We start from the raw sequence: 565,015 nt of genomic DNA, 5'->3' as shown, positions 1-565,015 counted from the left end.
TTTGGGGGAGGGGGGACAAGATCTGTATTAAGGTTGGGGTGAAGTGGCAATAGGTGCACTATGCCTCGTGTGTGTGTGTGTGTGTGAGAGAGAGAGAGAGAGAGAGAGAGAGAGAGAGAAGGTTACGAGAACTGCTGAGGGATATCCCGCAACGTGGGGGGTGGGGTGGGGAGTTGATGGACCCCATGTAAACAGCTTGCTTCTTTGTGTTTCCCTTACACGTCTGTGCTCATTTTCAACCTTTTTTGTGTTTTTCAGTTGTGTGTGCGTGCCTGGGCAGAAATTAAGTTTGATAAAATAGACAGGTTTACAGGAATGGGTTATGTGGGTATTTGAAGAAAGAGGCGCTGGGGGGGGAGTAAGGGGGTCTGCTTGCAGCCGCATTTTGCTTTATTTTAATTAAAAACAACAACAACAACAGCTGTGCTGTTTTATCATTACCGTAACTGGAAATGTGTTATGCTGTAAACAGTTCACAGCATCAAACAATACAGGAATCCAGTCAAGCTAACATTATCAGGTTAAAAAGTTCGGAGCAGCCAGAGCCAAGGACATCTGGGGCTGGTACTAATGGTCAGGGAAAGCCCAGGATAAATAAATGAGGATTTACAGTACTCATTCAAAAGGGAGAACATTTCGCACACAAACAAACACACAGAGAAGGTCACATTAACTGTCTTAAGTTAAGTGGTGGTTGTTCTGAATAGCCTGAAAGTGAATCCTGCTGTTTGAATGCTGAGGTGTTCACCAGTACCCTTGCTCCAAGGTGTATGTTTCTTGAACAAATGAGGTAATCAGGGCAATTAGTGTGTGGAAGGCTGCCAATTAGTTTCAGAGAGCCTGTAGTGTTTCACTGAACTTCACATCCCCAAACACATTCTCTGTAATAAAATAACAGCTCTTTTTCTGTAGGTTTGGAAATAGCTTAGGCTGCATTCTATAGGGCTTGCGGTGTTTGTGAGTTTCACATCAAGTGAATTGAAACAGTGTTGCATCTGTTGTAACTCTGTATTATTAATGAAAATAAGCATTCACATAGCACATATATGTATTTCCAACAGTAGTAATCACTTACATATCATTTTTAAGTATTCAGACCACTTCAAATTAATTCTCAGTAATCTTTATGTTGTCCAATTATGGTAAATTAATATTATTCACTTATTATGCAGTGGGAGCTCAAACAGAGTGGTTACTTGAGGCCACCTAGTTTGGTTAGACCTTTTCTGTAACAGTGATGTGGTTAATGATTTCATGGCAGAAAAGCCTTCACTTGCATTTGTTTTCTTTGAACAAGTGATTAATGCTGTTTGCCTGAACCAAAACAAAAGAGAGCCTCTCTGATAAACCTGCAGGCTATATATAAATGTTGTTGGGATGCATCTCCTTTAGGTTTAGAAATGAGATGATCTTAAGAAGAAAAATAGCTGTCCCCAAGAAACATAAAGTTTCTTGGTGCCTCTTGCTGAAATATATAGACTGGAGATAAGTGTTGTCTGTGATAACTAAGCTAAAGAAAACATTTAATATAACACAAAACCTATGGAATGTCACATCCTTTGGGATTTATTTTCTTAAGGTTTCATGAAGGCCACAACCTCTCCATGGCTGAAAAGAATTGATAAATTGATGCAGGATCAATAGGTTAGTTACTGCTACTCATTGTGTTGAAAGATGGTACGTTCCAGATATTAGGCCCAAGAAGAAGTAACATTTAGTGTATAAAAACATCATACCCATGTGGGTGTTGCCCATGATGTTTAATGTTTACATTATGTGTAACATAATGTTTAAACTTGATCACTTGTCCCTGTCCATAGAATATTAGCATGCCTTTCATCTGCATCACAGATTCTTAAGGTACTAATGCTACATGCAGAAATAACCAACCCACTTTAAAAGTGATGCAGGCAGTAGGTTGTCAGTTTGTGAGGACTAATGAGACATAGGTATTGCCATTCTGCTGTTCATATAAATCACCCTGTAGCCTTTGGCTACCCATTTTAAAATAATGCTGATCTTGATGGACTGTTGATAGAATCTCACACTGAAATACTGTTTCTAATGAAGTAGCAAGAAATTTTGAATGCCCAGGTTACTGTGCTGCTGGAATGTTTCCAGGTTATGTTTCTGTGTACAGTGGTGATTGTTTATTCGGGCATTTATATCCTCCTATTCTGTGATAAAATCAAATGTGACATGGCTTCCAAATAAAAATATATATCACAACAAAATTAAAAATACTGTAGCATAAAAAAAAATCACATATTGACATAGAAATTTGGGAGAGGCATTCCAACTCAATAGGTGAAGCACATTCATTGTCTGCAAAAGGTTCCCATCATGTCCAAGTAGGAGTTTGAAGATTCCTTTCTGAATCACTGGAGACTTCCTGCAGGTCCGTTTTGGCAATACTGAGAGAGATGAGTGGTTGGTTGGTCTTACTTGTTACCAGGCAGCTTCCCATGTTGCTATTAATTCTCAAGCTTTGATTATGGAAGAAATAACTATTTCCAATATCCCTTGAAACATAATCCTCCCACATTTGCATTAAAGTGGTAAAATAATAATTTTCAAAACCCTTTTGTCACTGGTTAGTTGAATTCTAATTTTCTTTACCTTATGCTATTTGTCAGCAAGGTGAAAAAGGGGAAGGTGGAAAGTATTTAAAAGAATAGAACAGGCAGAATTTATTTCAAAAAGTAGTGCTGCAGAGGATATCTTGGGCAGTGCATGTATGACATGAACAATCTCATTCCTGACTGGATGGCTGAGATAAGATTGTATTACTGAGTATGTGATTAAAAAGCTCAGATAGTTTCAGCATTACTAGGTTAGAATGGCAAGTTTTGGCACATCCCCTAGGTTGCAAAAATGACAGTGGGATTGCTAGATTTGACAATTTTGTTCAGTTTCATTATTTTATTTATTTTATAAAATTTATACATGGCTTGATTGGAAAAATACCTCAAAGTAGGCTTTGAATTTTTCTTATATTCTGAACTATGTGGAATCTTTGGAAGCATTCTTGCTCATTTTTTAATTAGCAACATGTACTTTATGTTATTGTATAATCTTCAGAGGATGAATTTTAGTACTCAGCATATATGCTATATAATGTGACCATGGTTAATTTCATTTTGGATTAATTGTTGGTATTGTTTGAATAGCCACCAAACTCCCATAATGATGAATTTAAAAATGCAGTTATTAGCCAGTGATGGAGGTGCTTTCCTCCTATTTAGCTGTTAATCAGGAAAACGACTGAGTGTTTTCCAAGTGCCTGTAGACTTCAAGTTCAAATCAAATTGTCATATTTTCTTACTAATATTTATATTTTATGAACATTATTATTTTACAAAATATTAAAATAAGCAGAAACTTTTGGAGTATACTGTGAATATACAAGAATAAAGCTTTATTAATTTTGAGGAAAGCAAGACCACATCTCTGCTGTTATAAAAATCATTGGATTCCAGCAACATGTGAAGAAATTTTGTATTTGGTCAGGGCTTTTTAACAACACTGTGCAAGCTCGGAATTAAGAGAGACGTGTAACAGAATGAGATAATATTGTTAATGGAATAATGAAATGTGCAGATAAATATCTGGGTTTATGCAAAGTAAATGGAGATTAGATATGGCTTTAAAGCACACACTTCAGCCAGGTGTGTTTATGATAAGGAAAGTGAACAATGATGTGAACTAAGGAAATTGCTGGTTTTGCTCATGAAAATTAGCAGAGGTTTGGAAGCTATGAAAGAACTCAGCGATTAGGTTATTTCAACAGCAAGTGAAAATCCACTGCAGGAAATTACTGGTTGAAAAGAATCATGTAATTTGGTTGGACATTTTAGCTGTTAGGCCAGAGGACTGTTTCATATATGCCTGTTGTCATTAACCCATCTAACAGGCCTATCCACCCAATCATCTGCTTCCCATGCTGTGCCACAGAACTCCTGATTTAAAAAGCAGACTGCATTGTGGATAGTGTGTGAGAAGAACTCTGTTGTCAGGTCATCACAGTCAAATTCTTTGGGCCACCATTTGCTAGTGGCTGGGTATAGGTAGATGCATAATGCCAAATTTAGACGAGGCTCATTTTTTCTGTAGCCGCTGTTTGAGAACTTCAGTGCTCGAGTCAGGTGATCTGCATGTACCAACCTTTCCACATGGCATCCTGTTTCAATCTGTTTCCTTCCTGCCTCAGTGTCTCAGCAGTTTTTTACCAGAACATATTAGAACTGGGTTTCCTGTTGCTTGTTTTCTTCCCTTCCTGTATCTGCTGGCTTTCCTCAGTTAACTGACTGACCCACTGGGTCCATTCCTGGCTTAATATTCTTTGTTATGATCCTGTCCCAACCTTCTATTTTAATACTGCCCTTCCACTCCTGTTCCTAATGCAAACTGGTTTGGCAAATCTTATATAAAGACTGAAGAATTGTCCTCTGGGACACTGACACCAGGAAAAGTGAAGAGATCTTCTGGATAAACAGAACTGTCTGCTTCCCTGAATCATGGCTGCTGATTTTGGTGGTCAGAATTGTCATAATATTGCAGATTTGTTTACTTGTCTTTCTGATGACTATCTGAAATTTATAAAGGATTCCAGGGAATTTTCATGAATGTGCTCTGAATTCATATGGAGTGCTGCTCAGGCCTCCACCCCTAGTTAAAGTACTGGTCTAGACCAATGCCATTCAACATGGTGCCCTCCAGAAGTTTTGGGTTGCAACTCTCATCATCCTCAGCCAATATGGCCAATGGTCAGGAATAATGGGAGTTTTAAGGTAAAGGGACCCCTGACGATTAGGTCCACTCGTGACCGACTCTGGGGTTGCGGCGCTCATCTCACTTTATTGGCCAAGGGAGCCACCGTACAGCTTCCGGGTCATGTGGCCAACATGACTAAGCCACTTCTGGCGAACCAGAGCAGTGCATGGAAACGCCGTTTACCTTCCCGCCGGAGCAGTACCTATTTATCTACTTGCACTTTGACGTGCTTTCGAACTGCTAGGTTGGCAGGAGCTGGGACCGAGCAACAGGAGCTCACCCCGTCGCGGGGATTCGAACCGCCGACCTTCTGATTGGCAAGACCTAGGCTCTGTGGTTTAACCCACAGTGCCACCCGCGTCCCTTCAATGGGAGTTTTAGTTCAAAACGTTTTTGGGGACTGACATCTCCATCACATGGCTAGTACGCAGCAGTATTTTCTGTTGTGTGCCCAAGCACCAAAAGAAGCAGCTGCGCACCAGCCAGCCAGCCAGTTTGTGGAAATGTCTTGTTGCTGTTTTATTCTGGATTGTTTCATTTGATTCTTTAGAGGGGTATAGAAATGAATAATAATAATAAACCCCACCACATAAGAAAGTGACTAGACAGAGGTGGCACCCATAACCTGGGTTTAAGGTGCCATGTGGTGATTAGCTTATATAACACTGGTTATCTAACACTGGTTGTGAGCAAGCCATCATTTAGGAAAGATTGACTACCATTACTATTTTTGTGTATGTGGGAAATGCAACGAATTTTTGAAGAATTCTTAGTTGCCTTGGAACACAGCTTGAAAATCCCTGCTCTGCTAAACAAGGCTTAATTTTATTCTGCAATCTTAACTAATTGCTTATGCTGCAATAAATGTTGTAGTCTTTAAGGTGCAACAAAACTCTTTATTGTTGTTCCTTCTGCAACAGATTAACATGCCTAGCCCTCTGAAAATCTTAACTGTTAACTTCTCTGTGTGTGTGTTTGTTAAAAAGAAGAAAGAGCAGAAAGGGGTGGGGAGCTTGCTTTTGCATTTATACTTGCTCTGCCAGTCTCCCTCCCTCAAACCTAAGTCATTTTAAATGGACAAAAAAGGAAGCACACTGCTTTAGTAATTCTTTCCACATTCTGATATTTCCTGAAAGAGATATTGTCTCTTGGCTTTCAGAAACATGAATGCCCGAGGGATTTTTTTCTTTCATTACACAACTCGTCTTGATTGCTTAAGATCAGACAAGTAAGCATATTAGGAATACCAACTATTGCTAAAGTAGGTGACTTATTGGGGGGACCTTGTAACATTGTTGCCTGATCTTTTATGCTTGCTATTCTTGTTTCATCTTTGACAATTAAATGATAATTTGTTTTACATTTTATCTTCCAGAAATAAATAATCAGAAATAATCTGATACATTCAATAAAAAGTAGATGTTGTGTGTTTTATTTAAAGGTATAAAACATGCTCTGTAAAGGATAATTCGGATACTAGAATAATAGTATTAAAAAATTGTATAGTTGTCTCTTTGCCATTGTAGAATAGTTTATATCTCTCCCACCTTTTATTGGATAATTTGTTAGGATGTGAATAACTTAAGGCAAGTCATTTTTCTGCTGTGGACCTGATTTATCACTGTTGCAAAATTTTATGCTTGGGGCATTTAAGGGAGCATTGTTTGCAACTTAGCAAACTAGTTCTTATATACTCAAGTGTAATGTTACCTTTGCCATAATGCCGTTTTGAGTTTGAGTCATCAGTTGCTGCCCCATTATATTAGCAAATAGCTTTAAAAATATCATTTGTGCAACACTGGTTCAAATGAATATAGTTGAAATGTGTAGTCAAACCTTGATCTGACTTCCTCATGCAAAACAGTTGCAACACATGAAGGGGACATTAAAAAACACAATCAAGTTCATCAACAGTGGTTTACAGAAACCAGACCTATGTTAGGTGACCTGATAGTTTCATATGTTGCCATGGAAAGGCTACAATTGCAGCTTTTGGCCTATGAATGTGAGAGTACTCCCAACAGAACTTGAGTACAGGCGTCATCCCACTTAATGCACAGTTGACTTGTGTGCGACTGCATGGCACTGGGAAATACATACGTACGTACCAGGAAATGGGGGAAAGTCCTCAGGGCTTGCAAGGAGACTCTCCCTGGAGCCAGAAGAGGATGTCATTGGGGGCACAGAAAGCCCCCAAAAGACCAGAGGCACAGCAAGGCTTTGTTTAGGTTGCTCAGCCTCCACACCTAACAGCTGAAGTGCACACCTTCCAGCCAGCCCCAGAGCTTCACTGTAGATATTTCGGTCTGGATTGAAGAGAGCTAGAGAGCAGGAAAAAATGGGTGTTTAGAGGGTGTTCCCCCTTTTGTGATTTTCACTTATGCGCACAGGGATGTTTGTATAGATTCCTGCAGATTCCTGTCTACAATGTAATATTATAGTTAACATTTACCTATTGTCTTGAATCATCTGATTATGTTCTTTTGACACTGTATTTTGATCAGTATGGCCTAGCTAGTGGGGTGCAGAGAGATCCCATGTATCCAGTTCACGCTATGCTTACCTGCAAGTGAATGTGCATACTTTGGATTACAACTACATCTGTACTTGTGTATTTATCCTCACAGGTCTATAATCAATTGAGGTGGGGCTGGGTGCATCCACATTGCGTATGTCTCTGTGCTCTGCTATGGCCCTTCTCTGGTTCTCACTCATCTGTCTCGAGAGACTATGGAGTACATCTCCAGGGGTGAAGTCAAACTGCTGCATTAGCAGCACCAAATTGACCTTCCTGGGGAAGAAGCCTGGGCAGTGAGTATGGAGGTCTTGGACTTCCCAGATGGCAAGACCCCCTGGCCCTTGCTGATGGAAAGTCGAGCAATACGTTCGGCACCAGCTTGGCTGCAGAAGTTGTGGGAAGGAGGCATACAAGATGCCACCCAACTGCTTTAGGAACTGCACTCCAGATTTGGCAAGGATTTGCTCCTTAGCATTTTCTTCTACCAAGGATATCTCCCAAGGCAGCACGAGTTTGGGAGCAGAGTTTTGCTTCTCCTAGATGGGCTACCTTCCTTGGCTGATGAGCTCTACCAACCTCTCACTTCCCAGAAGCTGCCTTCTTGACCATCAGACCCACTATTGGTCTTGTCCACTCAATTTACTAGAGCCTGTCTTTGCATGCAGGTACTATTTCCTGCGTAGTACTATCCATACATTGGGGGCATGTCTGCAGTGGGGCAACTTGCCAAATGTGTGTTGCCTGTCTCCATGAGCTGCAACCCTGAATGCTCAGGGTCATAGTTTATGGGGCTAGCCAGTGTGTATTTGGAAAGCTGTCCTGCTGCTGCCATGCCCCTAATGTGTGGATAGCATGGGGGGGGGGCATAGCAGGGCACCACTCATCCCTCCTGGGAGGCTGAACACCTGAATAAGGCTTTACTCTAAAACAATTCTACTGATATTAAATCTCATGGAAACAAATGGAATATGCTTTCAAGAAGTAGCCTTATGATGGTGCAGTAAGCGTACCTGTCAGCTCATACTGAACGTAAACTGCAACATCTGAACTGTGGATTTTTTCATTTCTCACTAATGTTCTCATTGTGGCCCTTAACATGCATGATAGCAGGAAGATTAAAGTATAGGTGGTAGTTTTGCATGCTTCAGCAGTAATTGACTTAAAATGTGAAAGTCTTTTTGACTAATTTTTGTATTGTTTCACTAATCAATATTTAATATGGTTTTCATAGGATATTTAACATGACACTGATATACTGGACAGGTAATTTCCATTATTTTGAAAACCTAATTTAATAGGGTGAATCCAGGTAACTGCCAGCAATGATCCCCTCTTGTGGCTGCAATCCTATACTCATTTATCTGGGAGTACATCCCATTGAACTCAATGAGATTTACTTCTGTGTAAACATGTATAGGATTGTGCTGTGTATCTCCATGTGCCATACTGTTTTGCTAAGGACTTGTTCAGTTAATTCCATTTCTTACATTAAATTTGTAAGATTTTTGTGGTGAAAGGGCAATTGATCTTGACAGAAATCACCTTTCCAACTTAAGTGATTTGCTACCAAAGCTTAAAGGATAATATTCCCCCCTCCCTTTTAAGGTTCAGTAATCTCTCTTTCAAAGCTAAAGGCTGTTCGGTCTTTTGGATAGTTTTACAGTACAATGCTATATATATCTTCTTGGAAGTAAGCCCCATTGAGTTCATTGGGGATTACCTTTATGTATGTTAGCATTGGATTGCAGCCTTAAAGTACACTTGGAGCTGCTGCACATGAATTTTTTCCTACGCTGGCTTCATGATGTGTGTGTTAATAATGATAAATATACTCTGTTGTCACATACAGTGGTGTACATGTTTATTGCACACAACAGTGGTTGGTGTAGGAGAAATATCACGTGTCAGTGGGCCCTTGAACCCTGCTTGTTAATTTCTCCTTTTCCCCGTCTTCCGTGTGTGTGTGTGTTTGCTTGCTGCCTCCTCAGCTTTAGGTGTAACTTCTTGCAAGATCTGGAGGAGGGCTTGCATTTAAGCATGTCTTTTTCCTGAATAATGCATGAATTTTGCAGTCATTCTGGTGCATGAAGATGTGCAAAGGATCATTAGTATAATGAAATGCAGATTGATGATGTCCAACTGACTAAGCTGTTAACATTTTATGAGCAAATAACTTCTCTAGTTCTAAAATTGTATTTTTCCCCCTCAAAGGTTTTGACGGTGCTTTATTATGTTTGTCCTTCTCTTCCAGTTTTTGAAGGTTTTTAGTTTTGTCTAAATTGCACTGGAAACTGCATTGGGCAGGGGCCTGACTTTTTCCTGTGTTTTGTTTAGCACCTTGTAGATGTAGGTGCATGATTTAGAATAAATATGAATAAATATTAAAATGAAGAATAAATATGAATAAATATTAAAATGATTTCTTCCATCTCCCCAATTTGGTTTGTATCACTTTAATTGTGGCTCTTCCTTTCTTGTTGGAAATGATAAAAAGGGCCTGTATCTAAACAGCCGGTTGTTTTCCTGATGCTGTGAAAAATGGCTTAAATAAAGTGTTCATTTTGCATAACGTTTGACCATGATTAAAAGGGAAGGTTAAATTGCACCATCAGATTAAAATACATTATTTAAGTTCAGCTGTTCTATGAGTGTAGTACATCTTTTAGCCAGAGCTAACACAAAGATGAGGAAAATCTAAGTCCCCTTGGGTCTGCTTTGAGCTTAAGAATTTTAATAATGACTAGTGGAGGGAAATTCTCACTAACAGGTTGACCTTTTTGGAGACATCTTCCAAACTGCTGATACAATTTCTGTTGGTTGCTAGTCACAAGAAAAGTACATGTGAAAAGGGTCTTTAGCTTGTAGGAAAGGTTGTTTCAGAGGAATGCTCCTTGCTCATATCCATGTACCAAAACATGCAGTATCCTCAGCCTTAATTAGTAAGTCTAATTAAACAGAGTCAACAGAGTATTTTTCTGTGTTAATTTCAAGTATTATTTACACTACATTGCCTTGCAATTTGCAAAACATGCATTTGTTTTTGGCTGTAGATTTCATAACCTAGATTTTTCAAACCCCAACAGTCTTCTAGTTAGATGTATATAACAGTTCTCATTCCTAATTTGAGAGTTGGTGTATTGTCAAATCTCCCTACATCAGGGATTTCCACACAGTTGTTTTAAATGCTGCTCAAACTTCTTTGCTTAACTTTATTGCTTTCTTCTTTGTTCTGCAAGTTCCTGGGTCTCTTTCCTGGACTGTCATTGTTTTGGAATTCTTTTTCGGGTGGGGAAAATGAATGTTGCCTTCTGAGTTGATAGTCTTTTAACCTTGGTTTCAAAGTAACAATTAGCCATTGTTCTGTTATTGAAGCTAAAAACTCACATGTTAAAATCAGAGCTGGCACCAATTAAAGAAAATTTAATTGATTAACTATGAGCTATAATTGTTTAAAATGGTATACAAATAGAATTATAATTCTGAACAGTATTATTTGTTTTTAGATTATTGACACATGAATAAGACACCATTTTAGAAGAGGCATTCTTTCCCATGGGGGAGAGGAGGAATACCTCTGTTAAAGTGTTGTCTGCCTCCCATGTTTATGTAAGTTCTTGTACTAGAACAAATTCTGCTGTTAGATGAACAGTGGCCATCTTCTTAACTGAAAGGTTTTTAATTGACGAAATGCTTCAGCTCTTGTTAAAATGGAATTTGAGGAGGGGAGGAAATGGAAAATGTTTCTTGCTTAATAGATTCATATTAATTGTGAAAAGATTTGGATACAGTGTAGTTTCTTGGACACTGTTCCCTAAATGAAGCACAACTTGATTTTCTTATGGGAGCAGTATGGTTCATGCATGGGCAAGTATGGTTGAAGGTACTGTCAGGTAATTTAAACACAGTTCAGATGACTTTTGAAATGCAGAGTGATGATTTTCGAATAGAGCAAATGTTAAAAAAAGATACATTTGCAAATCCGTTTTAATATTCTTAGTAGCATTAGATGTTAAATGAATTAACTTTTTAAAGACTTTAATTTGATTATAGCACAATCTTTGTGTAAGGTGTTTTATGAAAGAACAAGTTAGTAAACTGCTGCAACATTTTACTAAATATTCTACTAAATATTACCTGACTCCACCCTTCAAACATCATCTTCCTTTACTTACAGCTGGGTTTATGACTTTGCATGCATTTCATTGAACTGCAGTAGGTGTTTGATTGTTTGCTGGAAGCATTTTGGAATTCTCACTAGGTTTGCATTTCGAAGGCACTTAGTAGGCCCCTAGCCTAGAGGATGATTTTTTTTATTTATACGGTGGCTTTTTAGCTAACAATTAATGGCAGATAATGTGGTCTCAATTCTCCTGTTTTCATATATCCGCAGCATTATTTTTTAAATAGAATCAGAATTAAGTAATCTTAACTAAAAGCAGCTCTTTTTCCTCAGACAAAATATCCCTTCCCTAAAAATGATTTAAGAATTTTGCAGGCTTAAATTTTTCCATTACAATTATTTCTTCTAAGACTAACTCATTATATAAGGCAAATTCTAATATTTAACACTTGGTTTTAGTTTATCTTAGGAACTTCTGGGAAGTTATTTTTTTGAAGTAATGCCCACAGAAAGTGGAAGTTGTGCCACTGCTCGCCAAGCCAAGCAGAAACGCAAATCTCACAGTCTTTCTATACGAAGAACAAACAGTTCTGAACAGGAGCGATCAGGATTGCAGAGAGAGATGTTGGAAGGCCAGGTAAATTTGGCTGGAATTTGTGTGTCTTATGTTTGTTTAAATTCTCTACTTAATCCTATTAAGGCAAGTTACAATAGCTTGATAACAATCTATTGAGCAGCAAGACTAATTCCATATAATTCCAAAAAACAAAATATCTTTTTATCAAAAACAAAACAAAACAAAACTTGCCAAGGGTGCATGGAGGGTTTCCATACTGTGAGGAGTGGTGAAATGTAAAAGGCTATAACTCCTAGTTTAAAACTTGGGAATGCCTAAGCATTCAGTCCTTCACCTCATTTATCCTCAACACATCCTTTTGTGAATGTTCAGGTGAAACGAGGGGGGGCGGGGAGGTGCTCAAAGCCACGTCATTGGTCTTCACTGCTGAACAGAGAATCAAGCCTGTGCCTCGGCTCAGACAGTTAAGGCATCCTCATTATTGAGGCACCCACCATTCCATGCTACTTGGTTTATGATTGAATCATGGTCAAAATAGCACTCACTTCATCTAGCAGTGTTCTGTGACTTACTAATAGTCCCCCCCCCCCAAATCAACACAACAGTGGAGATTGAAGTATGATTTAAATTTGAACTCTTCTTTGGTATAATGGGAAAATTATTTCAGGATAGATTTTGGAGTAAAATTACAGAATTGGCATTAAGGGTCAAAAATGCACTAAAGCAATATAAAGCACTCCAAATTTTTTTAATATTTTTTATTCTTTCAAGGATTCTAAACTACCATCATCTGTAAGAAATACACTCCTGGAACTTTTTGGCCAAATAGAAAGAGAGTTTGAAAACCTCTACATTGAAAATCTCGAATGTGAGTTGATCTTTATATAATGTATTGGAAAAATGTTTGAAAAGTTGAAAGGGCATGGAAAGGCATGGAAAATATACTAGATGCATTATATTTCAGCTAATTATTCTGGTCCCCTGCCCCCATACATGATTGTGAATTAACAGCTTAGTAACAACTCTGAATGGACACTTACATTTCCCAAGTTACATATCCACGTATCACATGTGTTTGAGGTCCTAGCACTTGCATTTTCTAATTCCTTTTAACTTGATCCGTACAGTCTGTCATGTTCAGTATGCAGGTATATAGATAGATAGATAGATAGATAGATAGATAGATAGATAGAAACAGCATTTGGATGTCTGATATGACTTCCTGTTTAATTCTTTATTTAACTAAGTATCAGCTACGCTTCAATATTTTAAAGCCACAGCAGTTTAATCATAAGGCAGCATAAAAATGTAACTATGCATAGCAAGGCATAATATGTTTGCTATATAAGCCCTCTACAGAATATGTAGAGCTGCCTGCTTTACCCCCACCTCCATCCTTGAGTTCATCTCCACCCCTGCTGACTTCATCTCCAGACCTTTGCACATTGAACACAAATCCTGAAAGGGGGAATCTACATGTTCTTGGCTGAATGTACATAGGCTCTCCCTTTCAACTCCCCCATTCTTCTTGTGATGGTTTTCTTGATGTCTGGAGGGGATGTTGAGGACAGAGCCAGCGTGGGGGGCTAACTTCCATGGCTTCTTGGAATTTGTGAAGAATTATGTCTACTTTTTAGGGCTGTATAATATATAAAATTCTCCATTATTATCATTACTTGTGTTTATTGATTCAAAATTGCTGTGCCAGATATCTAGACTGGATGCTCTCTCTTTTTAAACTTGGCAAAAATATGTTAAGCTCTAATGCTGGGTTCATTGTCTTCCAATCTGGAGTGGAATTACATGCAGGAACAAGCTCTTTGGCAAGCGGTGACTTGCTGATTGTGGAAGAGAGATAGCGGTCTTTCCTTCCTGAATTTTTATTTGCATTTACTAATGGCTCTTTTGCATCAGAGTTATTCCCGTTGGAATCGTAGTTTTGAAGCAACTTACTCATGGCAAAGCCTGCTGTGAAATTATGTCTGAATCTGATGGCTGCTGGTTTAAGATTACGCTTACTACTTGTGGTATACAGATAAACCGCAGATGCAAAAAGCCCTTTTGGTAGATGGAAACTGGAGATTACTAGGCTGCACAGTTGAGACCTTGGATATAGGGAATGTGTGATAATTTAAAAGTTGTGATTGAATGCCTATTATCTTCATTAACATTGATTTTTATGCTACTGCTAGTACGTAGAGAGATTGATACACTTAATGAACGCTTAGCAGCTGAAGGCCAAACCATTGATGGAGCTGAACTGAGCAAGGGACAGCTGAAAACAAAAGGTAAGAAGAAGGTGGACAAGTATACCTCTCTTAGTTGGCTTTTTATAACTTAAGTTGGTGATTTGTTGGAAGGGTGTTATCACAAATGTTCAAATAAAATAATGAAACAGCCTTTAAAAACTCACTCCCTTTAAATTTATTTGTCTTAACAGCCAGTCATAGTACCAGTCAGCTGTCTCAGAAATTAAAGACTACTTACAAGGCATCTACCAGCAAGGTATGAAACACACTGAACCTTTTATTTCCCTGCAATATTTACTTGCTGGCCTAAATTTGGCAGTTTTCTGTTAAGTACTTTCTATTTGTAGATATGCTTAGTGAAGGCTAGCAAAATCGTTGGCGTCTGTTTTCCGCTCCTCTGAATTGTTGCTTCAAAATAATGTAATGAACGCATTGGAAAGGAAAGGAGGTTTGTAGCAAGGGAGAGCTGTGACAGGGTTTTAAAAAACCTGTTAATAGAAGATAGAAACTAATAGCATTTTGATTGTGAGGAATTCTATAGGAATGTAGTTAAGTTAAATAGATGTTACATCCATTTCCCCCATGAATTTTACTAATTCATGGACATCACTTTTGTTGTGTCCTCGTTCAAAATGTAGATTCATAGAACAGATGCATCTTCTGATTGCAGTTACCAGTGACCTGATCGATACTTCGATCAATAGTGTGTTCTTGCCTCGTGGAAGTATTACTCAGAAAGTCACATACAAACCGTTCATGCTGTTATCTTCCACAGGGCTTTCAAAATATATTGCTTTTTAGGTTCAAATGTAAACTTTTGGTGTCTGCTGTGAACAGAGCTAAATAAATATTATAAATTCCTATGGTGGCAGTGTCAAATATAGGATCAGACACATCACCCTTACCCAGTGTTGATCATTAAATTACATTGGGTTTGCTAGCTGCCCCTATTTACATATTTTGCTTTCTGGCTGGTTTCCGGAACAGCTAAGGTCAAGACCACTTTCCCACCTCATGTGTTTTTTTCTGCATAAACAAAGTTTGGAGTTGGTCAGCCTTTCTTCTTTCTAGGAAACTCAGAAAGCTGTTGCAATCCAGCAGGGCTTGTAGCTTATACTCCCATCTCCACTGCTGAGTCTATGCTGAATGTTGCCCAAACCATTGCTACTTAGAGAGGTGGCCATACTGGGAATTAGAAAAGGACTTTGATTTCAAATTTGAAGGCCCCGCCCCCCCATTTGGATTGGGCCAGGAATGAGCTGAAGAAAGTGTGTGGAGCACTCTTCAGTACAGAATACTTCAGGGTAGTTTTTTTTTAAGCTTACTTTTGATCGTACTTTTTAATGCACGCTTATTAGGCAAATACAGTCAATAGATGAAAAAGTTGGTAATCGATCAGATGTAATTTGAATGTGCAAACCTATGAGAAAATGCCGAGATGCTTAAATTTGATAATGAATTGTGTTTAGTGTTCATTTTCAGTTTAATTTTCATTTTTATTTGTCTTTCTACATAGTTTGCAATGTCAATATGAATGTTGTGGGATGTAAATATCTCCTCCATTTTGCATTAATGTATTATTAATCTATTAATTATGAACAGCAGTTCACTTTCTTAAATAGTCATTAAAATAAAGACATTTATTATTAAGTGTGTGTGTGTTATAAATTGTTTTTCTTTTAAAGAAAGTGCTGAATACCTATCTCTTCTTACTTGCTATGTAGCGTTCAAATTCTTTCCCAGGCAAATCAGGTGGACCTCGCAACTTCAACGTGGGAAGCTGGGAAATATGGGGTGGAGACTCCTGGGTAACTGCTTTGCTTCCCAGTGTGCTAGTATGCATGCCCAGCTAAACAGTAGTGAGCGGTGGAACATGCAGAATGCCATCTTAACCAGTTTTCTTCTATGGATATCATATCTGTCAACTGTGCCCTCTTGGAGGACCTTGTGCCACCCATCCTTAACAATTTCTTGCTTTTGCTTTTGGATACTAATTGATGAGGTCAGACTCTGAAAACCAAAAGCAGCTTTCCCCTCATCACATTCCTTTGCTACATTTGATGAAGGTGTTAGCACCAGTCTGGATTAATACAGACTGATGAGTTCATCCCAGTTAAAACAAACTAGGACATTACTTTCTTTATTAAACTGAATAAATTCAGTATAATTCTCCACACTGCTTTTCTTGGTTTTTAGGGGTTTTGAAGCCAGTGGGTAGGTGGGGAGCTTATCAAGTGTACCTAGGATTCAGCATATGCCGTATTGCAGAGAACAAGTAGCAAAAAGACTGGTGTTCATTTTCTTATGAAGATGCTGCAGAAAATCTTGGACTACTTAGTAAAGGACTAATTCAGGACTGCTGCAGCTGGAACTAAAATCAAGCAAAGTTCGAAACCTCACAATAGCTCATATGCAATGTATTAAGCAGCGAGAATAACATTAACGAATGGAAAATTATAAAAGATATAGTCTTTTCCTTGGACATTCCTTTAAGAAGATTTTGTCTTTTAATGACTGGGAAGTTTATTTAAGCAAATGCGTACCCTACTCTTTTTTGTGTGATAGCAACACAGAAAATGCATTGACTACAATTGTGTAACCGAGTCCTCACTTCATAAGCCAGGACATGCAGCCGCTTAGTTCATTTGCAAGCACCCCTTCTGCTCCTGCATCAGTTGAGTGGGGGGGGGGGTAGAAAAGCCCAAGAAAGCGCAGTTAACTAGTTCAGTGCTGACTTTTGCATCCTGGCTTGTTTGGAAGCCACAAGCCATAGTTCCCAGCTTGCACGTAATGGGAACTTGCAGTGTTCTGGTTTCCTTCCCTGCTGGTGTGAAGGAAGAAGCTAAGGGGCTGCATGTGCGTATATAAGGTCTAAGCATTTTCTGGCTTAATAAGCCATGCCTTAATTACATAAGCTGGACATTGAGTGAAACTTGTTTCTAGGTAACACTCACATCATAATAGATTCTTCTTGCCCTAACATGCTAGGTGGGAGAATCTGTGTTAGATTGTTTCTGTTCTAGGCATTATCTCAACAGTTCATGGGGTTTCTGTCCTGTCAGTGATGCAGAACTTTTCTCTAGAAGCAATCTCACCAGCGCTGGCAAAAGGGACCTTAATCTCAAATACAATCTGCAAAACATGGGGGGGGGAGGCGGGGGATTTTATTTTATTTTTTTCTGCTCAAGGGCTGCATAGCCCTGCAAGCAAACACTCTGGGAGCTGCTTGCCTAAAGCAGATGGGGCTGAAGTAAAAAGTAGATGCTTCAACCGATACCTGTGCAGGCAGTTACAGACCCCATAATGCAGTGGAAAGGGAGATATATTAATCCACAGTACAGTGATGGGCAGGAAGATTTAAATCACATTATCGGCTCGTTGCCACGATGGGGATAACAGGGGAAAGGTATGCCAGCCAAAGACGCTTATGGCAGCAGTGGGACTAGGATGAGTTGGTTCCCCCTTCGCAAGCACTGCTGATTGCTACTGAAGATCCCATAAGAGCCGCAACTAGAACTGCTCTTCACCTAATATTCCACATGATTCATTATTTTATTTTGCTCTCACCACAATAGATGCCACATCTGCCATAATCGGGATGGCTCAACCATTCCCTCTCTTGTCCCATCTGTCTGCATGAGAACCAAGCCCATTACTAACTGGCAGGCAGCGATAGTACATCCCATGCTACTAAACTGGAAGCCTGCCTAGCAACTGACTAACTAGCACTCCATAGAAGGTGATCCCATGTGCTGTGGCCTTGGGCCAGTTCTGCAGTGCTTGGGAGCGATATGTCCTGCTCCACTGACACCTGGGTGGGGCATACAGCAGCATAAGTAGTAAGAAATGATTGCTAATCAATACGCTGGGTGGTCTGGGAGAAGGAAACGGACATCTATGCTTGGAACGTGATTGCCATGCATAACAGACATGGAAACAAATGGGAATACATGCTCTTACTGAGGCTAGCAGCCGTTAGAACAACTGCTGGTGGCACGTGCTACTGAGTAGCAGGGTAGGTTTGCAGGAAAGCAAAGGGCAGGATCCTCAGACAAGGAGTATCAATTGGAGATAGACCCTACTCCTTATATGAGGACCTGCAGTCATCCCAATACTGTACCAGGTTTTTGTTTCTTTCTTTTGGTTGTACTTCACTTTAATGGATCGGATTTGAAAATAAATTGCCTTTCTAGCTTAGCATACTTTCCATATCCGTAACAGATTAGTAGAATTCTGTAGAGTAGGGCAGGAGGACTCTCCCAACTGAAATAAAGCAGCCAAAAAGGCAGGAAGAAATAATGTAAATGTCTCCCCCCCAAAAAATATATATATAACAAGCTGTGAGGTTATATGTATGCTTGAGTACTTTTGCTTCTTAGAATTCAAAAGCGTTAGAATATTTAGTTTCCTCAGAAGTTTAAAGAACTTATGAAATCTTCCCATAATTCATTTCCTTCTGTGAGGTGAGGTGGGTGCAGGAGCCTAGTTGGACTCTTCCCCACTTCTTATTTAACAGTTGAGAGGTATCGGAGTCCTGTTGCTGTAATTCTACTGTTCCACTTCTCATGCGTAACTCCATTTTGTTTGAAGACATTTATTAAGTCTGACAACTGCATTTTAATACTGCCTTGAAAATTTTATGATTAATTCCACACTATGGTTCAAGTACTAATCTTTACCTAGTTCTGCAAGAATTAACCTGTTTCCTTTTCAATGCATCCATAGTAATTATTGCTTCTACTTGCTTTGAAACAATTCTGCTCATTAACCACTTAATTATGATTCCATCTAGGTCTCATTTCATCATTATAAAGATTAATAAAGAGGGGAAAAAATGGAATACTTTCACTACCCATAGCATTGCAGTCTTCTTCTAGTCCTTCCTGTTTTCTTTCCCCCCTGAATTTAATTTAGTATATGGTTAGAACATCTTTTTCTTTTGTTTTTTAATCACTGAACAAGCTTAGGGCCTTATTTGTAATAACAGAATTGGAAATAATCGACCTCTTGCTTACAAGATGGTACATGTTGCATCCAGGATTTTGGCTTAACTAGACTCTGATTACCAAATACTTTATATAACTACTTGTAATTTTAAGACTGCTTCTGGAGTTCTTATTTTTTTTAATTAAAAAGTTTAATATAGTAGCCTCCCATCATGCATTTTAATTCTCTTAATGATTTTAATAATCTGAAATAGTTCAGAAGGCGTATATACATAATAAATAGTATATACACTTCCCTGATGGTAGGTTCCATTGAACTCTGGCTTAGACATGGATAGAACTGGCTTCACTGTAAATTTCCTGTTGAGGAAAATACATGAGTGTAGCAATAAACAAACCTATGCTCAGAAGGGAGCTCACCTCTTTGAATATATTATATCCTCAGTAAGGAGTCCAACTTTCCAAGTATACTGGAATAACTCACATGTTTTGAAACGCTTGCTTGCCATGTTTTCTTTCTGTTTGAAAACAGCTCTTAGAAATGCACCTAAAAACATTGACCTAAGTTTGCACGTAATGCTAAGCTAAACCATGGTTTAGCGCAACAGTGGAGGCTTCTTTTAAATATAGAAGATCCCAGAATGGTTCAGATAACACCCCCCAAAATAATACGCAATAAAACAGAACTAGATCAAACAACCCCCCACAAAAACCAGTCTAATAATATGAACACATCCAAGCAGGTTAAATAATTCATGGGGGAATAGTAGAAGCTATGTATATGATGCTCTTTGCTGCACTGTTGCTAGAAGCCACTGTGCAGGTGTTGTGTCCACAATGTGTGAATGAGAAAAGGAGGTAGGCTGCACCAGGTGAGGTGCTTCCCTTCTTAGCTTCCCTCTCCACTTCTCTCAGTTGTCTGGCAGTGCAGTCAGCCTGCCTACTTACCCTCCATTGGAAGCAAGTGCCCACTCTTGCCCGCCGATTGTGCTCCTGCTCCCAGCTAAATTCTGCACTGCTCAGGCTGTGTCCAGTTCTGGGAGCAACATTTTAAGGAGGGCACTGCCCAGAGAAGGAAGAGCAGGATGGTGAGAGATCAGGAAACCCAAGTCCTATGAAATACTTTCCAGTTTAAAGCACTGGGTATGTTTCCTCCCGAAAGCTGACATCTTGAGTAGATATTGCTATTTATTTTGGAAATCCAAGCCTGCTTCCTATCCCTGCTTTGCAGCAGGTGTAGTTTGTTGGTGGGGAATATTAGAAGTATTAGTGTAACATAAACCAACCTTTTTAGACATCAGAGACTTCAATCGGCATCATGGGATCTTCATTTAGGCTTTTATCTTCCGCCAGGGGTACTGAACACCCTTAAAACTTTTCGCAAAATCATTAGTTTTAATGTGCATGGGTGCAAAAGTAGGGTCTGTAAGTACATCTTGCCATCAAACCCCAGCGTGCTATCCTTCACATCTCCTCTGCCGCAGCCCCTTCATCAGCACCCCGTTCATCCCTAACTCTGCTCCATATAAGTTCCCTTCCCCGTATGTCACTGAGGACCTCCCAAAGTCCTCTTGCTTGTCAAAGCAGCTGCCACTCCCTCCCGTTCTGTCAGTCACATCCTTGTCCAGGTCTTCTCCCTAATCCATTCCTCTCCCCCTTAGCTGCAAACAAGCAGACCTGCACATTTGACACACACACCACACTTCTTGAAGCCTGCTCTGTGGGTTTAAATTAACTCCAGGAGAGTCTCATGCTGTGCTGCTATGCAGGGGCAGCCATTGGTGGACCAGCCTTTGTATCTTGGGGGCATTGCTTCCTGACCCTGAATTATGGTTCAGCAACTCCTGTGAAAAGTGGTTGGGGAGCTGCAGGCCATGCTAGGAACCTTTTAAAAGGGTATGACAAAGTCCCTAGGCCTCTGGTCCAATACATATTTCTGTACTTTCCTTTCTGTCTCCTGTGGCTTCTTCTACCTTTGACCCGAACTCCCAGCATTTACTAAAATCAAGACACATAATTATGCGTTTAAGCACATAGCTCTTTCTTTGATACAAATAGTACCAAAAATTCTCTGCCCACAGGTTGGGGGTGGGTGGGGTGGTGAACTATTATTTCCTTTTTTCCTCTTCACTGTTTTTTAATGTAGCAATTGAAATTCAAAAAAGTTTTTCACCATTCCCCCCCAAAGGCATTTAATCAGAACAGGCAAGCAGAGGGATTCATCTCTAAACATTAGTTGCTTCCCTCCCCCCCACCTAGTTTTCCCTTGTGTTGTCAATTTTTCCTTTTTGTTTTGTTTCTTGGGAAGGATGTTTCATTAACATGCAAAAGGAACTGGGCTGTGCTTCCAGGTTAATTGTTATTTCCAGTGTACTGTTAAAACCAGCTGATTTATCTCTTTATTTTGCCATTTCAAATGGCTCTTAGCTTTAGATCTTTACACAGCTCTTTCCTTCTCCCGCACCTTACCCATTTTTGGCCAGCTGAATTTAAGAAACAGACTTGTATGGCATATATAAAACATAGACGGAAGAAAAGCTAAGTGCTCCTCAGATTATACCGACCTGTTTATCAGGAGAGATGAAAGGAAAATCTGAGAGTTTGCTGCATTATGACCTCCTAAAATGCTTACACTGGGCCAAATTCTGCTCTGGCGCGCACAGTACAGTGTCCTGATTTGACACAGGACAAATTTGGTCCCATTATTTTTTAGGAGAGAACATCCTAGAGCTTATGCATCCATAAAATGTGCTACAGTTAAATGTATTAATGGCTTTTATGTTGTGCATTTGTGAGCCGGATAATAAACAATTGTACTTCTCTTCTTGTCTCATATCTGCTCTTGCTCTCCTTAGATTGTATCTAGTTTCAAAACTACGACGTCTAGAGCCATTTGCCAGCTGGTGAAAGAGTATATTGGTCATCGGGATGGGATTTGGGATGTCAGTGTCACGAAAACTCAGCCATTGGTGCTGGGGACAGCATCTGCCGGTAATACTCTTTATTTTTTGTCTCCATTGCTATTTATGAGGGTGTACTATCTTAAAGGGCGCACTAAACCAAACATGGCCAACTAATGACTCATGGGTGGCCTCAGGTCCTGCCCCATATTTAGACCCTTAGCCCTGCCTATATCAGATGCAAACCAGCATGTTTGTGATTCAGAGGGTTACCTATTGGATTCTTCAGTCAGTGGGGCCAGATCTTCTCCAACCAAACTGTACACATGTGGAGAAACTCTCACCACCACCCTAGCTTTGGTGTCCCCCCCCCCCCAAGACTGAAAGAGACCGCTCTCATTACTCTAAACCAGTGTTTCCCAAACTTGGGCCTCCAGCTGTTTTTGGACTACAATTCCCAGCATCCCTGACCACTGGTCCTGCTATCTAGGAATGATGGGAGTTGTAGTCCAAAAACAGCTGGAGACCCAAGTTTGGGAAACACTGTTCCAAATCAGGGCATGCTTTCAGACTAGCATTTGACTTTTGTGTTAATCAAATCCTATATATGGCCCCATTATGGTTTTGATCTGTTTTTTTTGTTGCATTTATACTTTTTTGTTTTGCTATTCATCTCTCTTAAGTGTGGTTTTACTGAGAACATTTACACAAAAAGTAAAGGTAGCTGCTTTGCCCCATTTTAAAAATCTGTATTTATTTTACATTCTGACATCCCACCTTTCTTCCATCATGCAACCCAGGGTAGCAAGCAGCGTCATTCCCAGGAGGTCTCCCATCCAGGCACTAACCAGACTCAGACCTGCTTAGCTTCAGCAAGGTGGTGGCCTCAAGTGACTTCAAGTCATACCCTGGGACAGTATCTTTATTAGGCTAAGCAAAATATCACAAAAATAGTGTAACTCAGGTTTTAAGTGGGAACAGTAGGAAGTGGTAGTGGACATCTAAATGCAGATGCTATGCAGGTGTCAGGTTCCTCTTGTTACATTCTCTTCTTTATTTCTTCCAGCTCCTTTTCTTTGCCTACCCACTATTGACCCCAAACCAAACTTTAGAAATATGACCTAATTTCTGTTATCCGTTTTAAGACTTATCTGTGCTTCCATTGCTGAAAGTTTATCCTGCTAAGGACACTTCTTGTATTGGGACTAGTGATAATCCCATAGAATTTGAAATATGCTGGCAGCTATTTGAGCCAGGGGCCGTAAACGTGCATATAAGGGCAATATAACTTTTTATCTTTGAAAGAGAGGATAAATGAGGAATTTGAGATACGCTAGCACCACCTGCTGGACATCAAAGAGAGCAGGAGGGTATGATTCAGAGAAATTGGAGACCTGCACTTGGTCAAGAAAGTACAGCTAACTTCCTCGCCAACACCTCCGAATTCACTAAGGCTGCTTCAGACATGCATGCTCATCACTTGATGACTGCAGAATTGGGTGGTGGTTCAGGCCTTTGTTTTTTCTCTCCCCCCCCCCCCAGCCCCCATGAGCAGGGAGGGAAACGTCCCCTTCCTCTTCCACATGCCCCCTTTACCATACTTGCAGTCTTCTAGTGTCCCAGACATTGGGGAATGAATGTGTGCAGCAGAGATCCTGCTGTACTTAAGGCTTTCTGTGTAATTGGAAACCCCGAGTACGGCTTTTCATGTGTGAATAAGCCATCATAGGTAGAACAGCACAGGGAAGTTAGGACACTTCAAAATCAGTGTTTTTCTGTGCAGCCAGTAGGCATTCTGCTGTGAGTATTGAGGCAAGGAGAAATCAAATAATGGGCATGCGTGTGTGAACGAGCCTGAACTACAAACTGCCTCCATTCAATGTAGAGGTTTTCTTCCTACTGAGAGCCACAGGAACAGGACTCCCCTGAAATGCATTTTCTTTGACTTATAACTGTATGTACAACTTCCAACTCCCTTTGTTGTCAAGCTCAACATACAGGGGCATACTTTGCTAGCACGTGTCTCACCGGTAGCCGTATGCTTTGTTACCTGTCACTATAATTCTGCAGAGCCTCCGTTGCCTAAATTAAAGCATTTTTCTTTCATTTTCCTTCCTTTTTAATTCTGACAGATCACACTGCTTTGCTTTGGAGCATAGAAACAGGGAAGTGCCTTGTGAAATATGGTGGGCATGCTGGATCAGGTGAGATGAAATCCCTGCTGTTAAACAGGAATGTCAGAAAAATAACTTTATGTATAATTTCTTCCTGCAATGGCATGTATAGATGTATGGTTTTAGTATGCAAAAGCCACTGGGTTGAATCCAATTGTTCCCTTCTGCGAACTGAAGGAGTTCTTCAATTTGCAGAAAAGTGTTTTGTATGGCAGAGGCTTCCACTAATTTCTGCCAATTTCCCCTTTCCCCATTGCATTCCTTTGTGCCACCTTTCACCATATTCTGTAGGCTTTCTCAAACCCACCCCCCAGGAGATATTTTTGGGGAGAAGGGGAGAAGGATGAGGAACATTTCCTCCTCTTTCATTGGTGAAGGTGTCCCTTTGATGAATGTAAGTGCACCGTGGGATTCAACCTAGTTTCTTAAGATGGTTTGAATCAAAGAGAAGCATATTAGTAGTCAAAGGAAAAACGTGAAACACAGTGGTTATAATTTGAACATTTCCATAAAATGCAATGGAGCAAGCAAGAAATAACAATATAAATGTTTGGTTGCTAAATGTGCTTTCAGATTTCAAACTTGATAGTTCTTGTGTAACTCTATTGAAATTCTCACAATCATATTTATTTTACCCATTACACAGACTGAGATGATAGAATTCTGAACAGAACCACTTCAGAATGCAAGTGGGAGACATCAGGTTTCTGAATGCTCCATGTAAAAAAGTCACTGCTTATAGTGAGCTAGTGCACTCAGTCTGTTTCCATTAATGTGCTAGCTAAATTGGATATGGGGAGTTCTTTTTCTGTTGTTGCATTTTTTTGCATGAGGGATCATTTCCCCTCTCCTTCCCTTGCAGTGTTGAAGCAGAAAAATCTGGAATTGTGCTAACTCAGTTTGCATAGTTTGTAGAATACCTCTTACTGGATCTGACATGCACCATTCTTCTTGCTGGAAATCTTTTCTCTGGAATTTTCTACAAGAACATTCCCCACCATTAGTCCTCTTGCTTCTGGGATATCACTAGAATCACCAGAGTTCTATCTTTAAGTTATTCCTCACCCCACAATGACACTAGACACTGATCAAACTGCAAGCATGTATTTTAACTCCTAGGTTCTGAAATGACTACAGTACATCCCAGCCCTCCCACAAACCACTGAACAGATCTTAAATCACAGTGGAGGTCCAGATGTGCCCCCTGCCCCTAAGTTTAGCTACATGTACAGTGTGGCCGTCCTGTGGATTGGTTGGTCATAATAATTGTGGTGTTGTTTTTCTTAAAAACAGTAAATTCCATAAAGTTTCATCCGACGGAACAAGTGGCTCTTACAGGTATGTAATTATCTTGGGCTCACAGAATAATATTCACAATACCCTTAGGAATGAATAGTCGTTTACCACTTGCTTCATGTGTGTGTTTGCTGATTACCTCTGTCAGGTTAGTACTGTATAGGAAGCTGCCTAATACCAAGTCGGACTATTCACATCCTAAGAGCAGCCCTGTTGGATAACACTAAAGGCCTATTTAACCCAGTAGCTTGTTCCCAGAGTGCCGGGAAGCCCACAAGTGGGGCATGAGGACAATAGCCCTTTCCAGTGCTTGTGATTTTGTAGGTAGCATATAGCTATCATGACTATTAGCTATTGATGGCCTGGTCCTCCATGAATTTGTCTAATTCCCTTTAAAGCCATCTAACTTGGTGGCTGTCACCATGTCTCATTGCAGCGAATCCCACAGTTTAGCTTTGTGCCATGTGAAGATGTATTGTCTTTACCGAATCCCCCCTCCATTCCGCTTCATCAGTTCACCTAACTCATTGTTGTCTACTCTGCATGGAATATCGTTGGCTCTCTGGGTTACAAACAGAAATTTTTCCCCATCCTGCTTGGAGATGTCTGAGATTGTACCTGGGAATAAAAATGTGTGCTCTACTTCTGAGCATCTTCTCCAGAGCTTCTGTTGTCCTGACTCACTCACCTTAAAAAGGTTTTATTTCTCTTTTCTTTGGCCATGCTCTATTTAAATAAGCCTGTGTATGAGAGATGGGGTGCTTGCAGTTTTATCTGTTGACTTAAAGGTAATTAACTTTGGGGTCAAAAAGGAAAATTCTGTAATCTGTGTGTATTATAGGCATTTACAGGTCATCCCGTACCCTACCTCCTAGGGAGTGATGCAATTATTTCTTGACCACATAGACGACATAAAATTGTTTACAATGCCATTAAGGAGGGAGGGAAGGGATGTTGGAAGCTTTCCTGAACTTGCACACACATTAAAACTTGCATTGGGATGCAGCAGCAAGAAAGACTGATACTGAGGAGGGGGTGAATGTTTATTTGTTTGTTTATATAAAACTTGTATAGCCTCTTAACTGTAAATAAAACTTCCAAGTGGTTTACCAAAAAATCCTCTCAATAAGTGCAAATTATTTATATGTATGACTAGATGTTAAAATGTGTGTGTGTGTGTGTGTGTGTGTGTGTAAATTGAACATGCTGGCTTCATTCTCTTTGCTTAATTGAACATTGTATAGTCCCCAAATAATGAAACATTTAATTTAGGCTGAATGTTAACTAAGTGGTCAGCAGCAGTATTTGTTCAAAAGTAAGTATTATTTATGCATAAGTAACTTAGGCATTTGAGCCAAAATGGTAAAAATGCAATGACCTTAACACTGATCCTCTTTGGTTTGAAGCAGTGAGAACAAGTTCAAACTTTCCTTCTCCCACCTCTTACCTGGGTTCCTCAAACACCATTTGACCTTGATGTGCAAACCAGCAAATTATAGTTTGAGCAAGCCAGTTTTGTAAACTAGGATCAAACCATTGTTTAAAACTTCAGTTTGGAGAGATTGCTTAAAACTGTTTGCCTGTTCATACATTAGGGTAAACCATGGTTTGAGGAAACCAAGAGGTTTTGCATCAAGGACTGCAGAAAAGGAAAGGAGACTGGTGGGACAGGAAGCACTCTAACTCACAACTTGTTCCAAATCCTCTGTACCATAGTTTAGAGCAGCGGTTCTCAACCTTTGGGTCCCCAGATGTTGTTGGACTACAACTCCCATCATCCCTGAGCTCTGGCCTTGCTAGCTAGGGGTGATGGGAGTTGTAGTTCAATAACATCTGGGGACCCACAGGTTGAGAAAGGCTAGTTTAGAGTATCGGGAGTGTGACATCTGAATTATCTACTATATTTCCATATTCTTTCAACTTTCTCTGCAGCTTCAGGAGATCAGACAGCTCATATCTGGAGGTACATGGTGCAGTTGCCCACACCTCAGCCTACCGCAGACTGTAATGTAAGTGATTTAACTCCAATTTGATGCTGGATATTGAAGAAAAGTTTTATGCTGCATTTTAAAACTTTGCAATAGTATATTAATCTATTTGAGAATATGCACCTTTTAAAACAATTTGTGATTATTTTTTCCCCACTTAGCATTTTGCTGATTACATTTTCCACTGCTGTTACATGTTTTTGGTGCACCATCGTCTAGGTGGACTGTGTCATAAAGTCCTTTGGCCTCACCCTGCAGCTCTGCTCAGGTGGCTGTTAATGATAGCTTCAGTGGAAGCTAGTTGGCATGTTATCTCTGCCACTAGAAACTCGGCGTTAACCCTACTAACAGGCACTGTTGATAATGCTCCCTTAGCATTCACAGCCACTCTGTAGTTCATCCACCATCTATGTTGCTTGCAGTCAGTTTCTCATGCAGCAGAGGTGGACATGCCCATCACTATACTACTGCAGGGCATGACTGTATGAAAACAATGTTTAATCAAGATTTGCATAAGATCTTCAAGGAAAATATGTTGACAACACCAAGAGGGCCACAGCTTCCTCATACCTACTTCAGAAGACATTTTAAAAAACCCTACTGCTGTTGTGCAAATTTATCTCAAAAGGCCCCAAACAAATTGACAATCTGAAAAGAGAGAATATTTTCATTTATTTACGTGGGAGTAAATATCACTCGAGGGACGTGGGTGGCGCTGTGGGTTAAACCACAGAGCCTAGGACTTGCAGATCAGAAGGTGGGCAGTTCGAATCCCCGCGACGGGGTGAACTCCTGTTGCTTGGTCCCTGTCAACCTAGCAGTTCGAAAGCACATCAAAGTGCAAGTAGATAAATAGGTACCGCTCCGGCGGGAAGGTAAACGGTGTTTCCATGTGCTGCTCTGGTTCGCCAGAAGCAGCTTAGTCATGCTGGCCACATGACCTGGAAGCTGTATGCTGGCTCCCTCGGCCAATAAACCGAGATGAGCGCCGCAACCCCAGAATCGGTCACGACTGGACCTAATGCTCAGGGGTCCCTTTACCTTTAAATATCACTCATCATTGAACTTTACTTCCTATATCCCATGTCTTCTTTAAGTATCTCCTCCTCTTTTGTTGTTGAGACTATGCTAATAGGGACACTCTCAACAGCTCAGCTATCCTTTGCCTCATGGAATCTGACTCACTAGCTCTCTCCCAGATTACCTGCTTTGGGCATTATATTGCACAGTGGGAATCCCGATAGCAGAAACCCTTGTGTTTGTGATAGATTAATCCCGCATTACGGATCATGGAAGCCACTTTCAACTTGAGCAGTTTTAATACATGTTAAATATTTTCAAAATTAACAGCAAATGTCTGGAGAAGATGAAGTTGAGTTCTCTGATAAAGATGAACCTGAAGGAGATGGAGATGGTTCTAGTGATTGTCCCACCATCCGGGCTCCTTTAACTTTCCTAAAAAGCCACCAAGGTGTAGTCATAGCAGCTGATTGGCTAGTTGGAGGGAAGCAAGCTGTGACAGCTTCATGGGATAGAACAGCAAACCTGTATGATGTGGAGACATCTGAACTGGTGCACTCTCTGACAGGTACCTCTTTGTGTAGAAGTTTCATTTTTGTCCTTTTGTTTCAGAGGCTGATTGTGGGTTCTAGGCTGCCACTGTTAATGTGGCACTTAGAAATTCAAACTTCCGGGCAAGGAAGAGTAACCCCCATTGTTTATTATGAATGTGAGATTCCTCTGTATTCTGTGTCGCCCCGTTTCTTCTTTGAACTTCCATGTTCCTCTTCTCCCAAAGGGTCAGTGTGCAATCTGAAAACAGACTCCCAAGGGGGTGTAGAATATATTTCTAGCAGTTTAACTGTTTACAAAGGGGTTGCTTTTCTGTTGTGATCAGACAGCTTAGTTGCCTTTAATAACAGATATGTGAAGCAGAAGTGGCCAGATTGTTGCTTTATTCATACAAAATGTATATCAGTTAAAAATTTTAAATGAGATCTTTGTCACAAAACATGGACCAAGATGGCCATTCTGCTTATGTAGCTTTCTCCTATAGCTATTTTCCACCTGCTATACTAGCCACAGAAGCTTAATATATCATGGATTATCATCAGATGTGCAACCAAAGCCTTCAATTAACTAGACATAAGAAATGAAACGTGTAATGTGGTTATGATTATTGGGCCAGTTTCTGCCCAATGAAGAGTTTTGTGGAATTTGGTTCAGTTTTAATTAAGAGGTTCTTTCCTACATATGGTCATATTACCAAGTTACCTAGTCGGGGGTTTTTCACCACTTTCACCCTATAGAGCAATGACATCTAGATTGCTTTTCCTAAACTATTTTGTGTCTGTAGGCACTTGGCATGGTATAACTTGTGTGCAGCTGCTCTGTCGCCAGTGGCAAGCTATAATGTGGCAGTAGTGTGTTAATTAGTAGGAGATTAAACTGCAGTGTGTACCTAAAGTAGAGGGATGAACTAGATGATTTGCGGCTCCTTGCAGCCCTGTGATTTTGCAGCTCTAAGCATAGGCCTTAAATTTTATATTCAGTCAATGTAAACAGCTGCTGCAAATCAGCTTTGACGACAATTTGTCTAAGCCACAAATAAGTCAACAAGCAAAGAGCAGACTAACTTGTCTGACATTTCTGGTCACAGCTTTTCAACAAGTCAGGCACTACTTTAGATGCAGAATTTTCTAGTGTATATGCCTCAAACATGAACCCTGAACTTTTGAAAAAGGCACACCAAGATAGTTTAGCGGCTTGTTGGCCAGGTGGTATTTCCCCATTCAGAGTACCTTCCTGGCCCTTCTTATCTCTGCATGGTTAATCAAGGAGTCAGGCTGTCTGTTTTTGTTTTGGTGCTTAGCAGATCTTTGTAGAGTAAACTGTATTCAGTATTGCCGAGGAATGGTAAAATCTTGGATCTATACGCTCTTAAATGCATTCCTTTAGATGAAACGAAGAGTCTACCGTATTTTTTGCACCATAACACTCACTTTTTTCCTCCTAAAAAGTAAGGGGAAATGTCTGTGCGTGTTATGGAGGGAATGCCTACGGGTGGCATGCCTACGGATTTTCCTCCTCTAAAAACTACGTGCGTGTTATGGTTGAGTGCGTGTTATAGAGTGAAAAATACGGTAATCTATGTTAGCGATGATGGCCCAGGAATCTGGAGTAGGTAGTAAAATTCTAACCCACCTTTTTGCCACCAAAGCATAAGAATTGTGTCTGATGTTTTTCCTCCTCAGTGTTTGTGGAATTGAAAGGTCATGCATTCTCAATGCCTTAATATTTTCATCTGTGGTTGTAGGACATGACCAAGAACTTACACATTGTTGCACGCATCCCACCCAACGTCTTGTGGTGACCTCCTCACGAGACACGACTTTCCGTCTGTGGGATTTCAGAGACCCTTCTATCCATTCTGTGAATGTCTTTCAGGGCCATACAGAGTAAGTGACAGCAGTTTCTTAAAGTTTTTAAGCGGGAGGCTGGTTGCGCTGGGCTACTTGTACAAGATACTTTTTCTTTTTTATAATTATATTTATTATTTTTCCAAATTATTTCAAATCGAACCGAATTACTTTAATGCAGTTTCTTAAAATCAGGTTTCCCTCTCCTGTTGCAAACATATGTCCATCATTTCTTCCCATAGCTGCATCATTTCTTATTCAGTATCCAGTTGTCATCCTTCACTTGCCATTAAGCCATTCTTCCAGCTTTTTCTTCCAGCTTTTTCCTCCTTACAAACAGCACCTGTGTTACGTCTTATAAATATAAAATCCAGTTCATGTGTGTAGTCCTTCATATATATATTTGTTCCAGACCTGGTGTGCTGAGAGAGCTACTATCTTCCATTGTTCAGTTCTTTGCAGTGTTTATCTGGATGAACTTGTACCAAATACTTTCAGACCTCTTCAGGTTTTAACAGTAATCATTTTGAGATGTTCTCTTATCAAAACTCTTTTCTCCCACCCCAATTAAAACTTCGTTAGTGCCAAGGAGAATTAAGATAAGATACCCATCTTCTTATTGCAGAGAATGAGACTTCAAGAGGCTGCATTAAAAAATTGTAGCTATGCTGCATTATGGAAAAGGATAGCACCATTAGACAATGGGCTGGTTTTCCAACAGCAGCCCCCATTGCACCTTGAAGGCTGCTGGAAAAGTCCTGCCACCCCAGGACAGGTGTGAGGAACCTGCGGCCATCCCCATTGGGGGATGTTGGAGCAGCCCTGTTCTTCTAGCGCAGAACTTGGGAATCTATGGCTCTTCAGATGTTGTTGGACTGTGAATCTTAATAGTTTCAGCCAGCATGGCCTGTGGTCATGGACGATGGCAGTTGCAGATGAACAACATCTGGAGGTCCATAGGTTTTCCATTCCTGTCCTAGGGCCTATCCAGTGTTTTAGCAGGAGGATTTAACAGAAGGTTTAGTAGAGACTAGGGATGCTCATATGTAGTTGATCTTGTTTCAAGTATTTATATTCTGCTTTTCATTTCAAAAGATTGCACAGCAGTTTACAAAACAAAATACAGTATATAAAACATCAAAATAGGATTCTGCTCAATATACCCCCCCTCACTCAATCCTAGATTTGTGCGGAAGTAGGGATTTCTGGACTCCTTTAAAGGTCAAATGGTGTTTTCCTAGGTCAGCTGCCATAATCTGCTGATGAGTGCTTATCTTGGATTTTGGCAGTCCCTCAGATAGAGGCAACGGGGACAGATCTACATGAGTCTTACTCAATTTCCAAGGGATAGTGTGGCAATCTTAATGTTGCAGTGTGTGCTGCGACTTAGGTTCAGGTTACCATGTAGCAAGCAGTCATAAGCATATTAAAAACATTTTTTTGAAGATCATAATGATCCTCCCCAGATATAAAAAAGAGGAAAGTGTTGGAACTGCTCAAATTTCAGCTGGAAGATACTATCAAAACAAAGAGCACATGACATGCAAAAGCCCTGCAATAATTATTCACAGTAGTAGCAACAAAGGATTGAGGTTAAATGTCAAGTGAGTTGCCAGGGCTCACTTACAATGGGGCGGTTGGCAGGAAGACTAGAAGTAAAGGCAGTAGAATCACATGTCCTGCAGTGTTCTTCAAAGTCCATAAAGGAGGTAACATTCAGAAGCATAAACCTTAGAAGTGTGGGATCCACCCATTGACTCTCAGCATGCCACAGGTCAGCACAAGTAATTGACTAATCTTATGTCCTGCTTTTCCTTTAGAGAGTTCAGATGAGCTTGCCTGGGTCTCCCACTGGTCTTCTATACAGGCACTGTACAAGTTGTAGCAAGAATATTACTTTGTGCAGGCAGCATTAAAGAACTGGTGCTGAAAGATCTACAGTAATTACCTTTTTGATTTTAGGCTCAGTTCAAAGGGCTGTTTTTGACCCTACACAGCTTAGTTTCCATTTGGAGAGTATGCGGAAGACAGCCCTGGGCCGTTTCACCCTTTAACTAGTTCTCTTTTTCTCTCCCATAAAAACCACACTCTCTTTTAAAGTGTGCTTGCAGTTGCAGATTAAATATACAGTGCAGGTGGATGTTTCTTAAGTTGCTCTGACTGTTAAGACTGTTCTCCTAAGTGCCATAACTGTACCAACTGCCATAACTGCCACAGATTGTCCAGATAAATTCTCTCTGCAATCTGAACTGTGGTGCCTGGCCATGCAGGACCCTTCTTGGTGGTGGTGCCCAACATATATTTCTAGGAAGTTTCACCAACTCCCCTGTCTTAATGACCTTCAAGTGACAGGTGGACACTTTGTTTCAACAAGCTTTTAGCTGAATTGGGTTATGCGCTAGAGTCCCATATTCCTGTTAATTGTTTTTATTTTGTACGTAATATATAATTGTATGTTCCTGTAAACTGTCAGCCTTGCTGTAGTATGGCATTTAAGCTTACTGAATAATAATAAATAGTTTAAGGAATGAGAGGTGTCAACATTTCTAGGCATCTGCTTTAGATGAAAAGCTAGGTTTTCCCCCCCAAACTGTAGTTTTTAGTGCTGCTTAAATTAAAAAGCTGCTTTGTTAGCACTGTAATTAGCTCTGTAATTACCTTTCGGACAAATTGAATTCCATAATGGCAACTTTTGACACCAAGAAATAGAGGTGAACGCATTAAAAACAACCCCTTTCTCTCATAATTTTCTGTCTATTACCAGTCTATTAGCATCCCACAAATGTGCTAGAGTTTCCTAGCAGGTCTACCCATAAGTAAGGAACACTGCAGATCTCCATATACATAATTTCTTTTTCTTTTTAGTTAGCCACATCATCTAGCCAATGTGGATTTTTGCTTGTAGTGAGGGAGGCATCCACTGATCAGTGCTGAATATCCAACCCACAAGTTATTTGTACAGTGGTTATCTGTAAAGTGGAGTTTGGGATAGTCAAAACATAGCATTGGCCCTTATTTGGAAGGTCTGTCTGGGGTCAGTTTACTGTTTGACACTTTGGCAAGGGTCACCATGAGTACTGGGAAGGAGGATAATATCCTTGGTGTCAGTGAAATGTCCCTTGTGTTCTGAGGTAGCTGGGGATCGTGGGCATCAAACCATTATTTAGGACACTATAGACAATGTTGTTGATTGAGACCAGCATATGGTCCCGGAAGACTCCTTAACAGAACCTTAAGAACCTACAGAGAGTTGTCCTCTTTGCCTTGATTCTTCAGACCCAGTCTACCTTTGGTGAAGTTCTGGGGAGCATGGACTTGATCTTTAATCAGAAGACCATTGAAGACCTAGCCTCTTCACCTGAAAGAACCAACAGTGGTTAGGGCATTTTCCTGAACTTGTGACAAGGATTCTAATGCTCCGTTTAATTGTAAACATGGTTTTCCAGTTTTTGTGGCTTCTAAGGGGAATTCCTGTAAACATAATCGAGAATACTCAATAAAAAAGGTCTTAGTATGTTAACAGGTTGGTAGGATTCCTGCATTGCAGGGGGTTGGACTTGATGACCCTCAGTGTCCCTTCCAACTCTACAATTCTATAATTTTGTGAATACTTCCATTAGTAGAAATGAAGTTTTATGCTAACAAGTGTCTTTGTGCCTAACTTTCAAATTTATCAAAGCTCTCCACCTCTCTTACAACAGCCTACTTGCGTTGCCTACTTTGGCTTTGTGTGCTGTGAAGACTATTAATGTCAGTGCTTTAAACTTTCTGTCTAGGATATTTTATCTACATGGCTTGGGAGAGGGACTGTGAGAGTAATGAGTTGTGCGCTGTGTGTACTGTCTTCAGAAACCACCCAGGTTAACTCTTTAAGGTTCTCTAGAAGTGGCAAGCTAAAAATGAGATTTAGCATGTGAAGGTGGAAAATAACATTTGTACCAAAGACTCAAAAGTTGGTTTCCTTAGAAGCTACAAGTGATTACAGGCAAGTGATTATGTCGGTGCCCCAAAAGTGTTCTCTCCCCCCTGCCCCGATCAGATGAAATTTCTACTTGAAAAGCACAGCTTGTCGCATTTTTTGAGCTAGTAACGTCAAAATTCCCTCCAGTGATTCCAGTAAAGTGGAAGCTACCGATGAAACAATTTGTATTGTATGCATGATCAAGATACTAGATGTATACAGGACAAACACTTTTTATGGATTGGCAGCCTAGCGATATTTGGTATCGCCCGAAGGAATAGTTTGACAGTAACTTTAGTGATCATTTATCTCCAGACAACATTCTTCCATTTTGTTCATGGCTGTCTGCTTCTTTATCTGTAGCCCACTATATCAACGAATTAGAAATTTGCCTTTAAACAGGGAGTAGTCATGTTAGTCTACAAGCGAAAAGTCCTACACATCATCCTCATGATTCAGATGTACATCCTCATGTATATCTATCTCTTCATCTGTTATCACTTGATTTTGTACAGCTCAGTGTGTACGTAGGCACTCTGAAAAACTTTTGTAACAAGATTTAGCTCTTGGGGTCAGGAAGACCTTCGGTGGAAATAAACACTAGATTGCCTAGTTGAGTTATTTCCTCCCATGATGGCTGGAACATGTACACTTGAGGCTTGCTCTCATCCCAGGCAGAATCCAGGGTCAAGTAACAACTGAGCTGGCTTATGTTTACGTGCTACGTGGTAGTTGATTCACACCCAAAGATGCTATATAGAAGACAGGTTCATAAGTTGTCTTTGAGCCTCTCCAGGGTGCAATAATACAGCACATTCAATAGGTCTCTATTTTCAAACTGAATTTATGAAATTAGTTGTAACTCTTTTAAAAGTTTTTATAATGAAAGAACATCCTTTTAATTAAAGATGCATCTCTTGATTCTAAAGGGATAGTTCCGTTAGATAGTAAAGATCTATCGGTTTTTACATATATTGGATATAGCTATATCTCTAATTGATTAGATCCCTCATGTAGAAAAGTAAAACTAAAGACAAAGAATCTAGCACAAGTGGAAGCTGAACTTGCCTGTGTCAATGTTGCACTGTGAAGCCTAGTGTTGAGTATTTGCAGAGGAGCTTTTGCTTCCTCACAGTTCTTTGGATCCAGTCTGATGATTCTGTGCCTATTTACTCCATTTTAATGTGTGTGCATATATATTTTCTGTTGTAAAAAAGCAGAAAACACAAAAAACGTTTGGTACATTAAACAAATAATAACCTAAGTGATCTATGGCACCCTTAGGTGCTTTCATCCAGTTTCTTCTGTGAAATTGTGCAGTTTTCTTTGTTCTGAAAGATAGGGTTGGCAAGTTTGCTGCCCCAGACAAGTGGGCAACTGCAAAATTTTAAACTTTTGATTAACAGATGCAAGCTATGCTTCTACAGCTGTGGTTAAAAATTAGTTAACCAATTTGTGTTGAATAATCTGGATGTGTTCCAGCAGATGGCGCCTTAATTCTGTTTTTAAACCTGAAAAACACTATATTTAACATTTCAGGCATACGCAGTTTCTATAAAGAATGGGAAGCTTAGCTATGTAGACTATAAAACAAAGCAGTTTGCGGTTTAGTTTTTAAAAATTTAAGTTACATAGTTTTTTTCAGTAGGATTTTTCGGGTGCCTTAGCTTAAATTTGTGTGTTTTAGAAACACATATTTTTTTCCCTCTAGAGAAGAAAGATCAGCATGAAGGATTAAGTGCAGGTAGAAAATGTTTGCTTCTGTGGCTTGGTGACACTTGATGTAAGAAAATGATGGTTGGAAACTTCCACATGATACTGGTGTATGTAGTACTTCAGGATTAAAATATAAAACAAGGCTTGACATGGCAAGTTTTTCAACACTGGATAAGAAGAGGGTGTTTGCAAGGGAGAGTGTGACTAAGGCTAAGAAAATTCAGCTGTGTTTATTCTTGCTAGAAAATAAGGGTACCAGAATGAGATTTGTTTTTTTCAAAAATACATCTTACTAATGCATGTTTACTAAGAAAGAACCAAAACTGGAATCAGAACTTGCATTGCAATCCTAAACATTTCTAATCAGAAGTAAGTCCTATTGAATTCAGTGGGGCTTATTTCCAGTTAAGTGTGGTTATGATTGCAGGCTTAGTTGCTTTGAAAAGGAAAATTCATACATAAGCTTCTGCAAACATTTTAACATTCGTTTGTAGGCCAGGAAGCTTGTACACTGTAGAGAAATGCAAGATTGATGCCCTGATCTTGGGTATAATCACTTGGTCTCACTGAATACTCTAATACATAAGTGCATGTGTACTCAAGACTGAATTATTGTTTGAAAGCAGTGACCTCCCCACAAAATGTGAGTTACTCATCTTTATCTGTGGGGTGAAAAATCTATATTTAAGACTTTTCTGTGATAGGAGTAGTTAGGGAAGAATGGTGTTTTTCCTTAATGGCACATACATGTTTCAGTTTATCTTGAACAGTTGCCTGGTCTGTATGGTATAGTAGCTTGTAAGTAAAATCCCAATGAGACTTTGGGAACCTTGGCATTTCTTAGATTCTTGGAAAGAAAACCCTTTGGCTTAAATTTATGCGGAGGTAGATATTCAACATTTAAATCCCATTTCTTCCTCTGTATCCATGCATATAACAACAGCAAGGCTTTGGATGTGCTTTGACACGTGTACACATGTATTCACCTAACAGTCCTAACTGGCCACAGAAGGATCTGGAGCAGTGGGAGGCCAGGGCAGTGGTCCACATCTCTTCCCACCCAGTCTGATTTCACTTCCATGGAATAGGTGACAGTAGGCCTCGTGTTACTGGTTCTCTACATATGCTGTGTCAGATATAGGGCATATGTGTCCACATCTACCAATCTGCCTAGAATGCTTCATCAGCGATGGCATAGCCCTGTGCATTCCTCACCATTACTGCGTCCTTTGATAACAGAATATAGCCAACTTACATAGGAGCTTCTTGTTTTCAAAAGCCCCCATTCATTTTAACGATGATTTGGGGGTGGGGTGGGGGTATATATTCTGATGGTTGGCAACTTGGTCAGGCTGACTTTCCCCCAGGCCCCAGTACAACATACCTTATTGTTCCTTTCCCCCTACTTTAAGCAAGCCCTACCATTCTTAGCTTTGATGTTCCTTGATGCCTAAGCACTGGGCTTCTTAGACATCCACTCAGAGCTCGTCCTCATGTTTCTCCCGCCCGCCCGCCAAATGTTTCTGCACATATTCTTCACCATTAGCATTACGTTTCTGAATGGCTAACTTTGCTAACATTTGCCATTTGATAAATAAGGATTACTTCATGCTAGGGAAATGGTAATTATTCACAAACTACCATTTAAACCAGTTGCAATCTCTGCCTCGACACGTTAGCATTTTGCAGCGGGCATACCTCTTCCCAGAATGTAATGGATTTATCCGGTTCTCTCTCCACCCCCCACCCCCACCCCCCCACAATGCACCGGCAACCCTCTCTGAAATATCATGCTGTGTGAGTGAAATGGGCACTGCAGTGTTAATTTTTTTGAAGCGGTTCCAAACAGCACACCGCATCAGCATTTCATGGTCCACCATTTTCTGCATCATATTTTTTTCCCCCCATGAGTGTGAAATTTCAGCAGATTGTTATGCAAAACAGTTTTGTGTCTCTGTGTGACTGGGGAGACAGCTGTTAGTCCTAATGAGGAATGCTAGCATTACAGTATTTCCCTTGATTGAGACCCACGGAGGGAGCAGAATGTTCCAGATCAGGCAGTGGTGTGTGGTGAAAAAGTGCCACTCTGTCAGCTGGAAGTGTATGCTCGGCTGCTCTCTACGACAAGATAAATGAGTTTTGCCGGGGCTTGGCAGAGTCTGAAGTTTTTCCAGAGAATGGTAGTAGCACACCAAGTTCCCTGTGGGGGACCCACAGTTTAAGGGTGTCGTAAGATTACTGTCTCTTTGCCAACTTTTTTTTTTTATGCCCAAAGATGCCTGTCACCCACTCGTGAGTTATGAAAAGCCTAATGCCTTTTAGCGTTCCATTAACACAGAGTCTTAATGATCCTTTGTTGACATTTTTCGTTAATTTAGCCGAGGGGATGTTAACCACCGTTTTAAGTTGGCCACGGTTGCTAGAGAACCCAGCATTGAGTGAGAAGAAAGTGGGGGAAATCTTAATTTACCCTCTGTTCCCCCAATTCTGTATTTAAATGTTCCAGATTCGGCAAAGATCGAGCTTTGGGCAGTATGTGTTTTGTCAATAAGCCCCCACACATTAAATCAAGTGCTTTACTTAACCCCCTGCTTTCCATTGACTTTAGAGTTCAAGCCTCCAATTCTGTCCACATGTATAAAAGTTGGCCTTGCTCCTGTATTGTTTGTTGCAGGAACGGCGATCTTGTAGTCCAGTGTCAAAGAAAGCTACCTGTTAAACTAGCTGAAAGGTGTAATAGGTTTGGGACAAGAAATAATGGTTCCTATTGTGTTGTTGTGCCATGAGGTGCCATTTGTGGAGGACCTCAATTGACAGACTGCTTATAAAGGAGCATGGTAATTAAAGGGTTGCTTAGATGTCTTTATGCAGTTAGTGAACAATCTGTGAGGATGTTTCCTGCTCACTGAAATAATTCATGGCAGGTTTTTGCGTGCATGAGTATATACAATTTTAATTTTTTTAAAGCCAAGTGTCCGCTGGAACCTTAACGGCTAACAAATCTATTGGTTCATAAGCTTTTGTAGGCAGGAGCCCACTTCATTAGACGCATGAAGTCAACAGGGAAGTGGTAGTGGCGACTCTTATTAGGTGAGTGAGGTTTAAAATGGACATATTCTTATGCTACCCACGCAGCCATCCAATCAATTGAAATAAACATAACAAGAGCCTGTTGGATCAAGCCAATGGCCAACTAGTCCGCTATCCTGTTCTTATGGCCTCTCAAGTAGGACCCAAGCCCAAGAACACTTTCCCCCCTTTGGTCTCCATCAGCTGGTATTCAGAAGCATTAGAGCCTAACCATTATGGTTAAGTATCTTCTTCTTCTTCTTCTTCTTCTTCTTCTTCTTCTTCTTCTTCTTCTTCTTCTTCTCCTCCTCCTCCTCCTCCTCCTCCTCCTCCTCCTCCTCCTCCTCCTCTTCTTTGGCGATCACTCATAGCCAAGTAAGATTGTCTTCCATAAACACGGTTTTAACAATTGATTCCGTAAGTGACTGTGGAGGCCAATTCTGGACCCACACGTCCTTCCATAGTGGGGACATTGGTTTCCTGGTGGGAGTTGATCACGGTGTGGATTTGCCTTCCTCTTAGCACATTTCTCCCTTGCGTCCAGAGTTCGAGTGTCTTCAAAGCCCATGACACCTAGGAGTCAAGTCACTAGGAGTCAGCATGTCCAGAGCTATAAGACAAAAAACAGTCAGCTCTTGCTGGTTACAGATCAGCTTCCATGATACCACATGTGGCGTTATTATCTTTCTAATGACTTAACCAATCCAGCTCTCTAGTTAAAAGAAATTGCATTAGTGCATTGAGTTAGTCTTTAAGATCCATAAGAAACTTTGATTTTCCTGTTACAGCTTTTTACTCTTATTATTCTTAAAGACTATATTTATTCCAAAGTGCTTGCAAGGAAAACAGATTTTCTTGGTGTTCAGTTTTTGGATAAAGGAAAGCTCATACATGAAGATTTGGGAATGCTTTGGGAAGTATTTCTTTTACATAGAAATACAAAGTGTACATCCTTCAAGGTTATTCAGCTTTTAGTAATAATTATTAACAGACCATTACACTTATTGAGAGCCCCCTTTTCAAAATGAGACCCTTTAATGTACAGTAGACACACACATTTACAGCCAAATCAACATACACACATCACACCTAGCTTAAGACATGGTATTTATGGTGAATAAATATTCTTGAGACTTTACTCTGGTATCTGAAATCAATGTAACTGCATTCTCTTAACTTTGAAATGAAAGTCAGCCATGTGCCTATTTGTTAATAGGTTTTAGTATGTTACTGTAAAGAGGTTTGCATCACATGAAGTTTCCAGACTATCTTTTAAAGGCAGTTGCACATCAATAGTATTGCAGTAATCTAGCTTCGATAACTGAGGCCAGGCCTGTCTCCTCTAGAAATGGTTACGGCTTGTAAACCAGTTGGCAAAAGGCAGTCTTCTTCACCTGAATATGTGAGGAAATTATTGCACCAAGGAGCACCCAAACCAACCACCCAGACCTTTAAGGCGAATGCAGCCTTACTTAAAATAGGCCACATAACCCTTACAGATTCTAAGCACTCTTGAATAGCGGCATCTCCCTCTTGTTCACACCAATCCACTTTGAACTAATGCCAGACATTGGGTTGTCATCTCTACTGCCTCCCTGGGATCAGATGTTGAGAATAAGTGGTAGAGCAGAGTGTAATTTGCATTTGAATGACACTCCAGCACTTCACTCCGTGATATGACCAAAGGGGATATCCAAAGCTGCTGAGAGGTTCAAATGATTGTTGTACATTTGCCCAATGGAAAATTTCAGGAAAATAGCGGGTGGAGAGTGGCAAGCACAAATTGGAAATAGAGGGGGTTTAAATAGAACAGAAATCTGATTAGATCCAATTCAGCTGTTCCGTTCCATTCCGTTTGGAAGGGGTTTGATGTGCATTATAATTGTAATGGTTTTAGTTATTTTTATAATTGCATATTCTATTGTTGTAACCCACTCAAGATCCTTAGGGTGAAGGGTGGGTTAGAAATCTTACTGAATAAACATACATACATACATACATACATACAAGACATTTGAGAAAATCACTGAATTATGGCAGTCATCCATTCTAGCATGCACAAGGTTCAGTCCTTGGCATCTCTGGATAAACAGGGCCTCAGAGAGCAAAAATGGGGAAAGCTTCTTTCGTAGACCTTGGAGAGACCCCCTGTCAGATGGAGCATGCAGTGCTGGATTAAATGGACTTGTGATATAATGCAATCTTACATGTTTTAAAAATCTACTTCTTCTGCGCGAAATCTTTATACTAGCTGTGTTTGATCTTCTCGGTTATCTAGCATTCATAAGATAAGGGTGCTGCTAGTAAAGAGTTAATCTCTGGTATTTTCTGTCTTTTTCAAACAACAACAACACCACATGCAACCTATACTGTAACCTTTTGGGATGCAGTTTGAGATGCAAATTTAAACAAGCGGGGGGGGGGGGGGGGAAGTGTTCAGGTCCTTGGGCAGAAGAAGTTGAAAAGCAGAGAGCTTGGAATGGTTTCTCGAAAATACAAGCTTTTAAATCTTAACTAGATGAATAATTTTAATGCATGATGAAAGAATCAAATCTATTGTCATACGTTGTGGAACAGTGAAATGCTCCGCTTGCGCGACTATTTCCGTGTGTAATGCATATAGTTTGGGAGACGAAGACGTTCTCCTGGCTGTGAATGTGTATGGTAAGTGGCGATCTTCCATAGATTCTGTGGCTGTTCTTAATTGCTTGTGCCTCCACAGTAGGTCAGGCGCATAGGCATCTGTAATTGGGTATTGGGCTCGGAAAGCTCAAGTGAAGACCTTTAGTTCTTGCCACATAATTACCCTGTGGCACTCTGATACAGCATTAAAAAACTTCGTACCACTGACATAATGGTGTTTGGATCTAATTAGACTTTAATTTGATGTCAATTTAAATTAAGAGGGCCTGCACATACTAGTCCATTGTGACTTGGGTAATACTAATCTCAATCAGTAGGCTGACTAGGACATGAAATCAAATTCTCACAGTACAATAGAAGTGACAGGAGCAACTTGACACCTTAAATTAAAATTACTAAAATCTGAGCAATTGATGTGCATGACCCTCAAGCTATACAGGATAGGTCATTAAATGCGATCCATAGAAATTGAGCTAAGAAGCACACTGTAATGAACCAGGGGAGGGAAAGAAAGGCTTTGTTAGCGTGCTGTGTAGGTGGAAACAAGCTCAAGGCTTTGTAGACTAGAATTAAAGCAATACCTTAAAACCTCGGTCTTTGTCCTTTCAGATGTAATAGATAACATGCTCCTGGTTTCTCGGGTTACATATTTTTATCTTCTGATCCTTGATTTGCTAATAGTAATTCAAACATGGCATTTTTATTTTTTTAAAAAATCTTGATTTAGGGTAGGCATAACATAGAAACATGACATCCACTTTTTCCTTATGACTGAAGGGTGATTTTTATATGTCTTATGAAGTCTCATTTCTTGTCAAAGAGATCAGTTGCCTTATTTTAACATGTACTTGTATGTTAAAAATATTAAACTTCTTGTTTGATAAGGGATGCTGTTGATTGATCTCAGTGCTCTGCAACTTTTAGCTACAAACTTTGTGTTTCCAGTAGTAATCCACTTGTTAGGGTTTTAAAATCATTGGATTTAAAGTTTGCTTCTGTCCTCCCCCCCCCTGCCGAATAGTGTTGTATTGTAAAAGTGAAAAATGGCATGTCTATTTTAGGTAATAATGCTAAATATGGCTCTAATGTTCCCCCCTCCCTTTAAGCACTGTGACTTCAGCTGTCTTCACTGTGGGAGACAATGTTGTTTCGGGTAGTGATGACCGTACTGTGAAAGTCTGGGACTTGAAAAATATGAGGTCGCCTATTGCCACGATTCGCACAGATTCTGCAGTAAACAGGTAAGCCCAAACAGTCCAGTTGGTTAAATATAGGAGGTATTGGTTTGGTTTTCATGAATTATTATTATTTTTCTTTTGCTAATGCTAGACTAGGCACAATGGGTGCTGTGTCTTTGGGATTAATGATGTACATGTACAGCAGAGTAACAACTCTGATTAGACATCTCAGTGGTACTGTTTTAGTCATGGGGCCTAGTTTTTGTAGAAACTATTATAGCATGTTCAGAATGGTGCCCATGAGAGTTGGGCTCTTCAAAGAGAGAGAATTCTAGAGAGGTGGAATATTGCGTGCAAATCAGTTACAAATTCTTCGTGGGGATCCCACATGCATTCTGGGTTGGACAGACTAGTTCCTGATTTTGTATCCCAAAGAGAGTATGCTGCTCTGAAGCATTACCTATTTGAGTGGAGAGCTTGGTTCTAGATCTAAAGCTATCATATGTCTTTGGACCATTCTGTGGGCATCAAAGCAAAACCAATTTCAGGCCTCTTAGTCTGGTGCACCTTAGAATTTTTGTTTTTGTTTTTTAACTGTTTTGCATGACTGAAAATATTTGAATTTGCAGGAACAATTAACTGAATTTATGTAACAGGCCTAAGTCCAAAGGCTTGATCCAAAGATTCTCATTCATTCAGCTAAAGCATTTTATTTGGATGTATGACCTTCTGAAATGTTCCTTAGTTCTTGGTGGTGATGGGAACCCAAGAAAATTCATGTGTGCATGAGGAAAGCCTTGCAGTGACGTTCTTGCTACATTGCTGTGTGTGGTGGCAGCGGCAGTGTGAATTTTGATCATCGTCATCTTTAGAAACAAGTGCTTTTCCAGTACTTGATTTTGTTGTAAAAATAAAGTAATATGTATTTGCGGGAAATGTGTACAAGATAAACCTCCAATTAAATCATTTTCAGTGAACTTGAACAACTGTCGGTTCTCATTTGTCAAGCTCCCTAGCTTATTTTTATCTCTCCTGTGCAGGATTAATGTTTGTGTCGGTCAAAGAATCATTGCCCTTCCACATGACAACCGGCAGGTTAGATTATTTGACATGTCTGGAGTGCGATTAGCACGGCTCCCTCGCAGCAACAGACAGGTACCAGAATTTTGAGTTCTATATGTAAGAAAGATCCCTGCTCCCAACCTCTTTTCTCTCTCTGTGTGTATGCATAATTAGAAATATTGATAGCAGAATACCTGATCCGAAGATAATGTCTTTAACAGTCGTCAAGTTGCATATATTGAACAGAGGTTGTCAGTGTAAAACAACTGCCTTGGATTAAGCCTGTTTCTGAGCCCAATTCAAAGTCTTGTCCTTTAAAGCAGGACTATTATTCATTTCATTATGAACTGCTTCCTAGGAACATCTCAGTATGATTTCACAATGCGACTTCACAGTACCAATAAGAACCTTCTTTTCGATTGGGGCCATTGGCCCGCAGAAATGAACCATGGCCTTCAGGTTCTTATTTCAGAAGCAAATGAATGTTTTCCATTCCAGTACTTCCCTCAGATAAACTGGAATCTGGGCTTCTACACAGGGAGGGGTTGTAACTCACCGTAAGTCCCTGTTTTCCCTTCCCACCTCCAACCTTGAGGGTGGAAAGGAGAAGTGCAGGGAAACTTTGGAAGCCTTTCCCTCCCCCACCTCTTTTGCACCCCCAGAGTTGGAGATGTCAAGGAGTGAAAAAGGATCATGAAGAACTTTCAGAACCTCCCTGCACTTCTCCTTTTCATTCTGAAATGTTGGAGGTGGAAAGGGGAAGTGGCTGATTTGAGACAGGGACAGGTAGGGGAGCCAATATTCTAACGCAGCCATTTCTGTTGTCACAGGGGCATAGAAGAATGGTTTGCTGTTCAGCATGGAGTGAAGACCACCCGATCTGTAATCTGTTCACTTGTGGATTTGATCGGCAGGCCATTGGGTGGAACATCAATATTCCTGCCTTGCTTCAGGAAAAATGAGATGCTGAAAGAATTCTTCCCCGGACCCCTCAGTTTTGTTGCCATAGACTTTTTTTGTGCAGACTTTCCTGTAAGCTGGTCTGCTGTTAACATAAAAGGTGCACCTTGAAAGGGAGTGTGTTGCAAATGTTGTTACCACATTGTGCACAGTTTGCATGAAATGTACAGAAAAAATATGTGACCTTTTCAAAGAAGCTAGATTCTTGCATATGGACTTTTATAACTTGGCATCCACTGGTGAGTAGAAGGATATATGGCTTTCCTATGGAGCATATAAGTGTTCATAAGTTATTCAGCCTAGATGAACAGTAGGGCATTATGTTTGACTTAAATGTGAATTCTGTGTACTTATTGTGAATAATATATAGTCTGCCTTTCCCTCATCATTTTACATATCTGCCTTGTGATTAAGGAGCGTATAGGGCTAAACTTAAGATGAAGGGTGAATTTCAGAAGTATGGTGGAGATTTCCCCTCCCATCTATATTTGAGCACTCCTGCTGATTTGAGCACTCCAGTGTAGTATTTGAGTCTGATTTGAGCACTCCAATGTATTTATTTATTGGAGTATTTATTTCAATTCCCAATTTAAGGGAAAAAATACAGTTTTTTTTAAAGCATTGGGCATGGAATGTTGGTTTGCCATGTTGAATATATTCCTATACATTTCAAGAACTAACTGTTTCACCCTTACCCTGTTGGCTGGAGCCACCATTCTGTGTTTTGGTATTTTACATAACTGCAAACTACAAAATAGTATAATCACGGCAATCTGAGCAAGTTTTTAAGCACTTTAGTTTATAGCAGCTGTTATAAACCACAAGCGGCAGATGAAATTTCCTAGAGAATGTGAGGCCTATATCTAAGAAGGATTTACATTGCTACATTTTGTGAAGTTTTTTTATTATAAAAAAGAGAATAAATCTTGAGGATTTTTGGGTTGTTGTTTTTTAAAAGAATGCACCTGTGTTTAACATATTTCAAAATGGGACCTCTCCCATCAATGTTCTGTTTTTGGGCCAACAACACTATGCCAGAGATCCAAAAGATCAGACTAGTTGTACATGCCAATAAACGTGGCAAGCCACTTTTGAAATTAAGTGGCCTGTCAGAAGCAGATTGTAATATGGCATTGTGCTTGGGAGCGGGTCTGCTGTTCAAAGACAAAAGTAAGGCAGCTCGTTGGACATGCCCCAACCCTTGGTCATGCTAACATTGTTCTTTGGATCCTGGCCATTGCAACTATGTGTGCTACCTCAAAAATGAATGTGGGGCTACTATGAATCTTGCTGTTTAACCTTGATAACACACTTTGGGTCTCATTCCAATGTGCTGTCATAAAGAGTAGAAGACAATCATACCAAATTTCAAGCTTGTACTTTGTCAAGACATAACTTGTTAACTTGGAAGGAAGGTCCTTGTGTTGTTTCACACCATTCGACAGGCGGTCCTTAGATGGGTTTTGCTCTTCCTGAGTTGTGTTGTTAGCTTGATGTGTGCGATTAATATTCCCAAGCATTTCTGGTAGCCAACTGTCTTGAAGAAGGTTAATGAGACCGTACATTAGGACTCCTTCATAGATGTTGTATTTGCAGCTGAGGGCAGGCAGTGCTTCTCTAAACTGTCTGTCCACATCTCAGGGTTGGAGCCAAATTAATCAAAGTGGTAATGTAGGTTGCTTGTAAAAGGTTTAAAATTAATTCCCCTACATTACTTTGAGTTACACTTCCTTGATCAGTTCTCCTCTTCCTCCTCCAGTTATTGTGTTCCATAGCACTGTCCAATAGGAATTTAAGAAGCTGACTCTAGGGGAGAGAATGGAGGCACCATTTATGAGAGTGCTGAAATCATAGCAAGTTGAGGCATAACGTTATAGCATGTCATATACAAGTTAAAGTAGTTTATGGAGAAGATAATTAATGCAAGAAGCATATAATAAGTGAATAGCTTGATCTGTGGGCAAAAGGATCTGTGATCCCAAAGCTTAAGTGGCTATGTAGCACTAAAGCCTGGAACGAGTAAATGACTGAGGCTTGTGATTATATTATCAAATGTATAATGATAAGTAAATGATGACGACTTGGAATTTGATTTAAAATCCATAAGTGATACCGCTTTTCGCTTCCCTAATCCATGTCATCCTCTACCCATACTCGATGGCAAAACTCAAATGAGTTGTGGATGGCTTTATTGCATGTTTTATTATATCATTTTGCAGCATGTGCTTCTATTTGGGTCTTGTCACAGAGTGACTGGATGGGGAAGCAGTGTAGAGAGAAGCAATCTTGCCACATCACTCCTTTATTTATCATTGTTAAAAGACAATGTTTTGCCTACATGCTCCCTAGCTAATGGGTGTTGCGGGCATTTCGGTTGAATGCAGCAAACTCCTTTAGAATGTCTAGACCTGCCTTAGGGTAGAGCTTGGGTTCTCAGTGGTTTCATTGACTTGGGAATCACCCATTGAGTGGCTTGGGCTCATAGCTCTCCACCTTCAGTGAGAGATGATGGGTGCCAGTTGCATGGACAGTTCATATAAATGGAGTCTTTACATTTTAAAAATACATATTAAATAACAACAGTGGAGCCCGCTGAAATTGATGCCCGCTGTCACTGAGCTTTATATATCACCAAAGGACCACCCTCCTGTAGCAGAGGTATCTACATGCTTGTTCCCACTCAGCCACATGTCTTGGCTTCATTGAAAGGAGCAAGTTAGTTAAGTGTTGTGTTGAGGCAACAGGTGCCTGTCCCAACAGTAGATGAATGGTAGCAGTGAAAACAATTATACATTTCACATTTTCTGGTCTTCACATGATAATGAACAGGTGTTCTAATAACTGCTGTGAGTATTGATTTAATTATGTCTTGCATTTCACATAGAAGGAAAGTGACTGTTACATATTTTCAGTATTGAAACTTAGTTTTGCATAAGATCGCTGTATCACTGGGCAAATCACAAAGACCTGTGTCTGTCTGTCTTTCTCTGTGTATATGTGGTCTTCAAACAGTGCACATCATTTTTTTGAAAATGAAAACATCTGTACCTATTTCAGAAATCGGAAGAATCTTATTTTGATGCCTAAGTCTTTGAAAACCAACTTCCGCAGAGGAAGAAAATCCTGTACTTGTATGTCAGTGTAGAACCACTTGTTTTTTTGTTTACTGATATTCTGGTGATTTGATTGTGTTTTTTTAGATGTTCAATGTGTGTCTTTGTTGCAATTTGAAAATGCCATTAAATCATTCAGCATTGTTTCTGAATGTGTGTTTTTAATAAGCTCTAAATGACCTGATTTGTGCAAGTCTCACCTTGCTCTCTATGTCCTAAGTGAAAGCAGCCAAGTGGAATTTCCCCCAATATATTTCAGGTGAATCTCTCCCCCCCCCATTTCTTCTGCTCCTTGAATTGGAACTAGATGTTCAGACACAAGGGGCTGCTGCTGAAGGAACAAGCCTATGGGTCCTTTTCCTCCTTATCTATAACATTTAGAAACAACACAGTGATATTCATTACCACGGTTCCACTAACTAGCTGTTGCTTATGGGTCAGGAAAATTCACAGCTTGAGGTTAATCACATTTTGCATATTTCTAGACGTTACAGATAAGAATGCAAGAATGAGATGCGGAGCTGTCATTTTCAATGGTCCTCAGCTGATGGGGTCATGGCCTGATCTAAGGTGGGTCACAACAGGAACCCTACCATCATAAAAATATATGGTTAAAAATTTAAGATATGGCATGTTTGCGTTCAAGGTGGTTCCTGGGTCTGAAAAAGTTGTAGCCATGGCTGGCAGGAAGAAAGCCAAGTTAGCTGTAGGAAATGGGACTTCTCTGTGTTACAAAATGCACCCTACATTTTGAAGTGTGTAACTTAAAAGTGGCTTTGACAGGTATTTGTACGTTTCCATTTCGTACCCTATTCTGTGCAAGCAAATCTTTAATTGCATCTTGCTACACAGGTTATGAACATCCTCCATGTGGCTTGTTTCCCCAGTGTTACGTTAAATTGATTTTTCTTTGCTTAAAGAAACGAGTCAAAACATAGATTCAGTACAATTTATTTTGATACAACAGTCCTCCGAGTATCACGAAACACTCTACAGGCTGAGCAGAAATAAGGGATACAGCTTACAATAAGCTGAAGTCAAGATTGACAAGTGATCCAAAGATTGTCGCGTTCATATAAAAATGAAGTGTTAGGATTGCTATGGAAACATCTTGCATAGTTAACATCCTTCCTGAAATATTCTTGCAAAATTGTCATCAATAGCATCTTGAAGGCCTTATGCTATGGGTTTGTCAGGCAGCACAGGCGAGGCCTGGCATATTAAGTTATTGGAGTTAAACATTTCTCACAGAAGAATCCTTGCGAGCATGAAAATGGAATTGAAAACGGAACACCATGTTGCTCCTCTTTCTTTCTGTTTAAGAGGACGTAATGTAGGCTTGAGAGGAAGAACCCGAAACAGCCCGGGGAATCTACAGGCAGGTGTCTAGCCACTCCGGAACCATAAGGGCTATTGGGAAATGTGCAGATACTGACATGGTCAGGTTTCTTAACACCACTGTACCAACTCCAAATTATATGGAAGTCCCTTGTGTGTAATTCTTAAAAGTTGAAGAGGCTGTATTGCAGGCAGAGTAGGGGTTCGATGTGGTATAGTGGCAATGGGAAGATCGTGGTCCCCTGTGACTGTACCTAAACAAAGGTGGAAGTGATTATGTTTTAAAACAGTAATCATGCTCCATAAACAATATTAAACATAAAGCCAGACTTTCTTGATATATAAGCACCATCTGCTGATTAAAAGTTTTGTGCAAAATGGACCCTGCACGTAGCAGTACAGTGGTTGCACTGCTATAAAATAGCCCCACTTAATGGGGTGGTGGACAGCCAAGCTGTCTCATAAGGATTTATCCACCAGCAAACGAAAATTAAAGGGTTGATTCTTGAATATACTTACTAGTGCTGTGAAAGGTTGGCCAGGGTGACTGCAGCAGGCCGTGCTATGGACATCTAAATAAGTGTTGTAACCAGGGTGCTTTGTTTGTGTGGATGGGCAGGCACGAGGGAAGCAAAGCAAATATGCAATATACGATATTGGGAGGGGAGATTCAGCATCTTAAGAATCTCCAATTTCATTTTGAAAAAAAGCAAGTTCCTGGTCCAGCCTTTCTCACTGATGAGCCCCCCCCTAATTTTTTGAACTTAAACTCCCATCAGCCCCAGCCAGCAAAGCCAATGGTCAGGCCTGATGGGAGTTCTAGGTCGAAACATCCATTGAGCATCAGGTTGGGAAAGATTGTCCTAGTCCTTATAGCTGAAAAGATGTACATATCTGTGATGCTGGCTGAAATAAGAGAAGCCAGTGGTGTGGCCTCTTCTCCCCACCTCCGTGAGCAGAATACCCACAACAAAGGATTCAGGTATGTTTTATTTGCAAAATTTATGCAGGTTGCAAAATTCAGCATGTTGGGGTACAGAATTATAAATATTGGCACAGTACTCAATTTATAGCTGGGGTTTGTCAGTTTGCCTTTCTGAATGGTATTCTACTGTAAGACTACTAATATATTAAGTTCCCACTTTCTGACATTCTGTGTGCTTCTTCAAACAAAAGAAAGGCCAGCAAGCGGGGATGGTAAATAAGTTAATATAACTACATTGTTTAATGTTTGGCTTTCTCACAGGCTAAGACAACATCCCCAGAGAAGGTGCACTTTGCTATTTAAAAGTGAAATGATGGAATAAGGTTTAATCTGATTTTAATTTCTTATCTAGCTTTGTCAAAATGTTATCTGCACCTTTGCAGCATAACTTATCAGAAGCCAAGGAAAACAAAGGTTTTTTTTTAATGGAACCAATCTCAGAGGAAGACGTATAGCACAATACAAGGCTGCTGCTAATCCACAAAGAAAAGGGAATTTGGAATTTTGGTGTACTTGCTGTGTAAACCAGAGAGATGATGGAATTAATCAGATGTGGTGTGGCTTTCTTTCTGTGATCTGTTACTGTACAGCTGAGCTCTTACACAGTCCTTATTTTTGTATGTCTTGGTTCTAATTTTTGCAAATGGAGAAAGAGCACCATGTTATGTACCAGCTTGAAGGTGGCAGCTGTTGATATAGTTGGGTTCCTTGGAAGATGCAAGTCCAGGTAAGATCACAGTGCCAAGGTAGTGGAGGCTGGGCCATGTGAGCAAACGAGGCATTGCCCCACTAACCTTAGTCTCTGCTCAACCAGCCCCCACCTGCCTACATCATTACTTACAACCAGTCCTGGGGGTGAGACTAGCTGTAAGCTTCTTCCTCCTTAGCATATGTGTTGCCCTTGTAGAACTGGTTGAGGAGGAGGAGGGGAACAAAACTAGAAAGTGTTGGTTCTGCCTGCTTTTGGTTCCGGCTCCATCCACTTGCGGTGTCCCTTCTGCAATGAATAACAGCCACCACTGTCCCAAGGGCAAAAGGCCAATCCGGTCTGGTGAGAATGAGACAAAGGCCAAGTCTCTTGTTATTTTGCTTGCTTAGAAATTCCTTTGCTTAAGAAAGCTTGATGATTTTTAGGCTGCACGATAGTCTGCAGTTTGCTGACAAAATGTGGCAATAGAGCCATGGGGGAGGAGGCATGTTTTAGGAAGTGAGAAAAGTTCCAACTCCAATGTATATTTGAAGGCCTGGAAAAGGAAGTTTCCTGGACTCCAACCTGTAAGCAGTAATCTTTGAAAGAGGATTCTTATGGAGATAATTATGTCAGTAACATAACAGGATTAACAAAGGAATGACTGGGTCACACATTTGACCACGAATGGCTCATAAGCAAGGAAGAGTTTTTTCATGATTGGTCTCTGTAGCTGTATTAAGATGAGAGCACTGAAGGGCAGTGAAGGAATAATTCAGGGCCAGAGGTGAACAGAGTTATATGTAATTACATTCTAATATTTTCAGCCCACACATAACATTGCAAAAGCTTTTCTCATATGCTGGACTTTAGCAAGCCTAGACAGATGGCTGGGTTATATTTACATACATACATTCATATATTGTTTTATGTGTATGCTACCTTTCCACAGTTCAAATTATGCACAAGGCATGAAAAAAAATACATACCTACAATATAACAAAAGTAGTCATAAACAGTAAGTAAAACAGAACAATTTCCACAAGATCCAAAATATACAAAGCAAAAACCAACCCAGCAACAACTCCCATCCCAACAAAAAACTCCAAACAATACCCCAGCCACAGTCTGTTCAGCAGCCGCAGCTTTTGCAGCTGGAGTCAGTCCTGCCCTCCAAGACCAGGTAGAAAATGACCTGCAAGGCAGGGAGCAGGACCTCCAGGACTCGCAGCCAAGATGCATCATAAACCCACAAGAAGAGTGCTTCTGGATCAAAGCGATCTCCCCATTTGTGATTCCAAGCAACTGGTAATCAGGGCCATGCTGCCTCCAGCAATGGAGATAGAAAATAGCCATTGTGGCCAACAGGCGTTGGTAGACATATCCTCTGGGAATTTGTGCGAGCTTTAAGATCGGCATGCAAAGTGGTGTGCTGTTTTAAAGTAGTACAATAAATGGCATGATCTGGAATGGGTCCTGGTGGGGAGGGAATGAAGCAGGTCCAGATTGCAGGTTTTGATGTTGCCTCACTTCTCTTCTTCCTTCTCACAAGGCAGATGGTGTCCATTGGCTCAGGGGCTGAAGAGGGGACTAAAGCAGATTTGTAGCAGTGCTTGAGTGGCTTAAAGCCATCACTCCCTTTCTATCTTATTTTATTAATTTATATACCACCCTTCATCCATAGATCTCAGGGTAGTTCACAGCATAAAAATACAAGATAGGAACAAACAAACAAAAAACCAACCATAATAAAAACAACAAAAACAAAACAAATCAATAACACCCACACACAAAATTATCACAAAAGGAACACAGATAGGTTCAAGCCGCTGAACCAGTTCTGCCTCCTATAACTGGTGGTGATTCTCCAACATCTTGGACAGAGACGTCTTTAAGTTTTTAATATTTAATGCTGTATTGTTTTTAACAGTTGATTGGGAGCTGCCCAGAGTGGCTGGGGAAACTCAGCCAGATGGGCGGGGTATAAATAAATTATTATTATTATTATTATTATTATTATTATTATTATTATTATTATTCCAGCCTTTCTGGGATCCTTTAGCTGGAGATGCCATTGGGTTGAATCTGTGCCATTCTCCTTTTACTGTGAGGTTAAGTGGGGGTGGATAAGAATCTCCATCCCTTTGAGAGGTTTACAGTCCAGAACAGGGGTGCTCATCGTGCTGACCTCCATATATTGATGAACGTCAACTTCCTCCACCACCGCTGGCCGTGCTACCTGAGGCTGATACGAGCTGCAGTCCAAAAACAGCTGGAGGGCACCATATTCATCCTTGATACAGAATAGCATCCATATCTCGATTAGAATATGGGAACACACGAAGAGGAAAATGAGTTAACCGAGAAGAGTCTATGGGGGAACCGGAAAGGATCTTTGCTTAAGGCTAGAGCCTTAAGTCATCCCACTCCTGAGCCCGATTTCCATCACACTGAATTGAATTAGGAAGCCTGTCTGGTTTTGATGCTTCATAACCTGCTTCATATCACTAAACCGCAGGAAATTTGGCATGGCTGCTTGTGCCCGCTTCTAGAATAGCAAATCCATTGGCAGGCCTGCGCTGCGAAGTTGACACAACATCTGTCGTTAGCGCTGTGCTTGCCTATAGACCCAGTCAGCCGTCAGTCCCTGGTGTCTTGTGTTTCTGCTCAACAAATCCAGGCTGCCTGGTTTTGTGGCTGGGTGTTTTAAGGGTAATGCACCACTAGGAAGGGAAAGTGCACACGGATCCTAAATCTGAACACCTGCAAAACTTTAGGCAGCTCCAGAGAAGAGTCCCATCTTCACAACAGCTTTGATCCAGACAGAGCTCTGTGTCACTGACTGCCGCTGGTGGAGAAATGCAGGACATCCCAGCCGAGACGCAGAAACTTCCAGATAGGAACCTTTTCCGGCCAATGTCCATAAACAACATTGGGAGGACGAAATTGATGTTTGCTATGTACACTAGGCTAGATTTGGGCCACACGAAAGTCAGGGGTTTATACATGTGCACATACCTACCTCTCCATCCAGGCAAACAAGGGGCGTTATCCCAATTCAGGGACATCTTCTAGGCAAACTTGATGAAGATGCAGAGCAGTGCTGGTAAGGGGTATGGTCTGAGAAAGTCCCAAGGGCCTGGAGTGTCATATTTCTGTTTCCCTTCACGCAGTTCTCCACCAACTCATTTGCAACCTCATGGGAGTTTAAGGCGAGTTCTGTTAGAATGGGTTGTTGAGGAAATTCTCCCAAGTGCCTTCTGGATCACAGAATCCTAGAATTGTAGAGTTGGAAGGGACCCAGAGGATCACCTAGTCCAATGCCCTGCAAATATGCAGGAATATGCAGCTGTCTCTTACGGGAATCGAACCTGCGACCTTGGTATTATCAGCACTACGCTCTAACCAACTGCCCTCCAGTGTGTGTGTCTCTCTGAGTTGTGTATACAAGTATATGTGCCTGCTTTCGCTCTGCTTTCATCAGATGCACCTCGATTCCACTTAACTATATGTCAGCATATTGCTTTTCTGCCTCCGAGATACCTCTTATCCGTGGAAGATTTCTGAAAATACTTGACATGTATGAGGGTTTTCTTAAATGTGCTGACGGTCAGCCTTCTTGATCTCAGCTGTTTCGCAGCTGTGCTTCCTTCCTTCCTTGGAAAGCCAAGTTCACTCTGCTGTTCATTCACTGTTTCTTCTTCCCTGTTTTGATCTCAAGCAACCTTTTCTTGTGTCAAACCATGGTGTGTGAGAATAGTTTCACACAATAAGGTGCTCTTAGTGTTAAATTCCACTAGAGGGCAGGGCAAGACATACAAGGAAAAAAGCGTGAGTGTTTAAGTATAAGACTACATTTACAGATTATTTGTCTATGAGGCTAAAATGTGAATAGGGTTAGGATTTATGTGCCTTTAAGGCATCATCAGAACAATGCACTTGCTTTCATTCATTCGTAATTTTTGCTCTGTCAAGACAGATGCTTTGCATGAGAACATGCCTCAATCAACGCTTACCTTGAAAACAACCAAGAAAACATGCTGTAACTTTTACTTTTAAAATAATGCTGTACCCTTTCCTAAACCTCAAGGCAGCTTACTAAAACTTCAAAGTTTACGGAATGTTAAAAGGCATAGAATACAGTAATATAATGTAACCCCTCCCCAAACCTAATATAAGCCATGGATTATAGGAGAAAAATTGCCCAGAAAACCAAACAACATACTGAACAATGAGATACTTTAACGTCTTTCATGAAGGGGTTTACATAAAATAATACAAGCTATTGTGTGGTTGTTTTAAAAAAGGGATAAAAACAGACATTAAAATTGTAGACACAATCAGCTTATTAAAACATAGATAAAATCAGACATGTTTAAAATGTACATAATAAAATTACATGGTTTACCTAAGCAAAAAGTGTTTTGTTTTTTTAAGCAGGCATCAATAACTGTACAGTGAAGGTTTCTGACTAATGTTGTTGTTGCCATCTGTCTGTCTTGAGATACAATGGAGTGGGCCTATGGGGATGAAGTCAAATTGTGGAAGAATCACAAGGCATCACCCAACCGTCTTAGGGACACTGTTCCAGATGTGTGTAGAGCGTGCGTCTTAACCTTTTCTTCTCCTGAAGGTGTCCTACAAGGCAGTGGGTACGAATTTTTCCTCAGGGCTTACTCCCAAAGCCTTTAGAAAGGACGAGTGCAGCTGCAAGGCGGTGGAAGTTTAGTGTCAGAGTTTTCTGATGGGCAACATTCCCAGATTGATGGGCCCCATCTGGCCCTCACTTCCTTCCCTCTGCAGCACATACAGAAACTGCCTTCTTGATCATTGGACCCACTGCTACATCCGCCAGAGCCTGGCTTCACATGCAGGGGAAGTCCATAACTCACTGAGGGTTTGAGACCCATCGGCTGCCCAATCAGATCCGTTTCCTGGGATGTGGCCACTGTCAAAAGCTAGATAGCTTCTGGGAACCACAGGTGAGAGCTGAGTGCAGGGTGGGGACCAAAGGTGGACAAACTGCCCCAGGAGGAGCACCAAGATATCTCCCATCAGAGATATTACCCATTCCCTAACACCCCATACACTCCTGACAAATATTAATAGGCAGAGAATTCCAGAGAAAATAGCTGCCGCCGCACTGAAGATTGGTGTCTCACAACAGCAGAAAGAACACTGGGTAGAATTCAGCGTAGGACACATTCATGCCATACATTTAAAGCACTATGATGCCACTTTAAACAGTCGTGGCTTTCCCCAAAGATTTCTGTGAATTGCATGTTTCCAGAGAGTGGTTTGACAACCCACTTTTCACAGAGAACTCTTGGAGTTATAGCTCTGAGAGGAGAACAGGTCTCCTAAGAACTCTTGGCACCCATAGCAAACTGCAACTCCCATAATGCTTTGCAGGAAGTATACCCTCCAACGCGCTGAGTCCCCAAACCGGGATGTCCCGTCTTCTTGGCTCTGCTTCTGGCACAAGTCACGTGACCTGCACAAGAACCCAAAAGATGTGCTTTTATTGGGGCCGAAATCACAGTGCCCAAAATGGCCACCATGATCTGGCACGATGTCCCACTGGGACAGCTGCAGGGTATGAGGAAGTGTTTAAAGTGTTGTCGGAATGCTTTAAACATGGTGTAGCCTTATGAGGCTTTGCCCTCAGGTGGGAAAAACATTGCGCCTGGGAAAGGGAAGTGGGAGTCAACAGACACTCAAGGAATAGTTTTGGAGAAAAGGCTTTTTATTTCTACCATCCATGAACTGGTAGAAGGAGCAAGTGTGATAAGTCACAAAAAGCATGCACGAAGTTCACAGTCATTTGCACAAGCATATATACCCCTTTCCAGTTCCCTCCCCCTTTCTCCTCCCTCAGGAGTCCTGCCCCATGTTGAGGTTCCTGAGCATGTACAGAAAGCTGTCTTGGGACTATTGTGGACTCTTGGCAGGAAAGGGGGTGAGGGGGTTTTCAGAGTGTTCCCGTTGTTTCATTCTTGTGCTTTGGCATGGTTCCCGGAGAGAAAGCAAGTTGCAATGTGGTTCTGAGAAAGGCCTGAGAAGACAATGGGCTCTGTTCTCTACCTTGTTGCAATCTTTTTAGTTACAGCAAGCGGAATGTTTCTGATGCTTAGCTGCTGAGGAAATGATTTTGAAAAGCTTTGAGAAGCTTTGAGCCTGCTTTGGTGGGGGGGTGACTTCGGGCCTAGGTGAGGTCACCTGTCCTCACCTTCCTTCAATGGAGTGACTGGGCCTAAGATCGACTCAGAGTTGACACATTGACATTAATGGACCTTAGGCATGTTCATGCATTTCAATGGTCCTACTCTGAGTAAAACTTAGCTAAAAGGCACCCATTTTGTGGCACCAGTTTCACATCGAGCCTATATGTGCTAAGGACATCCTTCAAGTAAACTGGCCGGTCCCTTTCAAAGGATACTCTTCGTCCATGGTCCCTAACTTCCTCAGCAAAACAACCGTCCACAAAACCACGACAGACACCAAGAGCAGTGGGCCACAAATAGGCTGGGAATATTTGCAGGTTTCTTCTTTGCTAATTGTTCGCAATGACACCCCTGCGCTGAAGTGAACAGAGGGAGAATTTCAACACAAACGCAACACTTTCTTTAACCTGGCTAAAGAATGCACAAGAGGCAGCTGATGAGGCTGTACGTGAAGTGTTTTATTTATTTTGTGAAGCCTGTGCTTTAGGCCTCGGGCCTTGATATCCTCACTTGACTCTCAAAGTTCATTAAACACTGCCCTGTAAACCTAAGGCCCAGTATCGTCCCTGGCTGCCTGCTCTGCCAAGTTCTTGCTCTGTTACTCCCTAACCAGGGTAATTTCCTAAAAAATCTAGCCAGCAGCAGTATTGGAAGCAGCAGCTGTGCCTAACCCGTCAGAACTTGTGCTCCTTTGTGCGCTGCTATGCCTGTAGCATGCTCAGGCCCCGGCTTTTATTTTTATTTTGAAAAAAAGCACCCTGCTCCATTATGTCATTATTATGATCGTGATTGTGCTTAAGACTTTTCTAGGTGCTTAAGAAAACAACACAGTCCTTGCCTGTAGGCTTTAATAGATGTGATACAAAAGCGGAAGACGGAATGGTGAGGGAACAGGCCAACAAGGGAGGTTTGGGGCCCTGATGCCTCATAAAGGCACAGCAAGGTTTAATGATGAGTAGGCTGAATGGCCGCTGAAGAAAAAGGGTTCTGGGAAATAGCTGGTATCAGCCAATGATGTGGGCTGCTCTCGCTTGTATGTCCCAGGCTCCTTTTGCCACGGAACACCTGTTGCAGCCATTGTAACTTCCGAAAGTTAAGGACTGGCTAATGGGGTCTTTTTGTATGTGGTTCGTTCACTGCCTCATCAGAAATTGTCCTTGATACTTCAGGCTCCCCTACTGCCTGTAAACTGTTTTTCTCTTTAGCAGGTACCTGCAAAGGAATCACTTGGTTAAGCAGCGACACTCAAGTTACATGTAAAACAGGCCTTTGCAGTTTATCAAATGGATAAGTGGGAGCCAACTGCCTTGCTTATTGGTGAAGCAATTCTTCTTGCCCTAAGGAAGAGTAGCATCGGAAATGTGTTGGAATTTAAAGATTCCCTCTTTTGGTTACGCAGCTGGGTTTTCCCCCCTATCTGGGCGGGGGCATTTTGGCAGGGCATCAGTTCTGCATCAGAAGAACTCTGATGTGCATCTAGGCCTACAGACTTAGATTGATTTTATACCATTTCCCACCCCCCAAAAGAGAGTCTCCTCCAGGAGACCTCTAGCCCCTTCACAGAATCACAGTTCCAAAGATGCCCTCAGAAGAGAGAGTGACTGTCACATCTGTAGTGTGGATATGCTTAGACTGTGGCCCACTCACTCTTAGACTCCTCACACACCATACTTTTAAAGCACCCCTACTGAGAATTCTGGGAACAGTAGTTCACCCACCACAGAGCAACAATTCTCAGCACCCTTCGGAAACTACACTTCCTGTGATTTTTTTCTTTGGGGCAGGGAGAGATTTCCTTAAATGTATGGTGTGTGCACAGTGTTAGTCTGGCTGCTTAGAAAGGGGTTGTGTTGTGTGGCAAAATATGTTCCAGCCTCTCGGCCGACGACTCTGGAGTTTGCTCCTAAGAAAACCTTGACCGGCGCTATATTTAATGCAAAAAACCCGACACAGGCATTGACATCTCCAGACCTGAAGACGGCGGAGTCTGGATGAGCTGCAGCTCTTGACACTTGCTTGCTGGGCTGTAAAATATTTGCTTGTTCCGAGGGCTGCTTGTAGGTGACGTCCAAGAAGATGTCTGGAGAGTGCAAGGGAAAGCGCTGGAGAAAATAGGAGGTGAGGACCGTGAAGGTGAAAGAGGTGATGATGAGCTTCCAGTAACAGCTGGCAATTAATTTCCACTATCGAGACTTTCGCAACGTTGGCAGCCACACAAAGCTCACTTCGCCCTTAAAGTCTCACAGTAGCTGTTCACAGTGACTCGGATTTCCTGCTCAGTGTGGAATTCCAACCCTAAGCAAACCGGCATTTCTCACTCTGAAATGGGACAATGCAGTACACTATCAAAAATATAGGGTTTTGGGGTTTTTTGGGTGGGGAGCATAGCTGTCAAGCGTCCCTTATTTGGCGGGACAGTCCCTTACCCCAGTGCCATGTCCCGCTGCTGTCCCTTATTGATGAGGCTTCGTTTGGCTGCTGGCTGGGCTTTCTGCCTTTGGCTTGGAGGGGCTCAGAAGTTGAACATACCTGTGCCCGGAAAATCCCTTATTTTGGCTGCTGATCCCTTATTTTCGAGGCTGCTGTTCCCTTATTTCCAAATCTGTAAGTTGACAGCTATGGTGGGGAGGGCGGCTTGATGTTGACCTGTGCAGCTCCCACTGCTACCCATGTACCCAGGCATCTGATACATGATGAATATTAGGCTCCTTTAGCTTCACACTACCGGTGAATTGTGTAAGTTGCAGGCTCTTGCTGCCAACATAGGCAGACACCTACTGGGCTGTTTATTAGCCAAATATCTGTATTGGTAAAATAACCAACAGCTGTTTGCAATTGTGAAGGAGAAGCATCTCTGCCTCCATTTTGCACACGGAGCTCTAGCAGCACTCAGCATAGTCTTGCACTTGACACTGAAGGCCAAGCACAGTTTTGGGGGGCAATTAAAGACACAGGCTCTTTCCTGCAAGAGTTCTGCCACTGAGCTATATCCCTTCCTCAGCATTTTAAGGCACAATCGGCTAAAGAGAGCATGCATGTTTACCCCTGAACTTGATTCTTCTCATCTGTGGGATCCTTTGAAGGCTGCTGTCCTGTCTCCCAAGTTAGGCGCCTAGCCTGGGTGTGCTTCAGACATGAAAGTTGCATCTCAGCAGAAGTATGGAAACAGTACCAGTCAATACGCTGAGTATTCTCCAAAGCCAATCCCATTTCATTGGATGGGGGACCTATGCCCTAAGTTGTATAGCTTCACATTGGCTCAAGGATCAGATGCCTTTGCTTTATCTTAGCCCATCTAAATGAGCTGCGTGAGGCTGGGATTCCTCCGGCTCTGCATCCTTTTGTAGGGCAGACTGCTGCAAGGTAACATTCTGTTCTTGGAACAATGCGCTGAGCTCGACAACACGCCCTCGCATCCCCCCGCAGGCCTGAGAGGCCCAGCAAGCATGTAAGAACACAAGAAGCCGGATTCGAGATCTGCCCTGGAGATCTCCAAACAGCATTTTGCCCTGAAACGCGAGGCTTCATCTGGACCTCAGCCATTCCCAGAGCCTTTTTGAAGTAGCGGCAGCTCTGACAGGAAACTGCGACGGAAAACAATCCATCTGTATTCTGTGCACAGATGGAGAGTCTGAATCGGCAGAACTTTCTATTTGTGCGTCTGTGTGCTTATTGATATATACATTAGAAGCCTGGAGCTAAAATGTTGGTTCTGTTAATAATTCAGATCAGAGTAAGAAACTTGGCCGGTTCCAGCACGGATTCTCGGTGTTCATTGCCTCCTTGCCAAGGCCAGGGACTAAATGTCTTATGTCACCTCCATAGGAAGCTGCCTTATCCTGAATCAGGCCACTGATACATCTAGGCAGTGGTTCTCCAGGGTTTCAGATAGAAGCATTTCCTACCATATCAGGAGAAGCCAGGGACTGGACCATAGCTGTTAACTTTCAGATTTGAAAATAAGGGACCAGCAGCCTCGAAAATAAGGGACCAGCAGCCTCACCTGTCCCGGGGACAGTCTATGGGATATCTAACAATCTGGGATAGCAGCGGGAAGCAGCGGGAAACGGCGCTGGAATAAGGGGATTTCCCGCAAAAAAAGGGAAGGTTGACAGCCATGGATTGGACTTGCGCCTTCCCCCATGAAGATCAGCTGAGGGTGGCCAGAGGAACGTTGCGTTGAAGAGCTTGCTGAAGCCTGACCCTATAACGTGCCCCCTCTCTGGCGCTGAAAATCATAATGGTGTAAGGAAGCAGGATGAGCACAGGCCGCCCCTGCTATGTGATTGAACCTTCCTCTTTGGCAGTTTTCTTGCTGTTGTTGGCACCTGTCTGTTTCGAGACACAATGGAGTGCGTCTCCAGGCGCAAAGTCAAACTGCTGCGTTAGCAGCACAAAAGTGACTTCCCCAGGGCACAAGCCTGGGCAATGTGTATAATAATAATAATAATAATAATAATAATAATAATAATAATATATTATTTATACCCCACACATCTGGCTGGGCTTCCCCAGCCACTCTGGGCGGCTTCCAAAAGAATATTAAAATACTATAATACATCAAACATTAAAAGCTTCCCGAAACAGGGCTGCCTTCAGATGTCTTCTAAAAGCCTGGTAGTTGTTGTTCTCTTTGACATCTGGTGGGAGGGCGTTCCACAGGGCGGGCGCCACTACCGAGAAGGCCCTCTGCCTGGTTCCCTGTAACTTGGCTTCTCACAGTGAGGGAACCGCCAGAAGGCCCTCGGTGCTGGACCTCAGTGTCCGGGTAGAACGATGGGGGTGGAGACGCTCCTTCATGGAGGTCCTGGGCTGCTCAGACAACAAGACCCCCCTCTCGGTCTTGCTGATGTGGTCTAATGGAAAGCAGAGCAATATACTTGGCACCAACTTGGCTGCAGAAGTTGCCAGAAGGAGGCATACAAAATGCCATCCAACAGTCTTGGGGACTCCAGTCTGGATTTGTGCAGGTTTTACTCCTTAGCCTATTCTTCTCCCGAATGTACCCCACAAGGCAGCAGAGGTTTAGGATCAGAGTTTCCCTTCTCCTAGATGGGCTACCTTTCCAGGTGGATGAGTCCCCTCTGCCCCTCAGTTCCCTCTACAGCACGTGCAGAAAGCACCTTCTTGACTGTTAGACTATGGGTCTCATCTGTTCAATCCACTGGAGCCTGTCTTCACATGCAGGGGAAGTCACTGAGGTCCAGCTCCGAGGGCCTTCTGGTGGTTCCTTCACTGCGAGAAGTGAAGCTACAGGGAACCAGGCAGAGGGCCTTCTCGGTAGTGGCGCCCGCCCTGTGGAATGCCCTCCCACCAGATGTCAAAGAGAACAACAACTACCAGACTTTTAGATGACATCTGAAGGCAGTCCTGTTTAGGAAAGTTTTTAATGCTTGATGTTTTATTGCTTTTTTATTATTATTAATATTCTGTGGGAAGAAACCCAGCCAGATGGGTGGGGTATAAATAAATTATTATTATTATTATTATTATTATTATTATTATTATTATTAAAAGAAGACAAGAAGAGTTTGGATTTGATATCCCGCTTTATCACTACCCGAAGGAGTCTCAAAGTGGCTAACATTCTCCTTTCCCTTCCTCCCCCACAACAAACACTCTGTGAGGTGAGTGGGGCTGAGAGACTTCAAAGAAGTGTGACTGGCCCAAGGACTAGCCCAGCAGCTGCATGTGGAGGAGCGGAGACACAAACCCGGTTCACCAGATTACGAGTCTACTGCTCTTAACCACTACACCACACTGGCTCAGATGGTTTGAGACCCATCACCTGGTTTAGCCCGCCACTTGAGCTGTTCCTGGTGTGTTGCTGCTGTCACATGCTGACAGCTTCTAGGAGCCACAGGTGAGAGCTGAGTGCAGGGTGGCGACCAAAGGTGGATAAAGTACCCAGAAGGAGCATGGTGTGTCCTCCACCAGAGATACTACCCCTCCCTTAACACCCAGTGTGAATGTTCATAAACATGCTATGGTGTCATAGTAGCCCAGCCAATGCCTGGAGTGCAAGAGAGTTTTGCACACTAGTGACAAATGATATGTTCATTACTCCCCTATAAAACCAGCATATATGAACCTTGTCAATCACCATTTTATCTCAACATCATGTTTAGCAGGGTTTTGTCTGTCGACATTATTAGAGGCCTGAAAGTTTACTGGCACAAGCAAATGGCTGATAGCTTTCTCATGGCAGGACAGGGAAACAAGATCTTAAATGGCCTAATGGAAACAGCCAGGGTCATGAAGAGTGTTGATAAAAGAGCACATAAACTGCACCAGCGCTGGATTTAATTACCTGGGAAGCTAGCATGAGCAGGGTATTCATGCAGAACTATTTCAGGAAAGGGAAGTTGGTGATTATTAATCCCCATTCTCCAAGGCCGCATTACTTATCTTTCAGAGCCTCAGGCCAACTAGATGTTTCACCCGTTGCTGAATTGCAAGCATATATGAGGGGCTTGTGAGACAGCAGCAAATGTAGCAAAACATTCCTTATTTTTAAAGGAGATGGTGGCTATTCACTTCCGTGATGAAAACCATAAAGGCACAAAGACCTGTGTCTATTTGGGCACGTGGAAAAATTCAGGAGTGTGCCACTTTAGTCCATGACGTACGTATTATGAGCAACATGGGGAGGGAACCTACGGGACCGCCTCTCCTGGTATGTCCCGCAAAGGACCTTACGGTCTTCAAACAAAAACATCTTGGAGGTCCCAAGCCACAGAGAGGTTAGGCTGGCCTCAACCAGAGCCAGGGCTTTTTGGGCTGTGGCTCTGATCTGGTGGAACGGTCTGTCAGAAGAGACTAGGGCCCTGTGGGACTTGACATCTTTCTGCAGGGCCTGCAAGACTGAGCTGTTCTTCCAAAGCACAGCCTGACCCCCTCCTTTGGTAATTCTTCACAGAACTCTAGCCCAATGGTTGCCATTAATTTGATTTGACCTGATTTTATAATGCTCCACCTGTCCTTTAGTTTGATGGAATGGCTGGGAGATGGGAAGAGGTTGCTGGAGGGATGTCATTTTAAGTGGCATATATTCAAAGCACTACGATACCTCTTTAAGCAGGCATGGCTCCCCTCAAAGAATTCTGGGAGCTGTAGTTTGTTATGGGTGCTGAGAGTGGTTAGGATGTCCTCCCAGAGCTACAATTTCAGAGTGGTTTAACAATCAACCCCACTTTGGAGAGAATTGCAGCTTGGAGGGTTGGGGAATGATAGGAGCTTCCTAACAACTCTCAGCACGCTTAGTGAATCACAGCTCCAGGAATTCTCCAAGAGAAGCCATGGCTTTTTAAAGTGGCATCACAGTGCATTCATTCATAAGTCAGTTCCTTTGCATTTCCACATTTTAAAAAACACCCTGTATGAAAATTCATATTTAAGTATGTGCTTATTTTATCGCAAAATGATTACCTAAAAGCACATTTTTTTTCAATGTATTTTTTAAACATACCCTAAACAGTGCATACCCTTAATGCATTTTGGTACATTATTTGAGCCAACAACTTCATGGCCAAAATTCAGAGAAGTGCAAAATTCAAAGGTTAATTGCTTTCAAGTCCAGGAGGGGAAAATTAGGCCAGTTTGCTTAAGAATACAGACACAACAAAGTCTTCCTTCATTCCTGGAAGCAGATCCACATATGGTAGCCCATTGCTTACACCAGCCAGTCTTCTGTGTTGGAAGTAGTGTGGCAGCTCCCCCATGTGAGAGCTTTTCCCTGTGTGGGTGGGTGCTTGCCTGCCAAGTGTGATTCAAATACAAATCTGGTGTTTATCTTTCAAGAAAATGAGATTTAGAAATACAGAAGTCATCCATATGCTTCATCCGAACAACTGATTTGTATTTTTTGCTCTTCTTTTTTCTTTTTAAAAAAGAAACATAACATAAAAAATCACCCATGAGACTACAGCTGCTGTGCAACTCTTTTGGCAAGTCGGGATAGGTGATAAATCCAAGAGCATAGATGAATCCTAAGGACCACTGAAAAGTTCCTTGCTGAGAATAAAGAAAAGTGATTTGGGCAACTGCAGGGCTGAGAAACCTTAGGTACAGCAGCCAAAAAGCAGCCCACCAGGCCTTTCTCTTCGGTCCATAAAACTCTCCCCGGGCCATACTGCACTGCCACATCCCCCAAGTGTTTTTGCCTGGCTGGAATTTGTCCTTGTACTCTGATAATGCCTCTTTCCTTGCATGGCTGAAGAGCTGAGAGGGGTATGTGTCGTTGGAGTAGAGACTAGCCTGCTGTACAAAGCTGAACTTCACCTTCATTGCCCCGCCCTCTTTTGCCTCTGGCTCCTCCCACCACTATATAGGGTCAATGGAAGGTTGCCCTCAGGCTGGAAGATATTTCCCATCATGCTCTAGACTAGAGCCTCAGAAAGCCTGATGCCCAGAAGACAATGCTGTGCATGTCTGAAGGAGGAGTGGAAGTCTTGACCTTCAGGGCAGCAGCTGGTTGAAGGAACTGAGGGAGAGCTGTGGCTGCCATCTTGTGTGATTTGGTAGCTTTACTTAATAGGCTGCTTTTCCACAGTCAGCTGTGCCCAAAGTGGCTTACAGCTAACATTCAAAACACTGCAGTACAGAGCATTGGAGAGACAAATAAAAACAGATTAAAAAATGACAAAAATGAACAATTTTAACACACAGAGAACAATTTGCTGCACTCCAAGGAGTCTGGCCCAAATACAAGGTAGATGACAGACAACTGGCATACAGGCTAGATGAGGTGCAGTTGGCTCCCATATAACTTACTCCAGAGGAGGCTGACAGCAGCGAAAGGCAAATGTTGGGGAGGGCAAGTCTTTTCCCCAGACTCCTGGAAGCACATACAGACATGATTTTACTTGTATGTCGCCTTTCTCTAAGTAAAGCTCTGCTCAAGGTGCCTCACAACATGACTTTTTTATTATTACAAACGTAACAAAAATGGACCTAAACAATGAATGAAACATCAAAAAGCACAACACCAAACCAAACAATTTCCACATCAATCATAAATAAGCTGAAATAAAGATTCAGGAAAATTTGTATCACTAACAACAACAACAATCCCCAAGAGTCTGTTTAGCAGCTTCAGCTTTTGCAGCTGGAGTCAGTCTGGGCCCCGCCCTCCCAGGCCAGGTGGAGAAAGGCCTGCAAGGCAGGGAGCAGGACCTCCAGGACTAACAGCCGGCTGCTGGTGCAGTTGGGTGGATTGTGTGTCCTACTTCACAGAACACAGCTCTCTATTTTGAAGGCTGCCCAGCCCAAATCTACTTTGAAGATAAGGAGCAATAAAAAGGGATAACAGGAGTCTTGAAGCTGCAGCAGAAGGTCAGCAGACTTAGCAGACGCACCTGCTTCCTCCTCCACTATGGTGAGCATTATTTAATTTCTAATTTATTGATAATTATTATTTCTAAATTTGCACCTGTACATATAATTACCATATGCAAATTTTATTCCGATTGGTGTCTGTTTTTCGTGAGGCAAAGCCTCTTACTGGCAATGCATTGCTAACCATTCTTGTGAGATAGAGCTCTGTTTTGGCCTTGTTTTCTTAGTGTTAGGCTTTATTATCTCTCATGTATACTTGGAAGCTGTTAAATTCAATTGGTTTGTCTTGTTTTATATAATGTTGCATGGGCTGATTTTTTAAAAAATGATGTATTAACTTATTAACATGAAAAAGGGTTGTAGCTCAATGGCACTGCCTGCGATTTGCTTTCAGAAGGTCCTGGGGTTCTCCAATGGGGAAAGGCTTCTGTCTGAGACCCTGGAAACCCTTTGCTTATCTGATAATAACGAGTTATTCAGCTTCCTATGGTTATTTTAAATCATACTTATTGCATTTTTTGAAATGCTGTTGTCCATTTCATAAGTTGTGAGCTGTTTTGAGCACAGTTTTGTGGGAAAGTGATCCACATGGAAACATTTGTTGTTGTTTAGTCGTGTCTGGCTCTTCGTGACCCCATGGATCAGAGCACGCCAGGCACTCCTGTCTTCCACTGCCTCCCGCAGTTTGGTCAGACTCATGTTTGTAGTTTCGAGAACACTGTCCAACCATCTCGTCCTCTGTCGTCCCCTTCTCCTTGTGCCCTCCATCTTTCCCAGCATCAGGGTCTTTTCCAGGGAGTCTGCTCTTCTCATGAGGTGGCCAAAGTATTGGAGCCTCAGCTTCAGGATCTGTCCTTCCAGTGAGCACTCAGGGCTGATTTCCTTAAGAATGGATACATAGTTGTGGTGATGTACAAACTGAATGGCTTTCTAGGACGTGTTGTGATCTTTGGCTTAGCAAGTTGTCCAAGCTGGGGCCAGTGGGTAACCTCTCTCTGCACTAACTATGAGTTAGTTAGTTGGAGGTCCTGGGCCTCAAGGAGGTTAAACTGGCCTCAGCCAGGGCCAGGGCCTTTTCGGCTTTGGCCCCAGCCTCGTAGAACACACTATCGCAGGAGACCAGGGCCCTGCGGGACTTGACATCCTTCTGCAGGGCCTGCAAGACAGAGTTGTTCCTCCTGGCCTTCGGTCCGGGCCCAGTTTGACCCCCCTCTATGGGACCCTGTAAGTTACCTCTTTGGCCCTTTTATCAGCTCAATGTGGGACCAACATGGATAGCTGGCCCTGATGAATACTTGAGGTTCCCGACCCCTATGGTTGTAATTCATGGGCAATCGTTTAATTTTAACCTGATTCTAATTTTTAAGCTGTATTTTAATCAATTGTTTGATTGTGTTTTAATGTATTTGATATTTGATGTTAGCTGCCCTGAGCCTGGTCTTGGCTGGGGAGGGCGGGGTGTAAATAAAAATTTACTTACTTACTTACTAACTGGAAGTTGTAACCAAGGTTTGTTTTTGGCTAAGCTGTGGGCAGCAGCAAAAATGACCAGGGAGGAGCACAGCAGTTGTGAGCACCTCTCCAGATGCACCCATGTTTGCACGGTTTAACTAAGCCATGGTTTCGCTTGGTGTGTCTTGTGAACCAGGCATGTATGTAGTGTGTGAATGTCGAAATGAATGCGAGCCAAGCTCTAGTTTATGATTCTTTCTGATGCTGCTTTTTTCATTGGTAGAGTCATACCTTGGGTTACAGATGCTTCAGGTTGCACGTTTTCTGGTTATGGATGCGCTAAAACCCAGAAGTACTGGAATGGGTTACTTCCAGGTTTCGGCGCTCACGCATGCGCAGAAGCACTAAATCGCGCTTTGCACTGCGCAGAAGCACTGAATTGCAACCCGTGCACATGCAGACGCAGCGCTGCGGGTTGCGAACGTGCCTCCCGCATGGATCACGTTCGCAACCCGAGCTTTCACTGTAATAATAATAATAATAATAATTTATTATTTATACCCCGCCCATCTGGCTGGGCCTCCCCAGCCACTCTGGGCGGCTTCCATAAAAACCAAAAATACAATAAAATATCACACGTTAAAAACTTCCCTGAACAGGGCTGCCTTAAGATGTCTCCTGAATGTCAGGTAGTTGTTTATCGCCTTGACATCTGCTGGAAGGGTGTTCCACAGGGCGGGCGCCACTACCGAGAAGGCCCTCTGCCTGGTTCCCTGTAGCTTTGCTTCTCGCAATGAGGGAACCGCCAGAAGGCCCTCGGCGCTGGACCTCAGCGTCCGGGCAGAATGATGGGGGTGGAGATGCTCCTTCAGGTATACTGGACCGAGGCCGTTTAGGGCTTTAAAGGTCAGCACCAACACTTTGAATTGTGCTCGGAAACGTACTGGGAGCCAATGCAGGTCTTTCAAGACCGGTGTTATATGGTCTCGGCGGCCGCTCCCAGTCACCAGTCTAGCTGCCGCATTCTGGATTAGTTGTAGTTTCCGAGTCACCTTCAAAGGTAGCCCCACGTAGAGTGCATTGCAGTAGTCCAAGCGGGAGATAACCAGAGCATGCACCACTCTGGCGAGACAGTCCGCGGGCAGGTAGGGTCTCAGCCTGCGTACCAGGTGGAGTTGGTAAACAGCTGCCCTGGACACAGATTTGACCTGTGCCTCCATGGACAGCTGTGAGTCCAAAATGACTCCCAGGCTGCGCACCTGGTCCTTCAGGGGCACAGTTACCCCATTCAGGACCAGGGAATCCTCCACACCTGCCCGCCTCCTGTCCCCCCAAAACAGTACTTCTGTCTTGTCAGGATTCAACCTCAATCTGTTAGCTGCCATCCATCCTCCAACCGCCTCCAGACACTCACACAGGACCTTCACCGCCTTCACTGGTTCTGATTTAAAAGAGAGGTAGAGCTGGGTATCATCCGCATACTGATGAACACCCAGCCCAAACCTCCTGATGATCTCTCCCAGCGGCCGCATGTAGATGCTGAAAAGCATGGGGGAGAGGACAGAACCCTGAGGCACCCCACAAGTGAGAGCCCAGGGGTCTGAACACTCATCCCCCACCACCACTTTCTGAACACGGCCCAGGAGGAAGGAGCGGAACCACTGTATAACAGTGCCCCCAGCTCCCAGCCCCTCAAGACGGTCCAGAAGGATGCTATGGTCGATGGTATCAAACGCCGCTGAGAGATCCAGCAGAACTAGGAAACAGCTCTCACCTTTGTCCCTAGCCCGCCGGAGATCATCAACCAGTGCGACCAAGGCAGTTTCAGTCCCATGATGAGGCCTGAATCCCGACTGGAAGGGATTCAAATGGTCCGCTTCTTCCAGGCGTGCCTGGAGTTGTTCGGCAACCGCTCACTCAATCACCTTGCCCAGGAATGGAAGATTTGAGACTGGGCGATAGTTGGCCATCGTGGCCGCATCTAAAGATGGTTTTTTAAGAAGCGGTTTAATAACCGCCTCTTTCAGCGGGTCTGGGAAGGCTCCCTCACGGAGGGAAGCATTCACCACCCCACAGAGCCCATCACCCAGCCCTTCCCGGCTTGCTTTTATTAGCCAGGATGGGCAAGGATCCAGGAGACAGGTGGTTGGTTTCACTCGTCCAAGCAGCCTGTCCACATCCTCGGAGGTAACAGATTGGAGGTAACCACACTGTAGTGTGGTTCTTATGAATACAAATAGTAGTACTGAGGTACCTCAGGTTACAGACGCTTCAGGTTACAGACGCTTCAGGTTACAGACTCCGCTAACCCAGAAATAGTGCTTCAGGTTAAGAGCTTTGCTTCAGGATGAGAACAGAAATCGTGCTCCAGCGGCAGCAGGAGGCCCCATTAGCTAAAGTGGTGCTTCAGGTTAAGAACAGTTTCAGGTTAAGAACGGACCTCCGGAACGAATTAAGTACTTAACCCAAGGTACCACTGTATTTTCATTCTGGCAATATGATCCGATACATCCTGTTGATTTGCCAGGATGCAAACTGGTTTGTGACGTGGCAGCAGCAGAATAGGGCAAATAGGGGGAAGCCATCCATCTGGGCTCCATTTTCCAGCATAACTTTGAATTGTTCAAAAGCATAGGCACAGACAAGACTGCAGCCATTGATCTTTCTGATGGCTGTTTGTTTGCAAAAGTTTAGGTTATTAAAACTTGAATTTCACTGAAGTCTTGTCAGTGAAACTTTAGAGTTTTGATGCTTGAAACTCTCAGCCAAGTCTAGGAAGTGTAAGTGTGAAATTCGGTTTCTCTGGATCTCTGAAAGCGCTGCACATTAGTGTGCGTAATTTTGAAATTCTTCCTCTCCCCTTTCCTCTTCTGTTAGCCCTTCTTGAAAGCAAAGCAAGTGGTCTGGTTCAAGGCATTCCAAAGCAGCCATGAATCAAAGGGCTTAAAAAGTGGTTTTTCCTAGTGACATGTCGTTTATCCAGTACAGAGGCATGTCCATCAAGCCTTAACTGCAACAGAAGGACTTGTTTATTTTAACTGAGAAACAGACATGCAGTGAAACCCTCAGTTAAGACAATATATTGCAGAGTTTATTCCAACAAACACAAAGGATACACACAGCAAAGTAATCCATATCTGCAAAGTGTGAGTTAAATACGGATCTCGTATGATCTTTCAAAGAAACTGGATTTAAAAATAGTCACATATATACTATCCACAAATAAATGAATGTACTGTACAGCCTTTTTTTTGGCGGCAGGGGGTGGGGAAGGTAGCAATATGGCTAAAGCCCAAAACAAGCAGAAAGCAATTCAAAGGGTTGCTTCCAGATGGCCCATTTATTGAACATTCATTGGGATTTCTTTGTTCAAAGTTTGCAAGGAGTTTATATGCTATTGTCTATTTCTTGAGCAAACTCCTCTGAAATTGTTTCTTGAGCAGGTTACATAACATTGCATCAAGCAATTGTTAGGCCACACCTTCCAGTACATTTTCCTGGCACTTTCCTTATTGTAAAAAGTCCAGTATTTATTTATTAGTGTGTTTGTTGCACCAGTGTGCGGAAAACTGCTTCAACTGCACATCCAGAATTGGCTGGCATGCGATTGAATGCTACCTGCAAATCAGCAATAGCTCTAGCCCAGTATTTTCTTCAGGGGAGTACTGTATCTCAATGGAACAGCATTTGCTATTCATATTTAAATTTAATCATGAGAAAGGCACTGCCGGTCCCTAGACCATACTTCACCAACCAGGTATCCTCCTGATGTTTGCACTGCATCTCCCATCAGCCCCAGCAAACATCCGAAGGGAACCAGGTTGGTGAAGCCTGCATTAGAGAATACAGAGGTAGCTGAACCAACAGTCTCTCTCCATAAAAGCTTGATTTATGCTTAGCGCTGTGCTGAGACGGTACTCCAATTGCTGCATAGTTTTCTCCCCCTTCAGAAGAGGCTTCTGTTTTTCTGAGTCTTTCACAGGGCACTTTGGCATTTGGGGTGGGGGGATGTGGGTAGCAAAGTAGTCCAAACCACTGAGCCTCTTGGGCTTGCCGATCAGAAGGTCGGCGGTTCGAATCTCCACGACATGGTGAGCTACTGTTGCTCTGTCCCAGCTCCTTCTAACTTAGCAGTTCAAAAGCACGCCAGTGCATAGCTGTCAACCTTCCCTTTTTTTGCGGGAAATTCCCTTATTCCAGTGCCGTTTCCCGCTGCTATCCCGGATTGTTAGATAGCCTGTAGACTGTCGCCGGGACTGGCGAGGCTGCTGATCCCTTATTTTCGAGGCTGCTGATCCCTTATTTTCAAATCTGAAAGTTGACAGCTATGTGCCAGTGCAAGTAAATAAATAGGTACTGTTCCGACGTGAAGGTAAACAGTGTTTCCGTGTGCTCTGGCTTCCGTCACGTTGTCCCATTGCACCAGAAGCGGTTTAGTTATGCTGGCCACATTACCTGGAAAGCTGTCTGTGGACAAACGCCGGCTCCCTTGGCCTGAAAGCAAGATGAGTGCTGCAACCCCATAGTCACCTTTGACTGGACTTAACCAGGGGTCCTTTATATTTTTTTAAAAAAACCTTACTTTAGCGTTTCTTCTTAATTTTAGAGGTGCAGGCTTGAGCTTATTTATCTCATCACTCTTAACAGCTACAGTTCCCATGAATCTTTGGGGGAGAGCATGACTGGTGAAAGTGGTCTAATGCTGCTTTAACTGTGTGGTGCAATTAAGAGCCCCTCATTTTGAAGGACCACACATATCTGCTATTTGGGTCCCTGAAGCACAGATTCACACAAAGTGGCAAAACGCTCTTGCAGGTTATTAACAGGATTTTTATTTGAAGTGCATATACAGAACAGGGCAATCAGTACACAACCTGTACACAGTAGTCAGGGTGCGCCCCTTTATATAGATTTGCAAAATAGAATACCACCTGATCTCTTGTAAGTCACCTGATTTCTTGTAAGTCACCTGATTTCTGGGAAATCGAAACTTATAATAAGTTCCTATTACCATATAAGGTCTTGGTCTTCTCTCCCTCCTTCCTGCAACCTCCCTCATCCTGGTATTACAAGAAATCCTTGTTCCTTATCTCTATCTGCCCAAGCTAGACATTCCGAGAGGCCCATTTGCAATGTAACATTTAAGCATGTCCTTCAATAATAGAACAATTATATTGTACAGTGGTGCCTCGCAAGACGAAATTAATCCGTTCCGCGAGTCTCTTCGTCTTGCGGTTTTTTCGTCTTGCGAAGCACGGCTATTAGCGGCTTAGCGGCTATTAGCGGCTTAGCGGCTTTAAGAAAAAGGAAACAAACTCGCAAGAACTCGCAAGACGTTTCGTCTTGCGAAGCAAGCCCATAGGGAAATTCGTCTTGCGGAACGACTCAAAAAACGGAAAACTCTTTCGTCTTGCGCGTTTTTCGTCTTGCGAGGCATTCGTCTTGCGAGGTACCACTGTAATATGCTCCTTCAATTTAAATAGATGAAAAGCCAATTGTTCCCTGGGTGCCTAGGGTAAAATAATAATAATAATAATAATAATAATAATAATAATAAAAAATAAATAAATAAAAATAAAAAATAAAAATAAAAATAATAATAATAATAATAATAATAAAAATAAATAAATAAATAAATAATTTATTATTTCTACCCCACCCATCTGGCTGGGTTTCCCTCAGCCGCCTCTAGGTGGAAGAACAGTTTGTAAGAAAAAGCTTCCCATCCTGTGTGAATATCTGAAGGCCTACATTAAGAATTCCTTAACTAGGAAACATTGTTGTCTTTGAATAAAAGGATCTATGATGGGAAAGAACCATCCATCAACACATCTCCATGATTAAAAATAGACCAGGCTCTTTCTTGCCACTGAAACACGTAGATGACCTCCCCTTCTGCTGCCCTGAGTGTCCTCCTCTGTTTGATTTCAGCCTGCAGCAAGCTTGTACCAAACTGTTGAAGGGAAAGCTGAAGGTCTCCTCAGACTGCTCTCATTGTTTGTGTATAATCTTTATTCTGCTCCTGGGTACTTAGTCAAGGGCTGTGTAGGGTGGAATACTAATAAAAGCAACCAGAGTTTTAAATCGTAGGAGCAATGCTGGAAACTTCGGCTGTGGTTGAAACTTAGTGACAGGCGTGGTGAATGGGAAGGAGCAAAAAAGAACAAATCCAACAGAAACCTGTCCAGGCCTTTTATATCTCCACCCCCCCCTCTGCCCCAACCTGATGAGGGAGATGGAGATGGGCAAACTAGTCTTGACCCGCCTTCACTGCCCTGGTGCCCTCCATCAGTTGGAGAGATTACTTCTGCAGCAGGAAGCCTTTTTGACCCATGTAGCAGCTCCTGTAGGAGGGCACAAGGAGAAGGGGACGACAGAGGACAAGATGGCTGGATAGTGTTCTTGAAGCTACCAGCATGAGTTTGACCAAACTGCGGGAGGCAGTGGAAGACAGGAGTGCCTGGCGTGCTCGGGTCAATGGGGTCACGAAGAGTCAGACATGACTAAACGACTAAACAACAGCAGCTCCTGGCAAATGTTAGAACCCAGTTTTCCAGAGTTCTAAAACGGGTGGGGATTCTGTGTGAATTGAGCAGGCTCCTTCTTACAGGAACTCATGGAGGGTGATGGGGCCAGGGGGCTGGAGCACTCATCTTCGCTCTCCCTCATCGCATATGGGATTTAAAGCATTTTTTCCACACGGTTCTTCACGTTTGCACATCATTTTGCAGATTCTCATGAAAATGTACCAGCATTTTCGTGTTTGTATGCACTTTTGGGCAATGTACACATTTTGCAAAGCAATTTCCAATCATATAATTCATTTTAAATGTTCTTTTTCACACATGTATTCACGTTTATGCATACTTTGCCCCAGTACAAGTGTTTCTGTGCACATTTCCTGGCTGAAGAAGTGTATTTCAAACTTTGGAGAAGTGTGACTTTCAAAGGAGGGCTGTGTTTTGGTTTTCGTATTGTTTCAGGAAGTGTGAATTAAGAACATAGTGGCATAAGTTTTCTTGTAAGAACTTATGTATTTTTGGATGTATGTATGTTTTTCCTCTTGCTTTTACTTTATTATTTTTGTTAACTTTTTGTGTGTGTTTGTGAAGTAAGAAAACTAATAAAAAGCGTGTGCGCGCACACACATGTGTGTACACACACACACACACACACACACACACACACAGTACTGTTCCGTGTACAAGACTAGGTTTTTATACTCTAAAATAATGTTTAAAATCTGTGGTCATCTTTTACACGGATATAAACCTCCCCATTTTCTTAAATCAGAGTCCCCCAAAATAGGGGGGCCGCGTCTTATACATGGTGGCATCTTATACACAGAAAAATACAGTGTGTGTGTGTGTGTGTGTGTGTGTCTGTCTGTCTGTCTGTCTGTCTATCTATCTATATCTCTATCATCTATCTATATGGTGTGAATTAGTCTGGGTTGCCTTTAAATGCGTACTGAATCAAATCCTCTCCATCCCTAGTGCTCCCTTTTTATTGGACTACAGTGCCCATCATCCCTGACCATGCTAGCTGGAACTGATGGATTTGGAGTCCAATAAACCTGGAAGGCCAAAAGAGATGATTGACAGAGGTGTGCCTGTATCTCTCGTGATCCAACCGACTTCAAGTGACTGTGATGTGCAGTCAAACGATGGACCTGAATTGATAGCATTGCCCTATATTCATTGGCAAGCACAACACAGTATCCTCCCCACTATTAAATTTATAAAATATACCAAAAGAAGTTTTTGAATTTTGCCACAAACCTTGGTTCCCACCCTGGTTGTCATCAGTTTGAACTTGGAAATGACATCATTGTGAAATGCCACAGGAGTCCCTCAGTGATACAAATATTATTAAAAAGATAAGGTGACCTGCACAAGAAATCGAAGCGAATTCTGCAGGGCATGGTGCCCACTTGCAGCTGTTCAGCTGGTGCCACTTGGAACGAATGATCAAGTAGCAGCAGAATGTTGCGTCTTGTCTGGGGTTTTGTTCCACGCTGCTTGGCCTGTGTGTGTGTGTCTTTTTTTGGTGGGGTTGTGGTGGCACCAAGCTGAGTTTGTATATCACCTGGATCACCTGTCTTTCAAACACGGCAGGGATGTTGCTAGTGTGGTAAAATCCTCTTAGTTTTTGGGCAGAATGAAGAAAGATCAACGAGAGAGAGAGAGAGAGAGAGAGAGAGCATTTCTTTTCCTCGGCGTTTTATTCACTTATAACAGAAACATTCACTTATCAGGTATCACTGAAGTGCAATTTACAGAACTTAGCAGCAAATTCACATCTGTAAATTCAGATTTAATTCTGTTTGTACAAATCTTACAAATGTACATCCATTCGTACAGTATTGCCATTCACTCATGCTCGCATATGTACACTGTCTTCCCTTTAGAATATCCTCACGAGTCATTCTCCCTTGCTTCAGGAAATGCAGAGGGGGTGCTGAGTGATGGGTTTTGTCAGAATGCGTCAACAGAGCATCGCACGGGGGAATCGAACTTGGGGGGCCGTGGAGTCAAACAAAAAGAATCCTCCGGGGCTTTCAATGGAGTTATCAAACGTAGCCCACAGAATTTTGCCACATTTATTGTTTGTTTCTTTTGCCTTGCCTTCAACGACAAGAGATGGTTTGGCAATTTGCTTATTTCTGCAGTATTGGGCTGTTCTGCCCAGAGTGGGTGGGTGGGAGATTAACACAAAGGGTGAGTAAACTCGGAAAACACCACAAATATTTTTCAGGGCATATTATACGGGGCATTTTTGTAGGTGGCCAATTGGGGCAAGGGGCTGTGCTGCAGAAATCCAGAGGCTGTTTCAAACCTCTACTTTTCACAGATGTTTGCTGGAGCCAGATAAACATTTGAGAGCTCTGATTTTCTTCAGGCCTCATATGATATAGTTCCCTTTGCACTCACCAAAATTCACATTATAACAGAAAGTCCTATTGTATGGGTGAGGTGCTGGATGAAAGCCAGCTTCTACGAAGGTAAGGGCAAGGAAAGGAAGTGGGTTTAGAATTATGCTTTGTTTGCTGTGCTGTGCCAGTCATGGGACTGTCATGTATGCGCTCAAGCATGTGCAGAGTTCCAGCTTCTTTATATTTAATTATTTTGCACTACCTACTAAGTACATCTATAATGCCCTTCAATATGCTGGCCTGTGTGGGGAATAGCTTTGGGTTCTTTATAAAGAGGGGGAGGTAAATCACTTCAGATCTTTCTTCTTGCTGGAAAATCCTTTTAGGGGAAAAAACAGCCCTTTATATTTTATTTTCTCTCCCTGCTTCCCTTTGTTACAATGATCTGTTAAGGCATAAGAGAGTGCAATGAAATCTCCCTTTGTATGTCTTAATGACACTGTTCTATTTTTCCTTTACTCTCTGCTTTGCTTAGTGTTCAAATCTGAAGGATTTTCCCTTCTTTTTTGTATATTTGTTCTTTCTCCTCACCATAATTGTTGCTTGGAAGGTCTAATGTTTATCTCTTTAATTTGGGAAGTTGTCTATTTGTAATGCCTTACAGTGACATGTCGCGACTAAAATGATTTTATCTATATTTTTAATGTACAGTGGTGCCTCGCAAGACGAAAAGAATCCGTTCTGTGATTCTCTTCATCTAGCGGTTTTTTCATCTTGCGAAGCAAGCCCATTGACGGATTAGCGGATTAGCGCTATTAGCGGCTTTTAGCGGCTTATCTGCTGATCGGATCAGCTGATAAGCGGCTTAGCGGCTTAGAAAAAGGGGGGGGGGGAGGAAAAAAACCAGCAGGAAATCGCAAGACATTGTCATCTTGCGAAGCAAGCCCATAGGAGATTCGTTTTCCGAAGCACCTCCAAAACGGAAAACTCTTTCGTCTAGCGAGTTTTCCGTCTTGCGAGGCATTCGTCTTGCGGGGCACCACTGTATATGTTATGCAAAGAGATTTGGGTGATTAAGCAGTATATCAATCCTGTTTGGCATACAGGCTGTTCTTTAAAAGGCCTCTGTTTGAACCTTACACCCCAGGCTCCATGTTTATCATACTAAGAGAGCTGGTGTTATCAGGAGTCAAATCCCCTCTCAGTCACGAAACTCACTGGGTGACCTTGGGCCTAGCTCTCTGCCTAACTACCACACAGGGTTGTTGCGAGAACAAAAGGAGGAGAGGAAAAACCATGTATGCTGAACCTTGATCTCTTTGGAGGAAAGGAATGGGCATACATGTAACAGTAATAACAGCATCAAATCTTTTCCTTCGATGAATGTTTATTCTGCACTACACATCAGTGGTGACTTAACTTTTTTGAAAATTTTATGAGGGTTTTTGATGGACTGAGGCAGGTCAGTGCGTTCCCACTGTGTTTGTGTTTATGTGAAACGTTTCGTTCCATCAGCATGTGAGCCCTGTGATGAAAGTTTCTTCACTGTGCCATTTTTCTACACTTAAGTATCCTTGCTTAATAGGCGAGCTGGAGCCAAATTATTGTATTGTGAATGTCTTTTTTGGGGGAGAAATTGAATTTCATGCTTAAAAAAAAAATAGCAGAGAGAATCCTTTAATCTTTTTTCCTGTTCTTGGTTTGACCTGCTGCTTTGATAGAACAGTGCCACAGAGTTATTACGGCCTTGTAAGGTCAAGACTTGAGTGCCTGCTCATATCTCAGCACAGATGGGCACGTTCTGAGCAGAAAACCTTGATGGAGAAATGTAATATGCTAGGACTTCAAATAAACTCCCTCCCCACCCCTCAGATGTTCTCTTTAAATGTCAGGAAAAGATGGGCTCTACACCTTACACACACTTTGTGTGTGTGAAAACTAAAGTGGATGAAAGAACAAAACAGGCAAGATTGACATTTATTTCTCAGTGGCTTGTGCACTGTGTTGAACATGTGGCATCCCAGGCTATGAGAGACTATTCACAAGATCCACATAGCATTAGAATGGCAAAGCATCATAAATCCTTTGAAGTTCAGAGATAGAAAATAGGTTAATTTCTGCCTGGGAATTTCAAAAATCCAGTATTTTGTATTGTTTTTCTTTCACAATAGGGGATTATTGTCAAGAGTCGAGAGGTGTGCAGTTTGATGAGGAAAGAGAAGGGGGAATAATGCTGTTTCCAGGAGCTCCCGGAAACCTGGTCCCAGCTCTGCTTTTCCCCATTTGCTTTTTAATCTCCCTGCATAGAAAATTAGTATGGTTTGGATGTGCAAGATGAGTGGGAGCATTCAAACATGTGGTAGCCACATGCTTTCCTAACCATGTGATTTCCCCAAATATGTACAGGCCCTCAATGACGCTAAAGTCCTATTACAATTCAGTGGGGTTCAGGCTGCAATCCTCCACACACTCACTTTGGAGTAGAGTACCACTGGTCAATGGGGTTTACTTCCTAGCAAACATGCATAAATTCAGGCTGCATAGGACACAGGTCATTGGAGAAATTCCATTCATTCCATAGTCTCCGTCTATAATCTTTGAGAATTCTAGGAAAACAGACAAGGCCCCCCGCAAACTGGAGATGGGCAAATGTTGTCCCCATCTTCAAAAAAAGGGGGGAAAGACCCAGGTAACCAGTTTCTCTGGATTCTGACCCAAATCTCTCTTTCCCTACTGCACCCCACAAATCTGGTATTAAGGGCAAAATGCTTTCCAGACCAAATTAACAACTTTTTGAAAGGCTTAAGGCCTGTTACATCTTATTTTAGAAATGGAGCACTTTCTATCCTAAAATATCATTAGTATCCATTCCTAACTCATTAAAGCAATTCAGATCTTCTACTATTTCTACTCTAAGGAATTTTTTTTGGTAGTTAATATGGAATGTATTATTTTTTGAAAACATTTCTGTAAGGGGAAGAGTTCTTTTTATTTTTAATCTTTAAAAATTCTAGTTTATCACAATCATATCATTTGTACAAGACACTATAGATACATCTTGTAATTTATAATCTAAAAAATAAAAATTTCATCAAAATAGTGTAGCTATTACTATTGCCTGGGCATCGATGCATTAATGTATTTACTGAATATGGCTAGTTTTACCGGCGAAAAGGAAGAAAGTATAGCATAAAGGAAATTCAGTGGGGGAGGGCAGTGAGAATGAGCTATGTGCTTGTGTTTGAAAAGTATTGGATAGCTCTAAGAAAGGACACTAAGACAGGTCACAGATAAGTAGCAGCTTGTTAAATATATACACATTTCATGAAAACCACAAGGTTAAAAACAAAACAGTGGTGGTATACCCGCAAATCCTGTCATTTGCAAAGACAAAAAAACAAAAAAACAAAAAACAAACAGAACAAAACCCAAAAACAAAACTACAATTGGGGTAGAGGTTAATTCTGGAGTTGCTTAGATTTTCTATAATGTTTCTCTTTGGGCATCCTAAATAACATTTCTCATGTATCAGAGGACTGCTGTACCGGCAAATTAGGGACCAGTTTGCACATTTACAGAAAAGAGTGTGTCCTGACTTATGCAACTATTTCACATGGCACAAAATAACTTCATGTGACGCACTTGGTCTGTATTCACATGGAGAAAGAACCACTGGTGTCCCTTTTTTCAGCCAGCGCAATTATGGGAACTGGGGAGCTATGGATGTTTCTGAGAGTTTGGTTCACAGGATGTTGTCCTGTCCTCCATGAAATTGTGTCTGTGCAGATGCTACAGTTTCATCCAGCAGAAAGGGACTGCTAGGCTTGTTTGCTTGTTTTTGGCATACTTTATTCTGCGTCTTGGAAAGGTGATCAGAGCTGCTGTTCAGGCCAGCAGAAGCCCCTTTCCCTGATAACAGATGACTCTGCTCATCTCTGCTGGGTTTTAAGATGTTAGTGGACACTGATCACACTTTCGAGCCTATGTTCATAGATGCAGGGGCATAATATTTGTTGTATTTTTATCTGTTTGAATTATCCCAACCCTTTAGACACAAATACACACACACACACTCACACACACACACAAACACAGAGAGAGGGCTTTCCTCTTGTGTTTCAGTGCAAACGGTGACCTTCTGTGGCGTCCTGATTCTAAAAGTTACCTGCATGTGTTTGCTACCTAGAAAAACCTCTCATTCTCCAATGTTAATTATTGCACTAACGATGAAGGGGAACACGGCAGGGTTTTTCTTTTTTTGTTTTAGCTAGAAGCGGGACCTGCTGTTGCCCGAAATGCAGGTGCCAGTTGGATAATTACAGTGATCTGTAATGTGCTACGAAACAAGGAACAAACAGTGAAGGTCATTTTTGTAACCTGGGCTTTGTACATCCTTGAGGAGGGAAGAAGGGTATGCAAAAGCAGTTTCCTAAAGTCAAGTTCAGTGCATTAATCAGAACATAATCTTATACTTAATGCATTGTTAGGATTTCCAAATTGAGATGCTTCTACCGGAGGTACGTCTGGGACAGCATCCGTCACGCAGCCAGCTCCGGCGGTCCTCTCCTGCCCCTTCTCTCCATCTTCAGTCAGCTTGATGGGGTCACGGCACAGAAGTGCCAAATGATTCACACAGTTAGCGGGAACTGATCTTGCTCCGGGGGCTTTTTCACCCAGGTGCCCAGACCGGCTTTCTGAAATGCTTTAAACAGCTGCTGCTTGACAGACTGGTATGTTTGCGCCAGCAGTTTGGCCTCGCTGTACACAGAGGGCAGATCTCCATGGCTTAATATCTGTGTGCTCAGCTGTAAGAGAGATGGGGTAGGATGAGGGTGGGGGTGGAAAGTGGGGGGGGGAATCCAAAACAACCCAAAATGCAAATGAATGAACAGCAGCTGTACAAAATGGTTCTGTAAGATACAAACAAATTCTGCTTAAGATTTTACGTGTTGGTTTCAAGTAACAATGGAAAGGGTTGAGAACCAAAAACTGGACATGATATTGACTCCGTCATGCAGGCTTAGTGCCAACAACCTACAAAAAACACTGTCCTGAGTGAGAAGCAGGATTTTGGAGATCAAAAACATAGTTTATACACCGCTTGGAAGTGTGAACTGTAGTGCAGAGACTATAAATTATACCAGGGTTTTGGGGGTTTTTTTGCTTTCCTTTTTTGTGGCGGAAGGTCTTACTAAATAAAGTAATAATAATAATAATAATAATAATAATAATAATAATAATAATAATTTATTGTTTATACCCCACCCATCTGGCTGGGCTTCCCCAGCCACTCTGGGCGGCTTCCAAAAGAATATTAAAATACTGTGATACATCAAGCATTAAAAGCTTCCCTAAAAAGTAAAAAGAATGCAACCCCCCCTGTGCATTGTTGTGTTCCTTCTGAATGGGTCTCCCTTAGCTTCTGGAAAGGGACCAAGGGATTTTGGTGGCCAAACTCTTCCTGTTAGTGTGCATATATCCCAAAAATTTTGTTTGGGATTTTGAAAGGAGAGCAAAATTGAGAATCTTGTGGATTTATTTGGTGCTATTCATCCTCCCCGACCCCAACAAATATGATTCAAGTCAAAATGTTTCACCCAGATTTGAAGAAAGGTGTATTACCACTTATTAATATTATGTATAACTCCCAAAGTTGGGACGTGGGTGGCACTGTGGGTTAAACCACAGAGCCTAGGACTTGCCGATCAGAAGGTCAGCGGTTCGAATCCCCGCGACGGGGTGAGCTCCCGTTGCTCATTCTCTGCTCCTGCCAACCTAGCAGTTCGAAAGCACGTCAAAGTGCAAGTAGATAAATAGGTACTGCTCGGGCGGGAAGGTAAATGGCGTTTCTGTGAGCTGCTCTGGTTCGCCAGAAGCGGCTTAGTCATGCTGGCCACATGACCCAGAAGCTGTACACCAGCTCCCTCGGCCAATAAAGCAAGATGAGCACCGCAACCCCAGAGTCGGCCACGACTGGACCTAATGGTCAGGGGTCCCTTTACCTTTACCTTTATAACTCCCAGATCATATCCTAGGTTAATATTCACTGGAGCAGAAGTCCCCACAATATGAACTTTGACTATGCATTTAAGAGCCAACCATTTCCCAAAGCCCTGGGGCTCATGCATAGGCCTCAGCCCCTACTGTCTTTGGGGGGGAAATACAGATTCAAACCCTGCAGCCCAGATTCATAAACCTGACATTCCTATAATGTCTTGTCAGCTCCCTTTGGCTATATCTTGACATGAGATATACAGTGATATACTTGACATGAGATATACTTGACATGAGCCAGCAGTGTGACGCGGCAGCTAAAAAAGCCAATGCAATTCTGGGCTGCATCAATAGGAGTATAGCATCTAGATCAAGGGAAGTAATAGTGCCACTGTATTCTGCTCTGGTCAGACCTCACCTGGAGTACTGTGTCCAGTTCTGGGCACCACAATTCAAGAAGGACACTGACAAACTGGAACGTGTCCAGAGGAGGGCAACCAAAATGGTCAAAGGCCTGGAAACGATGCCTTATGAGGAACGGCTAAGGGAGCTGGGCATGTTTAGCCTGGAGAAGAGGAGGTTAAGGGGTGATATGATAGCCATGTTCAAATATATAAAAGGATGTCACATAGAGGAGGGAGAAAGGTTGTTTTCTGCTGCTCCAGAGAAGCGGACACGGAGCAATGGATTCAAACTACAAGAAAGAAGATTCCACCTAAACATTAGGAAGAACTTCCTGACAGTAAGAGCTGTTCGACAGTGGAATTTGCTGCCAAGGAGTGTGGTGGAGTCTCCTTCTTTGTCTTTAAGCAGAGGCTTGACAACCATATGTCAGGAGTGCTCTGATGGTGTTTCCTGCTTGGCAATGGATGGCCCTTGTGGTCTATTCCAACTCTATGAGTCTATGATTCTATATCTGAAATCCCAACATTTAGCGGGACATCCGTGGAGACTGAAACATTTCTTTGAATACCAAAATTGAGTCTTAAAGGCCGAAGTTCTGATTCTGATCCAATTAATTATGTGTCTGCGCAGGAGTTGGCTGCCGTGGGCATAGCTCCTGCTGCTCAAAAGCCCTTCCAGCAGTCAACGCTGTCTGTGTGCAGGCCCCACTCACACCATGAGCAATAAGAACAGAAGAGGAGAACTGTTGGGTCAGGCCAAAGGCTCATCTAATCCAGCCTTCTGCTCTAAGCACAGCCAGCCAGATGCTTAAGGGAAGCCCACAGGAATGACCCGAGTGCAGCTCGCCCTGCCTGTGATTCTCAGCCACTGGTTTTCAGAGGCATAATGCCTCTGACAGTGGAAGGAGAATATAGCTGTCATGGCCAATAGCCACTGATAGCCCTACCCTCCAATATTTGTCTAATTCTCCTTTAAAGTCACTCAGGTTGGTGGACTTTGTAGTTGAGTGTATACCATGATCACCATTTCTTTCTTCATTCACCTGAGGTATGGGCTGGGAGGAGGAGGATTCCCTAGTCAAGGGGAGGGTTTTCAAATGCAAATCAAACTAACCACACTCACCCTTGAGGGCAGCAGGGTCTAGACTCAATCAATCTAGATTGAAAGCAGCATGTTGAGGATGAACATGAACTTCTGGATTGAGAAAAACTACCTTTTTGTAACAGATTAGCATGTGCACAGCCTAAAATAGTTATTAATGTATTCTACTCTCTCTCTCTCTTTAAAATGTTTATATGGTTTTATAGTTGGAGGTGATAATTTTTTTAAAAAAACAAATAAATAGCCTTCCACACAAGCTCTGAAAAGTAAGGAAAAAAGGAAAGACTCTATGAGTCATTCAAGGCTTCAGGCAGGCCAGTTTGAGAGAAAACGCAAGGAAAAACCGGCTCCCTTCCTTCCAATCTGTTATAATAAGAGATACTGTGAAACATGCCTAAGAAAGGGCAGTAATCGAGCATCTGGGATTTGCCCACAGCTGAGAGGCTGTCTTGTTGAGCGGGAGAATGGCATCTGAATGTTCTGAAATGCTCACCACCCCTGAGTTGCCTGCCAGAAACCATCTTAAGAGACAAAGACACACATCCTCAGTCCAATAATCACCCCGGGCGCACCTGGGCGCCCAGAGAGAAAGAACTTTTTGTTTTGCAGGAGGATTAAATCAATCGCCTCCTTCCTGACCTGCCAAAAGACGTAGCACAACCAAGCCAAGAGTGAGAGAATTTGATGTTTTGGGAAAGGAATCAGAAGTCTTGGGAGAGCCGTAGACCTGGGGAAAGTTCAATCCGGCGAGTGAATTAGTATTTTCTGTGGGATTCTGCTCCCACTACTCTGGAATATGAGCCTGTGTACAAAGGGGCATTTTCCACCATTGCAACAGCACTACAGAATGCCCTTTCCCTCTGCCATAAACGAAGCAAACTTGATCCAAACTTCTTGTAAAGGCGTATCTTTTTTCTTAGATTTCCCTCCTGACCCATAAGAATAGATGTGGTTATTACTGAATTCCTGTTTTGATCTGGTTTTTTTAAAAAATAATAGTGTTTTACTAGTTTTTATCTTGTACCTCTCTTTTTATGCCACAGCATAAAATACTGTGTTTTATGTATTTTTGTATATTGCTTAGAGATGGTTTAATTATGAAGCAGGATAGAAATACTTTTAATGTCAAAGGTGAATGGGGTGAATTATTTGCTTTTCTCTGATGTCACCAATAAATGTATCCTATTCAAATCGGGCACAATATTTGCAAATTGTATTTTGCCTTTGAGCATGTCTATTTGGAACACACACTCTCTTATTGCCAGTGCAGATCTTCAAGGGCTTACATCATTTCAGGAAATTGATTGGCAGAAGGCAAAAAGTACACACTACTTTCCTCAACCACCATGTACACACAGGACCTGCTATGTGAACCAGTGGCGTAGCGTGGGTTGTCAGCACCCGGGGCAAGGCAAGTAATTTGCGCCCCCTAACCCGTGGATTTGCGCCCCCTAACCCGTGGATTTGCGCCCCTAACCCCCAGATGTTGCGCCCGGTGTGGCCGGCCCCCCCTGCACCCCCCACGCTACGCCACTGATGTGAACACAATGCGTTCTCAGGAAATGGTCCGTTAGGCGAGTGTTTGTACAACAACACCCACCCCCCTCCAGCAGATGTCAAGGAGATGAGTAACTATACAATTTTTTGAAGACACCTGAAGGCAGCCTTCTATAGGGAAGTTTTTAATGTTTGATGTTTTATCATGCTTTTATATGTGTTGGAAGCCTTCCAGAGAGGCTGGGACAACCCAGTCAGATGGGCAGGGTACAATTATTATTATTGTTGTTGTTGACATTTTCCATCAATTCCTATGGGAAAATTTCTAACGTGTTCCCAAGCACAGGCTTTTGACCCCCAAACGGTGAAAAAAGCCAGGGGAAACCCTCTGGAACCTTGCAAAAGGCAAACAAGGAAGGGAAAGAATGCTCTTATTTGTCTGATCTACGCCCCTGTCTTCACCACCCGCCATGTTTTCTGACAAAACCGCTGCCATGGACCAAAAAGTCAGGCGTGTTTAAGACTGCTTATTTGTTTACAGTACTACATGCAGGTCCAGCTGTTTGGATATCTGAATCGGTGGTGTGTTGGATAAGTGAATTATCATGTTTTATAATGAGCGTTTGAATAGCAGGACCAGTGTGTAATTAATTTATGGCATTGGTTTTCATGGCTTTAAAGAAAGAGTTAGGCAAATGCATTCCAGGAGGATTGGTCTACCAAGGAGATATTAGTCCAAAGGCAACAATCCCACCAAGTACCATTTGCTGGAGAGCAACAATGGGAGAAGGCTGTTGCCCTCATGCCCTGCTTATTGGCTTCCCTGAAGCATCTGCCTGGCTGTGACTGGAAATAAGATGAACCTTTGACTTGATCCAGCAGAGCCCCTCTTATGTTTTTTAATGCCTCAGAAACCCTGGAAGTGTGTTAGGGCTCCTCCAGATCACCAGATTATTGCATATTCTGGATTTTTATTACTTCTCCAAAATACTTTATTTTTTTGGCACTCAGATAAGCTAAGTTCATAGGTGCTACTGCCTTTCAAGTGTGAATGTTGCATTCTACTTAAAAATACACGTGTTGGTGGTTATTAGTCTGGATCATATTCTCCACTTGTATGTACAGTCATACCTCATGTTACGTTTGCTTCAGGTTGAGCGTTTTCAGGTTGCATCCTGCAATGACCTGGAAGTACCGGAAAGGGTTTCGCCGCTTGCGCATGCACAGATGCTCAAAATGATGTCACGCACATGTGCAGACGTGGGTTGTGTTCTGCTCATGTTGCGAATGGGCCTCCGGAAAGGATCCCTTTCGCAACCAGAGGTACCACTGTATATATAAACTCTTTCTTTCTTTCTTTCTTTCTTTCTTTCTTTCTTTCTTTCTTTCTTTTTCTTTTCTTACACACAGAGAGAAAGAGAGAGAGAGAGATGCTCTGCCCCGCACACTTGCTGGGCATCACATGTGTTTTGGACTATGATCGATATCTGAGTACAGAGTCTGCTGTAGGAAATGGTGCTTTGCTGATGATACGAGGCCAGGGAGATGGCTGGGAATGCTATATTGTGATGGACACCTAGGTTTGCTTTCACCAAGGCAGGAGTCCTTACCTTTCCATAAAGCTTTGCCCATCGAGTGTAAAACAGGTGCTTGCAGAGTCGTGAAGGACTCCCGCAGTTCCTTTTTCCTGTTGTTGCATTAATAAGCTCGAGGTCTGTAGTGCCCGCTATCCAATTCACACTGAAACCAGGTGATTTCCCTGACTGCCGCATCTTGGCGTTGCTCACTCCTGTCGAAGGGGAAGCAGAAAACATCAAAGCATTAAGATCAATAGCCCCTACCTTGCTCCTCCTGGAAGATAGGAAATGGAACTTTCTTTTTTTACTAGGAAATGAATTCCATTGCCACATAAACTATTCTCATATTTTGACAGGATTGGCTCCAATCTGCCAAATCTTATAGGTCATAATTGTTGTGGTTGTTGTGTGTGTGTTTCAAGGTGTTTTGAGCACAACAGTTTTTGGTAAAGCAGCTTATGAATTAAAACATAATAGAAGATTCTGTGTTTTTTTAGCACCCGGTCCTTAGATTTAGAAAGGAAAAAAAAAAAGATTGTCCAGGAGTAGATAAAACACTGCTTTCTTGTTCCTCCCAGACCATCCCCTCAAAGCAGAAATAAACCTGACTCTAACAAAAGTGATGGGAAGGGGGCTGTGGGAGAAGGGTAGTGAGAGAGTGGAGGAAAGAGGACTCTCTTGCCCACTAGGGATGGGAGAAAAGTTTTATTCAGTTGCATTTAAAGGTGAACCTACTTAATTCTCACACCTTAAAACAATATGCAAACTGAAACACAGCCAGCTTTTGAAATTTGAACTCCAAATTCTGCAGTGCAGTTCTCTAGCCATGCAGTGTGTACAAATAATGCACATAATAGGACAAAGCGTGCATTAAAATGCATATATTCATGAGAATAGCTTGCATAAATGCATTATATTGGAGAAAATTGCTTTGCAAAAATGTGCATATTAGGCAAACTATACATGTAGATTTAGAAAAAAAGCCACACAAAATGCTGGTGAATTTTCAGGAGTTTTTTTTTTTTAAAATTGCATACCAGTGTGGAAATGTAAAACTGAAATGGACAGATTTGCCCATCCCTATTTGCCCACATACCCATTTGCTGCTTCAAACTGCACTAGCTCTCATTCTGCTTTATATGGGATTGAGGCAGAGGTGCATTTAAAGAAATAGGTCTGCCATCATTGTGTGTACTTTTGTACTTTTGCCTGCCCTAATGCTAACTAGAGTTAAAACACTAACCAGGATTTGAAACCAGGGTTAAGAAGGACTCCAGTCAATGTTAACCATGGTTATCTTTGGGAGACCTGGAAATAGATTAGCATTAAAACTTCTGTTCCGAATGGCTTCACAGAAGAATGTCACTAATATGCAGAAGGTAAGTTTCAAAATAATCTAAATGTGCTATAAGTCAGATTCATATACCTCTGCCCCCAAATGAGGGTGTGTGTACTTTGCTGGGCAATTTTGAGAAGCCGTTAGATTTAGAATGGGGGCGGGGGAACTACTGAAAATCAAAACTTTTCCAAGGGTAAAAACAGAATTAAAAAAAAGTTAAACTCTGAGATATTCCTGAACATCACGAACAGTGGAAGAGAATAGCTCCCTAATTATTGTAGATCTTCCTAAACAAAAACAATTGCACATCTTCCTTCATCCCCTGCCATCTAATTTTGTTAACTTCATTAGTACTACAGGTACATGAGAGAGAATCGCATCCCATGATGCAGGAGGACTATGTCTACTGCACGGCAGGGGGAGGCTCAAAGAGCATGCTCTTGTCAGTGCTGGAAGATGGCAGCTACAAAACAGGCTAATTAGGACTAGGTAATATTGCGGAGCACAAATAAGGTTACTCAGAGCAGATGAGATAGCGGCTTGGCAGCTCAGCTGACAATCTGTAACGATAGCTACAAACTCATTAGCTGGCCTTAGAGTAGGCATGGCCAAACTTGGCCTTCCAGCTTTTTGGGACTACAACTCCCATCATCCCTAGCTAACAGGACCAGTGGTCAGGTATGATGGGAACTGTAGTCCCAAAACAGCTGGAGGGCCAAGTTTGGCCATGCCTGCATTAGAGGAAAGATCTGGGTTTTTTTTAGCATTAGCACCACCTCTGTCAAATGTAGAACTGGATCGGTGCTATGGCACTGGGGAGGTTCTACTCCCCCCCCCAATTCCCTTTCCTTAGCATCACTTGTATGCTTCCCTTTAAAGTTGTTAGCCCCTAAGTTGTGGGGAAGGAGGCATCTATATTGCACTTGGTTTTGTTAGGATATTTCCGTTCCACCTTAAAAGGGAGCAGGATGTTTGTGTCACAGCCTGCATATTTCCTGTTTTCACAGGATGTTTCTGTTGTGTCTTTGCTTTCGTTTTTCTCTCTGTGCTGGAGACACTGACGCAGGCAGTCATGTCTTTCTTTGTTCTAAGTCCATTGAATAAAACTTGTAAATAATGCTCTCCTGAGTGCGACTTTTGCTGTGACTATCTGCTGATAGAGTGTGCATGAGCTCTAGAATGTGGCAAGTTTTTTTCTAGAAACTCATGTCGCTAATTGCTGATACTGCGTGCCTACGGGAGATCGATGGATCGTCCGGCAGATGGCTTGGGGCCATGATGGACTTTATCTCCCTGGCAATATCCCAACAGGTTTATCTGCTCTTAGCCATTTTTGGAGGGGGGAAGGTTGACTTACGCCCCAAAAAGAGCGGACACAGATCTGCGTAAAACTGGCGTATGCTGATGTAAATGTACATATGCATGTTTACACATGATTACTATAATTTAAATAGGGATGCGGTACGTCTCAGCACAGTGGGGGAAGACCGTGACCAGGTCGCTTGTGAATGAATCCCTGCTGCCCAGATGTTATCGATGGGGAACTTCAGGCTGTTCTCCCTTCTTTGGGCTCCTCCTTTTTAAACAGCCCTTCAGACAGAGGCCATCTTCAAACAGAGGGCTGTTCCCTGTACAGCAAACAGAGCACTGCCTTCTTACTTGATTTCCATCAAGGAACTAGTGTATATACAATACGATATACAATATCTTTATTGTCATTGTCCTATACAGAACAATGAAATTGAAAAACTACATAAAACATTCAAAACCCCTTAGAAACTCTGGTATGAGGGATGTGTTGATGCGAAAGGTAAACCTACCATTTCCCAGAAACATGGCCCCGATCCAATTTCACCCAACCCACCTGCAGACACTTTTAGGCAATTTTTTAAAAATTAAAAAACATAATCAGGAGATTTGATGACATAACTTTCCCACATAATATTTAGTTTGGTCCTGAGACTCCTGCAATCCTGAATGAAGTGGGGTGCATGTCGCAGAAAAGCAAGCGTCTGATTGTGCTGCAGGAATCCAGAGACTTTCCTTCTTATTATTATTATGAGAAGGAAAGTGCTGGTGTTTCCTGTGCATGAAAATAGCGTTCCTCCGTGAAATGGGAAGTAAATGTCCATGCTGCTGAGTTGGTAAAGTCATTAATGTTCATCATTTGACAGCTGAACACAGTGCAGAGCTCAGCGACTTGGAGGGCGTATAATAGGGAGTATAAGATCGCACATATGGGCTCTGTAGATAATCCTGGTGAGATGCAATATGGCATCTCTTGCACTGGTCCCTGGCTCATTTATAACACACAGCATCTGAAATCACATCTCCCACCACCTCCCCGTGTGCATGTGTGCGCGTGTGTTTGTTTTACACAGAAAAGCTCAGTGTGTTTGACAGATGATGACCATGATTCGGTTTTTTCAGAAACCAAAGCGTAGGTTTTAATGCATATGTTTCTATTAAATTCATTTTGAACCAGGTAATTATTATTTTTTAATGCGAAACTGGATTTTTTTTAAGGATCAAAAGGGGGGGGGGAATCACTTGTTTCTTTAATAATTTATTTTTATGCGCCAACATGCCAGTTCAGAAAACAGTACCAGATACCTCACTGTCACAAGCAGTATACAATATGGATCAGCCTTCTCTAACCCAGTGCCCTCTGCATATTTTGGATTATACCTGGGAGCTGATGAGAGTTGCAATCCTAAATATTTAGAGTGTACCAGGATAGGGAAGGCTGATGCAGGTTATATAAGTGTCAATGATTATGTTAGGCCAGTTCATCTCAGTAAATTACCCTGCAGTAATTCCCCTACATGGGCTAAGTATCCCCCCTCAGAGTCAATTGGAAATGCCCAAGTAAAATTCATTGACAGCTGTTTAAGATCCTTCGCATTTCTTGGCTTGCTGTCATAAGTAATATCCATTTGCCTGGCTAAGAGGCAGTACCCTAAACCAGTATATACAGATGAGTTTGGATGGAAACATAATAGAGTTATCATCTCACACAGGGCTTTTAATCACATTTATGTCACTCTAATAGCAATTTCGATTCTTTCACCAGGATAACCGATCAGTTTGTATCTCCTCCCCCCTTTTTCTTTTAAAGACAAAAACTACCAGAGATACAGTAATATAACTGTGTGTGCTGACACTGTCGTGCTATTTAAATATTTCCGTGTTGAGTCTATTGCAAGCAGATCTGAATGTATGACTTGACACTAATGCGCCAGTCTCTGTCAAGCTATCACCCAAAAGCTTAGCAGATGGAATGCCAGAATATGACAGCACTTGCTACGATAAGGCCTGCCTGGAATTAAGCCACAGGTAGAAGAACAAACATAGACGTGGCAGCCCTAATGACCAGAGGAAAGCAAAGCATTCAGTCAAATTAACAGCTTTGCATACATGCATTGACAATGAACGCAGAATACAAAAGCAAATTGCACACTGTCCCCAGATAACTACTGTCAATATAGAGAATCACTTCTGATGGAAAACAAAGAGTAACAGAAACTTGTGGAAGCTAAAATCCAAGGATCAATATTTGCTGATTTAGGAATGGAGACTGCGAGAATCTAATCCCCTGTCTTTTCTCTAAGAAAACTTGTGGAAGGAGCTGCAAGGAATTTGGAAACATTAGCATACCCGCCAAGTGTCCCAGGGAAAAATGGGAAATCCTGTTTTTTCCTGTGAGATTGTGGTGGCCATTTTTGGTCCTGCGATCTCTTGTGCCATGATCCTACCCCCCAAAAAGCACTTTTTGGCGGGACAAGATCGCAATGCGGCTCACATGACTTGCCCGAGAGCGTGCCCTGGAAGATGCACGTCCCATTTTTTTATCTGAAATAGTTGGACGGTATGCATTAGTGCTGTAGTAAAGCACCAACCCTGTGCTATAGTAACTTCCTCTAATTCTACTCCCAACAGGGAAGCATTGGCTTTGAATCTGGGACCTGTACAATGGTCTCATTATATCAAATCTGACATAAGGATACATTTTGGCCTTGGGCAATCACTGTCTCTAGGCCTCAGTTCCTCATTTCTTAAATGGGAGCCATAAATAGACTGCCTCAGAGGTCTGTTATGAAAGCTAAATACAGCGAATCACCTCACAATTAAAATAACAGTGGAAATTATAGTAGCAGTAGTAGTAGTAGTAATAGTAGCTGGAGGTCTTCTGATCAGCAGGAAGTCTTACAGAGGTCCCAAAATACCTTCTAGTCTGTAGACAAGGCTAGAAACAGAGGGAGAAGTTGGCTAAAGAGGAGAAGACCTCTGGAACACAGTTCTATTAAACTATTCATTGTTTAACTCCTCTGATCTGTTTAGGTCTGCTGCCAGGACATCATGATGTTGTGTGTTTCCCAGTCCTTGGCAGAGGCAACCAATGGTGTGTAGAGAAGGAAGAAGGGAACGCCCAACATGATGATGTTATGCCATGTGAAAACAGGAAACTCAACACAGGGTTGCAGTTTTCAGTGGCAGCCCAGTTTGGGGTATAATCTAGCCTCCCAAGTGAAACCACCCATAAATCTACCTCTTACCTGTTGGTCATCTGCATGAAGATTCTTCGTTTGCTTCACACCCTGGCTTTTTGCAAATGGATTCCCAGTTTGTTCAGTAATTCCCTTCCCTGGTACTTAGCTTAGTTCATTCAGCTGATGTGCTTTAGCACACCACTGAATGGGGAATAGGTTTAAATCTGTTCTTAAGTAAATTTTATGACTCAAGGCTCTAGTTTGGTTTTAACACTTATGCTGTGGCTTTAAAGTATCTGGATGAGTGGTGATATACATACCAAAGGGCCAAGTATAAAGGAAAGATTGCTGTACTGGATAATGATTGCTTCCAACTATTTGGCCTTTCAGGTCAGCCAGAGATGGGTTTAATCATGCTCAATGGTGCAAGCCATTTTTAAGAAGTCTAGTAGGAGTCGGTCACAGAATAAGCCATCACCATCTGACTTCGAACTTGTGGAAGTTTTCTTTATATAATGTGCTTTGTTACGTTGTGGTACAACCAAATATGATCCTCTGCTCTTTGACAACTGGATCCAGCAGAAATCCTGCTAGTATTACCAAGGGGTATGGAGTGATGCCCTTGATCATTTTAAGAAAAGTGGTGCCATAGCTTCTGCCCTGGCTTATAAATATATCACAGTAAAGATTCTTGGGACAGGAATTATTTGTGGTGGAGGACAGCCACTTCCAACAGGAATGGAGGCAGAGAGGTAAGAAGAATCTACAGTGGTGCCTCGCAAGACGAAAAGAATCCGTTCTGTGATTCTCTTAGTCTAGCGGTTTTTTCATCTTGCGAAGCAAGCCCATTGACAGATTAGCGGATTAGCGCTATTAGCGGCTTTTAGCGGCTTTTAGCAGCTTATCAGTTTATTGGATCAGCTGATAAGCGGCTTAGCAGCTTAGAAAAAAGGGGGGAACCCGCAGGAACTCGCAAGACATTTTCGTCTTGCGAAGCAAGCCCATAGGAAATTCGTTTTGCGAAGCACCTCCAAAACGGAAAACTCTTTCGTCTAGCGAGTTTTCCGTCTTGCGAGGCATTCGTCTTGCGGGGCACCACTGTATTTCAGTTAGTGTTGCAATCCTATATAGACTTACTCCTGGGAGTAAGACCCATTCAACAAGGTAGAACGGGGTTCCCCAACCTTTTTTGGATATGGGGGCACATTTGGAAAGCTAAGAAACCAGGGTTAACACCACAAAATACCCATTTCACAGAAAACAAACAAACATCCAGGTGATGCTCAGCACCCTCCAAACAGACAACTCCCCCCAACGGAGGCCAAATAAACAGGGCTCCCCTCAAAATGTGACCCCTCCCAACCAAACATCAAAAAATTGGGAGGGACAGGGGGACCTTGGCAGGCACTGAGGGTGCTGTGGGGGTCCACAGACTCTAAGTTGGGGACCTCAGCAGTAGGACCTACTTTTGGGCTGTGCTCTTAGTGTGGTAGAATGTCTAATCATCAGTAGCATCAAAGGAAAGTGAGAAGGAAGCAAGTTTCCCAAGCTGTGAAGGGACACTTGGTTATGTTCCGTGTAGGAGCCCAACAGCACCAGCAATGGGGAAGCAGGCGGTTCATGCTTCCAAGCAAGGGTGTCCTTACCACTCAGGAGCAGCTGATTTCGCCGGTATGAGGCTGGCAGTTGACCAACATCTTCTAGTCTATGGCTCATTACCCGTGAAAGGTGTCCGGTGTGAGAGAGGCTTCCCACAATAATGCTATGCAGGTACACAGGCTCGATGAAGTAGCTGAGGAGAGCACCTTGTAAGCCAAGGACATTCCACCTGCAAGAGGAATTTGGCAGTGAAAAAGGGGTTTGGCAGGTGATAAAATAAGATACGAGAGTGAGAGCGAGCGAGCACCCTTTTTCATTTGCCTTTTTATCCTGGAGAGAAATAGCGGGCATCTTCAGCTGATTCCAACTGAAATTTTTGTGACAGATGATGGACCTTGATGTAGGCCAGAAATTCAGAATTCCCTAGCTCAGGAATGAGAACCTTACCTGTCCATAAGAACATAAGGAGAGTGACCCATCACATTGGCCAACCAGATGCCCATGGGAAGCCCATGAGTAAGAGCTAAAGGCAACAGCACACTCCTCCTGCAGTTTCCAGCAGTTGTTTTGCAGAAGCAGACTGCCTCTGGCAGCGGAGGTATATGGAACAAACAGGCCTATCTCTAGTTGACCTTTGGGGACTCTCCAAAAGCCATACACCACTGTCCCCAGGCCACAAACCACACCAGTGCTGCTCCACACCCTCCCAGTATTCTTTAACCTGGCTGAAACCACATTTGAACTGTGATTATCTCACTTGCTTTCCTGGAGGGAGGACAAAAAGATACGTTTGTGGGTGCATGTAGAAACATCTGGTTTTTCCATGGCTGGAATTTAGCCTACCACTGGCATGTGGCCCCAAGAAAGGTTGCCCATGTGAGATGTGGCTCTCGGGCTGAAAATTGTACCCCCCTGGACTCCTATTCAGTGAAGATGCCATCCGTGCACACGAAATGGAAGACTGAAATATATGCATCTCAGCTTAATCATAGCTGATGTTTCATATTGGATGGAAGCTGGATTGAGGGGAAACATATGAAGCAGAAACATTTCTCAAGAAACGGTGGGATATGCATGGATTGTGGCTAATATCCTGTGTGTTAGAATTCCTGCTCCATGATTGCAGTCATGGGTTTTTTGTCTATCACATGACAGTGTATGTTTTGATTCCACAAAGTGGGAAGTGACGGAGACAGGATGTTTGTGTTACTGTGTTCCGTGAAGTGGAACTATTGTCCTTTGTTTTTTCTTTTTGCTGTCTGATGCTAGAGAGAGAGGGAGCCATGTTGCAGTGCTCCGTGTGTGTTTATATGTAAATAAAGTACCGTAGATTAGCCAAAATGCTGAGTTACTGAGGTCTATCACGCAAGGTGCGCAAACTCTGCAGATCCCTAAGTATGCTGATGTCTGTTGGCATTGGTTGCTGTGATGTTTGGGCTGAAGAAGCTTTTTGAAGCTCCCGAATGAATGACCAGGGGGGAGAGAACATGCCAGTCGGGCATGTGTCTCTGTTAGGGTCCTACTCTGTGTACTCGTTGTCAAACACCTGGCGGAAGTGGATTGGAGCCAGAATAAATGTGATGTGTACACACAGTCTTACACGGGGGAGAATAGGGGTCCTCGTTTGCCTACATGGATTGAGAAGCACCAGGGTGGCGATGGTGGTAATCGAAAGCAATGTAAGCTGCAGGCAGTGCAAGAATTCTGATTCTTCACCCTTTTGCTTTTGAAAGCGACACTCACCCCTCCCCCTTCACATTTGGTTGGGGCAGATCCATCTTAAAACACACCAATCTGCTGTCGCCACTCTTAATCTGGCCCTTGGTTTCTAGGCATTAATGTTGACTGTTAAGGCCCTAAGCATCTTGGGTCGATGGTGCCTTAGAGAACTCTATTTTGAGCATTCCTGTGCACGAACATTTCTAGGCAAGGCTCTGTTTCAGAAGCCTTCTACACCTGAGATTGGAGTTACATGTACTCAGTTTTGAAGCCCTCTGGCTGACCTTGAGCCAGTCACTGTCTCTCAGCCTAGTCTACCTCCATAGGCGACGACTCCATGGGGCCTGAGGGGGCTCAAGCCCCCTCAAAAATTTTTTTTGGGGGGCTCAGCCCCCCAATAATCTCGGGCGCCCTTCCAGCAGAGCGCCGCCGCCGTCCCCCGCCTCCTCCCCACCTGCTCCCTCGCCAGCCAGCCAGCCGCGCGCCCTAGTCGGAGAGCCCCGGCCGTCCCCCGCGAGATTAGGGAATCCCCGGGGGCGGGGGCTCCTGCCTCGCTGCTTCGCAGCACCACCGCCACTGCCAAGGCACTGCCGGGGGGAATTTCCTTCCTCCTGGCGGTTTCAGCGGTTTAGGGCCGTAGCGGAGGGGGCTCGCCCTCTCTTCTCCGGCTAGCCCCACGTTTCCCGCATATCAGCTGTTCCGGAGCTGATTAATAGGCGCAGCACGCTCTCCCCTATTCGCTCACGAGGAGGCGGCGCCACTTTATTTGCATATTCATGAGCTTATTTATTATTCATGAGCTTTCCCGGCCCCCCCCCAATATTTTTTATGTCTGCGTCCCTGTCTACCTCACAGGTTGGTTGTGAGGAGAAGCATTGCAGTACCTTGAGCTCCTTGGAGGAAAGGTGGGATGAATGTGATAAATAAATACAATTAACCCACTAAGAGCAGGAGCTTTTTCAGTAGTGGCTCTGTTTGCGCAATGGTGTCCTCTATTAAGCCCATGGGGCTCTCTGCTGGTCTTTAGGAAGACTTTAGGTGAAGACTTTTTATTTTGACAAGCTCTTGTGGGGTATAAATAACCAAAATAAGAGCAACAATAACATATGTTAATTGCTTTTCTCTGAACGAAATCAGTCTATGCATTTACAAAAAGCCTTGCTCCATTCTTGAGCAGCACTCCTGAAATGCTTTATCACAGAAATTGCGGGGTTGGTTTTTTTCCAAACTTAGTTGCTCATGAGCTGAAATATGCTTGACATTTTAGAGCACTACAGAAAGGGTTAGAGAGATTTTGCTATTTAAGGCAACATCCAGTGGTTGCTGTGCTTAAAAAAACCCCACACATTTAAAGTGCAAATCTGTACCAGCAGGAAGCATTATGTAGCTAATTTCTTACATCATTGTTCTTTTCATTAATTAACATTTCTCCCCACCTGCTCCCTCGCCAGCCAGCCAGCCGCGCGCCCTAGTCGGAGAGCCCCGGCCGTCCCCCGCGAGATTAGGGAATCCCCGGGGGCGGGGGCTCCTGCCTCGCTGCTTCGCAGCACCACCGCCACTGCCAAGGCACTGCCGGGGGGAATTTCCTTCCTCCTGGCGGTTTCAGCGGTTTAGGGCCGTAGCGGAGGGGGCTCGCCCTCTCTTCTCCGGCTAGCCCCACGTTTCCCGCATATCAGCTGTTCCGGAGCTGATTAATAGGCGCAGCACGCTCTCCCCTATTCGCTCACGAGGAGGCGGCGCCACTTTATTTGCATATTCATGAGCTTATTTATTATTCATGAGCTTTCCCGGCCCCCCCCCAATATTTTTTATGTCTGCGTCCCTGTCTACCTCACAGGTTGGTTGTGAGGAGAAGCATTGCAGTACCTTGAGCTCCTTGGAGGAAAGGTGGGATGAATGTGATAAATAAATACAATTAACCCACTAAGAGCAGGAGCTTTTTCAGTAGTGGCTCTGTTTGCGCAATGGTGTCCTCTATTAAGCCCATGGGGCTCTCTGCTGGTCTTTAGGAAGACTTTAGGTGAAGACTTTTTATTTTGACAAGCTCTTGTGGGGTATAAATAACCAAAATAAGAGCAACAATAACATATGTTAATTGCTTTTCTCTGAACGAAATCAGTCTATGCATTTACAAAAAGCCTTGCTCCATTCTTGAGCAGCACTCCTGAAATGCTTTATCACAGAAATTGCGGGGTTGGTTTTTTTCCAAACTTAGTTGCTCATGAGCTGAAATATGCTTGACATTTTAGAGCACTACAGAAAGGGTTAGAGAGATTTTGCTATTTAAGGCAACATCCAGTGGTTGCTGTGCTTAAAAAAACCCCACACATTTAAAGTGCAAATCTGTACCAGCAGGAAGCATTATGTAGCTAATTTCTTACATCATTGTTCTTTTCATTAATTAACATTTCTCAACCGTTAGTGCAATAATTGCGGTGCCTCTGTGCTGTATGTCTCTTTCCATGATTAATAAGGAGCCATTATACTTCCCTTTCCTGAAGCAGTCAATTAACACGAAATACTTTCCATTAATTACTGAATGTTTAAAACCAGCATGCTGTACCTGGAGAGCAATCTGCTCACAGAACCTGTGACAAAAATTGCTTTCAGAAGTTCTTTTGAAATTTTATTCCACACGCGAAAAAGAGCAAACCGCAGGCAGTTTAGTTGGCTATATTAATTTGCTTCAGAAGCAGGGTCTGCCAATGAGAAACATCTTTTAATCTCATGGAAGACAAGGCAGCCATCTGGCTGCTGAGGATTTTGGAGTGAGACTGCCCCTCTCTCTTCCTCTCTAAACGCAGGTCATTAAAGTAATGTGTTCATCCTACATAAAACTCAAATGGAAGATAAAAGGTAATATTTATATACAAACAATTTAGTCCCACCATTTAAACAGTCATTGGTTTTATGAAACATTTGCTTTGCTCTTATCAGATTTGCATACCTTTGTGGTGTCACTGCTGCTGAAGAAAATATATGCATGGATGTGTGTGGTCATTTCTACAGATGTCTACCTGTCTGTCTCATTTAGGCTACATGCTGTATAGTGTACACATTTACTTGGGAAATCATGGGAGTTACTTCTGAGTGGACACACAAAGGATTGTGCTGTTAAAGGCAGAGCTTAGCTGGAAAAAACCCTTCCAAGAATGGAAGCATGGAAAACAGTGTCAAATTCTCTGAAGTTATACAGTTTGGGATTTGATAAGTAATAGACTAAAATCATCAGAAAGCAATGATTTATTCGGGGTAGAAATATGTGCATGAACTCAGTAACATTTTTGATGTTCAGATTAAAAAACACCTGCCTCATTTAATTTGCTGGAAATGAAGAAGCATAGTATCTGCACAGGGGGAAAAATATCCAATGTTCAAATATGGCTACTTATTGGCTGTAGGGAAAGCTCCGTTGAATTGGATCTATCTAGTCCCAGAATGATTTCTTCTTCAACAGCTAGTATTCAGACACATTTGCTGTTTCTAAACATGAAGATCCACTGAGCAGTTTAAGAGCTCTAACCACTTCTGCCCTGCTCCCCGAGAAAAAAGCTACTTCATTTTGCAATTCCTGTTTCTCCAAGACAATGTGTGGCTGCACTTGCTCAGACATTTACCCCACAGAAGCTTATCATGTCACGGCATCACTAGGCACAGAGGAGGAATAATTACAATTGGTTGTTAGAAAAGGAGGTACAAGTAAGAAGTTACTAAGCTGTGAATGCACATATCTTCTCGCTTTATCATGCAATAAAAATACATTTACAGCACAATTCCAACCAAGTCGACTCAGAAGTCAGTCTTATTGAATTCAGTGGTGGTTAGGATTAGGGTCATGGGCACGTGAGGTTAGGGTCACAGCCTTAGCTATTTACTCTATTTATATATCACCTTTCAGCAGGGCTTTTTGCAGCTGGAACTCAGTTCCGGCAGCTCTCAGCTAGGCACCATTGCCATGATAAGAGAAAAAGGGAAGAGTTCATGGTGAGTTCTGGCAACTCTTTCTGCCTTTCTGTATTTAATTGAGCGGCTCTTTGGCTAAATTTGAATTGATTGATTAACATTCACTCATACCCTTTAAATTACCCCCTCCAATTGATTAATCAATGAAAGCAGTTGTTCCCAAACTTTCCCCCACATGGACCACTTGAAAATTGCTGAGGGTGTTGATGAACTGCTTAATTATTTTCCTGCCTCTTGTAGCAATTGTAATGGTCTGTGCGAGAAGCTGCATGATTTTTAATTGTATATTATGGCTTCTTTTGTTTCTTATATATGGTGTTTTGTTGGATTGCAACTTGAATTCCATAGAATAGAAGAAACAAAAGAAGCAATGGAAATAAATTAAAAATCAATATGAATATTCAATGTGATGGATGTGCTATTTCCTGTCTTATACCACAAATCCACAGACACACCATGGACCACGTAACTGAAGTTTGCAGAGCACAGTTTGGGAGCTCCTGAACTAAAGCTTTACTTGCAGAATCTTCTGATTATACCGATTCAATATTGCAGCCCCGGGTAGTGAACTCATTTCAAAGCCCAGAGAAGAGCTTCTGGAAATCTCAGACCAAAAACCAGGAGTAAAACCACTTTTATCATGTGATCTTCTCTTCAAGTGAACTAGGCCTAACTGGGTAAAGGAAAGTAAATTAGCTTTAGTCATAGAACAATTTATGCCTCTTCAGGAACAAAAGTATCTATGGCGAAACTCAGTTCTGGAGGAGGTTTGCTTCTGTTAGGTGCAAGAATGCTGCTGTGATTTTACTGCTTTCTCCATGGGCAACGTTTTCAAAATTAACATTATTATGCAGAGTAAATGTGCTGTTACATTCCAGCTTCTCAATATATCAAACTGACTTGTCTAGGTAAGACATATGATGGATTGTTTGACTTTCCCCCCCTAATTGTGCAAGACTTTTAAAATGCCCCTTTCAAGGACATGTTCCCTACTTAGATAACATATTTTAAATAACTTTTGTCATACTGGAAAAGAAACCCGCTGGTCTACCTGCATAATGCATGGATTTAAACCAAATTATCTCCACAGAACCCAGGTGATATGAACTGGCTTAAAGTACACTGTGGACTGGGCTGTTATAGCTCCTTGTTTTTGATATGGGGAGTATAACACTGGTACTAGGGGCTTTGTCCACTACCATTACGTCTATATTTATTACAGAAGTTGAGGGTGGTCATTCTGCTTTCGGTACATCTAATTCCTACAAACATATGTGGTCCCCATCTGTCTATAATTGAAATGCCAGTAATGACATGGAAGATATCAGAGAGAAGCTAGTCTTCCATTCAGTAGATGACACTTCCCCCACCTTTTAAAATACCGTATTTTTCTGTGTATAACCCCCCCCCGTGTATAAGACGCCCCCTATTTTGGGGGACTCAAAATTAAGAAAATGGGGGAGATTGCCCTCTTGTATAAGACTATCCCCCCTTTTTAACATTATTTTTTGGTAAAAAAAAAACCCTAGTCTTATACACAGAAAAGTACAGTAATCCTCTGCAGCTGCCTAACGTTGCATTTAAGAATGGGAGTTGCTGTCCAGGGTCCTGAACGCCAGCTCATGAAAGCCCCATCATGTTTGTTGTTGTTGTTTAGTCGTTTAGTCGTGTCCGACTCTTCGTGACCCCATGGACCAGAGCACGCCAGGCACTTCTGTCTTCCACTGCCTCCCGCAGTTTGGTCAGACTCATGCTGGTAGCTTCGAGAACACTCTCCAACCATCTCGTCCTCTGTCGTCCCCTTCTCCTTGTGCCCTCCATCTTTCCCAACATCAGGGTTGATGAACCTGTTCATCTTGGGTGCCCTGCTCGGCATAGTTCATAGCTTCTCTGAGTTCTTCAAGCCCCTTCGCCACGGCAAGGCAGTGATCCATGAAGGGGTCCATCATGTTTACCTATGGCAATAGACCTGGGTGGATCCAACTGCTGAAATGGACCATCAGTTGCTGTCCCCAGGTCCTGGAACACCAAGCATGATTACCTCCAGCAATAGTAGGGGCATCCAGAAAGAGTTTTCCTGGTCAACCTTTACCCCTTTGCTTCACCCCTACAGTATGCAATGTCACTTATACTGTGCTGGCTTCTCTTCCTGAGTCTGATGTGCACCGTCACAAGGCTTTCCTGTTTACTATGCTGGAGGATCATGCAGCCAATTATCAAAGCTTCCTCCTGTATTTTCATGCAATAAGGATTGTTATTCATGGTAGTCTCCAGTCTGCAGAACACCTGTGGTTTTTCTAGTTACATGACAATTCAGCTATTATTGGTTTGGAAACTGGAACTACTACATTAGGGTTTGATCTGTATTTTAGCAGTGGGTGGTTCGTCTTTTTGTATCTGACAGTGAAAGACCAAGGCCAAATTCTGATTGATGCAGAAAGGGGTTAAGTAAGAAGAGAGAAGATTGCAAATAGACTTGTATCATCTGTGCAGATTGTCTCTGGTTGGGGGAGCTAGTTGTGTTAATTGATTTCCATTTTCATTAATAAGCTGCAGATTCCAGGGTCAAACCTTCCAAGCCAGCATATGTGATCCTGATAGTCTTTCACTAAAAGACATGCAAAAACTTCGATGTTTTTTATAGTTATCTTGGAACATTTCTCTTGCATGCAACTCATTTTGCTGAGATCATTGTGTAAAGCAATTGTGCTTTAGCGCTTAAGGCTTTTCATAGGTGGCATTAAGCTTTTCAGGGTCCCAGTGGAAAAGGAAGGAAGACTCCCAGCAGATTGGCCTGGAAAGTCTGAAAGATGGTGCCCATGTAATAATCCAGGGGGTGCCAATATAGCACTTGTGAGCACATGATAACAACTTTATTATTTATACTGCATCCATCAAGGGTATATGCCCATGGAAGCTTTCTCTGATGCCTGCAGGGTCCCCCTCTCCACCCACCCATCTCCTGAAATTAGGCTTGAAACAAGAATTCTCTTCTAGCCAACAGTGTGTGTTTGGCTGCAGTGGGGTGTGATACCCACAACACTGTTTCTGGTTTGTAAATGTGTCCCTAGCCCCCAGAAAGTCATTGACCTAGGTACCAATCAGTGGACAGAGGAGACATCTTATAAAAAACACATACACTACACCCAGGAAGTTTTAGAAATTTTAGATCCTCCTCTGGGCAACTCCCTGTAGCTTTTTGTTACATCTGCTTCTCAAATTGTCCCCAAACAGAAGTGCATTCCACTTTAGCTTCCTGTTACCCATATATAATGTATTTTGTCAGCACATTGGCAGGGTCCACTGACACTGCTGAACCCCACACTGGGAAGTTGAGTCTGTGGAGTTGCCATTTTAAATCATATCAGGATAATTGTGGGGAATTGTAAATCATGGCTCCCAGTTGCCCAATGGCACTGCCAGCTAAGTCTGTGGCTGATATCTTCCAGCAATATGATATTAGGCATTTCTGATGTTCTTAAAATGGACTTGTAATGCAGAGGGTAGCACTGAATTTTAATTTACTTGGGATTAACATGCACAAAAACTGCTGAATGCTGTGAATGATAACTGAATGGAGGGAAATGCTTTTTTGATGTTGCTTACAAATACCTTGTGAGCAAGAAAGTATGATAACAGCTGTTGGGATAAATTATTAATTGTGCATTATTTGCTCAGCTCCAGTAATTCTTTCCAATATATCAGAAAACTGCTACTCTGGTTCTCCTTCTCTTTGTAAGTCATGCAAAGTAGGCTGTTTTCAAGGTACTGGGGCCAATGTTCTCGATGTGGAATTTTTCTCCAAATCGCTAAAACCCCCGAAGGACAATTCAATCAAAGGACTGCTTACTCAACAATCTCATTTAGGCATATATGAATTCGTTTGAGCATTTGGACCCAATGAAAATCAAATCAGCCAATATATGAACACATGAGATCAGTGGTGTGCAGTGAAATTTTTCACAGGGGAACATTTAGGGCCAGAGGCACTAGCTTGTGAGGGTGACATATGTGTGAGCATCACACCTCCCTCCCTAAGCAAGACAGAAGCTTCCCAGGCTTTGGGAAGGAGGCACCAGGCTTTAATACACCAATTTACCAGGAACATTTAGGGGATTAGCCTAAATGGGGAGATATAAGGATGCCTACCTTCCCAAATATATGTTTCTGTTATGGTGATGTTATGGACTGGCAGCATGCAGAGAAATGGTGGGAGGCATCAGCTGGGGAACCCCCAAGGGAAGAAAGCTCAAAGCCAGGGTACTGGTGGTGGAGCGGTGATGAGTGGTCAGAGAGAGAAGAGGGAGCAGACTGGGAGGAGAAGGTGTCAGAAGTTGAAGAGGCAACAGGGTATTGTGAGCAGGAAGCATCTGTGGAAGAAAGCAGTCCAGGAACAGAGGAAGAACAGGAAGTTGGAGAGGGGGAGGGCCAAGAGGCAGTGATGAAGCATACTGACTAATAAGCCAGTGGCTCTCCCCCTCCTGCTATGACCAGCTCCCCTCACCCTTGGTGCTTTCCTGAGCTATTTTGTTTCTTTGAATAAAGAGAGTTAATGTCAAGGCTGGAGTCAGATACAGGTTAGCATGAAGAAACAGTCAGTTGTCAGTGAAGTTGACTCTTTATTCAAGGAAATGATATACAACTCAGCAACACTTCCCAGTAGGTCTTATCCCTGTAGAGCAGTTGCCAGAACTAAAGGTCCCACCTTCCACCCTTTCTAAGGCTCCTCCCCTCCTAGGCCTAATGAGCACACCAACTTTTCCCGGTAGGAGATAGTTGGGAGGACTGAAGCCTTCCCACAGCTCCCTAAGTCGTCTCCTCTTCCTGCACTCTCTCTGTCTGGCCCTCAGGACTCCCAGGACTCTCCCACCTCTCCAGGACACAACTCTTGCAAGCCTTGCTCCATGCCTTCCTTGAATGCCTTTGCCTGGCTGGAATGTGTTCTTGAACTGTGATGGTGCCTCTTGCTTGCCTGGCTGGAAAGATACGTACGGGTGTGTGTGGAAATATCTGACTTTGTATGTGTGTATGAATGCATGTAGTCTACTGTACAAAGGTAAAATTGGATACACAGTCCCTGTCTGTTTTGCTACCTGTTCTTGCTATCCACTCCAGCAAGCCTGGTCTGCTTCCTTCAAAGCTCCTCTGTGAGTTCAGCCTCACCAAGACTGGACAGCAACATGAGCAGTTTCTTTCCTTTGAAAGGTGGCCTATACATTCCACTCAGTGCAGGGATGCCACCCAAAATAGCACTCCCACAGTGAGTTCTTCCTCACCCTACTGCAACATCTAGCATATAGGGTGTGGTGTTATTGAGTTGTGAGTTTCTCCTGCTCCCATCAGGCACGTCCAATGGCACAGAGCAGGAGCAAGGAATCTCGCAAGGTGATGTCACTAGACATCAAGGCTGGGAGCGGATGGCAGGAATTATGACATTTCTGACAGCATCCTTGTGGCATGTGTAATGCGTGGAATTTAGAGAGAAGACAGGTGGAAGATGAAGTAGGAAGTCTTGACAGCCAAGAAACCTGGAAGAGTCTGAGCCTCACCTCCAGACTGAACTCAGAAGCAGAAAGAAGTCCCCCAGGGAAGGATCTCAGATAGAACCAGGGATGCTTAAGGGATTTGGTTTCTGTGAGTTCCAGCGCAAGTTGACCTGATCTGCACCTTCTTGAGTAAAGCACAGATTGAAACAACTATCCTTTGGAATATGCACTTTTCTTCATTTTACAACACAGTTCTCCTTTCAAAAAGTACTGAAATGCTTTAAAAGCATATATTTTAAGGATAAAATATGTTTAGAATTTAAACATTAAGATTTTGAGGGTACTTGAACAAGAGTTTACATATGTATTTAAATATCAAGTTTTGTGTGGGTTAAAAATAATTTTTTGATTCATTTGGAAATGGGATGGAATAGATTAATGAATGAACACATGTGAAATGGACATGGGCCACAAATAGAGTGATCTAGCCATTCCTAGAAAGAGCCCTGGTGGTGGGTGAGTGATCACTAAGGGGAACTTTACCTCTATTGCCTATTTACCTCTATTCTTCTCACATTAACATGTTAAGAGCTGTCTAAAACCCGAGTTCATATTCATACCATTAATAAGTCATAACATGCACAACTGGAATACTTTTGAACATCAAAACAAAGGTTTTGCCTTTGATCCTGGAAACACAGAACATGACACCAGATTGCCCTATTTTACAGCTGTGGATGAATGTAAGAAATCTTTAAATACTGTAGACTGATTTTGTAGTGGATGAAGGCAGGTTTCTTTGGAGAAAATGAAGTTCTGGACACTCTGTATTGCAATTGAATTTTCCGTCAATATTAAATATAATATTGGTTTCTGAGTTTATATTTAATTTACTGTCTATTGACATTCAGAAAAACAGAGGCAGTGACAATATGGTTTGGAACCCTTAATTTACTTAGTCATTCTCTTCTGCCTGAAATTTGATTTTGAAACTCTGGTCATTCTTGGAAGAAACAGGGAAATTGTGTTGGAGAGTTTTCCCTTCCCTCTTTGAGAAAATTATTACAACAGGGGAAGATTTAACCCAACAATATTATTTTGCAATATTTTCATAGTCTGTGTGTCAGATTATTTCAATATATCACCATTGGACTTTTTCTCACTCCTATGATTGGATCAATCATGTAAAAAACAATTGTAACTGTACAATATTCAAACAGATCAGCTAAGAAAAGTGAGAGCAAAATGTAGCATTTTTGTGCTGTAGCATCAAACCATCAGAAACAAACAAACAAATAAACAAACAAAACCTCCTCCAAAGAGCATTACCATCCTCATATGTACAAATCTTAAGGCCTGTGCATGGTTTCACATTTTATCCTTTGGTTTGCAGTTCTTCTGTTTTAATTCAGGAAGGATTCAAGTCTATCATTAAACATTGGCCTGAGGCATTTTGCACAGTGTGTTCCACATCGCAATTGCCCATCCAGTGCTCTTCGTGAACCAACACTACATACCCCAGAATCCTCTACAATGCACAATAGGGTCCTCGTCAAGCAAGTCAAAGTCCTTGAAGCTAGACAGTCTGAAAACCACTGTTCTGAAACATCTGAGGAACAGATGGCAACCACCCCAGGGGAAGCCTGAGTTACCAAAGATCAAATCTATCAAAATCCTAATAGCTCTGATCCAGGGGCTCCTGTATATATGTGAGAGAGCTGATGCACGTGGAACATGTTCTGATGTCGAAGTGCATGGCTGTGGCAATGTTCATGATAGGTGGTTATGGTGGCTACCATTTCCTTAGGAGTTAATTAAATTTCCCACCAGAAAACAATCACCGTTTATAATTTTAAGGACATTTCCATGCTTGCTTGCTGCCCAGCCACTTAGCAATTTCACTATAAAGTTACCTGGCAATTTTGTCCGTGCAAGACATGGTGACCAGCTGCTCCCCCAATAACACGCCATCCCACATTTGCACCGCACTGGGATATCGGGCTGGAATGGTTCCTTCCCCAGATTCAATCTTCGTTCGAAGGTGCCCACGGTACTTTCTTACTATGTGCTTAATGCTGTTCACTGGAATGGATAAAGGAAAGAATAGAAAGGAAGTGTCATCAATGATACAACAGATCAAGAGCTTTTATATTTATCTTCTAAGGTGAACAGTGATGGGCCAAGTGGGAGCAGAAGGCAGCTGTAGCAGTGTCCTACTTCCTTCCCTCTCCATAAATACGAACTGGAATTTGCACATTACAGCTGTACCCTATACACATTTAGCAGTGACAAACCTAGACAGCATCTTAAAAAGCAGAGACATCACCTTGCCGACAAAGGTCCCTATTGTTAAAGCTATGGTTTTCCCAGTAGTGATGTATGGAAGTGAGAGCTGGACCATGAAGAAGGCTGATCGCCGAATAATTGATGCTTTTGAATTATGGTGCTGGAGGAGACTCTTGAGAGTCCCATGGACTGCAAGAAGATCAAACCTATCCATTCTGAAGGAAATCAGCCCTGAGTGCTCACTGGAAGGACAGATCCTGAAGCTGAGGCTCCAATACTTTGGCCGCCTCATGAGAAGAGAAGACTCCCTGGAAAAGACCCTGATGTTGGGAAAGATTGAGGGCACAAGGAGAAGGGGACAACGGAGGATGAGATGGTTGGATAGTGTTCTCGAAGCTACCAGCATGAGTTTGACCAAACTGCGGGAGGCAGTGGAAGACAGGAGTGCCTGGCGTGCTCTGGTCCATGGGGTCATGAAGTGTCAGACACGACTAAACAACAACAATACACATTTACAGGGGAATAAGCCCCATTGCATTCCACCAGGGATGGGCAACCTTACTCAGCCTGAGCAACCTTTTGGAGGCCACATTCTTGTGGTAGGTGGCGGCAAAGGCAAAGATGGGTGGAACAATGAAGAATACTTTTGTACAGTGGGTTTGTTTCTACTAGGGCTGGGCGATATCTGGTTTTCAGCATCGTGATATATCAGCAGCTAAACATTGCGATATACTGATATATGATGATGTCTGAAATTGGAGACTGGGCGTGCAGTTGAGGGAAGGAGCAGCCATGGATAATTTGCATGTGGCTGATATACACAGAAGCTCTATTTGCCTGGGCAAAAGTAGAATTAGTTGGCTCCAGCTACTGTTGGTCTCTCTGCCTTTTGCCCTATGGGTCCCAATGGACACTGCCTAATTCTCTTTTCCTGGATGCTTTAGGCTGTGATTTTGCACACTGAACTCATGGGACTGTTGCTGAGTAGACATGGATAGGATTGCATTGCCAGGCTGTATCCTGCAATTGGCTTCCTAGCTTCTGGCTCATTTGTGTCAGATGCTGCCCGCTGTGCAGGATACGTCCTGAGAAAAGGCAAAGCACCTTTTCTGCCTTTGCCACAATTGCAGGTGTCAGCCGTGCAGACTGAGCACAGCATCCCCAGTTGGCCTGCCATGCTACCATCCTGCTCACATCTGGATGCATGCTGAGGATTGGAACGGCTGGACCAGTGCTGTTTATTTCAGGAATAAGTGCCCTCTGGTGGAAAGCTTTCAGATGTTCCATTACCTTGCCTAATTTTCTCCTTGTTTCATCCTTACCAACAAAGAACCTCATAGAGGCTTTACGTAAACCATGCCTCTCCTTTTTCTAACCTTGACTGGCCTACTCTTTGATTTTTCAGATCTGAAGTCCTCAAATTGCAACCAAAGCACTGCACTTCCTTCTGTATTTCAAAGCTTGAAAATTAGAAATGGCAGAAGGGAGACATACACACACAGACATACCCACAGATGGAAGGCGCTACCTGAAAATACCAGCAATTCCAGGACAGGGTTGAATACACTGCAATTTGCATGACTTTGATTATACTAAGTAAATGTTAGCTGACAAGGATCAAAGCCTGAGCAAGGTGCATTGACAGGCATAATTACCAAATGCAAACGGATTCAGACACAAATAAGAGCCTGCTCTTGACAGGCATTCTGCAAACTTCACTCCTATTCCAGGCAGATTTCGGGAACATCTGAGACCTACTTTTACATGTTCATTTGTTTGGGATGGAAAGAAAACCCATAGGGTCACCAAGCCCAACCGCCTGCCCTAAGGCAAGATTCTTCAAGGCACATTAGTCAGCCTGCCAAAGATTAGCCCACATCATGCAGACCGCACCATGCCACCCACATGCAGATTGAAAGAGCGAAGACAGGGCACACCATTGAGATGTGCACAGAGAACAGAACCTTCATGCAGTTCAAGCAAATGAGCCAGGTGGACTGCAGCTTGAAACTAAACAATTAAGACTTCTGTGATGGGAGTAACGGATCACTCGTTCCTAACAGTAAAAACTGCACTTCTTACTGCATTTGTGCAGTTGCATGTAGAAAGCAATGTCCACAGTCCCAGAGACTTGCCCAGAATGCACCACTGCCTTGGACACCACCTGACAGTACAATCAATGGAGCCTATGTGATTGAGAGGTTCAGGTTTGGGCTTGGACATAGTCAGCCCTCTCAGTAGCCTGAGAAGCCATGTACAAAATATGTCAAAAAGAGCAAACTGATGTTGAATTCCAGCATTTTAGGACCAAAAGCTTTGGACCAGCTCTGGCCAGCAGACCACTTTCTACCAGCTAATGGGCACCTCATTTCCCGTTACAGTCATACCTCTTGTTACGTTCGGTTCAGGTTACATCTTTTCAGGTTGCGACCCGGAAGTACTGGAAAGGGTTACTTCCAAGTTTCGCCGCTTGCGCAGGCGCTCAAAATGATGTCACGTGCATGTGCAGAAGCGGCGAATCGTGACCCACGCACGCGCAGGTTGCCTTCTGCTCATGATGCGAACGGGGCTCCGGAATGGATCCCGTTCACAACCAGAGGTACCACTGTACTTGTTATTTAACTGTTATTTTGGGTTCAGCTTCTTTAAAAAGGCACACCTCTCAACATTTATTTACTCATCCACTGGTAAGCCACAAGCTCCTGCCGGCTGCTGCTCTCTTCTTCAATTTGATCCGAGCCTCTGTGGCTGTTAAGTCTTCCTAATTTTTGCATCGCTTATTCTCCCCCTTGATTATCTTTGCTAATTGCCGCGGGGAGGGGAAGGGAGGAGGTAGGAAGGAGCAGGAGGGAGGGAGGGAGAAGTCAGCTGAAGATGCTACTTCATCCGGAACAAGATGTCAACCCGACCCCAGCATTAGAGAGGGCCAATTTAAAAATCATTTGGAGTGGGTTTATGATGTGTGCCTGACTAGACATTAGATGTGTAAATCACTGCTCAGAGCGTCAGAGAAAAGGGAAGAAGGAAGTGCGGAATTATTAGTATCAATTTTGATCCTTTGAATGTATAGAGATAAATCCTCCCCTGCCCCCCCCCGTTCCTTTCCTTTCTCTTTTTATATATAAAAAAATCTAAAATGCAATATACCGTAAGTTCAATTATTTTTGCAATGATTTGCAACTAGTCAGCCTTTGTGTTATGACAGACGATGGATTTTTTTAGTAAAAAGCAAATTAAAAATTCTCCACTCCCCCACCTTAAAAAAAAAAAAATTGCTGGAAATGAATGGTGATTAAACAGAATCACAAGAGTAAAAACCTGTCTGAAATTTACGTGTGGCTGCCTCAGAAGTTCATTTTCTATTTCTCTGCTTCACTGCATGCTACTCCCCCACCATGAAGGGGGGGGTGAGGCCTCTTGCACCCTCCCTTTTATACTCGCTTCTCAGTTCATTACGATAGTTTGTTTATAAAGGGTTGATAGAGCGCTTGGAAACAAAAGCGAGTTCAAACGGCAATGAATTCCACTAATCCTTCGGATATGCATTTGTAATAGGGCTGGAACCTGCAAGCAGATGTCAACAAGGCATTACGTTGACTAATTGGTGAAGGACAATTTTAATAGGTAGGGATTCAAGCTGAGGGCACAATTTTGGTGCTCTTAGCATTGTTATAATACAGTGGAGTGTGAATTCCAGAGAGCTAACCTTGATAAAGATAAATAAAATAAAAAAATGAAGAAAAATGTAAAGAAAAAGAAAGCCCAACAAGTACTTCTCTGGTATCTTATACCTAGGGCTTGCCATACGTCTGGAAAATTCCAGACATGTACGGAAATTGGATGCCTAAATTGGCTTCCAGGGGGATTTTTTTTTTAATGTTAAGAGATCTCCAGAATTTCCTGAATGTATGGCAACCCGTTGTTTTTTTTGGGTGTGTGTGTTTCTGTCCCACCGCTTTTGTTTCATTTTTTAAAATTCAAACAATTTCTAGGGGAGGCTACACCTCGGCGGCACTGGAGTGATGAGAGGGCTGTGTTGGAGAAAGGGGTGCAATAGGGTCTGTCCGTTTTCAGGTTTTTCTGGGGGGCGTGGTTCTGTGTTTTTTTTTTTAAATAAAAAAAAATTGCATGGTGAAAATTCCTTTCTTTCCCTGCTCGAAGAAGAATCAGCTCTTGGAGATGCTGGCGACGGCAGGGGGTGGGTGGGTTTGTTTGCTTGTTTTTAGAGGTTTCCTTAAAATAGCTCAACTTTTTGAAATATGACAAGCCTACCTTATACCTTAAACAGTGCGTTCAGACATATGCTTTTGTGGAGTAGAACCGGTTTCAATTTTGCCATTTTCATGCGTTTGATGAAGTGTTTTTCACCCAAAGTGAAAAACAGCAAGGCTGTGTCCTTAACCTCACAGTTGTACTTGAAGACTGAAAATAACAATACAATGTGATATTTTCTGAAGTTTAGCCTTTCCCCTTTCTTCCAAATTGTTTGGTCTCTTTAGTAATCTGTTTTAAATGTCTGCTCTGCTTTTGGGAGTGCAGTCCCATTATGTGTTTTACAAGCTAGTCTCTGACCGTAACAATAAATTATTATTATTATTAGTAGTAATTTGTCATTTCTGGGTCTGGATTATAACAGAATGTCTGAAGTAGAAAACACACAAATTAATCAGAGGAATTCAGATTCTGCACAGGTGGTTTGCTTGGAGATACCAATCAAAGCAAGAGCAGCTTGAAGATTTCAAGAGCATTATTTTTAATTGCTAATTGCGTTGCTCATCTAAAATTAGCACTTGAGCACCTCCATTTTGAAGGCGTTGCAGGGCCCATAGGGCAAAGCATGGACACCTGATGGGAAGAGAGAGAGAAGCACCTCAATTAAACAAGCTTAAAAATCCTGGCTGCCATTTTGTATTTACGCTTCCAAAATGAATGCCGAGAAGCACAGAGGCATAACGGAATGCAACAATATAGTTTTACCTATAATTCATTGAGGATTAGGCTCTCTATGGCTGCTAGGCATGAGGGCTACATTACGACATCCAGGATCTGAAACGGCATGCCTCTGAAAACCAGAGGTATTCGATTATTTAGGAGTAAGTTTCTGGCAGTAAGAGCTGTTCGATAGTGGAACAGTCTCCCTCAAAAGTTGGTGGAATCTCCTTCATTGGAGGCTCTTAAACAGAGGCTGGGTGGCTGCCCATCTGCCAGGGATTTTTTTAGATACGGCTCTTGCATTGGACTTCCAACTCTACAGCTCTGATTCTACTCCAGTTGCTGTTGTGTTTATGTCCTGGTTGTGGGTTTCCCATTGGCATCTGGTTGGCCACTGTTGAAAACACTATGCTGGACTAAATATATTGGATTTTGGTCTGCTCTTCTTATAGTCACACAACAGAGAGGCGCAAACACAGCTGGAGAGAGAGAGAGAGAGAGAGAGAGAGAGAGAGAGAGAGAAAACAAGAACAAAAGCCAGGACTCGAAGGAGACTCTCCACTATTCACATAAGGTCTGGCCAAATTTGTGTACTAGATACAGCGTTTCAGATACTGTGGCTCTCCTGTGCCATTTGTGCTGCAGCGCTCAAAGGGAGTATGACTATACATTCCATAATATGCCATGCGTTCACTGTAGCAAGATGCCCACAGTGGGAAACTCATGGGCTGGTCACACATAGGGTACTTTGGGTTTTCTGTGCTTTGGCTGGTATCTCTTCACCCTGCTCCCCCCCCATCCACCTACCCACACTGATGCACATAAGATGAGTAACCTCTGTGTGACCAGCTTGGAAACTTAGGTTTCTGCTTCCCTATATTAAACTACAAACTTTTTCATCATTCTGACACATTTAAATAAAGGGTTTGGGGCAGTGATTTAAAGCATTTTAGCATACATAAGGTAAAAGGTAAAAAAAGGTAAAGGGCCCCTGGATGGTTACATCCAGTCAAAGGTGACTATGGGGTTGTGGTGTTCATCTCGCTTTCAGGCTGAGGGAGCTGGCATTTGTCCATAGACAGCTTCCTGGGCCAGCATGACTAAACCGCTACTGGCGCAATGGGACACTGACGGAAACCAGAGTGCACAGAAATGCCGTTTACCTTCCTGCCACAGCAGTACCTATTTATCTACTTGCACTGGTGTGCTTTTGGACTGCTAGGTTGGCAGGAGCTGGGACAGAGCAATGGAGCTCACCCCATTGCAGTGATTTGAACCACCGACCTTCTGATTGGTAAGCCCAAGAGGCTCAGTGGTTTAGACCACAGCGCTGCCCGTGTCCCATTTACCTTTAGCATACATACCTGGAAAGACTTTCCTCCTTATCTATTTTTATTCTGAAATGGTACTGTAACATGGAATGAACAATGAGCCTTATCAAATTACAAGTAACCTTGTATGTTTTTTCAATAGTCCAAAAAAGGAACCTTTGCTGAGGGGCTTTGTTGCTAGCAAACTTATTTTGAATCAAAATTAACGGAGGTTAATGTCAAATGACCAACTAAAACTTTAATTGATAAATGTATTGATTCAACAGGCGGGCAGCCCTACTGTTTATGCCAGAGAGCCTGTGGCAGACATGTCTATTTGTGTGCTTCCTTGAGAGACATGTTTCTGTGCAGTGTGGCCCCCTGCTAGCTCTCTTCTGGGGGAGGAAGAATCCTGACTCTGTGCCTCACCCTCAGATTACCTACAAACCCAACGACCCAGATGTCGTGGCTGCATGCCGATCCTGTTGCGATGGAAGCACTACAGAAATGTGTCTGCCTCACAACTCCAGCACAGCTGTAGGTTAATAGGCAAGCAGGAAGAAGACCACATGCAGAGAAGATGCAATGGTGTGTTTCAGACCTAACGGGACTGTGGGATAAAACGGGAGCTGGGCTATCAGGAAGTCAATGGCACAAGGCAAGACAACATGTTAGCAAAAGATAGAAAAAGCAGCCTGGGGGGAAGACAGCAGAGGCAGCCTCAGGGCAGACTTGATTTGCCTGCTTCTGCTGGTCTGTCTAGAACAGCAAAAAATGCAGGCTATGGAAGAAAAATGAACCGAGAGCAAAAGGGGTGGAAAAAGGGGAAGACCTTGGCTGAGTTTTCTCATGTAAAAAGTTGAGGAATCAAGTTTCCCCCTTGGAAAAACTTCTTCATCTTTTCCAAAGTCTGTGATTGGAAGAGTTTCAAAAACACACCTAAAAAGTGTACTATTGCTGTTGTCATGTACATACACTATCAGGTCACATACCGCCTCATAGAGAAGCACTAGGAGAAAGAGGTCCCTCTTCTAAGCTAACTCTCAAAAAGGAAAGCAACAGCGAGACAGGAGGGAGTGGAGGAAGCAAGAAAAACAAAACAAGGGATAATGTGAGCAAATGCACTTGGGCTTTGATTCATCTGAGAATGAGGACTAAGCCAGCAGCTTCCTGGGAAAAAAAGCTGGGTTTCGAGGAGGGAGTTGAAAGAAGGTGCCGTAGGTGGTTTTAGAGGGCATTTCAGGCATAATGGACAAAGAGGAGGAGAATGGGGCAGATCAAAGCTCAAATAACTTTGGAACAAACTTTGCATAACATAATACAAAGCAGTTCTGTACTTCAGTGCAGAGACACCTATATGTCCCCTCTGGGCATGCTGGGATCACGTTACTGGCTTTGGCAGGCAGAATTCCACTAGCTGCGCATATGGGAATAGGCATATATAACGCTCATAAATTTAGAGAGGGCAGAGGAGTGGCCTAGAGCTTTGACAGCTGGTAAGGGCAGAGGTAATGCTGATTCTATCTTGACTGTGTTCCTGAGATTTGGAGCCAATTATTGGAGTATACATGCTTGCTTTCTCCACCAACTTCTTCCAGGTCTAGCTCACCCTTCTTCTGCATTCTGGCATTCACTGTGAATAACATTAACCAGGGTTCTTGTTTAACTAGAACCAGAAACCAGAACTTAATGTTGGTTTAGGACCCTGATACAAGAAGAAACCTATTTAGGATTAACCACCATTAAGGTTGATGGGGTGAGAGAAGGGAGCACGGATTGCTTGTCTCCAGATTCCTTTGCATCAGCTGTAAATCTGGTCAGATCTGCCCATGTGCTTTCAGATCCTTGCTGGCTTTCCCAGAGGCTAACTGTGCTTAACAGAAATCACAACGGAGGTTCTTACTCCCCACATTCCCAAGGAGAGGTCCACAGCATCTGTACCACTGAAGCTTCTGAGTCCCACATAAAATGCTTGGCAGAGGTTACCAAGGCATGGATGACAGAGGCGAGACATATATTTTCTGTGTTGAGTGCAAAGGCCAAACAACGCATTCTATGGAAGATCCTTCATCAGATTTACCAACTTCTTCAAAGACGTAGAAAAGCAGCCACATGGAGACCTGAACTGGATCAGGGTTGCAGTGCCATTTCTTCACTCAAAATTGCCCCCAGCCCCAGGAACTATGGGGATAATATGGGCAACTGTAACCCGCTCCCTACATGTGGATGATTATCCTCTTTGGCCAAGATCCAGTGATGGCTCCTTTATTGCTGCTTTCAATTAAAACATGAAGAAATACACAGATATCCCACACAACAAGTGGGATTGGTATGGAAAGTGTTATACAAATGTTAATAGATAACTAAAGCAGGGGGGGGGGTTCAATTTGTCCAAGCTGGCTACAGCTGATGTGAATTAGAGTCCAGAAACATCTGGAGGCACCATATTGGCATTCTCATGGTAATATAGGACTACGAGCTGCTGCTTTACTTGCTATGCTTTAGTACTGTGATTTTAGCTGAGTTTAGTGTTTTTGTAGTAGCATGACAATGATTAATAACAAACGAACATATGATACCCATGGTTAAGAAATCAAGAGCTGGCTTGGTTAGGCTTGTCAACAGCTGAATTAACTGCATTTAACATTAGTAAGGGTTAATAAGGGTTCCCCAGAATTAACTGTACTTAGCATTAAAGAAAGGTTTCCCTTGACTTAGGATCTGCAAGCTCCTTTGAACTGTTGTTTCAGATCTTAGTTAGGGGTGAAGTCTAGTTAACTGGGGTTAATGCTGGCGCTGATTAACTGCTTAACGGTGGTTAAGATGGCAGGGCGCGAATTTATTCCAGGGAAGGCAAAGAACTTGCAAAGAGCGAGTTTGTCCCTGAAGCTGGCTCCCAGTTCCTTAACCACTATTAAGAGGGAGCCCGTATTATTTCTATACAGGCCCATTGAGAGAGGTGTAACCATTGTATCATTTTCATAGTCAGCCATCATCTACTTAACAGGGAAACAGAGAAGGAAAACATTAAGGGAATCAAAAAAAGGTGGGGAAAGAAAAGCTGAAATGAAACCAGGGAAGTACAGTTCTTACAGTCTGTTGTGATTTCATAGGGGGAGTTGAGGCGTGCGTCTCCACAGGGCGAAGTGCTCACGTACAGATGGAACAGAATGTTCTCTTTTAGCCTGTAGCCTCCCTCTTTTAACCGCACGAAGATTGATCGCTCGCCGTCTTCTTGTCGTTTGCTAGGATCATAGAGAAAGGTTGCAGGTCATTTGTTACATTCCGAATCAGAACTAATTCTGCTCTCCCTATGGGATAGCTCGCAGGCTCTTTGTTGTATTTTCTTCCCTTATAATACCTTGTATCGCAGCATCTCTCTAGGTAATGCTTGTATGATCTCCACCGTGTCTGAGTTTAAAGGTCCAACAATTTAAAACAGCCGTACAGTAAAATAAAATCAGAATCAAAATATGTTATCAGAATATTGTCATTATTTATCAGTGCAAAAAATAATAATGAAATAATTGGTTCTGTATCCAGAAAAGGATCAAAGAAGGAAGAGTCAAAAGCTTGGGTGTGTTTCAACTCTCTCTTTGGCAGCAACAAAAAGAGAGTGACTGGTGCCAGTACTATTATATAGTGAAGTTTCTAAATATTCAGTGCTTTACTGTGTTTTTAATATTTTGTTGGGAGCTGCCAAGCGTGACTGGGGAAACCTAATCAGATGGGTGGCATATAAATAATAAAATGATCATTTTACTTAACAGTTGCTGGAAAAAAGAGTCTTTTTTCAACAAAATGATGGGGAATAGCAAATGAATTCTCCCTTTTTGTTTATATTTGGTGAGTAATACTATCATTAAGAGAACCGCTAACTATTATTTTATAACTGGAAAGCTGCAATCCTATACGCAGGTGGTACAACTACTTTGTATTGCTATGAGCTTGTTCCAAATTGTATTGCTTAATGGATTTTTTGTTTTGTTTTGTTTTTATTTACCGTATATGCTACTGTGTTTTTGATAGTATAGTGATTGTAATGTTTGTTAACTTTTAATGCTGTCGTTATTGTGAGGCACTTTGATCTCAATGCTTGTTGCTGGAAAAGCGGAATTCAAATATTAAAATCAAATCAATTCATACAGCAGTTTATTCCATGTCCCTGTTCATTTCCTCATTATATTTGCATTATGTAAAAGCCACTTCCAGAAAATGAATGGAATCTGGTACATGTTTAACACTCATTTCTGTGTTATTTGATTCCAGAAAAATAAATAAACCATGGGAGTTAAGGTAAGGTTACCAGATTCTTTTCAATGAATCCGGGGACACTTTTCAACTTCAATGGATTTTGTATGGGGACTGATTTGCAAATCCAGGGACTGTCCCCGGGAAATGGGGACATCTGGTAACCTTAAGTTAAGGGGTGAAATTTGAGGCAATATATTTGCATACAGTTCTTTCCTGCTGTTTTCAAGGGGAAATCATGGGGGAATAGAATCACTCTTATGCGGAAAGGGCCAAGGCATATCATTGTTGTTCAATGATATTGTCAAAGTTCATTGGTATGATTGAACTTTAGTGTGACATGCTGGAATACTGGTCAAATAGCCACAGTTCCGTACTGTAGTGTGAAAGGAACATTAGAAAATGGAAAAGGAGCACTAGCATTATAATTAGAAAAACAAACACACTATTCTCTACCTCAGAATGCAACCTTAAAGGTAAAGGTAAAGCGACCCCTGACCATTAGGTCCAGTTGTGACCGACTCTGGGGTTGCGGCGCTCATCTCGCTTTATTGGCCGAGGGAGCTGGCGTACAGCTTCCGGGTCATGTGGCCAGCATGACTAAGCCACTTCTGGTGAACCAGGAAACGCTGTTCACCTTCCCACCGGAGCGGTACCTATTTATCTACTTGCACTTTGACGTGCTTTTGAACTGCTAGGTTGACAGGAGCAGGGACCGGGAGCTCACCGCTGACCTTCTGACCAGCAAGTCCTAGGCTCTGTGTTTTAACCCACAGTGCAGTGAACATACACAGGATTGTGCTGTTTATGTTTTCTTAAGTTATGGTCAAAGACTGAGGCTGGAGAAACAATATTAACTCCACTCTGAAAGCTAGTATGAATGGAAATGCAACATGTCGAAAGTTTAAAGCTGTCAGTTAAGACAACGTTGGCACATGTCGAGATTTTAGTCTTCATTAATTCACTTTTTGTGTGCATGGCAAGATTGCTACTTCTTTTTGACAATATGGTTTTATTCCAACCGTCTTTTGCTAAGGAGATGATTATTATTTTTTTTGAGCTAGAGAATTTCTGAATTTTCTGACCATCAAATCAACCATCGCGTTATTATCACTGTTCACAGATTTAAGCGGGATTAGAGAAAAATAAATGGTTTGAAGTTTGGTGCCCAACATTCTGGAATGACAGATAAATCTGAAACATTTTCAAGAAGCACACCTTTGCCTACAGCTTATAAAAGGCTGAAGGTTTTGGCTTACTTCTCAATCACCACTCCAATTTCAGAATAACTTTTTGGGCAGATTGGAAAACTGAGAAACAAAACACTAGCATGTATTTCCATGTTGGCCATGGAGGGGAGAGGGGGGTCTCCTTGTCTACAGCCACCATGGAAGCCCAGGCTACTAACATCCCAACAAACTAGTTCTTTCCCAGACTTCTAATTTTGGGAGACTTGTTTACAAGTTAGGGTAGATTTGTGTACCTACGGGACCGCCTCTCCTAGTATGCCCCGCAGAGGACCTTAAGGCCCACAAATGACAACATTTTGGAGGTCCCAGGTCGCAAGGTAGTTAGATTGGTCTCAACTAGGGCCAGGGCCTTTTCCGTACTGGCCCATAGCTGTCAACTTTTCTCTTTTCTTGTGAGGAATCCTATTCAGAATAAGGGAATTTCCCTTAAAAAAAGGGAAAAGTTGACAGCTATGTACTAGCCCCGACTTGGTGGAACGCTCTGTCACAAGAGACTAGGGCCCTGCGGGACTTGACATCTTTCCGCAGGGCCTGCAAGACAGAGCTGTTCCGCCTGGCCTTTGGTTTGGACTCAGTCTGACCCTTATGTTTCCCTCCCCTTATGGTTTTGATCTATGGGCTACTTTTTAAATAAGGCTGCATTTTAAATTGCATTTTAACCTGTATTTTAAATTGGTTCCCCCCCCTATTATGTTTTTACTGTAATTTTACTGGCGTTAGCCACCCTGAGCCCGGCTCTAGCTGGGGAGGGCGGGGTATAAATAAAAGTTATTATTATTATTATTATTATTATTATTATTATTATTATTGTTATTATTATTAGGATAGATCCACACAACCATATTTTGCATACAATGAGCTAATTTTGGAAATCGTTTTGTGTCGGGAGCCTTGGCCAGCTCAAGTCACATACAATCCAAGTGTCCCGATTTTCTAGGGACAGTCCCAGAATTACGAAATACATCCCAGGTTCTGATTTGATCCAGGAATGTCCCTGTTTCCCCTGCCAGTGATGCTGCTGAGCTCAGGGAGGAGGATGAGCCGGAGCTTTTCCAGAGCAACAGTGGTGGCAGCAAGGGAGCATACCATTGCATCTCGATGGCCGCCGCCACTGGCCTCCTTCCTTGGGCAGCTCATAGCGGCTGCTGGAGAGTGGGCAAGGAGGAGGAGAAGCTGCAGCCGCCGTTGGCAAACCACTGGGCCTTAGTAACTGCTGAAGGATGCTATGCACTGACTCTGGACTTCTCTGGAAATACCCTTGGTGCAGTATTCCCAGCTCCTCAAGTTGAAAAACACAAACACGCATGAACCAAGAATGCGTGTGTAAATATAGTTATGATTATATACAGTGGTACCTCTGGTTAAGAACTTAATTCGTTCTGGAGGTCTATTCTTAACCTGAAACTGTTCTTAACCTGAGGCACCACTTTAGCTAAGGGGGCCTCCCGCTGCTGCCACGTGATTTCTGTTCTCATCCTGAAGTAAAGTTCTTAACCTGAGGTACTACTTCCGGGTTAGCGGAGTGTATAACCTGAAATGTTTGTAACATGAGGTACCACTGTATGGTAATTCCACCCCGCCCCCGGAAACCTTTCTTACTTTCTGCACTCTCTCTTTTTATTTATTTTTTTAAGACCAAATGATTATGCAGGAATAGCTGGTAAATCTATTTCTCCTTGTACATGGGTTGAGACCCTAACACACCTATTCAAAGCAAAATAAAGACTCAGCCCACCTTTCACAAGTTTATAGCACACCCAACATACATTCAAAGCACAATCCTTCCCCCCAAAGATTGCTGGGAGCTGTAGTTTCTCTCCTCTTAGAGCTATGATTTCCAGTACCCTTAACCAACCACAGCTCCCAGGATTCTTTGTGAAAAGACGCACGCTTCAAAAGTTCATAGGACAAGCTTTAAATATCTGGTGCAGATCTACCTTGTGGTGCACATTTATTTTCCAGCAGGTGTAGGGATACTCTCTAGCATGAGAAGTGGACTTCAGGTTCATAGGTCTGATTAACAGGAATTTTTCCTGTCTGTCTAGGACAGGCATCCCCAAACTTGGCCCTCCAGATGTTTTGGGACTACAACTCCCATCATCCCTGACCACTGATCCTGTTAGCTAGGGATGATGGGAGTTGTAGTTCCAAAAGATCTGGAGGGCTGAGTTTGCCTATGCCTGGTCTGGGAGGTTTTTTCTCACACTGATAGATTTCACCCACATTCTCTTTTTCCCCAGGCTGCTGGTTGCTCTTTTCCTTCTAACTCTGAATGCATCTCTCTCTCTCTCTCTCTCTCTCTCTCTCTCTCTCTCTCTCTCTCTCTTCCACAAGCACAATCAAAAACCCTCACCAGCGCCTTGTGTTTGCTTTCGACTAGCCTGCCTTCCAGCCCGAGCCTCTACCTCCTCCACAGCCTGCCTGCTGTTAAAACCGTTTGGCTGTCACTCTTCCATGCTTTGCTTGTTTTGTCGGTTTTTGATGCTACGATGCGTTTTCTGTCGAGTGAAATTTACAGGCACATTACCCTGCTTGACAGGAACGCTGAGCCACTAGGATCTCCTGAGGAGAGGGTGGACGCCTGCAGCTCTCTCATTTGCCTGCCACCTTCTGTGAAATCTCCCAACCACTTTAATTGCATTATCACCCTGCCACAAAACCCCCAGAACAATCGAGTACCTGAAAAATCCTGCCACTCAGGAGCTTTAAAGCAAAAATCCTCCCCCCTTCCTCATTTGGATGGAATGGCAAAGCAGAATCAACTGGGAACTGAGGGGGACCATGAAAGTGTCACACATTGCCTTGTATTATTAGGCTAAGCTGTGCTATTGAGATAACCTGGTGGTATTTAACAGCAGGGATGGAGAGGTAAGTTTTTAAGGACTCAGTTCTGTAGAAGTATAGTTACTTATCTTCCTGGATAAAATGGAGCGATGGCACAGCTTCCTCCTTGTAGTATTTCCTCCCACCCACTGTTTACTCCTGAAAGGTGAAAATAAAGAAAACCTTGCTTTGTCAACTGATGCTAAAGTCTTGGGCAAAACCACTCAGAACCCCTGAACATGTTACCACATGTCAATGGGCAGAGATGGCCTAGTGTTCATTGCTGTGTTTCATTTTGTCAACATCCTTCAGCCCTGTATACTTGAAGGAGTGTCTCCACTCCTGTCGTTCAGCCCAGACACCAAAATTCAGCTCTGAGGGCCTTCTGGCAGTTCCCTCACTGCGAGAAATAAGGTTACAGGGAACCAAGCAGAGGGCCTTCTCGGTAGTGGTGCCTGCCCTGTGGAACACCCACCCATCAGATGTCAAAGAAATAAACAACTATCTGACTTTTAGAAGACATCTGAAGGCAGCCCTGTTTAGGGAAGTTTTTAATGTTTGATGTTTTACTCTGCTTAATGTTTTAATTTGTTGGAAGCTGCCCAGAGTGGCTGGGGAGACTCAGTCAGATGGGTGGCATATAAATAATAAATTGTTGTTAAAATAAGGCCGCCCTGCTTCATGAGATAAGACAGATGCCTCCCCCATTTTTGTGCCTAGTCTTTAGAATGGTCACTTATACATTGCTCAAAAAGAGGAAACGTGTCACCAAAAGTGAGCACATATTTGCATAATATTTGCATAAATTAATATAGGTATGTTTCCTTAGATATGTATGAAAGCAGTGGTATACTCAATTTGCCTCTGAATCTGAAGGTGGTCTCCATATATTTATCTGAAAACCACGAATGCTTGGGGCCACAAATGACTCTGTCTTGCGGCAGTGAGTTCCATAAATTAATTGTGCTTATTTTGAAAATACTGCCTGAAGAGAAATGAGAAGGATGTGGGCAAGAGGAAGGGGAGGGACAGCCTTGAGACACTTTTGCCATCCTTTCACTATGAGTAGAAATTCTGCTCAACTTTACTCTGAAACATGCCCCACTATTTTTGAGCTAAACCCCAAAGACCTGATCAACATCATGTGTGAACAAGGCATAAAAAGGATTACCGTGTTGTGGAAGGGAAGGGAACTTAGCTTTGCAGTCATTTCAACTCAGAAGGTACTGGGGGTAGGCAGAATTTGTGTGTATTTGTGTGTGTGTGTGTAGTTCAATAGAGCAGAGGCATCGGCTCCTGGTTAAATCAAGTGTGTGTGTGAGAGAGCCATCTGTAGAAGTTGTTGTAAACAGGGTTTTGTGTTGCTCTGAGAATTCGCTACACAAAAGGAATGTATCATCGATCCAAATAACATAATAACGTAACCGAATGTGCTGTGGAGATAGATCAATACGGAGCTTAAGATACAGTGATTGCACTTCTGTCTTCAGGGACTAGGATGCCATTCTTAACACAAAGCAAGCACAGGGACTGCTAAGCAGAAAAACATAATAATTTAATGTACACCCAAAAATGAAAAAATGAAATAAAATGCAGAGACTATAAGAGACAGTGTCAGTTACGGCCGATCTCTTTCTGGTTCTCGCTTTTTACTCTCTTTCTTTCAAGTTATGACCACTTGCTCTGTTACTGACATGCCACATTTCATCAATGCCCAGATGGAACAGTGATGCAAAAAAGAAAAACACCACAATTACTGAATTTTTCACATACAGTGATACCTCGGGTTACATACGCTTCAGGTTACATACACTTCAGGTTACAGACTCCGCTAACCCAGAAATAGTGCCTCGGGTTAAGAACTTTGCTTCAGGATGAGAACAGAAATCGTGCGGCGGCAGCAGGAGGCCCCATTAGCTAAAGTGGTGCTTCAGGTTAAGAACAGTTTCAGGTTAAGAACTGACCTCCGGAACGAATTAAGTACGTAACCAGAGGTACCACTGTATTTACAGGTACAGCCCAACATGGACTCCTCCCTGTTTGCAGAGTGAAGAGCTTCTTTCACAAAACCCAGGGATTAATTTGAACTTTTGGCTCACCAGGAAGCTTCCTCACAAGGGAGTGTGGCCCTCAGGCTGAAAGAAGTTATCTACCTCTTGCCCAGAGGTTTTCCCGTGACTATGATATAAATAACCAATGTACATAACTAGCTGCATTCAAGCATTTAATATCACATAGTTTGGCCCTTAGATTCAGGGTGAGCCAAACCGGCTGAAGGGCCAAACTACAGAGGGAAAGGCATTCGTGACCGAGCGACGTCTAGGAAAAGCTAATTCTCCCTTTGTTTCCAGCCCTGTGACATTTATTGTCAGACAGAGGGAGCACTACGGTATCCTGTTTGGATTCCAGGGTGACTGTCTGCTTCACGCACCAACGGGCAGCTCTTTTAAGACCCAACAAACGTATTAATGATCAACAGTATACAAGAGAGCGTGTTCATCGTAAATAACCTTCCCCAGGATGACTCAGCAGCTGCGAAGGAGGAAAATGCCCGTAATGAGAAGACGGCTAGTCTTTCATTCGCTGGTCATTTACTGCTATTATCAGGCCTGTGTTTAAAGCATTCATCAAAAACAACCAAGAGTGCTTCGTGAAACACGGCTTTGTGATTAAAATCTAATAGCTGCTGGAAGAAAATAGGCTGGCATAAAGTGTCTCTCGACTAAATCCGACTCCCTGTGTAGAGTTATTTGGCTGCATGTCAACAACCTGAAAACATATACATGCGACGCTGGCCCAATACCTTTTGGCACCTGAGGCGAGCCACAAAATGCCCACCACCACCACCACCACCACCACCACCAGGGAGGAAGATGGGAGTGAAGATCTACAGATGGAACAGAAGGGGAATAAAGATCATATTGGAAATGGTTGAAGTGGGAATCAAAGGCCGCCACTGGGTGGGGGAAAGGGCCCCATTCTGAATCACACCTGGCAGGTGCAGAAGCCAGGAGACCCCAGAGGGAAGCCCCACCATTTCTTCCCTATAGGTGGGAGGAGACCAATAGCACCTCACAGAATCAGGAGGCGCTGTCGAGGAGGTACAAAGAAGTGCACTGCAGCCATCACTACTACTACATGTCCTAAACCCCTGGCCTACCTGGCGGCAAGTCAGTAGGTCAAGCCCCCAGTCCAGGGTCAGTCCACGTGTCCAAAGTCCAAACTGGAGCACAGCCCCGCAGAGATACTGGAGCATCAAAGCTGAGGTCCATCAACATGGGCAGTTGAGCAAACTCAGCTCTGCTGACCTTTTGTACTTTGCGTGCTGATTGCAACATCTGGACTTGATGAAGCAGGTGACTCTCATCTGCTCCAAGCCTCTTCCCAGAGCTAGCCAGCCCCACCTGGCCAGCTAGGGAGCTGGGCTGTGGGCCCTTGCTTGCCTCAGCCTACTGGAGCGCCACTCTCACTGCTCCCTATGCCTCAGAGTCCACCGTGTTTGTGGAGACACCCTCTGGCTCTGGAGATGGGTCTTGCTGCTCTGCTTCCTGTGCACTGACCCCCATCCCCTCAACATCCTCTGCCACCCTCTGAGTACTTCCTACGTCAACCTCTCCTTCCCCATCTCCACCTTGCCCTGGTGTGTCCCAGTCTCAGCTACACCCCTCACTGGGATCCTTTTCTTCCTCTTCCTCCTTCCCATAGTCCTGCCAGTTCATGACATCATGCCACATTGGCAGTGCCTGATACATATATGTATAGAATACATTTCCTTTCCTGGTTTTAGCTCCTCCAGCCTTTATTCACTTGGCGGGCAAACATATACTAATTTTTCCATTCTATTTTGTTCTCTGCATAAATATCAGATGGTTGTCATTTCTTGGACACTACCGTATTTTTCGCTCTATAAGACGCACCAGACCATAAGACGCACCTAGTTTTTGGAGGAGGAAAACAAGAAAAAAATATTCTGAATCCCAGAAGCCAGAACAGCAAGAGGGATCACTGCACAGCTGCGCAGCCTGCATTCGCTCCATAAGGTGCACACACATTTCCCCTTACTTTTTAGGAGGGAAAAAGTGAGCCTTATAGAGCAAAAAATACGGTATTTGAATTGCTGTGAGATTGCATTGAACTCTGTTTATTATTTGCTGCGTTTGTTGGGTTTTGCCTATTTTATGCTTTTTTGGGGGGATGATATTATTATTGTTATTATTATTATTTTGAGAGAGAAATGTTCACCAATCTCCAGTGTTACTGATTTATTGCGAGCTTCTTTAAGCTCGACGCTCTTGCTGGAGAAGCAGAATACAAATACCAAACCGAAACCGAACCACCCAAGCGCAGTTTTACCTCAGGTGAAGCTCCAGCTGCGAGTAAAGGAAGTGAAGGAAGGCCCTCCGTGCCACAATCTCTGCGTGGCAGTCATTGACCACGAGCCCTTGGTCGTTAAGGTATTCTCCATTTATGCACTTGGTACCCGATGTCAGCACAATAACCTGAGCCTGCCGGACATCCAAACCTGCAGGGAGGCAAAATAATTAAATAACAAAAAACCGCCACACACACACAAAACCCCGCACTGCGTCACACCACACCGGCGGTCTTTTTTAGAATCGCCTGGCAGCGTTAACACTCGTAATTGCTCGAGTACTTAAAGACCACGCTTTCATGTGGCAGTGGAGACAGCTCTAATAGGGTGATTACACGGCTCCTGGAATATGCAGCCATCTCGCATCACGACACTGCTGGAATAATGTGGGATCCCATTTCAGTCCGGACTGCTAATTCCTAGATAAAAGCCAGCCAGGAAGTTTACTTGTTGAAATCAATAACTACATCGCAAGAGGTGTACATCCCTGTAAGGAGGTAATAAAAGAATCTCTTGCAGTACTGATAAATAGTAGCCTGCTGGGTTTAGGGTGGCTTTTGTTTTTTATAATGGCAACATACATCCCTTGTAATGTGAGCTTTCATTTCTGTGCCACTGGAAGCACTAAATAAAAAGTAAGGGAGTTTTAGAGCTGCTCTTCTTTAGAAGTTGTACAGAAAACACAGGCCTTCCTTTTCGGCCAGGTCTCTGTTTTGTCTTCCACCGGCTGCTATTGAAGTGTTAGTTGTTTGCCCAGATAGAGGTGCATACAGAATAAAATCTGCAGCTGGATCTCCCCCTGTTCTCAAGCTCTACCCTTCTACACTCAGTTTACTTGCCCTTTAATAAGCTCCATTGTTTGTTTGGTTATTTTAAATAACTTCAATTCCTGGCCTTTGTCCTAAGACCTTAGGCAGGTTACATCTGAACCTCCAAGTGTCCCTGTTTTCCAAGGACAGTTCTGGATTTACAGAAGCCGTCCCATTTTCTGATTTGATCCCAGAATGCCCTGCTTTTCCATAGGCAATCCCTATTTTCATCGGAGAAAAGTTGGAGGGTATGGTAGGACATCCCTATTTTCATCTGAGAATTATTGGGGGGTATGGAGTTATGAGTAAGGGATGTGGGTGGCACTGTGGGTTAAACCACAGAGCCTAGGACTTGCTGATCAGAAGGTCGGCGGTTCAAATCCCCGCGACGGGGTGACCTCCCGTTGCTCGGTCCCAGCTCCTGCTAACAAAAGCACCTCAAAGTGCAAGTAGATAAATAGGTACTGCTCCGGCGGGAAGGTAAATGGCGTTTCCATGTGCTGCTCTGGTTCGCCAGAAGCGGCTTAGTCATGCTGGCCACATGACTCGGAAGTTGTACGCTGGCTCCCTCGGCCAATAAAGCGAGATGAGCGCCGCAACCCCAGAGTCAGTCACGACTGGACCTAATAGTCAGGGGTCCCCTTTACCTTTACCCTTATGGAGTTATGAGGCCTACAAACCAAGGAGATAAGCAACTATTCAACCTTTAGAAGACATCTGAAGGCAGACCTGTACAGTAATACCTTCGTGAACGTCTGCCTTGTTCTGGCCACAAAATGAGGTACGACTGTATAAGGAAGGTTTTTTAAATGTTTAATGTTTTATTATGTTTTTTATGTGTGATGGAATCCACCTTGAGTGTTTGAAGCAACGCAGTCAGATTGGCGGGGTGTAAATAATAAAAGTATTATAAATATTATTATGGAACAGGACATCCCTATTTTCATCGGATAAATGTTGGAGGGTATGTTACAACAGTAAATATATGAGTGATCTGGAGAAAGGGAAAGGACCAGTGGAGCAAATTTATTCTGTCCTCTACTGAGTCTTGGCAACCCAGATGGTTATTGGCTCATTATATATAACGTGGGGCCTGACGCCACCTTTCATATCTGCACTGAAACCACGGGCCATTAGACCACGAACCACAGCATTAATGAGTGACGGCAGTGATTAACAACAGCTCACCGTCAGCATACTTTTGAAGGAATCGTGCATAACGGAAAATGCTCGTAGCAATAGGACATAAATTCAGAAGCACATCTGCAAGGAAACTAGTGTTTCCATCTGTAGAGAGATAAAAGCATTCTTCCTCCTAGCGTAAAACATTATCCTTTCTTTTATTTATTTGGAAACTTAGCTACTTCTGATTCCTTAAGGCTCCAGGTAGGTTTCAACACTGCAGGGGTGGGGGGAGCGAGTTCAGCCGTCAGTTATAAATCAAGCTATGAGAAACATTAACCAAACAGCTAAATCATTCCAAGTAACAGACTGTAGTGGTGACTTCCAAAAACTAGCTCAGGCCAAGATGATCTTAAAAGAGGATCAGGCTGTAGCATTCTCCGAATAAAAGGAATTCCACGGTTGCAGGGCAGGCACTAAGAACGTCACACTTTATGTGTCTGTCCCAATATGAAGCATATTGCCATATTTATTCATTAGATTTATGTCTTGCTTTTTCAGATGGTTTGCAGCATTTTACAGTTTTTCTTTTACCCTCCCGTGTTCCTCATCATGGGGCTCATGCCTCCAAGCCCTCACCAACTCTTATAACTCGATCCCTCCGCTACCATTTTTATTGATCCGTAGAATTGTAGTGTTGGAAGGGACTTTGAGAGTCATCCAGTCCGACCCGCTGCAATGCAGGGATCTCAAATAAGCATCCATGGCAGATGACCATCCAACCTTTGCTTAATAACCTCCAAGGAAGGAGAGTCCACCACTTTCCAAGAGAGTCTGTTCCACTGAACAGTTCTTACTGCCAATTTAGTCAGAATCTCCATTCTTGTAACTTGAATCCACTGGTTCTAGTCCAACCCTCCAGAGCAGGAGGAAACAAGCTTGCTCTCTCTTCCATGTGACTGCCCTTGAGATATTTGAAGAAGGAGAAGAGGAGTTTGGACTTGATATCCCGCCTCTCACTCTCCTTAAGGAGTCTCAAAGAAGCTAACAATCTCCTTTTCCCTTCCTCCCCCCACAATGAACACTCTGTGAGGTGAGTGAGGCTGAGAGGCTTCAGAGAAGTGTGACTGGCCCAAGGTCAACCAGCAGCTGCATGTGGAAGAGCGGGGAAGCGAACCCGGTTCACCAGATTACGAGTATCTCCTCTCCATCTCCTCTTGCCCAACTCCCTCAACCACTCCTCATAAGGCTTGGTTTCCAGACCCTTGATCATTTTGGTCACCCTCCTCTGCATACTTTTTGTAATCCATTAGATAAAATCCATTATCCTCATAATCAGAATCTGAAACCAGGGTTTCAGGTAGATTTGTAGGCTCTGGGTGTGAAGGAATCTGGGCAATGTTAACCACGTAAGAGGAGTTTATTTTTGGTAGTGCATCACTCATATATGATTGCTTCTGTATCTACGTGTGGTAGAGGTCTGTGGCTACTCTCAATCCCAGGTCCCTGATAGAATCATCTGCTTGCTACATGTGCACATGGCAGTTATTGGTATACACTTAAAATGTTTCACATGGAAAGACACATGATCCAAGACGCATGATCCAACATGATCCAAACTGTTGATTTGTAAATAGCAGAAACATTCAGAGTTGATTTTTAGTGTAATAACAATTGTTTTTTTTGCTTTTTCCCCTGGCCGACCAAATGAAGAATGCTACAGTCACTCTAAGTAATTAAATAACCATTAAAAAGAATTAATCATAACACACATGCACACACACTTGCAGTTTACTGTTTTTATCCTGCTTTAACCCAATTTTTGCAAAGCCTTATTATAAGACTCACTGACCCTAGAATCACACAATTTAAAATAAATCGGGAGAACTGAACTTCATCCTTTGTTATAACCTTGACACCTGATACATCTGTCTGACAAAGTCTTCTGAATATATTTCTTTCCCCTTCAAATCACTGCATGAAATAAAGCCTTACACCTTCTGGGGATGATGGGGGGAGTGGGGAAAGACTGGATGAAATTAGATATAAAGGGTGAACAATTTATAAATGGAGGGTTTTAATATTGGGCTAAACCCTTATAATAGTTTTCAATTTGAAAAGGAAATGAAGCAAGGTAATAGGGGAGAATAAGGAGGAAGAGTTGCTTTGTCAGCCATGTGCTGGTGAAGGTGTAATTTAAAGTGGGGAGAAGGGACATAAAAACCCAGTTTGCATGTAATGCTAAGCCAAACCATGACATATCACTGACGGTGGAGTGCCAGGTGCAAATTAATGTCTGGGAGTGAGCAAAATACAGTTGAGGAACAGAGTTCCTCTAGCTCAGGGGTCAGCAACCTTTTTCAGCAGGGGGCCGGTCCACTGCCCCTCAGACCTTGTGGGGAGGCTGGACTATATTTTGGAAAAAAAAAAATATGAACGAATTCCTATGCCCCACAAATAACCCAGAGATGCATTTTAAATAAAAGGACACATTCTACTCATGTAAAAACACGCTGATTCCTGGGCCGTCTGTGGGCCGGATTGAGAAGGCGATTGGGCCGGATCCGGCCCCCGGGCCTCAGTTTGCCTACCCACGCTCTAGCTCATGCTCAGTCCATAAATTTGTTTTCAGTACCAGAAGTGAGTTTCCGGTCTCATGAAAATCCCCTCCTGGTTTCCCCCTCAAGATTTCTTCATCTCAGCCACTTAATTTAGAAGGTGAAGATTTAGAAGGAGGCTGTTTTGTTGTGGTCATGGTGGTTAAATGACTGGGAGCCAGAAATCTTGGTGATCTACTCAGTACTTTCGCGGGGGGGGGGGCTTACGCAGGGGTAGGCATACCTCTAAACATTTTGTGAATCTAAGTTTGGCCTCATTGAGGGGCAGTATTTCAAGATGAGTAGGAAAATGATAGTACCTCTAAACATTTGTTTTTAGAAAAAAAGCACTGGATCTACGGCAAATCACCCAGAGATCTATCAGTAGATCCCAATCTACCTTCTTCCCACTCTGGGGTCAAGTTAAATTGCGGGGGGGGGGGGGCGGCGGCGGAGAAGTAAGAGGGGACCTTCCAGAAGATAAATAAACTAAAAGAGGCAAGGTCTTACCGAGATCATTTAGATTCCTGATAACTTAGATATACAACTGGAAGCAAAACCCCACCATCTAAGACACCAGCGTCTTTGCCAGCACTGCTATCTGGGATTTTAAAACTCAGGAGTAGCTCACCTGTGGCTCTCTATATGTTGTTGGACTACAACTCCCACCATCCCATTGGTCATGCTGGCTGGCTAGGGCTGATGGGAGCTAAACATATGGGGGACCACAGATAACTGGAATACTGATAGTAGGATGCATAAAAAGTATGTTCTTGATAACGGTCAGTTATGGACTTTCCCCTTATTGTTTTGGGGGGCAGTTATGGTCTCAAATATGTGGAGTGGCTAATCAGGCTGGACTCTAAGCCCCAGCTTTCAAGGAACCATTTCCCATACGATGACAACTGGTTGTTAAAGCAATCCTAAGATCTGCTGAAGCTGAAAATCACTTTGAGGGTTAAGTTCCTTTTTCTTTAGGCATTTGGCCTCAACTGAACCCTTCCTTAAAACCCTAATCGGTCTCTAATACGCTAGCGAATAGTTTTGTAAATTGCAAATGTTTTCCGTTACTTGTAACACAGCTTTGCAAATAGACTCTTATCAGCAATGCAAATGATTCCAGCCTTGTAAATAACCCATTATCAGCAATGCAAATGTTATCAGTCCCATGTAACCTAATTTGCTCTCTCTCTCTGAAAGATGAAATTTTGCTACCTGCTTGTTCTGCCTGATTGAGAGATCCATGAAACAAGGAAGCTCATGTGCCCCGGGAAAAATATATAAATAAATGTATGTATGCAACGAACTACAGTACACCTTCATTAAACCAAATATTTTTGTTGGACCTTTCTGCTAGGGTGGGTAAGAGAACTCCTAGTTTCTTCTCTGGAAGGGATGAGGCATTGGGACAAATTGACAGAAATCTGAAATGGCAGAATTAAGTTAGCCACCCAATCCTATTTGTGTCTCCATGTGACAGCCCTTTAGATATTTGAAGATGGCTACCATATGAAGATGGCTAGCATGGGGACTGACGTGAGCTGTAGTTACCAAAACATCTGCAGGGCATCAGGTTTCGGAAGACAGATCTGTTTCCCTTCATTTCCCCCTTCCTCTAATGGTGATGACTGACGTGAACAAGTTGTTCGGTAAAAAGAGAGAGCTGGAAATAATGATAGATTAAAGTCATCCTTGTGAATTATTCATGAGGTACAATTTCATGTAATTTTCAGTGCTGGTTCATATCTAGCTGGTAGGCAATAATTTGCTATTCTTTTTTGTTTGTTTTCCATTTAACAAATCAATCAAACGTGTGTGTGTGTGTTTTCTAATCATGCTGAACTTCCAGCCCCACTCTTGATTATTTTATTCATTTTATTGTTTCTGGAATAGAGCTCAACTGAACTTTTCTCAAAGCCAATGTAGTCTCATTCCAGGCTATATCTGTGCCGTTCTTTCCCATAGTGACTTTATGGTGTTCATTAGACCACCCTCTGCCAAGGATATTGAAAAAAGAGAAAGGGATGTTCTATTGGGGTATGCAGGAGAAAACGGACCTCTCCCAGTTCATGCTATTGAATCCAGTTGGCAAACATCACTTTCTACATCAGCATGCTTAGAATGGCAGCCTAAGGCCCCACCGCCCCAACCACTATGAAACCCGTCCATAATGCCATTACCCTTTGGTAAAGATAAAGGGACCCCTGACCATTAGGTCCAGTCGTGGCCAACTCTGGGGTTGCGGTGCTCATCTCGCTTTAGTGGCCGAGGGAGCAGGCGTACAGCTTCCGGATCATGTGGCCAGCATGACTAAGCCGCTTCTGGCAAACCAGAGCAGCACATGGAAACGCTGTTTACCTTCCCGCCGGAGCAGTACCTATTTATCTACTTGCACTTTGATGTGCTTTCGAACTGCTAGGTTGGCAGGGGCAGGGACCGAGCAACGGGAGCTCACCCTGTCACAGGGATTCGAACCGCCAACCTTCTGATCGGCAAGTCCTAGGCTCTGTGGTTTAACCCACAGTGCCACCCATGTCCATTATGCTTATTTCCGTGGCACTCTCTTTGAAGTGAACCCAAACCATCACATCCCACTTCTGTCGGCATTTTACATTGCCACCAACTCATCTGCCCAGAACTCCAGGAACCTGTCTTTTAAAATTGCAGTTGCCACCCTGTTGTTGTTGTTGTTGTTTAGTCGTTTAGTCGTGTCCGACTCTTCGTGACCCCATGGACCAGAGCACGCCAGGCACTTCTGTCCTCCACTGCCTCCCGCAGTTTGATCAAACTCATGCTAGTAGCTTCAAGAGCACCATCCAACCATCTCATTCTCTGTCGTCCCCTTCTCCTTGTGCCCTCCATCTTTCCCAACATCAGGGTCTTTTCCAGGGAGTCCTCTCTTCTCATGAGGTGGCCAAAGTATTGGAGCCTCAGCTTCAATCTAGGTTGCCACCCTAGATTCCACTAAATCAACATCCATCTTAAGAAAGTCACTATTTTGCATTAGGTGACATTCCACCAGGCATTCCAAGCTTTCTTTCGTGATGGGCTTTTCCATAGCAACCGCATATCCTCTGCTGAGGATATGAAAAAAGAGAGAAAGGCCTTCTGCTTTGGGTGGTGTGTGCAGAAAAAAACTTGCAGATGGAAGATCTCTGTGAAGTTTGATAGCCAGCCCTCCCTCTTCTCCCTCCAGCTGCATCCTGGGGAGGAGTTGAGCAGGTGACAGGAAGAGGTAGGCACCGGCAGCTCAGCTGCTTCTTGTAGTATGCCAGTGCTGGTTATGGCTTGTGCCATCCATGCAGGGTAGCGGCAAGGGCAGGAAGTGTGAGTGGAGAGTGGAATTGCCAGGGTGGCATGGAGGCAGCAGTGTGGGGGAATTGAAAAGGATGTTCAAAATATCTTTTGTAAAAAAAAACCCCCAGAAGCTTTTCCTTTGGGAATTATAGGGACAGAACTACCTAAAAATTTATTCATGTATGCTACTACAGCAGCAAGAATCCTACTTGCCCCAAAGTGGAAAGAAGTAGAAGTCCCAGCAAAGGAAGAATGGATACAAAAACTTCTGGAATATGCAGAAATGGCAAAACTTACTGGAAGAATAAGAAACCTAGATAACAAACTTTTATAAAAGAATGGAAATGGTTTGTTGAATATTTACAGATAAATTGCAAACAGATAAAAGCTTTGGCAAGATTATTGGAATAACCTGCAGTTTCATAAGAGTATATATTTCAAGTAGATAATTAAATGGATTTGAATACGCAGAAGATATTAAAAAATAAGGGACTGCAGAAAGGGGGAAGGAAGTCAAACTTTGAAATATTAAATTGATTATAGAACAAATGAAATGTATAAACTTGAAAAGTACAAATAAAAACAACAACAAAAAAGCAATGTGGGGATTCCCTGAGGGGCTTCTTGCCCTGGAAGCAGAGCCTAAGACAAGGCCTGATCCTGAGGCCTAGAGATCCTACTGAACCTCACAGAGAGTGGGCTCATAGGGAGAAAATGACTCTCTCTCTCAGGCAAATTTGCTCTTATGTTGGATCAGCTCTCTTCACGTCAGTGGGGAGTTCAAAAATAGCAGTGCACCACATTTTACATCCCTGTTCACGCAAGAATAGCCACCTTATGTCATCCCTAATTAGAATTCTCTTGCTCAGGATCGCCACGAATCCGATGTTGACAGAACAGGGAATAAATCAGAGTGGCAACAGAACTGATTAAATGTTTGCAAGCAGAGAATGGCTCCACGGGAGAGATTAAAATAATCAAATATGTATAACTGCACTAATTGATGCACTAAGGTAAGAGGAAAATGGCCTGGAAGCTCGCAAAAGGTGTAAACCCAGAGAAGGTTTTGCGTGAAGCGGGGAAAGAAAGCAACTGTTGTATTATAACGAAGATGGCTTCAGCACAATCAAAGGCAAGAAAATCAAGGAGGAGAGGGGATTATTATCAACAACAAAGGCTACTTAGAGTGGAGGAGGGCTCCCCAAGGAGGAGCCAAAAGACCCGCTGCTAAGTGGTACATTTAAATCTCAAATTGGGAAAGAAAGGCACTCAAGGGTGTAGTACGGGGAGCAATCCAGCACTTGCGGAGGCATGGATGTGATGACTTAGCAGTCTTTCCCGCTTCTGGTTTCTATGGCCCATTTCATTTACTCCCCTGTCCCCTCTGTGAACAGAGAAGAAGGAAAACTGCTGGCCTGGCGGAGAGTACGCTGATTTAGCAGAATCATATGCACCTCTGCCCATGCTTCTGAGGTGTTGCATCTGCCTCCATCAGTGTGCTGCAGTGGGGCACAGGAAGCTGTGATTATAGTCTCCACCTGTGCCATACATTTAAAGCAGTATCATATACCACCCTCAACAGTTGTGTCTTCCTCCAGAGAATCTGGGAGCTGTAGTCTGTGAAGGCTGCTGAGAGTTGCTCAGAGAACTTTATCCCCCTTCCCTCAAAGAGGGACTGACTGTTGAAGCACTCTGGGAAATCATCCCTCTGTGAAGGGTCTCCTGATCATCTCTTCATTCATGGACATAGGTTAGGGTCAACATCAGGCCCCTAATGCTAACCAAGCCCCTGCCCCTGTTCCAACATGGCAGACCAAGCTGCACTAAGTGGATGGATTTCCCACCAAGCCTCTGAATAAGCTTAATTCTGGGGCACTGTGGGAAATTCAAAGGTTGGCTGACTGCTTGCAGCACTACTACCACAGCCAGAGGAGCCTCCCAGGGCCAGCTGGCAGAGGATGGGATCTACTAGAGGATCCTTTGCCCAGAGCCACCTGGAGCAAGCCCTGACCCCAGTTATCTGCATGCAGAGTGTTCCACACAGATCACTTGAAATTGGGCAGGCAGCAGCTCTGCTGAGCTTTTGGTGACTCCTGAAGTTGGCTTTATTCACCCACCCAGCCTTTTGTGGGTGACTGATGCCAAACCCTGGGAGGTTATTGTCACAAAGCTACTGTGGCTATTGGTGCATTATACTTATGTATTGCTGTTAAGTATTGAAGTTCTCATGCTGGCCACCAGGCGTATTGTGTAGATAGTTTTCATTCAGGTCCATATCAGTTAATTTAGGCGGGAAACCCTGGGTTGTTGTTGTTACAATGTTGACAGCCGGCTGCCTATAAAAGCAGGCCAGCTGAGCTGTTCAGTTCAGTTCAGTTCAGTTCCAGCTTACTTCCAGAACTACTTGGAGAAATCTCTGTGTCATCTGCTTTGTCAACCCACTGCTTAATAATTGCCACGTGCTTTCACTCATTTTGTTTTAATGCACTGCTTTATGAAGTTGTGTTTTAGTGATGTACACCACCTTGGGATTTGTATGAAGGATGGCGTAACAAAATGTTAAGCAAGCAAACAAACAAAAACACAGCACCTTTGACCCTCCAATTCAATAGTGGCATTGCACTGGATAGGTAGTCTACACATACGTTATGTTAGGGCAGGCAAATCACAGTATGGTAAACAAGGATGCAGAGAGGCACAATCTCAAGGCTTCATTGTGAGAGCTTCTACCTTCCTTCTATGGATCTTGAGGGTCTTCAGAGCCCCAGGGGCTTCTCTTGCCTTCAGGAAGCACCTGGTCAGCTCTTCAGTTGGCTTCAGTTGTCCCATCCTCAGAGCCCTTCTGAGATCTCTGTTTCTTTAAGCAGTTTTGCTCCCCATTAAGCCCTCTGTCATTGGACCTCATTTCCTCCTCCTCAGTTCCATTTGCAATGGCTTGGTCTCTCCTGCCCACATTTCAATGGACCCCAGAGTGGGCCCCCCTCCCTCGTGAGGAGAGGTGCAAAGACCTTCCCCCTGTAAGCAAGCGCAGTGGTGGCTGATGCTGTTGCCTTTTTTCTCATCGACAGAGAGGAAGTCCCACACCATTTTGTGGTCATACGCCCTCCTCTGCTCTTTAAAACATGGCAGCTAATTTGTGTTACTCCACATCTTCTACAGCAGCCATTTTTGTGTGTGTGACAGATGCCCATAGCACTTCCCCAAAATTTCAAATGCGCTCGTTGGCCCCCAAAAGTTGGCTCCCCCTGCTGCAAAGTGTGTCTGATGTAACGCAGCCCCCCAGAACTTGTTTGTGGAGGAGTTTTGTAAAGCACGCATGCTTGGCTTTGCTGTTTTGACAATGCTTCCGACGGCATATTGGCTCCTTAAATCGCTGGCCTATTGTATCAGTCTGCTAATACATTTTACCAGGCAGTAAACTAAGGGCCAGGAATCAATTGCCCATCAATATTCTTGATTACCTTTAGGTGCCCTGCCTTCCGAATCTTAAAATGACTGGAAGGATCCATGGAGACAGATTGCCAACTTTTTACTTTTCTCCTGCTACCTCACTTAGCAATCATTAAGATCCATTTCATGAGATATGGGCGATAATTTGCCATCTTTTATCACAGCGTGAAATTGCTGTTTAGAGCCCCTTTTGTCCACTTCATCTTTATTTCATATGTAAGATAACTGAAAAGGCCTCCCTGCTTGCTTTTAAGATCAAAGTGATTGTCAGCTTCAGGAAAAAAAAGAGAGAGAAGAGAAAGAGAAAATTGAACTCAAAAAATCAATGTATATTGCTCTTCTGTGAGTTTCCTCGCCTCCTTCTCTGAAGAGGACCAAACTTCTTAGATTATGTATTTTGAAGAGAAAAGCAGACAAAGATGTCTCTATCTATATTTAAACTGTCAAGATGTATCAAGTTCAAATGGGAAAAATAGTGTTTAAATACCAGCCTTCCTCTTATTCACTGTAAGTGCGCAGAGGGCTTCCCCCCACTCTCTTTGAAGAAGGACTTTGAAAATAATAGATTAGCCTTAGAATGTGTGGCAGGGGCTCTTTATTATGTCCAGTAATTGCAGGTGGAAAGGAAATGTGCCATTACAGATCCAAAACATTTAAAAAGCCCTAGGTTAGGTCTCTAGCAAGACACTCCCAAATCAAACGAATGCAAAACTTTATCTATCTATCTATCTTTCCTTTAGGTGCAGAACATTTCACAGTGGCCTCTTCTCTCTTGCACTTGGGACAAGGTGAAAGATTCCTCCCATCTCGGAGTTCCCTAGGATGTATAGATGTTGCAGCTGCTTTTTGTCCCACTTGCAAGAGCCATGCCTGCCGAGTCCTTTGGCATGCATGGAAAACTTGGGAGAAGGCTGGGTTCTTCTTTCCCGTTGGAGATAAGTCTTGGAAAAAAGTCAGAAGGTCTCAGGAGGCCTCCCACCTTCCATAATGCTAGGAGAGTTGTGCAGCTTCTGACTTTCTTCAAAGAGAAAGTTTTCGGTTGGCTGCATCCGGTTTGGGCTGCTGAAATGACACATTTAGGCCAGGATTCAAAGTGCGATGCACGTGAGTACCTTTTTCAGATCCCCCTTCTCACCACAGATGCTGCACATCCTCAAAAGCAGCTCCTGAGGCTCATGGGATCAACTGGAGAGGAGTGCAGTGCAGCACAGGGGGACGCAGACAGGGTGGACCAGCCCATCTATGTGCAGGAACATGAATTCTGCTCACACAGGGTGCTGGTTTTCATGGGTGACCATCTTTGTGGAGGCCCAGATGTTGCCCAGAAAGTAACATGGTCCTTGCAAGAACAGATATTGGGTATTACGTGTCTGGGATCTTTATGAGCCCATGGGTCAGCTATCTGCCCTGAATATTTATGGCTTCTTTAATGAAGGGATGGACGGAATTGACTCCAATGACCTTCATTCTGCCCTAGACTGAACAGTGGTTCACTTCTGCCTCGTGATCTAGTCAGAGCCCATAGCAGTTAACATATTGCACAGCCTGAGTCTACAGTGCAGTGCCAGTTTGTTCCAGATAATTTAGCAAGCCCCCTCTGAATATGCATTGGATACCTCCTGCCTTCTCTGAAAAATCGTCTGTCAAGCTCGAAACATATGCATATGAGATAATGGTTTATATTTGATACACAATTTGCTGCCTTTGTACTTTTGCAAGCTGAAGTAAAAACTACGTAGGAGACAAAACACCTGGGATTGGATTAGAATCCAAAGTTTTGCCTGCAGAATTTAGAAGCGTCATGAATTTTCAAGCATCATGACAATACCACAACTATTAAAAAGATTTGGGGAAAAACCACCCATAAATATAAAATTTGTGAGATTAGACCTACAATGCATTTCTGCACTATAGCATGATTTCAGCTTCAGACATTTTTAGTTATCCAGAATGGAGTTACCCAAATAAATATACTTTTTAATCATTGGCAACTAGCATTTTTGTTTATCCACATCTTCCCCCCCCCAACTCAGCCTGCAATAGGACATGGGTTGGTTCCGTTGTGTATTGGCATGTTGCTTTGGGAACAATTTTTTGACTGGAAAGTGGGGTACAAAATAATTAATTGAGGTAAGGTAGGATGGAATTATGCTTCCTATATAATTATAGTCTCTTCAATCATTTAATGAACCCCCTCACTCTGTTTTATGATTTATACATGTTTGAGTGCCAGGATTATCAGGAGCAGGGGCTTTTCTGTGATGGCCCCTAGCCCTCCCAGTACCCACATCTATGTTAACTTTTTATAAGCAAGCAAATGCTCCTTTATCTTGGGTGTTTATTTTGAACTTGAAGGAGGCAAAGACGGTTTCTGTTGTTTATCTTTGCACTGCGCTTAAGGTGTTTGCAGTAATTTTGTTGACATAGTACATTGTGTATTTAAATGTACTTTGTATTGGGGCTCTTCGAGCTGAAAAGTGGGTTATAAGTTACGCTAATAAATAGTAACAACTAACAATAGTACATAGCAGTAGATTCAGTGCTACCATTCTAAAATCATGTTGTATAGCAGAGAGGTCCAACTTTGCATACCCAAGTGGGCTGCAAGAGTACTTTCATGCGGAACCTGTGAACCACACATTGTCTTGTTACCCGCATGCGCTGGGGCTGAGGACGAGGCCAAAATCTGCTGCCCCCCCAAGCCCTTGTACTTCCTGCCCAAAGCTAGCTAAGCGAGATGGGAAAGTGCTAACATTAAGTTACATTACATTAAGTTACATTACATTACATTAAGTTAATGTGAAGCAAAGTTAAGCTCAAGGTCACATTTCAACCAGGCAAAAACACCCGAGAAGGATGCAAAGCAGGACTGGCTTGGGGAGAGCTCCAAGGGCCAGATTCAGAAGCTTGGAGGGCCACATTTGTCCTCTGGACCTGAGGTCCCCCATCTCCACTGTAAGTGCTGCACAGCACAAAGTCTCAGAGCAACCATTACAATACAAGAAGTTTGAATCGCTGAATTCAAATACTATAAAGACCTCAAACACAAATCAGAAACTACCTCCCGCCCCTAGTGGCCAGTGTAAACTATGTTTCATCTTCCACTAGAAGAACCGTGGAATCATAGAGTTGTAGAGTTGGAAGGGACCATGAGGACCACCTAGTCCAAATCCCTGCAATTCAGGAATCTTTTGCCCAACATGGTGATCAAACCCATAATCCTGAGATTGAGAGTCTCATGCTCTACCAACTGAGCAATCCCACAGGACCTAGAAAAATAATAATTCCCAAACAAATTATAAGGCTGCAAACCAGCATGGAATAAAGTTTACGCTTACCTCTGGTCATGACAATTCCTGCAAGGGATTTGTGACGTGCATAGATGGCAGCAAAATTATCTGTCACCTCTTGAAACTTCTGCGTAATCATTTGATAGAGGGAATCAGCGAATTCCTGAAAAGACACAAGCAGAAGCCAGTCTTTCACTCTGCTGGACTGGAGCAGTGGTCTGCAATTGTCAATAAAATAACTTCTTTGCCACCTTTCTCCTTTAATCAAAATGGCTTTGTCATTGCCTATATCCAGGTCACAACAAGCACAATGGCACCACTTTAAACCTCAATGTGAAATTAATCTTATTGCTTCCACAGACACACACACAACTTTTTCTACCAGTAGTTACAGCAACCGCCATTGGAGACTCGCATAGATGTTGCCTGGCTCGTTATTGGTAAGACTTCAGGCTTGTTAAGAATTACACTGCATATTACTAGAAGCTCAAGATCTGCCAGCCAAACTAGAATGAAAGGTGCTTCTGAGCACCTTCTAAAGCAAGGAATATGTTTTCAGTACCACATCTCACAGCCCTTTCATGCAACAGTCCTCTCTGGCTTAGCTTCCTTAGTTTCCAACAGCCTAATTTAGGTGGGATGAGTGCAGAGAAAAGGAACGCCATGGTGCACCTGTTGCAGCAAAACTGGATGCCTTCATCTCTCCCCCCCCCTGCAATAAAACATGGCTCTCCTGTATCAGTCTCTACAGCCACAGCAGGCGCTGTAACTCTCCAATGGTTTGACCCCTGAAGGTGCACTCCTCCATTGTCTCCTTAGACAGACAGATTACAACAACAAATTTAGGTGGAGAAAGCTATTTTGTTGTTGATACTGCTAACTAACTGGGTATGAAGTAGGATTCCATTGAGGAGGAGGAGGAGGAGAAGAAGAAGAAGAAGAAGAGGAGGAGGAGGAGGAGGAGGAGGAGGAGGAGGAGGAGGAGAAGTTTGGATTTGATATCCCGCTTTATCACTACCCGAAGGAGTCTCAAAGCAGCTAACATTCTCCTTTCCCTTCCTCCCCCACAACAAACACTCTGTGAGGTGAGTGGGGCTGAGAGACTTCAGAGAAGTGTGACTAGCCCAAGGTCACCCAGCAGCTGCATGTGGAGGAGCGGAGACGCGAGCCCGGTTCCCCAGATTATGAGTCTACCGCTCTTAACCACTACACCACACAGGCTCATCTTGTGGCTCTGATCCACCATGGAGCAGATGATCTGGACTCAATGCCATCTCCAGCCTTCTTGGATTGTGAGTAGGAACTATAAAGCGATCTGGAAGGAGGGAGGGAGAGGATCAGTTCTGGATGAGACCTGCAGTGAAAGGAAGCCAAAGGGCATTTTTCTACCTTCGGTTTTCCTTCTAGTTTTGCAGTAGCAGAACTAAAAGTTTGTTCCTTTCAATCCAGTCTTTGTGGATCATTTGTGAACTTGCAAATCCTACACTTCCCGCTCTGTACCCGAAACCTTTCTTTTGCTCAGCTAAAGTTCCACTGAGAGAAGACCTGCCTGGCCCAGGACCTGGCTGAAATTTGTTGGCGGAATGGGCTAAGCAAGAAAAGGAGCCCCCCCCTTCTAAATGAAACCCTGTAAGTAAACATTTCATGCTGCGAGAACACCTCTGCCTTCTGCTCAGACATAAAGGAGCAAAATCAGAACACGCTTCCACCCGAGTGCTTTGTCTCGAAAGATTTGTTCACATCCTGCCTGCCATATGGTTCTGGAGCAGCTATAATAATAAGTGCTCATTAATTATTAAGCTTTGCTGTAAATAAATACAGAAAAAGCTGTCTCGGTATAACAGTACATGGATCAAGCTGTCCCAGCACAGATGTAAGTCATGCGTGTGCTCTGCTGTTGACATCTTTCCTCGCTTCCCGCTCCGAGTCTTCCTTTTAAAGTGAATGTTATCATCGTGTCTCTGAGCACCCAGAGACACCCTCTTTCCCAGCACACACACACACACACACACACACACACACACACAGCCTTTCAAAACATGTGGCCGCAAACCTGAGACTGTAACTGAGTTTGATCAGCCCATCCTAGCCATCTAACGCGCCTCATTCATACATTGCATCATCATCATCATCATCGATGGTGGTGTAAAGGTGGGATACGCATTAAACGGATATGCAATTGATAACGGTGGGACTGAGGTTTAGAGATAGCGGTCTGATTTAGGCATAATGCTAAACCAGGCATAGGCAAACTCAGCCCTCCAGATGTTTTTGGGACTACAACTCCCATGATCCCTAGCTAACAGGACCAGTGGTCAGGGATGATGGGAGTTGTAGTCCCAAAACATCTGGAGGGCTGAGTTTGCCTATGCCTGTGCTAAACCGTCGTTATGTAAAGGAACCTGCCCAAGCCTTGCTTCATGCAACCCTCTCCTCAGCTAAGCCAAAAGGAGAGAATTAGAAACACACACTTCTTATTTCTAACCACAGTTCCTCATGTCTGGATGTAAACTATGGATAGTTAAAAATAGGAAGTGTCCACTTTCCTCCTTGCAGCAGTGCAGGAAGTTTAGAGGAGTGGGAAGACTCCAAAACTTGAGCAGGCTTTTTCATGCAATGCTACCCTATGATGTGGTGTTACATTCAAACCAGGTCAGCGGCTTACCTAAGGTAATGCAGGCACAGTTCAGGCAAGATTTCAAGCAGGGCCTCACCCTCTTAGCCACTAGGAAACATCTGATCAAGACCGTACAACCACCAGGCCAGGTGCAGATCATCTTAAGCCATATAAACCACCATGCACCATGAACAAAAAACAAATGTGTTAGAGAAATGACATTCCAGAGCAAATATCTCTGGATGGCTTAAGCATGTGAGCCAGTGTGGCAACCAGAGAACGTTCCTGACCTGATAGGAAATTTCCCAGCACCATAATGAGATGGTCATCCCAGAAACCCATTACCTGACTGAAATTGTAGTTGCCATTTCTAATGGTCTGGAGATGGGAATGATTCAGTTCAACAAAAATCAGTATGGATTGCTGATTTTTATCATCTTCAGTTAGAGCACAGTATTGAAAAGAAGAATGTTTCAATAACTTTTTTTTTAATAAAAAGGATCAAACCATAATGTTAATCTCTCCCAGCTCTACAATCTGGTCCATCTTTGTTTCTGTAGTGCCCTTCATGTAAACATCCCTGGGTGTTTCACACTCATTAGGAGTTAATTAGCTTGGAGGCACATAGGCCTCCTAGAAGAACTGCTCCTAAAATGTTAAGAGGGAACAAATGAAATTTTTAACATTGGCTTTAGAACTCTCACTAGCCACAGTTTCCTTTGCCTCATTTGGCAGCAAATCCTAAAGCAAGCAAGCACAAGAGACCCAAGTCGAGGCAAAACAGCAAATTGGCTCGAGGTAGAGAGAAACAATAAAAGGACTTGGCTTTTGCTGAACTCAAAAGACTGACCAGGGACTTTGAAGAACACTAAATCCATTACATGAGAAGTTAGCAGAAATAAGTCGAGTGGTTATTAAAGAGAAAGGAAAAACATCATGAAACAGAAAATGTAGCAGTCTTGTGAGGCTTTGCACATGCTTCCATTGACCCAGTGCGCCCCCACCACTGGTTTGGAAAATGGTAGACACACAGCGTTCATCACAATCCGTATCTACTCTGTATCTATCCTGCTGTTTCTTAGGAAATAATTTTGATTCATTTCCCCCCAAACCAGCTTTGACTGAAATTGGGGAAAAGAAGGCCCTTGGGCTCATCCTTTTATCCGGTGCCTAGAAAGTACAGGTCCGATAGATTTCCCCTTTGCCCCATTCCTTTCCCAGGAAAAACCCAATATTTAGCTTTAAATCGGAACAAAACAGCAATTTGCTGAAAACCTGGCTTACATTTGCTCTGATTTAAAACTAAATATCAGTTTTCCCAGGGAGGGGATAATCCCCTTGTTGTGTTTGGAGTTCGAATTGTGAGCCCCAGAGAACTCCAACCGCTATAACAACATAACTTAGGCCACAGAAGGTTGTGTAGTAAGAGATGTTGTTGCTCAAGTTGTGCATGCTCGTTTCAGAAAGGCTTTGCAGGTGTCTGAAGTGGTACGATGGGTGTGTGTGGCGTCCTGGGCCTTTGATTCCATTTTTATGGAAGTATGTTAGCTTGTGAAAGAAGGAACATAGAAACATGGAGAAGCACACAGGTGGTTGCAGCTTCATGGATAATGGAACCACTCCTACGTATTCTGAGGTACTTCAGTTCTTCACTAGAACTTCTGTCATGCTTGCTCATAGCTAGCTTATGAGGAAAACCAAGTGATAGAAGAGTTTCCCCACTTCCTAGACCAAGTTGTCTGAGGGTTCCTGACAGCTAGACCTGGGCTGGAGACTTCACAGATCTTTCAAGCTTTGTAGCATCACAATGCTGTGTTTGATCAGGGAATTAATGCGTGGGAAGCAAGACAATTCAGTCAAAAGAATGCCTGAACATCTACTAACAATAAAATGGGGGGCGGGGGGCGGGAAAGGCACCATGTTGGCTTCCCCTGATCTAGTTCACAGTTGTCTTAATAACTCAGTAACTCGACAAAGGTAATTAAAAGCTTTGCCTAGAGATGCCAGAGTTTGAACCCAGAACCTCGGCATGCTGTGCCACGGGGCTTGGCCCCTTTCTTTTGAGTTTGTTGGACCTTCAGTCTGATCCAGTGGGGCTCTTCTGATATTCTTGTCCTTGATGGACATATTTTAAAAAAGGTAAAGGGACCTCTGACCATTAGGTCCAGTCGTGGCTGACTCTGGGGTTGCGGTGCTTATCTTGCTTTATTGGCTGAGGGAGCCGGCGTACAGCTTCCGGGTCATGTGGCCAGCATGACTTAGCCGTTTCTGGCAAACCAGAGCAGCGCACGGAAACGCTGTTTACCTTCCCGCCGGAGCAGTACCTATTTATCTACTTGCACTTTGACGTGCTTTCGAACTGCTAGGTTGGCAGGAGCAGGGACCGAGCAAAGGGAGCTCACCCTGTCGTGGGGATCCGAACCGCCGACCTTCTGATCAGCAAGTCCTAGGCTCTGTGGTTTAACCCACAGTGCCACCCGTATCCCGGACATATTAAAACACCCCCAGTTATTCATGCAGGAAACAAATGATCAAGTTGTGACTCTCAATGCTAGGACACCAGCAAGAAAGAACTTTTTATTCATTTCTCAGCACTTTCCCCCTCAAATGGTATAAATAAATGAAATGGATTCAGGCTTGCAATGGCAGTCTGCAGGGGGATATTGACATTCAACAGGAATGGTAAGGATATTAAAATCAATAGATTGTAAAGGAAGAAAGTCTTTAGTAAACATTTTTCTACTGAAACCCCGTCTTTGGGCTTATTGGGCTCAAATATTAGAAAGGTTAGATTTGCATATGGGTGGGATGAAATCTTTCACTAAACAGGCACCATCAAGAGCACCGTTGGTTATCGCCACCCCCAGCACTTCATTTTTCAGTAAACTGTTGACATTTGGAGGCAAATGTTGAGCAGAGTAAAATTATATGAATATCTTTCATTGGTAATGAAGGATTTACGCCTACATGCCCAAAATAAAATAAAAGCTTCCCTCTTTGCATGAACCAAGAAAGAAAAATCTGTGGGTATATTTTTTTTAAATACTTCAGAAGTTCAATGCAGACCATGAGTTAATCATGCTTCAAGATTTCCTGGATCTCTGGGCCATTAAATATAACTCTCACTGCTTAGTGTGATCCTCATGCAGACTCTTGTCAATGGGAAAACAAGGACCCTGTGCTGAATTATTTCTCTCTCCCTTTTGATGCATAGCCTTCTTCACCCACAGAGTATTCTGGGCCTCCTATTAGGTCCACTGCCACAACTCATAATAGGGCAGGATTGAGGATGGTCTTTCTCTTCCTTCTCCTTCCTACTAATACAATAACCATACCCTGGAGCTCTCGTTCAGCTTTGCTCTGTCCTCTTCCACCTCTCTTTCTCCGCGGCTTACAAAGCAGAAACTCAGTCTCAGTCAGTTTTATTGCACATAGCCAAAGGCTGCCGCAATGTACACAGAATTATTTGACAATTAAAAGAAAATATACTGAATTGGTAAAAAAAGACTTAAAACATTTATATTATTAAAACATTACATACTCTAAACAAAGCCATAAAAGTACCCCAATGTACAAATAAAAACATTAAACGATAAAATTCATAAGCTAAAATCATCACATGGTCACTAATGTTAAAAACAACATCAATTAATACAGTGTGCAATTTATACTCAGAGTTTGGTACCTACAAAGCAGAAACAACCCCTTCCTCTGCCTTTGTTCTTCCAACCCCAGTTGCAGACACACCACACATTTTGGTTCTGGCCCTGCTCCCCTCTGGCATGCGGCCCCTTCCAGTTTGCCCATGAGGGAATGTAGGCCTCAGGCTAAAATAATATCCGCACAACTGTGGCAAACAGTCATCTGTATTATTTACTCTCAAAGATTAAAAACCCCCCAAAACCCTCATATTGTTTACTGGAGAATTAAGCACACAAACAACATGCAAAACAGGTCAGGCATTTGCCTCCCACTGAAGTAAAGTGGGACATTAAGTCCACCTAATGTTCACCTCAGGAAAAGAATTTTTTTTGGCTGTTCTTGGTTCTCCCAGTGAGCACATAGTTGAGTGTTATGTAAGCCCCCAAACTGGAAGCGCAAGTGAGTCAGACTTCCTCGGTCGACATTTCCATGGTTACCTATAAAGAGGAGAGGGTCATAGACGTCCCTCATGGAGGGACACACAAGTTGGCTGCATATCAGGTGTCAACACATCTTCTTATAGTGGAGACGTATGTCTTTCCTCTTCAGACTTCACCCCAGAAGATGATGCACACAACTCATCCGCTCTTGTTATTTTGATGCTTTTTGTACCCAGGCTGTGAATCCACCCTCAGAGCAGGGGCCATTAAGGTCTCTTAATCTGCCTTCCAAACTGTTGCTATTTTTGCCTCCGAGATCTTTAGAAGGAGGAAAAGCTATTTAAAGCAGTCCGTGCATCATTCAGAACGTGTTCATGTTACTTGAATAGCAATCTGTAGTACCAGCATGCGTTAAAATGCACTGCGCTGAATGTTTTTAAGTGCTACCAGGTAATGCTGTTGTTAATTTTGAAAAATCCAAACGAGATCTAAACACAATTGTTCAATGCCTCCCTTTAAACGGAATACACTGGATGTTACTAGTTGCTAAAATCCTCACGAGGATTACAGATGTTGGAGAATTCCAATGAAAACAGAAATTGGAGCTGAAATTGCCAAGGTTCGCCTGTTTGCAGGTGTGCAAACAGAATGGAAATCAGTCCAATAAATACAGTTCTCCCCATTTGCATTGTGTTTACTTTGCATTGAAATGAATGCGGGTAGAACACCATAACGACAACGCAAGATACGTAATTTAGCCACAGTGGGCAGTGAGATGAATAACGTAGCTTTGGAGTTCAGAAAAAGAGTTGCTAGAAGGAATTACTAGATGGTAGACATGTGCTGTGTTTAAACCACAGAGCCTAGGACTTTCTGATCAGAAGGTCGGCATTTCGAATCCCCATGATGGGGTGAGCTCCCGTTGTTCAGTCCCTGCTTCTGCCAACCTAGCAGTTCGAAAGCACGTCAAAGTGAAAGTAGATAAATAGGTACCACTCTGGGGGGAAGGTAAACGGTGTTTCTTTCCCTGCGCTGCTCTGGTTCACCAGAAGTGGCTTAGTCATGCTGGCTTAGTCATGTACGCCAGCTCCTTTGGCCAATAAAGTGAGATGAGCGCTGCAACCCCAGAGTTGGGCCACAACTGGACCTAATGGTCGGGGGGGTCCCTTTACCTTTATTCTTTAGTAGATTTACAAGAAGAAAAACATGCACCAATAAATACATCTTGGAAAGGGGTGAGATTAGATGTAGATGCGCAAAGTATTTTTTTCCTTAAACCAAGACTCCTCTCCACTTTCCCTTTCAAGGGCAGCTCTGTCTGTCCCTCAGTGGCCGCAGTCTCTCTGCCTCTTCACCTGCTCTCCAGCAGCTGCTACGAGGAGCCCAAGAGAGGAGGCCGGCAGTGGCAGCCATGGAGAGGCAAGGGGCAGCCATCTTGCTCCCAAGCAAGCCACCACTGCCACTTGGGACAAGCGCTTTTAATTGAATAGAGAAAGGAAATAAGTCAGCACAAAGGGGATGATGATGAGGAGGAGGAAGAAAACACACCCCAAACGCCCCAGCTTTTCTAAAGACTCGCACTTTGTTTCATTGGCTTTATGTTGTGCCTGGGTTTAATTAGAAACTTTAACTTCACATTAATGTGTTAATGTGAGGGTGTTAACAGACGAGCCCTTCCATTTGAGGTTGATTCATTGCTGATTGTACTGTCTTCTCCCTTTAAAAAAGATGCAAACAAACAAGCCCCATTTCAATGAATCGAGAGCAAACAAGCATTTCGACTGAAATAGCAGTTGTTCCCTCAAGGAATCGTGGATCATGGGGATAGGTTGCTGATTTCTTTTCTCTTTTCTTTTTGCCAATTCTGACTCCAGTTTTGCACGTGGTGGCTTAGGTAATGAAGAATGTAAATGCCCATTTTGCAGAATCACGCCCCGAAGATGATCCTGGACCCGCCAGCGAGTCCCTGCCTCTCCCCTCCTTCATTTTACTGATCCTTAACCCAAAAGCTTGTCCCTACAGGGGGGAAAAAACACAAGGCTGGCTGCGAGTCCTGAATAATTCAAAACAAAACAATGGAGGCCTTTTCTTCTTCTTCAATTTGCGGCGTTACGGCTGCGTTAGGACAGGCCTCAGGTGCCAAGCTGTTGTACTACTACAGAGATTAAATTAGCACGACTGGGTTTTCTTTAACTAGATAAAAGCTCTATAAAGCCACCGGCACCTGGGAATGGCTAACTCTTGGAAAAGCCTTTTATGCGCTATAAAAATATATATAAAATTAGATTTTCAATTCATATTACAAGCCCGATCTCGGTAATAAAAATCAATGCTTCGTCTGGTCTGAGAAACATCTCAGTTTCTTTATTTCTCCATCTCACCACTTGCATCCAAATAAATGGCTTCCTCACAATGAATCAGTACAGCAGTAGCACCTTCCCGTCACAATACCAGTGACAGGCTGAGGTCCAAAGTCACTTGAATACCTTTCCTAAGCAAATCTGGACCCAGAATTTCCCCGCAAACACCAGTATGAACACAAAACACTTGTGGACTTAGGGTTATCACTACTAAGGTGTTTCTGCTATTTCACAGCATTTTGTCTTCTGTGTCATGCATTGGGGGGAAGTGCAATGGAAGGTGTTAAAAATACTTCAAAACTATTGTTCCCATTCTACAGGTAGGAGGGTAGAGGCTTCAAGAGTGTGGCTCACCCACAACCAACCAGTTATTCAATAGAGTGGCTGACCAGTGTGTTCTGAACATATGCTTTGCTGACTTTGGCTATAGACATGGTTATAATCTCCCTGCACAATTCTATACGTATGAAAACGTAGCAAATTTATATATATTTACTCAGTGCTTTTATTTTTTAAAGGAAAAAAACACCTCCCTTGTTCTCTTACAATGGCACTCACATGAGAGGTTCCAGAACTGAGTTCTGGCTTTAAAAAAGCCCTGTTTTAGCCTGATTTTAATCATTTATTATGTTTCCAGAAAAAAGGTGTACATGACACTGAAACATGATTCTTTGGTTTCTCGAAATCCTTGTTAGCCCCCACAACTTATTTTATTTCTACCAGGTATTACTAACAAAAATCGAATCTTCTTTCCTCAGCTATAAGGACAGTAGAGTTTTCTTTCATAATAATGAAAACCAATATTCTCAAGAAGCTGTAAATTCCTCATTTGGGCAGTATAGTTGGGCAGTATTCTGTTTTTCTATGCACGGCCCTTGCTATAATGCTTAGTGAGAATTCAGAATGTTCAAATGTGTCAATAGATGTAGTGTTTTTTATTTTCTATACTGTTTTTCCTTTCCTTTTATTAATAATAATAAAAACCCTCTGTCTCTTCATATAAAAAGCAAGCAGTGTTTTAACATCTGGCTCTTTTCATATATCACTTGTGTCTTCAAAATGTGTTTTTAAGGCAATTTTGGGAGCATAGCTCACTTGCCAAGATGAATGTAACCCAAAGGGCACTCAAATGAATTACATCCACTAACTTGCTGTATCCCATTTGGCCAAAAGGGCTCCACGGTGAGGAATTACTTCTGTCACACTGACTTGCTCTTCATTTTCTTCATACTACAAAACCACAACCCCACTCCCACTTCCTTTGTTGCTTAAAAAGCACACATTTGTTTAAGCTCCATAACATTCAGAGGGTCCCTCTGCACTAAACACTGAAAGCTGTATTATGCCACTTTACAGTTCCCAGAGTTTCCCCTCTCCAATATAAAGGTAAAGGTAAAGGGACCCCTGACCATTAGGTCCAGTCGTGGCCAACTCTGGGGTTGCGGCGCTCATCTCGCTTTATTGGCCGAGGGAGCCGGCGTGCAGCTTCCGGGTCATGTGGCCAGCATGACTAAGCCGCTTCTGGCGAACCAGAGCAGCACACAGGAACGCTGTTTACCTTCCCGCCAGAGCGGTACCTATTTGTCTACTTGCACTTTGACGTGCTTTCAAACTGCTAGGTTGGCAGGAGCAGGGACCGAACAGGAGCTCACCCCGTCGCGGGGATTCGAACCGCCGACCTTCTGATCGGCAAGTCCTAGGCTCTGTGGTTTAACCCACAGAGCCACCCAATATAAATGGCACTAAATCAGCTCAGCTCCAAATAACCTTCTGTTTATTAACACTTTCTGATTATTGATTATCTTTTGCGAAGCAACTTTTTTGCTTTCCAGGTGAGCTTTCTCACCCATGTCCTAAGAGGGTTCTAGGACTGAAGACAAGCCCTCAACACAAATCGAAGCCTGGGAAGCTTCTGATAAAAGCCCAGACTTCTTTATTTTTGTTTATACTCCACTACCTTTGACAAACCGTCCTCTGGAGATTTATATCTCCTTTCTTACTGCCTTTCAACTGTTTGTCAATATATTTAGCTTTGCAACTGAACAAAAAAACAAAACAACCCCCCCCCGACATCAACCTTGGAAGATGTACTGCTTGGAGATTTCTCTCTTCACTTCCCCCTCCCCACCCATCGCTCCCAATGTGATAAAATCTTGCCTAAAACCATGTCCAACCTTTTCGACAGCATAGTCCAGATGGCTTTGCAGCCTGCACAACAGACTTCTACTCGCTGATGCCTCTCTAAAAGTGTCAGCAGGGTGTTGTCTTCCAAGGGCTTGTAAATGCACAACAAGAGGCAGCTGGGGGTGGATGTGGGGGGGGGGAGAGAGAGAGAGAGAAAAGAGAGAAAGGCAAGAGACAGAGCAAGGAAACAAGAACCCAAAGCAAACTTTGTTCTTTGCAGACAGTCAACTGGAGGAACGTACAGGCCACGGATCTGAAGGAGAGTTCAGAGGTGATAATGGGTGACAGCTCAATGCAAGGCAGCCAACAAACATGTCATCTGAACAGGGTTTTTCCCCTAGGGATGGGGGAAACCATCACTGAAAGATATGGTAGGGATGGGTTACTCCCCTGCTAACCTTTTTACTGATTTCCCCCAGAATAGCCCTTTAAAGGTACTCTTCCCTCTTGGGCTTATGTGTACTCTATGCTGTAAGAAATCATCCACATCCTACACAAAGGTAACCCAATGAGAGATGCTGACCTTTGAAAGCCATTGATGGCCTGGGGACTGTGGGGACCTTGAAGAGGCCTCTCTCTTTATTAGGGTGGCCGGGTCCGAAAGAGGACAGGGATCCAGCATCTTTAAGCATCTTTATGAGTTGTGTAGAAGAGGTGATGTGCTAGGGTGGGGGAGCAATTTGATTGAGTTTGTCTGTAAAGGTGATTTCACCTAATTTGTACTCTCCAGAACAAGACATGCACCAAAACATCCATCCTTCGAAACTTGCACTTCTTTGAATTTTGCAATGTACCGTATTTTTCGCTCTATAACACGCACCCGACCATAACACGCACATAGTTTTTAGAGGAGGAAAATCCGTAGGTATGCCACCTGTAGGCATTCCCTCCATAACACGCACAGACATTTCCCCTTACTTTCTAGGAGGAAAAAAGTGAGTGTTATGGTGCAAAAAATACGGTAGTTCTTCGGCCAAGTAATGCGTACAAAGATGTACAAACTGGGGGTAAGGTGTGCACATAGAGAAATATATTGGTGAACATAACTTGCAAAAATGCATTACGGTGCGAGAAATTGCATAGCAAAAATATGTACATTGGGGGGGGGGGAATCATACAAAAATGCTGTTCAATTTTCACGAGGACACCATTTCCTATGGGGTAATACAGTCCGTTCGACTTCCAAAATGTTCGCAAACCAAGGCACAGCTTCTGATTGGCTTATTGGCCTCGGAAACAATGCCAACAGCTGAAATGGGCATTCAGCTTCCAAAAAATGTCTGCAAACCAGAACACTTATTTCCGGGTTTGTGGCGTTTGTGAGTACCAAGGGGTTTGACAACCAAGGTATGACTGTGTCAACCAAGTAAAATGTATATAGCAAGCTGCTTTCTCCTCCTTTCTCCTCAAGAATAAATGGCCGTGAAAAATGTGACTCGACAGCCAGAAAAGAGGAGGGATTTGGTATTGTGATTTCAGCTGTTCCAGCTGCATTTGATATACCTTTTTGTCCCCACCATATTCCAGGGTGAAAAAGCCATAGTCAGGTGTTGTGAACTTAGACTGGCAGAGAGTTGTGTGTGTGTGTGTAGGTGGTGTTTGCCTGTGGGCTTGCCATCTGAGGCCCTTCTCTATGTCCCCCCCTCCCTGAGGCGTTCAGAGGGTGACAACATGAGAATTGGTCCTTTTGGTGGTGGCTCCCCATCTGTGGAATGCTCTCCCCAGAGAGGCTTGCCTGGTGCCATCATTACATGTCTTTAGGTGCTGGGCAAAAACACTGATAGAACACACAGCTTGTCCGCAGAAGGTTCAAATCCCCAACATTTCACTTGAAATAACAGGGAGCAGATAATGTTTGCTTGGGACCCTAGAGAGCTGCTGCCAATCAAAGTAGACAATTCTGAGTTACAAATAGTCTGACCCGCTATTGAGGCTTCTTCATATCTTGCTGTATACATGGCTGTTGTGAGATAGATCTGGCAAAACGCCGCGTGCATTCCATTAGGCGTAATGAAATGTATAAATAAAAACACATATAACAACTATCTAGCACTTTCAGCATAATTAAGTGAATAAATAAAATTCATATTAAGGGCCTGGCGCACTCGATTGCTGTTAGGCTGCAGTGTTGGCAACAAGTCTAGAGAAATTTCCTGTGGAAGTACGGTGGCGGGGGAGGCCGGAAAGGCTGATGAAGCCCCTGAGAAAAGCCCCCTTTGAACTCTTCATGTCTTGCTGCTATTGACCAGCTCACTACTGTCTGGTAAGATTGTGACAGGCCACGTCTTAGACTCTGTCAGGCAATTAATCAGGCGGCTACGTTTTGCAGGTGAGGCCTGCAGCGCTGGGCTGTTTTGTGTTCCTTTTAAAAGCACCAGGTATGTGTGTCTGTGTGTCAGGGTCCACCATCAAGATTACCTCAGGAAACAGTGGGGACCATCTTTCTCTCCTCCTTTCCAGGTGGCCACCAGGGAGCTTCGCAAGGGACACCTTGCCCCAAGGAGAGAAGAGGTCTGACTTTTTAAAACGTCCCTTCTCCCTATGGCTTGTTTTTGCAGTTTCATTTCTATAATTTTCTTATTGTCACCCACCCCCCAAAGTCTCTCCTTTGACTTTTATGGTTTTTTTTGAGTGCGCTGCATTTCATCTCTGCTAATAGTTTAGGTTTCCTAGTTTTTAATTGCGTTTGATGCATTTGCAAGCTGCTTCCCTGTTTTTAGCGGTTTGACATTTTTGTTGTCGCTGTCAGCTGCTCTGAGGGTTGTTTCTGGGAGAAAGGTGGCATATGCATTTAAATGTAAACAAACAAACAAAATGTGTTTTTGCCAAATTGTTTGGCCGGTTATCTGAGCAGGGAAAGCTGTTATTGTAGTAGCAAAGCAGATCTAATCTGAATTTTTCTTCTTCTTGGGGGAACTGCTAGTTAGAAGAAGAAGAAGAAGAAGAGTTTGGATTTGATATCCCGCCTTTCACTCCCCTTCAGGAGTCTCAAAGCGGCTAACATTCTCCTTTCCCTTCCTCCCCCACAACAAACACTCTGTGAGGTGAGTGGGGCTGAGAGACTTCACAGAAGTGTGACTGGCCCAAGGTCACCCAGCAGCTGCATGTGGAGGAGTGGGGACACGAACCCGGTTTCCCAGATTACGTGACTACCGCTCTTAACCACTACACCACACTGGCTCTTATCATCATAGTTATCAGAAAGCATTTCCCATGTGCTTCTGTGTTGACTAATTACCTTCTAACGGGCTTCTCAATTATCCTCTTAGTGCTTTTCAGTGCTAGTCAACAACTTTAAATTCTCATTGCATTTTTGGAGGTCCACAGTGATTTTAATACAGTTTGGTGTTTTAATAAACTCCACCACACTCCTTTATCTTACTCTTCAATAACGTGCACATTAAGGAAATATCAACATACTTTTTCACCGCATTTCCTTTCCTTCCCTCCCCCTCCCTGTGCGTATCATGGAAACTGCATCTCAAAGCAGTGCTTTCCATTCATGTTTCACCTCCTTGTCATGTTCTTTCTCTCCCATGGCAGTCTCTGGATGAGCTTACACTTTGAACAGATGAGGCATTTCCCTCAGCTTCTAGCTCTAGAGAGGATGCTGAGGGAGCAGACACCACTAGTCATGTATTGTGAAGGCTCCCTTATACTGAGTTGAACATCGGTCCATATAGCTCAGTATGGTTTGCACTGACTGGCAGAGACTATCCAGGGTTTCAGACTGGGGACAGTCCAAGCTGCACCTGGAGATTGAACCTGTGACCTTCGTCACACAAAGCAGATGTGCTGCCACTGAGCTATGGCCTGTCCCCCTGAACAAGAGGTTGTCAAGACCTTGGTGGGTTGCTGATGAGATGTATTTGGCTCGGTGAGCCACAAGTCCTATAGATCTGACCCACCGTATTTTTCGCTCTACAAGATGCACCAGACCACAAGACACACCCAGTTTTTGGAGGAGGAAAACAAGAAAAAAAAATTCTGAATCTCAGAAGCCAGAACAACAAGAGGGATGGCTGCGCAGCAAAAGCAGCAATCCCTCTTGCTGTTCTGGCTTCTGTGATAGCTGCGCAACCTGCATTCGCTCCATAAGACGCACACACATTTCCCCTTACTTTTTAGAAGGGAAAAAGTGAGTCTTATAGAGCAAAAAATACGGTACATTGCTGCTGCCTCTTTCCCGCATCCCACCAGGGCCAGTTTCAGGTTCGACTACGCCCCACCACATAACAGGAGCAAACATGGTTCCTGCTGTCCTAAACATGGTTCCTGCAGTCCCTGGACCTGATGAAGGGGGTTTGCACTAGAAGCTGCAAGGGAAAGAAACTGCTACAGTCCCTAGGGCCGAAATACGTCCAGGATTTCATAGGCAGAATTGATACCTGGTGGGAATTTTGAAAGGCATTGCCTTGTCCTGGATGTTAGGCAAGTCATTAAATGATGTGGGTTTTCCTTAAAAAAAGCTCAACTTTTGGGGTGTCCTGATTTTTACTTTTTGAAATATGGCAACCCTAAACAGTCGCCAGCTAATCTGCTTTGATGATTAATCCCCAAAGCCAAATATAGAGGACTAAATCACACATGCCTTTGCATCACCGAGTTTCATGTCATTTGATGACGTGTGCAGGCAAAGGGTGGATTCTGGAAGCTGGAAGCCAGCTGCCTATATGTGGGCATAGGAAGCTGCCTGACACCACTGGTCCATTTCGGTCTCCAGGATTTCACTCATCCCTCCCTGGAGATGCTGGCAATTGAATTGGAGACCTTTTGCATGGAAATCAGGCACTCTGACTGCTGCACTATGACCCTTATGGCTATTGGCAAGCATCCCTCGCTTTATCTCTCACCCACTTTCTCTCAGTTTTAGTGCCTTGCTTCCTAGCAACAATACCAGCTTATGGACCAGTGCCTGCAAGAGCATATCTGGAAGAGGTGGCAAGAAAGATAAGAGGGAATAGATAAGAAGCAAATGAGATGACCCCTAGCTGCAGAGCTCGTGGGAAAAGCCAAGCCCCAGGGTAGTTGTTGTAAGGATTATTAAGGTATCTCAAGGGCTTTGCTTACTGAAGAAAAATATATGCAGAGAGCATATATGAGGTAAGGTCATATGAAAGCGCCATCTGTGGTGTTGGATCTGCAATGGTTGCTCCTGTCTTGTAACTTACCTCTTGACAACTACTGCATTCCCTATGGGAGATATTACTGGAGATATTTCTGCTCCCTTGTGAATTTTGTAATCAGAGGCCTGCATGTTCCACTTCAAATCCTATATGTGGAATGCTGATCATTTCAGGATTTCATTCTCTTACTTGGAACAGATTTTCTGTGGTCTAGAGTGCAGGATTTCTGCATGCTGCCATATGGCTATTAGTATATAGATCTATGTATATTTTTCCTGAATGTAGGGCTCTGTGGTGCACCGTATTTTTCAACTGCATGCAGATCATCTCCAGCCTCGCCTGTCATTGCCACTCAGGATCGGCAGAGAAGGTGTGACTGGGGGGATCAGAAGGAATTAAAATAATTAATTAGTTGTAAGGCTGAGTAAAATGAGTTGCAGTTCCTCAGTTGCTGATCTCAAGAGGCTTCTCAAGAGGCCGTAAGTGAGGCATTTGGAAAAAAGAAAGGGCACTGCAAAAATGGACTTTTATTTATTTTAACAACTGTTCCCTTCTGCTTTGATGGCATCTTCATCATCTATTCATTAAGGTTTATTGCTGCTGCCAATCACCAGAGTATTGCAATGGTTTCTCATAAAATAAATGGATTAAATGGATGCTTTTGGGAAAAAGGCATATAATCTCTTCTGTCATAGACACACGGAAAGAAACACACACATTCACACATTCATACATATACAGTGGTATCCCTGGTTGCGAACAGGATCCGTTCTGGAGGCCCGTTTGCAACATGAAAAGCCCGCAACCTGAAGTGCCGTATCTGCGTAGGTGCGTGGTGCAATCTGGCACTTGTGCGCATGCGCAAAGCGCGACTTAGCGCTTCTGGACATGCGCGAGTGGCAAAACCCGGAAGTAACCCTTTCTGGTACTTCTGGGTTGCTGCAGGACGCAACCTGAAAAAACGTATCATGAAGCAAATGTAACATGAGGTAGCTGGTTTTCAGTTTTTTATCTCTTTGTCACTCTCTTAAAAGGCCATGTTTTTGCTATACATGCATCTCTTCATCAAAGAAGCCAATGGAGCAACATGCAGATTAAGGGGAGGGGGTTTGTGGATAGCTCAGTTCTCAACGACTCCCATTGGATGCCCATGAGGCAAGTAAGTGCTGCTGCTGCTGCTATCTAGGGCCCAGTTGAGAATGGTGGTGGTGGTGGGGCAGATGGGACTGAAAGCTGGCTGTACACACAGTTAGACTCCTGTGACTGCAGACTGGGCTGTACCAGTCAAGCAACTAGTGGGAGATGTCATTTATATGCAGGGTCTCCTAGCCAAAAAGGGTCTCTCTGCAAGTAGGAAATAAGTAACACATTAAAAAAATAAAAATAAACCAGCCCTTCACCACGCAGTTCTAGGGCAGGTTACAGGAATCTAAAAATGTAGTATTGAAATCAGTTTAAAACAAATTATAGTCAGGACAATAGGATCGGTCCTATATATATTAGTGGGACGTTTTTTAAAAACAAGCAATTTTGCCACCTTCAATCTGAAGTTCAGAATTCTACCACTTCAGAACCCTAAGGCCTCATCAAAATGGTCAAAGGCCTGGAAACGATGCCTTATGAGGAACGGCTAAGGGAGCTGGGCATGTTTAGCCTGGAGAAGAGGAGGTTAAGGGGTGATATGATAGCCATGTTCAAATATATAAAAGGATGTCACATAGAGGAGGGAGAAAGGTTGTTTTCTGCTGCTGCAGAGAAGCAGACACGTAGCAATGGATCCAAACTACAAGAAAGAAGATTCCACCTAAACATTAGGAAGAACTTCCTGACAGTAAGAGCTGTTTGACAGTGGAATTTGCTGCCAAGGAGTGTGGTGGAGTCTCCTACTTTGGAGGTCTTTAAGCAGAGGCTTGACAACCATATGTCAGGAGTGCTCTGATGGTGTTTCCTGCTTGGCAGGGGGTTGGACTCGATGGCCCTTGTGGTCTCTTCCATTCTATGATTCTATGATCCTTCTCATGTCCTAGGGCAGGGGTAAATGACAGGCTTAGCTCCACTCTGGTGAGATCTCCGGGTGTGCCCTTTCACCTTCCTGCCCTATGGGTAAAATGTGTCATTACGGTGAGGACAACACTGCCTGTCAACAGTGGTTGGGTAGGCATTCACACAGGTGACATTCATACCATATATTTAAAGCACTATGATACCACTTTCAGCTCATGGCTTCCCCCCAGAAATTCTAGGAGCTGTTCTTTGTTCAGGGTGCTGAAAGTTGTTTGGAGGCCCCCTATTCACAGAGATGCAGTTCCCAGAGTTTCCTGTGAAGAGGTACTGACTGCTAAACCACTGTGGAAGTTGTAGCTCTGCAAGGGGAGTAGGGGGTCTCTCAGCACCCCAAACAAACTACACTTCCCAGAATTCTTGGGACTGATTATAGTATGAATACAGTGGAACCTCGGGTTGCAGACGTAATCCGTGACGGAGGCACACCCGCAACCCGCAGTGTTCGTAACCTGCAGTGCCGCGTCTGCGCATGCATATGACGCGATTTAGTGCTTCTGCACATGCGCGAGAGGTGAAACCCGGAAGTAGCCCTTTCCGGTACTTCTGGGTTTCCTGCGGTCCGCAACCTGAAAACACGTAACCCGAAGCGTTTGTAACCCGAGGTACCACTGTATGGCCTTAGAGAACTTCTGAAGGGGGGAGGGCGCATCCATTTGCACATAGCCCACCCATTGGTGCACATGACATGTTCAAGAAGAACATCAAAGTTGCAGCTGAGAAAGTCACCCCACACTCTGAATACCTGCCTCTCTCTTGCTCCTAGCCTTGGAAAACGCAGTTCATAACAACAACAACAACAACAACATCAACAACAACTCTCACCTGCTGAGAGTCTGAGGGTCCTGCTCCTGCCTCTCTCCACCAGGCCTAGGGTGGGGCCTGACAAACTACAAAAGGATGCCTGCTGCCCAGCAGATAACAACAACAACAACAACAACAACAACAACAACAACAACAACAACAACATAATATTAGTTATACCCCACACATCTGGCTGGGTTTCCTCAGCTACTCTGGGAGGCTTCCAGCAGAATATTAAAATACAATAGTCTATTAAACATTAAAAGCTTCCCTAAACAGGGCTGCCTTCAGATGTCTGGTAGCTGTTTTTCTCTTTGACATCTGACGGGAGGGCGTTCCACAGGGCGGGCGCCACTACCGAGAAGGCCCTCTGCCTAGTTCCCTGCAACTTGGCTTCTCGCAGCGAGGGAACCGCCAGAAGGCCCTCGGAGCTGGACCTCAGTGTCCAGGCAGAATGATGGGGGTGGAGACGCTCCTTCAGGTATACTGGACCGAGGCAGAGAGTACTGTTTACATTCTTTTAAACTGCTTTTTAATTGTGTTTTTTGATTTTTTTTTTAAAAAACTAAAATGCATTTTGTGTGTGTTGGGGATTGTTTGACTGTTTCTGTTTATATTTTGATTATGTCTTTTGTGTTTATGTTGTAATTTTATCTTGTGAACTACCCTGAGACCTGCAGGTATAGGGCAGTATATAGTTTTAATAAATATCCTCCTCTTCCTCCTCCTCCTATGTCCCAGTGATTTCAGTGGAGCCTCTTCTTTTCCATGCTGGGCTGCTACGAACACACACACACACACACACACACACACACACACACACACACACACTGCATGCATAATGATGACTCCTGCATTCATTTACTGCAGCTCTGGGCACAGAGCATGGCTGAGTGAGTGCAAAGCATAGCGGGTGTCATTTCTGGCATGGCCAATGTTTCAAAAGCCTCCCAGCAAGCCATATATCATGTTATATTGATATGGTTCCACAAGGCTGCCACATCTGACATTTGATGTATTGCTTTAGGTGCTCCTTGTTATTATTATTTCCCATATATATATATATATATATATATATATATATATATAATCTCACACCACACCTCTAAACAGTCAATGAGGAATCAAAGGAAACATCAGCCTGCAAAGCACAGATCTGACACTTGCCAAGCTAACAAAGGCAGTTCGAGAGCACAACATTGTGCTCCAAGAGATCAGAATGTCAGCCTGTGACAATTTTGACAGTCTTGTTTTTGAAACTTCAAAACTGATGAATGCAGCAGCACCGGGTGGTGGAAGTGGAGATGCTTAACCCTTCTCCCACCTGCCAATTCCACTTTGCAAATCAACTCCCCAGCAGTTTTATATCCCCCGCTACCAAATTGCTGAATTCCAGAACTGCAAGTTAGTCCATCAGAGAGGAAAGCAGAGCATTTGGAGGTGAGAATGGGCAGACATGGGAAGGGTTAAGCAAGACTCCCCTTTCCCCTGTTGGCTGGGCCTTGCCAATTCCCCCAGCCTCCATATTCTCAAAAACTAACTTGTACTTCAACACTGATGACAGGACAGCATTCTTCCCTGGACCAGAGGCAGTAGGCTAGTTTAGGGGGACCAAAAGAAGGCATGACGCATACACTGTGGGGGAGTTGAGCTGAGGAAGATCAACAGCATCTGCCACCTGAGTTTATCCTCACTTTATCAAATGGTAGGGCCTGTCTTTTATATACTGTGGGTGGGAGGAATGATCAGGAGATGCTTGGGCTGCCTAATCTTCCAGTCAGCAACAAATGGAAAGGTACAGGCATGAGCGGGAAGGGGGTAGGGAATGCAGGCACCCCCCAAACAAGCAGCTTGCCCTCCCACTTGCCCTCTATTGCTGGATTCCTGCCATTAACACAGATTGCTATTTTTCTTTCAGAGTTCTTAATGTGGGACACAGCTTGCTCACTTAGAAATACACTTTGTTCCTTCTGTGTCTGCCCTTGATTTTTTTTTTTTTGGGGGGGTGCCACCACTTGCTACAGGGGAAATCTGTGGATTGCACTCTGGTAACCCTTCTTCACTCCCCTCCCTCTAACATTTTGAGTACAGTGGTACCTTGGGTTAAGTACTTAATTCGTTCCAGAGGTCAGTTCTTAACCTGAAACTGTTCTTAACCTGAAGCACCACTTTAGCTAATGGGGCCTCCCGCTGCTGCTGTGCCGCCAGAGCACAATTTCTGTTCTTATCCTGAAGCAAAGTTCTGAACCTGAAGCACTACTTCTGTGTTAGCGGAGTCTGTAACCTGAAGCGTATGTAACCCGGGGTGCCACTGTATTTATTTCTTGTTCTTATGGAAGCTTACTTAAAGGTAAACCTAGGTCTGTTCCTCAAGGCTTAGAAAGGTATGCATCATGCTGTTGTAGATTGCTTTTTGATTTTTTTTAAAAAATATATTCTATTTTCATTGCTTTTTTAAAAAATAGTATTGCTTATTGACTTGAACATTGTTATAATCTATTTTCATAGGAAGGCAGAATAGGAATGGTGGGAACTGAAAATGCAAAAATTAAAAGTAACACTCAAATCAGCTCAACGTCTTGGTTGCCAACTTTTTTCTGTCCCTGCTCCTATGCCTTTAACAGCAGCTGCACTACCAGAAATTAAGAAGGTGAAATGTTTCTCAATCACTTATCTGTGTGCACTGAAGGACTTCACTTACTGTGTGTTGTTACAGGAGCAGAGCCAGTTAAAGAGCTGACAACTCTCTGTATAAACTATGGAAATACTTCATTCTTTGAAGGGTTTTTACATCACAATTACTTTTTATTGTTGCCATTGATAAAAATAAATGGAGGAATAATTTTGGATGACTTACATAAGCATCCAAGGAATCAATAACTGGATCGTAAAAAGATTTAGAATTTCTCAACTATATTCATTTTCAGCCCCCCCCCCCACATCTTTAAATAGCATCTCCGTAGCATTCGATTCCCCTCCTCCCCCAAAAGTCAAATATGGAGCATTAAGGGTATAATTACCATTTTAATTATAACTCAATCATCCTATCTACTTTGCATAGAAATTAAAACTTTTATGTCAGGATTTCTGAGTACACAGAAATGTTCAGGAGCAATTAATGCCAAGGATTTTACAGTATAAATGAACTTTACTTTAGAGCTTTTAATTTTCAGCCTCAGCCAGGATTCATTAAAAAAAGGAGAAATGATTTGCATCTTACATCTTAAAAGTGAAAATATTTTTACAGCTGGGTGGTGCCGAGCATATCACAGAGCCACATATTCTTTATAGCACACTGCCATTTTTTGTTCCTGTATGAAATGCATTGTAGCGGATACTTAGGATAGATAATAGGGATAATTGATGTAGTGGAGAAAGGTGAAGTTACATCACTCTCTGGAGGGTGCCAGGTCAATGGTGGTGATGGTACCTGGTTGTGTCAGGGTGTTAGATGTGTGAACTGGTCTGGTGCCTTCATATGGCACATGGCCTGGGGAAGAGGGGTGGGTGGGATGGATATGCAAATTAGAAACATAGCTCTCCTCAAAATCCATACTTCTCTGAATTTTGCAGTGCGCTTCTCCGACCAACCAATGTTGACGCAAAACCGCATATAGCGGGAAAGTGTGAATAAAAGTGAAGATGTTGGTGAAAGTAACGTGCAAAATGCAGTGTACAGTGGTACCTCGGGTTAAGTACTTAATTCATTCTGGAGGTCCGTACTTAACCTGAAATTGTTCTTAACCTGAAGCACCACTTTAGCTAATGGGGCCTCCTGCTGCCGCCGCGCTGCTGGAGCATGATTTCTGTTCTCATCCTGAAGCAAAGTTCTTAACCTGAAGCAATATTTCTGGGTTAGCGGAGTTTGTAACCTGAAGTGTATGTAACCCGAGGTACCACTGTATTTGGGGAAATTGTTTGCAAAATTGCAAATTGCAAAAATGTGTTCGCTGGAAGAAATTTGCTGGCGATTTTCACGAGGATTTAAAACAAATTTGCAAATGGCTGCAAAATGTGGAGAAGGGAGTTTAAGGCTGAAAAAATAAGAAACGGAGAGAACTGACAGATCCTTCCATCCCTAGCATGGACACACCTCTGCCGTGACGTGTGTGACTGCAGCAGCCTGAGAAAGGGGCACTATGATTGTAGAAACTGCATGAGTCTCCCCTGACCCCATGGCGATGTGGGTATAGGTGACAGCTAATATGCATGGAGTGGTTTCCATTTACAGAATCTGGTCTGTGCGAAACAGTTCCAAGGCGATGCAAATGTGACTTCTGGCAGCAAAAATAAAAATAAAAAAATAAAAAAATAAAAATCTAAAAGATAGTGAAAAACCTGGTGCAATGTCAGGAAAAGGGAGCTCAGTCCCTACGAAGGATAATAGTACAGACTTACTGTATATGTGCTGCCGAAGCGAGCACAATAGTACAGACTTACTGTACACAATTGTTGTAAGGATTGCAACTAGATCTTGCGAGTGAAGTGCTTTGAACAAAAACACTCTACAAATGTTAAGCAGTATCATGCGCACTTACAAGGAACTCAGACTTTCCAAGTCTGTGGATCCTTACGTGGCCAAAAAGGGCACTATCCACATGTAAGTGGGAGGTAGCATCAGCTTGAGATGAATGCTAAGGTTTTCAAAAGTACTCCTCAAATCCTAGGGGAGGAAACTGCCAGCAGTAATGACTGAGCATATTCTGTGGACACAATGCAGATGGTCTGTTTTGGGTCTGTTTTGGGCTGGAGGTAGAGAGCTGGAACACCACTAGGGAGTAGGAATGGAATGGAGTATCCAGGAACTCAGGGTGGCTGGCTGGCTCCCTCTACTCCACATTAGAACATTTTCTTGCAGATACCACTTACAGTGGTACCTCGGGTTAAGAACTTAATTCATTCTGGAGGTCCGTTCTTAACCTGAAACTGTTCTTAACCTGAGGTACCACTTTAGCTAATGGGGCCTCCCGCCGCCGCCACGCAATTTCTGTTCTCATCCTGAAGCAAAGTAGGTACTATTTCTGGGTTAGTGGAGTCGGTAACCTGAAGCGTCTGTAACCTGAAGCGTCTGTAACCCGAGGTACCACTGTACCACTTATTACTATTACAGGTTTTTTTTATTAAAAAAAGGCAGCTTTGGTAAAAACTGAAAACGGACTGCTGAGAACACTGCTAATGGAAGGAAGCATTTTGAACTCTTCCTGCACTCCTGATGTGCAATATATTTTAAACATCTCTCTCTCTTAAGGCTACAGCATAATATTCTTCCTATTTGAACCCTTCCTGGGCAGAAGAGCAGATAAGGAAATATTTTTTCATGAGTATGGCTGCAGGGCAATAAAAGTGTTGTGTCCATCGATAACTGGACAGTGTTTCTTATTTTACTTGCTTGCTGCTTCTTGCAGAGCTTTTATGTTCCTTTCTGCTCCTCTTGCTTGCTGCAGAATGAATTTTGCCAGTGCTGTTCTTTATTTACTGCCTTTAATAGCACAGTGAATCTTTGCAGCCTTATGGACCTAAACTTCTACCTTATGCTTATATCTTGTTATAAAAGACAGTGGCAACTTGATATCTCCTAATGAAAAGAAAACCAAATTGAATGGAAGAATAAACGAGAGCTGGGCACATCCCCCCCACAAAGTCTCCATCCTATTAGTGTTCAGAGAAACTGAGGGGAGCAGTTCACTGAATTTCTTCAGGGGGAGCAAAAGTTCTCCAACAGTTTCTCAGAGGGGAGGCTCACCATTAGCATGGCAGTAACATATCAGCTTCATTTCTTCCTGAGGGTTGTTGGGTATTTTTTTTTTTTTGGCTGCCTCTCCTGTGTGGCAGCAAAAGCAATCAGGTCAGCAATGCTACAAGACCTGGTGTTTCTCTTTCTCTTTCTGTATGGGGAAAGTGGGGGGCACTGTGTGATGTGACATGGTAAAAAATAAAACAAAAAAATAAACATGGTGAAGAACATTTGGTAAAAATTCTGTAAAAGCCCCCTTTTTCTCTGGAGGCTTTTTGGTTCCGAGGAAAAAAATTCCAGGACCCCTCCCCCCGACATCTTCTTAGAAAAATGTCTTCTGAGAAATTTCGGCTCAACTTTAAAATAAGCTAGTTGTCTTCAACTTTTTCAGATCCAGAGCTTCCTGCCACAAGTTAATCTGGTTACCTCAGTTCTTTCTCCTTATATTTATCTTCCTGTTCACTCATCTGTTCTGTTTTTTTTTTTTAAAAAAAAAACCCCACCCCTTCCAAATGTGTGGTGGTTCCACTGATGAGTTGCACCATAGATCTGGATTCTATCTGCTGATGACTAATAGGATAAGCAACCATTGCTCTGTCCAGTGGCGTTGGGGTAAAATTTGAAGTGTGGGCACTCATTGTGGCAGTCTCTAAAAGCATGCACCCAGTGCTGGATTTACGTATAAGCTATAGCTAAGGGCCCTACTCTCTTGGGGGCCCCCAGAAAATTAAAGTGAAAAAAACTGGATGCACATTTCCAAAATATAAGATAAAAAACAAATAAAATAAAACCTACATACAGCAACAGTGTTTTGTGTTGTGTAGGTTACTGTGATATAAGTAATGGGCCCTGCCTGCTAGCCTACTCCCTAAAATATCAATGGTTTGCTCATTTCTATATCAGTTACTTTGATAAAATACATATTTTGTTATGTGCAAATGGCTTTAGATACCTATTGGGTCCACAAATTACCATATAGCATATATTCAAACACAAAAAACAGCGACAATTTGTTGTTGACAAAGGACAGCTGGGCATATAAAGGGTCCCATTACCTTCAGTAGCTTAGGGCCTCATCAAACTTAAATCTGGCCCTGAATCCACCCACACTCAGTGTAAACCCATTCAAATTAATGGACAAGTTCCTTAAGCATACAGAACATTGGAAAAATATCTGTAGTAAGCTGAAATGTGAGTTATTGCTTCAGAGTCTAAAGGCAAGCAATAGTTAAACTGCTCAAGAAATGGAAAATAAGTACCCAGCTTCTGCTTTATTATTTTCTTAGGTAAATGCATGTCAGACATGCTACTTCCACCGTCCCAAAAATCATTGTTACATAGAGAAAAATATTATTTAACTCCAAGGCTGGGAAACCTGGCCTTGAACTCACATCATCCATGCTAGCTATGTCTTGTTGGGAGCTGGAGTCTAGAAACACCTCAAGGGTTGCAGATTTCAGAGCCCCTATGTAAACCACTGTATACGATAAATTATATTCTCACAGCCAATAATACTAGAGCTTGAAATATAATGGGTGTGCTCTTTGAAGCAGAGCTGGCAACTGGAGCCAGATTAAAGCCCACTTGTACTGGCAAGATGAGTGGAAATTATCCGGACCTTATGGGGGTGGGTGATGGGGCTGTGGTGATTCATGCAAAGTCTGCTTTGTCATGTTGGCGTTTGACCAAAGAGGGAGGCTGGTAGCTCTGAAGGGCCGCCACCTCTGTTCTTGCTCATTGAGCCAATTTTCCCCCTTTATGCATGTATGACAAATGAGGATGGAGTGGGCCCAGTAGCTCTCACTGTCTTGTCCAGGAAATATCCCCAGTGGATCTTGTCCTCTTGTCAAGGCCTGGCCTTCTTCCCACTCCATAGCTGCTTCTTAGCAGAGGCAGAAGTAAGGCCGATATCCATAGCCAAAGAAAAATGACCGCTGAGGCAAATATGAGCCTTACATTCCCCTTCCCGTAATGCCTCCAATTTAATAACTGTCTGCAGAAAAGAGTGCTTCTCACCATGAGTTATTTAGTCACTATTCCATCTAGGGTATCGCTGACATTCTGAAGGGAGCATCTAAAGGGATGATTTGCTGTCAGTCTCTTGTATGCTTTAAGTCCATTCATTTTCTACCTCTAACAGGGGAAGATAATGCTGTGATACAAAGTAAAAGATAGATGATAAAAACAATTCTTTAAAGGGGGAAAGGAATCAGGCACCAGAGACTTGGCTGGGGGGAAAATATATGACAGAATGCTCCATTCTCCCGCTCAAAGTAGCGCAATAAACTATATTGGAAGCAAAATACAGTTCATAGGAGGAGTATCAGAATATGTATTTCAGCAGTCTCTACATGGTACTGAAACGCTTTGAAAGCCGATGATTTGTGTCACCATGTTCATATTTCCCTGTCAAGAATACAATGCTCCTTGCTGCTATTTCAGAACTAATATGAACATTATTAAAACAGGTGAGAATTACAAGGGATTGGTGGTTAGAAACTTCCAATTTAAATATAGGTAAGCCCAAATTATTATTTTCCCTTCTTTTTTTCCACCTGTGCATGTGAGATCACTTTTTATTACGTTAATACCTGCCCTTCCTCCATGGAGTTCAGAGGGATGTATGTGGGATCATTTCTTCCTTATTTTAGTCATTATTTCCATTTCTCTATCCCACTTCCTCCCTCTACTCTACCACTACATGTCAACGGCGGCTAACAGCAGTGAAAGATAAAATTGCAATGTTCCTAGTTCTTCTTGGGGAAGCCATGACTGTTTAAAGGGACATGATAGTGCTTAGAGTGTAGGTATATTGAACGGAAAATCACCAACTAGGAGCAAGAAACTTTAAGCAGCCCAACACACCAAAGGCCTGTCTACACAAGATGAAGCATGTTCTAGAGTCTGGGCAAAGCCTCTCTGAAAGCCCTTATCCCATTTATACTCACCAGGGGCATTGCATGAGCTAAATGCGCATGGGGCAGGCATGCACGAGCGCCGGGAGGGCGAGGTGAGCTGGGGCCCAGTGCGCCAAGGGAGAAATAAGCCCTCTTGGCCATGGCACCTTGTGGGGTCAGGGGTGGAGTCTCAGGAAAGTGAACATTCCAAGCCCTACCTGGAGATGCCAGGGATTCAAACCTGGGACCTTCTGCAGGGCAAAGCAGGTGCTCCACCACTGAGCTATGGCCCTTCCCCTCTCCTCCATCAGTAGGCTCTGGGAGGTTTATGTAGTGGCAGCTGCGGAAGGCAGCAGTAAGGTAAAGGTAAAGGACCCCAGGACGGTTAAGTCCAGTCAAAGGCGACTATGGGGTTGTGGCGCTTATCTCGCTTCAGGCCGAGGGAGCCGGCGTATGTCCACAGACAGCTTTCCGGGTTATGTGGCCAGCATGACTAAACCGCTACTGGAACAACAGAACACCGTGACGGAAACCAGAGTGCATGGAAACGCTGTTTACCTTCCCACCACAGTGGTACCTATTTATCTACTTGCTTTCAAACTGCTAGGTTGGCAGGAGCTGGGACAGAGCAACGGGAGCTCAACCCGTCATGGGGATTCGAACTGCCAACCTTCTAATCGGCAAGCCCAAGAGGCTCAGTGGTTTAGACCACAGCACCACCCGCAGCAGTAGCAGCACTCTTGAGTCAGGTCCAGCCACATTTTAAATTTCTCTTTTAATGCAGTGCTGCTCCAGGGAAAATGACTCAGCTGCCCATTTGTGCTTGGAGTATTAGGCCAATTTTTGTAAAGAAGTGGGGAGATATGTGGGCATCATCAGCGGGCCCTACCAGCTGACTACGGATACCAGGGGTTGACCAAGGCCCTGCCCTTTATAAAGAGCTCTGCACACACTCTGATGTACACAGAATCGTAGAGTCTGAAGGGACCACAAGGCTCACCTAGCCTAATTCCCTGTGATGCAGGACTCTTACGACCCTGAGAATAAGAGTCTCATGCTCCACCAGCTGAGCTCTCCATAACTTGAAGTTAAGTGATGAGCACCTTCATGAACAAGGTCTTCCACTCTTCACTGCAATCAGGTGGGACCGGCTGAATTTGGGACTTGCACCCAAGCAAGCATGGTTAGGTTCAAACTGTATATATGCAGATGGTGAGCGAGATACCCTGTAGCTATTACTTCCAGTGATGACCTTTGTGACTTCATATAAGTCCTCCCCCACAAATTAATCATGAGCTATTAGGAAGCTATTCCCCATATCTCACGCCAACTCTCTCTGCAAAGCGCGAAACTCTCTTCCAGAGGGGAGAAAAATATACTTCCTTAGTCTATTGAGGATTACCCATGTCAGGGGAAGTTATATGATTGTCTTTAGCGCTGATAGGAATTACTTTCAGGGTGTTCCAGCTCATTACATCCAGCCTTCATCAGCTATTTTCCAAACTGCAGTAACCTTTGCGATACAGGTGCTGTAGATCTCTGTCCTATTGATTCCACTTTTGCAGCTACACGGTGCTCATGTAAACAGAGTGCAAAGCCAGATAGGAAACTGTAAAACAGCAAGCAATTTGGCACCTTGAAGAACACAGATAAAAACTTAAGGTAATCAGCACAAATGTTGTGGAACTCATTTCGATGTATAGTGGGGGCGGTAATCCACATCTATCTAAGGTAGAAGCTCTGAGATACAGATCCGAGTGATACAAACAGACTGATCTAAGCCTAGTTGGTAGTATTACAGCTGCAGCAGATTTCTGTAATACTACCAACGAGGCTTGTGGGACTCGGGTGGCGCAGTGGGTTAAACCACAGAGCCTAGGACTTGCCGATCAGAAGGTCGGTGGTTCGAATCCCTGCAACGAGGTGAGCTCCCGTTGCTCGGTCCCAGCTCCTGCCAACCTAGCAGTCTGAAAGCACGTCAAAGTGCAAGTAGATAAATAGGTACCGCTCCAGCGGGAAGGCAAATGGCGTTTCCGTGCGCTGCTCTGGTTCGCCAGAAGCGGCTTAGTCATGCTGGCCACATGACCTGGAAGCTGTACGCCGGCTCCCTTGGCCAATAAAGCGAGATGAGCGCCGCAACCCCAGAGTCGGTCACGACTGGACCTAATGGTCAGGGCTCCCTTTACCCTTTACCTTACCAACAAGGCTTAGAGTTGAGCTAGATGGTAGATCATGTTCCACAGAAGGTTGGTCCCTCTCCAGACAGATGTTTTATTGCAGGCGCATTCTGCAACATTCTGCACCCAATAGGAGCGCTTTGCTGGTGGATTTAGAATAACAGAATCATTGAGCTGGAAGGCATCATCTAGTCCAACCCCCTGCAAGGCAGGAATATGCAGCTGTCCCATATGAGGATCGAACCCGCAACCTTGGCGTTATCCGCACCATGCTCTAACCAACTGAGCTATTCTACTTCTGTGATACTTCCCCAATGCAACCACATTATTGCTGCCCAGAGGGGCTATAGCGCAACAGAAGCAGGGCAAAAATTAACCAGAACATATGTGGTATAAAAAGTTACAGGGTTCCAGCAGGAAGTTACAGGATATGCACTGGTTGCAAATGAAGCAGTGTGGCCACCCCAAGTCATTTGCAGGTTCAAACAGTATTGAAATATTGTTCTATGGGTTATAAATGTCTCATTGGTTTGCTAATCAAACACAGTGGTGCCTTGGGTTACATATCCTCAGGCTACATACACTTCAGGTTACAGATTCCGCTAACCCAGAAAGAGTACCTTGGGTTAAGAACTTTGCTTCAGGATGAGAACAGAAATCGTGCTCCGGCGGCGCAGCAGCAGCGGGAGGCCCCCTTAGCTAAAGTGGTGCTTCAGGTTAAGAACAGTTTCAGGTTAAGAACGGACCTCCGGAACGAATTAAGTTCTTAACCCGAGGTACCACTGTAAAATGACTTATGCTTTAATGGTGATGTTCAGTTTATTTTTTAGTTGCTGGATGGTTTGTTAATTATATCTTACGATACATACTGTGCTTATGATGGTCCGTTGTGTTACTGTTATCGTTTGTGAGATGCTTTTGGGTTTCATTTAAATGGAAAGTGGCATAGAAATACAAAAAACCAAACCAAACCAAATAAAAAGCCGGATAGTGTGTGACCACTCCAGTAGCATCAAGAGCACAAACCATTATGAATGTGCAATAGAAAAGGATTGGGGGGTGGTGGTTTAGCTCTGGCTGAATGGCACTGAAGTCAGTGGCATCTTAGTTGCAACATTGAGATCGTTGGGGAAAGACTGTAGCTCATAACATGTGCTCTGCCTGTGGTAGAACACAGGTTTTGGCCCAGGTTTAATCCCTAGCATCTCCACGCAGGGCTGGGAAAGGCTCCTGCCTGAAATCCTGCCAGCATAGACAATAAATGGCAGCTTCCTATGTTTTAAACTAAAGCTCATTGATTTCTATTGTATCTAAGCAAGACTCTTGAAGCTCCTGGCATTAGTAGCCACCTCAAAGTAGCTCCTTTCAGGCCACAGACCTCTGTATACCTGATGGGCTCCTGGTGGTTTTAGTGGAGAGTGCAGATGATCAGTCCTTAGAGCCAACATCAGCTCCTGAGGGTGGGAGGTACAAGGTACCAGGGAGAGTCAGAGGACCAGGAATGATGAGAACACTGGGAGTTCCTGTACCAATTCAGGGGAGCCTGGGGAACAATTGTACTTTGCGCAGAGAACTTCAGACCCCACAGCACGAATCTCCAGCCTTGGAATTACTGAAAGTTATCCTGAGCTGCTGGTGTCCCCTGCAAGTCTTCTTCACATTATTGGAAGAGGAAACAAAACACCCAGTTTTCACCAAATTGCCCATCCTTCCTGCACTGTTTCTATCCCACCCAGTGGCTAGATCTCAAATCCCTCAGAAAAACTACCAACTTTGCCTTAAGGTCTGCAAGCTTCACCATTGCACGCCTTTTCCGAAACCGATTAAAACAGCAACAGAGGAGCATAGCTTCCGATATTGGTGACGCCTTATATTCCCACCCCCTCCCCAGTAACTTCAAGCACTGCAGAACAAGTGTTTAATTTACTCGGATCAATTTCTGTCAAAGGCACAAGGGGAGCCTCTTTTCGGCTTGCCTCTGCGACGTTTCGTTTCTTCCCTGCTGATCAGTCTGGTGCCACTGGTGTTTATCTTGCGAACCGGTCGCTATTGCATGCTTACTTAATTGATCCTTTGTATTCACCCCGGATAGGTGAGCATAGCATCCTGATGTTCATTTTCTGCTCCGTTTTGACTTGATTTCAACAACAATCCTCCCTAAGGTGCTGCTCTGCTCTTTGCAGAACTCAAGGTTTAACTCCTCCCTTGTTTTCTAGCTTTTCTGAAATATGAAAGGGATCGGATGGACTTAATATTTTGCTCTGGCCTGTACATGGACCATCAACCCGTAGCTGCATCAACAAGAATGTTCTTGTGTCTTTTATTCTTTTTTTAAAAAAAGAGCACAAAAACTTACATCCTTTCCCCTCCTCTTCCATGTCTGCGGAAGAGAATATTTCAGAACAGCAACATCAAAGGCACCTAGTAAATCTGACAGATATTTTACTGAGCTCTCCCTCTTTCTTTTTTATGAATGCAAAATTTAAAGAGGTGAATTTATGCACTTGGGTCTGTCAGGCTTCCCCCCCCTTTTCTTTTTGGAAGGGGGCTGGAGGAATGGTACTCATTTATCTCCCATCATTGCTCTACAGTACATGATGACAGCAGTATCTATATCTTTCTGTGTTAATTTCCATCAAAGCACAGCTACATGTAAAGTATGTAGCCGGAGGTTTTACCCTGTAAATACAGGGGGCATCTCCTTCCCACGACTGTTATTATCATTAATGCACACATTCCCAAAATCAGCCCGTCTTCTTTTTTTTCCTGATTGGAGTTTCTATGACAACACAGGAACACTGTGATTTTGATTTATGGAACTTCTGCAAATCTACCATTCTGCTACTTAAGGAGAAATGATCTCTACCTAGGACACCAATGCTACAGGAAAAAACCCAACACTGACAGAAAGGAAACTACATGCCCAGAGAAACCACATTTTGCCCCTAGAAGCTAAGCAGGTATGATCCTCATCAAGACCTGGGTGCGAGACTGTGTGCGTGTTTGCTGCCCTCTGAGTTCTGTGACATCACAGCAGTTCAACGAATAGGAAAGAGAGGATTGCAGGCAACAGGTAACTTGCAGATAATCCGTGTTTAGCTACGTAATTTCTGCTATTGTGTATTTATTTGTTATGGTTTTGTGCTCCGTCGGAACGGTTAGGGATGAAGTGTCGAATAAATAGCAACTGTGTTTGAGCTATGCCATAAATACTCTGTCAGCTTCCTGCATCTCAGTAAGTGCAACCCACACTTTTTATGTATATAAAAAACCCTTTCTCTCTTACAGTGAGGGCGGCAGACATCTTTGCATACAGAAAATAGATAATGTTTGAAAAGCCCCAGGCATACTCTCATGATGGCTGATTATGTTGTGTCAGATGTGTGGCACAAGTGGGGTTTTTTTTACACCAAGCCTTGCTGCTGTGAAGTTCGAATGATGTTTGTCATTAGCAGCCCCTTGCCTTTCAATGCACATCTGGCCTAATAATGTTTAAAGTCAGGAGATGGGGGTACAAATTAAAGTCACAAAGGAACACAAGGTTGAACCCTCCATCTTGGCAGCCCTGTTCCCCAAGTACGGTACTTTATCTCCAGGATCTTGGTCTATAGCCCCTGAAGGATTAAGCCACACATCAGGGTTCCTTGAGAGCCACAAGCATAGGAACCAATTCCTAGGGGTCAAGGGCTCTTTGCATAAAATGTTTCTGGCTAGTGCCTCAAAACTGGCAACACATGAAACCTGTACTCAGAATAGTTTTGTTGCCATGAGTAGTATACCTTTCGCTTTCTTCATCCTTTCAAACAGCAGTACCGTATTGCTATTTCTTTCTGCACACCCCGCAATATATTTACCAAACTCCAACTTTGTTCCTCATTCAACATCCCATTTTGCAGAAAATAAACAACTTCAGAACCTGGTATTTCTTACCAAAGCTCCGATTTTGCAGGAAACAAGTGGCTTTTGTGGTTGGGGTTGTTCTTGCGGTGGTTGTGCTAAAGCCTTTTAGACCTGATCTGGATAGAGTGGTTGTCATGCAGATGCTTGTTCAGAAAGAAAAGTTTCTGGGGATTTCAAGCATGGGATTCAAACATACTTTTAAAGCAATAGATAGTTTGACGCTTTCAGTCTCATGCAAACTCAGCCCATCTCATGCATGTGAAACATGAGAAAGTGTTGCAGAATTACTGGATGTAGTCCTGCAGTTAAAATGTCCCTTATTGACTGCTCCACAGGACCAAAGAGACACTAGAATATTTCCCTGTCCGGCTGCATGAACACTCTGGAGTGTTCCATTGTTGTGATATATATATTTTTTGGTCTTACGCTTTCAGTCTTTCCCAGGGAGGCGAACATGAAAACATCATGTTCATGTTTGTCAGGAACACCACAAGAGGGAGTCAGAACTCAGTGGTAGCTCAGCTCGGCCTGCTGCTCTGCATTCTGGAAATGAAAAGCTGTTAGAATAAATTTGAAGCTTCCTTGATGTGCACTGAATGCTAGCCATAAATAGATAAAGAATGCAATTTTGGAACGGATGCCAGCAGCAGCCCAGCTCCGGCAGAGGAGTTTTGCATGGGACCCAACGAGAGAGAGAGAGAGAGAGAGAGAGAGAGAGAGAGAGAGAGAGAGAGAGACATTCATACAGGCTGCACACTCATATCCCATGGCCCTGCCTGGGGGGACAGGACACACTCTCTAATCTGGTGTAAAGTAGATCATAATGAAGCCTTTATAAACAATATGGGGGAGGGGGTGCAAGTCGAAGAGCCGCTTTAATGAGGGCTGGCAGGATTCTGAAGCGCAGCCCCTTCTCACCTTCTCGCAGAGCTGGACAAAAAAGACCCGAGGAGTCTCTGATGGTTGTAAAAGTGGCTGCTTTGAAAGACATCTTTATGAGATGATGACTCTGGACCGAGACTCCAAGCTTTCATCTAATAAATAGCCTTGCTCCTTGGCTCGAGATGTAATAATGTTTCCGAACAAGCCCCTCTCACAATAATGCCTCAGAGCAGTAATAATTCACTACCCAATTGGTGGACAGATCCTTGCCATCAACTCCCTGCAGAGGAGAGGTTGCTCTAAATGAGGAAATAAGTCAAAGTTAGCAGGAGCCATAATGGGCCCCACTATCTTCAAGTGAGGCAAGACTTGTTTGAGCTGAGCCGTGCTTTGGAACAATGGATGCAAGCTTTAGAGTCACACAAAACTCTTCTTCGGAGGACGTGGCCTGCCCCAGGCAGGCAAACAAATAAAAAACAAATAAAAACTTTTAAAAAGGGAGGGAATCAATTCTGCTTTTTTTAAAAAAAATGCTGATCTGTCTAGCTATGTTCCCTGCCTTTTCAAAAAAACAGAAGTTGGTGGTGACTTCTATGCATATCATCCAGCCAGGGTAAGAAATGCATGAGTCCCATTAATTTTCAAAGAGGGATTCTAAACATCTCACATTAAAATAAATGGTGCTTAATTGTGGTTGGATTAAGGACCTAATAATAACTCGGCTGGATCAAACTAAGGCCCATCTAGTCCATCATCTCAAAGGCCAACCAGATGTCTATGGGGAAACCCACAAGCAGAGCCTGTGGGGAACAGCCCCCTCCTCTCTTTTAACACCCAACAACTGATATTCAGAGGCATAGATGGCCTATGATGTCAGGCCCAGAGGCCCCTGCTGGGACACTAAGTTCCTAGCATTTGCCAAATCATTTCTATTAAGGTAAACTGATGGAAGGTAAGGCTATCAGAGGCTGACTATACCTTTGAATATCAGTGAATCAGTGCTAGATCAAGTGATTTTTAATCCTGTTGTACACACAGATCAGCTGTCTCTCTTGAAATGAATGGTCCATGTCTTTAGATGAGGAGCTTCACGAATGCATTGGAGCTCTCTTATCCACAAGAAATTGCAGGATGGGCTGTAAAAGTTTGTGCCTTTAAGAAAAATCTGGCTGATTTTACAGTGTCAGCCTTTTAAGCCTTACTCTTAGGAAATGCATAAGGTTTAATTACTGACGACAGAAGCACATTTAGAATGATTCCAATGGTTTTGTTTATAAAGCTCTGGGATTGTTTTACTTAATTTTATACCCTGGGTAATGAAAACTAGCTTGTATATTTCTTTTAATTAAAAATTGCTACACACCAATCTATAACTTAGGGCAATCCTATAGAAGAAATTAAATGAAGAAATCAGTCTCCTTAAGGCTTAAAAGGACTGGGTAACCAGAACTCACTCCAGCACTGATGCCTGGGCTTTTAAAGCTGGTGAGATAGCTAAAATGCATGCAAAATTGGGTAAGGCTGTGAGAGAATGAAAGGCTTTCATTAAAGCCACTAATTTTTATTGACATTTGTCTCTTTTACCTGAGAGGAGGGACAGCAATTTTTGACTTTAGCACTTATCAGCGATTGGTTCTGCACGATTTTTGCTGCCAGGATAAAATGAACGGGGAACTGATGAACTGTGTTTCATGATATTCGCATATTGTGAGTGTGTATGTGAGGCCTCACCCAGAACACATGTAAAGTCTCCTTCCTCTTCCCGTCTCCTAAAATATGCAGTGCTACACTCTTCTGTCTCAAGTTGTTTAGTCTCAGGAATATTTACCAGGAACGTGTGAAACCCCCAGAAGGAGTTGCTTTGAATGCTATTTTGCCATTCCTGATGATTACAACTGCAGTAGTTGAGCTGAGGTTCCTGGATTAGGCAAATTCATTGAGGAGAAGACCATTGATAGCCACTAGCCATCATGACTATGCTCTGCATGCGCTGTTAGAGACTGTGGCTAGAAACCACTGGAGGGGAGAGGGCCTTTGTACTCCTACAACCAGCAGCGGAGCAAGCCGATTGGGCACCTACCCTGCGCCCAGGGGTGGGGCCACCCATCCGCAGGGGGGGGCAGCCGGGGCAGGACGCTCCACAGGGCCTCCAAGGAGTCTGCTTGCCTCCTCCCACTCAGCCGCCCTACAGCTGAGGGGGAGGCGGTGGGCGGATCATTTGGGGCAGCGTGGTGAAGGAAGAGACATGTGGCTCGGGCGCGCTGCAGGCCCCGCGGGGAGTGCTGCCCAGCATTTTGCCACCTCCCCTCAGTGGTGACACCCGGGGCAGACCGCCCTCACCGCACCCCACTTCCTCCGCCCCTGCCTACAACCAAGGTAATTCTGAGGAAAGTTGTATGTATGGCACAGAGACATGGGGGTATACCAGTGTATCTACAGTGGTACCCCAGGTTACAGACACTTCAGGTTACAGACGCTTCAGGTTACAGACTCCGCTAACCCAGAAATAGTACCTCGGGTTAAGAACTTTGCTTCAGGATGAGAACAGAAATCGTGGGGCGATGGTATGGCAGCAGCGGGAGGCCCCATTTGCTAAAGTGGAGCCTCAGGTTAAGAACAGTTTCAGGTTAAGAACGGACCTCCAGAACGAATTAAGTTCTTAACCCGAGGTACCACTGTATTTTGGAAGTGGTGCAGAATTCCTTTATGAGAATTTCAAAACTTCAAGTGCCCCATTTTTCCAGGAACAGTCCCAGAACTACAAAAACCATCCTGGCTTCTTATTTGATCCTGGGATGTCCCTGTTTCCCCCGTCAGTGCTGCCAGCGCTGAGTTTAGGGAAGATGATGAGCCAGCATTTGTCCCAAGCGGCTCCTGCTATGAGGAAGCATCCCATGGCCTCTCCTCCCTTGGGCAGCTCTTGCTATGCCTCTTTTATGGGTGAAAACTGGACCAATCTCTATGGAAACTTGCGCTCATGTTGCACTTGCCTCATATTGTCAGAAGCTTGTTTTCAAGAATGACTCCTGCCTGCCCAAAAAATGCTTTCAGGTACAACTGCAAAGTTTAGCCCAATTGTTTTGAGCAAATATTGTTAGAAGTATCCTACACGTTTATGGGATTAGCACTGGAGCTTTACCTTCTTCTTCTACTAGAGCTAAGCAGATGTTTAGGGAGAGAATTCACCTCCATTCTAAGTGATTTGTATTCAGTTGCACAAATGTCTTATTCTTATCGGTATCCATTATACAGAATGACATTTGGCCTGGAGAATTATTTTATAATCCTTACTGTTGCTTCTTGAAGAAAACCATCTACAGCCTTGCGTCTCCAGTATATGCCCTCTGCTTTCTTGGATGGGAAGTTTAATGACATTCCAGCTTGCCAAAGACTCTGTTATTTGTGAGTCCGGCGAGATTGAGGATGTCTCCCATTGCCTGTTAAGCTGCCCCTTGTATGAGCACCCTAGGCACAATTATCTTACTTGTATCCTCCAGTCTCTGTCAGACAGACCCATCCTAGACCAGATATATGCCGTGCTTGCAGGCAAAGGCATATTCATTACCATCCAAGTAGGAAAATTTGTTCTGGCAGCCAGGAAAACATGACCCAGGTTCCAAAAACCTTAGGTAAGTGGGTGAGATGTGATTCTGGTTTTTAACTGTAGTGTGTGATTTACATGGGGGGAGGGAGTACCCTCCCCATTTTCTTTTGTATACATATCCATCGGTTGAATATGTCAGAACACCTGTTTGCTGTATTTGTATTGTGGTAGCCTATTACGTGTCTGTTTATTTGTTTGTTATCGAAGACATTTATGTACTGCTTAATCATTAGCATTTTTGAATGCATTGTATATAGCAACACACTACACAGAAAATGAAGCAATAAAACAAGTGCACACTTTGGAATTCCCTGTCTATTGCTATCAAGCAGCTGCTAAAAACTAGCCTATTTAGGGCGTGCTCTGGTCCACGGGGTCACGAAGAGTCGGACACGACTAAACGACTAAACAACAACAACCCAGATGCTTAGAAAGCTAGGGTAATTTTAATGTGTTTCGGTAATTTAACTTTTGCAAGTTTTTAAGTATGGGCTGTGGGACGCGGGTGGCGCTGTGGGTAAAAGCCTCAGCGCCTAGGGCTTGCCGATCGAAAGGTCGGCGGTTCGAATCCCCGCGGTGGGGTGCGCTCCCGCTGCTCGGTCCCAGCGCCTGCCAACCTAGCAGTTCGAAAGCACCCCCGGGTGCAAGTAGATAAATAGGTACCGCTTACCAGCGGGAAGGTAAACGGCGTTCCGTGTGCTGCGCTGGCTCGCCAGATGCAGCTTTGTCACGCTGGCCACGTGACCCGGAAGTGTCTCCGGACAGCGCTGGCCCCCGGCCTCTTGAGTGAGATGGGCGCACAAACCCCAGAGTCTGTCAAGACTGGCCCGTTCGGGCAGGGGTACCTTTACCTTTACCTTTAAGTATGGGCTGTAATTCCCCCCCTAAATTTTATTGTTTACCCTTTTGTAACCCGATTAGATTCTTTACAATCAAGCAGTGTATAAATTTTATGAAATAAATTAATAAATGAAAATGTTACTATTTATACACCGCCCATTTGGCTGGCTTGCCCCAGTCACTCTGGGCGGCTTCCAATACATATAAAAACATAGCAAAGCACCAGACATTAAAAACTTCCCTAAGCAGGGCTGCCTTCAGTTGTCTTCTAAAAGTCAGGCAGTTGTTTTATTTCCTTGACACCTGATGGGAGGGTGTTCCACAGAGCGGGTGCCACTACCAAGAAGCCCCTCTGCCTGGTTCCCTGTAACTTCACTTCTCGTAGTGAGGGAACTGCCAGAAGGCCCTCGGAGGTGGACCTCTGCATCTGAGCCATGGGGAAATACTAACAGGGGCTCCCCCCCCAAGATCTCAGTGATTGGGCCAGGATATAAGGGGCCAGGTGGTCTTTAGGTTATCCTGGACCCAAGGCCCTATAAGGACCTTGTAAATTAATACCGGAGTCTTGAACATGGCCCAGTGATATATGGGCAGCTGGTGCAAGCTTTTAAGCACCAGGGTTATGTGCTCGTGGTCATCTGCCCCCATCAAAAGTCAAGCATTTTGCACCTGCTGAAGCAAGAGTAGCTCCACAAGAAAGTTTCATTCATAAACAATATTCCCAGTCTAGGCCTGTGTCCCGATTGTGTGCACTCTAACTTATTTACCTTTACCTTAAGCACTGTAAAAGCACAGCCACTGAGTTCTGCCCTTGCTGTATCTCACAATGCTTGCATGTGTCTTAGGTCCGCCGATGGCACTTTGCTCATATTGCCTTAAGCCAAAGCCCTTCATGTGAATGCTTCTGCCTTTGCCCTAGCTGTTGTTCACTCTCCCCCAGCCCCAGTTCAAAAACTGAGGTGTGGGGACTGTTTTATTTGACTGCTCAGCTCCACATGGTTATTTGATGAGCCTTGATCTCTGTGCTGGGAAACAGGACAGAAAATACCCAGCATCCTTGTTCAAAACCAGGCATGCCTACAGCCCACACATGTGTGAGTCCGCAGTTTGTTCAATATATTTAAAAGCAGAACAAATGTACAAAGGGGACTGGACTCTCAAGACGGCCCATTTGCTTTACCATCATGAGAGTGAGGCAAAAAGAAAAGAAAATGCACATTAACAGCACACCAGGCAAAGAAGAGGTGACCTGGAGTTAGAGATGTCAGAGAATTCTGCCACAAACACAAATGGGAACAGAAATTTGCAAGTTCACCTGAGGTCAGGAACAGAAACCACACAAGTGAATATGAGCAGTATTTGCTATTGTTTGGGGTTTTCTAAGTCCACAAATTTTATGTAAAGAATTACATAATTTTGTGCATTGCTTTTGACGTTTCCCTTCCACCAATGATTTCCACCATCATGGGCAGCAAGACAAATAACAAGTTTTAGTGGAAGCTGAATTGTAGCAGAACGAAAACAGTGTTGACTGTGATGAACAGATGAAGGGGTGGAAATTGCTGCCTCTTTACATTCCTATCTGCAAGGCAAAACTGCTCACCACACAACCCCTCTCCACAACACACTGATCTCATCATGCACAGCAGCAAGTGACTGTATAGTTCTCTCTTAAGAAAATGATTTTTGGGGGTTAAGGTATGGATTCCAAACCCCAGTTTTAACTCTTGAAGTGCCAACTTACAATCCTGTTCTGAAAATATGCAAGAACAACCAACAGCAATAAACGAGAAAGACTTCAGAGACAGCCCATACGGAGGTGGTGAAGGAAAACAAAGGAAATCCCAGTTGTATGGAAAATCTGGCCAAAGTACAATAAGACATGGCAGAAATGAGAGCTTATTCCAGACAAAACTGTGGGTCACATTGAACAGAGAAGGGAGGCAACGACATCCAGGCCTACTAAATCTTTCTACAGCCTTCTAACCAATCAAGACATATATATTTCACATTACTATCTGGAAAACACGCGACTCCTTGAAACTAGCAGCATTTCCCAAATGTGAGAACAGAAGCCTGTTCAGCTTGTTATCTGTGATTCAGCAGTCATAAACGTCTGCTGTATATTTTTGCTTTTTTTATATGTGTCGGTCCACATAAAACATATAATCAGCAAGACACTGTAGAGATATTTTCCTTTCTCTCAGTCAGACATTTGACAACCACACACAAAGATCTTTAAGCTTTGCCAGAAGCAGAATTGTCTGGGGATGAGATCATGGCAGGGAGAGGCATGTTGTGCACCACGGGTTATTTTTAAGAATGATGTCCCCTTTATCTCTAAACACAACTTGATAGAATAAGAAACAAGGGCGCCATATCATAATGCTACTTTTGGTTATTCCCTTAAGAAACACTACACCCTGACAACAACGAAAACAGAAGAAGAAAAAGAAGCAGATCTCTGCCTTCATTACATGCAGTTGTGTTACAATCTGTGCTGGAAATATTGACGGTCCTTCAAATTTCTGTACTCTCTGCTACCTCTTTAGAAAATAAGCCATATTATGGCTCTTAATGATGTAATAATGGAAGCATATGCAAAGGTCTTTGTGTGCGGCTTCTGCGAGAAGATGGGTTTTACTTACTTCACGGTGAGGAGAGCATTCTGATAAAGTCACCATATAGGGCTAGAACAACAAATCACATTAATCTCAAAGAACTCCTTCAGCTGGGCGGTGGCTACCTGAGAGTTCTCACCTGTGGCAAATGATTACATTTACTCCTGCCGGGAATGTGACTGGGCAGCCGAATGTTAAAGAGGGCCTGTAGCGCAGCCTGTGCTGCTTGACCTTTAGCCAGCTTCTTGCTACGTCCCGAGCCTTCAAATGTTCTCCCATCCACTCTTACAGCCATCACAAAACTCTTGATGTGCTGCTTCTCCACAGTCTCCGAAAGGCAGACGTACCTCAGTCCTGACCGCAACTCATTGAGCAACACCACTGGGTTCTTTTCGCTCTCAGCGGCGGACGCCATCTTGCGCTTGTTTTGTTTGGTGTGGCCCATTAAGTCCAAGGTGTGGTATAGCAACCTCCCGTGCCGATAGGCTGTAGAAAGCAGTTCGTTATTAACTGGGTTGTAGACCGAGAAGTCCTTACTGTGTGTCGATGGTTCAAACTCCTTGAACAGAGTGTCTGGAAAGTCCGCCTGGTCCGACGTAAAGTCTGTGGAAGGGTTGAAACAATTCCCCATGGCAAAGTGAGCTTGACATGCGTTGGGGAACTGAACAAAAGACTTGAGGGCAAGTTCTGCAGCCCTCATTTTGGCCTTCTTTTTCGTTGGTCCGGTGCCTTCAAATGTCAGCCCATTTACTTCCACGGCAACTGCAAATACCGGTGCGTGGACAGGGCCTGTCTGGGAGACCATTTTATACTGTAAACCTGGCTTAAGTTCATGTAGTTGAACCAGGGCGTTCTTTGGCGTTACTGACCATGAGACTTTCTTCCAGATGAGCTGGAGTTTGCAGAAATGTCCATTGTTGCCCTCTTCGAGAGGCCTTTTCCTTTTGATACTGGAAGCGCCCACCCTTGACCTTTCGTTAGAGGTGATTGGATGATCTTCTAGGTTGCCAATGTTACGATTCTCCTTTACTTCTGCACTGCTCGTACCTGTTTGAAAAAGGAAAGAGAAAGTCCGCCAACATTATTGGTGTCTTTGTGAAATTAAAGAATAAGAGTGTGAAAAAGACATTTCACCAATATATTTATGAATCGATATAGGAAGACCTCATTTGGGGAGTTGGTGAGGATTTCCATCTTTATTATAGCTACTTGATTACGACTCCTCTTCCCCATTTTAAAAAAAATGATCAACATGACAAAATCCCAGTTGAATAGCTTATGATCTGGCTATGTGGAGTGGAGAAAAGTGACGAGAGATATTTTCCCTCCCTCTCTTGGGAGGGAAATCTTGGAGCCATCTAGTGCTAAATCTTGGAGCCATCTAGAGAAGCTGGTGGGATATTCAGGTCAGACAAAAGGAAGGACTCCTTCACATAGCACATAGTTGTCATAGAACAGGCATCCCCAAATTCGGCCCTCCAGATGTTTTGGGACTACAATTCCCATCATCCTTGACCACTAGTCCTGTTAGTTAGGGATGATGGGAGTTGTAGTCCCAAAACATCTGAAGGGCCAAGTTTGGGAATGCCTGTCATAGAATCATATAGAGTTGGAAGGGACCCTGAAAATCATTTAGTACAGCCCACTGCAATGCAAGAATCTTTTGCCCAACATGGGGCTTGAACCCATGACCCTGAGATTAAGAGTCTCATGCTCTACCAACTGAACTATGCTCCCATAGTTAAACTATGGAAGTCACTACCACATGATACCACATGGTAAGATAAGACTATTAAGTGGCTATGAAAATAAGGCTATTAGACTCCTCTGAGTACCAGTTGCTTGGAAACAACAGTGGGTGAGGGCTGATGCTTTCACATCTTGCTTGTGGGCTTCCTATAGGAATCTGATAGACTACTGCAGGAAGGAGGATTCTGGACTGGGCAGGCCTTTGCTTTGATCCAACAGGCTCTTGTGTTCTTACAGACTTCACACTGCAGCCTTTTAAATCACTCCACATGGTCACCTAATGACCTCCATGCTTCAGTGCAGTTGTCTCCAATGTGGCGTCGTCTAGATGTTTAGGTCTGGGATGACCACGATTGATGGTAGATGGAGTCCAAAACATCTAGAGGGCATCGGGTTGGCGAAGGCTGCTTTAGTGTGATTTGAACCTGGATTTTCCTAGTTCTTCCTACTATACCGCGCTAACTCTGAATTTATTAACTTTGAATCTCCTGGCCTTTGGGGCTGATTTGGAAAATGCACTGCTTAAAAAACGAAGAACAACCAACCCAATATACCTTCACAGGGATGATGTATTTCTTTCTACACTAACTTTAAACACACAGTCCTCCACCAACCACACACACACACATGGATGCAACCTATTTTGTTCCCAGACATATTTGTCTACAGGAAAGCAGGGCAGGTCCTGAAATTCATACCTCTCCCCTCTCTTCATCTAATAGGTTTTTACAGACTCAATTATCGTACATAATGATATTGAAGCTGGAAAGCATGGAGAGAAAGATAGCTCTTGTTTCACACTCTGTTCAGGTTTGAAAATAATTTGTATTGATTCTGCACCACTGAATAAGAAAACACAGGGGGTTATTTGTATTTATAATTCATATTGCCTTTTCCAGACTCTGTTCCCCCCAACTTACTTTCATGACGCTGGTTGCATGGCTTTGTGAACATAAAAAAGTATTCTTAGGCCTCCACATGCATTCATGAACACACAGAGTAACCAGTTCTGATAATGTAAAGTAAATAATTCCCTTTGAGATTGGAAAGTTTTCTCACTGCTCTTGCTTCAAATCTCTGCAGAGTAATATCCCCTTGTAGAAAGATCTGCCCAAACTTGCTGTTTACTATTTATAAGGCATTTTGTAGGGTTTAAATCAGCCCACAGAATCAGGCCTTGCAAAATGACTTGTGAATGGTGCAATGACGTGTAGCCATGTGCTGTTTACTATCATGTGTAAACAAAAGCCATGGGTTGCAGGCAGCAAACACATCACAATTCCTCCTGCAATAACTGCATGCAGTCCCAATGTGCAAACACCTCTTACATCCCCTCCAACATGTTGAAGTGAAAAACTGGGGCACGAGTCTTCCAGGACCATGCTCCCCTGCAAGTCACGTGACCTGTGTGAGATTGAAGCCCCAAAGAAAGCTCATTTTCCTGGGCGAGATTGCATGATCTCATGTGAAAAAATGGGGTATGCTCTTATAAGAACATGAAAAGGACCTGTTGGGACGAGGCCAATGGTCCATCTTGTCCAGCAGTGGCCAACCAGGTGTCCATGCATGAGGCTAACCCACTTTTATCCCCAGGGAGCAGACCTGAATAAAGTACTCATGGGGACCCAGACAGATTCACCTCAACCCCCTAGGCCCGCCTGCAATTGGTCAATCTGGCAGACGGGCTTGATTCAAACTTTTTCCAGCAGAGGGAGAGGGCTGTTACGTCTCCCTCCAGCTGGAAGACCAAATGTTGAGGCTTCCATGGCGGCAGGCTGGCCCCGTTCTGCAACCTCATGTTACAGGAAGGTAAGGGGTATTCCCAGCAACTGGCCTTCCGAGGCTAACTGCCTCTGCCAGTGGATGTTGAAAATAGCCATCACGAGATGCTTGCGTCTCCCTGATTACTGACTTTCAGGAGGTATTTGTTTTAATTTGTTATCGACTTCCGAACACAAAATGTTGCTATTGACGGCTAAAATGGTTTTATTGCCTTTTCAAAACTATTATTGTGGTTGTTAGCTGCCTTGGGTAGTCTCTTTAGAAAGGAGGAATATACATGGGGTTGATCGATTTGATTTGATTGATCTGCACCTGAGATTGGACTGTGCTGCTGCTATCTGGAGACTGAGCAGAAGAATATGACTATAAGCCTCCACAACAAGGAACTGGATGCCTAAATCTCAACATCAGAAGAAAACTAAGGCTGAATCCATGCATTCAGCAAGATGAGGTAGTAGAACGAACTATACCATTTCAGGTAATGGTTAGGGAGCATCGTTTTCTGACTTGCTCCACATTGTAACAAGACAAAGCAAACCCCTCTGTGTAAACAGAAAAAAAGCCCAGTTCAGGCAATAGTCTCTTTATCCCTATTTTACCAGTTTCTTCTGGCAGGGAACATTTTAATGTGGGAGAGCATTTTTTTAAAAGGACCCCTCCCCTCTGAAGTGGTACAGTTTGTTTTACCACTCAGGACTTGATCTCATTTTACCAGATATATAGACCAGGTCTATCATTTCGTGTTCGACTGCAGAAGTGTTTTGTCCCTTCATCTTGGTTTTATTTCATTTAGCAGCAGGAGACTGAGCCAACAGTGAAATGTATTTAGCTGTGCATTTGTGAAATTTCATCTTAGGTGCCTCTGTTATTGCTCTCTCGTATTATTCTTCTGTCACTGAGGAAGATTCCTCCTAGGTGTCTCTATTCTTTTTCTATTATTTTCTCTCTCCCCCCCTCTCTCACTCATGCACCTCCCCATTCAATTCCCGTTTTTGGTCATTATGCATGGTGGTGTTAACCCATGGATCATGAAGTGCTATTGAGGACTATTTATAATGTGCCACTAACAATGACGTTGCCTTTGTCTCTGGGTCACAAGGGTTCAGAAGAACCAGCCATCCGACACTCCATGCTACATCTGAAGCGATATTATTGTGCCTCTCAAAGGTTATTCTGCTGCCAGGCAGCGTGAACTTTGGGTGAGGAAAAGAAAACAAAGGAGTGGTGATCTCTTCGTTATAAATATCTGCAAGCAACACATTCCAGGTAGCCTCCCTTGCAAAGGATAAGGAGTCCTTCAGAAACATGCACCCATTTTACAAAACAACAACAGAGGAAGGTAGGGGTGTGTGTGTTGCTACAAAATATTCTCCATTTTGCAAATGTGCATCACAAACTCACCCACCCACCGTACCTAGTCTAATGGTTATAATAGAATGCTTCTCTCAAGCCCGTTTCTGGTGGGGGGAATTTCTGGAGGAGGGGATTTTCTTGGCAGCAGAGAAGGCATGTGTGGGCAGAAGTGCACCCACATGGGCACCATATTGGTGGCCCCCGCAACAGAGCTTTGTGATGCCTTAAGTAAAGGTAAAGAGACCCCCGACCATTAGGTCCAGTCATGGACGACTCTGGAGTTGTGGCGCTCATCTCGCTTTATTGGCTGAGGGAGCCGGCGTACAGCTTCCGGGTCATGTGGCCAGCATGACTAAGCCGCTTCTGGCGAACCAGAGCAGTGCACGGAAACGCCGTTTACCTTCCCGCCAGAGCAGTACCTATTTATCTACTTGCACTACTTGCTTTCGAACTGCTAGGTTGGCAGGAGCAGGGACTGAGCAACGGGAGCCCACCCCATCGTGGGGATTTGAACTGCTGACCTTCTGATCGGCAAGTCCTAAAGATGAACAAATATATGGTAGCACAAGCTTCTATGCGCAGGGCACTTCACCAGATGCATAAAATGCTATCCCCAGTTGGCAGGCATTATAGAAATGGAGCTGTTTCCAGTCTGAGCAGGGCCCCAGCCATAGGAACATTCCCATTCAAATGGTGTGTGCGCACTGCGTCATGTGATCGATTATGTGGGCCAGGGCTTACCTGGGACCCCACAATATTTTATTCAAGTTGGCACCCCTGGCCCTAAGCAAGTGCCCTCTGGTGGCTACCTCTTATGTAATGGGCTACCCTCAGACTTTCCTAACAATGGCAGCTTCCCTCCAAGCTATTTCCCACAGTGCTCAAAGAACCTGATGCAGTATCACTCCAGGGCACTGGGAAAATTGAAGTGCAAACTTGCAGACCTAGCTGCTTGATGTGAAGGTCCCAGGGCTGGTGCCAGCATTCGTATGCCCTGCTAGGACTCTGAGGCTCCAGCAGCTGCCCTAGTGTGTCAGGTGTTGATACCAGAAATGGTAGAGGGGGAAAAATGGTACTTATTCAGGTCAGAGGGAAATGAAATACAACAGGATGTGACAATTTATGGAAGCTTAAATGTACGGAATCACTTTGGGGCAGACAATAAAACAAACATCTTGGCATTTGTCAACTAATCCACACCTTTACAGTGGTACCTCGGGTTACAGATGCTTCAGGTTACAGGTGCCTCAGGTTACAGACTCTGCTAACCCAGAAATAGTACCTCGTTTTAAGAACTTTGCTTCAGGATGAGAACAGAAATCGTGCAGCAGCGGCGCGGCGGCAGCAGCGGGAGGCCCCATTAGCTAAAGTGGTGCTTCAGGTTAAGAATGGACCTCCAGAATGAATTAAATTCTTAACCTGAGGTACCACTGTACTGGGATTAAAAACCCGTTCTGTGGACTCAGGCTACAGGTGACAGAACTGAATGTCCTGAGGAAAAAAAGCAATTTAGCCATCTCATGCCAGTGTCTCCTTCTGAAATTTCTTTGTTCAAAAACGACCGCTTTAAGTTCAGTAACAGAACACCCTGGGAGATTGGTTCTTCCCTGCCCCCTACTCACTTCTGAATATTGCCCCTTTCTGATGTCATTGTGCATCGTCACACGACAGGCTGCACCAAAGGCTCAGCACATGGGGGCGTACACAAGTGGGGCAGCTTAAACATGCTGCACCAGCCCCCAGGCACAGCTTGCCCCCCGAATGTCCTGTGATTTACAAGCCTTCCTAGGTTTAGATTTAACATCAGGAAAAGCTTCCTAACTATAAGAGGAATTAAGCAATGAAATAAGCGGCTTAGAATCAGAGAGTCGAGAAGGATGAGAATGCTACTTAGTCCAATCCCCTCCTGCAAAGGAGAACCATTCTTATGCTAGCAGACCAAACTGTGCCCAGTCTCATCTGAGATGAGGTGCACTGCTCCACATATCTCAAGCAAGTGTGGACAAAGCTTGGAATTGTTATACAGGAGAGTCTCATTGGACTGAAAATTGGTGAGGAAACTGGATGCCTGAGTAGATATCTGCTCTGTGACCTCCCTTCCCACGGGAAGCTCATTCATTAAGGCTCCACCAGCCTACATTGGCCATCTAGTACCCTGACTGGTCAACCTTCTCCAGGGGGTTGCACTGTCTGTCAACTTCCTCCTCCTTAGCCTCATTGTTGCCCTTCTAGAACTCAGCAGAGAGGATGATGGAGACAAAACGGGTCTTAGTTGGCTGTGCCTGCCATTGGTCCTGGCTCCATATTTCATGGGCTCTGGCTCTATCTTCCGTTGGTCTTTCTGCCTTTTACCCTACCAGTTCCAACGCTCACCAGCCACCACTGACTCTTCCTTGCCACACAACTACTTCTCCCACACAAGCATTTGGAAAATGGAGAGCTGTACCTGAATGTTCTTGCTAAACATAGGTTACTCTGCATAAAAAGGTAAAGGGACCCCTGACCATTAGGTCCAGTCGTGGCCGACTCTGAGGTTGCAGCGCTCATCTTGCTTTATTGGCCAAGGGAGCCAGCCTACAGCTTCTGGGTCATGTGGCCAGCATGACTAAGCCACTTCTGGAGAACCAGAGCAGTGCATGGAAACGCCGTTTACCTTCCCGCCGGAGCAGTACCTATTTATCTACTTGCACTTTGACGTGCTTTCGAACTACTAGGTTGGCAGGAGCAGGGACCGAGCAACGGGAGCTCACCCCGTTGCGGGGATTCGAACCGCCAACCTCCTGATCGGCAAGTCCTATGCTCTGTGGTTTAACCCACAGCGCCACCCGCATCCCTGTTACTCTGCATTCTAGCAGTCTAATCACAAATTGGTACCCTTTCCTCACTTGCTTTTTTTTTTTTTTACAGAGAAACAAAACAGATGCAAAACCAAAGAGTCATTAGCAAACAACTTTGGGAGTGCATTCCTTCCCAAATCCAAGGATGGCACCGGGATATCTCCCCTTGTACCCTTACAAGGAAAAGTCTCAGAAGCAAGTGCAAAGATTCTTTAGCTTTAAAATGCAGTTTCTTAGAGGCTCCATAAAGTCACTTCCACCTCCAGGAGCTGCTTTCGGATGTCAGGAAGCTGGAATGGAGTCGGTAGGTGGACAGGAAGCACACGTGCCTTCCACTTCCTGTTTACATTCCAGGAAGTAAAAAATGCATGACATGAAGATGTGAAAATTGAATTCTGTTTTTCTGCCTCTCCATAGCTTTTGCAAAACCATTCCTGCTGGAAAAGCAAATATTAATCTTGAAGAAACTGCACAATAGGTAAAGGTAAAGGGACCCCTGACCATTAGGTCCAGTCATGACCGACTCTGGGGTTGCGCGCTCATCTCGCTTTATTGGCCAAGGGAGCCGGCATTTGTCCGCAGACAGCTTCCAGGTCATGTGGCCAGCATGACTAAGCTGCTTCTGGTGAACCAGAGCAGCGCACGGAAACGCCGTTTACCTTCCCGCCAGAGCGGTACCTATTTATTTACTTGCATTTTGTGCTTTCGAACTGCTAGGTTGGCAGGAGTGCACAATAGGTGAGTCTAGTCAATTAGGGGACTGGGGTACTGCCCCACCAACTTCCTTTTGCTCTCAGCCAACCCCAACCTGCCTGCCAACTTACTCAGAACCAGTCCAGAGGGTGACACTGCCTGTCAGACCCCTTCTCCTTAGTCTCAGTATTGCCACCAGAGTTGCTTCTGCTGGTTGTTGGCTCTTACTCCACCTACTTTCTGACCACCAGTCAGCACTGGCACAATATCTGTATGCGTGTCTTAGTTGATGAAAGGAGACAAAACCCCAGCATCATGCTAGATGCTCTGAAAAGGACATTTTCACGTTAAAGGGTGGCATGTGAATTTCCTGCATTTGGAAATCTAGTGGAAGGAGCTGCATGGATCGGAAGGAAGATCTCAAAGGTATATCTGCAAGTTGCATGAATCGAAATGACAGCCTGAAGGCCTGGCATAAAAAGAGAGACATCCTTAGTATTTCCCTTGTGAAAATGTCCTTGCAAAATTTCCCTGTGTCCCAAAGAAGTCCATTGGGGGAGCTGGGGGGCGGGGTTTTTTTTGCCAGTACCTTGCCCTACAGCTTTTGTTCTCGGAAGTATTATAGTGAAGCACTGAGCTGCGTGTTGGCTGTTCGGCTTAAACAGCTGCTATTCGCGCATCATTATCAGGCTGAAACCTGGGCCACAGACACTTCTTTTAGGGCACCCATGAAAGTATCTGTAATCATTTAGGTTCACTGCACTCATAATGCAGACTGGCTTTGTCAGATTGCTGCCTGTGGATTCAAAAAGGTGAATATAGAGACCCTTCATTTCGTGCTGCCAGCTTGCCAATAGCTCTCTCTTTCTCTTTGCCCTTCTCGCACAGAGCAGGCTATTTGCTGCCCATCTGCATCACGTTGAGGACAGAGGGGAAAAGGTTTCACCTCCATCACTTTTTGACATACTGTTGGAAAGAACGAATTTCACTGGAAAGGCAATCTTTGGAAGCTCATGATCACGACAGGACTGGACTGCAACCCAGCAGCTATATCATATTACCAGAGATGCGGCTGGGTCTGATGAGACTTCTTTGTTTTATTTTTTTTAAAAAAAGCTTTTGCTGGGATCAGTTGAATAAATGCAGATCTCGGGTCCTGCTTCCAGGACGCTAAATATGTACTCATACACTGAAGATGAATAATGTGCAGTTGTGAACACAGGTGCCCACATGCAAGCATCTTCCAAGGCAAGATGCAACCTATATATCTGTCCACCTGGCAGGCCTACATGAGTTTGTGATAACAAAGATGAACATATTTATGGCAATGGGAATATCCACCTGTCATTGTTCCTCCTGCCCACCATTGCCCAGTCAAGACAACGGTATCAAGTTTAACAAGCCCCTGGCAAACCACCATCTATGACAAGTGGCAAAGACATGTTCTCAGATTCAGTTCCAGCTGTTCATCAGCAATTGATAAATAGGGCTGCAAACATGGGTTGGGAACTCTTTGGAGAAAAGCTGTTGGGTGTCAGGACGCTTTTGTTGGGCACTTTGTTCCCAAAGTCAATTAACTTTGATCAGAAGGTGAAAGTACCTGAGACCCCACCACCACCAACATCACCACCAACCCTGAGAAATTTACTGGTCCTGAAGATCCTTCAGCTTGCCAACTGCAGCACCAGAATCCTGCAGGCCAGTTGCCTGGGCTCTTGACTGGATCCCAAAACCTGTCCATCACTCCCACAAAAGCAGAAGTGGGAAGGAGCTAGAAACTGCAGAGCTGCTCATGAAATGATGAGCTAGCCTCATGAGGCTACTTGTCCCAGGAGGAAGCAGAGGAAGCCTGCTTGAGAACCAGGAAAGACCAGAGCCTCCAGCTCCCCTGGACACTGGGGCAAACTCCAGCATCCCAGCTACCAGCTTCTGTTTGTGATAAGCCAGCTGACAGGTTCTTTCATACCTGCCACTTTTTCAGATCCAGGAGACTGGATAGCAGAGCAGGTGAGCTTCCGAGGGAAATGAGAGGGGCAAATAAGAAAGTCACAAAGCTCTCTCCTGCACACATCAGAGCACCCTGTTGCTGCTCTGCATAATGAAGGAAGTGTTGGCCAGGAAAGGTGTAGTTAGTTGCAGCCTTAGGCATACAGAGTCTTGGATTTGTGTGTGAGGCTTCAGAATAGAAAAAGGGATTACTAACATCACAGGGACAAATTTATTCACCCATAATTTCTAAGGGGACAGCCCTTCATAGTTTCCAGCTGGTAAAAAGAGCCATCTGGCAGCTGATGCTGAAATAAACAGAAGTGCATCGTTTGATCGGAGCACGTCCTCCCTCTTTCCCCAAATCCGCCAACATGTTACAACAAAAAGGTAAGATGACACTTACAAATTAATGTCTGGGCTGGTGAATATGATAATATGCCACACACTCCCCACCTGGTTCCACTTTCTCTTCATTATTCAATTTTTCTTTCTATCTAATGTGACTTATCTTAGCCTCATATTCCAGCAATCACTGGCAGAGTGCACAACAATGTTCTGGATGCATTAAAACAGGTGTCGGAGAACAGGCAGGGAATTGTTTTGTGCATCCTCTTCTCCACTGGGGGCATCATTAGTGGGGCTCAGAGGGTCCTGGTTCTTTTGCATTGGGTCTTGGATTTCCTGCCTCTCACCCTCTTAAAAAAAAGAAAGAAACTTAATAGGAGGAATTCACTACAGCGCTAAGTTAGCCCCTTAGCAGTGCACTTGTTTTGCTAATGGAATGGCTTGAGCAAGAGAATGTGCACAGACTTCCAAACAGAATGGGCTTGTGTGTCAATACCGCTGCTGCCAGTGAATGTGGCAGGACAAGTACAGTGTATAAATCAATTACCAATTCTCTTTTTCTTTCTCTGTTGGTTGTCTCTCTTGTTACAGAGGCCCAACTGGCCTCCACTAGGAGTTGGCTATTTGGTGTCATCTCCTGGAGACTTTTCTTTTATGCCAACAGGCCTGTGCAGTTGCCCAAAATATCATTTGAATAACTGAAGGTATCCTATCTTCTCTCTCTCTCTCTCTCTCTCTCTCTCCATACACACACATCCATGTGTTCCATTAGACCGCATTAGTGGGAGATAGGAAACAGGGCTCATTCAATCAGCTTTCCTGGAAGACCAGCTCCATCAGGGACCTCCTACCTCTGAACTCTGCCGGCTGGCATTATAAGAACAACTCTTTAAGAATGGGTGCTTGACTTGGATTTCTTCCTCTTCCCTCCCTTTCCCTTGTGTGCCATGTTTTCTTAGATAATAAGCTGGGGCTGTAATTGACTACATGTAAGCCACTCCATGAGTCTTTATGGCAGGGGAAAAAAACCATGGGTACAAATGCTCCAAATAATAATCATTACACACAGAGAGAGATAAGCACACCCAAAATATAATATAAATATAATACAATTTATAAAACAAACATAATACTGTATATAATATATACACTTCCCATGAGTATAAATTTATGCATACCCATCATCCTCAATAATTTCTAACTTTATCATGAATAGCCTCTTATCATAAAATGTTTCATTATAACCATAAGAAGAATCTTTTAGGTTTTATCTATTGCCAGATATAGAGCTATCAATTCTTATTTGTCTGTTTACGGAAAGGTGTCAGATTCCCAGTTGCAAAGCTTTCTGTAAACAAGCACTATGTTGATGACTCCAAAAGACAACATGCCAGGATGCCATAGGTGAGAACCCAATAGGGAAAGAGGATGAAGAACCACAACCCCTTGTTCTTGGGTGCCCCATGCAACCAGGGATACATGAGGACCACACAATACAATAATAATAATAATAATAATAATAATAATAATAATAATAATAAATTTTATTTATATCCCGCCCTCCCCAGCCGAAGCCGGGCTCAGGGCGGCTAACAACAATCAAATAATCAGTCAAATGATCACAAAATCTAAAAATATTTCATTATAAAAATTAATTAAATCAAATTGATGGCAACCAATTAAGCAAAATTCTGTGCAGGTTGCCAGAGGAGGGAGTCAGGCTGCGCCCTGACCAAAGGCCTGGCGGAACAACTCTGTCTTGCAGGCCCTGCGGAAAGATGTCAGGTCCCGCAGGGCCCTGGTCTCTTGTGACAGAGCATTCCACCAGTTTGGAGCCGCAGCCGAGAAGGCCCTGGCTCTAGTTGAGGCCAGCCTAACCTCTCTGAGGCCTGGGACCTTAAGGATGTTATTGTTTGCAGACCGTAGGTTTCTCTGTGGGGCATACCAGGAGAGGCGATCACTTTGATATTCTCTGTCCTGATTTTCTCCTTGGCTGAAATGGTAGTTTGGATGGGCTCTTAGATGACACGCATTACCCAAAATGCGTTTTGTTTTTTAACAATCTGTACTCAGCCACATACACATATGATACAGAACTTCCTATTGGCTCTACTATTCACCTCAATATGAAGAAGAGAAACTGCTTACTTAAATTGTCTTCGTCTTCCATATTTGCTGCACCAGGACTTAAATACTTGAAGGGTGCGATGAAAGTTGACAAAATGCTCACTTTTTCTGTAACGAGAGGAGGGGGGGGAAGAGTACATACGTATGAAATGTGTGTCAACCTAGTTCCAACATGCCGTGCTCTGATCCCTTGCTGCTCTTGTCCACCCCCCTTTCCCCTTTCTACCTTGACCTCCCAAACCATAGGTCACTTGCACTGTTGTCTTCACCAAGTGCTACGTTTGGATGGTAAGCTCTTAAGAGGCCAGGAACCCTTCATTTTCTGCTTAAGCATAACTGGGGGCTGGGCTCCCACTAACATTGCTTGCCACTCTCCACTGCCATAGAACTTTCTAACCTCCCCAGCTTAGACCTTCCCTTTCGCTACCTCATGCTGTCATTGCAGCCAAATAGGAAGAAGAATCTGCCCAGCAGAAGGAGCAATGTGAGAAGGGGGCCAAAAGCAGTGGCTGGCTTGGGGATCTTCTGCCACCTTACTCAGGTTGACTTTTCATCTTAATTGGTTGCAGCAGCAGCAGCAGCAGCAGCAGCAGCAGCAGCGGATTATCAGGCTAGCTAGCTGCTGCTTTTGACTGTCTTCCTTCTCCCCATGCTCCTCCTCCTCCTTCTGGGCCAACTTATCATTCTAATCAATGGTGGTGGCAGAAGATCTTCAAGCTGGCCAGGGAGGAGGAAGGTGAATGGTAATGTTGCTGACCGGCCTGAGGATCTGGATTCCAGGGTCAAAGGCTCAGGGGCTGGCAGGGAGGGGAACCAGTAGAACAGGTGGTCTGCTGCAGCCTGTTCTAGCTATTCCTCTGCAAGCAACAGACCCACCCATCACACTGTAGTTCACAGTGCCAACTGTGAACAAGCAAACTGCGGCATGACAACAATCTTACATTTTTATTATATGTATAATTTGAAGTGCCATTGGTACTGTAAAGAATAACTGCCCGTGGCTAGACACCGTGGGACTTCTGCATTTCTCCAAGTGTAAACTTCTCTTTTGATTTTTCTCTGTTTTAGACAGGACCTTTATATACGCAGAGCTCCCCAGATGAAACCTGTTAGGATTTGCTGTTGGATCAATCAGCTCACCTCTGTGTCCCTTTATAGATTGCTTCCACCACCTTATGCCCCAGTTCCTTCCTTCCACTGGGTGGATGCTAATAATCCCATTAACACAAGACCCTAGTGCAGCATACTCTGCATGCTAAGAATTACCCATATTTGTACTTCAATAGGAAGTGCTTGCTTGAGACTGTAGGAGTCTTCATTCATATATTAGTTTAAGCAATGCAGTAATCCTTTTCCATGGAGAGAACAAAGCTCAAGGAAAGTGTCCCTGGCATGCAGCAAGGCGTTATGCCCATGCACCTTACAAAGTCAGCAGCTCAGTTCTGTCGTAATGCCAAGCCATACTTGGCACTAAGAGAACAAGCCTGGAAAGAGCCTCAGGCTTTTGTCTGACTCCCTTCTTCCCCCATGTGCACCAAAATCCCTTCCTTTCTTAGCTCTGTTGAAAAAGCCATGCAATGTGGAGAGAGCGTGGCTGGGATCATGGAGTCCTGATCCCCCTGTTGCATTGCCATTGGAGGTTGAAAGTCTGCAACAGGCTCCCTTTATGGTTTTAAACCATGGTTATCCAGGGTTCCAAGTTGCATGGGGTTGAGCTAGTATTTCCCTGCTCTCCCCACATGCAGTTATCACCATGTGACGGCTGTAACACTTGAATAGAGCCCATGTTTGCAGCCAAGTATCATTTGTAAAGAAAGAAAAACTTCCTCTGTGCCTCTGTTTAGATGTAATGGTAGGCCATGGTTTGGTGCTATACAGCCTGGAAGGAGCCTAAAGCTCTCACATTATTCCGTCCTCTGCTCATGCTCTACAACAGGCTTCTTCAACTTTGGCCCTCCAGATGTTTTGAGACTACAATTCCCATCATCCCTGACCACTGGCCCTGCTAGCTAGGGATCATGGGAGTTGTGGGCCAAAAAACATCTGGAGAGCCAAGGTTGAGGAAGCCTGTTCTACAATTACTTTCCCTGCCCTGACACTTGCTGGAGGAAAACCATAGTTTTGTCATCACACTGAAGTGGTAAAACCATGTTTGTGCTTTCTATGAAAACCAGAACTGTGAATCAGGGTAGTTCAAGAAACAAAATAAGTGGGGACACTCTATAGCCTTACGGCACCCCCACCCCCTGACCACATTCACTGAAGTGGGAGCTAGACCATGTCTGCTAGCCCAGCTCTCACCTTTGCATGTGCAACAGACCCCCTATGTGATTGGGGTTCCTGGCCTTATGTATGTATAGAAGTCCCTTTCAGAACTTCTACTAAACTGGCATAGGTTGGGGTTGGGAGCTAGTTAGTGGGGTCCCACTCCTAATGCCTGGGCAAGGAAATATCTGCCTAGGCCTGCTTTTTGTGGGTCATTCTCTGCCCCACATTGCCCTTGACCAGGGATGGGGAAGAAATTCAACTCAGTTCGCGTTCATAGGCAAACCTATTCAATTCACACATTCCCAAAACCATATATGAAGTGACGCATAGTGAAAACACAGTAAAAAATCGAAATTTGCACGGCTCTAAATTTCACTGTGTAGTTCTCCAGCCAAGAAATGCACTTCCAGTGGTAAATTGTGCACAGAGAGGCATATATTAGCAAAAACTTGCACATAATATGTATATTATGAGGAAATTTGCACTAAATCCTGCTGAATTTTCATGAGGAACTTTTTTAAAAAAATCCACAAATTGATGTGGAAATGTGGAAAACTGAACTTAAAAGTGAAACAAGAACCAGAGAGAACGTGAGAGAATCACTTATCCCTAACCTTCCCCATCCCCTCCCCTTGTGATCTTGCTCCACTTGGAATTACACCTTGTTCCTTTGACTGTCCTCTAAATTGACTGATTGGGAAGGTCAGGCCTAACAGCCAAGCAGCTAACCCCGTGCCCAGTGCCCAGTCTTTAAAAATGGAGAAAGCAGTCAGAATGCTAACTGCGATGGAATCAGACATTCAGTAAAACTGAACAATGTTGAAGAACTTTGCACCTGTGCAACCCTCCCCCTTGCCCCCATCAGATTACGTTCTGAGGCATCACAACCTCCCTTAAATCCTCGCAGCCTGCTGCTTGCAATGCCTCCGTCGCTACTTTTGAAACAGCCGTGAGATTGAAACCAGAAGATTAATTTTTGTCTCATGTAAAAAATGTACTCCCAGTTTAGGCAAGGCTGCGGCTAGGTCAATAAAAGACGACAAAAGTGATTGTTTAGTATTTGATCCCAACGGTTTACAAATGGAAGATTCACTGCATCTGGGAGAAGTGGGCGAATGAAAATATTTGCGAAAGATTTGTGGAGGGAGGGTTCCTTTGAGCGAGGGATCTGAGGGAAGAAAAATTGCCCTGTGGACTCAGTGCAGACAAATTATGGGCTCTGTGGAGAACAACGAGAGAGAGGGGGGAAAGATCAAGGCTGGAAAAATATGAGAAATGGAGAGAGCCAAAATGGACAGATCTGTCAATTCCTCATAAGGACCAGAATAAAAATGTATCTTGGTTCAGTGAGTGTATATATTTGCTGTGTCTGTGTTCATCAAAAGTCAGGCCCCTTAATCCATTTCATACAGTAACATGTTCATGAGCCACAAAGGAGAAGCACCCATTTCCATTCACACACCATGCAGTTTAACCTGACGATGGCCGTTTCCAGGCATTCTTGCTTGCAATAAAATCCAGTCTCTTAAGCACATCGCAACGAAGCTTAAACAGCCCTTTCTGCAATATTTATGCTCTTTTTTGTGCTTCATTACTGTCGCAAACAGCTTCCCATGCTCAGAAACAGCAGAAGAGCCAAGCTCTTGACCTTTCTGTTCCTGACAGTGACGTTTATCTTGCTTGCTGGATAATTTCCTTCGTTTATCCCCTATTTCCTCTATTCTGCCCAAGCTCCTCCTTCCATCTACTCCTCCAGCTATGTTTGGTATTTCCTATAATTCTGCCCCCCTAGACTTCTTCCTCTGTGGCTCATGTGCTCATGTAACTAATTTAATTTTCCCATGTGGCGGAGAGGGAGTACAGATGATGTCTCCACGTGTTGGAAATAACAGAGATTTTGATGGGACTTCAAGGGCCATGTAGTCCAACCGGCTGCAATGCAGGAATCATAGCTAAATCACATGTGGTTGGTTGTTAGGCCTCACAGGCTAGCTTTGCCCCTGCTGCTGGTAGATCTTGACAGCCTCCAAGGCTCACATATTAGGGCTGCCTGGACATAGCAATGCTCCTGAACAGAGCTCCTGCATTTGAGAGGAGGATCGTAGGGATGATGGGAGTTGTAGTCCAAAACATCTGGAAGGCAGCAGCTTAGCAATATTGTTAATTGACCCCTGATTCGAGGAAATCAATGGAAATTTCATCATTTTCTTGCCCAAATCCTCATAAATCCTCATGTGGCATGCTCTTTGTTGCATGGACGTTAATGAGGACTATTAATAATTGTGTTTTAAAACGTTTTCTGACTATGTAGCAAGGATTAGACAGATGGTCACTGGTCGCTTGCCACATCAGCATTAATGATGTTTTACTGAATTGCTTCCATTATCATTCTATTCTAATTGATTCCTCTAAGCTACTTTGCACATTGGTGATTTTTTTTTATTAAAGTGGGATTGTTTTAAACAAGGGTATCGGCGGGGGGAGGGGAGACATCCTACCATTTTGCAAATCTTGCAGGATTCCAGGTTACTGAATGAGGAGCCTTATCTCTCAGCCATCCAGCTTTTCTACATATCCAACGTGGCTAACAACCTGCTTTAAAAACCTGTCGTTCAATACACAATAGACTTACAGAATAGCAAACTCACCAATGGCAGCAGTGGAACCATTAAAAGATTGACAAGAACAGTCAAGTGCTGCTGCAACAGATGGGTGATGAGCACTCATCTGTAGGCAAGAATAGGAGGATCCTACCAGAATCTCCCCAGGAAGGATATTGCAGTTTTGGTAGCACAATAGAAAAAGCTTTGCCAGAAACAGCTGGGGGGGGGGGCTGTGGTTTCAACCTCCCAACTGTAGCATCACTCCTGTTTACTTGGGGTTATGCAGGGCAGCAGCGAGGTCCAGGGATGATGATAACAACAACAACAACAACAACAACAACAACAACAACAACACAGTGGATGCTTGGGTTGAGAACGTGATCCGTGCGGGAAGCACATGCACAACCCACAGAGTTCACAACCCACAGTGCCGCATCTGTGCACGTGCGGGTTGTGATTCAGCACTTCTGCCCATGCGCAAAGCACGATTTAGTGCTTCTGCACATGCGCCGAAACCTGGAAGTAACCCATTCTGGTACTTCCAAGTTTGGCATGGTGTGCAACCCGAAATCGTGCAACCCGAAGCATCTGTAAACCGAGGTATGACTGTAATAATAATAATAATAATAATAATAATAATAATAATAATAATAATTTATTTATACCCCACCCATCTGGCTGGGTTTCCCCAGCCACTCTGGGCGGCTTCCAACTAAGTATTCAAATACAGCGGTCTGCTAAACATTAAGCGCTTCCCTAAACAGGAACCAGCAAAACCTATTCAGCATTCTTGCCAGCACATCCACACAACCCAGTTCCACCTTTATCCCTTTGGCCGCCCCTGGCTTTGTCTCTTATTCCCACTTGCAAGGCCTCTTTCAGCAGTGGGACGTAGTATAGGGGACCCAAAGCCAATCTTAAGGACCGATTCTTAAAGAAGCCGACAATCATTCATTAAAAAGGCTGGCTGATGGTGGGACCTCCGCCCTCTCCCCTTTTAACATTTCTATTGCATAAATTCCTGCACCAATTAAGTCTATAAGCCATGGCTCATCCCCCAAAGTATATTTTTTGAAAGTGGCAAAGTAAAAGGAGGATCCGTGCGTTAAAAGACTTGGGAGAAAACATGTTATTTGTTGACTGCCAATACAGCCCAAGCCAAACCACATCATATGGCGTAATCCTCACTCTCAGAGATGGAGGTGCCCATAAAGTGATAATAACTCAAGGTATTTTATCTCTTCGTGTCCTCCGGCTCAGCGGCAGAAGGGAGGAAAACACTCTTGAAACCAAATTAAATAGTTTTAGATCCAATTTTAGTTGCCCAAACCAGGTTTCAGATTGATTTCTGTGGAATCTAATGGAGAGCAGCACACACATACTGCCTCACTTACTGAAAATCCATCTCACATGCTTGGGTTTTAGATATATAATACACATACCCCTTATTTTGCTATTTACTGGAAGTAATAAAAACTGAATATTTCACAATGAAACATTCCTCATTTTGTAAATGGTTGTACGTCTTTAAGATGGGTTAGAGTGGATTGTTATGATATGCTGAAGGACTGCTAGCAAGAGATGTCTAGTCAAACACCCATTTGCATTCATTTGTGGAAACTGCTGCTAAAACAGATTTTATGTATAAATTCAGCGGGCCACTGAGAGCTCAGCATTGCACATGATATAAAGCAGTATCATATTTTCAAATCGGGGTAGGGAACTTATAGTCCTCCAGGGGTGGCTGAACTCTGGCTCAGAGGGCCTTTATAATAACTTGAACCTTACCAGAGAAGCCTACTTGTGTTATAATGAATAGAATCTGTATTATATTGGCTTTGTCCTGAAAGCAGCATACACGGCTAGCTAAACACCAGATTAACAATGTAATATTGATCTTTTTTTTTTTGTTCGTGCACTGAAAAGCTGACTTCCATCACAGTTTAAACAGCAGTGCAAGTAAAATATGTCACACACCTTAATGAACTTAAACACAAACTTTTCAAAATACCGAAAGTTTGGCTTGACTGTTTTTTTTTTGCTGGGGTTGGCACTAAGGGAGTAAAAGGCAGAGCCTTTTGAGGAAACAGGAGACCTTCAAATGGCTGAGAGTAAGAAGCAGGAGGTGTGAAGGTCATGGGTGGGGATGTCTTGGGACAGAAGACTGGAAAGAAAACAGGGGAAGAGGGCTCTGAAGGTCAGAGGAAGCAGGAACTTGTGTTGAATCCAGAAGCAGACAGAAGGGTGGATGTTATCGCTGGGCTGTAAACTGGGCTGTAAACTGTTCGACAGTGGAATTTGCTGCCAAGGAGTGTGGTGGAGTCTCCTACTTTGGAGGTCTTTAAGCAGAGGCTTGACAACCATATGTCAGGAGTGCTCTGATGGTGTTTCCTGCTTGGCAGGGGGTTGGACTCGATGGCCCTTGTGGTCTCTTCCAACTCTATGATTCTATGATTCTATGATCCATACAGATGCTGATGCCATGACAAACATCAAGTGAAATCTCAGCCTAAGATAGGGTGCAGAACCTGTGGCCCTCCAGATGTTGGACTCCCAAGTCCCATCAGGTCCAGCCAACATGGCCAATAGTTGGGGTTCCCTAGAACTGGCTGCCCAAAACCAAGATGAGTCTCAAGTGAATAGCTTGAGACATCCAGTCCATTGGTCTAGGCAACAGATGGCCTACAGGCCATTGAGTTAGTCACTCCTTGCTTATGGGCTATCAAATCCTCTGTGATATACAGCAGAGTTCTTATTGTATGCACGAGGCAGGGACTGTGGTTGTATTGTATGCATGTATTGCATGCATGAGGCAGGGACTGCGGTTGTTGCCACAACATTTTGGACCTTCTCACAATCTCCTCACCTGCCTCTGCCCCAGAAATCAAGGGGCTTTGATGGTCTTGGCTAGTCAAAAGTGATATCCTAAGCTCCATCTCTCTGGCGGCTGTTGTTGAGCTTCCCACTGATTTGTAGGCTGTGCAGCAAGAGCTGACTCATTGCTGTTTGTCTTTTATGTACTGCCTCTGAAAGGTACAGTAAGTGATTAGTGATTAAAGGCTCTCTGTTTAATCCTGTATCTACTACAGACTGGGGGAGGTATGACCTTCTTCTCTTGTACTTTTGCAATAATGCATATTTAACCCTAATCCTCTCCTGGCCTCTGCTTTATGCCATGAGTTGATCTTTTGCTGCTCATTCTACTTCTGGATTCTCTTAAAAGGGCAAAATGTTAAATGGCTTTGCTGGTGCATTCTTAAAAGGAGGTGATTGCGGTGGCATGCTAATCTATTTAAGAGGGGCGAGGGCAGGCCAACAGTGGCTTGACTTTAGCTGTTAATACTAGAAATGAGCATGTGGGGAAACTGGCCCTTGAGGAGCAGGAGTGATATGGAACGGGGGGCCCTTGTACTGAATTCAATCTTGCTTCTGTATGGATAGCCAGTTCACAGGACTGAGTCTCCCCGCCCCCCGTGGGATCTGAGGGGTGCCAGGTGGGGATTTAGCTCATGTCAAACTACATGAGAACTGGCCATGTCAATCAAGCACATCTCCTTGCACTGATAAGCCAGAGCAGGTCAGGTGATATTCCTTGACATCCACAAAAAGTTTTGCTTGCTGATCTCAGTGCAGGGTTACCATCCCATGAGCTGGAGCGAACCTCTCAGCAGCTTATCAGGAGAGGTGGCAGATCACAGTCACCTGCTGCTTTCTACCTACAAGCCCACTGCCCTATCAACCAGGGCTGGCCCAAGACATTTCTATGATTCTATGATTTTGGGCTCTGAGATGAACCACAAAATGGCTCCTCATCCTGGCCAGGGAAGAAGGGGTGAGTGAAGACCTACATCAGGAATAAGAGGGGAAATAAAACTCTAAACTGAGAAGGGGGGGAGTGCAGTGTCAGCAACAGTGGGCAGATCTGTTGACCCTGTGAATCCTGCCACCTGAGGTGCTTTCCTCACCTTGCCTCATGGGTGGGCCATTGTTTAAGGCAGGCATAGGCAAACTCCGGCCCTCCAGATGTTTGGGACTACAATTCACATCATCCCTGACCACTGGTCCTGTTAGCTAGGGATGATGGGAGTTGTAGTCCCAAACATCTGGAGGGCCGGAATTTGCCTATGCCTGGTTTAAGCCACCCCATCCTACTTATGCAAAAGGGTGTGCCTGGAAGCTGAGGCTGTGGAGCAACAAAGTGAGTGAGAAAAGTTCAGTTTACCGCAGCAAAGCACCCTTGGCACTCCATCACCTGAGGTTCTCCAAGTCCATCTGTGCCCCCAGCACCTCACTCTGAGGAAGGATCGACCGTCATGATGTAGGATCCCTCCTCCGTGTGAGGCACCATGCAGAGAGACAACCCTGGAGAGTGCCTCTGTTGACACTTCTTTGACAGCCTTGTTGGGAAAAGCTGAGATGGTTGCACTGCTGGGGCTGTTGGGGAAAGGGGAGGAACAGACAGTGGCCATCACCATGGCATGGGGCTGTTAGAAGGGAGACGTGGCTGTGGAGGGAGCCAGGCATCTCTCAGCTGCATGGAAGCCAAAGGTGAACATTTCCCCATGGCCCACAACTGCATAGAAAGACTTTTGTATGAGCTAGTTACTTGCACTGGGACCACTGTTTAGACTTCTCTTTTTTCTTTATAGGATCAGGGACCCAACACCCTGCTTAGAGTGCTGTAGTAACCCCATCTGGCCATCCACTTTGGTGGCTCTGCAGCAAGCCATCCTCCTTCACCAAGCCATCAAAGTGGCAGGGCAGCCCTTTAAGGGACCTGGGTCCAGCTGCTACAGTCCATGGCTCAAGACTGCTATGCCCAACCAAAGGTTAGTTAGGGTGGCAGTGAAGACAGCGATGGGGGAAGAGAGGCATACCCTCAACTTCTGAACCCATGGCGAGGAAGCCCTAGCCTTAGTCCTCTGTTGCAGGTATTTTCTTTCTCTCGTTCGTTCAGTTGGCTGAAGATTTGTGGCACTCAGCACACCCTGGGAAGAAGGCTGGCACTGGGGGGGAGGAACAACACATGACATGCGACTCCCATCAGTGATAATAATGGGGGTTGTGCATCTCGGTCCTTTTCCATTGTGCTGTCAACATCCCCCTTGAATGTTAACACAGTCCAATCACTTTCTGGAGATGGGTTTTAGCTTATTTTCTGAGCTGCTGGCACTTATGCTGCTTTCTAAACTTTTTTTTTTAACAGCTCTTCTCTGAAACACTGTCTGTCAGAGTTAGCCATTGCAAGGCTGGCAATGCTTTGCGGGTGATTTGGGATGGGTGTAAATAAGCAACGAGAACCGGATGGCTTGCTTGTGGGCAGTTTTATAAAGAAACCTCACACCATGCAGTAAAACATAATAATAAAAAAGCAACACTTTTGAAAGATGGGGAAATCAGGCTAATCTGATGCTGCTAGCAGCCTCTGGTGATAGATTGAAGTAGACTTATTGCAACCAGAGAGAGCTTGGGATTCCTTTTTTAATCCCCCCCCATCTTTCCATTGGAAAGGACAAACACACACACACACACACACACACACACACACACACACAAAAGGAGGATGCAAAAGTTAGGCACGCAAAAGGAGAAATGATGTTGTTACGTAAAGGAGCTATCCTGTTGCTGAAACTCAAGTGCTGCAGGAATCTCTGTGGTCCAAAGATCATAGAGATGATCTGCATGAGAAGGACAAGTCAGCTTTGCTGTGCTTCCTGCTGTCCATGGATAAGGACCAAAGAAGAGCCCTGCTGGATCAAAACAAAGCTCCATCCCATCCTCTTCCCCTCATTGGCCAACCAAGTGTCCATCAGACTTTAAGGCAATAGCCCTCTCCTGCTGTGGCTCCAGGAAGCTAGAACTCAAAAGCATAGAGCTGGATTGCAGAGTAGACTCACTGACATTAATGGACATAACTAAAAGTGCATCAAGACATGGGGAATACTGTGTGTTAGTTTTCCTGGTTAAAATGTTAGCGCTTTTGTCCTTTTTCTAATGTCCCGTTCTCACTGCAGTACCTGTTGGCCTTGGAACTAAGGCTTTTGGACCGATATGCCAGCATGTCACACAAAATTTTGTTAACACCAGTGGGCATGGTGTGACACAACAATGAACATCACTGAACAACGCCGCTAGTCCCTCACCCTTTCCACACACGCCTGTTTATGTTCCCCCATGATGTCTCCACAGAAACAGCGGGGAAGCTACCTCGAATTTTGCCACTTTGCTCCCATGATTTTCCCTGTTAAGAAGGTTGCAAATTGATTTTTCCCTCGAATCAAATAACATGGAAATGAGTGCTAAACACACACTTAATTCTGTTAACTTTATGGAAGTGGCTTTTTACTGCGTGTGAAAGTCCGATTATAATGCGGAAATTAACAATAAGGGAGACATCAGGGAAACTGAATAAATTGCTGTGTGACTGCGACCTAAGTTGATCTACTCTGGGTAGAATTGAGCTGGAAGCAAGCAGGACTCTCTCTGAGTGGTCATGCCGAGAAAACCTTGACTTCTTTTCTATCAGTTGGTGGTGCTTCCAGACAAGGGTTTATTCTGGCACCGTTGGCCTTAAACTGCCAGCCCAAATCCCCACACCCTCAATTTAATCTGGATTTTTGCTTCCCACAGAAAACCAGGCGAGGGTTTGTTTGTTTTCAAAGCTGTTGACAATGTTTATGATATCTGAAGGGCCCATTTGTAATATTAAGCCCCCATCTGGAAAGAGACTAATCCTCCTTAAAGCAGTCAGCGGCCACCCCCACATTTTGGGTGTGAATTGCAGACATTAATTACATGAAGAAATGCTCCTTTTTTCTTTTCCTTTTGGTCTGTTTGGAATCTCCTGCCAATCAGCATCACTGTATGACCCTGACTTCTATTATTATTTAAATTTCTATTCCACACCCCTCCTTCTCCTAAAGGAGCCAAGGATGGCAAACACACAAGAGATAAAAACAATTACAACATCTAAAACCAATTCCGATATAAGGGGAGGGAGCTCTGACCCCACTGAACTGCTCAGATCCTAGCAGGTGCATGCTGGGCAGACAGGCCAAGGGAGAGGGGAAATGGAAGAAACAGCATCTAGTTCTGCGTACACACCAACTATTTAAAGCACATTTAAAACATATGGCTCTCCCCATAAAGAATCCCAGGAGCTGCAGTTTGTTAAGGGTTCTGGGAACTGCAGTTTGGTGAGGGGGTACACTACAGCCCCCAAAACCATAGCTGCCAATGTTTCCCTTTTTTAAAGGGAAATTCCCTTATTCCGAATAGGATTCCTCACAAGAAAAGGGAAAAGTTGACAGCTATGCCCAAAACTCTTGCAAGGCGCATTCAAAATGTAAAAGGTAAAGGACCCCATGATGGTTAAGTCCAGTCAAAGGCGACTATGGGCTTGCAGCGCTCATCTTGCTTTCAGGCCGAGGGAGCCGGCGTTTGTCCACAGACAGCTTTCCGGGTCATGGGGCCAGCATGACTAAACCGCTTCTGGTGCAATGGAACACTGTGATGGAAGCCAGAGCGCACGGAAATGCCTTCCTATTTATCTACTTGCACTGGTGTGCTTTCAAACTGCTAGGTTGGCAGGAGCTGGGACAGAGCAATGGGAGCTCACCCCGTTGCACGGATTCGAACCGCCAACCTTCTGATTGGCAAGCCTAAGAGGCTCAGTGGTTTAGACCATAGCGCCGCCTGTGCTTTAAGTGTATGGTGTGAACACAGCCAAGGAGAACAGGAGACTGCAAAGGTCATGGGGGGATTGTGGAGCTTAAGAAATGAAGGTTGTGACCTGAGAGGTTGAGAGGAAAGAGGTAAAGTGGAACAGACCAGTTGGAGTCCTGTCTGAGAGGAGAAGGAAATGTGGGGAATTGGACAGGCAGGGAGAAGAATGGCATGCTAGGAGCAGTAAGCTCAGTGGTGGAGCATCTGCCTTACACAAAGAAGGTCTCTGGGTCAATCCCAGGGATCCCCTGCCTGAAACCCTGGAGATCCTTTGCCCATCATGTGGACAGTGGTGAGCTAAATGGACCACCAAGACAGCTTCCTATGTTCCTATGAAGCCACAGGCTGCAGAGGGGAGGAACTTCCCCTCCCCAAAGCCTCCATCACAGAAGGAAAAGCCGCCAAAAATTGTGCTTGTAAGTTACAGACAAATGCCTGAAAAGGACGATCTGCAATCCAGGAAGGATTAAACAGTTGTTGGAGGGGAGGGAGGAGGCAACTTGCTCTTGGCTTCCCTGATGAAATGCCCATAAAGCCCAATTAGCTTTATAACTTTGCATTAAATTAAATATGTTATTTTACACATGCACTTACAAAAGAGTCCTAAGTATCCAATAACAGTTTCCTTTATTCCCTTGTTAGCAGCTGACACTTTGGCGGTGCTCAGGCGCGCACCAAGTTGATTTAGGGCATTGATTTTCAGCTGGCACACATCCCTTCATCCTCAGACAGAACTGATTAGCTTAGCAGGAAAACAGCACTTACTTTGTATTGTCTTTTGGATTTTGCTCGTCTCCCTTTGGAGGGTGCCTGCAACGGCAGCTGGCGAGAAGAGACCTCCTGATTAAGCGGCCTATTTTCTTTCTAACAGGGGGTGCATACAACCAGAAACCAGCCCTCAGTGAATGGAGAATCAATCAAACACAGTCTCTTCAAGTGCTTCATCTCACAGTGTATCCAAGGACCTCATTGTTGTAATTGCAAGCTCCAGTACTCCAGGCACCACCCTTGATTGGTCAGGTTCCAGCCTAAAGATGGTTCTTGTACCCTTTTCATTATTTTGGGAGGTGGACATACCCACCCTGGATTCACCCTCTTTAGCAAAGTCCCATCCAGGGTCTTCCTATCATTCCCAGTGTGGTGTAGTGGTTAAGAGCAGTGGACTCGTAATCTGGTGAACCGGGTTCGCTTCCCCGCTCCTCCACATGCAGCTGCTGGGTGACCTTGGGCCAGTCACACTTCTCTGAAGTCTCTCAGCCCCACTCACCTCAGAGTGTTTGTTGTGGGGGAGGAAGGGAAAGGAGATTGTTAGCCGCTTTGAGACTCCTTTGGGCAGTGATAAAGCGGGTTATCAAATCCAAACTCTTCTTCTTCTTCTATAGCCTTTCCTCTCTGCTGATGGCCCCTATGTTTGGTGAACTGGGCTTGACTTCCCATGCCTCTGCCAGACTACCCATATTTGCTCAGTTCTCAGATATTCACTACTATAGCCGATCAACATTTGCAGGAAACCCACTGGTATTGGCTACTCTACAGAGTTCCCTACTTCCTTACAGGAAGCCCATTGGGATATTCACTTGCAGCAAAGTGGGGCTACCCATAAGCACCAACTGAATTGATGCTGGTGGTGCAGGTGTGGCTCAAGCTGTGCCCCACCCATATGACCTGCAGGGGATGAGGTAGCTGAGCATCAAGTATGCTGGCCAGATTCAGTTCACCACCCCTGATGTAATGGCAGATATGCAGTGCAGGAGCGCATCATGGAGAGTCAAAAAATGCAGGCAGTTGTGTTGCTTTATAAATACATACCCCCTGCTAAAGCAGCAGTGTACAGCATAATGCCCAGTTCATTGGGATCAAAGCAAGAGCAGCTGGCAGTCATAGAATAGATTTTTATACTGTAGAATAAAATCAACTTGCAAAGCACACTGAGCTTTCACAAGAGATCTTAGTCAACTGAAATGCAAACTCTAACTCCCATTAATTTAGGAATGTTAATTTAGCAATTTGTGAATTATTGTCCAAGTGTATACAAAGGACATTAACCGTATTTTTCCCCATTCTGTTATACAGTGGTACCTCGGGTTAAGAACTTAATTCGTTCTGGAGGTCCGTTCTTAACCTGAAACTGTTCTTAACCTGACGTACCACTTTAGCTAATGGGGCCTCCCGCTGCCACTGCGCCATCACCACACAATTTCTGTTCTCATCCTGAAGCAAAGTTCTTAACCCGAGGTACTATTTCTGGGTTTGCGGAGTCTGTAAGCTGAAGTGTCTGTAACCTGAAGCATCTGTAACCCGAGGTACCACTGTATCTTATTTCAGTAATTAAATAGAAATATTTCAACCAAAGAAGAAAGGAAGAAAAGCAAATCTGGTAAAGAAGTCTTACCATGTAAAGTGCTAGCATGATGTAGTAACCTCATCAAAGAAAAGGGGGGAAAGTATGCAGTCTATGCTTGATTATTAGCTGTATTCTCTGACTTTCCTTGGGCTCATCTCAAACTATTGGAAAACACAACAGTCTCCTTTCCACCTCTGTCACTTGCCCAAGTGCAAGGAGGGTCTGTCAAACACCTTAGCAATAAAGCAGATGATGTCATACCTGCTGCTTAAAAAACAGCAACCACCACCTGGAGCAATATTCCCCTATATTCCCTTTCTTGCTATACCATAGCTGCTGCTACCTGCAAGTCAGGGTCAGGACAAAGGAATGTATTTAGAAACGTCAGATTTTGGTTCAGTCCATCTCTCGGTGCCATATTTACTTTGCATCATACATAAACATTCATGATTATAGTCCACAAAATGCTTAATGGATAATTCCGGGCATATAAATGATGAGAGCTTCTGCTCAACGCCGTAGCTGTAACTGTGTTAATTAACGATACCAACAACATTGCAATGCATTCCTTATCCATGAGCTTCTGGGAATGCAAAAGAAGCAATAAACCTATTGTGTCGTCCATTTAACCTACTTCTTTTTCTTTATGGGTTGCTTCCCCACCTCTTTGCCAAGGGGCAACAGGCAAAAAGATCCCTCTGGCACAACCAACACCCCAACTGCTTCCAAATGATGTTTTCCGTCTTCCATGCTGCTACCAATAACAGACTGGTGCTAATCCACTTAAGTACTGATCATTATTGTAATTATACAGTTAGTGATCCTATTCACTAAGGCATGGCTAAGCTTCCAAGTACATTGATTAAAATATGTGAGATTCTTATACATGGCAAAAGCTAGAGGCTGCATTAATGCCAAGAAGCTTGTCTTCTGCCAGAATGAAAGAAAACAGGTGCTCTAGCCAAAACCAGGAAAACTACCTGCATTCTCTCTCACAGACACTCACACACAGTGTAAGCAATGCACTGGATTATTTTGCATTCATTTAAAATAGTTGCATGTCACCTTTCTATTACAAGGATATCCAAAGTGATATTGGGAGGGGGCAGGTAAAGGCACCCACAAAGCCTTATGCAAACGCAAAATGTGTGTGTGGGTAGATAACTTTACAAGCACTAATAACTAGCTGATCATTGACGTTTGCAGCCTCTGCCTGCACAGTTTGATGTCCGCATGGGCAGGAGGCAATGATTGCCACCAACTCAGTGTTAGAAAATCAGATATATAATCTGATCACCAAATGGCACTTTAAACCTGGGTTACAGTTGCCACAATGAAATGTCTAGGTGCTTCCCCAGTGGAACTTATTATTATTATCATTTCTATACCAGTTTATATTTTAAAGAACAAATCTCAAAGACGTTTATAACCCACTGAAACATCAAAGTAAACAATCCAGAATAAAACAAATTCAGGCACCAAGGAATATATTTCAGATCCTTCTCTAAGTGACATTTGGCTTTCCCTAGTCACCAGACTGGCATCCAGTCGCAAGGCATGCCTGGCTAATTTCTAATGCTGCACTAACTTTAAAAGAGGATTAGACAAATGCAGGAAAGACAAGGCTATCAATGGCCACTAGCCACGATGGCAAAGTCTGAGGTGTTATGTCTCCGAATACCAGCTGCTGAGCATTGCCAGTAGGCAGAGTGATGTGTTGCACTCATGTCCAGCTTGCAGGCTTCCCACTGGCACCTTGTTGGCCTCTTTGAGAACAGGATACTGGACAAGACACTGGCCTGATCCTGCAGGTTCCTCTTATGTACTTATGTTCTTGATATGCTAGTTCATGGCATGCTGGAAACTTAGGGAGCATTTAATAAGCTGCTCGAAAACCAGCATTCTGAAGGCGTGCCATCCAAAATCCAGTCCCTTCATTCTATGCAATGTGTGGAACTGCTCTTATGACTTTTAAAAACTGTCCCCCATTCATTTCAGTGGGGCTTGTACAGTGAGTTGTGCCCCACGCTCCTGTCCAAAAAGCTAATTCAAATAAGGTGCTCAGTTAATTGCACCAAACAGGGTGGACTGATTATAATGCAAAGGATAAATTCGAGCACTTTTTTTTGAGAGGGAAGGAAGGTCATTTCACAAACTCCCCTTTAAGGGACTTTGTTGACGGAAGCTTTCCTCCAATAGTTTAATCTGAATGATACAATCTATAACCCTTTGTGTAGATTTGTCCTTCCAACGCATGCCATTGTCGGCCGTGAGATCTGGCAGGCTGGCTCTGCTGATAAAAGGGCGACACAAGGGATGGCTGCTAAGAGATTGCTTTGGTTAGAAAGCACCCAATACAGATCAGGGTTACCAAAAGTCTGGGTTGCAGCTCAGTCCTGCAGAAGTAGGTCCTCTTAGTCTGCTTGCACTTCTGTTATGAATGCTGCAAGGCAAAAGTGGATGCAGTGTTGACAATACAAAGGAAACAGGCTGTTGTACAAAGTTTCAGGTCTATCCCTGTCAGAGGTCGCCTATCCTTTCAAGTTTCTCCACTCCTAGTGAGACCTAGCAGGAATACATACATAGCTCAGTTGAGCAGGTTGGATCTGGAACTGGATCTGTCCAAGGTGCTGCAACTCTGGGCTGCTCACTTGCTCTGCTGACTATATTGTCCTTATATATTTATAAGAGACATGGGTGGCACTGTGGTCTAAACCACTAAGCCTCGGGCTTGCCAACCGGAAGGTTGGCAGTTTGAATCCCCGCGACTGGGTGAGCTCCCGTTGCTTTGTCCAAGCTTCTGCCAACCTAGCAGTCCGAAAGCATGCCAGTGCAAGTAGATAAATAGGTACTCCTGCAGTGGGAAGGTACACGGTGTTTCTGTGTGCTCTGGCACTTGTCACAGTGTCCTGTTGTGGCAGAAGCGGTTTGGTCATGCTAGCCACATGACCTGGAAAGCTGTCTGTAGACAAACGCTGGCTCCCTCGTCCTGAAGCGAGATGAGCTCTGCACCCCATAGTTGCCTTTGACCAGACTTAACCATCCAGGGGTCCTTTACCTTTTACCTTTACCTTTATATATTTATTTATAGAAAATACTTGCATGCCGGAGTATCATTCAAAAAATCAAAATGGCTTACTATATCTATCTATCATCTATATCTATCTATCTATCTATCTATCTATCTATCTATCTATCTATCTATCTATCTATATCTATCTACACACACACACACACACACACACACACACACACACACTAAAAACTACTAAAAAATTAACTATCAGCTAACTATTGCAGATATTTTCTTAACTGCCTGCATAAACCCAGGGGCAGGGGAAAGTTTTCAGCAGATTTCTGAAGGTTAAAATAGAACATGCCTTCTGAAATCTCTATTGGAAGAACATTCCACAGGACTAAAGGCTTGGTTTGTGGAAAATGAGTCTCATCAGTTCAGGGGGTGACCAACAATGCTCTTACAGTCAGATGGTTTGGGCAGCCCTTAAGTTACCTTGGACCTGTTCAGGGCTTGACAAAGGCCTAGAAGATGGGCAGCCATTGCCCTGCAGGCTTCTGCTCATGGTCAGGGTTGGAAATTTACAGGGTGTTACCTGCTTTTATTATTTTAAATCATTCATGTGACCAATCCAAAGAGCTCACTTTAAATAAACTTTGTTTGCCTGAAGTGGCATAAGGACAAATCTGATTGGCTATATTGTGTTGTGTCAGCATTGTGATTGGCTCTGTGGGGGATGGAAAGTTCTAACCAAGGGCGGGAAATGAGTCGGACGAACACTCTCCATTATTAAGAATGGAGGTGCTAGAAAATGTTTTGTTCCCCACATTTTTGGCACAGAAATAAAAATACATGAATATTTGATGCAGCCATTTTATTTAGGCTGAGCCCTGGATGTATGCAGCACTTAAGAGAGTAGTGTAAGCAACAAAGGCTGGTCCCTCCACTGTGGTGCTTGTGGTGTGGTCCACCGACACATGAGTAGCCTGTATATAAGGTGTGAAATGACTGGATGACAACCTGAGAGACACATGGCCTCTCCTTCTGAATAATGGCTGGTGTGGTGCGTGTGTAGCCAGAAGTGGGAGCTCAACAGCTCAGCTGAGCTCTGCAGGGGTCTCTTGACATTCACACTACTGCCTGCATGGAAGAAGATGAATCACACCAAAAATTCTTCTTCTTCTGCCTCTGATCATGTATTACTTTTCGCTAACTGATTTTATTAACAGCAACAATAATTTACTACTTGTTACATTCTGTTGATGGATCTCACTTCCCACTGAATTGGGACGAAGATGGGATAACTAACAGTGGATTGGGCAGAAAGAAATGCAGGCAAATGTGTTTGAGCAATAGAATCACATGCCAGCAGAATCCTTTGCATCGCCATTCAGGAGTAAGCCTGAATGAGTTCAATGACTTTTGGACTATGGGGGTCCCACAAGGGAGCTGTCCAAAGTGCTGAAACTCTGTCTCCTATGCTATTTAACATCTATGTGAAACTGTTTGGAGCTGTCATGACTATTTTACTTTCTTAGAGCATAAGCAAATGCAAAGTGTATATATTTCTGATAGTTACTCCATGATAATAATGCTTAGGAACCTAGAGAAATATGAAATATTTCATAGGAATCTGGATTTCCCCCTCTTCCCCCTCTGCCCATATTTTCATGCAGACAGATTTTCACGCATGAATTTCCAGCATGCTTCCGATAAATGGTGTTTACTGACTAGACCTGTGAAGTTTCATTTTCGCAAGTGTGGCAGACGTTTACGGTCATTTTCCCACCGTGCAAACAATTATTTAATCTGCAATTATTAATTTTGGGTCTCACCAGTTAACAGCTCTCCATTCGGAACACTGCGAACGAGGCTTAATGAATGCAAGTTAAGGACCCTCTCAATACTTTCCAAAATAAAAGACCTATTTAGTGGTACTGCATTCACACACATTCACTGAAGGGCAGTATAATGCACCAAGACTGATATATATGTTTGTATGATCTATATGTTTGAAATATTCTAAGGAAGGGGAACCTGTGACCCTTCAGACGTTGAATGAATGTTGAAAGAAGGAAACCCAGTCTATGGTCCACACTCTTGTCACCTCCTGACACAATCCATCACTCAGCCTAAGGGAACTCTCTTATTCTACATTTTGGACATCTTGTTTGTTTTAGTATTTTAAAACCAAAGAACACCTTGTCAGGTGTCGTTGTCAAGTGTTCTTTTAGGTATCAGAGTCCTAAGCTCTTTAGGTCTTTAAAGGTAAGCACCAGCACTTTGGATTGTGCTTTGAAATGGAATAGAAGCTAGTGAAATCCCATCAATACTTGAGAGATATATCCTCACAATTTGTCCTAGTCAGCAGCCTTGTCAGTGTATTTTGAACCAACTGAAGCTTCTAACACAGTCTTCAAAGGCAACCCCATGGGCAATGCATGGCAGCAGTCAATCTTGGATATTACCAGATGATGGACACTGAAGATAGTGTGGCCACAAAATTTCTGTTTATTTAACTGTGTGTCCGTTTAAAATACTTTTTTGTGCTTCTAGGGGATTTTAATTAAAAGTTTGAGTCCATACTCAAGATGCATGGGGACCTATTAATTCGGGAGTTTAATATTGGTTTGTAGGCACAGTAACCTTTATTAGCTCTAATTATGTTCCAAAATAGATCTTGTTATCTGACAGAATGAATTATTTTGTTCAACGTTACTGCTTGGGTAACCTATTGAAATCCATATTGTTCCCCCTTTTTCATCACACGCTTCTAAATGTTAAACACTAACAAGCAGTTAGTTAAGCATTACACTGGAGACTGTCATTATGTCTTACGACTCTGAACACATGCACATTAAAAAAAACAAATCTTAGATTAAAGATGAATCAAAGCATTTCATCTCCAACTTCAGGACTGGAGGTGCTTCTCTCCACAGACGGAGAGAAACTGCCTGTGTAAAAACCCAACACAAATGGCTTTTAAAAAAATTAATAATTCACCCAATCTATGAGTTCAGCACAGCCTGGCTGGAGCAGATAAGTAAAATAAATACAGTAAAGTCAATTTTTTATAATCTCCGGCATGAAATTTAAGCACAAGAGAAAACATTTAACAATCAAGTTGGAGGCTTTTTTGTAAACGATCAAATGAGAATTTAAAAGCCCCTTACCTACCAGTGGAAAAGGCTCCCATTTATCCTTTAGCACACATTGCATCTTTTCCCTGTGTTTTCTCTGCCAAAGTGGTTTTCAAAACTCCTAATATGCATCCGACCCCAATAGCAGCTCTTCCCATCTATTCGCTGAGGCCAAACGGTGTCAGAACAGCAAAGACATTCGGGAAAGGGGCTTTTTTGCAACCCTCCCTGCAGCAGCTAATTAGTTCCTAGGTTATTTGGGTAGCAAGTGCTCTGGTGTATTTATCTAATTATTATTTACAACAGAGGGTATTTCGACATAAGAGGTTTATAAAACTCTGGTTAGGCAGATCTTTTCTTGCAGACAGCCATGCAGAAACTGGCCTGCAAGCTACAGCTTTACAGACTGAAGAATAAAACCCAGAATGATTTGTGACAAGTCGCTGTGCAACCCCCGCCCTTAAAACAAAAATCAACATGAAAAGAAGGAAAAATTAAAATGGCACAGGGACCCCTCCTTCCTGACTTTACCTATTTAATGCACCAGAATTGCGAAACTCTACAGCCTGGTTGCACTGGCGTTATCTGTACGATGTAAACAAAAGGAGCTTGTGGGCTATGTCTTTTTCTTCTATTATGTGCCAATATACTTTGGGTTTACAATACCTTCACACAAATAACAAGGGATGCTTTTGTCCATTACAGTTTCCCCACAGGTGCCAGCATTGCTGGAGCCAAAGCACTGGGCTTGATGGTGCTTTGATCTGCTCCAGGGTTCCAACAATGTGTTTTTAGGTCTTTACTTCCATAAATGAGAGATGGATGAATAGTTCACTATTTTTCTACAGAAGGGCAGGGCAGAAGGTAGATCAGGATGGATGGATGGATCTGCCTCTCTCGCTCTAAGTTGTGGAATTCCCTCCCCACAGAGATGTGTTTGGTATCTTCACTATACACCTTTTGGAGAATGCTAAAGACGTACCGTATTTTTCGCTCTATAACACGCACCCGATCATAACACGCATGTAGTTTTTAGAAGAGGAAAATCCGTGGTCATGCCACCCGTGGGCATTCCCTCCATAACACGCACAGACATTTCCCCTTACTTTCTAGGAGGAAAAAAGTGAGTGTTATGGTGCAAAAAATACGGTACCTCTTTACATCTCTGACACCTGAGTTGTGTGTATTTAGGACCCACCCTATTCCTGTGACCATGCTTCGCTCTAACTCAGGGGTCGGCAACCTAAGGCCCATGGGCTACAAGCAGCCCATGGGGGTCATTTAACCAGCCCATGAGCTGCCCCGAACTGAGCTGCCCACTTGTCAAGCCCAGCACGCTGCGCTAAACTGGTGCAAAGCGGACGGGGACCCACTTCCATGGTGCCGGAAACCATGTCTGCACAGACACTGACACCAGAAATTGTGGCCACGCGCAATCCAGGCCACAGAGGGATCTCCTCTGGAGTGAACTGGCCCAGGTGAGGTAAACCTTGCCAACCCCTGCTCTAACTGTTCATAATTCTGAATTTCAAATTGTTTCATGCTAGGACCTGCATGAAACATTTATATTTCATGTTTATATTTGCAGTGTGATCAGAAGAGCTCATATGGTAGAAAGATAATTTAAATGTTAAAAGAAATGCATAATATTTTATTATAATGCCCTAAGCTCCTATACAGGAACGCGGGTGGCACTGTGGGTTAAACAACACAGCCTAGGACTTGCCATTCAGAAGGTCAGCGGTTTGAATCCCTGCGATGGGGTGAGCTCCCATTGCTTGGTCCCTGCTCCTGCCCACCTAGCAGTTCAAAAGCACGTCAAAGTGTAAGTAGATAAATAGGTACCGCTCCGGCGGAAGGTAAACAGTGTTTCCGTACAATGCTCTCGTTCTCCAGAAGAGCGGCTTAGTCATGCTGGCCATATGACCCGGAAGCTGTACGCCGGCTCCCTCGGCCAATAAAGTGAGATGAGCGCCACAACCCCAGAGTCGGCAACGACTGGACCTAACGGTCAAGGGTCTCTTCACCTTTAAGCTCCTCTACAGCTGTCTGTCTGTTCATCGGACCACTTTCTGTTCCTGTTTGTCATGTGGGGACAGCACTGCTGTGTTTAAGGAACAAATCACCAACATCGTCTCAAACCCATTTCCATGCCTAGCAACCAACACACTTCGCATTAAGGAAATAAGAAGCAAACACTCAGGTCCCGTCAAGGGGCAGAACAGCACTGAACGCAGTCCTGATCTCTACAGCCCTTCCCTGAAAACCCAGAGCATTTAAAACTTGTTGCAACTTTCAGATAATTCTTTAATTTGGCACTAGATTTTCCAGACACACTTTCTCTCTCTCATTAAAATGAATTTTAAGTAGGAAAAGCTTTCAGCGCATGATAAGGCCAAGACCCAAGACTGTTTAAAAACACAGACCAAATGTTTACAGTGCTTCCTATTCCATAAACCGTGGCTGCTTGAAAAGCACAGATGGGGCACAGACAGCTTTTCAGCGCTTGCTCCATATGATAGAACCCAGCACATCTGGTACGCTCTGCAAAGCATCTTGCCACTAATTTGTTTGTCAGTATCCATCGGGAGGGCTATCTGTCATCCTGTCGCATTTTGGTTGCCCCGAGATGTTTGAAGACGAGGCTAGTCACAAATTGAGGCTGCCGGCCACTGGGGAGTTAACCGGTGGAAATCACCAGCTGTTCCAAATGCCATCAAATGGGGAAGGTGGTGGGGCAGGCATATGCATGCAAGTGTACAAGGCAGGCATCTCAGAGAGGCCAACCACATTTGCTAGCAGGAAGCAAAACCATTTGAATAAGAGACAGACTCTGTTTATCCTCTTTCTCCCTGCTCCTGCTCCCCACCTGTGTGTGTGTGTGTGTGTGTGTGTGTGTGTGCCCAGCTGTCACTGCATTCAGGTGCTCGCTCTCTGAAACGATAGACTGTAGATTTAGAAATCAAAGGACAAGGGAAAACATGTGTGTATGTGTGCATGTTTACCCGAAGCATTTGTGTGTGTTTGATCACATTTGACGCGAACAGTAATATATCAAGAAGAGCTTGTTAGATGGAAGTAATTGCGGGGATGTTTAGGGAGGCAGGAGAGGGTATATTATTTTATGATATCCTTTCCTAGCCAGTGTGGTGTAGTGGTTAAGAGCAGTGGACTCGTAATTTGGTGAACCGGGTTCGATTCCCTGCTCCTCCACATGCAGCTGCTGGGTGACCTTGGGCCAGTCACACTTTTCTGAAGTCTCTCAGCCTCACTCACCTCACAGAGTGTTTGTTGTGGGGGAGGAAGGGAAAGGAGATTGTTAGCCGCTTTGAGACTCCTTAGGGTAGTGATAAAGCGGGATATCAAATCCAAACTCTTCTTCTTCTAACTTGCACCAGCAAGTTCTATGACTTAGCAGAGTCGCTAAACAATCCCCCTTTTAAATTACACAGCGGTTAGCTAGTTGCAGACTCGTCTGAGCCTCACTATTTTGGATTCTTGGTAAGATCCCTTTTTACATCCCACCTAAAAGAATAGACACGGCCATCTGATTAAAGTTAACATAAAACTAGTTTGTTTACAATCATCCAGTTCACAATAAGATCCCTGAAGGCAGACTTAATTTACAGAACAACATACACTCATACCTCAGGTTAAATGTGCTTCAGGCTTAGTGTTTTCAAGTTACGCTCCGCGGCGACCCAGAAGTAACGGAGTGCGTTACTTCAGGGTTTCCCTGCTCGTGCATGTGCTGACGCACAAAATGACATCACGCGCATGTGTGGAAGCAGCAAAATGCAACCTGCGCATGTGCAGACGCACAGTCGCGTCTTACGTTCTACTCAGGATGTGAATGGGGCTCTGGAATGGATCCCATTTGCATCCAGAGGTACCACTGTATAACTATGTGAACTATCCCATAAGGGAAATAGTCTTAAGTGACTGCGACTCAGTAGTCACTTCGCCTAACTCTTAGGAACACAAAAATGGAGAACAAAAAGAAGAGCAGAACATGGAGGCCGTGCGCTCCCCTGTCCAAGAATAGGCCACACCCACATTAAGCCACATGCAAAGGAAGTCTGTCCCAGCTCTGGAGGAACTAGCAAGTTTTCTCCTGAGTGAGACGAAGCATTCCTCAGCATGTGCATTGTAGGAATGTTGTATCTGACTGCAATACGTTTTTACATCCCACAGTAATGAGCCCAAAGGAAACAAAATCTTTAAGAATACAAGATCAATGCATTTTGAAAATAAAATAATAATAATAATCCCAGTCTGGTGAATGTGGTTTCCTCTCTTTCTTTTAACTTGCGTAAGCTTTCTGTTCAAAAGAGAGGACTGAAACTTCAACTGTGATTACACCCTCCTGCCTCCTTTAGCAAAGTATGTGTCTGTGTAATAGGTTCAAAGAGATCTAACAGCCAGCCTTGGCAACTGTAATGTTTTGGAGGTTCTCTCTCTCTCTCTCTCTCTCTCTCTCTCTCTCTCTCTCTCTCTCTCTGTGTGTGTGACAATATTGGCTGCAGGTTTTGGAGAGCATCTGGGCAGGACTCTCCCTTCTACGGGCTCCCCACTGTCAGGGAGTCTGTTCCTCCAGGGGGCTCTTGTCAGTGGGTCCCAATGCGGGGTGCCAGCCCTTGACAGATGCCCCAATCTTGATCCCAGCCATCGTTAAGAATCTCTAATGCCAGAGTTTCAGTGTGGTGCATCTGAAGGGGCCTTTCCTGGTGTCCACACAATACTCTCTCTCCCACCGAAAACAGGCATGGAAGATTCATTCTGTAACAGGCAAAATAATCTTCAACATTCATTCACCAAATGTTGTATGGTGAATCTCTGTAGGGAGGAGATTCCACAACTTAGGGGCTGCCACAGAGAAGGCCCTCTCCTGCCATCCCCTTAATTTCTAAGGGACGTGGCCCCGCCTCTGCTGATCTTAACACCCAAGAGGGTCTGTAGGGAAGGAGGTCTGCCTTCATATATTTTTACAGTACAGAAAAGAATAGCTCTGCTACTATGCACAGTTAGGCACCCTTAAATCTGTGCTATCTAATTACACAGGAAAAGAGGCAAACCTGTTATTTATTTATTTAAACATTACACAACATATGCATATTTCCACCCTCTTCTGTTAAGACAGCTAAATAAAACCTTATTTGGAAAACGCTTGTCCACTGTGTTTTCGCTCAGTGCAAACCGGATGTGACAGGTTTTTGCAAGTCTGTTCTACCTTAAGGGTCTTATATCTGGTGGGACTCAACGTGTTATATATATATATAACTCTGCCTGGAACCAAAAATAGGACAATGTACTCTCTATGGAAACAAGCATTGAGTTTGCTTCTGCCATTGCTTCTACATTCCCCTTAAAAACATGCTGAGAAATGAAGGCTGAACTTGAAGATGGGGTGGGGGTGGGGGAAACTAACACCTTAAGTTTTCCAGACTTCCCGGCTTTTCTGCCACCTTAATTCATCACAACCTGGCAAAGATGAGAGGGATAAATGGAAGGTAAACAATGAGCTTGAATCGATTCCAGACTTGCAGTCTGACCTATGGGAGGATTAAGCCCAGAATGTCATTCTTGAGCAAAGGCTGAAGCGGCGAAAAAGGGGGAGGAAATGTTCAAAGGCACAAAAGAGGATGCAAGAGTCATACTGTTGCTGATAGAATAAGCAACTTTTAGACGGGATGCAGAAAGGCTCTGAAGGAAACCAGGAAGCACACAGAGCAGGCTATCCCTAGGTATCTCTCTCTCTTCCCCACCATAGCAGAAGAAGACTGTTGCAAGACAAGAGGACTCTGCAGCCCAGCAAAATGTCTGCTCCACCCCTTTTCAGTTTTTAAGTGGTGGGAGCAAGATGGGAGAAAGATGAGAACATCCATGCCCTGCAGGAGCTTCTCTGCAGTTGACTGCAGCTAGCTGTCAGAACTGCTAGTTCTGGGGTCCTCAGTGCGGCACCTGTGGGCCCATTGGAGTTTTGAAGACACCTGTCTTGGCACCCAACCAATGTTTACAATTTATTTATTTTTGCTTTTTTGCTTGTTTGTTGAGGACGATGGTCCTGTTTTGGGGTTTTGTTGCCTGTTTTTCGGTCTGCCTTTTATTTGTTTGGATGTGGTTTTTACCTGGTTTTGTGTGGTGGTGGTAAAGTTCTGTGCATTGCACGGTTTCTTGCCCTACGGAACGGGTATTTTGCAGTGCCTCCAAAAGTTTCTTAGAATTCCAGATGTGGCTCTTGGACCATAAGGGCTGGGGGAACCCTGTACTAGCTGCTGCAGTCACCATGGGGCTTCCTTCCATAGACTCCTGTGGGAATTTGTCTATTGGAAGGACGGAATTTCAGGTGCTTTCCTCCTGCTTTTACGTAGCACGATAATGCTGTGTGATTCCCCACATTTTCCCTAACTCCCTTCTTCCTCCTGGCTTCTCAGAATCCAAGAGCAAACCAGGCCCATTGAAGGGAAGGTGGGTGGCAGTTGTGCTGTTGTGCTGAACATGAGATGAAAGGTGGTTCTCAGCAGGTGGGAGTAGCAACTGTCATAACTACTAGCTGCCGCTGTCACCTGGAAGCTTTTCACAACAGGCTTCTCTGGGAATTGTCCCAATCTGTCTAGGTCTATGGAGGAGATCCTCAGGCAAAAATGTTACACACAAACAAGAAACGGTTTGCCTGTCATTCTCTATTTTTATTGCTTGGTTTACCATTTTGGTTTGGGTTCTGAAGATAGCTTATGAACCAAACAAATGAGGATGGAGGGGATTAGAATGATTTATTCAGTAGAAGGAAGGCAGGATGGCCATTTTAGATGTAACCTCCCCACTATAATGGCAATAAATCTTTTACAGCTATCCAAATTTATTTATGGCCAGGTTGAACGTCTCTATTGAAATCTGATCAGCTTCTCAGAAGCTACTTTCATTCATGAATTATTGCTCACTAATTGACTGACTGCTTGCAACAACAGGGAAGAATGCCAAACAGAGGTTGCACGACTGTTCTTGTTGCAGCTATCTATGGGTGTTGGGTACTGATTCTGCTCCTGAGGAGCAGAGGGAATTAGTGGGTGAGGCCTCCACATGAGGATCCCTTCAAAGGATCCCTGCTTCAGGAATCACAATATATTGGACTGAGATTTGGAAAGGTTTCGCTCACTCTTCTCAGCTCTTTCCTTAGCATGACACATCTCTGGGCCCTCACATCTGCAAAAAAGATTAATACTGATATATTGGAAAAACAAAAAACGGCTACCTTTGACCAATGGACAGACCACACGACAGCTCTCACAGCCTATGAGTGGATCACTTTCAGACAAAGATTTTCTATGGACAAATTTACTGATATTTGGAAAGTATTTATCAAAACCATAATGACTCACAAAGGATACATGAAGAATACAACAGGACTTTCTATGTATGTATACATTATATATTTCTGTAATTCTGATTACATTTTAATGATATTTCATTGTTGTTGTTATACTATGTATTCTCTTGCTTTTCTTCTTTCTTCCCTCTCCTTTCTTCTTTATCATTTATTCTAATCTACTGTAATTCTCTCTCTCTCTCTCTCTCTCTCTCTCTCTCTCTCTCTCTCTCTCACACACACACACACACACACAGACATATTATGCTCACACACTAGAGACAAACTGATATTGCATGAAGTTTGAGCCCAAATTTAATTAAACAACCAAATCCACCCGATTCGATAGAACAAGTAATGAAATAACAGCAGCTTGCATATGTTAGCAATGAATCAAGAGAAGGGTGGGGAAACTGTGGCCCTCGAGATGTTGCTAGACTACAACTCCCATCATCACTCCTACTGGCCGTGATGACTGAGGCTGCTGGGACTTGGAGTCCAATAGCATCCGGCAGTCAGGGAGGCTCAGGCTCCCCACCTCCGAATTAGCAGAATTTGGCTCTTCTTGCTGAATATTGTGTTCTGACCAGGAACATGCCAGCAGGATCCCTGTATAATGTAAGTAACCGAGCGTAATGCTTAATTCCAGCCTTCAAAGAACCCTTAAATTGAACAGCTTTAAGTCGGGGGGAAAAGCTCAGTATTAAAACTGATAATGTACCTCGGTACATCTAAATTTCCCCTGAGGATAGCATGCCTTAACTGTCATTTAAGGTTTTACATTCTGCCTTTAAATCAGCGATTCCATTTAAATAAAAAGCTCTGATTTTCCCCGGATGAAAATGCAGCTGCTTCTTGTATCCCTCCAGCATTTTGATTTATTATTGACTACGTTCTCCGTCAAGGAGAAGATTCTCTTAGAAGACGTTCCTTGTTGAGTTCTGTAATTCTGTGACACTTTGTATTAATCTCAACCTATCCGTATAGATGCAATTTGGGTGGAAGAAAAATAGGAAAATGTGGTGATTATGGGGTTTTTTTTTTGGGGGGGGGAGGGATGCACATTTTCAAGACTGAATGCTTCCTGAATAAGCAACACTATTGTGTGCTATTAGGGATGTTAAGGGAAATGTTATCTTGATCTCCTAGTAAATTGAAAATAGCAAGGATTTTTAAATGTCTCCTGTGCCTTGCCTAAGCTATTGGAACAACTTGACCCTCCTTTGTTTTTGACTATCCTAGCTATACTTGAGAGTTGTATATATGGCTTACTTTCGTTAATACACTGGGTGCGGGGGGGAGAACAAAAATGCACCACTGGTTGCCAAATTCAGCTTCCTTTCTTAAAAAAAATAAAAATAAAACAAAAGCATGTTCCTAGTCTTATTTATTTTATTTTATTTATTTATCAAATTTGCATACCACCATTCATCTGAAGATTCCATTGTATTTCTGCTTAAAATGTGCATAAACACACACACACACACACACACACACCAAAGGTAAAGGGACCCCTGACCATTAGATCCAGTCGTGCCCGACTCTGGGGTTGCGGCGCTTGTGGGATTTAAACACAGGAGCAGTCAATGACAACATTCCTAGAGTGTATATGGGGAGGGATGTCTGTCCAGCAAGCAGGTAAACTTCCTGGGGACGGACTTCCTCCACATGTGACCAGAGGTGGGTGTGGCCTCACCTGTGCAGGTAATGACAAAAAGCACAGGGCAGGCAGCCATCTCTCTCTCTCTGCCATCACCTTTCGAAGAAGCAGGATGCCCTCTTGGCTCTCAGCCAAGAGAGGAGAGGGCTATCTTCCTATAAGATAGATTCTAAAGTGTATGTAACCTTTTTAAGCCTGTCTGCCATCTGGGATCATATTGTGAACAGATCGTGAGTAAACTCTTTTATACTTTTATAAAGACTGTGTTGTGTCTTGTATTTTAAGAGGGAACAAAGGGGAAATTACCAGAGTAATTATTATAGAGGTTCTAGCGAACCTGTGCACACGTTACCGTTGCGAACTTAAAGGGGAATGTCTATAAACTCTGCTGATATTTTGGGAACTTGTTAGCACAAGTTGGCTAAGGATATAATTAGTCAATATATCCTCTCCTGCACCCCAGAACATTCCCACAGCACTCATCTCGCTTTATTGGCCGAGGGAGCCGGCATACAGCTTCCGGAGGTCATGTGGCCAGCATGACTAAGCCGCTTCTGGCGAACCAGAGCAGCGCACAGAAATGCTGTTTACCTTCCCGCCAGAGTGGTACCTATTTATCTACTTGCACTTTGATGTGCTTTCGAACTGCTAGGTTGGCATCCCAGTAGTGATGTATGGAAGTGAGAGCTGGACCATAAAGAAGGCTGATCGCCGAAGAATTGATGCTTTTGAATTATGGTGCTGGAGGAGACTCTTGAGAGTCCCATGGACTGCAAGAAGATCAAACCTATCCATTCTTAAGGAAATCAGCCCCGAGTGCTCACTGGAAGGACAGATCCTGAAGCTTAGGCTCCAATACTTTGGCCACCTCATGAGAAGAGAAGACTCCTTGGAAAAGACCCTGATGTTGGGAACGATTGAGGGCACAAGGAGAAGGGGACGACAGAGGACGAGATGGTCGGACAGTGTTCTCGAAGCTATTAAGGTGAGTTTGACCAAACTGCGGGAGGCAGTGGAAGACAGGAGTGCCTGGCGTGCTCTGGTTCATGGGGTCACGAAGAGTCGGCATGACTAAATGACTAAACAACAACAACAAGGTTGGCAGGAGCAGGGACCGAGCAATGGGAGCTCACCCCGTCGCGAGGATTCAAACCACCAACCTTCCGATTGGCAAGTCCTAGGCTCTGTGGTTTAACCCACAGCGCCACCCGTGTCCCATATATATACATTAGCTGATACAAATTTTATGCATACCTGTCTCTTCTCTTTTTGGGGGACGCTTTCCCTCTTTTTTGGAGATTGGGTGGGCAATGTGCAAGTGGCCACTCTAATAGGGAGAATGAGAGAATCTGTGTGCCCTAAGTCTTTTATTTTATGCAGGTTGCCTTGCTAACCAATCAGCAAAGAGTTACTGGACACACTCCCAAACCTTTGCAATCGTTAACTTGTTTTAGGTTTGGCTCCTCTCACCCAGGGATCTTTTCATCTCCAGTTGAAGCTGGAAGAAAGAAAGATGCAACTCTTTCCACATGTTCTGCCTCTTTCCTCGCCTGCTATTGAGGAAGGTGGAGGCAGAACATGAAGGCCACAGAGGTAAGGGGTTAGACAAGAACGGGGAATCTGAGGCCCTCCAGAACTTGCTGGAGTACAGTTCCCATCATCCCCTGACCATTGCTGGTGCTGGCTGGGCCTGATGGGAGTTTGAGTCCAAGAACATCGGGCAGTGGGGATGAAGGACAGGCTGTTTAAATTTGGATACTGAAAGTGCTATTGTCTTAGTGTCTGGCCTAAAAGATACACAGACTAGATCATCATCTGAATGCCATCTACTAATCCCTCGCCTCCACTTACCTGAGTCAATCAAGAGAGAAGGGAATCCCAGCATTTGTCCAAACCAACAAGCATGCTGCTTATGTTATCTCCTTTGCAAACAATTAATTCTTTTGTGGCTTTCAGGCTGCAATGATTTACATGCATTCCTCTCCCCCCTCACCCTTTCCTCTTACTGCTTGAAGAAAGGATCCCCTGCAAACTAAGTGAGAGCTTTTTGTGCAAATATGATGTAGCAATTTTAGAGGGAGAGGCTGTTGCCCGTAATTCATTATTATTATACAAATTCCTATTTCAGGAAAAAGTGCTGGAGATAATAAATCCTCATGTAAATTCATGCACCGAACGTCTCTGGATTTCAAGAAGCCTCTTCATCTCGGCTGCAGTTAAACTAATGTCTGCTCAAGTCCTCAAGGCCTGGTGACTCCAAATCCTTTGGCGGGAGAGAAGAGGTTTACAGTGCAACCTTAGGCAAAGAAGACCCATGCTGGATCAGACCCAAAGGCCCAGCTAGTAGCAGCATCCTGCTTCCCACCGAGATGCTTTGAGGTAAGTCCAGCTACATCTGGAGGACATAAAGTTGCTTACCCTGCCTTGTGAAAGTCAAATCTCCCTTTAGAACCCACTTAAGCTAGTGGCAATCACCACATCTTATGGAAGATTGAGGTTGAATCCTGACAAGACAGAAGTACTGTTTTGGGGGGACAGGGGGCGGGCGGGTGTGGGGGATTCCATGGTCCTGAATGGGGTAATTGTGCCCCTGAAGGACCAGGTGCGCAGCCTGGGAGTCATTTTGGACTCATAGCTGTCCATGAAGGTGCAGGTCAATTCTGTGTCCAGGGCAGCTGTCTAGCAGCTCCATCTGGTACGCAGGCTAAGACCCTACCTGCCCAAGGACTGTCTTGCCAGAGTGGTTCATGCTCTAGTTATCTCCCGCTTGGACTACTGCAACACGCTCTATGTGGGGCTACTTTTGAAGGTGACCCGGAAACTGCAATTAATCCAGAATGTGGCAGCTAGACTGGTGACTGGGAGTGGCCGCCGGGACCACATAACACGGGTTCTGAGAGATCTGCATTGGCTCCGAGTATGTTTCCGAGCACAGTTCAAAGTGTTGGTGCTGACCTTTAAAGCCCTAAACGGTCTCGGTCCTGTATACCTGAAGGAGCATCTCCACCCCCATCATTCAGCCCGGACGCTGAGATCCAGCGCCGAGGGCCTTCTGGTGGTTCCCTCACTGCGAGAAGTAAGGTTACAGGGAACCAGGCAGAGGGCCTTCTCGGTAGTGGCGCCTGCCCTATGGAACGCCCTCCCACCAGATGTCAAAGCAATAAATAACTATTTTACTTTTAAAAGACAACTGAAGGCAGCCCTCTTTAGGGAAGTTTTTAATGTCTAATGCTGTACTGTTTTTAATATTCAGTTGGAAGCCGCCCAGAGTGGCTGGGGAAACCCAGCCAGATGGGCGGGGTATAAATAATAAATTATTATTATTATTAAATCCCACAAATTAATGGTTCCAGTCTGCTTAGAAGTCCCACTGAGTTAAATAGGACTTATTGTCAAGAAAGCATGCAGAGGATCACAGCCATATATTCTTCCCATTGCTAACATACTAAAAACAGCAACACCAGGGATTGGAAGGGCTGGTACCATTGAAGTCTCCATTAATTAAACTTCTGCAAGTCAAAGTACACTTTGTGAAAAATTTAAAAATTGGAGGAATGCTTACAAGTGATAAGGCTTTGACTATGCAGCGTGTAAAAGCAACCCTTTTACACGCTGCATAGTCGTGTAAAGAAGGAGGAGACCCCAAACCCAGTGGTGTTGCATCCTTTGCTGGTGCCCGAGGTACTTGCACATGTGTATGTACCTGCAGCAGCTGGGACCAGGGGCTGGGCTCAAGGGTAAACAAAACCTAGCATGCCAACCTAACCCTCTGTTAGAATTCCTGATCTATGATTGCAGTCATAGGATTGTTGTCTTTCACATGGCGGTATATGTTTTGACTCTACAGAGTGGGAAGTGACGAAGACAGGATGTTTGTGTTACTGTGTTCCGTGAAGTGGGACTGTTGTCCTTTGTTCTTACTCTTTGCTGTCTGATGCTAGAGAGAGAGGGAGCCATGTTGCAGTGCTCCGTGTGTGTTTATATGTAAATAAAGTAGATTAGCCAAAATGCTGAGGTCTGTCATGCAAGGTGTGCAAGCTCTGCGGATCCCTAAGTGTGCCGGTGTCTGTTGGCATTGGTCGCTGTGATGTTCAAGCAGAAGAAAGCTTTTGAAGCTCCTGAACGAAAGACCAGGAGGGGGAGAACATGCCAGTCAGGCATGTGTCTCTACCAGGGTCCTACTCGAGTGTAGGCTCCTGCTTGCCTGCCCACACAGGGGGGGGGGAACTCCTGACACCCTTGCTGCCGCCGCCACCGCTACCACCACCACAATCAGGCAAGTACAGGGCACAGAGGTTTCATCCAGCAGTGTTGCACTGTGGCTCCTGCCTGCCTCCCCACACAGGGGGGAGCCCAACCGACTGACACAGCCCTTGGCGGGCGCATCCTCCTGACACTAGCCATTCAGCGAAGGGTCCAGGGGCAAGCTTAGACCAGGCTCTGGGCCCAGAGACTCCCAGTGGCAGGCAGGGTGCCCGAGGCTATGGCCCCCTGGGCCCTCCCCACGCTACGCCCCTGCCAAAACTAATCCAACGAGAACGGAACATGCTATGTAGATACAGAATGCTGATGTGTGTATATGTGTGGCAGAAAACAAGGAGCAGGGGGAATGGGATGGATAATCTGATAAGGGGTTATGGCTAACTGGTTGGAATCCTGAACAGGAGCACTCCACATGGCAACAGCTACCTTCTAATTTAAAAGGGGCATTGGTAAATCATTTCCTGAAAAAAGGGTAATCCTGCTACTTCCCCAAATGGACTCCTTCAGTTATGGCCTCAGTCCTGTATACCTGAAGGAGCGTCCCCACCCCCATTGTTCTGCCCAGACGCTGAGGTCCAGTGCCGAGAGCCTTCTGGTAGTTCCCTCACTGCAAGAAGCCAAATTACAGGGAACCAGGTAGAGGGCCTTCTCGGTAGTGGCACCCGCCCTGTGGAACGCCCTCCCACCAGATGTCAAAGAGAACAACAACTACCAGACTTTTAGAAGACCTCTGAAAGCAACCCTGTTTAGGGAAGCTTTTAATGCTTGATGCATTACTGTATTTTAATATTTTGTTGAAAGCTGCCCAGAGTGGTTGGGGAAGCCCAGCCAGATGGGTGGGGTATAAATATATTATTATTATTATTATTATTATTATTATTATTATTATGCCCCATGTAGACACAGAGCCAAATTCCTCAGCTCCAGGAGATGGGTGGAAGAAAGGGAAGCATGGCATGGAGAGATACAGCAAGCAGACTCCACTGTGGTTGGATTTTTGGGTCTTCCAGAAACCTGCTAAGTATTGAAAGCATTTCTCTCTCTCTCTTGTAACTCAGCAGCAGTCCTTTTGAGGCACACCGCTTAGGAATTGCTGTGTTAAGCCAATGTTCAGGGCCAATTTTCACAATTACTTTGCCAGCAGGGGAAAGAGAAGAGCATAGTTCCCCCCCCTTAGCACAAATTGCATGTTCGAGAAGTGGGGAGGACGCAAGATCATGCTTGAACGCACCGTTCTTGTTTGACTTCTGCAGCAGTGTAAAAACATCAAGAGTTGCGTTGGTTGCAGTCCAGCACGATGCCTATGGCAGCAACCAGTCTGAATCCTCCAGAAAAGGAAGAATGACAAGATGACACCTATTTGCCAATTATTCCTCACCATCTGGCAGAGATATACTCCTTCCAAACATGGAGATGGAATTATTAATTAATAATAATAATAATAATATTGCCAAGTTCAATAGCAAATACCATGCCTGCGCCCCATGACGGTGCATGATTCATTTTAAAACCATCTCAACTAGTGGGCATCAATACATATTTTTCTGGCAAAAGAAATTAAAAGTATGCAGTCCATCATTCACCATAAAATATTTCTTGAATGTTTCACATACCTATTGTGTCCTGACTGTTGTATAAATACAGTCGTATCTCGGAAGTCAAACAGAATCAGTTCCAGAAGTCCGTTCGACTTCCGAAACATTCAATTTCCAAAGCTCGGCTTCTGATTGGCTGCAGGAGCTCCTGCAGCCAATCGGAAGCCACGGAAGCCCTATCAGACTTTCAGATTCCAAAAGAACGTTCGAAAACCAGAACACTCACTTCCAGTTTTCGATCGTTCGGGAGCCGAAATGTTCAACTCCCAAGGTGTTCGGGAGCCAAGGTACGACGGTATTGTATTTTCATTAGTGACTATGTTTTAAGGAAAGAAGGAAAGCTAGATGCCAACATTCTGCTACGTTCAAGACTAATGGGAAAACACAACAACCATGAAGACAACAAGACTATGAAGATGAAGAGGTGGAGCTATGTAGAGGCAGGAGCTGGCTTGATACCTAATAACTTGAAGAAGAAGCAGAAGAGGAGTTTGGATTTGATATCCTGCTTTATCACTACCTGAAGGCGTCTCAAAGCAGCTCACATTCTCCTTTCCCTTCCTCCCTCACAACAAGCACTCTGTGAGGTGAGTGAGGCTGAGAGACTTCAGAGAAGTGTGACTAGCCCAAGGTCACCCAGCAGCTGCATGTGGAGGAGCGGGGAAGCAAACCCAGTTCACCAGATTACGAGTCCACCGCTCTTAACCACTACACCAATGCTTGTGGCAGTGGGTGGGTGGGGGGAGAGGTGGGTCACCAGGGATAGCAAGCAAGCCATGACCCCAGTCAGATCCTACAGACTGCCCCTTCAATTTCTCCCAAGTCCAAGGTTGCCATTTGTGTCGTGAAATGGAAAGTGTTGGAGAACCGGGGGTTCTTTCTGTGCCTTCTCCGCAAGAGGTCCAGAGGTTGGCAGCATGAGAATGGGCCTTTTCTGCAGCGGAATGCTCTCCCATTTGTGAAATGCTCTCCCCAAGGAGATTCAGCTGGCGCTTTCATTATACACCTTTTGGCGCCAAGCAAAAATGTTCCTCTTTAACCAGGCCTTTTTGTAGCTGATTGACATCCTTTTTAAATGTGTTGTGAAAAGGGGGAGAATTATTGGTTTGTTTTTATTATTACTATGTATTTTGGGTTTTTTTACATTGTAATTTAATGTTGTGAACCCGTCCTGAGATCTACAAGTACAGTGGTACCTCGGGTTACAGACGCTTCAGGTTACAGACTCCACTAACTCATAAATAGTACCTCAGGTTAAGAACTTTGCTTCAGGATGAGAACAGAAATCATGCGGGGGCAGCAGCACGATTAGCTAAAGTGGTACCTCAGGTTAAGAACAGTTTTAGGTTGAGAACGGACCTCCAGAACGAATTAAGTTCTTAACCAGAGGTACCACTGTATAGGGCAGTATACAAATTTAATAAATGATAATAATTAACTGGTAATGATCCTGCAGGGGTGTGAATGTGAAATACGTGTGTGCAGATCAACCCCCGCTGTCAACTCTCACCCCACCCCCACTCCCTTCCCCTATGCAAGTACAGACATTTTCTGGTTAATAAAAGACATAACTACACTTTACAAGGTAAAAACAGGGTGGCCAGCTCATCCCCTGCTCCAGTAAGGCAAAGGAAAGACTGGGAGCAGCAGCGTTAGGGTGCTTAACGCTTTCCTGCCTGCCAATTATCCCCTGCATTTGTGCCTCCTTATTCCACCTGTTTTTAACCCCCCCTACCTTTGGTGCCTTGTCGTTCTGCAAAAAAAGAAAAAAGAAAAGACGACTTTTTGGGAAGTTATAACACTTCTGTCTTCCTTGCCTTAATAGCACTAAAATGGTTAATGTCAAAGCTTTCATATTTTTCCCAAAGTTTGTTTAACTATTGCTCTAGTTTGTCTTTCAACTACTTACCATCAGAGATATTTTTTTGTGTGTTCTACTTTCTTTGGTGGTTGTCAGGGATCTAACGAGAGCCCTTTATTTCTTAATGTGGATTTTGCCTTTTGGATAACCCATTAATGTGACAAGAGGATGAAAAGGAACTGTGTGGACTTGTGATCTCTTGTATAGCTGTCAACAGCTACAGAAAGAACTCATGTCATTACGAGACCACTACATGAACAGATAATTGATATATGAATCTCTGAGTTTGTAATGTGTGCCAGAAAATATGGGGCACAACAGCTCCATTTGTCCTGGTGTTTAAAAAGACGTTGGTATAAAATTTTGAAAATCATGTACAGCACAGTACAGTGGTACCTTGGGTTAAGTACTTAATTCGTTCCGGAGGTCCGTACTTAACCTGAAACTGTTCTTAACCTGAAGACCACTTTAGCCAATGGGGCCTCCTGCTGCTGCCGCGCTGCCGGAGCACGATTTCTGTTCTCATTCTGAAGCAAAGTTCTTAAACTGAAGCACTATTTCTGGGTTAGCGGAGTCTGTAACCTGAAACGTATGTAACCTGAAGCGTGTGTAACCCGAGGTACCACTGTATATGTATAGAGTTAAACAGCGATGGTTGAAAAAGGCTGTTTCTGGGCTGTGTGAGTTTTGCATTTGTTCATTCATAAGTCTGCCCCATCCTGTTTCCCCATCATTCAGCATTTTTTTTTTTTAAATTGCATTTTTGAACAAATCTCACCCCGCAAAATATACATTTTAGTTAGGCATTCTATCCTCAGAGATGTATTTTTGTAGGCATTCTGACCTAAAATAGTCTAACCGACCCAGTTAGGTGTTGTATCTATTTTTTCCTATACTTTTTAGTGGATTTAATATGCCAAAAGCAGTGTTGCATAATTTGGAGAAGTGCAAAAACTGATGGCTAACTGCATTTCAATCTGAGTATTTGTCCAGGAAGTGTGAAACAGGATGGCTAGCTTAGAAATGCAGATGGAACGAAATACTCAAGCTCCCTGCCAGCAACATTTGGGAAACAGCCCCCCCCAACACCCCCAGATAGCATTTTATATATATATTTAACACTCATGATTTTTGTTGTTGTCATATAACCTCTCACTGCTCAAAGAGAAGAATATGCAACATTTCCAAATTCAGCTTGCATTGGCAAAGGGGTAAGATCCCGTTTCCAAAAACGACAGGTTGTAGTTTTTCTCTCTCTCCACCCAAATGAGTAAAATTAGGATGTAAGAGTCAGCATTCAGATAGAAATCCAGTACATGGTAACTTTGCACACAGGGGACTCAGTCCTGCAGAACATGTTCATTTCAGTGGGCCTTGCATAGGGAAGACGACCCTCGTAGATGGGCTCCCTTGAGAGAAAACAAACACCGGGCCTATATCAAAAATAGGAAATGTGAATCCTATGCCATTCATATCAATGAATAATCTCCTGCCTTTTGCCTCTGCAGTGGACTACAGGTAATGGACAATGTGAAGATCAGAGGTGAAAGCAGAAGTTTCAAGCACCATCGATAACACAGCAAGCAGGCATCATAGATACCTGCCAAGTGCCCCCTGCCCTGGGACATCCTGTGGTTTTTTTGGGTGAGATCATGGCAGCCATTTTGGGTGCTGTGCTGTCTTGTGATCTCACACTGCACTCTCATATGGTGTTTTCTTTTCGGTGCCATGTGAAATTTTGCCCCCCCCCCAGTGCTTTTTCAGGGTGAGAGTGAGGGACAGGTCATATGACTTGCCTGGGAACACAGCCCAGAAGATGTGCATCTGGTTTTGGATCTGAAAAAGTTGGACGGTATGCATCTTAGCCTGTAGTTAAACACATTGCAGGAAACCGCACCAAAATAATAAAGTTGTCACTCGGCCACTTGATTTTGTAAGGCAAAACATTCCATAGGGTTGGTGCCACTACAAAGAAGGCCCTGTGCTTTGTGCCTGACAGCTTCATTTTAGATAGAGGTGGGATGTGCAGAAGGGTCTGCTCTGAAGATCAAAGTACATGGGAAGGTTCATTTATACTTCCTTACTGTGGTCTGCCTTGCCCACTTAAAACTGTGAGGCATATTAATAATCATGGTCAAGTTTGGACAGGCAAAAGAACACAAGACAACCCTGCTGTATCAGGCCCAAAGCTCATCTAGCCAATTATCCTGGTCTCGTAATGGCCAACCAGATGCCTATGGGAAGTCCACCAACAGGACCTGCCTGCAGCAGAGCAACTTTTGCTGGTAATTCCCAGCAAGCAACTGGTATTGAAAAAGGCTGAGCAGCTTTTGCCGAACCATGACAAACACAAGCCTGCCAGGAACATGATGGCCCTTGAAAGATTCACTAAACTCTCTTGCTTTACAACTTGCTTGGATCTTCTAAGAACAAGGGGCTTGTCAAGGCCATGACAGGTATAATAATAATATTAATAATAATAATAATAATAATAATAATAATAATAATAATAAGGCTTATTGGTAGGCTGTACACATACGCAGTGGGGAGATTCAGGTAGGTAGCCCTTTTGGTCTCACACAGTCGAAATATATAAAAAAATTGTCCAGTAGAACCTTAGAGATCAACTACCATAAGTTTGTTCTTGGTATAAGCTTTCGTGTGCATGCAGACTTCTTCAGATACGTGGGGAGAGAAATCTTAAAGGGGCCTATGGATTCATTTGGAGGAGCAGAAATTACATGCAGTGATTCCCTTATTATCTGCTTGAATACTGGAGGCATAAAAAAGGAGACCTCGTGGACTATAAATCATGAATTGGACAATCCTGCGTAAAGGGAACTCCCTTGAGGAAAACTGCTGAACATAAGGATCTGAGAAATATTCTAACGCTCAGCTCCCCTTGTATTCCAAAGCTTCGTAGGCAGAGAATTATAAGGACAGGAATATTAATCAAGTTAATCAAAGAACAGAGTGGGTTTTATGTTGCCAAGGTAATAATCCACCCTGTGGTATGTGTGTGCACATTATATATCTATAACTGTATCTACACACACACACCTCAAAATAGGGATATATTATTTGAAGCAACATTATGCCATGATGATTTCATCAATAATAATGAATAATGTGGGAAGGAAATGCACAGTTTAGGCAAGGTTGTCACAGATAAAACAAAAAATTTGAAAAGAAGCAGTGATGGCTGAGATCCAAAAATTAACTGATGTGACAGTAATTCCTACAGTAATCAAGGAGTTTGCTACTAGGTAAAAAGTATGGCTAGGATGGAAGTGAGGAGTATTTTGCTTTGGTCTGAGATCAAGGCAGTCTTTGTGGATACAGACACATTTTCTGGTTGAATTGTAAGTGCCTCTACATTCTATGGCAGGGCCTTCTGGGGTGTGGCACCCTCCTTGTGAAGGCGAAAAAAGAGAGGGAGGAAACTCCAGGTGTTTGAAATGACATTTATTCCATCCTCAATGCATTTTTGGATTAAATCTGTTCCCAGGGACACCTTTGTAGAAGCAATTCTCGTGAAAGGCAAGGTTCATTGAGCACCTGGTGAGATGCAGAGGGCACAAATGCTGCTAAAAAGCATTCCCCAGGAAGGGCTTGGTCCAAATTGGGCCTGGAATAAATTTAAAATCTTACACCTGGAGTTTCCTCACCCATTTCCCCCCACCTGCAATTTGTGCTTTCCCAAGTTTCCTGGTTGGTTTTCTGCCCTCACTGTGAAACTTGTTCCTAGTGTAGTCTGTCAAACTACGTCCTTTGGTCATTTTCCCTGCCCAGGAAAGTAGAAAACTCTTTTCTTTTTCTGGATCACTTTTGCGGGGGGCAATGAATGCTGTCTTTTTAATCATATCAAAGAAAACTAGAAGGATGGACATCAGAACAAATATCCCAATGCCTAAAAATGTACCTGTATAAAGTGCTCCTATGTAGTTGACATATGGCTGCTGAAATTAATGTGCACTCTGCACAGTTCATGGCTACAGGTAATAGCATGCAAGTATCGTTGCAATAACCGCTGCCCCCTCACATACACAATAGGATGTAAAAATAGATACAAAGTCCCACAAACAGCTGAAGAGGTATGCTAATATAGCATCATCATAAGAAAAGGGCTGCAATTAATCCACATAGAATTCAAGGCATGTATCATTTCATGCAAGATGTCAAATATTGGCTATGATCAACCCATACTTTCTAATGGCAGTGCCAACATTTTTGAATCCCTTTGTTTTTCTCAAATATCTTGACTCACATCGCAGCCCATGAGAAGCTTGATAAATCTCGTAGAGCTCAACTGTGGTGGGCAACAGAGCAGCCCTGGACCACCCTCTTGTATCTCTGAACCCAGATCTTAAGAGTGAGGTAACCCCTCACTGTGGTCTTGAGATCACACGTGAACATAGATAGATAGATAGATAGATAGATAGATAGATAGATAGATAGATTCTTTATTGTCATTACACTAGTGCAACATTGCACAGTGCAACGAAATTGGATGCCATCCCTTAAAAACAACAAAAGCAAAACAACAGCAACAACCAAACAAACCACCTTCCAACCACACCCACACCCACACCCATCAAACTCCGAGGTCTCACTATCGAGTTACAGCATTCAAAAAGGCCACAGCTCTTGGATAGAACATGCTATAAATGTGACATATGGGACATAATGAACACTGTCTTGCATGCTCTTTCCACTTAAGATGTCTCTCAGTTGCAGAAGCATAGGAAACAAACGCAAAACCTGCTTATGGAGATTGGGATATTAGAAGTTCTGCACAAGCATATAGGAAGCTTGAAAAGCTATAGATGCTTAGTGGGGCAATTGACACTATATAGTATGTCACTGGTATTTGGGAGGTGTTTTGAATTTGGCAAATGAGCTATTGTCTATTAGTGAATGTGGTTTAAAAGAAGAAATCTGAAACCATAGTTCTGAGGGTTCAGAATGTAGATGGTAAGAGAAGCTGGCATTCTGAGAAGATCAGTACAGCTTTTGCTTGATAAGGCTTAAATGGAAGAAGATGGCCTTTTAGATACCATGATCTCATGTTGTTTGGGAATTAAAAGGTTGTCCATTAAAAATGAAGAGGGACACACCCATCTTGCAGCCATATCTTCCTTAATTAACCATCATTCCTCCACCTGGCCACTTTTGTGTGTGTGTGGAAAGATTACCTTGGGTTTAGCTATTCTGCTTTCAGTTTGGTTCTACAAGTAAAGCCACCCTTCCATCTCCTTTTCACCTAAATGGTATTATATGCAAAGCTTAATTGGTTCTTAAGGAGCCCATCAGTTAAAGTTCACAAGTTGGATTTAGAATGGGAAAAGAGAAAGACCCTGAAACGGCAGCATGACGTTGAAGAAGAGGTTGCAAGGTCAACTTGCCCTGGAGAGCACATGGCAGAAAAAGAGAAAACCAACCCAAAACATATTACAGCTGCATTTAAATAATGTGTTTAGTTAAACTAACCTTGAAGGGTTAGTGTGTGCTACTTCTCTGCTGGCATCTCATTTATCTTGAAAAAGAAACTTAGGTGGATAATGAGGATCTGGAGTTTCGGATGTGGGGTGGGTTTTTTGTGTGAGTTAGTCTCTGTTAGTGTAAAGACATTTATCATTGTGCCCTTTGCTGGCTTGCAGTCAGATCTGCATGCACAAACAGACTCTCCGTTATGCAATGGAAGGAAAACCTGTGCCAGATTTTTGACCTCTCAATATTCCTTTGGCATTGTTGTTAGAATGTTGCTGAGCTGATGATTCCACTGCATGGAAGAGTCCCAATAAAATGGCCAGATGAGATTTGATCCCGTATAGTCCAGTGGTCCCTAATTAACAGTGATGGCTTCTTGTGGGGACGTTATTGGAAAACAAAACCAAAAATCCAGTGTACACCCACCGACTATGGTCCAGATTCCTTGAGGATGGGGGAGGGAGAAGCACCCCTTTTGAGGCTACACAGCAGATGAAAATTCTCTTATGGAAATGATTGTGAGATGCTTTTAATAAATGTTAAATCAATGCTTGTAGATTGTTAGAGAGACCAGCCGGTCAATAGGCTGCTTACTGTCATGGTTCAGAACCATCTCTAACATCTTCTATTGACATCCTCATAATAGTGCCACCCAGTAATCATCTTTCACCTTCTATGACCCTAAAATATACTGAGTAACTGATTTTAGCCTACTAAAATGTTCCTGCCGCCTTGTTGATGCACATACAGATTCGGATTACGACTTTAAGGCAGAAACTGGGGTGCTTCCATATGAATTCTGCTCCTGTGAATCATTTGGGCTTGGTTCAGTAGCTGTCAGTGGGGCAGGGCAGGGCTGCACAGCTTACCTGACTTTCCAACACTGTGGTTGCTTCCAGTAACTTAAAGAAAAAGGCATGGTGCAGACGTAGCCCTGGAAGCATCAGGTGGGTCCTACTTCTGCACCTGCACCAACCTCCCTGCCATCTCCTCCATCTGCAACAGGCAATGACCTGGTGTTAGGAAGCCACCTTGCCCTGCCAACTTCTACTGGCTGGATTTCATTGTCATGAATGGGGCCATCTTAAAGTCATTGGAGCAAACATCATATATTTTTGTTGACCTTCTGTGTGCTAGTTCACACATGCAAGCATATACTTGTAACGTGATCACGTGACACAATGATTCCTGGTAGAATGTGTGAACTGTCAACTGAAAAGTATTTTCTCTGAGTTGCCATCAAAATGGAAAAGTTCCATCTGCCCTGATAATCTGTAATGTCTCATTCGCACAGGCAAGTCATCACTAGTCAACAAATGATGGAACTTGAAGACATGAAGCATGATTCACATTACTTTTTAAAGCTTGTGTGGGCTCAGTGTTGCATCTGTCTTAAGGCGGCTGCCATTCTTTCTTTGCGTATCCAGTTCACTGTGCCAGTCATCTAATTTTTTTTTGGAAACTTTGTCATATATACTGAGCACCCATCTAATTGGGGTGCTGAAACAGTCTTCTCAATGGATTCAATAGTCATAGTGAGCCCATACTATGAGAGACTCAAAGTGTCACATGAACTGGTCCCCAGATATGTTTATTTAAATCTAATGCTTTCCTGGTGTCAAGCAGTAGCCGCTCAGACTGAGAAACCAATTTATAGGACCAAGTGGAGGTCCCCTTTGTCACCTGATTCTGGCTGAGTTGGGGAACTGCAATACCACCTGTTGACCACTTGCAGTAGTGGCGCTGCAGTACAGCAGAGAGGAACTGGTGGTTCCTTCCTCCAGCAGCCTATCATGAAGCTGTACCCTTAGCGCAAAACCTCTGGGAGTTTACACAATCATGGCTGGGATTCAAGGCAATGGAGATTCTACAAGTATATTGTAATTTTATGTTGTGAACTGCCCTGAGATCTATGGTTTATATTGGTATATACAATTTATATAAACAACAACAACAACAACAACAACACTTCTGAGCTTTCATTCCTGACACATCACTCCTCAAACCATGGGAACCATCTCTGGCAGTGTAAGAAGCTTAGAAGTCCAAGTCCATCACTCTAACCGCTACGCCATACTTCTTCTCCATCTTAACTGTATAGCTAAAGAAGGTGCAAGGGAGAACAATCCATATCAGGGCCATGGAGCAAGGGGTGGGCATTTAACCCTTACTGCAGAATAAAAAAAAAATCAGTTGCCTAGAAATTTCACGTAATGCTGCTAAAATAGTACTGATAGTGGCAAAAAAACAGTTAAAATGAAAGGGTTTTTTTGTGAGGGGGAGACATGGCTGGGGTGGACCTTGGTCATATGGTATCCTGTGTAAGGCCAAAATGTGATGCCCTCCAGTCCTTGTGCCGCCTTCCCAAAGTCAAGTAAGTGCATCTCCTTTGGGAAGGAGGTGCAAGGGCTCTGGCAGGCTCCTAGAGCCCTCCCAGCTCCTTCCCAAAGCTGGCCATGCACTTGCAGGACTTTGGGGAGGAGCTGGGAAGGCTCTAGGACCCTGCCAGAGCCTGCATTCCTCTTTCCCAAAGCAGGTAATTACTAGGCTTTGGGAAGGAGGCAGAAAGGAGGTCTCTTGGCTCGGCATCCTATGCAGGGAAATAGGTCGCACTGCCTAAAAACCGCCTCTGTAAAACACCTTCCCCAGTGCTGCAATCCTGATTCAGATCTGAACACTCCCATTGCTGCCGTTCTAAGTGGAACTGCACACCCACCAAACCTTTAAAGCACATTTTCCTTCTCAAGGAATTTCTGGCACTGTATTTTACCCCTCACAGAGTTACAATTGCCCGCAAACCTTAACAAACAACAGTTCCCAGAATTCTCTGAGGGAAGGAAATGTACTTTGAAGGTATAGTGCATTATGTAGGCACAATCAGTTCTAAGCACATTAGTTAAAAACATTTTAAGCATGCCATGTTGTTGGGCCCCTGGTCTGCCCTCTAAATCTTAAATTTTGGGGCAAGCACACCAAAGGCCCTGTTTCTTCTCAATAATGATTGATTGCCCCTTTCCTCTCTCTGTATGTCAAGAATCACTGCGCTAGCTCCCTGCAATGTGACTTTCACAGGTCCAGCTTCTGTACCTGTGCGATCCAAGTCCTGCTTTATATGCACAGTCAGCCGACAGATGCTTGTTAGTGGGATGTCCTAGGGAAAAGAAGGCGACTTGTTAGGAAGCAGATGCTTCCTGGTTCTTCTTGCCAGATGCATAGCAAGCAGCCCCTGGGAAGAATTTAATCATCTGATGTCACTTTAAAATATAGCAGGGCCTCATGCTTTCTGAATTTGGAATTTTAATTTATTGGGGTTATGCATGGTAATTGCTTAGTAAACAGCAGCAATGATCTACTTTGCATGTTAGTTCTGATATCTGACTCGTTTCATATACGAGCAAATTAAATAACTGACGTTGCTTTGATGTGATATATAAAAAACAAAATGCACACTTCTTTTATTGCATTGGTATGGGTAAGCAAAGTCTGAAGAATTAAAAGGAAAAAAGCGGAGGCTTATATGAATTCACTTTTTAAAAAAGCCATAGTAGGGGGAACACCTTTCATTAGGATCAGCTACAGTGTCACAAAGTAGCGGGCAAGTTTCTGAGATCTCCAGAACACTTCTTCAGGTGGAAGGGAAGGGGGCAAAGAGAAAACATCAGGCCTCTACAGTCAAGAGGCAGTAATGCTTCTGAATACCAGGTCTGGAAACGAGGAACGAAAGAGTTTCCATTTAATTTATTGATCTGGAAATTTATGAGCTGAAATATCAGCCCTGTAAGAACGAGGGACAAGGAAGCGGTTATTGCTCTTGTAGTCATTGTCTAGCTGATACCCCATAGGTATCTCTTGGGCTCCAGTTCCCATCATTTCTGACTATGGGTCACACTGGCTGGGGCTGTTGCATGTTTGGAGTCTAACAACAAATGGAACGCCCCACTTCCTGCTGCAGTATAAGCTCATTAGGTTCATTGCACAACACACACAGACAGCTCAACTAGTATTAGAAGAGATTGTGAAGGGGGGGAAAGCAAAACAACAATACATCTGAAATACTCCTATGCCTATATAAATGGCATGCGATGAACTTAAGATGCCTTAAGAGATTAAGGCAGTGGGAGTGTTATAATTTCGAACTAACCACCAAGAATTTGGGGTGGTGAAGGCATCACTGTTCTTACCTAAGGCATAGAGAACATGATGAAGCATTTGCCTAGAGTGGAACACAGAGGACACAGTGACATGTATGTAAGCAGAATCTATTTAGGGAAGGGGTCGGGAACCTCAGGTCAGGTAGGGGGGACAAACGTGGCCCAAAAGGCCTCTGCCATATGGGGTTAACTGTCAGTTAGGGGAAGACAGATGAGTTTGGACAGCTGAGGAGTTGGAAGAGAAGGGAGGTGGTATGAGGAAAAGGCCAGAGAGAAAAGCTGAGGATAACAGCTAAGGCCTGAATATTGATACCCAATGTTTTGTTAACACTTGTATGGCTGAGATCAGAAAAGAGCCTGTGACTGAGTTGGTCCAAGAGGCTGTACAAATAACTTGCCAGAGGGAGGCAACACAAGTGGGGTAAAGTGTCCAAGCAACCAGAAGTACAATCAGAGGAGATTTGGGGCACAGAGAAAAAATATGCCCTGTTTCTGACCCTTGGGACTCTACCTTAACCCCACACACACCTAGGTTGCAACCGTCCTTGGCCTTCCTGCCCTCTCCTTCAAGTGTTCTCCCACCATGGACCACAGACCCACAAACTGCATTCAGAAGGCAACAGAATCAGTTCCAGATTTACAGAAGCCGCCCCGGTTTCTGATTTGATCCCAGATTGTCCTGCCTTCCCTTAGGATGTCTCTATTTTCATTGGAGAAATGTTGGAGGGTATGGAGTTATGTGACCCCCAAGCCAAGGAGATAAGTAACTGTGCAGCCTTTAGAAGACAACTGACCCTTTACAGTGGTACCTCAGGTTACATACGCTTCAGGTTATATACGCTTCAGGTTACGGACTCTGCTAACCCAGAAATAGTACCTCGGGTTAAGAACTTTGCTTCAGGATGAGAACAGAAATTGTGCAGTGGCGGTGTGGCAGCAGCAGGAGGCCCCATTAGCTAAAGTGGTGCTTCAGGTTAAGAACAGCTTCAGGTTAAGAACGGACCTCCGGAACGAATTAAGTACTTAACCCGAGGTACCACTGTATAGGGAAGTTTTTAAAATGTTTAATGTTTTATTATGTTTTCATATAGGTAACTGATAAAGGACCCCTGGACAATTAAGTCCAGTCAAAGGTGACTATGGGGTGTGGCGCTCACCTTGCTTCAGGCCGAAGGAGCCAGAGTGCATGGAAATGCTGTTTACCTTCCCTCCACAACGGTATCTATTTGTCTATTTATCTCCCAACTTAGCAGTTTGAAAGCACGCAATGTTTTCATATTTGTTGGAAGCCGCCCAGAGTGGCTGGGGCAGTCTAGTCAGATGGGTGGGGGAATAATAATAGCAATAGCAATAATAGGACATCCCTATTTTCATCGGAGAAATGTTGGAGAGTATGCAAGAATTCTAGCATTCTCATTTTCTTTTGAAATTATGCCTGGTGGTTCAAGGCAATTTACATGGCAAGGAAAGCCTATCTGTGTTTTTTTTAGGGACAAAGTTCATTAATTTAAAAAGGACTGGGTTCCTAGACAGCATAAATTCAAACCAAAACGATTATCTTAATGTAAACTTGTTGGATAATTAATAGAGGAGGGAACCTCAAAATACAAAGAGACCAAAGAGTTTCAATTTAATTTATTGACCTGGCAATTTATGAGCTGAACTACCAGCCCTGTAGTAATGAGGGACAAGGGGTGTGTGTGTTTTTTCTGGCTTCGTTATGGGACCTGCTCTCTCATTATCCAGCTGACACCCCATCGGCGTCTGTGTGCTCGTTCAGTAACTTACTATGCCATCTGTGCCCTCGGGAGCAGCTTAAGAGTGACGTTGCTCTGGAGAGTGTTTTCCCCTCTTGGTTTTAGCAAGTGGTGGATGTGGAGTTCTGGGTAACCCCAGGCTCTTAACTCACAACAGGTTTAAAGGTCCTCTACTCCAGTTGGGCCTTCTCAGCTGGCAGCCACTTCGACACTTTGAGTTTTATTGCCGTGGAAACGTGGCATTTGGAATTGTCCCTAAATATGTGCAAGGGGGGGGGGGGCGCAGAGAGAATGACGTATTTATTACAGGAGGGAAGGAAAAGGTCAGTTTTTAAGGTTTGCTTGTTTGCTCTTTAAAAAAAAAAATCCACTCTGATCTCTTTCATGTGGAAAAGGAGAAAAACTCCCTTTGACAGTCTGCCTGGTGAGAGGTTTGTCGGCTGGCATGACACATAAACCCAGGCTGAAATCTGACTGCCGGCCATGTATTGGGGCATAACAGGTGCCTGGTAAACACCCTAATTTTTTTTTTTTTGCAAGCTATCTCAGTTTATCAGATGTCTGGCAGGAAGGTTGGAAAATTACATTTTCAAAAACCTTTGGCACCACAGACTCAGTGCATAGTGCATAGTGTGTTTCCTCTCCAGGAAAGCAAATGTATGATTTATTTTATTAAACCTTAATGAAGGACAGAGTATTTCTGAGAACGTACTGAGTACTTTCTGCTCTGGAAGTATAAAGGAGGAGGAAGAACCATTCCTCCTTGGTTACATACAGATTAAAAATTGAGCTGCTCTTGCTGTAGGAGTGAGGTTGTAATTCTGTTTCTGTTTGGGAAACCATGATACTGAATCAGTGCCAGATTTATGTATAAGCTTAACAAGCTGTAGCTTAGTCCCCAAAAAAATTTAAAGGGAAAAAAACCTGGATGTACATTTCCAAAATATAAGATAAAAAACAAAATAAAACCTATATACAGCAACAGTGTTTTGTAGGCTCCTATGATGTACATATTTTGTTATGTGCAAATGGCTTTAGATACCTATTAGGTTCATAAAGTACCACATAGCATATATTCAACGCAAAAAAACAGTGACGATTTGTTGTTGACAAAGGACAGCTGGACATATAAAGGGCCCCATTACCTTCAGTAGCTTAGGGCCTCATCAAAGCTAAATCCGGCCCTGGTACTGATACACTGGTTTACTGCAGGTGCAAGAGCTTTACTTTCCCCCTTCTCATACAAAGCCCCCCTCTCCAGGGGCTGCTCCATTAACTTTAATGGAAAAGGCACTGATACACTGATTTGCAGCAGGTGCAGGAAGTCCAATTTGGGATGCTCTGGTCTGATGCAGGTGCTCCCGTTTTCAGGCCCATTTGCTAACTTTGAAGTGGGGACAGCTCTGTATTAAGTACAGTGGTACCTTGGGTTAAAAACCTAATTCGTTCCGGAGGTCCGTTCTTAACCTGAAACTGTTCTTAGCCAGAGGTACCACTTTAGCTAATGGGGTCTCCCGCTGCTGCCACGTGATTTCTGTTCTCATCCCGAAGTAAATTTCTTAACCCAAGGTTCTATTTCTGGGTTAGCGGAGTCTGTAACCTGAAGCGTCTCTAACCCGAGGTACCACTGTACATAGAATCACTCCTATTTAATTGAATGGGGTAGCCCCCTTTTCTGGACACAAACCATTTCAACTTCTTAGTTTTCCTCACCATGATGCATAGATTCTTTCCTCAAGGAGTTCCCTTACATCCCCTTTATATCATTAACCAAATTACAAATTGAATACAGCAAATATTCAAAATACAGAAGATTGTTCATGTTGGTGTTCATGTGTTAATGCTGATAATCCCAGGCAATTTTTTTTTTTACGAATATGCAAAAATACTGTGATGCACAGTAGATATTGACTGTCAGCATTTGTTGGTGTTTGTCCAAAAAGTAGATATTTAAAATATGATTTGACATTCACAAAATTCAGATGGGATTGTTGGCATTCACTTTTGAATACCAACATTCATCACATTTTTGGACACACATTGTAACATATATTTGAATAAATATTTTCTCTTGACTAGTCTTTGCAGCGTTCAGAAAAGGCAACTGGGATGATCCAGTAATGAAAAATGAGGTTATTAAAAAAGCTCATAATACTAGTCTTGGGGTGAGCCATCAGGAAGAGATGCAGCCCCTTTGCACTCCTTTTTTAGCATTTCAAAATCTGTTTTTGAGCTTTCTCTGTCAAAGACCTTCAACTGGCTGCACGTCTGAAAGACACACTTCATTAACTGACATGCACATCACTGTCTGGTGAGATTTCCTGTTGTGCCCTAACAAATGTATGTGCTGCGTATCTACAGCAGAAAAAAACCCAAGTATTGCTTGCAAGAAAGCTGCATGTCTTAAGCGAGCAATAACTTCCAGCTTGGAATAAATGTAGTAGCAGCAAGCTATCAAGTAAATATGCAAACAGACCATATGTGGAAAGGCTGAAAGAGCAAGAGATATCCAACCTTCAACAAAAGACGAATAAGGCTGAAATCCACAGAAGACAGGACAAGAGAGGCAGATACAGACTAATGGGGAGAGAGAGGAGTGACTTAGCTTTACGGAAGGATCATGAACAGGGTTATGTGTTTGAGAATTTGGTTTTGCGTTGTGCAAAGAATTCAGCATCCTCAGAAAGGCAGCTTCCTTCCTCCTCCTTACAGCTGCAGAAATTCGCACCCGCCACTTAGTGATTAAAAAATAATAATATTCGAGCAGTTTATATATTTTTATAAATAAAAATAAATTTCTTTGTAAGATCACAAGGAAGGAGGATAACTCATACGCTTTGCATGGCTAAGCTTCCAGGTGCCTAAGAACATAAGAAGGGCATACTGGATGAGTCCAGTGGCCCTTGCAGTCTAGCCTCCAGTTCACACAGTGGCTGACCAAACTCCCTAATGGGAAGCCTGCAAACCATTAATGGCATTATCCTCTCCCCCCAAATGGAAAACGAGCGAGTTCCCAACTAAAGAAGAATGGCAACTTAAACTGATGGAATATGCACAGCTTGCAGACCTAACATACAGAATGAGAGAACAAGAAGAACCTTCGTTTAAAGAAGATTGGATAATGTTTATTGAATATATGGGGGGGGGAAATTGTGTACATTTTAAAAGGTTGGCAGCATTAAGATAAATTCAACAGTGTAAATAAGTTTTGATGGATGTGATAATGGAACACTGAATGGTTTAGTTTATGTAAAATATGCAGGGATTTATGTTATGCACAATGAACCATGGAAAGAGAAGAAGGGAAGTCATTGATATTTTAAGGTTGTTTAAATGAATATTCTAAAATGTAAAACAAAAATTATAGAAAAAAATAGCATTATCCTCTCTATGATCCTTCATGAATTCAACTAATGCTCTTTTAAAAGCTATTGAATTTTGTGGCCCTCACTACCTCCTGAGGGAGGAACTTCCATAGTTTAATTGTGTTACGAAGTACTTTCCTTTATTTGCTCCAGGAGAGCCAACAGACCTTGGGCCAGTCACACTTCTCTGTAGTCTCTCAGCCCCACTCACCTCACAGAGTGTTTGTTGTGGGGGAGGAAGGGAAAAGGAGATTGTTAGCCGCTTTGAGACTCCTTAGGGTAGTGATAAAGCGGGATATCAAATCCAAAATCTTCTTCTTCTTCATCTGAACCCAGGAGATCAAACTACTTCTTCCTATACCAGGGATGTGCCACCTTAGGCTCAGGGGCCAAAAGTAGTCCTCCTGGCCTCTGTATGGCCCTCAGCCCTGTCCCCTGGTCACATGTCTGAGCGCTACCCCTCACCTGCCCTGCTTCACACCCACATTCCAGGTTTTGCTTGGCTGCAGTGTGTTCCTTGAACTCTGGTTCTCCTTGTTTGCTTGAACAGATGGATGAAGAAGTGTGAGTGGATGTGAAAAACTAGCCTACTGAAAAAAAGAAGAGGAGTTGTTGTTGCTCCACTCACTTCTGGTTCCACCCACCATGGAAGATTGTGACCCTTGGGTTGTAAAGATTCCCCAGCATTGTCCTACAACAACGTGGTTCAATTTAGCAGGGAGAAGCTCTGGTCCAGGAGGCTGCATGTCTAGACCCCACAACCACCCCTCATTGAGGAATAAAACACACCAGGACACAGATATTAGGTTAATGTTAGTGGGCAAATTTTGGCCACAACTTTATTGATTACAGCATGTGAGTGGTAATTGGCTTAGGCATTGAATGGACCCGACTATATCTGACTCCTGCCCACTGCGCAGGGAGTCCGGTAAGAGTAAACCACCAGAAGGGGGGGCCCCGTCGATGCAGACCAACTCGAGCTCCCCCAGGTGTTCCCGACGGGGTCGTGTCTTGGCCCTAGCCCCGCCCTGGGCTTCGGACAAGATCCACACCCCCAGATTCCTTTAACAGAATACCTGTAGGCTTGGAGGGGCAGGTGATGGCCACACCTCCCCTCCCCATCAAAAGGTCAAAGAATGCCTAATCACAAAACCTTACAAAGTTGTGACGATTGCTGTGAGGTAGGCAAAAACCAAATGGTCTGTGCCAGTTTTGCCAAGTGGAAAAATTCCTACCAGGCCCCTCAACGGCGACCAACCAAGATCCATAGCAAGGCCAATGAAAACCTGCAAAAAAGGGAGGGAGGGCGGGAGATTGAAGGAGCGAGCCAAGAGGAAGGCCTCTGACTCACACCTCCGCTTAAATGGTCCCGGCCACACCCCCGCCAGCCAGCGGATTGGCTGGCTGAGTGTTGACATGGGCAGGATCCCCAGGGCAATGCGGGACTTTGTCCCCTGCCCCTGGGGAGAGTGGGTAGCCACGTGGTCCACCATAACTCCTCCCCACAAGGACGTGGAGTGGACTTCTCGGTCTAGGAAGAGGCACCAATGAATTCAAAACAACTAGACAGGGAGAATTTGTTCTATAGGATTTGTAAACAGGACTTGTAAAATCAATAGAAATCAGGTAAATGTCTTCTAAAGAAGATTTTCAAACCTGAGTTAGAAATAAAAATAATAGGTCTTTGATCCTGGTGAATATAATTCTACCACTTACTTTACTTCCTGTAGTACTTTTAAATAGAACACATTAAGCTCACCAGGGGAATCCAGTTCTGACATGAGTCTGAGTTTCCTCTCATGAACTGAAAGCAATCTGTCCAATGAGGAGATTTGAGGACCAGTAATTTACTACCTCAACTGTAATTTTAAATGCTCACTCACTGCAGGGATTGAAGCTTTCATTCTATAATTACAGAGGAATCAAAAGTCTAGTGCACTAATGTATTGAGTTACGATGCTGGCTATTTATAACACTCATTTCTTGAGCAATGGATTTTTAATATGTTGGTGTGGCCTGGCTGTTGGTAATAATCCTATTTACACAGTTGCTTCATGGCTATGGGCAGCAATCCAAGCTCCTTAAAGGAAAAAAATGTTTATAGCATTGTCGGTGCAAAATAAAGGATTTTGTGAGGTGTGTGTTTGTTTACCAAAGTTGCAATTTTGCACTGCTAGGGTGCTTAAATCCTATTGACTGCAATGGGGCTAAACAACCAAATTGTGTGGTGCAAGATTACAATCCAAATCCAAAATTGTGGTTCTTTTCCCAGGGTACAGAAAGAAAGAAAATGCTTCTTGATGTGCTCTTGCTGTTTGAATTTGGCAGAGTGACACTATATTTGCAGGGACATTTGGGTTATTCTGGGGAAAAAATTGCAGTGAGTCAGCTGGATTTGTAAGGCTGTTTAGGGCTGGTAAAAATGTCTACTCCAGAAGTTAAAAGGGTGATCGTATGCCAGTGTGATGCATGGTGCGTATTATGGCATCAAATTAAGTTTCTTCCTACCTTTGGTGATTGTTACCATTTATATTTCAGCAGGAGGATTAAAGGAACAATTCATTGATCTGGAGACTGTTATAAATATAGAGGAGAGCCAGCGTGCTGTAATGGTTAGGGGACTGAGCTACAGACTCAGGAGTCCTGAGTTCAATTTATCAGTCATCCATGAAGCTTCCTGACCATGGGCTAGTTGTCTTCGCTTCGCCTGGAGGAAAGGGGGACTGGAAACGCAGCACATGAATAAATATTTAGGATGTGGTTTGAAGGCACATGAGGCCACCACCTTGCTGTGAAGCTAAGCAGATCTGGGTCTGGTCAGTGCCTAGATGAGTCATCTCCTGTAAATATTATTATCAACCGTATGAAGTATTATTTATTTATTCATTAAATTTATATACCGTCCATCATTAAATTTATATACCGTCCATCATTAAATTTATATACCGTCCATCTTAAGATCTCAGGTAGGTTCACAGGTAGGTTAGGCTGAGAGACAGCAACTAGTCCAAAGTCACCCACTGAGCTTCATGTCTTGAAGGAATGACTGCCGAGTGTGGAGCAAACTTCCACCTGCAGACAAGCCACAGCTGTCTGAACATCATGCCCTCTATCTAACCTTTGGCTTTCTCAGTGGTCTGCCATGCCCTGCCTGTGACCTTTGTCTCCTTCGTCATACATTGTTCAAGGGGAAAGTGACGTGGTGGAAGCAGGTGCCAAAATAACTTTGTACCACCCCACGATCGCATGATTGGAAGATGTAAAGGGCACAGCCCAAAATGTATCTGACTGGTTTTGCATATTGTGCTAATAAAAAGAGCCTCAGCAGAGCTAGCTGGCAGCTTGCTTATGCACAGCTCACCTGCATTACTAACTCCTGCCTCATGTCCTTCACTTCAATGTCTGAGTGGGGATTTGAACCTTGGTCTCTCAACTCCTAGTCTAGAATTCTAACCACTACCCCACAAGTAAGTAACAGCTGGGCAGGCAGACTTTCCCTTAATTACATATGAACCCTGCCTTTCCTCCAAAGAGCTTAGGGGAGTATAGATGGGGGCGGGGAATACTCACTTTATCCTCACAGGCAACCCATTCAGACAGATTAAGCTGAGTGATCTTGTGAGGCTCAAGGCCACTCAGTGACCTTTCTGGCTCAGTAGGGACCGCAACCAAGGGCTGAAATCCTCTCTTTAACCCCATTCCTCCCCCCCTCTATATTGCGTCCCTGCTGTGAGCCCTGCGCGCCTTCAGAGATATAAATGGTCACAATTACCAACAATGGGAAGCAGCCTAATTTGATGCAGGATTACCCATCATGCACTGAGCTGGGCATACCCTGGCTCTGAGCGGGCCTTGCTGCCAAGCAATTAGTGTGTTGGATCAAAGCAATTCCACCTGAAACCGTTTTCTGCAGAAATTCCCCACAATTTCCCCTCCGTTACTGCGAGCCTGGCTCTGGCTGAGTGCAGAGATGAAGTTTTAGTCCTTCTGTTCTGCTCTCCTGCCCTTACCCCCAGCCTCTATCGCCAAGTTTTCTTGTTTTGAAAATTGACTCCACTACAAAGCAGTTACAGAAAGAATCCTTGACACGTCAGTCGAGAAGGCTCTCCAGGGCAGACTGACAACGCCGCCACGCAGTCCATCATTTTTAAAGAGAAACACACACGGTTTACTACTGCCCACAGTCAGCCAGCAGACATTTAGAGGCTCTAGGGTACAATTGTTGTCTGCGGCTCTTTCAATTAACTCCTACCTTTGTAATGCACTGAACCTGGACAGGACATGAGGGGATATTTCCTCTGAGTTCACAAAACAGAGTAATTGGAAATGTATCCTTGGTAGACGGCACCTCTGAACAATAGGTAACCTTCCCCCCCCCGGCCCCTTCTCCTAAAAGATAAATTATTCTTTCTTTAGGGCTATAATTCACCATGGCCAAGGTTTCTAGAAGTAGCCAGAAAATCCTAAGGAATCTTAAAAGTTTAAAGAAGCAGTGATGGCTAAGCACTGGACAGCAGGCTGCAGGCTACTCCCTCGGCTATTTGGGATTTCAGACCCTCCAAGTGTCCCTATTTTCCACGGACAGTCCCAGATTTACAAAAGCTGTCCTGGTTTCCGATTTGATCCCAGAATGTCCCACTTTTCCTTAAGACGTCCTGATTTTCATCAGAGAGATATTGGAGGGTATGGAATAGGATGTCCCTGTTTTCATTGGAGAAATGTTGGAGGTTATGGGGTCTGAAGAATGGAAGATGAGTCTTGCTTGGAAAGAGCAAAAGGTTGACTTTGCCTGGCATGCTGCTCTTGACTTTGGCCATCCGGGTTCATCCAGGTGAATCTTTTTCACCTGGGGGCCATGAGCCCTTCTGCACAACCTTCTATAGAACACACGGGCAGGTCAGAGGCAAAAGTAACACAGCAAGAAATGTAAAATTTACCATTGCCCAATAGGTGAGTTTCTACACACCCCGCCCCCTCTGAACTTCACATAGGCAATATAGGATATTATTTTACTGATCTACCTAACCAGGTGGTTGCACGGATGTGGTTTAAGGTAAAGCATCCTTAAAATGAAACCTTGGCCAATATTCTTTATCTGGAAGCCCGTATGATGAAGGGGGGGGGAAGGTGGGTCTAATCCACTTTGTCCTCTCAGTAGCACATTCCAGCACCAAGTGTGTGAATGTTCACCTGACGCTATGAAAACTGACAAATGAGCCCCACTTTCTCCATCAATGCCACAGCTGTACAAGTGACACAGACAGGTGAGTGGCTCTGGACACATCATATACTTCCACCCATTATTGATGAACCATCACAGGTAAGTCTTGGCTTCGCTTCATGGCGGTCATCCATTTATTGAACGATGATATCCTAGAGTCTGGGCTTTCGATTGTCTCTCTGGGCTCACTCCCTGGCTTTGCATTTCTAACAGCCAAAATATCTATCTATCTATCTATCTATCTATCTATCTATCTATCTATCTATCTATCTATCTATCATCTATCTATCTATCTATCATCTATCTATCTATCATCTATCTATCTATCTATCTATCTATCATCTATCTCCATATATATATATAAAACAAAAATCACTGAAAATATTATGGTGCCCCCCATAATGTAATTCAAAGTAAAACAATATTAAACCGCAAAATAAAATTTAACAACAACAACAACAGATTCACTGCACCACATAACAGAATCTGATTTCCTCCCATTATTTTGATCTATACCAGTAGGGCACTAGTGAGGGAAGGGTGTGGAGTGTAAGGAAGTCTAATGATTCTTCCATGACGACTACTTCAATGGTTTGTTTTTTTTTAAAGCAAATGTCAAATTCTTTTGTTAAAAAAATAATCTCTATTTTGTCAGTGTCCCTGCTGTACTGGCGTCCTGAGCATTTGTTCAGTTTGCCTGTTGGGTAATCCAGCCTGTGTATGCTCTCTCTCTCTCTCTCTCTCTCTCTCTCTCTCTCTCTCTCTTTTACACACACACACACACACACACACACACACACACACACACACACACACACTTTAAACCTTCACCACATGCTTTAATTATCCCTGCAAGCTAAACCACAGCCTTTGTATCCACACAACCAATCCATCAAAAGAATGGTTTGCAAACAAGACTAGAAAAATTAATGCGGGCAGCGTTTTATAGGAGTAACCGAAAGACAACAACCCATTCCTTCATTAGGCAGCACTGTGTGGCTGTTCTATACAGCAGGACGGTCCAAATGGAGCCAGCGTCCAACTCATTTGAGAACCAGAGTGACCAGGCCCACTTTGCCTTCACGGATACATGTGTGTGTCTCAACACCCACACAGATCGTGCTTAACACACTGCTCCTCAGGCGACGTGTTTTTTGCACGAAGTGGGACCCGAAGCAACATTTCCCACGAGTTTCCGTCAAAATGCATTAATCCACTAGATATTTCCCAGGACAATATTATCTCACACATGCAGGCTATCTTCCTCACATTCGGCTGGGGAGCAGAGTAGGGCGGGAGACGAAGGAAGGGGTGAATCCTTGAAGACGTGTTTGAATAGTGACGTGCCAAAAAAAGAAGAAAGCCACAGGTAAACTGTATGAGATGACTTATTTTTTCATTCTGCATTTATCACTGTAATGAGCAAATCCGGGCTGGGGGAAGGAGGGAGGGGAACACCAATAATATATATTCAAGGCAGTTATCTTTCCTCTCATTTTTTGGGGGTGTGTGTGTGTGTGTGTGTGTGTGTGTAGGCTCCTGATTGCTTTGAAATGTCACTGTTGTCTTTCAGCAAATGTCTCCTATCAAAAGAATGGGGGCAGACAGAAAACGATGCCCTCCCCCTTGGCAATTTGCGTGTCATAGAGTATTAAACTCCTGCCATAGTTTTTCCTCACGTGGACATTCAAGGCTGTATCTACTGCCACCCTGGATAAAAGGGCCATATTAAATGCTTCTGAAACTCTTGCAAGCTGCCATTGATAACTGCCTGCTTTTGACCTACAAGGTTAAAACTCTAACTTGTTCTTTCCTGTGCTGTCAGCTAGTGGTGATAAATGCTTCGGCCTAAAAATAAAAAAAAACCTTTACAATCAGGTTTTAGATTTAAAAAAGAACTAGTTAAAGTTGTAAAGACGAGGCAGGATTTTTCTCTCCCCCCCCTCCACTTTTGGGCAAACACTGGGCAGCTCAAAGGAGTGTGTCTCTAAAATTTATGGTGCAAGCAGCTGGACACACATGATTTTAGAGATTAAGGTAACAGGCAGTGCTGTGGCCTTGGAATGCTGCAATTTGACTTCATTCCCATCAGAAACACATACCTGTTCCTTCTCCTTTAGTGACTTTAGCAGTGATTTTGCAGAGGGGTGGGGCGGGCTGGCAAAGTGATTTACATTTTTCAGAAGAAAGGCAGAAATGATCCCATTGTTTTAAAAAAGAGTTGCACCTCCCTCATTCTCATACATTACAAAGGACCCCTATTTCGAAGGGACACCCTTATTTGTTGCAATTTTGCTTAATAAATTGCTGTCCCTATTTTACCTTTGAATGCCTTTTCCATTTTTTAGTGGGAGTTCCTAACGTTGTCATTTTCCAGGATTTTTTTATTTTTTATTTTTGCTGAGAAGGGGTGTTTTCGGGCAAGATGCCCTTAGGTGGCTTCAACCCCTTTTCTTTGTCTGCGATAGGAAGCTCAGAGGACACATCAGTCAAGAAACTAGACAAGGACTGCATCTACCCAGCTTTAAAAAAACGCTCTGGAAATACTCTAGGGGGGTGGGAAATGTTTTAAAGCTCACAATGGAAAATTTCATAGAGTTCTGATTTCAGCTCTACAGCACCATCTGGTGTCAGTGTTATAACACATCTATAATGTTTCATTTTTTACTAATGTAGCTGAGTGCAAGAACTTTATTAGACCCTCTTAACCAAGAACAGTGCAGCACTTGGAGCCTCCTGTCTCCATGCAAACATTAAGCCCAGTGCCACCTAGTGGTTAAAATATATAATGGCATTATCCACACAATGTCCTACCTGTACAGCCACTAAGAGGGAGAGCTAAACTGGAATATAGGACGCTGCTCCTTTTCTTCACACTTATTATGGTATTTTAATATTTTGCTGGAAGCCGCCCAGAGTGGCTGGGGAAGCCCAGCCAGATGGGTGGGGTATAAATAATTTATTATTATTATTATTATTATTATTATTATTATTATTAGAATTACTTGTATGCCCAAAGAAGGCAACTTTGGCAAACTAAAGGTAAACCACTGTGGGCTGGGGAGGGGAAATGTGGATGCATCAATACTGTAGAATGCACATAAGAGACCACAGAACTCTTACAAACCTTTAGAAAAATAATGGGGGGGGGGAGCACAGTGAAGACTGAGCATGCTCAGTAGCCGTTGAATGCTGACTAGTGTTGGGGGGAATGGAGCTGGGTGGCGCTGTGGGTTAAACCACAGAGCCTAGGACTTGCTGATCAGAAGGTCAGCGGTTCGAACCCTGTGACGGGGTGAGCTCCCGTTGCTCAGTCCCTGCTCCTGTCAACCTAGCAGTTCAAAAGCACATCAAAGTGCAAGTAGATAAATAGGTACCGCTCCGGCGGGAAGGTAAACGGCATTTCCCTGCGCTGCTCTGGTTCGCCAGAAGTGGCTTAGTCATGCTGGCCACATGATCCGGAAGCTGTACGCTGGCTCCCTCGGCCAATAAAGCGAGATGAGCGCCGCAACCCCAGAGTCGGTCATGACTGGACCTAATGGTCAGGGGTCCCTTTACCTTTTTATTATGGAGGGGAGTGTAGATAGTCAACAGTGTAGATAGAGGGCTCCATACTAAAAAATTTTGTTACAGATCCCACCTGTGCTGTGCCAATACCGATCCAAACCAGAAATCCTCTTGGGCTTTTCAGCCATCTGTCATATTTTTCATCTTCCAAAGGTGTGTCAGTTTCGTTTACTGACCTAAAAGCATTTCGTTGGTCTAGTTCCTTAATCACTCTCAATACTGCACCTTATTGTTGTCACATGGCTCTAGTAAACTTGCCGTATTTACAAGGAAGCAGAGCTTAAGGCTACGTGGGGCTTGGTGATCTGCCAAGCTGAAAATAGCATTTAACAGGCTTTTAATCTATTTCATAGGTTATTGTCCCCGGGAGTGCTGTTAAGAGTCTGTGGGAGGGGCGGGGGGGAGGGGGATGAGAACAAAGGGTTATTTTCACTTACAATTCAGCCACTGATGGTATTATTACTCTGCCATTGGTAATCAAATGAAGGTGCACTAATAACAGTACCCTTTAAATGTGCAATGAGGGGGACCCACAGCAGTATAGGTTTTTGTGCCTGTGTGTTCGGTTTGTCTTAAAAACAAACAGGCTGTAAGGAACTTGAAAGTTGTTTCCATCAAAGGTTAGCATGCAGATGAAATGTTGTCAGAGACAAGGCTCAGCTTTAGCAGGGGCAGTCAATGTTGTGCCTTTCAAAATATTGTTGTTGTTTAGTCATTTAGTCGTGTCCGACTCTTCGTGACCCCATGGACCAGAGCACGCCAGGCACTCCTGTCTTCCACTGCCTCCTGCAGTTTGGTCAAACTCATGTTCGTAGCTTCGAGAACACCGTCCAACCATCTCGTCCTCTGTCGTCCCCCCCTCCTTGTGCCCTCCATCTTTCCCAACATCAGGGTCTTTTCCAGGGAGTCTTCTCTTCTCATGAGGTGGCCAAAGTCTTGGAGCCTCAGCTTCGGGACCTGTCCTTCCAGTGAGCACTCAGGGCTGATTTCCTTAAGAATGGAGAGGTTTGATCTTCTTGCAGTCCATGGGACTCTCAAGAGTCTCCTCCAGCACCATAATTCAAAAGCATCAATTCTTTGGCAATCAGCCTTCTTTATGGTCCAGCTCTCACTATGCTGGACTACAATTCCCATCTGCCCCAGCCAGCACAGCCAGTAGTCTGGGATGATGGGAGCTGTAGTCCAAAACATGTTGAGCTAGAGAAACAGCTTCACTTTTCATAGTGGAAGAATGATGGAAAGGGAGGAGTTGGGATAAAAATAAAAAGCCAGACAGAATCAGCCTGCTCTCCTTCATCTTTCAGAGCTTAATGTGGCAAATAATAAGTACTTTTAAAAATAGCAATTACTATATATAACATGTTACTTTCAAGCTTGTATCTGAGAGGGATTCTACACATCGAGCCAAATGAGATAGAAGGCAGGGAATATTGGCCTGGATCAGTTTCTATTGCAGGTGTAAATGTGCGCCATCTTTTTAAACCACCTCAGAATAAAACTTACACACCAGGGGAAGGGTTATGCTAAAGAAAGGGAGAGTGTTACTGGTCGCACTGGGCATGGAGCCTTGGGAGAACTGCAGGAGGCTCCACAATTATCATGTAGAATGGAATTTGAGTGGCAGAGGGCCCCTGAATTTTGATGCCTTCCTCACTGTTCTGCTAGGGGTCAATAGCCTGTCCCCATGATCTCTATCGTTCTTAGGCTTCAATGAAGCAAGACTTCCAGATATATAATGAAGGTGCCAGGCGAACCTCCCTGGTTCGCCACTTCAGAAAAGGCCTGTTCTTGTGTTGCCACTCCCCAGACCTCTTGTGGAGAAGGCACACAGAGATGGTGAAATATACTCGGAGTCGAGTGTGGATTTCATGCTCTATATTCAGCTCATAGTAGTGAGGAATGAAAGTTCCCCCCAAATATCTGCTTTATATACATTATTTACACAATGGGCCGCACGTGATTGGCTAATTCTGGGATTCTACTGTAGGCCAATCAGGTTGTGGATTCACTTCCACCTGGAGCTGGATTGGGTGGCTCCTGCGGACCAATCATTCTGCTGCATTGTTCTAGGACCAATCAGACTGCTGCATTCTGGACCCTATTGTTCTAGGACCAATCAGGCTGCTGCATTCTGAATCCTATTGTTCTAGAACCAATCAGACTGCTGCCTTTTGGATCCTATTCAACTCAGTATATAACAGATGGGCCTCAGATAATGAACACAGAGTCCCAGTTGGTTTATATGGGGAAAGGCAGTTCTTCAGGTATTGTGGACCCGAGCCATTTAAAGTTTTAGAGGTCACGTTTCGACACATGCTTTCTAGGCACGGGACAAATGGCAGTGTGGACGAGCAGTGAGGAAAAGGCACTTTGCACATAGTGTGCTGTTCTTTTTTCACATCTTCCAGGTGTGAGCCCTGGCACTGACAAGCTCCATGGCAAACCCTGCCTTAAAGGGAGGCCTGGGGCTTTGGTGGGCAAAGAGATTGGCAGATCCTGGAAGCACAGTTGCTCCTGTGTAGCTTGATCCTTTGAAAGCTTCCAAACAGAAGCTTGGCGCAAGATGTTCGGGCACCTTGAGCATTTCGTCTCTGGCACTGCCGAAATAAGCACTGCAAGTCAACAGTGTGGGTCCTGCTCATCCTGAGACTTCCGCTGCCTTCAAAACACACACACACACACACACACACACACACACACACACCACATAACCAAACTCCTATCTCATTCTTCTCAGCTGAGCGCTCTTTGGTGACAAGCCAAGGGGTGACATACACTTCAGGATAAGGAAATCCGATTTCAGACACCACTGAGTTTGATAAGCCACTTCAATTTTGAAGATGAGAAGGGGAAAATACTTTGAAAATAACTTTGTGGAAGCTTCAAACAGGGCCTCTGCCTATGTCCCCCCCCCCATTCCAACTACCTATAGCTGCCCCAATTCTGCAGCATAGCTTTCCCCCTATGGACAGAGAAGACTCAAGGTAGTATCTCTGTAAAATGTTAAGTTGAAAAACCAAAAACCAAACAATAAAAAATAAAATAAAATAAAATAAAAAAAAGACTAAAGGTAGCTTATGCAGCTCAGAGAAGCTCCCCCCTCCCCCAGGATTGTTTCAACTGCGTTTTCGTAAGCCCCGGGTTTTCAAGTCCAACATCCACAATACAAAATATTTAAAACAACAATGCCCCATATGCTAGCCTCACGCAATGGTAGTCAATCAGGTATTGCATATTATGAAAATAAGATACAAAAAAAATGAATGGTATTAGGGAAAATTGGTTGGGAAGCATGTGGATGATAGCAAACTTGCATACGAAAGTGTGTTAGGAGAAAGCAGAAGAAAATCATGGTTAATTTTCACAAACTTTTTCTTTGAAACTGCAAACTGATGCGGAAATGTGGAAAACTGACCTTATAGCAGGAAAAACCAGAAATGGAGAGAAACCTAAACTGACCGTTTCCTCCATCCCTTAGCTCTGGCACCACACCTTTCAGGGCAGCTCTGTGCTTGATTTATTTGTTCATGTTGATGAAAATGTTTTTTTAAAGAGCCTTTCTGTGAAGGAAGCCAAAATAGCTACCAATAACGAAACGCACAAAGGGGCAGGTGGCACCTTAAAGATGATGGGTGGTAGTCAATTAAGTCTTCCTCAGGGTAGACCCATTGAAATGACTTAACTTTGTCCTGTCAGCAAAACCGTTTGATAATGACAGCAAATAACAATGGGGGCCCATTGTATTTAGCGGAGCTCCTCTAACAGCATTAGGCCTTTTGTCTATTTTTACACCAGTTCAGTGATGCTGTTGCTGAAGGTCACTCTTCAGGAAAGGCCCTAATTAAGATTTCTGCCTGCAGCAAATTGTAAGAACTATAATACATCACACTGGAGCAACCCAGCCACAGATCATTGACTATCCTGAGCCAGTCATGTGGTGGGAGCAAATAATACGGTTTTCATAGCACCGAGAATCGTTTGACAACGTGATTAAAAATGCAATACCTTGGGTTTTCCGGCACAATGTCACTTTAAAAAAAAAAAAAGTGTTGTTGCCAGCCGAATAGAATTGTTTAAATTATGAAGTGAAGGGCAATTGCAAAGAAACTCATTTGTACTGGCGTGATTGCAATGTTGTTTGTACCACTTTGGGTGTTATATATGTTTGGGCTTCAGAGAAGGAATATGTGGCTGTTCTCAATGTCCTGTCCACCCTCCCTTCCCTTGGCTCAAACTTACCCCCAGACCCACAAACAGGAGGAGAGACTCCATGGACAATTAAGGTATGTTGACCCACCCATCTTTGTCTCTGGCCCCACCCATGTGACCCCAGGGGAAGAATGTGAATCTCAGATTGGGGGATTGCAGGCGCCTGAGTCTGACACTAGTTTTCATGTCTGTGCCTGTTCCCCAACCTCTGTGACCCTTGCAATCAGATCACTTTCTTATTCAATCCCTTTGATGGTAAAAAAAGTGAGCTGGGAATGAGAGAGACAGCTCATGAGCTGATTAACAGTCATCTGGTGTGATAGGAGTCCAAAGCAATTATCTGAATCCTTGTTGGCCTCATAACTGTTTAGCTTTAGCCAGAGGTTCTCTCACCCAAATCTCACTTGAGATGACACTGAGAGCAGTAACCGCCCTGCTGCTTTGCTTTTGGATTTATTATGTGTAGATCCAAGACATAGCCTAGCTTTGAGAGGTGGAGGAACACCCAGGGCTGGACTTTCTAAAGTTGACTCTCCTTCCCTCTTTTAGAAAACTACTAACAGGCACAACCCATTCTGAAATGAGCCAGCTGCAGGGATGGGGAACCCGTGACCCTCCAGATGTTGCTGGACTACAGCTCCCATCCTCCCTGACCATTGGCCATGCTGCCTGGGGCTGATGGGAACTGTAGTCCATTTGGAGGGCCACAGATTCCCCTTCCCTAGTTTACTGCATAATAATTGTTTAGGGGCATGAAGAGCTGTGCTGGATCAGACAACATATTGATTCCAACAGTTGCTAGCCTCTGGGAACTTATCTGCTGGGCACAAAGGCTGTAGCTCTGTCCTAGTGTTTGTCCTCAGAATGTGGTGATCTGAAAATGGAAAATCCATTTAGCAGGTCACTTTCTGCACCCCCACCCCACCCCGTGTAGATCCACCCTTACTCCTGGCCAGGATGGAAGAGGCAGAATTGTTGTCAGCCTTCCAACACAGAAGCTGTGCTAATGTCAATGCTAAAGATGAACCCAACCAAGAATAAAAGTTGGAGTAGTTCTTCTCCTGAAGAAATGACCTCTCCAAAGTCTTTGCCCATGAATAGGGTGGAGGATTTCAAGAGGTCTTTTCTGTACAGTTCTGCTTCAAGGTTGATTGTTTTCTGAGGTAATCTACTCTAGGTGTGCAGAACTTCAGGCCCAGAGGCCAAAAGCAGCCCTTCACACCTCTCCATCTGGCTCTTGAAACTTTCTCCAGGCCACAGCCTTTCTCCTCAGACCTCATCCCTTCACTGGCCCTGCTCTGTGCTCTCCTTGAATGCTTCAACTTGACTGAAAACTGTCCTTGAAATGTGACAATGCCTGCCTGGATGGAGAGAGAGAGGTGTGTGTGGATCCCTCTGACTTTTGCGTGGATGGAATGCCATCTATGGTACAAAGGTAACAACCCCATCTCTTGCTCTACCACGTGGTCCTTGAAAGATTGTCCACAAAGCAATGTTCCCCACCTCAATCCAATCATCTGCCAGTTCTTTGTGAAGTGACCCCTTCACCCTCTTTCCTACTCTTCATTCTGAGATCTGCAAACATTTTTCAAGTGTGCTCAAGGTGACTTTTAGTGTTTGGGCTGGCACCGTTTTTTGCTGTGTGCCTGTTTGCAATCTCAACAAAGGAAGAAGTGATGTTGGATGAACATAACCTTTGAAAAGTAGCCTTAATACTCAGCTTCTTGCCAATTCCGAGAAAAGATTTGGACCACAAGTCGCAAAGTGTGGACGCCACTGGAGCAGCATTGATAATGTAGCTGCATTTGTTGACCAGCTTTGGGGATCCTAACAACATCTATAACAGCAAGAAAATGAATGCCTTCAAACCAGCTCAGAGCATCTCTCCATTCAGGATATACAGAAGTGTTTGTGCCCAATACGAAGCATAAAACAGGCTTGATGTTTCAAAATGCAAGCATTGACTGATGGATTGATTGATATCATTGATCCATTTCTCTCCCCACTCCAGTGTTTGTATTTAGATGCTTTCAGCCAGATTTATTTTTTCCTCCCTTGCTCTCTTACTCTGAAGTCTCACCTGGAATTTAGTGCAGCATAGAGGATAAGCTGCTGGATTTGAGCCAAGGAGGCTTCCATACAAATCCTCATTCAGCCGTGAAGCCTTCTCCCTTTCTATCCAAACTACCTCACAAGAGGAGGGGAACCTTAGGAGAAGGACAGAATACAAATACTGTACAGTGGTACCTCAGGTTACATACGTTTCAGGTTACATATGCTTCAGGTTACAGACTCCGTTAACCCAGAAATAGCGCTTCAGGTTAAGAACTTTGCTTCAGGATGAGAACAGAAATCGGGCTCCAGCGGTGCGGCAGCAGCAGCAGGAGGCCCCATTAGCTAAAGTGGTGCTTCAGGTTAAGAACAGTTTCAGTTTAAGTACGGACCTCCGGAACGAATTAAGTACTTAACCTGAGGTACCACTGTATGCTAATGAATGAAGATTCACAAGAAAGGGGAGCAACGTTTAAGCAATTAATCTAACCAAATGATTAATTAATTTTTTTAAAGAACCAACTAAAATATTACTTGATTACCTGGGCAGCACATTTTGCTGAATGCACAAAGGTTACTCTTTGATGAGACTTTATGGGAAATTACACTTGTAAAGTGGAGGAGAATAACTACACTTGGTAAATAAAAGCTTTTAATTCTCAAGCATGACAGATGGGGTTTTAAAAGCAGAGGCTGGGTGGCCATCCGTCATGTATGATCTAGTTGAGATTCTTGCATTGCAAGGGACTGGGCTCAATGACCCATGGGATGATCCATGGGATCTCTTCCAACTCCACAATTCTATGATTCTACCTGAACAGTGCAATCCTTAGACAGAAACAATCCCTATGGGATCACTGCACCTTGATCCCAGGAATGTGTGCAGTCTTGAAGAAGCATCCCCAATTCTCATATGATGAGGCCTACTCTTCTAAGATGGCGGCCGCCACAACATCTATAATGGGGCGGGGGCATTTTTTCACCCCAAGGGCTGCATTCTTCCCAGCCAAGCTAAGAAAACCAATGTGGGTGTGGCCTCTAAAGGGGTGTGGCCTGGAGAGGGTTCTGAGGGTCAAATAGAGAGGCTCAAAGCAGAGCTGTATACAGATTAACAAGGAATAATTACTTGCATTCTCATGGCACAGAAGTCACTCAGAATACAACATCAGACCAACACGTCCACATTGCCTAATAGAGTTTATGAGACCTATTTTTAAAAATAGGCCACCTCATGAGAAGAGAAGACTCCCTGGAAAAGACCCTGATGTTGGGAAAGATTGAGGGCACAAGGAGAAGGGGACGACAGAGGACGAGATGGTTGGACAGTGTTCTCGAAGCTACAAACATGAGTCTGACCAAACTGCGGGAGGCAGTGGAAGACAGAAGTGCCTGGTGTGCTCTGGTCCATGGGGTCACGAAGAGTCGGACACGACTAAACAACAACAACAATTTTTTTAAAAATTGTTCCCTTTAAGAAAGTGAAGCACACACAAATCATAACAGGTATAAAACTTTTTTTTGTATCAAACTGTTCCCTTTAAAAGACTATTTTTCTAGTGCAGAAGATCTATCTCCAACCATTTAATAGCAAATAGCTCAGAGACTCGGAGAGCTTTAAGACATGAATGAATTATTTCAAACCATTATTTTAACGATGTTTCTACTGACAGCTCATAAGTAAAAAACGTTGGTGAACTATTAATGACAGAAAGTGTAGGATACAGTACTCACTTTTCCTTTTGCAAAGGTTCCTAATGAGATCAAGTTCTTTCCTCATTCCGCTACAAACTTACTCCTTACTGGCTGCCTTGTGGTAGGAAGGTGCAGGGGAGGTTGTATTTCCTGAGAATGCTCAGGGGACTGAATCTATCCCAGCACCTACTCCTGTCCTATTATCATAGTACCGTCGAGAGTGTCTTAACCTATAGTATATTATCGTGGTATGGGAGCAGCTCTGAAACGGATAAAAAAGCTTTACAGCGAACAATTAAAATTGCCCAGAACGTTATTGGGCTCCGACTACCAACCCTGGATGAGATCTTCACGTCTCGCATCTTGAAGAAGTCACATAACATTCTGAGAGATCCCACCCACCCTGCTCACAACTTCTTTGAACTATTGCCTTCGGGCAGAAGATATAGGACAATGAAAACACGAACCACACGCCTTCTGAATAGTTTCTATCCAAGAGCTCTGATTGCACTAAATAATGATCTCAGGGCCAGTTGCAAGGTTTAGTAAGTAGGGAGAGGAAGGAATGAGATAGGTTTTAGGCTATGTTATGCCTTAAATAGGTCATGCTATATTCTGGACTATGTATGTTTTATAGATTATGTCCAAATAGGATGAGAGCTCGGAGATACGTGCAAATGTATATGTGTACCCGGTCTTTGGGGTGGGTGTTTGATTTTCGTTGCTGTGCATACTGTGTATATACGGACAATGACAATAAATGTATCTAATCTAATCTAATCTAATAAAAAAAAAATTCCTTTTACCAGGCGCCGTTCAAAAAAAAGATTGTTAAAACAATGGCACAAAACATTCAGGTTTTAAAGCTCTCAGAATCAGGCAATTTAATAATAAATGAATGAATGAATGAATGAATGAATGAATGAATGAATGAATGCAGTTTCCCACAACATCATTGGATATTTTCTTAGGGCTGTTGCCTGATTTTAAAAACCTTGGTTGATTAATCTTGCCAATAAGTATGTCTGAACCAGGAACCACACTTTCTTGGTTTTAGATCAGAAGTGGAAAATCTGAGGCCTGCACACCAAAAACAATGCTTTGGGCAGGGACAAAACTAGGCTTTATTTCACCTGGGTCAAGGACCCAGTTTGGTACGACCACCCCAGGCAGATTTGCATACACACAACACACACACACACACACACACACACACACGTGGGAGCTCACCCCGTCGCGGGGATTCGAACCACCGACCTTCTGATTGGCAAGCCCAAGACCACAGCGCCACCCACGTCCCTTCATATTAAAAGTACCAAATCAGACCTGATCATAGCTGTCAACTTACAGATTTGAAAATAAGGGACCAGCAGCCTTGAAAATAAGCCTTGAAAAACTGATCTCTCTTCCCTGGCCAGCAGGGAGGGAGGGAGGGAGAGGAGCTGCTTCCTTTGAAATTTAAGGGACATCATTTAAGGGACATTTAAGGGACATCCATCAATAAGGGACAGCAGTGGGACATGGCGCTGGAATAAGGGACTGTCCCTTCAAATAAGGGACACTTGACAGCTATGGACCTGATATGGTTGGGAGATCCATGATCAGATAGCTCATTAATTTTTATTATTTTTCAATGCTACTGGCAGCTGCAGATCTGAATCAGGTTTGTAATACAGGAGACATAGGGTGTGTGACCCTTTTCGCCCAGGAGAGTTTTCCTGATCCAAATTGCCTCACTGGAGCTCTTGTTTGCCCCATGAGAGAATCTTACCAGCACCACACAGGCCCTGTAAGTTTTCTCCGTGAGGCAAACAGCTGCTGTGTGGATGGGGTGAGGGAATTAGGATTGGGAAAGCAACCCTCCTGCAGTTCCATGGCTCCAGTCTGAATCATGACCCCCCTTCTCCTTTGTGACCACTATTATTATTATTTTTTTTAAAAGGCATGGGGGAATCTGAGCAAGGAGCTTCTAACGCCATGTTTACTTTGGACCATAATATGCAGGGCAGGTAGTGTTTCTTATGTCCACCGTCCTCATCGCTCCATCCCATGTCCACCTCCAGCAAATACAGGGCCAATTCAATTCAATTATTTTCTGTCGAATCAAGGAGCTGCAGTGCATACAGCTTAGCTTCGCAAGGAGCCCGCATTATCTTCCTTCTCAAGCAAAAAGTAACAAGAGTATCTTTCTTCACAGGCATCTCAGCACTTCCGACTGCTCAGATCTCTTTTCGGCTTGGCAGCACCCACCAGACTGCCTGAATCTAACTCATTACCAGCTTCAGGGCTTCGGATTCAAGCTCGTAATGTAAGCACTTTCAAAGTCTGAACAGCAGTTGTGCAAAGGAATAGACATGCCATAGCATCGAACAGAAGGTCCTATGCTATCCCAAAAAACCAAGGCAAATCCCCTGAGCCACCAGGGTCTCTATCCTTCAGCTTTATGAAATCACATTCTGTAAGTATGTAGGCAGCTTCCAGTACTCTCACGTGGGGACCAAATTGGTTTCGGCAATGGTTCTGGTTCTAAGGATTTTCTGGGAGCCTTCGGAAGAGGTGTTTGGAAGGTACGAAATGGGATTTTCCAAATTATTTGGGTCCCTTCTTTAGCCAGTGTTAAGACTTGGGATGACTGGGAACTGGTGGCACTATCTCTTTGGAACTCCATGCCTCAAGATTCATTGTGCTCCCTCCTTGGTAGTTTATAGAAAGGCAGAACTTTTCAAAATCTAAAATACTAGTAGCAACTTGTAGCTTATTTGTTGCCTCATATACCACAGTCTTTAGGCAACTCACAGAAGACGTAGTAAATGCAAAACTTTTTTTTTAAAAAATAACGCAACTGTCAATAATAAATACCCACAACAATACCCACCAAAATAATGTAGAACATCAACAAATATAAGCCTCACAGTATATGGGCCAAGATAATGAACTCAATCAAATATCTGGGAGAAGAGGTAGGTCTGAACCTGGTGCTGAAAAGATTTTATTGTGAATGTCAGATGGGCCCTGCTGGAGTGAGCATGCCACGGACAAGGAGCCACAACCAAAAAGGCCCTCTCCCACATCACCACCTTCCAAACCTCTCTCAGAGGGGACACTAATAATAATAATAATAATAATAATAATAATAATAATAATAATAATTATTTATACCCTGCCCATCTGGCTCGGTTTCCCCAGCCACTCTGGGCAGCTCCCAACAGAATATTAAAAACACAATAAAACATAAAACATAAAAAACTTCCCTAAACAGGACTGCCTTCAGATTTTTCTAAAAGTCAGATAATTGTTTATTTCCTTGACATCTGATGGGAGGGTGCTGCACAGGGTGCTCCACCACCGAGAAGCCCTCTGTCTGGTTCTCTGTAACCTCACTTCTTGCAGTGAGGGAACTGCCAGAAGGCCCTCAGAGCTGGACTTCAGTGTTTGGGCTGAACGGTGGGGATGGAGATACTCCTTCAGATATACTGGGAAGAGGGCCTTAGCTGATGACCATGGGGTCTCAGCATGTTCATACCAAAAGAGGCATTCCATTAGGGCTTATCCATCAACCCTTTCCTAGGTCTGAGGAACTGATAAAGCTCACTTAGGCTCTGCAATATTTCCAGAAGCCTCCACAGTACTAATCCAGTCAGTCTTCCTGTATATCAGAAGCCACTGAGTTTCCTATGACTACTTTCCCATGTAAGAACTGTATCACTTGGCTTCTACTACAAATACCTTTCACTTCATGCAATCTGAAATTAGAAGCAGTGGGAAATCTCTGCAACCAAGCTAAAGTGGAACGATATCTTAATATTCCAAGTATTCTTCACCAAGACGAACCATTTTCCTTCTGAACTCATTCACCCTTGCCTCCTGAATTCTGCTATTTCATTATCTCAGGATGTCCATTCACACAAGCCAGCCAGCTCTATTCATTCCCCTTTGACCTGTTCTGAAGCTCAAGGAAATTAAGTGGTTTGCCCTGCTAAAGATTCATACCACAAGCATGTCCAGCTATACTTGGGGTTCACCTTGAATTCAGCCCCTCTTCTCTCTAGGATTCCACCTTTACAACCAGCAGCTCTGAGACAGTCTCTGCATCGAAAGGCAAAGGTGGTGCTTCACTGATCTCTCTAATTTCTGCACACCTTCTCTGGAGGTTAGAGGAAGGATTTTATGCTTGGTTTGTTGAGTTGGGCTCTTAAACAAAGCTCTTGATTTCCCCTTATCTGTCCCTTGCTGGCGTTTTATTCCCCCGCCCTCCCTGACAAGTTCCCACTATATCACACGTTTATTTTCTAGTTCCAGTAACTGCCTCTCCCCTCTTGTTTAAACTGGAAAGGAGAAAAAGGGAAAAGATTGTAAGAGGTGGTGCCCAGTGCCCATTTGGATCCGTTCCGATGTATTATAACTCATGTCGATGCATCTCTGCAGGCAGTAAGATGCACGTAAACAGAGAGGCAAGCTTCAAAGAGACGCTTGGCATTAGAAGCTGGAAATGACATTCAGGTAGTTACCTGCATTATATCCAGCAACTGATTAAAATGGGGCCGATCACCAGCCAGACACTTAATGAAGCTTTTGAGCAGGCTGTGGGAAATTGTCTTTGGTAAGCCCCAGCACCCCTGAGTCTGTCACACATTTTAGTATTTGTGCATTGGCTATGTTATCATAGCCATACAGCTTCACCCTTCTCCCTCTTTCCTTCATATCATGGGGACTGTATACACTGGAGGCTGCTCCATTAAGGCTAACAGGGCACTGTCCCACCAAACTCAGTCTGCCTCCACCTTCCTGCCTTTTCCAGACAACCAGCCCAGGGGGTGGCACTGCCTACCAGCTATCTATTTCCAGCTTTCTGCTCTGGAACTCGGCAGGGAGGAGGATGGGGACAAAATGAGACTTTGTTGGCTCCGCCTACTACTGGCTCTGGCTCCACCTACTGTTGGGTGGGCTTTCTGCTCCACCAATCCTAATGGGCAACACTGTAGGGGTCAGGAAACTTTTTCAGCATAGGGCCGGTCCACTGTCCCTCGGACCTTGTGGGGGGCCGGACTATATTTTTTGGGGGAAAATGAATGAATTCCTATGCCCCACAAATAACCCAGAGATGCATTTTAAATAAAAGGACACATTCTACTCATGTAAAAGCACACTGTCTGCGGACCAGATTTAGAAGGCTATTGGGCCAGATCCAGCCCCCGGGCCTTAGTTTGCCTACCCATGGGCAACAGCCTTCACTGACTGTATATACTGTACAGTGGTGCCCCGCAAGACGAATGCCTCGCAAGACGGAAAACCCGCTAGACGAAAGGGTTTTCTGTTTTTGAGCTGCTTCACAAGACGAATTTCCCTATGGGCTTGCTTCGCAAGATGAAAACGTCTTGCGAGTGTTCTGATTTCCCCCCGCTTTCCCCCCTTTTTCTAAGCCGCTAAGCCGCTAATAGCCATTTAGCCGCTAAGCCTCTAAGCCTTTAATAGCCGCTAATCCGCTAAACTGCTAATAGCGCAAATCCGCTAATCCGTTAATAGGGTTGCTTCGCAAGATGAAAAAACCGCTAGACGAAGTGTCTCGCGGAACGGATTATTTTCGTCTTGCGAGGCACCACTGTATTTCAGCCTTCCCAACCCTGATACCTTCCAGGTGTTTTGGGCTACATCTTCCCTTAGCCAACACAGCTACAGTTTCAGTTTCAGGACATACTGTCTGCTTTCTACATTTGGCCCCAGCTACCCAAGGACATAGGGGATGCGAGTGGCGCTGTGGGTTAAACCACAGAGCCTAGGGCTTGCCGATCAGAAGGTCGGTGGTTCAAATCCCCGCAATGGGGTGAGCTCCCGTTGCTCGGTCCCTGCTCCTGCCAACCTAGCAGTTCAAAAGCACGTCAAAGTGCAAGTAGATAAATAGGTACCGCTCTGGCGGGAAGGTAAACGGTGTTTCCGTGTGCTGCTCTGGTTCACCAGAAGCAGCTTAGTCATGCTGGCCACACGACGCAGAAGCTGTACGCCGGCTCCTTCGGCCAATAAAGCAAGATGAGCGCTGCAACCCCAGAGTCGGTCACGACTGGACCTAATGGTCAGGGGTCCCTTTACCTTTACCTTACCCAAGGACATACTACTAGGAACCAGGCAGAGGGCCTTCTCAGCTGTGGTGCCCGCCCTGTGGGACGCCCTCCCATCAGATGCCAAGGAGATAAGTAACTGCACAACCTTTAGAAGACACCTGAAGGCTGCCATGTATAGATAAGTTTTTTAATGCTTAATGTTTTATTATGTTTTTATATAAATTGGAAGCCGCCCAGAGTAGCTGGGGCAACGTAGTCAGATAGGCTGGGTACATTTATTTATTTGGGGGATTTGCTTTAATTTTCATTTTGATGTGAAACAACACATGAAAGGTAGTCCAGCTATCTTCAGAAGTTTGTGCTTTTCTGAATTTTGCAAGGCTCTTCTCCAACAAACCAATACAGTGGTGCCTCGCAAGACGAAATTAATTCTTCTGAAGGCTGGGGGGGGGGGAGACAAGGGCTTTTCTTCCCACCCCCAGCATTTTAAAAAACCCCGGGACAGCGGAGGACTTCTCCGCTGTCCGGGCGATCTTAAAATGCTGGCGAGCGGCATTTTAAAATCGCCCCGGGACAGCGGAGGACTTCGCCGCTGTCCGGGGCGATTTAAAAGCCCCTGGGAAGGCAGGCAGGGGGGACAAAGACTTTCGCCCCCCGCCCGCCTTCAGAAGGTGTTGCTGCCCCGCCGCCCGGCTTCGGAGCATCATTCCGAAGCCCGGCGGCGTCGGGAGGAGGCATTCCCGCCCCACCGCCCGGCTTCGGAGGAGGTCCAAGGACAGTGGGGAAGACGCGCTGCGCTTCCCCGCTGTCCCGGATATTTCCCTATGGGCTGTCGTCTTGCGAAGCAAGCCCATAGGGAAATTCGTCTTGCGAAGCGCCTCCAAAACGGAAAACCCTTTCGTCTAGCGGGTTTTCCGTCTTGCGAGGCGTTCGTCTTGCGAGGTACCACTGTATCTATGAAATAATGCATATATTAGGAGGAAGTGTGCATGAAAATGACTATGAAAGCAACATGCAAGAGAACATTAGGAGGCACTGCAACAATGTATACATTAGTAAAATTGCAAGCAAAAATGCAGTTATTAGGAGAAACGCACCCTAAAATGCAGGTTTAAAAAAAGTCCCATGAGAATTTAAGTAAACTTGCAAACCAATGGAGAAATGTGGAGTGTGGAACTTAAAAATGGAAAAATGAGAAGGAGAGGGCTACAGAAACTGGAAATTTTGACCATCCCTAAATGGTACCCTCTGGTGCCAACCATCTGAATTTAATGTACAACATGTACCAGAGGGGATACTGGTGTCCCCCGCCAAAGTGGTTTGTGCTTAATTACCAGATCCCATTTCAGACCTTTGCCTTTCCCCATACATTAGGTGGCCCACATGCTTTTGTGACTCATGGCAGCCACTATGTAGGCCTGAAATGTCACTTTGCGGATAGAATGATCCATCTCCTTGACTTTGCTTGTAAGCACGTTTCATCAGGGGGGGTCACTAATATGCTTTTATTACCTCACTGTCAGAGATTATGCCATTCTCGAGCCTGATAAAGTATTCTGACGGAGGGATCCTCTTAATGTCCCTCCCCCAGCACACTTTATGCAATCGTGAGAGACGATAACCAGTAAATTTAGTCCAATGTTTTCTTGCCGTTAACTATTTCTGAGTAAATGTGCAAAGGCGCAAACACTTCAAAGAATTCCTCGCTTCACACCCAGGATATTGAAAATGATATTCACTTTGGGATGGAGGTTTAAGTACAGAGCACCTTCTGTTTTCTTTACCATTAGAGCTATGTAGCTGCTAAATGTCATTTACTCAAAACACTGTAGTCCACAGGATTTGTAGCTTGAGATGACTATTTGCTTTTAATAAACCTACCACATCATGAAGGTTACCTTATTTTATGTGTGTGGCAATGGGGAGGGGAAGGAAGAATCACATCTATTCATTAGGTTTATCAGGCAGCCAGTGTAGCGTAGTGGTTCCAGGCATAGGCAAACTCGGGCCTCCAGATATGTTGGGACTACAACTCATATCATCCCTGACCGCTGGTCCTGTTAGCTAGGGATGATGGGAATTGTAGTCCCGAAACATCTGGAGGGCTGAGTTTGCCTATGCCTGGGTTAGACTGCTGGACTAGGGCCTGGGACACCTGAGTTGAAATCCACACTTGGCCTAGAAGCTCACTGAGAGATCATGGACCAGTCATTCCCACCCCCCTCAGGCTAACCTGCCCCACAGGGCAGTTGTGAGGATAAAGTAGTGGGGAGGGAACCAATGACCTTATTGAAGGAAAGATGGGATGTAAATGGAACAACCACAGCAGCCATTCAACAAGACATTTTGAGGGTGGAATGGACATGATACAACCTATGAAAATGGTGGCACTGTGTTCAGTTCATATAAGCTAGTGGTCTCCAGTCTTTTCAGACCCATCTTTAATCCCAACATGCAACAAGATCAGAATACAAGTTTGTGCAATGAATATTTTGCTTCCCATCTTCGGGAATTTCGGTGCAAGCCTAACCAAGTTTACTCAGAAGAAACTCCTGTTGAATTCAATGAGGTTGGGATTGCAGCCTTAGAAAACTGTCTTAGATCATTGGTTCATCTATCTTAGAATTTACCTGCACTGACTGCAATTTTAATGCCATATCCAAAAACAGCCAGGACTTTAATCTTTGCAAGGAGACCAGCCTCACTCCTACTGATACAACACTGCTGAGAAAAAAGTGGGTTTCTTTTTGAAGCCCTACAATAGCAAGCATTTGGTTATAAACTTCTCAGAGAACAAAACCAGTCCTTAAATCTCTATAGGCAGTGAAGTGCTTCAAATTAAAGACAGGGGTGGGGTGGGGTGGGGGGAAAGAACAACTAGATCTACTGTATTGGAGGAAAATGGCACTTAAATACAAAAAAGGTTTGGTTTTGGGTTGTTTTTTTTGGCTGTAGCCTTCCTTTTCTTCCTCAGGGAATCATACATATCATTTCAAATACTCTTTCTTTAAAAAAAACCTAGCCCCAAACCTTGAAAGGAAACTAAGGAAGACACTTGATACCACCTTGTTTATTAACTTGTTTTGTCAAGAGTCAGACTTGGGGGATTTCAGATTTCTAAAGTTGTAGGTTTCCTTCCCCTTCACTGCAAAATGGAACAAAGCACCTGAATTGTATAAAATGATGAAATAGGAACTGAGTCATGAATCCCATTTAAGCCTGCTTTTCATGGCTGGCTTTCTTTTAAGACTTCTAAGCTGCGTCTCTGGCTAAAATATGCAGATATATAAAAATAGCTTTAGAAGATGGAGCAACATGTTAAATGAAAGACTGGTGGCTGCTGCCTGGTTCCCCCCCCTTCAATGGCACAAAAGATATGCCTTCTATAAATATTCAGGAACCAGATCTTTATATATCAACAGTAGCAAGGTTAACATTCGCAAAACACCGGAAGGGATGACAATGACCAATGAAACCAAATGACCGAACAGAATTGGGGGGGGGGGGTATTCAATCTGCTACAATGAACCACATGCCTAAAATTCAGTGTTAAGTGCAAACCTGTTTATGGAAGTTGCAAGTCCTTTAAATAACAAATACTGTTCTGATATTTCTTTTGGGTTTTGAATACTTGGGAGTGTTGGTGAAAACAAAGGACTCCTAAATAGATTCCACACACCCCCGCGCAGTATTTTAATGCATGCATTTGTATTTCCCTCTTAAAGTTTTATATATGGATGAAAATGATGATTGAAACTGAGATTTGTTTAGAAGGTTGAGCTTCATTAGTGATTTGTAAGTTACCACAACAGCACAGGTCTTCAGCGGGAACCTGCACTTTTCAGGAAGTTCCCCAACAACAAGGCAAGATGCAGAACATTAGCTAAGAACCAAGGATGTGGAACATCATCTTGTTGGTTGGAGGGCTAGCCAATGGAGTCCTGCTCAGAGTAGACCCATTGAAATTAATGGCTATGACTAACTTTGGTCCGTTAGCGCTGGATAGAACCCATAAGAATTATAATATCGGATAAAACTTTCAAGAGACAGCCTTCGGCTCACTGCTGAAAACAGTAGCCCCTATGTTCTGTTCTTCCTCCCCCCGCCTTAAGGTGAAGTAAAAGAGAATTTGTGATGTTATATCATTTCCTCACTCCAGTGCCACTTCAGCGAACAAAGCTAAGAGTTCAGTGTCACAATTTGCTCACATCTGCACCATCCATTTAAAGCAGACAGATTCCACCAAATAATCCTGGGAACTGTAATTTAAGGATGCTGGCAATTGTAGTTCTGTGTGAGGTGAACTTCAGTTCCCAGGATGCTTATTTACTATTTGTGTATCACTTTAAAATGGAAACAACCAGAACAATGTATGATTGAAAAAATGAAGTTCAATTAAAAAAAACAAAACCCTATTCAGGTAACAGGGTATGCTTTAGCTTCTTGTAGTATATCAGGCAAGGCATGCTTGGCGAATCCACACCGTGATCAGCTCCCACCCGGAAACCAATGTCCCCACTGTGGAAGGATGTGTGGATCCAGAAATGGCCTCCACAGGCACTTACGGACTCATTGTTAAAACCGCTACGAGTGATCGCCAAAGAAAGAAGAGTATATCAGACCTGGTAAGGGATTAGCATGATGATTAGCTCTGAGAACCATATTCTTCATCCTTAAGCACACATTTAAATTGGGTAAGGGATGCAATTTTTATTTCTTTACTTGTTTGTGTACAAATTAGGGCTATAGGCTTTAATTGGTTTACTCAATGAGACTTTATGCTAGTAAGGAGCAATTTTAATCAGTGGGACTTAGAGTATAAGGACATGCTGGTTCATTTTAAAGGCTATTTATGTATTTGTTTAAAATGTGCATATATTCCAGCTTCTTAAAATAAAAATTTAAAAACCCTCTCAATAAGAACAGTCAATCAAGAGCACCAATGAGTGAAGGAAGCTTCAGTTGGACAAAATCAGACATTGATTAATAACCACAGCAGCTACTGGTCACCCATTAAAAGCCTTGCAGAATAAGAAGGTCTTAACCTGAATTCCTAAATTATACTTTCTGAATCTGTCTCAGGGTACCACCACTGAAAAGGTCCATTTCTTGGTTTCTCCTTGCCTAAACATTCCTAGCAGAGGCTCCCAGAGGAGGACCTGGGAAGCAGATCCTACATATTGCACATCTTCATGTGGGTCAAGTTGGTCTTTCGAATATTATAATTCAGGTGTGTTAATGTTAATGTAAAGTTTGCAATTCTTTCTGACAGTGAGAGTTGCTTTTGTTTATTAAACTATAGTTATCTCAAAAAGGTAACCACAATTATGATCACAGTAAATCCATCACCATTTTAGGTTGCTTTAAAACGTTTGTTTTTAGTATAACACGGCAAATAATTTCAGTGCACATTTCTGTTAAGAGGCACATTTTCAAAAGCAATTTCCCCAAATATAATGCTTTTTTAGATGTTATTTTAAAAAAAGCATTTTAATGCACACCTTTACCTAATATATGTCACTTTTGTACACATTTTTTGACTGGAGAATGCAACATTTGGAGAATGTTTTTCAGTTTGCATACTGTTTCAAGAACTACAAATTATGCAAGTTCAGTGCAAACATGACCAAATTTCTACTCCATCCCTAGATGTGACAGACAGTGCTGTTAACCAGTTAAAAGGCAGACGGGCTGAATAACTAAAAATACAGTGGTACCTCTGGTTAAGAACTTAATTTGTTCTGGAGGTCCGTTCTTAACCTGAAACTGTTCTTAACCTGAGGTACCACTTTAGCTAATGGGGCCTCCCGTTGCCGCCGCGCTGCCGCTGCCCCGCCGCCGCATGAGTTCTGTTCTTATCCTGAAGCAAAGTTCTTAACCCAAGGTAATATTTCTGGGTTAGTGGAGTCTGTAACCTGAAGCGTATGTAACCTGAAGCGTCTGTAACCCGAGGTACCACTGTACTTCTGCGTATTGACAACCATAGAGCTATTGCATAAATGTTCTGTGGAGGAAGGGGAGGCTATGCTGCTAACGGAAAGAAGGTGGATGACTGGTCAAGCAACTCTAGAAATAACAGTTCTTCTCACTGAACTGTTGCTGGAACAGTCTGGGGGGAAAATTCTCATGCTCTTTTTGTGAAAGTCGCAAGGATATTTTCAGCATCACCATCAATTCATCACTGGCTTGAGAAAACTTTCACACCGTTTTCACGCCTGCCTCCAAACTCAACACAAAATGAGTTGAAATTTGCCTGGACAAATAACCTTCGCCGAGGTGAAACCTCATTGGGTATTCTACAGGAATTTGGCTTTGATTGGATTGGATTGATTTCCATCCGGCTTATCAGCATGTGCGGTATATACAGGGTTCCCCCCATTAAGCTCATGAAATTGATGGCTAAGGAAGACTGAACTATATGGATTTGCAATTCAAACATTCAGAAGTGGTTTGGGAATATATATTAATGGCTTCAGGCCCTATCAAGTGTCAGCATCAGAAACATCTGGCATGCAGCAGCAAAAAAAGTACCCTTCCGTAGACACTACTCCGATGGGGATGCAAAAAATATAGACTCCACTGTGCGATTTTCAATAAAGTGCACGATGGGGAGGGAGGGGGAAGACTTATATTAAATTCACAAGCGTTTATATTAAAATTCCATTACAGGGAACCTAAATGTAGTGTCGGAAAATGCCTTTATAAGACATTTGTTCAGGCTTGGAGTTTGCAGTGGCAGAGTATTTGGACAGTCAATATTAATTTGAAATAGCGAGCCACCTCATCTCTTAAAACCCACAGACACACTCTTCCCTCCTCCCGTTTTCATCTCGCTGCCCACTTGGCTCCGAGTGAGGTGTACAGGCATGGGCCCAGTCAGTCAAGCCACCATTTGAGAAAGATCTCCTATCTGCCATTTTAAATTCAGAGTTAGGAGTCCTCAATGCCAAGCGCATGAGGGACCATGTCACTCATGGCTGGAGCCAGAAAGTATGGGAGATAAGGGGGGGAGTGGAGAAGGATAGAGAGAAGAGACTAACTGCAAATGCAACACATAGCAATTGCTCTAGAAATGAAATGATCTCACCTACGAAGAGTGCAAAAGAACAATGCGTCATTTTAAACTCCCTTGGTTCAATGTCAAGCAAGCCATTAGAACAGTGATGAACCTGAGGCCTTCCATACATTGTTGGGCTCCAGTGTCCTCAACCCCTGGTCTACCTGGCAGCAAGTTGGTATGTCAAGTCCAAAGGTCAGGGTTTTCGCCTACCTCATAGCAATCATCACAACTTTGTTAGGGTTATGGTTAGGCATTGTTTGACCTTGTGGGGGGGAGGGGAGGTGTGGCCATCGCCTGCCCCTCCATGCTTAAGGGTATTCTGTTAAAGGAATCCGGGGGTGTTGATCTAGTCTGAAGCCCGGCTGGGGGGCTAAGGCCTTGACACGACCCCGACGGGAACACCAGGGGGAGCTTGAGTTGGTTCGCATCAACAGGGCTCCCCCTACCGGTGACTTACCCTTACTGGGACTTCCTGCACAATGGGCAGGAGTCAGATATAGTCAGGTCCAATCAATGCCTAAGCCAATACCGTTCACATTCTGTAATTTCAATAAAGTTGTGGCCAAAATTTGCCCAATAACATAAACCTAATATCCGTGTCCTTGTGTGAGTTATTTCCAACGAGGGGGTGGCTGCAGGGTCTCGACACGCAAACAGAGCCATAAGGAAAGGACAGGTGGGGGGGACAAAGAATTGAGTAAAGCATGAGAAAGGGAGTTTTTTGGTCTAGGGAAAAGAAAGGATGTGTGATCACGGTAAGGAGGACACCCTGGAAAAAGGAGCTTTGGACATTAAAGGACCATGGGTCAAGGGACCAAGTGAGGATGTGGAATTTGTCTGAACTAATTAGAAAAATCCTTGGTTGCAATTTTGTAGCCCTAACGTATAGCTTTGGTACTTTCCATAACAGAGTAGAAAGATTATCTCTCTGTAGTCAGCTTCTCAAGGCAAACGTGCTAATGGTTTTTCTCCCTGCAAGTTGCTAATCCCTGTGGATGAATCCTAAAATACGGTAAGTTAAGGAACTTCATAAATGGACTATTTCTCACCCCCTCCTCCGCCTGTGTAGCCACCACATGTGATCCCTCCAAAATGCTTTTCCTGTGGATCGGGGAGCCTTTCTGGTCCATGTGGGATAGGGCAGGAGGGACTACTGCAGGAGAGGAGAGGAGGGAGGGAGGAAGGGGAGATAACTTCCCTAAGTTATCTTAGGATTCAAACCATCCCCTGACAGACCCCTGTTCCTCCATCCCAGGTTGTCCAGGGGGGCTGTCTGAATGCCCAAAGAGGCTTTCTGCAGGACACAGGCAGCTGCAGGGGACAAAAAGAAATTAAGGGTTAAGAAAAGGGGACAAAAAGCATTCTTTCCGTGAACTTCCTCAAGTTCTGTATCCTTTATTATGTACTCTATTATTTAGCACAGGACTTCTGCGCAGCACAAAGTGTGATTTAGTGGTTGTGCGCATGCGCAAGCGCTGAAACCTGGACGTAACCCGTTCTGGTACGTCCGGGTTTGGCATGGTGCGCAACCCGAAAATGCACAACCTGAAGCGTCTGTAACCCGAGGTATGACTGTACATACAGCAACAGTGTTTTGTGTTGTGTATGGATCTATTAGGTCCATAAATTACTATACAGTGGTACCTCGGGTTACAAACGCTTCAGGTTACATACACTTCAGGTTACAGACTCCGCTTACCCAGGAATAGTACCTCGGGTTAAGAACTTTGCTTCAGGATGAGAACAGAAATCGCAGCAGCAGGAGGAGGCCCCATTAGCTAAAGTGGTGCTTCAGGTTAAGAACAGTTTCAGGTTAAGAACGGACCTCCGGAACAAATTAAGTACATAACCAGAGGTACCATTGTGTAGCATATATTCAACACAAAAAAATAGTGACGATTTGTTGTTGACAAAGGACAGCTGGACATATAAAGGGCCCCATTACGTTCAGTAGCTTAGGGCCTCATCAAACCTAAATCCGGCCCTGATCCCAAACCTCTGTTTGCCAGCATCTTCATGGTCCATGCTACCTATTTCTATTGTCAGTACTCGTATTGTTTCAGAAAGTGCAAATTAGCAAAAATGGCCCAATTTGTGATTATATGGCAACCCTTCTTATGGTATGTGGCAGGTCAAAAAAGAGACTCATTGCTTTCCAGACCCCTCAAATCATCTTGATTAGACCTCTTGCCTAGACATCTGTTGTTCTAAAGTCTGAGGACTAAGCTATGAGAGAAGGTTTCCCCAGGATCTGCAGCTTTGGCTTTTCACCATTTCTGTGGTGGTTTTCCATTCTTGAACATGTGGGATAGTTGTGCTGTATTGTTATATGTGGTTCATGTGTATATCATTGACTTGTGCTCTTTGAAATAAATCTGAAAAAAAATCATTATTTTAAATAAGGAGGTATAAAAATAGGTTTGCTTTCAAATGTAAACTGGATTTAATCCTTCCCCATCCCTAACTCTGTGTGATCTAGCCCTTAACGTTCATGAAATATGCCTGCGAAGGTAACTCTTTGCAAGCAATCCATCAGGCCTGGCTGGTGCCCAACCCACAGTCATTTTCACTGGGGCAGCTTTGCAAAGGAACTTGTGCAATCTCCATGGAAATAATTGTTTACCTGGCTGCATTCCTTGATGGATGGGATCCTTGGCATCCTGTCTAAAAGGCAAAGGTTAGGGGGCGCCTGTCAAAGAGAGAGAGTAAGAAAAAGTATGTCGCCTCCTTCTCCCACTCAGTGTACTAAGGGGATATACATTGGCTCTGTGGAATCACCAGAGCAGGCTGTAAATGATGTATGAAATGGAAAATCTTTTGTCCACTGCACACAGAGAATATGACAGTACAATGCATTCTCAGTGGCCCTGTCCTATCTGTTGTGCTAATCAAATAAGACAGGACCAGGGGAAGAAAATCCAGTAAACAAAAAGGAAGGGACAGGAAGTCGCCAACATCCCAAGCGTTGCGCAGAAGGGAAACTAAGCACTTGCTCATGCATTCATGTTCATCACTTGTTGGTTAATGACTTATTACTCTTCTTCAGCTCACAGCTGAATGTGCAAACAGTCTCCACTGAAAGGCACTGAGCTGGAGCAATGATATCAAAGTCCATTTCTGTGGGGCTTGATGTGTTGTATCACATGTGCAAGTTCTCACTTTAGGTTGCAGTCACAGAGAGATCAAGATGCATAAATCAGGCTTTTTGTGTATGGACATGCAGAGGAGGAATGTCAGAGACGTGGCCGAATCGAACGCCTGGGAAGAGTTTGACTCTAGAGATGAAAGAATGCCATTACAGAAGGAGCAAGACTCAGACTCTGGAGATGAGGGAATGCAGGGGTGGGTTAGTTTGGGCCCCTTCATTAAGAGTTCCCAGACTCAGATGGAGCAGCAGACTCAGAAAGCTCACAGGCGGAGGGGGGGGAGAGATAGACGGCATTGAGGGGGTTGCTATGCAACCAGGAGGGAGGCAGCATTTAGAGGGCTTTTTGTGAGACCGGGGGGGGGGGGAGGTCCACCCACCTTCTCTCCAAACCAGAAGAGCTGAAAGGGTTAAAATGCAATGGAAGCACAAGAGAGGAAGGACTGGACTTTGGCGCCCTTCGTGCTGTGAAAGGGGAAGAGACTCAGAGTGACCAACTCGTAGCTAAGAGAGGCAGGCTCAGAACTGCTCTCTGGGTGTTAAATGTAAACAAACGTACCATAAAACTGCTAGAGATTCATTCATTCTTATCGGCACTTGCTTGCCTGCCTGAGATCATTACAAGGAAGAAGCAAGAGTACGGTAATTCATGCTTTCCACTTTCTTACCTGATCTTTTTGCGAAAGTGAGGCAACGCAGGCAGCAGTGGAGAAGATGCATTCCCCCTGCCCTTGAGTGAGAGCAATGCAAGGTCTTCATTAGTTTACATTGATGTAATCACACAGACAAATATGACTGGCTTTGTGGTGCTATGGCATCATCATGTAGCATGATGACATCGTGATGATGATGATGCCTGATTGGCTGGGATCATACAACAAAGAGTTCTCAGAGAAGAGCAGCTTCTTGGGGATGCAAACCAATGTGAACAAAAATATGTAAGACCGCTAGGCTAAGTTCCCTCCCCCCCCCAAAAAAGTATTTTTTGTCTCATCAAAAGTCCACTTTTTCTTCTAAAATGGTTGGATGTAAAAAAATTTAGAGCAGCACTAATAATTATCCAGTTGAAGCTAGCAGTAGATTCTCATTTAATCTGTCTCTACTTTGATCTGTGAGAAGATGTTTGACAGATGCAAACCTTTCCTTCCATTTCTCCTTGGGAAAGTCCTCAAATACATATTTATCTTTATAAAATGGTTTCCCCACTCAAATATAATAGGAATCAGCATAGAAGCAAGTGGATGTATTGCCAGCTTCTTATTTTGCTCAAAATCATGGGGTATCATATTTTTTTTAAAGGCAGCACAATAAAAGGGGTGGATTCCTGCAATGAATCGTTTTGTAGCTATACAGAAAGCACTGAAACCATAGATGTGGAATAACTGTTAAGGGTCAGAAAACAAATCTCAAGAAATGTAGAAGGATTGCTTGCTTTGAATGCTCATGAATTTCAGGCAGTGTCTCTGTTCTCAAGTGGGGAATACTGTTAACAGTATCATGTTATCATGCCCGTATGACACATTCCTGCATAAAATCCAATGCCCATGTTTCAAAGCCTGTGGCTGGCTTATAATGGTGCAACTGGAACAATGCTGCAATAGATGCAATTGGAACAATTACCCATGCCAACAGTGGGCTCAGGCCATGACATTTCATTTACAAAAAAAGTAAGTCTTTAAACCCTCTTTAAACGGACACCATGAAGCAAAATGTGCAAACAAGGACAGCCTGGCTACTCTTGCATTTCAATGACTTTAGCCAATGAGTGAGGTCTGAGCTGGGATTGAGAACTGGGTTTCCTGAACTATAGGAATCCCCAGGGCCTCAAACGTGCTGGTAACAACTGATCTATTTTGCTTATCAGCCTCAGATGTCCCTCGACACATGCAGAAATAGGGAACTTTGGCTCCTGCCATCCCTGATATCTGCACCCCAAGCAATGCTGTGTGCTACAAACCCTGCTTCGCCTTTCTCCAGCTGTTTGCTATATTACCCTCAAGCACCAAACTTGCTGCAGACTCTGTTTGTGCCATAGCCACTCTGCAGGGATGCCAGTGCAGAACAGGCCCAACTCTGACACCATGCAATGTTCTTAACCGGGTGCCTTGTGCACCTAGTCATGTGTCAAACATGACCACAGCAAGCTTCAAAAGAAGAAGAGACAGCTGCTTTATTAAACAGAGAATATGCAGGAGTGATTCAGAGGCAAAGGATATAGCCACTGACCCTCTTTCCCCTCATCAATAGGTGAAAGAAGAAGAGTTTGGATTTGATATCCCGCTTTATCACTACCCTAGGGAGTCTCAAAGCGGCTAACATTCTCCTTTCCCTTCCTCCCCCACAACAAACACTCTGTGAGGTGAGTGGGGCTGAGAGACTTCAGAGAAGTGTGACTGGCCCAAGGTCACCCAGCAGCTGCATGTGGAGGAGCGGAGACGCGAACTCGGTTCACCAGATTACGAGTCTACTGCTCTTAACCACTACACCACACTGGGCAAAGCAGCAGTTGCGATTCAGATTTTTGTGCAGTAGGTTGCCAGCAGTCAGAGTTTTGAATGAATACATCTCTTCATCTAGGCCAGAAAGAGGCATCATCACAGTTTAAGACCATGCAGCAGCAGTCAGGGAGAATGTGGTGCTACTGACAAGTGTGACCTAGAGTGGAAGCCAGGCCAGAGTCCCAACAGCCTGTTAGAAAGGCCTGGAGGGTGGCATTTGAGCCCAGGCTGATTCTAAATGCTAACCTCTTCAAATCAGCACTAGGTGGTTTTCACAAATGTCACAGTTTGGAGAGAGAAGAGTCCTGAGCACTACAGACATTGGTGACATTTGCACCGCACAGTTAAAGCACATGGCTGCCCTCACAAAGTTGCAATTCCCAGAACCATAAGCAAACCAAAAGCAGAGACATCACCTTGTCAACAAAGGTCCGTATAGTTAAAGCTATGGTTTTCCCAGTAGTGATGTATGGAAGTGAGAGCTGGACCATAAAGAAGGCCGAAGAATTGATGCTTTTGAATTATGGTGCTGGAGGAGACTCTTGAGAGTCCCATGGACTGCAAGAAGATCAAACCTATCCATTCTGAAGGAAATCAGCCCTGAGTGCTCACTGGAAGGACAGATCCTGAAGCTGAGGCTCCAGTGCTTTGGCCACCTCATGAGAAGAGAAGACTCCCTGGAAAAGACCAAACTGCGGGAGGCAGTGGTAGACAGGAGTGCCAGTGCGGGGGGGGGGGGGGCTACGCATTTAAGGGTATGAATCAGAGGTGGTGTGTCCTGTTTCTCACTTGACACAAAATGGGAACTGCTATGCCCCCCCCGCTCTGCCCCGCTCTGCCACAGGGCCCACCTCTAGTTTAGTGGAGTCCACAGCAGCTTCTAATTCTCACAGTTTGACAGGTAGCTTTAATGGAGATGTGGAACATTGAAATGCCTCTCCTTTGTTTACACCGCCAACATTCCCAAAATACATTTCCTGCAAGGAGCCGCATACCGCCAAGCATATGATATTGTTAAGCTGTCAGGTGGTGGTGTGGGAAATTAGAAATCTCTGAACATTGCATCCCTTCCTCATCAACACCGAAGCACAAGGCAGATAAAGTGTTCATATTGTGGCCCTGGTCGACGTCAGCTACAAGTTTTGATTGTCGGGAGGGTTAAAAGGCTGCTTGATAGATATCGCCTTTGCGATACACCCATGCAGCTATCTGTACTCATGTTCAGCCTGCTCCCTCCTCTGCCTACAATTAATGAAAATGACATTTTGGAGGCCTAGAGGGATAATTGCAAAATTATATCTGCCATTTCTATAAGGAAAAGATATAGATAAAGGTATCTAATTTGCCTACTAATTAGTATCGCTCAGCTGTGTTACATGACCACCCCTAGGGTAAATGCACAGGAATCTTCTGAGCTTAGCATTTGAAAAGCAGTTTGTAGACATGAAGGGTTTAGCTAAATATTAATATTTTACAGAAGACACAGCAACATAGAGTTGAATAGAGACCTCGAAAGCTACCTAGCTACCCCCTACCCAATTACCACCATCCACACAAAATGCAACACCAAAAATGCCTAATTCAAACTAGCAACTTCATGGTCTGGACTGATTGTGTGAGGCATCACCCCCCCGCAAGAAATTCTGTGTAGTTCAGGAGATACAAAGATAGGTTTGTTGTTAGAAGACCCCGGTAAAAATCCCATTTCTGACACAAAGTCTGTGGTTTTCCCCCTCTCCTTTACACAAGCAGCACCCTGGATAGCAGTTTCCAATACATTCACGTCCACATGAAAAGCCATTTGTGTGAAAGAGCTGCAAGACTGACTGCGATTATTTCAGCCATATCCTTTGATGGTTTGCATTGCCATGGCTGTAATCTCTCCAGCCACATGAGAACTGGGATGATTCAGAAGCCGGTGCCTTTGATATTATTTAAAAAACAACAACAACACACAATTGCAAATACAACAAACAAAACAGCAAACTAAAAGACACCATAAAAACAGTCACAAAGGCAAGGAGAGTAAAAATACAAGTTTTTTTTAAAAGAATAGTGTAAAATATATTCAACAGTGATTGCTGAGAGTTCTTAGGAGACCCCCATTGGTCTCACAGAACTACAATTCCCAGGGTGGTTTAACAATTAATCGATGGGTAGGTAAACTAAGGCCCGGAGGCCGGATCCAGCCCGATCGGCTACTAAATCCAGGCCGTGGATTTTCCCGGGACATCCTGGAATTACAGAAGCCATCCTGGCTTCTGATTGGATCCCAGAAGGTCCTATTTTGGTGCCATGCTCTCATGCAAATCAGCTAGCTTGGCACCAAAGGACGTGTGTCCTGATTTTAATCAGTGGAATGTTGGAGGGCATTTAACATACTACAGTTCCCAGAATTCTCTGGGGAAGGCCATTACTGTTCACAGTGTTATCATGGTGCTTTACATGAATGGCCTGAATGTGGCCTTAGATTAGGACCTGGGAGGCCAGGTTTCAAGTTCCCACTCAGCCATGAAGCTCTCAGTGTAATCTACTTAAGTTTTGAGAATACAAATGGGGAGCCGTAAATGCCGTATTGAGCTCGTTGGAAGAAAGCTGGAATATGAATGTACAGTGGTACCTCAGGTTACAGACGCTTCAGGTTACAGACGCTTCAGGTTACAGACTCCGCTAACCCAGAAATAGTACCTCGGGTTAAGAACTTTGCTTCAGGATGAGAACAGAAATTGCGTGGCGGTGACAAGGTGGCAGCAGGAGGCCCCATTAGCTAAAGTGGCACCTCAGGTTAAGAACAGTTTCAGGTTAAGAACGGACCTCCAGAATGAATTAAGTTTTTAACCCGAGGTACCACTGTAATCAGTAAATAAATAATAAGCACCCTCCCACACACAGCCATTCCAAACAGACTCCTCCAGGGAGTTATTCTGCATGGATCCCATTGAAAAGAAAGGTAGCCATGTAAGACCCCTGTTCCTTTCAGTAGTGCTTCCCCAAGTGAGCTTCCTGGATGAGAAGCTTCAGAAAGCAGCATCCGAGCGGCTGCAACAGAAGGCTAGTCTGGCCTTGAAGAGACAGGCTCATTTGCCAGTTGAGCTTTTATTGGTTTGCTAATACAACTCATTTTCTCACTATGTGGAGAGAGCACTGCAGTCCAGCTGCTCCTGGTGTAGCTGCTCAGCAGATATAAAGGGGCATTCAATTTGATTCCTTTCAAGAACACTTCTTTTATTTTTTTTAAAAAACACCCCTGGTGGTATATTACTCCACCTGTCCCCCAGGCCCACCTCACAAATGCATGCCATTGTTATTTACGGCAAAGCTCGGCCCTCTAGTTTTGATATACACCTCTGCCATCCCTCACAAATACATCAACTCCCAATCTTTATCACCCGCATTATATATCAATGCCTTTACAGCATTCACTTCTCAAGGATAGCACTATATTGAATGTAATATGGACTCCTCCCCGCCCCCCACTCCCGGCACTAGCCACCATTTCATACACTGCAAATTACACCTCTAAAGTGCTATAATGCAAACAACTCTGTTGCTTAAGATACTAAGCAACTGAGATTTATTGTTTATTAAGGCACATCAGAGGTTTGAGGAGTAAGGGAATTATTTTCAGAATGCATATCTCGTTGCCGAGAAAAGGGGGTCTTGGCACACACATTGAAAGTGAAGAAGTAATGATCCATGATAAAGTGTGCTGAACATCATGAATGTTTGCTAATGGGGAGATCTAGCAGAGTGTTGATCAATCTCCCAAGGGAAACTTCATCCTCTTGGGATCTAGGACAAAAAGCCATTGTGTTATAGTCGGGGAGGCTGGTCCTTTAGAGCAAGGGGGGCACTGCCCCACTGACCTCAGTCTGCCCTCAGCCAGACCGTACCTGCCTGCCTTCCTATTTTACCGTACTTACAGTCCAGTGATGGAACAGCCGGCCATCTTCCTCCTCCTTTGTCTCAGTATTGTCATTGTAGGTTAGCTCAGCTGGTTAGCTCATGAGACTCTTATTCCCAGGGCTGTGGGTTTGAGCCCCACATTGGGTGAAAGATTCTTGCATTGCACAGGGATGATCCTTGTGGTCCCTTCCAAATCAATGCTTCAAGATTCAAGAACTCAGCGCGGTGGAGAATGAGGCCAAAACTAGAATCAGTTGGCTCTGCCTGTTACTGGTTTTGGCTCCAATTATCATTGGGCTCAACCCCACCAGTTCCAGTGGGTATGAGCTGCCGCTGGGTGTAGGGGAAATGAGGTATGCATCAACTGGGAAGGGGCGCATGCCTGCTCCCTCTTATACTGCTGTCAGGAGTCAGCTGGCAGCAAATCACACTATGCAAGTTGGAGATAACTCTTTACTAGCAAGAAAAAGATCAGCAAAGCCTTGGCGGAGTGTCAAGCACAATAGGCACAGCAGCGCATCCGTGGTAAGTCCTGCCCCATGGATCAGTTGCTGAGACTGAAATCCCTTGCCTCCCCACAGCCATCTATACCCCACCATTCCTCTGTGCCCAACAAGCCCATGACAACTGACCTCCTCACCAAGCTACAATTCTCTGTGTGTATGTATGCATGATTGTCTGCTGTATGCTGTGTTGAGAAACTGTGTACGTGCAGCTACTCACACAGAGTCAATTAAGGTTTGGCAGACAGCCAGAAGACAATCTGAAGAAGTAAGTCTGCCTGGTGATAACAGAGACATGGAAACCGCTCCCTGATTGGTCAAGCTCTCTCAAAGGAGTGATAATTAATGGCCTACTAACTGGTAGTTCAAGAGTTTAGTGGTTCAGTGTGTCAGTGCAGGAGCTGTGAGTCGTGTCAGAGAGAGCTAGCATAAGATCCGTGTTCTGTTCCTGTAAATAGTCCACTGTATATAATAAACACCTAACTACAAGTTCCTGGTTCTTGTTTCATCTATCCTGTCTGCAGCCAAGTTGCCAATTGCTTCCGTGGATTCTGCGTGTACTCTGCAAGGTCTGGCTAAGGTCCTGCAACTAGTCAGAAAGTTGCGAAACACCAAATAGGTTTTACCAATATGCTGTGCGCTGCATGCTGGTTATAAAACCAGCATATGCTTGTAGTGGTAGATGGGTCCTCTGAGCTCCCAAAGTGATGCAAATTAGAGAACGAAGCTAATCCAACCCTCCCACTTCTTCATCTGCAAGGGATGGAAGGTTTTACCATCTAGATTCACTCCACTGTGCCCCATGAATTCAGACACCTGCTCTCGTTTAAAAGTAGAACTATTTTTCTTAAAAAAACCAAACAACCACGAAAGGAAATGGCTACCCCCAACCCACAAATGTACAATAATAAATGTAGCTAAGAAAAGGAGACATGCTGACACAGTTTCACAATGTGCTTGAACATTGGAAGAGGTCTGGAACATTTTCGCTGGAGAGACTTGACTGGTGTTGACTTTGCACACTGTTCAGTGTCTGGTTATGCAGCCTGGGTAGCTCAGTTGGTTAGAGCGTGGTGCTGATAAACCCAAGGTTGTAGGTTTAATCCCCATATGGGACAACTGCATATTCTTGGTGAGCCTCAGGGTCCCTTTCAACTCTACAATTCTATGTTTAACCAGATATGTTAAAGGGGTTACATTTGTCTATAATCTGACTTTTTGGTTTCAGCTGTTCTTGTTTTAGTTTCTATTGTCTTTTGATGGATTACATTTTGCTTTTATCATGTTTTATTGTTCCTGCACACAGTCCTGGATGTAGGGCAATGTAGAGATAATCTAACTAACTAACTAACTAACTGACAACAAAAACCCATGTGCAACGCATGGCAAGAATTTGAAACCCCCAAAAGATTATCGTGTTGGGCAGCTAAAATAATTCTCCAGTGAGCTGGATCCCTGCCTTTTCCCTCTTTCCTCCCTCCCTCCCTTTCAAATAAACATCAACCTGCAACCTGCAACCAACAGAAAGATTTCTCAATCTGACTGACTGAAAAAAGCTTGCAGCGTTTCCTGTACTTTTCTCAGGTTCCTCTCGCAGCTCCCTCTCCTTCTTGTTGACATTGCCCCCAAACCATTTCCACAGTGGTAGAAGCTTTATACTGTTTAGTAACAGCTTCCAAAAGGTGATAGAAAGGGAAGTGTGCGAGCTCTCTCTCCTCCCCCCTCCATATTGTATATCTATATATATATAGATAGATATATAGTTTAGAAGTCCTGAAGACGCCTTCCAAAATGAAAACACCGAACTAAAGGTTGTTTGAGTCCTGAGGGGTAGAGAAGTGGGAATGGCAGTGTTAATGGTTTGCACAGCGGTGGGCCAGCCAGCTGACACTTAGAAAGAGTTGCATTTTGTGCCACATAAAGCCACCGCTGTCCTCAATGCCTTCCATTAAGAACTGTGCCTCACCTCAGGGAAGTTCCTGCTTGGCGATTACTGCTGCCTCCCGTGGAGCTGAAAAAATGGCCTTTCTCACAGTCCCTGTGAGGAAAAAGGTGTGTCGAACCTGGAGGGATGAAAGCCAAAGCAAGGAAGGCAAGGGGTCAGCATTGGGTGGCTGGGTGGTGGAGGGACAATTAGCAGGTGAGCGTATGTGGAGAAACTAAGTTAGGCAAGATGACTTGGAAAGAAGGTTGGGGTTGCACACATACAGCTGTTAGTCCTGGACACCATACATTTCAATGCTATGTTACCAGCCGTAGCTTCTCTCAATGAAAGTATAGTGTCCAGATCAAGAGAAGTAATAGTACCACCATATTCTGCCTTGGTCAGACCACACCTGGACACCACACCAATTCTGGGCACCACAGTTTAGGAAGGATGTTGACAAGCTGGAAGGTGTGCAGAGGAGGGCAACTAAGATGATCAAGGGTCTAGAAGCCAAGCCTTATGAGGGCCGGTTGAAGGAGCTGGATATGTTTAGCCTGGAAAGGAGGAGACTAAGTGGAGATATAATAGCCACCGTGAAATATCTCAAGGGCTATCACGTGGAAGATGGAGCAAGCTTGTTTCCCCCTACTCTGGAGAGTAGGACTCGAGCCAATGGTTTCAGGTTAGCAGAAAAGGGATTCCAAGTAAACATCAAGAAAAACTTTCTGACAGTAAGAGCTGCTAGACAGTGCTAGAGGTTGTGGACTCCTTCCTTGGAGGTTTTTAAGCAGAGGTTGGATGGCCATCTGTCATGGATGCTTTAGCTGAGATTCCTGCATTGCAGGGCTTTGGCCCTAATGACCCTTGGGGTCCCTTCCAACTCTACAATTCTATGATAGATGTTAGGAGATCAAAGTGGTTTAACCATCAATCCCTTTTCAAAAGGAAGTCCTAAGTACTGAAGCTCGGTGAGGGTAACAGTGGACCTCCTAACAACTCTTAGCACCTGCAACAACTACAGTTGCTGGCCAACTCTGATGGAGGAAAAGCCATAGCTCAGTGGTAGAGCACCTGCATTTCATGCAAAAGGTCCCAGGTTCAATCCCTGGAATCCCCCCAGATAGTTTTGAAAAAGACTAGCTGTCTGGAAAGTTGCTCCCAGTCATTGTAGACAATACTGAGCTGGATGGGCTCTTGGACTGATCTAGCATTAGGCAACCTACAAGCCTTTCCAAACTTTAGGTTCCCAGATGTTGTTGGACTACAACACCCATAGCCAGCAAGGGAGCAGTAGTCCAACAATATCTGGGAACTCAAGTTTTAGAAAGGCTGTCCTGTGCTGCTGTTTAAATGTCCCTGTGATTTATAATAATGCGTTGTTTTAATATTGGGCGAGGTGATGCTAGCACATTTCAGACATATTCAGGTGTTCAAGTCTGCCATTGTTAGAATCACAGGAGCAGGAGGGTGGAGCCATACTTGCTGGACAAACCACCACTGCTGGATCTCCAATGATGAGCTTCACACATTGGAGGAGGAGGTCTGAAATGGGAAGTCTGCTCTACAGACACAGGCTCCTTGTTTAGAACCTTATGTGGCCAGATTTCAGCTAAATCTTAGCAGAATGGTAAAAGCAGCTCCACAATGGGACTAATGACCTCGGTGGGGTTGGAAAGCTCTCCATCACTGAAGGTCTTCAAGCAGGGGATGGGTAACCACCTGCTATGGGTAGCTGTGAATTGCCCACCTCAAGCAGGGGGCTGGGCCAAATGGATGACAAGGCCTCATCCAAGTCAACGACCCCCATTCCTTTTTAGGATCTCAACCAGGTTTGAGATCTCTCTTAAGAGAGAAAAGCACACATTCCCTCTATGGGCCGTGAAGAGCCCTCGTCATTTGCTGTCATTCGTCTTAGCAAGAATTGGGTAAACAGAGGGCTTCTTGTGAAAAGAAACAGAAAGGAAAGAAGACAACTGCGGAGCTAACTTCTGGCAGCTGCTTTGACGTTGATGCTCTGCTCTGTGAATAGCAACTTTCCGAAGAATGAAAGAAGGTGCCCCCTACCGAGAGGAGCATGGAGAGACGAGGGGAATCCTGCACTGCTCTTGTTAGCATCTGCTGAAGGTACTGTTGCAGTGTCACGTTTAAAATGTGCCTCCTGGTTTCTTCCCAAGCAGCAGAATAAACACATCACAATCTCCAAGCTAAGAGACTGGGAGGCTGTTTCATCACTTCTGTCTGACTTTCGCATGTTGAAGGATTAAAAAGAAAAAGAAAAAAAAGTAACAGCACCTCTGGGGTTTGATTTATTCAGTATAGTATAAAACTCCACTGCACGTCTCATCCCTGTCTTATCAATACTCAAATCTACTTCCTGACATGCTGAAGTGAGGATTTAGAGGGGTAGGAAAACTAAAATGAGGATTTAGAGGAGAAGCAGAAAAACATAAGACTTGGATATGAGATTGGCATAGGGGCCAAATTAGATCTTTACATCCATATCTTCATCTCCGTCTTTAATTTTATTGGGTAATGGGCAAGATGCTCTCTCTGAGGGATGGGGGTGGGGATGCAATACTGATTAACAATAATGTAACAGATTGGTTAACAAAGCTCTCACTTCATCTGAACGGCTGATTTCGTTTCATGAAATTTCAGGAATGGGGAGAGAGTCCTTGAATAGTTCTGTGGAGTTCTGTGTTCTGTTGGGATAAATACCAAGTGCACACAACTGAGGGGATTTCTTTCTCTGCAGAAGGGCAGCAGCGTCTCTCCCCCAACCCCCTCAAGCCCCCTTGAGTTGACCTTTTAACAGGAAAATGCTCAAATGGTTCCCACCCCAACAACTCCCTCTTCCTGACACCTGAGCTCCCAGATGTAAGAAGGGTGAAAGAAGTGGACTTGGCTGCTTAAGAGCAACGGAGTTGTGTAGTACCAGACCCTCCAGCATTCGTCAGATGAATATAGGGACATTTCTTACTTCCCCAACTGACCCTCCTCAACTCCCCATTTTGCTCCCCCCCTTGCAGAGCATTTCCTATGAGAAGGAGGGCCACTATAACTACACCAATGGGACATAGCACACACACCAGGACCGGATTTAGGTTTGATGAGGCCCTAAGATACGGAAGGTAATGGGGCCCTTTATATGTCCAGCTGTCCTTTGTCAACAACAAATTGTCATTGTTTTTTGTGTTGAATATATGCTACAGTGGAATCTCGGGTTGCGAACGTGATCCGTGCAGGAGGCATGTTCACAACCCGCAGCGTTCGCAACCCGCAAAGCTGCATCATTCAACATTAGTGCCAAGAAAAATCTGCATTGGGCCTGCATAACTTGCGGCCTGTATGGCAAGTTATCCCCTTTACATTTGGTAGTCCACCTGGACGTTTGTTAAACCTCTGAGTTTTGTTTTATGCTTGTTAAAAAAAGGTGTTTGTTAGCAAATCTCAATCTCAATCAGTCAATCAATGGCTCATGAGACTTGTTGGGCTTGGCAAGCCATAAACACAATTAAGCAATAACTTCCTCCAAAGGATAAGAAGTTTTCACTGAACCCTGAACTTTATCAGGGTACTTAAAGCAGCCAAGACCTATAATTTTCAATTTCAAGCTGGGTTTCTGTTTCTCGCAAAGTTATTTTTGCTAAGTTTTGAAGCTGGAATCACAAGATGACAAGAATTTTACTTGCTGGCTAATTGCAAATTATATTGCATTGTTATGGGCTTCCTTGGGGGGCCATTGTGAGGGCTGAAAGGCAGCACGGAACTTCAGAAATAAAACAAATAGAGAATTAAAAACATGCCGTTCCGTAAGAGAATATCTACCCACCTTCCGGGCCCCACTCCACGACCGAAATCAATCTCAACATGTACAGAACTGTATGTCTTTGAGCTTCGCGATCTGCTCCCCTCCTCTGTTGACATCATAAATGTTTGGGTTGAGCTTTCTCCCTTCCTAACGGTAATGATTGTGAGAATCCTCTAGAAGTTGTTATAGTGCTCCCACGAGAGGCGGCTTCATTTGGAAGAATAAAAACAGAAGAAGCGACTCGCAATAACGCGACGATCAGTGCAGCTAAGTTCTTTGTAAACAGAAGATACCAAGGGGATGTTGTGCTCCGTTTCCTCAGATTAAATATATCTTGTCCTTAGATTTATACTGACACTTTATGGCTTCTGCAAATGACTGTCTCAGCATCGCAAAGTAATTCTACCCTGTCATATTTGTCTTTGGAAATTGTAACAAATTATGGTGATTTATAACATCAAACTCAAGTCTCCTTTCTCTCTCTCCCCCCCCCCTTCTGCCCCCAGATGGGAATGTTGTCGATGGAAAGATTCTAGGCCATCCATTTATTCTGTGTGGAGGATGACAGTGAAACATGTTTCATCTCTCCTGCGTGACACACTCCTTTCCTGTGAGGGGAACCTGTCAACATAACTCAAGCTGTCAGGGCACCTTTTGCAATGGGGCCTGAAACAAATCTAAAACCTCCACTACCTGCATGCTTACTAATGAGGTGTGGCTGGCTTCTCTCGGATGGCTGGACTCGCCAGATCTCCTTGCCTCTGACCCGGGTGGTCTCTTCACAGTCAATAGAAGTCAAGGCATCATTTGTCTTCCCGCTAAGGGCATGTGATGATGAGACGAGAGCACAGAGAGAATTTGTGGGAAGGGAGCGCCAGGAAGAGGCCTTCCTCCAGCTGTTTCTGTTTTTAATCTTTTAAACTGTTTTTATTCATTCAGTCAGTCAGTTTGGAACCTACTTTTTTTTTTTTTTTGACCCAGAGCAACAGACAACATGCTTGTAAACAGCAAAATATCATTTAAAATTAAAGCAACAATGAAACCAACAGACCAGGCAGATTTGAGGCCCAGAAGTAGCATGGGTCCTTAATGTAACAGTGTGATTCCAATAATAATAATAATAATAATAATAATAATAATAATAATACTCCACTCATCTGACTTGGTTGCCCCAGCCACTCTGGGTGGCTTCCGATAAAAGATAAAAACACAGTGAGACTGCAAACATTAAAAACTTCCCTGTTGTTTTCAGGTGTCTTCTAAAAGTCATATAGGTTTTTTTTTTATCTCCTTGACATCTAATGGGAGGGCATTCCACAGGGCAGGTGCCACTACCGAGAAGGCCCTCTGGTTCCCTGTAACATGACTTCTCACAATAAAGGCTATTGGAGCTGGACCTGATGATGTGGGTGGAGATGCTCCTTCAGGTATACAGAGTTGAGGTCATTTAGGACAATCTACAGTTGCCAGGTGCTTGTTAGTCTTCTGGAACAAATCTGGCAAGTTTCTCTCTGGAGGGAATTTCATATTCGAGGGGCTACTCTGACAGATCCCAGGTGGCCCAGCTAAAGGTCCACCTTATATTTAGCTCTTTAACAGAAAACCAAAGTCTACAAGGAGAGCAAGCAGAAAACTAGTTTGGTGCCCATTTATGAACAAGGATTCAAATTTCCTTTTGAAAAATCTGCTAAACAGGAAGGATTTTGGAGTCCATTTTATGCTGCCAGATATAGTTAAGGAGTTGCATTCAGTAATTTTTTTTTATCAAGTGATGTTCAAATTGTTATAGTGTGGATTGACCCTTGTTTAATTTTATTGTAAACTGTTTTAAGGACAGATATTCGAGAAATAAACTCAATAAAATTATAGGATTTTTTTTTTAAAAAAGTGATGCTAGGATGAGAATGATTTAGATTAATGTTTTTGCAGATTGCATATTTTAATAATTGGCAGTTTATTCATGGATAGGTTTTGTCATATAAGCTATTTTCATATTTAATTATGCTTTTGGAAATTTGTGTGAATTCATATTCTCTCCTCCCACGAGAAGAAAAGGACCTTTGCTGATCTCCAGCTAACAAAACAATGCAGAAATAAAAGCAGCCACAACAAGCCTCACAGTATAACAATGGAGAAAAGAACAATGAGAAGCAGCTTGGGACAAAGTTCAACTTTCTCCCCTTTTTGTAATTAGAAGACAAATCAGAGAATCAAGTGGCTAAGAGGTGACGGAGGCAGTGCTCAAAGATAGTGGCAGACAAGTGCCTAAGCTGAAAATGATTCTCGCTCAGCATTGGAAAGTAATTTTCTGAGGTAATTTCCTGCCAGGATCATATAATCCATACTACCACCTACTTGTTCTGCCTACTCGTTCCTCTTTACGGATACACCAGGTCTAAACTGAAGTGGAATTGCAAGAGCTGGCATTTCTAAGCAATGTGGTAAGGCTTACAATGGGAGCCTACACTCATTCATTTATTCCAGCAGGAATTTTAGCTGAAGTCTGATTTTGGAGTTTTAACTAGGGGTGGACAAATCAGTCAGTTTGGGTTTCTCTGATCGTCCACATCAGGGTAGTGTTTTTTTTAATAAACCCTTGTGGAAATTCTTCAGCATTTTAGTGTGGTTTTTTCCTAATAGACACCTTTGTATATGCGGTGTTGCCTCATTTTTGCCAAGCGGTTTAATATTATGCTTTGCTAGCTATTTCCACATACATTTTTAATGCATGCTTTACCCCATTATATGCATTTTTGTACATAATACTAGGCTAGGAAGCTGCACTGCAAAATTCAGATTTCGAAAGGCGGCTGTGATTCACTTCTTGTCTTGTTTCAGAGATTGAGGGTTGGGTAGGTTCACCTTTAAATACAAACTAAATCAAATTTCTGTCCCATCCCTAGTTTTAGCTGATTTTTTAATTTAAATTCTCCCTGTATTGAGTCACTAGTACAGCCTTGGAGAAGGCTGAAATTAAGTGGTATATAAATAATTGAAGTAAGTAAATGAAATTGGGGGCTATGGCAGAAACTGTTGGTTTGCTGGTGCCTCTGGCACATTAGAAGAACCTTGGTGGATCAATTCAAAGGCCCCTTAAATTCAGCACTCTGTTCTTACAGTGGCCAACCAGATGCCTATATGAAGTTTGCAAGCAGGAACTGAACACAACAGCACGTTGTTGTTGTTTAGTCGTTTAGTCGTGTCCGACTCTTCGTGACCCCATGGACCAGAGCACGCCAGGCACTTCTGTCCTCCACTGCCTCCCGCAGTTTGATCAAACTCATGCTGGTAGCTTCAAGAACACCATCCAACCATCTCATTCTCTGTCGTCCCCTTCTCCTTGTGCCCTCCATCTTTCCCAACATCAGGGTCTTTTCCAGGGAATAAGGGTTCTGAGCTAGCTTAAGAGGCAATAGTAAGGCAGGTAGCTACTAGAAGCATGGCTTTTTGGGTAGTGGAACCAGCCCCATGAAATGCCCTTCAAGTGAGTTTTGACATTGTATTCCTTCAGGAATTCGCCTATAAGTTGACCATTGTTATGTTGGGGTTTGTTTATATTCCATTTTTTTTGTTTGGTATATAGCAGTGGTGGCTAAACTTGGCCCTCCAGCTGTTTTGGGACCACAACTCCCATCATCCCTAGCTAACAGGACCATTGGTCAGGGATGATGGGAATTGTAGTCCCAAAACAGCTGGAGTGACATGTTTGGCCAACTCTGGTATAGAGGCTCCCTAGGCAGTGAAAATCGGGACACGGGTGGTGCTGTGGGTTAAACCACATAGCCTAGGGCTTGCCGATCAGAAGGTTAGCGGTTCGAATCCCCACAACGGGATGAGCTCCTGTTGCTCAGTCCCTGCTCCTGCCAACCTAGCAGTTCAAAAGCACGTCAAAGTGCAAGTAGATAAATAGGTACCACTCCTGCGGGAAGGTAAACAGCGTTTCCGTGTGCTGCTCTGGTTCACCAGAAGCAGCTTAGTCATGCTGGCCACATGACCCAGAAGCTGTACGCCGGCCAATAAAGCGAGATGAGCGCCACAACCTCAGAGTTAGCCACGACTGGACCTAATGGTCAGGGGTCCCTTTACCTTAGGCAGTGAAAAATTAATGGAAATGAGAAACCAACTTAACTATTATGGAAAGGTACATTCTTCATTGCCTGCATATAAGCCTGACAGAATAGAAAAGTTTTCAGAAGGGGTTTAAAACTTGAAACAGAAGGTGCTTGCTGAATCACTGTTGGCAGAGTATTCCAACAGAGCCTAGAAGCCAGGTCCTAGGGACTGAGGTCCCTTCACCCTCCCAATAAAATATTTGAGGCCCTCCACCAAAATTGATGGGCACTGCCATTCAAATTGTGTGTGCCATGTCATGTGGTCAGTTACATGGGGCAGGACTTACCTGGGCCCCCCAAACATTTTATTCAAGTTGGCACCCCTGCAAGAGAGTATTGGAGTACTCCAATATATTACTAATTTACATACTTGGGCTGCAATTCTGTATACACTTATCTGGCAGTCAACCCCATTTGACTCAATGGGCCTTACTTATGAGTAGCTGCATGTGTAGGATTGCTCTGTAGGAGAATCTATCTTTCTGGCTTCCTTTCTATGATTGCTAGCACGCATACTTGATTACCGCTCTGCTCTTGGGGTGCTTAACTTTTCCAAAGACAAATTCACTTTTTTTATCTCTCTCTGTTTTTCTCTCTCTTCTAGGGTGTGAAAATATAATGATGTTAGGGTGAAATGGGCGTGCATAACTCCTTCCACCAATCCTCCCTGGCCAAACCTAGCAGAGAAAAAAAAAAAGTATTATCCTCCCTCCTCAAAATTGGCACAGATTTGATACGTTCTGTAGCCTGTTAGTTTAGCTCATATACCAACTGGCCAACAAAAGGATTGCTTATTGCCTACAGCTGTGGGAAGTGGAAAAGGCTGAAGGATTTTAACAGCTATCAGAGGAAATTTCTCTCTTTCTCCCTTACATTCTCTTTGGCAGCCTAGGTTTCGTTAAAACAGAAAGCGAAGGAACCATAACCTCAAACATCTAGCAACTGTGGTTGATGTAAATGTGTCAAGTATTAAACGTATCCCTGTATTTTAGTCTGGGAAGGAGACAGCCTCCGTCATTCTGCTATATAGCAGTTATAACCATAATGACACCAGCAGCATTCAAGACGGCTGCCTCTGATATCTTGTGGCAGCTGCTTATTTATTATCAGCGTTGCAGCAAGGGGAGCAAAAAATGAAAGCCACCGAAGAGCACACTCTGAGCCCCCAATTCTTCTGAATGCAATCTTCCACGGGAGTAAAGCTAATAGATTTAGGACAGAGGCACCCAAAAGCCCACACCCAAAAGCTGAAGGCACCCCGTTTGGTGTGGCATTTGAAAAGTCCAAGTATGCTGCCAAAGATTCAGCTGCCATGTTGGATGCTGACATCATCTTCATGTACCATCCTGTGCAGCACTGACCCACCCTCAGGAGTGGCCAGCGTGGTGAGATGTTATGGACTGACTGGACACAGAGGAATGGTGGGAGGCAGCAGCTGGGCAACACCCCAAGGGAAGAAGGCTCAGAGCCCAGGGATTGGTGGTGGGATGACAATGAGTGGTCAGAGGGAGAAGACTGGGGGTAGGAGATATTGGAAGCAGTTATAGGGTTTACTGAGCAGGGGAGAGTCTGTGGCAGAGAGGAGTCCAGAAGCAGAAATAGGAGAGGAGGGAGACCAAGAAGCAGAGATGAATCAGGCTGGTGAAGAAGCCAGGGTGTCTCCTCTTCCTGCTGCGACAAGCTCCCCTCCCCTCTGGTCTTCCAGGACCAGAAGAGGGGTGAAAAGGGAGAACCTCAGATGAGGAAACACATATGTCAGTGAAGCTTCCCTGTGCTTGTAGTGGCTTTAGAATCTGACAGCTAGCACAAGTAGCCATAGTTAGAGAGCCATTTCCCAGTCCATACTCCAAGATCCCAGAAGAGAGTCCTGACACTTATGCTATTCGCTTGTCCTTTCTTCCATGGGGAATATGTGTGTGTGTGCTATTGTGAATGTAAGTATGCCATGCCAAGCAGGGCCTTTTAGTTAGGAGTAGTAGAAAAAGTAATTTTGGAACTAAATCATTGTGTCTGTTTCTGAGGAACATTACGGTCACTGGTACAATGTATGTATCAGCTTGATTTGAATGATACCACCACCCAATTTAATGTTGCCTCTCCCAGGTTTCTACTTTGCCCTGTCCTAGATTTAGGTTCAGAGGCAGGGAAAAAAATATGTGGGTCTCGTTTGCCAATCACAAAAATGATTAATTTCCCCATGGCCATCACTTCTGAAAAACCGAGAAACAAGGCAGAAGAGGTCAAATTTTAAGCAATCCAATTATTTTTCTTGAAATAAAATTAGAGGCAAACCAGAGTTTCAGTGCAACTCCGTATTAGTACCCAATGCATAAATCATGATTAATGGCACTGTAATGAGCACAAAATGAATTAATGATGACTGGCCACTTATTTTAAAATTATTCACATTCTTTATGCTTCATCTTATCCTGCTGACAGGCTCTAGGCATAGGCTATATCCTTCAAGGGGCGGGGGAAGTTACATTCAACTTTCCTTTTTTAAACACCCACCCACCCACCCCACAACAATGGAAGCTGAACTTTAGCAGTGGTCATTATGCTAAAACAGTCGTTTTTGAAACTTTGGGAACTCTTTTCTCTTCAATTCCTCTGCTTAGGAACCTCTCGACATTGCAACATAGAACCTGGTACACATTCTAGGGTCACACGGGATGCTATTTAGTTAGTTATGTATCTGTTAAAATCATTACAAACATCCAAGAATCCCAAGTTTGAGGAATATAATGCAACACTCAAATGTTAAGTAAGGTAACTGGGGATAGCCTGAATAAACCAATTTTTTTTAGCATTCTCGGGAAGCCTCCTACTGCAGGTGCCTCCCATATAGCGTGGGAAGAGCAATGCAAAGACTGGGTGCCACTAGAGGATGTTCACATGCCATGACTCCTGGGGGCATCAGAAGTGGGACAGGCATGTTCTTGGTCTGCATCATGCGCAAGGGAGCAATCAAACCAGAGTATTATCCACTCCCGCCCAATGTTGTTCTTATTATGAGGAGCCAGTCTGCTGCAGCAGATAAGAGTGCAGGAGCTGGGAGACCAGGCTTCAAAGCCTTCGCGAGGCTACAGATTCACTGGGTGCCCTTCAAGTCGCTCAGCTCTCCCTCTGAAAAATGGCACTGGATGCGCCGTGTGCCGCAGAGTTGCTACGAGGGAAAACAAGGTCAAGGCGGTAAAGCACACTTAAAATAATATACAATAAAAATGCCACTTTGTTTTGATCATGTTGCCTTTTCATGTCCTGGGTACGTTTCCAAACCTGCGACTGATATTTAGGGGCCTTATTAACACCAGGAAGAAAGCAAAGCTCCGGGGATGGCAGTGGTGTAAAATACCTAATAAAGTTGCACCGATGTTCCATCTGTGTTCATTTCGTCGCCAGGAAATGGGAACAAGAGCTTAGCAACATCCCGCCTGGAGTCATAACCTCTGTGAAATCCTAATGCTCCCTTTCTTACAAAATTCTTCGGGGTCGGGAGAAATCCATAATACGGAATCCATTATGGAGTAACTAAAAGGGATCCATAAATGTATTATGTATGTAATTTTGCTCCCTGTAAGGATCTGAGTGTAACCGTCACTTTAGAAAACCATAGCCTTCGGGCTAGAGAAATGAGAGCCACAAATCAAGCAGCAAGGCAGTAAAAAAAGATTAATACGTCATACTATACTGGTGGGCAGATGATGTTCAGACGCTGGTCTTAAATGGACCCAGCAGGCTCTTAGAAGACGACTAAGTTCCCACATTTCCCCCCCTTTTGGTGACAAAATGATACTGATTTGTCACAAAGTTGCCTCCATTATTGAATGCTAACTGCTAGCACTGCTTTTTCAGGTAATGATATTCATTCCTGACAAAGTCCACAAAAAGCAAGGCGTTTCCTCGCCGTTCTTAATTCGCTCCATCAGCCCTCCGGATTGCAGGGATGAAAATGCCCATGCTGTGAAAATGTTCCAGAGTTCAACATCACCCAACACAATGGCATTGAGTTAAGTATGGGGTTTTTACTTTGCCCTGAATTTTCTGCTTATGGCCAAAATGCCGAGGTTACGATTTTGCAACCAGTTAATACATTGTGCGTGGTAAAATCTTACTGAGTTGAAAAAATGTTTGGAACAACAATTGGTAAAAAGCCGGAAGCATTCCTTTTAGGAATCGTAACAAATGACACCCCCAAAGACATGAAGAGAATTTTTTTATATGCAACAGCCGCTGCAAGGTTATTGGTTGCTAAAAATTGGAAATCAGAAGAAGTACCATCAGTGACAGATTGGCAACATAATTTTTTTGAAATGATTGAATTAGCAAAAATGACGGCAACAATTAGAATGCAATCTAACCAAAATCTCAAACATGAATGGAAGTGTGTAGAAGAATACATGACCAAAAGATGCTCCAACAAAAATGTATTGATATGCATAGACTGATTTCACAAAGTTAAGTTAAACAGATATACAAGAATGTATGTTTAATTATTAAGATATAAAAATACAATCACAATAATAAAGTTATAAAATAAAAACAAGAAAGTCACGCATGGGTGGAGGGAAGACGTAGGGCAAGAAATAAGAAGAAAATAAGAAAGGACTAAATGTTGGTACATAAAGAAATGTGAAAATGTGAATTTACAAATATAATGTATATGTAGTACTATGTAAATATTTCATATATGTATCACAACATAAAAAAGAAAGAAAGAAAGAAAGAAAGAAAGAAAGAAAGAAAGAAAGAAAGAAAGAATCTTACTGAGTTGTGATGGCGCTGACAAACATACAACAGGAATCAGGACTGCGGACATAAAAAAGTTAGTCTTAATAGAATTGCTGGTGTTAGTAATTTGAGGCATCTGAAATGTACCGTGTGTGTGTGTGTGTGTGTGAACCATTTCCCCCAAGCAGAAAAAGGAAGGTCCAGAGGCAGCTGCAAATGGAGGACATGATTTTAAGGGAAATGCACGAGAGACTCATGGCATAATCATGGTATCTGTAGATCTGAAGCTGGTGGCCATGACTACCTTAGCTTCACTGATTTCAGTATGTCTGCTCTGAGCAGCACTTAGCAAGGTACAACCCTGGGTGTGGGGTGAATCAGGCAAGCTTCTGGAGAGACAATGCTATGATGATTATGATTATATAGAATAACTGAAACTACAAAATTTAAATCATGGCACAGTAGAGGAAGTACAATACCAGGGACTACTAGATCCCACGCCACATTTATGTCCCCAAAGTCTATGCCAGGGGTTGGCAAAGTTTTCGTGGCTTTGGCCAGTTCACGGTCCCACAGACGCCGCTGTGGGCCGGAGTGCTCAGACGCTATTTTCGGTGCTCCTTCCGGTGTGGAGGAGGCGTGCACAGCTTCCCATTGGCTGCAGGAGCTTCCTGCAGCCAATGGGAAGCCGGCCAGCGTTGCAGAAGGCAGTCCCCGCTCTGCTCCGTGCCGGTTTAGTGCGGGACACAAGAGCCGACCGAGCGGGCGGCGGGGGCCCATGGGCCTTAGGTTGCCGACCCCTGGTCTAGGCAAACAAATATGTATTTTAAAAAGGTAAAGGGACCCCAGACCACTAGGTCCAGTCATGACCGACTCTGGGGTTGGGGCGCTCATCTTGCTTTATTGGCTGAGGGAGCCGGCATACAGCTTCCGGGTCATGTGGCCAGCATGACTAAGCCGCTTCTGGCGAACCAGAGCAGCGCACGGAAACACTGTTTCCCTTCTTGCCGGAGCAGTTTGACGTGCTTTCAAACTGCTAGGTTGGCAGGAGCAGGGACCGAGCAATGGGAGCTCACCCTGTTGCGGGGATTCGAACTGCCGACTTCTCATCGGCAAGTCCTAGGCTCTGTGGTTTAACCCACAGCGCCACCCATTGACAGCTAAAAATTCACAACACAGATCTTTCATGATCCTGGGATCAGTTGCCCTTTTTTTAGGGGAATTGTACCCAAAAGGGGAGTTGCACCCAAAAGCACATTTGCAAAAGGCACCTGTGGTCGCAATGCACCTGCAACATGATGCTACCATATTGCCACCCAGTGAGTCAGAGGATATTGTTGGACTTCAACCGCCATCAGCCTTAGCCAGCAGGGTCAATGGTCGGGGTGATGGGAGTTGTAGTCCAACAACATTGGAGGGCCGCTGTAGTTAAGGGTTCCCAGGTAAGCCAACAGTTCGCCTATGCTGTGACTTAAGCCCACCCTTGTAGCTAAAAGCCCTTCCCCTTTATTTTAGCCAATTTGGGGAGTTGGGTTGGTTGCAGTTACTCATGGGTGAGCAAAGAAGTGGCCCAAAATATTGTTGTGCCTGAATGGGAAAATGCAAATGGCACCCTGCGTAGCAGGAATAGATGCATGAGTGAACAAAACAAAAGATAAATGTGCTATCACTTCATGAAAGGGCCGGACCTCTTTGTCTTTCCAGTGCTCAGAGGCATTCACACTCAGAGTGCTCAGAGAGTAACTTTTACATTGCGTCCAAGGGATGGATTCTAGGTTCTGGTTTTGGCCCGGGTGAGTTTTGGTCCCAAATTAAACCCCGACTTCTGGTGATTATTATTGACAACCATCTCATTAATGTCGGTAAGCCTCATGCCCAGTGTTCCGAAGCCTGAGTCCCTATATCGTAATTACTAATAAAAAGGAATACAAGAAGGAGCACAGGGCAGCCGTAATAGACCTGCCAATCACATGCCTGCACTTTAGGCCCTGAACATTTATTCTGTGTTGCTCAGAAACACCCCAAGCAGAGCAGCTAATGTTTACCTTCATACCAATTATTCCCAAGAGAAACACAAGGACATTTCTACCTACAGGCCTAGAAATGCACCATAAATTCACAAAAAAAGGACAGCTGTGCCAGGTAAGGAATGGGGGAAAGAAAATAAATGAAACATTATATAAAAAAAGGCTCTTGCGATGGAGAAACCCATTGGTTGTTTTTGTCTCCTTCAGTCCCTGATCCCACAGAAACTATTAAATAGGATATTTAAAGTCACTTAGAAGAACAATAATTTAGAAAAAAATGTCAGTTCATTAGGGCCAGTGCTGTGGATCATAACTGGCAGAAGAAAGTCAAATCGTGTTTACCTGTAATTAGGGATGGAGGAGGAATTTGATTCAGTTTGCATTTAAACTGGGTGTAGTCCTTATTTCTTCTCTCACTCCCATAACCCCCCCCCCCAAATCTACACAGAGCATAGTTGAGAAAAATAGAAGAATTAACTATAGTGATGAAAGGCAGTCATAAACAATCTTTTAAACTTCACATGCACTGAAATCTACCGGAATACAGTGATAAAAATAGCTGCTTGCTGCTATGTGTGGACCTGTTCAGCAAATGACAGAAGAAGACATCGCTAAGATAATTTGGGTATTTGAACAGGAAGATGAGTTAGAGGTTTGGATTATTTGGATTTATAAACCAGTTACAATCTGAAAGATCTCAAAGCAGTTTACAGTAGGTTATGTATACATACAAGAAGTACAATAAAAGCATATCAACTGCTTCACATAACAAAATACATAAACGATAGCCATATACTTAAATTTTATATGTATACATATAATCAATGGAGAAGGAATTCATTTGGTCTCCTTTTCACAGTGGACTGACTCAATTTGATGGTCATAACCCTACTAACTCAACACCCCCCCCCCATCGAATTGTGCATCTCTCTGGATTATGCAATGGAGTTTCAATGTGCAAAAAATATGCATATTTACAGGGGAAAAAGAAAAACATATTTAGGGGAAATGCATACAAAAATGTATGCAACAATGCATACTATTTAAATGTGAACTTTCATGAATTCTTTCCTCTTCCCTCAAATCAAGACGGGCAACTATGAGAGTCAAGAAAAATGGACTGGGATGGACTTAGGGTGATATGCCCTGCTCAAATTACAGGTAGAGATGAATGTATCTGTTAATGTTGGTTTCTTATTTTTCCAGTCTTAAATTCAGTTCTCCACCTTTTCATGTCAATTTGAAATTTTTTGTGACTTGTTTTTAAATCTTCATAAAAGTCTACCAGCATTTTAGTGCAAATTTACCCTAATATGTTTTATGCAATTTTGTCTAATATGTACAATATGCAAGCAACTTGGTCTCACAGAATGCATTTTATATGTTATTTTCACTAATATGTGCATTTTTATGCACACTTTGCCATATGCATTTTTGTAGGCATTTAGTCAATTTGGTAGGTTCGCCTAAACTCCACGTGTTGATCATTGTGTGTGTTTGCATTTGGCCCTAATGTGTAAGCTCAAACTGTACAATCTCAGCACCTTAAAGCACAAAGTATAATCAGATCATTTGGGACCAGACACACAGGTCCCACTGCAAATGTGGCCATATATAAGAAACAAATGTCTGTATAATACAAACACACACATGTGGATAGCAGTATTATATGATCTAGTCAGTAGGTGGCATTAGACTTATTTGCATCTGGGAGCAGACATGGTTTTCCTGTTCTGTTCTGTCCTTGCCTAGCTGCCTGCTGTGTCCTCAAAGTCCTTCATTAAATTTATCAACATCTACCTCAATTTGCTAACAGGTTTGTTTCTGTAAAGCTGCGGGGAGAGATTGTTTGAGGTTTCTGTTGGATCAGAAGCCATCTCAATTAAGTACCAACCAACCAACCCACCCCGGAATATACACAAACATACACGCACGTATTAATGGTAAGTAAGGCCCTCCGTTAAACTACAGATGATATTCAACCCATGTCAGGAACTTGTAAAGCAAATAACACTGTTGCTAGATACATTTCTGGGAAAGGGTTTGGCATCCATCCCAATGTCATTTATTACTCCACAGAAAGCAGCTGGAAGGGATAGCAATGCCAGTCATTGATTAAAAAATAAATGTCAGCTTACACTGTGATCTGCTGTAATAAACAGACAACAGTGTCCGTAGGTATTTCATTCAAAAGGCAAGAAAACATTGCTCATCCTTTTAATTAACAACTTGGAACCCAAACACTGCAAAGCCGGAAGTAAGTGTTCCAGTCTGTGAACATTTTTCGGAAGCCGAATGTGCTCCGTTTTGAGTGTTATGCTTCCGATTTGAGTGCCACGCTTCCGTTTTGGGTGTTACGCTGAGGTGTGTCTGTTTTTGCTATTTATTTTGTGCGGTTTTTTGTGTGTGACTGTGTAGAACCCAGTTCAGCTACGGATTGATTGTGTGACTGCAGTACATTGTTTATTGCTTTCATTTTATGAATCAATGGTCTCTTTAGACAGTAAAATTCATGTTATATTGCTGTTTTAGGGGTTGTTTTTAAAAGTTTGGCACAGAGTAACCCATTTTGCATTACTTTCTATGGGAAAGCGCGCTTTGGTTTTGAAACGCTTGGGTTTTGGAATGGATTTCCAGAACGGATTAAGTTTGAGAACCAAGATACCACTGTTCTCCCAAGGGACTGCCAATTTATTCCTGGGTGCATTCTCCAGATGAGAAAACTGAGCAGGTATTCAGGTAGCAAAGGAAGACTGAAGTTCTCTGCTGGTGCCCCTTAACACCAAATCCAGTGGATATCAGAGCTAGCTTACAGGGTGGGTTACATCTGGGCCAGCATTCGCACCCAGCACCCTTGAGGAGCTGTCGGTATTGGCAGAGGAGCTCATTCCTTCTGTGGCTACTGGTCTTTCTTGCTAGAGGCTGGACCTTTCACACCCACATCTACCACTGAAGCACAAACTTCCCGCACTTCCAGTGGATTCGTCACTGCTCACAAATGTAGGTTTATCACAGTGCTCACACAGCACTGTCCTCAACAAAACGCCTAAAAGATCACCACACCTCACCTCCTACAGACTCAACCCCTCCTCATTTCCCCACATACCCAAATGACCACTGTGTCCTGCAGGAGAGGGCATTCTGCAGATACCATCCTATCATTAAACACAACATTAAAAACTCATGCACCTGTCAGTGCAAGAGCCATTGTGCTAGCAGACAGAGAATGATGAAGGTAGCCCATACATATATACAGGCAACGACCAATCAAAATGTGTAACTGTGACCATTGCGCTGAACCCGGAAGTGACTTTAAAAATGGCAAAAATGGCCTTAACAGAGCCCAGAAAGGACAGAAAAGGTGCTAAAACAGCCCCTAGTAATCCCAGGAGCCCTTGTGTCAACCGCTGAGGCCTGTGGAGAGTTTGAGAGTTTGAGCAAGAAGGTTTGGAGGGAGTGATTGTGGTGGAGTTTGGTGCAGTTTGGCTGTCTGGTAAGTGCTGCTGGTTTTTAAAATAGTTTTTCAAGGGTTTGCAGAGGTTTAGAACGTGTTTTCAGACTTTTCCAACTGTGTTTCGAATATATGCAATTTCACTTAAACGCACCCCCGCATAAATGGGGGGCTGCCTGGATACATAAAGAAAGCATGTTGTGAACACCAGCACTGTAGCTATAAAATGCATGTTAATGGGCACATGTGGAAGAAGCACACTTTTAACAAATCAGAACACGGTCATAAATTACCCTTCTGTCCTGTTTTTCCTTTGCGTATTATTTGAAGCAGGACTTACATATCACAGAACAACTATATGGCAAGCCACAGTCTTCCTTCTCCCTTCCACTCATTTCAGATTTACCAGACTATTTTGCAGATCAGTCGGACTGGCCGAATACCATATGGGGGCTCCCTTAGCTGCTAAGGGGGGACTCTGTCACAAATCAGTAATAGTGGTGTTCGTTCAATTCCAAGAGGAAAGGCAGCATGAAAAGCTGGGTTGGCAGATTTATTGATTACATTTCACCAGTGACCAGCAAGAGGCAAGCACTCTGAAAAATCCCCAAAGGTGATCATTAGCACTGAGTAACTGTCACTAAACATTAACACCAGCAGCAGACTGGAGCAAAGGGAAAAAAAGCACAATACTTTAAAGTCAAGACCCGAGTGGCACAGCCAGCAGTGCAGCCAGAAAGGGAGGGGAAGGGAAATTCCACTTGCATTAACGCTGCTGTGGGAGACGATGGAAGCACGATGACAGATGTGTAAGAGAGATCTTGCAAAACCCTCCCATTTAGCATTGCTGTATAGATCAGGCCTGCACAACTCGTGACCACCGGAGAGGGAGGGAGAGAGGGATCGGCAGATCTGTCCATTTCAGTTTCTCTCTGTTTCTCATTTTCCCAGTCTTAAATTTAGGCCCTCATATTTCTACATCAATTCACAATTTTTTAAAAAAGGCCTCATGAAAATTCACCAGCATTTTAGTGCAAAATTCGTGTGTGTGCATTCTTTTGTAAACAATTTTGCTTATCGTACGCATTTTTGCAAAGCAAGTTCCCCTAATGCAATACATTTTGCATGGTTATATAATTATTAAGCCTACCCAGCCTTGTAATTTTACAATGCACTTTTAATTTTAAAGTTGTTGATTTTATCTATATATTTTTTAAAAAATTATCATGTCTACTTTTTTTTAAAGTCAGTTGGTTTTATCATTATTTTCTTATGAACAGAAATTTCATTATGAATATTTTATACTATTTTCTGAAAATGGCTTGAAATTTTTATTAAGTGGTATATCAATCTTTCTGATTAGTTATTATTACTATTAGATGATGATGATGATTTCTAATAGTGAGGCCAGGGTTGAAGACCTGAAGGACAGATGGAAAGAAGGTAATATTTTCAAATTTGCAATGATGGCAACTGGGCTAATATTCAATATCACCACCTTCATGTGACCCTGGACGTGCCATTGGTGGCGATACTATTTTGTTTTTCTGCAGCTAGCCCTCTGCCGTGAAGCAGGAGGATTCCCTCACTCTTCCTTTTCGCTGTAGCAGCAGAAACATACCCAGTGCACATGGGAAGTGAGCTAATTTTCTGGCTGTCCCTCCTCTAAACTTAATAGTAGATCTGCCGTTGGTGTGCATGGGCCATTACTTCTGGCAGGCGGGAGGAGGGAAAATCAAGGGACTTTAATTTCCCCTTCACCCTCAATAGCCATTGCTCAGTCCGCCATATGAAAGTACTTTGTGGGGAGGCCGCTTTGCTCCTCGGAGGGTTGCAGCAGAAGGTTGCGCTACATCAGCTTGGCTGGACTTCAAAGTCAACACAGCTATCCTTGAAAAGCGTCCAGCTGCCCAGCAAGAGGCCTTAAGAGGTGAACGTGAGGGTTCATGACTACCGGAAGGAGCGGCGACACAATATCCCTCTTGGCCCGAGACCAAACTGTGGAGTTGTCAAGCTGCGGCACAATTAGGAAAAGCAATCCGGACGATGATTGTGCCAGCAGAAAGGTCACGTAGACGCTTTGGCGATAATAATAATAAAACAGAAAAGGAGGAGGGTAAGACAAAGGTGCTTGTCGACCAAAATGGCTCAAGCTGAGCCATTTGCTACAGGGAAGGGCAACAGCTGTTGCAGCTAAAGCAGGACAGAGGAACTTTTTCCAGGCTGAGGGACACGTTCTCTTGGTGGCAACCTTCTGAGGGCTGCTAGTGGGTGGAGCCAGAGAAAGAAGTTAATGCAGCAACACTTGTAAAAGTTTGTAAGGTACACTGGCAGACCCTTCAAGTGTCCTTATTTCCCCAGGATAATTCCTGGAATTACAGAAGCCATCCCTGCTTCTGATTTGATCCCAGAATGTCCTTTTCACACACACACCCTCCAGTGCTGCCGCTGAGCTCAGGGAGAAAGATGAGCCGGCGCTTGCAACCAGCACTTGCGCTTGTAGTGGAACCCTCATAAAGCGAACCCTTGTGTGTGGGGGAAGTAGTTCTCTGCCGGAGCAGAGGCAGTCGATGTATGTGGCAATCTGGCTGGCCTCTCTCTGCCATCACTGACGCCGCCACCATCATGGCGGCTAGAGGGGCAGCACGGATGAAGAAATCAAGGGAAGGGAGTGAGCAGCTGCCAGGTTGGGGCTGTGGCCGGGGAGGCAGCCAGCTGACCATACAATGGTACCTCGGGTTAAGAACTTAATTCGTTCTGGAGGTCTGTTCTTAACCTGAAACTGTTCTTAACCTGAGGTACCACTTTAGCTAATGGGGCCTCCCGCTGCCGCCACACGATTTCTGTTCTCATCCTGAAGCAAAGTTCCTAACCCGAGGTAATATTTCTGGGTTAGCGGAGTCTGTAACCTGAAGTGTCTGTAACCCGAGGTACCACTGTATGCTTTTTATTGCCGATTTTAGTTAGCTCTGGACAGTGGTTGGTTTTACTCTGTTGGATTTTTAGAGATTCTTGTTTGTTTTTTTGTTTTTCAATTTTTAGCGCAAACTGCCTAGGGGATATTGCTAGCTGGGTGTCCAACTTTTTCCTTTGCAGAAGAGACAGCCTTAAGGAAAAATGACTGAAAACTTTACAAGGAACTTAAGCTTTCAAGAAGAACAGACTTGAAGAACCTAGCGTCTAAATTGAAGTGTTTTGTTAATTTTCTTCTATTGCTAGATGTGATTCCTCACACCTTATGCAGCCTTAAGATGCTCTAGGAACCCCCTCTTTGCAAAATAAGAATAACAACTAGAGCAATGTCATTCATAATGAGGGCAATACCTTAGTAGTGAAAACTTTTTTTAAAAAAAGATGTCTTTTGAAGGAGGAAGGTGGGGGAAGCTACCACCAAACACCACAATTTACAACACTTTGCAGATACTGACTTCCCCCTATATTTCCATACAGTTCTGAGATATTGGCAATTATTATTTAAGTCAAAAGGGAAAAAGAAGAATAATTTACACCATCCATCATTGTTTCCTTGCATGAATAAATTACAAGACACCGCAGCAAATCAATTGTGGGGAAAGAAACAGCCCATGCCAAACAGTGTGCTTGTGTGTATAATGTCCTTAATGTTTTCCATCCTCATACATCAAAACTACAGACTGAATTTGGCAAACCTGATGCAGGAGAAAGCTCATTATCCCAAGGTCTTGCAGGGCACCTAAAACCTAACTAGGGAGCCAGAGCATGTAATAGAGAAAAACAGGCGCTTCTAATCCCCAAGCACAGACCTCGCAACCTAAGGCGCCTTCTTATCCCTCCCAGGGCCGGCCCTACTTTTAGGCAGAGTTAGGCAGCTGCCTCAGGTGGCAGATGCTGGGGGACAGGAGGGTAGTCTCTCAGGATTCTCCCGAAGCTAGACTGCCCTGCATCCCTTAAACTAGCTGCTGTCTCCCAGGTCTAGAGAAGGATGATGTCCCATCCCCAATGCCAAAATATGAGCCGAACACTGGCTGATTCTACACGTGGAAAGAGAGGGAATCTTCTTGTACTTTTTTTTTTTTGCCTCTGGTAGCAAATTGTCTTTAACCGGTCCTGGTCTCTTACCAGCTCCACCTTTCACCAAAGAGTCTCACAGGATATCTAAACGTGTGTGCACCATGCATCAGAATACCTGAAGTCTCAACCTGAGGCTCAGCTACCAACTTCCAACTTTATTCTGGGCTAGCACTACTACAGCTCAAGTGCCATCCAGGATTAGTATGCTGCCTTATTCCTGATAGGTTTGTCCACTTAACCTAGTGTTGTCTACTCTGGCCGGTAGCAGATCTGCACAGTTTCAGAGAATGAAAGGGCTTTCCCACCATTACCAGCCAGATTCTTAAAAGAAAGAAAGAAAAAAGATATCCACCCACAACAGGAGATGCAAAGAACTGATTTGGAATTTTGTGCCCGGACCCCAGATTCTATTTTTTCTCTCGTCATAAATAAAGTTTTCCACATTCCAACATAAATTTTGAGATTCTCCCCCCCCCAAAAAAAAAGTTCTCATGACAGCTCACCAGTAATTTTGTGTGGATTTTTTCCTTATTAACATTAGGAGATATAAAACTCACATGCAATTTTGCCTAATATATATGTTTCCTCAGAGCATTATTTTGTATGATAGAAGGCATTTTGCGTGTTATTTTGAGAGGGGTGGTCAGTCTGGGTGATACCCTGAATTCCTTCCAATTCTTGGGGTTGTGTATCTCCAAGGGTGGAAGCTTGCCAAACCAGCTGAAGACAGTTGGGGTGTAAATATTTGAACAAATCAAGGACATGCTTCTAGTTCATAGCTGTCAACTTTTCCCTTTTCTTGCAAGGAATCCTATTCAGAATAAGGGAATTTCCCTTTAAAAAAAGGGAAACGTTGACAGCTATGTTCCAGTTAAGAATGTATCATAGCAACAAAACAGCATTCCACACCTACACCCAAAATGCCCCTTCCCCTCTTCATTTTTAAAGAAGACCGGTTTCTTTCTTTCTTTTTCATTTCAAGTGAAAGTTAAACACTGATAAAGCACTCAGAGAATCAATCAGCTCAAAACATTTTGCCATGTGATGCCCACTTGAAAAACTTACCGTGTGGCGGCTCCAGCCACGTGGTGAGGCGGTTGTCTGTCGCCTCCAGCCACGAGCTGAGCTGAGTGTTACAACGTTCCTGCAAGCGCTGAGACATCCGAGGAATCAGGGTGTGAACCCACCCTGCATTCTCTGCTGTTGGGGAAAAGAAACATTGCTCTTATCAGACTGTTATACAAATCAGCTCAGGAGATGTGTTGAGTTCCAGTTTACCTTATGACTCTGTGTCGTACCCCCAATTCATACCCTCATTTCAGTCTTGGGTTGTTTTTTTAATCACAGTTGTGTAAGGTATCTATTCTGCATTGCACTTGCAGCAATGAAGCCTCAGACACTCATTGGCTGAGTGCAGTGCAGGCTGGCACACAAGGCCCAGATGTCTGGGGAAACAAAAGGATTTGCACAGTCCAGCTTCTGTGAGGGAAAGGGAAGGTGTTCCAGTTAGTCCAGTATCAAAGCAAAGCAAGGACAGGGAAGAGGTCCTGAGAGCTAGAGAAGCTAAGGACAGGAAGTCTGAAGGCATGGGAGATGAAGGAAGGAAGGTATAAATGGGCCTGAGAAAGGTGAAGAAAGAACAGTAGGTCGGAGATGAGAATATATGAGGAGAAAAGCAGAGGAGTCGGGTCACTGAGGTAACCAGGGGCTCATCAGAGAGATGACTGAAGAAATTTCACTTAAGATGATGTTAAACTGTAAGCATAGGAGAGATGTTAAACTGTACATAGGAGAGAAGAGTAGAGTACCGGGGAGGTTGTTCAAGAGAAAGGAAGTGGGGCAAAATAGACAATGACATGAAAAGCAGGAACAGGAAGTTGGAAAAAAGAGGGGTCAAGAAGTATATAGAACTGGGGCAGAACTACACAGAGGGTCAAAGGACAAGTAGGGCTATGAACTACTGGCAGGCAGGAAGGCAAGGGAGGCTGCCCAGAGGGCATTGGACAACCACCTAGAGTCTAGATCCTAATAGAAGTGTGTCATTAGTGTCAACACTGTAACCAGGCAACGAGTCCAAGAAACAGTGAGTTGAGGGACTAAATTTGACTGTAGACTTCTAATTGGCTGCCCTTTCTTGTCAAGAGAGACAGCGAGAAAAAAATATCACCCACTCAGCAAAGCTCTAAAGTAACCTGCCTGAGGTTGGAAGAGGACATTGGGGTGATTCTTTTAGGAACTAAATTAAATGCAGCTGTGACTCTAAGCAGTTGGCAGGTTTGATTTGGGATGTAGGGTGCTGCTAGATCATGATAAGCAAATGGTTGGAACCAAAGGGAATTAAAAGACTGCTTTGGTTTAATGGAGTAAATTTCTTTCAACACTTGATCCATTGTCAGCACAAGGCTGACAATGTAGTTAACTTTTTAAACTGCAGGTTCCACAAATGCTAAGGGTCGGCTTTGCTGCTACACCACTTTGACATTTGAAAGAAAAAGATGGTGGAGTTATGATTCATCCAGATACTAATAAGGACTCTGACTTAGTTTTGAATGCTGGAGCATAGCGCTGAAGCATATGGATAAAGTAGAAAGGAAAGGAAAGAACATGGAATTAGCTGAAGGCTTAGAATCACACTTTTCATACTTCTCTTTCTGGAAATTACTGCCAAATCGAAAGAATACTTTAGCCCCAATCAGGTTTCATTAATTGTAGTTCAATGCACACCACCCCCTCCACTGTGATCCTCCAACCTGGAGCAGGAAGGTCTGAAGGTGCCACTTGTAAACTTGTTCAGTTGAATGTGGTTACACTGTCCCTTGTGATCAGTTGCAGGGAATGCAACCCCCCTTCAAACCTTCCCACTCAATGTCAGTCAAAACTGGGCTTGTGCTGTCTATGACTTACTAGGTTGGAGTCAGGGTGGTCAACAGGGGAGCACAGAGGGTATACATATTCTGGGCCCCAGTCCAACAAGGGCCCCAGACTCTTAGGTTTCAATAATAACAATAACAATAGTAATAGTAATAGTAATAGTAATAAGCTGATTGGACACCTAGGAAGAAAGTTAGAAAGCAAACTGTGAAGGCAATGTTCAGATGCTTATTCGGAAGATAAGATGCTGCTGCTAAGGGTGCTTATTCATTTAATCACTGTTGCTAAATCATCTGGATAAGGAATGCTGGTGGAGTGGGAGGGTGTTACCCAGAACAGCAGAAAAAAAAACAAAAATAGAAAAAACTCATTTTTTTCTGTTAGTGTGATGCTGGACAGGGGATGAGAGCCTGTCTGTGTAGTGAGGTATGTCTGCTTAAGGACTTTCCTCTGTGTCCACATTCTTTCGTTCACTCCCCAAGTATGTGGCCTTTACAGTATAAAATACAATTGCTGGCTTTGGTATGCTTTACTTAGAAGTAACTCCCTTGAATAAATGAGGCTTCCTTCCTACTGAGAAAAAATCACAATATTGCAATGCTCCACTCTCCTTGAATTTCCATTTTCCCCATTCAGCCACTGCTTGTCTGCCGGTCATCACTGGTTTGCTTTTTGCTAAAAGTATTACAGTATTTGTTTCTACCCGTTGTATATTTTTATCTTGGTTTTCCTCCCAGGAGCTCTCCCCTTCCCCTTTATCTTTACAACAGCCCTGTGAGATAGGCTACACTAATAGTTCAGATACAAAAATTGTGAAACTGCACATACAAAGTGTGCAATAGGGCAATGGTTCAGTCCATCTTAGTTCTCATCGTTATTTTTTGTGGTGCTTTCAGACAATGCTGTAGTGCTTTCAATAATTACTTCGCTAGGTTCCCATTTGGATTTTTCCAATGTCTCACATTTGGATTTTTCCAATGTCTCACATTTGGATTTTTCCAATGTCTCACATTTGGATTTTTCATTTCAGTAATTCAGTGCTTAGCTTCTGCCTTCCACTTATGATCTGATCAGTGATGTGACAGTTGTTGTAGTTTGCCAGCATTCTGAACTTTCAGACTATCCAAATGCGTCCTCGGCTTCCATTCGGGTTCAAAGATGCCCTTCCATGCAGTTTGCATGGAAATGTCAGCACTTTTTCTCTAGAAAGGTGTGACCCTGAATGTGCAAACTGTGCTAGCTGTGCAGACCACCCCAAATGTAACAATGCTGGCCTGTGCAACCAGAGCCTTAAAACATTCTAGGTGGGTCACCAATCTCTCCTGATACACTCCCGGAAGTGATGTGTGCCCATCAGCTATATGGAATAGCTCTTAAAGCTGCCTTTGAGCAGGCCTGATGTGGGTCGTGTGACAACACAGGTCTAGGAATATCAGAAGAAAGAGATGGTATTTTCTGAAAGCAGCTTGTACTTTTTTGTCCAAACCTTTGCAGAGGCAGTTTCAGTTCAGAAGTACCCCCGCTTTGGGGGGGGGGATATCTGAGATTTATGACTTCCTGAAAATAAAAAAAAACATATAGGAATACTGACTTAAGCAACTTTACTGCACTGTACTAGTGACCTTAATATATTGGGACTGGCGATACCAAGGTATCGCTTTATCGCTGATTATGGTTCATCAGATTTTCTGACATCTGAGCTATAAATTAAATGGAAAGTACATTTGTAATGTGAAGTCCATGTCTACTTACTTAATCTAATCAAGACTCAAATACTTGCTTTAGCAGGCTAATAGCCTCTTGAAGAAACATGGGGCTGTTCCACATTTCATTTACGTGATGGATGGGATGGGGAGATGGATTAAATAGCGGATGAGCACCTTGGGATGAGAAGGAAAGCGACTGCACTAGGCTGTATTGTGGGTATTTCAGCTACAATTAGGCCTTTTTCAAAGACCACAAAATTTAGCTCCTCAGTGGTAAGCTGTTATCATTTATTATTGTTTACCAACCAACTGCACACGGTTATGATATAAAAAGAGCCCTGAAGGATCAGGTTGCGAGTACATGCAGCCTTATATCCTGTTTCCAACGGGGGGATGAAATCTCTCTCTCTGCAACTCACAATTAGGCAACTGCTCTGCTCTTTTGCCTGCCCCAGCATCTTGCATTCACAGATATACTCCTTCTGAGGTTTCATTTAGGCATCATTACCTCTGTGTAAAGGGGTGGCGCTGTGGGTAAAACCTCAGCGCCTAGGACTTGCCGATCGTATGGTCGGTGGTTCGAATCTCCACGGCGGGGTGAGCTCCCGTCGTTCAGTCCCAGCTCCTGCCCACCTAGCAGTTCGAAAGCACCCTTAAGTGCAAGTAGATAAATAGGTACCGCTTTATAGCGGGAAGGTAAACGGCGTTTCCATGTGCTGCGCTGGTGCAGGCTCGCCAGAGCAGCTTCGTCACGCTGGCCACATGACCCGGAAGTGTCCTCGGACAGCGCTGGCCCCCGGCCTCTTAAGCAAGATGGGTGCGCAACCCCAGAGTCGATCACGACTGGCCCGTACGGGTAGGGGTACCTTTACCTTTACCTCTGTGTCACATATTCAGGCTGTGAGTGTTGTTCCTCATGTAAATATATATATATAGTAGCATCTATATACAAAGAGGGACGTGGGTGGTGCTGTGGGTTAAACCACTAAGTCTCTTGGGCTTGCCGATCAGAAGGTCGGCAGTTTGAATCCCCGCGTCAGGGTGAGCTCCCATTGCTCGGTCCCTGCTCCTGCCAACCTAGCAGTTCGAAAGCACGAAGTGCATGTAGATAAATAGGTACCGCTTTGATGGGAAGGTAAACGCCATTTCCGTGTGCTGCTCTAGTTTGCCAGAAGTGGCTTAGTCAAGCTGGCTACATGACCCGGAAGCTGTATGCCGGCTCCCTCGGCCAATAAAGCAAGATGAGTGCTGCAACCCCAGAGTCGTCTGCGACTGGACCTAATGGTCAGGGCTCCCTTTACCTTTATATACAAAGAGAGATATCAGTAATCAAGGTTTGTGAAATCTGCTGGGGGGACCCTAAAAGTGTGAGTGCATGGGGGGGGGAGTGTCTGTAAATCCCCAAAGCTGCCAAATGGCAACTGAGCATGCTCAGTAGCCATGGAATGTTTGCTGACTGGGTGAAGAATGGAAGCTGGAAATGGGGAGGGAAAACGGACTGGAGCAAATAGAATCCAGAGCAGGGAGCACTCCACACTGCCACTTTCTGTTTCAGGTCCTATCTGCTGCTGCTAATAGCCACTGACACACCCAAGGCAGGATTCAATCACATAGTGGCAAATTCAGGTTGCGCAATAATGCTTGATTGGAAAGAAGGGATTGCGCAACAAACACGCTTCTCCTAAAGATTGGCGTTTTTGCGAGAAGGACAGCGATAGGGAAATAAACTGGAAAAGTGTGGCAGAACACTTGCTTTGATGCAACACCATCTAACTGCACCACAAACAAATCAGAATAAATGCTCATTGGCTAGTCAACACCATATATCTCCTTGCAGACAAATCAGGGTGAATGCTCAATAAACAGAACATGTGGACGTACCCGTTCTCCAAAGAAATAAAAATGCAATAAACTCCTAAGCAACTTCTAAAGCCAATTTAGCCCATAGCAGTGAATTCCTTAAGTTGGTTGTGGAGTAAGTGCTTCCTTTCATCTGTTCATTAATTTTCCTTGGGTGGCTAAAGTTATAGTATTGTAAGAGGGAGAGACAGAATCTCTGACCCTAACTGTACTATATATTTAAAGCAGAATCATAGCACTTTAACCAGGAGAAGTGTAATTTATTGAGAGTGATGAGAGCTGTTAGGAGACCCTTATTTCCCGAAAAGAATTATAATTCCCAGAATGGCTTATCCATCGATCCCTCTTCCCAGGAAACTCTGGGACACAGCTCAGTGGTAGAGTGTCTGCTTTGCATTCAGGATATCGCAGGTTCAATCCCTGGCCTCTCCAGGTTGGGCTGGGAATATCCCATTGGAAAACCTGGACAGCCAATAGCAGTCAGTGTAGACAATATTGAGTCAGATGGGCCAATGGTTTGATTCAATATAAGGCAGCTATGTTCTTACGCCGGGTTTGCAGTGCATTATCTTTCCAGAGGCACCAACTGGCCTTATTTTATCTCTTTCCCTAGCATTTGATGCAAGCCCCAAATGTTCGCTTGGGAGGTGGGTGGGTCTTTTTTTTTTTAATACTCCCATGAATTGAATGATTTCTCCATTGCTATCATTTACATTTTAATGAGTTCTAAAACTGAAATGGAACAAGTCAAATGAAATCAGTATATAAACCACTATTTTTCATTAGAATTGGAATTATGCAAAATACTATGGTCGCTCTTGACAAAAGACATTATCTAGCTTCAAAACAATGTGTAGGAACAATAAATTTTCTTAAGTATCCACACTTTGTAAAAAAGGACACCGGTTTTGGCAGCATTGCAAAAAATGAATGAGACTGAAAACACCTTTTGCTAGCCAGCTAGGAGAGCTATTAAAGATGAAAAATGGGAAATCTGTTTTCAGGTTGTGTGACCATGAACTCAAATGCAATTGATAATCCGGCCTTTGAAAGGCACATGTTGCCTTAACTCTGTCCCTCCCTTTCGTAGAACTGGTTACAGATAGGTAGCCGTGTTGGTCTGCCATAGTCAAAATAAAAAAATTCCTTCCAGTAGCACCTTAAAGACCAACTAAGTTAGTTCTTGGTATGAGCTTTCGTGTGCATGCACACTTCTTCAGATACAGTTCTTCAGTTCTTCAGATTTCGTAGAACTGTTATCAAGGCACTCTGTGCTAAAGAGAGATCCCCCCAAATTCTCCATGGGTGAAGTTTAATTCTGAGACCTGAATCAATTTTGCAAATCAAGCAGAATGACATGCTCTCTCTCTCTCTCTCCCTCTCTCTTTTGCATTTCTTTTACATTATTATTTTTAGATTTTTTTTTACCAATGGCAAGGGGCAAAACCCTACAGAAATCATTGGGACTCCCATACTATCATCCAGCAAACCCTGGGTGAGACCAAGGCATCCAAAGTGTTGGTGCTGACTTTTAAAGCCCTAAACGGCCTCGGTTCAGTATACCTGAAGGAGCGTCTCCACCCCCATCGTTCTGCCCGGACACTGAGGTCCAGCGCCGAGGGCCTTCTGGCAGTTCCCTCACTGCGAGAAGCCAAGTTACAGGGAACCAGGCAGAGGGCCTTCTCGGTAGTGACGCCCTCCCTGTGGAACACCCTCCCACCAGATGTCAAAGAGAAGAACAACTACCAAACTTTTAGAAGACATCTGAAGGAAGCCCTCTTTAGGGAAGCTTTTAATGTTTAACAGACTACTGTATTTTAATATTTTGTTGGAAGCTGCCCAGAGTGGCTGGGGAAACCCAGCCAGATGGGCGGGGTATAAATAATATATTTATATATTTATATTTATATTTATATTTATATTTATATCAAGCTCGTCACTCTCCAATCTGGACCCTGCTGGACCAATTCCCATGAGATGCAGCCGGCATGTCGGCATGTCCAATGATGGGAGTTGTCACCCAACAACACTGGAAAGTACCAGGCTGGGGAAGAAGGCTCACCCAGCCCAATATCCTGTTTCTTACAGTGGCCAGTCAGATGCCTCCAGGAAGCTCACAAGAAGGGCATGAAGCTACATAATAGTCGTCTTCTGCTTGTGCCCCTTCTCCTCCCCCAGCAAGTGATATTTAGTGAAGATGGGTGTTCTACTTACTCATCAGGTGGTGTCTCAGGTTAAGAACGGACCTCCAGAGCGAATTAAGTTCTTAACCCGAGGTACCACTGTACCAAGTGCAGTGGGAGATGCCTGTTGCCCTCATATTCTGCTTGCAGACTTCCCACAGGCAGCCCGGTTGTCCTTCCAGGGAATGCAGGATTAGGCAGCCTTTGGTCTGATCCAGCAGGGCCATTATCTCTTATGCGCTAAGGAGATTCACCAGGCATTGCACAATGCTTCCAAGCGCTTCTTTGCTACTATAAGGGGGAAACGGGAAAGCCAAATTCTGTGGCCAGTTGCACATTCCGCACCTTTCCAATGTTTTTGCAGGACTGTAGCATACGCAATGGCTGTGAGTTCTAATGAATGCCAGGCTTATGCACTAGCTTTGCACACCCTTGGCGTTAAGGGAGGTTTCTCACGCAATGTGTGGCACTCAAATACAGACAGCCAACTTAAAAAAACACGCGTCGGGTTGGCAGAGTGCACAAGATTACTGCTTATCTTTTTTAATGCATAAAAAGGAGTTGGGGAACAAGGCAGAGAGACTCCACCCTGGTGTCTCCACACGAACCTTCCTGCTGATGTCCGTGCATGAAAAGACAAAGTAAATTCTGACATGATGAGGTGAGAGAATAGGATTAAAGCTCAGGTGAGCAAACATAACTGGCAATCCCAGAACAAATTTAAAGAAACACGTATTTGAATGTGAAATCAAAATTACGGCTCATCCCCACCCCACCCCCCGCTCCAAGCTGCATGGTTTGTGATTCTTATTATTATCCATTTCCAAAAGTCAGGGGACAACGCAACACTGTGGAACTGGTGACACAGCGTCTATCTGGGAGATGCGGCTAATAAGTGTTCTTTCCACAAGAGGTCAGAGGACTCCTCCCTGCTCTAAGTTTTGAAAATAAACCAAGCTAATTCGGATGTTTTCCTTTTTTTAAAGTTCAAGCCCAGTGTCATCTTTTTCTTTTAAAGCTGTCACTTTGGAAATATAGCAGTGTTTCAATTTAGCAGAGATATATTGAAAGGAGGAGGAACCATGCGCACAATTTTAATGTGTTTTTCAAGGTCTGCTGGTATTTGCTGTATTTGTTTTTAGCTAGAAAAGAAAATGAGATGGGAAACGGAAAGGAGAGCTGGGTGAACAGTTTATAAAATTAGTTTGAACTTCCCCAAACTCAGAGATTTTTATGCATCTCAAACCTCTTAAGAATTATTATTTTTTTTAAAAAAAAATTCTGGATCTTTCCTCTTGCTTCTCTATTGTACCTCCAGAGCTCATTCTTTATGAAAGGAAAAACAAAAGACATTTCTGCACTGCTCTAAGCCTTCAGGTGTGTGCACTGCCTGGCATATGACATGCAATAAGGATGGAATCAGGGGTGTGACTTTTAGAGCTGTTTCTTATCCCCAGGGAAACTTCAAGGAATTCATACAAAGTTTCAATGGTTAATTTTCAATGGTTAATAAGATTCTTTTTCCATATTGAAAGTTACATTTGCTACTCAACAGTTATATTCCAATTCAACAAAACTAGTGTCTTCCCACTCACCCAACACCGATGTTTGTAACCCAAATGACATACAATTGTATTTTAAAGTTCTGTCTTACCTAATTTCATCCTCTTTAACCTGTTTCTTAACATGGTCTGCTATTTTCTTACACTTCAAACCCCACTGTGGTCTTTGCATATAGGAAACAGCTTACTAGAAATCTAGTGGAAGTTGAAGGCTTATTTCCACGTTATTTGCATCCAGAAAGAAAAAAAGTGTTTGCAACCCCCCCTAACCCATTAAGAAAATCTTGGGAATAAAGTCACAAAATCTGGGTGGGTTTCCCAGCATAAAGTTCTTTCCTGCTGTTTTCATGGGAGTTTTCATAAGTTTTCAAAGTTATTTCCTGCTGTTTTCATGGCTGTTTTCATAAGAGGACAAACACATGCATGTGCAGAAAGGGTGGAGGAGCAGCAATGTCATCCAGTGCCTTTTAGTTGCTGGGCCACCCTATGCCCACTGGCACGAGTCAAATTTAGTGTGATGTGCTGGTATATCAGTCAAAAAGTTGCAGTTCCATAACACAACAAGCGCTGCAGTGTGAAAGGAACACCATTAGAAAATGGGGGGAAAGAAGAGTTTGGATTTGATATCCTGCTTTATCACTACGTGAAGGGGTCTCAAAGCGGCTAACATTCTCCTTTCCCTTCCTCCCCCACAACAAACACTCTCTGAGGTGAGTGAGGCTGAGAGACTTCAGAGAAGTGTGACTAGCCCAAGGTCACCCAGCAGCTGCATGTGGAGGAGCGGGGAAGCGAACCTGGTTCACCCGATTACGAGTCCACCACTCTTAACCACTACACCACACTGGCTCACACTGGCAAGTGCTAGGCTAATAATCAAGAAAACTAACACATTATTTTCTGATTCAGGTAGGTAGCTGTGTTGGTCTGACACAGTGCTAACTTCAGTTTTCCAAAGCAGGTGTCTTTGTAGAAAAAAATGAAAAGCACAAAACTCGAAACTGCTAGATTTGTTTTAAATTGCAGGACTACAAATACAACAGTCTTTGACTATGTTTCTCAAATACAAAAGAAAATGTTTTAGCGCACAAATAATTTTGAATTGTGGAATCTTGGGAATTGTGATGTTAAAATTTAAGTTTCTTAAAAGTTCCAGTTCCAGGCACTTCAACATCTCATTTTGTGTGCCTTTTCCTTTGCAGTTCCTCCAGGTCACTTACTGATGCTTGGGCACATTAAATTGATATAGTTGCCAAGCCAACTAGTCTCTTTTGCAACATTGTTGAGGTTTTTTTTATATACATTTTTGCTTTGAGAAACTGTATTCACCACCTTCCGCTGATACTGGAAGTTTGAGAAAGATCCTTAGAACAACAGAAATGTTAGGCACATTATCCAGGAATTTTGTTGTAGTAAGAAGAGAAGTACTCCTTGTGGAAGCAGAGACTTTGGAAGTATTCAAGCTATTGCTGTAAGTTCACAGCACAGATCTTCAGCCTCAATATCTTTGTTTCCATTGTGCATCAATAGTTTCTCCAAATTCTTGCAGGTCTGAAGTACCTCTCCAGTATATTTTTTGTTGTTGCTGTTGATACTGTATATATCACAGAAGAAGCCAAATAGGGAATCATATTGTTGTAGCTGTTAGAACCTCTCTTCAGCAGATTGTATGGCCATGTCTCAGACAGCATAGTAAAAACCTACTTTGAATTTCTGCTTTGGTCTTGCCATGCCCCTTCTCATATTCAAACTGCTGTTTCTTTCTCCTATGCTTTTTCTAGTATGTTCTGTTCAAAGTTTGGTAGTATTTCTAGCTCCTTTGCAATGTCAGTAGCATCTATTAAAACTTGTTGAAAACGCTCATCACTTGCAGCCCATGGGGTAATTCTTGGTCACTTGCAATTGGCTTGTAGCTGAATTTAAATCAGCTTCCATATTTTGTAATAGCTTGCTTGTAAGACTGACTTCAGCAAGGATGTTGTACCATGTAACAAGGGATACCGCGAACTTACAAATTTCATCAGCAAGGGGTTAGCTTCAATTTGAGAAGTATTTCCAGATAAACCTTGTAGGCTTTTGTCATCAAAGATCTCCATTAAAGCATCATATAGACAACCAATATGGTCTCCTGGTGGTTTCAAAGCATTGATCCGACTCTCCCGTCTTGTTTTGCTCAATGGCTTAACAGTTATGCCTAAATCTGATATACATGGCTAGTTAGAACTTGCCAATGCTGAGTCAATGCAGAGAAATAAGTATAGACTGAACCAAACTGAAGAAACTTGATTAGGAAGTTACTGTAAGATTTAAAATTTAATGCATTAGCATAACCTTCATTCAACTCTACAGTCTATCTGTTTTATATATACATTAAAAAACCCCAATTCTAATGTATGAATTACTTAAAAAATGATAAAATTCTTTAAAATATAAAAATAAAATCTAATCAGAAATTCCTAAGACAGAAGAGAAACTGTGACCCTCAAAGTTTAGCCCTGCTCCCTTCTGAGATCTGCACCCTAGGCAGCTGCCTAGTTGCTTAATGATAGCCCTGCTTGTGAAGAAGGCAGGGAAGGAAAGAACTTGCAACAGCACTGGAAGCAACTCTATCTCTGATAAGACTAGAAATTGTGGACATCCAGTGAAGCTGAATTTTGGAAGATTCAGGACACATAAAAGAAAGCAACTATGTGCTGCATGAAGACGTGAACTATGGAACTGACTCCCGCAGGGATGGCCACCAACTTGGAAGGTTTTGAAAGAGGACTGCACAAATTCATGGAAGACAGGGCCAGCAATAGCCACCAACCATGGGGCAGGAGGGAGTTAGAGATGGCTTTCATGCTGTTTCAAGATGTATGGAACTGCTGCAGTCAAGAGCAGAGCTAGGGCTGTCTTAAGCATATCTGGCGCTGTGGTGCAAAGATCCCTCCAGCGGCCGTCCCAGCAACTCCAAAACAAGGGAGGGGGTGGTAGAAAATGTCCTCTGCCTCCCCCACTGTCCCAATCCCTGGCATGGTGGTGGTGATCAAGCAGGAAAACGTGCTGGCGGACATGCCCTCCGGAGTCAAGGCACCCGAGAAGGCAGCCCGGGAAGGCTGCATGCTGCCTTTTGACAGGAAGCAGGAGGAGGACAACGACCAGGAGCAGGGTCGTCTTTAGCAGATGCAGAGGCTTAGGAGGCGCAGCTTCCTCTGTGGGCATCGCTCTCCTCCTGCGGAGGCTTGGGAAGGAAGCTACACACCTGCCAGCCAGCCATATAGTTGGTGGGGCACAGCTGGAGGGCGTGCAAGGAAAGAGGAGGCTGCTGGCAAAGCTCCCCCCTTCACTAGGGCGCTCCTGAGAGACCGACACCCTGGCGCAACGAACCAGTAACACCAATGGGAAAGACGGCTCTGAGCAGAGCAAACCACAGTGGCTTGGTTGGGTTGCGGAGGAACACTGTGGCTTGCTTGGTTCCCAGTTGCAGCATCTCTGCACGGATTGAAGGAGTTAGGAAATGGAATTTCTAAAGGAAAGGTGTGTGTGTGTGTGTGATAAAAATATTGCTTCTTCCACCTTTGCCCATAAGTCCCCCAAAACTCATTAACCTTTTCCTGTCTCCTACCCCTGCAAGAAAATAACTGAAAACACCGTTCTGCATTTGCAGCCTGCTGATAGGACTGCAAAAGCAGGGCGACATTCTTCTCAGATCTAAATCCACCTTTTAGTGCCCTTCAATAATCACCGAAGAGGGTTCATTTGCTGCTGCAAGCTTTTTTAAAAAATAAATAAATCAGCAAAACCACTGCCACCCCCCACATTTTGGCTCAGTTCTACTTATTTGTAAGACTTTATGATGTCAATGTGAAAAATCTTTGCTGTGTGCTCCACAGCTGTGCAAAAATTCCGTTTCCACCTTTCTGGATTAACATCAAAGTCACATGCATCAAAAGGGTTTCTCCCTCCATTTATAAAACAGAATGGTACTGAGAGAAGCATCAATAGCATTTTTATTTCAACATAGCAAGTGATTTATTTATTTATTTGAAAAACCCAAAAAATCCAGGTGAAACTCAAGAGTGCATAACAACTACATATGGTGATGGGGATAAAAAATAATGGCAAACATGAAAGGTCAAAACAACATGATATTTAAGCTCAGAAGTTGGTACTGAGCTGTGAAACGAACTGGGGGGGGGGGAATGGAGAGCTCCTCTAGCTTCCAATGAGGATCTCTTCCCCTTTTTGCAGAGTTCATAATGAAGCTTCCCGTCTGCCATTCATTAGAGCAGAGATGGGGAATGTCTGTCCCATAGGCCAAATGCAACCTGTTATGGCTCTCCAGGGTTTGGGGCAGATGTTTACCCCAGCCCTACCTAGAGATGCCAGGGCTTGGACCTTCTGTTTCTAGAGCATGTGATCTACCACAAAACTACAGCTCTTTCTTCCCTTGCCTTCAACAATTTGGTTAGATGCATAGCTCCAAGACACAAAGAGACAATACAGGAGAACTTCTACCTTCGTAAGGTGATGTACTGTATACTTGCTCTGCAACTGATCCAATTATGCCATCAACAAATCTGAGGCCCTTCTCCAGTGTGGTGTAGTGGTTAAGAGCGGTAGACTTGTAATCTGGTGAACTGGGTTTGCTTCCCCGCTCCTCCACATGCAGCTGCTGGGTGACCTTGGGCCAGTCACACTTCTCTGAAGTCTCTCAGCCCCACTCACCTCACAGAGTGTTTGTTGTGGGGGAGGAAGGGAAAGGAGAATGTTAGCCGCTTTGAGACTCCTTCGGGTAGTGATAAAGGTATAGGTAAAGGTAAAGGTACCCGATCATAAAGCGGGATATCACATCCAAACTCCTCCTCCTCTTTTCTGTGCTTCCGTGCCAACAGATTTGTGCCAGGTGGGAATGAGGGATGGGATCTTATCACTGGTGGTCCTCCTTTGGTGGCCATTTTGTGGCCTGCTTTGAAAATAATAGTATTTCAGCAGGACACTGCATTTTGCAAAAAACAAAACAAAACAGTTTTGCCTCTTCGAATGACTTCTGAAATCTTTCCTCTGCTTTTTGTGCCATGATCGTCTTTTTTTTACTATATTGTACTATGTGTTAAAGACTTGTGAATCACCCTTACTAGATCTTGAGTAGAGTGGTTTACACACCCACCCACCATAGAAGTGCAATTAAGTAAACAAAAATGGTATTATTCAAAGAAGAAAGCCTTTTTAATGCCGTCAAAACAGATCCACTGGTGCGTCTCCCCCCCCAGCTTTAACAACGTAAAACAGCAAGGCAGAGCCAAAAAATGCTCAGATGATATACTTTTATCTGAGACACGAGAGAGAACACAAAACCCCACAGGGAGGGAAGCTTCTGAACCCCAGTGAAGAAAAAAAAATTCCCCAAACTCAGCACATCGAACTAGGCAATGAGAGCTGATGAAACCCCAAGTGACTGTTAGCGAAGGCAGGCAAATGTTTCAGTATCTGTAGGCTAGAGGGGGGTGGGAAATGGAGACACAGAGAAGGGAGGCAGATGCCAGCTCTGTCAGCGAGTAGTTCATGGAGGAGAAACTGGGCTAAGGCTCCATTGGGACCTGCCAGCCAGCTCTTGCAGCTGGATCGACGATGCTATAAGAGGGAGCGAGGCAAAAAATAAAAAAGAACAGAAAAAGGAAACCGAGTGTCGTGGCAAAGGGATCTTTTAAAAATATCACAGTACCAGCCCTTGAACTATTTTGGCTATGGCATCTCTGCCGCCTTTGTTACTTGTCGGGGGAGAGAGAGGGAGGCTAGCCCGTCGCCATGGCGACACGGCTCACGAAAGAACCATAGGAAAAGTAAGAATCCCTTACAGTTCCTGAGCCTGTTAAGCCCTGGCTGTTCCCAGGCCCCTTAAAGCCCATTGAAAATGCTAACTTGTTAGTCAGAGGGAAGGAGGGAAGGGTAGCGAATCCAAGTGCATAATTAACACAGCCAGAAAAGCGGCAACCCAGCAGCGCTAAAGAATGCAATGTTAACATTCCTGAAAATAGAAGGCAAATGGAGCCTTGAGTGGGAGCCAGTTTTCTAGGCAGAAAGAGATCAGCTTAGAGGTGCCCCCCCTCTTTGTACACTCAGCATACGTATCACATGAGAGGGAGACAATTAATGAATGTGGCCTGAAATTAAGGATCATGTAAACTGCGCTCAATATTTGGTGTGGATGCAATATCAATATATTTGTTTTCGTAGATTTTCACGGGTACAGGAATGCAGGTTTTGGTGTCTTCGGGTGTCTTCCCGTGTAAGAGTCGGGGTGTCTGTGCGACGTTTCGACGAGGTCTCACTCGTCATCTTCAGGCTGGTGCTTTCGGCTTCTTGTTACTGGAACAGTGAGACCTCGTCGAAACGTCGCACAGACACCCCGACTCTTACACGGGAAGACACCCGAAGACACCAAAACCTGCAATATCAATATATATATATATTTACAAAAGTTGGGTGCCACCCCCACTCTCTGCAAGATTCCAGAGGGTTTCAGGCACTTGGCTTTGGAGGATTGAGAGACCTTGTAGAATATGGTTTATTCACCTATTTATACCTCAGTCTGCATGGAGGGAGTCCAAATCTTACAGCAATGCAGCTCCAGAGTCCAAGGCATCTTTCTCAGCCAGCCTTCAGCCAGCCTGCCCAAGATGGTTCCCAGTCTTTCTTTCCCCCCTCTTCTTCCCAGAACACCTTGCTTAAAAAATCTCTTTTCCAGTCACTTCAAACATACACCCCATCAGCTTGGCTCCATCAGTCTCCCCAGGCCAAAGCATTCTCCTCAGATGCACCTTCAACACCTTTTGTCATGTTAACAGATTTGTTCTTCACTGGGCTAGCCAGGCTGGTTTGTAATAAGCCATCCCAGGGATTCCCTGCCTGGCACAACTCTGCAGCTTGTACTTCCATGCATATCTCAATTAATCAAAACCCTACCATTTATTAATCTCTAGGGTTTAGGGGGTCCCTCCCCCAAATATATAACTATAGAGATATAAGTGAGAACAGTCTTCCTCAACCAGGTGGCCTCCAGACATTGCAGGACTACAACTCAGCCTCATCATGGCCAAGTGCAGACACACCTGAGTTGGAAATTGGCTGGAAGGTGACAGGGCAGGGATGGGAGCCTTGCCCCCCCCCTTTATCAGTAGATAAAGACCTAAGCCACATTCATGCCATGTGTTTGAAGTGCCATGCTACCACTTTAAAGAGTCATGGGTTCCCCCAGAGAATTCTGGGAGGTGTAGTTTGTTAAGGATGCTGAGTGTTTACACACACACACACACACACACACACACACACACACACACACGGCCCCCATCTCCCTACAATTGTTGGAGTTCCCTGCCAAGGGGGATTGGTTGTTAAGCCACTCTGGGAATTGTAGCTCCATGAGAGAAATGGTGGTCGCCTAAGAATTCTCTGCACCCTTAGCAAACTACAGCTCCCAATATTCTTTGGGGGAAGCCATGGCTGTGGCTTTAAGTGTATGGTGTGAATGTGGCCTTAGATAAACCCTAAGAAGGGAGAAGCGGTCATATAGCCGAGAAGCTCTGTAGCCTACAATGCCAGCAACTGGAAGCATTTACTACCCTGAAGGAGAAACACAAAGCAAAAGAGGAAAATATTATGGACTCTGAGGGGAGAGAAGGTAAGGTAAGAATTTTAAGTGGAAGAACTCCACAGCTCAGTAGAGGGAGAGTGGAATGAACTTAGGGGGGTGCATAAGGATTAATTAAATGAAGTGACCAAACTACATTATTTGAAAGCTAAGGCCTGACAAGAGAAGAAGCTGACATTAGCTGCAGGGATAACAGCCTCACCAGATCTCCTCTAAAACCCCAAGGCAGACTCTGAAAGAAACTCAACTGCTTAAAGTTGCCAGACATCTATCAAAGTGAATGTTAATTGTAACAGAGTTGAAATAAATTTTAAAAAATTAAAAAATTGTCCAGTAGTACCTTAGAGACCAACTACGTTTGTTCTGGGTATAAGCTTTCATGTGCACTTCTTCAGATACACTGAAACAAAAGTCAAACCCCACCCCACCCTCCGACTATATATAAGGGTCTGGTGACTTCCGTTTCAGTGTATCTGAAGAAGTGCACATGAAAGCTTATACCCAGAACAAACTTAGTTGGTCTCTAAGGTGCTACTGGACAATTTTTTTAATTTATATTTATTTATTTCGACTGCGTCAGACCAACATGGCTATCTACCTTAATCTGTAACAGAGTTATTTCACTTATAGTTTATTCATTTCTTACTTTTATGTAGCACCTTTTCTTCCAATTAGTTCAGGGTGGTCACATGGTTCTGCCTTCCCCATTTCCATCCATACAACAACCCTGTGAGATAGATTAGGCCGAGAGACTGTGACTGGCCGAAGGTCACACAGTGAGGTACATGGATGAGTGAGGACTCAAACATGGTCTCCGAGGTCCTAGTCCAACACCCCAACATTTACACCACATTGGGTCACTATTTCCCCTTGGTGAAATAGTTATTTTAACTCATTGCTTAACCTTGCGATGCAGGAGGCTAGAAATAGATATACTGTATAAAAATAATTACATACACAGAGAGAGAGAACATATGGAGCCACACTGCGGTGCTGAAACCTTAAGACCTGTCTGCTCCCTAAATACAGCAAACCAATAATACTTCCTTCTACAGCTGACAATCTTCACAGGAAAAAATATGATCTCTCTCCTCTTGCAAATCAACATAATCATGCCTTGCCTTCTTCAGAGCTTGCTTTCATTAGGAATCAGCAGCTCAAGAGGCAGAGCTGCAGTATTTACTGTGCTTTCTGTTGTGGTGGCTTTATGAAATTCATCTCTCGGAATAAGGAGACGGTGACACTGGGAGGGCTGGGGAAATGCAAATCATTATCAGCTGCTGCTGTCGCCTTGTTAGCATCATAGCAATTTATTCAAGGCAGAACTTTTCTCTCTTTTTCTTTTGATGGAAGTAGCCATCTGAATACTTAGGGCAATTTGCAGGCTGGTGAAATAACATTGCCTTTTACTCACTGCTCTTCCGCTGGCAGGGAATAAAACGTTGACAGGGAAGGCGGTGGAAGAAAGGGAATAACTTGCCTAAAGGATCGCATTGTATTATGTTGGGGAGAGTACCTTGGGGGGGAGGGCGCAATTCATAATTAACTTGCTGTAATTAATACACACTCAACATAAAAACTGCACACACAAAACACAGCCATTTCTATGATCCAAGGAATGATGGAAGGAACTGGACTTTCTCACCTCTCCATAAGCCAGAACTGCCTCCAGCCAAACAGAAGAACACCTCCTTTTGCCCAAACTCAAGAATCTCCCTTTGATGTATTGATGACTGGTCATCATCACCTTTGTACTCCTTAATGGCTCCCCCTCAGGTAATGCCCTGGTCTGGAAAATAAGCTTAGTCTGCCTTTTTACACTGCCAAATCCAGCCACCTGTTAGCTCACCTTGTTTCTCTAAACCAGTGTTTCCCAACCGGTGTTCCGCGGCACACTAGTGTGCCGCGAGACGTTGCCTGGTGTGCCGTGGGAGGGAGGCGGGCGAGTCGGGCGGCGAGAGGCGGGGTGGCGGCGGTGAGGAGAGGCCGCCCAGCGTGGGGCTCTCGCCGTCTGCCTGCCTGGCTGCCTGCGTGGCGCTGACGTCATGGGGCTGTAACGTGCCCCACATAGGCACACGCGGGGCGGCGAGCGAGCGAGCTCCCACATCCCATCGCCGCTCACTTCGGCCGGCCTACTGGGCTGTCGCAGGCGGAAGGCCTGCGCATGCGCGAGGTTTTCGCGCCTTCGGGATTCCCTTCACGCCTTCCTCCTCCCAGGTCCTTGAGAGCGCGGGAAGCGGCAGTGCGAGACCGGCGTTGAGCCTGGTAGGTATTGCGCTTGCCAAGGCAGTCATTTGGGAAATGAAAACTCGCAAAGCAAGCAACCAGTTCAATCTGAAGTACGTGTATGCTTAATATCCTGTATCTGAAACCTGTTCTGCCCCCTCCCCCACACTTGGTGCCATTTTCATCTACACATGCAGCAGAGTAAGTTGACCCAGAATAGTACCAATTCAGATGGCAGATGGGAGAATGACAGTGCTGAATGCTTTCCAATGTAGAACAGTCCCTGCAAATAAAAACCTAGCATATTTGGAAGAGGGATGCTAGCCTAACCATTACCTTCTATGCTGTTACTATTTTTTTTATTTTTTTTTACATAAGTAAAAAGTGACCTTTTCCCATCTGGCATGGTGGTGTGCCTCGAGATTTTTTTTCATGAAACAAGTGTGCCTTTGCCCAAAAAAGGTTGGGAAACACTGCTCTAAACACTGATTAAACCCCAACACCCAGGAATCTAGGGGGAGGCAGGGCACCCGGAAACCCAGGAGAATCAGGGCACCCACACACCTTTCACAATTTCCAAGGAACAGTAAGTTTGTTGAGACATTTTTTGTCTCGCCCTCTGTTTTGATCTTCCTGCGGTAGCTCTGGAGCAGCCATTGCACCACATCCAAGTCCTTTCCCCTGTCAGCTGCTATCTGCTGAACAACTTACAGCTGGGAGGGGACCCAGCAGCCTGTAAGAAATCTGGCTGTGGGCCACATTTGGACCAGCCCACCTCCAGTAAAAAATAATAATAATACATAGACTTCTTGAATTTCTTTGCTGCCTTTTGAACAAAGAAACTATCAAATCAATTGAGTAAGCCTTGACTCGTTCCATTGGCTTTCTACAGTTGATTAAAATGCCTAAGACTTATACAATAATAGAATTATTATTATTATTATTTGGATGGCCATTATGGAGTCCTGCAGATGTTGTGGACTTCATCAGCCCCAGCCAGCATGGCCAATGAGCAGGGATGATGGACATGGGAATTCAACTATCCGTGGTTCATTGTGTCACAAAACAAAGCAATAAAAGGCTTTCAACAAGAAAAGAAGTGACATACTTCCTGGTCAGCCCCTTTCTTTCCCATCTAATAAAAAATAGACACTATTCTGTGACCTTTCAAAAGATTTACACAACAATCCTAAAATAATTAGGCTGGCAGAGTAATAATGATATGATGCACGAGCCACTAGCCATTTGTTGTTATGCCTTTGATTAACATCATATTGACATTTTCAAGCTGATACAAGACAATGCTTAATTACCATTCTCTTATTGTAAGGAGTTCTGCCATTTTGGGGGATGTGGAAACAATAAATCACAAGTGAGAATGTTATAGCATCATCACGTTTTCCCATATGAGGCATTCTACCTATTGCTATCGCTTTAATGTATATTGCCACAGGACAGAGATAGTTTTATGTTTTTTCTTGTCCATGTAGACAGAAATGGGATTTGATTCTTGAAGGGCCCATAAACCCCTCAGGCAATAGGAATGGGGGGAAAGTAGTCAAAAGAGCCCATACTCCATCAAGCAATGGCTATGTCCCATAGAAGCACTTGGAGTGATAGCTGCAGGAAGAGAAATGTCCTCATCTGAACTCCCAGGAGCTGAAAGCCTTAACCCACATTTCAGAAGTAACATATCTATCAGCATAGATCATTATGTCAGTTTCAGTTTCCCACCTTTTTCAATCTCTAGTTACATTTCATCACATTTCTGCATCAGTTTACTGGTTGGTTGTTGTTGTTTTTTAAAAGAAATTCATCAGCATTTTAGTGTGTATTTTTTTGAAATAAACACATTTTTCCCCCTATGGAATTTTGCCCACTACACACATTTTTCCAGTTTTCCATAATACAATGGAATTTTTGTGTGCTGTTTCACCAATATGTGCATTTTATTTCCCCCCAATCTACACATTTCAGGTTGAGAAAATGCACTGCAAAATTTGGAGAAGTGCAGATTCCAAAGGACGGCATGGTGTTTTGACTTGCATATTGCTTCTGAAAGCGCAAATACGGTACTTTCGCAATAAATTCTGAATCAGACTGAATGTGTCCCCCATTCCTATCATATACACTACTTCTTTGACTAATGCCGGGCTAACTCCTTTTAGGGCTACTTTGAGGCGTTGCACATGAGGTTGCCTGAAAGGCAAAAAATATTTTGCCTGGTGGTTGTTGCTATTGGGTGGTGGACGAATACTTAGAAGGAATAAGAAGTAATAATGGAGTGGATGTGTCAGAGAGCCAGCCTCCCCAGGAACATTTCCTGATGTTGTGATGGATCTCTTAGTCTGAGCTGATTCGTGAGATGTCACCACCAGCTAATCTTAATGGCAAGGGCGAGGCTCCAACCCTACCTGCAAGTACTTGAAAAATAAATGCATAGCAAGGGTAGCCAACACAATACCCTCCAGATGTTCTTGCACAGAGACTCCCATCACTTCCTTCAGTCATTGGCTATGTTGGCTGGGGATGACCCACAACATCTGGCTAGCATGACATTGACTACCTCTGATCTGTAGGCACTCATCTTGGTTGGAAGCCTCTGAAGCAACCGTTCCAACCAGTATGAAGACCCAGCGGAAAGAGTTCCTCAAGGAATGGTATAGGAAAGAGCTCCAAAGCAATTCAAAATAGTTTCCTTTTCTATGTGCTACATTTCTGCAAGCTGTCTTCTCTCGCTTCTCTAAAATGTAGGCCTGATGTTCCAATAATGGTTTTTCCCCCTGCTACGAATTGACTTGGAAAGATCTGTGTGACCTATTCTTCAAGAAGAATATTTTATACAGTGGGGGTGGGGAATCCCTAGTTTGCTACAGTCAAACTACATTAATTTCCCTTTAAAGCTATCTTGCCTTGCTTTAGGCCTCTTAAGTACCCTGTATAAATGAATTAAGAATGACAGTTCCTCTAGCAAGGAGATAGGTGACCATGTTCTTTTCTTGTACAGTACATACTGTGTGAGGAAAAGAGAATAAAAGGCAGCATGTTAACAATGTGCATGTTATTTAAAGGCCTCCCCCCCCAACCCCTCTGCTTTGTGAAAGTATAACAATTCCAGTGATGTATGCAGAAAGCCTTTGAAACAGAAAAATAGGACTACAGATAACACTAAATTAAGTTCACAGCAATAAATATGCTTAGACCTGTTACTAGCCTGCAGTTGTGAAGTGAATGAGAAAGGGGTGGGGGGAAGGGGGTGGGAGGCCATACTTAAAATTTTACATACACATTTATAATGCACCAGACTCAAAAGCCTAGCCGAGCAAAGGTATTCAAGCAATCCTCTGCAGTGATTGTACACAGGTAACAATGTTCTATAATAAGCTGGCGGTGCTATTGTAATGTGGATGCAATGTGGAGACTCTCTGAGAGCAGGCAGGCAAATTCAAAGTTTCTTTCTGAGGTAACCCCCTCGCTGCATCTGGCATATTCTTATGCTTCCTGCAGATTAAAAAATAAATAAATCAAGAAAGAAAGCTGGTATAGTATAGCAGACCAACCTACAATATCATACCCTCCAACATTTCTCCCATGAAAATAGGGACATCCTATTATTCCATAATAATAATTTTATTATTTATACCCCAACCACCTGACTGGGTTGTCTTGGTCACTCTGAGCAGCTTCCAACATAGCTAAAAAACATAATAAAACACTGAGCATTTCCCTATACAGTCATACCTCGTGTTGTGTTCTGCTTGTTATGGACTTTCAGCTTACGAATGCGGCAAACCCGGAAGTGTTTACTTCCAGGTTCGCCACCTGTGCATGCGCAGAAGTGCTCAATCGCACCATGCACATGCGCAGAAGAGGTGCTCTAGTTGCGGACTTTTTGGGGTGTGAACGGCACCCCAAAACGAATTAAGTCCACAACTAGAGGTACCACTGCACAGGGTTGCCTTCAGGTGTCTTCTTATCTTCTTACTTATCTCCATGGCTCGAGGGTCCATACAGGCCAACATTTATCCAATGAAAATAGGGACATCCTACCACACCCTCCAATATTTGTCTGATGGAAATAGGGATGTCCTGTGGGAAAGGATCAAATTGGAAACTGGGATGGCTTCTGTAAGTCTGGGGCTGCCCTTGGAAAATAGGGACATTTGGAGGGTCTGCAATATGGAAAGGGCAATGCTAGGCTGCTCCGTTCAGAGCTGTTTGTAAAGGAGGATTATAACATGGCAGTTGTGTTCATAGGGTCCCAAAGACTCTGAAAGATAAGAAGAGCCGGCTGGATCATAGAATCATAGAATCATAGAGTTGGAAGAGACGACAAGGGCCATCGAGTCCAACCCCCTGCCAAGCAGGAAACACCATCAGAGCACTCCTGACATATGGTTGTCAAGCCTCTGCTTAAAGACCTCCAAAGAAGGAGACTCCACCACACGCCTTGGCAGCAAATTCCACCTTCGAACAGCTCTTACTGTCAGGAAGTTCTTCCTAATGTTTAGGTGGAATCTTCTTTCTTGTAGTTTGGACCCATTGGATCAGACCAATGGGTTAGCTAGTCCAGCATCCTGTTCTCACAGTGGCCAACCAGACACCTGGAAACCTGCCAACAGGCCCTGAGAACTCCTGTGGTTTCCAGTCACTGGTATTCAGAGGCATTTCAGTCTCCCCCTGTGGAAACAATGGTGTAATGGAGAGGCGATGCACGAGGCTGCAGCGTGGGACTTCATAAAGAGCGGGCACAATGGTATCGTTGGCCAGAGCAGCAGAGAAATGGATGGTACTCCTCCCTGCCCAAAGTCCCCATGTCTGCCACTAGCATGCTAAGCCACATGCCCCTTCTGCCATCTTGAAACTTTCCAGCTCTATGGTGGCTGGTGCCCTTTGGGACTGGTGGGGCAGAAGGCAGGGAGCCCAACAGCAGGTGGCGCCAGAGGCAACAACAGGAGCCCAGGCCAGCTCATTCCAGTTAATTCTCATCTTCCTCCCTGCTGAGTTCTGCAAGGGCAACACTGAGATAAGGGGGAGGAAGCTAGCCATTCCCTGGAGTGGTTGTTAAGCAGGAAAACAGGCTGAGAGACTTGGGAGGTTGGCTGAGAGCAGACTGAGGTTGGTGGGGGCAGTGCCCCTTTTGCCCTAACGGACCAGCCCCCACTTCTCCACCTTCACTTCCATGCTCAGAACTTGCAGCTGTCTATTTCCACACAGCGAAGCCAGAGCAGTAGCATTTATTTACCACAGCAGGCAAGCTTCATTCACACCACAGTGTTTCCCGCACACTTACAAAGCATGCAGTTTCATTTCAGCTGCAAATCAAGTTTGCCAGGCATGACCTTGATATTAACATCGTACCCACACCCAACCAGGCAGTTTCACATTAATATATACCCAGAGCCTCAAAGTGCCCCTATTTTCCAGGGACAGTCCCGGATTTAAAGAAGCCGTCCTGGTTTCTGATTTGATCCTGGAATGTCTCGCTTTTCCTATCTTCATCGGAGAAATGTTGGAGGATATGGAGTTATGCGACCCCTGAGACAAGAAAATAAGTAGCTATACAACCGTTAGAAGACACCTGAAAGCAGCCCTGTATAGGGAAGTTTTTTAAAATGTTTAATGTTTTATTATGTTTTCATATATGTTGGAAGCAGCACAGAGTGGCTGTGGAAACCCAGTCAGATGCATGGGATATACTTATCCTTATCCTTATCCTTATCATCATCATCATCATCATCATCATCAGTGCTTTTTTCTGGGGGTACGTAGGGGTACACATAACCCTAAACATTTTGTGAATCTTTGTACTTTTGTCAATTTACTGTATTTATTTTTCCCAATTTGAACTATAAAATGATGATTTTCTTGAGTCAAAATGAGAGTACCCCTAAACATTTTTAGCACCGCTTCTTCTTCTTCTTCTTCTTCTTCTTCTTCTTCTTCTTCTTCTTCTTCTTCTTCTTCTTCTTCATTAAAGGTAAAGGTACCCCTGAATGTTAGGTCCACTTGCAGACGACTCTGGGGTTGCGACGCTCATCTCGCTCTATAGGCTGAGGGAACTAGTGTTTGTCCACAGACAGCTTCCAGGTCATGTGGCCAGCCTGACTAAGCCGCTTTTGGCGAACCAGAGCAGCACATAGAAATGCCGTTTACCTTCCCACTGGAGCGGTACCTATTTATCTACTTGCACTTTTAACGTGCTTTTGAACTGCTAGGTGGGCAGGAGCTGGGACCGAACAATGGGAGCTCAGCCTGTTGCGGGGATTCGAACCACCGACCTTCTGATCGTCAAGCCCTAGGCTCAGTGGTTTAGACCACAGCGTCCCTATTTTCATCAGAGAAATGTTGGAGGGTATGATAAACTGCTCCACATTCTATATATGTTTGGACACCTATGATAAGGTGTTGGAGGTGACATAAGCATTCAAGGGGCGTTGTGTGTGGAAATGCCCCTCCTGAAATGCTCTCAAGCAGTATTGGGGTGAATGTAGTTCTGCTCAGTTGGGGAGGGGGTGTTCCACAGTCCTTGGCACAGAATCCTTTCCCTCCAAGGCTGTGTATGTGTGTGTCTCCTGCACAATTTTTGTGCGTGTGGAAGACAGGAGTGAGCAAATTCTCTAGTCTCAGGTTACTGTTCAGACTCACTGGGGAGAAAAAAAATGGCCTGCTGTGGAGGTATTTTTACCATGATGCGGAATTTATATTCTACTGGAAAGCTACGGCTGAAATAATAAGGTTATGTTTCGGAGCAGGTTGAGACTGTGTTGGTAATTTACGCTTAACTACATGTGCATAAAATATCTGGGATTAAATCTGAAATGTAATTTAATTCCATTATTGGACCTAACAGTTGACCAAAGCACCTGGTGCAGGAGAGGGAGAGAGAGAGAGAGGGAGAAAAAGAAAGAAGGAGAGGGAGAAAGAAAGAGACCTTTCTGCGGGAATTCTAGAGACAGTGAAACAGTGGCATCTCATCTTTCTCCACACGCCGTCTGAATTTCTCATGGCGAAGAGCATTACACGCCTCACATTAAGTGCCGGTTACAGTAAAAACAAAATCCACTTCACAGTTCATGCAGCACTGTGGTGTGCTGGGATCAATGTAGTAGACATGTAATATGTGCAAGGGAGTCCTATGCTACCAAATCCTTGCGGACATGTTCTAAGGAGTTGTGATTAGCTGTGGGATTCTGGTGTGCGTCCTATTCAGATCAGAAGACACGCCATCTTCCGCTTTATATACCCACAGCTGTAAACACCCGTTTATACCACATAAAAGTATGACAATGGCCTCTTCATGAACACTTCGGAAAGGCAACTCTCTGGTGCAAGCGCATCGCAAGCCAGCACGGCGAGTGCAAAAGAAGAAAGGAAAAAGGATGCATGTTTATGGGCGACGGCAACAAAGCGGTGTGTGTGTGTGTGGGGGGGAGCAGTGACGAACAGTTTGCAAATGAAAATTAATTGCACCAGAAACCTGAAGGAAAGAAACTGGTTGGCTCCCGTTAGAGGGGAAAATATCGTACTGCAGTCAAGCCTGACCCTGTCCCTTGAAAACCATTTCTCCGATTTGTTCAGGTCACAAGCGGGATGGAAATGAGCCTCCGTGCTGCTTCTTCACACATCCGGATTTAATAGACTTTTTTTCCACTGATAAAAGAGCACTAATGAGTTCATTTTCAAGCTATTAAATTGGCTATAATAGCTAGTTCTACTGATGATTGCACAGAGACCTGCCCGTCACAGTGGGTTTTGTCTTTGGCTCTTAACCATTTGCTGTCCTTGGGTTAGGAGATAAATACATAATTTGGAAAAAAGAGAGAGAGAAAAAATGAAATAGGTGGGGGGGATGATGAGGAGGAGGGGGAGGGAGGGAGGGAGGGAGAGAAAGACATGTCAAATGACAGAGGCCACAGACATTATTTTCCTGCCAAGCAGTTCATTGGTCTCTCACCTGCCTGTTTTGTCGTTCTGGATTTTTGCAGGAAGCATTAAAGAGCATTTTTCAGTTTTACACACACACACACACACACACACACACACACACACACACAAACACACACACACACACCCCTTCTGCCTGGAATCCCTGCATGATCCAAAAAAGGATTCAAAGCCTGTGCAGCGCAATTGCAGTTTTGATGGCTGGGAATACAGTGGAGATTTTCAATCGCTTCTTCTGAAAATGTTTTTGTTGCAAAGTGCAGGCCTTACTTTGCGTATTGTATGTGGAGCTCGAGGATTTCTCATTCTTCCTCCTTCCTCTCGCTTTCTACCTTCCCCATCCTCCTCCTCCTTCTCTTCCTTCATCCCACCACATGCCCTTGTTAAATGTGCAAACCAAACACTGGGTTCAAGACTTCTGCCTTCAATTTACTGCAGAAAGCAACTTTTCTTCTCCCCCCCCCACTTTTTGGTGGCATAGTCATACAAATGAATGCAATTAAGGAATCACTAGGTGATTTCACGTCTGGTTTAAGTACACATCACTTGCATTATTCCTTCAATCTATCAGTCTCCTTAAAGGCAGGCAATTAAAGGCAATTCGGCTTGCTGGCATAAACTCTGCCCTTCTCATTACTCTGGAGGGGGCTTTGTTTGGGAGACCCTTTTAGCAATGCCGTCTGGCTGCTTTCTTTAGGGGCTGCTCAGTCTGGCAGCCTGAGGTGGCACATGCTAGGAGAAAGAGCCGATGGCTGCATTTGGTAATACACCAGAGATGCCTGAAGTGGTCCCTTCAAACATAATTGCTACTATGAGCAAAATATAATGAAAGGGGAGGGGGAGGATAACTCAAATAAACTATAGTTTACCCCTCCAAGAGTTACAATTCCTAGCGACCCTTAAACTACAGAGCCCAGAATTCTTTGAGCGGGCAGGAAATGTGCTTCAAATGTGCTTTAAAAGTATACTGCGTACATGGCGTTTGCAATACAGTGTTACCTCAGGTTACATACGCTTCAGGTTACATACGCTTCAGGTTACAGACTCCGCTAACCCAGAAATAGTGCTTCAGGTTAAGAACTTTGCTTCAGGATGAGAACAGAAATTGTGCTCCGGCGGCGTGGCAGCAGCAGGAGGCCCCATAAGCTAAAGTGCTGCTTCAGGTTAAGAACAGTTTCAGGTTAAGAACGGACGTCCAGAACCAATTAAGTTCTTAACCTGAGGTACCACTGTACTTTAATCCCACTGAAATCAGTCTGGCAAATTATCCATGCCTAACTTATATCCCATTCCTTCCAGTAGCACCTTAAAGACCAACTAAGTTAGTTCTTGGTATGAGCTTTCGTGTGCATGCACACTTAAGCTCATACCAAGAACTAACTTAGTTGGTCTTTAAGGTGCTACTGGAAGGAATTTTTTTATTTTGACTATGGCAGACCAACACGGCTACCTATCTGTAATTATATCCCATTGATTTCAGTGGGACTAAAGCACAACTAACTTGGTCTGGATCCAATCACTTATCTGAACATTTCTCCCAATTTTTTTCTTCATTTGATCTTCCAACATGGCGTCCTAATGTTTCTCAAATGAATGGTTTCATAAGCCCACCAAAACAAGAAACAAACAGTATCTTTTAAGAAATAACAGTATGGGGGGGGAGATAAAGTTGTCATTCTTGACTGTTGTTAAAGATCCACCTTGAAAATACAGGGCAATCACAACGCGCACACATTTCACTTGTGCAAATTAAATTATACACCATTGGCTTTGGTGGCAGCGGCCTTCCGGTGAAGTGGCTTTGAAATAAGTGGGGAGGCAATGGAGGCTGTTGGAGGGAAAAAAAGACATGGGCTTCTTGCTGAAGAAGTGAGGAAAGAGGCAGACAGAGAGAGCTGCAGGCAAAAGAAAAAAGCTAGCATGGATCTGGGATGTAGCTGTAGCTTCTGCCTGCCTTTTCCCTCCCTTTCACAGCTGAGGGAACCAAGTTTATTCTTTCTGCGTCCATCGCAGAAAATTAAAATTATGTGTTGTGAGTGAAGTATTAAGGTGTGCAGGACTAAAGTATTGAGCAATTAAGTTCCAACTCCGGCTTCAACTTCCATTCCTAACTTAAAAAAAAAATGTGCGAAAGTACACGGGGGATTAAAACAATATATCAACTCGAGTTTCTTTTTCTGACAAATTCAAGTTGTGGACTTGTGTGTAGCTGTGAATTTCACGCTCATTGAGTATCTTCTTCCAAGCTTAACTAATACTTTTTCACAGACAATCAACCTGCCTTTCCAATGACACATCCCTTGTTCAGCTTCAAAAACATTCTGGAGAAAGCCAATGGTTACGCTGATGCAATTCACAAACCTTATGGTCCCAGTTCAGTTTTTAACTAATTTGATTGGGCTTATTAGAACTTTCCCTTTCTGCTAAGGAATCCTCTTCTGGTCTGTTTACAGCAGGAAGTTGAGGGCTTAATTTTTAAAAACAAAACAAAACTGCAGTTAATACCAAACCTGCAACAACAGAGCATATCATCGAATTCACAAAACCTGCCCACCTTTCTCTTTACCATCACAACCACATAAATATGTGAATCATGTTCAAAACGAGTGAGTACTTCATACGAGGGAGCCGCAAGATGCTCTGTTTCCTAAGGAAGAGTGAGGCTGTTTTCTCAGGCACACCATTCATCTATTTAAAATAGTTACTACCTGCTCTTCAATGCAACAGCAATCCTAGAAAGGGTTCCATCAAAAAGTCAACATACAAACATATACAGTGGTACCTCGGGTTACAGATGCTTCAGGTTACAGACTCTTCAGGTTACAGACTCCGCTAATCCAGAAATAGTATCTCGGGTTGAGAACTTTGCTTCAGGATGAGAACAGAAATCAGGTGGTGGCAGTGGGAGGCCCCATTAGCTAAAGTGCTACCTCAGGTTAAGAACAGTTTCAGGTTAAGAACGGACCTCCAGAATGAATTAAGTTCTTAACCCGAGGTACCACTGTACAATAAAACTGCAGAATTAAATGTGATGTGTCCATCCCAGCTACCAGAAAGAAAACAAAAAACAGCAACACACAGGCAGTAAAATCCAGAAAACGCCTTCAGAAAGACAGGAGTCTTCAGCTGCCAACTAAAACTCAGAAGCATTTTAGAGGAGCAGCAGCTCCTTGACTGGGATGCCATCACCAAGAAATTAAACTATTCATCGGAATGTCAGGATCCTCTACCATAGGCAGTGCAGGCTCTTGCACCAGTTCTAGCTAGAAAGAAAGGATTCAGTCTCTTCACACTTCTCCAGATATGTTTACTCAGAAGCAAATTCCACTGACAGCTAGGAGATTTACTATCAATTTTAGTCATCTTTTGAATGTTCCTAAATACCTGCTTTTGTTGCTAATTTTAATGTTTCATATTATTATTTTTTTGGAAACTGTTTAGAGTTTTTCTTACAATAAGTGGTATATAAAAAGAAAAGGTCAGATGGTGACAGCAGCCACGAAATTAAAAGACGCCTGCTTCTTGGGAGAAAAGCAATGACAAACCTAGACAGCATCTTAAAAAGTAGAGACATCACCTTGCCAACAAAGGCCCGTATAGTAAAAGCTATGGCTTTCCCAGTAGTGATGTATGGAAGTGAAAGCTGGACCATAAAGAAGGCTGATCGCTGAAGAATTGATGCTTTTGAATTATGGTGCTGGAGGAGACTCTTGAGAGTCCCATGGACTGCAGGAAGATCAAACCTATCCATTCTGAAGGAAATCAGCCCTGAGTGCTCACTGGAAGGACAGATCCTGAAGCTGAGGCTCCAATACTTTGGCCACCTCATGAGAAGAGAAGACTCCCTGGAAAAGACCCTGATGTTGGGAAAGATGGAGGGCACAAGGAGAAGGGGACAACAGAGAACGAGATGGTGTTCTCGAAGCTACCAGCATGAGTTTGACCAAACTGTGGGAGGCAGTGGAAGACAGGAGTGCCTGGCATGCTCTGGTCCATGGGGTCATGAAGAGTTGGACATGACTAAATGACTTAACAACAACAACAACAAACAAAGGGACCCCTGACCATTAGGTCCAGTCGTGGACGACTCTGGGGTTGTGATGCTCATATCGCTTTATTGGCCAAGGGAGCCGGTGTACAGCGTCTGGGTCATGCGGCCAGCATGACTAAGCTGCTTCTGGCGAACCAGAGCAGCGCACAGAAATGCCATTTACCTTCCCACTGGAGCGGTACCTATTTATCTACTTGCACTTTTTGGGGTGCTTTCGAACTGCTAGGTTGGCAGGAGCAGGGACCGAGCAACGGGAGGAGAAATCCTTAGCCAATCAGAGTTTTAGGGGGGAATGGTTTTATATGGGGTGGTGGTGCAGATAAGGCCCCCAGACTAGGGGTCAGCTAATGGCCACCTTTACCTTACTCCCTTTAAAGCCTGAAATGTGTGCCTGCATGTTGCCCAAGCTACCTACTGCACCTCATGACAGCCATCTACAAACAAGGGGTCAGTGAAATCTAGCAGGAAGGTTTGATACAGTCGAAAATTCAAGCAAAGTAAACTTGAGGGTGGGGGAAGTGGCACACGTTCCCTTCTAAGTCCTTGATTGTCTGGGTCAAATGAGACCAAGGACCTTAAAAGGTACTGCTGCTTGCAGGATAACTTGTCATTGTTGTTGAAGACTGACATGGGCCCGTATCAGGGAAAAACATCAATACAATTGACATTAATTAGTCCCCTTGGCAGGCACTCAACTCTCAGCCATTGTGCTACTCCTTAATAACTCTTCCAGCCAATCAGATTGCGCACCAAATCTAAGCCAATTTACAACAACTGCTATCGCAAAATTGCAAAAATAGAAGCTAATCTAAAATTAAAAAGGCCTACAGCTGGAACGCTGAAAGAAAGTTTCTTTTTCCCTTTGTTTGAAAGGTTGGGAGAAAGGTTAGCGTTTTGCTTTTCAAGTTTTTGCTGCTCTGTGCTTCGACGTTCACATATTTTACCTGAACTCTTAAAAATTCCTCTATACGCACAAAATTTAGGGGAGGGGTTTGCACCAAACTTCCAGTACATACTGCTGATTTTCTTTTTCTTTTTTAAGAAGAGAAAATGATCTGAAACTGGAGTAGCAGCATCCTTTCTCTCCAGTGTTAGATGCATGCTGAATGTCTGTCAGAGGCCTTTTGATTGGAGAAATCTGCTACTTCCTTCAATGAAAGATGTTAATAATAATAAAGAAACCTTATTGAACTGGATGCTGTTAGTTTTTGATTAGCATGTTATGCCTTCGTGTACAAAGCCAATAAAGATAAGAGTGGAAAACACGGTTTTCCGTTGTACTCTGAATTCAGCACGGCAGTGGTTAAACATGCACACTGATATATTTGAGTAGTTTATTTCTCCAGGCTTACAAATTTGATTACTATGGAGTATAAAGCTATTAAAAATATGACCTTTCTATACTGTACATCTTGGCAAGGAGCCAAATAATAACTTTGTTTGACTTGCTCAGTACAATAGAATGCCTATTCAGCTGGAAATAAAATGACTTTTCTTGACTGAATATTATACCTGGAAGATTAAATGTTCATCATGAGTGTAAGACACATATCGAGACATTAATTCAGAGTCGCAAGAGCCCAGGTACTTGAGAAACGACACCCCCCCCCCATTTCTGACAGAAAGCAATGCAGACTTTGGCATATTCCCTCCCCCCCCACCCCTGCTATCTGAGGAAAAATCAGAGGCAAAATGGTGCAGAAACACTTGTGCAATTAACAAAAACCCATGTTTTCTTACTTGGGATGGATGGATTTGTTCATGTTGGCCTCTCAACTTCCATATCTTAAGTACAGATCGCTACTTTCCTGGACTCCTTTGGGTTTTCAGAAATATATTTAAAAACCCCCAAAGAACCCACACCCAAGGGGCCAACCTGCTCTAAACAGCTCAGTGAGTAGCAGCTATGGAATATTGAGTGTCAGCCGAACTAGAAATCTGGAGGGAAGAGTGAAAGGTCTTGTGCCATTTGTGCATCTAACATTTAAAATGTGTGAATAGATGAAATGCATCTGTAAGCAGAGGGCCAGGATTGGCTCCAATCTCCATTTAACATTGGTGTAATGGAAAGGGAATGCGGAGGCGAGCAGTTCTGGGACATATCCACCCCCGCAAGCAAGGACTGATTAGATTATCTGATAGAATGGCAGATGGGCCCTTGCTGTGGCAAATAAATGAAGTGATAAGAGGTTTTCAGATTTTCCTGCTCTTTGTGACATATTAGCATAATGAAAGTCAGAGAATGAGGGAAATACAGTTGTACCTTGGTTTTCGAACAGCTTAGTATTCAAAAGTTTTGGCTCCCGAGCACCACAAACCTGGAAGTGACTGTTCCAGTTTGCGAACTATTTTGGGAAGCCAGACGTCTGATGGGGCTTCCGTGGCTCCCGATTGGCTGCAGGAGCTTCCTGTAGCCAATCAGAAGCCGCGCTTTGGTTTCTGAACGTTTTGGAAGTCGAATGGACTTCCGGAACGGATTCCATTCGACTTCCAAGGTACAACTGTAATCAAGTGGTGGCTGGATGCTTCTTTTATTTGAGTGGGTTCCTACTTCATGCTAGCAATTTAAATGATAACACTTCTTTGCAAGTTATAATCAAAAGGGTAAAGGTTGCTAATGGTCTGTTGTTAAAGCTCAGTGTATTTTGCAAGTTGAACCAGAAATAATCACTACCAAGGTCAATGGAGCTTACTCTCAGACAGATATCCATGGCATTGCAGTCATGCTGAACATACTTAAACTATGTATGATGATCCTACTAAATTGAGTGTTATGCACTGCGCCTCTTTGAGGGGAGCGCAAAATATGGTCTGAAGCTCAACATAAAAAAAACCCTAAGATCATGGCCACTGGTCCCATCACCTCCTGGCAAATAGAAGGGGAAGAAATGGAGGCAGTGAGAGATTTTACTTTCTTGGGCTCCATGATCACCGCAGATGGTGACAGCAGTCACAAAATTAAAAGACGCCTGCTTCTTGCGAGAAAAGCAATGACAAACCTTGACAGCATCTTAAAAAGCAGATACATCACCTTGCCAACAAAGGTCTGTATAGTTAACGCTGTGGTTTTTCCTGTAGTGATGTATGGAAGTGAGAGCTGGACCATAAAGAAGGCTGATGCTTTTGAATTCTGGTGCTGAAGGAGATTCTTGAGAGTCCCATGAACTGCAAGAAGATCAAACCTATCCATTCTGAAGGAAATCAGCCCTGAGTGCTCACTGGAAGGACAGATCCTGAAGCTGAGGCTCCAATACTATGGCCACCTCATGAGAAGAGAAGACTCCCTGGAAAAGACCCTGATGTTGGGAAAGATGGAGGGCACAAGGAGAAGGGGACGACAGAGGACGAGATGGTTGAATAGTGTTCTCGAAGCTACAAACATGAGTCTGACCAAACTGTGGGAGGCAGTGGAAGACAGGAGTGCCTGGCATGCTCTGGTCCATGGGGTCATGAAGAGTTGGACACGACTAAATGACTAAACAACAACAGCTGTCATTATGAGCTCCTGCACTTCAAAATTTACCACTTCAGCACTGCTGTTTATGGTGTGCTCAGTGGAGAACCTGGGTTTGCAGCTGTCTCATGTGTGAATGGGCCCCCTTGCGGCCAGTTTAAATGGGCATGAAAGCAGGCCTAAGCTCCAGCAACACCAGAGCACTAAATCATCTCCATATTGGAGTTTTGGTAAAGTTAACCCAAGGAAATGTGTATCTAAAATACCCGACAGGCTCATTTCCACCTCTATCAAGTGTTTCCTATGCACATGAATGCTTGCTGTCTAAATTTGGGCTCATTGCAGTGCACTAGCGAGTCGTTAAGTATTTTGGAAGTGCGAAAACACTGATTCACAGTTTCCATTTTTTGGGGAAAGGGGTAGAGATAGAAAGGAAGTGGAGCATATTTCACAGACTCATAGCTGCAGGTGAAAGGGGCTACTTCCTTCCTGCATCTTATTTGTAAATTGACATTGATGGGCTTGTGCTTCTCACATGTAGGAGGATCAGCAATTTGGGTAAAGCAATTTCAAAAAACCCGACATAGTAAGAAACCATTTTTTTTAGACAGAATCTCAGATTCCCTTAAGGTGGAATAGGAAGCAGACAATTTTTTTGAATGGAACGTCCTAGGGCTGAGCTGAAGCATTGCTTTTCCATCTGAATTCTTGATTTTGCAAAGCAAAAATGGGACATGTTGGAGCAGGGCGTGGCTTCCATTATGTACACCCTCGCCCAAAATCCTCAGATGTAGCATCAATCTTGGGCACTGTGGGGTGGGAGTATGGCGACTTACAAAAAAAATAATGATGTCATGCTACTTATTTCCCAAATGCTACAGGGAGAGAAAGGAACATTGGATATAAGGCTGATGTTTTAGGTAGCAATCCTGGGAAGCCAGTGTGGTGTAGTGGTTAGAGTGTCAAAGTGGATCCTAGGAGACCAGGGTTCAAATCTTCTGGATGATCTAGGGCCAGTCACTGCCTCTCAGCCTAACATACCTCACAGACTTGTTGTGGGGATTAACTGAGGAGGGGGAGAGCCACGCACACTTTCTTGAGCTACTTGGAGAAAAAGGTGGGATATAAACCACCAACCAACCATGATGCTTGGTTCAATTCTCAATGTTCCCCTTGTTAAAAGAGCTTGAAAGAACCAATAGGCATGACTGATCTTTGGAGCTGTTTGGAAGGAATATGTGACTTTCAACATTAGTCACAGCAGCACAGAACATGGTCCAAATTGGATCCAGAAAACAAGTGTAAACTCTTCAAGAAATATCATCATGGCGACATGCTAAATTGGGAGCCAGATCCATGGTGAAATATGGCACCACCTCAACATTCAGACCAGACTGGCACACTGGTAGACACGCACACACAAAATTCAGCATAGATGGGGAAGAAAGGCTTAGAAAACTTAATTGGAATTGGCTCTAAACTGCCACAGCTGAGGTTGGCAATATTGGTTTGCTGCAATTGGCTTTTACTGATTTGCTCATAGAGGGCTTTGCTGTTTTTTGTCATGCTGAGGACTCCTTTCCAACAGTGTTTTTGAACAGCATCACTGCACAAAAACAAATCTTCAAAAGGAGGTTTTTGTGTGGCATGAGAGCTCAGTTGTTTTTAATAAGCCGCATATTACAGGATATTTCCAGGCTACTGATTTATTATTTACTAAATTTATTTCTGGAACTATTTGGAGTTTTCTGCTGGGGAAGGGACATAGCTCAGTGGCAAACCATCTATTAATTTGCCAAAGGTTACAGGTTCAGTCTCTAGCATCTCCAGGTGTAGCTGGAAGAGACTTATCCTGAAACCCTGGAGAGCCACTGCCAGATAGTGCAGGCTGTACTGAGAAAATAGGCTAATGATCTGACTTGGTATCAGGCAGGTTCCTATGTTTCTTGGGTGTGTGTATTTGTTTGTGAGGAATGGACCAAAAGATCACTGCAAGTGTCCCTAACTGACTTACTCAAAAGAGCACCTCCAATGAGCATTAAGGTAGGGTGCCTCCTGCCACACCTGAGTACAAACTGGAGTTGCAATGTGTGCATGTGTATGTTCTGTCTCTCATCTGGGCATTCTGGGATTCAGTGGATTGGCCTCCCAACTTGCTACAAACTTGCTTCAGACTCAGCAGGTTAAGATTCAAGTCAGTTGCCAAATAGCTATTAGAGTGGATCAATCAAGTGGAACATGATAGCAGGTGCAACAAAAGGAAGAAAAAGAATATGCACATTTTCTTTTCTTAAAAAATGAATCATGAAGACACCTGTACAGAGTGTAATAACTTATCAACCACTTTCAAACTAGGCAACGAAAGGTGGGAGCAGGAGGAGGGCAAGAAGAGTAAAAATGCCCATTTATTATTGTGACCATTTCTACTTCGGCTTGCTTCAAGACACAGTGGATCCAAACCAGTTTTACCCACATGTAATATCTGCAAATGTGCTCCATTTTCCCATTCAAAGTCATAAAGAGAATATGAATTAAATCTGATTTGAATTATTGGCTTAACTGAACAATAGCATGTGCCATTCGGCCACCACTATTTTGCATCTCCAAAAGTGACATGGCCACATTTGGGTTTTGCTTCAAGAGCAGAACATCTTGGGTGTTCATTCACAGAGCCCTTCCTTTTTACAGCCATTTCAGCAGATCAGACCATCCTTGGACAAGCACACCCACAGAGAAATGCAATATGTTAACAGATTAACCCAAGAGATGTGGCAGCAGGAAATTCCCATGGCTGTCCATGATGGGGAAATTGCATTTGATGAACATTTGCATTGCTGTGATGCTGTTTAGAACCCCTTTGTTAGCATCTCCTGGTTCCTTTCCTTTGATGGCAGACTGATTATGAACTTGCTTCATAGGCATGTTTGCCCGGTGCCTTCCTTATTAGCTTTTGGATGTCAGGCTTAGGATACCCTTTCCACCTGAGCTTCTGGTGTCCCTTGATCTGTTTTCAGTTATCTATTGGCTGCTGACTGCTGCTTTTAGACCTGCTCTTTCATATATATATCGCAAACACACACACATCATTGAAAGCCCTATTGGTGGAAATTCATTTAAACTACATAAAGGACTTGCACCTTTCCCCTTTCTTCTTCCACTTCACGTTCCTCAGCCTTATTTTCTCGCAACAATGTTTGATCCAACGGGCTGTGGCAATCCTTGTAAACAAGCATCCACTATATTAAGGCTAAGCGCTTGAACAAAAATCACAAGGGTTGCCAGAGTGAATAACATTTAAAAGGTGGCGTGGGAAAAGAAGGTTGAGGACAAAAAGGAAAAGCCAGAAAATGGCACCAGGAAGGTCAGCACCAACACACACAAATTTGCATTAGCAATAAGCCCCAACATCTGCTGAAAACAGGAGGCATTTTTTCCAGCACTCCTGAAAATGCATCCCCAGATGAGCTAAGTACTTTTTGCCCAATACAGTGGTGCCTCGCAAGACGAAATTAATCCGTTCCGCGAGTCTCTTCGTCTTGCAGTTTTTTCATCTTGCGAAGCACGGCTATTAGCGGCTTAGCGTCTATTAACGGGTTAGCGGCTATTAACGGCTTAGCGGCTTTAAGAAAAAGGAAACAAACTCGCAAGAACTCGCAAGACGTTTCGTCTTGCGAAGCAAGCCCATAGGGAAATTCGTCTTGCGGAACGACTCAAAAACCGGAAAACTCTTTCGTCTTGCGAGGCATTCGTCTTGCGAGGTACCACTGTATTCAGAGACCTGATCTGGAGATCATAGGAAGGGGCCTTATACTGAGTCAGACCAATGGTCCATCTAGGTCAGCATGGTCTACCCTGAGTGGTAGCAGTTCTCCAGGATTTCAGAGAAGGATCTCTCCCAGCCCTACCTCAAGATGCCTGGGATTGAACCCGGGACCTTCTGCATGTAAGGCGGAATCTCTACCACTGAGCTACGGCCCTCCCCACTATATACACTGGGAACTGTCATGTCTTCTGCATAGATTAGAAAGACTGAGCTGCTGCTTGTCCTTGATACCGCCATCCTCCGAGAATATCAGTGAATAACTGCATAATGGAAGCAATAATAAACATATTAGGTGATACGCTCCTCCAAGTGTTCCCTTCTGCTTTCTTTTGAATATGGAGAGGAGATATTTTAACACACACACACACACACACACACACACACACACACACACACTGCATCCAGGATTGCAAAGGGGGCCTCATCAGTGCTTTTTAAATAACCGCATATAAATCCTAAACTCTATGGGTAGTATCCATGATTAATGGCATTCCTTCGACATTAGGCTGAGTCATTATCAGCCCGTTGCCTCTCAACACTTGCGATGCTGTTAATTATTGTTGTCTAGCTCGAAGGGATGTTTTCAAAACAGTCTCACTTTCCGCAACTGTAATGGCATTGTGAAGCCGGCATGCCAAAGCAGCAAGCTGCAACTGATAGTTAACAAAAAAAGGCAACCAAGAAGTTTAGAATAATTTAGCGGCACCTCAGATTATCAAGCTTTAAAAGCTGTTTTGAGATGGTATTAACTGCCAGCATTCTACTTTGGTCTCAATCTGACAGGGCCGGAGGTGTCTGTCCCTATTACAGAGCTATATCTTATGTTGCAAATGGTATATGTACACCAATTTACAAGGGGGTAGATTATGACTAAGTTTCTGATTACAGAAGGCTTTCTTGGTAGTGGCGCTCACCCTGTGAAATGCCCTCCCATCAGATGTTAAGGAGATGAGTTAAACCACAGAGCCTAGGGCTTGCCGATCAGAAGGTCGGCGGTTCGAATTCCCGTGATGGGTGAGCTCCCGTTGTTCGGTCCCAGCTTTTGCCAACCTAGTAGTTCAAAAGCACACAGTGCAAGTAGATAAATAGGTACCGCTCCGGCGGGAAGGTAAACGGCGTTTCTGTGCGCTGCTCTGGTTCGCCAGAAGCAGCTTAGTCATGCGGGCCACATGACCTGGAAGTTGTACGTCAGCTCCCTCGGCCAGAGATGAGCGCAACAACCCCAGAGTCTTTTGTGACCGGACTTAACTGTCGGGGTCCTTTACCTTTACCTTTTTTAGAGCATCCAACAGAACCTATTTTGTGGGCTAACTGTACAGACAGATGACTGCCATCTGCTCTGTGTAAGTTGCCCCCCAAATATGCTTTAGAAATGGAAGCTAGTGAAGAATTGGGGTGGCTCACCTCTTGACAAATACAGATCAGGAGAAGCATATTATGATGGAGCTTCATTAGTACCCTGGCTGCATGTTGCTTTCCAAGCTAAACTGAAGGTGATCAAAGCTTGGATCAAGGAGCCAAAGTAAAGTCATTCTTTTCCAGCAGGCAAAACACTTTGCAGCAATGTAATCTTGTTGCACAAGAGGATACAACTTTGTTCAACAATTGATTACACAATGCGTTTCCACTAGTGCAACTGTTGCCTCGGATTCTTCTGCTTGGAAACATTGAAACTTGCCCTTGAACTAGCCGAGAATGTGGGATGAAAGCTCTGCAAGAGTGTGAGGTGGCCATGCCCATTGGGTGGCCCCAGAGGGTTGGCGAAAGGGGAAAGTTAGCCCCTTGGTTTAAAAAAGTTAGTTCCCACTGCTTTAAAGAAAAGGAGCAAGATATTCTGCCATCTTCCTGCATGTGCACCCGAGGTAGGTAGGATGGATGCAGCACACCGTTGGGGAAACTCAACTCAGCATTTTCTGTGATATCAAAGAAGATGCTTTGATATCACGGTAGTGAATGCTGGAAGCTCGGTGCCACCCGAAAGATGCGCTTCAGCATGCTTTGGGACTTGCCTGTTCCACAAGTCAACATGAAAAGGATTCTTTCAAGACACTCAGTCTGCAAAAGCAAACAAATGCCTCATCTATGCCATCACAATTCAGTGATGCAGTTGCGATCCACGTTACACCGTTGCACCGCTACCCTATACATATGCATATACTGATCATTCAGTTTGTAGTTATTTATTCTGTGCTAATTTTAGTTCCTTTGTTCATTTTTGCATCATGTGTTTCCTTGGTTTACATTTATCCCCCCCCCACACACTTTGGCTGAATCCATTTCATATACAGTGGAACCAACATTGGCATATGGAAACAATGCAGTCTAAATAAACCAACAGATACTCATGTTGTCAATAAATAAATAATCCCCCACTATTCCCAACAAAGCTTTCCACCCAAACCACTAGGCACACACCTCAAAACAAATGCATTTTAATTTCTCTGAACTGCTTGCTGCCTTCCCCCTTCTTTTGCCACACTTGGATGCATTGAAGTAAACCAGATGGTATTTATAGAAGCCAATTTTTATTGAAGCCCTTGAAAGATAGTCTCAGTGTTTCTCTGAGATCCAATGCATATTAACTGAAACTAATACATTTCTGAAATGGAATAGGTTGCTGCTACTGAACCAATTCGGGGTCTTTCATGGCTCATTTGCATAGTTTCAAACTACATTTGAAGCACATCAATATATATAATTATATGCACCCCTGATACAGCAGCCCTCAAACGCAATGTTAGGATTCTCATGCGTGCATGGGTCCTTTGGAAGAACAGAGGCCACCCCATTCTTCTCAGGACTTGGGAATACTCAACCTACTCAGAAGGTGGAACATTACCAAACACTGAAGAGCATGAGATGGCCTTTGCTCCATGTCCAAAAGAGAGTTTCACAGGGCTATGGAGCCAGAATGCCTGCCAAGTATTGTCAATTGGCTGGTTCATTATTTGGCCATGTCCTGGCCTGGTTAAATATCCTAGGGATGATATGGCTCTCAACAGCTGCTAGCCATGATGTCTCTGCTCTGTCTCCACTGCTGGAGGCATTCATCCTTCTGTATATCGGTTGCTGGAAACCACAGGAGGGGCGAGTGCTGTTGTGCTTGGATCCTGTTTGCGGGTTTCCTACTCTTTGGCTGGCCACTGTGAGAATGGAATGCTGGATTAAATGGGCCTTATCCAGCGGGCTCTTCTTATGTTCATATGGAGTCAAGAAGACCCATATGTAAGAGGCAATCTACAGTGCCCCATGGGACCATTCAACAGCAGCGGCAGCAATGAGGGCCTCTTGCTCCTCAGCCTTGCAGTGGTCAAGGTCACACACACATTTGTGCCTCACTTAGGAACCCCTCACCCCACCCTGTGGTTGTCTCCAGGGGGCTTCTGTGCATTTCTCCTTGCAACAAAACCAGTTAAACCAAACGGACCAGCTTTTCCTACTGGTTACTACAGTGGCACAAATCAGGACAAGGAACCAGTATTTCCACTAGCTTCACTGCATTAGCCATGAGAGAAATAAGGGCCTCCGATCTGGCTTGGCAAGCTTCCCAAACAGGACAGGACACTGTGATTTATGCAACTAATGTAACCATATAAGCACAAGTGTCTCTGCTCGTTGTTACTGGTCTAATAAATTAGTTCTTTAAAATGTTTGACTAGTATTTGACCAATATTTGAACTTGGATGCCTGGAGCTTCTCTTCTCACCTCAGTCCTGTGCAATTGACATGTGCACAGAATATAAAGTTGGAAAACAGAGCTTTGGGTGTAGCTCTACTAACCTGAATTTCATGGATCCTTTTAAAGGAAAAGTCTCTAATTTGAATTTTGCCCAGTCATCTAAGAAGATGATACATTTTGCCAGCTGGGAAATTTAAAAAGTAGTATTAAAACCTGGGGGTGGGAGTGGAGAATTTGATTTTCCCCCCAAATCCAGATTTTCAAGAAAACTTGCTTAAATCAATTGGATCCATCTAGCCTCCTGCTATCTATGTCACCTGGCAGAGTAACCCTCCATTCTGAGGTCTTGGACAGAAGATGTTTCTCAGCTGAGCTAACAGAGATACCAGGATGGATGTATGCATCCATCACTATGCCAAGGAGGAGGTAACTCATATACTATTTCCTGAAAGGAAAACTTATAGCATTGCCCAGTGCAAGGCACCACACACAGTGTTTTATTTGAATGTTTCAGGTTTCAAGTGACATACATTTTCTTTAAAAAACAAACAAACACCCACTGGTCTTTCAGTTTTTATTCCACTCACAGAATTCAGAAAACAAAAGAAATCTCTTACTTTTAGGAATGGGCTTCAGAGACCAGAAATTTCTTAAGGTAACAAGGTATGAAATTTCCCTTTTCATACAGCTCTAGTTTTTAAGTATCTCTTCTGAGAAGCTGCTGAAGTGACTCCAAGAGGCACTCAGTACTTCCTTTGGCCCACATTCTAGAGAAATCTTGTGCAGTCTCTTCTGTTTCACACAAAAAAAATAATAGTAATTGATAGCTCTTAGCAATGTAGTGTCCTAGTAGAACCTCTCACAAGTGCAGCTAGACAGATTGCTTTGATGGTTTTAATGGTATTCTCTTGGAGTATTGCATTTTAACTTTTTGCAACCCAGCTTGAGATCACTCATTGTGATGAAGGGCAAAGATATACAGTAAATCTTATGGGTGGTACACCATTTCTACTAAGAGCAGACCTGCTTAATGGATCCAACTCAGTCATGCTCATTAATTTCAGTGGGTCTACTATGAGTAAAACAAAGTTGACAATTACCCTTTAAACAAATTAAGTGTCCTGGCTAAGGTGAAAAATATCCACCACATTTTCTTCATTGCTGTAACACCAGTCTTGACCATGCCCCTGCAAGCCCAGGAGGTTTGGCCAGGTTCCAAAGCAGAGGTCTTTTGTGTGTGAGAAACAACAACTCATATTGCCAAAACTTTGTTCTTTTTGGCCATAGATTCTCAAATCGATTCAGATATTGGAATCGAAACTGACTGAACTTAAACTTGCAAAAATGAGAAACCGGGGGAAACCAACATTGACAGATTCATCCACCCCTATTGCCACCTTGGCCACAAAACTGTTGCATGTCTCCGGGACCAGTTGTGCCAGCAATGGCTGCAGATGTCCTTACTGCTGCCACAGTAGTACTCCTATGGCCAGAGCCAGCATCTTAACTGCTGTAGCCTCTGGCTATGCCCTCTCTCCATCCTCTCAGGCTTTGGCACATTAAGGAGAGTCTCTCAGACAGCATCCATCTGGAATGCATCTCCAAAGTCCTTAGCTCAGTGGTAGAACATCTGCCTCACATGCAGGGGGTTCCAGGGTCAATCTCCAGCATCTCTGGTGTCAGGCTTCAGGAAAGCGGCTCCCTCCCTCCCTTTGGGCATGGATGAGCAGGACAAAGCAAAATGAGTCTCTTACCATTTAAAGAGATTTTAGTGATCACAGCTCAAGAGACCATCTTGGAGAAAAGGTGATCCCAATTAAGGTTTCCCCCCACTTCCCTCTTAGTCACTTCCTCTGTTTGCAACCTGATCTTGCAACCACTGTGCTTTTTGTGCAGCCACCTTATCTGCTCCACATGATTTTGGACTGATAGGCTGGACACTTTCTAACGAGAAAGAGTCTGTTAGCTCTCTCTCTTCCAGTTTTTCTTCACCTTGCTGTTCACCCCCCCAGTCCTTCCCAACTTTGGTCTTCAGAACTATGCCCCTTGGCAAACCACTGTTCCAAATCTATACTGCTCCACTGCTCCTGGGCAGCTCCAGGATCCTGGTCAGGAGCAGGGGGAGGGGGAGCCTCCCACCATTCCTCATCGGAGCTGTACTCCTCAGCCTGGTCTCTGACATCTGGGTAGGTCAGTGAGAAACCCTTGCCTGAAAAGCTGGTGAGCCAGTGCCTGTCAGTGTGGGCAATGCTGGGCTAGATGGTCCAATGGTTTCACTCAGCATTAAGCAGCTTCCTGTGCCTAGCAAACACCACTGATGGGCAGAGTCCAAATCTGCTGCCAAACAAAGGGCAAGTCCCCTTTCTGTTGATAAGGTTCGCGATCAAGACACAGGATCGACAGCAAGCGCACCGAAATGAATAGCAGAGAAAGAGGCCTGCACAATTATCTGAGAATGAAATGAAAAACGTCAGCTTCCTTAAACAGCCTGTGTAATAATGTGCGCCTGTGTGTGTAAGCCTTTTCTCCCTACTGATACAGATTGCACCACATCCCCGTGTTTTACTAGCTTAGGAGCACTTCACAAAAATGTGCAGTTAATGATTTATTAATAATTAGTTTAAATAATTTACTTTACAACTGAATTAACATGCCGGCAAAGTTGCACACCACTCAGAGCGGGAAGCAAATGCTTTTTAAGGGTCTAAGTAATTTAATTAGCATGTCCTTTCTCCCTCCCCTCCTTCCCTGGCTTTCTCTGCCGCTGATGTATCTGTTTGAGTCACAAAATATGTTTTTTCTCTGTTGTTTAGTGGAAAGGGGAAAACATGGGGGGGGGCCTAATTTAGGGATGCGGGGAGAAATATGTTGGGGAGAGGGGGTTTACGTCATTTTGGGATAAAAGCTCAGCTGAGGTTTTTGACTGAACTTAGGTGGCTGGAGTTGATTTTTTGAAGCTGATAGCTTCAAAAGAAGACTTGGGATTGCATGATAATAATGGGCATTAAATTACCTTCTCTCCAGCAGAGTGTATCATTTGGAGTCAGGTCATAAACAGGGAAAGGAATCTTTGGTTCTCTTTTCCTTGATGTAAGGGCGCCTTGCAGAAGCAGCAGCAGCAGCAGCGAAAACTCTCTACCCAGCTCTAGTTAGATGGCATTATGATTCTCAAAGCACAGCGTTAAATCAGATGCTAAGTGGAGAAAGGAACAGACTTCTAATCATTGATAAAGATGGGATTCATTTGAATGAGAAAGAAGGCTTGATGGGTCGGGGGAAAGGGTGACATGTGGTTTTTGTGTGTGGTTTTTGTGTGTGGTTTTTGTGTGTGTTTTTTGCTTTTACCTTTCAAAGCCATAAGTTTCAAATGTTAATTTAGATGCAAAACAACGACATACAGTTTGTTAATGTGATGCCAGAGTCTCCCCTCCCCACACATGGGTTGGAGATGTACAAACAATGAATAATAGCAATTGTTGCAGCATTAGTCAAATAAATAAGCCATGGAGTCAGCCTGCTGTTCCAGGCTGATATCAAATGGAACACCATGCTGCTTCTCCATTGCTTTATGTTCACAGCACAGGGGTACATAGGGAATCTAGGGGCATCACAAAATGAGCCGCCAGAAGCTCTGTATTTACCTTTCCAAAGGATAACAAGATCCCACAACCACAACTCTCTAAATTAGCGTATTAAATAGAGGAAGAAAAACTTTCTATGTCCAGGGGACCATCAGGCCTCGTCATGTATCTGTATTGGGGAGCCACTGTGGCACTCTCCGAATGTTGTTGGGCTGCAACTCCCATCATCTCTCATGCTGGCGGGAGTTAGAGTTCCACAATATCTGGAGGTCACCAAGTTGGCTCTATAAGAACTGAGCGTGAACCACAAGATGTGCCTCATCTTCCTACTGGTAGTTTTTTGTTTTTTTTAAGGAAAACTCTGGTACTTGGAGACACAGGGAAGCTGAACCAATTTAATTTTTCAACAAAACTGGTAAAACAAAAGATGCGTCAGGAGACAGAATTCCTTCAAGAAACAGTAGACTTATATACAGGTTGATTCATAATGAAGTATACAGTTTCCATTTAACTGTACACTTCATTATGAATCACCCTGTATATTAATTTCCGTGGATGTTACAGGCTTCGAAACACACAGCTTATTTTCACTTCAGTTTCTTAAACTAATTGCAAAGGTGTTACAGGTTAGGTCTTAATGCTTTGGTTCTGAAACAAGGTGGTATAACAACACCAACAATTTGTTATTTATACCCTGCCCATCTGGCTGGGTTTCCCCAGCACCTCTGAGCAGCTCGCAATAGAATATTAAAAAACACTTTCTGTTGGTTTCCAAACCTTCCATAAATCCTGAAGCTCCTCTTTTAGACCAGGGGTTCACCACAACCTTCTAACTGGTTTGGAATTGTTCTTCTCTCTCCAGAAGATCTTTCCCCTTCTTATGGAACTGAGAGCCAAGTAGACTTTTTCCTCACAACTCCACTTCCCCTTTCTCAAATCCAGCCTCCCAGTTCTCACTTGTCTGTACACACTTAAAAGACACTAATCACTGTATTTTACTCCAACACCCAGCTCAGAGACTTCCTTCTCTGGCTGCAGATCTTTTTCTCAGGGTGAATTACAGTGGTACCTCGGGTTACAGATGCTTCAGATTACAGACGCTTCAGGTTACAGACTCTGCTAACCCAGAAATAGTACCTCGGGTTAAGAACCTTGCTTCAGGATGAGAACAGAAATCGGACAGTGGCGGCGCAGCGGCAGCAGGAGGCCCCATTAGCTAAAGTGGTGCCTCAGGTTAAAAATACTTTCAGGTTAAGAACGGACCTCTGGAACGAATTAAGTTCTTAACTCGAGGTACCACTGTACACACAAAGTGCTGTCTCCACCCCACTCTGACTAGCTGTACCTTCAGCCAATCAGAGTGAGGCTCTAGCCCAACACTCTGTGAGACACTCCCCTCTGGAGGAATTCTGCTACACCACCTGACCAAACTCTGATCTACCTGAGCTTCCCATCACAACCCCATGTGATATTTTCGTGCAACAGCATAGCACAGGGGAAGATAGTCAGAGGAGGGAAAGCTGACTTACAGGGCAAAATGCCTGCCGTTGCATAGGAAGCTTCCTTCTAAGAAGTCAGATCATTTGTCCACGGTGGAGGCTGGGGCTCACTGGGACTGGTAGGGTGGAAGGCTGGGAGACCAACAGTAGGTGGAGCAAGAGTCAATGACAGTCAGGCCCAACAAATTCTAGTTCTGTCCCCATTCTTCTCCATGCTGAGATCTTCAAGGACTAAGGAAGAAGCAGATGACAGGCAGTGCCAGTCACAAGCTGGCTGAAGGCAGATGGATTTTGATGTTTGGTCCATTTTCTCTAATGGGCCAATCTCTACAGTTAGTCCATCTACTTCAGTAGCCTATCAAAGATGACTAGTAGCCTTACCTGGAGACACCTAAGGGCTGCATTCCCTTCTGGGCAACTTCAGAGGACCACATATCAATGCTGAGCATTGATGCAAATTTTAGCTTTGTACAATAGGCTAGTTTCTGCGCATGCTCACACATGCTGTATCAGAATTATCAGACATGTTTCAATGAATCAAAAAACTTGGGATGCAAAGCAGGGTTAGTGAAGAGTGTGGCCTGGTCTAGAGGGGGCTGGCGGCTCCCATTGGATTCACACTCCTGGTCTACAAGGACCACCTAAGCTTCAGATTACGAAGACTTATATATTTGAGTCATGTGATATAATTCCTCTACCCCTTCCATTGCAGATACCTTATTCTTGCGTGTGACATCTCTTTTCAGAGTATAAGCCCACAAAAGTAGGGGCTGTTAATCCAAAAATTGTGTTTTTATTCAAGATGGGAAGACTCAGTTTTAATTCCCAAGAAGACTACGGCTTCCAACCTCATTTCCACATCTGTAAGAATACAGTTAACTTGGAAGGGGGCATCTGAATTCTATAAGGATTGAGCTCATGTTAAACGACTTTGTGAACTGTCAGACATAACAAAGTAGAATGAATAAAATTAGCTAAGGTAAATGGGTGGGGGGTGGGGGAAGAGAATCTTATTAAAAGCCCAGAGTGAGAAATCAGGTTCATTATTCCAAAAAGAGACAGATTCACTTTTATTTTAAAACAAAATGGGAAATCCAACAATACAGTCACCTTTAAGTAATGAAACCTAAATTCAACTCTGGTGTCTTCAAATAGGCTGGAAATGCGGAGAAATGCCCCCAAAAGATGTTAACTTTGGCAAAGGTGATGACAAGGTTTGAATGGAGCGCAATTGAATGCAGATGGCATAATTGCGATCTCATTTAAACTAATGATGTGAACAATCTAATACCAGTGCTTGCAAATGCTCTGGGTCTTTGTTCATAACAGAGCCTTTAAAAAGGGGGAGGGAGGGAGAAGAGGTATATTTGTCCTATTTACATAATGAATGAGTGTGTGGGCATCAGCTGCTAACCATTTACTACAGAAAAAGATTAAGAAACACACACACACACACACCAATCTCTGCTATCCTTTCTTGAACCAGGAAAAGAAATATGTGGGTGTACTTCAATGCCACACATATGTAATCATGTAATTAACAATTATGTGGGCACTAGGTTTTATCACACTAACAACACTTTTTAGCACTTCACTGACTGCAGTCCTTATGCCATGTTGGCATATAAGAACTTTTTTCAAGAGCCAACCTTCTGCCAATATTCCAGGCTCCCAAGACATGACCAGGCAGTTTCCATTTGCCCAAGGTCAAGATTATTCCTCAGTCACCCTCACTGGAAGGGTACAATGCCAATTTCTGCTCCTGGGCATCTTCAAGCTACACAGTGAAATTACACAGTGACCTGGTTTGCAGATAGCACTAAGCCATGGTTTGTTTAACAAAGCCATGTTTTTGTCTCACAGAAAATTAAGCAAGCTGTACCTTGTTCCTCCCAAGTTTGGGGTTTCCCCCCAGCTATACTTGCTTCATGTACACAGCTTGGTGATCGTCTTAGATGGAGCAATGCCAAGGTCCATAAGCCAACAACAAACTATAGCTTCAGATGGTGATTTGTTGATAAGAAAAAAATAATAATTACGTCACTAGGCAGTGAAGGAGAAAAGGGGAATTTCTCTTGATACAAAATCAGAGTCAATCGGTAAATTTAGTTGTGTGCTTAAATACAAATACACAAGCAAAACTAAACAAAAAAATCATATTAATCCAACATGCACTCCTATTTGTTTTGCTCATTAGTTGAAATACAATTGCTCTATCATTACACGTTTTAAAAGAAATAGGCTTGGTAGCTCACAATTCCTATTGAATTAGTGTCTTACAATTGCTGTGCGCAACCAAAAATATTACAAAATCTGTTTTAGGTTTATGATATGTAGGCATAATTAGAGATCAAGAATTCAGAGACTCAGAAAACAAAAAAATTCTAATAAAAATAATGTGTTTGCCACAATGTACTTTGCAGGTGACAGCAAGGATATATCACCAAATTCCCCATATATAACAGGTATGTCCAAGGCATAATTTTTAAATGCAGGAAGTATTTCTCCAGGGCTTTGCTCAATCTGCAGCATGCTTGCAAGTTTGCCAAGCTGTTCTGCCCCTGATTTACTGTACTGCGAGCAGCACTCTGTCACTGTAACTAAGCTGGCTGCTTCGATCAGGGTTTTGCTCTCCCTTAGCATCTTGCTTACAGCAAAAAAATTATGCACTTGCTTGTATGTTACACATAAACACACACTGTTTTTAGCCACCTGCATCTATCATGGAAAGTTCCTAACAAGACTTTGGGGCTGAGGGAAGGGAAGAAAGACAGGCGTCTTCTTTTGGACAGTATGTACACACACACACACACACACACACACACACACACACACACACGTGTGTTGTAGATTGTCAAGAAGAACACAGAAATGCACCAGGCCTTCCAAAAACTGTCACCAAAAGATTCAGTTTCTCTGGTCCAAATATCAGCATGAACACTCAGGGTACACCTTGATGCTGAGGGTGGCAGACTTTCCTTGTCCATAATGTGTAGCTAGGAGTGATGAGACACCATTCAACACAGTCCTTTCTCCACAATGTTGGCTTGAGACAACTATGTCACACATCATGGAGACAGGGTGCTGAATGTGGCACAGCACTGCGAACACACCTCATTCAAGACGCAGCATCTCTCGCCCTTGGAGATTCTGTTCATTGGCATTCTCTAGCCAGCACAAACATGGAATTGTTTGGTTATCAGGGCTGGGGCCAAATGAGCAGATGAGGGCAAAGAGGTCAGAGGTGAGAGGGAAGTCTTTGATGTCACTCCATAGTCAACAGTGGCAAGAGTATTCTTATCCCAGAAATGGAAGCAAGAAGAAATTCCGACAAAAGAAGAATGGGAGACAAAATTAATGGACTATGCAGAATTGGACAAAATAACAGGAAGAATTCAAAACCTGCGAGACCAGAGATTTACAAAAGATTGGAAGAAACATATGAACTATTTGAAGAGCAACTGTAATCATTATGCTAGTAGGACTACAATAAGTTTTGTAAGGAGAAATATATGAAACGTTATAAATTAGAAAAAGAATAGATATATTAGTTATAAGACTTAAATGTAATAGGGAAAAAAAGTATACTAAGTGATTAGATGGGAAAATTTTCAGACGAGATTGATGGAAGTCAAAAACTTGTACAAGATGTAAAAGTTTGTTTAATTATTGTTGAAAATGATATGTTAAAATCAATAAATTATATATATATATATATATATATATATATATATATATATATATATATATGTGTGTGTGTGTGTGTGTGTGTGTGTGTATGTGTGTATGATGTTACTCCATCATCACAATGAGGAGTATAGTTTGGAGCAAGAGTTATATAGGACCAGCCAGGTCTCTAATGGTTCCATAAGTCACATGTTCCTGGGCAAGCTGAAAAGCTGCAATTCCAGCTCAGAGATTGGCTGGTAATTCTTGAGAGCTGTTCTGGCACTGCATAGAATAAAGTCCCTGTGCTCTGCCGCCTGACTCCCTGGTTCAAGTTTCCTGGTGCTTTATTTTCCTCTTCCAAAATTAAACTGCAGCACCATAAATTCCTTTCAATGGGAGTCCAAATTCACTCAAGTGGGTAGCTGTGTAGTGTCCACCTTAAATCCAGGCATGTGGATGAGGCTTGTGTGGGGAGGTAACGGTAAAGGTAAAGGGACCCCTGATCATTAGGTCCAGTCGTGGCCGACTCTGGGATTGCGACGCTCATCTCTCTTTATTGGCCGAGGGAGCCGGCGTACAGCTTCCGGGTCATGTGGCCAGCATGACTAAGCCGCTTCTGGCGAACCAGAGCAGCACACGGAAACGCCGTTTACCTTCCCGCCGGAGTGGTGCCTATTTATCTACTTGCACTTTGACGTGCTTTCGAACTGCTAGGTTGGCAGGAGCAGGGACCGAGCAACGGGAGCTCGCCCCATCATGGGGATTCAAACCGCTGACCTTCTGATTGGCAAGCCCTAGGCTCTGTGGTTTAACCCACAGTGTCACCCGCATCCCTTAAATGAGGTAGTCCTCATTTAATCCTCAAAACAACCCTGTGAGACTGGTCCAAGGTCACTCAGTGAGCTTGAAGGCTGAGTGGAGATTTGAACCATGGTCTGAGAATCTAACCACTGCACCACACTGTCCCTATCCTAAGCAGCCACACTGGTTAGTCAGTGCAGAAAGTCAATATTTGGTGCTGGAAAAAGAGAGGGAACAGTAAAAACAAACAATACTGAACAGCAATATAAAAAGACTTGAAGAAGCATAATCTCATCCCACTCACTCCAGTTCCACAGTTGTTTCCTGTTTCCCTTCACACTCGTATCCAGATCAAAACTTTACCCCGCTGTATTCTGTTTTGATCCTGACTCTAATGCATTTTCATGTTTTATTGCTCATGTTTTATAGGTGGCTTTTATTTGGGTTGATTTTTTTAAACACAAGATTTTAAATATCTTACTGTAAGTCGCTTTGTGAGCTTCTTGTAAGGGAGCAAAAAACCGAAGAAGAAGCCATTAATAAGTGAATAATTATAATAATAATCCCCCCAGATCACAACTCTCCTTCCCCTTTTGCTGAGTGTCTGGGGTCTGCTTCAGCTTGACAGCTTCTGACGCAGATATTCATACTCATGCTGGGAGTGGGGTGGAGAATCACATGTAAATGTGCCACACAGACACACAATTGTCTAATCTTCCGGGAGCCAGAATGTCTCAACCCACACTTGTTGTCAGATTTAAATCAACAGGTTGTTGTTGTTGTTATTAACATTTCAGATGCATGCTTTATCAGGGTGTGAGCCTGATAAACAGACATGTATGAAAAGAATTTCAAATGACTGCCCTAGAAATTGTTTCCCTTTTGCAAAATTCCAGTCAAAGATGCAGTATGTTTAAAGCATAATTCTCCCTTACAAAGAATCTTGGGAACTGTGGTTTACCCCTCACCTAGCTATAGATCGCAGCACCCTTAAACTACAATTCCCAGGATTCTCTAGAGGGGGAAGCATGCTTTTCATGCACGGTGTATGCAGTTGCAGACCATCCCTTCAGCATAGAAGGTGCCATAATTTCTGTTGTTCTCAGGTGTGACTGTGTGCGGAGTGTGTCTGGCACTAAATATGGGAGCTGCCTGGTCCCAGAGAAACAGCCCATGCATCATACTAATGTTATCCTGCCATCTTCTGTATACTCTTAATCAGCCGGCAGCTGTGTTTTGCTTGATTCCAGAAATATAGCGGCGCTGTATATATCAAGCAGAAAAAGTGGGGGTGCAAAAAGCCCTACTGCGCCACATATCTGTTTCCAAAACCTGCAGTTATGAAGGGGGGGGGGGGGAAGGGCTATGGAGGGGGCAACCAACCCCTCTCCCCTCCTTGTGTCATTTCCGTTTTTTGTTGTCGCTCGGTTTTATTTATTGCTACTGCCTGATCCTTTTGAGGTATAATTAAAAAAGATAAATAACCATATCATTGCCCATAAAGATAAATGGATAGTTTGAGGCTTTTTCTGTATGTATTGCATTTCCTCCTTCCTATGCGGGAAAATGAAGATTTTGGGCTTTTCATTCAGATCCCTTTTATAAGGAAAGTGGGACAGGGAACACACACCCTAAGAAGCTAGATTATTTTGTGAAATGGTGAAATCAGCTATGATTAAATGGGCACAAGATGTTGGGCATAACATAATGATGGCTGACTGGGAACAGTTATGGACCACGGGTATGAAATTCACGGCATGTAATGCCTTAAGAGAAAACTTAATGAAAATGATTTATAGGTGGTACATGACACCAGTCAAGCTTGCAAAAATATACCATTTGCCCGACAATAAATGTTGGAAATGTAATGAGACTGAAGGTACATTTTTCCACCTTTGGTGGACATGCCCAAGGATTAAGACATTCTGGGAGATGATTTATAACGAAATGAAAAAGATATTTAAATATACCTTTTTGAAGAAACCAGAGGCCTTTCTCCTGGGCATGGTCAGCCAATTGGTGTTAAAGAAAGATAGAACTTTTTTTATGTATGCCACAACAGCAGCAAGAATACTTATCACGAAGTATTGGAAGACACAAGATTTACCCACACAGGAAGATTGGCAGATGAAGTTGATGGACTACATGGAATTGGCGGAAATGACTGGCAGAATCCGAGACCAGGGAGAAGAATCGGTGGAAGAAGATTTGAAAAAGTTTAAAGACTACTTACAGAAATACTGTAAAATTAATGAATGTTAGAAAAATGTTGGAATGAAGTTATATGGCTTTAGTAGAAATGTTATAAGGAACTAGGTATAGATAGATTAATTGGGTATTAAAAGGAAAAATAAGGTTAGAATGTGTTAAGATAATTATAGGATAGAAAATAGAGGAAGATGGAGAGGAATTGCTGAAACAATAGAAGTGGAAGACAAAAAGGGAGGTGTGAGGAGGTCGTGGAAACATGTGAATGAATGATAAGATATTGAAATTGGACTGTGTTTTGAATGGTTTTTGTTTTGTTTTGTTAATTATTTGTGTTAGTGTTGTGTAGTGTTTTTTGTACGGTATTGTATTGTTGTATTGTTTTTCTTTGTTTTTTTGTAGTGTTGTGTTTAAATTGTTGAAAATTAATAAATATTATTTTTTAAAAAATAAGAAGCTAGATTATTTTGATCCCTCTCCCTTGCACCGGAGCAACTGATTTTATGACAAACACAATAAGGTCATCTGTTATCTGTCTTCAGTGGCTATCCTGGCGGGCAAATACTTGGCTTTGTGTCAGGAGGAAAACACTGAACGCAGCACTGGAGCCCGCCATTAGCACCATTAATTGATCCATACACGACTAGAGGATTTTCCAGCAGGGATAACTGCCAAACTACAATACAGTGGTACCTCGGGTTACATACGCTTCAGGTTACATACGCTTCAGGTTACAGACTCCGCTAACCCAAAAATACCTCGGGTTAAGAAGAAGAAGAAGAGTTTGGATTTGATATCCCGCCTTTCACTCCCCTTAAGGAGTCTCAAAGCGGCTAACATTCTCCTTTCCCTTCCTCCCCCACAACAAACACTCTGTGAGGTGAGTGGGGCTGAGAGACTTCAAAGAAGTGTGACTGGCCCAAGGTCACCCAGCAGCTGCATGTGGAGGAGCAGGGAATCGAACCTGGTTCACCAGATTACAAGACTACTGCTCTTAACCATTACACCACACTGGCTCTCTCAAGAACTTTGTTCAGAACTTTGCTTCAGGATGAGAACAGAAATTGCACGATGATGGTGCGGCGGCAGCAGGAGGCCCCATTAGCTAAAGTGGTGCTTCAGGTTAAGAACAGTTTCAGCTTAAGAACGGACCTCCGGAACGAATTAAGTACGTAATCAGAGGTACCACTGTAAATGTTAAAACTCTTGGGTGCTCGTCTTACCTCTTCCAACCCCCAAACATTTCTGGCAAGTTTAAAGAATTTTAGTTGAACATTTGCCTCTCAGCCAATTCAAATCGGACCCAAAGTCCACCTAAGGCCACCATCCCATTACCAACAATAAGCAGACAGATGCTTCTATGAAGTCTACAAGCAAGCAGTGGAGGTTACTGTTCCCACCCATCTCTAGCAGCTGAAATTCAGAGGCATGCCACCTCTAAACACAAAGAATGGCTAGCATAGGTCCAGTAATTTCAGTGGGTCTGCTGTGAGTAAATACTAGTGAACACAGCACATGGCTTAGGTCCAAGGTATCTGGAAAACTGTACCCCTATTGGATGAATTTTGATAAGTAGGGGATGATATATTAAACTTAATTTATTTCCCCAGTCTCATGTGAGTGAGGTTTAGAACTTTAGCCTTTGTTAAAATATTAAAGTCACTTTGCAGAATTAAAATGGAAACTAGAGACTAGGCTGCTTAGTCTTAAATACACTTATCCAGACAGCCTCATCAGGCTGGGTCCACCCTCTTTCCCTCCTACAAAAATAATCAGAAAACAAACTGTGTAGTAAGGAAATATAAAAATTACTCACATGTAAGTCTTGCCAGGATTCAGCAAACTACAGTGGTACCTAGGTTTAAGAACAGCCCTGTTTACGAACTATTCGGTTTATGAAGTCTGCAAAACTGGAAGTAGTGTCCTGGTTCGCGAACTTTACCTCGGTCTAAGAATGGAATCCAAATGGTGGAAGGGCACTGGCAGTGGGAGGCCTCATTAGGGAAAGCACACTTCAGTTTAAGAACGGTTTCGGTTTAAGAACGGACTTCCAGAACGAATTAAGTTCGTAAACCGAGGTACCACTGCACGGTGAAGAATACAAGTTACTTTCTACATACTAAAATTACTAATGTTAAGTTGTGGGTGAACATATCAGACGACACAGCAATTCTTCCAAAGCAGCTCTTTATTTGTAAGCTGGAACAGAACTGCCTGAGGAGCTCAGTCAGCCTGCTTATATAGAGCTCCAGAACAATGTAACTGTTGCCATTTTCTAAAACTATCCAGTCACTGAACGTCACTTTTGATCCTTCATTTGCATACAAACTATCCAATCACTGAACGTCACTTTTGATCCTTCATTTGCATAACTATCTACAGTATCCCTCTGCTGGCCCAGGGCGAGAACTTCAGTACATAACACCTAAGATGGCATTTGCTCCCAGGAGAGAGTAAATGACAAGTCCATCTCCATCAGCACACAAACAAAAGAGAGAGTGATCTGGGGCAAGGAGGAAATGCTAAGGATTAAAATCCTTTTCTCAGTTTCCTGCCACATAAATTCATGGGAAATGACATCACAGAGGTGTCTTCTCTAGGAATTCTACTCTCTGAGTCTTATACACCATACCCATTTATACACTTGTACAGTAAACATGAATTGTCGTTTGGGTGCAGATTTCCCCCACAATTCCCTCATATAAATCTGCCTTCATAGGCGGGATGCAGGAGAGGGGCTTATTAGTGGCTGCCCCCAGACTTTGGAACTCTCTCTCTAGAGAAACTAGACTGGCTCCCTCCTTGCTGTCCTCCTGCTGGCAGGTGAAGACTTTTGGGAACTGGCTGCTTTTAATGGAAGGATTGGTGCTGTGCTGATTTTTATTTTGTCATTGTTTGTATGGTTTTAATAGATTCCATATGTGTATTTACTCCTAACAATGTTTAATTAGTTCTTAATTATTGTTTTTTTCTATGTTGAATCACCTGTTGAGTCAGCTGCACTGGATGGCGCCATAATATTCAAAAGCCCCCTCTCACGCCTCCATTTGTCCTAAACTAAAGAGCTCCGAATACATTCAGATAATTTTTGTTGCCATTCTCCACACCTTTTCCAGCTCTTACAATGCCTTTTTTGAGATGTGAAAAAAAATCACAAGCTATTCAAAATCAGACTGCACTTTAGATTTGTATAAAGGCATTCTGATACTGGTAGTCGTATTTTTACTCATCTATGCCTGATTACCTGCATATAAGTGCTTTTTGTGGCATTGTAGTATTTATAACTTTCACTTTAACAGCCAAATCTACCACTCATAATTAGAAGGAAATTCCGTTACAGTCGTACCTCAGAAGTTGAACGGAATCCGTTCCGGAAGTCTGTTCGACTTCCAAAATGTTCAGAAACCAAAGCACAGCTTCTGATTGGCTGCAGGAAGGTCCTGCAGCCAATCAGAAGCTGTGGAATCCCCGTTGGATGTTTGGCTTCCAAAAATTAGTTTGCAAACCAGAACATTCACTTTCAGGTTTGTGGCGTTTGGGAGCCAAAATGTTCGAGAACTAAGTTGTTTGAAAACCAAGGTATGACTGTACTTTGTCCGAGTAGATGCCATACATTCCCAGTAATCCTGGGAACTGCAGTTTACCCACCACAGAGCTACAATTCCCTGCACCCTTAAGCTATGGTTCCTGGGATTCTTTGGTGGTGGGGAATGTGCTTTAAATGTAAGGTTCACTCACAGCCTGTGTTTGTGCTGGTCCATTAGGGCAAATACAGTGGTACCTCGGGTTACATACGCTTCAGGTTACATACGCTTCAGATTACAGACTCCGCTAACCCAGAAATAGTGCTTCAGGTTAAGAACTTTGCTTCAGGTTGAGAACAGAAATCGTGCTCCGGCGGTGCGGCGGCAGTGGGAGGCCCCATTAGCTAAAGTGGTGCTTCAGGTTAAGAACAGTTTCAGGTTAAGTACAGACATCCGGAACGAGGTACCACTGTTGAGCCCTGCTCCACTAACTCCAGTCTGCCCTTATCCAGCCCCAGCCACTTTCTTACTTACAGCCAGTCCAAGGAGAGGGCAGCATTACAATTCAGCTTCTTCTTCTGTAGTCTATGTGTTGCCACTTACAGAATTCAGCAGCCGGAAAATGGGGACAAAACTGGAATTAGTTTGCTCCACTGACTTGGGCTCTGCCTACTTTTTGGGCTACCTGAATTCTGCCCCATCAGCCCTGATGGGCACCAGCCACCGCTGAGATGGACCATTGCTCTGACTCGGTGTAAGCCAGCTTCCTATATCCCTGTGCATCAGTATATCCCTGCAAATATTCAATGACTCTACCTACTTTTATAGGATAGGTAGATGACATCTCTAAAAGGGAATGATTTATTGACTATCTCTTTCTTTCTTTCTGTTTTTTTTAAAGGCTTGCGATCTTTCCCCTGGGGCCACTCATACTCACTAAGTGTCATTTGTAGTGGAAAGCGCTACGTTTGCATTGGCTGGGATTTGTGCTTGCATTCAGTATAGTCAGCATCCACATTATGTGCCTTAAAAAAAAGTTGATGAAATATTTGACAAGTTAGCTGCTTTAGGGAGTTTCATTTTTAGGGATGGGGAAAGGGGGGAGGTGGTCATATAAGCATGAACGAAAGAAGAAATGGTGTCTCATACACACACACACACACACACACACACACACACAATCTGCAGGATAAACAGACATAAAATGTTTTATGCACTCAAGCAAGATTCCCGAAGCCTAGCTATCAAAAAGCTTAACTAAGCCTCCCAAAAGGAGGTTCACAGGAATATTCTGAAGGCAACCATTGCGATTTCAGAAAAATGAAGGCTGAACATAAGCAGCTCTCTGTTGTCATGAAGATACAGGTGTTTCTGTTATTACATTTATATGCCACTTGTCTTTCATCATAGACGCCAAATCGGCATACACAGTATTTCCAGGCACTTGCTTCTCCAGACATTGAAGAAACCACAGACTTGGGTCACATCTACACCATACATATGAAGCACACTTGCACCACTTCTCCTAAGGAATCCTTGGAACTGCAGCATGTTAAGAGTGCTGAGAATTGTCAGGAGACTCCTCACAGAGCTGCAATACCGAGCACATAGTTCCCAGGATTCTTTAGGGGAGAGAACAGAAATCTAGTGGTCCAGGGTCATGGGCAGAAGACCTATCACTATTTCTGTGGCAGGGTCCATGTCCCCAGAGACCTCAAGCCACCCACTCAGCATGAAAGGGAAGCCTTTTAGACACTGAGAAGAAGTCTTCCCACCCTTTGTGATGATTGGAGCCAATCAGAGTGAAAGGAGGTGAGTCAGCCATTGAGGATTGGCTCCTAGGGTCAATCTGGAGAAGCACAGCCCAAACACAAGGTGCTTTGGTTTGAAGAGAATGATGTGTAAGTTTTGATATGTACAATGGAACTTCAAGGAAAATATAACTTAACGTCCTCTGAAAGAAGATATTGGAGCACCCCAAATCTGCCCATGTGCATGTGTAGAAAATAGTCAATACATGGAGATCTGCAATGATTGCTGCCCAATTATTTTTATTGCATAATTACAAGATTGACTAATCTTCTAAGGGGTGTGGCTGTGAGGGGCATGGCTGAGACTATCATGAAAGGACCCTTCATTTCTGTATTTTGCCACTACACTATTCTACTCATGGTGGGGAAGTGGCAGACGAAATTGATGGAATATGTAGAATTAGCAAACCTAACTAATCGAATAAGGGAACAGGAAGAAAGAGTCTTCAAGGTTGGAAGGTTGGAAGATTGGAAAATGCTTGTAGAATATTTGAAGAGCCATTGTAAACAGGTTAAAATATTAGCAGGGTTAGAGTAAATTCTGCAGTCTAAATTAAGATATAATGAGAAAGGGGGGAATAGGGAGTAATTATAATATGCAGTAGTAATGGATAATTACGGTAAAATGGGAGGGGGAGTGTACGGGTCTATGCGTGTATTGATCAAATGTAAAAAAACAACAACAGAACATTATGAATAAAATTCTACTCATGGTGGAGGCAGGAGAAAGCCACGACTGGTCAAGTGGTGTAAGAGTGCTTTAAATGTACGGTATGACCTTGCTCAGTGTCAGCAAATTCTCAACCCATTTTGCCTTCTCTGGTCAACAACAGCATAAAAACTGAGGAAAGGTTCTTCAGAGCTACATCAAATCTCTTTTGTGGTACCTAAAGTGAGAAGCCAAGATATTCTACAAGACACTGATAGAGGACATTATTACCATTTAAATGGTTTTCTTTCTCTCTCCCCCCTCCCCTCTTTTCTTCTTCTCTGGGAAAAAAAGTTTTTCATTATTACAGTTTGGCTGGCGAAGGCAAGATTGACCTGACTTTCACAAACTCGCAACTGACTTCTGCGCAGAGGTTATCTCAAGGGTACAAAACGGTAAGTGTGCCGTTTCTCCTCAGGTGTGCCAAGGTGAACGGCTCAGAATGCCTCCACAATCGCTCTCAGCTATTCTCATGTGAGACAGATTGCGCAGCTTCTGTTTGGCTTTGAGGACGTTGGCGTGCCAGTCACCGGGGCCAAGGAATGACAAATTACCTCTCTGCCAATATCAGAGCTGGGACAGTTCTCTCCACAGCCTCCACCAGATGGGCCTAATTAAACTATTAGCCAATGAGTGAGGTCTGATGGCTCCATTAGGAATCCTCCTGCGCTTAAAACAAACAGCTCAAAATAAACAGTTTCCCCTCAATTAAAGTGTGGCTTACATGCCTTTCCGGGCTATTGGTTAGTAGGCAGTGCTGCTACTGCTCTCTCTCTCTCTCTCTCTCTCTCTCTCTCTCTCTCTGATTCTGGGCTCAGCTTTTAGGGGTAACAGTCAGTTTGATATTAGGCTTGGACTGCGGAGAGCTGGGTTCAAATCCCCACTCAGCCACAAAGCTGAGTTGACCTTGAGCTGGCAACATTCCTTCTCTCGGCCTAATTTCATCAGGAAATAAAATGGGGCACCTTAACATATGCCACCGTGAGCGTCTCAGAGAAAGGGTGGGTTACACGTGTCAACAAATAATGTTCCCAATCCCAGTGAGAAGGCATGGCTAGCAATCAACAACATCAGAATCCATTCAACAGCTAATGTGAGATCAGAATGCAGCTAGCTACGGGTGGTGGTCTTCAGCACAGGAGGCCACATAGAATAATAGAATTGTAGAGTTGGGTGTTCTTCCTTTGTTTTCTGAGGCAGGATGACACACAACCCAGTTGCTGAGCAGCAGAACTCAGGAGAGCACTGGTGTGCACTAAAGTCCTGCTTATAGTGTTCCCATAGGCATCTTGTTGTTACTAGGAGAACAATAGTTGTGGTCGTTCCCCCCCATCTCAAATGTTCACGTGCACAACCTCAAGCTTTTGGAAGTCCTCCCATACCAAGTAAAGAAACAACAACTTTGTGTGTTATATACAGTGGTACCTCGGGTTACATACACTTCAGGTTACATACTGCAGTGGCAGCAGGAGGCCCTATTAACTAAAGTGGTGCTTCAGGTTAAGAACAGTTTCAGGTTAAGAACAAACCTCAAGAACGAATTAAGTTCTTAACCCGAGGTACCACTCTCTCTCTCTCTCTCTCTCTCTGTGTGTGTGTGTGTGTATATATATATATATATATGCTTTCGTAGATTTTCACGGGTACAGGAATGCAGGTTTTGGTGTCTTCGGGTGTCTTCCCGTGTAAGAGTCGGGGTGTCTGGGCGACGTTTCGATGAGGTCTCACTCGTCATCTTCAGGCTGGTGCTTTCGGCTTCTTGTTACTGGAACAGAGCAGAATCTGGTGTTTGAGTTCCTATAAATACTGTTGAGGGGTGTGGTGTATAGCCTCCAACGTTCTAGGCAGAGAGGAAGTTCCTAGATTAGTGTGCCTTTTCTTCTTTTGTTCCTTAATTACTTGAGGGATATCTTGAGTGATTTCATGAGTGATATTCTGAATACCACTGGGTGGGTCATTAAGTGTAGATTAGTTGCTAAAGCTTTCGTGTCTTGACCTCTTGAGCTTGTGAAGAGTTTTTCTGAGAAGATGGCTGTGCTGCATTTAGTTGTGCTCTGGCTTGGCTTCGTGTATAGGGGCGAGCTGTGATTTTGTGCCTTGTGCCAGCCAGATCTGTGTAGGGATTGCAGGGGGGTGCAGCATCCGGAGGTGCCACTATAGTTTGGCTACTGGATGGAGTCTGTAATATGTCTGTGGAGAGGGTCTGGGTTTGGGTCTGGTGTGGTTGATTGGTGACGGCGTTCTGTGTGCCTCTGGTTCTGGTGTCGGTTTTTGTGGGGAGGGCTAATTTCCAGATGTCTGGCAGGCGGGACGTGTCGTCACGCTTGTTCATGTTGTGAGGGTGTTTCTCTATCTCGATGGCTTCCATGATTATTCTCTTGTGGTGATGTTCCATGTTAAAGAGCAATTTGGAATCTGCAAAATTAATTTCGTGTCCTGTTTCTTTCATGTGTTGGAAAAGAGAGGAAGTTTTTTCTTCTTTTTTGACGGCATTCTTGTGTTCTGCGATACGTGCATTTATTCGTCTGTTTGTTTGTCCAATGTACGTGGCTGGGCAGACTTTGCAGGGTATTTCATAGACCCCTTGGTTTTCCAGCTGGATTTTGTCTTTTGGGTTTCTGAGGATATTGGCTATTTTTTGGTTGGTGCAGAAGGCTGTTTTGATATTGTGTTTATGGAGGATTTTGCTAATTTTGTCTGTAGTGCCCTTGATATAAGGAAGGAGGGCCATGCCATTGTTTTCTTCTGTGTCTTGGTTTTTGGGGGGTGTTTCTTTTTGGATTAGCTTCGTAACCTTGTTTTTCTGGTATCCATTGGCGATTAACACATTTGAGAGATTCTGTAACTCAGTTGTCAAGTGGTCTTTGTCAGCCAGGCGTTTGGTTCTGGAGATGAGAGTCTTGGCTACGGAGTTTATTTGTGCAGGGTGGTGGTGTGATTGTGCATGTAAGTAGCGGTTGGTGTGTGTTTTTTTCCGGTAGATAGTGTGTCCTAGGGAGCCATCAGGTTTTTTGTAGATTAGGACGTCAAGAAAGGGGAGTTGGTTGTTGTCTTCTATTTCCATAGTGAATTGTATTTTGGGGTGTAGGCTGTTGAGATGTGTGAGGAAGCTATCTAGTTTTTCTTTCCCGTGTGGCCAAATTACAAAGGTGTCGTCAACATATCTGAGCCAGAGTTTGGGTTTGTGTTCTGACTTGTCTAAAGCATTGGTTTCCAAGTGTTCCATGTACAAATTTGCGATGACCGGTGAGAGGGGTGATCCCATAGGTGCTCCTTCTATCTGTTTGTATCTTTGTCCATTGTGGATGAAGTACGTGTTGGTTAGGCAGTGGTTGGTCAGGTCCAGGATGTATTTGGGGGGATTGTATTTGTTTTGAATGGCTGTCAAGGCTTCGTTAATGGGCACTTGAGTGAAGAGAGATACAACATCGAAGCTCACAAGTAGGTCATCGGGATGTAGGTATTGCTTCTTTATTGTTTCTATGAACATATATAGTGTGTGTGTGTGTGTGTGTGTGTGTGTGTGTGTATATATATATATATATGCAGGTTTTGGTGTCTTCGGGTGTCTTCCCGTGTAAGAGTCGGGGTGTCTGGGCGACGTTTCGACGAGGTCTCACTCGTCATCTTCAGGCTGGTGCTTTCGGCTTCTTGTTACTGGAACAGAGCAGAATCTGGTGTTTGAGTTCCTATAAATACTGTTGAGGGGTGTGGTGTATAGCCTCCAACGTTCTGGGCAGAGAGGAAGTTCCTAGATTAGTGTGCCTTTTCTTCTTTTGTTCCTTAATTACTTGAGGGATATCTTGAGTGATTTCATGAGTGATATTCTGAATACCACTGGGTGGGTCATTAAGTGTAGATTAGTTGCTAAAGCTTTCGTGTCTTGACCTCTTGAGCTTGTGAAGAGTTTTTCTGAGAAGATGGCTGTGCTGCATTTAGTTGTGCTCTGGCTTGGCTTCGTGTATAGGGGCGAGCTGTAATTTTGTGCCTTGTGCCAGCCAGATCTGTGTAGGGATTGCAGGGGGGTGCAGCATCCGGAGGTGCCACTATAGTTTGGCTACTGGATGGAGTCTGTAATATGTCTGTGGAGAGGGTCTGGGTTTGGGTCTGGTGTGGTTGATTGGTGACGGCGTTCTGTGTGCCTCTGGTTCTGGTGTCGGTTTTTGTGGGGAGGGCTAATTTCCAGATGTCAGGCAGGCGGGACGTGTCGTCACGCTTGTTCATGTTGTGAGGGTGTTTCTCTATCTCGATGGCTTCCATGATTATTCTCTTGTGGTGATGTTCCATGTTAAAGAGCAATTTGGAATCTGCAAAATTAATTTCGTGTCCTGTTTCTTTCATGTGTTGGAAGAGAGAGGAAGTTTTTTTCTTCTTTTTTGACGGCATTCTTGTGTTCTGCGATACGTGCATTTATTCGTCTGTTTGTTTGTCCAATGTACGTGGCTGGGCAGACTTTGCAGGGTATTTCATAGACCCCTTGGTTTTCGAGCTGGATTTTGTCTTTTGGGTTTCTGAGGATATTGGCTATTTTTTGGTTGGTGCAGAAGGCTGTTTTGATATTGTGTTTATGGAGGATTTTGCTAATTTTGTCTGTAGTGCCCTTGATATAAGGAAGGAGGGCCATGCCATTGTTTTCTTCTGTGTCTTGGTTTTTGGGGGGTGTTTCTTTTTGGATTAGCTTCGTAACCTTGTTTTTCTGGTATCCATTGGCGATTAACACATTTGAGAGATTCTGTAACTCAGTTGTCAAGTGGTCTTTGTCAGCCAGGCGTTTGGTTCTGGAGATGAGAGTCTTGGCTACGGAGTTTATTTGTGCAGGGTGGTGGTGTGATTGTGCATGTAAGTAGCGGTTGGTGTGTGTTTTTTTTCCGGTAGATAGTGTGTCCTAGGGAGCCATCAGGTTTTTTTGTAGACTAGGACGTCAAGAAAGGGGAGTTGGTTGTTGTCTTCTATTTCCATAGTGAATTGTATTTTGGGGTGTAGGCTGTTGAGATGTGTGAGGAAGCTATCTAGTTTTTCTTTCCCGTGTGGCCAAATTACAAAGGTGTCGTCAACATATCTGAGCCAAAGTTTGGGTTTGTGTTCTGACTTGTCTAAAGCATTGGTTTCAAAGTGTTCCATGTACAAATTTGCGATGACCGGTGAGAGGGGTGATCCCATAGGTGCTCCTTCTATCTGTTTGTATCTTTGTCCATTGTGGATGAAGTACGTGTTGGTTAGGCAGTGGTTGGTCAGGTCCAGAATGTATTTGGGGGGATTGTATTTGTTTTGAATGGCTGTCAAGGCTTCATTAATGGGCACTTGAGTGAAGAGAGATACAACATCGAAGCTCACAAGTAGGTCATCGGGATGTAGGTATTGCTTCTTTATTGTTTCTATGAACTGGAAGGAGTTAGTAACGTGTGAAGCGATGGATTCTGCATAGGGCTGAAGTTGCTTAGCGAGAAATTTAGCGAGATTTTGTAGAGGTGAGCCTATGGAGCTGACTATTGGTCTGAGTGGTGTTCCTTCTTTGTGTATCTTGGGGAGACCGTAGAGTCATTGCCATTTCATGATTGTTCTGAAAAGGGAAAGGGCCACAGCAACCACAGATTTTGCAAGAAGCACATTCATCCCTCAGGATGACACACAACCCAAATCAATGACTCCAATGCACCCAGTTGCATGTCCTCCATACTTGTGAAGACCTTGAAGCTTCACCAGCTCAGCAGCAACTTTTTGGGGGGACCTGACTATACTTGAGGGGATTGGATTGCTCTGGATAAGTTATTTGGAGACTATATTGAGGCCCCTAAGAATGAAGTTGACTTTTGAGAGATGCAGAAACATCCCACTAATTTTTCAGTGAAAAAAAGAGAAAAAGATGGACCACCACATCATTTTAGTATTTGTGCTGAGCGATGCAGAGCAAGATTCTTGGTGCAGTCAAGGATTGCTAACTCAGATTCTGATTTGTCACGCTATCAACTTTTTTTTATTATAAAAAAAGCTCAAATCCTAACCCTGACCAATGAGGTTTGATCTTCAAATATGCACTGGGTGAACTCAGGAACATCTAACAAATTAGGCCTATTTTGGACTTGAAAACCTTAAACAGCAACTTGCTAATGCTCAAGCGGAATTACAACTCATTTGCTATCGATTCCACATTTACTCTTAAGTGGATCTTTGTAAAGATGCACTTATGTGTCTTCATTATGATAGAAAGGAAAACAAAGTTGTAGCTGGTCTGTGTTACTAAACAAACTGCATTGTGACTCCAGAATTAAGTGTGGAGATGAGACCCTTTCTGCTCTGTTATGGTTTTAGCATTCTGATATCTCTCTGGCTCAGTTTCATTTGTCGTCCGATAGGAATTCCAGATTTTGGAACATCATCTACATATTAAAACACATACCACAAGCTCCAACCCATTTTCCTGAAGAATAAAAAGAGGGTTGGGTTTTTTAAAGCACCTATAGGAGCACATTTGCAATGCCTTGGGTTAAAAATGCAATGAAAATGAACAAATGGAAGGAGGCGGGGGAAAGAGGGGAAGGAGAAAGGTGGCAAGGTGGCTGGTTTGGTAAACATGCACCAGCAGGAATACCAGATGGACCCTGCCACTATGTTTGCACTACACTGACCGCCCCACTGCCTCGCTCTCTCTGTCCCAGTAAGACTCAGCAATCCACCATGTAGTGACTCCATGCCACCCAGTCAAGCTTCCCCATTAGAGCTGCAGCCAGTGCCTTGTACAGTGGTATCTCAGCTTACATACGCTTCAGGTTACATACGCTTCAGGTTACAGACTCCGCTAACCCAGAAATAGTACCTCGGGTTAAGAACTTTGCTTCAGGATGAGAACAGAAATCGTGCTCTGGCGGCGCAGCAGCAGCAGGAGGCCCCATTAGCTAAAGTGGTGCTTCAGGTTAAGAACAGTTTCAGGTTAAGAATGGACCTCCAGAACGAATTAAGTACTTAGCCTGAGGTACCACTGTATAGGCAAGAAAAGAAAGCAACAACGGCAAAGATGGCCCATGAAAACGGCTCCTTCCCTGCAGACCCTCTCAGGTGCTCCTCCACCCTCAGAAGCTTGGGCGGGTGGCAGCCTAGGAGAGGGGTGAGCCCCTAAGCTGTAGAACTCCTTCCTCACTGAGGTGTGGTCTGGTACTTTAATTGTGTAACTTCTGGTGATGTTGAACATGTCCCTATTTACATTGGCTTTTGACACCCGAGGTGTATATTCTTAGGATCCCCCTTATTTTTATGACTGCAAGTTGCTTTCAACTGTTTTTAATGCAGCGTTTTAATGTTGTAACCTGCCCTGGGACCTGGGGGTGAAGGGTGGGTAATTAATAGCAATAATGAACTGGGTCTGAACTAGAGTAGGGCTAGGGTTCAGTTCATAGTGAACTTGGGCAGGGAGCCATTAGTCACACAATTCTGAATGCAGACCCTGGGGTCTCAAATTTCAGTGGTGCCCTGTGTGACAGCGAAATTTGACTCCTCCTGCCTCTTGCCTTCCATTCTACATAATAGTTGTGGGTATCCCCCAAGGCTCTGAACCCAGTACCACTGAACCGGTCACCCCCCCCCTAAATCTGTCTCTGCTGAATTTTGCCTTTCAGAGCTACCACTAAGAGAGGCTCTGGAGCCCTGGGGTGTTTTACACTCTCCTGGCACACATATTTTAAAGCATGTTACTTATGGCACACTTCACTGTACTTTGAAGATAGGGCAGGATGGGTTGTTGGTCCTTGTCAATTCATCACATTCCACTAAAGTTTTCTTTCCACCCCCACCCCCGAATGCCAAAAAACAAAACAAAAACCCAACCACAATCGCCCACAAGTGGGAGAAAAAGGTTGACTTGAGATCAAATATTTTCTCCCCACTGGTTCTATTCAATTGAATTCACTCAAGTGGTGGTTAACAAACACTGCGGAGAGTATGACATGTCAAATTAGCAGCTTTGCAAATCTCCTGTTAATTGTCAGCCTAATTAAAAAATTGCTAATTATAATGTTTATAACTTCAAATAACTGCTCAACTATAAAGCACTGGCTGTCAGGTGTAAACATGGGGACCAAAGTCGGGGGAGGGGGAGGGGGAGAGGATGAGAGGGGGGGAATCAATCGACATCTGTTAATTTATCAGAGGCAGTACACTAAATTGAAAAATGGATTGCCTAATGCACTGTAAATCTGCATTACAATTAAAAAGACCAATTCATTTCAACACCTGTTTAATAAAAAGGATAATGACCATCTTTAGTGGGCAGCCCCAGGGTTTCTCCTGCCAATCAGACTTAAAATCTGTATTGCTTGCAGAAGACCATAGGCTGGCTGTAGGTTTTGCTGAACTTAAAAGGATATGCCAACAGGTCTTTTCTTAAAGAGATAAGCAATGGTGAAGGATTTGTCCAGAACTGATGTAATACATATTAATGATACGGCCGTAATAGACTGCAGAATAGAAATCCCAGAATTGACAAAGAAGGAAGATATATTCAAACTCGTAGTTACATTTTATTTCACATCTTCTTAACGTAGTTACATTTTATTTCACATCTTCTTAACTTCCATGCAGGAAAATAAAATAAAAAAGATACTGAAATTCAGATATCGCCCTTTACCAAAAGGCCACAAGGCCACAACTTAATATGCATGCAACACAGGAACATAAAAAGCTTTCTCTCTGTAACATTCTCACACATGCACCAAACTCTACGTGTCTCAATTTGGAATCAATTTATAATTATGAACTTTCTTGGAAATTGTTCCAGACAAATATTGTCTGTTTTTCATAAATAATTTCCAGGCTTGTAATATTGATATTTCCACACTGATAATCCAACACACACGCACATCTTCCTATTGCACCACTTGGAAACTCAGTTACCACCTATGCCGAAACAAACACACTGAGAAACAAGAGAGGGGCTTGGGGTCCAGACAAGGAACAAATGTGAAATGCTAACTGAGAGAATGGACCCAAAGAGAGAAGAGAAAGAAGATCATGGCCAATGGTCAGACAGGATGGGAGCTCAGAATTGAACAATTTCTGGAGAAGAGAAGAAGAGTTTGGATTTGATATCCCGCTTTATCACTACCCTAAGGAGTCTCAAAGCGTCTAAATATCTCCTTTCCCTTCCTCCCCCACAACAAACACTCTGTGAGGTGAGTGAGGCTGAGAGACTTCAGAGAAGTGTGACTAGCCCAAGGTCACCCAGCAGCTGCATGTGGAGGAGCAGAGAATTAAACAAAAGGATGCTTGATCCTATAGCCCTTTCATGCACTTCACAGAGATCCACAGAGAGTACAGGGTTAAGATTAGAGAATGTATGTGCATAGCAACTGGCATTGAACTTCAAAAGTAGTGACCACGTGTACTCAGAATCACATTTTGAATCCTGAACCAGAGAATATATTCCCTTTGAATAGGTATTCAGTCCAGAACACATCACATTATGGAGATAGCCAAATTTGTCACCCAAACAATCAGGTATGAGCTTCAGTGACACCACTAAGCAGACATCACGTATGATCATCACCTGGGGAGTTTTAAAAGTCCAGCGCAGGGTTGATTCTCCTTGAATTTTAGACCATATGTTGTTATTTTCAAGAAAATCTAGTCCTCTGGGAATTATGAACTTGGTAAAACATATGAGCTCAAAAGACCAAGGTTTTTGTTTTTTGTTTGGATAGTTTAATACTGAATGTATCTAACAATGAATTTGAACTTTTTGATGACTCTTCCCTGTAGGAGCACCCCAAAACACTGCACAAGAGTCTGTTTTGCTGTGTGTATAGGTAGCATTTGCAAGCACAATCAATTATATCCACACTGGAGCTAGAAAAAAACTGCATGTAAGGCTGTTACACCATAGTCCTTAACTGAAATTACATGTTTGTATTCAGGACTTGGAAAGAACTAATGGGTGCACTTTTGTCAAAGCCCCAAATACTAGGGTCATCTCTCACGATGCACCAGGAAGCTGCTCTAAGAACTTCACTATGCCTTACAAAAATTAAAGGATGTACTGAATTGCAGCCAATATGTACTTCATATGATGCAGAAGTACACCATGATCCTAGGCATGTTTATTTATAACTACAGCCTGAACCTACTACAGTACAGGGCAAATATATTTAAGATTGATCTATGAATGGCTTATTGGAGCAATCAGTGTCCACGTTGCTATAGAATCCTTTGGGTTCTTTGGTTATGTCTTAGGAGAACCTTGTGAGATATAGCTCTGTATGGTTAACTCTACTGTTTATGCAGTTTAAAAAGAAAATAAAAAACACTTCTGTTTGGCATGTTTGCTTTAGAAATTAAAACCCCTTCTCTTTTTCATTTTTTAGAATATGCAACTGGTTAGTACTTTCTAACACAACGCAGCTGATGTCAGCATAAAGAATGCAGTTTTGTATGTGTGTTGTGTTAAAAGGAGATATAAAACTATTTTATATTAGTGGACACTTGCATTGCCACTTCACATCCTCCTCCTTCTCTTCCTCAATGCCGTAGAGTGATTATTCCTCTCTCGTCCTGCCTGACCCTCAATGAAAGCCCTAATATTTCTTCTAAAGCATATGAAACCCATACAATTTGGCAGACGTAGGCAAACGCCCGCCTTTCAAGGCTATCCCATTAAAATTAATGTAGCAGCATGGAAGTCCATCTGGTACATCCACACTAGCCAGGAGAAGGAGCTCACAAACTCAAAGAGTTACCCCTAACAAAATACATTCAAGTGACTCTCTGACTTTGCAAGTGACTCTGGGAATTACTTTTTTCAAAAGCGTCTCAACTTTGCTAACAATATAAATTCAAAAATAAATAAAATAACTTTCCTACCAAGGAGGAAGTTTGTATGTTTCAGAACAAGTTTTCAAAAAATTCTAACAAGACTTTTAGGAATCAACAACCACCCCAAAAAGGTGGATGTGAATGAATGCCAGGAGAGCCAGGATTGGCCAACTGGCAGGTCATTCCATAAGTCTGGCTCCTGAAGCAAAGTGTCACCAGCTGCTGGCAACCCTACCAAATTTCAATCAGTTTTACCTAAATGGAAAAGGGTAAGAAGGTTTTTTGTTTATTTTTTTTTAAGAAAAGAAAAGTTGAGAGAATTTATTTCATTTCTCCCCCCCCCAAGCCACTCAAGGCAGCATAGGTGACTTCTTCCTACCTTCCATTTGATCCTTCTAATAACTCTATGAGGCAGGTCAATCTCAGATATAAGATGGGGAGAAAATTTTACTCAGTTTGCATCTAAAGCCAAATTTATCAAATTCGCACTTTCCAAAACAATATTGGAACTGAAACACAGCCATCTTCAAAATCCACATTTATCTGAACTCTTGAGTGTAGTTGACAGAAACGGACTCATCCTTCTGTCCTTGGTTCTGAAAAAAGTGGAATTATTATTATTAAGTATAAACTCTCTCCCAAAACATACAGATTTATTGTCAGAATTATGGGTTCAGCCTCTGTAATAGTATAGTTCATGCCACAAAGTCTTGGCCTGGGTAATTCTTTCTTGGGCTAAGCTGCTTGCCACCCAGATGTTTGGCCTTCAAATCCAGATGTGCAGACCTTCATCTCTGACTGTAGTTCCTTGGCCTCCCAACACAGCCTGGTGCATATAGCTGCTGTTGCATATTTAGGGATGGGATATGAAAAGTTCCTGTAGTACTGCTACCCTGTATGGCGATGAGAAGTCATACCGATGATTCCATTTGATGGATTTCATAAAATCCCAGAATGCACTGCTCATTTCCCCCTTTAAAAAACACACCTAACTTTGCCTCAAACCAAGCTTCCCACTGACACAGATGCTTCCTTCAACAGCCCACACAATCACAAATCAGGCCATTTAGGAAAATGGTAACATCTTAATTCTGCTGATAATAAGGTGTCAAGAAAAGTTATTCTACATTTAGAAAGCAGTGTACTGCAAACTATGCATTTTTCAACAGGGCTAAAAAGTAAGTTTAGTTTCTGCACCTAAATACTCAGTGGAATGTTTATTAATAATTGGAGACTCCCTGGCAGTTTAAAACCTGTCAGTTTGTAACGTCCTCTTGTGAATCTAACCAGGCAGGTTTGCTATCAGTGTATTCAACAAATGGAAGGCCACATTCTTTTCACAGGGAAACTTCAACTCCTCTTTCTTATAGTAATGATTCTGTCAAGTTTCTAACTCCCATTTACTATTTCTGGGACTTTATTCAAAATTTTATGCCTGCAATGATGGTAAATATCATTTCATTGCAGGCTAAGTTTTATTTACAGATCTCTTATGCTCATTTGTATTTACACCCATGACCTCCTTCTGTACAATAACTTGCCATTCTGTACTACAGGGTTGGTTAAATGGTAGACACTCAGATCTCGCCTCCCCAATGACCCTGACCAAATTATTTTCAGGATTGAAGAAGTAAAGGTACTCCACATTGGCTTTCCAATTTTGCACCCAACATATATACGGACACACATTTGCATATAAAATGCTACCCCCTGAGGCAACAGTCCATAACTGTGAATTATTTGCTACTACTAAAGGGCACCAACATTATATGATGCCTGACTCCTCAGTAAGGTGTTCTGTTTACAAGGCAAAATACAGTACTGTCTAGTGATGGTGTGGAATCTAAAAATGCGGATTTCTGGACTTCAAGCATTACACTTAAATGGTTCCATAGCCAGGGATGCATCCGTTTTGGACCACATAGCTATATAGCCACTTTCCCCACCAATTTTCCTCCCTCAGACTTACCAGGATAGAAGAGCAGCAGGAAAGGTTCCTGAAAACCACCACTACTGGCCCCCATGGCAAGCATGGATAGAGCATTGTGTGCATGATGTTCTACTGGGGCACTTCTGCATGGCAGCATTTTTGTGTAGACTTGGCACTGTCGATCCTTTCATTTTTTTTTTAACAACGTCCACATAAGCTCATCCTCATAAAAATGCTATCCCATACCCTGTTTCCCACTTAATCAGGATTTATCATTTCTGCAGGTATCATTTAATTCAGATTTTCCATGGAAACTAGAAATCTGGATCAAACGGGAAAATAACATGGGATGGGATTTTGCTGCGGGTGCCATGTGGTTTGCTGTGAAAAACTTACAGGCCATGAGAAGAACTAATTTTACAATAAATTCCAGCATGGAAGCAAGACAAAGGATCTCAGAAAAGTGGATTAGAGAGGTTTCTTGGTGGATGCAGGCTGAAGCCAAACCTTTTGAGCCCAGAATGCTGCCTTGGTTGCTGATGCAATTGGCTCACCCTTATTTTGCACAGGCCTGATTTTAAACAGACTCACACTGCATTGGATGTGTGATGGTTAGGTGGAAGGTCTATTTCTGCTTCATGCTGTGGTCCCAGGTCAGGGGATAAAAACCTGAGAACTTGGTCACCCTGTTCTGCTATTTCAGTTCCCAGAATGCAAAGTGCTTCCCAGCTGCTGGCTAAGTCTGAACATTTCAAAACCGAGATTAATGAACTGATTAAGCCACATTAAGTAATCAATTAATGTCTCGAGCCATACACACTTCATAAGATCTCCATACTTTTCGGTGATAAGGAAAAGATAGATAAGCAGGCTGCAGGCTTGGGATCAGAAAAGAGAGACGGCTGCACATTCTTGGAGGATATAAAATGCATACCCAGTCTGCAGACTGATTTCTAGAGAGCTAGAATGGGGGTGCAATTCATGTGTGTGCTGTTTGCATGGGTCAGGAGCTGAGCTCTGCAGACTTCATTACCCATCGGCCCGAGCCAACATACAACATAACCAATGGTCAGGGATGTTGGTAGCTGGATCTCAGCAACATTTAGATAGCCCAAGGGGAGCCATCCCTGGCGTAACTGCTGAATAGAGATTGCTGAACTGCACATCCAAGTTCTAATATCTCAATGTGGACTGACATTCTTCCCTGTTACAAGGCAGATAGTTGGCACACATTTGGGAAAATAGGACAGTGCCCACCCCACTCTTCAAAAGGAAGAGGCAGGGGGCAGGTATCTTGCTGAGTCAACCTCTCAGCTTGCACTTAACCACACAAGTCGCCTGCTGTGCCTTTTGTCCTTGCCTATGAATTGCTCAGATTCCTGCATTCAAGAATCCAGCAGAAACCAAAACCTGAGTTTGAGTTCTCTATCTGGCAGGGCATTGAGCTCCAATACGAGCCACTCTTTGCTTCCCCCTGCACTGTGGTGCTGAGTGGGAGTGCTGGTTGCATTTGAGTGTGTACTCAGTTCGCATGGGACAAGACTGTGTTTCAACAGCCATAGGCAGTTGTGAACTGAGTATACTGTACGTCCAAGAAATCCTTTGCAACTTGACAATATATCAAGGCAGCCAGCATCAGGCACAGATTGTTCCCCGAAGGCATAAAGTTAAAGGTCTACCAGCCTAATTCACTGTATAATTTTGAACAGCAACACCATTTTTTTAAAAAAGGAGAACACCACCGTAATACCCATATATGATTCACTAGTGTTGGGACCGAACTGTCAGTTTGCTATATACGGTGTAATTTAATGTAGGTAAACTCTGTAGGTGTGGGGTGTGTCTATATAAATATGCACACCACAGCATGCATTTAATTACAATCTACAGAGAGCCACTGAGAAAAAAGAGCAGCCCCATTCAAGAGAGTGCTGTGCACTTCTAACTACTTTTATTCTCCTCTGAAAGATGGAGGAGTGTAGACGCCGTCAGCTGGGGATATTATCCCATTAGTCACTTGCATTTGGGTAATTCATTTGCAATATCCAATTATCCACTATGTTAATGTCCCACATCTGTGTGCAAACCTTGCCAATGAGACCACATTTATTTATTTATTTTTAAAAAGATACCAAACGTGGACTGTAGCAGAACAAAAATCACATGCTTCCCACCCAACAGATTTAACTAGCTGTAAACACCAGCAATGCTCTCTTTAACCAACACCAGAGAGATATTTACTGTTCTTTCCCTAAACATGCAGTCTTACCCTTGGCACATTTACTCAGAAGTAAGTCTCTTTGAAGTCAATGAAACTTACTTCCAGCCAAGTGTGATTAAATTTGCAGACGGGACTGCAGAGAGCTTTCTCTGGTCAGCACTTGATTAATCTTCAAAGTAACCCCATTAGTAGAGCATAATCCAACTAGAAGCAACACTAGTTGATGGTGATGAAATGAGCACAGATGGGAAAGGGAGACTTGGTATTTCTTGGTATTACATGAATAGATGTAATAATAAATGTGATAGTATGGAGGTGCACGGATGTAGCTGGACTGACTGAATTTTTACCTACCATGCAGGTATTAAAAGAAGAGAGTCTCTAGCATAGGCAAACTTGGCCCTCCAGATGTTTTGGGACAACAACTCCCGTCATCCCTAGCTAACAGGACCAGTGGTCAGGGATGATGGGTGTTGTAGTCCCAACACATCAGGAGGGCCAAGTTTGCCTATGCCTGCTCTAGCAAGATAAAAAGTGACCCCTAACAAAACTGGCTCATTTTCTGTGGTGACAGGGAATGTTCACAAGCATTCTATGTGCTGAGTGAAAGGGCTAGTTAATGACTTTGCTCACACCATGGTCTAGCATTTGAGGATAAGCCCCAATGAGTCCCAGGCTCATGTGCTTCCTTTACTCCCCCAGCAGGCTTGCAAGAAGCAATTCAGAAGCTTTCACTTCCATTTTATACTCATTGTGATCTCCAAAACCAGACAAGCTGCGGTATACCTTAACTACAGTGGAATCAAGCACCATTTATGAAGCTTTTTATTTCACTAACCATAGCTGTAAGCAAGACATAAACTAGGATTTATACATAACACTAATCTGCAGTTAATCTAAAATGGAAGCAGAAGCGTCTTGTCTTTTTATGGCCATGCCAGAGAAGGAGACAATGAGAGGGGGCTTTGCTGCAGCTCATTCCCATACCACTAAAACCACAATTGACCTGTGAAATGGGCAACTGCTCAACAGTGCAGTTGCTATGAGCAGAAATGGCAGATAGGTTTGGTGGAAAAGGGTATTATTCCCACAGTCTAGTCTTCTTGTGACCGGAAGATATAAAAAGCATCGCAGCTCAATGAATGGTTGAAAATGTCACCCCAGGCAGCAGGTAGAAGTCAGTTTTAGGCTCCAGAGAGCCAGTGTGGTGTAGTGGTTAAGAGTAGTAGACTCGTAATCTGGTGAACTGGGTTCGCTTCCTTGCTCCTCCACATGCAGCTGCTGGTTGACCTTGGGCCAGTCACACTTCTGTGAAGTCTCTCAGCCCCACTCACCTCACAGAGTGTTTGTTGTGGGGGAGGAAGGGAAAGGAGAATGTTAGCTGCTTTGAGACTCCTTTGGGTAGTGATAAAGTGGGATATCAAATCCAAACTCTTCTCCTCCTCCTCCTATATAATAACAGCACAAGCCTAACCCTGTCTACTCAGAAGTAATTCTCACTGCATTGAATAGGGTTTATGCACGGGTGAGGGCAGTTAGGATTTCTTCCCTAGCCTGCATCTTTACTATAATGTCACACGTACCCCTAAAGCACAGTGATCACCACTTGCATAAATTTATAGTTACAGAGCAATTAACCTCCAAGTTATTGCCCAAGACTGTCCTTACAAAGTATGTTAATTTTTCTCCCCTCAAAGGCCTACAGAGAGACTCCCAAGTGAGTGGATCACTGACCTGGTAGAATGTGATGCTCTTATTACCCATCGGGCCAGGGGCTCATTTGATGATCTCTGCTTTGTGAGTCATTTACTTTTATGGGCCAAGGTTTCAGTCCTCAAAACTAGACTTTGAAGTAGCACCATCAAAGTAAAATGAGCCTAATCTGGAGGAAGTGGTTGCAAGACCGACAGTCCTCAGGCATTAAAAAAATATACATTATGAGAATTTTGATAGCTTAATATTCTGGCCATGCTCAATAGCCTTATTTAAGAAAGCTCGTCCTCAGCTACTTACCACTTTGTGTTATACAGTGCATGGAAGTCTTTGGTCTGGGGAAAAGAAGGAATGCGTTTGTCCTAATGTGCTCCTGAAGTCTAGCTTATTGTCACTGATGCTTGTAAAAGCAGGAATCCCTAGTTACGCATCGTTCTGCCAGGTATTTCCTTTTTCCACCAGATTTCTGTAAAGTAGAGCATTATGGGCCATCGCTTCTCTTGATAGTCCCCTAGATTATTTCAGGTGCATTTCATATGCAAAGCATGAAAACAATGAAGGCAGTGGCAAGGGCTGAGGATCACAGGTCTACATTCTTCCTCTTACAGGGCATGATGCCATGCTATAAGGGAGGGTCAGCAGTGGTTACAACATTGGACTAGTTATAGTGGTTACAACATTGGACTAAGACAGGCATAGGCAAACTCGGCCCTCCCGATGTTTTGGGACTACAATTCCCATCATCCCTGACCACTGGTCCTGTTAGCTAGGGATGATGGGAGTTGTAGTCCCAAAACATCGGGAGGGCCGAGTTTGCCTATGCCTGGACTAGGACCTGGGAGGCCAGGGTTCAAATCCTTGCTGAGCCATGAAACTCATTGGGTGACCTTGGTGTGGTCCAGTCACAGTCTCTCAGCCTAACCTACCTCACAGCGTTGTTTTGAGGATAAAATGGGGAGGAGGAGAACCATGTATGCCACACCTTGAGCTCCTTGGCGGAAAGGTAGAATATAAATGTGACAAATCAATCAAGAAAGAATGCAAGCTAAAACTAAAAACAAACAAACCAGATTGCCTGTCCTATCCATTAATGTCTTTCAGCCTGCTCACTACTATAGCATACCCTCCAACATTTCTCTGATGAAAATAGGGACGTCCTATTCCATAATAATAATTTTATTATTTACACCCCCGCCCATTGGACTGGGTTGCCCCAGCCACTCTGGGCAGCTTCCAACATATACAAAACAAAATAAAGAAATTCCTTCCTATAGCACCTTAAAGATTGGTAATGAGGTTCTGAATTGCAACTCATTACCAAACTTAAAACAATGGAGAGACCTGGTCTGAACAGAGACATTGGATTCTTATCTCATTATACATGACTAAGCCATTTCTCACCTTCTCACCCCTTGCCTTTTCCTGTAAGACCTATTACAGTCGTTAAGAGTTGTCAACAGGCTCATCTCAGCTATCTGCCAATCTCCCATTCCCACCACCCTTCTGAGTAATACCCCTCCCCACCTTCTCACTATATAGAAGGATCTGGCAACTTCTGTTTCAGTGTATCTGAAGAAGTGTGCATGCACACAAAAGCTCATACCAAGAACTAACTTAGTTGGTCTTTAAGGTGCTACAGGAAGGAATTTCTTTATTTTGACTATGGCAGACCGACACGGCTACCTATCTGTAACTGTATATACAAAACAATAATCAAACATTTAAAAACTGCCTTCAGATGTCTTCTAAAGGTTATGTAGTTATCTCCTTGGCTCGGGGGTGGGGTGGGGTGGGGTGGGGTGGTGGTGTCACATAACTCCATACCCTCCAACATTTCTCTGATGAAAATAGGGATGTCATAAGGAAAAGTGGGACATTCTGGGATCAAATCAGAAACTGGGATGGCTTCTGTAAATCTGCAGCTGCCCGTGGAAAATAGGGACACTTGGAGGGTCTGCTATAGATTGTAGAATGCTTTGTTGTCACTGCCCAGATTGCATTCTGGAAGAAGACCTCTTGAGCAGCTTTCTGTTGGTTGGACTTCATTCTACTGGAGTTCAGAAAGCAGCCCTCTCTGATCCCGGCCTGATCTGCCATACTTTGGGTCCTGCTTGATCTAAGTATACTTTTCTTTCATTAGATCACACATATATTTAATATACAGGGTTTTTGGTAGTGGAGTTGGGCCAATAGGCATAAGGAAGTGGAGAGAGAAATCCTGAAGCCAGTTTCTGTATGACTTAATTGGAGTTTTAAATCCGTTTTACTGTGTCCATCTTTGTATGCATGTTTTAACAACAACTGTGAGTCACCATGAGCTACTGTGGGAGGCTGAGACTATGGATGCTGCAAAACAAACAAACAACCATACAAACAGCCTTAATCTAGCTGTTTAGCTCCCCCATCCAAAATCGGAACCCCCCCATTTAGCTCATAAATCAAACTGTTTGCTCTGCTCTGCAAATGAGCTGGCATCTCCTTGCAAAGATGGGCATATCTGCTTGCTTGAGATGAAATAGCAAGTTAACCATGCACATGCTCAAGGGTGCTCTACTTTCTCAGCATGCAAATCAATTCTGCCTTTGTTAACACACACACACACACCAGTGGGTGAATTAGTCCTGCCAGGGCTGGATAGAAAAGATGGATAGGAAGGTGGGAGGGTGGGGGAAGGAGAATGAATCACTGCGTGGTGGTGGTAAAGAATGGATATTACGAATCATAGAGATGGACAGGGCTTTGTAGACCACCCCATTTAACCCACTGCTCAATAAACTGAGCTTAGAGCATCCCTAAGAGATGGCTGTTCAGCTTCTGCTTAAAATCCTCCAGTGGGCAATACCTCACTGCCCCTCTAGGTAGAAATGGGGGACAAATTTCGATCTATGGTAAGATGCTTCCCCCCTTGTAGATGCTGAACCTACAGTAATGACGGAGGTTGTAATTCAGGGCTGTACCCTTGGAATTAAGAAGTTGGTAATTTGAGGACTTCCAAGGGCCTAAAAGTTGATGCACAAGTTTGTGTTATAGGCCCCAAAATTCTTCTTAAGATATTCCTCATTCCTCTACAGGACCCAACATGGTGTCAGAAGTGCAGAATGAGGAGTGCACTGAGCATGTATTGTGGCAGGTAGAAAGAGGCTCCTGCTTCTTTTGAGGGGTGTGTGTGTCTGAGTGTAGGGGATAATTTACCCCCTGAGACCTCAAACCAACTTGGGATTAATTATTATTATTATTTAATTATTTCAGAGCAGCTTGGGTAATTTTTGAGATAATCCAAAGGAAGCATTGGAAAGCTTGCCCGTCACACTCTCACACAACATTAATAAAGTTATTTAAAAGCAGTACACAAAAGATCCATTAATATTTAGGCTCCAAACGCAGACAAAGCCAGGACCACACTCCTTTGTACAAAGGAAGATATGGTTTAGCATTCAGTCCTTCTGAACGGATCATGTCAAAGGCCATCTTGGACTCAACTGCAACAGTGCTCTCCCCAGTTTTGATTCACAGCAGCTGCTATTCAGAGGCATACAGCCCCCTGACAGTGGAGGGACAGCATAGCCTTATCCTTCATGAATTTGCCTAAACCTCTTTTAAGGTCTTCCAGATCGGTGGCCATTACCACCTCTCGTGGGAGCAAATTCCATAGTTCAGCTATGCGCTATGTGAAGAATATGTGCGGAGACTGGCCTACCCAATGGCATACATATAAAAGAGTGGTAACAATGTTCCTCTTTAACTACCTGTCATTGAATGGAAAGGGTGTTGTACATCTCATTGCTGAAACCATCACACACACACACACACACACACACACACACACACACACAGAAAAAACAACCTAAATGAAAATATGCACAGCAGAGACATATATATGGATAAATTAAATTTCTCTTTGGGAGAGCCCTAAAGAAGAACAATTTTGCCACTGAATGGATTTTCAACAGCTACGAGCTGAATCATTTGCATACTGCACAGGAGAATTTTTTTCGGGGGGCGGGGGAAGGACTAGACAACCCCTGAACTGTAGCTGCTGGTAATGGTGCCGCCAGAATTTCACAACTCATTTTCTTGGTATTAAGATGCTAAAGTGGTTTAAAGGAGATTTGTTCAAATGAGGCTTGGCAATTTTTCTGAATAATTTAATGCCCTGGATTAAACGTTTGTGAAATTTTCACATTGCTGTGCGGCTCCCCCTTATGAGAGCGACACAATTCTTCCCCCTTTTTGGGAGGCGAAAGTTTTCAGAAGCAGATTGCATGAGTGGCACAAGCAAATGGAAAACACTTCCGCCTGAATTACGCTCATTCAGAAAGATTAAATAAGTGGGCCCCGTCATTTTGGAAAGTTCCCTTCAATGGGCTAGTTATACTTTTCATTTTTTCACAAGTCCAATTTTACAGCTCTGTCTGCAGGAATTTCCCTTCTTCTTTATTAAATGCACTGCGCTGACGTCAAAGAGTTAACATCATCCTTTCCCACATTTACACTCCCCCCCCCCCGGTAGCAATTACCATTTGCATAATTCAATTACAGTTATGGAAGGAAAAAAACCCCTGCTTGGCACAGACAATCACCTGCCCCTTTAAACTGAAACATTATGAGCCAACCGTCTCCAATCTCTGCTGATTAACAACAGCATATTCCAAATTTATAGGGTCTATTACCAGCCATCTGAAGAGCAGACAGTGTGCCAAATCTCCCTTCCCAACTTCTCCAGGGATTCCCTTCTCAGATGCTCTTTTCACAACCGGTAAACAACACTTTATATCTTTTGCACAGATAGCAGATAATTACCATATGCTTCAAAACATGCTTGCTCAATTCACTTTCCCACAGTAAACTTCCTTTATTATGACAGCTAAGGGGCACCCAGGGATTTAAGCCTATAATGTAGACCCCTGTAGGCTTGGTGGTTTCAAAGGTCAGTGTCTATTGCAATAAAAGTTCGGAGCAGGAGTAAGCGACTTTGTAAGAAATTATTTTTATAAGCCAGCAGGAGAGAGGAGGAAGGAGATTTCGAGGCAGGTAAATGGGCGAGAAGAATCCACAAAACATCACCCTCAGTACCAAAGTATTTTTTTTAAAGCACTGCGTGAAGTACAGTAACAAACACAAGGATAATGGGCTGGAAGAATAGCTACAAAGATTTATGGAGAGAAGTAGATAAAAGAACTCTCTAGTGCCGCTACACTTTCAGCAGGCTACATAGCTTTGCCAACTGAACATTTTGCAAATGTTTTCATCTGCGCTGAAAGGCATCCTTGTCCATCCCACAAGTTTTTTAAAAACATAAAGCATTGCCCTCATTCCCAATTCAATTGACGGGCTCTTGACAATATCAATGGACAGCCAAGTCTGATCAGCTAACCATCCTTGATTAGCTATAAGGTATTATGAAAAATGGTACATAAGTAACAGGTAAGGGACAATAATAGATGCATGCAGGTTCAACATGGTGGGCATTATCAATGATCAAAGATTGGGGAGAAGAACCATTTCCTCAAAAAACCACTTTTTTTTGCTTGAAAAGTGAAATGGAAGAAAATTCGGTGAGATTGATCTACATGGAAGACTGCTGAGAAGATGATTTCTGGATGCTAGGATGCTAGGATGCTAGAGAAATTATTTTTATTTTTTTGTTATTTTAAAGCAGTGTCAAACAGACTAAAGAAATCATGGAGCCCAATCCTACGTGGCTCCCCTGAGAAGAGAGGCTGATTGTTAAACCATTGGGAAAACTAGCTCTGTGAGAAAAATAGGGAGCATCCTAATAACTCTTAGTACCCTTATTTCCCAGGATTACTTGGGGAGAAGCCAAGACGGTTTAAAGGGGTACAGTACTGCTTCAAATGTATAGTGCAGATGGCCCCTGTGTTTCTGTTCCCATTGGAGCTCAGTGGGATTAGTCTAAGGAAAGTGTGTGTAGGACTGTTGCCTTAATGTACATAGAACTTTGTATATACATTATAATTGTTTATTTGTTCATTTTTTTAAAAAAAGAGGGTGGGTACCCAGTAGGCACCAACTTGGAATTAATTATTATTTATTTACAGTATTTATAGCCTGATCTTCATTGAATGTTTGCAAACCTGGAGCAATTTAATCGGGGGTAATTTTTTTTTTATAAAAAAGGTTTAAATTGATTAGTTTGATTAATCGATTAAAAATGCTGCCATCTTAGATTTTGGGGCATTTCATTTTAAAGTTTAAATACTGCCAGAAGGGATAAACAATAAAAAGTGTGAGACTGTTGAATTAAAAGATTTTCAGCACCATTTGATGCCAGTGGGTTTATATAATTTAACACTCCTCTCACAAGGATTCTTTCGAACTAGTGATGATAATATAAACTAGAACAGTCCTAGGAGTGTTCATTAAACTTATTAGAAACCTAGATTTACTGTGTGAATGTGGAGTGTGGTGATGGAGGTTCTGCTTCTATCCTTATGGTCAGTACATGAGGGTAGTGCTGAGAAATGGCTGTACAGGACAAGGGAAATGGAGTGTCATGACTGGGAATCTTAAGATGCCAGATCCTGCTACAACAGCAATTGCTAGGAGGAGGAAACATGGACTCCCTGTTCCTTCTCACATGGATCTTCTGGCACTTCAACTCATATTTCATGCCCATATCAACCTCCCTGAACATCAAAATCTTCCACTAAAGCCCTTCTTAGGAGTGTTGCCACCCCCACCGGAGATCATGCAAATGGCTGCTGCCATCTGTGGGACCCTGGCTATGGACCTCCCCCAGCCCCACCCCTGAAAGTGGCTTTCCTGCTGCCCAGTGTTGTTCCTTAAGGTGTCAAGTTGAGGCATGTTTTATTCTCTCAGATAATTAAAATGTGAACCATTAAAGTATTGGAAGGATATAAAGGAAATGAAGCTAAATTTTAATTGTTTCATAGAATCATAGAGTTGGAAGAGACCACAAGGGCCATCGAGTCCAACCCCCTGCCAAGCAGGAAACACCATCAGAGCACTCCTGACATATGGTTGTCAAGCCTCTGCTTAAAGACCTCCAAAGAAGGAGACTCCACCACACTCCTTGGCAGCAAATTCCACTGTCGAACAGCTCTCACTGTCAGGAAGTTCTTCCTAATGTTTAAGTGGAATCTTCTTTCTTGTAGTTTCATTGCATATAGGTAAAAAAAGTAAAGGGCCCCTGGGTGGTTAAGTCCAGTCAAAGGCGACTATGGGGTGTGGTGCTCATCTCGCTTTACAGGCCGAGGGAGCCGCCGTTTGTCCACAGACAGCTTTCTGGGTCATGCGGCCAGCATGACTAAATCGCTTCTGGTGCAACGGAACACCGTGACGGAAACCAAATCGCAGGGAAATGTCATTTACCTTCCTGCTACAGTGGTACCTATTTATCTGCTTGAACTGGCATGCTTTCGAAATGCTAGGTTGGCAGGAGCTGGGACAGAGCAATGGGAGATCACTCTGTTGCGGGGATTTGAACCACTGACCTTCCGATCGGCAAGCCCAAGAAGCTCGGTGGTTTAGACCACAGCGCCGTCTGTGTCCTGTGTCCATTGCCTATACTGTACTGCTGTTGTTTGGTCTTAATCTGCATTGCAAACCTCCACGGTACAGCTGTTAAAAAGGGCAGTGTGTGCATATACTGTACTCCACGTAGAGTACAGTATGTAATTTATTTATGTATGTGTATGTATATATATACCTTAAATAGACATACATAAATAAATTTAATACATAATGCATAAATCTATTTAAGGTGTGTGTATACATATGTGTGTGTGTGTGTGTGTGTGTGTGTGTGTATACACACACACACCTTAAATAGACATACATAAATAAATTACATACTGTACTCTATGTGGAGTTAATCTATTGAGTAAAATGACTGAAAGGCAGGCTCAGAAAGCAGACGCCGAAAGGGGTTTATAATGATCCTTGTCTGAGCACTTCTTAGGTCGTGCATTTTGTACAATAACAACAGAGCAGCCGAGCAGCCAATTTGTATGAAACCAGGAATATGTTTAAGTAGTGTTTGCCTTGTATAGGAGATCTGCAGTTAACAAGGCAGTGGGCGGTTTACAGGAAGAGATTCCCAAGGACCCATTGTTCTGCTCGGTCAGCGTATTGTGCCCATTATTGCCAGACATCTCTTGCTACCTTAAAGGAATATCTCTTATCCGAGAGGGTCACATCCGAGAGAACGTGAAAGGGATGGCAGGACTTCAGAACCTTCTTTCTTCCGAAAACTCACCTGTGTTTTGATCTTGGCAAAATTCATGACGTACAATTTCAGAGGGAGGAGAAACAGGAATGACAACTGAGCCACACTTTCCTACTCGGTGCACACCTGTCTCATCCAAAAACATTTTTGAACATCTTCTCTCTGGGGAGGACATATTTAAGGTTATTGTTATAGCTGCTCTTCAGCTAAAGCTCTCAGAGCAGCTTAGAAACTAAAAACTTATTAACAAGGTAACAATAAAACTGATCAAAGCACAGCGACTAAAATAACTAGCAGAAAAACCATGTGTGCACATCAAAACAACTAAATGTTAAGGGTGCTTGGATCAGTTTTGCCCTGAAAAGAAAGCATGAACAGAGCCTGGGAAACCTGCTTGGGGAGGCAACTCCAATGGAGCGTTATAAACGGAAAAGCTTCCATTTGTGGTTACTATACATAATCTCTTCTTAAGGGTATTGGCATGATGGAGCAAGAATGATGTCAGGCAAGGCGGAGAAGCTTAGCTATGATTCCTGGATTGCAATGGGTTGGTCTAGATGATTCTTTGTGTCCCTTCCACACCTGTACATGTATTTTGTGTGTGTGGACTGCAAGATCATCAAACCTATCCATTCTTAAGAAAATCAGCTCTGAGTGCTCACTGGAAGGACAGATCCTGAAGCTGAGGCTCCAATACTTTGGCCACCTCATGAGAAGAGAAGACTCCTTGGAAAAGACCCTGAGGTTGGGAAAGATGGAGGGCACAAGGAGAAGGGGACGACAGAGGACGAGATGGTTGGACAGTGTTCTCAAAGGTACCAGCATGAGTTTGACCAAACTGCTGGAGGCAGTGGAAGACGGGAGTGCCTGGCGTGCTCTGGTCCAGGGGGTCACGAAAAGTCGGACACGACTAAACGACTAAACAACAACAACTGTTAGGGATCGGGGCATGAATTTGCAATTCTTATGAAGCGCTACTAAATTTACCTTTTCCAAAGCAATATGCAAACCCAAATACAGAGACCCTTTGAAATTCACACTGCTCTGAATTTTGCAGTGCAGTTCTCCAGCCAAGCAATATGGACGAAAGCAAATATATTAGGGGAAAGTTTACATAGAAAAATGCATGGGATTAGGGGAAATTGCTTCTGAAGATGAGTGTATTAGGAAGAAGAGCATACAAAGAAAAAGCCACAAACTTAATGTAAGATTATTGAGAAACTGAAGCTGACAGATTTGTCCATCTTTACAGACAGACCTGCTGCTCACCCCATGGAACTGAATGGACAAATAGGAACCAAGTCTATTTCTATGGTGACATTGCCCCAGTTCACAGGTAAAGAGCCATATCCCAGCAATGTTATTAATTTTTCAGGACACTAGGATCATTACCCTTTCCAAAATCCAGGACCCTCTCAAAGTTGCCTTCCCACAGACATATTTCCATTCATGATGAGAATACAGTGGTACCTCGGGTTAAGAACTTAATTCATTCTGGAGGTCTGTTCTTAAACTGAAACTGTTCTCAACCTGAGGTACCACTTTAGCTAATGGGGCCTCCCGCTGCCACCGCGCTGCCACTGTGCAGTTTCTGTTCTCATCCTGAAGCAAAGTTCTTAACCCGAGGTACTATTTCTGGGTTAGCGGAGTCTGTAATCTGAAGCGTCTGTAATCTGAAGTGTCTGTAACCCAAAGTACCACTAATTTGCCTACACAAAACAACAACAATTGAAAAAAACCAGTCAAGGCAGACAGTTTCAGTGTGCAACTATGTGTTGACCAAGTCTGAATGAAATGGTTCAAAAGTGCACCTGGGTTACTTAGGTAGACGCAAAGGCTTGCAGTAAACTTTGACAGTTACATAGGGAGAAGTAAACACAGCATGCCATGTTGTTTTATCCACTCACCAGCTAGATTACTACCTGGTAAAATAGGGCACTTGTCCTATTTATCCCTTAATTACAAGGCCCCTCTACTTGCTAATACCTTAAATTGCTTGGTAGGTGTCCTTGGCTCAGCAGGCAAGGTGGAATTTCTGTGATTATGGAAGAAAATAAGGAGAGGAGTGTTTTTTTCCCCCTGTGGTGGCTGCCAAGGCTAAGCAGAGATGCTAGTCTTTTGTTTGTTTGTTTGTCTGACACAGGCAACCAAAGCTAGGCCTCTGAGTTAAGAGATATTTTACAAGTTCTGGGAGATGTTGCCCTATTGTGGGTGCTCAAAATGATCAAAAGTTCTGTATTGAAAGCAGACCTGTCCTTGTTTCTCTGCTCTCCAAAGAACATTGCTCTGATCTGGAAAAATTTTTGGAAAGCGGCCTAATGTACACCCTTCCTTCATGTAGCCCCCATTGAAGTGGAAAGTTGCATCCTTTGATGGGCATGGTGATGAACGCTTCCTGCCGGGACCAGCAGTTTGCTGTGTTTGACTAGTTGCCCACCATTTGAGCCAGATCAGAACTCATTAATGTAGTCCTAAAATAAGTAAGTACAGTGGTACCTCGGGTTAAGAACTTAATTCGTTCCGGAGGTCTGTTCTTAACCTGAAACTGTTCTTAACCTGAGGTATCACTTTAGCTAATGGGGCCTCCTGCTGCTGCTGCGCTGCCGCTGCACGATTTCTGTTCTCATCCTGAAGCAAAGTTCTTAACCCGAGGTAATATTTCTGGGTTAGCGGAGTCTGTAACCTGAAGTGTATGTAACCTGAGGTACCACTGTAAAATAAAACAAAAGGCCAAAGAGAGTTTCGTCCCAATACAAAATGCAGTTCTGCATCTGTGCATTACTTTTCCAGCGTGTACTGCTTATTTTGAGGATGCTGACAAGTGTAGAAGAGAGTTTGGATGAGAATAGGATCCCATGCAGACATATGAATGTGCAGAGCTCACCAGATTGGAACTATTTGTTGTCTCTCTCCCCCAATGTGTTATTATTTATTAATTCATATGGAGTAAGAATTGGGAACCTGTGGGCAGCGGTGGAGCAAGCCGATCTGGTGCCTGGGGTGGCGCGTGTGCCCTGTGCCCAGGGGTAGGGGCAGCCTCCTGTGGAGGTGGGGCCAGCTGCCTGCGGGGCTGGGTAAGCCGGGGCAAGATGTTCCGCAGGGCCTCTGAGGAGTCTCCTCCCCCTCAGCTGCCCTACAGCTGAGGGGGAGGCAGCGGGCAGACCATTTGGGGCAGCGAGGAGCCGGCGGGTGCCCAAGCCACCACATAACTCCCAGGAGAGACGCGTGGCTTGGGCGTGCTGCAGGCACCGTGGTGAGTGCCGCCCGCCATTTTGTCACCCCCCTCAGTGGTGACACCCAGGGCAACCCACCACCGACTCCCCCCCTTCCTCCGCTCCTGCCTGTGGGACTTCAGATGTTGTTGGTTGGACTACAAGTCCTATCATACTTGACCACTAGACTGAAGGGGTCCAACAACATTTGGAGATTCGCAGGTTTCCGCAAACAATGCAGAGCTACCAATGTGTATACAGCTCCACCGTGGTTAATCAACACAGCATAGTAGAATTAAGGAAGTCTCATTTTACACAAGCATCAGCACAGAACATGAAGTATGAATCCAACACCCCCCCCCGGTAGAATAAACCAAATAATTATAAACCAAGTAACTTTGTTGTTGTTGTTTAGTTGTTTAGTCGTTTAGTTGTGTCCGACTCTTTGTGACCCCATGGACCAAAGCACGCCCATGCTAGACTATGCTAAAAGAGGCCGTTCCATATTACTTTAATATAATGTACTTCTTATTTTTTGCCACTTGCATCTTTTAGTCATCTGGTATACACGGATAAGCAAAGTAGAAATGCTATATAGCTTGGTAACGTTTCATTTGTTTATTTATTTATTTTTTAAAAAGAACATTTCTTTGGGGAACTCCCGCCCATCTCTAATGCTTAACTAGCCATTGGGTTTTATTAGTAAGAATCAAGGAATGAATGACATTAATGAGAACAGCATAAAACATTGACCTACTTTCATTAGATGAAAGCAAGCAGACCTTCTTGGGTCTGCTGGGTTTTCTAATTTACTTGCCCTTTTTAAAATGCTTGATATTTTTCTTAGCAAGTCCATAAAATACAGCGTGTGCTTAGCTCTGAGTGCGTCGCAAATGGAGTTCGCTGTATAGCTTCTGGTGGTGTTTCAGATGCTTGGACTTTTGGCTGAAGCTGTTGGTTTTGCTTTGGTGGCCACAAGGAGGGGTCAGAGGAGGAAAACAGAATAAGGAAACCAGGAACATCATGGCCGCCCACTTAATTACAACTTCAGCAAGACACTACATTTCCCACACAATTATTCCACAGGCAATAAGTAGGGCAGCTGGCTTTCACATTGCCCCAAAAGAGGAAAAGAAAAGAGCAACAGAGCTAACTGATTTCCACATGCTAATTTATAGATGCACGTATGGAATTAATTTCTACCATTCAAATAGAAATACATCTCACCATAGCTGGGTAAGACTGACCAAGTGACCTGCTGCTTGCCCCCTTCAGTCCGCTGCCCAGGTGTTACCTGATGCCAAACTCCCTGCATGGCATCTCCCTTCTTACCAGTTTTCATGAAACCAGACTTGAGCCAGAGAGGCCTTCAAGCAGAAGACACCTTCAAACAGATGACTGTCCTTGGTAAAAGAGGACAAAGAGAACCCAATTCACAATCCCAACAGAAGATTGCTACCTTTACGGTGTCTCAGAGACCCTACAGCAGTGTTTCCCAACCACTGTTCCGTGGCACACTAGTGTGCCGCGAGATGTTGCCTGCTGTGCCGCGGGAAAAATTAAAAAAATCGAAAGATTTTTTTTAAAAAAGTCAAATTTTCGATTGGGGCGCCGTCACTAGATGACCCCTGGGGTTCCCTCCCTCCTCCTCCGGGGAGGCCCTTCCTGGCTCTCGGCCAAGGCTTGGCGGCTGCCACTCACTCACTCGCTCGCCCACCCGTCCCTCCATCCCTGCACCCGGCCTCTCCCCCTCCTTCCCCGGCGCGGGGGCTGCCGGGATCCGTAGTCCCCTCGCCCTTGGGCTCCGCGCCCGTGCGGGGTGCGCGAACTACGTTTCCCAGCGTGGCCTGGCGGGCCGGGCGTTTTGTTTGAAGCGCTCTTCTCCCGGCCATGGAATGAGCGCAGCGGCGGCCGGGCAGGCAGGGGCTCTTCCGCGCAGACCCCGCGCAGCCTGCCTGCGCCCCCGCGGAGATCGGGCGGCAGGATGGAGCCCGGGGATCCCCGCGGAGGCGGAGTGGCGGAGGCTTCCCCCCAGGTAGGGCTGTGTCGGGGGGGGGTTTATTTTTGCAATGCTGCATCCGCGCCGGAGGGGACGCATCGGACCGCGGGGAGACCCCTTGGCGGGCGTGCAAGGCAATGCATGCATGCAGGCGTTGCATGGAGTGCAGTGCAATGCAATGGCAACGCGGCGCCCTGCATGCATGCATGCAACTTCCACCGGCACTCCGGACTTGGCAGGTGAGGGGGGTCCCCAGTGGGCGGCAGAGAGAGCCGGGAGGGCGAAGGGGAGCCGGGGGGGAGCAGCGCTGCTCCCCGAGCCGAGCCCGGGGGGAACTTCGGCGTCGTTGCGCCGGGTGTTGGAAGCGGAGGCTGGCGGGGGGCCCTCACCTGCAAAACCTGGTCGCCTCTCATATATTTCGTGCATTGCATTCATCGCCCACTTTCTCCTCCAAGGAGATCCTGGGGGCGTGCGTGGTTCTCCCCGTGTTATCCTCGCAACAACAGCCCTGCGAGGTGGGTCAGGCGAGTGGCCCAAGGGAGCACCCAGGGATTGTCCTGGCCAGGTGGGGTGATTTGAACCCTGCTCTCTGCCCGGTCTTCGTCCTCATTTAGCCCCCACATGTGCATGACTGTGCATGACTGAGGTTTCCCCCCTCGTCTTGGCTATGGTGTGAGTCTGTGCTGTTAATTAATGGGGTTCTGCCTTCGGAGAAGATGAGCCAGCCCTCAAGGAGGTGATTATGTAATTTGCTAGCAATTCATGTCCCTCCCGGCGTGACGCTGCGCGCTGACGTCACGGGGCTGTAATGGTGGTGTGCCTCAAGATTTTTTTCATGAAACAAGTGTGCCTTTGCCCAAAAAAGGTTGGGAAACACTGCCCTACAGCACCAACAGGATCCTGATAACAACATCTATCTGCAGGGCCGTCTTTACCCAGGGGTGCAAGGGGTGCGGGGCACCCAGGCGCCAAATTCTGGGGGGCGCAAGGAGCCCGCCGCTGAAGCTGCCTAAGATTGTGTTACATATTGTATTGAGCTGCTATGCAGCAGCGGGGTCAGAGGCACCTTTGATACGACTGATCTGGCACCGGTGGCAGGCAGGCGGCGCGAGATCAGTCGTGACAAAGGTGCCGTGCGTGAAACATTGCAAATTGCGTTTTAATTTCATCACTTGCAGTTCAAATTTGTTTAGAGAAATGGTTAAAAATAATCATGTTTATTTTCGCTAATTGTTGGCATTTTCTTTTACTAACTACTTAGTACTTAGGGCTCTACTACACATGCGTTTCAGCACACGATTTTAGTTTTCCATTTCCACAAAAACGCGCCTAGAGCACACACTAAGAATTCCGCAAGCTGCATTTTTTCTTCTTTTTACAACGAATGGTAAGTGTACAAATGAGCAAATAAAAAAGTTTGTTTCTTTTTCCTCCCTTCTTTTGTAAACAAGAGATAAGGCATAAGTGTTGTGTCTGACATAAGCATAACAAAAGTTAATTTGGGAGCTAAACTGATTTTTTTGGGGGGAGGGACCTGGGAGGATCTTTGCACCCTGGCGGCGCGTAGTGGCGCCCGCCCTGTGGAAACCCTCCCACCAGATGTCAAAGAGAACAACAACTACCAGACTTTCAGAAGGCATCTGAAGGCAGCCCTGTTTAGGGAAGCTTTTAATGTTTGATGCATTACTGTATTTTAATATTTTGTTGGAAGCCACCCAGAGAGGCTGGGGAGGCCCGGCCAGATGGGCGGGGTATAAGTAATAAATTATTATTATTATTATTATTATTATTATTATTATTATTATTATTAGCTAAAGATGGCCCTGTCTATCTGTGCACTATGTTTAAGGGTACATGGCTCTTTCAAGAAGAAGATGCTGCTGCTATTCTCAGTAGAATTCATTGAACTCCCTTCTTTACATTGGAGACCTGCCCAAATAGTCTGAATGCATTCTGGGAGCGAAGGAGGAGGAAGCAGTGAAAATAGCAACACTTTCGGTGCGGAACTACCAAAAGAAAATAAAAGACTGTTTATGTATGCAATGACAGCAGCAAGGATGCTCTTAGCCCAGAGGTGAAAAGAAGAAAAAGTGCTGACCAGAGAAGAGTGGCAGACCAAGCCGATGGAATAAGCGGAAATGGCAAGTTTGACGGGAGAGATCAGAAACCAAGAAGACCAACTATTTTTGAAAGACTGGAATAATTTTGTAATATATCTGAGAGACCACTGTAAACAGCTGAAATCATTGGCAGGAATACAATGACACTTGTAAAATAACATGAATTTTGGATACTATGGCTATATAATAGATAGATTATAGTAAAAAAATTCAGGAATAAAATTTAGAAATGGAACCCATGGAGGGAGGGAAGGAGGCCTGAAGGTTTGAGAGAACCCTTTTTTTCTTTTTCTTTCCTTTTTTTGGGAATTGTTATGTTTGTTATGTATAACCTTTATGTAAAACCAATTTTTTAAAAATAAAAATACAATAGTGACACTTTCATTTGGGCAGGTATTTGGAGGCAAGGAATAGAGGTGAGTCCTTTTTTTTTGCTGCTATTTTTAAATTCACATAATTGCTTAAAAATTAACAAACCAGGTTATCTGGATATAGTGTTCATATCTAGAGCAGACCTTCCAAGTGTCCTTAATTTCAAGGGACAGTCCCGGATTTACAGAAGCTGACCTGGGACGTCCCTATTTCCATCGGATAAATGTTGGAGGGTATGCCATGGAAGTCATGGGAAGTGATTCTTGAGTGAATCCTATGCTTTGACGTAATCCTATGCTTTGACATAAATGCAAACACAGGCAGAATTTTACACCCTTGGGGGGGGGGTATGACGCAGCAGGTCCTTTAATCTGGTAACAATCACACAAACAAGCACTTCATATGAGAAAAAAATTGCACCCTGCCTTTAGAAGATAGGACCATAGAAAACCGCCTTATACAGTGGTACCTCGGGTTAAGAACTTAATTCGTTCTGGAGGTCCGTTCTTAACCTGAAACTGTTCTTAACCTGAAGCACCACTAATGGGGCCTCCTGCTGCTGCCAGAGCACAATTTCTGTTCTCATCCTGAAGCAAAGTTCTTAACCCGAGGTACTATTTCTGGGTTAGCAGAGTCTGTAACCTGAAGCGTCTGTAACCTGAGGTACCACTGTATTGCCTACACTGACTGGCAGAAGCTCTCCAGGGTTTCAGGCCAGGGTCCCCCCCCCCCAGCCCTACCTGGAGAGGCCAGAAACTGAACGTGGGGCCATGCGAGGCCAATGATCAAGCTATGGCCCTTTCCACTTCCAAGTCCTCAAGGTATGTTTCCGCATTGAAACACAACACAACAAACGAATCAGGTGTCAAATGCCTGGTGGTCATAAAATATAGTTTCAGCAGGGCAGCTACAGCACAGCAAATATTTCTGCGAAGAGCGAAAATTATTGATGTCTCTTCCTTACTTCATTTCTCGCTCAGGTCCAGCTCAATACATTATGCTAAACTTGTAAACAGCCACTTTTGCCGATGGCGTAAAGATCTCCTCTTGGTGGCCAGGAAGGAACATTTATAAAACTTTATAATTTTGGTCTACAGTCTCCTAACAATGGCCAAGACCCTTCACAAACTACATTTCCCAGGATAGTTTGGGGGAAACAATGGCTGTTAAAATGGCATAAAACTGATATACATGAATAGAGTGGATGAGGCCCAAGAGATTTAACAGTGGGGGCCATATATGGTTTGCAGGGTGTGCCCAGCAAATCCAGAAATCTTAATATATTATCATACACAATGATGCAGTGGTTACATGATAATTTTGGTTTGTTTCATCTCTGATCAGAAGGCACATAATTAGTCATTGGTATATGATCAAACGAAATCGGGAGGTCTATATATACATATACAGTATTTTTTGCACCATAACACTCACTTTTTTCCTCCTAGAAAGTAAGGGGAAATGTCTGTGCGTGTTATGGAGGGAATGCCTACGGGTGGCATAACTACGGATTTTCCTCCTCTAAAAACTACGTGCGTGTTATGGTCGGGTGCGTGTTATAGAGCGAAAAATACGGTACATAGCAGCGGGGATTGTCTGGCACTGCCTAGGATTTTTTAGAAACCAAAAAAACCATGGTGTTTTTTTAAACAGTGCAATCCACCACATCACATTTCAGTCTGCCATGTTGATTCAAAATGGCGTCCAGAGATCAACGAAGATCCCCACCCCACCCCACATTGGGAACCCTTGGGCAGAGGTTGGCATCAGTACCTTGAGAGGCATCCAAATATATAGAGAACAAAGCAATGGACAGAGACAGACAGACAGACAGAAAACCACTTTCCAAAATATACTGTAGATATTACACAATGGCTCCCGACAGATTCTGGCTGACACCGGAGATTTCTCAGGCCTTCAGAATTGCTTAACTGAAGCAACTGCTGTACTGCCGTGAATAAGGCCTTTGTTCGGATCAGCACAAGAGAGTCGGAGAGTGAGAAGAAATTAGCTTGATTTCTGTGTGGCTGTCCTGCCTTGCCTTTCCTCTGCTCCTCACACTTGATGTAAATATTTGCATCTGACTTTGCTGTAGCTCTGGTTTTTTTTTTTTTTTTGAAAAACACACCCACCACATTTGCCATTAATTCAGTCCTCATTTCCATATGCCTTTTTTTCAGCACGTCATTTCATCTCTTTTGATCCACTTCCATTTCTTTCCTTCCCTCGCATCCTCTTCCTTTTCCTTGCCTTCCTACACTTTTCTGTATTTTGAGCTGGATTTTACGGGTTGATAAAGGGTTGTTTGAAAAGCTTTCAGAGCCGGAGAGAGACGGCTGAAAAACACAGCCTTAGCAGATTGCTTAATCACATTTCTCACCTAGAACTGGTATAATAAGGGTGATCCATAGGGTGTGAATCAAGATGCTACAAGTGGAGATGAGCTAATGGAGCTTGGCCAGCCTTAATTAGAGTTTTCAAGCCAAGGCCTTTTCCCCTCATCTGGTCACAAGAGTGTCAGCCTCTTGGTTTTATAATAGCTGTCAACTTGCTCTGAGCAGTTTATCTTCATATTTCGTATTTTGTCTGTGTTGGAAAACACTCTGGGCCCTTTTGACATCAAAGCAGTGCTTGTTTCTAAGGAGGAAAATGGAGAGCTCTTTTGTTCTCCCTAACAGTAACTTTGTTCTACATAGCAGTGACTGTCTTGGGTTCGGGATCTTCTTCCTACCCAGCCCAGGAGACCACTAACCTTAGGGCTGTCAGGCGACTCTTAATTTTAAGAGGCATAATTTCACATCACTCCTCATTTCACAACATGGGACAAATGACTGACCCCCTTTCCTACTTCCTGTCAGTGTCAGTTACAGAATGGGTGGCAGGCAGGTGCCTTCCCTGTCCACTCCCACTACTGAGATCTTAACCATCACTTTAAGCTGCATGGCTGGAATTTTGAAGTTCTTCCACCACCACCCTTTGCACCTTAAAAATCCAAGATCAGCAGTTGCAGCAGCCTGAACCCTGGGCTTCATTTGCTCCCAACCCTCCCCAAGTGGGGGTTATGGGGTCTTGAAGTCCTTGGGTCCTGAGGTTCTGCAACTAACAGAGCCCTGAAACCCACTTTCAGCTACTGTATGCTGTCTACATGCCTTACAACGCAAAATAAAACCCATTAAATTGAAAACACACAAGGCAGAAACTAGTCCCATAAAGCTTCTTCAGAGGAACTTGACAGGAAACCCAACAGCCACCTGATGTATTTTCTTGTAAAAGACCTTCTCAGATCTTTGGCTGTCAAAGTAGAAAAAGCGGGTCTCTTGCATTCAACTGCTTATCAGCTCCTTTTCCTCTAAAAGTCTCTTCCTACTGCTGACTTGAAAGCTTATTTAGGTTATTTATGTACGGCTTCACATTTCAAAGAAAATCTAAAAACATCACAAATAAAGCCAAATACAAAAAAATTCAATACAAATTCCACGGAGGGGGGCAGCAAACAAAACAATTAATATGTTCTTAATGTAGCTTCCAGGTGACCTGGTTATTGAGCACTCATCTTGATTTATTCATTTGTGTATTCATTTGTGGAGAGGCTGTGGGCATCAAGTAAATATTATCTGAAATTTTCCAGCGCATTTCCCCATCACTTTCCTTACCACAAACAGCCCAGTTTCAGGTGGGAAAACAGGTTTGTTGCACAAGAGCTCCAAAGCAACTTTAATCACGCAACCTCAATTTGCTGCTATGTGATTCCACCCAAAGATAGCGACAGTCTGAAAACACCTGTAAACATTCAATATAACATGGAAACAGCTAATGCATAGAGACCATAATACCTACCAGCAGATCCAAAATACCCACATAGCAGGCGAACTCTAACTTCTGCTATTAATGGATCCCTCCTTTCCTAAGCTGACTGCACAGAAATCTTCCCATATCCTGTCCTATTGCAACATCGGACAGATACACCAAAGCTTCTTCCATTCTTCTTCTACATCAAGATCTCTCAACATTTACAAGAGCTACGCCTCTGTTTTCTACCACTGAGTGCAGACAAGTTCTCCTGATTGTCATTCCTAGAGGAGATTCCATTTGCTTCATGCACATGGGGCATGAAGCACATTGAGGGGTGCTTCTTTGTCTACGAATAAACGTAAAGATCCGGCATCTATAATCCAGAGCTGTGGCTTCAGATTCCACATTTGTGCCAAGCTAACCATGCAACACATAAATCAAATTTGACGTGCTGGTGAGTAACTCACAATCAGCTAAGCAGATTCTTGTGATGTGGTAGTAGACGACTTGGTGGCTTTTGAGTATGACAAATGCAAAAAGACAAAACAAAATCACACACGCAGAAAACACACACACAACAACCCATAACTTTCAGAAATGCCAACAACATCTTGAAAGGGTTGCTTTTTTCCACCAAAAAACCAGGAAAAAGAAATAAGGCTATCATTTCTCCCTATTTGATTTTGGCCTGAAGTCTTTACATTCAGGAGTTGTATTAGAAAGGTTTTAATCTGCCGCTGGCTAGCTGCAATACAGCTTTCTGTTTTCTTTATTAACTTGTCTGTTATTCCCCCCACCCTCTTCCTTCGATAGGTCTTTTTTTCTTCTTTTTAGGGTAGGGCTGAGTTGCACTATTCTAGAGCAAAGAACTGCAGGTTTGTGCTAGTTAATGACCGTGTTTTCCTCTGTCTCTCTCTTTTTTCCATGAGGGAGAAATAAAAGGAGTTGACCTAAATGAAGGTCTGCCTTTGCACCATCCGGACCTTTGTTTAGCACTTTTGACACACACACAAACACGGGAAAATTGCCCCGTCCATCCATATGCTCATCTTCATCCCTTCACCTACACCAGACGATTACCTCAGCAGCTCAGCTGTGTTATTGAGACATTTTCAGCGTGAAATTTGTTTTTCCTCACTGAACTTTAAGCGGAATTTCAAGTGCCAAGTCTCTAAAGCCAAGTGGGGCTATTAAGAGATAATTACTAATTATGCTAATTTGAGAAGTTGTGCTATTTCTTTCCCTGGTCATTTTATCTGCAAAGCTCTCCTGAGAGAACAGTCCCCATTCAATGCTAATAACCTTTCTCTGCTAAAGCCGCTCGTGGAGGACGGTGTGTCCTAAACCCAGGAATATTTTACAGTTAATCAGGATCTGTGGCAATGAATGAGAAGAGAGAAGAGGAGCAAGTTGAACTCATGCTAATGAGTCGCTTTATTAATTTTCCTCAGCACCAGAAGCGTTGGTGCCCTCTACGTCCTTATATTGATACATGTTTTGTTAGCGATTTCCATTTGAAATGATTAGAATACGGAATGCTTTCAACGCTTTCCAACAGCTGTTTGGGGAGGTGGGGAGAAGGATATTTCTGACCTGAGCTGGAAACAACTTGGAGGATATATTTTAAGCAGCTCAAAGGTAATGAGCACAATTGAGCAGTGCACCTGGCTGTTAACCAAAAGGTTGGTGGTTCGAGTCCACCTCAGGGATGACTGTGGGCAGGATCCCAGCATTGTAGGGGGTTGGATTAGATGATCCTTGGAGTTTTTTACAACTTCACAATTCAAAGTGCTGGGGCTGACCTTTAAAGCCCTAAACAGTGTCGACCCAGTATACCTGAAGGAGCATCTTCACCCCCGTCGTTCAGCCCAGACACTGAGGTCCAGCTCCGGGGGTCTTCTGGCGAGAAGTGAAGCTACAGGGAACCAGGCAGAGGGCCTTTTTGGTAGTGGTGCCCGCCCTGTGGAACACCCTCCCACCAGTTGGAGGAAGCAAGGAAGTCAAGGAAATAAGCAACTATCCAATGTTTAGAAGACATCTGAAAGCAGCCCTGTTTAGGGAAGATTTTAATGTTTGAAACCCAGCCAGATGAGCGAGGTATAACTAATAAATTATTATTAAATTATTATTATGATTCTATGATTCTATGACTCGTTCCAAGACATGCTAATGCTAAACTTGGTTTGTTGCTGTAGCTCCAGTTAAGACAGGCATAGGCAAACACGGCCCTCCAGATGTTTTGAGACTACAGTTCCCATCATCCCTAACCACTGGTCCTGCTAGCTAGGGATGATGGGTGTTGTAGTCCCAAAAATCTGGAGGGCTGAGTTTGCCTATGCCTGAGTTAAGATCTCAGATCTGTAAACCACCCTGAGATCTTGTGATGAAGGGTGATCTATAAATCTAATAAATAATCTTAGGGAAAGGGATTTACCCCAGTGGTAGAGAATCTGCTTTGCATGCACAGAGTCCCAAATTTCAATCACTGGCATCTCTAGATAGCTCTGGGAAAGACTCCAGCCTGAAACCCTGCTGGTGGTTAGGGAAGGCAATATTGAGCTAGAGCTCAACATCCTCCAACGTCGTCTCCTCCAGGTGTTTCAGTCATCATAGTCAATGATCAACCAGCCCCCCAAACTCCTCGGAGGAGGAGAAACCAGAGGCTGGGCATGGGGAAGGCTGAGGAGCCGACCTGGAGAAGGGCTCTATCGCATTGTGGCTGGACAGCACAGGAGGAGAGGGGCAGCCATCTGAGTCCATCTCCACTCCACCCAAAATGAGGTTTCCATGGCAGTGGAGGAGGCAGTTGGTGAACCAGCAGGGCTGGCCTAATCAGAGGTGGAGGGAGAGTTGCGGAGTTGGACTTTAAAGCACAGACCTCTGCCCAGAAAGCATGGGGGGAAAGGTAAATGTGGGTGAGCCCTTCGTCATCTACCTTTGAGCTCTGTTGTGCAGCCTGTACTCCGGGCTACTGCTTAGCCTGTGTGCTGACTTCTGGAAGGACGTTTTTCATTTTGCTTGAGCAGTGGGTCTGCGTACCATGTCTGGCAGTGGAAGCCAAGCTAAATACTGAGTTAGATAGACCTATGAATGGTCTGAGTCGGTGTCAGGCAGCTTCTCATTGGACAAGGATAATCTAGACCAGGGTTTCCCAAACTTGGGTCTCTAGCTGTTTTTGGACTACAATACTCATCATCCCTAGCTAGCAGGACCAGTAGTCAGGGATGATGGGAACTGTAGCCCCAAAAACTGCTGAAGACTCAAGTCTGGGGAACTCTAATCTAGATGGACCAATAGTTTGACTTGGTATCTCACACCTTATATGTCCACTGCACAGCCTTCTTTGGAACACTAAGATGCTTGCTCCGATTGGGCAGGATGATGGGCATGGTTGTTTTCATGATGAGAAAGTGAATCCTGGAATACACACAAGCCTCTTCTTTGTCTGTGCACAGCAGTGGAAGATTGACAGTAAGACAAGGAGACCTTCAGGAAACATTGCTTGCCATCACTGATCCCATGTAATACAATGTAGACAATACAGAACTAGATGGACCAGTGATCTGAGTCACTATCCGGCAGCTTACTATGTTCCAAAATGTATAGTAATACTGTCGTTTAAACTTGCTGAGCTCAGCCCCATCCCCAGAGGGAATTTATAGACCTGCTTATTCATTTGACGTTTTTTATACCTCACATCAATCCCCACTGGGCAGTTCATAAAACCTATAAATCAATAAAATAAAAAGTACAATCAAAAATAGATTTAAAAGCAATACCAATGCACCATCAAAACCACATAAAACCACCCATCAAAGCAAAAAGAGCGAGTGAGCGAGCACAAGATCTGCATAAAACTAGTCTAAAAAATTGCAAGGGGGGAACAATTAGCGTCAAATATCTAAAGACACTCAAAACATGCAACCTCAATGGCCTTGGAAAATAAGGAGGACCTCACCTGGTGCTGAAATGACCATAACATGTCAGTGGCAGGTAAGCCTTTCTGTGGAGGAGATTCTATGACCAGGGCACCATCACCTGTCTCACCTGAGAAGGCAGGACAACCTGGAGAAGGGGCTCTGATCTTATAGGCTGGATGGGGGTGTAGAGGAGGAGATGTTTAGGGCTTTTAAAGGTTAACAGCAGCACTCTGGAGTGGGCTCAGAAACACATTGGAAGCCAGTGGAGATGATTAAGTATTTGTGATCACTTCTACTAGCCTCCATTAATAAGTTCACTGCCCCATTTTGAATTGCTTCCAAGTTTCCAGGAGGTTACCAGAGCGTGGATAACTCTTCAAAGGCTTTCCCTGCTCATATAGGGTCATAGCTAATCTATCATTGTGAAAGCTGATACAGTAAAAGGTTCTCTGGGCTGCTGAGGCCAGCTATGCCCCGATCCTAGGGCTTAAGAGCACCATCAAATTACAATTTCCCCTTTAATTGGGAAGGCCCCAAATGGGCTGAAAACCACTTAAATAACCACACCACTGTCTTGTTTGGAATGAGTCCATTACAGCATCCAAGATGGGCAACTGCCTCACCTGAATCTGACAAAAAGAGAGAGAGGTGTACAGCCAGGTGTCACTGCTAATTGGCAATACCTCCACTCATACTAGGGCCAGGGCCTTTTCAGTACTGGCCCCGACTTGGTGGAATGCTCTGCCACAAGAGACCAGGGCCCCGCGGGACTTGACATCTTTCTACAGGGCCTGCAAGACAGAGCTATTCCACCTGGCCTTTGGTTTGGACTCAGTCTGGCCCTCATGTCTTCCCTCCCCTTACGGTTTTGATTTATGGGCTACTTTTAAAATGAGGCTGCTTTTTAAATTGCATTTTAACCTGTATTTTAAATTGCCCCCCCTTATGTTTCCATTGTAATTTTACTGGTGTTAGCTGCCCTAAGCCTGGCTTTGGCCGGGGAGGGCGGAGTATAAATAAAATAAATAATAATAATAATAATAATAATAATAATAATAATACTCCCCAGATGACATTATCCTAGTGTTTTCATACAAGATGTTAAACAGCAGGATATAAATATCTGTGGAAATCTATGCCGTAATTGATGCAGGGCAGAACAAAATTTCCCCATCACTGCCTTCTGGAACCAACCAACCAACCAACCAACCAACCAAGGGGAGCAGTCCAGTACCTCCAGCCTTTAACCCAGACAGCCTATTCAGAAGGATATCATGATAGATGGCAGTGGTGGCCCATCCCATTTCATCACCTAAGGCAAAACACGATGATGTCACTGCTCTTGTCTCCCCTCCCCCCACAAAAAGCCTTGGTTCCTGGAGTCACATAGCTGCAGCAGCTTTTGGCAAAATCCTGTGAGAGTTCACCTCATGGGTGGGTCAGCCTTGATAGATGGCCCTGGAAATATTAGGACCAGTAATTTCCATAAATTTTGCAGGGTGGGTGGATGAATTAATCTGGAGTGGCTGAGAGCTTTCCTCCTTTCCTTTTTAAAACCAGCAAAAAAACAACAAACCAACAGCAACTTGCCATTGCTTCAAGTTGCCCCCTGACCACTGCCTGGACAAAATACCCCTGGGGTATTTCGATGTGTTATGATGCAGCATCAATTGACTTTCTTAGCTAAACTTACTTATTACAGAAGAGTTTCTTAGCTAAACTTACTTATTACAGAAGAGACAAAGAAAGATGAGCACCTCGTAAATTTATTGAAAGGCGGAGCCTTTTCATAAACCATTGAAACAAACAAAATAAAAAAATTCCTTCCAGTAGCACCTTAAAGACCAACTAAGATAGTTCTTGGTATGAGCTTTCGTGTGCATGCACACTTCTTCAGATACACAGTATCTGAAGAAGTGTGCATGCACACGAAAGCTCATACCAAGAACTATCTTAGTTGGTCTTTAAGGTGCTACTGGAAGGAATTTTTTTATTTTGACTATGGCAGACCAACACGGCTACCTATCTGTAACTGAAACAAACAAGTTCAAGATAATGTGTAGCCTCATTCTTTATTCCCACTTACCCGATATTATCTGTTCCACAAACTCTCTGGCAATTACATAAAGGTCGATAAGCTTAACTTTTAGATGCTTGCTGTTCCGTTGCCATATATACTTTTAACAACTTTACTATTACAGCCAAAGCAAGTGCTAAATCTATGGGAAATGGTTATAACAGTGCACTTAGATATGTCTAGTGCATTTTTTATCAGACAGCACAAGTATTTCTGTAGATATTTCTAATGTTCAGGTTTTATAATTTTTATATTGTAGTCGTATGTCACAATCTTTGTGCTGTAACTTTTCTTTCTTTTCTATCTATCTATCTATCTATCTATCTATCTATCATAACACCCAACCCTCTGACTGATGAATCTAGGGAGTTTGCTCCAAAATAGTGAAGTTCAAAAGGATGCACAAGCATAAATAGTCAGCATCTGCTTTGTCTGACCCCTCTGCTCCCAATTTGCATCATCATGGAATGCAAGCAGGTAGAAAACAGGTAAGAAAAATGCCAAGATATTGTAAGATGATGATCCCGGAAAAGGAAATATGGAATTGTGCTGTGGGTGGGGTGGGGAAGGTGGAGGAGAAGGTCTGCTTGGACCTCTTTGTCAACACTTCACAACATGATTCCTGCATTGCTGGGGATTGGACTCTATGACCCCCGGGTACTTCCCTTCTCACTCTACAATTTTATTATCCTATGAATGTTGTAGACAAAGCATTTGTGCTTGGTGAAGTGAACCTTTTAAGTTCCAATGTCTGAGCATTCCCTACTTGAAATGCTTCATGTTGAATTAGAAGCCCTCATTCCTTGCTCTGACATATCCATAAGTGGTTTTGCTTTGGTAGCAAGTAAACAGTAATTGCTACATAAATTATGGGACATTTGGTGAGAACTAGTTCTTCCTAGATGGATAAATCTTATTGGTGCGCCCAGTCAGAGATGGAAACAGTGACTTAAAGTACTATAAAAAAGGAACAAGGAAATAAATATCAGATTCATATTCGTTCTAGCGTGTTCTCGGGCTGGCACGACTTCACGGAAACATTTATATGCCCTTGTTAGGGCTTGCATTGTAAAGAGTAAATTCAAAAGGGGTTCATCCTGACCCTGCTGCATGGCTACACAACAAATTTGAACCTGAGGCCAGCAACAAAGGAAGCCTGTGGATTTTTCTTCTGATGGAGCAGAACTACAGACCCCTTAGCATTATCCGCACACAAAAGAAGCTTTCCAAGTTCTTTCAGGGAGGTCAAATTGGAAGCTGAGGGTACATCTAAGGCATTTTACTTAGCCCAAAGTATTCTGGCCTCTGCAGTTTACCCCTCACAGAGCTATAGTTCCTAGCACCCTTAACAAACAACAGTTCCCTGGATTCTTGTGTTAAATGTATGGTTTGTATGCAGCGTTAATTTCAAGTCACTTTCAAAGCCGTTTCAAATACAGGGCCTGTTCAGCAACAGGAACAGATGGCAAAGGGGCCTTCTCAAAAGGTTGGGAGTTTGCCCTTCCCTGAGGGACGCGGGTGGTGCTGTGGGTTAAACCACAGAGCCTAGGACTTGCCGATCGGAAGATCGGCTGTTCGAATCCCCGTGACGGGGTGAGCTCCCGTTGCTCGGTCCCTGCTCCTGCCAACCTAGCAGTTCAAAGCATGTCAAAGTGCAAGTAGATAAATAGGTACTGCTCCGGCGGGAAGGTGAACGGCGTTTCCATGTGCTGCTCTGGTTTGCCAGAAGCGGCTTAGTCATGCTGTACGCTGGCTCCCTCAGCCAGTAAAGCGAGATGAGTGCTGCAACCCCAGAGTCGGCCACGACTGGACCTAACAGTCAGGGGTCCTTTTTATGACCCAAGGTTTATCTGCCAGATGAGAGGTCATAGAGATGCTGTGTTCCCCCCTCTTATCTTTTAGGAGATAAAAACTAAATGGTGGTTTGGACAGCATTGGGCTGGAAACTTTATCCACTGCTAGATGAACACACAAGGCAAGGGAGGTTGGGCATGTAAGATAATAAGAATGGGAAAACAAAGTCAGGTTGTAAAAGAGGAGTAGGCAGGGGCCAGCTCAAGATCTGCGTCTCCTAAACTTGTCACGAGTTTCCTGAGCACCCTTGGAATCCTATGCAAGATACTAGAGAATTCTCAGGCACACTTTTCATGTGTGTTGCTGGCCCATTCTGAAAGAGCCTCAACTATTCCGCTGACCTTGCTTGTGCATCAACAGCAAGCCACAAATCACGGTTTACTGTGCAGGAGCTAAATTGTGCCTGCTTCACTCTGCTCGCTCCTCCTGGCTCATGCTGGGAGGAATCAAATCACAGTTCCTATGGCAGATGCAGGATGCTAAGTCAGAGATCTTGGCTTCCCCAGGCAACCCCAGTATGAGCAGAGAGGAAGGAGACAGCACAGCACACTGTGCACATGATTAAACCATTAACTATGGTTTACCATGCTGTGCAAACGTGTGTCAAGCAAGACAGGCTTGCCAAGAAGCCACCTAGTTTGCCTGTCTAGATGCATCAGCTCTTGGGGTGAGGAAGGCAAGGCTTGGGGGGGGGCAAAATGCAGCCCTCCAGGTTTCTCTTTGTGCCCCCGTGGGAGGACCCACCCCTCACTGGCCCGGCTGCACACCCAGCTTCAGTGTTTCTGACTGACTGGCATGTGCTCCTGAGCATCCAACATTTCTCTGATGAAAATAGGCACATCCCATTCCATAATGATAATTTTACTCTTTATACCCACACATCTTACTGGGTTGCCCCAGCCTTTCTGGGCAGCTTCTGACATATATAAAAACATAATAAAGCATTAACCTTTTTTTATAATAAAAAAAACACCTTCCCTATACAGGATAGCCTTCAGATGGCTCAGGGGTTGGATAACTCCATACCCTCCAGTGAAAATAGGGACACACTACCATACCCTTCAACATTTCTCCAAGAAAAAGAGGGATGTCCTAAGGAAAAGCGGGACATACTGTGATCAAATCAGAAACCGGGGTGGCTTCTCTAAATCAGGGATGCCCCAGAAAATAGGGACACCTGGAGGGTTTAGATAGAAGAAAGAAAAACTAGCTTATTGCACAAAGGTAAAATGTGTACCCACTGCTCTGCCCTCTTTCACCCTGGCCCCACCCCCTTTTGATACAAGGATGCTCAGAAGGGACTGTGATCCTTGGGCTGAAAAAGGTTTTCCCCACCCCAGATTAAAGTAAGGTTACAACAACCTGACAAGCAAAGCCCATTTCTGGTTCATCTGAGGCTGTGGACACACTAGATACTCAAAGCACATTTTCTCCTCCCAAGAAATCGTGGCAACCCTAGTTCATTAAGGTTGTTGGGAATGGCAGGGAAGTGTGCTGGGCATTGTGGGGAAGAATCCGCAAGGAAAGTGTGCTGGGCATTGTAGTTCTCTACATGGTAAGCTACAGTTCCCCTGATGCTTTTGGGAAGCAATGAACTGCAAATGTGTGATATAAATGCAGCGTCAGCTAGGAAATCTTACCTCAAGATTTTTTAAAATTCTTTAAGGATGTATACACCACCCATCATCAGAAGATCTGGGGGCAGTTTATAGGATTATAAAGCAAGATAAACAGACAGACAAATGACAGCATGCTATATTAGAACAAAACAGTGCTAAGAGCAACAATGTTTAAGCAGCAACAACCTAAAACCAATGAACTAGAAAAATTCAAAACTCAAAATGTTTTTGCAAGGCCTAAGAGAGTTACAGTGGTACCTCAGGTTAAGTACTTAATTCGTTCTGGAGGTCCGTTCTTAACCTGAAACTGTTCTTAACCTGAAGCACCACTTTAGCTAATGGGTCGTCCCACTGCTGCCACGCTGCCGGATCATGATTTCTGTTCTCAACCCAAAGTTCTTAACCCGAGGTACTATTTCTGGGTTAGTGGAGTCTGTAACCTGAAGCGTCTGTAACCCAAGGTACCACTGTAAAAGGTTCTTGCCTGGCTCCAGAAAGAAAGCGATGCCAGAGCTAGGCCAGGTCAGGTCCCCATAGATGGGATGCCATGATCAAAAATGCCTCTTCTCCTGTCGTCTCACCTGTGGACAACAGAAGCACCTGGAAGAAGATGCTGGCAGGTGATCTCATGGTACGAGCAATTTTTTTTTTTTTAAATCGAGCCATTGATCTTCCCAACAATTACCTCAGCTCAGGGCACACAAAGAAATTCTGAAAGGGTCTGATCTCTTTGCCCCATTTTACATGGACTGTATTCTGAACCGACTGCATGAATAACACAGCCAGGCTCGCCGCAAGCCAACACCCGCTCTTTGTCAAGCTGGCAAAAGAGCGATGCCTGCTCATTCTGGCTTCCGTCCTGGAAATCATGCTAGGAAGCAAAAGGGGGGGGGGGACAACATTCAAAAGGCCGAGTGATCTGTGGGGGAGAGGCCAGCTTTACATCCTACACCCTCCTCCTTCTGCCTAATACCAGGCTAATGGCTATTGTGAATGGGCCTTATGAATGGCTGGATAAAAAAATGTGTGTGTGAGAGAGAGGGGAAGGGAACCCTCTTCATGAAGAATGCAAAAGATGTGGGGTGATTAATTACAGGGCTGAATTTCCATCTCAGCTTTTCCGCTGAGGTAACAAATGGCTGAAGCGGGGTGGGGGGGCAACGCCTGCACCTCAAATTGCTAATTAATCTATCAATTAACATAATAACATAATGGAATAAAAAGCAAGATTATATATGCAGAAAGGAATTCAAAAGCAGGAGATAAAACAGACAGGGCTAGAGGTGGGATGGAGGAATGGCTGAAGGATGTGTAAGCAGCCGTAATGTGAAAAAGGAAAGGTTATCGGGCGCCTGCATTTTGATGCCTGTGGTTCCTGATTGCAGGTAATTAAAAAACAGGAGAACCCCCAACCCAAAGCCAAGTTTACACTCCAATATTGGCCCTAGTTTTCTTGAGGCACACTGAGCCGGGTTCCTTTCAAAGCCAAGGGTAAAACTTTAATTGAGTTCTGTAATGTCAGGCACTGAATGCGTTATGTAGGCTAACAGTCACGTCACTAGAAGGATACTTGTGAACGCTTACATTAATGGGGATATTATTAGATGAAGTATTGAAGGATTCAGTCTATGATTGGTGCCTGGCTATGTTGATCAGCCCACAAGCTTTTGAGCTGCAGAATGCTCACTTTCCAGTGGGAGAAAAACGGGAAAGCGAAAGGCTAAGCGGAAGTATAAATGCAAGCCGTATCCCCCAGCCCCTCTCATCCTTTTAAGGATAAATGAACATGGCCCTGTAACAGAAAGTTACTGCCCCACAATTTTTTGCCTGCTGAGAACCTGTGGCCACACCATACCTAAAGCACTCATATCACTTTTAAAAGTCATGACTTCCCAGCAAATAATTCTGGAAACTTTAGTCTGTTAAGGTTCCCCTAACAACTCTTATCTCCCTTAAACTACAGTTCCCAGCATTATTTGGATGAAGCCGTGATTTTTATAGTACTGTCATGAGTGCTTTAAATATATGGTGTCGATGTGACCCATGCAGACTTTAGCAAGCAATGAAACCATACTTTTCCGTGTATATGTTTTTTCCTTTAAAAATCATGCTAAAAAGCGGGGATAGTCTTATACATGGGTAATGCATAGGATGGGAGTTTGATTGGTTGCTGCCACAGCTCTCAGCGGATATTGTGTGTGTTATTGGTTGCTGCGTCAGTGGGTGGTGTTGATTGGCTGATGCTCCAACAGTTGGGTGGGCGACTGGCGGCTTCCGCCTGCGATGGGACAGATGGGGGGCAGATTTTGCAACATGTGTGGGTGAGCATTTGTTGACAACCCTGGGTAATCCCCCCAGGGTGCCATCTCCCCCCATTTTTAAAAAAATTAGGTCCCCCCAAATAGGGGTAGTCTTATACACGGGGGCAGAGGCTTAGGAAAGTCAGGTGGTACCTGGTGCGGAAAATTTCTTGTCACCCCCCCATTCCCCCCCCCCGCAAAAATAGTTTTACGTTATTTCATATTTTCTTACAAAGGAATGTGGATTCTGGGCCTCTGATAACAAGTAGGCGACTATGGACAGATACTTAAATCTGCAGGATTGGCTTGTGTTACTTTATTTTATTTAGTTAGTTTATTTAATAAAATTTATTTTTTAAAAAAACCTGCAAAGTGAACTTTTTTTGGAAAGTGCCTGCTCCACTGAATTGAAATTTCAGCCTTCACAACATAGGAAAATGGCCAATTATACTGCTATTTTTGTGGAGGAGGGCCAAGATATTAACTGATATGCATGAAATTTCATATATAGCTATATAATCCCTAGTATAGTATGACAAGACCTTTGGAGTAGGCATTTAATTATTATTTTTTTATGAACCGCGCTAGTAGGGCAGTAATTGTTCCTTGATATTTTGTCACCCCCCTCCATGATGGCACCTGGGGCACACTGCCCCCCCTTTCCTACACCCCCAGGAGCTTCTTATAGACCAGCGGTTCTCAACCTTTGGGTCCCCAGATATTGTTGGACTACAACTCCCATCATCCCTGAGCTCTGACCTTGCCAGCTAGGGGCGATGGGAGTAGTAGTTCAACAACATCTGGGGACCCACAGTTTGAGAAAGGCTGTTATAGACGGAAAAGTCTATAAGACTTTTTCTTCTACCAGATAGGCTAATGGAGGAGGCGCCAATCACCCCACCTCTTTGTCAGATGGTCAGATTTTTCCATGCTGGCTGTGGGGATCAAGGGGGCATTGCTTACTCTACATCTATCATGGAATCTGTGCAGGGTTGTGGAGGAGAGAGGGAGGGAGCAACCAGCTATCCTTTGACACCCTGCTCATTAACCTGCATTGAGTTCCTTGTCACCTCTGGCGAGCAGTTGGGTTGTTAAATACAAAGATGAATTAACACCTTCAGTTGGTGCATTTTGGGTGGTTCCCGCAAGCTCTTGGGGTTCAGCCAGCTTTTACCAGGGACTGAGCTTTTAGTAGGTCCTGCCCTGTGGAACTCCTTGCTAGTAGAAGTTTGGTAGGATTCCTCCCTGCTTTCTTTCAGGCATTGCTGTTATTGTTCGGACAAACCTTTGGGAATGTGATTTATTTATTTATTTATTAAGTAACTTATTCATTCCATTATTGTAGGAATGTGTCTTTTTACATTGAATATCACCTTGTTTTATTTTCCATGAAAATGCTGTTTATAAATACCTAAATAATTTGAAAAATCAACAACAACCAGGAATGCAAAACCTGAGCAAGAATGTGCACCTGCTCAAGGAGTGTTGATGTACAAGAAAATGAGGACAGTTCCCGGCCAAAAAGCTGGGTGTGGGCAAGATTATAAGAAGCATTTGCAGTATAAAGCTAGCCTCTTTGTTCAAAGCCCCTAATGTAATGTGAAAAAGAGTTGAGACTTCCAATTCCCATTCCTATCTCTTAAAGTATTAAGCCGAATTTCCTTTCCCCACACATAGATCATCATGATCACTTTGGTCTGGTTCACTCACAGAAATTAAGAAAAAATAAGATGAAGCCATTATAACTGTTCCTGAAGTATAATAATTTTAATAATAATTTTATATTATCTGAGTTGCCACCACTTCATGTTGCTACAATCTAAGGTGACCATGGCCTTTTTTTGAAATAAATTATTTTCAAAATACAAATATATGCAAATAAATAAATGTACAGTACACAAGTTGTCTGAAGAAAGCAGAATGAGAGAGGACCAAAAAAGGGCAAATAAAGAGAGATACATAACAGTGTTCCCGACAATATTTGTGGCTCAACATTCTCTTGACTTTTGTAGCATCAGGAGGTTCATCTTTCAACAAAATAATTATCCACCTGCTTACCTTTCCTCACTCTAATAATTTACATCAGTCTTACCATCTGAAGATCATATTTTCACAATCCAGTTGTCTAATGTGGGAGCATGTATTTTTCTCCAGGTATAGCTGATGGCGTTCCTGGCATTGGGCAATTGGGAAGGATTCCGCCCTGACCCAATATTCTGGGCCATTAGGCTCCGCCCCCTGTTGCTTGGCAGGGTCACAAGGATGCTTTTTCTGTGCGCTCTGTGAGCCTGCGGACAAGAGTTGGCAGCACGGATGGGGAGATAAGCAAGGGGGAGCAGGGGCTTGGTGGGGCTGTGTACCTCCAGTTCCGCCTTCTGAGTTCCAGGTCCCCTCTGCAGTGGCGTAAGAAGGGGTGCGGGCCACCCCGGATGTCATCACTGAGGGTGGTGACAAAATGGCAAAAATACAGTCATACCTCAGGTTACAGACGCTTCAGGTTATGTTTTTTTGGGTTATGGACCTGCCGAAACCCGGAAGTACCAGAACGGGTTACTTCTGGGTTTCAGCAGTCACACATGCACAGAAGTGCTAAATCGTGCTTTGTGCATGCGCAGAAGCGCCGAATCGCAACCCACACGTGCACAGACGCGCCACTGCAGGTTGCGAACGTGCAGCAATCAGAGAAATGGCCTGAGTTTAGATGTTGGGCAAGCATAGCCTTGACTAGTTTTAAGCACCAGTTGAATACTTTTGCATTGACTGAGGCATCTGCTTGTTATTGTTGTTGTTGTTTAGTCGTTTAGTCGTGTCCGACTCTTCGTGACCCCATGGACCAGAGCACGCCAGGCACTTCTGTCCTCCACTGCCTCCCGCAGTTTGATCAAACTCATGCTAGTAGCTTCAAGAACACCATCCAACCATCTCATTCTCTGTCGTCCCCTTCTCCTTGTGCCCTCCATCTTTCCCAACATCAGGGTCTTTTCCAGGGAGTCCTCTCTTCTCATGAGGTGGCCAAAGTATTGGAGCCTCAGCTTCACGATCTGTCCTTCCAGTGAGCACTCAGGGCTGATTTCCTTCAGAATGGAGAGGTTTGATCTTCTTGCAGTCCATGGGACTCTCAAGAGTCTCCTCCAGCACCATAATTCAAAAGCATCAATTCTTCGGCGATCAGCCTTCTTTATGGTCCAGCTCTCACTTCCATACATCACTACTGGGAAAACCATGGCTTTTACTATACGGACCTTTGTTGGCAAGGTGATGTCTCTGCTTTTTAAGATGTTGTCTAGGTTTGCCATCGCCTTTCTCCCAAGGAGCAGGCGTCTTTTAATTTCGTGACTGCTGTCACCATCTGCACTGATCATGGAGCCCAAGAAAGTAAAATCTCTCACTGCCTCCATTTCTTCCCCATCTATTTGCCAGGAGGTGATGGGCCCAGTGGCCATGATCTTCGTTTTTTTGATGTTGAGCTTCAGACCATATTTTGCGCTCTCCTCTTTCACCCTCATTAAAAGGTTCTTTAATTCCTCTTCACTTTCTGCCATCAAGGTTGTGTCATCTGCATATCTGAGGTTGTTGATATTTCTTCCGGCAATCTTAATTCCGGCTTGGGATTCATCCAGCCCAGCCTTTCGCATGATGAATTCTGCATATAAGTTAAATAAGCAGGGAGACAATATACAGCCTTGCCGTACTCCTTTCCCAATTTGGAACCCAATCTGCTTGTTATTACATAGCTTTTAAAGTTTGCATTTTTGTATTATGGCTTTTTCTGGTTTTAATATATTGTTTTTATGAAAAACGGTTGTAGAAACATTCTGGAAATTTCAAGGACGGGCACCATAATGTTTTAATTAAAAATAATAAAAAATAGGATTATGTGCCTTGCAGAGGGAGGCTTTTCCTATGCTCAGCTATTTTAAATAGGATGGGGCAGACAGAAAATGATACTGGGCTCAACTGTGAATAAGAGCTGATTTCAGCAGCTGTAGCTTTTATGACAAGCTACATTTGCTGAAATTCCCTCTTCTACATATCTTTTCAAGGTGCTGGAGCCCTGACCTCTTTTACAAGTGTCCAGCCTAATCAGAAAAATGGTCTACAAGGCTCAAAACTGACCATACTAACTGTAATCTTTTTTGGAGCCACTGAGGAGAGTTTTGAGCCAAGAACAGAGACATTCAAAACATACACTGAGTATTCTAGGAGATTTCAACACCGCCTCCCCCTCATTTCCTAGTACAAATTGGCAAAATGGATAAAGGAGGGGGCAACATCGAATGACAAAAGGAAGCAAAAGACCCACCAAAAGACCCTAGTCTTTATGGGAGATGTTTCTTAATAGAAGAAACTTAATATTGTGTCCTTGAGGAATGCTGCTACTAGTTGAAGCACGTGGGTCTTTCTGAATATGTAATGGAACAAAAATGCCCAATTTTGCCTGTTTTTAGCCTTTGCCCCCCCTTTTGTATTTTGTTTCTTTCTACAATACAGTAAAGCCATTTTTGTCTGCTCTGCAGTGCAAACACCCTTCTGATGGCAGATCTCATTCTTGATATAATTTTCTTTAAAATGGGGAGGTACTAATGATGTGTTTGTTTTTTCATTTGAAAGTTCATCCGGACTGAACATTTGTTATCCCAATTGCTGCTTTTTGTTTTTAGGAACAACAACAATGCTTATTCCCCTATACCTAATCAGAGATTATCACCATATTAACAGGTGTGGATAAACTAAGATTTCTTCTGCTTCTCATGCTGTTTAGGGATTGAAGTGAGACAGTGGTGCCCCTTTGGACAGCCACTCTATCCTGCGAATGCTTTTTTGTTTTCAGTTGTTTATGCAGTGTTTATTTTGGTGGCTCGCTGTTTATCGTGGGAGAGTTTCATTTGCCCAAACGAAGAGCATATTTTAAGACTTTAAAATGTTTACAGAGAGAGAGGGAAGCAAAGCAACATTTAAAGGATAGCAAAATCACTTCCAAGTCTGCTTAGATTCTCACTTTTTTTTGTCACACAACTCCCCCTCTCCCCAAATCAGGGGAAAAAAATAATCCAGAAAATTTCTTAGGGATTATTCTGTCAAATCAAGTGCCTGTCAAATCCTAAAACAGGTTCCATCTGGCGGAGAAACTATCAGAATAATTGTCTGGGCTTTCATCTGATGAATATGCATTGAGACAGCCAAAATGGAATTTACACTTTAATCTACATTATTTGGGCAAGTTGATAAAAGAATGCTACGGTGGGTGAAATTAATCTCAAACGGTGTACAACCAAACCTTCCTTTACCAAGGAATTACAATAGATTTTTACATCTATTTTTTATTATTGTATCCAAAGTATTTTTATGTATTCTTGATGCTCCAAATAAAGTAGTGGCATGGGATAAAAATGATCACTCCTAAAATTTGAATTAGAAAGCTTAAGATAGCATTCCGTTTTGGGTTACAGGTATATTCTCCCCCCGCTACTCCCCCAAAATTGGTGGTTTATCATTCTGCATATCAACAGACAAACATATTTTCAAAAGCAACAGCAGTTGTTCATTCAGAGAAACTCTGAGATTGCTGAACAGGTTCTTTTCTTAGCCTTGTGCATTGTTCCAAATCAGTGTAACCTTCACTAAAAAAAAAAAAAATCAACTTGCTGCTGAATACCAGGAGAAAAAGGAAAATCCAACATATGTTGTTTGTAAATATATCAACATGAGCATGACTGTTTTAATACTGCTTATATTTTCAGCCACGCAGGTCAAATGTTAAAAACTGAACTCACAAAAGCTAAAGGTGCCGCATCAAGGCAGACAATCTCATCCTTACTCAGCTCATATTTTTGTGTCTTGCTGTTCATGTACTGCAGAGAGAGCGGAATATACAGGAACTTTTGCATAGTTTTCAAGCACAATGGAATCCTTGAAGGCCAAGGAGCCATGGCTATGGTCCTTGGTTCAGTTATCTGGGAGTCAGGGGTGGAGGAAGGGGTGTGTGGTGGGGGTGGAACGCCCCGGGTGTCTTTGCTGAGGGGCGTGACATTTCGCGTGCCGCCTGCCCATGACTCCCAAGCCTACCCTGAGCCATCAGGGGAAGGGGTGAGCTGTGTCACTTTGCCAGCAGCATTCCTCTTCATTTTGACAGCTGGGGGAGGCTTGGGAGTCGCAGGCAGTGTGCCGAATGCCCACCATCTGTGCACCCGAGTGGCTATTCCGTGCCTTGCAGGGCACCGTCTTCCCCCTGCCCCCCTCGGGAGCGCGCCCACCCTGGGCATACACTCCACCGCTGCTAGGAGCAAAGTCCACCCAATTCAAGGATGGTTAGGACCATGGATATAGACGGGGGCAGCTGCATCCAGTCAAGTAAATCAATACAAAATACTTAACTGAGGTTCTGCTTCCCCAACATAAAGCCTGCCCCCCCCACATTATCCTGGTTATGCCCACAGTTAGGGCTGATGCCTTAGAGCTCATCTACACTTCTGCTTATGCCATTCCCCCCTGGGAAAACCCACTCTTTACTGCCAAATCAGAGACAACATCAATTTGGTTTTCTGAGGCTTAATGTTTGCTCTGATTCAGTGATAAGAGCAGGTTTTCTGGGGGAAAGTGGCAGGGCTAATGGAAAACCTCTTAGACCCGTGTCTAGAAAGCATGGAAACAGCGGAAAACCTCTCAGCCCCATGCTTTCTAGGGTTTCTCGGCTGAAGGCCTTCTGGTGGTTCCCTACCTGTGAGAAGTGAGGTTACAGGAAACCAGGCAGAGGGCCTTCTCGGTAATGGCGCCCGCCCTGTGGAACACCCGCCCTGTGGAACTCCACACACCCAGAAGTAGCATCCCGGTTGCGAACTTTACTTCAGTCTAAGAACGGAATCTGAATGGTGGAAGAGCACCGGCGGTGGGAGGCCTCATTAGGGAAAGTGTGCCTTGGTTTAAGAACAGACTTCCAGAACAGATTAAATTTGTAAACCAAGTGTCAGGGAACTGACATCTGAGCCAGAGGCGGAGGCAAGGCTCTCAAGTGATGCTGGAGAAGGGCCCAGCAGGGAGAGAGGCAGCTCATCAGCTGGGGAAGGAAATCAGCGTAACACCAGGGATAAAGGGGGGCAGATGGGGGAATCGGCTAGGGGGCTCCAGGACTCCTCACCGGAGACCAGCGGGGAGAGCACGGGTCCTCCACTACCCACGCCCTCCCTGCACAGAAGACTTCCGCGCAGGGAGAGTAGGAGGAGACCTGGGGTCAAACAGCTTTTATGCTGGAAAAGGTTTAAGAAACGCCCACTGACGGATTCTGCTAGCGACCGAGGCAGCCACGAAGTGAAGGGCTGTCCAGACAGAAAAGGTTTAACAAGGCAACATAGCCAGGAGTGGCGGCAACTTATGCACGAGCAACCCCTATATTCATCACACCAAGGTACCACTGTATCTGACTTTTAGAAGACATCTGAAGCCAGCTATGTTTAGGGAAGCTTTAATATTTGATTAATTATTTTATTTTCATATTTTGCTGGAAGCTGCCCAGAGTGGATGGGGAAACCCAGCCAGATGGCCGGGGTATGTATGTAAAAATAAATAAATAAAATGGGGACTAGCAGAAGTATGGACAAGCCCTTAGTCTCAAACTATATATCTAAGCCAGGTTTCCTTATTTTGAGAAGAGACTGGTCACAGAAAGTATTGCCACAATTAGCAAAGCTAGGCTGGTCTTTCCTTTTTAAAAAAAATGTTACAGTCCTTACGATATGAAAATCTGAGCACCCGACACTAACCTAAGAGAGAAATGGCACATCAATGTAAAAAGAAACAAACAAAGGATCCCAAGGGCCATAAATAGCTCTTCCCTTCCTCACTGTATCCTCACAAAAAACCTGTGGCTTAGGTTAGGGCGAGAGACAGCCCAAGTTCCCCCCTTTGAGCTAAATGGCAGGTCTTAGTCCAACACTCTAACCATGACACCAAACTTGCTTTACATCTGGATACGTGTTTCAAAAAGGCCCAACCGCCGACTTGTTGTTTATGGAGCAGTCGGTCTGGAGCAGAGGGATGGCTTAATATACACCTAAAGCATCTGGGTGATCAATGTGAAAAAAGGGTGGTGGACTAGATGGGCCATTGGCCTGTTCCAGCAGGCCTTCAAAACCTTCTCCAGGTGGTTAGCGGTGGACCTGCTGGAGCAGATTTCAAGGGCCTGCCGGAAAAGGAAAGGGAAGTCCCATTGCACAAGCAGAATGTGACTCTTGCGGCATTGAATACAACCCTAACTAACTAAAGACACTTGAGAAGGAGATATACCCACCTCTGCTGTGAGTCTAAAGGGAAAGATCTTTTCACAGCAAGCTTGTCCTTGTGTAAATAGCAACCTGAATCACTGGTACTCAAGAGTGGCTGGGGAAACCCAGCCAGATGGGTGGGGTATAAATGAAATTATTATTATTGACAGAAGGTTGATTGGTAAATTTCTGGGTGACTTGCAGTAGGTCAGCAAGGATCTCTGACTAACAATGGCAACAACAAAATGTACACCCCCCTCAAGTTATGAGTCTGAAATGAAGAAAGCTACAGAGCAGCATCTGGAGTGGATGTTCCTGTGGCAGGACTGTGAGCTGAATTCACATTTGGCAGTCAAAATAAATTGCTGCGCTGAGAATTATTTCATTCTAGATATGTATCTCATGCACCTAGATCCAGTTGGTGGGTCTCAGGATTCCATACCAAAAAGCAGAACACATAAAATCAGTCCACTCTTAAGTGAGCCATTCTATCTATCATCTATCTATCTATCTATCTATCTATCTATCTATCTATCTATCTATTTATTATTTATTATTTATTTGGCAATAAATAATACTAATGTAAAAATCCCTATTATCCCCCATATCTTGCTTTCCCTCGCTCTCATCTCCTTTACTGTCGTAAGTTTAGACCACAACCTGCCCTTTCTATTGCTGTTCTTCTTGCTCATGTCACTCTGCAGAGCACCCATGCACACGGAGAGCAGAGCAACAGCAAACACCCTGAAATCTGGCTTAAGTAACCTGTCATCCACAAAGTGCTTTCCCCAATCATATTCAAACACATATTGGCAAGTGGTTGGAAAACAGTTAAGAGTGACAGCTTCCCGTCACCTAAATAGCCAAGGACGAATTTGTCTGGGCTCTATGCTTGGTGGACCTGTCTCAGGGAGACTTCCCAGCCACTTGTCTCAGGATATAGAATGCACACAGCTTCGTTGCATTTCTGGTACATTGTCTGAGCCAAAAAGTCGCATGCCCGAATGAAACACCAAAAGTTCAAGTGGTCAGTACAGTTACGTCTTCTCCCCATGAGGTAAATGCACAACTCTTCTTGGCACTTCCACTAGTCCAGAGTTGTTTGCAGACCTCTGCACTTTCTAGGTATTTGTGCAAGTGATGGAGCAGAAATTAAAGTTGCTTTGCATTCTTATCTCAGGCTGCCTAATTCCTGAAATGAGACACGAGCCAAAACACAGCCGTTCTTCAAAATTCCCAATTTTGCAATGTGGTGCCCCAGCTAAGTAATGTGTACAAAAAAATGGGGGGAGGTTGTGTGTTTGATGCATATGGCAGTGAAGACAGCATATGAAATTGCATTAAGTTAAGGAAAATCGCATGCAAATATGTGTGCGTTATTTAAAGGTCTTCACCACCCTTCCCTCAAAAGGGACACCAATGTGACAAAACATCACTGCTAAAAATAAAGATAAAAGTGTGTGTAAATACAACAACATACCCTCACAGCTAATAATTTCAGGGTGGCCAGGAACAGTATCTTTCAGCAATCAAATTGCTGGGTAAACAGGAATGATTTAAAGTTGCTCCCAAAAGTTCATGAAGAGGGAGACATGAAGAGGGAGACAGACCCACCTCACCAAGGAGGGCATTCCACACCTATTAAGGAAAATTGCATAGCTTGGGTTGCATCTAACACAGTGGTGAATAATACATTCCATCAGGGCAAGGATTGCTGCTTACACAACAGGACTCCCCACCCCACCCGCCACTCTTCTTCCCAGCACATGCCCTAAATCAGTTCTAGGGGTTCCCTCAACCATCTGGAGATTTGGGGAGGTTGCAGAAGAAGAGGTGGAAAGTCCCATTGTGCAAGCAGAAATCATTGTGCTGATGGGGCACATGAGATGTTTACCACCCAGAAATGGTATATTTTGATGCATGGGCTCTAAAGTACTCCTGAAATTTTGTGAGAACTTGAAAAAATCAAAATCAAAAACAAACAAAAATCTGGTGCAGAAAGTTGGACAGCCAATTTTAAGACTGGAAAACTGGGAAATAGAAATCGACAGATTAACTACCCCTGCTTTGTACACACATCTTAAGAGCAAATAGGGAGAGCAAATGAAATACAACCTGTTCTTCATCTCTGTGCCTCCTGCCGACTTTGCAAAATTCTCCTGGGGAGTATTTAAACCAGGCTTTAAGCAGAAGGATTCCAGCAATGGAAGGCTACAGAAGAACAGTTTTGATGGAGGGTAGTTGAAGGCAAAGACAATTATACTACGTGAATTATACATGGGTTTGGGGTTGTTTGCATGGGGGGTGGGATTTGCAGGACTTTGTTTTAATAAGTACCCACTGTGAAGAGAGCAGCTTCCTCGGCGCTTTTATATTTTAGGCATATATCTGGTGGCGACCAAGCGGCAAGAGATTCAGGCAGTTTCTGCTGTGTCCTTTCCACATAGACCTTAGGTTAGCATTCTGCAAAGCCTTAGGAGGCTGTGTGTCTCAACAAATGAGGCAAAATAATTTGTCTTCTGCAGGGTGCTTATTTGTTATTATAAAACGAAGCTCCCCCCCATGCAATGTCCTAACTTAGATTCTTCTTCTCCTCACTTTCCCCTTATTTTGCACAATCAGAAAGAAGTTTCTCGATTAGCCATCCCACCTCCAGAACTCCCTCCTTTTCCTTTAAGATTCAGCAAAGTGACCCCTTCCTCAAGGCACTACTTTAAATATTTTGCAACTTGTTCTTGGCCACTAATGCAACCAGTTCTTGTGTGGAGATAAGAGACTCTTAAGAGAGAACAGTACAAAGTGTCCTTTAAAGAAGCAGGAACAAATGTGATGAATATTTAGGTCAGCTACCTATTTTCTGAGTACAGTGGTACCTCAGGTTACATACGCTTCAGGTTACAGACTCCGCTAACACAGAAATAGTGCTTCAGGTTAAGAACTTTGCTTCAGGATGAGAACAGAAATCGTGCTCCGGTGGCGCAGCGGCAGCAGGAGGCCCCATTAGCTAAAGTGGTGCTTCAGGTTAAGAACAGTTTCAGGTTAAGAACGGACCTCTGGAATGAATTAAGTACTTAATCTGAGGTACCACTGTACTAAAGGAATTGATTTGACCAAAACAATAGCTCTATTCAGGTGCTATACCAGCGCAACGTGTAAGTAGGGGGACAAAAGTGCTGGTTATGTCCAAGGCTTTTCCTCCAGGTGGAACTCACCAGAACTTAGTTCCGGCACCTCCCACAAGGGTGTGCCATTTTAAGAGAATGAGGGAGGTATTCATGGTGAGTTCCGGCAGTTCTTTATCTAGAAAATTAGCACTGATGACCGATATGTTCTCCCGGTGGTCCCCATGTCCAAGAATTGTAAGGCAGCCAATTGCAGAGGACAGCCTCCTGCACAATTGTGGCCAAAATGGAGATTTTGCATTCCTCCAACCTAGATGATGTGGGGACAGGTTAACAAGAAACACAAGATCTCCAGTCTTGTGCTTCCGGCTATTTCACATTTTTACAAGATTGGCTGAACTGAATGTGAATAAACCAGGCTCTTCTACAAGTACACTATTTATCTAAGCCAAATTTACACTAAGCTGAGGGTCTTGCCCTCTTTGCATTTTCATTTACTCCACACAGTCGGCAAAATGATAGCTTCTGTCTTTCCAGATTCGTGGGATATTTCATTAGGGAGAGCGGAAGGGCTACACCTGGAGGAAGACACATGACAAGTGACTGAAGCTTCTGAATTGGAAACTGGCTTACACTCTCTCTTTAGCAGGGATGGGGAACCTGCAGATGTAGTTGGACTACAACTCCCATCATCCTCAACCATTGGTCATACTGGTTGAACCCGTAGTCCATCAATGTCTGGAGGGCTACAGGTTTCGCAGCCCTGTTCTACAGGGGTAGACACACACACCTGGGATTCTACTGCCTTTCCATTCTGTCCTACAAAGAAGGCCAAAAATGAAACTCAAAGGCTTGCATTATCCTCCTTCAACCATTTACAGTTCAAATAGTCAAGTCTGTGCAATTCACCCATCATTCTTCTTGGGGTCAATGTACCAATTTCTTCCTACTTTGCCTTCAAATATTTAAATGCCAAGGACAACTTTTAAGCACCACCATGGTAGACTTTTGACTTTTAGCTAGCCCAGTCTCTGTCTCCACTGCCTCATTCACACACCCACACACCTCTTGAGGGAAAATACACAGAGAAAAATAAGAGTAATTCATGCCATAAGTCACCATTCTATATACACGCAAGTCACAGAGCCAGTAAAACTTGTGGGTATCAAGTACACTGAATCGTCTAGTGGAGATAAAAAGACAGTGTGTAAGTGCAAAGAGGTCCCATGCTCTAAAGATGAGCACCTCCACTGCAAATGTATTGCATCTTGGCAATACTTTGGAGCACCATCACCTGAGCAAGCCTCAGTGAATGGCTTAGGTCAGCAACAGGCAGTGGCGAGGCAGAGGTGCCAAACTGCTTGGACCAACCCTCCAGCAATACCCCATCTAAACAATAAATTCATCCCAGGACTGGGAGCAGAGCACATACATAATATCTCAAGAGAGATGCATGTGTAACATTCAAGGGCTCTGCCACAGCTTTGGATGAATGTGTGGCGGTCACCCAGTCCCAATCTATGCATTCCTATCCCCCAGGTACGTACATGAAGACTTTCAGTGAGGTGGACGCAGTTTGCACACACACGTTTCTGTGCTGAAAGCAAATGCTTCCCAGTTTAGAAAATGCAACAAATAGCTTCAAATTTCTTTAGAGCGTATCCCTGTTTTTACATTTGCACATCACCTAAATCTTTTGATTAATGCTTATTTATTTATTTGGTACATTTTTATCCTGCTCTTCAAACCAGAAGAGTTCTCAGATGTAAGGAGGGCAGTGCATGTATACGTAAATATACAAAAGACACATTGGGACCCTTGGATAATCGATACTCCCAGTGCAAATTCCCCAGATTATACATACTCCCATGTGATCAACACGCTGAAAATGCAGAAAGACCCACAAACCTTTCCTATAACATGTAACATCCACCAATGCAATCAAGCACCATGTTTGCATACCCCCCCCCCAGTTTGGGAATGGGTTGGTGTGGGTTTCTTTTTTAAAATCAAGAATCCGTGCTCATACCACAAATGGTGCATGCCGTGTTGGCTGTGCAAACTGCAGAGAGCAAGATAAACTAAGTAGCCTGGCTGGCTTGTGGCTTTAAAACCACGTGGGTGATGCCAACGTTTTGAATATTATCATGACTTTGAAAGACCAGATTGCAGAAGCAAACATCAGATGTTTAGCATAAATAAATGGTACACCACAGATTAATCAATATGTCTGGTGCAGTGGTTTGTAGCTGCAGGAAAATCTCCCGTCAATGACATTAGGGAACATTTATTCCCACTTTCCCCTTTAAACTTAAGATGTAAACAGCAAGCACTAAGGTGCAATCTAATTACTGTCTGCTCTGCTTAACAATAGAGACCTCTAATGTTTTCCCACTGCCTCTGCGGCTTCCAGGTTACCATTCATATAAACTGAAGCATGCAAAGAGCTGGTAATGACTGGCAGAGGGGGAGGAGACCAGTAATGGCACCCGTATCAGTGAATACGACATAATTAGGTGGTGACATTCATTTACTCCATCTTATACAGTTTTTCATATGCAATTTCTAAATTTTAATAGTCTAGATTCCTTAACTGTACTTTGCACCCACCGTTTTAGACTAGCACATATTTAGAACACACAGAAAGCTAGAATTGTCTGGCGAAAGACCCACTGAAAGCAGAGATTTTGCTTCAGTCTCCCCCAATTCCCAGTCCCTCAGGTGGGACCTGAATCAGACATTGTGCCCCATATTGCTTATGGCATCTACAAGCTACATATTATGAAATTCTCCGAAAATACATATGGACAAAGGATAGCTCTCCCCCTCCTGTTCTGCTTAATTTGATTAGGGGGTTTGCAATCTGTATGGATTCAATAAGACTAAACGGAACCATGTTCATGACTGCACAATCACATTGTGTGACACTGTCTCTCACAATGAACATCGCCTTGCCCAGAAAATAATCTCAGCCAGCCTGCCTGCTTCTATCAGGGAGGCTGCTATTCACTGTAATCCACCATTCAGCTTTAAAGCGCCATGCCGGGACTGCTATCCCTCAGGCTCATGCCTAAAACACAAGAGGGGCGAGATCTCCACAGTTTAAATACCAAACCAACCTTTTGCAACTTCTAAGCGGCTAGATATGTAGTCTGTCCAATTCACCTTTCCCTATCCTGCCCCTTGCACTGCCCAGCACCTTCAGGTGGCCTTGCCTATCCATGGGGAATATTTCATACGGACTTGAAGAGGCAAGGGTGCTGCTGATAATGACAACAACTTTCTCATGAAAATACAAATTCATGCATACTGGGCAGCCTGTGGGTTGAAACTGATTTTGCACAGCTTGAACACCCCACCCACTTCCAGCCTGCAACTCTTGATCTGACTGGCTTATGCTTGCAGTCTTAATTGAGCACCCAGATGCAGAGCAGGGATGGGATGCTCTTACAGAAAAGAAGGGTGCTAGCCATCGAGCCCTTTTACATGCCGGACTATTGCTCCCAAATCTCTGAAGCGACTGACATACGGAAGCAGCACAGCTTGTGCAGCGCTAGTTCACAGATCCTCTGCTTCTCAACAACTCCCTTAACATGTGAGGCTTCAGAAGAATATAACTTGCGGATCAGGAAATTGTGAATCTAGATCTACTGGATGGCTTTGGCTCGTGGGAGAAGGCGATTCCCATGGAAGCAGGCTGAGAAGCATCCAAAGGTGATGCAGATCTTGGAACAAGGTACCTGGAGGAGATGCAGGCTAGCAGATAAAAAGCTGCCTTAGGCATCAGGTCACGTGAGCTCCCAGTGGGATGCTTTCCCTTTCAGCACCAGACCCACAATATTGTGTCACATTCCACAATGGAGACTCCCCCCCCCATGTAAAAGTGGTATCGTCCCGCAATGTAGGAAGGTGGGGTGTCTCTGTTTCTTGAAGTTCAGAGATGAATTGGATGTACTGAATTAATTGCATGGTTCCTGGGAAACTAGCTGTGGTCACCTCCTTGGAAATTGGAAGTGTTGCTAGCTTCCTCAGCTGTGAGAATGCAGCATTGTGCTGTGGGTCCCTGCCTACTCAGCTGTGGCCATTTGACGGGAAAGGGGAAGAACATAATGGAAAACAATGATGCTAATCTGCCTATACACAGGAAGCTTCTTTGTGAGCATATATGCTCAGTTTACTAAGCACAAGTACTAAGCAAGTAGTACTCTGATCCTATAGATCTACAAAGCTGAAACAGGAGAGCAGAGCTGTAGCCTTGGCATGTCCAAGTCAAGTTGAAAAGCAAGCCCCACTCCCGGCTAGAATGCCCAAACTGTAATTTCTCAGGAAAGCCTTCCCTACTTTTGCTCAGGTGCTTAATGCACCGTGCCATGCTGACCACAATGATTTGGGGATGCCATGCACATTACCATACCAGTTCTGCCCCTTCCTCTTCAACCCTGTTGCCACGCGTCATGCTTGTGCATAAACCGCCGTGCCATTACGCATTGCAGGTAAAGGTGTCACAACCCTGTGCTTTGGGCCTAGGCTAGCTCAAGGCACAGTGCCCCCGTTGTGATCTTCCACTCGCAAAGATGGTGGCAGCATCCTCAAAATTTATCAGCCCCTTGACACGAGTGACAAAATTATTAATGGCACCTTTTGTCACTCGTGTCACTGAGCAGCTATATAAATTTTACAAATAATCATCATTATATAATCATTATTATATAAATTATAAAATCATTATGATTAGTGTTATCTAGAACTGTGCACACATGGCATCTTGATGTTTTCTACCCTATGTGTGAGGAGAAAAATGGTGGGGAGCATTTCATCAAATTTCTCCAGGGGGGGGAAGGAGAAATCTGGAGGTTTCTCGGGGATGGGACCCATCAGTGTAGTTTATTTATTCTCTCCCCCCTAGAAAAGCTTCTCTCTCTTTTTGCTACTGCAGGTGTCAGCAGCAGTGTTGGCCACACAGCCTCCAGTTTACACCTGCCCTTTTTTCAGGACCTCATGTTCTTCTCAGGTGGCAGCAGGGCAGACAGAGGAAAATAGTGCCCACCACCACCACCAATTATATATATATGGGGAGGGATGATACAAAGTGGTATTTTTCAGGCAGGTGTGAGAAAAAGAAAATCTCACACATTTTCTAAATTTAATGTTACCTTCTGAATTTAATGTTACCCACATGCCAGTTTCTTATTATTCCTGTTGGCCATTTTATCTACTACTTGTTAGTACCAGTTCATTGCGAAGCCTGAATTAAAAGTTAATGGCAAATCGGTAAGAGTTCACTTTGCCTGGTTTCCTACTGCTCGTCCCAAAGCAGTGGCTTTGATACACCTAACATGGATTCCAATAAACACATAGGCCTCTTTCCCTCCATAGCTGTTGAATTCCCCCACACTGAACAAGGCAGCCCCTCCTGCCCTGTAGCTATTTTTTCCCCCAGTGACTGTCTCTTTGTTCTCCTCTCCTCAGACAGGACAATCTCCTCCCAATTTACTTCCTCCACAACTATGCATCATTTCATCAGCGTTGCTACCGTTTCAGGTTTTCCAGGAACACAAGCTGCTTCCACATTTTGTAATAATTTTCGTTATCACCTTTTAAAAAACAATTTGACCAAAAGTAATGTGATATAGCCAAGGGCATAACACCCCCACTTCTCTCATTTCCATATTATTTTTCATTGAAGTCTTACTATAGCCTAACATTTTGGAAGCTTTTTTTTTGTTCGAGGCAGGGAACTTGCCTTAAGAGATCTATCAAGCTGACTGATGAGCCTCTGTTCTTCATACCAACCAATTACATTTTTGAAGCCGAAATTAATAGCACTTTCATATACTGCAAGCAAAGCCTCCAACAGGCTATTAATAAATTAGTGATGTTATAAAGGCCAAGCAATATAAGCTGCCAAATTATTTGATGCATTCATACTAAAGGCATATTATTTGACAGTCGTGAGCCACCTTTGAAAAACTAGCAAATTGTTGCACTTCATCAGTCGCCGCAACTTGCTTTTCTGAAAAAATCTGCTACGTTGCCGGTGTTCCTGGACAATGCAAACAGACAGGGAAAGATCAGATAAAGGAGGCGCGTGTGTGCTTTTATCCCCCACTATCAGAAATTATACAACTTTTGCGAGAGTCAGAGGGGTTTTACATAGGAATGTGACAAGACGGTTCCAGGCCCTTGGAGAATGATGGATCTTGCATTGCCTATCAAACTTCCCTTCTGCCCAGATAAATCATTTACACACACACACACACACACACACACACACACACACACACAAGTACCAAATTTGTAAACAGTTGGCAAGATGAGAGAGACAATTGGGTTATAAAGCTGGGAAGAAATTCAAGTTCACTATTATTCACATCGCCCGGGTAATTCTGTAGAGGGTACTTGACCCATATGAAACCACCTTCCTTTCCTTCTCCTGAATTTAATTATTCACTGTTACTTAGCAATGTTTCTTTTCTATAAAGGTCTGATGTGGGCTTCAGTGAAGTGCAGCAAGAGCAATGGGGTGGAGTATAACTTTAAGGCGGGAAATAAAAGAGGGTTGTTTTGATGGAGGGAAATATTCAAGCAGAATGCAGATTCCACGTTCAGGAATTTTCTTCCTGGGTACTGCAGTTCTGTCTATCCTATTGTAAAGTGGAAGGAAGAGGCATAAGGAAACCCACAGAGATTTCTCTTTATAGCGTTCTGATATTTCATTAAACATTTCTGCACAGCCTTTACTTCTTTTTTAAAAATATATATATGCAGGCATTTCACACATGTCAGTATCAACACAGGCACTCCCGTCACCAAATCTTGTAAATACTCTATTCATCTCAATTAATAAGCAAACTCCACTAGAGTAGCTGAATACGGGTGGAGGGCGAGATTTCAGCTGATCCAAGAGGTCTCACTCAATTGAACAATCATTTCCTGAGTTTGGATACATGAAGCACCAAGTACTTGTACAATTATGAGGCGGAGAAACAAAAACAAAAACCCTTAAGAAACATGACCAAATTTCTCCCCCCCCCTCTTTTCTTTTCTTTTCTTTTTTCTTTTTTTAAAAAAATACATACTGGAAGGTAAAACAGCCCAAGTACTCAAATAAGTGATTAATTTCCTACATTGCACATTTTAACCTGTACCTGCATTTACCTTTTTTGTTGTTGCTGCCAGAGTACTTCATTTTATTGCTCTTTTGAACCTTTCCCATTCATTTTATTATTATTATTTTTGCTAGAAAGAGGCAGCTCTACTATTGATGCAACGCTCCGCCACTGCGCAGATATGGAATCGTGAATTCCACAATTTCCCCCTCATTCTAAACGTTAAATTCAGGCATTGCAAATTGCTACCTAACAGATCACTAGAAATCAAAGGTGAAAGCCGGGGTGGGAGAGAGGGAAGGGAAAACCCAAAATAAGATGGGTATTAAGTTTTAATCAATTTAATTTAATCTCCAAATCCCAACCCTTGCTCACAAACTGTTGGGGTTGTGGACGTGTAAGGTAAGATAAGGTGCACACCCTAAAGCCCGACACTCAGCCTATTGTGAGGGGAGACATTTGTCCCCGAGTCTAGCTCAAGATGGAGCACACACATTTATTACCTTGATGTAACAGGGAGAATGCACAATGGTAATCCGCATGGACTCAGTAGCCTTTTCCTTAATTTCATTAATTTCCACAGAAATTTCATTGCACCACAACCTCTTTTTTTACAGACACACACACCCTCTCTACTTGGCTGCACATATTTGGCTCCCTTGTTACCAACCCTTTGTGCTTGCTTTGCCAGCGTTAACCTTGCCTCTCCTTCCAGATAGTAGCATTTAACTTTGTATGTTTACTTCTCTCCCTGCAAATGCCTCAGATTTAGTCTAACCCCCGGGAGCCCACATGCAAACAATGAGTCAGCTTAATTGCTGCTGGGGAACAAGCAAACAAGGAAAAAATTCAACCCCCTAACTAATATATATATATATATATGTGTGTGTGTGTGTGTGTGTGTGTGTGTGTGTGTTTTACTACTAAGCGGTGTCTGAAAGTTTTTTTTGTTGGTGGTGTTTTTGGCATACATGCTTATATACACCTTTGCCATCTCCAAGGGCTTTGTGTCCCTAAAGAAGCTATTTTTAGAAACCCTCACATGGCTGATACCCAGTTTTGTACAGTACATACTCCACAATTTCTCAGCATGCTTATCAAAATCTACCGCATTTAAAAACTCATCACCCCAAAAACTCTCCCAAAAGCTGAGCTTTAAATCTAAACAACAGCAAATTCTTCCAAAGCGCTGGACCTGTTTTCCAGTGTCAGCTCAGACCACAGATTGACAATGCAATAAATTGCTGGAGAGAGAGAGAGAGAAATATAATTCTATAAATTTTGGCACTCATTTACTTTAGACGGATTATGAAAAAGGATAACATATTTACCTATATCCAAGCTTCCCACCGCTCCTTCCAAATGATGGAGCAAATATATTGCATGCTTACAATCATGTGCCAATTGGCTGTCAGTAAGTGGTACCTTGTTTTTAAACATTATTCCGAGCAAGGTCTACTGAAATCCACAAGGTTTGCTTTCAGATTATGGTTTCAGATTTCAAGAGGCAAGCAGAAAAAACTTTCACGTTATGCATCTGTGGAAAGGGCATTTGGAAATGACTGAATATTAAAATCTTCTGAATGATTCACTTTTATAAAGACAATAGAACAAGCACACAGCAAGAACATAATACAGCCCAAGTTAAGCACCTCTAATTTTAATTGATTAGAGCAGGAAAAGTTACATGTATCCTTCTGTATCCCACTGAAATCAGTGTGACTTAAAGGAACTTAACTTTGGCTGGATCGGGCCCCAAGAACAAAGCAATATTACTTTGACGTTTGCAAATCATGCAGCAGATTTACCTCAGAATCAGTCACAGAAGTTGAGAAGCTGCTCAGGCAGATCCTTTAGTTCTAAATATATACTGATTTTTAAAAACTATTTCATCCAATGTAGGATCAAGGTTTCTCTCCTCCTGAGAAAATTCACAATAGCAAAGTGCTTCTAAGAAGAAGCAGATACCTGGAGGTTGTAAATTACAAAACTAACTTTACACCTTTGCAGTGTTAGGGAATCCTATAAAGTATATGGGGGGGAAATGAGGAAACAGTATTATCAAATGAAGATCAGCCATTTTAGCTTCACACGGGTGCTTAAATAAACACCACACCTTTGCAGCATTAAATGTCAATCCATCACGCAGACATTTTCAGTAGAATTCTCAGTTTTCCAAATATAATCAATGCACATTTGTCAGCTGAACAGCGAGTGTATATGAGCCTTTTATTTTCTTTCGCTGTTCAAAGCAAAGCGGAAATGTATCAAGGTATCACCAAGCATCTAAATGATGAAGTGGATGTAAACATTTTTGCAGACACAGGTTGTTGCTTTTAGCACTCTAAAAGTATAAGAGTATGCAGTAAAGTATGCTTTGGAACATCATTAAATGTGCATATCATTAGAAATATTTCACCATTTTCCAAGAGAAAATGGTATGTATTTGACATAAATGCACTTTCCCCCACTATACCATGTTGATACATTTTTTTCTTGAAAAGCAGCAACAAATATTCCTTCATGTTGTTTACAGAGATCTGCTCTTATCTGCCATTTATACAATTATTGCTAAATAAACCACTTTAAACCCTACCTGGGACTGCTTAGCATCGTATTGCCTCTAAGGCAGACTAAACACCAATTTACAAACTATTATCAAAATATCAAATTCAACAGGTTGAATATAAACTGGGTTTTAAAAAAATGCATTTTTTTAAATAAACCCAGTTGTTTTTTTTAATGTAATTTTCAGTGTTGGGATACATCCATATCCACCTTGTTTTATAAACTGTGGGTCTTCAAGTAGAGATCAATTTTTCAAATAAACCCTTTGCTACCTTTTATCCGAAAAGGTAACACAAGCTATAAAACGGTTCCAGAACATAGCTCTCTTAAATGATTGAATAATGCCCTAACATAGTTATTAAGACTGAACTCCTAATTCCATACTCCTGTTAACTGTCCTCAAAGTAGCCAACATGTGTCAAACTTGTTCTTTTCACTAGTAATCCTTTGTTACTCAGTAACACTAAGAGAGATTAAGAGGAAAGTGTAAGAAATGAGGGGATCTTCATTACAGGTTTTTTCTTCTTCAAATGTATTGGCTTAAAAATAGAGCGGCCTTGTGAAATTTGCATAGGAAGCAATCTTAACACAGAGTTATTGGCTGAAATGAATTATTGATTCCGTTCAAGAGACAAATTTAGAATGTCACTAAGTTTAAAATTCCTAGAAAGCAGGCACTGCTTTAACTGACATGCACTTTGTACAATAGATACCTTACAGGTAGAATGTGAAATCTCAGGCAGAATGGCAAGTGCTGGCGTACAAGAATAACACTGGAGATTTAACAATTGAAAGAAACTCCAAAGTTTTATAGTTTTATAAATACTTTTTTTGACAACGCCCCCCCCCCCATGCTTCAAATACTATTTCTGGAACTCAGGACACTTCCAGAAGTTCCTTGTGCAACCAAAGTTACAAATAAGATTTTTACTTAAAACCCAAAGAGGAGATTAAGAGGGCATACACAAAACTTTTCATTCACTGACCTTCCTACAGACACATCTGACAGTTTAATTTGTCCATGGCTGCCTGCTGTGGAAAGTTTTAACTGATAGAAGATATAGCATAGAAACAGCTGAATTAATTAAGAATGGATGTCTTCATTCTGAGCATCTCCCGAAACTTATCTAACCACCATATACATGAGCCAACAATTAAAACACAAACTTGTGCCCTCTATATCTTAGGCCTCTGACAGACTGACTGCTTAATTCTCAGAGAGGGAAGAAACATTCCCATCCCAACTGCAAAAAAGAGTCTTGAGGTGATTGAGTGAGCCGACATAAACTTATCTCAGACAACTCTAGACTAGGTGGATTTTGCTGCTCTGATAAGAGACTTTGGACTGAACATCTTTGCAGCAGAACACACTTCCCCGAGTGAGATTCTGCTTTACTTTGTGCCTGTCACTTGACTTTCCACTATGATTTCACAATATCTTTAATGGTAACTGTGGAGACAGCATTAGCAATCTGCCGGCACCGTCTCATCCTTCCTTTACGAGGAAACAGGACAGCTTTGGGAAAACCTTTAATCTCAGGCAGACTTTAGCGTTTTATGACATCCGGCAGCTTCTCTCCTTTCTTTTTTGGATTAGGATAATTATTCCTCTGCCATTTATAGAACGCTGGTCCCCTTAGAGAATCAGAGCAGCGTTAGCACACTCCCTAACTTTCAAAAAACACAACAAACCTTGGCAGGAAAAGCCCATTCACAGCAAGGGCGAGAGAACTGGTAGCTGCCAGGTCCCCCCGCCAACTGCACAAACCCTGCTTCTTCGCTTAAAAAATACAACCCCGTGAGGTGAAACGTGATCAAATGAGATGCCATTATCCTCACACCTTTTAAAAAAGCAAACAAACGACCAACTTGCAGCAAGGCTACATACTTACCCTGTCACAATCAGCTGGGACGGAGATTATAGTTCTCATTTTATTTTATTTTTTAAAAAGGAGGCAAATGAAAAACCTGCAATCTGGAAACCTTTCAGAGTCTCAGACTAGTCCAGTCGCCCCCCCCCACTTTCACCCATTTTACGAATCATGTGATAATTTTTTTACCTCTGACAGGGTCAAAGGAATCACCTGCTAGAGATGTTTTGACTTGCGCTGCGGAATCTGGCTGTGTTGATGCCAGCACATGGGAAGGAGGGAGAAAAAAAGCTCTTTCTCTTCCCATCACTCTTGGCTTTAGCCCTCCGCAAATAATCCTCCTTACAGTAAAATATATACTGTAATCCCCCCCTTTACAAGCACACTCCGCCTGCCAGACATTTACCTGCCTGTTTGGGTGGTGGTGCGGGGAGGATTTCGGAGGTAAACGCAGGTGGAGTGAAACTGAGACAGCCCATCCCCGAAACCAGCCGCCCGGAAGATGCTCGGGGGATGCCACATCGGAACAAGAGTACCAAAAAGCCATCCCTTCGTCCCTGTCCCCGCAGTAAATCGGCACAAGCAGGACACCCCCCGCCCCGCCAACCTCTCCAAAATCAAACCAGGAGCCAAACAGAGGCAGAAGGCGAAGGCAAAAGGGAAATTTTGGGAAGGGGTGGGGAGTGATAAAGAGGCAGCGCTTACCTTTCCTCTTCGACCGCCTCCTCCGCCTCCTCTTGGACTTGCATTTCAGTTGGCTCCCCGGCCCCCCCGGTGCTCGGCCGCTGCCCAGGACGGAGGTCATCGCCGGTAGTTGAGGCAACAAGGAGAAGCAGCGGCAGCGCGTTGACTCCGCGCTCGCCTGGCTCGGGGACCGCGCAGCGAGAGCGAGAAAAGTCGGCTGCCTGCCTGCGACGCCCCCTCCCTGCTCCCGATCGCCCGTAGTGGTGGTACTTTTGCAGCCGCCGCCGCCGCTTGCCAGGTCTACGAAGCCGGGTGGGACTTTTATGAACCAGCAAACCCAGAGCAGCTGCGCGCGGATCGTGCGCCTCTTTTTAATTTTTTTTGCTTTTGGCCAGCTGCGCTCAAGTGCCTGCGCTGCGACGCTTCCCAAGCCGGGGACGGAGAGCGCGCCGGGCGTAGGTAGAGTTTCCAAATAAATGAATTAAAGGCGACGACCGGGAGGCTCACCTGTGATTCCCTCCCTCTTCTTCCTCCTCGGCAGCTTTCCCTCACTCGCAGGGCGCCTTTGCTTTATCAGGGGCAGGAAATGCACGGCGCCCACTTTTTTTCCTCCCCCCCTCTCTCTTCTTTCTTTCTGTTTCTTTCTCTCGTTCTTTTTCTCTCTCTCCCCTTTTTTTTTTTTTGCACCTCTCTCCTAGTTGTTTGGCCCCAGCAGCCACTTTGAAGGCGATCATGCAGGGAGCGCGTCTATTTGCTGCTGCAAAGTCTAATTAGATCCAATCACAACTGTCTCCTGGCTCTGACATCAGCAGCACCACCAGCAGAAGCGCGCCCCCCCCTTCATCCCTACCACCAGCCACCCCCGGTCTCCATCCATCCATCCCTTGTCAGCTTGCACACTCAGCTCCCATTGGGGCTGATGGATGTGTCCGGGACCTGATAGGGAAAGAAGGCAGAACGGGCCCGGAGGGGAGTTGTTGTAAAGGGAATAAAAAGAAAACACAAAAGCCCCACCGGCAACCTGCCGGCCGCTGTACTACTAGAGAGCCGGCGGGAGAGTTTATTATACAGTCCGATCGAATGCATCCTCCTCCGTAACGCACCGCTGCCCCATTTGGGAAAGAAGTGCGTCTCGCGGAGAGTTGATGCTTTTTGTGCGCGTGCGCCTTACTCCCGAGTAATCGCGCAAAGAGATTTTCAGTCTGATGGTGCCGTTCTTCGCACGTCTTAAGTCGCGCTGCGTTCTATGAAACTTACCCGGGTGCAAGAATGTAGCTATGAAAAGGACAGTACACAAAAAATGGCCAAAAATCCCCAGCAACACCCCTTTCTTTCAGTGCTTAGTTTACTGCAAACTCTCTCTCTCTCTTTTTTACTCCCCTCTTGCAATTTATTTATTTTTACGCATAAGTTCCACTATGTTCCAAGGAATTCAGGAAAGTGCCTAAGCTAGTGGCTTTACAAATCGCAGCACCAGAAAGTGCAATCTTTCGCTCAGTCACCAAACAAACCCCAAACCAAAATGCCTTCTTATGCAGTTTCGTTCCTAGGCTTGTTTACTGAGAAGTAGATCCCACTATGGTCACTGGGATTCACTCTCAGGTAAAAGTATAAAATACTTAATAAATGATACTGTACCAAAATAAAAACACACACACAATCCTTCACACAGCATGTCTGAATATACACACATAATTTTCCTGGGGAAGGGTAAATCTGGATTAGATGCATGGGGTGCATGCAGGGAGAATATGGCAGCATAGGAATAATAGAATCTTAGATTTATGGACTTGGAAGGGATCCAAGGGGTCATCTAGTCCAGCCCCGTTCAATGCCAGGAATTGCAGCTAAATAATCCCCAATAAGGGGGCATCCATTCTGTTTCAGAACATCCAATGAAGGCAGAGCTGGATTAAACCCTTTTGGAGGCCCCTAGGCAGTCGAAAGTCTTGGGGGGGGGGGCTTGCAAATTATCTCCTAAAACTATGAAAGCTTGATTGTAATTTTCTTTCAAGATGAAATCAAAATTGTTCCGATCCGTTGTTGTGGGGCCCCTAAAAAGTGTGGGGCCCATAGGCCGGTGCTGATCTCTGCCCCTTTGATAATCTGGCACTGATTGAAGGAGAGTCCCCCACCTTCCTAGGGAGTCTGTTCCACAGTTAAACAGCTCTAAGGAAAATGCCTTACACTGAGTTCCGATTTTGGGCCCATCTAACTCACTATCGAGGGACGCGGGTGGCGCTGTGGGTTAAACCACAGAGCCTAGGACTTGCCGATCAGAAGGTCGGCGGTTTGAATCTCCGCAACGGGGTGAGCTCCCATTGCTCAGTCCCTGCTCCTGCCAACCTAGCAGTTCAAAAGCACATCAAAGTGCAAGTAGATAAATAAATTATCCAGCGGGAAGGTAAACGGCGTTTCCGTGTGGTGCTCTGGTTCGCCAGAAGCAGCTTAGTCATGCTGGCCACATGACCCGGAAGCTGTATGCCGGCTCCCTCGGCCAATAAAGCGAGATGATCACTGCAACCCCAGAGTCGGCCATGACTGGACCTAATGGTCAGGGGTCCCTTTACCTTTACCTAACTCACTATCATCTACACAGACTGGGAGTGGTTCTCCAGCATTTTATGCAGCTCTTCCTGGAGATGCCACCAGAATACTTTCTTCATGCAAAGCTGGTGGTCTTCCACTGTGCAGGGCAGTAAATGATAAGCAGAGTTGTTGGTCACTGGCAGAGTTACAACAGAAGACCCTCTAAGTGTCCCTATTGTCCTTGATTTAGAGAAGCCGCCCCAGTTTCTGGTTTGATCCCCGAATGTCCCCCTTTTCCTTAGGATGTTCCTATTTTTATCGGAGAAATGTTGGAGAGTATGAAGTTATCGGACCCCCAAGCTGTGTGAAGGTAATCCTGTCTAGGGAAGTTTTTAAATGTTAAATATGTTTGTGTGTGTGTGTGTGTGTGTGTGTATGAAGCTGCCCAGAGTGGCTGGGGCAACCCAGTAAGATGCGTAGGGTATTAATAATAATAACAATATTAATAATAATAATAATAATAATAATAATAATAATAATAATAATAATAATAATTTATTTATACCCCGCCCATCTGGCTGAGTTTCCCCAGCCACTCTGGTCGGCTCCCAATTGAGTGTTAAAAACAATACAGCATTAGATATTAAAAACTTCCCTAAACAGGCTGCCTTCAGATGTCTTTTAAAAATAGGATAGCTGGTTATTTCCTTGACATCTGATGGGAGGGCGTTCCACAGGGCAGGCACCACTACCGAGAAGGCCCTCTGTCTGGTTCCCTGTAAACTCACTTCTCTCAGCGAGGGAACCACCAGAAGGCCCTCGGCAGTGTCCGGGCTGAACGATGGGGGGTGGGGGTGGAGATGCTCCTTCAGATATACAGGACCAAGGCCGTTATGGAATGGGACATTCCTATTTTCATCAGAGAAATGTTGGAGGTTATCCAACAGTCTAGTGCAAACCTCTAGGCCAGAGGTGGGAAATGTTGTTGAACTCCAACTACCACCAGCCACAGTGGCCAGGTATGGTGACAGGAGTTGGAATCATTTAATTGCCCCTCCATCCATCGTCTTCCCAGTCTCCCTCCCTTCTCCCAGCTCTTCCCCCTTGTGGTGCTGTTGGAAAAAAACAGCTGCCAGTTTCACTTCTGAGGTGACACGGTGTCAAGTCAGGATTCATTTTAAAAAAAAAAGGAATGGAGATGTGTCCATTTCACCACTGCCATGCCTGTTCCTTTCCACACGGTGTTGTGCAGATGTTGCAAAGAAGAAGAAGAAGAAGAAGAAGAAGAAGAAGAAGAAGAAGAAGAAGAAGAAACTGAAACTGAAACTTGCTGGCCCAACTAGCACCCATCCCACAAGGAATACCCACCTGGAAGCACCCTAGATCTATTTACTCCATCCAGAAATAAGTCCCACTGTCTTCACTACAGCTTATGCACAGGTATGTTGGAACAGGGCTGCAGCCCTAGATTCCTTTAATTCTCTATCTTGCCACAGCTAGGGAGGAAATCTGCTATTCTGTACAGAACAGGGTGACCAGGGTTGTTGTTGTTGTTGTTGTTGTTATTAGAGGACAAGGTTTATTTGCCTTCAGTGTCCAATGAGATTCCAGTTGGTGCCAGATGTCATGCTGGGGTGAGGAAAGCAGACCTATTGTGAAGAAATAATAATAATAATAATAATAATAATAATAATAATAATAATAATAAAAACATTTATATACCACTAGGCTGTAATAAAACCTCAAAGTGGTAGGGGAAACAGTTAAAAGCAAGTATTTAAAACATTAGAAAATAGTGAAAAGCAACAATAAGCTTAAACTAGATAAAAATCATGACAACTTCTACATGTCTGGGTAGGCTTGCCTGGACAAAAATGTTTTGAGCAGGTGCTGAAAGGAGTAGCGTGGAGATGCCTGCTTGTCATCAATAGGAAGGGAGTGCCAAAGTATGGATGCTGCCACACTAAAAGGATTGCTTTCTTACAAATTCAGAACGGTATGGCTTACTAAACCATAGTTTATGGCTTGGTGCTATATACAAACATGGCCGATGAGCTGATAAGGGAAATCTTTTTTGGTTTTGCTTAGTTCAGAGCAACGGATGAGTGAAAAAAAAGGGAGATGAAGAGGTTCTAAACTGCTGTGTTTAGGAAACCGTGTGATTAGTTGATGGGTACGGAGAGGCTTAAGCAAGCCAAGAAAGAAGGACAGAGAGCAGGAAAACAGCTGTCGACTGAGAAACTCAGAAACCATGAAATATAAACGTTGGCAAAACAAAAGTTAGGCAACAGATTTAAAGGCACAGAGGGCAACAAAACTGGTTTCCCCTTTAACCAGTCTGCCACGCCACTGCTCTTTCCCAGGGGACACCTTTGGGATTCTAGGGCTGAAGCAAACCAAGTAGAAATATTCTCACGCAAACAGTCACAGCTCAAATTCGCTTGCCTATGAAATTTTCCCACCATCACATTACCCTGTTGGGATCCTGTAGGATTTAAGTCAAAGATCAGGGAGGACAGGGATCAAGCTAGACCTGTTGGCATTCCTTCCTCTACAAAACTCTTTGAGGTACTGAATTCTGGTTTAGTGCCAGATCCCACAACTGCAAGGCTGGTCAGAAGATACTGGACCACAGAGAGCAGCAAATGAGCAACTTGTTCCAACATATTGTAAGCAGACTGGGTCGTTTAAGCCAGTGTCTCCAGACCACCTCTTCCAGGCTCCCTTTCAGAGCCTTAAAGGGGCATCCCTATGGCTTGAAGACGGCCACTTCTTCTCCATTCCATAGCCTCCTTGCACTGCTGGACTGGCCATATGCAGTGCAACCTTTGGGGGAGGCAAGATCCATGTCAGTGGTGAATGTGGCCGCCCTACTATCTTGTGCAGTATGCCCCACACCCTATAGTTGATCAACTGAGCAATGGGGTTATCAAGCAGGGCACAGTGGTGAGATTTATACATTCCTGTCCATGCAGCAAACCTTTCTGATTTTCTCTCTTGTTGCTGCTGCCACCAAGGTCAGTGGTGTCTTGAGGGGGCAGGAAAAATTGCTTGAGCCAGGGGTTAGCCACCCCCTGCCCTGCCCTATATTGTATTGTTCTTGTATCATTGATTAGCTGGACTGGAGGGATGATGGCACAGCATTTTTCAAAACCATTCCAACCTGGTGGAGGAAAAGCTGTTAGAACCTGTTTTGCAACCGTTCTATGAGGTGAGGGAAGCTGTCAGTTCGGCTGAGATAAAAACATCACATAGGATCTGGAGATAGGAGTGGTTTTGAGGAGCAGTTTGATTACTGAGAAGTGATCCCAGCAGGTAAAGAAGGCAAGGGCCACAACTGAGGAAGGGGGTCAATGGAGACAGCTTTCAGAAATGCAGGAACTTGAGGCAAAAGTAGGTGAGAAGGCTATTTTGGGAGAAAGAGATGAGAAGAATGGAGACTGAGGCAATTTCACATCTTGATTTGAGTTAAAGAGTCAGTAATTAGGTTGTTGTTGTTGTTATAGGAGAAAATGAGGGTGTGCAGTCTAATGGGCACAACTATCTGGTAAATAAATAGATCCTTGCAAAACAGCCATACAATATGTACTGTTTTAATCATCAGTTCCCATGAAGCCAAATTCAGAAGACTGCATTTTAAGTTTCACAATTCTAAACAGAGAGAAGGTGGAAATGCTCAACACATACTTAGCCTCTGTCTTCTCCAAAGGGAAAGCAGGGCCCAACCTTGTGATAACAGAATAAATAATGCAAGGAGGGAGCTGCAACCCAATATAGGGAAAGAGGTGGTAATAAGGTGGCAATGAATTCAACTATCCAGGGCCTGATAAGCTGCACCATGGATGGTCATCTGTTATGTGTGAACCAGTTGAGATTCCTGCAGTGTGAGGTGGTTGGTCTAGATGAGCCTTGGAGTCCTTTCCAACTCTTACAATTCTAAGTCATGAAGCACCTGTCAAAGTATTTCTTTATCCATCTCCTTAAAGAGCGATATTGGAAGCAAAATCTGCGAACTTGGAGGCAAGGAAAATTATGCTAAATTATTCACATTCTGATTAATCTTTCCTCTGCCTGCACTCAGTCTTGTGAGAACATCCGGGCCATGTTCATTGGGGCCCCCCCTTTAGCCTAAAAAATAAATAAATAAAGTCAAAACTCTCTGGTCTCAATCTAGGTCATCTCCCCTGATGTGAAATGGTTTACTCTCAGTAACTTTCCGGTTATTACAAACTTGTTATTTCAAGTCCTCCATGCCCGTGAAGCTTCGCTGAGTTCTTCCACCCCTCACGCAAGCTTTCATTTGAAAGTAAAATTGTACTCACGTAGTCTGGGGACTTTGTTACTCTTCTGCATCTGCGCAGACAACACAGGTCCTATCTGTGTTGGCTCAGGAGGAAGTCCAATTGATTTCACAGGAAAGGAAATGAGCCTCGTTGGTTTTTTTTAAAATTTATTTTACAAAAAAAGTCAAATGTAGCTTATGTCCTACTTCAGAGGCCTGTCCAGTGTTTGAAGAGCCTCCCAGTCCCAAGTCTAATTTCAACACAAGAAAGCTTTAAATGACAGTGTGGGACCTCGAAGGTGCTCATCAATGGTTAGTTAGCAGCATCTGGTCAGCAGACTGAGCAGACACATAAACACCTGGTGTCTTTCAGTTATGGTGAAAGGCATTGCATTTCTACCGAAAAATCATAGCAATTATTTCTAAAGTTGTGCCTAAACAAATAAATTACTACATGCACATATTACACAAATTGATGTCCTCTTTTATTTTGGTGACATAAATCTTCTTTTGGGTGGTTTGTGTGGAGAATGTATAGCTGGCCAGCCAGGAAACTTGTGTGTGTGGACCCATGGTTCCTTTGTGGCCATTTCCACACCATACCTTTAAAGTGGCACTTTAAATAGTAATGGCTCCCCCCTATGAATTCTGGGAGCTGTGGTTGGAAAGGAGCTGAGAGTTGTCAGGATACCTCTATTGTCATCCCAGAGCTACAGTTTTCAGAATGGTTTAAGAATCAACCCTTCTTCACAGCGAACACTGAGAGTTGAAGCTTTGAGAGGGGGATTTAGGGGTCTCTTCAGTTCTGCATTGTGTGCATTAACATGATGTGTGGTTTCTCTCTCTCCACAAATGGTGTTATATTAAAAGAGTTGTTCTTACTCATTCTTCTTGTGGCCACCTCTTCATGATGTTTTTCAGGAAAGCAAAGTTTGATCCCCATTTTTGGAAATGCTCCAATGTTACCTGGATCTCTTTCATGTGGAGGGTAGTAGTAGTAGTAGTAGTAGTAATAATAATAATAATAATAATAATAATAATAATAATAATAATATATTTATACCCTGCCCATCTGGCTGGGCTTCCCCAGCCACTCTGGGCGGCTTCCAACAAAATATTAAAATATTGTAATGCATTAAACATTAAAAGCTTCCCTAAACAGGGCACGTATTGCTGGTGAGGCAAAAACCAGCTGTAAAAAGAAACATGGAAGTCCTTATTTTGGTAAGACCGGAGGTTAATTTGGGGCAATGTTTCAGTAAAAGAGTTAACTGAAGCCAAATTGCATAGCCTTGTCTAGTGGCTGGTGGGGATGTAATGTTCAACATGCAATTTCCCTCTTCTGGAGTTAGAAAACAATTTCCCTTTGATCATGGATCTGCCCTGAATGACTAGATTTGGTAGTCTCCAAGGCAACATGAAAAGCAAAGGTACCTGTGTTTTGTACATAAGGGGTGGCAGGAGGGAGGGAAGCACACATTCCAAAATCCACAGGTGGGTTGGTACAAGACAAAACATCTCAAATGCGAGCTGCTGTGGCATAGTGGTTGGAGCGTTGGACTAGGACCTGGGAGACCAGGGTTCAAGTCCCCACTGAGCCATGAAGCTCACTGAGTGACCTCGGGACAGTCGCTGCCTCTCAGCCTAACCTATTTTACAGGGTTGTTGTGAGGACTAATGGCCTCTTACCTGGTCTGGAGGCATTTGCTACCCAGTGGCCCCTCACGCACCCGGGGGCAAAAGGACTTCACCATGGCAACTGGCTGTTGGAATGCCTCCATGGCCGGCTGCCATCCTGGAGTTTGAAATTGCCCTATCAGAGGGGTGGAGCTTGGCTGGCAGGCCAGAGTGGAGAAGTCTTCACTCAGGTCCACCACCTGGGAACGAAGGCCAGCTGCGTCCAAGCATGGCACCTCAGGCATGTCCCTGCTTAAGCGTCAGCCCTCCATCTGGAGGCTGATAACGATTATGGACGCAATGCCTGAGCCAAAGCCTACCTGCATCTGTAATCAATAAATGTTGCGGCCAATTTTAAATTGTTTATCTGGGTTTCCCCCCTCTGGGAGTGGGGCACTGCAAGTGAGTCTACAAAGGAGGAGGGGGAGAACCATGAATGGGATAGAAATACAATAGACTTTTGAGCTCTCTAGAACTTTTCATCAGGCTGGAAGAAAAACAGTGTAGGGTGGGTGGGATGAAGCAAAATGCCAAAGCGCAAAAATTAGGCTGGTTATTATTGATTGATTGAGTTTATATACCGCCCTATACACAGAGGTTTCAGGGCGGTTCACAGAAATGATCACAACATATATAATCAGAATAAAAACAACAACCCAATAACACACACGAAAAGAGCCACATTTTAAAAGGGTTTAGTGCCTTCAGTTTTGCCTTACTCTGTGCCTTCAGTTTTGCCTGGCAGTTCACCCTGTTGCCTCACCGGGTGGGAGGTGGGGTGGTGGAAGGGAAAAGCAGCTGAGGTCTCTAGACTTTACGAGATAAAGGATGCCGAAGAGCACTGAAGCAGGGCCGAAATGCAGTCCTGAGCTCATACAGGTGAGACACCAGAGCTTCCTGCTACAAAATTCCTGCATTAATCCACTCTTGCCCTACTTTCTCCCAAAGAGCTGCTGACGGTGTGACTATTTGCAGAGAGGCCAAGCATCCAGGGGTTTCAGGAAAGAAAGAAGGGAGCGGATCCATACCCACTGGTTAACATTTGTCATCTGGAAGAAGGGGAGAAATTACTCAGCGCCAAGCCAGCCAAGCAAGCCTTTCTCTCTTTGAAGTTGATCTGATTCTGTACATCAAGTGCATTGTTAGGTTCCCCCCACTCTCTTTTTGCAGCAGTTGCAATTTGCAGGGTTTGAGGCTTTGATAAAGACCTTGTGAACTCTCATTAACCTGCAAGCAAAATTCAAAGAACAGAAGGGGGGTGAGGAACGTTCTGGAATAGTAGCTGCCGGGGCTGCAACAACAGGCCAGGTTTAAACTCCGCAGTCACCAGCCCCTTTCCCCGAATGAAAGCTTTTTCACTTTCCTTGGCATTTTTGTATGAAATAAAAAAGGGGACAGTACAAGAGAAGTTAAGTAAGCTCAAAGTATGGAGCATGCAGACAGAGTGATGCACTTCTCGCTGGGAGGCCCTTATAATTTCAAACTAACAGGATGAACTTCGCTGGCGGACACAATATTAGAGGAAGGCAGAAGCAGAGGAAAATGAAAAGCTGCAGTGAAATGGCAACTTTGTCATTGCTTCCCAAGTGATAGGAAGCTGTAGGTAAGAAGGGGAAACTTTTCTTTTTTTCTTTTTGCTTCATCTGTTCCTCTCAGGGCAGCCTTCTGGGGAGCGCAGGCCAAAGTGGGTGGAGGAATGAGTATAAATGTTACCTTTGAGCAGTTGGCTGGCCTTTCTGCGCACACTCACATGCTCTTCTGTGTCCTACATCTCGGCAGAACCACTCAATGAAGGTGCGAAGTAGGACCAATGATGGGGTGCAGCCTGGGAAGCATCCCAAGCGGTGCAGAATTTACGTATAAGCTCAACAACCTATAGCTTAGGCTCCCACTCTCTTGAGGCCCCCCAAAAAAAATTAAAGGAAAAAACCCCTGGATGTACATTTCCATAATATAAGATAAAAAAACAAATAAAATAAAACCTACATACAGCAAGTGTTTTGTGTTGTGTAGGCTCCTATGATGTAAGTAATGGGCCCCATCTGCTAGCCTGCTCCCTAAAATATCACTGGTTTGCTCATTTGTATGTACAGGGTGCCTACATTCTGCATGCACAAATGGCTTTAGATACCTATTAGATCCATAAATTACCATACAATATATATTCAACACAAAAAAACAGTGACAATTTGTTGTTGACAAAGGACAGCTGGACATATAAAGGGCCCCATTACCTTCAGTAGCTTAGGGCCTCATCAAAGCTAAATCCGGCCCTGATCCCAAGTCACATAGAAGAGGGGCTTGGAGGGCAACATTTGGCCCCCCAGGGCTAAGGTGTCCCACCCCTGCTTTAGTGGGGCATCACCCAATCAGGTGTGGTGTAACTAGGAGCCTCCCAACACCAGCGATCCTTAAAGACACATCTAGTCATATTTAGCTACAAGCTGAACAAAGCATTCGATAAAGGCTTTTCTCTTCAGCTGAGCACATGCAAGCAAGGGAAATAACTCTCGGGTCAGTGGGTGCAGCTCATCAGTTGCACTCCCTGGGGACTGAGTATATCACAGGAACGCAAGAGAGTTTTGCCTGCTCAGTCCAGCCGGTGTCTACAGGAAGCGGGTCAGCAAAATGCCGTGGCCCACAATATCAGAGGCAGCTGACAGGTCAATAGGATTACACAGGGACACTTATTAGCCAAGCATGGCTGCAGCTGTGGTTCCAGCCACACAAGTCTAATCTGTCTTGGGAGTTTTACCTGGCTGAACTGGTGGGAAGATGGGGAGTCAGAAAACCTTTGTGTTCTGGAGAACTCCAAGGCTGCATTCACATGGCAGACTGGCTTGCTAAAAGGAGAATTCTGTCTTACTACCTCCATGATGTTCCTGACAACATTTCTGCTGTCACCAGAAATGCAGCTAGGTTTTGTGCAATAGCCAAGAAAGCAAAAGATTATACAGCTCCACAAACAGCTCACAGTCAAATTCTTCTGTTTTTTAAAAACAAAACTTTTAATAGAGTATATATTTCCTTGGATATGTATTTTAAATCTATTTAATTAGTATATTGATTGTTAAATTCCACTTGGACTGTTTTAATGTTTATGTAAAAATTATGCTGAAATTCTGGTTTTGCTATGCTGGCTGCTTAGCCGTAATAATAATAAACAAACATACCTTCTGTTATCCCCCTTTCTCTTCACAACTACCCTGCCAGGGTGGAAGAGAGTTTGTAATTTGGGAAATGCTTTGCTTTCGAAGTTTTCAGCTAGTCCTGCTTACAGCTTAGGAACGTGCCACACTCACTCTTGGCGCACCCTTAAAAATAAAGCCTCAGTCGTGTGCTTGAAGCAGATAATGTATGAAAAAGACTCTTAAATAAAAAGACAAACTGGACAGACTCAAGTCAGGGTCAAGTCAGGAGAAAATGATTCCCCAAACTCTGCCAACCAAAGATGTTATAGTTCAACATGGTTTTAATCATTCCTTCCCACCCAACCAACCCCCCCACGCCGGTACTAAATCAACTTCATTAGCATCATTCCTCAGGATTACAGGCTAAAGCACTTTCAGGAAAACGAAATTCTACATCAGTGCCTGGCTCAGTTTCCATCCATTTTTCATCCCAGAGATGTATTGGTATCTTATATAAAGATGCCTTATTTAGAATCTAAAATTTATTTTATGCCTTCCTGTTGACAACCTGAGGCACTGGGTGGGGGAAAAATAGCTGAACAAAGGGTCCTCTGTAGATATTTCATGTTTGCTGACTCACTAGATCATCTCCCATGACACTGAATTATTGGTTTCAGCCAACACTGAAATACCAAGAGAAAGCTTCTCTTCTCTTTTATCTTCTTCAATTGTTCTTGGGTTTAAATGACTCACAACTTTTGAGAAAACAAACAGAAATCTCAAGAAAACAAAACTGTACATGCACTCAGGGGGATACAAGCAAAAGAAGCTGCCTTATCGAGAACCGGAGCAGTATTGCCTACTGCTAGGGCAGTATTGTCTACTCTGGCTGGCAGCAGCTCTCCAGGGTTTCAGCCAGGGGTCTCTCTCAGCCCTACCTAGAGATGCCATGGACTGAACCCGAAACCTGTTGCATGCAAAGCAGTTGCCCTGAGCTATATCCTCACACCCTAAGACCTTTTACTGAAGAAATTTGCGAAAATTAGATTTCACCCCCTAAAATGACACATCCTACAGTTTTCCCCAGCTGTGTCTGGAGTTGCCAGGGCTCAAACCTATGTTCTGCCACTGAACTAGAATACTTTGTGATCTTTGAAGCAGGCATGGCAACTCACAAATGACCTTGAGGACTTCCGGTTGGTCGCCCATTATGGCAGACAGGAGCTCTTTCGCGGAAAGGGCGCCGGTGCTTTGAAGGCAGGGGAGAACAGCTAGAGCGCTGCGGTACCCCGAAAAACCCTCAGATCAAGCGTTCTGAGGACCTGGTGTTCCTGCGGGTGTCTGGAACGACTCCCCTGCTCCCCAGTAAGCTCTAAAAAGAGCTCCGAGTGCGAGTGGGGTTGGAGACAGACCTTGAGGCCTAGTTGCATTTCACATCAGCCATGAGGAGGTACACTGGGCCCGCTGCCCTGGCGACCCAGCTGCCTCCACCCTGCTCTAGCCTGTCCTTTGCTGTAGAGGTCTGATGGTCCCACTGAGTTCGATGAGATTTCCCCTTCATAACCACCAAGTTCAGCAGTGTGACTGGTTTCCAAGTTAACATGGTTAGGACCAGGCTGCGAAGGCCTTCCCTTGGGAGCACCAGTTACCCATAGCAACTGTGGTTGGAAACCTGGAGTCTTGGGCCCAGAGCAAAAAGAATAGCATTTTTTTTTTTAAAAAAAGGCAGATAGAATTAATGGCTTGGTATGTTAATCAATGTGATAAATGGAACGGAGCTGCGGGAAACGTGTCAAGAACTTACCTGTGATGTTTAAATAAAGACAGGCTCGAAGAGGCATGCATTTCATTTAACGAGGCATTTCAGCACTTTGCACCTGGGTGACACTCATTTCTCTCCTTCTTTTGACTTACCAACAACTTGGCTCCCCCTCCCCTTTTGCTTTAAGTGATTCGTGCACATGAAAGACATGTGATGGGTGTTTCAGTGGATTTGACGAGAAATGACATGGGATTTGGGAACGGCTCTCTACTGCCCTTGAGGACTGGGCTACCCTTAAGGATCCGAGTGACAAGGGCTGCAGCTTGGAGATTCTCTGTGAACTGCCAACTCAGGAAAATAAGGTGGCAGCAGATCCCCACTGGTTTTCCCCATAGTCTGTTTAATTTGCCCTCCATCTCTGCCTTTCGTGTGACACACCAGGGCTGAGATCCAGCCTAGGAGAGCATCTGCATGTTATGAGCTTTGGGGCTACTTTTGATGCAAATTTGTTGGCTATTTTCACTTGACCTTTATGCTCACTTAAATTTTGATAAGCTAAATGAACTGCTAAATTGTTGATATTCACCCATTAGTGTTATTTTGCAGTGATACTTTCTGTTACATATTGTTATTGCACTACTGTATCTAGACTGTTTTTTTTCTTTTTTAATGTGAGCTGCTTTGAGCACGGGTGTATCTGCAGAAAATGTGGTATATAAATAATTGACTATGACTATTTATGTTTAAATATCATATCCTGTTCTTCTGATGCCCACATAATGCTAAGGGCAACTGACAACAATTAAACCCAACAATATAATGCAACATGATTTTTTTTAAAGGCAATATAATAAAAATAGGCAGCTCATTTGATAATAAAAACTTCTTTGATAAAATGCCTGGCTAAACAGTTTTCACTTCCATTGACACACCATAACAGACTGAGCCAACTGGGTTTCCTGGGGCTCAGAGTGCCACAGTTTAGGTGCAGCCACAGAGAAGGCCCTTTCTATGGTTCCCATCAGCTGAGCCTCCCATATAGATGAGACGCAGAGAACTGCCTCTCTGTCTGATGATGAAGTCCAGACAAGCTAATATGGAAGAAGGCTGTTTCTAAGGTATTGCCACAGCTCTGTCAGGCAAGGAATGTCCAGAGTGAGGAATTAACTCTTTATTGTCACAATAATACTTACAGCCTCGGCCCAGTATACCTGAAGGAGTGTCTCCACGTCCATCATTCTGCCCAGATGCTGAGGTCCAGTGCCGAGGGCCTTCTTGGTAGTGGCGCCTGCCCTGTGGAACGCCCTCCCATCAGATGTCAAAGAGATAAACTACTATCTGACATTTAGAAAACATCTGAAGGCAGCCCTGTTCAGGGAAGTTTTTAACGTGTGGCATTTTGATGTATTTTTAATCTTTGTTGGAAGCCACCCAGAGTGGCTGGGGAAACCCAGCCAGATGGGCGGGGTACAAAAAATAAATTATTATTATTATTATTATTATTATTATTATTATTATTATTATTAGTTAGGGAAAGGCATGCTCATCAGTCCTACATCTCTCAGCTACTCCTAGGTGTGCACCTTATGAGGCAGTTGACACAACAGAGAGGCCCCACCCTCAATCTCAGCTTATATATCTCCCCAACCTGAGTAGCACACAAGCAGGTGAAGACTCTGCCTGTGTGTAACCCGATTCTGCTCCTCCTCCTCCAATCCTCACCTGGTCCTGGGAGACAGTGGAGCTGGAGAGGTGGGGACAGGAGGGGGGAATCCTTGACCCTCCACCAGCCTTACCTATCTCTCCGTCTTCCTGCGCCTGTTCTTCCCTCTCCAATCCTGCAGCTTCTCCTGCCTCTGACTCTCACCTCCTGGCTGCTACAGGCTCCCCCAGTTCACTGATCCCTTCTTGCAAGTCAGTCTCTGACCCCCTTTCACCCACTCATCAGCATCCAACCACCACTCCTCAGTGTCCAGCCAATCCCTGAGAGGTAGCCTGGAAGGAAACCACATAGAACTTTAAAGATGGTCACCAGCATTTTGAGCTGGGCCCAGAAACAAATTGGCAACCAATTCTGCCCTTTCAGGACAGGTGAAATATGCATGATACATGTCCAACCACTGATGTCCACCCCCGCTGCATTCTTTTTACTAATTCTTTCCTGGTACACTTTAAAGGTAGTCCCATGTAGAAGGCATTGCAGTAACCCAGTCCAGGTATAACTAAGGGCTGGTCTGACTTCACCAGGAACAGATGCTCTTGGTGCACCAACCCAAGCTGGGCAAAGGCTTTGAAGGCATTACAGCTGAGGTCCTTGCCATCTTCATCAGAAGCCCTTCTTTGTTTAGTAGCTCACAGGGAGCACCAAAGCAAGAACTCCTGCTTTGATCCTGAACTGAACTGGTAATTCTCAGTAACAAACAGTTATTACCTCTACAGCTGAAGCTCAGATGGAGCAAAAAAACAACAACAAACCCCTCTTTTGAACGAGCGGTTTCCGATATTGCTGATGGCAGGAAGGAAAGCCAAAGACCACCCGTCTGATAACCTCCTTGACCTTCGCTTGCCTTAAGCAACTTCACAAATAATTTAGCAAACAGCAGGGAAGAGAGTGGCACCTTGACATTTTGGGCAAAGCAAGAACCAGCTCGGAGTTTGATGAACTGTGGCATATTTGCTGATGGTGGTGCTTAGAGTCACATTGGTTTCCAGGAGACAGTTTGCTGTGCCTCTGAGGTCCCCAGGAGAAAGCTGATGACTCCTCTGAAGGGATATCCGTTGTGTTTGGCCGCCGTCCCCTCCCCCCCCTTCCAGAGGACGGTCACAAGTGATCCATGTAAATTGCTGTTTGAGTGCAATCAATAGATGTGACAGGCAGCCCGACGCTGGCATCCAGGGACATAACGAAGGTGCGACTGTGTAAGCGGCTAACAGATAACAATGCTATCGCAAATTATAGGGCAGTGGTGTATTGAATAAGTGCAGTGCAAAATGAGCGGTGCCGCGCAGGTCATGCTTCCCCTAGTACCGAAGTGTCTTTCGCTCGTGTCCTTTGTAATTGCAAGTGGCAGCAGGGCCCGGCTGAATACGATGGTGGGGGGCAGGTGGTCAGCCCTCATTTATTCTGCATTACAATGCAATTCACGCTGTTAACCGCTCATCCGGCATGTGAGTGACCACCTCCCAAGTGGGCAAGACACCGAATCTCATTTAAATCAAGAATCCCCACCCCCACCCGTTGGAGGACGGAAATCGGGCAAATTATTCCATTGTGTGCAATTTCTGCACCAAGAAAGCAGATCCTCCCCCCCCCTTCACAAATGGCTCCTTTTTGGCACTTGCTCAGCTACCTCCTGTAAGGGGTCAGATAACCAGGAATTTTAATAAGATTAGTAGCTCTGCTGGTGCATATGTTCATTAAATTCATGATTTCTGCTTTAAAGAAAAGACCCCAAAGGTTCTATGGAATGTTATTGGGTACCTATTTGCGGCATCTCACAGTGTTGCTTAGGACTGTCCATTGACGGTCGACTTTTGAGTTGATTAAAAGCCTCCTTTTTTAATGGACTAGTCATTTAATTAAATTGATTCAATGCAAATGTCCATATAATCAGAACTTCAGTAGGGATGTCTTTCTGGAGAGAGTGAATGGCGCATAAGGGTTCCTTAGAATCTGATAAATAGGAGTTAAAGGTAAAGGGACCCCTGACCATTAGGTCCGGTCGTGACCGACTCTGGGGTTACAGTGCTCATCTTGCTTTATTGGCCGAGGGAGCCAGCGTACAGCTTCTGGGTCATGTGGCCAGAATGACTAAGCCGTTTCTGGCGAACCAGAGCAGTGCACGGAAACCCTGTTTACCTTCCCGCTGGAGTGGTACCTATTTATCTACTTGCGCTTTGACGTGCTTTTGAACTGCTAGGTTGGCAGGAGCAGGGACCGAGCAACGGGAGCTCACCCCATCGCGGGGATTCGAACTGCCAACCTTCTGATCAGCAAGTCCTAGGCTCTGTGGTTTAACCCACAGCGCCACCCACGTCCCTTAAAACAGGACGTACTACTGTTTAAAAAGGGCGCCACTTCTTATAGAAGTGTGTTTGCGGCATGAAATCCTATATGTGGGGGGTGAATAGGAGGGCCCTAGAAATAGCTTGGAAAGAAGGGAGAGGGTCGTAGCTCAGTGCTAGAGCAGCTGCCTTGCATTCAGTAGGTCCCAGGTTCCATTCTTGGCATCTCCAGGTAAGGCTGTGAGAGACTCCTGTCTGAAGCCCTGGAAAACCACTACCAGATAGTGTAGACCAGGGTTTCCAAAACATGGGCCTCCAGCTGTTTTTGGACTACAGTTCCCATCATCCCTGATCCCGTTGGTCCTGCTTGCTATGGATGATGGGATTTGTAGTCCAAAAACAGCTGGAGACCCACATTTTGGGAACCCTGGTGTAGACAATATCAGTTTGACTCAGCATAAAGCAGAGTACTATGTTCCTAAGCAAATGCACAGGAATTAAAATATATAACGAAACCAAATTAGGTCTAGATTTGAGGGTGATTTTCTATGGTCAGAAAAGCAAGGTATATTGTTTATATGCTGCCTAGACTTTGGCTGCGTTGCAGCCAACAGATTGTTGTTGTTTTCTTATTTGCCCCTTTAAAATTCATTAAGTGAAAAGTACCTGAACATATTGATTCCTAATATTATTTCAGAATACAGCCCTGTGAGAATCCTTTCTTTATTTGGGGCCTGACATTTGAGTTGAGCGTCAGCAGTTCTGTTCTGAAAATCTCAGCTCCCCAAGCTTTTCTGGCCTGATTCCCATTTATAGGTTTACGGATTAAGTTTAACATTTGACCCTGATCAAAACAGAGGAGGAAAACTTAAGGCACTCTGTGTACTTAGCTGATATTTCATTATCACTGATCAATGCTGCCTGCCATTTATGAGTTTATTTCCCCTTCTTTCAAATGTCAAGCTAGTTTTATTTATGGTTTTCTCTGCCCATCTTAACGATGATATGTGGTGTATGTCCCGTCCATTTAAAACACTTGCTCAAAAGGCCATTTCTCAATCAATTTCTAAACTAAATGACTAAAAACCCATTCAGTGCTTCAAGACTGGTTTCTCACATCATTGCATTGTTGGCATCTGTCAGTCTTGGGAGGCAATGGAGGAGTGAAGTCAAGCTGCTGGAAGGTTGCAGTATCTGCTGTGGCCAAGAGACCAAGGTGGGAGAGACATGTTTTGTTGCAGCTGGGGCAGGTGAAAGCGTCCAGTTGTGCCACAGTTATAGCACAAAACAGCAATATTATAAATGGTGAAGAGGGCAATTGGAAATAAGTACAGTCTAATACAAGGGTAGCCACGGTCTATTTTTTGACATAATAATAATAATAATAATAATAATAATTTATTATTTATACCCCGCCCATCTGGCTGGGCCTCCCCAGCCACTCTGGGCGGCTTCCATAAAAACCAAAAATACAATAAAATATCACACGTTAAAAACTTCCCTGAACAGGGCTGCCTTAAGATGTCTCCTGAATGTCAGGTAGTTGTTTATCGCCTTGACATCTGCTGGAAGGGTGTTCCACAGGGCGGGCGCCACTACCGAGAAGGCCCTCTGCCTGGTTCCCTGTAGCTTTGCTTCTCGCAGTGAGGGAACCGCCAGAAGGCCCTCGGCGCTGGACCTCAGCGTCCGGGCAGACTGATGGGGGTGGAGACGCTCCTTCAGGTATACTGGACCGAGGCCGTTTAGGGCTTTAAAGGTCAGCACCAACACTTTGAATTGTGCTCGGAAACGTACTGGGAGCCATAATTCTATTCTCTAGGTCAGGAGCAGGGAACCTATAGCCTGCAGGCCAATCTTGGGGGACCACAAGGCCATTTCCCCCCAAATCATACCTGCCCACTTATCAGCTAATGTCACTCATGATGAACAGGAAGGCAGGGTTAAAGCCTATGACAGCTGTGTGTGCAGGGAATATGTGAATGAAGTCAAATGGAGCAGGATTCAACCAAATTTGGCCCTTGAGATACACCTGGCTTTTGGCGCTGCGTGTGTGCATTTTTAGGACTCACTTTATTTCTGTGATTGTAAGTTGTTTTAAACTGTTTTTTAAAAAATAAAATAAAATATTGTGCTTTAATTGTTGTAATCCACTCTGGCACCTTAGGGTGAAAGGCAGGTAAATCACCATCATCGTAGTAGTAGTAGTAGTAGTAGTAGTAGTAGTAGTAGTAGTCTGGGGGCATCAATTCAGATATGGCACCAAGGCATGCCCTGGTGTGACATCAGTGTGTTCTGTGCCTCTTCTCCTCCCCTGTTCTCACTCCTTTCAAACTCCCTTTGACTAACAGCTTCCTGATTTTGGGCAAACCATTGTTGGTCATTACATCTGACACAGCAAACAATGGTGTCTGCAAGTACTTCAGACTGCAATAGGAACTAATGTGGAACCACACATTACCTCAACAAATACAGTTTGTCAAGCAACCCCCCCTTTTTGCCGACGCAACACAAACAGAGAGTGTGAAGGGAGCATTCTGTAAGACTGAATCAGTGAAAAAGGAAAGGGAGCTGCTTGACTGTTCTCTTGCTTGCCAATTCTCCCCTATAAATACTCCCCCTGAGTCAAGTCATTTTCTTCTCAGCTGGGCTTATTTCCAGGTTCAGAGACTAATATGGTGGAGGGAGGGAGGACATTTGCTTGAAAGATTGGGTGGGTGGGTGAAGGTTTAAACACCTCTTTCTCCTTGCCAGTTCTCTGCCACAAATGCCCATCCCTGTCCCCCTGACCCGGCATTTTCCTAATGAGCAAAAATGCAGGCTTCGGAACCCCTGTGATTTCTTCATAATGTGTGGTTCTGCCCTGTTAAACTGTAAGGGGAGTCATCTCCAGAATTCATTAAGGACAAATCCCCAAGGCCGCCTTTCTCAGCTGTTCCTGATGATCTCCATTACTGGGACAAAACAATGAGAGGCAATGCAAGGCTCGATCGTGAAAGCAAACAGACGATCAAAGCGCCATCAGCAGCACCAGATTTCCTTTTCTGGAGCTTCTTGTAAGGACCTGGTGCTAAGACAGGACAGATGCAACCCTGTCTTACTATTAAAATATAAGTTATTAATTTAGAGCTCAAGGCTCTGAGCATCTTATAAAAGTACAAAATATAAAAAATCTTTCTTGCTTACTTGTACTCTATTTCCCATGGAAGTTGTCTACAGTAGGGGTAGTCAACATTGTGCACTCTGGATGTGGTTGGACTCCAACTCCCATGAGGCCCACCCAGCATGGCCAAAGGTCAGGGATGATGGGTGCTCTGGTCTAACAACATCTGAATGGCACCATGTTGCCTACCTGTGCCCTACAAGGTACAGCCTGCAAGCAGCTGGTTGGGAGGGCCAGAGGTGAGTATGGAGTCTAGATTGGACCAAACTCAGCAATTAAAGTTGGCAGGGAAGACGAAGGTCAAGGTCAGGCCGATTGTCCCAAAGCAAGGAAGACGGGATGAGAGACAGAGCTCTGCATGACTACTCTAAGCCACATGAGCTGTTATTGTCTATTGCTGGAGTCCTTAGTTTGAGTTCCCTAGTACTGTTCCCACCAATGCCTACACCCCTAAGGATGCTAACTAGGGAATACGTCTTGCTGCACTCAGAGCTGAACCCTTACTGGTAGAGAGTTCCACAGGTCAGGATCTGCTGTATTCAAGACTTGGTCCTTAGTGAGGGTCAACCAAAACTCAGGGGTGTGGGGAACCACTAGAGGTGGTGAGGATCTTGGTGATCAAGGTGAAACATGAGGAATCAGATGGTCCTTGAATGTGGATAGCTCAGCTGGTACAGCATAAACCATGTAATCTCAGGGTTGTGGGTTCGAGCCCCATGTTGGGCAAATGGTTCCTGCACTGAAGAGGGCTGGACTAGATGATCCTCGTGGTTGCTTCCAATGTTACAGTTCTGCGATTCTGTGAACATGGGACTTCCTGCAGATGCTCTACCACTGAGGTATGGGTACAAGAACAGTGAGAATGCATATAGTCTGGGGAGGTATGGTTTGCAGCTGCAATCCCTTCCCTTGCAGAGATGGTTTCAGGGTAACACTGTTAGGATTCTTGCTCCGAGCTTACAGTCATGGGATTGTTGTTTATCACATAGCGGTGTATGTTTTCATTCCACAGTGTGGGAAGTGACGGAGACAGGATGTTTTGGTATTACTGTGTTCCGTGATGTAGGGCTGTTGTCCTTTGTTCTTTCTCTCTTTGATGTCTGATGAGGAAGAGGAAGGAGCTAAGTCAGAATGCTCTGAGTGTATTATATGTAAATAAATGTCGATTAGCCAAAATGCTGTGCTACTGAGTTTGTTACGTGAACAGCTAATACTCTGCAGGTTCCGTAAGTGTGCTGATGCTTCTTGGTATCAGTCGCTGTGATGTTCTGGCTGGAGAAAGCTTTTGAAGCTCCCAAACGACCGACCAGGAGGGAGAGAACATGCCAGTCGGGCATGTGTCTCTGCCAGGGTCCTACACGCAAGTAGGATGATCCTAACATTAGCACAACTGATTCGGTTGCACAGTAGGAGGTGCCACAACAATGCTGTAGAACGGAGTGCGAGAGGCAGAGGGCACAAATTTCAGTGTCACACAGGGTGCCACTGCAATTTGAGAGTCAAAGTCCACTCCTGCTCCTTGCTGAAACCACACTGTGTACACAATTGTCATCCGAACAGGCGTTAGGACTGTGCTGAATGCAGTTTAACCATGCTCTGTGACAGGGTAGTCAGGTCAGGCACAAAGGAGATTTAATAATTGTACAGAAGAGGAAATAGTGTTGGGCAAAGCACCCCCTGCTAAGATTCCCTATTCTGAGATCCCTGACCTCCTTTGTGCATGGACACCCTTGTCTCTTGCATGTTACTCTCGGCAGCTCTGCACTCATCTTTAAAACCATGGAGAAAATGATTAACTCCTAATGACTTTGCTGCTGCCTAGTCAATTGCACACTGGCATTATGGTTGTGTCTCTAGAACTGGTAACGTCCGTGGGATAACAAAGGAATTTACTGCTGGAAGCTGATCATACGTGCAAGTTTTGAATCAGTTCACCCTTCCTCCTCTCCTGCTTAAAGACCTCTTGCAAAACCCATTCCATTCCATGTAATGCACAGAGCCTTGTGATATTAATCATGCCATTCCACAGATTGGAAATAAGAATTATGCCACTTTTCTTGAGAAAATTAAATTTTTGACATTTGAAATAATATATTTACCAAGGTAGTTGGAGAAAGGCTGTCACCGAAGCTATTTTCTGTCTGTTAAAAAGCACGCTTTAGTGTAAAAAATTGGTTTTGTCTCCAGCGCCACAAAAGCGTGGCCAACATTGATTCTATTTAACATTTTATCAACTGAACTGGAGAAGAGATATTACCTCTTTGAGTACCAGCCAAAGGTCATGTAGCTAATGCTGACCTCTGTCAAACGTTACACATTGTACAGGAAGGATTGACAATTATTGTTCTACTGTATTTTGCCAGACACCAGGGGTCATAGCAATGGAATTGTTATGTTGTAGCACAGCAGTAACTCAAAGCTTGTTTGCCTGTACTGTGTGCAGAGTTGCTAAGGTCAAATAATGTAGTTGATGTGCTAGGCTAGGACTGAAAATGGCATGGATTTGGGGAACGGATTGGTTTGGTTGACTTTTAATTTCTTTTTTTTTTAAAAAAATTATTGAGGGAGGAGCTCGTGATACACAGAACAAATTGTGAGGCTGTGTTGCCAAACAATGTTCTCAAGTACTTTTAATAGCAGGCTCCCCCAAGACGCATGCATCATGCAGGGACTGTTTGAAATTTCTTCTGTATTATGACTGCCCCTGCCGTGTCCATAATAAGTACTGCTGGCTTTTGGCGTCTCATTTTTCCAACCTTAATTTCAGTTCACCCCATTTCAGCATCAATTTGTGATTATTTTTTTTCTTTTAAAAAAGTCCATACAATTTTTTCTCCTCCTCCTCCTCTTCTTCCCACCCAGCCTTCCACAGGAGATTTTGGTGGAGGGAGGATTGCAGAAATTTTAAAATGCAGAATTAAAAACTGTTAAAATATAAATTTCACAAGCGTCTTGAACACACATATCTCAGGTGTCAAAAGCCAGGGAAAATATGTGGTGTTGTTGTTTTTGCTTCTGCTGCTGCTGCTATACCCCACCCATCTTCCTGGGTTTCCCAGCCACTCTGGTGGCTTCCAGCAAAATATAAAAACTATAAAACTTCAAACACCAAAAACTTCCCGATGCAGCACAATTTTGCCCATTAGGGGCAAATTAGGGTAATCCCCCCTAATATGACGAAGCTTGGCACATTATTTCCACTACTATATATACATTTTTTGCACATTTCTGAATTGGCGAACCGTATCACAAAATTCGGAGAAGTGCGAATTTTGAATGAGAGCTCTGTTGCAGTTTGCTCATTGGGTCAGGAAGTGCAAATTGGAATGAAATTCTTTCCCCTTCCTACTGGAGGGCCTCTGTCAGTCAGGATACACAATACTGAGCTGGATAGGTCTGTGGTCTGACTCAGTGTAAAACAACTCCCTACACTCCTACCTTCTTATATAAGGATGTCTACCTCAGCCTTTGTAGCTGGATGAATCACAAAGCATGCCTTAAGCAGGCTTGGCAAAAGTCCCACAGCCATCGCTCCCTGACAATGAGCCTCATTCCCATCAAATGGAAATGGGTGGATTTGGTCAACATGCCCTAAATGTTCCCTACTACAAGGGGGCAGTTTGTAAGGGAAGGATTGCATAGTGATTCCAGTGGTCAAAGTTGGTCAAACGCAAGCAGGAGGTACTGTGCCCCAGTCAGAATCAGACCCCAGGCATTCCTGTACACAGGGGTTTTAATTCCTTTATGACAGGTGGGGGACTGGATTTGGCTGGTGGGACAATTATGCTCACAATTATGTCAGGTGATGCAGTGCTCTGAAGCCCCAACAATCCTTTGGTTGCTGAGTTCAAAGTACAGGGCTCTTTGGAAGCCCCTTGCAGAGAGCACCATACTTTGATGCTTTGATGTCCCAATGATCAGCTGATTGTCCTGCTGGACTGCATCCCACCCTCCAACTACAAAGCTCAAACAAGAAGATAAAGTCCCTGCCAGAGAAGAATGACAGATCAAGTCGATGCACTATGCCGAAATGGCTAAAATGACCGGAAGAGTCAGAAATCAGGAAGACCCAAATTTTAATAAGGAATGGGGAATTTTAAAAAAAAATTATCTTAAAGGCCATTGGAAACAGTTGAAATCGTTAGCAGGACTGGAATATCACTTGTAGTTTCATGGTGAATTTTGCATACAATAGAGAGATAAAAGATTTGGATTCTTATAAAAGAGGCAGGAGGAAATGATTTAGAATAGGACCCACAAAGGGTAGGACGGAAGTCCAAGAGATCCTTTGGAACCTTGTTTTTATGTTGTATGTTGGATAAAGGTAAAGGGACTCCTGACCGTTAGGTCCAGTCGCGGACGACTCTGGGGTTGCAGCGCTCAGCTCGCTTTATTGGCCGAGGGAGCTGACGTACAGCTTCCAGGTCATGTGGCCAGCATGACTAAGCTGTTTCTGGCGAACCAGAGCAGTGCACGGAAACGCCGTTTACCTTCTCGCTGGAGTGGTACCTATTTATCTACTTGCACTTTGATGTGCTTTCAAACTGCTAGGTTGGCAGGAGCAGGGACCGAGCAACGGGAGCTCACGCCGTCGCGGGGATTCGAAGAGCTGACCTTCTGATCATCAAGTCCTAGGCTCTGTGGTTTAACCCACAGTGCCACCTGCGTCCCTTTGTATGTTGGATATGCGACTGTAAAATTTTAATCTGAAAATCCCAAAATTGATCAAACCTGGTCCCTTAGTGAAACATAGAGCTCTGCCTTCTGCAGAGCCCAGATCATTGATACATCTAGCTCAGTACTGCCTACATGGGTTGGAAGAAGCTCTTCAGTCTTCAGGCAGGGGGCATTCCCAGCCCCACCTGGAGATGCCAAAGTGGGATCTACATCTATCTGCCCCTGCCCGTGGTTTGCTGCTGAGCTGCAGCCTCTCCCCTGTTAGGTGAGTTGAGGATCAGGCCGTGAAGCCGTGGGAAAAACTCCTGGAGCTTTGAGGTGCTACTAGTTGCATGATCCCGTAAAGGACCTCGTTGAGATATGATATAAAAGGAAGTGGGGGAGGAAGGCATAAAAATAGATAATAAAAGACATCTGGTAAGAACAATAGCCTCCAAACTAGCTGATAGACGAGAGCAGAATCACTTATCACAATGAGGCCCTCTGCTATTTTTAAAGCAACTTAATTACTACTTTGGGAGGGGGAAGTATAACACAGAAAAATACAAATCTTTTGTAATGCAATGTGTTCTCTCATGTGCCCATGTCTTAATGGGCCGCTGTGCGATAAACGCGTTTTAATTAATGCTAATTTTTGTTCTGCGTCGGTAGTGAGATCATAAAGAAGGCGAGAGCTTTTTTTTTTAAAAAAAAAGTATTTTAAAATACATACCATGATTGTTTATCAATAAACTCCACAGAATACAAGATGAGATGCAGTGGTGTTAAGTCATAAACATTGACCAGCAAATTAAAGTTATAAAATATGTACAAACTGCGCCACCACTCACGATTATTGAACCATGCATGTCCTTGCCAGCTAAGCTGTCAGTAAATATTTTATCAGACACACACATTTAAGCTTGTGCAATTAAAGTTTAAAAAAATACTTAATCAATACACTGTTACATCTGGCTGCAAAACAAAACTAACAGCAATTATTGTTTTAAGATACGCTGTGTGGTATATGACATTACCCCAAGTGGAACTGGCATCAGAAAAAAAAAATCAGATGGCTCCACGGTTTGTCACTCAGGTGAGAACGAAAATATCAGCTTTGGTAATTAAAACTGTAATGAATACTGTAGCATTTGTTCCTTAAACTGAATTTCAAACAGAGAGTCTCTTTCTTTTCAGCTACAAAACAATGCTATAGAATACAGATACAACACAGAATGTTTCTGGCTAGTTTATGCTTTGAAGTGAGAAGACTGAGCGCCATGTTCAGGAATATAATGTGGTGCAGTGCTTCCTGGACTATACCACTTCAGTCCGTAGGTGGAGGGGGGTGCCAAAATATTTGAATGCCTCCCCACATAACTACTTCAATACTTATGGGGAATTTGCATGAAAGGCAGATCCCCCCCCTTATTAGATAACCTTCCTGACAGACCAGTTTCAACGTGTAAAGAGATTTCTACATGGAAGAATGTTCAAACATCTGATCCTTAACCTGTAGTCGGAGTGGTATAGACCAGGAAGGGCTGTTCCATGTTAGACCAGATCACAGAAACAAACAACCCCAGGGTGGCTGTTTCAAAAGTATCTAGAGTCGTCTTTAGATAGATATTCTATAATACAGCTAAGTAAAGGTAAAGTGCCCCTGGACGGTTAAGTCCAGTCAAAGGCAACTATGGAGTTGCGGCACTCATCTCACTTTCAGGCCAAGGGAGCTGGTGTTTGTCCGCAGACAGCTTTCCAGGTCATGTGGCCAGCATGACTAAACTGCTTCTGGTGCAATGGAACACCATGACAGAAACCAGAGCGCACGGAAATACCGTTTACCTTCCTGCCACAGCAGTACCTATTTATCTACTTGCACTGGTGTGCTTTCAAACTGCTAGGTTGGCAGGAGCTGGGACAGAGCAATGGGAGCTCACTGCATCATACAGATTTGAACCGCCAACCTTCCAATCGACAAGATCAAGAGGCTCAGTGGTTTAGACCACAGCGCGACCCATGTAAATGCATGAGAGGCAGCACCAGAAGCAAGTTTACTACCTCCAATGCCCCACCATTCCAGTTGCCCTCCATGTATTAGAGGGTGAACGTCTGAAGAAGAAGGGTACCTCCTATTGTCCAGAGGAGGCACCCTGAACAATTTAGAATCCTGGAAAATCAGGGTTCTAAAATATACATCATATAGAGCCTACATGAGTAGAGTAGGTTCCTGGCTGTAGACCGCCATCCTCCAGATGGCAGAGGGCGACAGGAATGGTGTCAGGGCAGAGCTAGCACAATTGTCCACACTGCCCCCTCTGGGCGGTTGCATAACTTCAGCTCAAAATGCCTGAAATTCATTTGCCTGAAATAGAGATATTCATGGAGAAGGCTATCTGTGGTCAGTAACCAGGATGCCTTTGTGCTCCCTCAAGTGTAGGAGACAGTCTGCCTCTGAATGCCAGCTGCTGGGAATCACAAACGTGGAGAGTGGGGATGAACCAATGTTCTGCTTGAGGACTTCCCATGGTGTCTGGCCATTGTGAGAACAGGATGCTGGCTTGACCCAGAAGGCTACTTCTCATGCAGTTATGAAGAGGGTTTATTCACAAGGAAAAACATTCCTCTGCAGTTTCTTGCTGTGAAGAAGAGGCAACTTTTAGCAAACCACCACATATCTATTTCTGACAGTCCCTTTGATGAGAATAGCTAGATTTTGACCAAACTGCGGGAGGCAGTGGAAGACAGAAGGGCCTGGCTTGCTCTGGTCCATGGGGTCACGAAGAGTTGGACACGACTAAACGACTAAACAACAACAATATTAGTTTAACACAAGAATGTTGCAAGACCTTTATTTCTTGACTTGGGAAGGGGTTAACACAATGGCTTTAGGTTGTGCATTTTTGCCTCTATTAGGTTTTTATGCCCTTTTCATTGGATTTTAATGGGATAGTTTTGTAAATTTATTTTTAATTCATTTGAGCTATTGTGTTACAGTGGGCTACACATTCAAATGAATGAACTGCCCCACTTACAGCCCAGCAACCCTGATCTAATACTGAAGAGCATCCTAGAACCCATAACAACAACAACAACAACAACAACAAAATCATTCAAAGGCCTTCCTTGAAAATGAATGAATACAGACAATGTATGAAGCAAGTGGTAGTGAGATCTATTCATTGATATTCTACCAGCAGAGAGGTTAACTTTGTCAAATCATCCACTGTGATTTATTCATACGTTTCACTAATCTCCTGAATACTCAGCCTGACTCTTCCTCTCAAAGTCTGGACTCTGACTTGGTCATATTTCACTCTCTTTCCCATTCAGCTGATTATGGATTTGCAAGTGCTATGGTGGCATAAAAATTCAGGGCCATTCACACAATTGTTTGCCAGATGATAGATCCAAACACAGAGAACAAGACTAACATTCTCAAGCATGTAACCTGCATTGTAATTACAGATGAGGAGTCACAGTTGTATGGGTCCATTGTGTGGAATATCCAGCCCAAAGTCTGAGCAGAACTGTCTTGAACAGGGTTGCTCAAACAGCATAGGTGATCATGGGGATTCCTTTATGTGGAATTGATTCATCTTCAAAAACGTAGGCAGAGCTGGAGCTTGGCGGTTGACTTGTCAGGACAATCTGTCAGTTTCGGTTTCTCCCCTTCTCTCATTTTTCCAATCTGAAAGTCAGCTCAACCTTTCCGCATTGTTTTGCAATTTATATAAAAAATAGCACTTTAGTGCAAATTTCTCCTAATATACACCTATTCTTATGCAATTTTGCCTAATATACACATTTTTGCAAAGCAATTTCCCCTAACAATTCTTGTGTGCTATTTTCACTAGTAAATGCATTTTTATGCACACTTTACCCTAGTATATGCATTTTTGCTCACATTACTTGGGTGGAGAAGTGCATTGCAAAATTCGGAGAAGTGCAAATTTCAGAGGGTGGCTGTACTTCCGTTCATGTGTCGTTTCAAGAAGTTCAGATTAGGTAGGTATGCCTTGAGATGCAAACTAAATCATACTTTCCCCTCATCCCTAGACAGGCACATATTTTGGGCTGGAAGGGCCCCCACCAGCAGAATGAGAAGAAGTGTCCTCAAATGCAGTAGGATCGACTTACTACATTTTGAAGTAAGCAAAGTACCACATGCCGCCATCTGAAGAGGGGGGAGGAGGCACAGCCGTGACACCATGAAGTTCAAAGTCTAAAATTACCTAGCTGTACCACCACAGCTTAGTCCTACCTGGATGCTGTGCCCTTGGATCCAGAAACGCTGCAGCCTTAAGCCTGAGGCTTGGAGAGTTTAGGCTTCGAAATGGAGAGGCAGCATAGGATAAGGATTAAGCAAATGCGCTGGTGGAACCAATCACTGCTTTAAATCTCGCCTAAGCCATGAGCTCGGTTTGGCTTTTCAGTTATGGATGGATGCATCTGTCAATTTCAGTTTCTCTCAGTTTCTCATTCTTCCAGCCTTAATTTCGCTTTGCCATTTTTCTGCACCAGTCTGTGATTCATTTTGTTTAAAGTCCGCAAGAGAATTTATCAGCATTTTAGTGCCAATTTCTCTTAATATACAAATGTTTGCAAACAATTTACCTTAATGTAATGCATTTTTGTTGGTCTATTGTTGTCTGTAATATATCCATTTAATGTACATTTTTTAAAAAATATATATATTTCCACACACTTTTTTGGGTTGCATAACTACATTTACGCAGGGCAGGGCGCAGCCTGACTCCCTCCTCTGGCAACCTGCACAGAATTTTGCTTAACGGTTGCCATCAATTTGATTTTAATTAACTTTTATGATGAAATGTTTTTAGAATGTTGGATTATTTGATTGTTTGATTATTTGATTGTTGTTAGCCGCCCTGAGCCCGGCTTCGGCTGGGGAGGGCGGGATATAAATAAAATTTATTATTATTATTATTATTATTATTATTACATCACAACATTCAGAAAAGTGCAAGTTTTGAAGCTGTGTTTTGATTTGTGTATTGTTTTGGGAAGTACAGTTTATGTTGGTTCACATTAACAGGTGAAGTGAACTGAATTTCTCCCTCATCTCTAACCTGTCATCTCAGCCCATCATATAGTAATGATAATATGCTGGTAAATGTAAATGGAGTTTATAAAGATTGCTGCATAAATATGTATAAAGCACTTTGAAGATTTAGGAAAAGCAGCATCTATTGATGCAATAGTATTACAATACTCTGGGTATGCTCAGTTGGTAGGAGTGTGGGACAAATTTGATTGAGTTTGCATTTAAAGGAGAAACTTCCTCATTCAGAGTTTCTGAAACGTGTGAACTGAAACACATATTACTTCAGTATTCACACATCTTCAAACCTTGCAAAGGAATGCTTACAAAAAGGATAAAGCATGCATACAAATGCATATAGTAGTGAGAGTAACAAACAACAATGCACATATTCTGCAAACCTGCTTTGGAAAAATTAGTAGAAATCCACACTTCAAGGCAGATATTTCCATGAGCACTTTTAAACAAACTCAAACCAAACCACAAACTGATCTCGGAATGTAGAGAGCTGAACTTAAGATTGGAAAGATGAGAAACCAAAATACACAAATTGATCCATCCGTGTCAGTTCCACTCTTTTTATGAGAACGTAAGTCCTGGTAAGCTGTGACTTTAAAAAAGCCTAATCTCTGCTGCCCATGTACAGCTACTTGCCAGGAAAGCCAGTGGTCCATTGGGTGATCCCATCTTCTCTGCACTAAATTCCCTGTTACCCTACAGCCTAGGCATGGTAACTGGTGTGTCTACTGACTGACCAATGGCACTTGCAGGCAAAATATGCTGGATGTGTTCGTGATGCTAGAGCAATACTAGAGGTGATGGCTGAGACATAGTGACCAGGAAAGCAGGTCTCTTGAGTTCTTAATAATTTCACAGAAAGGAGGTTTTCAGAGGATGGTAAGAGGTGCCTGACTAAATTTGTTCCATTGTAAAGTAAGTAAGAATACGAGAACATTTGCCTTTGGTTTTGTTTTCTTTTGTTCTTGCAGGTTCTGCTAGGATTGGGTCTCTAAAATGGGATCTCATCTCTGAAAACCTCAACCCCTGTTCAGATAAGCTCTCCTTCAGGGAACTGCAAATGGGAAACACACAAATATTTCTAAAATGAGTACCAGGGATACCACTTCCATGCATGCCTTTTGTCAATTGCATTTAAAAAGACATCTCAAGTTAATACGTCTTCACTTTCTTTATGGTGCATTTTGTTTTATGCTAAGCAGAAGCCAAAAAAGCCCCATTAATGAAGATGGTTTAATGCCTATGCATTATTATAATGGACTCCTTTGTTCTACACTTTCTCTCTGTGTCATAGACTAAGTCATTAATCAATGGGTGCTGAAAAATAATTGTCTAGTTCTTTACAATCATCCATTGTTGAAACATTTGGAATTTTAAGATAAAGATGTAATGTCTGCTCTGGAAAAAAAAAAGTAGTTTAAGATTACCCTTCATGGAAGTGTGGGCATATTGTTAGGAATGCAAAGCAGATGACCTGGTTTTAATGTGTTTTAGAGCACTGTTGTTCAATTGCCTATTCAAATTGCACCGGAAAAGTAGACTTCATTAATGTCATGAAATAATGATTTTGTGTGTTATTTTATTATACTGGCACATTAATTAAATGGAAAAGCATCACAGAATTACACAGGGTTTAAAAATAGAAGGATAAGACCTTTTCTTGGGGTTTTTAAATTTGCAGTAATAATAATAATAATGCTGATGATAATCACTTTTAGCCCATTTCCAGTTGGCTCCTATGCTGCGTTAAGCAGGTCTAGGTCAGCTGAAATCAGTGGGCTTAGGTGTGTCTGATTCTGCATAGGATTGCAGGCTTTAAAAATCATCATCTGCCTTTGGGCATCTGACTGTGATGCAAGCTATAAACACGAAGGACGTCTTTCTGAGCGATTAGGCGGCAGCTGGAAACACATGGCTACACAGAGCCATTTCAGTGTCCAGGCAGGGATGTTTCCCTGCCTGACAACCTTCGCACTGAAAGAGGAGATTTTGCTGAAAACCTCTCTTAATAGAGAAAGAGAGGCAGAATTGACTGAGAATCCGCCTGTGGAGGGATACTATAAATTCTGCACAATTCCTATAAAGGTAAAAAAGGTAAAGGACTCCTGGACGATTCAGTCCAGTCGAGACACCTAGCATAGATTGTGCATGGACAGCCCTCTTTTTAAAAAGCAGTGGCGGCAAATGCCCTTAGGCAGGGAACGGGATTAAATTTAGACCCTCTCCCCCCAACAGCTGATGGATGCAATTGCTGCTGTTCGAACACGGCCCTCTGATCTGAGTAGGGCTTAATTCTTAGTAGGAATTTATACAATTGCAATGTAGGGCTGCTATCCTACCCATGCTTTCCTGTGAGCAAGATTTTCTGTGAGGAAGTGACCACGTTCTTGTATGTACTGAGATTTATTTCAATTTAAACGTGCATGACATGAGATGCTTCTTGTGTTTTTCCGTAAGGGGGGAAGCTGGTCTCAAAAGGCTGCGCGGTATTCATTATTGTAGTATGAGAAGGCCCAAGGGCATGCGAGCCAAAGTGTTGAATCTATTCCACTACCTGCCTTTTATTTTTTATTTTGTAATTCAATCTTTATTGAATTTTCATTTTAAGGATTGCTTTGTACAATGGTACCTCCGGTTGTAAACAGGATCCATTCTGGAGGTCCGGCCGCATCCTGAGGAATTCACAAACGGAAGACTGCTTCTGCGCATGTGCGTGGCATGGTTTAGTGCTTCTGCACATGCGTGTGGTGCATAGAGCGCTTCCGTGCATGTGCGCATGGCGAAACCCAGAAAAGTACTTCCGGGTTTGCCGTGTTCACATCCCGAAGCAGAGGTACAACTGTATTATCATTTTTAAAATTCATATCCTGCCTTTCTCCCAGAACTGGCTCACAAAAACATACATGAATAAACATGGAAAGCTAAAAACATAGAGAAGACAATAGTTAAAAAGTAATTAAACTATAATGGAATTTAAATGATATGAAAACAAAATGCAGATAGTGAAAACAGTGCAGCATTATTAAAAGTCCTTTCCTTAAAAGCAGTCAGTTCTCCAAAGCTTGTGGGAATTAATTAGCCACTAAAAGGACAGCGAGGAGGGAGCCAGTCTAGCCTTTCCAGGAAGGGTGTTTCAAAGTCTGGGAGCAGCCACGAAAAGGCCTTGCATTGCTTTTATGATGCTTCATTGCACTTCTAATATTGACTATGACTTGATATCTTCTTATGTGAGTTGGTAGCATGTGAATATTTTTATGAATAAAGGAAAGTAAATAAATAATAAACAATTGATATAGTTTGCATAAATATTTACAAAATACAAGTAAAAACCACCGTAAAATTACCCATAAAATTCCATAAGCCACAGAGCGAACAACAGGGCAGGAAAGCAGTAAATCAGAAGGCTAAAAAAAAAGCAACTCCTTGAGGAAATGGCCAGCAAAATAGAAGAAAAAAGCTTGGGAGTGGACTGTATTTCCCTCAGGATGGGGTTCCAAAGTTGGGAAAATGTTCTGCTTCATGTCATCCCCCTCCTAGCAACTTGTAGGAGTGGAAACATGAAAGCTTGTGCCATGATAAATTTCTTCAAAACTCCTTCTGAAACTCTGTTCTAGTGCAACAGTCATCCAGCAATGTTAGTATAATAGTCATAAATAAAAGGGGGAGGCAAGAAAACCCTGCTGTCTTCATCCTCTTTCCTTTTCAAATGTCCTGACCTCTTTAAGAAAAGGTTATTGTGTGTGTCACACATCATGGAGGAAAGGATAATTATGGTCCAGTTCTTAGCCATCTCCTATTGTCGACTTAATTTGAATTTTAAGATAAAGACATGCAACGTCTTGGAAAACATACACTGTGGCTTAACATTACCCTTTATGAAAATGTGGTCCTATTGTTGGAAATGCAAAGCAGATGACCTGGTGTTAATGTATTTTGCAGCATTGTTCAGTTTGCCTGTACAAACTGAATTAGAGGGGGGAAAGTAGATTGCATTAATACTGTAATGTAGCAATGTGAATTTTAGTCCATCGAACTTGCATATGAAGGAAAAAGAAAGCAGTAAACTCTTATACAATCTTTAGACAAATAAACTGTGGTTGGTATTTAGCTAAGTTGGAGTCTAACAACCTTTGGAGGGCACCATGTTGGTTGGTTGATGCTTTTGAATTATGGTGTTGGAGGAGACTCTTGAGAGTCCCATGGATTGCAAGAAGATCAAACCTATCCATTCTGAAGGAAATCAGCCCTGAGTGCTCACTGGAAGGACAGATCCTGAAGCTGAGGCTCCAATACTTTGGCCACCTCATGAGAAGAGAAGACTCCCTGGAAAAGACCCTGATGTTGGGAAAGATGGAGGGCACAAGGAGAAGGGGACGGCAGAGGACAAGATGGTTGGACAGTGTTCTCGAAGCTACCAGAATGGGTTTGACCAAACTGCGGGAGTCAGTAGAAGACAGGAGTGCCTGGCGTGCTCTGGCCCATGGGGTCACAAAGAGTCGGACACGACTAAACGACTAAACAACAACAACAACATGTTGGTTGTTGTGACTGGCATCATTTTTTGAGTGCCTCAAAAAGACACCCTTCCCAGCCCTAATTCCTAAGATCCTGAGAACTGCAGAAATCATGAACTGAACCCAAGACCTTCTGAATGCAATACACGGGGTCTGTTCCTGAGCTATGGTCCAACTGCTGTTGTCCAGGCAAGTCACAACCAACAACTTTGGTTACCTCTGTGTGTGCTGTATTTTCACTTTTCTTCCACTGGAATAACTCAGAGTAAATGAGTTGTTAAAACATGTAGGCAGCAATCTTATACCCACTCACCTGAGAGCAAGCCCTATTGAACTTCCGAATGAATGCGTAGAGAGTTGAGCTGGCAAGACAACAAACTGAAGGGAAGACTTTGAGACAGAATTGAGCCATACAACGTCCAGGCTGTAACTAAGTCAGTAGAAGTGAATACATTTTCCAAAATAAATGCTTGTTTTTAAAGAGAGAAACATGACAGAATTTTTCAAACAAATCAGGAAGTGCCAGCCTGAGAAACATTGCCTAGCTGTTGAAGAAAAGTAGTAACTGGAGTTCCTCTCTGAATAATGTACAAACAGGGTTGTTGGTATTTTTTTAATTAAATGGGCAACCTGAAGTCACTAACATTCATCTGAGTCTATTGCAGGCATAGGCAAACTCGGCCCTCCAGATGTTTTGGGACTACAACTCCCATCAGCCCTGACCACTGGTCCTGTTAGCTAGGGATGATGGGAGTTGTAGTCCCAAAAACACTTGGAGGGCCGAGTTTGCCTATGCCTGGTCTATTGTATTGACCAAAGGCCATAACAATTTGATTACAATTTGCCAAACTGCAACCCATAATACAGCTGGAGTATATGACAATTACGTAAGCCAACGGTTTAACGAAAGGGAGCCAGATTTCATAAGTTTCATCCGCTAACTCATACTCATCTAAACTTCTGTTAAACCTCTGAATGTCCAGCTCAATTTCTTGTGATATTGTCTATCTCTCTCTTTCGAATCTTTCTTGCAGCCAGAGCAAAAAGCAACACTTTATGTGCCACAAAACTGCTAGCGTCATTCAAAAGAAATTGAACTATTTCTGCCTTAGGAAATCTGCTTCCAGGAATTAGTAAAGGTTTCAGGAACCAGACTCTTGGACCCCTATCCAAAGGATAGATTAACAAGTAATTTGTGAAGTCTTCCACCTGTGATTGGCCACATATGCAGAGCCTGTCCTCATATGGAACCCTATTGTAGTAGGCATCCATGACTGCCATGGGCAGCACCTCGAATTTGAGATCCATAAAGGCGTTTCTTAAGGTGGCAGGCATGAGTTTGGTCAAATAGCTTGCTCTGAAATGCATGTCAGAATGGTCCAACAAAAGAACTTCACAGGGAGACTTGCCCTTGAAACAGCTGAAGCAGAATTTATTTGTAAGTTTAATTCTGTTTGAGTGGGATTTAACGGAGATCAAGGCTTTCTCTCCTAGGATTTAGGTGTTAAATTTGCATGGTGAAGATAGAAAGATTGTAGGGTGGTTCAGTCAAACTGTAAACAGTGGGATCAAAAGGCGACAAATTGGGAGTGTCCCCTTGTTCTATTGTCAATTTCTGCTGTTGCAGATGGTGCCAGTGCTGGTCTTGTATACATTTAGTCTTTCCACAGGAATGCCAAAGATTACATCTCTTGTATGTTGTGGCCTTTTGGTCCCACTGTTTACTTTTCTAAAAACAATGAAAAGTAAAACAGTTGTCATTCATGTTAAATATATATATATTCACCACCCTTTTAGGTTGATTTTTCGTCCTTCATGAAAATCATTTGCTAACCTTATTCACAGACTTTGCCCACATTTGTGCCAATGTGAGTCCTGTGCTATCCAGCCAAGGTTGAGATTCCACAGGGACTGTGGACAGAGCAGAAACATAATTTGTAAAATTTGGTCCTGCAAGTCCTCAAAGAAATGAAGTAATACAGAAAGAAAGTTTTGAGAAACTCATAATGAGAAAAGCATCCAAATTGTGTGAACTTCTCATTGTAGCCCATTGTATGAGTACAAAAATTAAAGTCCAGTCTTTAGATAATGTTGTGAAAACTGCCAACTATATATTTAACCATGATTGGATTTCCCCTTCACTTTATTAGCAACCAAATAAATTTATTATGATAGAAGAACCTATTAGCATTTTTATAATTTTACTCGTGTCTAGCCAATGACATTGGGTCCCCCTAATTTGAGCAATCTTTTATTTAAATTTAACTACCTTTCCCACAGCAAACAACACCATTGACCTTAATGTCAGGCAACATTATCTGTTCAGTAATTTGCACCAATAGTCTCATTGTGTTCCTTTTAGCGCATGGGCTTATCAGAAGAAGTCAGGAGAGAGAGAAATCCACAGCTCTTTGTAAAAAAGAAATGGAAGTCATAAAACAAAGATAATATTATTAACAAGTCTATGGAAGAATTCTGTTTCAGCAGCAATTAAAAGGAAAAGGAAAAGATGGGTGCTAGCCAGTGAAAGAGAAAAAAAATATTGTTCAAAGGCTAGCTAGCCAGCTCAAAACATAAGTCTCCTCCTCTTTTGTTATTTCTCCTTGGGCTCCTTTCCCCCCAAATGCCTCAAAAATGTGCCACCTTGTTGAAACCACTGTTATGGATCATTTGCTACAAGTCAGTGACTGGCTCCTTCTTAGTTGCCTTCATCAGATCCTGAGGTAATTCATGAGGTGGGGGAATCATAGTGAAGCTTTGGTGGCATAGCTGGACATCACTGCAGCTACATGTCAAAATTCTTTAGTGACTAGAGTTATTATTTGCATATAGACATTTGGAAGCAGTGAAGGCAACAGAATACTGTTTCTTATTAGTACTTGTTACTAATAGTTGTTTCTTGTTAGTACTAATTTCCTTCCTGTACAAAGTGCCTCCCAGTTTTAAAATACTAAGCTGGCATGACTAACAATAATATTTTGTGCTATATAATATACTGCTGTCATTATTAAATTTATATACCATCGTACCTTGGAAGTCAAACTGAATCACCTGCAGCCAACCGGAAGCCACGGAAGCCCTGTCAGACATTTGGCTTCCCAAAAAAAGTTCGCAAACTGGAACAGTCACTTCCAGGTTTGCGACATTTGGGAGCCAAAACGTTCGGGAACTAAGCTGTTCAACTTCCAAGGTATGACTGTACTGCTTAATGCCAAAATAAGACATTATTTTGTGTTTGTGTGTGTGCATTTATTAGGGCTGTACACAGCCCCCCCATGCCTCATGGCCCACATCTGGGGTCTCAAATCAGGTTGACCCACCTTTGGTTAATCCAGGGACCGCCCACCCTGCCCTGGGTCTGGTTCCTGATGAGTGCAAGGGCAGGACTAATCAGAATGTTAAGGAAGGGGAGGGGAAAGCGGACATTGCACTCCCTACTGAGACCAGAGGGGCCAATTCTGTGACACGCTCCTTTGCAGGGTGCCTAGGGGTACATTTGGAATGTTGCGAGGGTGCTGTGAGCACCACCCCTTCTGGTCCATTCTCCCCCCATCACCAACAGATAGAAAGCACACACCCATACACACCAAAGATGGATCTAGGGGAGTGTCAATGGTTCAGTTGCATTGGGCGGGTAGTTTCTGGAGTGTTGCAGTAGGCACCACAACTATGAAGTCCAATGGAAGGCGGGGGCACCCAGATTTTGATGTCACATAGGGCACCACTGAAATTTTGGATGCCAAGGTCCACCACTGCACACATACACACAGATATATATATATATATATATATATATATATATATATATATATATTTGCTTTTCCACAAGATCTGGGTAAAAGTAGAATTAAAATGGATCCTCTTGAATTTGCACATTAAGTGGTACCCCCAACCTGCAAACAAACAGAAGCGAATTAAGCTCACCTTGATGAGAATTGTGTTTGAGAACACATGAATTTGCCTTCCAATTCCCCACCCCCCTTTGAGCCTTTTGATGATGAATATTCTACAGATGTCCTCTGGCCTTCTAGCTGAAAAGAGCATGAAATAATCTGTGTATGGCAAAACTCATTTTGTGAGATGTCAAGAAGGTTGGAAATGGGCAAATAAGATCAGAACATTTCCCAAACTTTGGAAGCACTTGGTGGTTTATTGGGGAGGCTGGAGTGGTTTCTTATTTTTAGTATTGGTGATCATTGCTATCCCACTTAAAAATGCACCAGATATTAAACAATATACCTAAGTTTAGCCAAGGAGAATCAATTCAGAGGTCTCACTCCATTTCCCATTTACTGCAAATTTCATGGCTGGAAATCTATTGTTGAACTTTGCTATTCAAGAGACACCTATTTTCCAAGTCCCAGAGAAGCAGTCCTGCTAGTGTGTTGCAACAACAACAACAAACCAAACGGATTTAGAGCTCCTGAAAAACTAGCAGTTTTAGTATTGCAGAATGTGGACTAGAGTCTGCTTCATCAAATGCAAGATTTATCAGATGTCTTTTGCAAACTAAAGAGCTAAAAAGTCAATCCTTTATACGCACTAACCTTTTTCAAATTTGTGCCCTCCTGATAAATTAGGCTAGAATTTCCATCATCCCCAGGCTGTATTTACTATGTTTCCCTAATTTCCATACAGTCGTACCTTGGTTGCTGAATGCCTTGGTATTCGGATGCTTTATCTCCCGAACGCTGCAAACCTGGAAGGAAGTGTTCCGGTTTGCAAACGTGTTTTGGAAGCCAAACTTCCAACGCGGCTTCTGCTTGAGTGCAGGAAGCTCCTGCAGCTAATTGGAAGCCTCACATTGGTTTTTGAACCATTTCGGGAGTCGAACGGACTCCCAGAACAGATTAAGTTTGACAACCAAGGCACGACTGTATTATATTTGAGCTTTCTCACAACATAAAAGTAAATTTCTGGAAGTGCAGTACTGATTTCCATGTTACTTGGCTTCCAGAAGCTTGCAACCACATTAACACAGAAAATTGCAGAAGTAAAGTGACGAAATTTGGGGCCGTATACTGGCGTACAGTTCTTTCCTGCTGTTTTCATGGGAGAATAATGGAGGAACAGCAGCACACATGGGCAGAAAGGTTGGAGGAATAGCAAAAACGCCCAATGATGGTTTGCTGTTGTGCCATGTCATGCCCACTGCTGTGAAGGCCATTTTGTGTGACATGCCAGTGTACCAGTCAACCAGCCACAGGTCCAGAGTGCAAGAATGCACTGCAGTGTGACAGGAACAGTAGAAAACATGACGGAAGCTCTAGCATTATCATCAGGAAAAATAATGCACCTGTAGTTGTCTGAAAGGGACATGGGTGGCGCTGTGGTCTAAACCACTGAGCCTCTTGGGCTTGCCGATCAGAAGGTCGGCGGTTCAAATCCCCACGACGGGGTGAGCTCCTGTTGCTCGGTCCCAGCTCCTGCCAACCTAGCAATTTGAAAGCATGCCCAAAAGTGCAAGTAGATAAATAGGTACCGCTCCAGTGGGAAGGTAAACGGTGTTTCCGTGCGCTGCTCTGGTTTCGGTGTTCCATTGCGCCAGAAGCGGCTTAGTAATGCTGGCCACATGACCCAGAAAAAATGTCTGCAGATAAACGCTGGCTCCCTCGGCCTGTAAAGTGAGATGAACGCCACAACCCCAGAGTCGTCTGTGACTGGACTTAACTGTCAGGGGTCTTTACCTTTGCCTTTAGTTGTCTGAATGCACCTCTAGCTGGTAGTGGATGGTGAGGTGGCACTGGTGACCTGAACTTCCATCACTGTGGTGTACCGGGCATGGGTTTGGGTGAGGTGGGTGTGGTGCAAACAAAGCAGCAGAGCCAATCCTGAAGTTCTGCTGGTGCATTCGCACCACGTTGACCTCCCTGGCACTCCACCCCTCCTGGTATGCTACAGGGAGGCAGTGCTGGGAGTTCGTAAACAACTCTCCCATCTGAGCTGTAGCCTCAGATATCTCGAGGGCACCCACTTGGGGAAGGCTTAGATGTTCCTTTTCTGTTTTGCACAGATACCGCTTTAAAAAAGAACCATTTGGAACTCAAGGAAGCAGCCGTCCTCCAATGAGACACGAGGCTACCCCGCTGGGAGCTGCTCTGGCTGGTATTTTATCCATTTACACAGAGTAGGATTATAATATTTAAGCACTAAAGTGTGATAAAGCAACACTTGGCAAAGTATATATTAGCTTCTTAAATATAAGCTTATAATCAGATATAATCACCATCTTAAACAAATACATTCTCCGGTAGGTGAGGTTTCAGCACACAAAGCAGGGAAATAAGTTCACAGGAATTTAAACTGACACCTCGTCTCTTTTGTCTTACTCGTAAAAGCGGTGCTATTGTTTCAGGGCAGAATGTGAGGAATATTAAGTGAAAGGTTGCTGAGAGGTAGCTGGCAGCCGCACCCTGCCATTCATTGTTATGCTGTAATGTGGTAGTTTACGGCTAAATTCAGTTTTACCTCAGAACACATATACCGTCTCAGGGAATAATGTTACTAGTCCCGTAAGATGACTCAGTAAAAATTGGAACCCACTTCACACACACACACACAATGCTGTAGATTTTATTTTGAAAATATATATACCGCTTAATTACAATAATCTCTAACCAATGCATAGAAATTCAATTGAAAATACTGCTGGAATAATCATTTTTAAAAGTCTCCACTAGGTGCTGGAAGTTCAGCAAGGAAGGGCCCCTATCCTGGTCTAATATTTATCGAACGCTAGCAGCATTTCTTTTCTCAGCTACTCCCTTGATACTTTCTTGTTTCTTTGACATCCCCCCCCCAATGTGAAATAAAATAAAATAAAATCTGGCATACATGTTGGAAATAATTAGCTTTTTCTTCAGTATTAGTGATTATTAATTTACCATGAAGGACAGTGGAATAAATGAAAGCACATCTGATGAGAGTAGCATGCCTACTGAGAAGAGTGTCTCTTGGGACCTCAAGTCAAATTTAACCTCTGGTTTCAAATATTTCAATACACTGTAAGCCAAATTAATCTGGTTTCTGCAGACTCCTTCCAAATAAATGCTCATCTACTATTTTATGTAATCATTATTTACTGTATGTACAGCATTGGATTTTTTTAAAAAGCTTTTTTCTTTTCTTTTCAAAAAAGCTTTAGTATAGAAAATAAATTGCTAGTGCATTACAGCTGGGGAGTCATTTAAAAGAGGCATGTTAAGCTAATGCTTTGATCAGTCTTAATTATCACTGTGGCGTCTATGGTAGAACACGAGAGTCACAAATGACCTGAATTGTTCCTTACTAGTTTGCTTACTTTCTGATCACTTGATAATTGCAACTTCAGTACTCAAAGCTACGAGCCTATAGTTTGGCAGAACAAACCAAAAGAGAACAAGGCAATAGTTAAGGGAGGGAATAACATATCATGGGAAAGAAACAGATCAGACCTTTTGAAATAACCAATGAAGAACCAGGCAGAATTAGTAGACTGAAACCCAGACTTTTTGTGTTTTTATACAGGCAACTCCCGATCAATACACATCCAAGTGACACGCAATTTCTGGCATGTGTCAGGAGCTCGTCCTACTCTTGAGTAGGACCCTGGCAGAGACACATGCTTGATTGGCATGTTCTCTCCCTCCTGGTCATTCATTCCAGAGCTTCAAAAGCTTTCTTCAGCCCAAACATCACAGCGATCGATGCCAACATACTTAGGGATCCGCAGAGTCTTCACAGCTTGCATAACAGACCTCAGCAACTCAGCATTTTGGCTAATCTACTTCATTGACATATAAACACACATGGAGAACTGCAACATGGCTCCCTCTCTCTCCAGCATCAGATAGCAAAGAGAAAAGGAACAAAGGACAACAGTCCCACTTCACGGAACACAGTAACACAAACATCCTGTCTCCGTCACTTCCCACTTTGTGGAGTCAAAACATATACCATCATGTGATAGACAACAATCCCATGACTGCAATCATGGAGCAGGAATTCTAACAGTATGTGCATGATGCTGAAGCCAGAAGTGACCCGAAAATGTCACTAAAAGGGCGGGACAGGGGCAGGGCAGGGCAGAACTTTTTATGTGGGTCCTTGCCAACACATGTGGGTATCTGGAATGTAAGCCCGGTGCAAAATGAGGGTTGCCTGTTTTGTAAATCGCCCTGTGAACCTCGGATGAAGGGTGGTATGGAAATCTAATAAAGAAATATATAAGGGCTGCAGGTGAGTTTTGAGTGGCTTCCAGGTAGGTGGGGCTGGAGAAGAAGAGCTGGCTGGAAGAAGAAACCATCCAACCTGAAAGGTGAGCACTCATCTCTCTGTATTTGTTGGCAATGTTTGCCATGTTTTTAAAGATGGCGTCATTGTAAGGATGTTTCATGCATTGACGTCCAAAGTTTTTATTTTGATTTCAGAAAGGAATGGCTTATATACGGTGGGGTAGGGCATGTCAGAAGTGTGGTCTGTGGACCATCAGTGGTCCATGAGCTTCCTTCAGGTAGTCCATATGGATGAATGCAGCAGTCTACCTGCAAGATGAGGGGAATGGACCAAAAGTGATGAAGAAGGCTCTGCCTTCCTCAGAGAAATAAAGCAGTGACTGGAGGCAAGTCCCTCCAGAATTTTGCTTTTGTGAATAATGCTGCAATTTTTAAAAAATCATACGGCATCTTGTACAGCCCTTGTACAGTTGTACAGGCAGAAAAATCATTAAGTGGTCCATCAAGATCCTCAGCAATTTTCAAGTGACCGTGGGGGAAAATGTTTGGGGTCCACTGCTCTAGAGAAGGAATCCTGGGGAACTGCCCTCCCCAGAGCTCCCAAGGTGCATGCGCAGAAGTGATCTGCACACTTCGCGCATGCGCAGTAGCGGCGCTCTACTCACGGACTTTTTGGGGTGCGAACGGCAGACTGAAATGGATTGCGTTTGTAAGTAGAGATACCGCTGTATATGACAATTAAAGGAGAAGGGAATGGTAAGTTGCTTATTATAAATCTCACTTCATGCTTTATTCACCTCTTTAATAGCTTGACAAGCCACTACCATTGTGCCTGCAAGAAAACTGTATGAGATTTAATCCTGTATTTTGATTTTAGGGGCAATTTGGAGCACTTGGCTGGCTGAATTCTCTGTCGAATGAGCTGTTCTGCTTGACAATCAACTGACACAGGCTGGCCTGGACTTATCGGGGCTGAAATACCATTTTGGAACCACATTATAACTGTAACACACTGGGGAAGTGTAATTTCCTTTCCTCAGCATTAAAGAATAACCACATTGTTATCTAAGATGGAGAGCCTTGATGAACTCCCCATCTGCCGCTTTTGTGGAAATATGATGGGATGTGGGTTTGAGTTGTGAAGCAATTAGGGCTTCTATGCCCTCACATGCCACGGACTGGATGCAACCCAAAGGAGCGGTCATTGGGTAGTCCTAGGCAAGGTTATCAAATATGTCTAATCCTCCAGTCACTTTATTTGATAAAGATTTTAAGACATATTAACTCACATATGTGGGGAGAAGCACACCCTTCCTCACACAGAAACAACTGGAATGGGTTACTATCTTGTGATTTATTTGATTTCTTACCCATCGCGAAGGGCGGGCTACAACAATTTAAAATTCAGTCTCATAAAACCATTTAAAGCTCTGAAAAACTATATCTTAGCTGTCAAAGAGGTGTGTCTTTAGCATTCTCTGAAAGGTATATCACAAAGGGGCTGGACATACCCCTGTGGGAAGTGTGCTCCACAACTTATTTATTATCATAATTATGTTTATTTATATCCTACCTTTCCCCCAGAACTGGGACTTAAAGTGGTGCGCAATAATTTTTAAAAAGATGGATAAAACACAGATGGATATTGTTGGCATCTGTCTGTCTCAGGAAACAATGGAGGTGTGAACTTTTGGGGGTGGAGTCAAACTCATGGAAAGCTGCAGCACCTGCTGTGACTGTAGAGATTGATATGGGAGAGACATGTTTTGTTGCAGCTGGGGCAGATGAAGGCATCCAGTTGTGCTGCTGCAGAGGCACCATGGCATTTCTTGTCTCTGTGCTCATCTCAGTGGCCATTCCTCCTCTGGTCTGTCTCCAGACACTGCGGTCCTGTGCAAGGGATTCCCACACACTGGGGTCGATGTTGTCAGCCTTCATGTCACTTCTTTGTAACACAGAGTTGGTCTGCCAGCAGGCCTGGTGCCTAAAGCAAGCTCTTTGGGGATCCTCCCATTTTCCAAACAAAAACATACAAATGATAATAGTTGAAGAGACATTAAGAGAATGCCCAGAGAATGTCCGCTCCTGGAACACCACCACTGAACTTCTCTGGGTGGTGGAACTACTAAGAAGGCTCCCTCCACTGATCTTAACACCCAAGAGATGTGAATGGTTGTCCCGACATGGACAAAACTAGAATTAGTCAACGCTGCCTATGATTGGTTGTGGCTCTGTCAGTCATTGGTTCTGACTTCCCCCTACTGTTGGCCTCCTTGCAAACTCCCCTACTGATTCCAATGGGCACAAGCCACCACTGCCTGGAGCTCCTGTGGCATCAGCAAAGAATTAGACCAGGCTCCTGATGTTGGTAGTTTGGAGTGCGCCAAACCTAAGGCTGGTAGTCCAGAGTCTGAAAAGCCTGAGCTGGGATCTTCACAGATGATCCCTTAGATCACCTGAGGCTGGTCCACCAGAGAAGCCTAGTGCTTCCTGCACTATGATACCTGCCCAATTGTGCAAGGAGCCAGTGGAGGCTGGTGCCCATTAATTGGGCTGAAAAGCAGGAAGTGAAGCTGATGCCAGAGCCAATGTTAGGCAGAGCCAATTAATTCTAGTTTTGTTCCCATCTTCCTCCCTGCCAGGCAACACAAACACAACACAAAGTTTCAGGAGGAGAGAGTTGACAGACACTGCCAGACACTGAACTAAGAAGGCACACAGGTGGGGGCTGGCTGAGGACAGACAGACGTTGGTGGGGCAGTGCCCAATTTGCCCAATCTCCAGGTGGGCACACAAAGTGAAGAAGCAGTCACCTTCAACCCATGCAGCTGGCCCTTTAAGCTGCAGTCTTCGGGTCAAGGTGGTGAAACTCTGGAAAGGTGGACTGGAGGCAGAAAATTATAAGGCCTCAGTTCTGGTTTTAGCTGGCATCATCAACCATCAGTCTAACTTGGTTGAATGAGTACCTGATATGGACACACCAAAACGCTGGGTGAGGCGGGTATTCATTGAACCTGCAAGAGAATGTTCAACTTTACAGTGAGTGGGGATAGTCCTCTATCACAAACTGAACATGAAAAAAGCCATGGGTTGTATCCAGTACTGTTTTTTTTACTCCAAATAGGTCCAGTGCAATTAATGAACCTAAGTTCATCATGTCTATTAGCTTGAATGGGCCGGCTTGGCGCAGGATTAGCACTGGATCCAACCGTCTTTCTCTGAAGGAGAGGGGGAAAGAAGACTGATATTAATAAGGCTGCCTCATTAAAAAGAACAAAAGCTATTTTGGGAGGATTTTAAAAATAAAGCCGATGGAAGACAGCCATGGAATTTATTTCACAACTAGACTGGCAGTGTGTTTCTGTCAGCATAAGAGAAAAAGACGTCTTGAATTGCCAAGAGTTGAAGACTGTCCAGATTCAGTTTTGAAAGGCAACCAAGACTGATCCAATGTGACGAGACAGTTCTCAAGGACCCAACCTCTGAACGGAGGGGAAATGTAAGGTTTCTGAAATGTTGATATGCCAAGGAATTGTAGGACTTTCTTTCTGTATACCTGCCACCAGGACTTAGGGTTGTATTCAATTAGTTTTTACTCAGAATAGATCCATTGAAATGAATGAACATGACTAGGTCGTTAGTTCCAATGGGTCTACTCTGAGTAAAAGTTGGTTGAATACCACCCTCTGTAGCCCTCCATGCACCTGATATCAGACATGGAGTTACAAAAATACAAGTTGACCAACCTGCATTCAAATACCAGATGGTAGCAAAATTAGGAAAAAATTAGAGGGAAAATTCTCAAGAAAGAAGAGATAGAAAGCAAAGCTTAGAATTCATTATAGGGTGGCTGGGGGTAGTTAAGAAAGTCATTCTTTACTAAAGACTGTTGTTGCATGTTAGTTTACCCCCAACAGAGCTACAATTACCAGACCTCCAAACAAAGTGCAGTTCTAAGAAATTTTTGGGGGTGGAAGCCATGTTCTTTAAATGTATGGTACTATCCCCATTACTGGAGAAGGTCTGCAACAGCTCGGTGGCACAGCAGTTGCTTTAAGTTCCCTGATTCAGTCCCTGGTGTCTCCAAGTAGGGCTAAGGATTCCTGCCCTCAGACGGTGATGGCAATACTGAGGCAGAGGGACCAATGCTCTGACATAGAATTGTAGACTTGGAAGGGGCCACGAAGGTCATCTAGTACAACCCCCTGTGATGCAGGAATTTTTCACCCAATGTGGGGATCAAACCCACAACCCTGGGATTCAGAGTCTCATGCCCTAGCGACTGAGCTAGTGATCATGGCAGAAGACAGCTTCCTATTTGGCGGTGGTGCTTCCAGTCCCAGTCCCAGTCATGATGTCCCACCACCTGACTCCAGAATTTCCACTTCTGCTTGGGTACTTACAAGCACCATCCTCCACTGCAAGATAGGAAGGAAGACTGTGTGTGGGGGGGGGGGAGGGCACATGTCATGTGACCAGGAAGCTGTTCTGGGGGGGGGAGGGGACGACTGCCAAGCAGGCAAGGCTGTGGCCAATACCCACATTCACCTTTGAACTGCTAAGGCCTTTTTCCTCTTCTACATTCTAACAGCCTGTTCAAGATACGTGGTGGACAACAGTCTTATTCATGGCTTGCCCTCACCCTATGAATCCCTGGTGGCAGTGTATAGGCACACATGCACCAAAACCTTATGAGTCAGTTTAAAGGTAAAGGTAAAGGTAAAGGTAAAGATAAAGAGACCCCTGACCATTAGGTCCAGTCATGGCTGACTCTGGGGTTGTGGCGCTTATCTCACTTTATTGGCCGAGGGAGCCGGCATACAGCTTCCAGGTCATGTGGCCAGCATGACTAAGCCACTTCTGGCGAACCAGAGCAGTGCCCAGAAATGCCATTTACCTTCCCACTGGAGCGGTACCTATTTATCTACTTGCACTTTGACGTGCTTTCGAACTGCTAGGTTGGCAGGAGCAGGGACCGAGCAATGGGAGCGCACCCCATTGTGGGGATTCGAACTCCTTACCTTCTGATCGGCAAGCCCTAGGCTCTGTGGTTTAACCCCCAGTGCCACCCGCGTCTCTTTGAGTCAGTTTAGGACTCTCTAAAAATCCTATCTCAAAAAAGAAAATCATTATTGGCTCCAGTACAATATGAGTGGTTTACCTATGTGTCTAGCTTTAAACCCTCCAAGAAATCTATTTTTCTTTTTGTGCTGCTACATTCTAGCTATTTATTTATTTTAAAATCCGATTCTGCCCAAATTAACAATTGAATATCTCTTTTCATCAACATATATTCGGCAAGATGCGTCTAAAAAAATAAAAATAAAAAATCCCTCCCATTAATATGCAAGCTTTACACCTCAACAGTTTTGTTCATATGGCATTTTTCGCTCTCTGTCATTCTGCATTAGCTTCCCTTCCTTGTATTTTTCAATCGAGAGGGAGCGGCGGCTGCCAATAACGTGTTCCAAACGCTGGAGCGTGGTAATGGTATGGCAACATCTGTTCTCCTACTTTGAAGGTGCACAGAGAGGTTAACTTTGCTTGCCGTGCAAAAGTTCCGATTTGCAGATGTTCATGTCTTCAAAATGACAAAAAAAGGAGAGCTAACTGTTTAAAAATTAGGCGATGCTTTTTCCAGCCTGTCGGCGAAGTGTAATGTTCCTGAAATATGTTCAGCTTGTCTCCACTGCATCAAAGGTGTTAAGCCATGTTTTTTTTTTAATTAAAAAACCCAACCCAACAATGAACACCCCAATCCATGATTGCATTTAACTGTTCAGCTTATCCTCCTGCCATGCTCTATGTGTGCTTCTGTACATGTTTCCTCAGGCAGCAGGCCAGAAGGTGGCTACAAAAGAAAGGACCTTTTCCGTAATAGCAGCGGTCAGTGGCTCTAGTAACTGGGTGCTGCTTAGCCTGCCTGCAATGGGGGCTGGTCCATTAGGGCAAAAGGGGCGCTGCCCCACAACCTCAGCCTGCCTTCAGCCAGTCCCCACATGTCTGCCTTCTTACTTCCATCCATGTCAGGAGCTCAGCCTACTCTCAAGTAGGACCCTGGTAGAGACATATACCCGACTGGCATGTTCTCTCCCTCCTGGTCTTTCGTTCGGGAGCTTCAAGAGCTTTCTTCAGCCTGAACATCACAGCGACCGATGCCAACAGACACCAGCACACTTAGGGATCCACAGAGTCTACACAGTTTGCGTAACAGACCTCAGCAACTCAGCATTTTGGCTAATCTACTTCATTGACATATAAACACACATGGAGTGACATGGCTCCCTCTCTCTCTAGCATCAGACAGTAAAGAGAACAAGAACAAAGGACAACAGTCCCACTTTACAGAACACAGTAACACAAACATACTGTCTCTGTCACTTCCCACTTTGTGGAGTCAAAACATATACCATCATGTGATAGACAACAATCCCATGACTGCAATCATGGAGCAGGAATTCTAACAGTGCGATGGCTGCCAGCTTCATCCTCCTTTGTCTCAGTGTTATGTTTGTAGAACTCAGCAGGGAGGAGGATGAGATGGCTCCATCAGATACTGGCTTTGGTGCCCCCTACTGTTGACCTCCCTGTGTTCTACACTACAAGGGTGGAGCATATGCCCACGCTGCCCAGGGCGGACACATTCCCAAGGAGTGCGGAGGGTGCCCTCCCAGGCACGGGATAGCCGCACGTGCACCCACGATCCCTCTTCTATCCTCTCCCCTTCCCACTCGCCTGCCTCCTTCCTGTCCTCTCCCCTGCCTGCCTGCCTCCTCCAGCCGGGAGCACGGGGCAAAGGCTCACCATCCACCCGTGACTCCCGCACCTACCACCAGCTGTCAGGGGAACTGCTGTGCCACGCTCCCAGCTGGAGGCAGGCAAGCAGGCAGGCAGGCAGGGGTGTGGAGATAATAATAATAATAATAATAATAATAATAATAATAATAATAATAATAAATTTATTATTTATACCCCGCCCATCTGGCTGGGCTTCCCCAGCCACTCTGGGCGGCTTCCCCAAAAATATTAAAATACTATAATACATCAAACATTAAAAGCTTCCCGAAACAGGGCTGCCTTCAGATGCCTTCTAAAAGTCTGGTAGTTGTTGTTCTCTTCGACATCTAGTGGGAGGGCGTTCCACAGGGAAGGTGCCACTACTGAGAAGGCCCTCTGCCTGGTTCCCTGTAACTTGGCTTCTCGCAGTGAGGGAACTGCCAGAAGGCCCTCGGCGCTGGACCTCAGTGTCCTGGTAGAACGATGGGGGTGGAGACGCTCCTTCAGATATACTGGACCAAGGCCGTTTAGGGCTTTAAAGGTCAGCACCAACACTTTGAATTGTGCTCAGAAACGTACTGGGAGCCAATGTAGGTCTTTCAAGACCGGTGTTATGTGGTCTCTGCGGCCGCTCCCAGTCATCAGTCTGGCTGCCGCGTTCTGGATTAGTTGTAGTTTCCGGGTCACCTTCAAAGGTAGCCCCACGTAGAGCGCATTGCAGTAATCCAAGAGGGAGATAACCAGAGCATGCGCTCTGCCTGCCTCCTCCAGCCGGGAGGTAATGCTCTGCTTTGCGAAGGCAAACCTTGCACCAGACATGCAACAGTGTGTCAAGGTGCATTGTGCCCGCACTCCCTGACCTTTTGCCCTCTTGGCTAGAAAACAGTGTTTTCCCCCTGACTGTTTGGTCACTAGACATAATGCTTGGCTGGAGCATGACCGGGGATGCAGACGTAATCAAGTATCGGGGGAAACATTTTAGGGAAACACCTGCTGACACGTGTCTTTGCTAACGCTGGAAATGTGCCTTACTGGAAATACGTCATGTTCAGGGTGGTTTCACTACTGTTTCCAATTGTTGACCTCTGCTAATAAAAGGAGCCTCTACAGAGCTAGCCAGCAGCTTGTTTTGGAGAATGCTTGCCAGCATGCTTCTGCACAGCTCACATGCATCCAACCTCCCATCATCATCCGTTATTCCTACACAGGGGAGAGGACGGGAAGGAGGCAGGTGAGTGGGAAGGGAAGAGGAAGGAACCAGCAAAGCGGTGCAGCAGCTTCCCCCTTCCCCCGATGGCTCGCAGTAGGCGTGGGAGTCCATGTTGCGGGTGGGCGGCACACCGAATGTCACCCCACTCAGGGATGACACCTGGAGCGGTGTGCCCCCCTGCCCCCACCTTCCTCTGCCAATGCCACCCTACCAGTTCCAATGAGCACCAGCCACGACTGCCTGTTTGCTGTGACATTGCAGAAGATACTAAGGTTCCTCTCCAAATATGAAAACTCTGGAATGCTGACTGAGTGTATGCCTTTACCTGGGTTCAATTTGAATTTAATTTGGCTTAGGGAAATACTCTGCCACCCCAGCCCAGCCCGTAGACACTCACACAACCTTAATGCAAAGTAAGCCCTGATTTCAACCCAGTGTCTACACCATAAACCTTACGTTCTTTACATTTTTATGTAGAAACAGTGACTAGAAACAAGGCGATAAATAAAACAACCTTGAAAGAGAAGCAGCTCGCACCCAGTGCACTCTCTAATCACTGCAATTCACTGTGAATTCATTTGAAAAGACTAAAATCTGTCACATTTAATTAGTTTTAAGCACTCACATTCTCCACAAGTGGAAAAAACTGCTTCCATATACATATATGTAACCTCTGAAACTAGACGTTGCCTGAAATATTTGAAATGATCCACGCCTCCAGATAATGATTCCCAACATTATCATAGGATACATTCCTTTTTTAAAAATAATAATAATAATAAATAGACTTTGCCTCCCGCCTTCTAGGCTGGCTGGTGCAGCTTTTCTTGCACAAAATTTGCAGACATGTGCATTCTGCATCCTTTCCACACAACATGCATTAATGTAGTGCCGCTTGTAAAGCTAGCATTTTTGCATACTCGGTTTGCGTTAGGTACTATATGCTACCCGGCTTCCCAGGGGTGGCTTGCAACAAGGATAAAAGCAAATTAAGACACACAATAAAACAGATTAATCTTATTTATTTATTGAGAGATTTCTGTAGTGCACTTCATCGTAAATGGTCACAGGGTGATTTACAAAAAACAACAGCAACAACCTCCCCCACAAAAAAACCCTTCATAAGATAATATAAACACACAATACATAACAAACAAAAAAGTATTAGAATAATTCTCATAAATTATGTAAATTGCCTAATTAAAAACACCATAAAGCGATACAACCCACCAGGACTGAAACATTTAAAAGCAGCGTAAAAAACCTAGTGCAAAAATATTTTTGTTTAGTCTTGGAACAGAATGAGGACAGGTTTTTCCTGGTGTGCGCATAGCCTCTAAACTTGCAGCTGCCTTGGCCGTGAGGTGGTTTGGGTGTCTACCTCCCCGCCACCCTTCAAAAGTACACAGAGCTGATAGAGGAAGTTGGAAAAAAGACACACTCTTTCAGCTTTCCAAGATTTTAATGGATCTGACATTCATTGCTTTCCCATGCACCTTCTCTCTCTTTCTCTGATTTGGGGAAGGGAGAAGACAAGGGACCAGAGGAGCTGGCAAGCATAGCACTTGCTCAAATATCCAAATGTGCCCATGGATTAAGGGTGCAGTCCTATTCTGCCAGTCTGTGAAGGGCGCTAGAATTTGGTGGATGAGGCACTTGGGGCAGCAACGATCTGATGTGACTAGAAAAGGAAACTTGTGAATGAGTCTAACAACAACAACACAGTTGGTGTTTACAGTTATTTTAAGGCACAGTGCATTGTTCTTTTTATTGAGGTGCATACCCAATTCACATAGCCATGGCCACGGTTACATTCATTCTTCCCAAGGATGTGGAACCTGTAGCTCTTCGGAAGTTGTTGGACTCTAAATCCTACCTGCCCAAGCCAGCATGTCCAATGGTCAAGAAGGATTATGGCAGTTGTGGTTCAACAACATCTGGAGGGTCACAGGTTCTCCACCTGAGTTATATTTTCCCAGAGGTAAAAGCCACATGCTTCCATGCGCTAAGATGCAACATGCGATGGAGTGCATGCCACTTGTTCCATGATAATAAAACAATGACACTCATGAAATGTAGTTCTGGAAGTCTGGTTCCAGGAAAGCAACTATAATATAATTTCCTAATCATGACTTCTGCTTTTTTATATGTACACCAGAAACATAGACGAAACAAAAAAGTCATTTCCCCACTCCTCCATTCCCTTCCATCTTTTTCAGTTCCACCTCCCCGCTGTTTTTTATATTGAGGCCATGTTTTGCAAGGCCCCGCAGATGTGCTGCTTCTTTACACAGCTGTCTGATGCATTACTCAGGTGGGAGCCCTGGTGGTGTTTTGTAATGGAAGTAAATACAGGAATTAGAAAAGGGGAAAAAATCAATTTAGCTATAAAAGCAGAAGTGTCAGTACAGAATTCGTTTCAGTACCGATGGCCCTAGGTTGCCAGAATACATATATATATTTAAAAAGGGAGAGAGGGAGCTCTATAAAACAACAAAAGGGATAATAACCAGCAGCGTGTCTTTTGTGTCATTCACAAACAATTGGGCAAGAGGGGAAAAGAAACACCCGTCCACCCTATGGATATCGCAGGTACTTTCATGTCCTGCAGGGATGGGAAATGTCTTTTGGCAAATAGGTGGCCTAACCGGATAAAGGTCTGATTGAAAGGGAAATATGTCACAGCGAGACATGTCCGCCAGAGGCGCCTTGTTGGGTGGAATCACCCGAGTGCGGAGGGGAAACGACACAACCTATATTTGACGGGATGCGACATGTAGTGCAATGCGAGCGCTGGCAAAGTGCAGGCAATGCATTGTGACACGGCGCATCCCCTTTGACTGTCAGGAGCAGAGGAAGTTGCAGCCGTGGTTAGAGGAGCATCTGCAGATCCTGGCACAGAAGACTTTTTAAAGAATTGTCCTCCAAGTAGCGAGGGAAGTGAATTAATTTATACGTCGGCGTGCGGGAGACGCCGCAGCCCCTATTATCGTGGCCGTCCACTCTGTAGCGCATTATATCTTCAGCTAGATTTAATTTAGCGGGGAGAAATCTCAATCTGTCATAGCTGCAGTATATTCTCCCTTCTCTTTTATGTCCCTGTTCAGAAGAGGCATGTTAATTAGCCGGGGAGAGCTGCAAGGCCCCCACGAAGCAAGGAGGATACAGTGCATATTCATGATTAGGCTGCCGATCTGAATTGTATTCGACTTATGAGGCTGGTTGAGGTGTCTCTGTCTCCCAAATGCTGAGAAGTCAGCATGTATGCTGCCCATCGTGGAGTCAACAGGGTGCCCAATGTTGTATCACTTGGAGTGGGATTCCTGTGTGCAGATTCTGAAAAGCTACAGGAGGAGCCTCGTCACTGGATGGTGCTCTCTGACTACTTTGCAATGGTGTAAATCTGAGTTAAAAGGAGGGTGTTATCAATAAACTTTTATCAGTACTGCAGTGGCTCCTGTCATTCAGCCAGGGTTGATCCTAACAAGTGGGGAAGCCTGGGGAAAGATCTGTTTCTCTTTCCCTTTCTGTTAGTTTCTCATTTCTCCTTGCTTCAGTTCGATTCTCTAAATTTCCACATTAGCTGGTGATTTATTTTTTTAAGTTCCACATAAAAATTCATTTGTATTTTACTGCAAATTTCTACAAATATTTTTTTGGATGCAATTTTGCCTTAATAGACACATTTTTGCAACGCAGTAGTCCCTACCACAACACATATTTGCATCTTCTTTTCACTCTTGCTGGTGGCATCCATCTGTCTCGGAAGACAATAGAGGAGTGTGTCTTTGGATGTGAAGTCAAACCACTGGAGAGTTACAGTGCCTGCTGTGGCTGTAGATACTGATAAGGGAGAGAGACATGCTTTGTTGCTGCTTGGGCAGATGCAAGTGCCTGGTTTTGCTGTTGCAGATGCACCATGGCGTTTCTTCTCTATGTGGTCCTACAACTGCAAGGAGAGATGCCTCAACACCTTCCACAACACCTTCCATCATGAAGATTTTGGGCATCACATGGCAGGACAAAGAGTCTCAAACAAAGATGTGCTCTCCCAAGCCCACATTCCCAGCATGTTCACACTCCTGTCTCAGTGACATCTATGTTGTCTTTGTCATGTCCATGGAATGGAAGATGGCAGGACTCCCAAGGAAGTGCTCAACGTGGATCTGCTAAATTCATAACAATATTTTCAATATACTCTGATTTCTTTTCTTTTCTTTTTTCTTTTGGTGGATGGTTTTTTGTTTATTCATTTCCTGCTTGTGAGTTTGTATCTGCCGTGTACCAATAGGCTTGGTATGGAAAACCTCAGGCCCTTGAGCTGAATGATGGCCCTCTAGATTTCTCTCTGTGGTCCTTGGGCCTCTCTCCAGGCCATACTTCACTCTCCATGCTCGGAGCCCTTGCGTGTTTCTGCCTGGCTGGAACGTGAACTGTGATGATACCTCTTCTTGCCTGCCAGGGTAGAGGATGGAGAGATGGATGAATGTGCATAGAAACCTCTGGATTTTGCATGACTGGGAAGTAGCTTATGGTGCTAAGGTCATATCCATTGCTAGACCCACCTATTTCCCTGGCTCTGCTCACTTTGGGGCTCTGAACACACCACTTCAGATCCTAGAATTGTAGCGCCTGGAAACTTGTGCATGGAAGAATGGCACTCTGGGTCCGAAAGGGTTCTCCATCACAGAGATAGATTGATAGATAAACAGATACCCATATAAGTCATCACATTTCCTTAAATACATACATTATCACCATTAAGGAAATTAAATCAAAGCTACGTTTTCACCCTTACCTTCAACCTCCTTATGCAGACATTTCTTTCTCCCCGTAATGAAAGAGTGCTGCTGGCATTCTTATCTATCCACTCGTCCTTTCTTCAATAAGGGCCCTTTCTGTGAAAACATTTCCCTAGCATCTCTGTTTGGAAGCCATCTGAGTTCCCAGGAGTGTCTTGACGTTTATTGTATTATATCTGATCAATGAAAATGTATATACGTAATCCATGGTTTCTAAACTGAAGATGGAGGTTGGGTTTCATTATAACCGTGCTGCAGAATAATGTTTTTCAAGTGACACATTGAGAGCCGTTACATTTGTACCTGTAGCCACATTTCTGATAAATGGCATCTTTTCTTCAAAACTGACAATGTAAAGCAAAGTAATGGAGGCTGCAGCAATACCCCAACGCGATGGTATCACTTTCCTTAAAATAAATCGGAAGAAGAAATGAAGAATCTCAAGAACCTCATTTTAAAACATTGTAAGTGAAGGCAGAAAATATAGTGCTGGCATTTGATGGAGCTTTTATGCATGATGTCCCTGGAAAGAGAGAGAGAGAGAGAGAGAGAGAGAGAGAGAGTATTTTCTACAGGGTATTCCAATACGCTGTACTTAACTACAGATATTGGAAGTTCAAACTGAGATTAGCTGTAGTAGCAAGTTATGAAAAGTTGGCTGGTGGTGCTATTTCATCTGAAGAATTATGTATCATAATTTCCAAGTGTTCCCAAAGAGTTTTCATCACTCATGGTAGGTTTGGGGTCCCAGACCCCTCATTATGATGGCTCCTCTGAACATGCTCCAGTTTGTCAACATCATTATTAAATGTGGCACCCAGAACAAGAAATGCTACTGGCTGCAGCTGACTCTTGATATCAGATTATAAGTCTCCTTCAAATGATTCAATGTAATACCCCTAAGTTATTGTTTGATTCTAGATGGTAGCAGCCATTGCAACACTCCAGCTTCATAGCCCTACAATAACTTAAAATTCACTTTCATGTCCACCACTCTTGCGACAATTCCCACTGAAGCCAAGAGAATTTGCTTCAGAAGTAGTGTGTCTGTCCCACCAGGAATCCTCAACAGACCTTTTTCTGGCCTAATAAGCAGTCTGGTATGGTATTTTTTTAACTCATCAAGATATAAATGATTCACTAGCTAGGTAGGGATGTTCTTAATACATCATATATCCTAGGACATCTGCTTTCAGGGGAGAACATTCTGGTTTGAAGGGCTGGAAAATTCAAAGAGGGAGTCTCTTAGGGTTTTGTGAAGTGCACCTAAACATTCTAGTAAGTTCCACTGACAACCGTGGGACTTAAACCTTGCTGTGATAGAGACAGCTTTGCCTGTTGTCTGGCAATGTCTCATTACGAGACTCTCCAAGCAGCATGAGGCTGGGGGATTAAGACATAGCAGAATATTTTTTTGCAAATATTCTGTGTGACAGATCTACACAAATTAAAGCAAATGCAAAACCATCATGAAACCTTTTTGGGAGATGGGCATGATAGTTTATTTCCCTTAGTTTGCCTGTGCTTGCTTAGCCTAAGTCTCTGCATAGACAACACACTATTGGTGGAACATACTGAAGATGGTACAAGAGCAACACACTGTGTGCAGCTGGAACACCAACTCCTGCTTTAGAGGTCAAGCTTTGGAAGACCTGTCATGGTCCGGTCTATGGGTGATCGAAGTCCCGGCTGAGGAGATTGGGACCAGGGGCAAGATGGTGGGGTGGGAGCAGGAACAAGAGTCCAGAAGCCAGGGGTCAAAGGTCAGGAAGCAAGGAGTCACGAAGTCAAGAGTCTGAGGATCGAGTAGCAAGGAGTCAAGAAGCCGAGGTCCAAGGATCAGGAAGCAAGAAGCCAAACAGAGCAAGGCAGGAAATGTGTTGCTGTGGCAAAGAGCCGAGGGGAAATGCTGACCTTATATCCCTTCCTGGCTCTTGCCACCAGGTGCAGTGAGTTACCAAGCGGCCTCACCTGTGCGGCCGCGCCTTGCCTCTCCAGAACAAACTTAGGAAGGCCCCAGTCCTGCGAAGCCCTACTGATCACAGGGCCTGGCTCCTGCATGCACTCCTGACAAGACCTTTCCCCATAGCAGTACATCTATGTCTCTTCCCAGAAGGGAGCAGCACTGTCTATCATCTATCACCATCTATCAAGGCTATTGTACCTACATTAAAGATCCTGCACTGAACAGGCATTGGACCTTGCCTTCCTTTGGCCCATTGGCTAGAGTTCATCTGGAGCTGGACTGTTTTCAGGAACATAGGAAGGAGCCTTATACCAAGTCAGACCATTAGTTGATTGAGCTCTGCACTGTTTGCACTCAATGGCTGTGGCTCTCCAGAATTTCAGACAGGGTTTTCTCCCAACCCGATCTGGAGATGCTGAGGATAGAACTGTTGATGGGGTAGATCTCTTCCTAGCTCTGACCCTGCCTCTGTCAGAGGTGCTCCCAGCCTGCCTGGCTCACTTGCCCTTCCCCACTTCATAGGTCTGCTTTGAAAGGTGGGCGGGGCTCTCTACCTGCCAATCCCATCGCACCACTACGACATCACATTTTACTCAGGTGGATTGCCCCACCCACCTGTCAAAATCCCTTGCACTTGCAAATCCTGTTCTGTGATGATTCTTTCAATCTCAAATTTGGAGGATGAAAGGATCAAAGGGTGGGGGGGGAGGCTTTCCAAGGCTCCCTGCACCCTTCCTTTTATGCTCTACAATCAGAGCTTGAAAGGAGGGGCAAGGGATTTTGACAGGTTGGTGGGGCCACCCACCTGCCAGTTATGCTTGGGAAGCATTTTGCCATGCTGTTTGAGGCAAACACACCCCTCTGGAGTTGCTTTATGGCAGACCCTGCTCTCTTGTTGGAGTTCAGGGACTTCCTCGAAGCACTTCTCCTTGAAGCAGGTGGTGGTGGCAGCTGGGAGAGCCAAAGAAGGCTGAACTGCACAGGCTCCTTCAGCCTTTCCTCCACTTGGAAAGGGTCAGATGGTGTCAGATGGTAGCTGGGTGGGGATAGTTTGAGGCAATGGCCTTGCAGGCAAAATTGGATCACATGGAAGCCAAGATTGGCCCATGGACCAGAGGCTCTCTATCACAGATCTACTCCTTAACTCTTCCTAACTAAGCAGCTTCAGGCTGCTTGTCCCTCTGTGGCCAAATACCTTGGCCTTCTGCTGTATTTTCCCATGCAGATGATGCCATTTGCCTTCATAATACAATGCCACTGGTTATGATGCACATCTCTCAAACTGAGCAGAGTGTGGAGAATTTCTGTTGAGAATGTCTTGAGCTTATTGACTTCCAGTCAAAGGCTTAAGAATATTCATCATTTACTCTGCAGTTTTTGCCTTTCTTAAACGCACTACATTCTTTCTTATAAGCCTACTGAGTGCTTTACAGCAGAAATTGTAACAGAGTTCCTTGATGCCTCCTCTGCTCCCGCTCTTCAGGTTCTGTTACCCCTTCAAGCATTTCACATGATTTCTCGGCACTTGCTAGCATACTGCCTTGTTAACTCCAATTTTTGTTTCTCACGGGTTGTTTGTTCACACTTACACTCTGACTCGCTCCTATCGGCTGCCGAGCTGGTAACCCTCTGCCACTACTCTTCCTCTAGCTGTGAATCTGCCGCTCGGTGCTTTTTAGCAACTCCTTCCATAGCCTTGTCGAATGCTCTGCACCAATTTCACAAACCCATTCGGAATTGTCCTCTGTCAGTTCATCAGCAGAACATGATGTGACGAGGGGCTTTTCTGACAACCTTCAACTTAACCTTCAATGATGCTATTAGGAAGTGGCGATCACTGCCAAGATCAGGGGTTTGGCTTTTTCAGCAGCACATTTTTCACATTGCATTCCAATCTTTTGGCTTGTGAACCTGAGTTGCACTTGGAAGGGGAATGGGGAGCGGGAATCATGGATCAGGAAATGAACAAAGTATGTGATTTCAGAAGCAAATCTAACTATCTGTTGGAAGTTGCTCCTAAGTAAGCACACACAGGGATGTAAATTTGGTGGTCCTGGGCTGCAAACAAAGATGCTAAGATTTGTGGAGCCATAGGTGGATTCGGATTAACCCTTTCACATAGGCAATGGATGCATGAGGAATTGTGCCTGTTCCTTGCACCCTACCTATGCAGATGTGCTTGTTGGCTATGCCCCCTGCAAAGGATTCTCTGCTCAGTTGGAGAATCCTAGCCAATCAGGGATCTTCAACAGGTGAAGGAATCTTACGTGTACGCAGCTGCATGTACACAATCTTCTACATCACATGTTTGTCATGTGTACATGAGGCTTGGGATGTGTGACTTGGAGAGGCTCTGGTAGCTTTGTCTAAACTGGATTTGACCCAGCTTCCAGCCAGTGGTTTAGAAGGCAGGTTGGTAGGAATGGAGAGGGCCAGTTCAATCCATTGGAATGATGGGTCACTTTTAGGTTCTAATCAGGAGGAAAGGCTTTCCCTTCTGAATTCATGAAGCGATTTAACCTGTTAATTCCAGCCACTCAGGAACTCAGATGTTCTGAGAACTGACATTTAAAACTGTACAGAGTTTGGGGGAACTAAAGCTCTTTTCTACCCTAATCCCCCAAAGAAGTTTTAAAAAATAAACAAACAAAAAACTTAAACCAAATTTAACAAAAAGTGTGTGTGTGATATATATATTCGAGATTTAGTAGTTATGCACCCTTATGGGGAAAAATATATATAATATTGCTTAAAATTTCGGGAGGTTAATAGCCTTCTTTCATGATTAGGGTTCTATTCACTGCAATAGTAGGCTTGGTAATTATAGCCTGCAAGCTGAGGGCATGCGATAATGACTACCTGCAAATGTTTACAAGCTGAGAGAAATGGTGAAATATGGCTCTCTTTCTCTCTATCTCAGGAGATAGTAAAACGCCTTTCAAAATGTACTATATACTTAAGAAAGAATGTTTAGCTGTGCAGTACAATGCCAGGCCCTGCTAGATTTGAACTCCACTTATCAAGAAACCTTCTTCCTCATTGCCCTATGAGCCTGGGCCACTGAGACAAGGGTGCAAAGTAGAGCAGGTGAAAGATGTGGCCTTGGGAGAGGCTTGAGGGCCAGGTTAAAAGGGCTGGAGGGCCACACCTGGTCCTTGGAGCTTGAGGTCCTTGGAGGAAGTTTGAATATTATATCGAAATATTTGAGTCACAACGAGTGTGACAGCCAATGTAGTGAAGTTGTTAGAAAGTCAGATAAGAACCTGAGAGACCAGGGTTCAAATCCCCACCTGGCTATGAAACTCACTGGGTAACTGGGCCACTCACCATAACCAATCTCACAAGGTGGTAGTGGGGATGAAATTAGGAGAGGGAGAGCCATTTGCACCACCTTGAGCTAGCTCTTTGGGGTGAAGCAGTGGAATGTAAATGCAATATGTAAAATAAAATAAAGAAACCTTGCAACATTCGTTATGGCCCTGATCATTTCCTAATACTATGGCAGTAAGATGAATTAGTATCCACAAGGAGGCAATGTTCTCTCTTGGACCATAGCTGTGTATTCAGGCCCAGCCTTTGTGAGAAGATGGGTCTCCTACACCAAGCACCAGTCTCTCTCAGAGTCTTTCCTGGTGAGCCTTTTGCTGATCACAGATGGGATTTTGAACTGCAGCCTTAACTCTCTGGGGAATACCTAAAACATAGTGTCTCTGCCTGGCAAGCCTCCTATCCGTTTCTCCCCTTGCCATCCCTCCGATATATAAATGGGCTCTTTCCAAATATAGTGGTGGCTTGTGTGTCGAAACCTGCTGTTCGACGAGCCCAGCTGTATGCATCTCATTATCCCGGTGCTGATTACAAGATCCCATTGACCACAAGCTGCCTGTCTGCCTGTCAAGATGGCATGATTACTATATAATCAATCTCTAATCCAATCAGAAGTCTCACTGCCTGCAACTGATAAAGGACTCAGCAGGGGACTGATGAGGCCAAAACCTTGGTATCTCCAACGGGACACCTGCAGAACGAGAGGTGCTGTAACTAAGCAGGCAGATACTGGAGAAAGCAATTAAAGTGGTTTGTAAAGAATTCTGATAAACAGCATTTAAAGAGAGGCAAGGTGGGGGGGACTGAGGCATCTAAGCGACAGCTCTGAAGAACACTGAAGAATATTTTCTCCATTTCCACTTAACCTTCACCCAAACGCAGGATTACTTCCCCCTCTCCTGCTTCTAAAGGATCATCCATGGCTTAACCTTTACTTGAGGGGGGAACGATGTAGTTGGCAAAAGTTCCACACTCTGGTGGCATTTCATCCCCCAGCAGGAACCCCTCCTGTGCCATTTAGATTTCACACTCCTCAATTCTAGAGCTTTTCCAGACAGAGGGAAATATAATGTGATTATACATTTGCAAATTACAGTGCTGTGTAATCAGCGATTTCCCCCTCCCTCGCTCCCTTTTAACTTCTTGACCCAAATTAAATATCTCCTTTATCTTTTGCGTCCCTGTCTAATTCCAAAGTTTAAAACAAAGAACGCACTTAGACTGTGAAAGAAAAATAAAGTAAAAAGTAGACGGGGACAATCTAAATGTGATGTAGCGCTCCATATATTAATGATCATCTATTGCCTGCTTCAGGGGACAGCTGACAATGATCTCAGTTCCTTAATACTGACTTATTATCACTGATTTTTAAAAAAATTAAGTAAAATGCATCCGGAGAAAAACACTGGATTGTAATATGAATGCACGTTGGGATTTTATGGGCAGCTGAGTCTGACTATTGGTGCACCAAGCAGAGAACAGGGGTCCTCAGCATAGTACCCATGGGTGCCAGTGTGCTTGCCAGCAGCTTTTATAGTTCCTGTGAATGGTCTCAGAAAATACCCCTTTAAAAAACCTGCATCAACCTCTCCTGTCTTGAACGTCTTCCCTTAAATACGCCCACATTTCATTGGATGCCAGGTTTGGATGCTCCACTCTCACCTCTTCTGAAAAGGGCAGAGCACAAAAACCTCTCTCTGGAAGTGAGTGTGGTGATCGCCTCCTTCCACCTTGTTGGGGCTGGCATGTCTGGACTATTTCGTACCATCTTTCCTGCTCTTTTAGATGTGGCAGCCATTATGCTACAAACTCATGACAGCCATTTTGAGACTCTCACAAGAACATCAGCCTGCTGGATGAGGCCATTGGCCCATCTAGTCAAGCACCCTGCTCTTACAGTGGCCGACCAGGTGGCTACGGGACCTGACAAACAGGACCTGAGCACAAGAACCTCCCTCCACAACCCCTCCTGAGGTTTCCAGTGACTGGAAACGATGCCTTATGAGGAACGGCTAAGGGAGCTGGGCATGTTTAGCCTGGAGAAGAGGAGGTTAAGGGGTGATATGATAGCCATGTTCCAATAATATAAAAGGATGTCACATAGAGGAGGGAGAAAGGTTGTTTTCTGCTGCTCCAGAGAAGCGGACACGGAGCAATGGATTAACTACAAGAAAGAAGATTCCACCTAAACATTAGGAAGAACTTCCTGACAGTAAGAGCTGTTCGACAGTGGAATTTGCTGCCAAGGAGTGTGGTGGAGTCTCCTGCTTTGGAGGTCTTTAAGCAGAGGCTTGACAACCATATGTCAGGAGTGCTCTGATGGTGTTTCCTGCTTGGCAGGGGGTTGGACTCGATGGCCCTTGTGGTCTCTTCCAACTCTATGATTCTATGACTGGTATTACTGCCTCCAACAATGAAAACGGAGGATAGATCATCATGGCTAGTAGTCATGTTATACCCATGGTACTTTTTCAACTTTCCAAATATACCCATGTCGCGTTCGTACGGAGCCCCCGGTCATCTCACGGACTATTGACCTGTACCCTACAAATCCGTTGCCACCAACCAGGTCTTCCCCGGTAAACCACTTAGTCTCAGTCACATAGCTGTCAACTGTTTCCCCTTTTTAAGGGAAATTCCCTTATTCTGAATAGGATTCCTTGCAAGAAAAGGGAAAAGTTGACAGCTATGCTCAGTCAGGTTCTTAAGTTAACAAAGAAGAGTGTAGTTTATTGCAAACACAAATAAACTTTAACTGCATTCAAAACGTTGTTACTCTTTACCTTCTCAGTCTTATTTTATCCTGTCTCTAACTCTTCTACCTCCCCTCACACAAGAACCAACTGCACTAACTGTCTCTCTATTTCCAACTGTCTGCCAACTGCTTTCCCAACCAACCAACTACCCAAAACCTAACTCAAACCTCGGGCTAAGCCCTTTTATAAACAGGAAGGCTCCGCCTCTGGCTTTCCTATTGGCCTAACTATTAACATTTTCTCTCCCCCTGTACAGGCATTTTCAAACGAACTGGCAAATGCCACATCCCACAACCCCAAAAAGATTGGTGGCCCTTGGACTAGTCTGCCTGGAGCCAACTCTTCAAGGACTCTTTCCCACCTCTTTTAAATGGAGATTCTGAGGATCAAATCTGGGACATTTTGCCCTGTGGTAGAGCTAGATGGACCCAGTATAAGCTAGCTTTTTACATCCTCATGTATGCAAAGCAATTGCTCTGCCATGAAGTTATGCTCCCCCTCTCTGAATAGAATACTCAACTCACCTGGGGTGAGTAGTCTCATTCTGGAGCAGTCTATTGTCTGTCTCATCACACCGATAGGTAGGGATTGGGGTGTGTGTGTGATTAAGGTAGCTTTCCTACCAAAATTGCATTTTCTGAGACACAGCCATCCTTCAAAATTTGTACATCTCTGAATTTTGCATTGTAGTTCTACAGCCGAGTAACATGCATAAAAATGCATGTATTTAGCAACAACAACATACAGAAACGCATTACATCTGGGGAAATTGTTTTGCAATGATGTCTCTATTGGGCAAAATAGCAAGCAGAAATGTGTTTCTATTTGGAGAAATTTGCACTGAACGCTGATGAATTTTCAGGACGATAGAAGGAAATCCCAAATTGCTGCAAAAATGTGGAGAACTGAATTTAAGATTGGAAAAATGAGGAGCTGTGAGGAGCAAAATTGACAGAGTCACCCATAACCTCTTACCGATGGACAGCGGGGATGGGAGTTGAAGGAGCTGCCAGGAGGTGCAGGTGTGGCAGGTGGGTGGGGTTGGCAAGCAATGCAAGTAGGGGCACAGCCCCTAGTAGTCCAAAACTGCTGGAGGGCACCTGGTTGGCAAAGAAAGAAGACTGGACTAGATGGAGGAGTGGCCAGTCTCAGCATAAGGCAGTCTCATGTCTAGTTTCCCCAGAGTACTTGACACCCATTTGAGATACCTGGAGCAAAGCTTATATTTACCAATGTGCACAATAAAGCTGAGATATCATAATAAATAACATTAATCTTTCTTCAGTATGTTATTCCTCCCCCCCCAAAAAAGCATCTATTTTTGATCTAATCGTTTCCCTGGTTCCAAAGCTTCTAATCAGCAAACAATAGACAGCATCACAGAGAAATAATCTAATTGTCACAGCTGTAGCATCGCGTAAAAGAAAGCTTTCAAAACTACTTTTTTACTTGGCGATTTAAGGAGGGCTATTGTTGGTGGCTTAGGATGCTTAAAAATAAGGGGGGGGGGATAAGAAAAGAATCAAGTGCATAGAGGGTTTTTAAAAGCCTTCACTTCAAAGTCTATACAGACTTCTGAAAACCATCTTTATCCCCCCAAACCTGATACACAGGCTTTAAATTCAGCATGAACAAAAGTCGTTTCTGTCAAGGAGAGCTGACAATACCTCTTTTTTTGGTGGTAGAAATATGGAAAATATCTGTACTTCATAGACTATGACCTTCATAACTCAATTTATGGGTCATTTCCTCGTTTGTGGGAATATTCAGGGCCATAATTGTAAAGAAGAGAAAGAGAGGGAGAAATACAGTTTTGGAGATTCTTTTTTTCAAGACCCCCATTTTTATTAAAAGCAGAAATAACATTAGATGAAAATCGTTCTGCTGATAATTTTAATGAAATATGAAGTGCTTTGAATATAGTTTATTGCAGGCAATATAGAAGGGAAAGGCTGTGGTTTCTAACTGTCTCATTTAATGAAGGAGTCCCACAGTGATTGGCCATGCTGCATTGTGGAAAATGTGGATTTTGGCATTCCAAATAGTTCTTTGCTTCTAGTTAAGGTTCATTTATAGAAAGGGGGGGGCGGTATGCAGACAGCCAAACTGTCCCAGGGAGAGTTTCTCCCCCTGGAATACTTCGGTCATCATCATCATTATTGTTATTAGGCATGGATATGCAGCAACGAGTGTAGTTAATTCTTTTTGTAAGCTACAGATAGCACAGTTAGCTGAATTCTCCTTGATATATCATCCAGTCAGAGAATTTTACATTATGAGACAAAGCCAAGCATGTCACAAATGAGCCTCAATTAAATGTTGAAGGGAAATCAAAGATCCAGTATTAGATCAGAGAATTCTTAACTTCAGCATCTCAATGGTCTGGTAGGGAAAAAATCACCCGAAATCTAAGGAAGTCAGGAGAAAAAACACACTTATACAGTTTAGAGATCTGCTCCATTTCTGTTCTTTCCCTGTGGTTGTAGTACTCTGTAGTACTGTAGTACTCTGTAGTACTCTATAGAAACTGGAGCAGTTATATCCAACCCAGGTATAATTTAGAATTCAATGTCTCTCCCCCTGCTTCTTTCATATATCTTACAAGCTAGACCTAGTGAGGCAGCCATACAAAATCCTGGTAGGCCTCTGCTCTGGAAGGAGTTAAGAGTGTGAGTTGAGCTGGAAACAAGGAGCTATGAGACAAAGCCAGCAGTGGAATCGAAGTTCAAACCAGGGCATAGAAGCAAGTGAGGAGTCAGGGCCAAAGAGCATGTCATGGCTGAAGGACAGGATTGAAAAGCAAACCAGGACCAAAGCAAAAGCTGGGTGATAGGACTGAAGAGCAAGCTGTCACAGCCCAGACTTTGAGCTCAGAGTTGGGGGATTAGTGGGCCAAGTCTGAGACTGCCATGCTGCTGGCTGTGAAACTGAACCAGGCTCCTGTCACTGATGGTAGTCTGATGATCAGGAGACAGCTGAGACTGGAGTGTATGGTCAGGAGCCTCCTGAACCAGGGCATCTCTGACAGCATCCCAGAGCCCTTGTGATGCATTCCCAAAGATGGGTAAGTGGGGGTTTGGGGAAGGAGGCATGAGGGCACTGTCTCCTTACTGCGACCTTCCCAGACCCTGGTAAGCAGCCCTTCACCTCATGGACAATTTTACCTTTGCACATGGACCCCCAGAACTGAACCCTTGCATAAGTGGTGGGCCCACTGTACTGCCCTGGGAAACTTTGGATTGGATAACAGGATATAAATTAAATAAAGAATAATAATTAAATAATAAGAAATGGAGACCACGAACCTGGAGTCAGGACCATCTTCAAGTCAGGGGCTTGGCCCTTTAAGAATACATTCTTTAAGCAAGAGGGTGGAGCTGGAAGCAGAGGCACATAAGCACTCAGTTCACCTTCAGCTTTTGATGCAACAAGTAGTTTACTAGGAGCTGTCCACAGTGCTGCAACCAGCACCCTGCCATTCTGCTTGGCTGCCTGGTTGCTATCATGCCTTGTGGGTACTACTTACAGTACATACAGACTGGAATGCAAGCTAGCAGACAGGAGCAAAGGATACAGAGACACGCTGAACTCTGCAAGACTGTGCTGCTCAAGCATGTTTTAACTGGGATGATAAACCCTATCATAGTCCTTCCTGTCCAGAAAGGTTTGATTCACAGCTTGGTCAGTCCAACAACAGGGGATACCAAACAAGGCAGATGCTGCAACCTGAATTTCAGTGTCTCACCAGACAGGAGATTCATGGTACCTTAAAAATGCTACTACAAGTGGAGGTTGCAATTGTGGGACATGGGACAGCTTGTGTAAAACTCTGAGCATTTATTTCCAGGTGCCTGATTTCAGCCAATTGTATGCTAAAGTTCCATGTTCTACTGCTCCTCACATGACTTTCTCTGTTTCCAGAGATGAGAGCTGTACCTTTAGTACAGGCCAGAGCAATCAATCCAGGGGAATTGTGAAAACAGACCACTTAGTGTGAAGTGCAAGGATTAACACTGATTTAATTCTACAGACTTCCCATGACAGTTTTTCATAGTCAAGTATGTAAACAGATTCAGCACTCAATAATCTAAACATCATCAGATAAAAATGGGGCATAAATCAGCCCAGAATCCTTAAAGCCAAGAAAACACAGAAAACAATAAATAGGCTTCAGATAACGTGAGGCATATTAAGCCAGTTGTTGAATGCCTTGCCCAAAATATGTAAGGTAGATATTTAGTAAGAACACTTTATATTCAATAGCAAACCTTTGTTCTCTTATTTCCATGGATTCATTGGCCTATCAGTAGGACTTTTTTTATGTAGGAAAAAATATTGAACATGAAAATTCTGGTGATAGAGATTATGACACTTCTCATTTTAAAGAGCTACCATGTTCGAAATGTAGCAGGGTGCAAACAATATTAAATCTTGCTTCAATTTCACTGGTGGTGGGAATCCTGATTGGGAGCAAGCTCATTTCAGTATATATGTTCCCGGAACATGGCATGAATTTGTGTATAGGATATAGGTATTGAAATTATTCAGAGAATTGAAAGAACCTTATCTGCATTATTGGCTGACATACTATTATGGAAATGTATCTACTCTCAGCAAACATTCCGTCGCATGAATTGATCAGCTCATGTTTAGTGATTTGGCTTCGCACGTTAACTCACAGTTAGTATAGATATTTCGGGTGATAGGATACTCTTTGAAACACATATCAATGTGCCTGCTTTAAAATGAAAGCAGCATAGGGGCTAAGAAATGGGGGGAGGGGGTTAGAGTCTAGCTTGGGCCATCAGCGCATCTCTTTCCAAGGCAACTTAGGGGAAATTTCAGAAACAGCCTCTGGGACAGTGGTGTTGTAGGCAAAGGAACAACCTTGGAACCAGGAAGCTGAAAGAAATGGATAGTGTTGTATGAATGGCTTTGAAAGAGACAAATTCATGGGGGATAAGGCTATCAGTGGCTACTAAAACAATGGCTATGTTCTAGTTTCACAGTCAGAGGCAAAATGCCTCAGAACACTAGCTGCTGGGAATCAACAGGTAGGTATTGTTGCACGAAGGTTCTTCTTATCTAAGCTTACCATGGGCATCTGGTTGGCTGCTATGAAAATAGAGGACTGGACTAGATGGACCATTGGCCTGATGAAGCAAGGCTCTTTTGATGTCCTTGTAGAGACATGTAGATTTAATGTCTACATCTTATTTAAAGAAGAGTTTTGTGAAAGCTGGAAGGTTGTATATTTCAGCACCAACCAAACTGCTGTAGTAATCTCTCTCTCTCTCTCTCTCTCTCTCTCTCTCTCTCTCTCTCTCTCGGGATAGGGAAACCATGACCTCCCAAGAACTGAAGATGAAAGATCCTAGGGGTTAACTCCAGACTCCTCTTTGCACAGACTAAAACAAAAGTTTCATAAGGTGCATCAGCTCCCTCTAACAACCCAGAGGAGTAATGCACCACCATTCTTCCCAAGGTGTATGAGACGTATCCTTCCTGCAGTCAAAACAATTAAGCGCAAAGCCTTTTGTGAGTGTTCTTGCTCCTTTTGAAGCCAGCCCTTGTCCTGAACAGAAGCTTGATTTTGACAAAAGGTCTCGAAAGACACTTCTCTCTCCCCCACCCCCACACTCCAGAAAGGTCATTTCATTTTCCGCATTTCATGGCCAAAACTTTCCACCAGGCTCTTAGGGCGCACGGAATCCTGCTACCCATGCAATTTTGCTAATCCCAAACACCAGATTAAGAGAGAGTGTTAAATCAAGCAAGAAATGGAGTTTTAGTTTGGAAGTGGCTTTTCTAATGAAAGATTGCTCGGCGGCATGAAGAGGCAATCCCAGGAGGGAGTTTTAAGTGGGATTCCCAAATCAAGTGTGCCGAAAACAGGACCACGCAAATTACAACCTGTGATGAAGAGCAGCGGTCTAAAAGAGCTTCCCCTGAGATGCTGTGCTCAGAATTATTGCCTTCTTGCTCGTCGAAGACAAATATTGACAGTTGGCTGAGCAGAGGCATTACTGGGAAAGAATGTGACAGGGACCTGAACTGGGTAACCCTCATGGTCTGCAACCGAACCCCTGGTAGCCAAGTTGCATGGACTACTTGCCAAAAATAGCCCCTGTAGGCACCTCTTTCCAGCAAACCACTCTCCTGATTTTGACCCCATTTTTGCCATTTGTGAGATACACAAAGAGGAAGGTGAATCAATCCATCTAGCCCAGAGTTGTCTACCCTGACTGGCATTTGCTCTCTGGGTTTCAAACAGGGATCTCTGCCAGCCCTACCTGGAGATGGCAGGATTTGAACTTGAGACCTTCTGCATGCAAAGCAGATGCTCTGCTTCTGAGCTACATTTTTTTATGTATTGAGGTGCCTTTCAAGATGCCTTCTTGAAAGTAGGGATTCTTCAAAAATTCTCCTTATCTGAATTCCGTTTTTTCTTTCTGTCAAAAATCCTGCTTACCTAGTTTTTATTCCAAAGTGGATTCCTTTTCTGGAGAGGGTCTGTGGCTCAGTGGCAGAGCACATGCTCTGCATGCAGAATGCCTTATGATCATCTCTACTTAGGGTTAAAGAACCCTGAAGAACTACTGCCAGTCAGGAGACAGCACTAATGTAGGTGAACGAATAGTCTGACTTAGTATAAGGCAGTATGGCAGTTAAGCTTGACTTAAAGTTAGATAAGGGGTAAAGCTATGGTTTTGCCAGTAGTGATGTAAGGAAGTGAAAGCTGGACCATAAAGAAGGCTGATCACTGAAGAATTGATGCTTTTGAATTATGGTGCTGGAGGAGACTCTTGGGAGTCCCATGGACTGCAAGAAGATCAAACCTATCCATTCTTAAGGAAATCAGCCCTGAGTGTTCACTGGAAGGACAGGTCCCGAAGCTGAGGCTCCAATACTGTGGCCACCTCATGAGAAGAGAAGACTCCCTGGAAAAGACCCTGATGTTGGGAAAGATGGAGGGCACAAGGAGAAGGGGACGACAGAGGACAAGATGGTTGGACAGTGTTCTCGAAGCTACCAGCATGAGTTTGACCAAACTGCGGGAGGCAGTGGAAGACAGGAGTGCCTGGCGTGCTCTGGTCCATGGGGTCACGAAGAGTCGGACACGACTAAACGACTAAACAACAACAACAAAGGGACAACATCGACTCCTGCTCTTGGTGGGCAGTATAAAGCCTCTGCATTGCCTTGTCTGGTATCAGTATAAGAAACCTGAGCCTTTTTCAGATGTGTATTTGTGCAGAGAAAGAATGGGGAACCTGTGACCCTCCAAGCTGCTGCATAAAGAAGGTTCCCTTCAGATCTTCTGCTGAACACATTTTCCTACCATGAGTTTTATCCTTCACGAATGGACTATTTGCTTAATCATTAGAGTAATAGGAATGCCTGGACTTCTGTCTTTGCAAATTCTGAAGCAATCTACCCTAAACCCAGTAGTGGTCAGTAAGAATGAGAAACTGGAAGAAACTGAAATTGTCAGATTCATCTGAACCTACTTGCTACAAAGACTTGCATTTCTGTGATGAAGGGGTGGGGAATGTATATCAGAGACTGTTCCTTTCCAAATACAGTGGTACCTCAGGTTAAGGACTTAATTCGTTCTGGAAGTCTGTTCTTAACCTGAAACTGTTCTTAACCTGAAGCACCACTTTAGCTAATGGGGCCTCCCGCTGCCGCTGTGCCGCTGCTGCTGCACGATTTCTGTTCTCACCCTGAAGCAAAGTTCTTAACTTGAGGTAATATTTCTGGGTTAGCGGAGTCTGTAACCTGAAGTGTATGTAACCTGAAGCATATGCAACCCGAGGTACCACTGTAAACTTTCATTCTAGCACATTTTTCTTTTTAAAAAAATAAGTTTAGTTCAGTGCAGTGCATTCTGCTTCTCCAAGAAAACTGGAATAAACTTGTAAATTGCTTCATATTTATAGCATGAACCAGAAACAGAAAAAAAAAGTTCAGGTTAGGACACCTGTAAATCAATGCATAAGTCTGTTTCTCTCCCTCTCTCTCATTTATTTAAAAAGGCATCATGGCTATATCTATATCTTTATTTATATCTATATCTACGCATGCACACACACACACTTTTTTCACTTTATGCCTTTGCAAATTCTTCGTTTGTGATACTTTCCTGAGAATGAAGTATTTTTTAATGTCCCCCGATGAATACAGCAAATGCAGGTTATTATAAAGGCTCTCTGGCATTTCATTCTGACCCTTATTTCTTTATAATTGCTGCCTATTTATAGAAGAACAGCTGAACTGCATCTTTCAATTTGGATTCAAGGCTGTGGTGCCACCAAAATAAAAAAATAAAAACCCCTCACACAAAACCCGGCTTTGGATTTAAATCCTGAGCTGAGAACTGCAATGTACGGAGGGTGAAATGTCAGGGGAGACAGACAGAGAGGGGGGGGAAGTGATGGGGTGGAAATAAGTGCCATACAACTGGAAAAGAGATTTGTTAAACCATTTGAGAGCTGCATGCATTGTGCTGAATTTTGCCTGTCTTTATCCAACATAGCCACCTATAAGAATACCTAATCCTTAGTATTTATATAGTGCTATGGAACGCACCAGGAAATTTGCATACATTATCCTGGTGATACTTACATGCCACCTGTCAGGTAGATCATTATTATTACCCCCATGTTGCAAATGGTGACCTGAGGCTGGAAAAGAGTAACTGAAAAAGAGTTGAATAAGGCTGCCTACTGAGTTTGTGGTGGAGGTAAAATTTGAACAGGGGATATCCCAGCTCTAAACCATTACAGTGGTACCTCGGGTTACATACGCTTCAGGTTACATACACTTCAGGTTACAAATTCCGCTAACCCAGAAATAGTGCTTCAGGTTAAGAACTTTGCTTCAGGATGAGAACAGAAATCGTGGTCCGGTGGCGCGGCAGCAGCAGGAGGCCCCATTAGCTAAAGTGGTGCTTCAGGTTAAGAACAGTTTCAGGTTAAGTACAGACCTCCAGAACGAATTAAGTACTTAACCCGAGGTACCACTGTACTGCATCTCTGTATAAAAACACCAGGTAATCCAGGTTACGTTGATGCACCCCTCTGATGATTTATTTGCTCCAAGGTGATGTCTTGCTTAAAAATATCTCTTGCTTAAAAACACCTCTCCAGGTGTGCTGGGTTTCATGTTACCATGAGACAAAACCAAGAAAGGAATTCTTTAAATATTTGCTTGTTTACTTAGATTTATTACTTGTCCTTTACCACAAGGCCCTTGATGGGTTATGGCAATGATGCATACAACCATAAAAAAAATAAAACAGTTGCAACCGCAAAACAATACAAATGTGAAAACAAGTAAAGACAGTTCCATATATGAAAACAATACAAACATTTAAAACCAATTCCACATATGAAGATAGTTAGATGCAGACTGGGATAAAGATCTCTACTTTAAAAGCTCAGTGTACAAAATGTCTGAGAGGGAAATAACTGGTGACATTTTTGGACTGAGTCTGAGGTAACCTTTGTAAGTAAGTAAGTAATTAAGGGACGCGGATGGCGCTGGGGGTTAAACCACAGAGCCTAGGACTTGCCGATCAGAAGGTCGGCTGTTCGAATCCCCGTGACGGGGTGAGCTCCCGTTGCTCGGTCCCTGCTCCTGCCAACCTAGCAGTTTGAAAGCACATCAAAGTGCAAGTAGATAAATAGGTACCACTCTGGCGGGAAGGTAAACAGCGTTTCCGTGCGCTGCTCTGGTTCACCAGAAGCGGCTTAATCATGCTGGCCACATGACCTGGAAGCTGTACGCCAGCTCCCTCGGCCAATAAAGCGAGATGAACGCCGCAACCCAGAGTCGGTCACGACTGGACATAATGGTCAGGGGTACCTTTACCTTTAACTTTACCTTTAAGTAAGTAAGTAAGTAAGTAAGTAAGTAAGTAAGTAATTTTAAGTATGCAAGTATCACCACTCCTTTAAAAACAGTTTATAACAAAAGGAATATAGTTATGTTTTCAGAGGGCTACACAACAACACTCTCTCCAGAGTTGCTCCCCAGCAACTTGTATTGAGAGACAAAAAGCTTGAAAGAAAATTCAGGAAAATTCAGAAACTTAGAGAGGGAGGAGATTCAGCAAGACTGGGACTGTCTGTGTGCACACTGTGACTCTCAGCTTCTAATCCTGTCCTGGAGGGCCCTCCTTCTCCTGACCTCCCTTGATTGCTCAAGTCTCCCAGCTTGTCCCTTCTGCTGACTACTCCTCAGTGTCCCACCACCAGGCTCCAAGCTCTAAGGTGCCGTCTTTGGAGCTCTCCCTGGGGGGAGCACTCTTGAGAGGCAGGCTCCCACTAGTCTTTTTCATCTAGCCAGTCCAAGCCCCTCCCTGGGGAGCTCTTGGGCTGGCGGTTCCCACTACTAAGTACTCCTCATCCAGCCTGTCCCTGGCATTAGGGCTGCCATACGTCCGGATTTTTCTGGACATTACCAGGATTTCAAAGGTAGAAGTGACATCCAGGGGGAATTTCCAGAAGGCGGCGGTTTGTCCTGGATCTTCAGCAAGCAGCAGCTTTCAGGGTACCCTGGTTTTTACTTTTTGAAATATGGCAGTCCTACCTGACATTGAGCATTGACTCACTGCATCCCTGTGCTCTTCCAGCTAGTGCTGCTGATATGGATAATTTTTTTTAGGGCAGTGTTCCCCAACCCCCGGGCCGCGGCCCGGTGCTGGTCCGTGGATCAATCGGCACCGGGCCGCCCGAGGAACTTCAAATCATTTCACTGTGGTGGGCGGCTGAGGCGCAGAGCATTGCGCCCTCTCAAGCCCGCCCATTGTGTGACAATAGCGAATGAAAATTCGCTATTGTTACACTGATGCTCCTCCTGGCCAATCAGGGAGCGGGTCCTCCCGCTTCCTGATGGGCTGAAAGGCAAACCTCACGCCATTGGCCGAGGAGGAGGCACCACGGGAGGACTGAGGACTCGAGGTTGGAGACGCGGGGACTGAAGAGAAGCTGCCGTGAGGTAAGTGCACGGAGGGGGGGGGACTCAACTCAAAACAAGCGGGCCACAGAAAAATTATCAAACATTTACCGGTCCACGGCGATAAAAAGGTTGGGGAGCACTGCTTTAGGGCATAGCTGTCAACTTTCCCCTTTTCTTGCGAGGAATCCTATTCGGAATAAGGGAATTTCCCTTTAAAAAGGGGGAACGTTGACAGCTATGCTTTAGAGTGTGTGTGATGGAACAACTCTTTCTTATGATTTTCACTTTCTAAGAGTCATAAAGGTTCTTAGTTTGACAAGAGAGAGCGTATATTTGCTGAGATGGAGTGATTTTCAAAAAAATGAGAGAAGTCTGTCACACCTTTTCTGGTAACATATGCAAAGAATACAAGGAAACATGCTTCATATTAACTGGTGGAAGACACTTATTTTTAGTTGTTTTCCTAGTTTATATTCTACCTCTCTGCTTCCTTTTTGTTAATGCCTGAGTGGCGCCCTTGGGGAAAAATTCTCATCTTCATTAGAACTACCCTAAGGATTAAGTTGTCAAGCAACAACTTGAAGAATAATAATGTGCCCTGTGGCCAAATGCGTTCAGGTACTCACAGATTCAGTAGAATATATAATACTATATATCACATCCAGCAAGAGGATTATTCCCCTCTGATGTTGTCACCACAGATAGGCCTCGTCCAACCTAAATGTGTAAAAAGAGTAATGGCATCTTAAAGGTGGGGGCTCACATCCAACTAAAAGGTGGAATTCAACCAATTTTTACTCAGATCCATGGGAATTAATGGGCATGACAAACTGAGGCCTATTATAGATAGGTAGCCGTGTTGGTCTGCCATAGTCAAAATAAAAAAAATTCCTTCCAGTAGCACCTTAAAGACCAACTAAGTTAGTTCTTGGTATGAGCTTTCGTGTGCATGCACACTTCTTCAGATACACTGAAACAGAAGTTGCCAGATCCTTCTATATAGTGAGAAGGTGGGGAGGGGTATTACTCAGAAGGGTGGTGGGAATGGGAGATTGGCAGATAGCTGAGATGAGCCTGTTGACGACTCTTAACGACTGCAATAGGTCTTACAGGAAAAGGCAAGGGGTGAGAAGGTGAAAAATGGCTTAGTCATGTATAATGAGATAAGAATCCAATGTCTTTGTTCAGACCAGGTCTCTCCATGGTTTTAAGTTTGGTAATGAGTTGCAATTCAGCAGCTTCTCTTTCCAGTCTATTTCTGAAATTCCTTTGTAGTAAAACAGCTACTTTGAGGTCTTGTATAGAATGTCCTGGGAGATTGAAGTGTTCTCCTACTGGTTTCTCTGTTTTGTGATTCTTGATGTCAGATTTATGTCCGTTTATTCTTTGGCGTAAGGCCGATTATTTCCACTAGGTCTACTCTGAGGAAAAACTGCTTAAATACCACCCAAACCTAGTTGTGCTTTTGTAGTGTTATGCTGTATCAAACTGAGGCCACATCCACACCATATATTTAAAGCACTATGATGTTACTTTAAAGAGTCATTGCTTCCTTCAAAGAATTCTAGGAGCTCTCCAGGTATGTTGTTGTTGTTGTTGTTGTTGTTGTTGTTGTTGTTGTTGTTGTTGTTGTTGTTGTTGTTGCTGCTGCTGCTGCTGCTATTATTGTTGTTGTCTTACAATGCAATCTTGCACATATTTACTTTGAAGTTATTCTCATTAAGTTCAGTGGGGTTTACTCACCACTAACAGTGGTGCTGTGGTCTAAACCACTGAGCCTCTTGGGCTTGCTGATCAGAAGGTCGGCAGTTTGAATCCCCATGATGGGATGAGCTCCCGTTGCTCAGTCCCAGCTCCTACCAACCTAGCAGTTCAAAAGCACGCCCCAAAGTGCAAGTAGATTAATAGGTATTGCTCTGGCAGGAAGGTAAATGGCGTTTCCGTGCACTGCTCTGGTTTCATTAGCGGCTTAGTCATGCTGGCCACATGACCCGGAAAAACTGTCTGCAGACAAACATCGGCTCCCTCAGCCTGTAAAGTGAGATGAGTGCCGCAACCCCCGAGTCGTCTGCGACTGGACTTAACTGTCAGGGTTCCTTTATCTTTTTTTTAACAGGGTATAAAGGATTTCTTTAAACTGGTTCATCCCCCCCCCATTTGCTTTCTATTCTAAACCAAAAAGCCACCAACATGCAGCCCTCCAGATGTGGTTGAATTACAACTCCCATTAACCTCAGCTGGAATGGCCAATACTCAGGGACTATGGGGGTTGTAGTCCAACAATTTCTGAAGGGAGCCATGTTGGCTACTCCTGGGCTATATTCATGGACGGGGCTGATGCAAACATGCCTTCTTTATAAAGAGGATGCTTCCAGTTAAGGTCTGGAATGGCTCACAGCACTCTGAACTAGCTGGTCTGATCCTGCAGGCTTCTCAGACATTCTTATATTCCCTGACAAAGCTCAAACACTATGCATGATTTCTTCAAGTGGATTATCCCACTGCTGCTGCTGCTCGAATTTTCTTTTGCTCGAATTATAGTTTCAGTCATATCCACGCCATTTTCTTTTGGAAAAAAACGATCTGCAGAAATGTCAAACATTGTTTAAGATAGAACCCCCTGCCCAATCTTCCCTATGCTGACACTATAAAACGGGTTCAGAGAAAGGATGTGAAAAATAATATGGAGGCTATAAAACCCTTAGATGCAGTTAGGGTCTGTGTAATGTAATTACCAATTTTACTGAGCATATCTGCGTCGTAGGGGAGTGAAGGAGGCTCCTGGGCAGCACTTAATAAACTCCCTAAAGATCTATTCCATCAGGTATGGCTGCCTGCAGTTCCTCTGTTTTCCTTGCAATTGGAAGGCATTGCGCCTGTTTTGCACGGAGATTCACTGGAACAAGGAAACCAGCATCTATGGGAGAATCTCAATGGATCAGTTACCAAGTGGGTAACTTATCACAATGTACAAGTAATCACTTGGTAAATATGTCTAATATGTATCATCTTGCTGAGTGGTAAGAATTGCTATTGTCCCTGCATTATTGTGGATTTTCCAGCAGGGTAGAGACATATGGTTTTGAGCTGGCAAAGCCAGGTAGCTGAAATTTCAGCAGCTGGGAGTTTTGTGTGTGGGAGGGAGAGGGATGCATATGTTTTGGTTTTAGATATTTTAAAACATTATATGGATCGTGTTTTCTATCTTGTCCACTGCCCTGGGAAGGAATGGTGTTATCAAAATTAAAGAAGTACACTGTACCTTTATAAAAAAGCCTTTTCCCCTTTCCAATTAGAATCAAATGCAGTATGTCAGTGGTAATAACATTCACTTGAAAGGTTTCTGGATTCTGCTTTCCATAGCTGCCAAACCCTCCACTTCAGAAAGAGAAGCTCACCAACCTCTTTTTCATCTCTGCTTGTCTCCTCAAAACTCGATCTCCTTTCACAATAATCCTCTCCGTATTTCTCTCTTCCTCTTTCTCATTCCCTAGGAAAGGTCTGGCTAGTCCTGTAATATCATCACCCATTCCAAATGTTTGTGTGCTGTCAGCTCTCCTAGCTTTGCTACTAAGCTTCTTCCATTTGTATATAAGCACTTTAATAACCTCACTCCTTTTTATCTCCCCCTCCTTTCACATTAGTATTTCTAAATCCCAAAGTTAATCTGACCTTTCTTTAACTCATTTTCACTGAAAGTGTCAGCTTTTCTGGTGATCCATTCTTCATTTCCATTTCGGGGGTTTGTTTTCATCGTTCTGGCTTCTTAAGTCCTAGTTTTATTATCCCACTTTCCATCTTCTGAATTTGTACATTAACATGACCAATCCCGGAATAATGTGATGGGGAGATGGGATGGGATGTTTTCATTTTCATCTTCCTGATCCGAATCCCTTCCACTTTGATTCTGCCGGCAAGAAGCCCGTCTTTCTGGGATGCCTAGTAACCAGCTTTAAATGTGCTGCAGATGGGCTAAGGCCAGTTTCTAACGAGGTGGTACTCTGATGGTGAGTCTCTCGTGCTTAAAATGTAGGCAGTACCACTTTTGAAATCAAATCCCAAACCATAACTTATCCTCCACAGCAATAACTCAGGAGCACAGTGGTACCTCCATTCTTAAACCAAAACCATTCTTGAACCGAGGCGCACTTTCCCTAATGAGGTCTCTCGCCACCAGTGCCCTTCCACCACTCGGCTTCCTTTCTTAGACTGAGGTAAGGTTTGAAAACCAGGACACTACTTCCGGTTTTGTGGAGTTCATAAACTGAATCGTTCTTAAACTAGACTGTGCTTAAACCAAGGTACCAGTGTAGTTGAGGAATTCATTCTTTATGGATTCCAGTATAAGTTTGGCCTGAACTTTATTTGCACAACAATATGCTCTGCGGTGAAATAATCTTAGGAATTGACTGAAGATGTGAAAGTAGTCATTTCTACTTTTGAATCTTATGCTCATAAAGCATTCCTTCACTTTCTAGGGAAATCTCTTCATTCTATTTGTGTGTGTGTGCACACGCGCGTGCACACACTCTCTCTCTCACACACACAGCTTTCTTCTGGCAGCTATATCTTCTGTGGTCCAAAATGGGCATGGATCCTTCCTTAGTCAACTCTGAGGATAAAAGTGAACCTCAGAGGTCTTGTCTCATAATCTGCTAGCTCCATTTCACAAATTGAAAGCAGGTGAGTTGCCTAAGCAGATTATGCAGTGAATAATTGGATGCTGCAGCAGAAAATGGTGCAGGCCAAAAGCTGCCAAACAGCTAACTGGTACCTCTTGGGGATCTCATGGAAGTTTTGCACAAGGAATGCTGTAAGATTCTTTTTGCACAAAATGAGATAGCAGGATTATATCAAACCCCATCCCCTTTTTACAATGACAGCAGGGGAACAATAATTAAGGTATGCTCTCATTATTTGTTTCTTCTTTCATAATTAATAAATATAGATCAGCACAGGTAAATGAATAAACCCAAAAGTCCTTTTACGGACCATGACCCTGATCTAGCTTTATGTATGCAAAGTAGCCGGATGGTACATATACCTATGAATGGCTTGATGTACCTGTTTCAGTTTCTCATTCTTCAACCTTCAGCTCACTACATTTTAGAATCAATTCATGATTTTTTTTATTAAAAAAGACCTCACCAAAAATTGCATACAGTTTCATTCACATGTCTCCTAAAACATACATTTTGTATTCATTGTTGCCTAATAGATACATTTTTGCGAGCAGTGTCATCTTATATGTCATAGTTCTCCACATGATTTTTGTTAATATATAATAATAATAATAATAATAATAATAATAATAATAATAAATTTTATTTATATCCCACCCTCCCCAGCTGAGCCGGGCTCAGGGCGGCTAACAACAATCAAATAAACAATCAAATAATCATACATTCTAAAAATATTTCATTATAAAATTAGTTAAAATCAAATTGATGGCAACCGATTAAGCAAAATTTTGTGCAGGTTGCCAGAGGAGGGAGTCAGGCTGTGCCCTGACCAAAGGCCTGGCGGAACAACTCTGTCTTGCAGGCCCTGCGGAAAGATGTCAGGTCCCGCAGGGCCCTAGTCTCTTGTGACAGAGCATTCCACCAGGTTGGAGCCGCAGCCGAGAAGGCCCTGGCTCTAGTTGAGGCCAGCCTAACCTCTCTGAGGCCTGGGACCTTGAGGATGTTATTATTTGCAGACCGTAGGTTTCTCTGTGGGGCATACCAGGAGAGGCGGTCCCGTAGGTACGAGGGTCCTAGGCCGTATAGGGCTTTAAAGGTTAAAACCAGCACCTTAAACCTGATCCTGTACTCCACCGGGAGCCAGTGCAGCTGGTACAGCACCGGATGAATGTGATCTCGCAGTGAAGACCCCGTAAGGAGTCTCGCCGCAGCATTCTGCACCCGCTGGAGTTTCTGGGTCAGTCTCAAGGGCAGCCCCACGTAGAGCGAGTTACAATAATCCAGTCTGGAGGTGACCGTCGCATGGATCACAGTGGCTAGGTCAGGACGAGAGAGATAAGGGGCCAACTGCTTAGCTTGGCGGAGATGGAAAAATGCCGCCTTTGTTACAGCTGTAATCTGCGCCTCCATAGAGAGGGAGGTATCAAAGATTACACCCAAACTCTTAACGGACGGTGCTGGCACTAATTGCACCCCCGCAAGAGATGGGAGTTGCCCCCTCGTTCCCATATCGTCCCGCCCCAGCCAGAGGACCTCTGTCTTCGAAGGATTTAACTTCAACCGGCTCCCACGTAACCATCCAGCCACAGCTTCCAGACATCTGGTCAGTGTGTCTGGGGCCGAGTTAGGATGGCCATCCATCAACAGATAGAGTTGGGTGTCATCAGCATACTGATGGCAACCCAGCCCAAAACTCCGGACAAGCTGGGCGAGGGGGCGCATAAAGATGTTAAAAAGCATCGGGGAGAGAATCGCACCCTGAGGCACTCCACACACCAAGGAGTGACGCGATGACAATTCCCCCCCAAGCGCCACCCTCTGTCCCCGATCAGAGAGAAACGAGCGCAACCATTGAAGGACTGTGCCCTGGATCCCCACGTCGGCAAGGCAGTGGTCCAGGAGTTCGTGATCGACCATGTCAAAGGCTGCTGACAGGTCTAGAAGAATCAGCAGCCCCGACCCGCCTCGATCCAGCTGCCTGCGGAGATCATCTGTTAGGGCGACCGGAGCCGTCTCGGTCCCATGACCAGCACGGAAGCCGGACTGGAATGGATCCAAAGCAGATGTTTCATCCAGAAACCTACCAAGCTGTTCAGCAACCGCTCTCTCAATCACCTTACCCAGGAATGGAAGATTCGAGACCGGGCGGTAATTGGATAGATTCTTTAAGAGCGGACGCACCACCGCCTCCTTCAGTTCCCCTGGGAATATCCCGGTGCCAAGGGACAAATTGATGATATCCCCCAGGGGGGCCCGCACCTCGTCTGGACACGCTCTAATCAGCCATGACGGGCACGGGCCAAGAGGGCAGGTGGTGGGCTTTCCAGCTTGGAGGAATCTGTCCACATCTGCTGGAGATATCCGGTCAAAGTGGTCCAATACTGGACCCGAGGACAGTCGAGGGGCCTCCAGTTCCTTTATTGTATCCAAATTGGCAGGGAGGTCATGGCGGAGCAACAGGACCTTCTCCGCAAAAGAGCTCGCAAATGCCTCACAGCTGTGTGTCAGATTGTTATTTAAATTTGGCTGTCCTTCAAGGGACGTTAAAGACCGAATTATACTAAATAATTGCGCCGGGCGAGAGCTAGCGGATGCAATGGATGCATAATATATGCATTTTGGTGCACACTTTTGGTTGGAGAACTGGACCACAAAATTCCGAGAAGTGCAAATTTTGACAGCTAGCTATATTTCAGTTCACTTGGTGCATGATGTAGGGAAATTTCTTATCCACCCCTAGTCTTGGTCAGATACTCTGAATAGTGCCGATCAGCTGTTTAGCAGAGGAGAGAGAAGAAAAGAAATAAAGGGATAATAAATAAAGAGAAGGAGGGGCAAAAACCCCTAACCCTCTGTCCTGAATAGCTGATTGACATATTCAGAGTATCTAGCATCTAGTCCTCAAGGCTAGATTATAATGGGGCAAATGCACCAGGGCCTTGTCTGCCTGCTTGCCTTCCTTGGAAACCTCTAGTCCTGTTAGAAGGAAAGTTATAAAGCAAAATGTGCAGGCATCTTCTAAGCACTTTCTGTGAGATAAGCCAGCCTAGCTACCTCTACCTTTCAGTGCTTCAGCCATTGAGCGCCAAGACAGAACTGTAACTGATGAGTGAATTATTTGGAGACCAGGCGATAGAAATCCTTTAAATTCATGAAAAGAAACAAAAAACTAGTTAGCCACTGAAATGGTCACCAAACATGCACACATACCATTATGCAGTGCTAAAAATGTTTAGGGGTACTCTCATTTTCCTACTCATATTGAAATACTGCCCCTCAATGAGGCCAGACTTAGATTCACAAAATGTTTAGGGCATGGGTAGGCAAACTAAGGCCTGGGGGCTGGATCTGGCCCAATCACCTTCTAAATCCGGCCTGCAGACAGTCCTGGAATCAGTGTGTTTTTACATGAGTAGAATGTGTTCTTTTATTTAAAATGCATCTCTGGGTTATTTGTGGGGCATAGGAATTCCCCCCTCCCAAAAATATATAGTCTGCCCCCCCACAAGGTCTGAGGGACAGTGGACCAGCCCCCTGCTGAAAAAGTTTGCTGACCCCTGGTTTAGGGGTATGTGTACCCCTGCGTCCCCCCCAGAGAAAAAGCACTTCCATTATGTGAACATATAAGGCTATAATTACATATATACTTACATGGAAGTGAGTCCATTGAACTCAAGCAGACTTGCATCTGAGTAGACCTGCCTGAGATTGCACTTTGTCTTTAAGCTTGGGTACTAAAGACATGTAGAAAGTGAACGTTATCCTGAGCACTCGCAGGTTGCAGCAGTGCTCCTTTCCTCCTACAAGGCGAGATTATTCCTTCTCAGCAAAGTATCCATCACCTAATACAAGGGGACAAAATTCCAGACTGCTTATGTGGTGCTTGATTGAGCATTGCTTTAGTATTGCACAGAAGGGGGAAATCAGATGCTTTTTAATCGCCCAGAAAGGCCCAAAGTCTAAACTTATGCAGAAATGTCTCCTTTGCTAAGTGCCAAATAGCCGTTGCAGCAGTTAGATGCTCAGCAATAGTTTGCAGGGGGAAATTATTGCAGTTTTAGACAATTTTTCTTCTTTATAGGGGCAGGGGTAGGAACAGCTCTTTTACATAAATATAATGCTTCAGGCCTCCCTCGTTCCACTTCTCTCTCCCCATTTTACATTATTGATGGCATAATTTTTCATTAGGCATTTTTCTATACTTGTTAGAAATTCAGAAGCGTGCCCTTTTATTTAGAAGAAACAATGAGTTCTTAGCAACCATCCCACATTACACGCACTCACATCCTGAATTGATAACACTAAATAGCTGGGGAACTCCTTTCTGTTATACATAGACTCTTCACCTCCTATGCTACTCAAACCACCCTATTTATTTGTGGGTACTGGAAGTGGGGCACCTTCCCTCTGTAGCGTCCATTTTTGACGCCAAACGGGAAGAAGATCCAAGGGGATGAGAAACACCTTGCATACCTGGAACCTCCTTTCTCTTTTTATTATCATTTCAAATTGATCCCACATTCCCAAGTATGATTCTTTGGACCAGGCTGTTTGAGATCCACGTGAAACAAGAAACAGTGAAAATATGCTGTTTCACACCCCCTCACACAGTTTAGGATTAGTAACTTCAGTTAGTTCAGAATATGTCAGCAAGGCTGCTAATGTGGGACAGGGTAACACGAGCTCATCACATCAGTGCTTGGCCACCCAGAATAGCTCCTTCTGTTTTTCTGGGTCCAATCAATGTGCTATTTTTTTTAAAAAAAATGTTGGATTGGGACTGGAGCACCCAAAGGACTGCTCCTCTCTACATATTCCCAAGATCTTTTTGTCAGGAGCTCAGCGTACTCTCGAGTAGGACCTGGCAGAGAAACATGCCCGACTGGCATGTTCCCTCCCTCCTGGTCAATCGTTTGGGAGCTTCAAAAGCCTTCTTCTGCCCGAACATCACAGCGACTGATGCCAACAGACATCGGCACACTTAGGGATCCACAGAGTCTTCACAGCTTGCGTAACAGACCACAGCAACTCAGCATTTTTGCTAATCTACTTTATTTACATATAAACACACACGGAGCACTGCAACATGGCTCCCTCTCTCTCTAGCGTCAGACAGCAAAGAGAAAAAACAAAGGACAATAGTTCTACTTCACAGAACACAGTAACACAAACATCCTGTCTCCATCACTTCCCACTCTGTGGAGTCAAAACATAACATCATCATGTGATAGAGAACAATCCCATGACTGCAATCATGGAGCAGGAATTCTAACACTTTTTGAACGTCCTCCTCAAACTGCCCCTGCCAGGTGAAGGGGCGGTAGGTGGTTTCAGGAGAGAGGACCTTTTCAGTGGTGGTATCTCACCACTGCTATCTTGTTAATTCATTGCATGTGATGATGATGATGATAATCATAATTTATTTTTACCCTGCCCATCTGGCTGGGTTTCCCCAGCCAACAGAATATTAAAAACACAATAAAACATCAAACATTAAAAACTTCCCTAAACAGGGTGTGCCTTCAGATGTCTTCTAAAAGTCAGATAGTTGTTTATTTCCTTGGCATCTGATGAGAGGGCAAGTTTTGATGTAATATTGCTTTCACAAAATACGTGTATTTGTTTTGTATATTCTGCCTCATTGTGGACTTGTTTTCAATGTAGTGTGGGTGAGAAACTCTCTAAATAAATAGAAATGAAATAAATAATGAAAACAAACACTCAAACACATAACATATTATAGGTGGAAAAGACTGAGTCAGCCACCAGAATTAAGATGATGTAGGCCCTTACCTGGAAGCAAGTCCCATTGAAATCAACATGCATTACTTCTGAGTAGACATGTACTGCACAACAAGTTTAGTGTTGACATGCTATTTGTGAATAACTATGTAATTTTCATTTTTTAGAATATTTCATTAAATATTCTGTGCGTTTCTGAAAGGATTTTTGTTTCTTGATTGGATGTTTTTGTTAATATATTTAAATACCAATTCTTTAATATTATATGCAATCTGTTTCCGGCATAATTATTAGAGGCACAATACGCATTTTCCACCATAGGTGTTGCTATTATTGCTGCACCTGCGGGGGATGAATTTCACCTCAGCTTTGAAAAGCAAATAAGTAGCATTTACTTTCATGAAAGAAATCTGTGGGAAGGCAAAATGGCTTTAACAGCTATTTTGAAAGAAAAGAACACAACAATCAAATATTCCCATAACTTAATACCCCCCCCCAAAAAAAGAAAGTGGATGTTTTATTCTAAACATCTCTGATTTTTTAAAATAAGCAAGTTCATTAGATGAAAACTGATTTCCCAGTCTATTTATTTATTTAGGGCATTGATACCTTGCTCTTTAACATGGTTTTTGTGGGAGATTTTATGCAGCCAAACAAACTGTGCATAATTACCAGTAAGGAAGGAGTTAAGGACCACAGAGCTGTAAATTTCTAGAGAAGTCATGGCTAGGTCACACTCCCTTACCTTTGGAAAGGGAGGAAGCATTGTTTGTTTTCTGTTTCTCTCTCTTTCCCTCTTCTGTATTTTGCAACCAAGAATACCGGTACCTTCCCTGTATTATTTCTGCTATAGCGTTGAATGATGCATGAGTGAGATCTGTGATTACTGTAAGTAGAGCATTTAAACTTACCAAAGTTTGTGGTCTATTCGATCTGAGAGGGGTAAAAGCAGGAAAGAATGGTGAGAGCTTAATACTGGGACATTTAAAGGTTCAAAAACATATATTTCCCACACTTTGAAAATGCTGCATAGATCTGTTTAAACTCTGCCGGGGGCAGACTTTAAACACTTTTGTTTGTTTTTAAATTCAGGCAGTCAACCACTTTTCTTTCTAGTTCCCCCTACACATCGGAGTTCGGGATTAACTGGTGTCCTGCAGTTATTTCCAAACAGTTCTCAGGGCAGTATTAAGCAGTAGGTTGACAGGTGTTCCAAACTGGATTTGCTGAGACCAAACATCCCACCCCTGTATGTGTCCCTACTAATGATATTTAGTTTTCCATACCTAAGATCTTCAACAATCTGAATACAGTGGTAACTTGGTTCTCAAACTTAATCTGTTCTGGAAGTCTGTTCCAAAACCAAAGCGTTCCAAAACCAAGGCACACTTTCCCATAGAAAGTAATGCAAAATGGATCAATCCGTTCCAGACTTTTAATAACAATCCCCAAAACAGCAATTTGACATGAATTTTACTATCTAACGAGACCATTGATCCATAAAATGAAAGCAATAAACAATGTACTGTAGTCACACAATCAACCAGTAGCTGAACTGGGTTCCACACTGTCAAACACACAAAAAAGAGCCACAAAAATACAAAATAAATAGCAAAAACAGACAGACCTCAGCGTAACACTTCAAATGGAAGTGTGGCACTCAAATCGGAAGTGTAACACTCAAAACGGAGCATGTTCGACTTCCAAAAAAAGTTCACAAACTGGAACACTTCCGGGTTTTCAGTGCTTGGGTTCCAAGTTGTCTGAGAACCAAGGCATTTGAGAACCAAGGTATATCCCTTCAGTGGGGAACGTGGGAATCTGCCTTATACTGAGTCAAACTATTGGTCCATCTAGCTCAATATTGTCTACACAGACTAGCAAGTGGCAGTCAAGGGTTTCAGACAGGGAGTCTTTCCCAGACCTACCTGCAGATGCTGGGGACCTTGAAGCTGAGATCTTCTGCATGCTGAGCAGATGCTTCACTGCTAAACTATGCCCCCTTTCCATGACTCCACCTATACTCCCAAACAAGGTTGCTTTTCACCACCCTGAACCTCTTTTGGAAAGCCTTCACCTTTGCTCGTTAGTCCCCTCAGCCCCAAGTGAGCTAGGAACTAAACTAAATTTACTTACTCTGTTATCTAGCTCAGTATTGTATGGAGTGATCTCCAGGAAGGATTTTCCTCTACTTTAAATGTGGCTTGAACCTGGAACCTTGTGCTTTCAAAGAATGCACTTTACTGCTGAGTTCTGGCCCTTCCCCACAGTGGTTAAGAAGAGATCAAGAAATGGAACCAGTTCCTGTTCATGGTCTGACTTTGCCAGTTGGAGTACTCAATGTGAGTATATTCGTTTTCAATGTGTGTTGAAAGGGTTTGAATATCACCATAAGCATAAGCAGCGAATCAGTCTGAATAACATTATTACCATATTTCTGGACAAATCTCTCTCCTGCCTCCCCACCCCCCTCCATCCTGGCCACCATGCACTTTGTCTATCCCTGCTTATGTCTCCAATATTCCTTCTCATAAAAAGATGATGGCTTGACAAACAGTACATTTATTCTATTAGCATGATTATTCCACATTTTAGCGAGCTTCAGCATAATGGAAATGGGCCTGTTCGTAGGCTGATAAGTGTATATTAATCCATTACAACTTACAGTAATATAAATTATAAATTTCCCCAACTATAAATACCATTTTATAAAAATGCAATTACACAATTAACAACCCCATTCTTCCTTTCACCCTTATGCTAAGAGCTCTAAATGCAGCTCTGTTCAAATTCTATAGTGGTAACCTGTTTTGACTGTGGCGACGGATGCCAGAGAGCCCTGAAGTGCCTTCTTTTGAAAGAGCTCCAGTGATTAAGGTCACCTTGACAAAATATCAGAGTCCTGCTAGCTGCTTCACTAACACCTTTCAAACATGCCTGGCCTGGGTTCAGTAGCATCCATATATTCCTTTATCTGGTCACCACTCTTGAATCCATTTAGAAGAAGAAGAAGAGTTTGGATTTGATATCCCGCTTTATCACTACCCGAAGGAGTCCCAAAGCGGCTAACATTCTCCTTTCCCTTCCTCTCCCACAACAAACACTCTGTGAGGTGAGTGGGGCTGAGAGACTTCAAAGAAGTGTGACTAGCCCAAGGTCACCCAGCAGCTGCATGTGGAGGAGTGGAGATGCGAACCCGGTTCACCAGATTACGAGACTACTGCTCTTAACCACTACACCACACTGGCTTTTTCCAAAGTTCTCAGTGCTACTACCTGCAATGGGTCTCATGCTCACCCTCAGGTATGAGAGCCCCTTTTGTTGGGTTCTCACCTACATCTGATGAGCCTACCTACTGACAATGAACAGAAGAACAAAAGAAGATGCCTTATTGGTCCATCTACTTCAATATTGTCTACAGTAACTGGTAACAGCTCTCCAGGAATTCAGACAAGGGGCATTTCTACCCTGCCTGGTGACACCAGGGGTTGAACCTGTGACCAACTGCATGCCACAGAGCTGCCGCCCTTTTCTTAACCTGCTGTGGGTGCCTGTAATCCATACACCATATTAATTATTATGACCCCAGCATTGCATTGCTGAATGGCATAGTGGGGAACTAGAATGATGTGCAGCTTGCAGATCCAGCCATCCTGGCCTCATCCCATTTCTGTCCTCCGCGACTTCTTCTAATCATCCAAGTTGATGACCATCATTGTCTCCTGTGGGAGCGAGTTCCATGGTCTAACAATGCACTGTCTAAGATATGTATTATCCATCTCCTTATTGCACTGACTGTTAAAGACCATCAACATGGCAGGTGTGCAGACTGGGATATATGACATTTCCCTACCCCTGGGATATTGTCTGGAAGGCAGAGTAAGCTATTGATAATACAGAACCTTGTGGCCATCTCTGAGCTACCCCAGTCATTTCATAATGACTCCTGGCTGCTTCCCATCCTCGCTCGCTGCCAGCAATTCAAACTCATCCATTCCAGAGCTTTCACCTATTTCAAATCAAGATTGACATTATGAACTTGGTAGCAGGTCTCTCGGAGGTATATTTCATCTCCAGAATGTATACCACTATGCGCTTGAGAGAACACAAAAAAGGGGCCATGTTTCATTCTAATGGATTTCCCAGCCATTCCGGTGCTTGATGCTGATGTTTTCTCAGAGCTGAGCCATGATTGTACAAAGGCTGGCCAGAGTGGTAGATGGTTTTGTTTCTGTGACCAGTATGCTATAACATTCCATAAATGTGACACTCACCTGTGTGTGTGTGTGTGTGTGTGTGTGTGTGTGATACAAGGATTTTCAACCTTGTGTGCTGGGCAATGTAGCAAACCCAACTGCTTTCAGATCTCCATTTACATGGAGCCCTGTGTGGTGCAGTGGTTATAGAGCCAGGTTCAAAGCCCCACTCAGCCATGATGTCCACTGGGTGACCTTGAGCCAGTCAAAGCCTTTCAGCCTGGCTTGTGAGTTTAAATGAGGAAGGGAGAAACCACACACATCCCCCTTGAGGAAGGGTGGGATAAAAATGCAACAATACACATTTTTGAAAAGCTGACAACTCTGCTTGATTTCATTAGACTTGACTAGACTTCTGGGGTTATGGGGTTTCCCCCTCATAATAATGAAAATCAAGTCAAGTGGCTGCTATTAAATTTCCCACACCCTAAAGGAAAATCTTGTCGTAGTCTCTTTCGCCACCATTGTCCTTTCCCTTGAATTTGTGCTCTTGGCAACATGGGCATAGAATGGGAGTGACTGGGGACAGGGCCTTTCCGCTGGTAATGTCTTCATTATAGAATGCTCATCTCTGGAAATTTTGACCAGCAGAAACTTTGCCTACCATTGAGGCAGCAAGTGAAGACCTTTTATTCCTCCAGGATGTTTTTAATGGATGGTTGCTTCTATAATTGCTTTCATTAAAAAATAAACATGCTTTTAGACTACTGCTGCAGGTTTTAAATATTGTTTTATGGTGGGTTTTATTACGTGATGTCAGAACTAGTTGCAAACCATGTTGGGTGTCTTAACAGAAAGGCAGGAGTGAGGTATCTGAACGAAATGAATAAAAACACCCAAATATGTACCCGATAATGGCTAGGAAAATCCTGGTCCAAATCCACTCTGCAGAGCATCTTCCAGCAGTCCAGGATGCCTCTTGGTAATGAGGCGAGATGCCTTCCTAATTGACAGGAAGACCAAGTCATTAAATCTGGGTAGAATGCAAAACTGTAAGTGGCTCTCAGCTGGTGAAATAGCTTCAGAAAGGAAGGCTATAAACACAGGGTGTGGGGAAGATTCCAAGCACCCTCCATACAGGGCTGGCAGGCTACAGATGGAACAGGGGGAGCATGAGTTCAACAGAGATGCTTTGCTAGAACCGTGTGTGTGTGTGTGTGTGTGTGTTGCACAATCAGCCAAGCTTGATGAATTCTTTCCCTGGTCCAATTATTGATGTTCATAGCAAAACATGGATTTGCATTTTCCTATAGGCAGTTTTTACACTCCTCCTGATTCTGTTTGAGCATCTGTCTGTTGTTGGGGTGGCAGAGATCCATAGCAGATGGGCGTTCTTTTTCATAGCTCAGGGATCTGTTTAGCATTTACAGCTAGCTGGTGGGGGAAAAAATTCTCTTTCCAATGCAACACATCTGCTGCTGGAGAAGAGAGATGTTGAAAGGTGGGGCTCACCGGTGGGGCATGTTCTAAAGATGTCAAGGTGGTAACTGTGAGTGAGACACATGTTTTGAGTGTGACGCATAGATCTCTTTGGTACATTGTATTCTAGCCCCAAGAGGCAGGACAGATGTTAGGGACAGAAGAAGTGTAAATATTCACTGGAACTTTAGAAACAATTACATTTCACATTGAAGGCAAATATCCTATTGTGTTGATACAACTAATACTTAAATCAGCAAGCTTAAATAGGAAATACAAGTCACGATACAATACGATAATCTTTATTGTCATTGTCCCATACAGAACAACGAAATTGAAAAAATCTACACCAGACATTCAAAAACCAACAAGCCTGCTATCCCAGCCTGGTTAACCCCCTAAAAACTCTGATACCCCATAATTAAATACAATATACTACCATAGAGACTACCTTACACTGCGTTTAAAACCAAAATTGCATTTGGATAGAAACTGTTTCTCAGGCGGCTAGTCCTAGTCTTTATAACCCTGTACCTTCTTCCAGAAGGCAGAAGCTGAAAGAGACCATTTCTGGGGTGCACACTGTCCTGCACTATCTCTGCAGCTTTCTTATGACACCTGGAAGCATAGATTTGATCCAAGGTGGGAAGAGTGCACCCAGTTATTCTCTCCACAGTCTTTACAACCCTGGACAGCATTGTTTTTCCCCTGACAGTGCAGCTCCCAAACCACACACACAGACCATAAGTTAATACACTCTCAACAGTACAATGGTAAAATGCCATCAACAGGTCCTTTTAGAGATTATTTTTCTGGAGGATTCTCAGAAAATATAACCTTTGCTGTGCTCTCTTTATCAGGTCTTTACTGTTTTCTCCCCAGGTTAGGTCATCTCTCAACTCCATTCCCAGAAATTGAAACACCGAGACCTGTTCCAGACACTTCCCCCCAATAATGAGTGACACAAGAGTAAAATGATATATGGTACATTGAGGCAAAATATCCTACCTTCACACACATGCTTATGAAGTCAGAACTGGTGGTGAGTGATGAGGAAAGAGATATTGGGGTCATAGTGGGTAGCTTGATGAAGATGCCAGCCTAAGTATGTGGTGTCTGTGAAAAAGGTGAATACCGTGTTAGGGATCATTAGGAAAGGGATTGAAAATAAAACAGCCAATACCTTAATTCCATCAAACCAATCTCTGGTGCAACCACACATAGAATACTATCAACAGTTCTTGTAACATCACCTCAAAAAGAGTAGTGGAGAGTTGGAGATGGTTCAGAAATGGCAACCAAAATGATCAAGGAGCTGGGGAAATTCCTGTATGAAGAAAGATGACAATGTTTGGGGCTCTCTCTTTTGGTTTAGAAAAGGGACAAGTAAAGGGGAAACATGATAGAGGTATATAAGATTATGCATGGTAAGAAGAAAATAGATAATACTGTACTAGAACCCAGGGTCATCCAATGAAGCTGAATATTGGAAGGTTCAGGATCAACAAATGGAAGTACTTTTTCCACACACAGCATTGTGGAATATGCTCCAGAAGAAGTAACAAGGGGCCACCAACTTGGATGGCCTTAGGATGAAATTAGAGAATGTTATGGAGCCATAAGGATCTCAATGGCTACTAACCACTCTGGCTATTTCCTACCTCCACTCTTGGAGGTTGGATGCCCTTGAATGCCAGATGTTGGCAATCCCAGGTGGCAGAGAGTGCTGTTGCACTCCGTCTTTGCTTGCAAGCTTCCCATGGGGAACTCGTTGCCCACTATGAGAGCAGGATGCTGAGTAGATAGGCTTTTACGCTGGATCCAGCAAGGCTTTTCTTATGTTTTTTGTTTTCCGGTGTGCAAACTCAGTATAATCAGCTCAGTATTTCTGAGCATGGTCAGAAAGCATTTGGAAGTCTGCTTTTCTTGCATTGTATCCTGCCTAATAATGTTCAATTTTTATTTATATTACAAGATTTATCTACCACTTAATCAACAGAAACCTCTAAGCAGTTTACATTAAGACCATATCAAAGGGTCATTTAAAATACTGATCAAAAGATGAATGAACATAGGATTTATGTTCATAAAATTTTATCAAGATGTAAATAAAACTAGTAGCTTTAAAACACATATACGTAATAACATTCAATGTGAAAATATTTCAAGGGAGAATTTGCTTGACTGCAATAAAGTATTTGAGGAATTTCAGAGGAAGCAAAGAGAACACAGAGAAGACTAACAAAATTTCTTAGGAGATTCTTCCCCATTCTAAGAAGAGCAATGCTGAGGATGTATCCATGTGTTGGTTCCAGTTTCTGGTTTTTCCAATCTTAAATACAGTTCACTCAATTTTTGTATCATTTTTTTTAACAAATCCACATATATCCATACACATTGTCATGCATATTTTAATATATTTCATAAAATTTATATACCTCTTGAGTGTAAGAAATAAAAACCTTCACAGTGGTTAATATGCACATTTTTGTCTGCATGTTGCCCAATATATGTGTTTTGGCAAGAAATTTTCCCTAGCATAATGCATTTTTTCTAAAAATCCCCCCCCCAAAACCATATATGCATTTTTGTGCAGACTTTCCACTCCAATATACACATTTGGGAACAGCATCACAAAATTTAGAGAGGTGTGAATTTCAAAGGATAGCTATGTTTCTGTTATGTACTGAGTTGAATAGGATCCAAACTGTAGCAGTCTGATTGGTCCTAGAACAATAGGATCCAAAATGCAGCAGTCTGATTGGTCCTAGAACAATAGGATTCAGAATGCAGCAGTCTGATTGGTCCTAGAACAATGCAGCAGTATGATTGGTTGGCAGGAACCACCCAATCATGCTCCAGATAGAAGTGAATCCACAACCTGATTGGCTTACACTAGAATTCCAGAATTAGCCAATCATGTGCAGCCCATTGTGTAAATAATGTATATAAAGCAGATACTTTGAGGGGACATTCACTCATTCCTCCTCACCACTATGAGCTGAATAAAGAGCATGAAATCACTTTGCGACTCTGAGTATATTTCAGTTTCAGTTTGCATATTGCTTTGGGAAATGTGCATTTGGTAGATTCTCACTGAACTGCAAAACCAATGAATTTCCCCTGCCATCTCTATGGCCACCTACTGAGGTTTATGTGGACCTCTCTTTCTTTCAGTATGCTGTTTGGGTTATCTTTTTAGAATATAAATGCTGAGCATGAAGCACTGTTACCTGGTCAGCAGCCCTGGGGATGCAACAAGCTCAAAGTCCACATCAATGTTCATCCTGTTTTTGCTGAGCTTTCAAAAAAAACATATTCATTTGTGCTACTGGCTTTGCAACGTGAACAACTCATCACTCTGAAAGGGACTCGCCAACTCATTTAGTGCAAGTCAGACACCACATCCATTGATTATTCAATAGCCATTGTTTCAATTACCATCAAACTGCCTCAAATTTAGCCTATTAAACTAGATGAAAAATGCTCCGGAGCAAACTTGCAAATCTCCAGTTCTGGTAATATCTCAAGATGGCAGGTATTATGTAACTATAAGTATGAACTCATGCCATACTCTTGGGGCTGCTTCAAGCATCACATGTTCAAATTTTTCTAAGTGCAATAGCAATTGGCCACCATCAGTGAGATAAGATGGACCACAAATGAGTTGCACACAACTCTTTGGTGCATCCTGTCCATATTACAGTGGACCCTCCGTATACAAATTTAACTGGTTCTGGGAGTCTGTTCGCACCCCGAAAATTACATAAGTAGAGGTGCACTTCTGCGCATGCGTGCGGTGTGATCGAGCACTTCTGCAGTGTGGTGTAGTGGTTAAGAGCGGTAGTCACGTAATCTGGGAAACCGGGTTCGCGTCTCCGCTCCTCCACATGCAGCTGCTAGGTGACCTTGGGCCAGTCACACTTCTTTGAAGTCTCTCAGCCCCACTCACCTCACAGAGTGTTTGTTGTGGGGGAGGAAGGGAAAGGAGAATGTTAGCCGCTTTGAGACTCCTGAAGGGGAGTGAACGGCGGGATATCAAATCCAAACTCTTCTTCTTCTTCTTCTTCTTCACATGTGAGCGTGGCAAACCCAGAAGTTTGCTGTGGCCATAACCCGAAGATTCAGTATCCAGAGGTATATGTAAGTAGAGGTATGACAACACAAGCTAAGCCTACCAAGGCTCCTAGGAAGGGATGGGAAACAGCTCTGTCTAAAACCTTGGAAAGTCACTGACTGCAGAACTGGGGAGATTCAAACTCTTTCCCCTCCCACCCCAAGCATGCTGAGATCCTATCATACCTCACCAGTTCTGTGATGGCCAGCTAACTGGTGCTTGAAACAACTGACTGCATAGACCCATGTGCCTGCTACTCCTTAGATATTTTCAGCTCCAAACAGGTGCTGGGCAGCAGGGAAAGGGAAGAAATATGATGGGATCATCTGCATCTTCTTCCTCAGCTGATTGGCACTGAGAACCACAGAGTAATACGGAGATCTCTGTTTTGCAACCTATTTTATATTGTGCGTGCTCAAGCACCAGAGTTCTCTTCAACAAGAAGCAGCAGAAATGATCAATGTTGGATCTAACAATTACCCAGCAAGTCTCTGGATTGGTTTTTACCAGGCCTCACCAGTCCACAGGCTTGCCTGGCAGTTGAAAGGACCAACATTGCACACTTCAGTTCCTTTTTGCATGTTCGGACCTTTAAACCTCCCCCTTAAATACATTCAGACAAGACTCAAATTTTGGTTTGGTTTTTGGCACAACTATTGATTACAGCAAGTGAGTGGTTGCATAGGCTCTAGTTCGACTAGCTCCCTGCACCGTTGCAGGTAGCGCTGACCCAGGGCACCCGCATAGATCAGCCTAGGGTGAAAGCCGGGAACAGGCTATCTCCACCACCCAAATGCCCCCCTGGAGTCAGGCATGGGCACAACCCCCTCTCAGGGGTTGACCAAACCATTGAGTCTCTGGATTCCTTTAACGGAATACCCTTCACATAGGGATGGCGAGAGCATTCTCCCATCCCTATCACCTGAACCACAGCCTATCTGCAACCTTAAAAATTGTGATGATTTGCTACGCGGCAGGTGAAACCCAAATGGCAACAGCCAATCAGCCAAGTGGGGAAAATTCCTGCCATGCCCGTCCCAACAACAGATGGCACACAATGGCATAGGAAGGTCAAGCACACAAGCCCTAAAATTAGGGAGAGGTGGGTGGGTGTTCCGATGCACACACTAAAAGAGGAAGCTCTGGGTCATGTGCATAGGTATATATAGGTACCTTGATCCATTTAGCTTGCATCCCATTGGCCTGATTAAACTCTGCATCAAGGGACCTACCAATTGGGTGTTGTGGCTATCCAATCTTACCCACCCACAACACAGGGTTTGGTTGCCAGGTCTCACCACAACACGTGCCCTCTTTAAGGGAGGACCTGATTTACTGAAGAGGACACTAAAGCTTGAGAATACATAATCCAAAACAGGCTTGATCCCAAAGCCTCATGGTGTCCTGGCATAAATATACTAAGGCTGCCTCTTCTCTTGATCCAGTGTGGGACCAGTGGCGACCTTTGGTCTTTTGAGTTTGAGCAATGGTCCATGTAAGACAGGCATAGACAGACTTGGCTCTCCGGATGTTTTTGGCCTACAACTCCCATGATCCCTAGCTAGCAGGACCAGTGCTTACACCAGGCATAGGCTGAGTTTGCCTGTGCCTGGTGTAAGACACCCAGTGTGGGGGAACGGGTCATGCTGCCCTAAATCTGCCTCTGATGGGGCAACAGATGCTGCCCTCCCCAGCTTCAACAACTACCGTAAGCATTTGAGTACGTTTCTTCCCAAGGCCACCACAGTTGCTTGACCCTTTGGAAGTGCCAATACATTTTTGCCAGAACCAGAGAGCTTGTAAGGAATCATTTCATATTCTGTATTTTCACTTTGGTGTTTGTTTCCTTGAGGACATCCTCTGTTTGCTATGCATTTGATCACCTCCACTGTAATTTTTGCATTGAAGCAATTTCATTTCTAGGGTTTGGAGAGGCTACTTTAAGTGGGCACTAATTCTGGAGTGGGCACTTCAAAAGTGGCAGCAGCTGGGTGACTGGCACTGGCAGCGAGTCCTTATTCTGTCACATCTCAGAGAGTGTTAGCTTGAGGAACAGCTGTTGTACAAAACAAAGGATGCACATATAGAGTATTAGCTGTGTGGCTTAGTTCAGTTTTAGGGCATTTCCCAGAGGCCATTAATTCAACAGAAGGCATGTTCTGTCACTTCCTTGCTACTTCTGAATATTTTACTCTTTAGATGCTTCATAAGTGCTAAATAAATAAAAACAGTGCAATGGGTTAAATAAGAGCCATGTAAAGTGAACTCCCAAATATCAGGGCAAAGTTTGCAACTGCCAACAGTTTCCAGCTTCACTTTCTTTGAATAGAATGGACCAGTCTATTTCTCCCTTTCTGTTTTTGGAGCACTCAGAACTGCTTGCAGCGGCAGCATGCAAGAGGGAGAAGAGGTGCGTTGTTCAATGCTCTTGCTTCTGTTGCTAGTGGTAAATACAATCTGGGGGCTAGTAGGCTTGGTGGGCCTGATTTGGCATACAGATCATAGGTTCATCACCCCTGTGTTAAAGGCACAGAATTCAAAGCTGATAAAGTAAGAATTGTACTCCACCAGCCCTCTGATACCTCTAGACTAGCGTTTCCCAAACTTGGGTCTCTAGATGTTTTTGGACTACAACTCCCATCACGTCTACCTAGGAAGACCAGTGGTCAGGGATGATGGTAACTGTAGTCCAAAATTGGAGACCCAAGTTTGGGAAACACTGCTCTAGACCAAGGTGCAAACGGAATCCAGGGGGTTCAGGTGATCCTGGCTTCCCCAACCATGGTGGACCAGTTTGATAGGTGGATGGGGCCCCACCTACTGTCAATCACTTGACATCACTATGGTGTTAGGTGGCCAGATGCACTACAAAAGAAAATCCAAATCAAGTGAAGCTTGAAGTTATTGCCTATCAGTTGACAGGCGATGACTCCAAGCCAGCTTTCTTCAGGGATTGGCTGCATGAACAAGTTCCTGACCTGAGACTTTTAATGGGCGTTCAGCGAAAACTTTTCATTCAAGTTCTGCTTATGACACAACATTTAAAAGCTTCCCTTAACTAGGCCCAGCTAAATAGGAAATAAACATATCCCGTTTGAATTGTGCTGTTGAGGGCTCACCAAGCTGTAGTGATTATTTTGACAGCCATACAAAAATGTCCTGTTTACTGAATCAGAAGTGACATTGGATGACGCTGTGATGTTAAAAACAAGAAATGTTGCCTTAAGCCTTAAAGTGACAGTATAGTGACAATTTCCTTTTCTTTCCCCCAGGTGCTGCTGCATTTTCATTGCAACCATACTCTCTGATTTCTTCTCTCTTGCTCTCCTTTTGCATTTGTCTTGGAGGGAAAAGAACAGGTTTTGTAATACAGCGCAATTCACAAGCGAAGCTCCTGAAGTTGAATGAATGTTGACATTCACCTGTGAATGTTGACAATCCAATATGATTTCTGTGAGAAAGTGTGTGTGTGCACGCACACACACAAACAAACACACACACTTCACAAACAAGCAAAATGTCAACACTCTCATTCAGGTGACTCTCATCATTCGTATATCCAATATCTGTGGAACTTCCCCAAAGCAGTCTGAGATTCAACATATCTTGGATGTTCACTACACATGATTACATTGCATGAGGAGAAGAGCACAGGCAAACCCATTGACCCCCACCTTCTCCACTGTATTGCTGTAGCCAGCAACATCACCTTGCCTTTGTTTGGAAGGCAAACTTCTGCAGCAGGTAAACTTTGCTGCACATGGAAGCTTGTGGTGTGGCTTAGAACTCCCATATTCCAAGGACATATATTGTGCCAGGAGCCTACATGAGAAGAGGGCCACTGCTGCAGAAATTCATTCCTCCAACTTGTGGAGAGTGATGGGGCTGGCAATGGAAGAGCTCATGTGCTTGTTCCCACTCTCCCAATGCTCATGTGAAGGACTTAACCACTACACCACACTGGCTCTCTTAAGAGTGGCAGACTCATAATCTGGTGAACCGGGTTTGCGTCTCTGCTCCTCCACATGCATCTGCTGGGTGACCTTGGGCTAGTCACACTTCTTTGAAGTCTCTCAGCCTCACTCACCTCACAGAGTGTTTGTTGTGGGGGAGGAAGGGAAAGGAGAATGTTAGCCACTTTGAGACTCCTTTGGGTAGTGATAAAGCGGGATATCAAATCCAAAATCATCATCTTCTTCTTCTTCTTAAATCCCATATTTTGTGATTATAGTACCCCGTAAAGGCATTAAGAAGAACAAATGAAACCTGGTTAGTCTTACCTGAAGATTTATGGCAGGTTTCCTCAACCTCGGCCTTCCAGATGTTTTTGGCCTACAACTCCCATGATCCCTAGCTAGCAGGACCAGAGGTCAGGGATGATGGGAATTGTAGTCTCAAAACATCTGGAGGGCCGAGTTTGAGGAAGCCTGATTTATTGGCTTGTGGTGAAGCCCACCTCTGAGAGATGGGCATTATTTATTCTCTGCTGAAATAGGAGATGTCCCATCTATACTGGCATTCCACCAGCTTTATAAGATATACCTGTTTTCACAGACATTCCCTTGAACTCTTGAGTCACCTGCTTTAAACCCAGGTTGTTTTGAAGGGAGTGTCTTATTTGTGCATTTTAGAATTATTGTATATTTTGATAATTCTGTATTTTAACAGTTTTTATTTTCTGTAAACCACTTACAATTGAATTTTGGCATTAAGCAGCATCATGCATGATGACGATGCAATTATTTGTTAACAACAACAAGAATAATAGCAAACACGCTGCTTTATGCCAAAATATTGGTAATATTAGCCATTATTATTATTCATAATAATATATTAGACAAGATAAATGTCTTAAAATACAGTACAATAAATAAGAGTGTGATAGCTGACAGAAGCACCTCAGGGAAGCTTTCCAGTATGACCCAAGCACACAGGGGGAGAAACTCAGTTCAGTTCACATCTATAGCATAAACCACATAATTCAAACTTTTTGAAACAAGACACAAACCAAAACAGAATCATCTTTCAGAATTTACGCTTCTCTGAATTTTGCAATGCAGTTCTCCAGCAAAGTAATACGTACAAAAAAGAATAATAATTCAGTACTGGGGCAAAGTGTGCCTACAAATGCATGCCTTAGTGAAACCAATAAACAAAAATGCATTATATTGGGGGAAATTGCTTTTGTAAAATGTATATATTAGGAGAACATGTATATTTGGAGAAATTCACACTGCTGTTGAATTTTCATGAGAATCATGTTTCTTTTCCTTATAAAGAAAAATCACAAACTGATGTGCTCAGGCTTATAATCACGAGAAAACATACATTCAGTGTGGTGGGCCCAATCCTGTGGAACTCCCTCTCAATGAAATTATACAGGTATCGTTCTTGCTGCACTTCAGACATACAGCTAAGACTTGTAAGGCAGTGCTCAGGTTTATGAAACATTTTTGTTTTGTTCCATTTTCTGTGGGTTGTGTGGTGTAGTGGTTAGGGTGCCGGAGCAGGACCTGGGAGACCAGGGTTCAAATCCTCACTTGGCCATGAATGAAGCTCACTGGGTGACCATGGGCCAGTCATTCTCCATCAGCCATACCTAATTGAGGAGGGGGAGAATTATGTATACAGTCGTACCTTGGTTCTCAAATGGAATCCATTCTGGAAGTCTGTTTGATTTCTGAAAACATTCAAAATCAGGCATGGCTTCTGATTGGCTGCAGGAGCTTTCTGCACTCAATCAGAAGCCATGTGGGATGTTTGGCTTCCAAAATAAGTTCGCAAACCAGAACACTCACAGGTTTGCGGCGTTCGGGAGCCAAAACGTCTGACTACCAAGGCGTTCGACAACCAAGGTATGACTGTACCACCTGGAGCTCCTTGGAGGAAAAGATGGAATATAAACACAATAAACAAATAAAGGTACACCATGTAGAAATGTGAACAATTAGGCAGTATAAAAATGCCTTAAAACAAAACAAAACAAACAGATTCCCAGAATTAATCAATCTGAAGATCTCTCTTTACCTTGAATGTCTTGCTGCCTCCCTCCACCCCTTTGAGCCTCTGCTCCGTGTTTCTTCATAATCTTCAGGCTTCAGTTTAATAAATAAAACACAGATGGATTCAGTGTTCCTGTCCCCCCCCCCTTTTGCCACATCCTCTCTGGCTCTTATTGCTAGTCAGCGCCTCATTACTCGAAGCCGAAACCTCACTCCATCCACGCAGTCTGTTCGAAGGCACACACACTCTGGGTCAGATCATTAGAGAAGCTTTAATCCTTTAGAACATTTTTTTCAATACTCTTTACACCAGGGACTTACTTGTACAAATCCTCTTTACACAAGACAAGAATAACACAGGAAGAAACTATTTGTCTCTGATCTCTGCAAAGGAGGAGAGCAAACCTGAGTCCTCAGGGGGGCTTTCTCTCACTTAAACTAACCAGGAGGGGATTAATCAAAGAGATCTTGACTGCCTGGTATACAGCCAGCTTCAGAGCTGCAACTGTCCTGATCAATGGCCAGCAGAACAACAGAATCACAACTGCTGGTGTTTTGAAGGGAAGGAAATTGCACAGTTCCCATTGACTCCAGGCCAAAATAAAATAAAATAAGGAATGTTGTCGTCCTGGAAGACAGCGGCTTAACAGCACAATCTTATGCATTTCTACCCAAAAGAAAGTTCTATTACTTTTAAAGGGATTTGCTCGCAGGGGTGTACAGGAATACACCCTAACTTATTCCACAGGCACAGGGGTCCTCGTTTTTATTTTGCATGGGGGCACATTTGCAAATCTAAGAAGATGTTGAACAACATGCTCATTTCAGATAAGAAAAAAACCACTGGTTTTTACTGCTCCCCCCCCCCAAAACCCAGATCACAAACTCATAGACATGCCCCCAATACAGGCACATCCAAATTTGAACAACCCAAAAAAGGTCATTTAAAAAAATAAAAAATGGGAGAGGCAGAGGGCCTTGTGAGGCACCGACATGTGTGTGTGTGTGTGTGTGTGTGTGTGTGTGTGTGGACAGTGAGGTATCCATGGACCCCTGAGTTAGCACAACTGGAGAAGCATGCAAAGTACTTCAAGAATCAGATCTTTTGATAAGCAGAAATGCTACTTTTATAACACCCCATAAGGAGCCTCGGCACACACTAGAGATGAGAAGGCAGTCGGAATGGTGCCCAAAGGCCTCTTCCCAAATATCTTATGGACCACACCTGAAGCCAGAATCATGCCTCTGAATACCAGTCGCTGGGAATCACAGGTGAGCAGAGAGCTGTAGCAATCATGTCCACCTTGCAGGCATCTGGTTGGCCACTGTGAGAACAGGATGCTGACCTGGATGTACCACAAAGGGGCTCTTATGCTCAGAGACATGGGAGTGTGGTCCAAAATGCATCTGCAAGTGAAAGAACCTTCAAATCCAGGCAAAACACCCAGCCTTTGCCAATTCTGCAAGAACTCAACAACATTTTCTTTCCTGCTTATTGACTGGAGCTTGGGAAGGACATGTTCTGGATATAAATCCAGGCAAGCAGCTTTCTGTGTGTGCCTTGCTTATAATGGTGACTGTGAGGTATATGAGGGGCTTGCAGACCTCAAGTGAAATTAGTTCCCATTTAATAGAGAGCACAACTAACAGACCATTCTAAATATAAGTGATATTTAAGATGTCACATTCTAATTCTAGTTTGATGGGGGCTTTCTCTGGGGGGGGGGACATCTCAGCACACTGAAGCAAGTTGTTCATGACTGAAGATGGTCAGGCTTTATAGTTACCATGGCAAAAACTGGGATTTGCTTTGCATTTTTTAACTTTATTCCCCAACTTGACTTTTCCACCCACAGTGATTCGCGAAAGCCTGAGATCCTCCAACAGGGAACGAGTCAAAGGCTGTTGACAACGGCAAGATCTCCCAAGAATTTTTAATTTGAATAATGAAAGGCAGTTGACTGCAGCACTGAAGAAGCAGAAAAGCAACCTGTGATATCAAATACCGTAAATACTCTTTAAAAACAACAACAACCAGCAGAAAACTCAGGTTTTAAGGCACTGGTTTTTTTTGCTTTTTGTAAAAACGGGACATGCACTGCTGCGATTTTCAAACAGATGATTCCAGGAAGCTCAGCCTACCGGATCCCAGTTAATTCCCTTTTATGTGCCAGAAATATCTCCTGCAACCTTTTGACCATTCTCAAAAGATGGCAACCCTATCTTACTTCTTAGATGGCCGAGGGGCATTTATGACACCCTTTCCTTCATTTCTAAAAAGAGTATCTCCAATGGTCCACAGTCTGCAGCCTTCCTGGGTGCCAAAGCTTAAAGACTAGGGAAAGACACCATGAGGCAACTCCTCCTGTGGGTTCCACCTCCCCCCCCATCAGGCATTGTGGGCAGCCGAAGAGGCCGGAGAATGCTGGAGAAACAGGTAATGGAAAGGGATCACGCACACACATCACTCTCATCCATTTTGCAGCAGCAAAATAAGCTCAGAACCTGTTCCCAGTGAAACTCTAAAAGAAATTCTAAGTAAATCCTCAAGTGTTCTGAGAACAAGGCAGAAAAATGGAAAACTCTTTTGCAGACAAATTGGAAGACAGATTTCAGCATAGCGCTATCTGGGGGTAAAGCGTAATCCTTTGCAACAGGGAACCCACTAATATGTGCTTTCTGCAGTGGTCAGGAAACCCGCAAGATGCTCTCAGGAAACCCACAACCAGGGCTTGGAGACAACAGCCCCCTCTCTTTGTAGAGAGGCTCTACATTAAGGACATCACAAGGTATCAAACTTGGGTGCTTGCAAAGGCTACCAGCCATGCTTGACTCCTTGTGAACAGGGTCAAGGTGAACAGGAGCCCACACGCCAAACTACCACGAACAGGCTGTGAGGAGCCCTGCTTTTCCTACTGTCTGCTGCTACTTCCACTACTATTCTACATATGCATCAGTTTTGCCAGTGGAAGGTGGGAGACAGCATTTGCCAGTTCCCCTCACTCTGGGTCCTCTAGCAGCACCTCCTACCCTGTTCCTCTGTTGGAGAAATGTGAGCAGATTGGAACCTTCTACTACCTGTGGCAGTTGTGTGGAGATTTTAGAAGACAATCATCCAGGAGATTAGCACCATTACCCAGCAGTCAGTTCTTTGTCCCCCACAATAACCTCTGTTGATGGTTTTGGATGGGGAGAACAGAGACTTACTACATAAAGCTTTTATTACATTTCCAAGGTAGCCTAGTGGTACACAACTGGAAGAGCCTGGGTAATTTATTGAAAGACTGTGGGCATCAACAATTTTGCTCAGCTGCTCTTGTGGAGTGTTAAGTTGTGGGTGAACATATCAGACGACACAGCGATTCTTCAAACAGCTCTTGTTTATGCACAGGCCAGAAGAGAACTGAACTGAAGGGTTCAGCCAGCCTGCTTATACAGAGCTCCAGTACAACACAACTGTAACAACTTTCTGTAACTATCCAATCACTGAACATCACTTTCAATCCCTTATTTGCATATGTGGACCTGAGTGAAAACTATAACATGGAGAAACTTACCAAACAAGTATGGGCTTTAAACAGAGGTGGGGGAGGTGAGAGGCAGGTTACAACAATTAAAACACAATAGTCACAATAATGATTTTATTGAGATTTAGTATGCATTTATTGCATTGTTTACAATAGCTTTTGGCAAAATTATCTTAGTTAACTCTTGAATTTTTTATCTGAGAGTCAGGGCGGAAACCAGGGATGTTAGTTTTGTTTCATTGTTATTGTAATCAAAATGGGGGGAAAGTGTGAATTATAGGTTCACATTTAAATATGAACTCAAAGGCCTTCAGTGGATTGAAGGAGTCTTTAAACCCACAGAAGGCAATGTGCTGATCCATCCTAATATAATTAAGGCTCCTTCCCAGACTCCTGCAAACCACACACACAGCAAGAGCTGAAATGGAATATACGCATTTCACAGGCATAGCTGTTTGTTTGTTCTAGTTTGTGGATGTGAAGTGTCTACCTAACGGTATCTCTCATTTCCAAGGCACCAATTTGAGTTAATGCATTTGGATTTAAAATTGTGCAAACTCATTTTATTCATTTTAAGTAGAGGTTTGAAAAACGAGGATATTATGGGAAATAAAATGCTCATTTTTGAGGTGTTGACTGGATGGCAATTACTGGGCATGCACAGAGCAGTAAACAGAAAGCATGCAATAGAGACTAAAAGAACTTGCATTCTGATGGACAAAATGATTACAGGAAAGCGATGATAGTTTTGATTGTGCTATTCTTTGGCTCTTAAGAAAGTGATGGAACCAGGCACTGTTTACATTGTGCTCCATTTATTCTTCAAGAGTACAAGGCAGACTAAGGACCATTCCCTGCTGCCAGTGCCATCATAATGGCAGCAGAGATGTTACCAATCAGAGCAAGGGGCCCAATCCAGTTGGGTCCTGTACATCAGTGGTGACTGGTGTTCATTGGGAGCTGATAGGGCAGAAGTCTGGCAGACCAACAGTAGGTGGAGCTGGAGCTAATGATAAGCTAATTTGAGTTTTGTTCCCATTCTGCTACCTGCTGAATGGAGACTAAGGAGGAGGAAGATGCCAGCCAGCACCCCCTCCTGGAAGCAAGAAAGAGGAGGCTGGGAGGGCTTTGCTTTTTGGCTTTGCTTGGTGAGGGGTAGAGAGACTGGCTGGGGAAAATACTACTGACTGTTAGGATATAGTTCCGTTCCACCTTAAATGGAACAGGCATGACTGTTGTGTGTCACATGCCTGTTTACTCTCCAGCACAGTCTGCTGGGAACTTCCGTTTGTATATTGCTTTTGCTATATTGCTGTTTGCTTAGAGACAAAGGGAAGCAGACATGTTTTTCCTTTTACAGATAGGTAGCCGTGTTGGTCTGCCATAGTCAAAATAAAAAAATTCCTTCCAGTAGCACCTTAAAGACCAACTAAGTTAGTTCTTGGTATGAGCTTTTGTGTGCATGCACACTTCTTCAGATACCAGGTATCTGAAGAAGTGTGCATGCGCACGAAAGCTCATACCAAGAACTCACTTAGTTGGTCTTTAAGGTGCTACTGGAAGGAATTTTTTAATGTTTTTCCTTTGTTCCTGATGCTGAATAAACGCTTGTAAATAATGCTTACACATGTCTCTGTCTGCCTCTTCTGTTGTGAGAAGTTATTCACTCTGCAGATAAGAGCATGCTCAAGTTCTCTGAAGGCTTCTGAGACACGAGTCGCTGATTGATGCTGTTCCGGGAACCGGAGTTCGCCCGGCTGCCGGCCAGTTGCTGGAGCCAGCTGGGGGCTTGCCAAATGTCCCCGTCTCCCTGCACGCATCCCAACCCTGACAAGCCCAAACCCTTTCATAAGGCAGGATCAGTGGCAGATTTTGGTTTCTCAAATATCAGTGGTGCCCTGTGTGATGCCACTTCTCTCGCTCAGATCTACAGTGTTGGTGCTCCCTTCAGCATGGCACCCAGTGTGACCGTGCTGCTTGCACTACCTTAAAACTGCCTCTGCCATGATTGAGCTTATAGTGGAAGCAAGGCTTTCAAAACTGGAGGACTTCATATTTTGAACTCCCCTAATTCCAAATTCACCTCATCACTATAGCCAAGGGCTTCTTATGTCTTTCACAGACAGTACCGAAGTCTTCCTTTGGCCTCCATCTTGGCCCCTTATGCATCTAATTTAACTGTGACCCTCCAACTTTCAAAACCATCTGCATTCCACTATTCCAAGTGGAGCTTATTTTAGCCAACGGGGGAGAAATATCCAGGCAAACTTTCTACTTCCCACGATTTTGCAGTAGAACTACTCACGAGAAACAGGTAGTGCCACAACCCAATTCAGTTAATTATATGAGCTTCTGACTACTATTTTTCTGATTAAATTTACATGAATTTGCATAAAACAGTATTTCTGAATCAAGAACCTGGGTGACCAGAGTTCAAATCCCAACTCAGCCAAATCTCTCAGCCTAAGCCTACTTAGGTTGTTGCGAGGATAAAATGGGAGGGGGGCGACCATGGATGCCACTTTCAACTCTTTCAAGAGAAGATGGGGTACAAATGTAATAAATAAAATAAGTATTTTATATAACCACCTATTTATATCTGTATGCTGCTAATTATTCTAATTATTTTAATTAATGAGGCAATTTTAATCAGTTATTCCAACTGATGAATTGATTGGACCTCCCAGCCCTAAAAATAGGTAATTAAAATTTATTCCTCTTAAGTCTTAAGTCACATACACTCAAGACCGACGTTATTATTATTATTATTGGTATGAGTTAGTCATTGCCTGGTACTTGGCTAAGTTTCTACCTCACTTTGCTGCGTTCCTCAACTTCCTCAACTTGGGAAAGTTTTCTCCTTGCCGTGGTTTGCTTATGCAGCTCTTCATAAGTTAAGGTAACCTAGCCTACTCAGGTCATTGCAGAACTTTTTTTTATATGATGGTAATAAAGTAAGCTCTGCACAGCCGATAGTGAAGGATGTCAGAGTTCAGGAACAGCTGGTACGCCCCCATAACCAGTTAGAAGCTGTACTCTGAAGCTGCTACTTTGTTTTCCAGAGTCATGTACTTTATTAAAAAAAAATACTACCTAGTCCTGATCATCAGAGCATTATTTTTTCCTGAGTCCAATTTGTCATTATCAGCTCTGTGCAAATTTACATTATTAAAGGGACCCAAAGACAGCAAGAGCAAAAACCTGAAATAAAACAAAACAAAACTATGACTCTGCTTAGATCAAACCTACATAAGAAACTTTGCTTTAGCAAAGAATGATAGAGTTGGAAGAGACCAGTCCAGCCCCCTACAATATTTTTGCCCAATGCGGGGCTTCAACCTACTTGCGTGGTGAGTTCCCGCCTCCCACCAGTAGGAATAAAGACACATGACACTGTTATTTTAGGTTAATGGGCCACGCTTGCCTTAAGTGAGGCAAGCCACACCCCCTGAGCCAGCCGATTGGCTGGCCAGGGGATGACACAGCCTGAGGATTCCCTAGATCGCATGGGGGCTGGGAGCCAGCCTCCGCGCGTGTGTGTTGGGGACGTGAAGCCCGCAACACCACCTCGTCCCGAGGTCGGAAGTGGCTTTCCCCGAGATTAAGAGTCTCATGCTTTACCAACTGAGCTGTCCAGCAACACCAGCTGGGCTTCCAGCCCCTCTTGTGCTCTTCCATGAGAGTTCATCATGTCCAGCCATCTCTCCTCTCATGCCTCTTACAGCAGTAGGGAAAGCTTCTGCTTTGCATGCAGAAAGTTCCAGGTTCAATTCCTGGTGTCTCCAATTCATGCTGGGAGAGAGATCCCTGTGTGAATCCCCGGAGAGCAGCTGCCAGTCAGGGCGGACAATACTGATTTTCATGGACCAATGGTCTGACTCGGTGTAAGGCAGCTGGCTATGTGCCTATGGTACTAACTGTGTAGGTTTCAGTGATTACAATTCTATGCCTGCATGTTGTTGTTGTTTAGTCATTTAGTTGTGCCTGACTCTTCGTGACCCCATGGACCAGAGCACGCCAGGCACCCCTGTCTTCCACTGCCTCCCGCAGTTTGGTCAAACTCATGCTGGTAGCTTCAAGAACACTATCCAACCATCTCATCCTCTGTCGTCCCCTTCTCCTTGTGCCCTCCATCTTTCCCAACATCAGGGTCATTTCTAGGGAGTTTTCTCTTCTTATGAGGTGGCCATAGTATTGGAGCCTCAGCTTCAGGATCTGTTCTTCCAGTGAGCACTCAGGGCTGATTTCCCACTCTCATCCTCAAGAATAATAGGTGCATTAAAATTAACTGCAGTGATTAAATACCAGGAAAGAGATATACATGCTAGAAATAGTCGAAATTTGGTTACCCAGTGTGTTTTAAAAACAACAATTAGAAATCTCAGGGAAAGGATATTGTATCGGATCCTGTCACAATACAGCAATGTAGATCTTCTCCTTTGAATCACAATCTGATTGCATTTAGTGTTTAATATTCAGTATTTGTCACTAATTCAGACTGAAGAGGGCTTTGGCTGAAAATAGATTGAATGCATTTATATATTTATATAGATTTGTATTATGTGTTTTTCTATTTTGTACCTTGAATGCTTTTCTCTTATAATCACTGATAAATAATATTGTATAATAGAATTATATGGAAAGAAAAAGGGGGCAGTATTCTTGTTGTTTAGTCGTGTCTGACTCTTCGTGACCCCATGGACCAGAGCACGCCAGGCACTCCTGTTTTCAACTGCCTCCCGCAGTTCGGTCAAATTCATGCTGGTAGCTTCGAGAACACTGTCCAACCATCTCGTCCTCTGTTGTCCCCTTCTCCTTGTGCCCTCAATCTTTCCCAACATCAGGGTCTTTTCCAGGGAGTCTTCTCTTCTCATGAGGTGGCCAAAGTATTGGAGCCTCAGCTTCAGGATCTGACCTTCCAGTGCGCACTCAGGGCTGCTTTCCTTAAAAGTGGATAGGTTTGATCTTCTTGCAGTCCATGGGACTCTCAAGAGTCTCCTCCAGCACCATAATTCAAAAGCATCAGCGATCAGCCTTCTTTATGGTCCAACTTTCCATGGATAACAGGCATGTCTGCATACTCGACAGCAAGCCCCACTGAGCAAATCAGATCGGGCTGTTCCTCTCATGAGTAAGTAGGCTTAGCTATTATCACAAATTGCTTGTCAACAATTTCAACCTGACCTCCCTAGGGACGTAGATAACGTGGAAATAGGGACCATTCTTAATAAAATTCTGCCACCAGTGCTGGACACAAATGTAGTCCTCATCAACTAAGGCCCCATCTGCACTATTCTAAGCAGTATCATACCACTTTAAAGCACCATGGCTTACCCCAAAGTATCCTGGAGACTGTACTTTGTCCCCAGCTACAATTCCTAGAGTTCCCTGGGAAGAAGGTCTGCTAGCTTAACCACTCTGAAAATTGTAGCTTTGTAAGGGGAATACAGCTCTCCTAACAACTCTCAACACCCCCAACAAACCACAGCTCCCAGAATTCTTTGGTAGAAGCCATGACGGTTTAAAGTGGGATGATACCGCTTTAAATGCATAGTGCAGATGGGGCCTAATTGGTGATACCACTGCTTGGTTCCTTGGGAAGGGAGACTGAATGTGTTGACTGCCTGACTGGAGCTACTCATCCACAGTTGTGGCTTGTGTGCATTGTTGGACTGGAGCCTTCGTCTCCTTGTCTGGAATATGTCTGGTCCCAGAATGGTTTCTATGGTGAAATCTGAAATTGCAGCTCTCCAGAGGTTGCTGAACTACAACTCTCATCCTCCCTCATCATTGGCCATGTTGGTTAGGGCCGATGGGAGTTAGTTCAGCAGCGCCTGGAGGGCTGCAGGGTAGCAGTTCTTGGTTTAATGTATCACAATTTATTCCTCACTGGAAAAAAGCTCCTTTTGTCATCCCTTTAGGCAAGCTGTGGCCCTCTAGATTCCGCTGGACTACAGTTCCCATGATTCTTGACCATTGGCCATGCTGACTGGGGTTGATGGGAGTTGGAGTACAACAGCATATGGAATGCCACATCTTCTTTGTCCCTGATGCAAAGAAACAAAATTCATCCACGCATTCAGTTTTAACCTTCCATCTGGCATCTTTTTACAGCAAAGTTGTGGGAGAATAGGTAACCTTCAAGGAGAAGCTGCCAAATTTCTATTTTTGATGCATAATAGGTGATCAGGGCATGTATTTTGAGCAGGGGTTTTTATTATTATTATTTTTGCACCTTGTCCCATGTTGTTTTAAATACATGGCTTCTTTTAAAACCCCACGGAATGTTGTAATTTATGAGCAACGAAAAGAACATTAGGTCTGAGTAATATATGCCATATTTTTAGTTCACACCTTTATATAAATGAAAATGCTTTCCGCTATTTTTCTCTCTCAGCAGTATAGATAAGGCATTTTTAAAAAACGCAAAAACAAACAAACATTCCACTAGAATCAAGACTAATAATCAGTTAAGAACGTAAGAAGAGCCTTGCCAGATAGGCGAAAGACACACCCAGTCTGGCATCATGTTCTTATACAGTGGTACCTCGGGTTAAGTACTTAATTCGTTCTGGAGGTCCGTACTTAACCTGAAACTGTTCTTAACCTGAAGCACCACTTTAGCTAATGGGGCCTCCTGCTGCTGCTGTGCCACCGGAGCACAATTTCTGTTCTCATCCTGAAGTAAAGTTCTTAACCTGAAGCACTATTTCTGGGTTAGCAGAGTTTGTAACCTGAAGCTCATGTAACCTGAAGCGTATGTAACCCGAGGTACCACTGTAATGGCAAATCAGATGCTTGTAGGAAACCTGCAAGCACCTGAGCACAAAACCTCTTTCATCTCCTGCAGTTTCCAGCAACTGATATTCAGAAGCAATATTCCCTCCATCTGTGGGGACAAGACCAAAACTACCATGGCTAGAAGCCGCTGGTAGTCTTATTCTCAATAAATGTGTGAAAACCTATTTTTAAAGCCATCCAGGTTGGCTTTAAAACTATGAGCAAATCCCATAGTTTAACAATGCTATGTGTGAAGTAGTACTCTCTTTTGTCTGCCTTGATTCTCCCAACATTTTGTTTCATTGAATGCCCATGAGTTCTAGTGAGACAAGGAGGAAAACCTTTCTCTGTCTGCTTTTTCCATGCCAAACAATTTTTAAACTTCTATGATCTCTTCTATCATCTATAAACTTCTATGATCTCTTGCTTTCCTTTTATTTAAATCGAAAAGCTATTGGGGGTTATTGGGTTGTTGTTTTTATGTATTTTGTGGTTTTATATTTTGATTTTATTCTGCAAACCGCCCTGAAACCTACGGGTATAGGGTGGAATAATAATAATAATAATATTTTTTCTCCAGAACAAATGTTAAACTAACCGGCCAGTAATTCCTAGAACAGGGGTCAGCAAACTTTTTCAACAGGGGGCCGGTCCACTGTCCCTCAGACTTTGTGGTGGGCAGGACTATATTTCGAAAAGGAAAAAAATCCTATGCCCCGCAAATAAAACAGATGCATTTTAAATAAAAACACATTGTACTCATGTAAAAACACCAGGTAGGCCCCACAAATAACCCAGAGATGCATTTTAAATAAAAGGACACATTCTACTCATGTAAAAACACGTTGATTCCCGGACCATCTATGGGCTGGATTTAGAAGGCGATTGGGCCAGATCCGGCCCCTGGACTTTAGCTTGCCTACCCATGTTCTAGAATCTCCACTGGAGTTATAATTGTCCACTTTCCATTCGTGAGGTATGGAGGGTGATCTTAGGGTTGCTACATGTTTTTGTTAGGTGAACAGCAATTACACAATTGCTAAGAACTCTCTTGTGGATGTGATCTGGACCCAGTGATTTGCTTATTTTAAATCTGTCAGTAGGGCCCAGAAATTCATCCGTTGTCACCACTTTTTATCTCAGTTCCTCAGACTCTCTTCCCAAGAAAGTTAATTCAGGAACAGGGATTTGCCCTACAGCTTTGCCATTGGAGACAATTTATTCCGCTCTCTGCAATCTTCCCTCCCCCCTTTAGCTGAGAAAAAGCTTGTTGTCCAAAGGGTCAGATGCCTCCCTATGCAGTTCTCTGTTTTAATGTATTTTTTTTTAAAAAAAAAATCTTGTCCTTTAAGTCTTTATGATGCGCTCCTCAAATTCTTTTCTTCTTCTTTGCATCCCTCTCTGGTCTCTGTCATATTTTTTCTGCATTCACCCACAAGTCCGCTCCATCTCCTTTTAAATATCCTAATATAAATTCATACTGTATTTAAATATGTATTTTCAAGCATACTGTATCTACAAATACACATTTCTAAATGTATTTGATCTCAAAAACATGCACTTATAAACATTTCTGATACATTTTGTGAGCTAAGAACCAGTTTGGAAGTTGAGAACGGCAGGGCTGAGAATATCAGAGCTGAGAACTGCATTCAGGAAATGCAAATACCATGGGATAAGGAAGTTCTGAACCACATCTTTGTCCAGGAGGTGCAGATCAGGTGAGCTTGTATTGAAATCTGCAAATACTGAATTCCTCAAGCATCCCTAGGTCCCTACTAGCAACCTAGAGAGTCTGTGTATACAACTATAACGGTGCTTCTGATCAGCTGATCCTTGAAAACACAAATAACTCTGTCTAGGCAGTGTGTTTGTGGCTGTGTGCATGCAGTGGTGGAGCCAATCTGACACTCCTTTCCATGCAACATGCAACTCTGACCTTGCTGCCACCTTGCTCTGCTCCAGGCGAGTTGCAGCTGTGCTAGTGATGATGATGATGATGATGAATATTTGTACCCCGCCCATTCAGCTGGGTCTCCCCAGCCATTCTGGGCAGCTCCCAACAGAATATTAAAGACACAATAAAACATCAAACATTAAAAACTTCCCTAAACAGGGCTGCCTTCTGATGTCTTCTAAAAATCAGATAGTTGTTTATTTCCTTGACATCTGATGGGAGGGCGTTCCACTACCGAGAAGGCCCTCTGCCTGGTTCCCTGTAACCTCAATTCTTGCAATGAGGGAACCACCAGAAGGCCCTCGGCGCTGGACCTCAGTGTCCGGGCAGAACGATGGGGGTGGAGATGCTCCTTCAGATATACTGGACCGAGGCCGTTTAGGGCTTTAAAGGTCAGCACCAACACTTTGAATTGTGCTCGGAAATGTATTGGGAGCCAATGTTGGTCTTTCAGGACCGGTGTTATATGGCCTCAGCGGCCACTCCCGGTCACCAGTCTAGCTGCCGCATTCTGGATTGGTTCTAGTTTCTGGGTCACCTTCAAAGGTAGCCCCACATAGAGCGCATTGCAGTAGTCCAAGCGAGAGATAAGCAGAGCATGCACCACTCTGGCGAGATAGTGATGAGAGGCTCGGTGGCTCCACCCCATCCCACTGGCTGCTGCTGGCAATGTGGTAGCTATTTCAGCCCTGTGTAGACAGGCCTGCAGGTAATCAGTGTTGTTTGTTCAGAAAGAAATAGTAAATCTCACCCCCAAGCATTCAGTTTCTCATTTTCTGTTTTGCAGGCCAGAATGAAATAACCCAGGGGGCATCCAGTTCATCTTGGGGCTAACACCATCCACTTTGCAGAGTTACGCCAGGGATGTGCATGGCCAATTGACCTTAATATCAGAAATTTTCAATGTGATGCTGAGCACACAGTTGTGTAGCCCAGCCTGTCCCAAAGGTCCTTACAAATTGATTTCCAAATTGGAAATGGACATTGGGCATGGCGAGGTGTTTCAGCGGCATGGAGCAGATGAGATGGGGAGCAAAGAATCCTGGACCAAAGTGGGGGAGATGGCAGAGGGGATTTAGGGAAGCAGACAGCAATTTCCTGAGAGCACTGTACGGAATCCAGCCAAGCCAGATCCTCTCTAAAGCAATCCAGAAAGAGGGAGAAGTTTGTGGGTGTTATGAAGCTGCTGCAACCAGTACTGTATGCTGCAAAACAAACAGAAGTGGTAACATATTTTTCTCATCTGTAGCTGTTAGGGCCTTCCCTGTTGTTTTTTTAAATATATTTTTATTTGCTTTTCTGTTATGATTCGTCATCAACACATGCTATGCTACTGTCATACATTTAAAAAAGATAGCATAGGTAGAAAACATAAACGTATGATAGCGATAACGTATCTAAATTCTTCCAAGATTCTTTAAATCCTCTATGTCTTAAATTATACTTCTACTCTTTCCAGGGTTTCCTCTCTACTATCCTTTTAACTGTGTTTTCTTATTCTCTGAATCAGGGGTCAGCAAACTTTCAGCAGGGGTCCGGTCCACTATCCCTCAGACCTTGTGGGGGGCCAGACTATATTATGAAAAAACAACAACAAACGAATTCCTAAGCCCCACAAATAACCCAGAGACACATTTTAAATAAAAGCACATATTCTACTCATGTAAAAACACCAGGCAGGCCCCACAAATAACCCAGAGATGCATTTTAAATACAGTGGTGCCCTGCAAGACGAATGCCTCGCAAGACGAAAAACTCGCTAGACGAAAGGGTTTTGCATTTTTTGAGCTGCTTCGCAAGACAAATTTCCCTATAGGCTTGCTTCGCAAGACGAAAACGTCTTGCAAGTTTGTTTCCTTTTTCTTAACACCGTTAATACAGTTGTGACTTGACTTCGAGGAGCAACTCAGAGAACGTGGTGTGGTAGCCTTTTTTGAGGTTTTTGAAGACTTTGGTGATTTTTGAAGCTTTTCCAAAACTTTCCCGACACCGTGCTTCACAAGACGAAAAATTCTCTAGACGAAAAAACTCGTGGAACGAATTAATTTCGTCTTGCGAGGCACCACTGTAAAAGGACACATTCTACTCATGTAAAAACACCAGGCAGGCCCCACAAATAACCCAGAGATGCATTTTAAATAAAAGGACACATTCTGCTCATGTAAAAACATGCAGATTCCCGGACTGTCCGCGGGCCGGATTTAGAAGGCGATTGGGTCGGATCCAGCCTCCAGGTCTTAGTTTGCCTACCCATGCTTTAAATTATTTTCATTACCTTACATAATCTCACGTTATAACATCTACTGCTGAGTATTTTTTCAGCCTGATATGATTATTTTCTTGTTGTAATATTTTCCCATATAATCTGTATATAACATCCAATCCTCCTTCAGTCTCATATCATCTTTATTTCTTAATCTATCTGTCATGCTGACTAGTTCTATGTAATCTAATATTTTGAGATGCCATTCTTCTCTTGATGGTACTGTATCTGTTCTCCATTTTTGTGCAAACAGAATTCAAGCAGCTGTTGTCACATACATCCATAATTTAATTTGGTGGGGTTTTTATGGGGGATTTTCTGTCATTACTATTCCCAGAAGAAAAGCTTCTGGATTTTTGGGGAATGTTCTTTAAAACATTTTCTCAAGTTCATTATACACCATATCCTAGAATTCTTTTGTTATCCTACACGACCACCATAAATGATAGAATGTACCAACCGTTTCTTACATTTCCAACTTTTGTCACTTTTAGATTTGAACATCTTGGCTAATCTGCTTGGTGTCAGATACCACTTGTGAATCATTTTTAAATAGTTCTTTTAGTGAATAACAGAATGTAAAATTTAAATTTATTTTCCACAGTTGCTCCCATAGATTTAAATCAATATTGTGACCCGCATCTTGTGCCCAATTGATCATGGATGGTTTCACTAGCTCTTCATTCGTTTCCCACTCAATATTTTATACATTTTAGATAGGTTTTTTTACCTTAGATCTTAGGGGCGGACGGAGACACAGATCTTCTGTTGTCCGTGACTGCCATGCATCTTCTGCAACATCTACTTTCAGATTTCCTAGACTCTTTTAGTTTTTCTCATAAGATATACATATGTTTTGCCTGAGGAGGAATTTCCACTTGATACCCCACAAATTCTCTTCAAATGCCACCTTCGTCGTGATCCAGCGGTGAGCCAGAGATGCAATGTGGGTGGCATATTGATTCCTGAAGCCAGACATTCTGAGGAATTCAGTCTTTCCAGAATCATATTTGATATGGCCTCTTGAATAGGACATGGGTGGTGCTGTGGGTTAAACCACAGAGTTTAGGACTTGCCGATCAGAAGGTCAGCAGTTCGAATCCCCACGACGGGGTGAGCTCCCGTTGCTTGGTGCCTGCTCCTGCCAACCTAGCAGTTCGAAAGCACGTCCAAGTGCAATTAGATAAATAGGTACCACTCTGGCGGGAAGGTAAATGGCGTTTCCATGCGCTGCTCTGGTTTGCCAGAAGTGGCTTAGTCATGCTGGCTACATGACCTGGAAGCTGTATGCTGGCTCCTTCGGCCAATAAAGCGAGATGAGCGTCGCAACCCCAGAGTCGGTCACGACTGGACCTAATGGTCAGGGGTCCCTCTACCTTTACCTTTTTACACCACTTGAACTACTCAGCATCCAACCAGCATAGTACTTTTCCAAATTTTCCAAAGTGCTTCTCAGCAGTTTTGGGTGAAACACACATTATGCTGCTTATTTTGAGATAAAATATGCAATGTGCGTTTAAACTGAAAAGGATTTTTTAAAAAACCAATTGCCAATTCTAGTTCAAATAGAATGGAATTCTGGGTAAAATCACATGAAAGTGACCAGGACCAGGAAGGGATAAACTCATCCACAAAGTTTAGAAATTCCTTGATGAGTTCTGTCAGGGAACTGACATCGGAGGAAAGGGAAGTGGTAAGGCTCCCAGAGACTGGGAGAGAGTCAACAGCCAAAGCAGGGACCAGCAGGGGGAGCGCGGGGTCTCTGGAGGAGGATCTCAGTAATGCTGAGAGAGACGCAGCAGCCCAGGCAGGAAGCAGCAGGGGAGAGAAAGGGGTGAGAGACACTTCGAGCGAAAATAGCGGGGAGGTGTCAGAAGCAACTGCAGGGAGACCCATGCTTCGCCGGAAGCTGCCACGTCGTGAGTCCAGGAGACGCGTTTCCGTTAAGGAACTTCTTTGCTGGAAGCGCTTCCGCAGACAGCCACTGTCAGACTCTACTAGTGACTAGAGCAGACATGTCTGAGGAGCTCTGTCACACACAGAGGTTTGTGGGGTCGCACAAACTCTGAAGGGGCACAATTTTAAGCACAAGCAGCTAACCATCCCCTGACAGCAGTCTGACAGTCTCTGTACGCTGCCTGTGCAGGAGAAAGCATCATGAGCAACCCAGTCGGAACCGGAGACGCAGGGGTTGGAGCTGGTCCAAGCTTGGAAGAAAGGTATCAAGCTCTGGAGGTCCAACTTGCGCTGCAGACGGCGAGGCTCGAGGAGAGAAGGGCTCAGGATGCTGACAAAAGGGGGAGAACCACTCAGTTCCCCAGAAAGGTACCAGGATTGGTGCAGAAGTTTGGGGGGGACCCCAAGGATTACCATGCCTTTAGGACTGAGATGCAATATGCTCTGAATGTGCAGTTTGATGAGTTCCCTGATGAGGAATCGCGAGTTGCGTTCGTAATTGGGCATCTTGAGAAGGGGGCGCGGGACTGGGTTCGACCCCTGATGGCAACGCACAACGATATCCTAAAGGACACTATGAAATTCTTTCGTGCAATGGATATCATGTTTTCCAGCGATATTGAGGAAGGGGTGGTACGCAGACAGCTAATGGCTTGCAAGCAGGGAAGCAGATCTGTCCGTGAGTACTGGACTGAATTTACCATGCTGATTCACAGATTGGGGTGGGATTTATCGGCGGCACCCATTCAGATGCTATTTGAAGAAGGTCTTTCTTCAGCTGTGAAAGACGAGCTGGCCAGGAGCCCCAGGGCGGGGTCTATGGATCAGCTGACCAAATCTGCGCTGACCATTGGAGCGCGCCAGGAGGCAAGAGCCTTGGAGAGGCGGGAAGGGAGAGGGGAACGTTGGAAGGAGTTACGCATTCCAGACATTCCTGAGCCAGCTTTCCCGCCGGCAGAGCCGATGGAAATCGGAACAGCCCGCGCGCGCGCAGTTTCAAAGCCCAGTGAGGGGGCGAAGAAGGAGGGAAAGGGAGCCCGGAAATGCTATCTC

At 43.7% G+C, this 565,015-nt stretch overlaps 2 protein-coding genes across 8 annotated transcripts; one reads left to right on the top strand and one right to left on the bottom strand.

Moving 5' to 3' along the window:
* The first annotated feature begins 8,532 nt into the window (after positions 1-8,532).
* On the top strand, positions 8,533-48,808 carry WDR37 (WD repeat domain 37). 2 transcript variants are annotated; one of them, XM_082192474.1, is made up of 15 exons: positions 8,533-8,554; positions 11,871-12,048; positions 12,760-12,856; positions 14,181-14,276; positions 14,429-14,493; positions 15,962-16,045; positions 22,039-22,174; positions 24,216-24,287; positions 25,551-25,595; positions 27,486-27,562; positions 28,892-29,129; positions 30,858-30,999; positions 43,456-43,590; positions 44,568-44,682; positions 45,420-48,808. In XM_082192474.1, the coding sequence occupies exons 2-15, from the start codon at positions 11,911-11,913 to the stop codon at positions 45,549-45,551; spliced, it is 1,572 nt and encodes a 523-aa protein (XP_082048600.1). In that variant the 5' UTR covers positions 8,533-8,554; positions 11,871-11,910; the 3' UTR covers positions 45,552-48,808. The 2 variants fall into 2 exon arrangements, with proteins under 2 accessions (XP_082048600.1, XP_082048601.1); XM_082192475.1 differs by lacking the exon at positions 15,962-16,045 and having other exon boundaries at positions 8,534-8,554.
* A 31,072-nt stretch (positions 48,809-79,880) lies between these two features.
* On the bottom strand, positions 79,881-447,140 carry ADARB2 (adenosine deaminase RNA specific B2 (inactive)). 6 transcript variants are annotated; one of them, XM_082192280.1, is made up of 11 exons: positions 446,468-447,140; positions 314,971-315,105; positions 197,305-197,391; positions 184,548-185,455; positions 142,568-142,682; positions 127,936-128,104; positions 118,352-118,503; positions 108,644-108,812; positions 95,610-95,791; positions 88,168-88,346; positions 79,881-82,365 (listed from the first exon to the last, which is right to left on the bottom strand). In XM_082192280.1, the coding sequence occupies exons 1-11, from the start codon at positions 446,565-446,567 to the stop codon at positions 82,189-82,191; spliced, it is 2,373 nt and encodes a 790-aa protein (XP_082048406.1). In that variant the 5' UTR covers positions 446,568-447,140; the 3' UTR covers positions 79,881-82,188. The 6 variants fall into 6 exon arrangements, with proteins under 6 accessions (XP_082048406.1, XP_082048407.1, XP_082048408.1 ...); XM_082192281.1 differs by having other exon boundaries at positions 314,971-315,102; XM_082192282.1 differs by lacking the exon at positions 446,468-447,140 and adding an exon at positions 446,169-446,384.
* Between the last annotated feature and the right edge of the window lie 117,875 nt (positions 447,141-565,015).

The sequence above is a fragment of the Podarcis vaucheri genome (assembly GCF_965113315.1).
Source record: "Podarcis vaucheri genome assembly, chromosome: 12".
In the NCBI taxonomy this organism is placed as follows: Eukaryota; Metazoa; Chordata; class Lepidosauria; order Squamata; family Lacertidae; genus Podarcis; species Podarcis vaucheri.
Note: the sequence above shows the minus strand (reverse complement) of the source record. Positions and strands in the feature narration are given on the sequence as shown.

Excerpts from the sequence above, each read along its gene's own strand:
- WDR37 (XM_082192474.1), top strand. The coding sequence starts at position 11,911 with ATGCCCACAGAAAGTGGAAGTTGTGCCACTGCTCGCCAAGCCAAGCAG. Across the intron at positions 16,046-22,038 it reads TATGGGGTGGAGACTCCTGG|ATTGTATCTAGTTTCAAAAC; the intron begins GTAACTGCTTTG and ends TGCTCTCCTTAG. Across the intron at positions 43,591-44,567 it reads ACAGATTCTGCAGTAAACAG|GATTAATGTTTGTGTCGGTC; the intron begins GTAAGCCCAAAC and ends TCTCCTGTGCAG.
- ADARB2 (XM_082192280.1), bottom strand. The coding sequence starts at position 446,567 with ATGACCTCCGTCCTGGGCAGCGGCCGAGCACCGGGGGGGCCGGGGAGC. Across the intron at positions 315,106-446,467 it reads GAGGCGGTCGAAGAGGAAAG|CAGAGAATGCAGGGTGGGTT; the intron begins GTAAGCGCTGCC and ends TTTCCCCAACAG. Across the intron at positions 108,813-118,351 it reads CTATGAAATCACAACAGACT|TGAACAGCATTAAGCACATA; the intron begins GTAAGAACTGTA and ends TATCCATTCCAG.